At 45.8% G+C, this 512,999-nt stretch overlaps 13 protein-coding genes, 5 long non-coding RNA genes and 1 pseudogene across 172 annotated transcripts; 12 read left to right on the forward strand and 7 right to left on the reverse strand.

Annotated features, from left to right (window-relative positions):
* Window positions 1-14,839: 14,839 nt before the first annotated feature.
* LOC146397275 (uncharacterized) lies at window positions 14,840-23,424 on the reverse strand. Its single transcript, XR_014822819.1, has 2 exons — window positions 23,070-23,424; window positions 14,840-17,460 (listed from the first exon to the last, which is right to left on the reverse strand). It is a non-coding gene; the product is annotated as an uncharacterized LOC146397275 (long non-coding RNA).
* Window positions 23,425-35,121: 11,697 nt separating this feature from the next.
* VIPR1 (vasoactive intestinal peptide receptor 1) lies at window positions 35,122-71,653 on the forward strand. Of its 11 annotated transcripts, none has more exons than XR_014822280.1 (14): window positions 35,180-35,355; window positions 36,511-36,625; window positions 47,699-47,807; window positions 53,627-53,734; window positions 59,966-60,072; window positions 61,417-61,520; window positions 61,943-62,075; window positions 64,423-64,556; window positions 65,109-65,169; window positions 65,375-65,441; window positions 66,047-66,138; window positions 69,177-69,306; window positions 69,534-69,575; window positions 70,249-71,653. XR_014822280.1 is itself a non-coding variant. In XM_013981507.3 (14 exons), exons 3-14 carry the CDS (start codon window positions 47,747-47,749, stop codon window positions 70,438-70,440), a joined length of 1,254 nt encoding a protein of 417 aa, XP_013836961.2. In that variant the 5' UTR covers window positions 35,180-35,355; window positions 36,511-36,625; window positions 47,699-47,746; the 3' UTR covers window positions 70,441-71,653.
* A 7,326-nt stretch (window positions 71,654-78,979) lies between these two features.
* On the reverse strand, window positions 78,980-124,421 carry SEC22C (SEC22 homolog C, vesicle trafficking protein). 50 transcript variants are annotated; one of them, XR_014822264.1, is made up of 11 exons: window positions 123,851-124,421; window positions 108,104-108,372; window positions 105,758-106,055; window positions 97,887-98,095; window positions 95,032-95,195; window positions 93,098-93,277; window positions 90,262-90,380; window positions 89,128-89,193; window positions 85,896-86,248; window positions 85,225-85,338; window positions 81,074-84,367 (listed from the first exon to the last, which is right to left on the reverse strand). XR_014822264.1 is itself a non-coding variant. In XM_084986567.1 (10 exons), exons 5-10 carry the CDS (start codon window positions 98,066-98,068, stop codon window positions 86,048-86,050), a joined length of 912 nt encoding a protein of 303 aa, XP_084842693.1. In that variant the 5' UTR covers window positions 98,069-98,095; window positions 105,115-105,263; window positions 105,758-106,055; window positions 108,104-108,372; window positions 123,678-123,771; the 3' UTR covers window positions 81,074-86,047. The 50 variants fall into 50 exon arrangements, 13 of the variants coding, with proteins under 13 accessions (XP_084842693.1, XP_020923893.1, XP_005669444.1 ...); XR_014822269.1 differs by lacking the exon at window positions 123,851-124,421 and adding an exon at window positions 123,678-123,771 and having other exon boundaries at window positions 81,074-81,794; XR_014822263.1 differs by lacking the exon at window positions 123,851-124,421 and adding an exon at window positions 123,678-123,771.
* Window positions 89,529-97,458, forward strand: LOC146397276 (uncharacterized). The gene is made up of 3 exons (XR_014822933.1): window positions 89,529-89,613; window positions 96,728-96,849; window positions 97,322-97,458. It is a non-coding gene; the product is annotated as an uncharacterized LOC146397276 (long non-coding RNA).
* SS18L2 (SS18 like 2) lies at window positions 107,269-110,997 on the forward strand. Its single transcript, XM_003132133.4, has 3 exons — window positions 107,269-107,433; window positions 107,697-107,773; window positions 110,453-110,997. Exons 1-3 carry the CDS (start codon window positions 107,365-107,367, stop codon window positions 110,538-110,540), a joined length of 234 nt encoding a protein of 77 aa, XP_003132181.1. The 5' UTR covers window positions 107,269-107,364; the 3' UTR covers window positions 110,541-110,997.
* On the forward strand, window positions 123,981-175,240 carry NKTR (natural killer cell triggering receptor). Of its 25 annotated transcripts, none has more exons than XR_014822835.1 (18): window positions 123,981-124,104; window positions 124,290-124,370; window positions 139,359-139,433; window positions 140,749-140,856; window positions 141,939-141,983; window positions 142,292-142,319; window positions 143,751-143,838; window positions 153,625-153,654; window positions 154,152-154,297; window positions 155,239-155,458; window positions 155,900-156,055; window positions 159,534-159,621; window positions 160,106-160,251; window positions 162,334-165,225; window positions 167,826-167,921; window positions 169,030-169,146; window positions 169,780-169,884; window positions 172,121-175,240. XR_014822835.1 is itself a non-coding variant. In XM_005669406.4 (17 exons), exons 2-17 carry the CDS (start codon window positions 124,313-124,315, stop codon window positions 172,206-172,208), a joined length of 4,398 nt encoding a protein of 1,465 aa, XP_005669463.2. In that variant the 5' UTR covers window positions 123,981-124,104; window positions 124,290-124,312; the 3' UTR covers window positions 172,209-175,240. The 25 variants fall into 25 exon arrangements, 11 of the variants coding, with proteins under 11 accessions (XP_005669463.2, XP_003132182.4, XP_084844040.1 ...); XR_014822830.1 differs by lacking the exon at window positions 142,292-142,319 and adding an exon at window positions 149,775-149,802 and having other exon boundaries at window positions 169,090-169,146; window positions 169,783-169,884; XR_014822831.1 differs by lacking the exon at window positions 142,292-142,319 and adding an exon at window positions 149,775-149,802 and having other exon boundaries at window positions 123,981-124,088; window positions 169,090-169,146; window positions 169,783-169,884.
* Window positions 175,241-180,102: 4,862 nt separating this feature from the next.
* On the forward strand, window positions 180,103-194,132 carry ZBTB47 (zinc finger and BTB domain containing 47). 7 transcript variants are annotated; one of them, XM_021071707.2, is made up of 6 exons: window positions 180,103-180,304; window positions 184,678-186,225; window positions 188,131-188,278; window positions 189,564-189,679; window positions 190,290-190,434; window positions 190,682-194,132. In XM_021071707.2, the coding sequence occupies exons 2-6, from the start codon at window positions 184,759-184,761 to the stop codon at window positions 191,035-191,037; spliced, it is 2,232 nt and encodes a 743-aa protein (XP_020927366.1). In that variant the 5' UTR covers window positions 180,103-180,304; window positions 184,678-184,758; the 3' UTR covers window positions 191,038-194,132. The 7 variants fall into 7 exon arrangements, 4 of the variants coding, with proteins under 4 accessions (XP_020927366.1, XP_084844063.1, XP_084844064.1 ...); XM_084987938.1 differs by lacking the exon at window positions 180,103-180,304 and adding an exon at window positions 180,515-180,634; XR_014822845.1 differs by lacking the exon at window positions 180,103-180,304 and adding an exon at window positions 180,900-181,111 and having other exon boundaries at window positions 188,668-189,679; window positions 190,682-192,613.
* A 1,107-nt stretch (window positions 194,133-195,239) lies between these two features.
* On the forward strand, window positions 195,240-200,020 carry LOC146397277 (uncharacterized). The gene is made up of 3 exons (XR_014822926.1): window positions 195,240-195,377; window positions 198,845-198,923; window positions 199,881-200,020. It is a non-coding gene; the product is annotated as an uncharacterized LOC146397277 (long non-coding RNA).
* A 1,466-nt stretch (window positions 200,021-201,486) lies between these two features.
* Window positions 201,487-210,757, forward strand: KLHL40 (kelch like family member 40). Its single transcript, XM_013981524.3, has 6 exons — window positions 201,487-202,702; window positions 203,808-203,968; window positions 204,248-204,355; window positions 204,538-204,723; window positions 206,538-206,684; window positions 207,546-210,757. Exons 1-6 carry the CDS (start codon window positions 201,542-201,544, stop codon window positions 207,655-207,657), a joined length of 1,875 nt encoding a protein of 624 aa, XP_013836978.3. The 5' UTR covers window positions 201,487-201,541; the 3' UTR covers window positions 207,658-210,757.
* HHATL (hedgehog acyltransferase like) lies at window positions 208,269-217,910 on the reverse strand. Of its 5 annotated transcripts, none has more exons than XM_005669421.4 (12): window positions 217,856-217,910; window positions 215,964-216,082; window positions 215,525-215,592; window positions 214,900-215,013; window positions 214,581-214,775; window positions 213,887-214,096; window positions 213,527-213,698; window positions 212,904-213,048; window positions 212,750-212,785; window positions 209,209-209,410; window positions 208,683-208,824; window positions 208,269-208,497 (listed from the first exon to the last, which is right to left on the reverse strand). In XM_005669421.4, exons 2-12 carry the CDS (start codon window positions 216,067-216,069, stop codon window positions 208,373-208,375), a joined length of 1,515 nt encoding a protein of 504 aa, XP_005669478.2. In that variant the 5' UTR covers window positions 216,070-216,082; window positions 217,856-217,910; the 3' UTR covers window positions 208,269-208,372. The 5 variants fall into 5 exon arrangements, 4 of the variants coding, with proteins under 4 accessions (XP_005669478.2, XP_020927370.1, XP_005669477.2 ...); XM_021071711.2 differs by having other exon boundaries at window positions 217,818-217,910; XR_014822861.1 differs by lacking the exon at window positions 209,209-209,410.
* On the forward strand, window positions 213,263-256,776 carry LOC106505578 (uncharacterized). Of its 3 annotated transcripts, XR_014822921.1 has the most exons (17): window positions 213,263-213,723; window positions 215,785-216,100; window positions 216,375-217,705; window positions 218,198-218,278; window positions 219,105-219,275; window positions 227,737-227,903; window positions 228,036-228,215; window positions 228,684-228,890; window positions 234,398-234,583; window positions 235,981-236,078; window positions 243,379-243,516; window positions 245,108-245,263; window positions 247,040-247,269; window positions 248,708-248,901; window positions 249,025-249,263; window positions 249,831-253,697; window positions 256,047-256,776. It is a non-coding gene; the product is annotated as an uncharacterized LOC106505578 (long non-coding RNA). The 3 variants fall into 3 exon arrangements; XR_014822922.1 differs by lacking the exons at window positions 213,263-213,723; window positions 215,785-216,100; window positions 218,198-218,278; window positions 219,105-219,275 and having other exon boundaries at window positions 217,577-217,705; XR_014822923.1 differs by lacking the exons at window positions 213,263-213,723; window positions 215,785-216,100; window positions 216,375-217,705; ... (2 more) ...; window positions 249,831-253,697; window positions 256,047-256,776 and having other exon boundaries at window positions 219,108-220,020; window positions 234,392-234,583; window positions 249,025-249,279.
* CCDC13 (coiled-coil domain containing 13) lies at window positions 219,479-265,327 on the reverse strand. 23 transcript variants are annotated; one of them, XR_014822849.1, is made up of 17 exons: window positions 265,033-265,327; window positions 259,158-259,478; window positions 256,487-256,635; window positions 253,357-253,499; window positions 251,724-251,813; window positions 247,204-247,320; window positions 245,873-245,977; window positions 243,349-243,510; window positions 242,305-242,481; window positions 240,608-240,814; window positions 238,864-239,006; window positions 238,299-238,382; window positions 235,970-236,092; window positions 227,689-227,843; window positions 224,926-225,040; window positions 223,581-224,370; window positions 219,479-221,819 (listed from the first exon to the last, which is right to left on the reverse strand). XR_014822849.1 is itself a non-coding variant. In XM_084987943.1 (16 exons), exons 2-16 carry the CDS (start codon window positions 259,376-259,378, stop codon window positions 224,211-224,213), a joined length of 2,151 nt encoding a protein of 716 aa, XP_084844069.1. In that variant the 5' UTR covers window positions 259,379-259,478; window positions 265,260-265,327; the 3' UTR covers window positions 219,479-224,210. The 23 variants fall into 23 exon arrangements, 14 of the variants coding, with proteins under 14 accessions (XP_084844069.1, XP_084844068.1, XP_084844077.1 ...); XR_014822848.1 differs by having other exon boundaries at window positions 223,518-224,370; XR_014822847.1 differs by having other exon boundaries at window positions 223,486-224,370.
* On the forward strand, window positions 265,024-341,083 carry ACKR2 (atypical chemokine receptor 2). Of its 18 annotated transcripts, XR_014822416.1 has the most exons (5): window positions 306,213-306,412; window positions 307,141-307,238; window positions 312,631-312,739; window positions 315,067-315,157; window positions 340,680-341,083. XR_014822416.1 is itself a non-coding variant. In XM_084986946.1 (4 exons), exon 4 carries the CDS (start codon window positions 323,261-323,263, stop codon window positions 324,416-324,418), a length of 1,158 nt encoding a protein of 385 aa, XP_084843072.1. In that variant the 5' UTR covers window positions 265,396-265,612; window positions 291,670-291,891; window positions 307,141-307,238; window positions 323,232-323,260; the 3' UTR covers window positions 324,419-329,754.
* Window positions 278,192-286,342, reverse strand: HIGD1A (HIG1 hypoxia inducible domain family member 1A). Of its 6 annotated transcripts, XM_084988030.1 has the most exons (7): window positions 286,181-286,342; window positions 285,694-285,751; window positions 285,545-285,582; window positions 283,374-283,436; window positions 280,877-280,991; window positions 279,915-280,049; window positions 278,192-279,204 (listed from the first exon to the last, which is right to left on the reverse strand). In XM_084988030.1, exons 5-7 carry the CDS (start codon window positions 280,971-280,973, stop codon window positions 279,155-279,157), a joined length of 282 nt encoding a protein of 93 aa, XP_084844156.1. In that variant the 5' UTR covers window positions 280,974-280,991; window positions 283,374-283,436; window positions 285,545-285,582; window positions 285,694-285,751; window positions 286,181-286,342; the 3' UTR covers window positions 278,192-279,154. The 6 variants fall into 6 exon arrangements, with proteins under 6 accessions (XP_084844156.1, XP_084844155.1, XP_084844158.1 ...); XM_084988029.1 differs by lacking the exon at window positions 285,694-285,751; XM_084988032.1 differs by lacking the exon at window positions 285,545-285,582.
* ZNF662 (zinc finger protein 662) lies at window positions 310,081-352,813 on the forward strand. Of its 8 annotated transcripts, none has more exons than XR_014822877.1 (5): window positions 342,245-342,525; window positions 344,071-344,197; window positions 345,125-345,241; window positions 349,759-351,124; window positions 351,390-352,813. XR_014822877.1 is itself a non-coding variant. In XM_013981527.3 (4 exons), exons 2-4 carry the CDS (start codon window positions 344,164-344,166, stop codon window positions 350,778-350,780), a joined length of 1,173 nt encoding a protein of 390 aa, XP_013836981.1. In that variant the 5' UTR covers window positions 310,081-310,176; window positions 344,071-344,163; the 3' UTR covers window positions 350,781-352,813. The 8 variants fall into 8 exon arrangements, 6 of the variants coding, with proteins under 6 accessions (XP_013836981.1, XP_084844115.1, XP_005669480.2 ...); XR_014822878.1 differs by having other exon boundaries at window positions 345,128-345,241; XM_013981527.3 differs by lacking the exon at window positions 342,245-342,525 and adding an exon at window positions 310,081-310,176 and having other exon boundaries at window positions 349,759-352,813.
* Window positions 329,683-331,953, reverse strand: CYP8B1 (cytochrome P450 family 8 subfamily B member 1). Of its 2 annotated transcripts, XM_084987145.1 has the most exons (2): window positions 330,417-331,953; window positions 329,683-330,004 (listed from the first exon to the last, which is right to left on the reverse strand). In XM_084987145.1, exons 1-2 carry the CDS (start codon window positions 331,916-331,918, stop codon window positions 329,914-329,916), a joined length of 1,593 nt encoding a protein of 530 aa, XP_084843271.1. In that variant the 5' UTR covers window positions 331,919-331,953; the 3' UTR covers window positions 329,683-329,913.
* GASK1A (golgi associated kinase 1A) lies at window positions 350,402-483,851 on the forward strand. 7 transcript variants are annotated; one of them, XR_014822870.1, is made up of 8 exons: window positions 350,402-350,865; window positions 364,968-365,093; window positions 365,681-365,795; window positions 466,414-467,703; window positions 480,149-480,271; window positions 481,859-481,962; window positions 482,570-482,850; window positions 483,449-483,744. XR_014822870.1 is itself a non-coding variant. In XM_084987977.1 (7 exons), the coding sequence occupies exons 4-7, from the start codon at window positions 466,459-466,461 to the stop codon at window positions 482,778-482,780; spliced, it is 1,683 nt and encodes a 560-aa protein (XP_084844103.1). In that variant the 5' UTR covers window positions 350,402-350,865; window positions 364,968-365,093; window positions 365,681-365,795; window positions 466,414-466,458; the 3' UTR covers window positions 482,781-483,136. The 7 variants fall into 7 exon arrangements, 5 of the variants coding, with proteins under 5 accessions (XP_084844103.1, XP_084844102.1, XP_084844104.1 ...); XM_084987977.1 differs by lacking the exon at window positions 483,449-483,744 and having other exon boundaries at window positions 482,570-483,136; XM_084987976.1 differs by lacking the exons at window positions 350,402-350,865; window positions 483,449-483,744 and adding an exon at window positions 358,996-359,116 and having other exon boundaries at window positions 482,570-483,136.
* Window positions 483,852-503,471: 19,620 nt separating this feature from the next.
* On the forward strand, window positions 503,472-508,633 carry LOC146397278 (uncharacterized). Its single transcript, XR_014822932.1, has 2 exons — window positions 503,472-507,600; window positions 507,880-508,633. It is a non-coding gene; the product is annotated as an uncharacterized LOC146397278 (long non-coding RNA).
* Window positions 508,634-509,597: 964 nt separating this feature from the next.
* LOC106505583 (MICOS complex subunit MIC27 pseudogene) lies at window positions 509,598-510,403 on the reverse strand (annotated as a pseudogene). The gene has a single exon (XR_014822913.1). The product of XR_014822913.1 is annotated as an MICOS complex subunit MIC27 pseudogene (transcript).
* Between the last annotated feature and the right edge of the window lie 2,596 nt (window positions 510,404-512,999).

Raw genomic sequence — 512,999 nt, forward strand, 5'->3', positions numbered from 1 at the left:
AAGAAAGAAAAAAAAAAGAAAAGAAATAAAAAGCTCTGGCAATCTCCTTTAAAAAGGGACAGAAACACAGACTACCAACACAAAGCACCTACAACTTCAGGAACTCCGCAAACCCTCTGAATCCCTTCCTTGAATCCATCTTAGATTGTTCTGGAGCAGATGAAAATGTAATTCTGCTGGTTTGCTTCCCACTACTCATTGGCGCGTCTAATAATGCCGCATTATTAGATCTACCCACTTCCAGTGCCAGTACATAAGATTGGAGCATGTGACCTGGGGCTGAGCCACACGGGGCATCCTGTTCCCTCGGCAAGAGTGACTGGTTCAGGGATGGACACATGTACTCATTCAGGACAAATAGGCTCAGTGAAAGTAGGCCCTTTACTCTTTCCTGTTGAAGGGAAACAGGAAGGCTGTAGCCACAGCAGCAAGAAGCTGGCAGTTGCCATCTTGGGATCACAAAGGAGGGTCTTTGTGCTAATGGGTTCAACACATAGGAAACAGAGCCCAGAGAAGAAGAGAGAACACAGATCTATAGCACAGCATTTGAGCCTTGAAGTCCCGTTGGATCTATCTTTGGACGGTTTAGTAAATAAAAGCATAAGCCCATGCTTATACCAGTATGAGTTACATGCAACAAAAAGCACTCAGACAGATAATCTTCATTAATTCATCATATAGACTGATGGCCCTTGTGCAGCTACCAATTAAACATAGTCACTCTACAAGAGTTTTTTATGACCTATGTTAGCCTTTCAGTTTCAGTAAATCTCTTTATCCCTATGGTTAATCCTTTGCTTATCCCAAACTCCTTTATAAATAAACACCTCCTGATATAAGATTCCTTCAATTACACATACCAATGATGTTTATCACGTCAAATTGTGATATCATACCATATTGCAATAGGTAAATTTTATAAATCTGATTAAAGCAGCCTAGCCTGAGGTCCATCTTTTGAGAAACAACTTAACAAAATCAGTATTCTGAAATCAAACAGTTCAAAGCTGTAATCGTCATTAAATGCAACTTTAAGTAAGGTTTAGTCTTAGGCCTCAATGATACACATCATTTTTTCAAACTATAAAATGTTGATTTCTAGCAAGCCAGACTGGGAAGAGGCTTCAGGCAGCCAGATCCCAGATTTAGGTGAACTCTTTACAGCTGTATGAATAAGGTTGTGCCATGCAGTAAAACCAGGCAGATCCGAGAAAAAATTTGGCTCTTCCAATTATAAACTCATGCCATGTCTGAGTCTCTAGTCCCCATCTATAAGAATGGATGTATTTACTACTGTATATAAAATAAACAAACAACAAGGACCCACTGAATAGCACAGGGAACTATATTCAATACCTTCTAATAAACTATAATGAAAAAGAATATCTGAATCACTTTGCCGTACACCAGAAACTAACGCAACCCTATAAATCAACTCTACTTCAATTTAAAAAATAATTCAAGATTGTGATTTTAAAATTTCACTCTTGTGTAATTTATACCTCAATTTTTAAAAACACAGACTAATACACACACACACACACACGCCATATGCACACTACACACACATATAATGCATTATATATAATATATACGTATGCATTGTATTTTATAAATATATATCATATATTACATACATATTGCCATTTCCAAATCTAACCAAGAATTTATTCTTTTTTTTTTTTTTTTCTGCCTTTTCTAGGGCCGCTCCCGCGGCATATGGAAATTCCCAGGCTAGGGGTCTAATTGGAGTTGTAGCAGCCGGCCTACACCAGAGCCACAGCAACGCGGGATCCGAGCTGCGTCTGCGACCTGAGCCACAGCTCACGGCAATGCCGGATCCTTCACCCAATGAGCAAGGCCAGGGATTGAACTCGCAACCTCATGGTTCCTAGTCGGATTCGTTAACCATTGAGCCACAACGGGAACTCCAAGAATTTACTCTTTTGGCTACTTTTCTTTTACTCTGGCACAGTTGTGATTTTTGCTTTCCTCAAAATCAATCTCCTTTCCAACTCTTTAAATTTTGACTTTATTAATACGATTCTACTGTTGGCAAAAATGTATTTCAAGCTTTTAATATTTTCTAAATAGCTGACTCATCAGGAGTCATATAGTGCTACTCCTAAAATGCCAGGGGTCCAGCCCATTCTTCCCAAACACACTGCACAAACTTCCTCCTTATGAGATCTTGCCCTCTCCCCCAGGATCCACCAGAAGTGGAAAAGGTCCTCTGTCTCAGACATCTATCTCTTCACACATGCTGTTCCCTCTGCCTGGAAAACCCTTTCTTCTTTCTTTGTCTGACTTCCACACAGCCTTCAAAACCCAACCGTTCTTCTTGGCATCTACCTCTTATTCTTATCTGTTTTCCAAGACCCCTGTATCTGATTTCTTCCCTCTGAACTCCAATTGTCTGTTTTCACCTCTGAATTTCTCCAGCTCATGGAGAAATTGCCTCCATGGGCTTTGCATCCCCTTCCAACAGCTCCCAGCAAATTGCTGGGGCCACAGTTTGTCAGGCCATGACCCCCAAATGAATGGATGAATCTTATGTTCAATGGCAGCATAGCAGTTTTACAATGTTTTCCTAAATAAAAAATCTCCAATATTTCAAAAATTCATCTAGAGACTGAGGAAATGAAGTGTTCATAAAAACAAAAGTGCTGTGAATGCAACTGTGTAAATGAGAAGCCTCTCTTTTCTATGAAAACTAATTGCCCCCACAGGCTGACAGCAAAAAGGGAGTAATGAAGGATGCCAGAATTATATATAAAATCTGGCTCCTGTAGCTTTGATAAATTTATCATGAAATGCCCTACAGAACCTCAACCCCAGTGGGAGCCTGTTGCTTCTGTGATCACAACTTGAGATGTGTTTAAGGTTCTGCCTCGGGCTGGGTTTCAGAAACATCAAATGCCTGAATTATGTGTGTGTCTGTGTGCGTGTGTGCACGCACGTAGGAAAAGTCATAAAAGCTTTGAAAACCTAAAGAACTGATTATTTGGAAATGCATCTCATCAGAGACTGCAAGTCTCTGAAATATCTATTCCAAATCCCCACGCATTTTCTTCTCTGAAATTCCTGGGTAGAAAGATACAGAAGACCTAATTTTGTGATTAAATCCAGCCTTCCAACATAGAAATCAGGTGGACATTAGTGATTCTTGGGGATACAAAGAAAAATCTCTGAGTAAAAACCTCAGTTCCACACAAGATTTGTGATCCCAGAGATCTCGCCAGTCCCTCTCCCCAAAGCCATCTTGCCACCACCTCCCCCTCTGGGGCTTTCCTTCAATGTATGAAGTATTTTTAGTGAATAAGTTGCAGGAAGAGGAAGAAGGAAGTCAGGTGGGGGTAATCATCATCTGAGCATCTCTGGACCCTCTCCTGGTAGCTCTGGGAAGACATAAATGTTAACAAGACCTGAAAGTAACATCTCTCCATAAATTCATGGAAAACAGCATCTTGCTCCTTGTGATTCTATTCTACTCTTTGGCTGTGAGGTAATCTCTCAAAGTTTCCATTTCCTTATCTGTAAAGTAGGGACATAGACACCTACTATACAGGCTTATTGTGAGAACTGAGTAAGATAATAAGATCAGGTGTATGAACTGCTTAGTATGCTATTAGAACACAGGATACAGCACATCATAAGCAGATGCTAATATTAATATCAGTAATAGTATTAAAGGATGTGATATGCATGGCCTCAGAGGTATTTTCATTCATTCATTCACTGACTCACTCATTCATTCATTGAGTGAACACATACTGAGGGCTACTTTGTGTATGACAGTGTCCATCGCACAGGGGATACAGCAGAGAACAAGTCAGGGGAGAAATCCTACAACATACTTCTACTCAGCCATAAAAACAAATGAAATTTTAAAATTTACTGCAACATGGATGGACTTTTATGGCATTATGCTAAGTGAAATAAGACAGAGAAAGACAAACACTGTATGATATCACTTAAATGTGGAATCTAAAAAGTACAATAAACTAATGTATATAACAAAAAAGAGGCAGACTCAATGAAAGAGAATAAACTAGTGGTTATCACTGGGGAAAGAGAGGGGAAGGACAATTATGGGGGTAGTGGGAGGTACAAACAATTGGGTGTAAGATAGGCTATAAGAATGTACTATTCAACATGAGGAATACAGCCAATATTCTGTAGTAACTATAAATGGAGTATAGGGGGAGAAATATTCTAGTAGGGAGAGCAATACTACACAGACATACAGATGTGGTAAATATCAGACAGAGATAGATGGAGGCCTCCAGGCCTTCCCTCAGAGCAGCTCACATTCAGGTTTTTCATTTTGGCCTTTAAATGAGATTTCCCTTGAACCCATAGACCTCAAGTATGAAAAACTGTATTCCCACTGTATTCCTAAGACATTCCAAGATGCTTCTTAGGCAAACACAGCATCTCGGGCATAAATGTTCTTTCCACATTCGATCTTAATGACATGACCTAAAAGAGGCCTTCTTCCCATCTTACAAAACTGAATTTCCCATCATTTTCAGAGAAAGCTATTCCTCCCAGAAAGCACAATTCCAAGTAGTCATCGAGATTCATGGTGATAATAGGGCCTTGTGTCTCTCTGATTCAGTTTGGATCTTTCAAAAATGCCTTGATTAAATTTGGCTCTTCTGAAATGTCAGTGGCTTTGACTCAGGAAGTGTGAATTCTCAGCAAGTTTGCCAAGTGTAGGACGCTTCCCTTCGTCACACATTCACTGTCTTCGGTGACTAAGGCCTGTGTCTTACACAAATGGGTGCATTTTTAGCCTGATGGCTGAGGAAAAACTCTTTTCAGAATTAAATTCCCATTTCCTTTTGCCTTTCAGGCTCACTGTGCCGTGTGGGGACATCACACCCAGGTTCCCTCAGTCTCCTGAGCTGGGCTGGGCAGGTTCCCAGCCCATTCAGTAGTGACACTCAAATGACAAGGGGACATTGAGGCAACATCTCCTGGAAGGTGTATTTGGCTGCGATAAACCACTTCAAAGTTTTCAGAAGTCTCTGCAACCTCCTCTATCTTCTCTCCCTCCTGAGCTCATGGCAGGGAGATGGGCTGAGATTCTCTGATGCGGTGCTTTTGGCTGACAGAACAGACACAATGACAGTCCCCTCTGGGAAGCAGCTCCAAAAGCTGACTGCCGTATTTCCTGACAGATGACAAGGGAGGAGGATGTGAACAGACGAGGTACACCTGTCCTTTAATAGCCTGACACCTGTAACAACCACCACCCCAGTAGCCATGGAAACAAAGAACAGGGTTAGGACAGAAATAACGCTGAGACCATGAGAAGATTTCAGTGAGACCCTCTGTGCACTGCTGGGGAATATGTGGAAATATTATTTACATTTTCTCATGTGTCCTGATTCTTCCTCCCTCGGCCCAACAGTTAAGATATCCCATAGGGACAGGATAAGAGAACAAGAGAGGTAAAACCTTGCTTGGGTTTCAAAGTCAAAACTCAACTGAGTCATAAGAAACTGAAGGACTTGGCATGAAATTTCAGACAATCTAGAAACCTGGAAGACTTGTGATAGGTCAGAGCCAGTTTTCCATACTTCAGAGGAGAGCAGGGTCCCAAGACTAAGGAAGCGAGCACCTCTGGGAAGTCACATGGGCAGCAGGGGAGGTAGACACTGGGGGTATCCCTGGTCCTCCACCACCAGCCAGATGGAACCTGCAGGGGAATAAAGAATAGGACAGAGACCTCAGACAGACATGGGGGTCCCAGTGAAGAGGGCCCATGCCTAAATTGCAGATAAAATATCAGATGCATACTAAAAAATCACTCGTTGTTTATCTGAAATTCAAATTTAACTGAATGACCTATATTTTTAGTTGCCAAATCTGGCATCCCTACTACCCTACTTCACTTCCTTGGAGGATCTCAAAGGCCCCCTCACCTTGAACTTGAAGAGAAAGACAGAGGCAAGGGAGGGCTGCAGGACACAGCCACCTGGGGCGGCCTGGGAGCATCACCACCCCACAGCAGCAGCAGAGGAAGGAAAATGCTTGCTTTGCGTCTGGAGAGCCCCAGAGCCAGCCTCTGGGTAAGGATTCAGAAGTCAGATAGGAGGACACAGCTGCCACCTGCCGGGAGCACTCTCCTCAGACAGCACCACTGTGGACTGACACCATCACTCACTTGGACCAGATTTTCACACAACACACACACACACACACACACACACACACACACACATGCCTCTGTGCAAAAACAATAAAGGCCCATATGTATCAAGTATTTGCTATATGCCATTGGCTGTTCACATCATTTTATGCCTAATACTTTCTAAATATATTTCCTGTCAGCGCCTCTACCCTTGCAATAACCCCATAAGGTGTGTATGTCTTATTTCCATTTTCCAGGTAAGGGAACAAAGACAAAGAAATTAGGTGAGTATCCCAGAGTCACCCGGCTGGCTGGTGGCAAAACTGAAGGGTAAGGCTGGCTATTTGGTTCTAGAACCCTCACTCTTAACCTCCATAGGTCTGGCCTGAGGAATTCCATAGTGGGAAGCCACCCCAGCAGACCCTGTACCTAAGCACAGCACTAGCAACAATATTCGCAGGACTGTGAAGAGGGTGATCCCAGCTCAGAAGATGCTTGGAATCTCCAGACAGCCCCCCTGTCAGCACTGGCCTGCTGGGAACACAGGATATACTGGGAGACAGGAAGGGGGGTGTTGAGATGAGATTTAGACACTGAGGATGGACAGCAAAAGGAGTAATGGCACCAAAGAGAACTGGCAATGTCTCCCTTGCAAATCCCCACATACTCTTAGCCTGGACAGAGACTCCATTGATATGAAGTAGAAAGAATTTTCACAGGTAGTAGAAGCTGTTTCTTCCAGATGCAAAAGAAGTTAGCATCTTACAGCAGACTCTCCTAACAGTGTTAGGTCCCCAGGTCATGGACTCTGGAAAACTGGTGAGGATTTGGGGAGGCCTGTTCCAGAAGCATCTCTCTTTGTATTTCTTCTGATTTTACTATCTTCCCAATACTTAGTCTCTGCCACAGACTATGGCCAGTGACAATAAAGTGCGAGCAGAATGTAACATATGTTGGTGTTAGACGTAGAATGACATAATGGTTAGGCAAGAGGGGCTCTGAAGCCAGCCTGCTTGGGTTCAAATGTCAGCTCTGCTGTGTGACACTGGACAAGTTGCTGAACCTCTCTGTGCCCCAGTTTGCTCATCTGGAAAATGAGGATGATAATAGAATGTGCTTCACAGGCTTTTCTGAGGAGGAAATGAGATAATATATGTAAAGACCTTAGAGCAGGCCTGAAACATAACAAGCCCTCAGTAAAGTATGATTCTGGGAGAGTGAGGCTTAGTTTAAAAGCTTTTGCAGTGACACTGTTAGCTCTGACTTTGAGAGAGGAAAGTAGGGCACAAATCCAGCCACTCGCCCGAGGCCTGGAGCCACTAAGTGGCAGAGCAGTAATTCTCATTTTATCTAGATGGCTCTAGAGCCCAGCTGTATTCTTTACACCCTTCTCTTTTTACTTATTTACAGCATGTAAACTGACTGTGCCAAATGGTGTCCCAAGGCCTTAGGAACTTGGTGACACTGCCACCTGGTGGTGATGCAGCCACATGACCCATGGCTGGGGCTCCCACTGAAAACAGTGGAGTTGAAAATAAGTCATCAGAATGGAGGACCTCTATGGAGTAGAAATACCAGTGAAATGAGACAGGTTCCCAAAGCTTCTCTGGAAACCTTGTCCACAGAGGGTTCAAGATTCTGGAGAGTAGAGTCTCTCCTCTTCGAAAAGATTCTTTGATATGAATGTTTGCCAAGGTTTGTGTGTGTGATTAACACATTAATATGTTAGTTATTTTACCAGATTAGCCAGCTGTTGTGTTGGAGAAAGGTCAAAGGGGATGGGACATGGGACAGGTAAATTTTGATGGACAAGATGCAATTCAAAAAGGCTTAAATCCTAGGCTTCACCTAAGGAGGTCAGATTTAGGTTTCTGTATATTCATATTGGAGGCACTTAACATGATCTGAGGGTGGAGTTCTCTAGCTCCCTGTCTGTCATGGGACATCTGTGCAGGACAAGTTTTAGGGTCTGTGGTCCCAACCAGCCTCCAAGTGGCTTGCACTGGTAGGGAACTGATTCCAAGTTCCCATAAAACAACTTCGCCCAGTTCCATGAAGCTGGGAAGGTATGCAATTAAAAAGAAGAAAAAAGAAAGAAGGAAGGAAAGAAAGAAAAAGAAAGAAAGAGAAAAAGAAAGCAAGCAAGCAAACTTAATGAAGGCAGTTTACAAGCAAAGAGGTTTTAACAAATTGTTCCCTTATTTGTTGTTCTGGAAGCCAAGTTCAAGAATTTCTAAAAAAAAAATAAAAAGGAGTTCCCATCGTGGCTCAGCCGTTAACAAACCCAACTAGTATCCGTGAGGATGCAGGTTCCATCCCTGGCCTCACTCAGTGGGTTAAGGATCTGGTATTGCTGTGAGCCGAGGTGTAGGTCACAGACATGGCTCAGATCTGGTGTTGCTGTGGCTGTGGTGTAAGCCAGCAGCTGCAGCTCTCATTGGACCCCTAACCTGGGAACCTCTATATGCCATGGGTGCAGCCCTATAAAGACAAAAAAAAAAATTCTAAATCAACTATAATTCAATTAAAAATTAATTAAAAATAAAAATTTCTATTAGTTATCAGCTTGTTAACTCTATAGGATCTTGTTCTACTTGCTTAAGCAAATTCATGTAGGTTTCCATTACTTGTAACTGATGTAACTAATTCAGCCTTTACTGATATGTTCCCCCCTCCTGATGCACCCCCTCCTCTCTGCTTTTTGCCTGTTTTTTCATCCACTGGTCTTTCATCACAGCTCCTCCTTGAAGCCTGACAACCCACCCTGCAGCCCCTAGCGGGTTCCTCCATCATACCTAGAACCCCTTGGACACAGCTGTACACTCTTTGGTTTTACAGAAATCCTTTGAGATTATGTGGGAAACCCACTTGGCCAATAGTACTGAAAATTTTGTGCTTCAATGGGAAACTATGCCTTGTGAGAACATACTGGTTCTGGTTTTCTGACTTTGTTTTTGATAGGAGCTAATGTGCAACTCTGTAAATTGTAGATATGTGATAGCAATGCAAAATCATTCTAGCCTAGAAACATGTAAATAAGTTCCGTGTGCACAGGAGGGATGACCTCTCCTCTATGGAAAAGCCAGTTTTGCATTCATTTGTACTCTTATTTCAATATTCCTAATCTGTATGACACAGAGTAGGGCCCTATTCTCCTTCCCCACTCATGTCCTCCGCTTGTCTTTTGTCTGTAGAAAAACTTAAGGCAAATAAATTTAATCAAAGAGGTGAGAAAATGCAGAAAAAAAGGAAATTAATCGAACAGGACAAAATAGTAATAGCATGGTCATTAAGGGAAGTCAAGGACCTCTCAGGGACTATTCTGAGCCATATCCTTTGAGTTGTTTTGTAGATGTTGAAATCCCCAGGAGGCAGAAAAAGTTAACTACATGAGGACCAGACTGTAATCATGACAAGAGCTGCCACAGTTCCAACATCTGGCTTCAAGGAAATGGAACTGAAGACTAACTGCACTTAAAATAATCAAGATGATGCCGATCAGACCAGTGCAAGACCAATTTCAAGATGACTGTCAGAGCTGACTGCTATTTCTGCCTATAACCCCCTCTGCTCACCTATAAAAGCTCTTGCCCACTGGTTGTCAGTCATGGGGAGTCACCCTTCAGACAGGAACCCACCCACTCTCCCAGCTGCTGGCCTGCAAAATAAAGTAAGCTTTCCATTCCCACCAGACTTGTCTCTTTACTGGCTTTTGAGCACTGAGCAGGTGGACCCACGTTTGCTAAATTCTTTGTGCCCAATGTGGGGCTGCACTCTTGTGATATCTAGCTCCCCAAGTTTTCCCAAGTAGAGCCACCACCATGATAGCACTGGGATGGCCACAATGAGCCTGCCTGCTGCTTGTGGCTACTGGCCTCAGAAGGGGATTTAAGGGATGCTCCTCTCAGCTGCCGAAACTGTTTGTTTCAAGGATCCTCCCTGTTTCTTCCCTGCTCAGCACCGGCTGCCAACTTAGGCTTTCCCTTGGTGGGAGAGAAAAATGCATCTGGATGAGCTGATGAACCCCAAGACTGAGTAAATCCACTGGTGTGCACCCTGCAAACCTCTCTTTTGAGCGTGAAGTGCTATTTGGGCATTTTACCAATTGACGCTGATGTATGTCTGCCAATAAGGATCATGTGTGTTGGGAGTGTGTATTTGGGACTCAGTATTGGTCATCCTCTCAGGGGATTTGTGACAGTTCTGTCTTCTGGTGTGTGAGTATGTATTCCATTTGTGTGACTGGTATTCTTGTTGCCTTTTTGTACAGTGAGAAATTCAGGTGAAATTCATTAGAAAGATTTTAGCTATGAAACTATGAATAAAGAAAAAGGAAGATGATTTTTTCAAAATAGTCTGTGGTCACCAACGGTATTCTTCAAACTCTCGGAAAAAATGGTTAAGATTAAACCTTTTGTAAATTCCAAAACTGGTTATTTTTTCATATGCAGTTAGGGAAAGCTAGCTTGATAAAAATACTTTTTTTCAGAATTCTGACCTAGGAGAAAGTGTGAAATTAACTCTTGTCATGTCCTTGAAATACAAAAGTAGCCCACTTTGCCTGAGACTTCACTTTGGGTTAATTAATAGAACTTTAAGCCAAAAAAAAGAAGAAGGTTTAGGTTTATTAAATACACATCTTGTATCACATTCAAGAGAAGTTGTGCTATGATAAAACTGTATGTTTTTAGAGGTTATAGATTTTGTTCTTAAGTTTGCCAATCAGAAAATGCTGGTATAACAGTTCACTTGTTTGTTGGTTTTGTTGAGGTTTTAAGGCTTAAAAATTGTGATATATAAAAATTATAAGGGAAGCATTTCAGTATGTAAAGCAAGTAGGATACATGTTGGTGAGAGAAAGTATAAAGAATGGAGGTATTTTTGTTGAGAAAAATGCTGATAAATTTATCTTACAGTTGGTTGTTTCTAGATAAAAAATATTGGACAAATTAATATGTATACAGAAAGTAATAGATGGTTTCTTAAAAAAGGAATGTTGAAAAAATAATTCTGTATGTTGTCAGAGTTGATTATGATTGTATTAGATGTAATTAGACAAATTAACTTTGTTCTTAATGGTAAGTTGGTACAAGACAGGAATTTGGATTTCTTTCTCCCTGTTAAAAGAACAAGTTTTCCTAGAATATTGAGCTGCTGTGATAAAAGACTATACGATTCTTTATCTAGCTCACTTTAAGTTTTCCAGAGGTTACATGAGGTATCTCAGAGAAAACTATTCATATTTAAATCTCAGAGAAAACTACTCATATTTAGAGAATTCTAGTGGAAATTTATTGTTTTACTTGTAACCATACTTTATATGTCAAGATGGAAAAAAAAATCCTCTACTGAAATTGTCACGAGTATGGCTACTCATGATGTTTAGCACTGATAGGTTTAACTTTACTGCTAGAATGAAATATTTGGGTCCCTGAGGAGGCTCTGTGTCTCCCCCTCACTGTGGCTTCTCAAGGTCAGGCTGTTGCTTTCAGTGTGGAGCTCCCTGATGAAGAGCTCTAAAGCCCTATCTCCCTCTCAGGGTGTGGCTCCTCTGAAGCAGAGCTGTGTTGTCTCATAATAAGTCTCCATGAGGTGAGCAGTATCTACCCTCACATTTGGCTCCTTATGTACAGGGCTGTGTTTTCCTTGGATTCGGGCTCTTGAGAATAAGCGCTTTCTCAACTGAGAATGTGGATCCCTGAAGTAAGGATGTTTTCCCCTCAGATTTGCACTCCCTGAGACAGGGCTATGTTTCAGATTCTGGCTTCCTGAGGGCAGGTCAAGTCTCCCCTCAGATTATGGGTCCCTGAGGAAGATCTGTATCTCCTCTTTGCTGTGACTGCTCAAGGACAGTGTTGTCTCCCCTCAGATTGGAGCTCCCTGAGGAAGGGCTATATTCCCCCCTCAGATGTGGATCTTTAAATGCACTTCCATGTTTGTTCATAGTAAGGCTTCCTGAGGTAGGACAATGTCTCCCCTCAGATTGAGGTCCCTCTGGGAAGGGCTATGTTCCCTCAGGTTCTGATGTTTCCCCTTAGAGTGTGGCTTTTTGAGGAAAAGGGCTGGGTTTTCCTCAGATTGTGCTCTCTGGGAAGGGGTTAATCTCCCCTGAGAATGGGGCTCCCTGAAGGAAATAATTTTTTCCCTTCAGATTCATAGTCCTAAGGAAAGACTGTGTTTCAGACTCAGGCCTCTCTGTCAGAATAGAGCTCTATGAGGAGTTCCCGTCGTGGCGCAGTGGTTAACGAATCCGACTAGGAACCATGAGGTTGCGGGTTCGGTCCCTGCCCTTGCTCAGTGGGTTAACGATCCGGCGTTGCCGTGAGCTGTGGTGTAGGTTGCAGACACGGCTAGGATCCCGCGTTGCTGTGGCTCTGGCGTAGGCTGGTGGCTACAGCTCCGATTCAACCCCTAGCCTGGGAACCTCCATATGCCGCGGGAGCGGCCCAAGAAATAGCAACAATAACAACAACAACAACAAAAAGACAAAAGACAAAAAGACAAAAAAAAAAAAAAAAAAGAATAGAGCTCTATGAGGTAGGTCTGTGTCTCCACTCAGACTCATGCAGTGAGGACTATTTTTCTTCTCAGAGTAGCCCACGCTGAGGCAGGGTTATGTCTTCTATCAGTCTAAAGCTCTCTGAGGTAGGTCACTATCCTCTCTCAAACATGGGCTCTCTAAAGCAGAGCTGTGTCTCCCCTTAGATTGAGGCTCCTAAGGTATGTCTGTTTTAACCTATTAGGGCTCTGTGAAGCCACAGCTGTTTCCCCTCAGAGTAGGACTCTCTGTGGATAAGGCTTTATTTTGCTCAGATTCAGTGTTTGCTACACTCCCCTCAGAAGGGGCTCCCATGGACAGGTCTGTGTCTCCACTCCAACCCAGGCTCTTAATGTCAGGAAGTTGTTTCCCCTCAGAGTGGTGCACCCTGAAGCAGGGCTATCTATGTCTTTTATCAGACTGAGGCTCCCTGAGGTAGATCTCTAACTGGCCCACACTTGGGCTCCCTGAATTCAGGGTTGTTTCTCCTCTGAGTGGCACCCCCAGAGGTACGACTGTATCTTTCCTTAGACTCAGGCTCTCTGAAGCAGGGCTGTGTCTCCCCTCAGATTGAGGCTCCTAAGGTAGGTTTGGTTTTTCCCTCAGTCTTGGGCTCTGTAAAGTCAAGACTGTTTCCCCAAAAAGTGGGGTTTTCTGCGGAGAGCATTTTATTTCCCTCCTATTCAGTCTCTCTGAGGAAGGGCTATATCTAACCTCAGAAAGGGGGTCCGTGAAAACAAGGCTCTTATTCTCCTCAGGTTCCGGATCCCTGGAGGAAGGACTGTTCCATCTCCTCAGGTTATATGTACCTAAGGAAGCACTGTATCTCCCACTCACTGTGCCTCCTCAAGGAAAGGGTGTCTCCTCTCTATCTCTACCTCAGGTTGTGGCTATTCAAAAGCAGAGCTCTATTTCCTCATAGTAAGGCACCCTGAGGTAGGGCAGAATCTCTCCTTAGTTTAAGGCTCCCTCTAGGCAAGACTGTTTCCTTCAGAGTCCAGCTCTCTGGGGGAAAAACTTTATCTCCTGTGGAATGGAGCTCTGTTGAAGTGGGAGATTTAACTAAGAGACATAACCCCCCTTGTCTGAAAAAGCAGCTGGGTGCCTTTTCAGTTCTGCTGGCCTCATCCCATCCTTCTTGTAATTATGTAGCAACTATATGTGCCCTATGTCCAAGCCAGCAGCTCTGCTAATGGTGCTAGAAGCATTGCTTATCAGTTTCTTTTCTGTAACCTTGCTTGCTCAGTTTCTTAGGCAGAAACACTGTCTGCTCTGGGAAGGGGAGGTCTGGGCTGCTTACATGGGAAAGACAAGACCCTGTATGGTGTAAAAGTTGCAGAGAACAAAGATGCCATGCTCAGATTCTGGAGGTGACTCCTCTGAGCTCGCACCCTGAATAAACCTTGCTTTTCTGCATCTCTGAGTGCCTTTTGTCTCCTACCACTGCCACAGTTTCTGCAGTTTCTGTAACACTATGAGGCAGGTCTGTGTCTCTTCACAGACTCATGAAGTCAGGACTAGGTTTCTCGTCACTGTGACGCACGCTGAATCAGGACTATGTCTTTTATCAGACGGAGGCTCCCTGAGGTAGATCTCAAACCTCTGTCAACCCTGGGTTCCCTGAAGTCAGGGCTGTTTTCTCCTCAGAGTGGCACTCCCTGAGGCATGGCTGTATCTTTCCTCAGACTTGGGCTTTCTAAAGCAGGGCTGTTTCCCCCCTTAGATTATGGGTCCCTGAGGAAGCTGTTTCTTCCCCTTACTGTGGTTCCTCAAGGACAGGGCTGTCTCCCCTAAGATGAGATCCCTGAGGCAGGGCCCTATTTCCCCCTCAGACTGTGGCTGTTCAAAGCAGGGCTGTGTTTCCTCATAGAAAGTCTCTCAGAGATAGGGCAGTGTCTCCCCTGAGCTTGAGGCTCCCTCCTGGCAGGGCCATGTTTCCCTGAGATTCTGTCTTCCTGGGGAGGACTGTATCTCTTTTCAGAAATAAGCTCCCTGAAGTAAAGGAGTGTGTTTTCCTCAGATTTGGGCTCTCTGTGGAAGGGCTGAATCTCCTCTAAGAAGGGGGATTCTCAAAAGAAAGTGTTTTATTTCTCCCCTTCAGATTCATACTGTTGCGGAAACTGCAAAAACCGTGGAAGGAGACAAACAGCACTCGGAGATATGGAAAAGTAAGGTTTATTCAGCACTGGTGCGGGCTCAGAGGAGTCACCTCCAGAGTCTGAGCACCAGGTCTTTGGTCTCAGTAACTTTTATACACTACAAGGTCTTGATTTTCCCATGTAAGCATCCCAGACCTCCTTCATCCCCAAGCAGACAGTGTTCCTCCCTAAGAAACTGAGCAAGCAAGGTTACAGAAGCGGAACTGATAAGCAAAGCTGGGTACCTGATTAGCAGGGCTGCTGGCTTGGACAGAGGGCACACAGTTGTTACATTATTACAAGAAGGGTGGTATAGTGATGAGCATAGCTGGAAAGGCTTGCAGCTGCCTTCTTAGCCAAGGGGGGTTGTTCTTTAGTTAAAACTCTATTTCATTCCCCCCTCTTGATGTTCAGGGTGCATCTGCACCCTTTAGAGATCATCATCAATCATAACCCTTAGGTAGCCTCTGATAAGTAGCAGGTGGGAGGCCGTTTTTCTTTCAACCGTGGTTTTTATAAAACCTTTTATAATATTTATCAGGAGAGGTACAAGGCAGGGAACAAGTAGGCACCCTGTGAGTATAACCATGATTATCCCTACCATTGTCTTAATCCCTCCCAACCAAGAGAACCATTTACCAAAGAGACTGTCTGCATCCCATCCTTTTCAAGTTTGTACAGGCACATGGGCAAGTTTAGTCATGCGGTCAGCAATTTCTTTTACCACCTTTTCAGTGTCATCTATTTGTAGACAGCAATTACTTAAGTTAAATTTTCCACAAACCCCTCTTTCAGAAGCAAGTAAATAATCCAAGGTCAAGCGATTTTGGTAGATTGCACTGCACATTTTAGTTTGTTGTTGGGCCAATATAGTCAAGACCCTTGCAGTGTCATTTGTTATAAGTTCCAAAACCGCCTGTAGTCTGATGATGTGGTTCAGCATATAGACAGGGGTGCGATATCCCCAAGAGCCATCCTCTGCCCAGGTGGCAGGCCCATAATATTGAATTATTCTTTCTGGGGGCCATTCATCATCTTTCCAGTCTCCAATTTGGAGAGCCCTCCGGTCTCTCTGGCACCCTGTGCCCTATATATACGAACTCCCAGTTGTTCCCCTAGTGACAGTGGGAGCAGGAAGAAGGAAGGTCTGATTGTTCCCAGTACACATGCCCCAGCCCAATTCGGGGGAAGTATGGAATAGGCCATTTTTTCACAAATCCAATATAATCCCTTTGGTGCCCGCCATTGGATATTAGCACTGATATCTTTCCATGCTTGTCGGAGGTGGGAAAAATTGGACAAGGGATTAGGCTTGGGCTCTGAGAGATTGGAGGATGACCACCACTGAGTCTTTTGGGAAGTCAGATTATAATACCTTAGGCCTAAACATGTTAGGCTTCCAAATGAAGCATTAAACCGTCCTCCCCACCTCACAAGACAATTTCTCCCTATGATAGCAGTTCTGAGGATCCATACCCCATTGGTGAGTTGGGGGTATGCAGTCTCATTATGAGGCTCTAATGGGTCCAGTTCTCTGGCTTGCCAAGGCCAGTGGTCTCCTGTGTTCGTTCCCCTGCATATATAACAAGAGGAGACCTTGAGAGTTTGTGCAACAGTTTCTGCCAGGGCTAAGAATAAGTTCTCAGTTGTGGCCAGAATGGGAGGTGGGGTGTTTTTTATCTCTTCATAAAAGGAATGAAAGACCCTGTGAGAGGCAGTTTGGAGTGCAAACGTGATTCTCTGGAAATGTAGCACAGCTCCAGGGTCTAGGCCTCTTCCATCAATGGGTTACAAGCTTTTGTCTGACAGTCTGGAGGGGCTGTACCCTTTTGAAGGACAGCTGTTTTGTCTCCCTTATTCCAGGTTGCCCAGGTCACACAGCTCCAGTAAGTGCATTCCTGGCAACCGCTCCAGGTGGTCCCCCAGCACATATATTTATGCTGGAGCCTATATTCTCTTTCCCATGACGGGCTTCCACATGGTCTAGTAGAAGTCCAGGACCCATTCATAGCTTCACGGGCATCAAAAAGTATTGATACTGGCAAATTGGGGTTGGTAATTTGGGTCCGATTAATTAGCTGCCCTGATTTATGAGAGCACCCGACTTCTAACCATTCCTCAGTTGGTGAGTATCGTGGATCAAGGCAAGTATATTGGTCCCCCTGTTGGCAGATAGAATAAGTGGTCCTGTTGTGAGTACAACTTCCATGAATTTCTCCAGAACAGGAGAAATGAGTGGAGTAAAGCAAAGTCCATGTAACCCCTTAATCTGATCGGTTCACTAGAATGCATTGGTCACATGAGGAAGTGAATCCTGGCAGAACCAAAGGGGACCAGATTAACAGCAACAGGCAGCAAACATACATTGGTCATAAGATAACAGTATATAACACTAAGAAAGTCTCTTGTGGAAGGTAGGTAAGGCAGTTTATTTTACCAGGCAGCCAATTCCTCAAGCTTCAGCCATGCATTGACTGACCAGCTTCCGGTGTGGTCAGAGCAGGGCTTTGAGATCATCGTCTCCTCCTCTATATTGTCAGGCGAAGAGGTCTCTCCAGATTGAGGGCAGTCTCCCACTCTTCACGGTCATCAGCAGGGCCAGCCGGTTTAACTCTGGAATGATGGATCCACTATTCCTGTTACTTTAAGAGCAGTGGGGGTGGTTAGAATTACAGTATAGGGGCCCTTCCATACCGGCCTCAAAGGCTCCTTATTCCAGTCCTTTATCCACACCTGGTCCCCCGGCTTGTGGGGGTGTACTGTTATACCTAAGGACACAGGTATTCTGTCTGTGACCCATTTATGTATCTGAGAAATAGTGAGCCCCGGTCCTTGTAATTGTTTGCATAATTCCAAGTCTCCCAACTCCCTGGTGTTTCCTTTTAAACTGATTAGTGGAGGTGGCCTCCCATATAATATTTTAAATGGCAAGAATACTATTTCTGTTCGGGGTGAACATCTCACTTTTAGGAGGGCCACCAGCAGCATGTCTACCCAGGGCAAGCCAGTTTCCTGACATAACTTTGCCAGTGTCTGTTTAAGGGTCTGGTTCATGTGTTCTACTTTCCCTGAACTTTGAGGGCAATAAGCAGAATGTAGTTTCCGTCGGATCTGTAAAGCTTTTGCCACCTGTTGTACTGTTTTGGCCACAAATGCCAGTCCATTATCTGACCTGATGGTCAGAGGCATTCCATATCTGGGAATAATGTCTCTCAGGAGTGCCTTAGTTACTTCCCTTGTCTTTTCAGTTTGGGTAGGGAAGGCTTTTACCCGTCCTGAAAAAGTACAGATAAAAATTAGTAAATATTTGTACCCCTTACTAGGGGTGACCTCAGTGAAGTTCACTTCCATATCCTTAAATGGGGACAGTCCACAGTGTTGTGCCCCAGCTGGTCTGTTGGGCCCCTGGCAGGCATTATTCTGCAAACAGGTTATGCATCTTTGGGAGACAGAGGAGCAGAGTGCAGGAAGACGAGCAATGAGATAGTACCGGCCCAGTAGGGTCTCTAAGGCAGTTTTGCCCATGTGGGTTAGCTCGTGTTGTTGGTGGACCGGTTTGTAGGCCAGCTGTTCTGGAACATAAACTCGGTCGTCCCGTGTGACCCACCATCCTGTTCTAGTTTTAGTTCCTCCTTCCTCCCTTATCCATTTTTCTTCCTCTGGAGAATATCTGGGGACAGCTGGCACTTCTGGGGCCAGCAAGACCTTAGGTTTGTCTGGCTGTTGTCCCCGGGCTGCCTGTCTGGCAGCTGCATCAGCACTACGGTTTCCTTTTGTCACTGGGTCGTCTCCCTTTTGGTGGCCTTTATAGTGGATAACTGCAACTTCTTTAGGTTCCCATACTGCCTCTAGAAGCTTTAAGATTTCAGCCTTGTTTTTAATCCCTTTTCCTTCAGCAGTGAGGAGTCCTCTTTCTTTATATAAGGCTCTGTGAACATGCAAAGTTGCAAAGGCATACCGTGAGTCAGTATAGATATTAACTCACTGGTCTTGGCTGAGCTCCAGTGCTCTGTTTAAGGCCCATAATTCTGCTCTCTGTGCTGACCAGCCTTGTTGAAGCACCTCTGCTTCTATCACTTTTAAGTCAGATACCACAGCATATCCTGCCATCTTTTTCCATCCTCCATAAAGCTGCTGCCATCAGTATATAAAACCAGGTCAGGATTTTGGAGTGGTTTATCAGTCAAGTCAGGCCTGCTGGAAAATACCTCATCTAGTACCTCCAAGCAGTTATGGTCTGGGGGCCCTGCTTCATCTGGCAGAAAAGTGGCTGGGTTCAGAGTTCGTACAACCTCCAGTTTTACCCGTGGATTTTCACATAGTAACCCTTGATATTGAGTCATTCGTGCATGTGTGAGCCAATGGTGGCCTCTGGTATCCATCAGGGTTACAACTGAGTGTGGGACTTTAATATTGAGGTTTTGTCCCAGAGTCAACTTGTCAGCCTCTCTCACCAAAAAGGTGGTAGCTGCCAGTGCTCAGAGGCAGGGAGGCCATCCGGCTGCAACTGAGTCAATTTGTTTAGACAGATATGCCACTGCCCTCTGCCAAGGCCCAAATTTTTGAGTTAAGACTCCTAAAGCCATCCCATTTTTTTTTCATGAACAAAAAGGTTAAATTCTCTGGTTACATCAGGAAGTCCCAAGGCTGGAGCCTCAGTGAGTTTGGTTTTGATTGTCTGAAATGCTGCCTCCTGGCTTGGTCCCCATTCAAGGGGAGCCTTTTCTTCCCCTTTTAGAGCTGCATACAGAGGCCTGGCCAAGTCTGAAAACCTGGGGATCCATATCTGGCAGAATCCTGCTGCCCCTAGGAACTCACGAACTTTCTGGCGGGTGGTAGGGACAGGAATGGCACAAACTGCCTGCTTTCTTTCAGTCCCCAGCATTCATCAGCCCTGCATGATGTTAAATCCCAGATACTTGACTTGTTTTTTTAAAGATTTGTGCTTTTTTTTTTTTTTTTTGATACCTGATACCCTGCCTCCATCAGTAGGGAAAGGAGAGCTCTTGTTCCCTCTAGGCACTGAGCCTCCGTAGTGCCAGCTAGTAAGAGGTCATCAACATATTGTAGTAAAACACAGCCCAATTTTTGTCCAGGAAATTCAGCCAGATCAGCGGCTAGGGCGCCGCTAAAAAGAGTGGGAGAGTTTTTGAATCCTTATGGGAGTCTAGTTCAGGTGAGCTGTTCCTTTGTCCCTGTATGTGGATTTTCCCATTCAAAAGCAAACAAGGGCTGACTGGCAGGTGCCACCTGGAGGCAGAAAAAGGCATCTTTTAAGTCCAGGCAAGTAAACCACTCAGCAGTGGAGGGGATCAGCCCTAGCAGGGTATATGGGTTAGGGACGGACGGGTGTAATGTGACTGTTGCTTCATTTATGGCTCTCAAGTCCTGAACTGGGCGGTAGTATTGTGTTCCCAGGTTTTTTTATGGGCAGTAAAGGGGTGTTCCAAGGGGACTGACATTTTATTAACAGTCCGTGCTGAAGCTGCCTATCCAGGTGAACCTGGATTCCCAGTCGAGCTTCTCTGGGAATTGAGTATTGTAGCTTTACCGGTTTAGCTCCGGGGTTTAGATCAATCAAGACAGGAGCATGGCATTTTGCCAGTCCTGGTGGGTTTCCTTCAGCCCAAACCAATGGGTATTTAGTCTCTAGTTCTGGGGAATGGTCCCCATTTCTGAAGGGGGAGAGTACAAGCACCATTTTTCTTCCCTTTTTACAGCAAGAGCCATGATTAAAGGAGAGGGGGGTTCTGTCAATTTGAGTTGGGCCGATCCGTCAGTAGAAAAGGAAATTTGTGCCCTTATTTTAGTCAGCAGGTCTCTTCCCATCAGGGGGACTGGGCAGTCAGGCAGGTAAAGAAATTTATGTATTACTTCATGGCCTCCTAATCGACATCATCGAGGACCACAGAAGGGTTTGTGGGTTTGGTTACCTGTGGCCCCAACAATGGTGGTTTCTTTCCCCGAGAGGGGAGCCACAGGTTGTGTAACCACAGAAAGTTTGGCACCTGTGTCAACCATAAAGTCTATGGGGTGGCTCCCTACTTGAATTCTGACCATAGGCTTTCGGGGGCCCAGTTGGAGAGAGCCTGGTCCCCCCAATCAGACTCAGCTAGGCCGATCAGGTTGGTGCTGAATGGCTTAGATCAGTACTGGCTAGGTGGGCCTTGGTCTTTTTCTCAGGACAGTTGGGGCATTCATTTTTCCAATGTCCCTTTTCTTTGTAGTAAGCACATTGGTCATGTTCCAGGGGACTCCTTTCCCCTGGCCTTGGGCCTTGTCCCCTATGGGGTGGTCCCACTGGGGGCACCGGTTTTGACAGGGCAGCCACCAGAAGAGTCACTTTTTGTTTCATTCTCTTTTCTGCATCACGGCGGGCCACCTGGTCTCGGTTAATAAAAACCTTGTTGGCTATTTCCAACAGTTTAGTGTCATTCTCTCCTGCAAATCCTTCTAATTTCTGTAGCTTTTTACAGATATCTGATTGGGCTTGTCCCACAAAGGCAGCATTTATCATCCGTTGGTTCTCAGGAGCCTCGGGATCAAAAGGGGTGTAGATTCGGAAAGCCTCACATAGTCTCTCATAGAATTTGGCTGGGCTTTCATTCAGCTCTTGTAGTATCTCACTGGTCTTAGCTACATTAGTAGGCCTTTTAGCCCCAGTTTTTGCCCCCTGTAGGAAGGCCTGCTGGTACCTCTCTAGGTTACGTTTCCCTTCTTCAGTGTCATAGTCCCAGTGGGGGTTTTCTTCTGGGAAGGCTTCCCTTACCCAGTTTGCCAAGTCTGCTCGACCCCCCACATTGGCCTGAAGCCATTTTTGGGCTTCTGTTACAATTTGCCAGCGCTCTTCAGTGTCAAACAGAGTAAAAAGGAGTTGCCAGCAGTCTATCCAGGTGGGACAGTGTGTCTGGAAAATGAATTCTAAGAGATCAATCAGTGCCTGAGGCTTTTCAGAATATGAGGGAGTATGGTGCTTCCAGTTGAGGAAATCAGCAGTGGAAAAGGGCTGGTAATAAAAAACTCGTCCTCCCTCTTGTATGGTCCCATTGGGGGCAACTTGCAGTGGTCCCCGTGTCTCCCGTAAGGGCATTTGCAATGCTGGAGTGGCTGCTCCCTGAGCTGACCGGAGGCGCCTGCTCATTGGTTCTGGAGAATCTGGCTGTGGGGGTGACATTGCCTTGGGAACTTCAGAAGCAGAAGGAGGAGAAGAAACAGAAGGCGGTGGGCCATCTGGCATCTGGGGACCTTCGGCTCCCAGAGGTGGGGCTGGCAGCACATAAGGTGGTGGCATAGGGGGCGAGTCCTCAGGTTCCCCTTGAAAAATAGGTGGCACCTTTTTTTGAGACAAGGTTTTCTTCTTGGACTGGGCTACTAGCACCCTACACTGTCCCTGGTCTGTGGTGCAGAACCGAACCCATGGGGGCCTCAAATAGGCAATTTCCAACCATTGATCAATATATGGAAATGGTCTGGGTGTCCAGGGTCTCCTGTTATAACATTATATACTGCTGCAACTGTGAACTCATCTAAGGTCCCTTCCAGAGGCCAGCCAACACCAAAGGAGGGCCACTCTAGGGTACAGAGGGTACACAGTTTTCCAGGACTCAGTTTAACACCATAATCTCTAGAAAATCCTTTCTTAAAATTCTTAACCATACACTCTAAGACAGTGGGCTTGGAAGCCGATTTACCCATTGTGTAAAGTCCCACCCTGTGACAGTGATGCAAGACAAACAGTGAGGACAAGGCCTCAGGTAACAATCACTTTGTCCGCCTGACCACTCCCCCGGAGGAGATATTTCAGGCGCCTCTTAGTATAGGTGGGACTGTATAAACCCCAATGTCAAGATCCCTCCAAAGAGGGCCACCATAAGCTGTATGAGGGTCGCTGCGGAACTGCAGGTTAGGACTCACTCTGACTCCGTAGTCCAAGGACGGTGGAGCACAAGCTCTCGTTCTCTCCAGTCTCTCTCTCTCTCTCTCTCTCCCTCTCTCTCTCTCTCTCTCTCTCTCTCTCTCTCTCTCTCTCTCTCTCTCTCTCTCTCTGTCTCTCTCTCTCTCTCTGTCTCTCTCTCTCTCTCACACACACACACACACACACACACACACACACACCAGAATTGACAAGCCTCCTGATCCCAAGGGAGCAAACCCTGACCTGAGTGACCCCTTTGGTCACTGAGAGGTCATCAGTCTCTCCTTCCACCATATGACGGGTCCTGACTCGGACAGATGTCCCCAGGGCACTCACCAGTTCAATGTGCTGTCCTGGAACCTGTTTCCCCTCTCCTTCTGAGTCTGTTTGGGAAGCGGTGTGAGCCAAGGCCAGCACAGCCCAAGTGAGGGTTTGGATCTGGCAAAATGGCCAGTGCGCGCTATCCACCTGCCACCGGGCTGGCAACTGTGGCCTCTCCCGGTTCCCCAACAACGGTGGCACAAGAGGCCAGCTCGGTTGTCGGATTCCCGGCCAACGCACCAAAATGTTGCAGAAACCGCAAAAACTGTGGCAATGGAAGGAGACAAATAGCACTCGGAGATATGGAAAAGCAAGGTTTATTCAGCACCGGTGTGGGCTCAGAGGAGTCACCTCCAGAGTCTGAGCACCAGGTCTTTGGTCTCAGTAACTTTTATACACCACAAGGTCTTGATTTTCCCATGTAAGCATCCCAGACCTCCCCCATCCCCAAGCAGACAGTGTTCCTCCCTAAGAAACTGAGCAAGCAAGGTTACAGAAGCGGAACTGATAAGCAAAGCTGGGTACCTGATTAGCAGGGCTGCTGGCTTGGACAGAGGGCACACAGTTGTTACATTATTACAAGAAGGGTGGTATAGTGACGAGCATAGCTGGAAAGGCTTGCAGCTGCCTTCTTAGCCAAGGGGAGTTGTTCTTTAGTTAAAACTCCATTTCAATACTCCTGAGGAAAGTCTGTGTTTCTCTCAGATTCTGGCTTTCTGAGGAAGGGCTCTATCTCCTGTTATAATGGGGCTCCCTGAGGTAGGTCTGTGTTTCCCCTCAAATTCGTGAAGTCAGGTCTATGTTTTCCCTCAGAGTGGTGCACCCTGAGGCAGGGTTATGTCTTTTATCAGACTGAGGCTTCCTGAGGTAGATCTCTATCCTCCTCAAACTTGGGCTCCCTGAATTCAGGGCTGTATTTCTCCTCAGAGTGGCACTAACTAGGGCATAGCTGTATCTGGCCTCAGACTTTGGCTTTCTGAAGCAGAACTGTGTTTCCCCTCAGATTGAGGCTCCTAAGGTAACCCTCAGACTTGAGCTCTGTGAACTAAGGGCTGTTTCCCCTCAGATTTGGTCTCTCTGAGGAAAGGCTGTATCTCCCCTGAGAATGGAAATCCTTGAGAACAAGGCTGTTATTCCCCTCAGGTTCTGGCTCCCTGAGGGCAGAACTGTTTCTCCCCTCAGATTGTGGGTCCCTGAGGAAGTTCTGTATCTCCCCCTTACTGTGGTTCCTCAAAGACAGGGCTAGCTCCCCTAAGACTGGAGATCCCTGAGGCAGGGCTCTATATCCCCTCCCCCAAGACTGTGGCTGTTCAAAGCAGGGCTGTGCTCCTTCATTGTAAGGCTCCCCTTGGTAGGGGAGTATCTCCCCTCAGATCCAGTCCTACTGGGAAGGACTGAGTTTCCCTCAGATTCAGGCTTCCTGAGGAGGGCTGTTATCTCCCCCTGAAAAAGGCTCCAAGAGGTCAGTTTCAGGTCAGTTTCTCCCCCTCAGCCTTGGGTTTCCTGAAGTAGGGCTCTGTTCTTCAGCGCAGAGTGGAACTCCCTAAGGCAGAGTTATATCTCCTCAGAGTCTCCCCTGGTCAGGGTGGTGTTTCCCTCAGATTCTGCTGGCTCCCTGAGGCAGGATGGTATCTCGCCTTCGAATGTGGCTCCCTGAAGTAAGGGGCTGTGTTTTCCTCAGATTTGGGCTCTCTGAGGAAGGGCTGGAACTCCCCTAAAAATAAGGATACCTGAAGGAAAGGTGTTTTTTCCACTCAGATTCATGCTCCTGAGGAATGGCTGTTTCTCTCAAATTTAGGCTCTCTGAGAAAGGGCTCCATCTCCCCTCAGACTAGGGCTCCAGGAGGACAGAGCTATATTTCCCCTCAGAGTGGGCCTCTCTGCAGACAGTGTTTATTTCCCTCCAGTTCAGCCTCTCTGAGGAAGGGCTGTGTTTCAGACACAGGCCGTCTGAGGATCGGCTGTGTCTCCCCTCAGAATGTGGTTTCCCTGAAGTAAGGGGCTGTGTTTTCCTCAGATTTGGGGTCTCTGCGGAAGGCTGGATCTTTCCTAAGAGCAGGGATCCCTAAAGTAACAGTGTTTTTCAGATTCATGCTCCTGAGTAAGGGCTGTGTTTCTCTCAGATTTGTGGCTCTTAAGGAAACACTGTATCGCCCCCACAGACTTGGGCTTCCTGAAGACAGATTTATATGTTTCCCCTCAAAATGGGGCTCTCTGCCAACAGGGCTTTATTTCCCTCTGATTCAGTCTCTCTGAGGAAGAGCTGTACTTCCCCTCGAAAAGCGGCTCCCTGAGGTAGGTCTGTGTCTCCACTTGGACCCAGACTCCTATAACATCAGAAATTTGTTTCCCTGCAGAGTAACACACCCTCAGTCTTTTATCAGACTGAGGCTCCCTGAAGTAGATCGCTAACTGCCCTTAAACTTGGGATCCCTGAAGTCAGCACTGTTTCTTCTCAGAGTGGCACTCCTTGAGGCAGGGCTGTATCTTCCCTCACACTGAGTTTCCCAAGGCAGAGTTGTTTGTCCTCTCAGGCTGAGGGTCCCTGAAGTTAGAGCTTTATTTCCTTTGATTCAGGGAGGATGATTCATGAGGATGCCTGGATACAAAGCTGTAATTCCTCTCACATTCAAGCTTTCTAAGGCTGGGCTTTCTTTCCCCATATTTTTGCTCCCTGAAGTCAGGGATGTATCTCCCCTCAGACTGAGGCTTTCTGAAGCAGGGCTATATCGCTCCCTCAAACTGTGGCTTTTTTAGAGCAGGGCTGTCCCCCCTCAGATTGGGCTACATTTCCTCTCAGATTTAATCTCTCTAAGGAAAGGCTACATCTCCTCTCAAATGAGGGCCCCTGAATGCAAGGCTGTTTTCCCCCTCAGTTTGGCCTCTCTGAAGTAGAGTGTTGTTTCCCTCAGAGGAGGGCTCCCTAAGGTAGGTCTTTTTCTCCTCTCAGTATAGGAATCCTTGAGGCAGGGTTTGTCTACCCTCAGGTTAGAGCTCTTTAAGGGCAGGGCTATGTTTTTTATTTATTTTATTTTTTAAAAAAATTTTTGTCTTATTAGGGCTGTATTTGCAGCATATGGAGGTTCCTGGGCTAGAGGTCAAATCAGAGCTGTAGCTGCCGCCCTACGCCACAGCAACAGCAACGCCAGATCTGAGAGGCATTTGCAACCTACACCACAGCTCACAGTAATGCCTAATCCTTAACCCACTGATTGAGGCCAGGGATCTAACCTGCATCCTCACGGATACTAATCAGGTTTGTTATCTCTGAGCCTCAACAGGAACTCCAGGGCTGTGTTTTTACAGTGGAGCTCCCGGAGACAGGGCTCTGTTTCTCCTCAGAGTGAGGCTGCGTGAAGGCAGGGTTATCTCCCCTCGGACTTTGTCTCCCTGAAATCAGGGCTGTGTCCTCAGAGTGGGGCTGCCTGAGGCAAGGCCGTGTCTCATCCTAAATTTGGACTCCTTAAGGCAGGGCTGTCTCCCCTCACACTGGGACTTCCTGAGGGAAGGGCTATTTCTCCCCTCAGATTTCAGGTCCCTGAGTGAGCCCTGTATATCCTCCTCACTGTGGGTCTTCAAGACCAAGGCTGTATTTTCTCAGAGGAAGTTATCTGAGGTAGGTCTATGTCTCCCCTCAAGCTTGGGCTCCCTGAAGTCAGGGCTGTGTTTCCCCTCAGTCTGGGGATTTCTGAGGCAGGGTTGTCTCCCTCCTTATATCATAGCTCCTCAAGGGCAGGGCTGTGTTTTTTAAGAGTGGGCTCCCTAAGGCAGAGCTGTTTCTCTCCTGAAACTGGGGCTCCCTGAAGTCAGGGCTGTGTTTCCCCTCAGACTGGGGCTCCCTGAAGTCAGAGCTGTGAATCTCCTCAGACTCAGACAGAACCCATTGGGTTGGGAACCAGAGGAAGGGATTTATAGATGAAAGGTAGTTGTGATAACTACCCCCAAATGCCCTGGAGATTCCCAACCTTGAGGCCCTGGCCCCTCTCTGGGGGCCATTGACACCAAGAGTCAGGGGCTGCCTGCCAAAAGTCAGCCACACATTCTTATTCTCCATGGCAGATGATATGGATTGTGGTCAGAAGTCTGGCTAGGCCAAGGCCAGTGATCAGAAGTTAGGTATCATCCTGGGGTCATGGGTTACTCTGGGGCTAGCGCCCATGATCAGGATCAAAGGTGAGTCTGGATCAAGACCCATGATAAAGGTTAGGGGTCAGGCTGGAGTCAAGAACCAGTCTAGGGTCATGGATAACTCTGGGTAGAGGCCTGGGATCATAGGGATCAACCTGTGATCAAGGGTCAGATTTAGCCTAGAGTTAAAGATAGGTCTAAGCAGGAAAGTATCACTGGAGGAGCTCCATCTCTCTTGCTTATCCGGTCATCACCACTCTGGGCCTATCATCCCAGGAGAGGTTCCAGAAGTCTTCCCAGAGCAGGTGGCTGACATGAACCCAAGCCCTGAGACATGAGCAAGTCTCCCCTGAGTGACATGCGGAGGAAAGCATTTCTGGCAGAAGGAACAGCCCAGCAATGGCAGGGAGGCATGAAAGAGCTTGGTGTCCTACAAGACACCAGGCTTGGATGGAGGCAGGGAAGAGCCGCCAAGGCTAGTCTAGGAGGGGCCAGGAGGTGTTTCCCTGGAAGCCTGTGAGAGGGCAGCTTTAGAATCCTGGGACAGCAGGAAGGCAGCATCAGCTACGGCTTTTAGGAAGAATGATTCACTTATTTGTTCAGTCAATAAATATGACTGTGTGCCAGGCACCATTCCAGGGACTTGAGATATATCTGGGAACAAAACACCTGAAAATCCCTGCCCTCGTGGAATTCTGTTCTAGCAGGGAGAAACAGACAATAAGGGTAATAAAAATAAATTCACAAATAACTAAAGGACATGGTAACTTAGGAGGTGATAAGCACAATGGGGAAAAATGTAGACAGGGTGAGGGGGCCCAGGAGTTGGAAGGGAGGAAGTGGTTTACAGTATGAAGTAAGGGAGTTAGCCTTGAAGAGAAAAGTTGGGAGCCATGGTAATACCTGGGGAAGAGCATTCTAAGCAGAGGGACCTAAAACCAAGCGTGGGCTAGGATCAGAAAATAAACTCATGGTTATCAAAGGGGACGGGAGCAGGAGGATGAATTAGGAGTTTGGAATTAATATATACACACTACTATATATAAAATAGACAAACAACAGGTCCTAGCAACAGGAATTATATTCAATATCTTATAATAACCTATAATGGAAATGAATACATGAAAAATATACATATGTATAACTGAATCACTTTGCTATATATCAGAAATGAACACAACATTGTAAATCAATTACACTTCAGTTAAAAAAAAGTGGCTGGGGTGTGTGTGTGGGGGGAATTCCCTTTGTAGCTCAGCAGTAATAAACCTGACTAATATCCATGAGGATGCAGGTTTGATCCCTGGCCTCGCTCACTGGGTTAGGGATCTGGCATTGCTATAAGTTGTGATGTAGGTAGCAGACACGGCTCAGATCCCACGTTGCTGTGGTTGAGGCATAGGCAGGTAGCTGCAGCTCTGATTCACAGTGGGTTAAGGATTCAGCTGCAGCAGCTCAGGTCCCTGCAGAGGTAAGGGTTCAATCCAGGCCAGGCACGGTGGGTTAAACGATCCAACAGTTATATGCCACAGACACAGCATAAAAATAAAAAAAATAAAAAGAGTAGGCCAGGGATGAGTCCTTAGAATAGCAGAGAGGCCAGTGTGGCTGGAAACAAGAGTGGAAGAAGCAGAGAAGAGGTAAAGGAGAGGTGATTAGAGGACTCACTCAGGATCTGTGGGTACTTTGAACTAAGGATCAAAAGCATTTCACTTTTGAAAACACTCTAAGATGTGTTTTCAAATAATCAGTCTTAGAGGAGTAAAATAGTTAAATAACACCTCAGAAATCATCACCAAAACTCTGATTGTTGGAAGACAGTGGACAAGACCAACCCAGTTTCTTCCAAGGAGAACTTTTAAGGAAAAGAGAGGCAGATGGATGGAGCAAGCCTCTGTACTGAATTAATTGAATTAATGTGTGAGCCTCATTTAAGCAAAAAACTAGTAGGGAGAAAAAAGAATGAAAAATAAAAGAGAGGTTGGGGCGTGGGCTGGGGATATGGGAGGGAAATATTATAAAATTGGATCGTGATGATCATTGTACAACTATAAATGTAATAAATTCATTGAGTGATAAAAATAAAGAAAAATAATGACTTTAATGATGTTAAGGAATTTGGGAGATGGCTAATATAAAAATGTATTGTGGGGTTTTTTCGTTTTGGGTTTTTTTTAGTCTTTGTCCTTTTATGTTACAGATAAAAATGATAGATTGGTGATATGATTTAAAATGATCATGACTGGAGTGGGGGCACAGAGGAAACAAAATGATTGGGGGGATACATGGGAGTTCATTATGTTTTTTATCCACTTTTTTATATTTTGAAGCTTTTATTAATAAATTAAAAACAAGGAGTTCCCATTGTGGCTCAGTGGTAATGAACCTGACTAGTATCCATGAGGATTAGGGTTTGATATCTGGCCTCTCTCAGTGGGTTAAGGATCCAGAGTTGCTGTGAGTTGTGGTATAGGTGGCAGAAGCAGCTCGGCGCTGGCATGGCTGTAGCTGTGGTGTAGGCTGGCAGCTGTAGCTCCAATACAACCCCTAGCCCAGGAACTTCCATATGCCACACATGTGGTGCTGACAAAAATTTTTTTAATTAAAAAAATTAAAAACAATAATAATAATTAGCTTGGCTGCTGAGATTGGAGAGTGGAGAATCAACATTTTGATCTCCACAGAGGACCTATCTAGACCATCTCCAGATTTCTGACCTACACAAAATGTGAGATAATAAATGGGTGTTGCTTAAGCTGCAAAGTTTGTGGCAATTTGTAACACAGCAAGAGAAAACTAGTATAGTTTCCTTTCCCCTTTCCCCTCCCTCGCCTTACAAAGAGAAAACATTTATCATTTGGACATTTATCTTTCCTGGTCATTTTTAATTTATACATATTATTGTATCTATAAAAGTTATATAGTATTGTTTGCAGGTTTTAAGTTCTTATTTTGTATGGTACATCTTATTCTGCAACCTGCTTTGCCTGCTCAATACCATATTTTGAGATATCTATCCCTTCTAGGAAATGCAGCTCTAGTTGATTTCTTTTGACAGCTGAATGGAATTCCTGAAGGAAGGGTGTTCAAGTCTTCCATTCGGACTATAGATTTGACAGTTCATCCTTTTTTATATATCTTAAGGCTCTATCATTAGATGCATAAATGTTTATGATGTTTCATATTCTTGATAGATTGAATGTTCAAATGATATGACCTATTCCTCTTAAATTTCCCATCTTAAATTCTCCTCTCTTTACATTTACTGTGATGATTAATGTTTGTCATTATTTCTAATATCTGATTTTATGTTTCTATGTATCATGTATTCTTGTCTCCAGTCCCCTCCAGAAATACAATTATTTATTGGCGTGATGGAGTTTTCTCTGTTTTATTTTTCCTTCTTTTAGTTGCTTGGGAGTTCCACAGAGACTTCCATTTTTTTTCAGTTGATAGCCTTAAATTTTTAACACACACACTAATCTCTGATGGCATCAATTACGTTACTTAAGCCCCAGGTTTGTTTTGTCCCACTGACATTATCTTACTTTTCCAGAATCTCTATCCAAGGTCAGCTACACATTGATTCACAGGAACTCAGGACTAGGAGTGGGGATGTGAATGTGGGAACTTCAATCTTCTGTGGACTTAGTCTGAGCACCCTGCTGACGTGAAAGTGCCCCAATCCCCATGCAGTCCCCTGCTCCAGGAAGGAGCTCCGGAGCGAGGGTCTTAGGCACTCACTCTGAGACTCATTCTCTGCTGCAACCACCCAGAGCCTTGCCCCCAACTCGACCTCCTTCTAGTACACACTGGCCAAGCCCTGCTCTCAGACCCCAGCTGGAAGCAGATGTCTGTCCTGACTCTTGCCCATAGATAAGGACACACACTCACGTGCTCCCATTACACAGACGGACACACACACACACATACACACGCACACGCGCGCGCGGCAGTAAGCATTTGGCCAAGAGACTGTGAGTGCTATTAGGGAGTAAACTGGCAGGGACGTGCAGGGAGGCCTCCCCTCCAGTCTCCCAGACTGTGCACCATGAGCCCCATGCCAAGCTGCCTGATGACACACTGCTGACCTCCTGGACCAAACTGAGCCCTGAGATTCTGGGGAAAGGTATTCTTTCTCAAGTCGTCCTTGTCTATGCCCAGGAGAGGCATTTCCCCAAGGCTAGGACCTAAGTCTTCTCTTCCTCTATATCCTGGAGCAGGAACTCTCCTACTGCCTTCATTTTCCATGCCTCAGTTTCCCCTCTGCGGTAGTCACAGACATGCATCACGTGGATCTCCCGTCAAGAAAGAATCTGCCATTCCACTGTGGGGAATGCGGTGAGCTGACAGCCTCTAGCAGTATAGCCCTCAGGATCCATCACAGCGTTTGAGGACGTTCTTCCCATGAGGCCCCCGGCCACTGACTGAGCATGGCAGGGTTACTAAGGTGTCTGTGTGCCATCTTTGCTCTGCCCTCACAGTCAGAGCTGCATCACAGTCTTGAGGTTTTTCCCTGCAGGGTCCTGATTTCTCCTCCTTTGTCTTTCACCAGGTCCCCCTGCCATCCAATAAATTTCCAGTGATGCTAACTCCACAGCTACCCTTCCCACCCCACTGCAGACCTCACCATCTGAAGTTCCTGAGCTGGGAGCCTTGAAGCTGTGAGTGCACGACTCAGGGAGGTGGGTGAAGGACTGGGGGAGGCAAGGGTGGCACCCACTGCAGGGATGAGGCAGGAAGCCAGGAAGTCAGGCAGGCTCCAAATGAGTAACTGAAGATTCTTTCCTGCTGTGCCTGTCATCGCGGGGGAAGGTAAGTGTTTGCCTCTCCCCCCACCACCACCTTCTGCACCCCTGTGGTTCCCGCATCCAGCGGGAGGTGGGGCTTCGGACTGGTTCCAGAGATCCAAGAGAAAAGACCTCAGGGCAGAATACCCTGGATGACTCCAAGCAAGAGGACACAGGGGAACAAGAGGGGGTGGATGTGGCCTCCTCCCCAAACCTGGACTGATGAGGCAAAGGCCAACTCCACAGGGACTTGGGCTATGGACAGGGTGGGGGGGATGGGGAACAGAGATCCGAGTTACTGCTTCCCGCCCTATCAGGTAGCCTATCTCAGCGCCCCCTGTCCCTCCCAGAAAACCTCCTGCTTCTGGTATTCCCCCCCTCCCCCCGCAACTCCAGAAGCCTTCACAGATCATCAGACAAGTGAAAGGATGGCTTTCTCATTGGATCCTACAAAACTCATGTGTGACCCCACACACAAGGGCCTCAGGACATAGAAGTGGATATGTGGGAACAATTGGCCAACATAAAGTCAAACTTACTCTTGGCTGAATTTTTTAGTTTTTTGTTTGTTTTTACTACTTTCTTTTTCCTGCTCCTTATTTTACTTCTGAAGTTGTTCTGTACCTTTTGATAGGAAAGGGAGGGTGAGTCTCCTAGGAGAACAATTCTGAAAGAACAAAGAAGTCATTTTCTTTGCAAAGAATCTGCATGGAAACTGTTTCCTCAGTCACCTGCTTCCTTCCTGGAAGCCTGGGAGCTGCAAGGGCATCCAGGAGCCCTACCAGCCACTTTCACTGTCACCAGTCTACCCATATAGCCCTCAAACCAAGGAGGGGGTTTCTCATGGACACCCTCTAGAATAAGAGGAGAGGCAGCCCCCCCCCCCCAGCTAGGAGCCTTAAGATTCCCACCCCTCCCCCATCTGCCACCTGCTGGGCCTGGCTGAGGGTCACTTAGTAAAGTGAGGTCTGGCTCCCCACTAGTCCCCAGTCCTCACCCCCCTCAATACATTCTCAAGTACCTGTCCTCAGAGAGAGGAGAACTTCAAAGGGCCAAAGGACATGCTTTAACGGTGGGATTTCAGCATTCTGCAGCTGGTTAGGGGTGTGTGTGTGTGTGTGTGTGTGTGTGTGTGTGTGTGTGTGTGTGTGTGTAGAGTGGACAAGAGTTTATGAGAGCCAAAGCCCATGGATCTGCCATTCATATATAGGATTCCTAGGGCACTGTGCCAGCAGAGGTGACTCTCCAGAATGAGGACAAAATGCCACGGCCCTGCTAGAGAACTGAGGCTTGAGAAGGGGTACTGGCAGGGTCACGGGGAGAGGCAAGGAGCTCTGAGCCTAACCTGGTCTCCAGAAGTGGAACTGCTGAGGAGATGGCTGGTGATTCTTCAAACAATTCCTCCCCTCAGGAGTTGACTCCAAACTCCAGAATGGCCAGGGCAAAGGTATCTCCACAGTTCGCCTGTCTGGGGAAGGGCTTATGACCAGACTCACTGATTGTAACTGGAAGGAACTGGAAATTTAGGGGAATACAGTAGCTTCCCAGGTCCTCCTCAAGCAAGAGATGTTAATGTCTTATCCATCCCCATGCCCCAGGGCACAGCAGAGAGCCAGGCATACGGCAAACTATTAATGAATGTTCAAGGAAAGGAGGGATGGAGGGTGGGAGGAAGGAAGGAGGAAAGGAAAGAAAGGGAGGGAGCGAGGAAGGATGGAAGGAAAAAAGAAAAGGGAGATGGGAGGACGGGAAAGTAGAGAGCAAATACTAGCACCCCAAATAAGCCAAAATCAAAGAGGAGCTGGGCGTTCCTGCCTTCCTGACTTTTCCGCGTCTCTCCATAACTCCAAGCAATCCCAGATCAGCCGCCCGAATGCCCCGCGCTGGAGTGCGGGAAACCTGGGTGGGTCCGCAAGGAACTCTGACGCACCTGCCGGTCAGCAATAGAACCTCCTTCAAGCAGCCACACACATCCAAAGACGCCCAGGGACGCTCAGCCCTCTCTGCCTCTTCACTGAACACCGCCCTCCCCACTCCCCCGTAACAGTCACCAACCAGCCACCCTATCCCCACAGCCACCTCCAGCCTCGACTGCACCCTTTTGAACCCTCGGAAAGACGGTCAAGCAGCCACCTGCATTTGGTTCACAAGAATACGCCCTCATTCTAAAGACAATAAACCAATTCCTGAGAATGCGAGGTAGAGGCAGGCTGGCCCGAGGTCCCTGCTGAGCCCTGGAAGCGAGACATTAGAGGCAGGCGGCCCTGATCCGGGCCTTTCTCTGTACCTCAGTTTCCCAGACTGTAAAATCGGTAAAGCAGGAGGAGGTTGTTTTAGGTCGGAGTCTGGGCCCGAGCGCAGGAACAAACCTTCCCTCCCCGCGTGGGGGCGCTGGAACTTCGGCCCTGCCTCCCTCCAGAGGTGCTAAGGCTGAGACAAGGGAGGGCGCGGACGCACCACCCTCCCTGAAGCACGACCCCCATTCCTCGCCGTGAAAGGTCCAGGAGCTCAGCCCGTGCCGAGCACGCCCTGCCACGTTGCCAGGGCTCAGGGGAGGCACCATGGAACCAAGAATCGGGTCTCACTCGCGCCCTGGCTTCCCCTCGCCTGGCCTCTCTGGCGCGGGGAGGTTGGGTCGATTGAAAATGGATCAAACAGTGAGCCCCACTACCTGGGGCACTTGTAGCCTAGGACCCTACGCGGGCTGCAGCCCTCAGACTAGTGGATAAGAAGTAACAAGTTTCGTGGTCCGGCCCTCCTGCACTAGCCCTATGAGGCAGGAAGTGGAAAATGGGGAGAGTGGCGGGGAGGCCTTCTGGAGATGGTTCCGAAGGCGTGAGGTGTACGAGCCGAGCGCCCTTAGGTGGGGCTGAGGGGGTGTTTCCAGTCAGCCAGGCTCTCGGAAACGTCGTGAGCCCAGCAGGGAAGGCTGGGGTGTGCTGGGGTCTCGGGACTCCTGGAGATGCAGTCCGAGGGGACAAAGGCCTGTCCACGCCTCGCGACTGAGGACTGACGTGTGGGACTAGCGGCGGGAGCGCAGGGACTCCCTGCTCGCTGGAGTGCCCCCGGTCCCGCCCCACACCTGCGCGGCCGCCCCACTTCTGCCAAGCCATTGGCTGGACCCGCCGCCCGTCAGACGAGCCCCCGGAGCCCGCCCCCGCCCCAGCGGCGCCTCTTAGCGTTGGGGCTACCGCGGCAGCGCAGCTCAGTCAGGCTCCCCACCGTCCGCCGCGTGGTGCGCCGCCCGCCCCCGTCGCTCGCCCATTACTGGCGCGGCGCCGCCCGCCGCAGGCTCGCAGCAGACCATGCGCCCCCTGAGCCCGCCGCCGGCCGGCTGGTTCTGCGTGCTGGCCGGCGTCCTCGCCTGTGTCCTCGGCCCCGTGGTGAGTGTCCGCCGGGCCACCCGGAGTCCCAGCAGCTGGGGGTGGAACGAGGGTGACGGGAGCCCGGCCGTGTGCTCACGTCTGTGTGGACGGGATAAGGGGCGCGGAGCACGCTGTCTCCCCTCCTGCGCGCCCCAGACCCGACCTAGACCCGAGGGAAGGGTGGGGTCTCAGTCACACCGATTCCCTTCCAGCGCAGCCAGGAGCGGGCCTCTAGGACGCCGGTGGAGGGACGGCGGGCAAGTGCAGCTCCTAACTCGCCTTTCGTGCAGAGGCTGTGGGGTGGGAAGGTCACTGGATTCAGGGTTGGGGACTGTGGTCCATTGAAACGGAAGGCTTGGTAGACGGTGAGAGGGAGGCTCTAAGTGTCATGGTTGTGTGCTGTGCCCGTCTGGACGCGTCTGTGGGGCATTAAGCTACTTGTAGGAGTGACGTCTCAGCAGCAGACCCAGAGCTGAAGGCTCTGGGTCCTGGGAAGGGGTTTTGGGGATCAGATGGCTGGCAGGGAGACCCTTCCTTTACCCTCCCTCTGAGCGAAGCTGAAAGGTATGAAGCCCAAGGTCGAAGGTGGTGGGCAGTGAGGGTTTGAGGTGTGTTTACCAGGGAGGGCCAGACATGTGCCTGGGGAAAGCGGAGCAGGGAGCAGTCAACAAGCAGTGGCCACCCTCTTCTCCCACTTGTGCTTCATCCCCATATGGGTGTGTGTGTGTGCCCCTAGTGCATGTGTTCCCAGCATGCCCTGTGTATGCTGTGCCCATGTGTGTGTCTGAGGATGGCTCACCTGGGCTGCAGGGCAGATTCTGATTGAGGCGGTAGATGCATGGGTTACCTTCTTGCAAGATCAGGGAAGACATGAAGGCTACCAAAGCCCATTTTACAGATGGGTAAAGTGAAGCCCAAAGATACCAGAGCCACACCTGTCCCTGACCCATCAGACGAGGACTGAGGTTGATTTCTCTCTAACCCTACCCCAAGACTTGAGGAAATCTGGGGCTGGTGCTTGGGCAGGACCTAAAACTTGTTTCCAGGTCTGACACTAAACTCCAGGCTGGCTGGTAGGTGGGTGAAATATATTGGTCATTTAGTCTATTCTGTCCCATGATTACCTCTGTTCCCATCAACTCCACCAAGACAGGAATCTCTGTTTCCATCTAGCTAATGTCTTGCACAGCCTGGGGATAGGCAGCTGTCCTGGAGATGGGATGCCAGTCCTGGGAGCAGACCTTATGGCAATTGGCAGGATCCCTCCCTCCTCCCACTGACAGCAGAGGTGAGACCCACCTCCTGGGCATTCAAACCTCCACCAAATTCTGGCCCTGAGGCCACAGCTCTGGTACCACTTACAGCCTCTCAGGGTCACAGAGCCTCCAGGCCTCACCAGCAACCCTCTGGCTCTCCCACCCCGGGTTCCAACCCTTCAAATTCTCTTTGGATGAATCAAGTCTCTTGGGATCACTACTGGTACCCTGTTCCCCCTCCATGGAAGCTTCTCAGCCCAGGGACAGAGTGGTTTCAGTGGGACTCCCTCTCATGCTAGGCAGCATCTGCCCCCTACCTCCTGAGACAGTTTAAGCCTGGCTCCTCCAATGCTCCCCTGTCTTTCCGCATCTCATTCATTAGTTCTCAACTCCAGCACCTCCTCCAGACTGCCTTCCCTGATTGCTCCACCCCACTCAGCCCTCCCCACTTTGACCCCACCCCTTCAACCCTACTCATCTCCCAGGCTGGGATCTTCTGACCATCCCATGGGATCAAGGGCTAAGGTCTCTCACCCTCCCACATCCCCTACAGTTCAGTGCTGGGCTGGGCCCACAGAGGGAGGAGAAGGGACTCGCCCAGGAATGGGTGAGGGCAGGCTAGAATGAGGAGGCCCCATTTCCCTCTCTACTTCTCCTTCCTCCCCACCAGCCACCACTTGCTCTTGGGCTAAATGGACACCAGGCAGTCCTCTTCCAGCCCGACCAGGGTTGCAGGGTGGGGGGGCGGTGGGCGGGGGGGTGGGGGTGGTGTGACATTATCAGAGTCATAAAATGGCAGCTGCAAAGTTCAGTCTGAAAGCCCAAGGCCTTATCACTCTTGTTTATGGTGCCCTGACCTCAGTCTGGGAAAGGGAAATCTCTGAACAGGGAAGGAAAAAAAAAAAGGAAAGAAAACCTCCAGTGTCTCAGAAGAGGAAGTCCTCCCCAAGGCCACCCTTTAGGCCTTCCACTGTCCCTACCCCCTTGACAGCAGGCACAGGGACTCTTCACTGGTAGCAGAACTGCTCAAGCCAGTGCCCAGGCCAGAGGCAGGGTGGGAGGTGTCATAGAGAAGGAGCCGACCCACACTCTGCCCTGGGAAGTTTCTCTAGCTGGTGGGGGAGAGCAGAGCCAGTGACCTAGGAGGACGGGCCCAGGTGGGTGTGGGTGCCGCCTTTAGAACTGGGGCAAGAGTTGCTGAGAAGAGCAGTCAGAGAAGACTCCCTGGAGGAGGCAGGCCAGCCCCTGAAGAATTCGGCCAAATGGTCCAACCTTCCACCTGAGACCATAAAACAGCCTCTGTTGGCAGGACCAATGGGCCTGACCTCAGAAAGAGGAGGAAGTCCCTAGCTCTCCCACTGAGGCTGGAATGACCAAGGGGTTCAGGGAGGCTTGGCTCCTCTGACTCCCCTCTGAGGCGGATTCCTGACCACCTGTTCCTGAAGGCCTCACCTTGCCTTGGGGATCCTGCCCTGGCCATCTGCTTCCAGCTATTCCAGAAGCCGCCCATGGCTGCCCAACCCTCGTGGCCCCCAGCAGGCTACCCTGTGGACTTTAGGAAACAAGGTTACAGCAGGGCCAGGCCTCCTCCTTAAGTCAAGTGACAATGTCAGTCAGGCCTACCGGGGCCTCTTTGAGGGCTATGCTGGAAAAGCAAGCTCCCATTGGAGGTCTCCACCCTCCATGCTGCCCTGAGTCTCAGTCTCCCCTGATGTTTCTAGAGCTTCCATTATGAGGAGCCTTAGCTGGGGCCAGGAGACCAGTCCTTACCCTACTCCCTGGCATTGGCTAGTTAACCTGGAGAACATGTTTCATCTCTGCGGAAGGGCCTCAGTTTCCTCATCACAAAAGGGAGGGTGAGAACCCTTGGCCCAACATGCAGAAGAAATGAGAAGACACCCCTGACAGACAGAGTCTCCGCCTACACCACCCCACCCCCAATCTCACCACTGACTCTGAACCTCTCTTGGCCTCCCTTTCAGGACTTCTGTGAGACTTCAAGGAGGTGAAAGTACTCTGTGAACTGTGTGACAGGTTGTTCCTTCCTCTTGATCCCCAGCTTGGGAGCTTGTGGACCCCTCTTTAGCCCTCTCTTGTCTCCACCTGCCCAGGGTTTCCAGGGCAGGAAGGACTCCTGGGGACAGAGGGTGTCACATGCTCACGAGGTGGCAAGACAATTTGAAGGGTGAGGCTCCAGGCCCAGGCAGGTGACAGATCCTCTCAGGGAGGGCTGGGTGATAGGTGACAGGCCTCCCCACACAGCTGGAAGCCTCATGGCAACTCAGCCCTGGATGCAGGAATTCGGCCAGAGGACTAGACCTATCCCCTTCTCCCTGCTTCTTCTTCTTAACCTCCCAGACTTCACTCTTCCCTGTCTGGCTTCCCAGCACAAAGCTATTCTCAGTGCATCCAGGAAAATGTACAATAAAAGAAACAGTATCAGAGTTCCTGTCGTGGCTCAGTGGTTAACAGTGGTTAACAAATCCGACTAGGAACCATGAGGTTGTGGGTTCGGTCCCTGGCCTTGCTCAGTGGGTTAAGGATCCGGCGTTGACATGAGCTGTGGTGTAGGTTGCAGATGCTGCTGAGATCCCGAGTTGCTGTGGCTCTGGCGTAGGCCGGTGGCTACAGCTCCGATTCGACCCCTAGCCTGGGAACCTCCATATGCCGTGGGAGCAGCCCAAGAAATGGCAAAAAAAAAAAAAAAAAAAAGAAAAGAAAACGTTTGATCTCGCTACCACATTGTATGGTTTTTTGAACTTTTATTGTGAACATTTTCAATTTTTTTTAAAAAAAGTAGAGCAAATAGTATAATGAACCTGGAAATATCCAGTTCTTGGGGTGATGTTAACAAAATGGCAGTCTGGGAACTTCCAGTGCTCATTCCCCCCCCATTTTCTAGGCTTGGCAGTTATGAACTTTTAACCATTAATATTTGCATCAGATGCAAATTATTGCATTTGGAGTGCATAAGCAATGAGATCCTGCTCTATAGCACAGGGAACCATGTCTAATCACTTGTGATAAAAAGAATGTATAACTGGGTCACTTTGCTGTACAGCAGAAGTTGACAGAACATTGAATCAACTATAGTAAAAAAAAATTTTTTTTTTTTTAAATCACTGCTTGTTGGAGTTCCCTTTGTGGTGCAGCAGAAACGAATCCGACTAGGAACCATGAGGTTGTGGGTTCGATCCCTGGCCTTGCTCAGTGGGTTAAGGATCCGGCGTTGCCATGAGCTGTGGTGTAGGCTGGCAGGTATACCTCTGATTAGACCCCTAGCCTGGGAACCTCCATGTGCCAAAGGTGCGGCCCTAAAAAGACAAAAGAAAAAAAATCACTACTTGTTAAAAAATTTTTGCATTATTTTCCAGTTTTGGCTGAAGTACCTTAAAAATACCTTATAGGAGTTCCTGTCATGGCTCAGTGGTTAACAAATCCGACTAGGAACCATGAGGTTGTAGGTTCCATCCCTGGCCTCGCTCAGTGGGTTAAGGATGTGGCGTTGCCATGAGCTGTGGTGTAGGTCGAAGACGTGGCTTGGATGCTAGGTTGCTGTGGCTGTGGCGTAGGTCAGTGGCTACAGCTCCAATTAGACCCCTAGCCTGAGAACCTCCAAATGCTGTGGGTGCGGCCCTAGAAAAGACAAAAAAAATTAAAATAAATAAATAAATAAAAATACCTTATAGACATCATAGACCAAATTATTTTAAGATGCATCTCTAAAACCAAAGGACATTTTCCTGTATAACTATGATACCAAAATCACACCTAACGAATTTAACAGGGATTCCTTAATATGCAATATTCAGGTATCTCCCAGCAGTATTTCATCATAAAATGAAGAGTGTTATTATTGGGGGAGGGCATGGTGTTTGTAGATTTATTGCAAGGAGCTCTCCTGCCTATGTCAAGGTGGGACACTACAGCAAGCTGGCAGCTGGGTCAGGAGAAAAGCAGGGGGTCTTGAGCAGGAGAGGGTGAGCAGCAGGCTGGACTTCACTGGCCAGGGCCCGGTCTTATATTCACCCACTCTCACATGGCCCATTTTGTAAAGGTCCAAATCTCTCAGGAAGTGCCTTCCACTCTCTTAAAAACAAGTTCTTCCAGCCCAGGGGGTCATCAGGGAAGGGAAGCCACCAGCCAAAGTCTCAAGGATTCATGGCTCCCTGTTATGGTGCCCTGCTCTCTGTGGGCGACCCAACACTAACATCACCCACCGTGTTTGTAAATTTAGTGTTCTTTCCCCAGCAGTGCCCAGGATGACTTTTAAGAGCAGAGGATTTAAACCTGAGTCCCTGCTGCCCCTCTTTCACTGGTCATCCTTGCAATGATCCTCTGCAAAGAAAGCCTGAAAGATTTCATACCCAAAAGTAAATCTTGCAACAGGGCCTTTTTATGGGACCTGCCTGAACCCCAAGCTGAACGCCTTTGCTTGCATTCTCCTAATCATGAGAGCCCTTGTCCTGATACCACCCTGAGCTGCAGAGAGTTTTTTTCTTGCCCCAAGCCCAAGCCTGCATCCCTATGTCTCCCACTTTTTCTTACCCCCAAAACCCTCCCAACACCAGTTCTCACTCCACCCTCCTACCCCCCTGCTTAGAGCTCAGCCTTTCCCAGGAGGAGGTGTGGCTGGCAAAATTTGAATTTGCAGAGATGGGAGGCTTCGGACTATTGGCAAAAGGTTATGAAAACACAGAGAGGAAAAGAGAAATGAGGCTGTAGTAGGGGGCAAGGGGAAAACCAGGCTTGAGACCTCTCCCCTGGTGGGCATGGCTGCCACATATCCACTTGTAGGCCATTCAGACTGTCTGGGGTGATGCAGGGCAGTCAGGCTGGGGGTAGGCTGGGATCTGGATGGAGACAGCAAGGCAGCTGAGCATGAGGGGCCTGGCTGGGGCTTTGGCAACAACTGCTAACACTTCTTGGCATTCCCCTCGTGTCCTTTACATGTGACCCTCAGCACAGCCCTGGATGTGGGCTGTGCTGTCATTATCCCCATTTTACAGGTGAAGTGGAGTGACTTGCCTGCTGTCACCCAGCAAGGAGGTAGCAGACAGTCTGATTCTAGAACTTGTGGACTTAACTAGGCCCTGCTGTCTTAGAAGAGAAGCTACTTCTTTGAAAGTGGCTGGCATGCCACATGATGCTCTGGGACTTTAGAGATAGTTTTTAATTAGCGAAATTACGAATCAGAAGTGACAGCTCAGGGAGTTGCCCCACACGTGTGCACCTGTGTAGCCACCACACAATTCAAGCTGTTATACGTTCCCATCAGCCCAGCAGACTCCCTTGTGTCTCTTCCCAATAAGATGAGGTTTAATTTCAACTTCTTTTAGTGCCCTCTGCAAAACTGGGAGCATGTTTCTCCTCTTTTCTGTGACTACTGGATCCCTTCTGTGATTTACCTTATCTTCCTATGACCATCCCCATTCTTTTCTCCTCTTACTCCTCTCCTCTTTCCCTTGGCCTCCTACTCAACTCCAAGGTCTCCATCTCCTTACCAATTCAAACACAAAAGGCAAAATGAAGGGGGAAGCTGGGGAAGCTGGATTGCGGTCCTGTGTGCACCTCTTTCTCTCTGGGTCCTCAGTTTCCCCTCATGACTCTTTGTTACCCTGTTATTTCAATGGGGAGGGGGCTTAAATAAATCATGAGATATGAAATGGTAATGGGAGAATGGTAAATAGGACCCTCCTGAGCCCTGGCCTTCTATTCCCCATTCTCCACCTTGCTCCAGCCATCCTTAGTGGGAAAAAAAGAAGAGAAGAAAAAGAAAGAACCTTCCTTTGACAAACCTCAGAAGCACAAATGATCCATGTTGGACCCTGTACTTGGTAATTTACAGGCAGGAAGTTCTTTCTCCTGTCTCACCTATTGCAGCCTGCTGCATTCTAGACCCCTCTCACAGACTGTTCTCACAGGCTGTTCCTCAGAGGGACTCATGTACACTCACAGCCCCGCTTCTGTCCCCCTCAGCTTCTCCTGCCTTCTTCAGCCTCCAGCTGGGGGTTCTGATTCAAGGTCAGTAGCTGTGGTCTCAAGCCTCCCTTGAGGGGGTTGACTATGGCCCACGACACCTGAGCTGGGCTCACCCTGTCTTTCTGAGCCCCTGCTTCTAACAGCCACAACTCCCAGAATCTTCACCCTTTCCCCCAAACCTCAGCCTTTGTCCTAAATCTCAGCAAGCCCCACATTAGGAGGAGAAAGTAGTACTCTCTCCCAAGCCCCTCACAGTGGGGATAGAGAGGAGGGGATCTACTGAGCAGGCGGAATTAGCGAGACTTGGCTAATCCAGGCCCCAGCCAGATACTCAGGACTCTTTTGCCAACCCCGAGTCAGTCACCTCCCACATCTAGCCAACAAAATGGCAGGAGACACAGGATCAGGATTGAAAGGGTGCAGTGGACCTCTTCATTCTTGTCTGAGTCTCTTCTTCTCGGCTTAGGAACTCCTGTCCCAGAGAAGGCGTTGGGGGCCCAGTCTGGCATGAAACTTTCATCTTAACCCAACTGCAAAGTGAGACTGACTTTGAGCTTACTTGGACTTCAGCCCAGCACAGGAATGAGTGCAGGCTTGGGAGAAAGCCCTGCTTTCTCCTCTCATGAGGTGGCAGGAGACAAGTTGGGAGATGTAGGCAGTAGTGGGTTTAGAAAGGGGCTTGAATGCCAGTTTCGGTGTGTGCACTTTGACTCCTAGGACCATCAGAGATTTGATGCAGGAAAATGAGGATAGGGATATATATTTTACAAAGATCCCTCAGGTTGCAGGTGGTGGGACTAAATGCTATTGCACTAGTCCAGGCAGGAGCTGATAAGGCCTGGCCCCTGCCTGCCTTTCCCACCTTGTCTCCTGATGCCTTCAATGCCCCTTGCTGCAGCCACATCAGGCTTCTTGCAACCTCGAATGTATTGGGCATTTTCATGCTTCTGTGCTTCTGCACACACTGCTCCTATTTTCTGGAATGCTCTTACTCCACTTCTAATGGTGAAATTCTCATACAACCTCAAAGGCCCACCTCTACTTCCCTTTCTCTGCAAATCCCACACTCCAGTTATATCTTCCCCTGGAACACTTCCCTGGGACTAGTAGTCTTGGCTGTATCTGGCTGGGAACTTTCCAATTTTGTGTGTCTGATGTCCAGAGGGAAAATGAGGATGTTTAGAACAGGGAAATAAGTGGAAGAGGAAGTCTGAAGTCCGCTTGAATTCCTCAGTGATAAGGGCTAGAGGGAGCTGCCCTGGCCCTGTCCTTCAAAGGGCAGTGGTTGACCAGATGGCCCAAGGCAAGGTCATGGATAGGGATTGATGCTCTCCAGATCGGTGGTCAGAGACTTAAGTCCCTCTGGGAATGTACATTTGCTGAGTGACCTCAGGTCCCTCCTTGGTCTCTATTTCCTCTACCCTTCTCCAGATGGTGTCCAGCACTCAACTAAATTGTGATGAAGACAGAACTCATTTTCAAGACCATTTCCACTTTATTCAGAGATACCCCAGGCTCCCAGGTTACCACAGGGGCTCCTGCCCTTCCTCTGAACATTGAATGCCTCTCAAGAGAGACTCGGTAGCTGTCCTGCTGAGGTAGCAGAGGTGATTAGAGAAGCTAAGCCCATACCCCTCTACCCTCAAAGAGTAACAGGCAAAAGCCACCAGGAGTCCTATAATTCCCTCGGTGATTGGAAAAAAAACATGTCTTGACAAACAGCATGGCCATAGCCCTGGCTTAAGAGGGTTCAGCAAATGAGAGCATCCGTTGTCCTGTCCTCAGAGTACAAGTCTGGACTCTAGATTACAGGGACAGAAAACTCAACTGGCTCAAGCTATTAGGAAAAGTATTGAGTCGGAGTTCCCATTGTGGCACAGCAGAAACAAATCTGACTAAGGACCATGAGGTTGCAGGTTTGATCCTGGCCTCGCTCAGTGGGTTAAGGATCTGATGTTGCCATGAGCTGTGGTGTAAGTTGCAGATGCGGCTCAGATCTGGTGTGGCTATGGCTGTGGCTGGCAGCTGTAGCTCCAATTAGACCCCTAGCCTGGGAACCTCCATATGCCATGGGTGCGGCCCTAAAAAGAAAAAAAAAAAAAAAAAAAGGTATTGAGTCAAAACAAGGCAAGCCTCAGACCAGCAATAAATTACTCAATTTGGAGTTTAAAAAAAAGGTACTAACTGATGTTGCCAAAAGCAGCACTGATTTCAGGTATGGCTGCCTTCAGGGGCGCAGAATGTCAGGAGGATCCAGTTTTTCTCCATCTCTTTATTCTGCTTTAGCTGTGTGGCTTTCATCATTGTGTTTTACTTGGCAACAAGATGGTGGCAGTAGTTCTAGCCCCTGCGTACTTTGAGGTTTCCAGTCCAGTGGGAATGAACAAATCCACTTGCCTGATCGCTTAATCCAAAGTCCCAGGAATGAGCTTCCTGGCTCTGAAGAGCTTGACTTGGGCCATGTGCCGGGCACTATGGCCAGGAATGCTCTGACTGGCTTGCATCTGGTCACATGTTGATCCTCTGGAAGAGAGTTCATCAGAACCCCATGGACTCAGAGTCGGGAAGAAAGTGGTTTCCCGAACAGAGATGAGAACATGGCACCAGAGGAGGGTAAAGGATGGTAAAAGCCAGCAACACAGATGTCTACTGCCATCCATCCTGCTTTCATGTTGTGGGGTGATGACAGATGAAAAATGGGCAGGAGAAGCAGGCAAAGCAGGGAAGGCAGCAGAAGCCATAATAAACCCTGTTGTTGGGAGACAACAGGCTGGGAAGGTACTTCAGGGAGAAATGTGCTCCAAGCAGGCAAGAGAGACCAATGGTGGGACACAAGCTCAGGTGGCCAGTCCCTGGGTTCCTCTTCCAGAGGCCACCTCTGGGATCCCTCTGGTCACCCCTTTTTCCATGCCCCAGCAGGATGAGGCTGACACAGATCCCTTAAAACAAAGCATCATGAGTTTTTCCATCTCAGTGACCCTTTTTGGCAAGAGGGGAAGCATGTGACCCCAAAGAGGGACTACAGCGCAATATTTCCTTAAATCTATCTTTTAAGCATTATACAAACAACTGTATCCTGCTACATAATAGATCTGTGTTACTGTCCATATGCCAGGTGTTTTTTGTTTTTTGTCTTTTTAGGACCACACCCACAGCATATGGAATTTACCAGGCTAGGGGTCCAAACGGAGCTACATACAGCTGCCAGCCTACACCACAGTCTCAGCAATGTGGGATCTGAGCTGTGTCTGCGAACTACTCCGCAACTGACAGCAACACTAGATCCTTAACCCACTGAGCATGGCCAGGGATGGAACCCACATCCTCATGGATACTAGTTGGGTTCATTACCGCTGAACCACGACAGAAACTCTGTCCATGTGCCAGGTTTTAAATGACTTACCAGCTAATACCTTTACCCTAATTGACTGATAGAGTTAATGGTTCAAGATCAAATCTAGGCTCACTGTATGGCTTCCAGGCTCATGGCACATGGGCGAGCAAGGTCAGGGTGCTAGGGAGTCTGAGATGCACTGTAGACAAGGAGGCCTTCCCTGGGACCTGGGCTACCTCAGCCCTGATGCTTGCCTGCATATGGGAAAGTTAGACAATGAGGAGGTTCCACCAAAGCCTTCAACAAAGAATGAGAGATGAAAGAGTGATGAAGTGGAAGGGACTTAGCCGTGTGGCCTCTTGAGCACTGAGTTGTCCATCTTTAGTTTGGACCACGCCCCCACCCCGCCCCATGCCCCGCCCCATGCCCTGCTCTCGACAGCAATAGAGAGTTCACTGGTACCTGGGACGCTTAATGTAGTTGACTTACTTAGAACAGTGGTCAAAGTTGCACCCTTGGTGCCTACAGGCCAGACAGGGACCCCCTTAAAGGCAGGAAATAAGAGGAAGCTCCCACCTAAGCTCCCACTAAAGCCCTCCTACAAGAAGCCTTTGAGTCAGCAGGGGAGGTGGTTGAGGCCCATTTGGCCCACAGGGAAACTGAGGTCCAGGGAGGTAAGGGGAACAAGCTGGAGGAGACACTGAGAAGCTCCGATTCTGGAGCAGTCTTGTTGGATTCTCCCCACAGCCCTGTTGGGAGCTATGACATTCTTCTCCCTGGCAGAGATGAGGAAGCTGATGTGGGGTGGCAGCCACTTCCCTAAAGCTTGAGACAGGTAGAAGCTGGCACCACCCAGTGATTCCAAGGACGTGGAGACCTTTACCCACCTTCCCCACCCAGTGGCTCCCAAGACTTTTTTTTCTGGATGTTCCCAGGCAGCTATCACCCCTACTCACACATGAGCCCCAGTGCCACTGTCTTCTTGGCACACAGGTCTGTCCCCAGCCCTGACCTCCAGCCAGCATGCAGGGGAGCGGAGGGGAGAAGCTTAAGCTCTCCCATCCCTTCTCCCCACCTCCCAGAGAGAGGAGGCCTGGTAGGATCGAAAACCTTCCGAAAGGAGTCCTCTCTTACTTCCTGAGCCCTTCCCCTGCCCTCACTAGATCTGATACAGCTTGAAATAGTTAGATGCTAAGGAGGCAGAGAAGCTTTGGTCAAGGAGGCCCAGCATCACCTTCCCAGCCTGGTGACCCAGGGGGCTGAGCACAGGCTCCTTGAATGGGGATAGAGGCTGGGAGATGCAGCCAGACTCCTGGATTCCTCCCAGGAGTTGGACCAGAAGGCAGGGTCCAACTCCTGATAATAAGGTAGCACCAGCCAGGCCCCACTCATTCACAGAGACTGAGATAGGGAGCAAGAACTCCCAACCCAAGCTGGAAAGTCTAGTGGGCCAGCTCTGGGCTCTAAGGAAAGGTCCCCTAACCTCTGTCCAAAATCATGCCACCAACAAAGAAACAATGTTGTTACAGCCACAGTACTATCAGAGCCACCAGGAAGCCATGACAGGGCTCTCAAGGCAGATCCTCTTTGGGGACAATGGACAAGAGTTTAGGGTCAGAGCCAGGTCAAGATCAGGCTTCAGTCTAAGGTCAAATTCAATCTGAGTTGGAATTGGGGTTCAGGCAGAAATCTGCATCAGTCCATCATTTTCCTGGGGTCTGTGGATGACAGGTAGGCTATGGATGAGGCTGATGCCCACCCCCCCACACACCCTGTCTCTGTCCCCCAGGGCAGCTGGGCAGTCGGGTTGCAGCAGGAGGAGTGTGACTATCTGCAGATGATCAAGGTACAGCACAAGCAGTGCCTGGAGGAAGCCCAGCTGGAGAATGAAACATCAGGTGAGGCCCCCACAGCTCCCCAAGGAGCCTGCTTTCCCTTGCACATGAGTCCAGGTCCAGGTCATATTCATTCCACATATGTGGGATGGGGATAGCACCAAGGAACTGCTGGGTGATGAGGAAAAGGTGCTGGGAGGAGCTGGGAGAGCCATATGGAACAAGGAAGAGGCTAGCAGGCCTCTATGCTCCCATCACCCCACCCCAGGTCTGGGGAGCTCCCTGCTATAGGCTGGGGAGAATTATTAAACTGGGGTTCTGAAAAGTGATGGAAGCCAACTCTGCTCTTGGAGATGAGGGTGTCCTACTCTTCTTCTCCAGGAAGAGAGAAGATGATATCCATGGCTTCCAGCCCATCTGGAATGGGAGGCCCTGATGCACAAGGTGGGGGCCTGTGCCACTAAGGACCCCTGGCCCAGCCCAAAGAAGGGCTGGGATAGCTCACTGGTGGGAGCCCCCCAGGTCAGATTTCTTAGCCTCTGACTTAGTTTGGAGCTGAGATACAGAGAACTGGCCCCAGAAAACCACACTCTGGGATTAAGTCATCATGAGGTGTTAGCATCTCAGAGGAAGAGCAGAAGACATTTGGTGACAGCATGTGACCACCGTAGGGCACATGGAAGCTCAAAGCCATCTTGGCAGCCTAGAGCAAGAAGGAGCCTGCTAGCCTGCACAGGTCTGGAAGACTCACCACAGAATGGGGAAGCTGAAGCCCAGCTCCTTTCAATACTAAGCTCTGCCAGCCAGCACAATGCCCAAAGGTGACACCACATGCATAGGTACCTAGGCACAAACACTGGCCTTGCTATCCTAATCCACCCTTAGCAGGCCACATGAACCATTAATTCATCCTGCTGATTAGACAAGGTCAGACTCAGAGGCTGAGCACATGTGGACCCAAATTCCCAGGAAGTCTGGGACAACTCAGGCCTGGCAGTGTGAAGGGAGGTGCCAGGGACGCCCTCAGGCCAGCTGCAGGGCTATCAGATGAAATGACAGCACTGTGTAATCTTTTTTTTTTTTTAACTTTTTAAAAGCTCTAGGGTTTTATTGTTCACACTTAGAATTGATTTTTTTGCTCACTGTGAGATATGGATCCCCATATGTATATCCCATGTTACCAGCATATTTTTTATTGAAGTATAGTTGATTTATAATATTGTGCCAATTTCTGCCATACAGCAAAGTGACTCAGTCATACATATATATATACATTCTTTTTTATATTATTTTCCATCATGATCTATCCCAGGAGATTGGATATAGTTCCCTGTGCAGGACTTTATGGTTCCCTGTGCAGAACCTATAGTTCCCTGTGTAGGACCTTGTTTATCCATTCTAAATGTAATAGTTTTCATCTACTAATCCCAGACTCCCAGTCCATCCCACTCCTTACCTCCTCCCCCTTGGCAACCACAAGTCTGTTCTCCATGTCTGTGAGCCTGTTTCTATCCTGTAGATGGCTTTGTTTTGCCATATTTTAGAGTCCACGTATGAGTGATATCATATGGTATTTGTCTTTCTCTTTCTTTTCTTTTTTTTTTTTTTTTTTTTTGTCTTTTTAGCTATTTCTTGGGCCGCTCCCACGGCATATGGAGGTTCCCAGGTTAGGGGTCGAATCGGAGCTGTAGCCACTGGCCTACGCCAGAGCCACAGCAACGCGGGATCCGAGCCGCGTCTGCAACCTACACCACAGCTCACAGCAACACCGGATCGTTAACCCACTGAGCAAGGGCAGGAACCGAACCCGCAACCCCATGGTTCCTAGTCGGATTCGTTAACCACTGCACCATGACGGGAACTCCTGTCTTTCTCTTTCTGACTGACTTCACTTAGTATGATAATCTCTAGTTGCATACACGTTGCTGTGAATGGCATTATTTCATTATTTTTTATGGCTGAGTAGTATTCCATTGTGTATACATATCACATTTAATCCATTCATCTGTCAATGGACATTTAGGTTGTTTCCATGACCTGGCTATGGTGAATAGCAGCACCCTCTAATCTTCACTCCCCTACCCTGTGTGCCCCACACTTGGCTCAGCAGTCCTGCGGTAGGAACGGGTAAAAGTAGAAGACTTCCTTTAAAAGGTGCCATTTGACTCAGAAGGGCAGATAGAATTTGGAGAAGCAGAGAGGCTGAGAAGTTGGAGGTGCCAAGATAGACTTCCCATGGTGAGCAAGGAGTGGGTATAGGGTTCAAGGCTCATTGAGAGGGAGAAGGATGGGAGAGAGCAGTGGGGTGCCTGTGCCAGCTCTGTGCCTCCCTCCCAAGTCACCTCCTAGAGGCCGAGCTTACAGTTTATGTAGCAGCCTCACTCAGGAGCAGGGAGCATCTTTTCTTCCTGCTCCCCGGTCCAATCCCTGTCTCTGGGGCTGACAGTTGTACACCTCCTCCTGGGTCCCTCCTTTTGGGCCCTGATGCCCAGGCTCTGTGCCTCCCGCACCGTAAGTATGTGTAGCTTCACAGATGGCCTTTGCCTCTCCCAGCTCTAAAGGAGGAACCAACCCCTGTCTCCTGGGGCTCTGAGACTGTGACCTGGGTGGAGGGGTGGCCGGCCCTGCCTGGTGCCTATGTACCCCCGATCCTCCAGGGAAGATGGGCAGCACCAAGCTGCAGACAGGGACTTGGAAGGCCCCAACAGTGGGATCCGGGATCGTGGCAGCCCAGAGAGGCCCTGACTTCAGACTCTAGGCCCCACTGTAGCACCTCCCAGGCCCTGAGGGCAGGCCACCCTCGTGATCCCAGTGAGGTCATTGCTGGCACAGGGTGCCTGTCGGGTGCCAACAACCTAAAGCCAGGCAGTTGGCCTGGGATCCTGAGGAGAGCATGTTTGGGTCTGTGGGTGGTGAGTCTGCCCATGGCCTTGTGAGGGGCTCTGTGCATGTTCATGCATATCCAGCTGTGTGTTCCTGGCTCATGTCTGTCTGGGGCTGCATCTGTGCCTCTGGTGTCTGTAGCTCCAGGTCTGACTCTGAGTTTGTGTGTCAGGAAAATGTGTCTGGGTAAGCTTGGACCTGCGTGGATATGTCTGCCTGGTATGTTGTACCTCTGTGTGTTGGAGTGTGTGTGTGTGTGTTGGGGGGGGTGTGAATGTCTATGATACTCTCAGTTGTGTCTATAAATGTTGTGTCTGTGAGTTGTGTGTGTCTCTCTGTGCCTGAATTTGCTTGTGTCTGGCCTTTTCATGTCCAAGTACATGTATGTGTGTATATGTTTGCATGTGTGCCTGTGATTCTATATGCCTGGGAGTGCTTGTCAGTATGTTGTCATTCTATGCGCATATGTCTATAAAAAATGACACAGCAGAGGTCCCAACCATGCCTTGCCATCCCTCACCCCAAGCTGGGCTTTCTTTCCTGTTGAGATGGTAGCCCCAGTGGACACACATAGCCATCCTGGGCCCTTTGTCTCTGTGGGCCTGGTGACATGTGTGGTGGGACCTTTGTGGCCTCTCTGGGGGCAGATACACAGAGAATACTCCCAGGCCCAGCTCACAACAATAGGCCCTCCAGGCACCCAGCATTTTCTTGGGTGTCATCCTCTCTCAGCTTCCTGACCCTGCTCTCTCCTGAAGGAACCCTCCCCGACCATGTTCTCCCTACTGGCCCCTCTTTTCTGGCTGTCCCCCCTTGCTCAGCACAGTCTATAGCCCAGCCCTGGTGGTACTGAGATTCCTTGAGCCTAGCATGCCCCCACACACACTGAGGGCAGAGCCCAGCCTCCCCTCTGTGCCACTTTTGGTGAAGCTGAACTCAGGGCCAGAGACTCAGCTCTGAATCCACTCCTGACCTGGGCTGCTGGAGATCCAGAGAGCCCAAAGCCTGGCAAAGACTCAGACATAATAGCTGGCCTGCAAGACAGGGTGTGTCCAGTATTGTCAAGGCTATACACAATCCAGCCGAGCAAAATTCCCACAGAAAGAGGATAGAGCCCTTCAGACCAAGCAGAGTGCAAGAGGTTTGCTGGAGACAGAGCATGTGAACAGGCTGTCCCCCTCACCAGCAGTGTGATCTGGGGCTAGTTACCTAATTGCTCTGTGCCTCAGTTGCTCATCTGAAAAATGGCAGGTTTAAATGAGTTATTCACGTAAAGAGGGCAGAACAGTCTCCTGCATGTAAAGACTACATACATGTTTTCTGCTGATATTAACAGGGTCTTAAATCACTAGCAGGATTTGACTGGTCTGGAGGACAACTACATCGCCTCCAGAGAGGCTGGCACAGGAATGGAGGAGAGACTGGGAGCCAGAGTGAGGCCACAGAAGACTCAAGATAGGATGGGCAGTAGCAGATGGGGTCCCTGAGGCACAGAGGCTGTGCTCTCTGACCAAGCCCCGGAGATCCAGGTGTTCTCAGCCTTCTGCTGCAGGTGCCACCTGGCTACCAGAGCCTGGAAAGGTCCCGCACCTTGCTGCCAGCCCACTTCAGCACTCAGGCCCGAGGTTCTTCCCCAAGTGGGGATGTCCTTCCACCTCCTCCTCCCAGGCCCCCTGCTTGGGAACTCGTGAACCTTCGGACCTGGGCTGGGCTGGGTTTGGCCCAGCTGGCATTGACTTTGGCTCAGGGGTTGGGTTTCCTGAGTAAATCTATGGGACTGGCAGGGTTGCAAAGAGACAATTAAACCTCCCTTAGGGGAGGGCATCCAGAGGAGGCCTTGTTTCTCAAGGGCACCCATACCCTGAACAGGCAAAACCTTTGCATCTGCCTATTAAAGCAGACCCCTGGGGACCTCACTGTGCATCCTTCACCAGCCAACCCGCCAAGGCTAATAGGTACACAGTGGACAGAACACAGCCCGCCATGCAGGGTTTTCTCCGAATTCACTGCCTGGTCACCACCCCCTGTCACAATTCATAGTTCGACTTGGTTGGGGGCATCTATGTTGTTCTGTGAGTTTTATGAAGACGGCTCATCTTATCATTCCCAACAGCTCCTTTTTATAACAAATATTTTCTAATGTCTCCTTTACTATTATAAAATGAAATTTAGGACACACGTTTTTTAACGATGTTCTAGTTGTAGCGTAAAACAAAAATGAAGAGTAAAGAAATGTACAATAAAACACTGTGTACACATTCCAGCATGATCACACCAAAAGATAAGAAAACATAGTCTAAAGGTTGTACCTATAAATATAACTTCTGGGAATGTGAGAGCTTTAAATGTAGATTGATATATATGGGAGTTGATTCACCAACCCAGGTTCACTGGCAGCACTGCTATAGGTAATGTGATTTTCCAAAACATTGAACAGCTCTTAGTATCATTCAGAGCACAGCAAAGCCCAATCTTCTCTCCCTTTACTCCGTGGTTGCATTTATGGAAAACCTGTGTTGTTGAATGCATACAATGAGTACCTTGTGTTTATGAGTAAAATGAAGTAAGAGTCTAGGCTTTGGTCATTACAAAAACTTTTCACCTATGCAAACACTTAGCAGCTCAGTGGAAAGTCCCAAATGCTACCCAATTCATCGTTGTGCAGGACCGTGCAGGACCATGCAGGGCGGCTGCCTGGCATCCCTATTGCCTGCCCAAATCTCTGCAACAAACAAAACCCTCACCACTGTTCATAGCACCCCCAGGGGGCGTTCTGCCACTCACCGAGGACCATGCGACAGCAGTTATGCCGCCTTCTCCCCACTCCCTATCCAGCCCTGTACAGCCTGGGTGGGACTGTGCCTCCCCTCTCAGACTGGAGGCTTCTCAAGATGAAAGCCTGGAGGAGGAGGAGAGTGGGTGCCTGTGGGTTCAGGCCTCAAGGCTGGAGGCATCTGGTGGCCATGCTGACCCATGTGTCCTATGCCTTCACCCCACAGGCTGCAGCAAGATGTGGGACAACCTCACCTGCTGGCCAGCCACCCCTCGGGGACAGGTGGTTGTCTTAGCTTGCCCTCTCATCTTTAAGCTCTTCTCTCCCACTCAAGGTAAGAGCCCTGAGTTGAAGGGTGGGAGCTGGGTGGCAGGAGTCGGGTCTGCTGGAGTGGGGACTCACCTCTTTTTTTTTTTTTTTTTTTTTTTTTTTTGTCTTTTTGCTATTTCTTTGGGCCGCTCCCGCGGCACATGGAGGTTCCCAGGCTAGGGGTCAAATCGGAGCTGTAGCGACTGGCCTATGCCAGAGCCACAGCAATGCGGGATCCGAGCTGCGTCCGCAACCTACACCACAGCTCACGGCAACACCGGATCATTAACCCACTAAGCAAGGACAGGGACCGAACCCGCAACCTCATGGTTCCTAGTCGGATTCGTTAACCACTGTGCCACGACGGGAACTCCGGGACTCACCTCTTAAGGAAATGGGAAGGCAAAGTAGGTCTGCAGAGGGGCTGGAGCAATCAGGGGGGGCTTCCTGAAAGAGGCTGCACTGGCACTAGTTCTCTGAAGAACTCATGGGATTTGATTAGCTCTTCACAGAAAGATAAGCATGTGAGAACAGCTTACTAAATATTTGCTCAGCAATTGATAACTGATTGACTGACAGATACTTGATTAAATTACGGCTCCCATGTTCCCATTGTTTGAGGCTGGTTATGATTCCATCTTTCACTGCCTGGAAGCAGTGATCTTTCAGACTCTGCAAAACCAGCCTTGCTTACACACCTTCTCATGTTCTGCTTAAGTGAATGTTCACATATAAGACAGAAAAGAAAAGGAAGTGGGCTGCCTTGCTGCTGCATAATTAAAGAGGCTTAGGGTACATAGTCAGCCATCCTTTCATTCAGTGAATGTTCATTCAGCACCTACTAGTTTGACCAGTACGGGGCTAGACAAAACACAGAGGAGTAAAATGCTGTCTGTCCATAGGGAACTAACATTCTAGTTGGAGAGACATTTAGCAAGAAAACAAACACACGTATTAGAAATGGTAAGTGGTACTCAGAGGGAGAAGAGGTTAAAGCAAAGGCCAGAATCATGGCGGCCTCCCTGAGGAGGTGATACTTCAGCTGAGGTCTGAGGACCTGGGCTGGGAAAGAGCCTCAAAGATGCTGGAGGTGGAACCACTGAGAGGATCAAAAGCCCATGGGATGAGCCCTGAGGAAACTCAGAGGCCAGTGTGGCTGGAGTGGAGAGTCAGGGGAGGGAGAAGAGGAAAGAGGCCAGCGGGCAGAGGCCAGACCACGCAGCTCCTACAGATGGGACTTGGGCTTTTCCCAAGTTCACGGAGAAGCCACTGTGGGGGTTTAGCAGGTGACAGACACAGTCCAGTTCAGGCTTTTAACTTTATCATTGATGGTTTCTGGGAGAAGAAATGATTCTCAGAGTACAAAGGGGAAGACACTGCCCCAAGGCAGATGAGAGATGATGATGGTTTGGACTCGGGTGGAGAGCAGGGCAGGGGAGGGTGGGAGGAGGGGTATGTGAAGGGGAGGGAGGAGTCAAGTGTGCCCCCACTCAGGTCTAGGTTTGATGAGCTGGGGAGGACAGAGGGAGGAGCAGGGCTGGGATGGAAAAGGTTGATGATGGACAGGACCTAGGTAAGGATTCAGAGGATGAGCAGAAAGTCTCTCGCTCCAGGTTGCCTTTCCCTCTCTGGACCTGTTTCTCTCTTTGTAAAGCGGGGATGGGAAGTAGACCAAATGGCCCCATTGGGACAGGCCAGTTTTGCTCCCCAGTGCTCAGTGCTGCAGCCTCAGCAGTGAAGGGGAGATCTGGACACCTTCCCTGAGGATGCCCTTCCTAAGGGAGCAGCCACGGGTGTGGAGTATTACAGGCCAGCGCCCACCTAGCCCAGCCCTCTTCCAGGGGGACCCCATGCCTGGGTAGCTCCTCCAGCAGCCCTCACTCCCATCAGCAGAGCTTGGCAACCATTCTTTCCTCAGATCCCTGGAAGCGCCTGCTAATTGCATTCCACTCTGACACTATGCTAATTGCATTCCTCCGGAGGCTCTTCCTTCTGTCCCTGATGGAATTGTAAAGGCAGCTCCTTCACTTGAGAACCTGGACTGCAGCCCACCATCTGGCTAACTCTGAGGCTGCCAGCCTCAGTGGAGCCCACACTGAGCCTTTGGGCACATGAAAGAATGGCGGCCCTTCCTCAGGTGGAGTCACCCTCTCACCAGAACCCATCTGGTGACCAGCTGAATATGAAGTAAACTTTGGCCCCTGGACCACGAGCCAGATGCCCCTGTGCAGCAAACAACCTGCACCGCTGTATTTGGCAGCCTTAGCCTCTGAAAATGACGGCAGGAAATAGGAGACTGGGTTGGAGGCTGAATGTGTAAAGGAAAGGGGGTGTGTTTTCCTGGGCAACTAAATGAAAAAGGTGTGAGCAACTGACCCTAAATTCCAAAGAGAAAAGTTCACAAGTAAGGGAAGTGTGGGGTAGGGATGACAGCAACCCTAACGCCTGCCCCTTTGGGTAATAAGAATGGGGAAGGAGTGTCTTCCCTGGAAGGGTTTGAAGGGACCTGGTTCTACAGGGAAAGTTGAAGAAACCTTGTAGATGATAAAGATAGTAGGGAGTTAAAAATAAGTCATTTGCCCAGGCCGGGTAAAGAACCTGGGAAGAAGGGTTGGCCAGGCAAAGATTGCTCACCAAGGCACCAAAATGTTTATGGAGGCTTAGGCCTTTTATTTGCAGTCTGCATGCCTTTCATCTGTGTTGTTTTTGCCTTTAAATATTTGAGGAGACTTTTTTTTTTTTTTTTTAAGAGTAAGAGATAGGGTAGCTATTTTGATGAGGAAACACCACAGTGTATATCGCCTGTGTCTATGGGGTCTGTAGGAGACTCCCTGCCTTGTGAGGCCATAGATAAGGCAGTCTTGTCAACCTAAGATGACTGTCCTGGCTGGCTGGGACAGGGTGCCATTGACAGCATTTTAGCAAGAGCCGCCATGGTCAGGCCTAGATTTTAGAACAATCCCTCTGGCTCTCTCGTGATAGCAGGGTGAAGGGGGTAAGAAAGCAGGGCAACCCATCGGAAGGCTCCTACCTAATTCAGGGAGATGAGGTGGTGCTGGTGCTGAGGAAAGAGAGGCTGGGACAGGCCTGGTGACAGATGGGAAGAAAGTGGGGGGAGTGGGGAGGAGATGATTCCTGATTTCTACTTCTAATCACTGAGTGGGGTTTTCACCTGGAGAACCAAGGGAGGTGAGGGGGCAGGAAGGCCGTGACTTCTTTTAGAGACATGGTGAGAGGAAGGAGACTGGGAGAATGGGGGGTGTCCTTCCCGGGACAGGGTTAGAGTCCCTTGCCCCTCTGTGTCTCTTTTACATACACAAGGTCTGTCAGTTCACAGGCCCAGAAGAGGGGGGAAAGAGACTCTTGGCTGCTTCTTGGGGTCCCTTGGTGTCTTCCACTGAGATCTCCTCCAGAGCAGATTCCTTTGAGGCCTGGGCCACAGTCCCAGGCCCTTCAAAGAGGCTGTCCAGCCCTGAAGATGACCTATTCCCCACTGCTGTCCCCTGCCATCCAGGTAGTGCCAGCTCTGGGGAACAGGGCGCCCCTTCAGACACTGTTGGGGACCTGGAAAGATGTGGAGTTGAGCTGACCTAGGTCTGCATCCAAGGCCTGCTTCTTCCTTGCTATGTGACCATAAGCAAGTCACCCAACCTCTCTCAGCCTTGATACTCTCATCCTCTTTTTTTTTTTTTTTTTTTTTTTTTTTTGCCTTTTTAGGGCCGAACCTGCAGCATATGGAAGTTCCCAGGCTAAGGGTCTAATTGGAGCTGCAGCTGCAGAGCTACACCACAGCCACCACAACTCGGGATCAGGGCCCCATCTGTAACCTGCATCACAGCTTGAGGCAACACTGGGTCCTTAACCCACTGAGCGAGACCAGGGGTTGAACCCACATCCTCATGTATACTAGTCAGGTTCTTAACCCACTGAGTCACAACAGGAACTCCAACTCTCCCATCTTTTAATGGGACTAATGATGACTCCTGATCACTAACCTTAACACATTAATGTTTGCTTTCTGCTGCCCCCACAGAAGGCATGTGAAGCAGTGTGTAGACACTGATGAGTCACCCAAGCTCACTAGCCTAATGAAAGATGACACCAGGTGCCTGCTAGGTCATGGGCGTGGCCTCATTAAGCCCTGGGCCCTCTGGTGAGTGGAGAGCCCAAAGCCTGAGGCCTTAGTGTCCTTGCTTCAAGCCTGGCTGATTTGGCCTTGTTCCTGTTTCCTACTTACCTTTGCCTCAACAATTAGCTCCTAGCAGGGGGCATGGCCTCAGAGCCCCCAGTGAGCTCCTAAGACCTGGGGCCAAAGTGGACCAGCAGTTTGCTGAGGGGCTAGTTGAAGCCTCTAGCTTGGCTTACCCAGAGCTGCAGTGGGGGAAAGATGAGGGGCTGAGAAGTGGCAGCAACAGGACTTTTCTTGCGCCCTGGGAGCTTCCTGCAGCAGTATGATTGGGAGGCCTGTACAGAAAAAGGGACACCAAGGTAGAAAGGCCCCGCCCAGTGTCCCTTCCCCAGCAGAGTCGTTCCTGCCACTCCTGAGACCTCATAGTGGAAAGAGATCCAGCTAGATGCTCCTTCCTGGTGATCCCCCCACTCCCACCTGTCCCTCAGTTCCTCATCCATAAAGTAGGGTGACAAGAACCTCTTTCAAATGGTGCAGGAGGATTTACAGAAGTAGTGACTGGGGAATTTGCCTGGGATGTTCCAAGCACCTGGCAAAGCTGGAAATATTAAACATGCATGCACAGTGACCCTCCCTGAGCTCAGGACAGCTTGATGCTTCCTACAGCCCTGCACCTGCACACCTGAAATGAGTTCTCCATCACCTCAGTGCAGGTGAGGGCCAAGGTTATCTGGAAAGACTCTAGAGACCACACTTGCTCTGCCTGTCCTCTCTATGTATCCTTGGGCAAGTGACCAGCCTCTTGGAGCCTTACTTCTCATCTGTAACATGGTATTACCTTCCTCACTGGCTGCTCCAGGGGCTTCAACAAAATAATGTGCCTGAAGTGTTCTGTACAGCTGTACATGTAGAAAGTTCTCAAAGTGAGCATTGTGACCATGGTGGTGATGCTGGTGGTGCTGATGGTGTTGGTGCAGGGGGGGGAAAGGAGCTAGAGGGCAAGGATGTCAGGACCCATCTCTCTCAGCTCTTCCTCATCACTTCGCCTTATCTTTCCTACTTTTCTCTCCCTCCTCCTTACCTCCTCCTCCTAGCTCTTCTCTCTCCCTCTCCTTTCCTCCCCCTCCTTCCTCTTCTCCTTCCTCCTTCTCCCTCCCTCCCCCACAACAAGCCTGGCCAGCCAGCTCTCTCCTGGACTCAATGTCTCTGTAATGAGTCCTGGGATGGGGGGGGGGCTCTTTCTATTTTCTATTCAACCCCTCCTCTCCCTGGAGTGTGGGGAGCCTTAGGGGTACCCCTCATCTCACATGCTCGCTTAGTGGTTCTGTGTTTTAGCTTCAGAACTGGGCCTCCAGGGACAGTGGAGAGTGCCGCTGGCCTGGAGCCCCAGCCTCAATGGTTCAGCCCAGAGATCCTGTACCCCTTTGCTGCTTGATTCTTCTCATGCTTGACTTTGCCTTAGCAGGTGCTCCTGCCAGGAACTCCTGCTTCCCCATCTGTAAGGACTTCACATCTGTGACCTTATCTAACCCCCACCCATCTCCTGCCTCACCTTTGGTCCCTCTCCAGCAGCACATCTGAACCCCCGCCCCCAACCCCCAGTGTGGGGGGAAACCCAGGCCCGTAGGTCCAGGCAGACCAACCCAGGAGGACTGGGCAGGCCTGGGCCCCTCACCCCAGCCAGAGGCTGCTGTCTGTGCCCACAGGAATAAGAAGCCATCTGCCCCGCCAGGTCCATGGCCCTGCAATGTGGGTTAGCATTCAACTCATGCCAGGGGTCAGGAACCATTCTGTGCCAAGGATCCAGGCTACCTGTGACAAGGATCAGAGTTTAAATTGCACCTGGGGTCAGGTTTAGACATGACAAGGGGCAGCACTGAGCCCAGTCTGCTGGGACTGCTATCTGTGGTGGAGGATCCCCTGATAGCCCTGGAGAGGCTTCTCCCTGCCCCGGGCTACCCCATGGTGCCCTGGGCATCTAGGTCAGAACGGCAGGAGCCTAATGCCATGGGGGCGGGGTGGGAAGGAATAGCGCTGAGCACAGACAGCCAGGCCCCATGCCTGCTACACCATCCTGTCCACTCTGAGCCTCATCCTCTCTCCTCTCCACCCCTGCCCTCCACCCAGGCCTCAACGTGAGCCGCAACTGCACAGACGAGGGCTGGACGCCCCTGGAGCCTGGCCCCTACCCCATTGCCTGTGGCATGGATGACAAGGCATCGGGTTTGGACGAGGTGGGCTTTGGTGCACCCCACAAACACCCCAGAGTGCCCTGGCTTGCTAGCTCCTCCCACTCTCTCCCACCAAGGGGCATAGTTGCCTTCTGTGTGGGAGTCAGGATGCCAGGGGTCTGCCTTCCCCAAATCTCCTTCCTCTCCAGGCCCCCATTCCCAAAGGCTCACCCCCTGGCTCCCCTGACAGGGCGCAGGAGGGGGCTTCCAGAATGACTCACAGCAGCAAACACGAAGCAGCACCCTCAGGTCAGCCCACCCCACTCCTTCATGGGAGCCTTGCTCCAGCCCTGGAGATGGGAGGGCAGAGAGAGCCCATGGAGAGGGGAAACTGAGGTGCGGATCCTGGAAGGAACCAGCCTCAGACACCCATCAGCCAGTCAGGGATAGGACCATTGTCCTCAGCCCCAGGTCAGGGATCCGCCCTGGAGCAGGTGAAGCAGGGGTGGTCTCTGTAAGGATGTGGGGCCAGAAGCCAGGGAGGGATATTAATGGGGAGGCTAGAGTGTAATTGGAGTCCTGAGCTAGGGTCCGTCTCTGCTTTGGTGGGTGCAGGCAGTCTGTCTGTCTGAGATGACATCTGTCCCATCCCTGACACCCTTTGCAGACAGGGCTTTCACTCCTGCCAAGAGGCCAGCAATTTCCTCAGAGGCCTTCCACGCCCACCCTCAGGCAGGATCTAAATCCCTTAAATCCCTTTTCACCCCCAGCCTCTATTCTGGAAGAGTGCAAGGGATAGGAAGGACGGGGGTGGGGAGGGGGGGGGCTGCCCAGTGACTGTGGCTCTGCGTGTATCCATGGGAGGGGCCAGCAGGGAGCCCTTGGCATCTAGGTCCTGCCTCCCCAGAAAGGCCAGATCGTCCTCCTCCCGCTAACCCCAGCCCCTGAGTGTCGCAATTAGGGAATTACCCTTCCCCCTCGGTGTCTTTACTGCTCTCCATTCCTCACCACCCGGCAAGGGGGTCTTGTGTAGGGACAAGAGGGACAAGCATTCTTGTCCCCAAGGATGGCCCAGAAGGGCTGTTGGACGTGTGACTGAAGAATGAATGGGTGGACCAAATGGAACATGTGACATTTCCCTCCTGAAGGAGCAGACAGAAGGGTTGAGTTCAACCTCCACCCCACCCTGGGAAGCTGTACTGTCTCAACTGTGGATACCAGGGGTCAGGAGTCTGGGGATGAGAGGGGGCCACTCAGCTTCTCTTGGGAGCCCTGGGCCTCAGGCTTCTCATCTGCCAAGGCAGGGAAGGGAGGCAGGATATATAGGGCACCCCGCTCCTGCCAATACCCCCTAGGTGAGCCCCCCCAATGCTCCACCCAAGATAATCACCCACCTCCCTCTAGCAGCAGCAGACAGTGTTCTACAATTCTGTGAAGACCGGCTACACCATCGGCTACAGCTTGTCCCTCGCCGCCCTCCTGGTCGCCACCGCCATCTTGAGCCTGTTCAGGTGAGGTCCAGCCCCAGCAACAGGCCTCAAAGCAGACCAGCCAGGTCACTCCTCACCCAGGTGTGCTCTGCCCTCCTCCACTGACAGCCTGCAGCACATGGCCCTGCCCCAGCCCCCCCTGCAAGGCCAGCCTCCCCTAGAGACAGCAGGCTGCTCAGCATTCACCTATCTCAGCCTTGTCCCTCACAGGATGGCCCTGCACCTGGGAACAGGGCACCAGAGGCTGGGGCCTGTGCCCTGGGAGGAAGCATCTGTGGGCCAGGCTGCACACATGGGTGGGGTACCTGGGGACAGGGTTCCCCTTCAGGACAGGGCCTGAACTCAGAGGCTACAAGCTCCGCCGCCCCACTGATGAGCACTGGACCATGTTGGTTGGGTGGGGGTCTGATCTTCGGCCTCCCAGATCTGGCCGCCTCCCACAGGAAGCTCCACTGCACTCGGAACTACATCCACATGCACCTCTTCATATCCTTCATCCTGAGGGCCACCGCCGTCTTCATCAAAGACTTGGCCCTCTTCGACAGCGAGGAATCAGACCACTGCTCCAAGGGCTCGGTGAGGACCCGCCCAGGCCCACCTCCCTCTTCTGTCCCTCCTCTGAATCCCCTCTTCTCCCTTTCTTCCCCCTCGTCCTTCCTCCTGTCTCCCCCTTCCTCTCTCTCCCTCTCTCTCCAAAGATAGCCAACCCCTCTCCAACCTTGCCTTCTAGCTCCTTGCATCCTCCTTCCCTCCCAGCACCAGGAGATGGTGTTCGGCCATCTGGGGAGTTCACAGACCTGCTCCACAAGACCTCTTCTCAGTGGGAAATGGGTCTTCATGCCAAAGCCCACAGCCCTCATCCCTGCCTCTGTTGCTAACTTCCCATGTGACCTTGGGGAACTCCCTGGCTCAGTTTCCCCATTTGTGCAAGGACATCCAAGCCTTCTTCCAACTCTCCCCTCTGCCATTTGCATACCCAGGGCTCTGCTCACCCTGCCACCCTTCTTACTCTCGCCCCACGCCCGTTGCCATCTGGAGCTACTCCAAACCCACACAGCCCTCCTCTCCTATTCTTCCTCTGCCATCAGTCACCTCTGAACCTTCCTAGGGAAGGGAGTTTAAGTAAGCACTTAAGGAATTCAGTGCCCATCACTAACAGGGCCATTTCCAGGTGAATCTGAGCTCAAGCACACCCCCCCCCACACCCCCTGGAGCTGAGACCAGTCCTGCTCCCACCCACCCCTTGTAGTCAGTGACGCATTGTCTCATAAGTGGCCTCAGAGGCAGTGTATTATTTCAGGGGTCAGCAGTGCCTTCTCCCTGAAGAGTGAAATTGAAAGTGAATCTCTGCAGAGATTGATGATGGAATCTTAGGCATCTCAACAAGGAGGAGGGAACATTCAGTGGAACCACCCTGGCCATTCCCAGAGCTCCTCAGAGGATCCTGCTCAGGAGCTGGGCTCAGACCTGTGCAGTGTGAGCCTTGGAGCCTGGGGAACAGCCTCCAGCCTCCAGCATGCTTGTTGAGGATAATTGTGGAGGCGGGCTTCCCAATTCACTAGCAGCTCTGCAGAGCTTTTCTAAGGCAAGGAGAAGCACAGATAATTGTCCAGTTAAAGAGCAGAGTTATTCTTGCTGTAAAGCAGATGGGGGAGAGTTGGGGAAATAGCATGTAATGGGAGGGACTGAAGTAAGACCTGAGCAAGGACTTTGCAACCTTTGAGAGAGGAGGACATCTGAGGATGTCTCAAAGCGAAGGGCACAGGAAGGGAGGGTGGGAACCTGTATTCTGGGTAGAGGGAGGAGTAAAAGCAGAGGGCTTCCTGGAGGAGGGTGGCCTTAACCTCTGGCTCACAGGTTCTGGTCTTGATCTGAAATGGGAGACTAATTCTGGGAGAGGACAGAGGGCCCAGAAGATCTTCTAATCATGCCATGTGGGCCACCCAGAGCCCCTGATTGCCCTACTCAGGTATTCCCCTGAATCGGTATTGTCCTCACCTGCCTGGGGCACTTATTCTTCCATCACTTCCTCTGGCCCCCAGGAAGAATAATCATCCCTCCCCTTGCCTCTTTTTTCTCGCTTCTACTTTCCTCTCCTCTTCCCTCTTTTCCTTCTCTATCTCTCCCCAAAAATTCCACCTAAGCCCTGCTCCACAATCCACAGCCCTTCTTCCTACTCATTTCAGGGACTCTTGCAAATACAAGCAAGACTTCTTCCTCATGCCTCTCCCAGCAACCTTCCATCATAATTGGAATCAGATAAATGAATAATGAGGGTGATAAATGAATGGGTTGGGAGATGGGTGGATGAGTAAATAGTGTGTATATGACTAAGAGTATAGATGGATAAAGAAAAATTAGATAGATGATGGGTAGAGGGTGTGGGTGGGTAGACTGATGAGTAGATGGATACACAGATTGATGGACAAGTGGATACATGGATGGCTGGATAGATGGCTAAGTGTCTGAGTTGACAGTGGATGTCTGGTAGGTGGACAGTAGATGAATGGAGAGAAAAATAGGTGAGTATGTGGATGGATTGATAGATGAAAGCTGATGGGTGCAGAGAGATAATAATGGAGAGACGCATGGCTGGTAGATGGGTAAATAGGTGAGTTGGCAGTGGTTGTCTAATGGGTGGATAGGTGGATGTCTGGATTGGTAGGTGGGTGGATAGACATATAGACTGGAAGATGAATAGATGATAATTGATGGATGGATAATTTGAATTGCAAGCTTATTCTAAAGCCTCAGATGATCTAAAATTAGAGATAATGAGAAAGCCACTGAGTACATTTTAAGGTGATAATACAAAAATAACGAGATTAAACAGTCTGTATTGCAAATCTGTCACCCCAGAGATGTGATCAGGCAGGGACCCCTACAGCTCCAGTGAGCCCCCTGTCTCCTGCTCCCTTTGCAGGTGGGCTGTAAGGCAGCCGTGGTTTTATTCCAGTACTGTGTCATGGCCAACTTCTTCTGGCTGCTGGTGGAGGGCCTCTACCTGCACACCCTACTTGCCGTGTCCTTCTTCTCTGAGCGGAAGTACTTCTGGGGGTACATATTCGTCGGCTGGGGTATGGTACCAGGGAGGGCTACCAGGCTGGGGACAAGGGGGCAAAGCTGGGGAGCTCATTAGGGGAGGGGTTGCCACCTCAGCCTGCAGCCTTAGGTCTTGCTGGGATGTAGGTCTTGCCTTCAAGTTTCTCAGCCAGTGGTTGATAAAAGTCCCCCAATTGTCTGTTCCCAGAGCAGGTGCCCTCTGGCTACAGCTGCACCTCAGGCTGACCTGGGGGCCCAACAGGTCCTCTGAATGTCCTTCCATTTCCCCTTTAGCCCTTCAGATACCCAGGGCTACTGCTAGTCTATACAATGCCTCTGCCCAGATTAGAAAAAGACCTTTAGGTGAACACAGTCCCTCTGGCATATAGCTGTATCCCCTCAGTGGAGCCTCTTTGCCCAGTGAACAACCTGAGTACGTATATGCCACTAGAGGTGGCCATGGTGGAAGCCCACCTTTTCTCCTTGCCTTTCCCTGGTTCTTCCTTCCCAATATCTCCCTCTGCCTCCCATGCCCTCTCCTCTTTCTCTCCCCTTTGGCCCCGACAGGGGTGCCCAGCACCTTCATCATGGTGTGGACCGTCGTCAGAATCCATTTTGAGGATTATGGGTAAGCTGTCACCCTGCCCCCTCCTCCTGGCTGACATCACTTGGGGGAGGACTCCTGGTGGGGTGAGGGGGACCTGGGAGTAATAGACTCTGGGCCAGCGGTCTCTGAAGGGTTTGGGGGCAGAGCCGGGGACAGCAGGAGGACTGCTGACTCTCTCTGGCTGAGGACAACCTCTCTCATTTCCCCCCCACCGCACCCTATCCAGATGCTGGGACACCATCCACTCCTCACTGTGGTGGATCATAAAGGCCCCCATCCTCGCCTCCATCCTGGTAAGGTGTCCTCCCACCATGTAGGGATGGGGAAACTGAGGCCCAGAGTGGGTAGACAACAGGTCTTCCAAGGTCCCACAGAAAACTTGTGTCTAGGTCGAAACTGAACCCTAGGCTTCCCAATCCCTAACGCAGGATTGTCCCCATCCCTTTCTCCACTAGATCTTCCTCTAGAGTAGAGAAAGCGGATTGGGAGGCCCAGTCCTTGGGGATGTGAAGAACAGTTCCTGGATAACTTTCCCAAAGGGGGAAGAGCTAGGGGGTGGTAAGATGGAAGGGTAGGAATTCCCATTGTGGCTCAGTGGAAACAAATCTGACTAGCATCCATGAGGACATGGGTTCAATCCCTGGCCTTGCTCAGTGGGTTAAGGATCCGGGGTTGCCATGAGCTGTGGTATATAGGTCGCAGACAAGGCTCGGATCCTCCATTGCTGTGGCTTTAGTGTGGGCCGGCAGCTACAGCTCCAATTCAACCCCTAGCCTGGGAATCTCTGTATGCTGCAAGTGCGACCCTAAAAAGACACAAATAAATTTTAAAAAGATGGAAGGGTAGCCAGGCCCTGCATTCCCTCTCTGACCAACCGACCTTGGCCCCCACCCACCAGGTGAACTTCATCCTATTCATTCGCATCATCGGAATCTTGGTTCAGAAACTGCGACCCCCAGATGTCGGGAAGAGTGACAACAGCCCATACTCGTGAGTATGAGTCCAGGGTCCTGGCCTCCCTAGTGTCCCCAGTCCCACTCCTCAGAATTATCCCACATCCCCTGAAGGCTCCCTCCAGAATCACCAAAAAGCTGCCTTGCTCTTGCCCACCTCTGCCCGCATGACCTGGCTTAGTCCGTGCATATCCCCTGCCCAGCCTCACCCTCACCAGGCCCGTGAGCCCCAGGTCTGCTTCTCCTGCATGATTTCCCTACCAGGTGATCTGGCCCACTGTGTATCTACTGCCAATCAGGGAGCTTAAGAAAACAGTAGATAACCCATGTCCTGTTCACACCATGTTCGAAGTCCCTGGCATGTGCCTGGCACAGAAAGGGGGCACAGGGAGTTCCCTTCGTGGCTCAGTGGTTAACGAACCTGATTAGTATCCATGCGGAAGTGGGTTCCATCCCTGGCCTCGCTCAGTGGGTTAAGGATCCGGCGTTCCTGTGAGCTGAGGTGTAGGCTGCAGACATGGCTGGGATCTGGCGTTGCTGTGGCTATGGTGTAGGCCAGCAGCTACATCTCCACTCAACCCCTAGCCTGGGAACCTCCAAATGCCATGAGTGCAGCCCTAAAAAGACAAAAAAAAAAGAAAGGGGGCATAATATATGCACAGCAGATGAATGCCCCCGGGGGGCTCCCAGTCAACCAAGGAGACAGCCATATTCAGGACTCAGCACTCCCCAGCAGTAATAATGGCATCCACAGTTTCTATGCCAGGCGTGTGCTGTGGGGTTTCCAGGCATCCTCCCATTTCATATGTACAGTCTCCTCTAAATTGTCCCCATTTCACAGATAAGGAAACTAACAAGAATTCCCTCCTCCTCTAGGGTTTGGGAACACATTGCTTCAGCAGGGGGAGGGCACAGTGTCTGTGGGACTGTGGTCATACCCTTGCTTAGAAAGTGTGAGGGCTGTTTCTGAGCTTGGGAGGACTGGAGAACAGGCAGACTTTCCTGAGAACAAGGCTTAAAGACAGCACCACAGAAACATGAAGGGGGTGGCTGCAGGAAGGTGAGTAGGTCTGCGTAGACACAGATGGGAATGGGAGATTGATTATCAGGGCTGCATAAACAAGACAAACCTGGGGCATCCCATAAGGGCCTTCCAGTCCTGGGATTCTAGAATGTTCTCCTTGGCCTGGCTTCTCTTGCAGGAATATGTGCTGTGGTTCTAAGATTCCTGGCTAGAATGTCACGAGCTGCTGGATTTAGGATTCTATTCTGGAATCCTGTGATTCTCTCTGATGAGACTAAGACTCACGTTCCTGGTGTGACAGCACTCCCTCCTGTGGAGTGTGGAGGTGGAGCTTCTCTTCCAGTTTGAGAAGGGAAGGCCCCTCAGGGGTCTGTGGTCTGCCAAGGGGTAGCACAGCAGGCCTGTGCCCTCTCTTCCTCCACTTTGCCTGTGGGGCTTGTTTTCCCCAACACACAACTGCTCCCAGGGGCTTAAATCTGAGGCAAAGAAAACTGGTCATTGCCAGGTTCACGTGGGTGAGGTGGAAACTGAACAGCTGTCGGCAGGCAGAAGGGGTGGGGGGAGTAGGAGATGGAGCTCCCCTCAGAGGGGCTGTCAGCTCCCACTCTCCACCTCCCCAAAGCCTTCAATTTAAAGAAAGCCTCCATCTGTCAGCCTCAGGCGCGTGGGCTAAGTTTGCGGCCAAGGAGAGCTGGGCAGTGCTTGGATATTGGCGTGGCTGGGAACGAGGTCCAGGAAGGAGTGGGAGGATCAAGGCCAGCTTCTCTGCCCCCAGTTTGCTGTGGGTCCTCAGGCCCAGGCTTAGGCTTCCCGGGACTGACTGCCAAGGCAGGAAAGAGAGAGGCAGAGACACACCCCACCCCTCAGATCTCCCAGCCAGGGAATCGTGGGGTCACACTGCCTGAGTCAGCTGTCAGCTCAAGTGGCTGGGAGGCCTAAACCAGAATGAGCCCTGCTCCATGGGAGAGGGGCAAGTCATTGAGAGTGACTCTGGACCCTGTCAAGCACACAAGGCTAGTGAAGGAGGAGCTGGTCCTTCAGAGAATGCTGGAGGTGTGTGTATTGGTGTGGAGAGTGAAGGGAAGGAGTGCCATCCCAGAAGAGGTGGCGATTTCTGAGGAAGTGGACACAGCAGAGAAGGCAAAGACAGGGCAGTACTGGTTGACCTTGAGTCATTCTTGGTTACTAGGCACAAACTTGAGCACCCACCATCCTCCCAAGTGGCCTTGGGCATGTGTAGTTAGCAACCTAATTACAAAGACTTCTTTCCCAAATGCCCTCATTCCCGGTAGCCAATTGGTCTCGCATGATGCCCTGCACTTTATAGCACCCAAAGCACTTCCAAGTTTACAGCAGGCCCCACTCTGTTACGTGCTGAGCATACACTTGCTCCATGGTACAAACTGGGGAAACTGAGACTAGGGGAGGGGAAACCAGGATCACTTGTTGCTCAAGAACACATCCCCATTGGCAGTCACAGAGCTTGAAATACCACTCCTGTGCATTGTCCTTGGGGTTTAGCACTGGCCCTCCTTTATACACTCTCCGCTAGAATGCGAAAATAGGGGGGTGTCTCTCTCACATGCTTCTGTCCAGGCAAGGAAGACTGTGGGGCAAGAGACAATGCAGGTACTGCAGATATGGAACAGAAAGAGATATGGACATAGTATTACAAGAACCAACAGTCCGGAGTTCTCATCATGGCTAACAAATCCGACCAGGAACCATGAGGTTGCGGGTTTGATCCCTGGCCTTGCTCAGTGGGTTAAGGATCTGGCATTGCCGTGAACTATGGTGTAGGTTGCAGGCGCAGCTTAGGTCGTGAGATGCTGTGCCTGTGGTGTAGGCTGGTGGCTACAGCTCCGATTAGACCCCTAGCCTGGGAACCTCCATATGTTGTGGGTGCGGCCCTAGAAAAGGCAAAAAGAGACACACACACACACACAAAACAGTCCATCCTCATATCCTTGTCCTTGTTTCCATCTTCTGTGTCCTGTGTGTCCTCACGTGTAGACGCCTATACCCAGTGCCTGCCCCTCCCCTGTCCCCAGGAGACTAGCCAAGTCCACTCTTCTGCTGATCCCCCTATTTGGAGTGCACTACATCATGTTTGCCTTCTTCCCTGACAATTTTAAGGCCGAAGTGAAAATGGTCTTTGAGCTCATCGTGGGATCTTTCCAGGTATGAACTATCGACTTGAGGCTGCATTCTTCTCTGGGCTTTAAGGAAATTCGCCTGGCGCCTTGGCCTCTTACCACTAGATTCTAGTCTTTTCTTTGTAATAAGCATTTATTAAGCACCTACTGTGTGTTTAGCCTTTTGCTTCACCAGAGGAACATGGGGGTGGGGCAGGGCTGGGGGCTCCCAAGTTCTGCCTGCCTTACCTCTCCTGCTCCCTTCCTCTCCAGGGTTTTGTGGTGGCCATCCTCTACTGCTTCCTCAATGGTGAGGTAAGCCCCTCCCAGACTTTAGGAGCAGAGAAACAGAACTCTGATAGCCCACGGGTCCAGAAATACTGATGGGATATGTACAGAGCAAGGAAAGGTCAAACCTTGCTACTTCGAGGTTGTGGTCTTTGTGTAAAATGCTGATTTCAGAGCCCACCCCAGGCCTGCTGACTTTGAATCTGCTTTTTAAGAAGACCTCAGGGGATTCATGCACACATCAGAGTTTGAGATGTACTGTGTTAGGTGGCTGTGTGCAGAGGGAGTGAGAATGGGTGGAGGCAGTGAAGAAAGTTGAGTCACTCTGGGGCTCTGGTTACAAAACACAGCAATCTACTTGGATGAGCTTAAGAGAGCTGGAGGGCAGGGATCAGAAGATGGGGATACACCCACCCCCCACCCCACCCCCCACCCCCAGGAAGTATCCCTCTCCCTCTCTGGACTGAATTCTCTGATCCTCTCTGGCTCTCACCTCTCCTCACTCCAGTTCCTTGACTGGACCTGGCTCCTAAGAGGTCCCAACTCTGCACCACCCAAGGTAGCCTCTGATCTCTCAAGTTAGATCTGATCTCCCCACAAGGATGTGACTAGCTAGTTCCACACCCTAAATGGAGTACAGCCCAATCAGCAGGGCTGAAGGCTTCCTAGTGGCGGGCTTGACCACCCTCCCTTCTCCCAGGTGCAGGCAGAGCTGCGGCGGAAGTGGCGGCGCTGGCACCAGCAGGGCGTCTTGGGCTGGGACTCCAAATACCAGCACCCGTCAGGAGGCAGCAACGGGGCCACGTGCAGCACGCAGGTCTCCATGCTGACCCGTGTCAGCCCCAGTGCGCGCCGCTCCTCCAGCTTCCAGGCCGAAGTCTCCCTGGTCTGACCGCTGGGTGCTTAGAGGCCCAGGGCGGCCCCTCCTGCCTGCGCCCACCTACCCTCCATGGCACCAGGGGCAGAGGCTTGCTGGGTGAGGTCAGACCCAGTCCTGGGCTCAGAGGCTACCTGGGCCCCCAGGTCACTGTCCAGAATTTTCTGGAGAACGCTGCCCTTGCACCTGCCTCGGGAGACAAGAGTGCTTAGACTGGGGAGTGCTGAGAGCTCTCACCTGGAAGTTGTGGGGCGGAGCTATCATCAGACTCCGCCCCCAAGCGTTCTACCAATCAAGGGCAAGATATTTGCATACGCCCAAGACTCCAGTTCCTGGTAACTCTCAAGAGGACGGCAACTGCCTATACCGAGACAATGCATATGGGAACATGCATCATCTGAAGGAACAAAGGTCTTACACCGAAAGGTCACCTGCCACCACCACCTCAATAGTGCCTGAAGTTCTCCCATTGAAGTGGAGTGGTCCCAGGATAGCTGGGACAATTTGAAGAGACTGCCACCAGCCCTACCCATCCCTATGGGCTGTGGGGACTGCCCTTGGCTACCTACCTGTGTGCCAGCTGTTAGACTCAGGCTCAGAGATGTGCACTTAGTGGGTCCCTTAATCCTCATATCAACCCAGCAAGGCAAGAACTTCTGTCCCTGTTTCACAGTGAGCCTTATAGAGAACAGATTCTTCACCTTATCACACAGACAGGATTTGAACTCAGATCTTGCTGATGGTAAAGTGAAAACACATTTTTTTTTAAATTTTATGGCCACACCTGCAGCACATGGAAGTTCCTGGGCCAGGGATTGAATCCAAGCCACAGCTGTGGCAATGCCAGATACTTTAACCCACATTTCCCCAGTTACCCGAGCTGCTGCAGTTTCTTAACCCACTGTGCCACAGCGGGAACTCTGAAAACACATACCCTTAACTGCTGCCATCTATGTATTGTAACAAGCTGGATCTCTTGGTTATTTGTATTGCCACTGATATTGTTATTACCACCATCTCTGCAACCCCATCCTCACCCCACCCTTCTGGAGTGTGGCTAAGGTGTCCTCAGGGCCATGTACCATCTGGACAAGAGCCTGGTGGTTGTCACATCCTGGGTCTGCTGTGCACTCCTGAGGCCACACAGCTTCCTACCCATGCCATAGCCAGAAGATCCCTTGGGGTTGCAAACAGGCTGGTGCAATAATAAATGCTGGGTTGGATTGGCTTGGTTTTCCTGGTGGTTGATGTTCCCTTGTGGGCAAGGTGGGTACCAGCTTCCAACTTGTGGCCATCTCCCCCCATTCCAAGGAGAGCTGGTCCAAAACATCACTGAAGCCAGGCATCACCACCCCTCTGGCTTCCATGTGAGGAACACATGGTTCTAATGGCCTTCAACTCACACCTTGTTGAGCAGTACTCTCTGTCCTCTGAGTGTGGTGAAGTTATACCCTGGCTTCATAGTGTTCTCCCAACCCCTATATCCAACCAAAAGGAGAAAATTCTATTCTTGGCTCAATACAAAACAGCTGACAGAGCTGCCCTTGGTCCCAGAAATGGTTCTGTGTGGCTACCTGCATCCAAGAAGCACGCGGAGTATGAGATGACCATGTTCCTACTGCCCAGGGTTCAGCCAAGAAGAGGAAGATTGAGGCCAGAACAAATGTCACCAAAGCCGAGACAAAACAGCTAATACAAAGGTTTAAACACAAAGGCTGCAGGGCAAAGAAGATGATGCCAGTCAGCAAGGGATGGATTCAAAGGCATTGCTCCAGCTGACTTCCCTGGGTTCTCCTTCTTTCAAACTTCCTGCCTGGACCTGGCCCATCCACCACCATGCCTGAAATCCTACCATTAGTGAGTCAAGTCTGGGGAGACAAGCAGAGTTATCAGCTAGGAGGGTGAAAGTGAATAAAACATAGACCCAAAACAAGGACAATAGAAAGGAAGGACATAGGTGAGGTCCTGCCTGGTAGGTGGCAGGAGATGAAAAGCCCCCCTGGGGTAGGGGAATAATCAGGAATGGGGAGAGGCTGAGACACTGTCCTAAGCTGGTAAAGGTCATGGGCACACATCCCAGGCTTCCCATCATGTGGGAGTGGGATGGGAGTAACCAGGAGCAGAATTTCTCTTGTACCCCCTTTTCCCTCTAATTCTGGGGTCCTTCTCCTGCCTTGCAAGGCACTGTCAGACCAGACCAGACCAGCTCATCTCTGTCGCCACCTGGTGGGTGCTTCAAGGACTTCACCAAGGTTGGCCTTAGGGATCCAAATACCGAGGTCTCCCCAAGAAGCCAGGTGACAAAGAGGGTAGACCTCCCTCCTTGGCTGCATCTCAGAGTTAAATACAAGAGAAAAGAGGTGGTGAGGACCCAGGGTTGATGACCCCATTGACAGCCCATGATTAAGGAGACCCAGGTCTTGGCCCTCAGACCAAGGCCCCTGACCTTGTGACAGTGATCCCAGCCCTAGACCCAGCTGTGACCCCAGGTAAAACCAGACCTCTGGTTGTTCACAGGCTGGACCCAGGCCCCTGACCGAGCCTGACTCCAGATTCTGAGGGCAAAGCCGAGATAACTCTGGTTGGCCCCCTCTGGGAAGACGAAGACAAGGAGGCCCCCACCATCCTGGCAAAGAGGGCCACCATGTGGATGATTCTGGCCACCCCAGGGCACAGGCTGCCCAAGGAGGGTGGCCAGTCTGCCAGCAGGATGGATAGGGAGCATCTTCCCAGATGAGGAGGAATCCCTGAGGACAAGGTAGTGAAGTCTTTAGACCCCAAAGGATCCTGAGAGGTGCCGGCAACAACTGAATCCAGGTGAGCGGGTTCCAGAGGCACTTTACAGCAGGAACCCAATGGGCGCTTCTTACAGGAGTCCAAGGAGGGTTTGGGACAGGCCACTCTGGCTGCTGAGAAGGGCCCCAGGGGCAAGCCAAAGAAAAGCTGCCAGTCCACCCAGGTAAAGGAGGATTTGGTTTGGGACATGCTGTGGGACATCTCGAGAGAAGTCCCAAGGCTTTTGGGAACCAGAAGCTAAAGCAACAGGGCCTAGGCAGGAGGTAGGGAGACCAGGGCAGTGGCCCAGCGGTAGGGTACAGGGAGTCTGTATCCCCAGGCACTCCCATCTGGCGGGTGGGGCCGGGTAGGGTAAGGAAATGGTGTCAGCACCTTCATTCCCACCGCTTGCCCAGGGCCTGGTTTAATGAGCAATGTCCCCCCTTCCCTCCATGTGGGAACTGAAACTGCTCTTATCTCTCCTGGGGGAGGGGGCCAGAGCCACAGCTGGCAGTCATTAAACACCCTGATCAGGCCAGGGATGGCTGAGATATTAATAGCCAGGAGTCGATGGCCCTGGAGACACAGTCTCCCAGAAAGAGGGACAGTAACCTCTGCAGGCTATGGAGATGAGGAGGATGGGTCAGGAGGCCATCCTGGTGATGTCCCAGCCCCCACGCAGGACAGAGGAAGTCCAGAGAGAAGGGAAGGTCTTTCTTGGGAGGACCAGCAAGTCATTAGTACAGCCCAGACTCCTTGAACCCAGTTCTAACAATCCCCATCTCAGTTGTCGAAAGTGAGATTCATTGGGATTGCCCTGTGTGGAAATGTAAAAGCAGACCTCGTTGATGACCCTGAGTCTTCATTGTCTTTAAAGTCTTGGTATTTTTTGTTCAGTTTGTATATTTACATTAGTTTTGATTAGTTTGATTTTTTTTGAAATATTAACCTTAAAATATTATTTGTCCTGATTACCTACTGAGGGTTTTTTTTTTTTTGCAACATCTTTCAATTTTGCATCCAAGGACACCCTGTTCCCAGCCCAGCTCCCAGAGGTCCCAGCATCTTTGAGCCTAGCACGTCGGCATGGAAAAAACTTTGAAGATTGGAGTTTCCGTTGTGGCGCAGTGGAAATGAATCCGACTAGTATCCATGAGGATGCAGGTTCCATCCCTGGCCTTGCTCAGCGGGTCAGGGATCTAGCGTTGTCGTGAACTGTGGTGTAGGTCACAGATGCTGCTCCAATCCCAAGTTGCTATGGCTGTGGTATAGGCTGGCAGCTGCAGCTTCAATTAGACCTGTAGCCTGGGAACTTCCATATGCCGCAGGCACAACCCCAAAACACAAAAACAAAACAAAACAAAATTTTGCAGAGCTCTGAACCAATCTCTATGTGGCCCAGAGGGAAGGGGTCCTGCCAGGGTGATGCCCACTAGAGGTAGGGAGCTCCAAGGTTAATTCAGCAGCTGAACAGTGTCAACACAGGCCTAGGTATTTTCTACCTGTCCACCCTGCCATCTTCAATATGTTGATTTTCATCCACAGATTTATGCCCTCTTGACTGCTAGATGGCTGCTACTGCTCTAAGCATCGTGTTCTCAGAACACCAACCACTGGCAGGAAGGGAATGCATTCTGTGTGTCTCCTCAGCCAGAAAGATAAGCTATCCCAGAACTCAACTTCTGCACATTCTCTTCAGGTTCCTCAGCCAGGACTAGGTCACATACCCAAGCCCTGGCTGTAAGAGAGACCAGGCTTCCAAAGGGAAGTTGATTTGATGAGGAAGAAAGATTGAGGTGATAAGGGAAGATGGCAGTCAAGTTGGCAACCAACAGAGTCAAACTCTCAATCTGCTCTTGGACGTCTCTTTGGGTAAGTGCGTGGCCTTTCAGATTCCCTCCAGCTGAGACTAGTGGTGTGGTAGATGGTGAAGGAGAGGAAGCCGAAAAAATTATGATTCAGTGTAGGAAACGGAAAACACTCTTGGTCTTTTGTGCAGAAAGAGGTTTAACTTAGGGACTTAAACATATAAAGGTTTGAAGGAATGAAAACTAGGGCACACCTAACTTCATGGTCACACCACCCCAGCTGCCACCTTGTAGGAAATTATTGCCAACGTCCTCGTTGCCCATCCATTAAACTGGTGACAAGGAAGTGAAAGGAACTCAGTGTCCTACTGCTACAAAGAGTCACATCTGCCAGATCCCACCCAGCAGGCGCCACACCACAGGAAGAGTGGCCTCCACCTCCCTTCTGCCTTCCAACTCTCTCCCGCAGCGCTTCCCTCTAAGTTGCATCCAGTTCCCCAGCAGCAAGGGAGTCTGGGAAAGGCAGTCTTTAGCCTTCTAGCCCCGAAGCACAGAAGAATATGGAAGGAGCCAGAGAGGGACTCTAAGTGCCAAGAGACAGTTTCTAGCCTAGAGGCTCAAATGGCCTTGTAGCCTCACTCCCCAGAAAGAAGAGCCCATGACCAGGAAACAGGAGCAGGGAACAGAGAAGTGTGACATGGAGAAATAGAGAAAGCCAAAATCAAGATGGGTTATTGAGCTTGTCACTGCTGTGCCAATGGGAATCGGGACCCTCTGAGGAGCGGGCAGAACACGCCTCAGAATCAATTTCCCAGGGAACAGGAGAGCAGTAGTTGCTGACCTCCACCACCCAGCGCTCATGTTCTGCCCATGACAGCACCCTCAGGCTGCTAATCTGGGCAGGTCTGAGTGTAAGCAGGCAGGTCCCTGCAGGCATCCCACACCATGATTCCAGAGGGACAAAGGCAGAATGTAGGAGCTGTGAGGGAAAGCTGAGGAGGGGGGATGGTCGCCTTATTCCCACAGGATCTGGCAAAGGTAGATGAATAAGATACAAGGCAGAGAGTCCAAACAGGTGGCCTCCTGGTGGCAGAGAAAAGGAGCCTGGCACAAAGCTAGACTAGGGTTTTCTACTAGGGTCTTCTTGGTGGAAACTCATGGTGTCTGGGTGCTTGTAGCTCATGAGTTCACTGCTGAGTCTCTTGCTTGGGGCCACCTCGGCTCACTCTAGCTCCTCAGACCCCTCCAGCCTCAGCCGTGCCCCCATCCAGCCTTGGGGGAGGGAGCCACTCTCACCTCAGCACGGGCCGTGGCAGTGCCCAGACAGGCCCACCAGTCCCAACTCAGCCACATTCCCTGTGCCCTCTGGAGCACACAGGAACCTCTGGACCCTTCCAGGCCTCTGGGAGCAGAAGGAGGCTTGAGAGGAAGGCACTCACTCTGACCTTCTTGCCATCAAATCTGTTGCTCCACTGTTTTTATCCAGCAGGGCCACCTGAGGGCCTCAGGCTGCCTAGGAGGCTGTCTTCTAAGGCTGAGTGGGACACATGCCCTCTCTACCTTCAGCTTTCAGTTTCTTTCCCTTTAGGATTTCATCCCAGAGGATAAGACCAGGACACATGTCTGAGAGATGCACCCCCTTCCCTTCCCACCACTCACCAGCTGAGGGTGGGCTTTCCTCCTCCCCCTCCATCCTCCCTTCCCCCTGAGACTGCTTTACTGACCCCTACCCTTCCCTGGTCATTGTGGTGGAAGGGCTTCAAAGGAATACGATTTCAGGGATTCGGAAATGAGAATTATATCGGTTTAATATTTTCAAAGTATTAACGTCATCATATTCACTCAGCAAATAGTTACTGAGCACTTTACTGGGTGCACAGTTCCAACCAGTGACCAATGCAGAGGTCCTGCATGCACCGAGCTGAGCCTCTAACGGAGGAAGCCTCTAACGGAGGAAGCCTCTAACGGAGGAGTCGATAATAAATGAGGAAATTTACAGAAGAAAGAAGGCAGGAAGCGGGGCTAGGGTAAGGGCTGCTCTACTGGTTGGGGTGGTTGGAGGTCTCCCCAGAGGCTGAGAGTGGAGTAGTAACAGGTCATTCTCCCTCCCAGGTAATCAGGATTTTAAACCATATACGTCAGAACTGGGGTCCAGAGACCTTAAGGTCTAGGTCAAAATGTCCAGGGTCCTGCCTCTGCAGCTGTGGCCTGGACAGTATGTGAAAGACACGTGATGGGGCTTGGGGCCTCAGTGCTGCCTGAACCCCACCAGGTGGGGGCTCTAGTGCCCACCGCTTGCCCAGTCACGGAGAGGGGATTCCTGCCCGGAACACGGTAAGAGTTGTTTCTTGGGGCTGCATTGTGGCAGTGACCTGGGTCCAAAAATTTCATCTGGGCATAGGGGCCAAGAGGTTCCCCCCCACTGCCCCGGGTTCAGTGTCCTCCGTGCCAAGTGACAGAGAACAGGCAGCTCTTGAAAAGACTAATATTTACTCTTCGAATGGGAGCTGGCACAGGCTATTTCCTGCAACTGGCGTCTGGCTCACCCCGTGGGATGGACACAACAGGAGCCACTTCGGGAGATAGGCAGATGTCCCCGCAGACACCAGCATCCTGGACGAGACAATGTCTCTGAGATGGGGACAGCATGTTCCAAGGTCCCATCTGATACATCTCATCTCGGCTTGCACACCGCCTTCCTGGTGGAGCACTCACCACCGCCCTCAGCCCTGTTGGACAGCTCTGTGAGAAAGTTCATCCTCATTCTGGCCCCGCGTTCCTTGCTTCTGGCCCTGGCTCTTATCCCTGGGGCCTCAGAAAATGTGCCTGGAACAACCCCACAGGGCAGTCACGGTCCTGGTCACCTACATGCCTCCCAGCCCCGCCCCCCTGCGGCTTCACTTCCCCAAGCTCATACAGCTCGCTCCGTGGCCAGAACAGACTATTTCTGGGGTGGGAGGAAGATCTTGCCTTGGGTGCACCTCTGTCCCCCTGCAGCTGTGTTCATTGTCCCTGTGAGAGCCCTTTAGCTGAGTGCCTCAAGGGGGAAAGAGCCTCCACCAGGAAACTACAAGTCAGAGGGCCTGAATCTGGGAAGGAGAGAGTCCCCGGTGGCCAGAGCCAGCTCCCGCCCGCCTGCATTCCCTCTGCAGCCCCTCTCCTCTCTGCTTTATCCTCTCTCCCCTCCCTCATGGGTCCCAGAAGCCCTCCCTGCCCATTACAGCCCCTGGCCTTGGCTTTAGTTCCCACCACCACCACCAATCCCCATCGGCCAGTGGAGAAGCCCTGGAAGCGAAAACACTGGCAGCACTTGGGGCTTTGAAGGCCCCCAGAGACAGGCCCTCAGCATCATCAAGTCCAGTCAGGGCTGGGCACCCTGGAAAAGATCAGGGGCAACAGAGGCACCTTGGTTCTCCCAGGGATCTCAGACCTGACTGCTGATTCTAGCCAGCTCCCCCCACCCACCACTTTTTTTTTAATTCCTTATTATCTCTACACCTAACTCCCAAGCTCCTGACCCTTTGTAGGCAACCATTCAAATGAACCTAACCTATAAATGAACCTAATATATATCTTTCAGAATATATTCTTAGGAAATATTTTATCATTTTCTGCACATATATTTCTAATCATAAAAATGTTATTTTCCCCTCAGTTCTATGATCTGAAGATGTATCCAGGCTGCTATGTCACATCTAACTCTGGTACTTCTGCCTGTTGCCTGCTGTTCCATGGTGAGCCTGCATGCTTTATCTGTCCATGGTAGACACACAGATTGCTTTCTGCCAACACAAATAATGCTTCAGTAAACATTTATCTTCAAACATGTCCCCTTAAGGATCTGTGTAAGAATCTCCCAGGGACATAACTAGGAGTGAAGTTTCCATATCATGAGATGTGTACATACTAAAGTCGGGTAGGCAGCTGTGTTAGTTTGTTAGGGCCACCATGACAAAGTTCCACAGGCTGGGTGAATTGAAGAACAGAAATTTATTTTCTCACTTTTCTGGAGGCTAGAAGTTGAAGATCAGGGTGCCAGTAGGGCTGGTTTCTTCTGAGACCTTTCTTCTTGGCTTGTAGAGGGCCACCTTCTCCCTGTGCTTTCCCACAGTCCTCTTCTGTATGTGTCTGTATCCTAATCTCTCTCTCTTTTTTTTTTCCTGTCTTTTTAGGGCCACACCCATGGCATATGGAAATTACCAGGCTAGGGTTTGAATCAGAGCTGCAGCTGCCAGCCCACGGCACAGCCACAGCATGGCGGGATCTGAGCCACATCTGCAACCTACACCATAGCCCATGGTAACACCAGATCCTTAACCCACTGAGCAAGGCCAGGGATCGAACCCATGTCCTCATGGATACCAGTCGGGTTCATTAACTACTGAGCCACAATGGGAACTCCCTGGCATTTTTTTTTTTAAACGTTATTTACCTCTTTAAAGACCCTATCTCCAAATACAGTCACACTTTGATGTACTGGGGGTTAGGATTTCAACATATGAATTTAGGGAGGACACAAGTCAACCCATAACAGTAGCTCTGCTCTTGAGGTTGGTTATAGTAGCTGTACATGAAGTCCTCTATCCCCACTCTCATTCCAGTACTTTGTACCACACAGCTAAGTTTTGCTAAACTCATGGACATGGTTGTGAATAGTTTACTATTATTTTAATATGTATTTCTCTGTAATGATTTTAAGCATCTTCATATGCTTAGTAGCTTTCTGGGCTTTCTCTTCTTTTCTGCTCATTTTTCTATTGAAATTGCTGTCCTTCTTTCTGACTTAAGAAATTGCTTGTATATTAATCCTAGCTTCAGACCTTGTAAATATCTTCTCCTACACTTTTAATTTGGCCCATGAAGTCCATATTTGTATGTCATCACATTGATCATTTTGCCTTAAGGGCTGTGCCTGTGACATTTTGAAGAAGCACTTCTGCATCCTAGGTCACAGATTCTCTCCTTCGTGTTCTTCAATGAATTTTTTTCCCTGCACATTTGATCCAGGGACATCTTAGAGCTGACTCAGCAGAGTCAGGCACACTCAGGTAGGCCCCTTGCTGTCTGAACCTCACTCCTCTGCTGGCACTGCCCAAGGGTGCCAGGCAGCTGTGAGGCAGCACTTCTGGTACCTGGACCCAGAGCAGGTAGAGTCCAAGAAAAAGAAAGGCAATTCACCAGCCTGAACTGGCACCCAGCCATCCTGGCACACAAAGGGCACCCTTCATGAGCCAAGATCCCTTTTTATTCTTTGTGGGTGCTGCCAAGTGGTAGATGGCACCTTGTTCTCAGCCCATGGGACAGAGCTCTGGGCTACACTGTCACTGGCTACCTGGGACAGACCTCAGTTTCCCCACTTGAGCAATAAAGGGGTTGAACCAGATAGCATATAAGGCTCAGCCAATTCCCCAATCCCAGAACTCAATAATTCAGATGCTTATTTCGGAAGTCTTTGCCCTCCTCCAAAAGATCTTCACTCTGAACAGGTAGTGAAGAGAAGCTTGGAGCTGTGCGGTCCCCAGTGTGGTTAGAGCATGGTCAGGAGAGGTTGGTGCATTTGCTTCCTTTCTGGAAAATTTTATCAACTGCTGAAGGAACGACCTTGAAACAGTACAATCCCCTGGGTTGGGAACCTGATGTTGTGCCCCCTGGTGGCCTCTTCCTGACAGGGCTGATCCTGAAAAAGGAAAACTACATCACCCTCAGAGCTTGGAGAGCTGAGACCAGAGCAGGGCATAGTGCCTGCCCAGGGCACTATGCCCAGGGCACAGAGCCCGGCAGGAGCTAAGCTTCCATCGAAGGCATTCCTCTCAACCCCCAAGGCAGCACCGAGATTGCTATTTTGGTTTTTCTCAGGGCTTTTCTAGACCCATGATTGCATTCCGAAGTCTGGGGATTAGTGCCGAAGACTATTTGAGCCCTTGCACCTGTCTAGACCTCACTAGACAAGAGAACCTGAATTTGCTTTCTCTCACATTATGCCTCCCCTGTCCAGTGCCAGGCCCACATCACTCCACCCGGGAAAATGGACCCCCAACTCAGAATTTTCCACACAAACACACAAGTCAATAAGCACCTTAGATTTATTCTCCTCCCACTCCTGAAGCCACCTCATTGAATTTATATATACATAGTATATAAATGGCTATACAACATTCTTTACCTACATTAACACAATTTGGCTTTACTACTGTGTAAAATTTTGTTAAAATGTACTCATCATTTACTCAAAATAGATCTTTGTTATTACACGAAAACAGTAAGAAGCTTATATAATATGGACAGCAAGCATTCAAAATGAATACATGAAAGTAAATGGTTTTGCCCTGGCTAAATCAGCCTCAATCTTTTATGCCCTTAGTAGAAAAGTCCATTAAACAAAATGGAATCCTGGGAGTCACATCACTTCTGAAACCACCCCCAGAATCATATAAGGGTTAAAGAAGGTCATGTGTACCAAGCACAGGGTAGAGGAACAGAATGGATTTGATAATTTTACCCTAAATAAAAAGCGCTTGTGGGCAACAGCTCTGCCATCGGTACACAAGGGCAGATGTTTCCATATCCGGTCATTCCCAGATTTTACTGACAAGCCTCTTTTCACAGGTTCTCTGCCAATGATGTTTCCCGAGCAACAGAATTTTGACATCACTGCTCCACAGATGGGAGAATCAGAGCTCTTCTCATTTGGGTCTTCTGACGGGCCATGAAGTTTGGTCCAACCAGCAGAACTGGCCTCCCTGGATCCTGGAGGACCCAACACCACAGGTACCGAGGGCTCTGTGCCTACAAGGCAGGAGGCAGGTCCAGGGGGAGGAAGAGAGGCCACTATGTTTTTGGAGTGAAAGCATGAGGCCATTTACATTGCAGCATTATTAACACCCTTTTTGTAAAGGCCAGAAGACACACTGAGCTGCCTGAAGCATGCACATCCTCAATGTGTTGGGTGATGGAACTCAAAGGCTCCCTTCTCCTACACACAAACGGGGGATTCACCCAGCATCCCCTCCCACTACCACTTTTACCCTCCTGACAGTATGCCAGGGGAGCAGGAGGACGTCACCACTATTTCCCAGGAGAGATCATTGGGGCCGAAGGCAGCAACTTACTCATGGTGGCACTGGATCAAGGCGAAGAGCCTCCAGGCCTCAGACTGACTGGGCACTGGGCCCTCCTTCCCCTCTCATCTCTCAAAGGCACATCTACTCTCTCTCCCACCATTGTTAACACTCACGGTGCACACAGGGCTTCCCTCTGCCTGGGCAGGAAGGATTCTGTATAGAATCACCTGGAATGTGAGTAATGTTGGGGCAGGGGTCTGCCTGCATATCTGGTTGCTGTAAACATTCCCTCCCCACAGGTCCTCACCTGTGCTGCACTGTTCTCTGAGGGCCACCTGTCCTGCATGTTACAGCAGCCCACTCCTTCAAGGAACAGCAAACAGCAGCCCTGAATGAAGGTGCGATACACAGCCCACATGCCAAGAAGCAGCTGCTGTCTTGCAGCAGCAGATAGCCAGACCCCAGCTCCCCTCCCCACCTAACCCCTGCTTCCCGTGCCCCAAACATCTAGCTGTGCTGTGCACCAGGGCTCCTGGAGGTGCCCAGGGTTAGGGCCAGGCCTTGTGCAATCTGCTCTCTCTCTCTGAAGTTCCTGGGCCAACCCTGGACATTACAATAAAAGGTGGCTTCCTCATCCCTGCAGAGACTCCAGCTTCAGCCTCTGTCCCTAGGACTGAAGTATAGAGTGAAAAGAGTCAAGGGAGACCTGAACAGGGGCACCTAGGAAAAGAACAGGAAACTCAAGGTAGGGTTGGTAGAAATGATGTTAAATGTTCTAATTTCAGCTCTCCTCCCCAAACCCTCTTCCCCACCCCTTGAAGAACTTTCAAAGTGTTGAGCCTTGACTCCCAGATGAATACAAGCTGAAAGAAATCCCACCCCAATATGCCCCCACCCAGGAAAAGAAAGCCAGGCATGGTACTCATCACAGTCAGGCGCACCTGGGGAAGGGAAAGCAGAGTCTACATGGTTCCCTCATTACCGCACTTTCAGAAAGGGAACCCTTGTGCTTCGACCCCTTGGCTGGGCAACTGCCAGAAAGCACTGAGCTACATCCCCGCCCAGATACAGCACATGGGGCGTCACACATGCTGATGCTTGAGATCTTGCCACATCTGACAGCAAAAGGCACTTAATAAGGTTTTTCCAGCATTACCCCATATCTCCCTGGATCTAACCCTGTGAAGTCAGCTGGGCAACCACTAAGAAGACAAAGGTGCTCGAACAAATAGAAAAGGTCTCTGGCAGAGCGAGGGTAATTCCTATAACATGGACTCAACTTTCTAGCATTAAGGATGGCACAGGGTGCTACAAAACTCCAGGCCCGAACCAAAGCTTGTGCCTAGGACTTCCCTTGGATAAAATCTCCAGAATGCCTTTCCTATATCATTGGGTGAGCTGAGACTTCTCTTAGCTGGATTTCAGTTAAATAATGTTTATGTGGTCATTATTTTGTACCGTTTGTCAAGTGCGTCTTTTCCCTTTTGTTGTCAAAAGTAAATCTCAAACCTGTGTAGATGTTAACTGATGCCTCACTCATCTAAGTGTGGATAACTTCTCCGCAAGGACAGAAGGCATTCACTAGGATGGGCTCCTCTACAAGAAATGGGCTTCACTACTTGCTGACTATGGATCACAGGATCAGGGGTCCAGGGCTACATGGCAGCACCAATAGTACACAGGCTTGTAAGCAGTTCTAACCAACTTTTAAAGGCTTTTGTGTGCGATTCTAATACAAAAGGATTTGTATCCCCTCCTTAGCTTCTATTTCAATATATTTTCAAAATTATGTCTCAGAAAACCTGCTGGGTATACAGGCAATTATGCAGATGCAAAATCAGTGAAAAGATGACTCTGAAGTTTACATCTGAGGATGCTGCCAATGTAACTTTCACATCCAGATACTTCGATTAAAAATAGGAAATTCTATTGTAAGAAAATAAAATTACCATGGCAACATTTTCCCAACACAGTTCACAGTCACAGGATCTTGTTTTCCTTTAAAGTGACACCAAAGTAGCTCAATTACCATGCACCACCAGTAATGACCAAGTACAAGTGAATCCCCAAAAACGACATCCTGGCTTTTAACATCTACTCAGTAACTCTTACAGTGGCTTTTGACATTTAAAAACTACCAAAGAGCATTTTTTAATGTATCAAGACCACATGATTCAACCCAGAGTATTCTATGCAATTGTGGTGGAGCTATTTCAGACTTCTACCAAGAACAATCCAAAGACCCCCAAAACGGCCTCCTGAATGTACTGCACAACCCAGGCTGAAATTTCCAGACACCTAAGAGATCATATTCAGAGAGAAATTTTGGAAAACTATGATCAGTCGATATTTTGACAATGAGAGAAAGAAAAGTAACTTTTCAGAGCACAGGGTTAATTATATCTTTATAAAGCTTTAAAAAAGGTAACACACTGGAGTTCCCACTGTGGTGAAATGGGTTATGAATCCAACTGCAGCAGCTCCAGTGGCTGCAGAGGTGCAGGATTGATCCCTCACCCTGACACAGTGGGTTAAAGGATCCAGCATTTCCACAGCTGCAGCTGTGCTTGTTTTCAATCCCTGGCTTGGGAACTTCCACATGCTGTGGGTACAGCAAGAAAATTAAAAAAAAAAAAAAAAAAAACACACACTTAACTCTTGTTTGTTAAAAAAAAAAAAAAGAAAGAAAGAAAGAAAGAAGGCCCTTAATCTTTTTTTTTGTGGGGGAGGGCACACCCACGGCATATGGAGGTTCCCAGGCTAGGGGTCAAATTGGAGCTTCAGCTGCTGACCTCACAGTCGAAGCAACGCCAGATCCAAGCCACATCTGTGACCTACACCATAGTTCAGGGCAATGCCAGATCCATAACCCCCTGAGTGAGTCCAGGGATTGAACCTGCATCCTCTAGGATACTAGTCAGATTTGTTTCTGCTGTGCCATGATGGGTGCACTCCCCCAAGGCCCTTAATCTAATTAAGATGATTGGGAAATGTGTGCAGGAGTATTTGGGAGTTCTGAGAACAAGTACACAGGGGCAAGTGTTAAATGACATCATTGAAATGACAGGCACTTGGCCACCACATACAAGGCTGATGGCAGCAGCCTCTGCCACCTGTGACTTCAAAGTGCCACTGTGTGAATCTGTGAGACTCACCTGCTCCAGTTTGTGGCCAACTGCAAGAAATCCTGAAATTCTCATTTCTGCTCATGCTTAAAAGCTTATGATCCAGTAGTACTGGTGACCCAATTTTTAAAATATTCAGAAACCCTGCAAATAAATACAAAACATTTCTGTACCCCTACAGTCCCACCACCACAAAAAGTTATAAATAAATTAAATTCAGCTTTCTTAACTATTTTCTCAGCTCAAATTTGTCCTTACCCCAAATGAAGATAAGTTCAATTTATATCCAAAATATAAATATTTTAAAGGTATCATATCAGATCTAAGTTATCAAAAATGTAAACAGAATTTATCTAGCTTATCATTATAAACCACTTTTTAAAGTTTTTAATTCACCCTGTACTGATCCTCTAAAAAACTGACCAAGTCACACTTAGATTGAAAAGCTGATACAGATTTTTAAGTGGTTCCTTGGAGACAACTGCTAATTACTAAAACTAGTGTTATTGAATCTAGTGGTTTATTGCATCATTCGATTTAAAAGACCAAAATAATTCCATTTTGGTCTTCCACTAATGCTCCTTCTGAATGAGCCCCCGATTCTGCTGTCCAAAGTAAACGAGCTGAACTGGAGATTCCGCAGTAACACTCAGGACAAAACCAGGACTGGGTGTCAAACAACCTCATGCTTTCAACTGCACCTGTGAAAAATCCCCAATTCTCGGTGGCAGTCTGCTTTAGTCGAAAGGAACTTCAAGGATGGAAACTTGAGGTGAAGTCAAGAAGCAGAAAGGGAAACACTGATGACCCTCATAAGGAAATCAACGGATCTGTTCATCCCACAATGTCATCCTCACACTCCACAGTCAGACTGCTTCTCCTGAAGCTGCCTCGTCAGTATCTGATGTGAAGACAGGAAAGCCACTCCTATGTGGAAAAGGATTTGCCAGAGGTTCCTCAGCCCATGCAGGTACATGTTGCCCAGGCAAATGAAAAGCAGCATCAGCACCACCTTCATAGTTCTGGCTGGACTATAGAACAGGTACAAGTAACACTGAAATGACACCAGAGGAGGGAGTCTCCCATCAGAGATAATAAAGTGGCCAAGGTCAAACGCAGGATTTACTTATCATACCTGCCATGCACAATACACATTAGCTTATTCATACACATTAGCTTATTAAACTGAAGTCATTACAATGAAACCTGGACTCACTGGATCAGCTGCTGTTAATCACTGGATGTAAGTGGGGATTTGGAAGAGATAAGCAAAGTGAAATAGACATCACAGGGGGAACTAGAATGCAGTACTCTTGGAAGAATTTAAGAAATAAAGACAGAGGAGTTCCCATTGTGGCTCAGCAGTAACGAACCTGACTAGTATCCATGAGGATGTGGGTTCCAGCCCTGGCCTCGCTCAGTGGGTTAAAGGATCCAGCATTACCATGAGCTGTGGTGTAGGTTACATACTCAGCTCAGATCTGGCGTTGCCATGGCTGTGGTGCAGCTCCGATTCAACCCCTAGCCTGAGAACTTCCATATGCTGCAGGTGTGCACCCCTAAAAAAAAGTTATAAAGAAGAAATATAGACAGAAATGCCCAGGCTGTGCTACAGAAAAAGAAGAGGGGAGTTCCCGTCGTGGCGCAGTGGTTAACGAATCCGACTAGGAACCATGAGGTTGCAGGTTCGGTCCCTGCCCTTGCTCAGTGGGTTAACGATCCGGCGTTGCCGTGAGCTGTGGTGTAGGTTGCAGATGTGGCTCGGATCCCGAGTTGCTGTGGCTCTGGCGTAGGCCGGTGGCTACAGCTCCGATTCGACCCCTAGCCTGGGAACCTCCATATGCCGAGGGAGCAGCCCAAGAAATAGCAACAACAACAAGACAAAAGACAAAAAAAAAAAAAGAAGAGGTGCAGATCAGGGGCAGACAGCCAGAAAAGTATACTCTAACAAGACTGGCCTCCAAACAAGTCTTTCCTTCAGGGGAGTCATAACAGGTAAAAAAAGAAAAGAAAAAAAAAGCCAATGAGAGAAACTGTGCTTTCACTATTTTAGTTTTTCCTGAGTTACAACTACATAGGGGACCACTGTTCCCTAAACAGCCCTCTTATTATGTTTTCAAAAGCATCTCTGACTCAGGGAAAGGTCTCACAGCAGGGAGTGTGACTGATATTTTGTGTAGGGCTATCACACAAGAAGAAGCCATTCTTGTTCTGCAAAAGGTGGAAATAGTTTTTTTGGTTCAATGTTTAAAAAAAAAAAAGCACAGGAGTTCCCATTGTGGCTTAGCGGGTTAAGAACCCAACTAGTATCCCTGAGGATGTGGGTCCAAGGTTGCTGTGTCTGTGGCCAGCTCTGATTTGACCCAGGAACTTCCATATGCTGCAGGTGTGGCCCTAAAAGAAAAAAAAAAAGAAGCACATTGTCAAAACCCCGAGCAATCTGACAAAAGCTCAAGTTACAGTGAGAAAGAGTTCCCTGTTGAAAGAGCTATCTGAGGAAGACTGCGATTGAGGGGATGAAGATGGAATTGTAAGATCCTTGCAGCCCTGAAACACAGGCTTCAGGAAACTTTTCCTGGCAATACCCAAGGTTTTGGAGACTTGTTTTCTAAAATCTGAGTGCATTTTAAATCTTGGGTTGAAAATTTCTTTCTGCACAATCAGATAATTCTTAATAGACCGTCTAGGATATATGTGGAAAACAGGAAGTACCCTGAGAACAGAAATTTTAATTTAAAAAAAAAAGAAGAAGAAGCAGCTTAAACATGCAGAGAAGGTACTAAAATCCTAGCCCATGTGAAGGATGAGGAAAGAGAGTAAGGTTTTTACTAGAACTAACTCTTCCCATAGGGGATTCAAAAGCTCCCTTTAACCCCACTCCTTAGGTATACAACTTATTTGAAAATAACTAGTCAGGGAGTTCCCATCGTGGCTAAGTGGTTAGTGAATCTGACCAGGAACCATGAGGTTGTGGGTTCGATCCCTGGTCTTGCTCAGTGGGTTAAGGATCCGGCATTGCCATGAGCTGTGGTGTGGGTCACAGACTCAGCTTGGATTGCTGTGGCTCTGGTGTAGGCCAGTGGCTACAGCTCTGATTGGACCCCTAGCCTGGGAACCTCCATATGCCACGGGAGTGGCTCAAGAAAAGACAAAAAAAAAAAAAAAAAAAAAAAGAAAGAAAGAAAGAAAGAAAATAACTAATCCAGCAACTAATCCTAGCCCAGGAACTTCCATATGCTGTCATGGCTCACTGGAAACGAATCTGACTAGTATCCATGAGGATGCAGGTTTGATCCCTGACCTCGATCAGCAAGTTAAGGATCCTGTGTTGCCACAAGCTGTGGTGTAGGTTGCAGACGGGGTTAAGGATCCTGCGTTGCTGTGGCTGTGGTGTAGTTTGGAAGCTACAGCTCCGATTCAACCCCTAGCCTGGGAACCTCCATATGCCACAGGTGCAGCCCTAAAAAGACAACAAAAAAATATTTTTTTGCCCAGTCTTGTGTTTGAAAAAAAATACATATATGTAGGTGCCACCTCTGCAGAAGGACATTTCTGTACTTGGACTCCTCGACAATAAGCACAAGGCAGGACCCTGCCTCATACTAGTCAGGCCCAGCCCAATCCCCACAGCAATCTCACCCCTCATTTCCTGGAAGCCAGGTCCAAATTCCTGGTTTCTATTCTCTACTGTCAAAGGCCCTATGGCCTAGGCCAAGTGGCTTTCCCCTTCTGAGCCCAAAGATCTTTTCTCTATAAAATGAGAAGACTGGGCAAGATGGGCCAAGGGTTCTTTCTAAGGGCTGGTATTGTCTATGATTTGAACCAAGGCTTTAGTAGAACAAAAGAAGAATTTAGAAACTTGTTTATGGTTCCAGCAGAACAAAATAAGGCCAGGGTCTAGCCCACTTACTAAAACATCAATGTTTCACTCACCTGGAAAATGCAGGCTACAAAAGGAATAAGAAAAGCCAGGATATTTCCAATTTCTTCATGTGCAACCTAAGACAAATGTGAGGAACACACAAAAAAGAAGTATTTAGAGGAAAGGAAACACTATGACATGAAATGCTTTACTCCTCATTGGGTCTAGTATGGTTGACAGTTCAAAATCTCTAGCTGGGTGAGAAACAAGGCCACATTCAGCCATCAGACCAGGGTATGATACCAGGTATGAAATCCTTCTGAATGGTCTGGTCACACTAAGCATCCTCTCATCTCCATGCATCTATACCGAGCCCTCAACCTGAAATGACGCCACCCTCAAAATCCTACTTACCTGTCAGTACTAAGCTTTCCCCAATTCCTCCCACCCTCAGGTACTGCCACCTCCTTAGTGATTTTGCCACACTCAACCTTGTGCCCCAAGGCAGGGACTACATCCTGACAACAAGTGCCTGTTCTCGTGCCTACAGACACTTGGTAAGTATCTGCATGATATAAATCAGTCCATGAGACAACTCTTCCCAGTGGGAAGAGCCTGAACCTTAAAGTCTAAGAGTCAAGCATTTGCCTTGGATGAATAATACAGCCCCTGCAGTGACTCCTGGGGTCCCTAGGACCACAGGGTGGCCTGATCTCCTAGGAGCAAGTTGTCCATTCCTCACCATTATCCCAGCAGGCCCCTTTGGCTTCTTAGGAAAACAGATGCAAAAGAGCAAGTTTCATATTCAACCTACTATAGAGAATTAAATGAGAAGTAGTTTTTACTTGAATTTTGTTTTGTTTTTGTTTTGCTATTTTAGGGCCATACTGGTGGCATATGGAGGTTCCCAGGCTAGGAGTCCAATCAGAGCTACAGTTGCTGGCCTATGCCACAGCCACAGCAATGCCAGATCCAACCCATGTCTGTGACCTACACCCAGCTCACGGCAACGCCAGATCCTTAACCCACTGAGCGAGTCCAGGGATCGAACCCGCATCTTCATGGATCCTAGTCGGGGTTTGCCACGAAGGGAACTCCTCTTGAATTTTTTTAATGTAGTGCATAATAACCTTATAAATGATACATATCCCCATCCATTTCTTCCATCAAGTGTCTTTCAATTTAAACTGTATAGAAAAGGTTACCTGTAAAGAATGTTCTGCAAGGTGAATTCCACGAATGAGGTTCAGGGCAGCACACATGATGTTGAGAATAAGGGAAAGAACACCTAGGGCCGTCACTGGCTCCATTCGGAAATTAGGAGCTTCACAGTGAAAAAGAAAGAAGAGTCTAGTGAAAATAATTTCTATGTGAAAGAAAAATAAAGACATTAACTAGACCTCCAATAATGAAAAGGTCTGTTACACTAAACACACAATTGCAAACATATTAATTTAAAAAGTTAGCTGTAATTAAAGGAAGGAAAGGCAAGAAATGAAGGACAGAATGGATCTCGGACTCTGAGGTGAATTTCTTCTACAAAGAGGCCCTTCTCTGAGCAAGCACAAATTTTTCAAGTGCTTCATTTCCTTTCCATTTAAAACTGGTTCTTGGCCAGAGACAGTATGGCCCCTCAATGATCAGTGGCAATGTTTAAAGACATTTTGGGTTATCCCTACTGGGGACAGGTTGCTATAGGCATTCACAGTGGGTAGAGGCCATGAATGCTTCTAAACATCCTACAATGCACAAGACAGCCCCCACAACAAAGCATTATCCAGAACAAAAATTCAACAGGGCTTAGGTTGAGAAATCCTGATTTAAAGCAATTTATGGCTTTAATTGTAAATTGACTGTCAAATTTGAAAGCATTTATTTCTATTACACACCTCAACCCTCAGCTTGTAAAATGTTTCACTCTTTTTCTGAAAAGGACACTATCCAGTGTCATGCATGGGAAGAGGAGGGAACATTGATTATTTCAGCTTACAAGTTGTTTCTAACACTCTAATTAGGACAAATGATCATCTTCTCTTTAAAGACAACTGCTAAAATGGATTCTGGTTCACACAGTTAAATGGTGTCCCAATCATTTTCTTGCTACGCTCTTATTAAATCATCCTTTCTTGTCCTTACATTTCCCACATACAAATACTCGCACAAAATATCTAGCCACAACCCAACCAATGCCTACGGTTAGTGTGTTAGAGTTTCCATCTAGCAATTCAAAGTTCCTGTTAGAACAGAGCATGCTACCTGTAAAGATTCTAGCCTTAGGGCAATAGGAGGAGTCAAACCACAGTAAAATGTCCTAGAAAGATAAGCAAGTTGACACTTTCCGGATTTGCTCCTTTTGTCTAAATGGTTAAAAAACAAGATATATCACAAAGTTACCCTGTTTTCAGATATGACAAAGCAGAAGCTTGGGGTTCAATTATCTAGTCTTCCTTCCACAAAAGTTCAATTCAACCCCAGTATAAATTACAACTTATTGAATGGCATAAGAGCCAATCCAGGAATTTACTGGTTGAAACCAATCCAGGAATTTACTGGTTGAAACCAAATTGAAACAAAGTGAAGCCAAAAATGTGAACATTTTTAATATACCACTTTCAAAATTCAAGCAATGAGTTTAGTATAAAACTGTTAACATAGGGAGTTCCCATCATGACTCAGCAGAAACAAATCTGACTAGTAGCCATGCTGACACAGGTTTGATACCTGGCCTCACTCAGTGGGTTAAGGATGCAGCTTTGCCATGAGCTGTGGTATAGATCGCAGATGCAGCTCAGATCCTGCGTTGCTGTGGCTATGGTGTAGGCCGGCAGCTGTAGCTCCGGTTAGATCCCTAGCCTGGGAACCTCCGAATGCTTTGGGTGTGGCCCTCAAAAGGCAACAAAACAAAATAGGGAATTCCCATTGTGGTCCAGCGGAAACGAATCCAACCAGTATCCATTAAAATGTGGGTTGGATCCTCGCCTTGCTCAGTGGGTTGGGGAGCTGGCGTTGCTGTGAGCTATGGTGTATGTAGGTCACAGATGCAGCTCAGATCCCACATGACTGTGGATGTGGCTGGCAGCTACAGCTCCAATTCACCCTCTAGCCTGGGAACTCCCATATGCCACAAGTATAGCCCTAAAAAGCAAAAAAAAAAACAAAAAACAAAAACAAACAAACAAAAAAAAACCCCACCAAAAACCAAAACAAAACTAGACTTTTCAAGTATAGACAGCTCTGTCTTCCAGAGAAAGATTCAGCTCTTACACCATTACAGAATTCTTAGAATGTAAATATCCTCTTTACCTAAAAATTGGTTTAACTGTGTAATTGTAACAAGGAATGCCAAAAAAGCACCTTTGTTATGTGCTAGGCATTGAGTTGAACTGGTGTTAAGGCCAGATTAAGTCACGGACACCAGGGCACTGTGAGCACGTTCATTAACATTTCTTTCCTCAGAGAAGGACTCAGAAATCCAAAGGGAAAGAAGGATGTCCCACAGAGAACCAGACAGAGAGAGGTCTAGAAGCCCTGGCTCCGGCCCCCGCTCACTTGCATCCCCATAGCCCTCCCCTTCCTCCATCAAGGAGAGGGGCTTTCTCAGTGCAGATCTGCAGTGTTTCACTAAGGGATGATAGAAGGACTCACTGTCAAAGGGAAAAAGAGAGAGAGAGAGAATGTGCAAAACTGTACAGTTCAATAAATGACTTCCAGCAAAAGAAAATGAAAATCTCCTTGATAACATTTAAACATGTAGACTTTACCCTGGTTAGGAAAACAACCTGCCAAGTCACTCTTCTGAATTTCCTCAGAAGAGCTGACTCTTTTCAGATCAACTCATTGTCACAACAATCAAGTTGTTGTTTGTTTGTTTTTTTTTAATAACAGCCACTGGAAATAAGATCAGCCCACATTTTTCCCCACATATTTTATACACCGCCCCTGACCCAAACACCTTCCCAGTAAAACAATCGATGTCTATTAGAAGGAAACACACAATCTCACTGCATCTGCATCAACATCAGAGAGCAGCAGGCCAATTACCAGGTTCCAAGTGCATCCGTGTGTGACCATTCATCACCCCATTGGCCACATCTGTGTCCTCCAGAGTGAGAACCACTGGGGGCTGGAACTTGAGGTCCTCCTGAATTTTTTCTAAGCTGTTCTCCATCTGGGTAGAACTTACATAGTTAAAATGCCACTTCACTTTCTGAATGACACTGTCTGTGAAAAAAAGAGCAACCTAAGCTGAGTGTTTTCGTCACAATGGATGTTATAAGACAATATGTTTATACAATGATGTTACAGCGAATCAGTCAGCCAGACTCTGAAGAGTGTCAACTACATATGAAGGGTCAAATGATTAGTACATATCAGGACTGGCCTCATCAATCTCTTCAAAGCAGAATAATCCAAAAGTAACAGTCTGTCTATCAGAACCTCAGTGGCGAGAGAGTCAGGGGACAGGGGCTTGAGTCTTAGCTCAAGTACAATCCTGGGCCATTCACAGAGTATTTCTAAGCTTGAAAAATGAGGACAGTTATCCTTGAGTTTTAATAAGTAGTTGAAGTTTCATACATACTAGCACAGCAAAATCATGTATAATTCTAAAATCCATGTACTTTTACTCATAGTCTACCCTCACTCAGTAATGAGTAAGTGTGATCCTGGGAAAGGTCTCCTGTCAGACTAAGCCCAATGCTTTGGAAGAAGGCACATGCAGAAATTAAAGGAGAGAAGAACACAGGTCCACCAGCTGCCAACCAAATAACAGGCAAGGGATGCTGCAGCTGTGCTTGGCTTGGGGACAGCGTACTCTCTTGCTAAGAAGAAGTTAAGTGGGGCTGAGAGCAGCAGTTGGATCAGAGTCTCATAGACAGACTCTGGGTCTGTGTCACAGGCCTACCACCGGAGGCCCACAGACAAGGGAGGTCCCTGGCATCTATCTTCAAGTGACACCAAAAGAGGCTGCTGGCCCCATCGCTGATAGCCTGGCCCCAGACCACACGAGGGGATGTGAGGGCTACCGCAGGAGTTGCCAGAAAGCATAAATGGCAGCCCTTCAGGTGCCGCCCTGCAGCTAACCCTGAGTACCAAATGCTGCCAGCCCCTCCTTCAAGAGCTTCACAGCGATCCTGGTGATTGACACCGAGACCAGAGAATGTTCCCCAACTCCCACCTCTACTTCTGTTCTCCAAGAGCTCAAACTGACTTGAATCACACCTGAGAGAAACAGTGCACACACTATAGTCATCCTGCTGTGTTCCAAAGCCCTGAGCCTCCACCCAGCCTCTCTGGCAGGGCCTAGAAAAGGAGTTTCCTCTTCCAGAGCAGTGCTTCTCAAACCTCTGCATGAAGGAGCAGTTTTTCTTATTTCCAAGCAGTTGTAGATGGATACTTTGATAAAATACAATAAAAAAAATATCGCGGGAGTGTCAAATTACCTCTAAACTCTTATTCTCACTTTCTGTCCCTCACGCTCAAAGAACGGGTCTGTGTACCACCATAAGCAGTGCTGCTCTAGAGTAAGGTTGGCAAGGTGTTCTCAGAGTGCCACAGAGTCAATGCTTTGGGCTTAGAGGCCCTAGGTGGTCTAGTCACCATAGCCCACCTCTGCCAGGGAAGGGCAAAAGCAGCCACAAACAACCCATAATAGAATGAGGGCTGTGTTCTACTTTGTTTACAAAAACAGGCCCTGAGGCCACAGTTTGCTGACCCCTGCTCCAGAATTAGACATGCGGGTTTCACCATTCCTTCACCTTGCCCCTAGGCTCTGGAGAGATGAAAAGCCAGAATGTTAAACCTCCAAGCTTGAAGGCCACCTCCACAGCTGTGAAATCTCATGGTACAAGGCCATTCTCCAGTGACATGTTGCTGCACGTCCAGTGGTTTTCCCTGATGGTCAAAGCCAAATCCAGACTGGGAAATTCTATACATATAATGTCATAAAAGAGATAATACAAAAGAGGGTTACAAACCAAATTCGAGAAAGGCGTATGGCCTGGAGGCTAGGCCAATGCAGGTGGTATCATAGGAAGCTGTGAATTCCCACCACAGGGTCTCCAGGAAGTAGAAGGCCATGGCAGATGGACACTGGTGGGAGCAGATAGCCATGCAGGCCACATCCCTCGAAGAAGAGAAACTGGAACAAAAAGGTGTCATCCATGTTACCAGGGAACAGATTCATGTATTCATAGCCCGTGCCTGGATACCACCATTCCTCAACTACGGACTTCCTGGGCTTTGAACAGTCCCACAGCTGTTTGTTGCATATATACCATTTCTTCAGCTAGACCTGCCTGGGGCTGAGCCTTTCTTATACTTCCTCTCCTATGTGCGTAGCGCTATGTGTCGCCGACAATGTGTGATCATTCTGACTTTTTTTTTTTAATTTTTTTTGCTGCACCCACAGCATGTGGGAGTTCCTAGGCTAAGGATCAAACCCATGCCACAGCAGTGACCGCAGCCACTTCAGTTACAACGCTGGATCCTTAATCTGCTGTGCCACAAGGGAACTCCCTGACTTATTATTTATTTATTTATTTAGTCTTTCTGTCTTTTCTAGGGCCACACCCATGGCATATGGAGGTTCCCAGGTTAGGGGTCTAATCGGAGCTATAGCTGCCGGCCTATGCCAGAGCCACAGCAACTCGGGATCCGAGTCAAGTCTGCAACCTACACCACAGCTCATGGCAACGCCGGATCCTTAACCCACTGAGCAAGGCCAGGGATCAAACCCGCAACCTCATGGTTCCCAGTTGGATTCGTTAACCGCTGAGCCACAACGGGAACTCCAATAATGGTGAGTTTTTAAGTCAAAATAGAAATGAGCAGAACATTTTTTTTTTTTTTTTTTTTGGTCTTTTTAGAGCTGCGTGTGTGGCATAGGGAAGTTCCTAGCTAATGGTCAAACTGGAGCTGCAAGCTGCCGGCCACAGCCACAGCCACAGCAGATCCGAGCCACATCTGTGACCTACACCACAGCTCATGGCAGTGCTGGATCCTTAACCCACTGAGTAGGGCCAGTGATCAAACCTGCATCCTTGAGGATACTAGTCAGGTTTGTTTCCACTGAGCCACAACAGAATATAGGAACTCCTATATTCTACTTTTCAAAAAAATGACTGTAGTACCTAGAATTTCATTTGAAGTCACAGGTTGTTTTTTTTTTTTTTTTTTTCCTTAACAAAGAAAAACCTTCCTATTTGAGGTACAGCACAAAGTTCACATAGTTTGTTAGGTAATCACAGCATAATGAGGAAGGGACCACCGAGGAAAGTGTTTTGAGGCTCCCAGAGAAAGGAGCTGCAGATGCAGCTCAGGGTTTGCTTCCAAGCACCCGAGCCCACAGCACAGATGACAGCTGCATATATATCCCTGCCACCGGGTTCCCTCTTCATGCCATGACTCTTCTCATCCAACACCACCATCAAGCCTGCAGTCAGGCCTGGACTTTTCCCTTTGTTTTTCTGATTCTGAGGCAGAATTCCCCTAAAAGGATCCCACCTTATCGGGTCAACTAAAAATTTACTGTTCAAAGGGAGCAAAAGGGACTTGGTAAGTGAAGGTCTAGAAAATTTCACTTGGTAAGTGAAATTCTAGAAAATGATCATGAAAATCTCCAACAAGCCATTTTGGTATCTGAAAGCCTGCCTTGCCCTTATCCCTCCATAGACTGGCTTCCTGCTCTAAGCCCTAGAATAAGAAATGATGGAATACATGAGAAACAGACCTTGGTGCCTGGTTGCCTGCATTCAAATCCTGGCTCTACTAGTTAACCACCAGTGTAATCTTAGGTAAATCACTTAACCTCAGTTTCCTCCTATGTAAAACAGGTATGATGTTATCATCTACCTAATAAGCCAACACAGCACTTAGAATAGTGACTGACCCAGGAAAACACTCAATAGTGTTAGCTCTGATTACCACGATTACTGTAACCACTTGGTTCCTACTTCCACTGATAGCATTTGCCACACTGTATTGTATTCAGTTCGGTATTTCTCTTGTCCCCTCATTCGACTTAAGAGTTCCTTGAGAAGAGGGGCCCTACTTGTGTCCATTTTTCACTCCCCTACTCCTGTCAAATAAAAATTTAATTAAAAAAATTTTAAGTGAAAAAATTAAGAAGCCAAAACTGAAAGCAAAAACTCTTAAGTTTTTTTCCTTTTTTGGCTTCCTCACTCTTGTCCTTTTCCTTTTCTGACATTTTAATCACGTATCTTCTCCTTCCTCCCGTTTTTTTTCCTACCTTTGCACCAAATACAGAAAAAACTACCAAACTAAAGGCATGAAGACTGGATGCTCATGGGAGCTCTGCTCATACAAAGGTGGGAGTTGGGGCAGCAGTGCTTGAGCCCCCTTGATTCTGCTGTAAATATAACACAACCTTGGGCCACTGTCTGACGTGAGACCGCTTTTATTTATTTTTTATTTATTTATTTATTTATTTATTTATTTATTTATTTATTTTGTCTTTTTTGCTATTTCTTGGGCCGCTCCCGCGGCATATGGAGGTTCCCAGGCTAGGGGTCGAATCGGAGCTGTAGCCTCCGGCCTACGCCAGAGCCACAGCAATGCGGGATCCGAGCCGCGTCTGCAACCTACACCACAGCTCACGGCAACGCCAGATCGTTAACCCACTGAGCAAGGGCAGGGACCGAACCTGCAACCTCATGGTTCCTAGTCAGATTCATTAACCACTGGGCCACAACGGGAACTCCTGAGACCGCTTTTAAATACGCAGTGGGATCAGCATAATGTCACCTCCATATGTGGTTAAGAGTAACCCAAATTGGGCTGACATTCCAGAACAGTGAACATGCTTGCTTACTGGATACTGAAGTCACGTCCTTTTGCAGAACCTCGACCTGGATACTGGGCCAATCGCAAGGCTAAAGTCTTGAGCCGTCTCCTGCATTCCAGAAAATCTTGGGTGTGGTAAAAGTCAGTGGAGGCCGAGAGAGGCAGTCCATCCCTCACCCTTACCACACAGGCAAAAAGGATCATGGACATGGTCCGCAAAAGAAGTCATGAGGACACCTGAGGAAAGCAAGGTCACCTTATTACTGTGGGCTGGATGATGGTGCCAGGGACACCCCCCAAAAAATGTCTACTCTGGGTTGTTTCACCCTCACCCCCACCACAAAGGCAAATGTGGCTTTTATTATTATTTCCCGGACCTCTACTGCTATGTCACTACCAGCTTTCCTCCCACCATTAGCCTCCCTGTCTCTTCTTCACTTACAGTCCTCCTTTTCCTTCTCTCTAATGGACCTCTCCACTTCCAGAATTAAACCAACTGCAATGAGGGAGCAGAGATGTGAAGAAGCAGGACCAGAAGGGCTTGGGAGAGACAGCAATGACAGCAGGAAGCAAGACACAGGTGGCAAGATGGCCCCAAAGGGACAGGAAGAACCTGACACTGAAGCACCAGGGGCAGAATCCAGTGACCTGTGCATTTCAGGTCATCCAGCAAGGTAGGAGCTGAGCCATATCCTCTCCTGCAGTGGAGTGATTCTGAGCATTTACCCCAAAGCTGGTGGCAAGGAAAGCAGAAGGCAAAAATAAAACAGGACAGTATGTCCTCTTGAATCTTTGCACATGTTTGCCACAGAGCCAGTCTTCAAAATGATGTGAGTACCTACAGATGGTTAGTGGAAGTCATTTAGAAAATTATATTACAGTAAAACACTAAATATTTAGCCATGGTATTTCGGCCCCATAAGAAACAAAAGGAAACACAGATTCTGAGGCCTCATGGTGCCTGTGGCAAATTAGAACAAAGTGCTTCTCAGGGTAGAAACAGCCCTGGACCAGTTCTGCTGGAGAGTCTGGCTGGGTTTCAGCTCTCACCTGTTAACTCTGCAGGTGCTCATGCAAGGCATAACCTGCACATCTGCATGTAGGATGCCCTGCAACCAGGGATTAGTTGAGGTGGCTATTACAGCTTTAATACATCTTTCCATGCAGCTACACATCCTGTTTCACAGATCCTGTTGTCAGCTCCTCTACCTGATAAGATATTAACAGGTATGTGCACTGATGGACCTTTCTTTCAAAGAACACGAGGGGTGTGATCTGGCATCTCAATTCCCATGGGCAGCAGCAAACAGGAGCCCCAGGATGCATGCTACTCTTTTCACCTCTGTGCCTCTGTGCATTCTTCCCCTATGCCTACATTCCTCTGATTTCCCCATATGCAAATCCACACCAGGGTCTATCTCCAATACACCCTCCTACAAGTACTTTTACCTCCTGTAAATTCCCAGAGGAACTACCTCTTTGTTCTCTATTTTACTGACTTAGTTCCACTACCTAAGTGTAAGTTCTAAGAATAAAGACCATATCTGTAATGGACGAATGAATAATTATTCCCAGTTTATACATGAAGAAACTGCAGTGGTATAAAAATAAGAGAAGTCAAAACAAAAAACTGGTCTACCAGGCAAGAGACCGTACACAGCACATTTTGTCCCATCTCTCCACACTTTCCATTGAGGAATAAAAATGTGAAAAGTCTCAGGAAATAGGAAAGGAAGAAATAAAACTATGCCTACCTGCAGATGATATAACTGTCTACATGGAAAATCCTCAAAAGCCTACCAAAAAACCTCCTAAAATGACTGAGTTCAAGAGATCAACATACAAAAATCAATTCTTTTTCTACATACCAGCAATGAACACATAGGAACCAAATTTAAAAATAAAATACCGGAGTTCCCGTCGTGGCGCAGTGGTTAACGAATCCGACTAGGAACCATGAGGTTGCGGGTTCGGTCCCTGCCCTTGCTCAGTGGGTTGACGATCCGGCGTTGCCGTGAGCTGTGGTGTAGGTTGCAGACGCGGCTCGGATCCTGCGTTGCTGTGGTTCTGGCGTAGGCCGGTGGCTACAGCTCCGATTCGACCCCTAGCCTGGGAATCTCCATATGCCGCGGGAGCGGCCCAAGAAATAGCAACAACAACAACAACAAAAAGACAAAAAGACAAAAGACAAAAAAAAAAAAAAAAAAAAAAAAAAAATAAAAATAAAAATAAAATACCAACACCAATATCAAATGCTATCACTGACATGTGGAATCTGAAGAAAGGACACAATGAACTTCTTTGTAGAACACATACTGATTCACAGACTTTGAAAACCTCATGGTTTCAAAAAGGAGACAGTTTGGGGGGGTAGGGGGATGTGCTGGAAGTGTGGGATGGAAATGCTATAAAATTGGATTGTGATGATCATTGTACAACTATAAATGTAATAAATTCATTGAGTAATAAAAAATAAATAAAAAGTAAAAATAAAATACCATTTATAATCATCTAAAAATGATTTCAATAAAGCTGTAATTTTTTTGTAATGCAATACTTATGTGTAAATCTAACAAAAGATGTACAGGTCTTATATGTCGGAAACTACAAAATACTGCTGAAAGAAATTTTTAAAAGTGGTGATATACCATGTTGTGAATTGGAAGATTCAACATAGTAAAGATATCAATTCTCTCCCAAAGTGATATACAGATTTAATATAATTCCTGTAAAAATATCAGCAAGATAGTTTGTAGATATAGATAAGATTATTCTAAAATGTATATGGAAAGGCAAAGAAACTAGCTGAAACAATTCTGAAAAAGAATAAATGAACAGAAACACACTATCCTACCTCAAGACTTACTGTATAGCTACAGTAACTAAGATTGTGTGGTACTGGCACAGGGAGAAACACACAGATCAATGAAACAATATGGAACCCAGAAAGAGATGTAAACAAGAAGAGCCAAATGATTTTTGACAATGGTGCAAAAGCAGTTAAACACAGGAAGGATAGTCTCTTCAGCAAATGGTACTGGAGCAATGAATATCTACAGGAAAAAAAGAAAGAAAAGAATCTTGACCTGATCTCACACCTCACATGAAAAGGAGATGAAAATATATCATAAATTGAGATGTAAAAAATAAAGCTACAGGAGTTCCTGCTGTGGCCCAACGGGATCAGCAGTGTCTTGGTAGCCCTGGGTTGCAGGATGGATCCCTGGCAGGGCATGGTGGATTAAGGATCTGGTGTTGCTACAGCGGTGGCTGTGGCTCAGATCGGATCCCTGGACCAGGAACTCCATATGCCACGGGGCAGCCAAAGAAAAAAAATATTTTTAATTAAAAAATCAAAAAATAAAGCTATAAAAGTTGAATAATATAGAAAATCTTCAGGCCTTGGGAAAGAGGTTTTTTTTTTTTTTTTTTTTTTTTTTGTCTTTTCTAGGCCCGCTCCTGTGGCATATGGAGGTTCCCAGGCTAGGGGTTGAATCGGAGCTGTAGCCACTGGCCTACGCCACAGCCACGGCAACGCAGGATTCAAGCCATGTCTGCAACCCACACCACAGCTCACGAGAATGCCACATCCTTAATCCACTGAGCAAGGCCACGGATCGAACCCACAGCCCCATGGTTCCTAGTCGGATTTGTTAACCACTGTGCCAGGATGGGAACTCCCAGGAAAGAGTTCTTATGTATGACACTAAAAGTATAATCTATAAAAGAAAAAACAGTAAATTGGGTTTGACCAAAATTTAAATCTTTTGCGGTGCAAAAGCCCACATGAAAAGGATGAAAAGAAAAGCTAGAGCCTGGGAAGAAATATTTTTAAACCACATACCTAATATGGGACTCTACATATATAGAACTTATTAACAAACTCTCAAAACTCAACAGTTATAAAACAAACAATTCAGTTAAAAATGGACAAAGTACATGAACAGACATTTCACCAAAGAGAATATAAAGATGGCAAAAAAGAACATGAAAAGATATTTAGCATCACTAGGTATTAAGGGAAATACAACTAAGATCACAATGAGATAATAATACATAATTACCAGAAGAGCTAAAATTATTAAAGTCAATATCAAATGCTGGTAAGCATACGCAGGAAATGGATCTCTCACACGTTACCGGTAGGACTGTAAAATGGCACAGTCACTCTGGAAAACACTTTGGCAGTTTCTTTTAAAACTAAACATGCAATTGTCATACAATCTATCAGTTATACTCAGTACTACCTCTGCAACTTCCTGTGACTTTAATTACTTTAAAAGTTGAAAAAAAAGTACTAACTTAAGGTTTTTATATTCACCTACTTAATTTATTCTCATTCTTGCTTTTTATGTTTAAATGTCATTTTAAAATATCTCTACCAGGGAGTTCCCTTCATGGATCAGAGGTTAACAAACCAGACTAGGTTCCATGAGGATGCGAGTTTAGTCCCTGGCCTCCCTCGGTAAATTAAGGATCAGGTGTTACCATGAGCTGTGGTGTAGGTTGCAGATGTGGCTTGGATCTGGTGTTGCTATGGCTGTGGTGTGGGCTAGTGGCTACAGCTCCAATTCAACCCCTAGCCTGGGAACCTCCATATCCCGTGGGTTAGGCCCTAAAAAGACAAACAAACTCTACCAGAACAATAATCTTTTCTGCTAATTAACTATAATTTTTACAATTTATGCATGAATGTTGAAGGGCATGTTTTATGGTGGGCAGCTCTATAACTACATGACATTTTCAAACTGGAACGTACTATAATCTCTGGATTCATTAAGATAAAAGCCACTTGCAGATAACTAGTATTCAGTTTAAGATAGGAAAGCAGCAGCATGAATCCGGAAAAATCATGCTACAGTTACAGAAAAAATGTCAGTTACACCAGAACTCTGAGGCAGCCTCAGAGTGTTCAGAAAAACATACTAATCTGTCTTCCAGGTCTTACCAGCTCCTTCTATAGGCCAATGGACCCTGTAACCTGGCACATATTAGGAAGCCCCCAATCAAAACTTTTAAACTAATAAAACATAAATTTCTAAAACTAATAAAAACTTTTCCACAATAAATCTCCATTTGAGAGAGAAAGATATTTACATAAAGGAAACGTTTTTTCAAACTTTTTTTTTTTTTGGTCTTTTTTCCATTTCTTGGGCCGCTCCCGCAGCATATGGAGGTTCCCAGGCTAGGGGTTGAATCGGAGCTGTAGCCACCGGCCTACACCAGAGTCACAGAGACGTGGGATCCCAGCTGGGTCTGCAACGTATACCACAGCTCACAGCAACACCGGATTCTTAACCCACTGAGCAAGGCCAGGGATCAAACCTGCAACCTCACGGTTCCTGGTCGGATTCGTTAACCATTGAGCCACGGAGGGAACTCCATTTTTTAAACTTTTAATTCTCTTGTTTATTCTCCTTTTATTGGACTATCAGAAGCATTCCAATGGGTTGTTTCACAATATTTGCAGTGTGAAACATACCAGAAATGATATGAGAAAAAAGAATACATATGTATGACTGGGTCACCTTGTGCACAGCAGAAACTAACAGAACACTGTAAATCAACTACAACAAAAAAATTAAAAAAAAAGAAACATACCAGAAAATTTGGTGATATCCCAGCTGTGTACATCTTAAAATTTTTTACAAACAGAAATTGAAGTAGTAATCAAATACAGCACCCTAGTTACTATTAGATTTTATAAAAATTATATTTTAAGCTAAATTCCCCCCCCCCGTTTCCTAAATCCTCTTCTCAGCATCTATTTATAAACTATTCACGTCATAGATTATCCCTACTCTACTGCAAAGATTGTATTTAGCTGGAGGATGCTCTTGTTCTCATTGTTCCTTTTCATCCCTGCACCCTTAGCCTTCTCCCAAATCCCTACCCCACACACTTCTCCTCCTTCAAAAATTGAGAAAGAAAGAAAGGGGGAGACAACATTAAACAACCAAGCCTTGCCAAATAGTAATTCAGACAAAAAAAATCAAGTTTCACTTGACAAATATTCAAACACAAGCATTCACCCTAAGACATATTATCCACTCTTCAAATCCACAATACAGAAGACAGAATTATGTCACTCTTACTGAATTCACCTTACAGCCACCAGACTTGAGAACTAGTTACCTAATTTGTAGTTCACAAAAGCACCTTGGCCCCATGAGTTGCTTGTGGATGGCGTGGGGAGGAGTGTGGAGGACAACTCTGTCATTTGTTAGGAGCTAAGAAGAGGAAGGGACTCAAGTTGATAGCAACTAATATTACATGCCAGATACTGTGCTAGGAACTTTTATACTGACAGTGATATTTAATGCTCATAACTATCTCTGAGGTAGGCATAATCTCTTTGGACAGATGAGAAAACTGTAGCTCCAAGGCTCAAGTGACAGAACCAGTTTTCCACCTAAAACTTCCTTATTCAAAATACTAGAAAGCCTATGATCTTTCCATTACACACTGCTTCTTTAAATCCAGTCTTTGGGATTATAGCTACTCTGTTTGTCTAAAACAATTCCTTCCCCTGGAGCACTAATACTTAGAACTAATCAGAGACCTGTTAATAAAAGAAGTTCAGGCCTAGGGTTGTACTAGTTACCACTGCTCCTTACTCACTGTATTACTTTGGGTAATCAGTTTTCCTCTCTGACCATCAGTCACCTTTCCAAATCCTTAGAAGGATCTCTACGGCTCCTTCTAAGAATAAAAAGCTTTAGGACCCCAAATGTCCTCTATGTCCTAAATACAAACATTGAGAGCTATTACAACCCCATCTGTGTGTATTTTCCACATAAACTATTATGTGTCGACTTTATTCTATTTAGCAATATAAAAGCACTTCCAATTATTTACATTTCCATTTTACTAAAATTACCTGTATCAGGATTAATTCCTTTCTTTGCACAGTTTAATGAAGATTTACTGTCTATTGTCTGAGCTTTATTTCTTTTCTGATCATGTCACAAATTTCACCACTTTTCACCTCTGAGAATATTCTTTTGTGTCTTTGATTTCTACAAACCTAATTTTTCCTGGAATGCTTAGTACTTCTGGCTCTGGAGGCCTAGATGTAACCCTATAACAGGACACAAATGTACATCACCTCATACACCTGATGTTCAGAAAAGCTGGTCTGCTGCACCCAACATCTGGTAAATCCAATCCAATAATCGGCAAGCTAACGGGAGTTTGCCATTAAAGTTAAACAACACTCTGACGTGAGGTTCGTGGATAATTAAGAAAATAATCACCCCTTCTTTCGTTTGGACACACCCCGTCTCCTCCTACTGGAGGCAGCGCTCGACGCGCATCGGGCAGCTGTGGGTTCCTGCAAGCGCGCACCTCGGGTTGTCCCGGAGTCAGGAGAGCAGCCGGCAGCACAAAGCAGGACTGAAGTCTCCTGGAAGCCCCACGAAGCTCTGAAAAACTAAGCTGGGCCTGATGGCGGGGCGGGCCCGGGGGAGGGGCCCCCTCCACCTCCAGGCCCGCCCTGCGCCACACCCGACCCCGCCTGCTCCTGGTTAACGGACCGCATTGCCCACCTCTGCCCTCCAGCCCTCACCTCGCCCCGACGGCGGCCTCAGGGTGTCGGCGCCCTCCCGCGCGCCGCCGCACCACCCACCGCCTCCTCCGCAACCTTAGCCCATCCGGCTGCCCCAGCCCGGGTCCCCGGCGGCCCAGGCGCAGGTAGGCGGAGGTGCGCATGCGCCAATCTTGAGCCCCCATTTGCTGCTGCTGAGCAACACCTACACCCGAACCGACCAATCCTGGAGCGCATCCATTACCGGGTCCCGACAGAGTCGTGAATGAAGTGGTTCTTAAAGGGCTGCGACCCAAACATAGAGGGGGCGTGCCTGAGGCGCACCAACTTCACCCCCATCTCTCAGCTCTCACCCGAGTGGGTCTGAGGTCCAAGATTGTGATCCCCACGTCCGGAGGTGCGACGAAATTTCGTAGTTTAAGCTCGATTCCTGTCGGGGTAGCGGACGGGACTGATGGGTAGAAGCAGGGAGGTTCTGCGTGACGACGCGACACGCCCTGGCGGCGAGTTCAGCTGTCTGGGCGGCTAGGCTGGAGGCCCGAGATAGGCAAACCAAAGAGCACAGCGTCCTGCCAGCTTGGATGAGGTGTTAAAGTCCGACCCGGAGGGACACACCCCAGTCTGGGGCTGGACGTAGTCACCGATGGCCGGCTGAAAGGAAATAAGGAAGACCTCTATTTATTCATTCAACAAATTTTGAGCACCTCCTGCGTGCCAGACACTATGCCAGGCACTGGGGACACAGCAAGAAACGCCAAACACTAAAAACTATGTTAAAAGAGGAGAGCTGAGTGAGAGCACCTATCCCACAATCGCAACACGTGTTTAAATACAAACTGAGGAGTTCCCGCCGTGGCGCAGTGGTTAACGAATCCGACTAGGATCCATGAGGTTGCGGGTTTGATCCCTGGCCTTGCTCAGTGGGTTAACGATCTGGCGTTGCCTTGAGCTGTGGTGTAGGTCGCAGACGCGGCTCGGATCCCGCGTTGCTGTGGCTCTGGTGTAGGCCGGTGGCTACAGCTCCGATTTGACCCCAAGCCTGGGGATCTCCATATGCCGCGGAAGCGGCCCAAGAAAAAAAAGACAATAAATAAATAAATAAATAAATACAAACTGAGCTATGTTGCTCTTCTGAGAGGAGCACATTTTTTGTGAAAATTTACAGCTTTTGACCTAAACTTGGAGGTTAAGGAAGATTCCTTGAGAACGTGACTCTGGCCAAGTAGTAGCTAACTAGGCAAGAGATCCAAAGCCAGAACCGCTTCTGTTCAGATACTGGCTTTGCCCTTATGAGATTTTGGGCCAGTTACTTAACCTCTCTCTCCTTATAAAATGGAGAAGATGATAGTGCTTTTTTAGGGTTGTAAATCTTCTAAGCATTATTAATGCCTAAAGGCGAAAAAAAAGGCCTTCATGGGAGTTCCTCTCTCAGCAAAGAGTAAACCTGACACCAGTGTTTTCCTTGGCCTTGCGGGGTTTGGCTTGGCAGGAGGCAATGCTCAGGGTTCACGCTCCAGATGCAAACCTGCAGGCACCACAGAGACGTCGAAAGAGGAGTGGATTTGAAGTCAGATAGCGGATTCCAGCCTTGATTCCTGTGCGAACCGGGGCTACGTGACCCGCAACACAGGTAGTACGTAAAAGGCGTGGAGCTGACGCCGGGCCCCGCCCCTGAGGCTAGTCCTGCAAACTGCGCAAACGCGAGTGATTCGCAAACAGCTTTCCGCGCCCCAGGGGCGGGGCCGGAGGAAGAGGACGCAGAGCTTCGCTTTTGAGCACCCAATCACCAATGACTTTCTGCCTGTTCCCCCCACCCCCGCCAGGTTGGGAGGACCCAATCAACGTCGAGAGTGTAGGCCCAACTATCTCGGGTATTGCAACTTGAGCTGCTCGCTGGCTCTGGTCTAAATGCGCCGGCGTCTTTAGGGCCTAAGGCTGGGTTCCAACCTGGCTTCCTGAGATGTCGGTGGCCTTCGTACCCGACTCGTTGAGAGGCAAGGCGGAAGTCAATCAGGAGACTATCCAGCGGGTGAGCGCTAACGCGGGCAGAGATTTTTTTAGTAGGGACCCTGAAGGGCCGCGGGTGCAGGAAGCTTCCTGGAGTGAACGGCATTCCAGCTGAGACTTGTGATATGCATAGGGTGACTTGCTGGCGTATGGAGTGAGATGGAAAATAAGGTCAGCAGAGGCGCTGGGGCTGGAAAGCCTGGCACTGTGCACTGTGTCGGGGAGGGGGAGCAGTGGTCCTCGCCGTCCTGATGCGCTGCACTGACCTTTTGTCTCAATTTTCAGCTCTTAGAGGAGAATGACCAGCTGATCCGCTGTATCGTGGAATATCAGAACAAAGGCCGGGCTAATGAGTGCGTCCAGTAAGTCTCTTCCCTACTTTCCTGACGTTTGAGTTGGAGGGGAAGCCAGTGTAGAGATACAACAGCTGATCTGAACAATCAGTCTTAGGTGATTGATTGCAGATGAGGCTCAGAGAGGCTTTTCTTTTTCCTTTTTTGAGGGGCTCCTGGGGCGTATGGGAGTTCCCAGGCCAGGGATCGAATCCCAGGCCAGGGCTGCAGCAATGCCGGGTCCTTAACCCAAGGCTCCGGGCTGATAATCAAACTGAAGCCTCCCCAGCACCCTAGCCCCTGCAGCCAGGTCCTTAACCCACTACGTCATAGCAGGAACTGCTCACAGAGGTTTCTTACCTGCCTAAGACCATACGGACAGTACATTGTGAATCCTGGAGTCAGTTTTGGCTTCCTCTTCAAAACTTGAATTGTGCTCCTTGCAAAGACTTCTTCATGTCAGCCAGTAACAACAGGGATGTGGAGGAGAGCACACAGCAAACTAGTTTCCGGAGATGAGAGCTTTGGCTGCTTTCTCATCATGGATCCCTGGCTCATCCTTTTTCTGTTAAATGAAGGTCAGACCATTTGACTGCTAAGTTCCGTCCCATTTCTAACTTAAAATCAGTCTGTAACACACACAAAGACGAATAATAAAAGAATTACACATTAAGCCAAAGGTAAATTTTGCACAGTAATTTAATGTGCTCTCTACCCATATGCCAGAATGACCAAAAGTCTCTTTTCTAAATGTAGTCCAAGAAATATGCCCCATTTGTTACAGAAAAAAAAAAAATTACATCATTGTTACTGAAGTCATGCTTTTACTACCCCCTAAAAATAACCTGCAGGAGCTCCCATTATGGCTCACCAGGTTAAGAACCCTATTAGTAGCCATGAGGATGTGGGTTCAATCCGTGGCCTCACTCAGTGGGTTGAGGATCCAGCCTTGCTGAAAGCTGTAGGTGTTGGTGTGGCTGCGACGTAGTCTGGCGGCTACAGCTCCAATTGGACCCCTAGCCTGGGAACTTCATATGCCAAAGGTGCGGCCCTAGGGAAAATAAAAAGTAACCTGCAATCCCTCACTGAACAACTCAGTAGACTAGTAGTGATATCCATCTTTGGGTAAGTCTTTCCATTAAAAACTGGCGTTTGGTAATTTGCTTTTTTACCATTTATAGTAAACCCTTTCTCATTTTTCTACATGGAAAAGAGTTGTAAAACATTCCACTTGGCACAGTGATTCTCAACCTACGGGGAAGAAAGTCATCAAAATCTCCTAGTGGTTTCTCATTGCACAGTTCATGCTTCCTGCCCCTTCATCTGATTTAACTTTCTGGGTGGGGCGCTCTACCCCAAATTGAGAATCACTATTATAGTTAAGTGTGCACTGATCATGGAACTGTTTTGGCTCTTTTAAAATTTTGGTTCAAAATATTTTATAAATAATACAGAGTACCAGCCACTGTTTCAGCTACTGGGGAATCAGTACCAAAACTGATACCAGCTCTGCTTTCATGGAGCTTACATTTGTAGGCTCCAGAATCATATAATTAGGCACATACTAGAAATCCTTTTTTTTTTTTTTTGTCTTTTTAGGGCCACACCCGTGCATATGAAGGTTCCCAGGCTGGGGGTCAAACCGGAGCTGTAGCTGCTGGCCTACTCCACAGCACAGCAGCTCAGGATCTGAGCCACGTCTGCAACCTACACCTCAGCTCATGGCAATGCTGGATCCTTAATCCACTGAGCGAGGCCAGGGATCCAACCTAGGTCTTCATGGTTACTAGTCAGATTAATTTCCGCTGAGCTATGATGGCTTCTGATGTGACCTTTGAGTAGACCCCTTAAGTGAGGGAGGCAGCTGTGGAGATATGTATACCAGAGAGAGCAACAGGTGAAAATGTCCACAGGCTAGAGTATGCTGGATAACTTTAAGTCAGAGCAAGGGGGCCATGCTGGCCAGAACTCAGTGAGTAAAGGGAAAGTGGTGGAAGATGAGAGCAAAAAGGGTAACTAGAGGCCGTGATCATGTAGGCCCTTATAGGCCAGCAGAAGGGCTTAGCTTTATTCTTAATGAAATGGGAGCCTTCTACGGGTTTTGAACAGAGGTATGACATGATCTTGACTTAAATTGTGCATTGATTAGAGTTCCGGTTGTGGCGCAGCAAAAAAGAATCCAGCTAGTCACCATGAAGATGCAGTTCAATCCCTGGCCTCTCTCAGTGGGTTAAGTATCCGGCGTTGCTGTGATCTGTGGTGTAGGTTTCAGATGCAGCTTGGATTGCTGTGTTTGTGGTGTAGGCCAGCAGCCGTAGCTCTGATTTGACCCCTAGCCTGGGAACTTCCATATGCCACAGGTGCGGCCCTAAAAAGAAAAAAAAAAAAATTGTGCATTGATCACTCAGGCTCTATGTGAGGTAGGGTTGCAAAGATAAAGCAGGGAGACCAGTTAGGAGACTGGTCCAATAAAGTATTCTAAACAAGAAGTGATAGTGGCTTGGGCTCAGAGAGGTGTCTGTGGAAGTAAGAAGTCAGAACAGATAGATGTGGAATATTACTTTCTTCCAATATGTTAAATAGGGTTGATAACACTGAGTAATCCAATCAGTGGATGAGCCATTCATTACGCTGGGTAAATTCTTTTCCAGTTCTTTGTGTGTTCACTAAAAACAAGCCTCTACTTTTTTTCCTGTTTTTCACCCATAGGTACCAGCATGTGTTACACAGAAATCTCATTTATTTGGCTACCATCGCAGATGCCAACCCAACCAGTGTTTCAAAAGCAATGGAATAATCTTCCAGTTGATTGCTCTGAGGAGTAATTGAATGTAACCTATTTCCTGTGACATAGAAACAGGATGTTTACCAACTCAACTGCTTAGAACATGAATGGAACTTCAGTGGCTCTTTTAAAAATGTGAAAATGTGAAGAAAGCTACTAAGTTAACCATGTTCTCAATGTAAATATTTATTTTAATAATTGGATTCCCTCAATTAAGTTGACTCCAGGTGTCCTCCTTCCTGAAATAGGCATGTTTGGATAACAAAGACATTACAGGCATCTTCAAGTCTGCCTTTTTAGTTTCAGCCTGAAGAGGAGACTGAACAGGTGTTGGGCAATTAGCAGACTCCCCCAACTGAGACCCTGTCACATGGCCAAGTAACTATGTGCTCCCTCCTTCCAGTGTGTGGTTGTAGACCCCCTGGCTGCTCTTTACAGGTCGTTTTGAAATAAAAACCCTTGGAGTTCCCATCGTGGCTCAGTGGTTAACGAATCCGACTAGGAACCATGAGGTTGCGGGTTGGATTCCTGGCCTTGCTCAATGGGTTGAGGATCCGGTGTTGCCATGACCTGTGGTGTAGGTTGCAGACGCGGCTCGGATCCCACGTTGCTGTTGCTCTGGCGTAGGCCAGCAGCTACAGCTCCGATTCAACCCCTAGCCTGGGAACCTCCATATGCCGAGAAATGGCAAAAAGACCAAAAAAAAAAAAAAAAAAAGAAATAAAAAATAAAAACCCTTGGAGAAGCTAGATACAGAAAAACAAGCTAGCTGTTTATGTTAGGTCCACTTTTAAAACAAAAAGCTCCCAAACTTTCCTAAGGTATACTTTTCTAGCTACCCTTTGGCCTATGTCTAGCCCCTGGATCCTTGATGATTGTTCTTTTTGATCCATTCAGGATTTTTAAATGAATAAATAGGAAAAGAAAAAAGAAAAAAAAAAGTGTTTCTAAAGATAGCAGTCTCAGACCTATTACATTAAATCTTTTCTGTATAATTTCCCACTTAAGATCTAGGATATCCTTTTATTTTAAAAATGGAATGAGCAAATAAGGTAGAATTATATATCCTCTCATTGGATTCCTTTTATATCCTTTTGTTCAGCTCTTTTCTTCTTTCCCTAAATTGTAAAAATCTAAGTTACTTTGTGGGGAAGGTTGGAGCAGGGGTCTCTGCTTGAGGCTGAATTGCGTATTATAGAGATTTACTGTAGGAGCTCGGAGGCAATACATTGATAACCAGTACACCATACACAGGGATAATTGTGTGCCTTTTCTATCATATATAAGTAGAGAACATAACTCAAAAATCCCCATGTACCCATCACCTAGATATAATATCAAAATTTTGCCACATTTGTTTCACTTGTTATCCATTACACATTTTTTTCTTTCTTTTTTCTTTGATGATATATTTTAAAGCCAATCTCAGACAGACATCATGTTTTTATCCCTAAATACTTCAGTATGCATGTCTAAAAAACCAAGGACATTTTCTTACATAACCTAAATTTCATGATCACAAACAGCAAAATTAGATTTTTTGGTTTCATATAATAATCTAGACCATAATCAAATTTTCTATTTGGTTGTGTCAAAATGTCTTTCACAATTGTTTGGAGGGAGATTAGGGATTATTAATTCAGTGTCTTCAGTGGTTACTGGTTTATTGAGGGTTTCTCTTTTGAGTCAATTTTGGTAATTTCTATTTTCTAGAAAGTTATCTATTTCATCCAAATTTCCCCAGAAGCACTCCTGATTAGTTCTGCCAGAGTCCTATCCATTGAAGTGATGTGATCCCACTCTAAAAGGCTAACCACCCCAGATCATTACCTGAAAACTGCTAGTACCAAAGGTTCTTTGTGATAATCATAGCCAAAGTAAGCCTGAGTTTATAAATTCATTGGACACCAATTTCCTTTTACTTTTAAGAACAAGAAAGGAAGTATAAGTCCCTTTGATAGATGCTAGCCCTAGGCCTGCCTTGTCCCACAGTTTCTTCACCTTAACCACAGGCCAAATAGCATACTCTATCTTCTATTATCTGAAATATAATTTCAACTCACAGGGCAGAAAAGAAGAATTTTGAATAAGGAGGGAACTTAGAAGGAAAGTATTTCATCCTGCCTACTTTACAGATGAAGAAACTTAACTCCAGAGACATCGAAATGATTTGCCCCAGGTCACATGATCAATGGCAGGAAGAAAACTATTGGAATGTCAAGACTGAATTCCAGGAGCTTTAAAATACTTTTAAGTACACACCCAAATTAAGTAATTCATTCCTGTGCTCTAAAAACACTGGAGCTGGCTCTCCAAAGCACAATGCTCCCCAACCTTTCCTTTCATGAATCTAAGAAAGCTTTACCAACCCATTTCATCTCCAAATAGGCATGTAAATTTTAAGTTTTTCAAAGGTATATATGATTAGCTGTAACACCGTAAGCAAAAGCAAACCCAGGACCACTGAGCTCCTCAGTTCGGTGTAGGTTACAAATGTGAAACCCAGGAGACTTGCAAACTCCAACAGGGATAGCACTTCTTTGATGGTGTGAAAGAGTCAAAAATCTGCTTTACCCAAGTAGCACAGGTGAAGAAACTACCTTAGTGACTGATTTTGATTACAATGAAGCTACAGTAGTCAAAACACTGTCACTTCTCACCCAGTAGGTTGGCAATTAATGAAAAAAAAAAAAAGCAAACTGTTGGAGAGGATGTAAAGAAAATGAAACTCCTGTGCAATGACAGCGGGAATGTAAAATAGTTAAGTCACTATGGAAAACATAAGATGACAGTTCCTCAAAAAATTAAAAATTAGCTTATGACCTAGAGATTCCACTTCTGGGTACATATCCCAAAGAACTGAAAGGATCTCAAAGATACACCTATCTTCACAGCAGTGTGATTCACAATAGCCAAAAGGTGGAAGAAACCCAAATGTCCATCACCCGACGAAGTGATAAAGAAGATATGGTATATACACAGAGGAATATTTTTTAGCCTTAAAAAGGAAAGAAATCTTGCAATATGTAACAAAATAAATCTTGAGGACCTTATGCTAAGTGAAATAAGCCAGTCAGGGAAGGATTCATTACTGCATGATTCCACTTATATGAGACACCTAAAATAGTCAAACTCAGCAGCAAACAATAAATAGTGGTTGCCAGCGGATGGGTGGAAAGGGAAAGCTGGTGTTAATAAGCTCAAAATTTTAGTTACAGGAGATGAATAAATACTTGGGAGATCCTGTAGTGGCTCAGATGGCTCAGCAGTAATGAATCTGACTAGTATCCATGAGGATGCGGTTCAATCCCTGACCTTGCTCAGTGGGTTAAGGATCTGGTGTTGCCACAAGCTGTGGTGTAGGTCGAAGACACCCCTCCAGTCTGGCGTGGCTGTGGCTGGCAGCTGCAGCTCCAATTTGACCCCTAGTCTGGGAACTTCCAAATGCCAAAGATGTGGACCTAAAAAGCAAAATAATAATAATAATAATAAATTCTATAAATCCGCTATACAACATTATGCCTATAGATAACAATACCACTTGATCTCAGAGAGACAACAGTGAGTTATGACTTGGAGTGAGATCTTAATTTTCTGCTCAGAAATTGAACCTGGGCAGCCTGGTTGAAAACCAGGAATCCTAGCCACTAGACTAACTAGAGGCTAGAAGCAGAATTGCCCTGATTCTTGTCCCCTGTTGAAAGCAAGACTGTTTCAAGGAGGCAAAGACTGTAAAAACAGGTATAAAGCTTATTGTTAGAGTCACTGTACATGTGGGAGAGCACACAGAGAAGTAGTTTATTTAAGTTAGAAGCAAAGAAGTAATACCCTAAATAAGAGTGTGGATGTGGCCGTCCTCCTCAATGAGGTGGGAGCCAGAGAAGTGAGTTAAATCACTTATATAGGACAGTTCCTCCTGGCCTTTGCTTATCTTTAGCTAATTATCTTGTTTTAATTCTCACACCTGACAGGACATAGGACCCTCCCCAATATGCATGAGCATCTTTTGACAAAGATGGACTCCAGAGCAAAGGATGCTGGGATGGTATCAGGACTTATTATGGCCTGGCACCCCCTCCCTTTCTGACCCCTAGGAATCTTACTGAGCATGTGTAATTGGGGAGATATCCTTGACCCCAGAGGGACTGAAATGTTCATCTTTCTCAGGTGGAAAATGAAACAAGGCCTAAAACGACACAGACTCCTTATCCAACAGGCCCATGTAACAGTAACGGATGAGTTCCCAAAGACAAAGATAGCCCCAAGGCCACAGACTACATGGCTCAACAAAATGACCCATGTCTATAAAAAACCAAGCACTCCCCTGCAGTGGGGGAACCCGGGTCTCGCCTGCTCAGAGCTCCCTACCACTCTGTTGGTCAACAAACTCGACTTGGAATCTCTTTGCTCCAGCCTCTGCCTTCTTCTTTCCCACTGTTCTAACCATTCTCTCTCTACTCCAGCTGAGCTCAGCTCCTTCAAATTTTTCCTTGATGTGTCAAAGAGAAATAAGGACCAATTTACTCAGCCTAACAAGTCCTAGGAGTTCTCAGTCCAGCGGCCCATCTACCTCCTATCTCACAGTGAACACTTTAGAAAATCTTTTAAAAGGGTGGAAAAAAAAAAGTAGAGAGTGGTTGTCAGAGTCTGGGTAGAGGGGAGAATGAGGAGTTTTAGGGGTGCACTAGCGGCATAGGGAGGTTCCCAGGCTAGGGGTTGAATGGAGCTGCAGCTGCCGGCCTATGCCACAGCCACAGCAACGCAGAATCGGAGCCAAGTCTGCGACCTACACCACAGCTCAAGGCAATTAGATCCTTAACCCACTGAGCAAGGCTAGGGATCAAACTCTCATCCTCATAGATACTAGTTGGGTTCATTACCAATGAGCCACAAGGGGAACTACGTGGCCCTTCTTAATCAACAGAAATTGATAAGGCCAAACAAGAAATTCAGGCAAGGCTTTATTGGGACCCCCTATAACAGAAGGGATTAGAAATAAATTACATGTTTCCTTGGTTGTTCCCAAGGCTGGGGTGGGAGGCATGGGGAGCTGGTTACTGATACAGGGTGAGGGTTGGAGTCAGGCCAGAGAGCTGGCTTATGTATTCGCTCACCCCTTGGTGGTACTGCATGCAGGTTACATGCCTTCTACCCTGCTTTTGCTCTCAACATTTCAGAAGTGGCACTTGGGTTTTTGGACTTTTTGTATCTTATTGTCCATAATTCGCTCTGCTTTTGCACAGTTACTTTTAGTCCCTTACAGTGTTTCCCTATGTTGTTGCTCAAGGAGACTTTGTCTAGGTGCAAGCACTGCAGCAAAGGGTCCCAGGTCCCACCCTATCCCACCTATAGAAGAAAAAAAAAAAGAACGACTTTTTTTTTTCTTTTTTTTTTCTTTTTTTTGGCCTTTTCTAGGGCCACCTGCACAGCATATGGAGGTTCCCAGGCTAGGGATCTAATTGGAGTTGTATTTGCTGGCCTACATCAGAGTCACAGCAAATTGGGATCTGAGCTACATCTGTGACCTACACTACAGCTCACAGAAACGCCAGATCCTTTACTGACTGAGCCAGGCCAGGGATCGAACCTGCAACCTCATGCTTCCTAGTTAGATTCATTAACCACTGAGCCACGATGGGAACTCCAGAACCTCAACTTCTGATGTGATATCAAAAAATTCTAATAAAGCATAGACTTACACCTAAAACACTATGAAATTTTTGTTGGTTTTTGTTTTGGGTTTTTTTTTTTTTTCCTTTGGACTGCACCTGAGGCATGTTGTAATTTCTAAAGACTACAAAACTTCTAAAAGAAGACAGAAGAGGAGTTCCCGTCGTGGCGCAGTGGTTAACGAATCCGACTAGGAACCATGAGGTTGCGGGTTCGGTCCCTGCCCTTGCTCAGTGGGTTAACGATCCGGCGTTGCCGTGAGCTGTGGTGTAGGTTGCAGACGCGGCTCGGATCCCGCGTTGCTGTGGCTCTGGCGTAGGCCAGTGGCTACAGCTCCGACTAGACCCCTAGCCTGGGAACTTCCATATGCCACGGGAGCGGCCCAAGAAATAGCAACAACAACAACAACAAAAAGACAAAAGACAAAAGACAAAAGACAAAAAAAAAAAAAAAAAAGAAGACAGAAGAGAGGAGATGGGATTAAGATGGTAAAGAGAAGGACTGGAGCTCAACTTATCTCCTAAAAACAACAAAATTCACAACTAAAGGCTGAGCAATCTTCAAGAAAATGAACCAGAAACCTTCAAAAAGATATCCTATTCCAGAAGACAAAGAGGAGGCTACATCAAGAGCTAGGAGGGGCAATTACGTGATATAAACAACCTCCTGGGTGGGAAGCCCCATAGACTGGAAAGTAACTGGTTCACAGAGACTCACCTACAGGAGTAAGAGTTCTGAGCAACACATCAAACTCTCACTTGTGGGGATCTGGCATGGGGAGAAAGAGCCCCTGGAGCATCTGGAATTGAAGGCCAGTGGGGCTTGTACACAGGAGCTCCATGGGGCTGGGGGAAACAGAGACCCCATTCTTAAAAGGTGCACACACATTTTCATGTGCACTGGGTCACAGGGCAAAGCAAAGGCTCCACAGGAATCTGGGTCAAACCCGACTGCAGTTCTTGGAGGACATCCTGGGAAAACAGGGGTGAATGTGGCTTGTTGTGAGGAAGGACATTGGAAGCAAAGCTCTCAGGAATATTCAGCAGTGTGCCTTTCTCTGGAGGTGGCCATTTTGGGAAAATCTTGCCCCACCCATCAGCGCTGGAGAAGCCCTAGGGCAAACAACAATCCTGGTGGGATCACAACCCTGACCCTCAGGAAACAGGCTGCCTAAAGACCCCTCAGGCACATAGCCACCTCTAATCCCATCCAGAGACTAAGCCCCACCCACCAGAGGGATTAGAATCAGCTCCACCTATCAATAGGCAGGCATCAGTCCCTCCCATCAGAAAGCCTACAGCAAGCCCCTGTACCAACTTCAGCCACAAGGGGGGCAGCCACCAGAAGTAAGAGAGGCTACAAGTCTATTATGTGTAAAAAGGTCACCACATCAAAAACCTATAAAAATGAAAAGACAGAGAACTATAACTCAGATGAGGGAGAAAGAAAAAAACCCAGAAAATCAGCTAAGTGATGAGGAGATGCTCATCCTCCAGGAAAAAGACTTTAGACTGTTGATACTGAAGATGTTGCAAAACATTGGAAATAAACTGGAGGCAAATATGGGTAAGTTATAGGAAACACTGAGCAAAGAGATACAAGATATAAAACTTAAACAAGAAGAGATGCAAAATACAATAACAGAAACACAACATTCACTAGAAGCAAGCAGCTAACAGCAGAATCCAGGAGGCAGAAGAACAAACAAGCGAGGTGGACAACAGATTAGTAGAAATTATGAATGCGGAACAGGAGAGAGAAAAAAGATGGAAAACAATGAAGAGAGCCTCAGAGAACTCTGGGACACCAACATCTGTATTATAGGGGTGCCAGAAGGAGAAGAGAGAGAGAGAGAAGGGGACAGAGAAAATATTCCAAGAGATAATAGCCGAAAACTTCCCTAACATGGGAAAGGAACCACTCACTCAAATCTAGAAAGCACAAACAGTACCATATAAAATAAACCCAAGGAGGAACACCCCGAGACACATATTAATCAAACTGACCAAAATTAAAGACAAAGAGAACATCTAGAAAGCAGCTAGGGAAAAGAAACAAATATCATACAAGGGAACCCCGATAAGGTTATCGGCAGATTTTTCAGCAGCAACACTGCAGGCCATAAGGGAGTGGCACCATATACTTAACATGATGAAAGGAAAAAACCTCCAACCAAGATTACTCTACCCAGCAAGGCTCTCATTCAGATTGGAAGGAGAAATCAAAACCTTCACAGATAAGCAAAAGCTAAGAGAATTCAGCAACACTAAACCAGCCTTACAACAAATACTAAAGGAACTTCTCTAGGCAGACAAGAAAAGACAGCAGCAGGAAACATAAATTCCACAAATGACAAGGCTCACCAGGAAAGGTATATATACAGTAAAGATTCGAAATCATCCATGCACAATTATGCCACCAAAATCAGAAATCATGAGACGAGGTGTGTACAAATGCAGGACACTGGAGATGCACCTGCAATTAAGAGAACAACAAATTAAAACAATCTCATATACATATAGCCTCTTACATCAAAACTTCAGAATAACTGCTAACCAAAAATCTACAATGGATACACACACAAATAAGAAAAATCAACTCAAATACAACGCTAAAGACAGTCATCAAACCAGAAGAGGAGAGAACAAGAGAAGAAGGAAAGAAAAAAGAGCAACAAAAACAAATCCAAAGCAATTAATAAAATACCAAGAAGAACATACATATCGATAATTATCTTAAATGTTAGTGGACTAAACGCCCCAACCAAAAGACACAGACTGGATGAATGGATACAAAAACAAGATCCATATATATTCTGTCTTCTAGAGACCCACTTCACTTCTAGGGATGCATACAAATTGAAAGTGAGATGATGGAAGAAAATATTTCATGCAAATGAGGATCAAAAGAAAGCTGGAGTAGCAATACTCATAACAGACAAAATAGACTTTAAAATGAAGAATGTTATAAGGAACATAGAAGGTCATTACACAATGATCAAAGGATCAATCCAAAAAGAAGATGTAACAATTTTAAATATCTACACGCCCAACACAGGTTCACCACAACATAGAAGGCAACTGCTAACGACCTTAAAAGGAGAAATCGACAATAACACAATCATAGTGGGAGACTTTAACACCTCACTTACAGCAATGGACAGATCAACCAGACAGAAAATCAGTAAGGAAACACAGGCTCTGAATGAAGCATTAAACCACATGGACTTCATAGATATTTATAGGACATTCCATCCAAAAGCAACAGAATACACATTCTTCTCAAGGGCACATGGAACATTTTCTAAGACTGAGCACATCCTGGGCTACAAATTCAACCTCGGTAACTTTACGAAAATTAAAATCATATCAAGCATCTTTTCCGACAACAACACTGTATGACTAGAAATCAACAAGAAAAACTGCAAAAAACACAAACACGTGGAGACTTAACAACATGCTACTAAACTACCAAAGGATCACTGAAGAAATCAAAGAGGAAACTAAAAAATACCTAGAAGCAAATGACAACAAAGATATGACACTCCAAAACCTATGGGATGCAGCAAAAGCCGTCCTAAGAGAAAAGTTTATCGTAATACAAGCCCATCTCACAAAACAAGAAAAAGCCCAAATAAACAACCTAACTTTACATCTGAAGCAGGTCAAGAGAGAAGAACAGACAAGACCTAAAGTTAGTAGAAGGAAAGAAATCATAAACATCAGAGCAGAAATCAATGAAATAGAAACAAAGAAAACCATAGAAAAGATCAATGAAACGAAAACCTGGTTCTTTGAAAAGATCAACAAAATTGACAAACCCCTAGCCAGACTTATCAAGCAAAAGAGAGGACTCAAATCAATAAAATTAGAAATGAAAAAGGAGAAGTAACAGCAGACATCACAGAAATACAAAGGATCAAAAGAGACTACTATATGCAACTATAAGCCAATAAAATGGAAAACCTAGAAGAAATGGAAAAGTACAATCTTCTAAGACTAAACCAAGATGAAATAGAAAACATGAATGGACCCATCACAAGAACTGAAATTGAAACTGTGAGTAAAACACTTCCAACAAACAAAAGTCCAGGACCAGATGGCTTCACAGGTGAATTCTATCAAACATTTAGAGAAGAGCTAACACCTCTCCTTCTGAAACCATTTCAAAAAATTGCAGAGGGAGGAATACTCCCAAACTCCTTCTATGAGGCCACCATCACCCTGATACCAAAACCAGACAAAGATACCACAAAAAAAAGGAAAACTACAGGCCAATTTCACTGATGAACATCGATGCAAAAATCCTCAACAAAATACTAACAAACTGCATCCAACAATACATCAAAAGAATTGGACATCATGATCGAGCAGGATTTATCCCAGGGATGCAAGGGTTCTTCAAGGTCCACAAATCCACCAGTGTGATACACCACATTAACAAACTGAAGAATAAAAACCATATGATCCTCTCAATAGACATAGAAAGAGCCTTTGACAAAATCCAACACCCATTTCTGATAAAAACCCTTCAGAAAGTGGGCATAGTGTGAACCTACCTCAACATAATAAAGGCCATGTATGCAAACCCACAGTAAACATCATTCTCAATGGTGAAAAGATGAAAGAATTCCCACTGAAGATTAGGAACAAGACAAGGATGTCTGCTCTCGCCACTACTCTTCAACATGGTTTTGGAAGTCCTAGCCATGGCAATCAGAGAAGTGAAAGAAATAAAAGGAATCCAAATTGGAAAGGAAGAAGTAAAACTATCACTATTTGCAGATGATATGATACTATACCTAGAGAATCCTAAAGACTCTACCAGAAAACTGCTAGAGCTCATCCACGAATTTGGCAAAGTTGCAGAAATCGATGGCATTTCTATACACTAACAATGAAAGAGCACAAAGAGAAATTAGGGAAGCAATCCCATTTACTATCACATCCAAAAGAATAAAATACCTAGGAGTAAACCTACCTAAAGAGACAAAAGACCTGTACTCTGAAAACTATAAGACACTGATGAAAGAAATCAAAGAGGACACAAATAGATGGAAAGATATACCATGCTCGTGGATTGGAAGAATCAATATTATCAAAATGACTATACTACTCAAGGTAATCTACAGATTCAATGCAATCCCTATCAAATTACCAAGGACATTTTTCACAGAACTTCAACAAAATAGTTTAAAGTTTGCTTGGAAGCACAAAAGACCCAGAATAGCCAAAGATATCCTGCAAAAGGAAGATGGATCTGGAGGAATCAGGATCCCAGACTTCAGACTATACTACAAAGCAACAATCACCAAAACTGCATGGTACTAGCACAAAGAAATATAGATCAGTGGAACAGGATAGAAAGCCCAGAACGAAACCCACACACCTACAGCCAACTCATCTATGACAAAGGAGGCAGGAATATACAATGGACAAAGGACAGCTTGTTCAATAAGTCATGCTGGGAAAACTGGATAGCTACATGGAAAAGAATGGCATTAGAACACTCCCTGACACCATACACAAAAATAAACTCCAAATGGATTAAAGACCTAGATATAAGACCAGACACTATAAAACTCCTAGATGAAAACATAGGCCAAACATTCTCTGACATAAATAACAGCAACATCTTCTCGATCCACCTCTTAGAGTAATGACAGTAAAAACAAAAATAAACAACTGGGACCTAATTAAACTTAAGTTTCTGCACATCAAAGGAAACCCTAAACAAAATGAAAAGACAACCCACAGAATGGGAGAGAATCTTTGCAAATCAATTGACTGACAAGGGATTAATCTCCAAAATTTATAACACCTTCTGCAGCTCAATACCAAAAAAACAAACACCCCATCAAAATATGGGCAGAAGATTTAAACAGACAGTTCTCCAAAGAAGACATACAGATGGCCAAAAAACACAGGAAAAGATGTTCAAATCAGTCTTTCTCAGAGAAATGCAAATCAAAACCACTCTGAGGTACCACCTTACACCAGCCAGAATGGCCGTCATCCAAAAGTCTACAAACAATAAGTGCTGGAGAGGGTGTGGAGGAAAAGGAACCCTAGTACACTGTTGGTGGGATTGTAAATTGGTGCAACCACTGTGGAAAACAGTATGGAGATGCCTCAGAAAACTAAACATAGAACTACCATTTGATCCAGCAATCCCACTCCTGGGCATCTATCCAGAGAAAACCATGACTCACGAAGACACATGTACTCCGATGTTCACTGCAGCACTCTTCTCAATAGCCAAAACGTGGAAGCAACCTAAATGTCCATTGAGAGAGGAGTGGATCAAGAAGATGTGGTACATATACACAATGGAATATTACTCAGCCATTAAAATGAACGAAATACCAGCATTTTTAGCAACATGGACGGACCTAGAAATTATCATGCTATGTGAAGTCAGTCATACAATGAGACACCAACATCAAATGTTCCCTGACATGTGGAAACTGAAAAAAGGACAGACGGAACTTCTTTGCGGAACAGATGCTGACTCCAGACTTTGAAAAACTTATGGTCTCCAGAGGAGACAGTTTGCGGGGTGGGGGGAATGTGCTTGGGTTGTGGGACGGAAATCCTGTGAAATTGGATTGTGATAATTAGTATACAACTACAGATGTGATAAATTCAGTGAGTGATTAAAAAAAAAAAGTTCTCAAGTAAAAAAATCTAAATATAAAAAAAAAAACAGAAGAAAATCTTCACAAGCTTCAGGTAGGCAGACGTTTCTTACACAAGGAGCACAAACCATAAAAGAAAAAAAAATGATCATTAACTTCTTCAAAAATTAAAAACTGCTTTGCGCTGTCAAAACAATGAAAAGACAAGGCACGCGGATTGAGAAAATATTCCCAGCTATATAAACCTAACAAAAGATTCGCATTTAGAACATACATATACAGCATTTAAGAACACATTAGTATCCAGGAGTTCACCTCCTGGCGTAGTGGTTAACGAATCCAACTAGGAACCATGAGGTTGCGGGTTAGATCTCTGGCCTAGCTCACTGGGTTAAGGATCCCGTGATGTAGGTCGCAGACGAGGCTCAGATCTGGCGTTGCTGTGGCTCTGGTGTATGCCAGCAGCTACAGCTCTGATGGACCCCTAGGCTGGGAACTTCCATATGCCGCTGGTGCGGCCCTAAAAGGACAAAATCAAAACAAAAACAACAATAAAAAAACCAACCAACCAACCAAAACGCATTAGTATCCAGAACTCTTGCATTCTATAAGATGAAGAACGCGATTGAAGTAAAGGGAAAGGTCTTGAACTGACTTCACAAAGGAGGTAGAATGAACTTGGACCCAACTAACGCAGACGCCAAAACAGGAAGCACACGTCAACCTAAAGGGCCTTTGAAGTGAGACAAACGGTCTAACAGGATGGTATCGTAACTACTTCCTGAGAAAAACAAAAGCCAAAGCCCTGTCGGCTCATTAAACCTTAAGAACTTAATTCTCACAAGTCTCTCAGAGGTGTACACAACAGGATAACCTCCCGAAATTCGCAAATGCGTAGACATGGCCTTTCGGAAAGGATGACAGGAAGTAAAGAGCGCAGGCGTGTCCAGAGCTCCCAGATTGGGCGACTGCTTCCAACGTAAAGGGAGAAAGAGGCGGGGCAAAAAAGAAGAACCTTTCAGCTGGCGGCTCCTTGAGCTCCCAGACACGCCCACGTACGCGTACTCCCTTAGGTTAATCACTTCCTTCGAGACCGTGCTCTCGCGGTATTTGTCCCGACTCTCGCGGGGTTTAGCGTGGCACTGGGAGGCCGGACCAGGGGGCGGTGGGGGGATGTTGGTGGTCCGTTAAGTGGCGTTGAGGTCCAGCGCCGGTGGCAGCGCTTTCTTTTCTTCTCACGCGGAGCTGCTCAGGTTGGAAGCCTGCAAGGTGAAAAGCTCGTCTGCATGTGTGTGCGCGCTCCAAGGGAGCCGGGCGGCCTGGGGTGAGAGGGAGCACTGTCTCGGCCTCCGGCGCTGTCGCAACAGGCCGGCGGGAGGCAACTGTGGCGCGGGCTCCGCCCCAGCCCCCGCCCTAGCTCCCGCCCTGACCGCTTTCCTTCCCCTCTCTCCCAGCTCTTGCCGCTGCCTCGGTCGCGATGGGGGCGCAGGACCGGCCGCAGTGCCACTTCGACATCGAGATCAACCGAGAGCCGGGTGAGCCGGGAGACTGAGGAGCCCTGCCGGGCCTGGGCTTGCCTTGGGGAAGGGGAGGGGTCTACCCTCATCAACCCTCCCCCAAGCCTTTTTGGGAGCTGGTTGGCGCAGTCAGCTGTCCCTTTTCTCCTGAGCCAGAATCTGTGGAGAAGAGGGGGCCCTGGATACTCCAATCCTAATCAGAGTACAGGCCTCGTCCTCTCAAGCCCCATGCCCCCCTGTACCCCCGAACTGAGCGTTCATGCCAAGCCTAGCGCCAAGAAAAACGGTGCAGTCCTTTTTGGACTTTATCTGTCTCAGTTTTTCTAGGGGGCAAACACTCCCAAATCGGATTTCTGGTATCTCGCTCTGTACAGTGAGCTTTGGATTTGTATAGTCTATATTTCCCAATCCTAGTGTATCATTAATAGGTTAGCTCCACTTGTATATTTCGTTAAGTATGTTTAGCCAGGATTTCTTGGTTCGTGGCAAAAGGACCTAGCGCATGTCTTGGGTGATAAACCAAAGCATTCTGTACTAGCAGACTTGCAGCGTGTGGGCACTTAGCATAAATGTTTTGTCTTTAGAGAATCCAGCCATTCGTTAGTATATTTTGTTGGAAATAAAATATTTTCTTGTAAAGAGTAGTTGTTTCATTCTAAGTAGCAGAGCGTGCAGGGTTTCAAACTGTTGCCTATTTTTTTTGTTTGTTTGTTTGTTTGTTTTAGTATCTTTGTATGGAAAGTTTTAATTGGAGGCATATATACAGTCTTTGTGTCCAATCTCCTTCTGCAGATTCTACCTGCTACTGTTCTAGACTCTGTGGATATAGCAATGAATAAAACAAAGGCTTCTCTTCCTTGTAGTTTATATTCTATTGGGGGAGGCAGACAATAAATCAGGAAAAAAAAAAAGTGCCTTGTAGTAAGGGTACAGTTTTAATAGGTTGGTCAGAAAAGGCCATTTTGAGAAGATAACATTTAAGCAGATCCGAAGGAGATGAGGACATGTGCCCTGTGGATATTTTTGAGAACAGCATTCCTGGTAGAATAGTTAATACAAAGGCCCTGAAGAGTGTATCTGCTTGTCTCAGGAACAGCAGGAAGCCCAGGAGAGCTGGAGTACAGGCAGGAGACTAGCAGGAAATGGGTAAAGGCCATAGTAAGAACTTTGACTCCCCTGAGATAAGATATTGAAGGGTTTTGAGCAAAGGAATGAAGTGATTTTAGAAATTCTGCTGCACTCTTTCTTGTTCACATTTTGAGCCTTGATGGATGTTAATCCTTATCCATAGTGAACGTATGTTTCAAATAATAGGTTTTGTATTTTTTAAAGAATTAAAAATAGAAGGCTCCTGAAAAGTTTAGGTAAAGCAAAGATTCTGTAGCCCTGTAAAATATTCTTTTCCTTGTACCTGTTCATATCCTAGTTTTGCAAATAACTTTTGTTGTGAAATGTCTCTAGAATATGTTTGGTAAATGTTGAATGAACTTTAGTCCTCAACATCGAAGGTAATTTATTATAATACCATTCTGGTAGAAATGTCTGGCCTATTTGAGAACACTGAATCATGTAGAAAACAAGGAATGCTTATTTTGTCCTAGGATGAACCAGTTGATAATTGGCAACTTCGTATGGTTCATTCTCTTCTGTAATACTTCTGTAAGCATTTTCCAGTATATTATCTAAGTAGTAGGTACTGATTTTTACACAGCTTTTAAGGATCACTTCGTTTGTTTAAAGTGAGATGTACTTTTTTGTAGGATTTAAACATTAGTACATATGTCACTGAGTACTTACTCAAGTAATGCTTTTGAACTTTTTTTTTTTTTTTGGTCTTTTTGGTCTTTTTGCCATTTCTTGGGCCACTCCCATGGCATATGGAGGTTCCCAGGTTAGGGGTTGAATCCGAGCTGTAGCCGCCTGCCTACGCCAGAGCCAAGCAACGTGGGATCCGAGCTCGTCTGCAGCCTACACCACAGCTCATGGCAACACTGGATCCTTAACCCACTGAGCAAGGGCAGGGATCGAACCCGTAACCTCATGGTTCCTAGTCGGATTCGTTAACCACTGAGCCACGAGGGGAACTCCAAGTAATGCTTTTGACCTCTCTGTATAGTTAATGATTCACTTGATGTAAATACAAAGTAATATTGATATCTTTGATTTACTCTGATAAGGAAAGATCCTTTAAGAGTTGCCATACTGTCCACATTAATGAAAGATCAAGAAGTACTGATAAAAATTGTGTTGAATACAGCACAATACGTATTCTTCTCCATTTCTCTCAATGGAAATTGCTGTATTTTATAGCAAACAAGTTAACTAGACTTGGGAATTCTAAAGCTACCAGATAAATACAAGTGTATATTAAAAGAGGAAAAGTCTTTACTTGAGTATAGTTATGGAACTATTCATGTTGTTATTTCTCTTTGGCGGTTTGTGGCTTTTAAGCAATTGATCCCTCCCAACATAGTCTTTAATTTAGTATCTGTGGCTTCTGCAGTGATATCTCCTTCATTCCTCATATTCATAACTTGTGCCTATTATCTTTTTTCTTTGGCCAGTTTGGCTAGAGGTTTATCAATTTTACTGTAAATTCATTTCGTTGATTTTTTTGTATTCTGTTTTCAGTTTCATTGATTTCTGTTCTTTTTTTTTCTTTTTTTCCTTTTTTTTGTCTTTTTGTCTTTTTAGGGCTGCACTCAGGGCATATGAAAGTTCCCAGGCCAGGGGGTCTAATCGTCTAATTGGAGCTGCAGCTGCTGGCCTACACCAGTGCCACAGCAGCACCAGATCCAAGCTGCCTCTGTGATCTACACTACAGCTCACGGCTGTATGAATGTCTATTCTACTTTTTTTGGGCGGGGGGAGCTGCACCTGTGGCATATGGAAATTCCTAGGCTAGGGGTCCAGTTAGAGCTGCAGCTGCTGGCCTATGCCACAGCCACACCAAATCCTAGACGTGTCTGCAACCTACACCACAGCTCATGGCAATGCCGATCCTTAACCCATGATCAAGGCCAGGGATCAAACCTGCATCCTCATAGATACGAGTTGGGTTCATTACTACTGAGCCACAATGGGAACTCCTATTCTACTGTTTTTGTGGAGAATGTTCTAAAATATCAGTTAGACCCAGTTGGCTGATAGTGTTTTTCATTTCTTCTATAACCTGACTGATTTTCTGTTTACTTGTTTTATTGATTATGAAGAGAGGAATATTGAAATCTCTAGTTATAATTGTAGATTTGTTTATTTCTCCTTTTAGTTCTATCAGTTCTTGCTTCATTTACTTTGGGGCTCTTTTGTTAAGTAGATGCGTGCACATTTAGGATTGTTCTCTCTTAAAGAATTAACCCATTTATGATTATATAATGACCCTTTTTATTCCTGGTAATTTTCCTTGCTCCAAAGTCCACATTATCTGATACGAATATAGCTCCTTCACCTTTCTTTTTATTAGTGTTCAAATGGTATGTTATTTTCTACTTTTAACCTACTTATATTTAAAGTGGGTTTTTTGGAGATAGCAAATTGATTGGTCTTGGTTTTTTATCCATTCTCACAATCTCTGTCTTTTAATCAATATATTTCAACTATTCACATTTAATTTAATTGTTATGTTTGGATTGGTCTCTTTAATAATTGTTTTTGCTTCCTCTGTTTTTATTGTTTTTATTCTTTTTTCTTGCCTTCTGGATTATTTAAATGTTTTTGTGTATTTCAAAACTCTGTTGAATTTTTGGATATATATCTCTGTATAGGTTTTAGTTTTTTGGTTTTTTTTTAATGATTACTTTAGAGATTATAATATGTATATTTGGCTTTTCACAGTGTACTTAGAATTAATATTTTACCACTTAAAGTGAACTGTTAAAATCATCCCACACACTACATCCTTTACTTCTCACCTTATATAAAGGATGTAATGTGTGGGATGATTTTGTCATATGTATTACATTTTGTCATGTGTATTACATCTACAAACACTGAAAATTTGCTTTCAGATGTCACATGTATTTTAAAGAGCTTAAGAGGAGAAAAAAATATGCTTATCTTTACCTTTTCTGTTGCTGTTTGTTCATTTTTGTTATTTAGGTTTTTGTTTTGTTTTGGCCATGCCTGTCACGTGCAGAAGCTCCCAGGCCAAGGACTAAACCTGTGCCACAGCATGGCAATGCTAGATTTTTTTTTTTTGTCTTTTTTTTTTTTTTTTTGCCATTTCTTGGGCCACTGCCACGGCATATGGAGATTCCCAGGCTAGGGGTCTAATCGGAGCTGTAGCCGCCGGCCTATGCCACAGCCGCAGCCACGCAGGATCCAAGCCACGGCTGCAACTTACACCACAGCTCACGGCGACACCGAATCCTTAACCCACTGATCAAGGCCAGGGATCAAACCCGAAACGTCATGGTTCCTAGTTGGATTTGTTAACCACTGCACCACGATGGGAACTCCAACAATGCTAGATTCTTACTCCCCTATGCCACCAGGGAACTCCAGTTGTTCATTTTTGAAGTCTCAAGTTTCTTCTGGTAGCATTTCCCTTCTACTTGAAGAATTTGCTGTTAGCATTTCTTTAGAACAGATCTTCTGGCAGCAAATTCTCTTTGTTTTCTTTCAAGTGCAAGTTTATTTGTTTTTTATTAAAATTTTTTTTTTTTTCCTTTTTTTGGCTACCTCCACAGCATATGGAAGTTTCTGGGCCAGGGGTGGAATCCAAGCCAGAGCTGCAGCCTACCCCACAGCTGCAATGATGGGTCCTTAACCCACTGTGTTATGCTGGGGATCAAACTAGTACCTCCACAGAGACAAGCCAGATCACTAACCCACTGTGCCACAGCGGGAACTCTCTTCAAGTGCAAGTTTGTTCTTATTTATCTTTTTTTTTTTTTTTTTTCACTTTTTAGGGCTGCACCCCTGGCATATGGAGGTTCCTGGACTAGGGGTCGAATCGGAGCTACAGCTGCTGTCCTACACCACAGCCACAGCAATGGCAGATCCTTAACCCACTGAGAGAGGCCAGGGATCAAACCCGAATCCTCATGGATCCTAGTTGGATTAGTTTCTGCTGCACAGCAATGGAAACTCCTGTTTTGCCTTTGCTCTTAAAAGATACTTTTACTAGATACAAATTTGGGTTGATAGTTATTTTAACACTTGAAAAATGTTCCAGTACCTTCTGGTCTACATGGTTCCTGATAAGAAATCTGTAGTCATTTGAATTGCTCCCCCACATGTAAATGTATTGTTCTTGTCTGATTTCTTTTTAAGATTTTTGTCTTTAGATTTTAGCATTTTATCGTAGTATGAATTTCTTTGTGTTTATTCTCTTTGGGGTTTGCTCTTGACTCTGTGTGTATCTTTTGCCAAATTGAGAAAGTTTGCACCTATTATTTCTTCAAATATGTTTTCCAACACTCTCCTCTCTTTCTGGGATTTGATAACACAAATGTCAGACCTTTTGATATTATCACACAGGTCCCTGAGGCTCTGTTTTATTTTTTCCATCTTTTTTTCCTGTTTTTCAGATTGGATAATTTCTATTAACTAGTCTTTAAGTTTACTAACTTTTTCCATTGTGTCTCTATCCTGTTGAGCCTACCCAGTGAATCTTTAATTCTGGTTATTTTTTCATTTTAACATTTCCTTTTGGTTTAGCTTGAGGCTTTCTATTTTTCTATTTATTTTAAGAATATTTGTCCTTATTTTGTAGAGTGTGGTTATAATAGCTGCTTTAAGGACTTTGTCTAATAATTCCAACATGGAGTTACTGTCTTTGTCTTCTTTCCCATTATGAGATAGATTTTCTTGGTTCTTTAAATGTTGATAAATGTTGAATTGTATCCTGAACATTTTGTGTATTATATTATATAACCCTAGGTCTAGTTTAAATTCTGGGGAGAATATTGATTTTTGTTGTTGTTTATGATGATGTTGGTATAGCAGGCAGTTGTCCCATGTAAGTTCAACCTTCAAGTTCCTACCCACCTTCTGCTGTTTAGAGTCAGATCTACACATGCATGGTTCATGGATAAGCCCAGGAATTCATGTACAACTTAATGGGATTATTTTCTTGAGTTCCCTCTTCTTTGAGATCTGACCCTTAGAGACTTCCTTTTTTTCTTGGTCATCTGGCTAGAAAGCCAGGGTTTTCGTTTCCATGTTCTGCCATGTATTTCCCATGACTCTGTCTGTCTCTGAGGGTAAGTGGTAAAAAGATAGTAAAATGAAACAGGGATTCTTCCTGAACTTTGCAACCCAGTTCCTCTAGTCAGAGAGAACAGTTCACCTCCCTTGGAATTTTATGTGTTTGCCCAGTTACCACTGTTCTCACTGCTACCACCATTGAGAAATTGCCTAGCATCTGGGATACAAGAGAATGGAAAAGGTAGACCAAAAAATGAGATTTTTCCCCCCTTCATTCTGATCTGTAGGGGCCCCCTTTCTAGGTATAGAGGGCTTTTCTTAGAGCTCTTTCTCTGTGTACCCAGTATGCAGTTCAGTTTTCAAATTGCTTTTTATTCCAGGCCAAGAGATATGGGAAGAAAAATAAATTCATTACCAGTTCAGTGGGCTTTTATGTTCTGATGTCCTTCCCCAATCCACCTGCCACCATTTATTTTTCATTCCTTAGATAATTGCTCCATACTTTGTGTCCAAGTATTTTTTAGTTGCATTCAATAAGATAGGGTGGGATATATTTACTCCATCTTGACCAAATTTAGAATTCCTTATAAATTTTTAAAGATGTTAACTGATTAGCCAGTCCTTTTTAGTTTTTACAAATAAATTCATTTCCTGAAACATTAGCTTTTTGTGTGAAATATGACACCCAATTTAGAAGTATAGGTATGAAATCCTTATCGACAACTTTCTTTTTCTTTTTTTTCTTTTTTTGGCTGTGCTTGCAACATGTGGAAGTTTCCTGGGCCAGGGATCGAACCTGTGCCACAGCAGCAACCTGAGCTGCTGCAGTGACAATGCCAGATCCTTAACCTGCTGCACCACAAGGGAACTCTGACAACTTCATTTTCTGACAGGCAGGCTCACCTTTCTCTGGTTAAATAAATGTTAGTTCTCTCTAGGGTTGTTAGTGGTTGGTAAAACTGAAGACCTTCCAGGGCAGACATGAAATAGGAATTCCACCCCACCCCTATACCCGTGACATGTGAGAGTTTCAGGACCAGAGATCAAACCTGGCACCACGGTAGTGACCCAAGCTGCTACAGTGACAACACAGGATCTTTAATCTGCTGCACCACAAGGGAACTCCTGGAATCTTATTTTTCCTTCTTTGGTGCTTCAGAAGCTTGCCTTTTACTTGCTTTTTACTTGCCTTATTCAGATCTTATATCAAGAAATGGATATTTGGAGCCCAGGGAGCCAGGTTTTCTGTATTTATTGCATACTGATTCAGTGATTGCTATTAGATTCTTTTTAGACTTATCAGGGAATCACTGGTAAGTTAGGTGATAGCTAGCTATAGATTGCCTTTGTCACAGCCTTGCCACCAGGGCTCAGTGAGAGCAAGTCACATTTGCCACAGGTAGATGTTGGCAAGCAAGTATGCACACACATGTCATATAACCAGTTCTGTAAGTTTGATGAAGTTCCAGTTCTGTCCTTTTCAGTGCTCCAAGCACTCTTTATGTGAAACATCCTGGTCTTGAAAATTGTCATGTGAATTTTTTGGAACTGTGTATCAGAATCCTCCAAAATCTTGGCTGGACCCAGGACCTTTTTGGTGGACCTAGCCTCAGGTTCCACTCCAAAGGGTGACTCTACAGATTTATGTGTTTATTTATATGCAAGGGTATGGACTATCTCTAAATGTTTTTATTCAGTCTTTGTTTTCCAGACATCGCTAATTTACCAATAAAAACCCATTTCTAACATTCATCTTGCTAATTAGAAGGCTCTGGTTGATTAAAGATACAGATAGCAAAAGTACTGTTAGAAGCCACCTCTGGATTATGGCTTTTGATATGTCACTGCTGGAAGGTGTTTGTTTCTTCTTTTTTTTTTTTTGCCCGCCCTGTGGCATATAAAGTTCCCAGGCCAGGGATTGGATAAGAGCCGTAGTTTCCACCTAAGCCACAGCTGCAGCAATGCCTGATCCTTAACCTGTTGTGCTGCGATGGGCATCCAGTCTGTCACAGAACTCCGAAGATGCCACCGATCTTGTGTCACAGCGGGAGCTCCAAGGGCATTTGTTTCTTAAAGGCCTAAGGTATGATTTTAAAACTCACATGATTCCTTTATATGAGAATGTCTGTGTAAGGTATTTTATTTATTTTTATTTTTTAAATTTTTATTTATTAATTTTTAGATTTTTTATTACTCAAATGAATTTATCACATCTGTAGTTGTATAATGATCATAACTATCTGATTTCACAGGATTTCCATCCCACAGCCCAGGCACATCTCCCCCACCCCCCAAACTGTCTCCTCCGGAGACCATAAGTTTTTCAATGTCTGTGAGTCAGCATCTGTTCTGCATAGAAGTTCAGTCTGTCCTTTTTTCAGATTCTACATGTCAGTGAAAGCATTGGATGTTGGTGTCTCTTTTTTATTTTTTATTTTTTTGTCTTTTTGCCATTTCTTGGACCGCTCCCACGGCATATGGAGGTTCCCAGGCTAGGGGTCTAATTGGAGCTATAGCCACCAGCCTATGCCAGAGCCACAGCAACGTGGCAGCCGAGCTGCGTCTGCAACCTACACCACAGCTCAAGGCAATGCCGGATTGTTAACCCACTGAGCAAGGGCAGGGATCGAACCTGCAACCTCATGGTTCCTAGTCGGATTCGTTAACCACTGCCACGACGGGAACTCTGGATGTTGCTGTCTCATTGTATGGCTGACTTCACTTAGCATGATCGTTTCTAGGTCCATCCATGTTGCAAAAAATGCTGGTATTTTGTTCCTTTTAATGGCTGAGTAATATTCCACTGTGTATATGTACCACATCTTCTTGATCCACTCCTCTGTCAATGGACATTTAGGTTGTTTCCATGTCTTGGCTAGTGTAAATAGGGCTGCAATGAACATTGGAGTACATGTGTCTTTGCGAGTCGTGGTTTTCTCTGGATAGATGCCCAGGAGTGGGATTGCTGGATCAAATGGTAGTTCTCTTTTTAGTTTTCTGAGGAATCTCCATACTGCTTTCCACAGTGAAATAAATTATAGTTGTAGTATACTACATTATAGTAGTATAATGGTGTAGACCTTTTGTTTTCAAATTACAAAATGAGGCCAGGAGGAGTCAAACGCCCATTTTTTTTCACTCCCATTCTGTTATTGTACAGTAGAATTTTCCAAAGGCTTCATGATATGTGATGAGACAACAGATTGATTGCTGAAGCAGATAGGAAAATCTATCTTCTATTACACTAGACATTAATGAGATTTACAACAATGCAAAACAGTGACACTCATTTCATTAAATTTTTCATGTTTGAAAGTAAATTGTTTTTGAAAACCATTATAACAAGTTTTTAGGGTCTTTATTAATTGATTAGATTATAGAGGGATTCTGAGACCAAAAAGTTTGAGAGCTGCTGTTGTAGACACATGATTTCATAGAACTCAAACACTGGAATTTATATCTGGATGTTTTAGACTTTTTATTTGGATATAAATTCACATTTATAAGAAGTTTAAAAATAGTAAGAATGTCCATCTTTTCTTTACCTTGATTCACCTATTTACATTTTATAACATTTGCTTTGTTAATCTCTCCCTTTCTCTCTCTCTCCCACACACAATTCTTTCTGAACCATTTGAGGGTGACTTACCCACATCATGTCTCTTTACTCCTAAATATTTGTGTTTATTTATTTATTTTTATTTATTTTGTCTTTTTGCCTTTTCTAGAGCCGCTCCCGTGGCATTTGGAGGTTCCCAGGCTAGGGGTCTAAATAGAGCTGTAGCCACCGGCCTATGCCACAGCCACAGCAACGTGGCATCCAAGCCGCATCTGTGACCTACACCACAGCTCACGGCAACACCAGATCCTTAACCCACTTAGCAAGGCCAGGGATGAAACCCGCAACCTCATGGTCCCTAGTCGGATTCATTAACCACTGCACCACGACAGGAACTCCAATACTTGTGTTTATTTGTTAAAAATAAGGATATTCATCATGAGAAGGAGTCTTAAGAAATGTAAAAAAATAAGGAGTTCCTGTCGTGGCTCAGTGGTTAACGAATCCGACTAGGATCCATGAGGTTGCGGGTTCGGTCCCTGCCCTTGCTCAGTGGGTTAACGATCCGGCGTTGCCATGAGCTGTGGTGTAGGTTGCAGATGCAGCTCGGATCCCGCGTTGCTGTGGCTCTGGCGTAGGTTGGTGGCTACAGCTCTGATTCGACCCCTAGCCTGGGAACCTCCATACGCCGCAGGAGTGGCCCAAGAAATAGCAAAAAGACAAAAAAAAAAAAAAAAAAAGAAATGTAAAAAAATAAAAGAATAGGGATATTCTTCTACATGACCACAAAGTTATCAGCTTCATAAATGTATATTGATACAGTACTTAAATCTACTATCTATGTATCCCTTTCTTTTCCCCCCTTTTTTTGACTGCCCTTTGGCACATGGAATTCCTTGGTCAGGGATCTGATCTAAGCTGCAGTTGGAACCTACGCCACAGCTACAGCAATGTTAGATCCTTTAACTCACTGTGGTCAGCCAGGGTTTGAAACTGCGCTCTGGTGCTACAGAGAAGCCGCCCATCCTGTTGCACCACAGCAGGAATTCCTCTGTATTCCATTTTTGTCAGTTGGCCTAAAAATTAAGTTAACAGTTCCCCTCCCAATACAAAATCCAGTCTGCATCAGATAATACATTCAGCTGTCATATGTCTGTATCCTCCATTTTTATAGCCCCCTCCCTTTTTTTGTCTTTTATGACATTGGTATTTTAAAGGAATACAGCCCCCTTCCCTTCTTTTTTGCTTTTTAGGACCACATGTGCAGCATATGGAAGTTCCCAGGCTAGGGATCAAATTGAAGTTGCAGCTGCAAGCCTATCCCACAGCACTGCCATGTCTGCGACCTACACCACAGCTCGTGGCGATGCTGGATCCTTAACTTATTGAGCAAGGCCAGGGATTGAACCCACATCCTTATGGATAATAGGTTCATTACTGCTGAGCCACAATGGGAACTACTTTTTTTTTTCCCTTCTCTCCTTCGTAAATAAAATATTACTCATTTTGTATTTGTCAGAGGCTTAAAGTTGGTTTTCCAAAGTGATAATCAGGATGTTTCTTTAAAGGAATGCTTTACTTCAGAATTTTTCTTTATGTGGGCCTCAGAGCAATATCATAAAACCCTGGCAGTTTATCAATATAGATAAAATGGGGATATCATTGAAATGGGTATGTTAACTCAACTGTTCAAGGTTCACATGGATCAAAGAAATGGAATTGAAAGTGTACTCTTAGTAAACATTGTAAAGTATTTAGAACCAAAACCAAGAAATTAGTTTTAAGTAAAGAGGAAGGCAAATGTTTGAGTACTGCTTATGACTTTGGGCAAGCCACTTGACCTCTTTGTAAATGGAAGTACTATATAGTTTTATTACTGTAGTTCCAAAGATAGCAGTATGGCAAAACTTGATTGTAATCAAAGTTACCCTTTAACCTTTAGGCTCACATTCAAGGTAGTTTATACTTGGAGATAGAACAAGGCATATGACATCTGATTTGTACTTAGGAACAGGAAAAAATGCATTTCTCAAGCTCACCCTGGGTCATAAGCTCATGAATATAGTGACTGGCTGCTGTGGTCTGCACTATTTAAATTATCCCCCCCCCCCTTTTTGCCCAGTTTCATGGTTTTACTAACGCAAATACAATGTGCACCTGAGCTGTCTATTCATTTTCTTTGCTGCACAGCCTGGCATTGGGCTTGGTGACCTTGATGGCCAGGTGAGCTCTTACATGGCTTTTAGGTTCTTGAGGAGACATGTGAGCAGTCTTACCACAGTAAAACTTGTACCATGGTATTGAGCCCAAAACAGTTTGGTTTGTTCAGTTTTTTTCTTTTGCTCTTAACAACACAGTGTTTTGGAAAAGACAAAAACCTCTGCTCTGACCCCTGCCCCATGAGATTCAGAAGTCAATGGAAAAATTTTTTTTCTTCAGCAGGTTAGAGGGTGTGATATTAGAAGTGAGTGTTTTGTTTTGTTTTAAATCATTGTAGTTATCTTTCCCTCTATGAATAGTAGACCTGGAAATGTAATCGCATTTAACCATTTTCATATGTATTGTACTACTAGAGGGTTCATTAACTCCTAATCATCTGTAAACTGAAAATTTTTGAAACTTTCAACAGTTTTCATTTGGAAGCATTAAAGGTTTTTGGGGAAAAAAAAAACCTTGGATATTGGAGTTATGTATTCCTAAAAAGGCTAGGTTTCAGTTGTTTTAATTATATCTTTTATTCTGAAAATTAACTATCATAAAGGGATTCCGAAGATCTAAGTATGTTCTAGTTTGCAAAGCTAGCTGATTTTGAACTTTACACCCACCTAGCCAGCCAGTTCCTAGGAATTTATGAGGAGTGATAAAAATACTTTTATCACACTAGTAAAATATTTCCATGTAAATACAAAGAGTAATGTTTAATATTACTAATATTACATGCATTTTTAAAAATTCTGAAATGATTTTAGATTCATTGCTGCCTGCCTTTTTGCTTTCTTTTCCTATCTTTTCCTTCATTCCCTTAGATAGCAAAATCAGCTAGAAGGTTTTGAAATTGCTTTAAAATTTGTTTAGATTTTTTTTTTTGTCTTTTTAGGGCTACACCTGCAGCATATGGAGGTTCCAAGGTCAAGGGTCCAATTGGAGCTGTAGCTGCCTGCCTACACCAGAGCCACAGCAACATGGGATCTGAACCATGTCTGCAGCCTACACCATAGCTCACGGCAATGCCAGATCCTTAACCCACTGAGCGAGCCCGGGGACCAAACCTGCATCCTCATGGATGCCAGTCAAGTTTGCTAACTGCTGAGCCATTTGACAGGAACTCCCAAAATTGCTTTAAAATTTGATTCCAGCACTCCATTTGGCAGTGTTGACACAGGGAAGTCTTCTTATATGATTCCATCCTCCCACTTTTTATTTTTTAAGGTTGTCTATTGTGCAGTAGTTTTGTTTTGTCCTCAAAGGAACTGACCGATGTGGCCAGGAATAAGTTAAAATCTTAGTGATACAGTGGCCAGGAATAAGTTAAAAGTTAAATCAAGTCACTTTGTATCTGTACTAAAAATGACTTATGCTTGGTCCATAGTTAATTTGATTTATTCTAGTCTCTGAGTGTATACAAATATTCATTATGGAAAAGATTTTGTAGAATAAAGGGAAAGGGAAGTTAAGAAAGTGATTGTAAACCAAAATTCCATTTCTTATTTTTTTGAGACTGTTTCAGGAGGTCTGCAAAGTTAAAACTATTTTTAGAATAATGCGACTTGCATTTTGCACTCCGATTCACAGGTCAAGTTTTCCAGATTACACAGTATGTGATGATATCATTCTGACAGCTGATGGAACGCGTGCTTATGTATTGTTGTGTTTTAATTTATAACACAGTAAATAGCAACATATAATCCATTTTTTTTTTCCCTTTTAGGGCCGAACCTGCTGCATATGAAAATTTCCAGACTAGGGGTCACATTGGAGCTGTAGCTGCCGGCCATAGCCACAGCAACACCAGATCGGAGCTGTATCTGCGACTTAGGCAGTTTGTGGCAGTGCTGGATCCTTAACCCACTGAGCAAGGCCAGAGATTAAATCCCCATTCTCATGGATACTAGTTAGCTTCCTATCCCCCCCCCCCCCCCCCCCGATAAGACACAATGGGAACTCCATAATCCACATTTTAAAAATTTAATCATTTTTAAGCGTTCCGATACCAAAAAATTTGTGAAACACTTTTTGGCATAGTTAAATCGATTTTGCAGGCTTGCTTGTTCTTATTCCCTGTTTATTGTAGGGCTATTTGTTTGTTTTTAGGAACCATAATCTATTCTCTTTCTGCTCTCAGAATAGAATGTGCGTTTTAGTTGTGAGTGGCAGTTTAGGAAGTTGGCCCTAGACAGTTCTTGTAGAAAGGTAAAAAGCTGAATATAAAGGGCATAACTTTCTTCTAACAGTACTGGCTGGAATTTACTGTCTTCATCACTGGAGGGGTTTAAGCATAAATGTGACAACTATTATTGAGAGTATTTTTATTTATTTATTTTTGTCTTTTTTTTGTCTTTTTCTAGGGCCGCACCCCCAGCATTTGGAGGTTCCCAGGCTAGGGGTCTAATCAGAGCCTTTGCCACTGGCCTACACCAGAGCCACAGCAACACGGGATCCGAGCCATGTCTGCGACCTACACCACAGCTCACGGCAACACCAGATCCTTAACCCACTGAGCAAGGCCAGGAATCGAATCCACAACCTTATGGTTCCTAGTCGGATTCGTTAACCACTGTGCCACGAGGGGAACTCCTAGAGTATTTTTAAAGAAAATCAATAGTTCAGATAGGGACATGAGTGGAGTACTTGTTAGTTGGTATTGCCCAGTTAAATTCTTTACTGTTTAATCTTTTAAAAAATTGAGATGAATTATAAAAATTGACCTATTTGTTAATTCTGTTTTATTTCTCCCACATAAAATGTGACATAGGGGTTCCCATTGTGGCTCAGCAGGTTAAGAACCCAACATAGTTTCCACAAGGATGCAGGTTCAATGCCTGACCTTGCTCAGTGGGTTAAGGATCCAGTGTTGCCACCAGCTGCAATGTAGGTCACAGATGTGGCTGGAATCCAGTGTTGCTGTGGCTGTGGCGTAGACCTGCAACTGCAGCTTTGATTTAGTCCCTGGCCCAGGAACTTGCGTATGCTGCAGGTGCGGCTGTAAAAAGAAGAGAGGGGGAAAAAAAATAAAATTAAAAAAAAATGTGATCTATTTAATCAACTTGCTTACTTTTTTTTCATGTGTTTCATTTCAGTTGGTCGCATTATGTTTCAGCTCTTCTCAGATATATGCCCAAAAACATGCAAAAACTTCCTTTGCCTATGCTCAGGTAAATGAGTTATTAATTTATTTCCAATGAGAAGTCATGCTTACAGTTTTACTTTGCTTAGCAGAGTTGATATTTTCCTTAAAATGTGAAACGAGTTTAGCAAATATTATTTTCACTAGTAAGAAGTCAGGGAAGCATTTCTTAAAGGGAGAAGAGGGGAAAAAAATAGTCTTAAAAATGAAAAAGAGGAGTTACCGTTGTGGTTCAGTGGGTTAAGAACTCGACTAGTATCCATGAGAATGTGGCTTTAATCCCTGGCCTTGCTCAGTAGGTTAAGGATCCAATGTTGCCACAAGCTATGACGTAGGTCAAAGATGTGGCTTGGATCTGGCATGGCTGTGGCTGTGGTGTAGGCCAGCAGCTGCAGCTCATATTCGACCCCTAGGGTGTAGCCCTAAAAAAATGACCAAAAAAGAAGAAAAAAAGTACCACTGTATGTAATGAAACCTTTATCCACTGTAGTTTATAAAATAATAGTATATTCAAAACTGATTTATTTTGGTAGAATTTTACAAATTTTAGTACTTTGAACAAATTTAGCATTCCAGATATCACAAGGAATTTAGAATTAGAAGATAGAGAAGCAAAGCATAGTGAAGTTGTTCTTTGTTATATGTAATTGGATTTGTATTTTTTTAAAAGTAGGGAATGCGTTTATAAAGTTACTTTAAAATTAGAAGTAGCAAAGTTCCCATTGTGGCTCAGCAGGTTACGGGTTACCAACCTGACTAATATCCACAAGGATGCAGGCTTGATCCCTGGCCTTGTTCAGTGGGTTAAGGATCCAGCATTGCCTTCATCTGTGGTGTAGGTAGCAGATGCAGCTCAGATCTGGCCTTGCTGTGGTTGTGTTGTGGCTGTGGCCAAGGCTGGTAGCTGCAGTTCACAATTCAGCCTCTAGCCTGAGAACTTCCATATGCTGCAGGTGCAGCCCTAAAAAGCAAAAAAAAATTAAAATAGAAGTAGAAAATTACATTTTAAAATCTATGCATGGGTACACTTGTATACATATGTAATATTTGTACCAATTCCTTGATTACATTCTTTTATTGGAATGGTAACATTTTCTATTCTTGCTTGTCTCCTGTAGCATATAGAGGAAGTACCACAAAATTTAACTTTTATAGGCTGCTTTGTATTATGTATTTTAGTCTGTGTGTATGAGTTAGATTGTTACACTGTCTACTTTATGTGTCTCTTACATTGCCCATCATAGGGGAAGAGAGGAATTGACAAAGGAATAGTTAGATGGTTCTTTCCTTGAAAGGATATTTTATAACTAAACTCCACTTCTTTTTTTTTTTTTTTCCCCCAGGGGAAAAAGGCCTTGGGAAAACAACTGGGAAGAAGTTATGTTATAAAGGTTCTACATTCCATCGTGTGGTTAAAAACTTTATGATTCAGGGTGGGGACTTCAGTGAAGGTAGAGCTAAAAGTTATGCTCTTAATAACTTCATCTGTCATTTTCTAAAGCAGCTCATTACTTTAAAATGTAAATGTGTCACTTTCAGTACACTGTAAATATTAGTTGGTTAGAGAATAGTTGTTGGATGAATAAATGTTGTAGACTAAGAATATACAAAAAGCAAAGTACTCAGACTTTTTTTTGTTTTTATGCAGTTTTTTTGTTGGTTTGGCTGCGTTTGCAGCACATGGATGTTCCCAGGCTAGGGATCGAACCTGTGCCATAGCAGCAACCCAAGCCACTGCAGTGACAATGCCGAATCCAAAAACTTCTGTACCACGAGGGAGCTCCTGTTTTAGTACAATTACTTGTTGAATTCCCTACAGTGAATGCAGAAGTACTGTTCAGTTTTTATAATTTTAAAATTTTGTTGGTGTGATTACTGTTTGAAATAAACAGGTTAAGGAGAGAGTTTTTAAAATATTATTTATTGGAATTTCTGCTGTGGCACAGCAGGATTGGTGACATCTCTGCAGCACCAGGACACAGGTTCAGTCCCCCTACCACCTGCACGGTAGGTTAGAGGATCTGGCATTGCCGAAGCTGCAACATAGGTTGCAACTGCAGCTTGGATCTGTTCCTTGGGCCAGGGATTCTGTATGCCACAGGGTGGCCAAAAATTAAAAAAAAAAAAGATAAATAAAATAGTATTTATTATAATGTGATTGGAGATATATATATATATATAGTGTGTGTGTGTCTTTTTCTTCCTTTTTTTTTCTTTTTAAGGGCATCACCAGCGGCATATGGAAGTTCTCAGGCCGGGGGTTGAATTGGAGCCATGATGGGAACTCCTGGCTTTATATTTTAAAGTGAGATTATCTGAAGAGTCTTAGAATTTTGACCATTTGCAGCAATTACAAGGTGTTAACTCCTTCAGCAGACTGGAACCATAAAAAATATTCTATGTATTAATATATTTTTAGTTTTCATTGTTTATTTGATGTGTTTGTGGGAGAAAGTGGGTGTCATGTCTTACTCCTCTGCCATCTTGATTTCTCTCCCATTCATTATTGTTTAATATAGCTCATTATTTTCAGGTAATGGAAAAGGTGGAGAATCGATTTATGGTGGATATTTTAAAGGTAAGGCTTAATATTTTATGGTCTTTTGTTTCAGTTCTGTTATTAAAGCAGTTTGATATCATGTACTTTTAATGAGAAGAGGTTTACTTATAGTTCACTTTTTGCATGAAACTAATGCTGCATGAAAATACTTTATTTGCATGGACTTGGGGATAAATTATATTGTAATATATAACTTTTAATTGACAAGATTAATTAAGGCTAACTTTATGGTTAAACATGACTTTCAGCATGGAGGTTAGGCAACTATATACATGAAAACTCCTATCTTCCTGCCTAAAACTGTCAACATATTCTTTTGTTTATAGAGAATGTGGTCTTTTGCAAAATGAAAAGGTAAGAGAACGAAGCTCAGTAACACAAACTCCAATTCTGTTCCCTTCCACCCTTCCTGATAAATTTATGGACAGTCTGGGTCAGGTTGTGTCTGGATTTCTTATATTGCTTGAAGACTTGGGAAATTCTGTATACTATTTCACACATGCATCTGTATCCTTATTTTTCTTTTCCCAGTGGGTTATTAATTCCACATCAGGGAAAAGAATCCGGTTGTGTTTTGTTTGTTTTTTTCTCTAAACCAAGCAATTTCTTTGAATAAAAGTTGGTATTTCTTCCTTTGTCAAAGGTTTGTATGTCTTTTACATGCTAGAACTATATGATTGTTTTATTCCTACAGTAGTATTTACTTAAATCTAACTATTGCACTTGCCCCAAAAAGCCTTAGAAAAGTCAGTTGCAGAGATTTATAATGGGATCCAATATTACTAGGTTTTCATGCCATATAGCTTCAGTGTTATAATAGTCTTTTATATTTCTTTTGGGGGAAAATGGATTACTACTCTTTTTCAGAAGCCTGTTCCCAAGGTAATCTTCTTTTTAAAGTTTTCTGTGTTTTTGTTTGTTTTAAAGAAAGATTTGTTTGTATGAATGTTAAAAGGAAATTTAAATTAGTTTTGGGGATATTTCTGTTGGAATTAAAACCATCTCTTAAGTGATATTTATGATGGCATTTTTTCCATTGAACTAGTAGGAAACAGCTCTTTAGCTGATTCTATTAGCATGTAGCAAGTTGAAACTAATAACTGTAGTCTACTTTAATGTGGTTTTTCTCTGTGGCAGAAACTTGTATATAGTAAAACTGTTTTCTGCTACTTAAATTTTTGCTTTTATGGAACTTTTTCCTTAGATAATTTTTGATCCTATTGATTAGAAGGAATCCACATACTTAATTTAGTTTAGGCGTGTCCCTACAACTTAATTTATTGTAATGTTTTGGTTTTTGCTCTCGTAGTCTAGCATCAATTTAGTTGAGTTTATCCATGTAGAAATTAAACACCTAAGAGATTATTAAACTCCTACGTTTAGTAAACGCATTATGCAGGATAATTGGAAATTTGGAAGAAATGAGCTTTACTATAAACGTTTTTCTAAAATTTCCTTTCTAGTTTTCCCTGAAAGTTAATAGTTTAAATATCAATCAGTGAAAGTATGTTACTACTAAAAGTGACTATTCTAAGGCTGTTTGTAAAAAGTATTAAATGTATATTCTTTTCCTCAAGGCTAAGTAGTAATAAGTAGTATTTTTTGGTCTTTTTATGCTTTTGTTATTTATTTAGTTAAAAGAATTTTTTCAAAATACTCAATCAAGTATCTGTAACTGACCAGAAGAGGAATTTCATCCTTTGCTTTCTATTTATTACTGTGAACATAACACTTTAAAAGTGGCTTATAATTGGAGACTGACAAATTTGTGTTTTCTTCAAACAGATGAAAACTTTATTCTCAAACATGACAGAGCGTTCCTTTTGTCAATGGCAAATCGAGGGAAACATACCAATGGTTCCCAGTTTTTCATGTGAGTAGGCATAATTCAGAGATAAACTTTTCTTAAACAGAGAAGCGCTGTTCATGAGAAAGATGGAATAGTTAAGCCAAGTTAAATGCTGTTAATTCTGTCAACTTGGATTTTATTATGTGATAGTAATTGGTAAACTCTTAACAACCATCTCAGCAAATATTCTGCATTTTAAGAATGGTACTTAGAAAGGCACTTGAAGAGGTACATTATTTTTCAAAATATGTTATCATCTTAAAAGAAATTGACTTTGACTCTTAACAAGTTTGGGGGCTCAGTTTATCAAGGCTAGATTGGAGAATAAACTGTTGATTAACATTTAAAAATTGTTCATGCCTATGGCTAGATGTACCTTTGGCATGGAAGACAGTTGGTTTGAGTAAACCATAGTATGTTTGCTTTTTCCTTTTACTGTTGCTGTTTGAGTCAGTTTGAGAGAGGTGCCATTATTTCTTGACAATGTATAGAGATAAATGATTTGGTGTTAAGCCAGCATTGTCAAAAATATAAACTTTGTGAGATCTCTATTCATAATTGAATTAACCCAATGTTGCTGTCATTTCTGCCAAAATTTATGAGATTATCACTTAGAAAACTTCGGAATGCTAAGTTTGTATTTTGAAAAACAAATACCTTTACATGTACATGTATACACAACCAAAACCTTACTTATTTTTCATCTGAAAGACCTTTGGCATAATTTTAGTTATATTCTTATCTAAAGCTACTCTAAAACCTATTTTTATTATAATCACATGATATAGAAAGATAATTGCCTAGCATAGAGTTTAATGCTTTTGATTGGAAATAAATCTCTATAGTTGTGCTATGTATGTTGGAAAAATATTTTATCCATGGTTTACCAGAAAAAAGTTTTGTCATCTTTCTGAATGAACGAGTATGAATGGCGCTTCCCTGTCTTTAAAGGAGTGAATTATTCATATAAAAGAAACTTCTCATTTTAAGTTTATGTGAAAAGTAGATTCCAACATGATCTGATAAAGTTCAGATAAGGGGCATTCTGTTCCTAAGAATGTCCTAAAAATGGAAAGCTGGTAGAAGATAATAATGCTTGGATTTGTGCAGGAAAAGAAGGAACAACTTAAACTCCTGTATCTTATTTTGATCCCATGGAGTGTTAGTTATTATACTTCTTTACTAGAGTATTTTCTATTCTTAAAGTCCTTATGGTCCAAAAAAAGGTAGTGGGAAATATTTTGAAAAACTTTTATAGTAATTTAGTGTAAAAGCTGCTTACTCTTTGATTGAGGTTTCCCATTTCCATTTTTAAGCTTATCTGAACTGTGAACATGATAAACTAATGATTCATTGGTCAAGAAGCTACCATCTGAGGGCTCTAAAGTTTCTTTTAGATTTCCTTTTTTATATCAGTACATATAAATTTTAATTTTATCAGGTAGCAGCAGCTTCTTTCCATTGTTACATACCAATTAACTTATTTTTAAAATGTTAGTTAAAGCCCGTGCACCTACATACATATTAATCAAAATCCAGTATATGAGATTCTCTTTTCAAAAAATTTAGTGTCTTGTTTTTATGTTATTTACTATTTTTTTGCCAATGAGCATCAAATTAAAATTTTAACATCCGTAAATTAGGATTAAATTTTTTAATCTTGTTTTTAATAATTAACTAACAGTGGATGGTACTACAATCACTGTGAACTTGTGATTGAAAGAAAATTTTCTGCTTTTAGTTTCAAATTTACTTCCGGAAATGAGTTTTCAGTTAAAAGCAATCTTGGAAGTAATTAAACATTTTTTCAGTCAAAAAAAATCCTTGTCTCTTTCTTTTTATGTACATGCTTTTTAAAAATGTGGGCCGAAAGTAACAATTTCTTGTGGGTTGCAGGATAAGATAAAAGTAATGTTTATTTTTCTAAACAAAATGTTTTCTTTTATAGAAAGGGTAAATAAAATAGAGATGGTGGCCCATGACAGAGAAATCGTTGAAAATCTATGTCTGGCAAGCCCAAATCTTTTTGGAGTTGGAAGTAGTAAAAAATTATAATGTACTATCTTCAAATTGTGTAGTGATCACAGATATAATCACTCTAAAAGTTGAGGTTCTGAGGATTGATGGCCACTGTCTAATGACTTCCCAAGGGTGGCTCCTTTGTTGTATCCTTTCCCACAGCTCATCCTATGGCACCTTGAGCAACAGTCTTGGAGTCTGAAAAAGAAAGGATAGTGTAAGAGTGGAGTAAAATGCCGGGAACTGCCCTTATAGTTCCTGTTTTATATAAAGGCTTCAGAAGGACTTTTAACATATCCTTGCGAAATTGTATTTGTAGTTTATGTTATAAATCTGTTTACTTTATAATTCCTAAGGAGTGAGTTTGGTGCTCTTAGGGTGGGTACATGAGCAAAATGTTCCTTGAGGATTCTTATGCATTGTGCAGCTATTGTTTTCCTTACTTAAACATCTAAAACCTCCCCTTCCTAAGGCATACATCATTTTATTAAACATAATTTTGCATAGATTGCTTTCTTTGGAAGAATTATGCATATGATGAAAACCAGGTTTTCTTCTATAAAGCTGTTTTTAATTTTTGCAAATGTATTTACTACTGTTATTAGTCATAGTAACTTTGCTTTTGAGGACCTAAATAGAAGAAAACTAATTGGTTTTGAAATAGTAGGGCTCAAAAAATGTGAAAGAAGCGATCGATATATGGCACTATCCCCACAAGTCACTGAGGAAGTAATGGTTTGTTCACACTGAGGTATTTTTCAAGGAATTGAATGACTTGGGACCAAACTAATAACCAGGTTAACTTGGTATTTAGTATTTTGTCCATTTTATTATTATTTATTTTTTAAGCCAAAGACTAGGAAGAAACAGTAAAAGCTATAGGATTACAAAGTCTTAGACTCAAAAAGAATTTCGACATCATCTAGTCCAGTCTTTTTGTTCTGTATAAATAAATGCTAAATAAGGAAGAAAAGACATATGAAGTCCTGGTTATAGGAATTCTACTCATAATCTTGAATTGATTGAATTGATAGCTAAAAAGAATGCGGCACAGTGGTTCTAGTCTTAGCTGCATAGTTTTATTGGCTTGCTCTGCTCTGAATTTATTTTTATTTTATTAAGTTTTAGAAAGAGGAAAATAAAATGACATGCAGGAAAACATTGCTCTTTTCCTTTGGCTAAGATTAGTTTCCTTGTGATGCAGTAGGTTACATATCCGGTATCACTGCAGTGGCTCTGGTTGCTGCTGTGGCACAGGTTTGATTCTTGGCCCAGGAACTTTTGCATGCCGCAGGTGCGGCCAAAAGATTATTAAAGTTAAGAAAAGAAAAAGATTAGCTAGGTAATTTGTAGCTTTGTATTAAATAACTATTCTCCTGGGTTAGAGCATTAACCTAGCTATCAGGAAACCTTGGTTCCAATCTTATTTACTATGTATCTTGAGTTAGTTCTGTTTTTCATTTTCTATTTGTAAAGTATCTACCGCACTTTCAAAAAATAAACATTTTTTTTTTTTGTTCAAGAGCAGATATGAAAAGAAAGTATCTTGTAGATTGATCCTAAGTTTCTGAATATGTGGAATGATATATATGCAGATATTGTCTTGCCTAAAGGAAATAGTTGTAATTGCTTAATTTTCATCCGTCTGACAGGTGTTGCAAAGAAGCTTTGGCTCACGTTGCCTAAATCAGCCCCAGTCTCTTCATCAGCTGCTCTTAGAACATGGAAGTGGAGGTTGCATTCCTTCCCCTTGGCTTAGTCTCTGTGGGCCTTATATCACAATCAGGGAGTAGAAAGACCTGAAGAACAGGCTTTATCATAGTCTTCTGCCAGTGGTCATGATAATTATAAAAATATAAGAAAACAAAATGATGTAGAAAAGTCCATTTTAAACACACAAAAAAAGTGTTTAGTATATTTTAACAGTCATAAATAGGACTGTGAGAGGAAAACATAAATTCTGGAATTATGTCATTTAAGAATGGCTATTCACCAAAGTGGGAGAGAAGTGCTGATGATTTCAGAGCAACAAAGCAAGGAGAGTTGAGAGGTGGTTTGATTTTGAGGGATTTATAAAGCTTTATATTTTGGGTAGCAGAAGTAGGTTTGGATAGAAATGTTTGTTTTCTCAACATATTCATGAATTTATTTGAGAAGCAATGCTAATAAGTATGAATAACCTGTGCAGTTCTGGATTTTTTTTTTACTTTTTTGGAGGTAATACCTTCATATGGTAATTTCAAGGTTTTTCGTGAACAGATATCATGACACTTAACCATAAGCCAAATTCTCTGGATATTAAGTGTCATCCCTAACATCCAGTCTTAATATTATTTAGTGTTTATGTGACATTTGTATTAGCAACTTAGAAGGAATTTTGTATCTAGTAGTTTATGGGGTATGTTATGTTAATTAGTGCTGACTTTTTGAAAGCTTTTCTAATTTGGTGACTTCTGAAACGATAGGTAGAGCACTGTAAACATGGCTTTATTAGTTTCCATTGCCCTTACATGAGTTTGTCACTCTGTACAATTTGGTGCCTCTTACATGAATGATGTGATAATTTCAGGAGTTGAAGGGGAAAATTGCATGTTAAAGACTACTTTAGACAATACGGTATCTTTATTTCCTTCTCCCATACTACTTTACAACTAGAGCCACTTTTTAAAAAATAACATTCCTTGGAAATGGCACATTCTTTGAATCCATTCTTTGGATCCTATTCTTTTTTTTACAGTAACTCATGTATCAGTGCCTTTATAAGAAATTAAAACTATTTTCGGAGTTCCCATTGTGGCTCAGTGGTTAAAGAACCCGACTAGTAACCATGAGGTTGTGGGTTCAATCCCTGGCCTCGCTCAGTGGGTTAAGGATCCCGCGTTGCCCTGAGCTGAGGTGTAGGTAACAGACGCAGCTCAGATCTGGCATTGCTGTGGCTGTGGCCTGTGGCTACAGTCCAGTTGGACCCCTAGCCTGGGAACCTCCATGTGCTGCTGGTGCAGTCCTAAAAAGAAAAAAAAATTAAAACTGTATTTTAATATTTCAAAATGTACTATGTCCAAAATAAAGAATTTTGCCCACTGTATATAATGTGGCTTTTAGTCTGAATAGTAATAGATACGTTTACAATTTAATAGAGTTAAAATTGGTCAGACAGTTGTATATTCTTTGAACAAAAAATTTTCATAAAGGGGGAAATCAGAGGTTAGATGGGAAAAGAAATCTATGGCCAGGATTTGACAGCATACTTTTTCTTATACTTTCATCTCTCTTGCCTTTTTATCCTTTGAGAAGATCCTTAAAATTCTAAATATGCTACTTTATTATTTTTATTTCTATTGTTATTTTCAATGACTTAACGATAAGAGTATTTGTAATGGCAGTGGACAGAACCTATAGTCTAAACTTTTGCTCATTAACTCTTGATGGTGATCTGTTGTGATGTGTTTCACATTAAAAACATGAGAAGTTCTTTAACTATTTGAAGTGAATTAAAAAAAAGTTCCCTGAAATTTTGTTTTGAAGTCTCTTAACTCAGTTCTTACAATTGAAATTTTTGTTTTCCACTGCTAGTGGAAACTGCCCCTCGCCATTCAGACTTTTGTATTTATGTATGTGCTCAGGATACATTATTCTTTTTTTGAGATAGTTGACTAAGCCAGTTTCTAGGGTTTGTGAAGTGAAATGTAATGTTTTGTTTCTAACTGTTATTCACAATATTATGGACCTGAGCAGATCCCGCTTCAACCACAGCATAATTCATCTCTACATACTTATCCTATATCAAAGAAAATTTAGAGCCCTCCATTTTAAAAAGCTTTCTTGCTTTGCATAAATCTTGAAAGTATTTAATTTCAAAGTTATATTGATATTAAAACATAGATTCAGTCTTGTCTTAAAAGTGTATTACAATTCTTGCCATTTTTGTGTAAAATTTACAGAAAGAGTGTTACACCGTGCGCTCCAAAGGTAATGTCTCATTACTCTAAGGCTCTCTTTTTCTTTCTTTGCCTTTATCTCTTTAATCCTGTTGTTATGTGCATTGAACCATTTTAAGAAAAAAAACTTTCTGCTTGAGCTGTGGCAGCAATACATATAAAGCAAGTATGTTTTATTGTTCATGGTTAATCCTGGGAAGTATAATTTTAATTTCAGTGGCTTGTTACTACCAAGTTTCCACACATCTTGGAGACTGGGATAAATTGTATATGATGGTTTAGATCTCATTTTAGTACAGAACTGTTAATTTCTGTGTAAGGCCAAAAGCTGCTTTGTTAATGGTAAAAACAAAAAACAAAACAAAAACGTAGATTGTCTTTTGGAGTAACGTGGTGCTTTTCAGTTTCTAGGGTTTACAAGGTTTAAATGAACCCTTGTGCATATATTTTTAAAGCAGATTAATAAGAGGTGGGAAAAATGCGAAAATCAGCGTGTAAGTGACAGGAGAAAATGGAAATGTGAAAATACTGAACGCTTTTCTAATTTGAAATGTTTTTTGTGTTTGCTTCTCCTTTAGGTATGTTTTCATAAGCAGTGTATAAAACCTACATATTTGTTTAAGGTCTTTGGCCTTGATAACATCTTTATTTACTGAGCATATGCCACTACTGCATGGGTCTTTACAGCTGTTTAGTTTTGGAAAACCAATACAATTAAAAGTTGGTGGAATGAAATCTCTTTGTCCATTTTAGTAAAATTGATTGGCTTGGACTGAGTATACCATTTCCCCCTGCCCTTTTGTAAACCCCTTTGGCAATGCTCTCTGTTAATCCATGTTTAGTGTCAGCCCAGTATCATTAAGCCTGCTTTACATTGGGTTTTCTACCCTCAGAATGTAGTCAGAGAACCCCAGAGGGCTTCTTTTATTAAGATACTTTTGTTATACTTAATATGTATTCTAAGCCAATTAAAGTATAACTTTGTATTTCTGTATCCTGAATTGCAGGTGCTAGTAATGAAATTAATTACCACACCAATTTAGGCACAGCAGGCCTGTTGAAATGTTATGCCATTGAAAAAATTTTTTCTTGTCCTCATTTGTTTTCTTTACTACCACAATAAAGGACCAAGTTTGTCTTCAGTTTTCATTTGAATTAAAAACTTGAATCTGTCATAAGGGTAGTAAACCCATCCTCTGATTTTTAGAGTTTCAAGTAGTATGTTGCTGCAACACTGTGGTTAACTCCAGTGTTTTAATCTCTCCTTTTGCTTCAAAGCAGGTTTTGACAGAACTTCTATTAGCCAAGGTGGCAAATTTAATTGGGTTCTGTGTTTTAAGAAAATCTATAGGCTTTTCCCCAGTACCAGAAGATCTGAGGGTTATGAGAGAAAGGATTAAGGAATGGAGAGGAATGTGTCTAACCAATAAATAATCCATTCATTAGAAGGAATGAAGAGGAATGTGTCTAATCAAGAAATAATTCATTTTCATAAATGCTACACATTTGAGACTGATCTCTTACATTGTAGAACATTTTTACATTTAAAATTTCACCTCTTTACATCTTTCCTACAGTGGAATCACTGTCTAGCTTATGTACTAACTGATTTCATACTATCTTCAGTGTGCTTGGTAAAGTTTTAAAATTATGGGAAACACATTCTATCTTAAAGTTATTGTCCAGGGTAGTTTCTGGATGCTCATTTCACCAGTTTGCTAGATTTTCTTTTACTTCTTTCTTCTGCCTGTTTTTATTAATTTTTACTGTTACATTGGCTTGAAGATCACTTCTTGATCTTCTAAGGAAAGTTTGAGACCAGTAGGGTTTTTTTGGTCCTTTAGTATTTATTTGTTTATTTTAATTTTTATTTTTTTCCATTATAGCTTGTTTACAGTGTTCTGTCAATTTTCTTCTGTACAGTAAGGTGACCCAGTCACACATACGTATATACGTTCTTTTTTCTCACATGATCATGCTCCATCATAAGTGACTAGATATAGTTCCCAGTGCTATACAGCAGGGTCGCATTGCTAATCCATTCCATAGGCAATAGTTTGCATCTATTAACCCCAAATTCCCAGTCCATCCCACTCCTTCTCAGCCCCCACCCCTTTTTTTTTTTTCATTTTAGGGCCACACCTGCAGCATATGGAGGTTCCCAGGCTAGGGGTTGAATCGGAACTGCAGCTACCAGCCTGTGCCGCAGCCACAGCAACATAGGATCCAAGCTTTGTCTGCAGCCTACACTGCAGCTCATAGCAACACCAAATCCTTAATCCACTGAGCAATACCAGGGATCGAACCCTCATCCTCATGGATACTAGTCTGGTTCATTACTGCTGAGCCACAGTGGGACCTCTGAGAATAGTAGTTTTAAAACTTAAGGTTACCTTTAAAGTTCTGGCACTTCTCAAGTTGATATTTTAATTTTTTTTAACTAAATTCTGTAGTGCTCTAACAATTGAATATTCTTAGTGTAAGTATAAGTGTTACATTTCCTGGTAGAATAATAATTTTTAACATTGTTGTGAAGATTAAAATTGTGTTTTATTGACTTACCTGTCTTAGAATTGCCTTAAAATGAATGTAAGTGATATGGGAGCTTCTAGTACAATTGACTACTTTAACATGGCCAGTGACCTTTCTTTCAAATACTCTTTCTCATTCATTTTTTGTTTTTGTTTTTTTGTCTTTTTAGGGCTGCTCTCCTGGCATATGGAAGTTCCCAGGCTAGGAGTCAATTTGGAGCTATAGCCACCGGCCTGTGCTACAGCCCTAGCCATGCCAGATCTGAGCCTTGAATGTGACCTACACTACAGCTAGTAGCAACGCCGGGTCCTTAACCCACTGAGTGAGGCCAGGGATTGAACCCGAATTGTCATGGATACTAGTCTGGTTCTTAACCCTCTGAGTCACAACAGGAACTCCCCGCCCTTTTTTAAAGATGCTTGTGATATATACTTCTGAGTCTAGTTATCTGCTTTTGAATTTTTTTTTCCACTGCAGTTCACATAGCCTGAAGATATGTGAAAATGCTATGGGAAAACTAGCTTGGATTCATAATATATTAACCAGATGTACCCCATAGTTTCCCAAGAGTGACTATCTGCCAGTTTGTGACTGTAGAAGAAACCGGTTGGGTGTTTGCTGGGCCATGGAAATTTAAAGTATCTATAGTGTTATCCATGATTACTTATTTTGCTGTCGCAAGTGTTGGCAAATTGAAGGTTTGCTCCCTATTTCATTTTCAGAGTTGCTGTATGTGGCAGAGTTTCACCTTAGGTGAAGGAGAGGGGGCAGGAAGTTCTGAAAACAGGACTCGTGAGGCTTGCTTCTGTCTGCCTGCCTAAAAGATGGAGAGTGACTCAGTATGAAAAATAGCAATAGAAGTCATTTAAGTGTGTGGAGAAAGTGTCAAGTGTTGATCATACTTTTCTTTCCATAGGGCAAATCCTAGGTGTATTTTATTCTTGTTAAATTATCTTGATAAATTTTAAATTTGTTTTTGTTGTTGTTTTGGATTTGAGAGTAACTTTAATTTTAATATATATTGTTGCTGTATATTTCAAAACTATTTTATATATATTTATATATATATATAGTCTTCATATTGGAGAAAGATAGGATTTTATAATACGTTATAATCTGGAGGGTTTTTTCAATCAGTAAAATCATTGCTGTTGCTGTTTTTAAGCTTATTAAGTTTAAATGTATACCATGTTTAACTTTTCCCCCTATCTTTTTATCTTTACCTCTTTGTCTTCTACACGCTGTGCTTTAAACCCTTGTGCTCTGTTCACCTGAACATCTGGTTTTTGCCATCTTCTTTGTGTTGATGTTTGTTACACAGTACCACAAAACCTGCTCCGCACCTGGATGGGTAAGAGTTACATTCTTATTACCTTGGGGATGTGCTGGGTTGGCCAATCCAAGACAGATTAGACCATGGGTGAATCTTCAAGGAGGTGCTCTTGATCTCTGAATTAATTTCTCATAGCCATACTTTTACTAAGGATTATAGGGTGTAGTAGTCTTGAGACCTCATGTCACTGCAGGGGTCTTTATCTGGGCTCATGGATGGACTTCTTAGCTGTGCTCTCTTCAGTGATCCTATAAGGATGGTGTCTGGTTGTTATCAGAGTCTACCATAAAATAGTTAAGAACCATTGTTTTAAAGGCAGAAAACTTAAGTTTGAGCGATTTTTTCCTTTTATAAGCATATTTCAAGCTCTAATTCCCTTCTAGTTGCTTCATATTCCAGGCATTTTGCTTTTATTTTTAGGTCTGTAGACGTGTCATTTACAACAGTTGTCTTGATTATTGCTCATGATTTAATTATCGTCCAACCAGTTTTTTCTTGAATTTGTATTGTAACAGGGTGCATGTTGTCTTTGGACTAGTTATTTCTGGTTTTGAAGTAATCGAACAAATTGAAAATCTGAAAACTGATGCTGCAAGTAGACCTTATGCAGATGTGCGAGTTATTGACTGTGGGGTGCTTGCCACGAAATCAACAAAAGACGGTAAGAGTGTTTGGGAGGTAGAGGGAGCTAGGATACAGGTAATCATGTTGAAGACTATAACTTGAAGATACCACTGAGATTTGAGTGGTAGAACAAACTCCTATGAGTAGTATAGCAGTAACCCTGATGCCTATCTGTCATACCCTAGAACCAATCCATCAGCAAATCTCTTCAAATCTGATCTTTTCTTTTTACGTCCCATGCAATCAGCCTGGTCCAAACCCAGGTATCTTTTACATGGAATACAGTAGCCTCATTACTATTCATTCTGCCTCTGTCCTTTTTCCTGTATAATCTTTTCTCAGCAATGCTAGCCTCCTTACTGGTCTCATTGCTTATACTCTTGGCCTTCTTTAGTCTTCTGTAGCAACCAGAGCAATCTCCAAGGGCTTCCTCTCTATCAGTCAAAGCTAAAGTCTTGACAGTGGTCTGTAATGGATTCTGGCTTTCTGCTTTTTCTCTATAACTTTGTCCCCCTCATTCATTGTCTTCCCAGCCATATTGACCTTTACTCAGACAGGCCAAGCACTTGGGGACTTTATGCTGGCTATCTTCTGTCTGGGACACTCTAGTTCAGATATCTGCATGACCCCCTCCCTCACTTCTTCAAGTTCTCTGTTCTCAAATGTTAAATTACCTTGAGTCTCCCTATTCCCTTTACCCTGCTCTTTCTTTTCCTACTTGTTTTAGCACTTATTATTTGTCATATTATGTAGTTAGTTATTTTCTTATCTGATCTAACTGGAATATAGACCTCCTGAAGGCTTACAGTCTCACCAACCAATTGTATTATCAACTTGGAAAAAGAGTTTATTTAAATCTCATTTTTAGTTCTCTTTATATAAAGCATCTTTTACAGTACTTGATAATCATGTTTTTTTTACTCTGAAAGGTAGGCAATGAAGTTCAGTACTAATATTTTTGTTAATATTTCTTAAAAGTTTTTGAGAAAAAAAAGAAGAAACCAACTCATTCAGAAGTCTCGGATTCCTCTTCCAATTCCTCTTCCTCTTCAGAATCATCCTCAGAGAGTGAAATTGAACATGAGAGAAGCAGAAGAAGGAAACATAAGAGGAGGCCAAAAGTTAAACATTCTAAAAAGAGACGGAAGGAAGCAAGCAGTTCAGTAGAGCCAAGGAATAAACATATGAGCCCAAAAGGGTAAGACTACCAGGGTAGTCTTATCTAAAAAACAAACACCCTGGAACAGGGAAAGTATGGTGATTCTGTAAGCTTTGTTACCTGTTCTCGAAAAAGTTTTGTGGACTTTAAGTTGAAATCTTACAAATCTATGGGTAGCACAAATGTTTCATATCAAAGGTGTATGTGTTTGCAGGTGAAAATAATCCCTGAAACTCTTAAAAGAAAAAAGGATCATTTGGCAATTCTCATATCAGAATTTTAGTGCTTTGGCTTTTTTACTGATTTGATGCTTTATAAAATGACATCTTTATGAAAATTGTATAAACCTTTTGAGTGAGATTTGTAAGGTATCAGTAGTTTTGCTATTAATAGTAATTATATTATTGTTATATTATTATTTAATTATCTTATAAAATGCAGACATTACACATCTTAATTGGTGATTTGCTTTGTTCTAAGTCACTCTGAGAGGAGTGATACCAATGAAAAACGGTCAACTGATTTAAATGCTAAGAGGGAAAAGCCTGTGGTCCGCCCAGAAGAGATTCCTCCAGTGCCTGAGAACCGATTTTTACTGAGAAGAGATATGCCTCTTGTCACAGTGGAGCCTGAACCGTAAGGATGATTAACCGCTATGTTTTTGTTTCTCTGATTGATGATTCCCTAGCTCATTGCAGTTCCACGCTTATTTATTGAGTGTTAACCATAGTCAGAAAGATACTATGGGAGATTCTGGGTTCATGAATGACATATACCCTACCTTTTAAAATTAATATTCTAAGGAGTTTCCTTCATGGCTTAGCAGTTAATGAACCTGACTAGGATCCATGAGGATGCGAGTTCAATCTCTGGCCTCGCTCAGTGAGTTAAGGATCTGGCGTTGCCTGTGAGCTGTGGTGTTGGTCGCAAATGTGGCTCAGATCCTGAGTTGCTGTGGCTGTGGTGTAGGCCAGCAGCTGTAGCTCCTATTCGACCCCTAGCCTGGGAACTTCCATATGCTGCAGGTGCAGCCCTAAAAAGCAAAAAATAATAATATTAATAAAATTAAATTAATATTCTACTAGTAGAGAAAGAGGGTTTGGCAAGTTGACTGGGGATAAATTCTTATTGGAGGTTTGGAAAGATTTCATCACTAATCTCATTTCCTTGGCCTTCCAATGAGGTGAAATTTTGATTGTTAGAGGGTTAGTTGACCTCTTTGGATCCAATCCAGTGATAGAATGTGTTCCAATTTATAGTGCAAAATTGCTTGGTGACTAGAGATAAAAATTAGTGTCATATGTTAACTGCTATTAGCTTGCTCAGTGATAATGTCTCTATATTGGAAAAGCTAACGTTTAGCTTTAGATTTGGCCTCAAAAGATAGTAATTAGTGTATTTTGTGTGTTACACTCAAATTTAGAATTGTTAAGAGAAATGTTGTATGAACAGAAGTACCATAATGTAGTTGGTGTAATTGATAAATTTCCTCGAAGAGTTATATAGAAGCCTGAGAAGTTATGCAAGTGTCTTTATTCACAATCAAGTCTCTACATAAGATTATTGTTTACGTAAGAAAGTTCCCAGGCTAGGGGTCAAATCAGAGCTGCAGCTGCCAGCTTACACCAGAGCCACAACAATGCAGGATCCAAGTTGCAAGTGTGACCGCTGTAGGTCTGCTCTCACCAACACTGATCCCATTGAGCAAGGCCAGGATGCCTTGAACCTGCATCCTCATGGATACTAGTTGAGTCATTACTGCTGAGTCACAAGGGGAACTCCCCATTAAATTTTTTTTTCTTGCTTTTTAGGGCTGCTCTCGAGGCATATGGCAAATCCCATGCCAGGGGTCCAATCAGAGCTACAACTGCTGGCCTACACCACAGTCACAGCAACTCAGGATCTGAGCTTCATCCTCAACTTACACCACAGCTCACGGCAACGCCAGATCCTTAACCCACTGAGCGAGGCCAGGGATCAAACCCGAAACCTCGTGGATCTTAGAAAGGTTTGTTTGCTTTTTATTTTATTTTATTTTTTTTTAACTTTTAATTTTTTTCTTTTTTTTTTTTTTTGTCTTTTGTCTTTTGTCTTTTTTAGGGCCACACCCATGGCATACGGAGGTTCCCAGGCTAGGGGTCGAATCAGAGCCGTAGCTGCCGGCCTACACCAGCGCCACAGCAACTCGAGATCCGAGCCACGTCTGTGACCTACACCACAGCTCATAGCAGTGCCAGATCCTTAACCCACTGACTGAGGCCAGGGATCAAACCTGCAACCTCATGGTTCCTAGTCGGATTCGTTTCTGCTGTGCCACGAGGAGAACTCCCCTAGTCAGGTTTGTTAATAACTCCTAAGCCACGTAGGGAACTCCCTCCATTAAATATTTTTAAATCCTATATTGTTTCATTTTAAAAAGCTATTATGAAATGGAATATATCTTTGAACTAATAGCTTAACATACTGATGTTTCCATTTTTAAAAATTCTGGCTTGTGAACAGATTTTTGTGGGATCCTTCTTAAAATACAACACACCATTCATTGATCAAATCCACTTGGTTTTCAGAAGGTAGAGACTTGAAATTTTAGTGTCATCAATTTCAGTGTATTCTGGCTGGGGGGGTCAGCAAACTTTTGTTGTCTGTGGGCTAAATTTGGAGTATTGCCTGGTTTTGTACAGCACATGAATTAAATGTGGTTTTCATGTTTTTAAATGTTTGTGGAGGAGTTCCTGTAGTGGCTCAGAGTCTGTCTAGCATCCATGAGGATGCAGGTTCAATCCCTGGCCTTGCTCAGTGGGTTAAGGATCTGGCGTTGCCATGAGCTGTGATGTAGGTCACAAATATGGCTTGGATCCCAAGTTGCTATGGCTGTGGCTGTGGTGTAGGCTGGCAGCTGCAGCTCTGATTCAACCCCTAGCCTGGAAACCTCCAAATGCCACTGAAGCAGCCCTAAAAAAAGAAAGAAAGAAAGAAAAATGTTTGTGGAAAAAGTCAAAAGAATAATATTTTGTAACATGTAAAAAGTTATGAAATTCAAATTTCATTGTCTATAAATAAAGATTTATTGGAATACAGTCAACATCCATTTGTTCACTATTTTCTTGGACTGTTTTTGTGCTATAGCTACATAATCAAATAGTTGCAAAGAGTTTATATATGGTGCTCTCATTGCTTTATACTTGCTACTCACATCATAGTGATGCAGTTACAGGTCTTCAGTATTTCAGGTGCTATGTACATAATCCATCTATGTGAAAAGGTATTTTAAGAGATGAAGTATGGGAATTCCCGTTGTGGCTTAGTGGTAATGAATCTGACTGGTATCCATGAGGATGCAGGTTTGAGCCCTGACCTCACTCGGTGGGCTCAGGATCTGGTATTGCTGTGAGCTATGGTGTAGGTCACAGATACTGGTCGGAACCTGTGTTGCTGTGGCTATGGCTTAGGCCAGCAGCTACAACTCTGATTCATCCCCTAGCCTGGGAACTTTCATATGCCACGGGTGAGGCCCTAAAAAGACCCCCCCCAAAAAAAGAGAGAGATGACATAGGTAAAATGTCATTACAGATCAGTATTATCAGATTAACATTATCTATTTTGATAGGGAACACTGAACTCTAATTAAAGTGTAGTTATTCTCCCTAAAAAGGAATTCTGCTCCTTGTTACTAGATCTATATTACAAAAAAATGATCAGTTAATATATTTCAAATTTCACTGTTAAAATATTTGTGAAAACTTGCTTTCTTTCTTGTTATATATGTACCTACATAATAGTCTTAATTTTCTTCTTGGCCTAAAAAAATCCTAAAATATTTACTCTTGGACTCTTTTTTTTTTTTTTTTTTTTTTCCGGCCATGACTGGAAGTTCTTGGGCTAGGGGTTGAACCTGTGCCACAGCAGTGACAACGCTGAGGCCACCAGAGAACTCCCAAATTTTGGCATTTAAAGGATTTGGTTAGGAAATTAGGTTATGTGGAGTGCCTCATTCTACCAAAGTGTTGGCTCTGAATCAAGTGTTTTTATATTGCAGGAGCATAAATTCTGCATTTGAACACTGAGAAAACTATCTGGCATTTGCTTAGTTTTAATTTTCAGTCTTCTTTTCCAGGAAGATTCCTGATGTTACACCCATTGTAAGTGATCAGAAACCATCTGTATCAAAGTCTGGACGGAGGATTAAAGGAAGGGGCACAATTGTATGTGTGTTGAAACTTTTCTTTTTTCAAATTAATTATCTAAGCAGTAAAATGTTTTAACGTATAGGCAGAATTCTAACTTTAATCTTAGGTGTAGTTCAAAGACTGTTTGAGGAACTAGTTGTAGTCTCTATAGTTATGGGAAGGCACTGCTGTTACATCAGTGTTTATTGCTGTGTTTGAATGGATTTAAGTATGAAATGAATGTGTGAAACAATCAGTATGTTGGGAAATCTTAATATGTTGAATAATCTAGGCTAATTAGGACTTCAGAGATGAAATTTTTACGTGTGATTATAGGTGAATCTCTGCCTTTCCCATTTCTTTTTAGTTTGACATAACTTTATATCATCCTTTTGGTACTTCAGTCATATTGCCTTTGAATGGCATCTGAAATTGGGTCTTACACATACCTCTGTCCTGTAGCAGACTATTTGAGAGATATTTCTAAAATTATTGTTCCTAACTTTTTTTTTTTTTAAAGCGCTATCACACACCTCCAAGATCAAGATCCTGTTCTGAATCAGATGATGATGATAGCAGTGAAACTCCTCCTCACTGGAAAGAAGAAATGCAGAGATTAAGAGCATATAGACCACCTAGTGGAGAAAAATGGAGTAAAGGAGATAAGTAAGTATAAGCACAATCCTGTGTCTGTTGTATTTTAAGTGTTATGAAGATGGAGACATACTTCTGGATTTGTCATTAAAGATTTACATTTCAAATTAGACTGTAACCAAAGAGAATGCATTTGGGAATGCTTGGTGAAGTGGGAGGAGGGATGATTGACTTGAGGTGCTTTTAAATCAAAATTCCATTTTTCCTCACAAGACTATAACCCTGCTAAATTTCTGAAAGGTTTCTTGTTCAACTTTAGAAATAATCAGGACTTAAAAAAATTATATACCAGGAGTTCCCATGTGACTCAGCAGGTTAAGGATCTGGCTTTGTCAGTACAGTGGCTCGAGTAGCTGCTGTGGCATGGGTTTGATCCCTAGCGCAGGAACTTCCATATGCTTCAGGTGTGCCCCACCCCAACAAAAATTGTATACCAGACTCTTTCCAGTTCTCTTAGTCACTATGAATAAATAGGAAGGTAATATTAACTTCTGACCCCAGGGTCTTGCTTCTTCAGAAATGTGCTCACCTCTTGCTCTCAGTGATACCCATAGTGGAATATCTTTTTTTTTTTTTTTTGGCTTTTTAGGGCCACACCTGTGGCATATGGAAGTTCCAGGCTAGAGGTCGAATTGGAGCTACAGCTGTTGGTCTATGCCAAAGCCATAGCAGTGCCAGATCAGTAACCCAGTGAGTGGGGCCAGGGATTGTACCTGCATCTTCATGGATACTGATCAGGTGCATTGCCTCTGAGCTACAGTGGGAACTCCTAGAGTATCTCTTTTTTAAATTTTGCTTTTTAGGGCCACACCTGCAACATATGGAGGTTCCCAGGCTAGGAGTTGAATCAGGGCTACAGCTACCGGCCTACACCACAGCCACAGCAAGGCAGGATCCAAGCCATGTCTGTGACCTACACCACAGCTCAAGCCAATGCCAGATCCTTAACCCACTGAGCGAGGCCAGGGATCGAACCCAAAACCTCACGGTGCCTAGTCAAGATTCACCTCCTCTGCACCACAATGGGAACTCCTTAATTTTTATTTTTGGCCACTCTTGCAGCATATGGAAGTTCCCAGGCCTGGAATTAAACCTACACCATAACTGTGGCAACGCTGGATCCTTTAACCCACTGTGCTGGGCCAGGGATCAGAACCCACATCTCCACAGCAACCCAAGCCACTGCAGCCAAATTAACCCACTGCACCACAGCGAGAACTCCCTAGAACTCTCAATTTTGAGCCTTGACATTACTACTGAGATTGTAAAGCATGCATCTATTTTCATGTACCTTTCCCCCAATTTTTGTACTAAGTAGTTTAATACCTTAGGGGAAAGTCCTTGACTACCTGTGTAGGCTGAGATAAAATAGTTGTGCCAGCTTCTCTCTCTCTTTTTTTTTTTTTTTTTTTTTTGTCTTTTTGTCCTTTTGGGGCCGCACCTGCGGCATATGGAAGTTCCCAGGCTAGACATCTAATCGAAGCTGTTGCTGCTGGCCTATACCACAGCCACAGCAACTCTGGATCCTTAATCCACTGAGCGAGACCAGGGATCCAGCCCGCAACCTCACGGTGCCTAGTCGGATTTGTTTCCACTGCGCCACAACAGGAACTCCCAAGAGAGGCTTTTCTTAAAGTTTAGGCAGCTATCCTGTGTCTGCGGAGAATCACCAGAATTTTTTGGAAACTTGATTTGACTGTCCCTCAGAAATTATTCTTGGAGGCAGAGCATCATGAATGGATCATAGCCAGGAATTTGGTAGGTCAGCAGTGCTCTTCTGATTGGTTGGTTTGGTTTTCAAAACTCTTTTCTATCAGATTTGAAATTTTTGGCTTGGCTCTGGGAAAAAAAAAAATCCTTTTATAAGTGAATCTGTTAGTAGTTGTCTCTTTGAAATTGAAAGGTCAAGATTAGACCTATCACTCTTTGGTTCATCCTTCCTACATGGGCTTAAAGTGTTGATAGAGTCAGTACTTTGTTGTTAACTAGGCTTTTTATTGATGCATTTGCTTTGACAACACATGCGTTTTAATTTTAAAGTATAGAACGCAATGCTTGTAAATAATGGCATGCATATTCTTTCCTTTCCTATAGGTTAAGTGACCCCTGTTCAAGCCGATGGGATGAAAGAAGCTTGTCCCAGAGATCCCGATCCTGGTCCTATAATGGATATTATTCAGATCTTAGTATAGCAAGACACTCTGATGGCCACCATAAAAAACGCAGAAAAGAGAAAAAGCTTAAGCATAAAAAGAAAGCTAAAAAGCAGAAACATTGCAGAAGACGCAAACAGACCAAGAAGAAAAGGATTATTGTACCATCTGACATAGAATCTTCAAAATCATCTACACGACGACTGAAATCCTCCTGTGATAGAGAAAGGCGATCTCGTTCTTCCTCATTGTCATCTCAACATTCATCCAAAAGGGACTGGTCTAAATCTGATAAGGATGACCAGAGCTCTTCAACCCATTCCAGCAGAGACTCATACAGATCAAAGTCACACTCACAGTCTTATTCTAGAGGAAGCTCAAGATCAAGAACTCCATCAAAATCCTTATCACATTCTCGAAGTAGATCAAAGTCCAGATCTAGTTCAAAGTCAGGGCACCAAAGAATAGCATCAAAATCACCAAGGAGAACAGCCTCTCAGTTAAGTGAAAATAAACTTGTTAAAACAGAACCTTTAAGAGCAGCAGCAGCACAAAATGAAAATGTTGTAGTACAACCAGTGGTGGCGGAAAGTATTCCTGTGATACCACTGAGTGATAGTCCCCCTCCTTCAAGATGGAAGCCTGGGCAGAAGCCCTGGAAGCCGTCTTATGAACGAATCCAGGAGATGAAAGCGAAAACAACCCATTTGCTGCCTATTCAAAGCACTTATAGTTTAGCAGATATTAAAGAGACTGGCAGTTCATCATCTTACCGTAAAAGAGAGAAAAATTCAGAAAGTGATCGAAGTGCTTATTCAAAATACAGTGATAGAAGTTCAGAAAGTTCACTAAGGTCAAGGAGCAGATCTTCTAGGAGTAGATCTTATTCCAGATCATATACAAGGTCACGAAGTCTAGCTAGTTCACATTCAAGGTCTAGGTCTCCCTCATCTAGATCTCATTCACGAAACAAATACAGTGATCACTCACGTTGTAGTAGATCATCTTCTTACTCTTCTGTTAGCAGTGATGATGGGAGACGAGCCAAGAGAAAATTTAGATCCAGTGGGAAAAAAAATTACACTTCAAATAAAAGGCACAGCAGCAGCTCTGAAAAGACACTTCGTAATAAATATGTCAAAGGCAGAGAAAAGTCTTCATGTCAGAGAAAGCATAGCGAAAGCAGGTCATCTTTAGATTATTCTTCAGACAGTGAACAGTCAAGTGTTCAGGTTACACAGTCAGCCCTGGACAAAGAGAAGCAGGCCCAGGTGGAAATGAGTACTAAACAAGAGAAAAACAGAGTTGAAGAGAAATCTAAGCCTGCACAGGAATGCCCACGTACAAAAAAAAGAACTTTGAAAGAAAATCTTTCCGATCACTTTAGAAATGGCAGTAAGCCCAAAAGGAAGAATTATGCTGGGAGTAAATGGGACTCTGAGTCAAATTCTGAACGAGATATAACTAGAAACAGTAAAAATAATTCCCGGCTATCTTCTGATAAAGAAGAAGGTGAGGCCACTTCAGATTCTGAGTCAGAGTTGGGTGAAATTCATATCAAAGTCAAACCCACAACAAAGTCTTCAGCAGATACTTCACTAACTGATGATAACAGTGGTTGGAAATCAAGCAAACAGCCGTCATCAACCTCTGATTCTGAGGAGTTCTATTCCAATTCAGAAAACACTAGAGGAAAGCCACATAAGCACAAACACAGCATAAAGGAGAATCTGAAAAGGGAACACACCAAAAAATCGAAAGAGAAATCGAAAGGGAAAAAAGACAAAAAGTACAAGGCTCCAAAACGCAAACAAGCATTTCACTGGCAGCCTCCATTAGAATTTGGTGAAGAAGAAGAGGAGGAGATTAATGAAAAACAAGTTACTCAGGAATCAAAAGAGAGAAAACAAATTTCTGAAAACAGTGAAACCACAAAAGAAAATATTCCCCCAACTAAGAAACCCTGTGAGAACAGCAGCCTTTCAGGTAAACATAATACAGTAGCAGTTTCATCAGATATTGATCAGTCTACCAGAGATGAGAGTAAACTCAGCATTTCTCCCATAGCTTTAAATGCTGAAGAAAATGTACTCAGTTCTCCCTTGAACATTCAGCATTTTGAAGAGATTGTCCCAAGTGGAGCAGAGGATGTGTTTCAGACAGATGACAACATGGAAATATGCACTCCTGACAGGAGTTCCCCAACAAAGGTTGAGGGAGCTTCCCCTCTGGGAAGTTCAAGGCTTGACACTTCAGACATAAATATTGTTCTAAAACAGGATATACCAACAGAGCATCCTGAGGCAGAGGTAGGAAAACAGGAAAGCAGCATGTCAGAAAGCAAAACAGAGAGTGAAGTGGGAAAACAAGACAGCAGCTCTGCCACCTTGGCCAGTGCTGTAGAAAGCACTATGAAGAAGGAGGTGGCCGAGAAAAGCCAGACCAGCCTCATGGATAATAAATGGAAGCCCCTGCAAGGTGTAGGGAACCTGGTAGCATCAGCTGCTACCACATCCAGTGCTGTAGATGTAAAGACATTGACTACTGTGCCTGAAATGAAACCACAAGGCTTAAGAATAGAAATTAAAAGCAAAAATAAAGTTCGGCCTGGGTCTCTCTTTGATGAAGTAAGAAAGACCGCACGCTTAAACCGGAGGCCCAGAAATCAGGAGAGTTCAAGTGATGAGCAGACGCCTAGTCGGGATGGTGATAGCCACTCCAGGAGTCCAAGTAGATCTCGAAGTAAATCTGAAACCAAATCAAGGCACAGAACAAGGTCTGTCTCCTACAGTCACTCAAGAAGTCGCTCGAGAAGTTCCACATCATCCTCTCGGTAAGCATCATTCTCTTTCCTTTTTTTCTCCCAAAGAGAGTCTGTTACTGTTTAGCACAAAAGAATATCAGAGTTAGGGACGGGATCACTATTTCCAAATATTTGGGAGAAGGCTTGTGCTGTGTGACTCACAGAGCAGACTGAAGACACATGGAGATTTCAAGGGAAGAAATTTGGCCTCAGGATAGAAAGCTATTGCTACCCGCTAAAGCTCCTTGGCAGTGGCAGTGAGTTACCTTGATAGGTGGCAAGTTCTCAGTCTTTAAGGGAGTGAGGCTGCTCTTTCACCTGTCAGTGATTGATGTCTTAGAAGGGAGTCTTGAATATACAGAATATAGAATTTAGAGATCAGTAATAATCCTCCATTTAGAGGCAGAGTTACCTGCCCAAGACATGCATCTAGTTGATCTTTATTCACGGGGCACAAGGGGTAGGAAATGGTAAATATCATTTTTAGGTTTATTTATTTGTTTTATTTATTTTGGTTCAAGTTTCATCTGACTTTTGTCATCAGCATAGACTGATCAGAGAATGAGCATTTTTTAAAACTAAAAAAAATTGGTAATGGTGATAAGTTAATAAATAGTTTTCTTTTCCTTGTAAATGTTTTGTGGTTTTGTCTCACTGCCTCTTACTCATATCCTTTATTATATTGTGCTTGATTTTCATCACTTCATTTTCTTTCTTTTTTTTTTTTTTTTTTTTGTCTCTTTGCTATTTCTTTGGGCTGCTTCCTCGGCATGTGGAGGTTCCCAGGCTAGGGGTCGAATTGGAGCTGTAGCCCCCGGCCTACGCCAGAGCCACAGCAATGCAGGATCCAAGCTGCGTCTGCAACCTACACCACAGCTCACGGCAACGCCGGATTGTTAACCTACTGAGCAAGGCCAGGGATCGAACCCGCAACCTCATGGTTCCTAGTCGGATTTGTTAACCACTGCGCCACGACGGGAACTCCGATTTTCATCACTTGAACCTAAAATACAGTAAAAATATTTAACTGTTTTTTTCTTCCTAGTTATTTATCAGTTGTTTTCTTCCCTTACCCAGACTTCTTTAAAAATAGGAACAACATTTACCATCTGTAATAACCTTCTCCAATTTACTCGGTTCCTGGCAGTCTGCATCCTGTGCCTTCCCTCTCCCATCTCACTTAACTGACTAAGGTTTTCAGGTACTTTGGCATGGCCAGTGCCAGGGCATATTTTTAGTCCTGGAAGCCCTTTATTAGCTCTCCTCATCCCTCTCAGACTAGTTTATGCCTGAGTTGTGAGCTCCTCTTCCTTCTCCTGCTCTTGACTCCTAACAAGGCCCAGAGAGCTAGTAGACTGCTAGACTTTTCTCTTAAGATTTGTGTTCAAGATGCAGCTGTTGAGCTACTCCAGCCTCCTGTCGGCCAAGTGTCTGCTTACCGTAGGCACTTAACCATAGACAGCTCTGAGCTGTCGGTGATACTGGCCACTCTGATTTAGTTTCCTACCCCTGCCTTTGGAGTGGGTAGTATTTCATTTTATAAATAAAGACAGTGAGGCATGGAAAGGCTAAGGAATTTGCTCTATGTTGGGTGGTTAACAGGTAGTAGGCTGAGATAGCTAAACTTTGCCTCCCCATTTTGTCTACCCTGTGCCTGACCCCCCTGCGGGCCTGCCAACTTGAAGTCAGGGATTGTTTGCTTCTCATCTTTCAGTCACCTCACAGACTTTGCTCTATAATTGTTGAGTAAATGACTAGAATATCATTACAGAATGTGTTCTTGCAAATAAACTGCAACTGTTTTCTAAAACATAAGTACGTACTGAATGAAACTTATAAAGATATTACATAAGTAACTTATGCAAAGCATTATTGTTCTGTTCCCGAATGATAGGTACAAACTAGGGGAAGAAGGGTGAGAAGCCAAGGTTGGGGCAGAATTGCATTTAAGTTTCTTGTTTGTTTTATTAAGTATTAGGTATAAATTTATTTAATGGTTAAGGTATAAAAAATCATTTTAAATGTCATCTAGCTTAAACAGTAGAGCTCTGACATATCTGGTGTGGCCTTACCTTTCTCTCCTTTCCTAGAGTTAATCATTATTCTAAATATCTATTACAATTTTGTTGTTTTTCTTTATAGTTTTACTATAAATGTTTCTATCTGTATACAATGGTGTTTTTGTGTGTTTTCAAACAAAATCTTTTTTATATATACAGATATTCTACATTTACCTTTTTTCACTCAACATTATGTTCCCAAAAGTTACTTCTGTTGATACATGTAGCTGTAGTTTATTTATTCAGAATATTTCAGAATGTATCTGTGTTAATTTTTTTTAAACCCATCCTACCATTTATGCAGATTTGGATTATTTTCCTCTTCTGGTTTCACAGATAGGGCTCCTGTGAACATACCTGTACTAGCCTTTTCTGTTTTTTCTTTATTTCATTCTGTTCAGTTTAAACCCTCATTAGCTGTTGCTGTCACACCCCGCTGTGAGGAATTCATAAGAGACCTTTCCAAAGACCTTTCCTCTTATTGGGTTTTTCCCTTCCTCCCCTACCAGTGATTAATTTTAACAGCATAATAAATTAGGATAATCTTATTTTTTACACTGTTAATTGTAGATCAAGAAGCTACTCTAGAAGTCGGAGCAGAGGGTGGTACAGCAGAGGTCGCACAAGAAGCCGGAGCAGTTCCTACCGCAGTTACAAAAGTCATAGGTGAGCTGGTGAATCCTGCCCTACTGTGTGGTCTCATCTGTCTGCTTTTCAAGGCCTGCCCTGCACAGGCAGGGTGGGATAACTTGAAAAGAATCTTGTCATTACTGAATAACAGTTAGGCCTACTTTCTCATCTAGTTCTTTCTTTCAAAGAGCTATTGGATTCTTACTGGCTATTCTAAGGATGGGATCTTACCAGTGTGAGGAAAGAAAAACAGTAGAGATATTTAAGAGGCCCTCACTACTACCTCAACCCGCAATGCATCTTCTTTAACCTAAGTTCCCATCTGGAGTCATCTCTTGGCTTGAGTTAGAGATTGGGAATGGAGGATTGTTAAAAGGGGACAAAGGGGAGTTCCCACTGTGGTGTCTCTGCAGTGCCGGGATGTAAGTTGATCCCTGGCCCAGCATAGTGGATTAAGAATCCACTGTTGCTGCAATTGCAGTGTAGGTTACAACTGCAGCTCAGATCTGATCCCTGGCCCAGAAATTCTATATGCCATGGTGCAGCCAAAAAAGAGAAAAGAAAAAAAAGACAAAAGGAAGAAGCGCCGGGGGAGGGCAGTGACCCAAAGTTTCTGGTTCTTCCAGCTTCTTCCACCCCTCTTTTGCCTCTCAGGTATTTTTCACTGCTGCAGCTTCATTTTACTTATAGGTATCCCACCTGTGTCTTTCCTCTCCCCACCCAGTTCCTCTCCAATGACTTTATGTGCACCTCATAGAAGAAATGTGTAAAGCTTAGAATCTTATGATATACAACATGCTTTAAAAAAAAAAATTTGAGGAGTTCCTGTCATGGCTCAGCAGAAACTAACCCAACTGGTATCCATGAGGACACAGGTTTGATCTCTGGCCTCACTCAGTGGGTTAAACATCCAGCGTTGCCGTGAGCTGTGGTGTAGGTCACAGATGCGGCTCGGATCCCACCTACAGCTCCGATTTGACCCCTAGCCTGGGAACTTCCATATGCCGTGAATGTGGCCCTAAAAAGATCTAAAAAAAAAAAAGAAAAGAAAAAAAATTCCAGTATACTTTTGATAAGAAAATGAAATAAATATAGCTTCTGGATTTCATTGTGTTTTCTCCTTGATGGGCAAATAAATGTCTAGATTTTTGATATAGCCTGTCCTGATCCACAAGATGATGGTCCCTCATGTGATTAACATTAGGACATCCAGCAGGAGCAGATCCAGGAGCAGCTCATATGATCCCCACAGTCGGTCCAGGTATGGACAGGGATTGGGTATAACCACCTGCAGGGGCAGAATTAAAAGGCCTAGTTTTATAAAACCCTTAATTCCCTTTTTTAAAATGTTGTGTTTTATGGGAGTTCCCTGGTGGCTCAGTGGGTTAAGGATCCGGCTCTGTCACTGCTGTGATTCAGGTCACCGCCTGTGGCGCGGATTCAATCCCTGGCCCTGGAAATTCCACATGCTGCAGACACAGCCAAAAAAAAAAAAGTGTATTTTATTGAAAAACATGTTTTTGTCCTTATAAACTCTTTTTATCTGTCAGCCCATTGTACTCTAGTGTCAAAAGTGACAGTTGATGTAAAATTGTAATGACAGGTATTTATTGACTATAATTGCCTAGTAATATCCACCAGATTCAATTAAACTAAATCAGTGTTAATTTTGTGATATTTTTTAATGCAGAAAAGAAATTAACATTTTTCTGTTTAATATGGTAAGTCTAATTTGGGGCAGTTGTTAAATGTTTCCAGTACTTGTTATGCAGACATGTCTTCATTACTGTCATATAGCATCCATGTTCTAAGAGGACATTTGAGATCCTAAAAAGAAATGGGAATATATGAGTATTCGAATGGGAAAATTTAGTGTTTGTTATTACTGTTAAAGCAGGTCCTACACTTATGATAGCTACTATAGCAGGAGTCGGAGCCGAAGTAGAAGCCAGAGGAGTGACAGTTATCACCGAGGCAGAAGCTACAATAGGCGGTCCAGGTGGGTCTCTCTCCTCTTGAGCACTGTAAGTTACTGTAGGCCCTTGATATGTGAGGTAATAGACTGTTAGTAGAAGAGAAAGCATTGTCTTTTGAGGACAGAAATACTACTTTCTCTTCTTGAATTTTATTTTATTTTTTTTCTTCTTGAATTTTATCAACAGAAAGACAGTTATTGAAAGTGGTCTTTGTATTAAGAGTTACTGGGCAATGTTGGATTTCCTTTTGTGGCGCAGTGGAAATGAATCCACTAGGAACTGTGAGGTTGCGGGTTCAATCCCTGGCCTCGCTCAGTGGGTTAAGGATCCAGCACTGCCGTGAGCTGTGGTATAGTTTGCAGTAGCCAGTGGCTACAGCTTCGATTAGACCTCTAGCCTGGGAACCTCCATATGCCATGGGTGTGGCCCTAGAAATACCAAAAAAAAAAAAAAAAAGTTACTGGGCAATGTTTATTGGTTGTTGGTTTTTGTTTTTTTCTTTTCTAGGGCCGCACCTGTGGCATATGGATGTTTCCAGGCTAGGGGTCTAATTGGAGCTGGAGCCTCCAGCCTACGCCAGAGCCATGGCAACTCAGGATCCAAGCCGCATCTGCGACCTACACCACAGTTCATGGCAATGCCAGATCCTTAACCCACTGAGGGAGGCCAGGGATCGAACCCACAACCTCATGGTTCCTAGTTGGATTCATTAACCACTGAGCCATGACGGGAATTCTGGTTGTTTATGTTTGGATCTAAAATGGATTTTTAAATATTCACATACCTTTGGATAAACATTTCTTTTGGAAGGAATAGAGAGAAGGCCACTCAAACCATGGCCTACATCTTTAAATAGGGCTAGTTGCCAGTAACAGCAAAGCCAATCTGTCAGTGTTTTAAATTGTAAAAATGTAATGTTAAAAAAAAAAAATGCAACATATAATAAAATGTCATAATCATTTGCATCAGTAGCAGGATTGAGGTTTATATGATCAAAAATGTTTTTCATATCTTTATAGATATGTTTTATATAGCATATTTTAGCTAGTAATGCAGAAGTCTGTGGTTACTAAAATATCCCTTTCCCAGTGCCTTCTGATCTTACCCTTCCCCCCATGCCTTGCAGCTGCAATCTTGCTTGTAGAATATCAGTGTGATCCGGACTCTCCCTTGTTTGAAACACTTCAAGGACATGCCACTGCTCTCAAGGGCAGCTCCGATGCTCCTCAGCATTGCATGGAGCCCTCTTCACCAACCAACTCCAGCTTGGACTTTTCTGTCTTCCCTGCACTAATGTTCTGAACCTTCTTTTTCTGCCTACAGATTCACATGCCCACTTCTCCATCCCCCCTCTGGCCTCTTGAAATGGCCAATTCCCACCTATTTTCCAGGGCTCTGCTTCAGTCCACTCACTGCCCCTGGGAAGCCCTTCCTGATTGCTAACCCTGAAATGTCACCCTCACTCATGTCTTGGCCCCTATTCTGTACTATCCTTGAGACTCTACTTGGTCTGGTGTGTGTCTCCTTAGCATCCAGCAGAGTGACTGGCTCTCTGTGATTTTTTTTTGCTTTTTAGGGCTGCAGCCATGGCATATGGAAGGTCCCAGGCTAGGGGATGAATCGGAGCTGTAGCTGCTGGTCTACACCACAGCCACAGCAACAGTGAATCTGAATCATGTCTGTGATCTATACCACAGCTCACGGCAGTGCCGGATCCTTAACCCACTGAACAAGGCCAGGGATCGAACCCACATCCTCATGGACACTGGTTGGATTTGTTACCACTGAGCCACAATGGGAACTCCTTTGTGAATATTTTTCAAAATAACTGAATGATGATTATAACCGGGTCTTCTTGAATCACTATCCCAGTGGTCCTGTCCATTCCCCACCTCACCTTCATTGCTCATTTTGATTTGATTTTGATTTCCTTGTCTTTCATGAAATCCTAATTAAATATTGATGTTCATTTTGGGTAGTATGGAAAATTATTTTCATTAGCATGAGTGGGTTTCAAGTAATTCCCCAAGAAGTGATGTCTCTTTATTTTATCTTAACCTTGATATTACCACCATCTGTTTTTGACATCTTTGAGAGGTCCACAGTGTTGCCACAGTCAGTACCCTACTTGTCCACCCACTATGCTGTGCCTCATCAGTATTGCTTTCAGGCCACTCATATCAGAAAAGCAGCTACAAGAGGAGTTCAAAGGGTTGACAATTAAAAGGTGTTTGTTATTTGTTTTGTTTTGTTATACAGGAGTTGTAGATCCTATGGCTCTGACAGTGAAAGTGACCGAAGTTACTCTCATCACCGGAGTCCCAGTGAAAGCAGCAGATATAGTTAAAAGTGTCCCCTTTCTTTTTTTTTTTTTTTTTGATACAAATTATATCTTAATTTGTAAATATCTGGTAACTTAAAAGTTTAAGAAACTTAATGGCAGTCTGTTGTTCTGTTTCAATATTAGAGACAAATTTGAAAAATAGACACTTCTTAATTATTACTCATTCATTTATATATGCACAGGATTTAAAATACAGATATGTCTCCTAAAAATATTTGTATGCCACACTTTACAGCCAACTATGGAAATGAATTTCATTTTCTTGAATCAAGAAATCATGAAATTTAATTATAATTCGCAATATTATTTTAGATAGACTATTTTCTCCATCTCATGTATTTCCTAGAAAACAGATTCTTTTTGCCCATTTTCCAGGTTTTGGCATGTATGCTGCTAAGCAAAGAACTGTGAAGGAGAACTGATAAAGGTGGCCAGATATTTGTATACCAATTTCACAGAGTCTTATACATATGTGCTCTTAAAAACAAACCACCCAGCACTGACACTAATGGTAGCCAGGAGTATAAGGCAGTGGCTCTGGGGTTCTTAATTCATTGCTTTTTTGACTCAGAGGATCAGGAAAGTGGTCACCATACAGCCTGCTGTCTGTATTATTTCAGGCTGGCGGGTGAGGGTAAGAAGAATAAATCAGCCTTAACTATAAATACCTGCACTGTCTCTAAGGCCCTGATGTTTTATGTGCTTTTTAATAAATACTATGAGAAGTTCAGTTTGTTAAAAAAATAATTCTATTCCAGTTTCTGCTTTGGTGCTTGGTACCTTTTGGTGCCTCTTTAAGCATTATTCTTATATACTATACATTAAAATTCCGTAAGAGAGAGAAATGATTTTTTTTTAATTCACTGGCACCAACATGGTTCCTTCTGAGCTATATTCACTTCTAATATTTGGAGGGCTGGAGTTCCTGTCTTGGCGCAGCAGAAACAACTCTGACTAGGAACCATGAGGTTGCAAGTTCAATTCCTGGCCCTGCTCAGTGGGTTAAGGATCTGGTGTTGCCGTGAGCTGTCGTGTAGGTCACAGACGTGACTCGGATCCTGTGTGGCTGTGGCTGTGGCATAGGCCAGCAGCTGCAGCTCTGATTAGACCCCTAGTCTGGGAATCTCCACATGCCTCGGGTACGGCCCTAAAAAGCAAAAAAAAAAAAAAAAAAAAAAAGTATTTGGAGGGCTTCTCTCAAGCACAGGTGTGGGCTGGAGGGTCCTGGAGCAGGCAGGATTGGCATGGGGCTGTGTGGCGACTCCTGTGTGTGTGGTCCTAGAAGAGTCTATTGGAGAATGGACCTCAAAAGTAACACCGAGATCTACCTGCCACCACCCTGGACACATTTTTGCAGGGCTTTATTTTTTTAAGTCTTTCATTTTAGAGATAGACAACAAGGGCAGTCAAACTGTTCTAAGCACCTGCCAGCATGTTTCCCTGTCTGCCATGGCCCAGTGAAGCCTTATGTGACATGGTAAACCTGGAACAACAGACAAGGCAAGTAGGGTGTGCGGTACTGCATAAATTACACATTTTCACAGTCTTGGGTGGTTCCTGCAAAGATGATTTGACCTATAAAAACTGGTGAGATTTTTTTTTCATCTTTAGTTTGAATTTTTTCCCCAAGTGTACTTAATCACCTTAGTGCCAGTTTAATCCAGTTATGCAGAAATCATAATGGATGTTTAATGCAGAACTCTGTGCCATCCTACTCCAGGCCCTTCCTGGTGTACTTGGGAAGTGGGAAAGAGCCCTCAGTTGGAGGGATCTGATCACTCCTGATGGATGGAGGGGTGACCTTGGATGTATTAAAACCCTCACCCTTAAAAGGTTAATAAACAGGGTTAAGTGACCAGTTGTTTGCCAAGTTGATAGCTGAGAATACCTTAGATAATAGGACTTAAGTCAAACAAATGTACTTTGTAGTGAATGCAAAATAGTGTGATTCATATGAAGAGTTTTCAGAGGTTGCCTGCAGAGGGGAATATTGCTTTAGTAATACTCAGTGAAAAAAACTGCATTTCAAACCCAAATAATAACTGCCAAATCTAATTACAATAAGAAGAGTTATCTTTGGGCATTGTGTTAGTTTTCTATTGCTGTGTAACAAATTACCCCAAATAATAACAGCTTAAACCAGCACTCACTTCTTAGCTTACAGTTCTGTAGCTCATGAGTCCAGCACTATGGCTGGATTCTCTGCTCAGGGTCTCACAAGGCTGAAATCAAGGGTCAGCAGGGCAGGATTCCTTTATGGAGGCTCTGGGGAAGAATCTGCTTCTAAGTTGATTCAGGTTGTCGGCAGTATTTCAGTTCCTCGCTGGCTGTCAGCCGGGGGCCTCTCTCTCAGCTCCGTAAGGCTTCTCGAATTCCTTCTTGTGTGTTCCCCTCCATCCTCAAACCAGCAGTCAAGACCTTCTTATGCTTCAGACCTCTCTGCCTTCCTCTTCTTTTAAAGTTTGTGTGATTAGATCAAACCTGCTGAGATAGTCTCCCTATATTAAGGTCAGCTGTGCCATAGAACATACCATTATCACAGCAGTGATGTATTCACTGGGATTGGGGCATGAAATAGGAGGGGTATTTTACAATTCTGCCTCCCACAGGCAGTAACTCTGCCCATCACACTATGGGTGGAATTTTCTCCTGAAAAGGTGGGCCCTAGAAGCCTCATTTGTTTTCTCCATGGAAAAGAACAGCCCTCAGCTGCAGCATTCAACTTGTGTGTTTACTGAATGGACTACAGAAATAGCTTTTCTTCCTAAAGGGGATTATTCTGTATTTTAAGTTATTTTTTAATAAAATTTAATTATGTTGTGTATTGTGCTTCTTAACAGAAAATGCATTATTGGACTCTTTTTGTAATGTCCTGTTTACTGCACATGAAACGTGATATAGCTGGTATTGTTCAAAAACTGTAGAAAATACTTTTGTACATGTTGGTAATGTCTAATTTGTATACACTTCATTTAAATTTCCCTAAAACTTGAAAGGGGGACCTTGTAGAAATTAAAATATATACTTAGTCTTAAGTTTGAGTCTGTGCATGTTTCATCCTTCTTTATTCATCCAGACTCCAAATAGTCTTTCTGAAATGGAAACCCAGCCAGTGAAGAGACTTCTCATCTCTCTGCAGCTCATTTTCATCTTCTGACGGAGTATTAGTGGCAGAGCACATGGTGGAACTAGAGAGAACTTCAGGCAGAAATGTTGGCCTACGCAGAGAACCATTGGTGGAGATTGGTCTACCTTCCCCTGCCAACTCTAAGTCTCTCTTTCCAAGTCCCTCCAGCCTCTGTTGTCATCCCGCTGAGATGACCAGCATACAGCTGTCTCTGCTCCTAAAGAGGAAGTATGTCCTACACTGTGAGTTGCTGCTTGGGGACAGCACAGTTACCTGCCGTGTCCTTACACAGTCCACCTACAGCCTCCACATTTCCTCCCAAACAGTGGTTCACCAGGCAGGCACGTAGCTCTCCTAGAGGAAATATTCATTGTGGTATTTTTAGCATCCATATGAGAATTTGCAGGGCAAGTACAATTAACTTTGTTCTCCTCAGCACTCAAAGGGATTTGTATTTTCTTAGTGAATAAAACATAAGGTCTCTCACAGTAAGACTTGCAGAGGTTCAATTTTCAAAGTTAACAGTAAACCCCCAGGTCAGGCAATCTCTGAAAATAGTAAAAGATGGATATGTTGCCTTAAAATTTTTCCTTTTATGGCCACACCTGTGGCATATGGAAGTTCCCAGGACAGGGTCAAATTGGAGCAGCAGCTGCCAGCCTATGCTACAGCCACAGCAACGCTAGATCCGAGTTGCATCTGCAACCTACACCGCAGCTTGTGGCAACGCTGGATCCTTAACCCACTGAGCCACATGGAGAACTCCATGCAGTTAGGTTCTTAACCTGTTGTGCCACAGGGGGGAGTCCACCTTAAATTTTAAAGTCAATTGCAGTCAGTTTGCTGTAGGGAAATCCCGAAGTGAAGTTCCTTTAAGGTCTTATTTTTTAGAGGACTCCATGGTCTTTACTCATGTTCTGATAATGATCATCTTGGTCCGCTGGAGAGTACTGGGACAAAAATGTGTCAAGGGCTTTGGTTTTGACTATTCTGAATTAGCTGGCAAGAGAATTCAAGGGAAATGCCCCTGTCATGAGTGATCATGAATTCTGATCACTGGAAGAAAGTGGAGGCTTCACCTGGTGCAGAGTGAGTGACACAAACTGTGTGGCTAGTTGAGGGGCTTGGAAGACATGGCCTATGTGAGAGGAGCCTATGCTCAGATGGCTGGTCTTTAGAAGAGGAAATCCACTCTGCTGCTGCCCAGAGTGAGAGGTAAGAGCCTGCATCCCATGAGGGACTTGTGATAGAATGGGCTGGGCAGAGTGCCAGGAGGGCTTCTCAGCAGGGGGAAGTTCTTAGATGCTGTAATGGTGGCATCTAGAGGTCAGGGAGAGGAGCTGATAGCCTGAAAGTAGTTGGCACCTGCTTGGAGACAGACCCTGGGCAGCTCCAGTCAGTGCTTGATGAACGTGAGGCAGGAGAGCCTACCTTGGCAACACAGGAGCAGAGATCAAACCCACATCATAGCAGTGACAATGCTGGATCCTTAACCACTAGGCCTCCAAGGAACTCCCTGGATTTTCTTTAAAGGTTTTGGTAGAAGGTAGAGGCAGTATTCCTTGCCCCTGCCTTCTTTCCTCTCTGAATCAAAAGGCCTCCAATGGGGCTGTGCCAAGCCTGGGGCCAAGCATTTCTGCCTCTTGGAGACCCCGACTCACCATTCACTATCTGTAGCCATTAAACTCCAGCTACACTGAGTTGAGTTTTACTGTCTTCAGGATGCAGACTAGCCTGGGGAAGTTTGCATCTCTTCAGCCATACTAGAGTCCTGATGAGGACTCTGGGGTTAAAAAAAAGAGTGACGTGAGGTCTCAGGACAGACCTGTGCTTCTGGAGGTCTCTCATCTGTAATGTGAGACAAATAATCCTGTTTCTCAGCTATAAGTCCCCAAAGAGGGAGCACTGAGACCACGTGAGAACCAGGGGTGTGATCCCCTTCTTTGGCCTAGAGATGAGTCAGCCTCCCAGAGGACCCATAGAGGATAGGGCTCTGGGATGGCACTGGGATTGCCAGTCTTGGGTTACCCAGGGCCTCCTGCAACTAAAATCTCTATCACCAGGCCAGATTCCCAGAGAAAGACCAAGAAGGATCCCACTGGCCTCAATTCCTCTGGCCCAATCATATTTTATTTTGAAGAAATAAAGGACCTCTATGAGCAATTATTCTATGGCACAGTCCTTAAGGTTTTAGGGCCTGAGCCACATTGCCTGGATTCAAGTTCTGCTCTGACACTTATACTTGGGTAACTAAATTAATTGACCTTTATAATTCAGCTCTTCATCTGAAAAACTGGTATACTGAGGACTCCTCTTAGGAGTGGTGAGGATTAAATTCTTAGAAGTAAGTATACATCAAAGTGTTTCAGGGACACTAGCCCCTGGGCTGCCTCCAGGAGGAGAATAATTGTCCCATATGTTTCATGGGGAAGGCTAGGCTTAATCACTAATGAGAGGCCCAGGGCTGCTTGAACCAACAGGGTGGGAGAGGATCTTAGAAGCCAAGGCCATGACGTTTGTGCTGTGGGAGGGAACTGGGAAACCTGCTGGTTTGAATTAGGTCCCCACCCACCCCCTGCAGCTGGAGCCTATTAGTGCTGAGCTCAGAACAGAAGCAAGCCCCACTCCAACCCCACAGCCAGAGACCTATGCTCCCCAATCCTGCAGGGCCCTGTGTTAGCATGTAGTAGAGATGTTGAACTTCCCTGCAACCCAACCAACCCCAGGCCACAATGTCCCTTTCTGTTTCCTGGCAGTGTCAACTCTGTTCTCCCCCATCACAGCTACACAACTCCATGCCCCCCTTGAGAAGGTTGGGCCTTGCACTACATGTGCATGCATGTGCTGCCCCAGTGCAGTTTGAGACTGTTCTTCCTCTCTGACATAGGATAGAAGTTTGGGGCTAGACGCTTAGGACAGTTGTGAGAAAACTCATGAGCTGGACTCTGGAGGCAGGAGCATGGCTTCACTGACCTTGCCAACACCCACCCCCAAGTGTCTGAGGATCATCCAGCCCTGCCCTTCATAAACTGGCTTGGCCCTGGGGCATGCGAGTATGGCCTGGGATCCCCTTCCCCAATAATGGCCCCACCCTAACCCCTCCAGAAAGCCTGCCTTGACTAACTCTGAAGGGAAGCTCCAGTGGCATGGTCTTCTCCAAGGCTAAGAGAATGATTCTGCCTGTCTCCATGTGGCCATGCCTACCTGACAAGAATCTGGATTCTGCTGCACCAAATCACCCCCTTGTTCCCTGCAGAAATTTCACTCTTTTCTCTCCTGGCTTTTGCAGGTACTATTCTCTCTGCCTGGTGTACCCTTCCATGCCCTCTCCAACGCCCCCTGCCCCGTCCTCTTTTGCTTTCAGTAAACGTGACTCAACTTTCAGTCTTCAGCTCTAGGCAGCCCCATTTGAGCCTATCGGACTGAGCTCTTCAGTGTTTTCCTGACAGGTTTCATTGATTCAAGTGCCAGTAGCCTCTCTCAGAGCTGGCTCTGCCCTAGGTCTCCTCTAGTAGATGGGCCATGGGCAGAGAAGCAAGAAGGGAACAGCTGGGGTCTTCAGGAAGACTAAGCCCCCCAATTCCCTCCCTTCTCACCCAGACTCCAGCCCCTCCTTTGGCTTGACCACTGCAACCAAGGCCAATCTCCCCCTACCTTGGTCACACTGGCCACACCCCCTGCCAAGCTTTGGCTAGGAAGTGGCCCCAGGAGTATCTGGTGCAGCCCTCTCTGCCAGGCTCTTTCCAGCCTGCCCTTTCCTTGGCTCATAATGCTGCTGTCTGGCTGTGTAATCTGTCCTGCTTTGCCTTCACTGTCCTTATCCAGCCAAGGGGTATGCAATTCCTTACCACCTTCCAGGCCTGTGCAAGGATCCACTGAGACAAATGAAGTGAATTCGGATGGAGGAAGAAGCAGAAGGCAGCCCTGAGGTGATGGGCTGGTCAGGCAAGCAGGTCACTCCAGCCTGGCCTCAGCCTGAGGCCTCCAGGAATTGAGCCAGCTGTCTCTGCAACAACCATGGCCCCAGAAGTATAGGCTATCTGCAGTGGCCATCTCTGGGGTCATGTCCCCATCTGTGCCCATTCCTCTCTTCCCCTCTCTTTTCACCAAATACTCTCCTCACCCTCTATCTGGCTATGTGTTTTCCTCCCCTTTCTCTTTGCACTCTTTGGCCACCACAATCTTTGTCTGTGAGATGTTTGCTCCCTGGCCCTGGGATGGCCCTGTCTTAAGGGCCTCCCATCTTGGACCCAGGACTGACATCAGACTACAGGATGGCTCCTGCCTGGGCTCTTGGCCTCTTCTCCATTTCCTCTCCTATCACCCAAACTAAATCACTCTGAACAGGCCCCAGAGTCCCTTCCCACTCTTGAGTAAGGTGGTATACCCAGGGGACACTGCTATAGCTGGGCATGGGTGGGTGTGTACGCACGAATGCACGTGAGGAAGGAGGAGTGAGGGATACTGTGTGGTAGTACCAGGATAGGGGCAATGTGAGAGAGACCAAAGATGAGGCAGCAGTCAGCTTGGAGTAGGGGCACAGAAAGGCATCTGAATGATGACATAGGCCACATGAGAGGCCCACAGAGGCCCCCTCTCCACAGTGGTGGCCCAGCCACCACCTGGATCCTGCCAGGCCCAGGGCCCTGTGGTCCCCACCCTGCTGCCTGCTTAGCCTGGCAGTGTTCCTTTGCAGCCTCCTGCCAGCACAGCCAGCCCCCTGCCCCCACTGGTGTCCATGCCAGAGCAGCATTCCGCAGGCCTGGCTGCATCTCCCCAGCAGAGACAGAGCAGGGAGGCCTCTCGGCAGCCATCAAGGCACAGGGCTTGGGGTACACGGTGGGTCTCTGGCCTTCACTCTGGTCTTGCCTTCTCAGGCACTAGCCCTGTCACCTTAAAGGATCTGCAGCTGTGGTCTAGTTCTTGCATCTCCTGCCCTGGGCGGCCCTGTGCAGCCAGAGGTGGTCACCGGGTAGGTATGGGTCGACCAGAACCAAATCCTGGAGGCACAGGACAAAATGAACTTTGAGCTGCCCTGGGGTGGGGGTGGGGTAAGGTGCCAGGCTATTTGGAGATCCTAGACTCAACCTCAGGTCAGAGCAGCCCAGGCCAAAGGGTGGGGGTGGTGACGTGGCTAGGATACTGGGTTCCGTTCCTCGTTCCTCAGTGTGAGGTTGCGCAGGGGAGCAGGTGTAAAAGCTTTTTCTGCAGCTGGTTGAGGGGCGGGAGTGCCCAGTTTCCCGATTTCAGGGCCGCCTCCTACTCCGACCCCGCCTCTGTGGCGCAGCTGGAGGGCACCGAGGTTAGACTCAGGGACGAACTTCCCAGCGGAAAGGGGTCTCAGCGCGGGAAAGTGAGGCCGGGTCTATCGGCTAGGATGGGAGAAACGGGGCCTGGCCAGGGCCCCTGGCAGCCCGAGGCGGGGCGGGCCGCAGCGGGACAGAGCGCACCACGCGTGTCCGCGGCCCCCGCCGGCACGCAGGGCGGCCTGGCCCTTTAAGCGTCCAGACGGCGGCCCCAGCTGACGCACGGGCTCCAATCCGCGCCCCGCGCCCCCCGCCCGCCGCGCCCGAGGCTCTGGGGCCGCAGCTGCTCGGCGGCTGGACTCGCCGCGGCCCTGCGCCTCAGCCCGCCCGGCCGCGCCCCCGGGGGCCATGGTCGCGGGGCCCTGCGCGGGGGCGGCCCCCAGCGCGGCGCTTCATGGAGCGGCCCCGGCCCGGCCGCCGGGGGCAGCGCGATCCCGCGGGGCCCTGTGAGCCCCCAGCGCCGCGGCACCATGGTACGCAAGGCCTTGCCTGTCCCCCCGCTTATCCGCCCACCTGCCCGCTCTGCCCTCCAGAGCGCACGGCTTTCCGGCTTGGGGTGGAGGGGCTGGAGAGATCTTCCCCCTCGCTGGGTCTCCCTGACCCCTTCTCTGGGTCCCTGTGGGCCGGGAATGCGGCGCTCTGGCGCGGCCTTCGGCGGGGAGGGGGTTAAATTCCTGGGGTGGGGGCCCTGGCGCGAGAGGCTGAGGTCCTGCTAGGCACGGGCGGAGGGGGGCGCTTCCCTGAGCCCGGGACGGCGCCGCCCTCGGACTGGGTGGGGGGGCGGGGGGAGGTCGGATTCCCGCCTGGGCCTTGGGCCACGTGGGCGCTGGAGCCGACCTGACTGGGGATTCGGGGCTCCTGGGCCAAGGTGGGGGTGGGGGGGCGGGGGGCTGCGCCTGCAGCTCTGTCCAAATTCCTGTGTGACCTTGGGCCAGTCCTCCACCCTCTCTGGGCCTGTTTCTCCAGAAAGGACTGGTGTACTTGAATGCAGTGGAGGCTGGCATAGACTCCCTAAAAGGAGGAGCCTGGAAATCATGAGCCTGTGCCCCCTTGCTCACTCTGGGCCCGCCCACTGCTGCCGGGAGATGGAAGGATTGACATGAGAGTAGGGGTTGCAGATGGACGCCCAGGTTTCATCCTGAGGCCTCCAGGGAGACACTGGAACAGGGTAGGGAGCTGGTGGTATCATGACAATGAGGCAGGGGCCCTTTAGGAGTAGAAGGCTGTGACTCTGGTGAGCAGCCTCAGCAGGTGTCCCTGGCACCTGGCTTCCCCCAGCCTGGCTTGGGGGTAGGGTTTGAAGGCATGAAGTGCCCTGGCAGTAGAAGTGCTTGACCACTCCCCTGGACTTGTATCTTAGCTGGGCTGGCCTGGGTTTAAGGGTGGGGTGTGTGGCTGCAGCTGGTATAGTCAGATGGGGAGGGGCATCTGCAGCTTCAGGGAATGGGCATTTCTGTCTGGAGAGTCAGACACAGCTGGTGGGCCCTGTGTGGGAGGTACTAGGTTAGAGGGTAACCAATCAGTGCCCTGCTGAAGGGCTGGCAGTTGTGGATTCAGGCAGCATCTATATGCCCGGCCAAGGAAGTCCAGTCAGGGTGCCTGGTTGTGAGGTTCTCAGGCCCCTCAAGGGCCAAGGATGGTGCTAGTTTGGCAGAAGGGATTGCCTTAGAAATAGAAACTTTGGGACAGCAATACCCCCCAGGCTAGCCCCTCTTCCTCTGCTGAGGCCAGAGGGGTCCTCACTGGATCCTGGGACCACAACTGCACACAGGAAATGTCAAGCACTACCCTTACCCCATGGCAGACAGGCACTGGAGGGCTCTCCGTAAAAGGGGAGCAGTGGAACAAAAGCCCTGTGGCCTGTGGTGGGCACCCTACAACAGGCCTGACATTGACCAGCCCTTATTCCAAGCCACTTGCCTGCCACTGTCTGGCCCCTGGAGGCCCTGAGGGGCCCCTGTTGCAAATCCCAAGTTGCACCCTGACCCCTCACTGAGGTGTAGGTGGCAGCAGCTCTGGGAAGGAGGGTGCAGGTCTCTGGAAGTGGTTATGGGGTCTGGGGAAGCACATCTGGTCCCTTGGTTGGGAGGGTCCCCAGATGCCTTGTCCTGCTTTTTAAGTCATTAAAGGCCAAGAAATACTTCCACGTGGAATGATGTCTTATCCAGCATGGATGGTATTAGTCCAGTGGAGCTAAAAGGACAGGGGCTCTGCTACTGCTCACTATGGGACTCTCCCATTTTGAGCCTCAGTTTCCCTGTCTGTGTAATAGGATTTGGTCCCAGAAGATGAATCAGAATGAGTCAGAGGATGGAGATGGGAAGGGCTTGGCACCTTATCTGCATTAGATTGGCCAGGCCTGGATGGGCTAGCAGCCCTGAAGCAGAAGAGCAGATGGGTAGCTTCTTGGCTAGGGGGGAGGATGTGTGCAGAGAGAACTTAAGAGAGATAGTGGTAAGAGAGAGGGCATGAGGTTGGTGCTGCCCTAGGCTGCTGGGTGTGGAGGGTAGAGCCCAGGGCAGGTCTAGCAGCAGGTTGCCCCTGGTGGCTCCCTGGAGCTCATCCAGAGGCCCAGGGCAGATCCTCCTTCAGGTGACTGAGAAGTTGAACACCCCTCAACCGCTACCCAGTCTGGAAAGACTAGCATGAAGGGAAGGTGTGGGCTGTGGATAGATAGGCCTGGCGTTTCAAACCAGGGTTTCTAGGAAGGTGCCTGGGGTAAGGGAACTGATGGCTTTGCAGTGAGGCAAGGTACCCTCAAGTGTAGGAAGCTCTGACTCTGCTGGACAGGGCCTGAGGAGGGCCAGAACCTGGAACCTGTGGGTTATCATTAATTGAACATCTACTGTGGGCTGGACCCATGCAGAGGGCCGGGCAGCCTGTCTGTCTATGCTGCCTGCCTTTTAGGGAAGCTGCTGTGGTGGGACCAGGAATAATTAAGCCAGCCCTTATTCTAGGCAATTCACAGGTTCTAGATGTGGCCCAAGGGTCTAATGGTCTGATCCATCAGATTCCAGGGCCTCCCTGAGGCTCTAGAAGCCCCTAGTGGTGTGACCTCCAAGATGAGGCCACCTCAGAGCCTCTGGGCATGGACTACACCTGATCTGGGGTCCGGGGCCCTAGAGGGCAAAGGGTTTGGGGCAGGCTTGGGTAATTTCTGTCTCCAGGCATGGTAGACAGGTACCACAGCTGTGTCCTTTGCTCCCACAAAACCTTTATGTGAGGGGGAGCCACCGGCTACCAGGCCTGAGGCCACAGGCAACAGCCTGGCCCAAGCTCTGGCCAAAGATGAAGGAGCTGGCTAGACCTCACTAACCTCCTTCAATAGGGCAACAGGACCAGGGTGGGGAGAATCTAGGCCTTGGCCCAGGATTTCTTCCCAAAAGTTTTTATCTCTGCATGGCCTCAGGCCCTGGCCTTGAGGCCTGCTGTGGGTGAGGTGAGGGGTTCCCTCAGGTGCTAACCCAGGGGTGTAGTGCCCAGAGGCAGATCAGTGAGCCAGTGAGCCTGACTTCTGCTCTTAAGGTGTCTGGGGTTGGGCAGGCTTGGTTTTATTTGTATGTGAGTGAGTATGGGGGACAAAATTCATGGAGCCTAGGACATGCTGAAAGGATACCTCTGGGGGATGCTTCTTGGGGGACAACCCGGTCCTGGTTTGCTGGGGTCAGCCCTGGTTTTAGCAACTCAGGAAAGTTCAGCATCTTGGGAAACCCCCAGGTTCCTGGTCCACCTGGACAATTGGTCACCCTTGTCCCTTTCTCTTCCCCTTTCCCCTTCCCTTCCCGGGATGACTTCTTCCATTTCCCAGTGGAAGAGCTGGAGGCTAAGAAAAGTTAACCACTGACCCAGGAATTGATCTGTGGCCTCAGAAAGTCACCACCAGAATTTGAGCTCTGAGGGACATTGAACTCGGGCTTGAATCCCAGTTTCCTCTTGTCCTTGCTTCGGCTTTGGCTCCTCTGTTATGGGGAGCCAGAAGTGATGGGGTGGACCGCCTCCTGGATGGCTTTGACCTGACCCTGTGCCCTCTGCCCCTCAGTTGCTGGTTGAGAAGACGACGGACTCACCAGCGGCCGAGTTCTCGCTGGTGGAGGACGTGGCGCTGCACTTTGCCTGCTTGATGGGCCGCCTGAACGAGCAGCGCCTCTTCCAGCCCGACCTGTGTGACGTGGATCTGGTGCTGGTGCCCCAGCGTAGTGTCTTCCCAGCACACAAGGGCGTGCTGGCCGCCTACAGCCAGTTCTTCCACTCGCTCTTCACCCAGAACAAGCAGCTGCAGCGTGTGGAGCTGTCCCTGGAGGCTCTGGCCCCCGGCGGTCTGCAGCAGATCCTCAACTTCATCTACACATCCAAGCTGCTGGTCAACGCAGCCAACGTCCACGAGGTGCTCAGTGCTGCCTCGCTGCTGCAGATGGCTGACATCGCTGCATCCTGCCAGGAGCTGCTGGACGCCCGCTCCCTTGGGCCCCCAGGCCCTGGTGCCGTGGCCCTCGCCCAGCCAGCCACCAGCTGCACCCCGGCCGCGCCGCCCTACTACTGCGACATCAAGCAGGAGGCGGATGCCCCAGGCCTGCCCAAGATCTATGCCCGTGAGGGCCCTGACCCCTACTCAGTGCGTGTTGAGGACGGAGCTGGGGCCACAGGTGGTACGGTGCCTGCCACCATTGGGCCAGCTCAGCCCTTCTTCAAGGAGGAGAAGGAGGGTGGCGTTGAGGAGGCTGGTGGGCCCCCAGCCAGCTTGTGCAAGCTGGAGGGTGGGGAGGAGCTAGAGGAAGAGCTTGGGGATTCTGGCACCTACAGTCGCCGGGAGCAGTCTCAGATCATCGTGGAGGTGAACCTCAACAACCAGACACTGCATGTGTCCACAGGGCCTGAGGGGAAGCCAGGCACTGCCACGGGCCCGGCCACCATGGTGCTGGGCCGGGAGGATGGGCTGCAGAGACACTCAGAGGATGAGGAGGATGACGAGGAAGAGGAGGAGGAAGAGGAGGAAGAGGAGGGTGGTGGCAGTGGAGGGGAGGAGGAAGAAGAGGAGGAGGGTGGCAGTCAAGGAGAGGAGGACGACGATGAAGAGGAGGAAGGGCACAGCGAGCAGGAGGAGGAAGAGGAGGAGGAGGAGGAAGGGCACAGTGAGCAGGACCAGGAGAGCTCAGAGGAGGAAGAGGAGGAGGATGAGGAGGACGGGGAGGCGGGGGGCAGGCAGGGGCCTGGCCGCCGAAGCAGCCGGGTGGACCCACCTCCTCACAGTCGCATGGCAACTCGGTCTGCCCGGCGCCGGGGCCCCCCTGAGCCTGAGGAGGCCGAGCGGCGGGGTGGGAAGCGGCCAAAACCTCCTACAGGAGTGGTTCCTACGCCAGCCCGAGGGCCACAGGCCACTGATGGGCTGGGGGCCAAGGTGAAACTGGAGGAGAAGCAGCACCACCCATGCCAGAAGTGCCCACGAGTTTTCAACAACCGCTGGTACCTGGAGAAGCACATGAACGTGACCCACAGCCGCATGCAGATCTGTGACCAGTGCGGCAAGCGCTTCCTGCTGGAGAGTGAGCTGCTTTTGCACCGGCAGACAGACTGCGAGCGCAACATCCAGGTGGGCCTCTGGGAGAGCTCACAGGGCTGACAGGGCAGGACTGGGTGGAGGCCACACAGCCATCTGGGCTGGGCAGGCTGGAACTGGGCTCTGGGCACCCAGTGTGCTGCTGCCTGCCTTGCCCACACAATGCAGAAACCAGGCTTAGTCCTTCAGATAAGAGGGACCAGCCTAGGCCCAAGAGTGAGCCAAGACAGCCAGACCCAGGTTCTCAGGGTGGTAAGAGCTCAGGGGATAACATCAGAGAGAGCTTCCTGGAGGAGGATAGGCTGGGCTTTGGCTCTTGGAGAGATGTTCAGATAGGATTAGAACAAACAGTACCCTTGTCCAGAGAGGCAGAGGGAGGTGTGGGCTTGGGAGAATGAGAGAGGAGAGCTCATCTGAGCACATGAGGCTGGGGGACAGCCAGCTCTGAGGAGTTTTAGTATGTCCTTGGGCTGCGCAAGGCCAGCAGGACCACTGTGTGTAGATTTCACAGATTATGCACCACCCAAAAGCACAGATGAGGGGAGGAGGGGTTTGCCCAAAGGGGGGTGCCATTTCCCACTTGCTGCAAAGGCTGAATGGAGCAGGGGGCAGCCAGGCAGAAGGAAACCCCTGCATGCAGCTCTTTGGAGGTGGTAGCTGGCCTGGGCCTGGAGAAGAGGGCCTGGATGAGCAGTTTGGGAAGTGCAGGGGCTGCTGGGGCCTAGCTGGAAAGAGAGGCTGACCGCCAAGCCTTGGGCCAGCCTGAGTTTCAGCCAGCCTGGCCTTTCAGGATACAGGCAGCACAGGCCAGTCTGGTTTTTGCCTTTTCTGGCTGGGAGTGAGGCTGGGGGGCAGTAGGTAGGCGGGTGCTAATTGCCTGAACTAATTGTTAATTGCAGTGCCCTGTGGAGAAAGCATTACCTGGGGGTTACCTGGACTCCTGCCCCGCCCAGTACACACGCTCCCACGTGCCTGCCTGCTGGGTTGCCTTTTTTTGTTTTTTGTCTTTTTAGGGTCATACCCATGGCTTATGGAGGTTCCCAGGCTAGGGGTCCAATCAGAGCTGTAGCTGCCAGTGTACACTACAGCCACAGCATTTTTTTCAGATCCTAGCTGCATCTGTGACCTGCACTACAGCTCACAGCAGTGCTAGATCTTTAACCCTTGTCCTCATGGATGCTAGTTGGGTTCATTAACTGCTGAGCCATGACGGGAACTCCCCCGGGTTGCCCTTTGACTCTCCACCTGCACACACCTGAGCTTCCCTCCTGAAGGGGAAAGATGCTTGTACCTCTTCCACCCTGGGCACCTTTGACCTAGTTTTTACCCAAGCCCTGGCCTGCTATGGGGATGGACAGGACAAGGGCCCAGAAGAGGAGGGGAATGTGGCCAAGGTTCCCACCACCCTCTATTGCCTGAGAGGCCCTAGTACCTCCTGCAGTCCCCCATAGCCAGCCCTTTGTAACCCACCTCCTTGGGGATCTCCATGGTGTCAGGGCATGGGTCCCAGCAGAGGGAGGCAGCAGAGATAAAGCCCCAGCTCTGCCAGGAAGTGTTATGTGAGGGGCTCCTCCATGCACCATGTAGCCTCCTCACCCTCTGTGACCTTTCAGCTACTTATTTGTCTCCCCTCTATAGAAAGATACCTTGTTGAAATGAGCACAAAGAAGGGACTTCCTAGGAGAGGTAGCCCCTCACCCTGGTGAGTGGAGCATAAGGGAAAGCCCCAGACTGCAGCCCTAGGTCCATGGGTAGGTTAGGTTTGTAGGTGTTTAGGGAGTTACCCAACTCTCAGAAAAGCACATCTGGCTGGCCCTTGGATTGTCAAGGCCTCTCCCTAGCACAGTCCAGGTGGGGAACTGAGGTCCAGCGAGGGGCAGCAACTTATCCTAGGTCACATGGTCATGACACAGGTTCTAAAGTCCTTTCACCCCACAGTGTGTGACATGCGGCAAAGCTTTTAAGAAGCTCTGGTCCCTCCATGAGCACAACAAGATTGTGCATGGCTACGCAGAAAAGAAGTTCTCCTGTGAGATTTGTGAGAAGAAGTTCTACACCATGGCTCACGTGCGCAAGCACATGGTCGGTAAGTCTAGGCTAGTGAGGGATGGAGCCTGAGGTCTGAGCTGGGCCAGCTGCTAGGTGTGCTGGGACTCATTTCACATCTAAGGGCAATGCGAAGGAGTCAGAAGACCCCTCGTAGCTGAGAGGCCTGGGGAGGCTGGTCGCAGTGGCAAGATGTGTCCTGAACAGGCTCTTGGAACCAGGGCTACCACATACAGTTGGGCAGGTTGCACATGGCACAAGGGCTTCTGGACAAGGTGGCAAGTGGGGACCAGACTCCAGCTGGCACACTGCTAACCAGGCTGTGCCTCTTGGCATGGGGCTGTGTCCACCAGGGAAAGGAGCACCTTTTCCTAAATTACACAGAATGCCATATGGGCTAACACAGGCCCTGTCTTGGTTTGAGGACAGTTGTGCCTCGGACAGAGCTTCAGACTTCTCTGAATGTAACCCTCCCCGACCTGGACACAGTAAGGAGTCCCCCAATTGTGCGTCGGGCCATTGGGCATGGCTGTCCTTCTCCTGCAGGGGGACCTGGCTGGGAATCTATTGTCCAGGTGGCCCTCCCTTTGCTTGGGGCCTGGAGCTGAAGGGAAGGGTAGCCAAGGCGGGAAGTGGGCCCTGGCCAGGCTTTACCCTTTTTTTTACCAGACAGTGCAAGAGGCCTCCAGCATGAACTGACTGAGAGCTGGGACCCTAGGGTCTAGTTCTCTGCCAGAGCATGCTGAGTAACCAGGATGGTCCTTCCTGGGTTTGGATTCCCCAGCTCTGAACTCTGAGGGGGGCAGTCCCTGTCTTCGATTGCTTCCTCCCAGATTTTCCTTGGAGTTTGTTCTGAGGGAGCACAGGTAACTCCCTCTAGATGGCATGGGACCCTCGGCTGAGGCCTTTATAGGCACCATCCTCTGTAGAGCCCAGCCATCCTGGAGTCTCAAGATGCTCTAGCCTCTTTTTATAGAAGAGGATGCTGAGGCATATAGTGGCTTAGTCAGGATTTGAGCCAAGGCCAGTCTGACTCGGAATCCTCCAATCATTCCCCAAAACTTTGGGAGTGAGTTGGCCTTGGCTGTTCCCTTGGCCAGAGGCTAAAGAACCATGAGGACCTTCATGCTTGTGTGCGCAGGCAGAGACACCTAGCCTGGAGGGAAAGGGCTTTGCCTGGGGGGTCAGAGGCTATGGGGCAGGCTCCAGGGTACCTCAGGAGGTGGGATCTAGGCTCAATGTGGGGGGGTGTTCAGGCATGGGTCCCCTGGGAGGAGCCAGACGGGTACCCCCGAGATGTCATGGCCATGGTGCCTGCCCTGTAGCCCACACCAAGGATATGCCCTTCACCTGCGAGACCTGCGGGAAGTCCTTCAAACGCAGCATGTCTCTCAAGGTGCACTCACTGCAGCACTCCGGGGAGAAGCCGTTCAGATGTGAGGTGAGCTCCCTTCTCCTGCCCCAGGTGCCACCCTGGACAGGGCAGGGATCAGGGGCAGCAGCTGCTTAAAACCCAGGTGGGTAGGGAGACCGGAGTACAAGATGCAGGAAGAGAGGGGCCCCTCCTGATGTCTCTGGTCCCTGCCTCCCACTCCACCCTTACCTGTTGCCCACCTGCACCCCCGCAACCCCTAACCCAACCCCCGAACATTCAGGGTGGGAAGTCTGCATGGGCTGGAACTAGGGGGCAGGCCTTCTGGGGAGGTGGAGAGGGGAGCATCTTAGGCAGAGAGATCAGAGATGGAGTGCAGGTGGGGACAAGGAGGAAAGATGGAAGACCTTAAGCATGAGGGCTCCCTCCACTCTGGCCCTTTCCACTTCTTGACCCCCATTCCTGCCTGGGCCCGGTGTGCCCACGGCCTCTCCTCCTGTGCCCGTGCACTGCCCCACCCCAGGAGCACCTCGGCTGGCCTTTGCATCCAGACCTCCTTGCCCAGGAGCCCCTCCCCATGTGCGTCCTTTCTGGGGTCCTGCCATCTCCGCCAGCATTTCCCTTTCTGAAGGGTATTCCCCCGCTCTGCCCCGAGCCTCACCCCACACCCCACCCTCAGAACTGCAATGAGCGCTTCCAGTACAAGTACCAGCTGCGGTCACACATGAGCATCCACATCGGCCACAAGCAGTTCATGTGCCAGTGGTGCGGCAAGGACTTCAACATGAAGCAGTACTTTGATGAGCACATGAAGACCCACACAGGTAGGGCTGCCCCATGGGGAGGAGCTCCATGCCAGGCCGGCCCCCTTCTCCTCTAGGAGGCTCAGTGCTGGCCTCCCTGCCTCCCAGAGTCGGGTGAGGCTGGTACAGAATGGCCCACGGTGGGGAGGATCCGAGAGTATCAGGGCCAGCCCCGCTGTGGTTCCGTGGGCACAGGGAGGCTGGCCCAGGGCCGGGGCGTGGCGGCCCCCTAACAACTCCCTGCCGCACATGACCGACCACCCCGCAGGGGAGAAGCCGTACATCTGCGAGATCTGCGGCAAGAGCTTCACCAGCCGACCCAACATGAAGCGGCACCGACGCACGCACACCGGGGAGAAGCCCTACCCCTGCGACGTGTGTGGCCAGCGCTTCCGCTTCTCCAACATGCTCAAGGCGCACAAGGAGAAGTGCTTCCGCGTCAGCCACCCCCTGGCCAGCGATGGTACCCCTGCGGCCCCAGGGCTGCCTCCCACTCAGCCCCAGGCTCTGCCCCTGCTGCCAGGGCTGCCCCAGACCCTCCCGCCCCCACCCCACCTGCCGCCCCCGCCCCCGCTCTTCCCTACCGCTGCCAGCCCCGGCGGGAGGCTGAATGCCAGCAATTAACTGCCTGCCTGCTGCATGGGCAGGGCCGGAGCCCTGTGCCCACCCCTCCGTGTCGTGGGGGCAACAACACCTCCAGAGGTGGTTGGACACGCTCTGCGGGAGCCCCCTGACCCTGGGGGCCGTGCAGGCTGGCAGCCCCCAGAACTGGCAGAGGACACCTCACTCCCAAGTGCCCCCTTTCAGTGACTCTTTGAAGCCTTTACTTTTTTTTTTTTTTGAAATGAAGGAAAAAGAAAAGAGGAAACTATTGGCATCACCCCCCTCCAGGTGATGGGGGTGCTGGAGGCTGCAGGTACAATGAGGAGAGGCCTGGGGAGCAGGTGTGACTGGTCACTCTGCTAAGGCCTGAGCCAGAGTGGGATGACCAGGCCCAGCCCAAGTCAACTTCAGCTGCTCATCCCCACCTCTCCCATGCCCCCTAACTTGCCCCTCATCCCAGAGGGTTTGGGGAGAAGTTGGGGTGCCAGCGGCCCCTTTTGAAGGAGTTGTGGACCCAGTATGAGTGCTGCCAGATATTGATCAAGGACTTGAGCCTGAATGCCAGGAATGCATTGGGCAGGCACAGCAAGGTGTGAAGACCACAGATGCAGCTGTGCACTGTGGGGAGTGAGGCGGGCAGGGGCTGGACCCCAGGCGTTTGCTTTTCCCACTCACGACCCCGCTGGCAGGCGCAGGGATCCTCGACCTGCACCAGGCTGCACTGAAGGCTGGGTCCTGAAGAAAATGTCCCCAGAAACTGCTGGGCCTCAGGGTGTGTGAGTCAGGCCCCGGGTGGGCAGACGGGCTAGCTCCCACAGCACAGCTCCCAGGGCTGTAGCTCAGGAGCCCCAGCAAATAGGTGGACCCCAGGGGCAGGACCCTAAAGAGGAGGCTTGGGCAAATGTTTTAAGGTTTCAAGGTGCTATCAGTGGGGCAGGAGGCGGGGTAGCTGTTCACAGACCGCCCAATCCCTCCACAGCTGTCCTTGCCATATCTCCCACACCAGAGATGTCTGTGTCCGTCTCTGCTCCCTGAAGGCAGCACAGGCCTCATCTGCTCCCTGGGCCTGGCCACAACCCACCCCTGGCTGGTGTCCACTTTCCTTGTCTCTCCTGGGCCTCTGTGCTCATGGTTAGGGCAAGGAGCCCACATGATCAGGCCCTGGGGGGCAGAGTCAGAGGTACTGGGGGAACGCCAGCCTGTGCCCAACGCTTGCCCCCACAAGGCCAGCACTAACAGGACGGCCCTTTTTGTTGTCATTTAACATCTTTATTCCTGCCTTTAAAATGGGGAGGAAGGTTCCATAAGCTACATGTTCCCTAGTTAAGCTCTTTCCTATTGTGTTTATACAGTTTTGTTTGTTATACTCTTTGCACCTTAAACCCCCACAACTACCCCCACAACCACCACCTTCCCAACATGGCTGGAGTGGGAAGAGGCCTGAGCCCAGTGGGGGCCTGGGGCGGGGGGAACTGGCCTCATCAGCCCAAGGGCTGAGGGGGTTGGAATGCCTCTGACCTCCTTGTGAGGCCCAGGGTGCTGGGGCAGGGGACAGGGGACATTTTAATCATCAATAAACGAAGCACTTTATTCTGTACAGATGTGGGCAGGCCCAAGGAGCCCGAGTGATTTGAGAATTTAGAATCCAAGCCACACAACCCAGATTGTTCTCTGGGCCCTGAGGGGGCAATGCCCTGGCCTGGTTGAGTTTGGGGCTACAGCAGGAACAGTGCAAGCCAGAGCCTATGGACGCACCCTCCTGCGTCCTCTGGGGAGAAAAAGTGGGCTCTTCCCCAAGAGAGGAAAGCTCCCTGTCTGGCTCCCAGCTCTGCGGCTCCCTTACCCCAAGGCTGGGGGTTCCGGCCTCTTCTGGGTTCAGGGCTGTACCTCTCAGGCTCCTGCTTTGCGGTAGCTCTTTCCCTTTCCTGCACCCCTTGATTGCTGGGCTTCCATGACGTCCTCAGGGTCTCCCCTCCCTATTTCCCCCTCCCCCTTGCTATTTCTAACCTCTGGTCCCAGTGCCTGGCAGCTCTTCAGAGCTGGCCCCTGTTTTCCTAAGAAAGGTTTGATCTTCCCAAACTGTAGGCTGTAGGCTGGGACTCCCATGGGTTTCCCACCCCCTGTCACTGACACCAGGGTCTCCTTTAGGGGCTGGTGGCCCTGTCAACCTGCTAGTCTGACCACAACCATAGTGAGCCTGGGAGGGCCTGGCCAGGCTGGGCTGCTGGTCCCTGAGGCTGGACTTTTGATAAGCAGAGGCTAGAAATGGGCGTGGGGGAGTTGGTGGGAGACCCGGTCCCAGGGCTTGGGTCTCCTGTTTTTGTGCACTTCCCCTCTGAAGGCATAAGAGGAGTCCAGACAGCAGGCTGGTCACTGGTCAAATGGTCGTTGTAGGTGGGCACAGCTAACCCCTCTCCTGGGAGGCCCCTGTCCCAGTGGGTACAAGTGTCCTGTGTCCCTGGTGCTAAATGCTCTCTTCCCCTTGGGCTAGTGTTGGTGAGAGCTCTTTTCTAGCCAGACCACAAGAGTCTGAAGCAATAATGGAACCTCAGCAGTGCCAGTATGGATAGGGGTTCTTGTTTTACCAGCTTTTGCATTACCTTTTTAATTTTTAAAACAAATTAACAAGCACCTGGATAATGGAGTGAGGGGACTGGGGCATCATACCCAATTCCCGGGGGTAGTGGTGGGGAGGGGGCTTGGGGTCATCACCTCCCACTGGAGATCTGCCCAGGGGTCCCTCTGTCCAGCTGGACTTCTCAGCCATTTGGCCAAGACCTCAAGTTTGGAACCTGGGCCTGCCCCCTCCCAACTCCCCTTGCACTCCCTGGTCTTGGGCCAGCTGAGGGTGAATGGCTAGAAAGATGAGGTGGGCCTTAAGCCCCTTGGCCACAGTTCTGGGAACCGGGGCTGGGGGGCAGGGCCTGAGCCGCTGACCCTGATGCATGCCACCATAGCCGCCACAGCATGGGCTCAGCAGTGGCAGAACGGCTGTGCCCAGGCATGTGGACCCTTAATGTCTGGTCCTATGTGGCCACCCCACAGCCCCAGAGTGCGTGGGGGACAGCAGGAGGGCGAGGAGAAGAGCGAAGGGGAATAAAGACAGTACAACTGTCCCTTGGCCCAGCCTCTTCTTTACATGTTGCCATCCTGACGATTGGCTGAAAAGACTTGGACCAGAGCAAGGGCAGCGTGGAACCCAACCCTTCGGCGGCAGACCGCATGGACATCTGGGCCCTGAGCATCTGCAGACCCCATCTTCCTCCCTTGAGGGCAGCCTGGGCTCCTGGGGGACAGCCAGTCAGGAGCTGAGTTCTAAAGGAGCCAGATGTCAGTGCCCAGGAGGACATCTCAGATGGAAAACAGGTAGCAGCCTCCAAGGGAGGAGCGGCTCTCCCCAGGGACCCCTGAGAGTTATTTCACTGGAGCACTGACTCTGCTGGATAGAACTCTAGGCTGTGGGGACGGGGTGAATGAGGTTCCATGTATGTGGCATGTGGTCCTGGATACCTGGAGAGGGGACTGGTGGGTGGATTCACTGGCCAGAGAGGAGATGGGGGGCCCCAGAATATGGACATCGCCTTCCACACAGCCCCACTCCTCTGAAGGGAAGAGGGGCTCACCTCAAAAGGAAGCTCACTGACAGGCCTGTGGGCATGGCTGCTCCCCCAGTGCCATGTAGGGATTCCTCTTCTCTCTCTTCCCACTCTTCTACCCCTCTGCCTGTTTGCTGCCTCTCCTCGCATCTTCTTCCCTTTAGCCCCTCCTGCCTCCCTCATTCTCACAGTATTTCTATCTTCACTCTCCAGAGAGTCTTGGGCACGTGTCACATCAGGGAGTGACAGAGGGACTGGGAGGCAGAGGCCACTGGGTGGCTGGTGGGCACCACTGCTAGACCACCTACTCTTCCCCCAGTTTTGCTTTCTGGGACCAAACAGCTCACTAACACCTGATGTCTCGGAGCCCAGGTCAGAGCAGCACCAGCCTGCTGGAGAAAGCTGGGCTTTTGTTTCTTTTAAAGCACAATGGATGTCAGTGAGATGGAGGAAGGGAGACAGCCCTGGCTTAGCAGTACCCTTGCGGCTGCCCCCCGATGATGTGACTTTCTAGAGCTGTGACTGGTGAACAAGTCAGAAGCTGTGTTCTGCTTCAGTAACATACTACCTCCAAACCTCAGAGGCTTCGGCCACTCTCCATGTGGTGACTCAGAATTCCAGGCTGCTTTGATCTCCTGGCACCTCTCTATTGACAGAAATTCTCTCAGTGACTGCAGCTCTCATGTATTGGGAACACTATAGTCCCTCCTCATCCCGCAGCCTTCTGCAGTGGCTGAGGACACAAGGAAACAGAGACTCAGCGAGGTAAGATAATACTTGCATAGCCTGAAAGTGTTGGAGTTAGGATTCGAACCCAGGTCTGTCTGTCTGATTCCAAAGCCCCCGAACGATGCCATGTCCCTATGTTCAACTCCTCTATGTCCCCTCCACTCAGCAGAGCTGGGCACACATGGCAGTGGGTGGTTAACCAGGGCTATTGACTGCAAAGAACAGACCCTGCCCCCCAGCTAATTTAAGCAGAAGACAATTTAATGAAAAAGACATTAATTAAATCTCCAGGAGAATCAGAGACAAGCTTTGGGGCGACTCAGCTGGAAACAAATCCAAAGTTCCCCGCAGGACTTGCCCCAGGGGGATTTTGGCTGCCACCCCAGCTGGGAACTAAAGATACTGAGGACTAAATTTTCAAAGCTCTGTCCCTACTGCCCCCCAAAGCTAAATACCCCTTCTTGAGAACTCTGGAGTCCGTGTGGTGCCTGCTTCCTTGCTCTCCTCTTCTCTGAATCAGTCTGGCATGGATGTGTGTCTCATTGGTAGACCCATGTCACATTCTTAAACCCTATCTTTAAGGGCAGCTGGGAAAATGAGTTATGTTTTCTAACCTCAGCTGGTAGTACTCACAATCAGAAAAAGGCTATCCAAAAGTGGCCTTTTGGGTGGCCACAAAGTGTTAAAAAAAAATTACACAACACTCCCTAGCCCCTCTCTGCCCCAACAGCAGCATGTGCCCTCTTCTGGACAACAAGAACAAAATGCTCTTTACAACCTCTCTCATACAAATAGAAAAATATTTTCATTTTCTATCCTCTTCCCAAAGGGGAAAACGTTACTTCTCATCCCTGACCTCATCTAGCCGCACATCCAGGAGCTGCAGTAATAGCCACTTTCTGGTTCTGACACACATGAGCTACACTGCACATGTAACCCTCACCAACCAGACCCTTTACAAAACAGAAGAGGAATGGGGGCTGGGGTCAGGGGAACTAGTTAAAATATACACATATATCTTACCCAGCAAGGAAGAGGCTCCCACTGCATTCAGCCACTGGTGATGAGGTCAGGATGGTGCTGGTGACTGCTACTCTCCCCTTTGACGCTCCCTTGCCCTCAGCCAGCACCCTGGAGGGCCACAGGAACTCACCCTGAGAGTCTGAAATCCTGAAGGATAGGCACCCTTCGGGGTTCTGTGTGGAGTTGCTTTTGTCACTTTTTTTTCCTTCAATTTTTTTTTCATTGAGGTGAAACTCACATGACATAAAATTAACCATTTAAAAATGAACATTAAATATGATATTAAACATTAAATGAAATTAAGTGACATTTGGTGCAATGTTGTGGAACCGTCACCTCTATGTGGCTCCCAAACATTATTATCACCCTGAAAGGAAACCTCATAACCATTAACCAGGTGCTTCTCATTCCCCCACAGCCCCTCAACCCTGGCCCTTGGAAACAACCAATCTGTGTTCTATCTCCACGGATTTACCCATTCTGGATATTTCATATAAGTTGAATCACACAATGTGTGACCCTTTTGTATCTGACTTCTCTCACTTAGCATGTTTGAGGTTCATCCACCTTGTGGTATGTATGTATCATTAGTTCATTCCTTTCTATGGCTGAATAATATAGTCCATTGTCTTTTTTTTCTTTTCTTTTACTTTTTTCTTAATGAATTTTATTACATTTAGAGGTGTACAACACTCATCACAACCAAATTTTATAGCATTCCATCCCAAACCCCTAGTGCATCCCCCATTCCCCCAACCTGTCTCATTGGAAACCATGTTTTTCAAAGTCTGTGAGTCAGTATCTGTTCTACAGAGAAGTTCATTGTGTCAATTCCATTGTCTTTCCTCTCTCAATATGGGACAATGGGAATCACCCAACAGGATCCTAGATTCCAGATATGTTTTCCTCCCCCAACATGTGGGGTCCCAGGGCCACATTTCTCCTTGAAGGCCAAGGCCAATCACCTTAGTTTGCCCATTCTTCCAGGAGCACAGAGCCCTAGATAAAATGGCCAAGTGTCGGTCTTAGCTTCCATGTGAGTGAAAATATGACTGAGTCCCCATGAAAACAGCGCCCCTGTCCTATGACCTCTCGATCAGCAGAGCCCAAGATGTAAGAACAAGAAGCAAAGTTCTGTGAGTGGGTCATACTTATAGGAGAGAGAAGGGTCCCTCTCCCACCCCACATCCTGATTCTGGGTCCGAGGCATCCTTAGAATGTAGACTGTATCCTATAGGCAACATCCCAACCTTGCAAGGCAGAGTCTGGGCTGGTGCCATAATTGATTCTTCCACAGACAGTGCCACCCTCCCACAGCATCAGCTGCTTCTGGGCGATGAGTAAGAAGAGTACATGCCCTACACCACACGGCATTGTTTTCTGTAGAATCCCTGGAAAAATACCCATTTTTTAAAAATAAAGTTTTACTTGGACATAGTTGAAGAAGCCAAATATTTCTAGAGCTTTTTTCCTTAGGAAAAACTGAAATTCCCTGCATCTCCTCTTTTCCAACTCCCAATAGGCAAGCGTTTTCAGTTCAGATGGTATTTTTGATGTTTTCATACCTGGTGTTTTCATGCACATGCCAATTCTAGTTTCCTGATTGCTTTTAGCTTTAGACATCAGCTATTGATGAATTTCTTCAACACTCCCATCACATATACAAACACTATACAATTTCCCTTTTTCCTTCCTCCCTGCATGGTTATTTCATTGTTTGGCGTTAGATTAATATTTAGTGTACAAATTATTATTACTACGTAAACACTGATCTCAACCAAGCCATAGAATAGAATAGGATTCCATTTCCTTTCTTGCACAGCTTCTTGTCTCTTTTGGAGTTCCTATTGTGGCTCAGTGGGTAAAGAACCTGACTTAGTGTCCATTAGGATTTGGGTTCGATCCCTGGCCTGGCTCAGTGGGTTAAGGATCTGGTGCTGCTGCAAGCTGTGGCGTAGTTTGCAGATGCAGCTCAGATACAGTGTTGCGGTGGCTGTGGTATAGGCCAGCAGCTACAGCTCCGATTCACCTCCTAGCCTGGGAACTTCCTTATGCCACAGGTGCAACCCTAAAAAGAAAAAAAATAATAAACCACGATTTACTTCAGTTTCTATGTGCTTATCACTGCTGCATTCTCAAACCCTTTGCCGTAAATGTGATTCTCCTTCCAGTAAGTGCAAACACAGCAGGTATTCCATCAGTTTTATCTCTCTCTTAACTAGTGAGCAGTGCAGCAAGATGACCCTGGGATGCACCATCTCCCACAACTGCCCAACAAAGTCCTCCAGCCAGACATTCCCTGTCACACTTTGCTGAGACTGTATGCCTTGGAGTTCAATGCAGAGATCCTGAACTTCTAGAAGGTTTATGTCTTAGTGGACTACTTTTTCCTAACCCTAAATTTTACCTTTCCCTCTCCTCCCAACCACTCAGGGAATTAAATTCTGAAGATCTTTACTGTTTATTTCATCCTTATGCAGGAATGAGTTTGCCCGGGTCTAGAATTCAGGCTAGAAATAATTTCCCTCAGAATTTTAGATGCTGGCATTTCGGCTGAAGGTAAACACTAATGCCTTAAAGTTTAAAAATATAAAGTGAGATGATGGTTTCCTCTGATCCAACTACAAGCTGTGGAGTCTTGCTTCCTGCCTCCCATTTCTAATCCCTGGGCATGTCCTTGCGTGAGAACAGAGAGGATGGTCAGTATTGTTCATAACTTAATGACTTAGTTCTTGAAGTGGGGTGCCAGGTACATGGGAGATCAGTATATTATTTTGTCTCTAGAAATATTTGCATTTCCCATAGTTATAAAATATATCATTAAAGAAAATAAAGAGTGGTTCCCCATTTCACTGAGGGAAAAAAACCAATCTGTACACTGGCCAAACCTGATACTCCCCCATTACCTCTCTGCCCTTATCTCCTCCTACTCACCTCCTTGTCCATTGCTCACTGGCCTCCTTGCTGTTCCTGGAACATGCCAGGGGCTCTCCTGCCTTAGTGCCTTTGCTCAAGCTGTTCTCCTGCTTGGAATCCTCCTCTGCCATGGCTTGAATCTGCTCAGATGTAGTCCTCTCAGTGAATCCATCCTGACTATTCCATTAAAATTGTTTACACCTTCACCTGTTACTTCGCATGCCCCCTTCCCAACTACTTGTCACCTACAGTTATCATCTGACACCCTGTATAACTATTTATTTGTTGCTGTTCCCCCCTTCCCCAGCAGACGGTAAATGCTATAAAGACAGAAATTCTTGCCTGAAGTGTTCGCTGCTGAATCCTCAGCATTTAGAACAGTGCACAGTAGGTTCTTGATGAATGGATAAGCCACATATAAACATTCTAGTGGAATGCCTGGTAGAAAGTGAGCACCATGGGGTTTATCATATTCTAAAAATATGCCATTGAGTCATCTGATAAATATAAGTTGATTGTTCAGTCAGTACCTTCCATCCTGGGCCTTGGAAAATGAGACTACAACTAATGGACATTTTTTTTTTTTTTGGTTATTTGCAGAAATCAGCAAGGTAGGGAGGGATTCCTACAGTCTTTGGAGGTAGGCAGATCTGCTCTGAATCCTGACTCAGCCACTTGCCAGCTGTGTGACTCAGCCAAGGTGCTGAGCCTCCTGGAGCCTGGTCTCTTCATTGATGGTGCTTATTGGAAGTGCCTTGCAGTCCTGGGCCAGGCTAAGAGCCCTTGGGTGAGACTTTGTCCTTTCCAAAAGAAGGACAGGACCACCTCCAGGAACTGCCCCTCTGGACCTGCTGGTGAGGTGAGCAAGTGATGCTTGAAAGCACTGCTCAGGAGGGACAGGCAGTGACATCACTGAGATTACAAAATGGAGAGGTGACTCAATCCTGGTCCAGGCTGAGGTCCCCTCTCTAATCCCTCTGCCTCTCATGCCTGAGGGTATAAACAAGTGACTCAGAAGAATGATGGGAGAATGCCCCATAGCAGTTCACCCCAGCGTCTCAGGGGCTAAATTTAACCCACAGCTGCAGCCTCTGGCACTTTGGGAACAAGTTAATCTTGGTAACTGAGACTGGGATGTGTGTGTGTGTGTGAGTGTGTGTGTGCATGTGTGTATATGGAATGGGAGGCGAGTGGTCAGGAGTCTAGAGCAGGGTGGGCATTGGGTCTGGCTGTCCCTGGCCTCTATGCCAATCCCTTAGATGATAGGGGTGCAGGGGCCCTAGGCCAGACAGGCTCAGACCAAGCTTATTATGGACCAAGAACTATGAGCACAGACAGCTATCCTGGAATATTAAACTCTGAATGTTACTTTTTGAACACTAGAATCCAGAATGTCACTCCCCAGAATGTTAAAACCCTAGGGGTTTAAACACCTATAATAGTTAAATCCTAAGACATGGATTTTTCTAGCCTGACAGCTTACAATGGTAAAAACCTGTGCCAGTGTACACCCAAGAACACAGCACCTTGGTGCTTTCAAACTTCAGCAGAACTGAACTGAGAACCTTAAAATCGAACCCACCCATCAGTTAGGCTCATCAGAGTGATCAGCTTGCCCTGGCGTCACAGGAAAGCAGTGAACTTGTTTACCTAAGGCACCTTCTTGCCTTCTCACACAGTCCAAGGAAGGTCTCAGAAAAAAGGGGGAAAGATCTTTCCAATCTAAAATTGTGGCAATAGAGTCCCCACTGCCGATGTTCATTGAGTAGGAAACCCAAGCACACTGTGTCCAGGGGTGGCTACAGTGAGATATACTCCAAGGAGGAGGATATAGGGGCCCAGGCAGAAAGGCCCAGAAGACATGAAGGAAAAGAGACCTTGGAAGAGGGACTCTAAGGCATCCCCCTCCTTGGACTGAGGGGCCCCTTGGGTCATCCCTTTCCCTGAGGGGCACTGACCCAACAAGGAACGCAGACAAGGCCTCACTGTGTGCCATTTAGAAATGAGGCAACAAGGACCTCATCTTTCCGGGAGGAGCAGGACACCCACCCCCGTCCCGTCAGCCTCCAGGGCTGAGTCAAGGCTGCTCTGGGAGGGGGCGGGGGGCTCAGTCCAGCTGTCCCCTCCGCGTCATGTGCAGGAGGCCAGGCAGCTCGCCTTACAGCTTGGTCCATCTCTATATATATCCCCATTTGGACAGCTGCATAGACTGAGCGCAACCCAGCGGGAAGGCAGGGAGTGCGGAGAGGAGGCCACCCACCATGGCCCTAGGCTTGGAGCAGGCAGAGGAGCAGCGGCTGTACCAGCAGACCCTCCTGCAGGATGGGCTCAAGGACATGCTGGACCATGGCAAGTTCCTTGACTGCGTGGTACGGGTGGGTGAACGTGAATTTCCATGCCACCGCCTGGTATTGGCCGCCTGCAGCCCCTACTTCCGGGCGCGCTTCCTGGCTGAGCCAGAGAGTGCCGGCGAGCTGCGCCTGGAAGAAGTGTCCCCAGATGTAGTGGCCCAGGTGCTGCACTACCTGTATACATCGGAGATCGCGCTGGATGAGGCGAGTGTGCAGGATCTGTTCGCCGCCGCGCACCGCTTCCAGATCCCGTCCATCTTCACCATCTGTGTGTCCTTCCTGCAGAAGCGCCTGTGCCTTGCCAACTGCCTGGCGGTCTTCCGCCTTGGCCTACTGCTTGACTGCGCGCGCCTCGCCGTGGCCGCCCGCGACTTCATCTGCGCGCGCTTCTCGCTGGTGTCGCGTGACGCCGACTTCCTCGGACTCTCAGCTGACGAGCTCATTGCCATCATCTCCAGCGATGGCCTTAACGTGGAGAAAGAGGAGGCGGTGTTCGAGGCGGTGATGCGATGGGCGAGCAGTGGCGATGCTGAGGCTCAGGCAGAGCGCCAGCGCACCCTGCCCACAGTCTTCGAGAGCGTGCGCTGCCGCCTACTGCCGCGTGCCTTCCTGGAGAGCCGCGTGGAGCGCCACCCTCTTGTGCGTGCCCAACCCGAGCTGCTGCGCAAGGTGCAGATGGTGAAGGATGCACACGAGGGCCGCCTCACCGTGCTGCGCAAGAAGAAGAAGGAGAAGGGAAAGGAGGCAGCGGGAGCCAAGGCCACTGACAAGGGCACAGCAGAAGCCAAGGCAGAAGAGAATGAGGAGGAAGATGAGCGTGTCCTACCTGGGATTCTCAATGACACCCTGCGCTTTGGCATGTTCCTGCAGGACCTCATCTTCATGATCAGTGAAGAGGGCGCTGTGGCTTATGATCCAGCAGCCAACGAGTGCTACTGTGCATCCCTCTCCACCCAGATCCCCAAGAACCATGTCAGCCTGGTGACCAAAGAGAACCAGGTCTTCGTGGCTGGGGGTCTTTTCTACAATGAGGACAACAAAGAGGACCCCATGAGCGCTTACTTCTTGCAGGTGCCTGGCCAGCCTTGGGAGGGGCGGCTGATACTGGTTTCTGGGCACTGGGAGCAGTCTTCCAGCTCAGGAGAGGCTTGTGTCTACTTGTTGGGGAATGTTATTGGTTTAGGCTGAGACGTAGACCAAGGAGGATGACGGACAGCCATTTGCCTGAAGGCCGAAGATAGGTATAGGGAGTTAACAATAAGATGCATAACTTTGGTGTCTCAGTTTCAGAGAGATGTCAGCCCTAGGATGGTGTGATAGGCTTTAGCTCTGCACAGGGGTTGGTGGTTAGGGTTATGAGAAGGAGAAGCAAGATCAGCCTGGGGATCTGTCCTGGGTGTCCCTTGTCTTCCCATTGGCACAGAAGGACCAGGAAGGTGCCCAGTCCAAGCTGTGATGTGACAGTGGGAACTCAGAGGGCAGAAATGACTTCCTAGTAACTGGCCAAGTAGGTTTGAGCCTTGCTAGTCTGTGGAATTTGGAGATAAGGAGGGGAGGGTGCAGTGCTTCTGACTGGGGAATGGTAAGTGGAAGAGAGGGGAAGGAGCCTAGTGAGTGGTGTGCTCAGTGAGGCTTGACCAGATTTGAGAGGGGTAAGGGGCACAGTGCTCAGCCTTCAGAAAACTCTCCTAAAAGATGAGCCACTGGTATGGTTATTGCGAGATTGTGGGAATGCCCAGGACGGCACACTTACACTGTAGAATTTAAAGAGTGAGTGGCTATATTTGGAAATTTCCTTTGCAGTGGGATGGAGTGGAAAACAAGAGGTGGGCAGGCCTTAATTCAGGAGTTGTCCTGGGGAAGGGCCAGGGCCCCAGCTGGGCCTCTCAGAGGCCTTTCTCAGCTTTGTGGGAAGCCCATCACAATGCTATAATGGCGGTCTCCTGCCACCTGGGAGGTGGAACTCTCAGGTGTTCTTAGTTTGAAAGGAGCTGGGGCATCATATCCAGGCACCTCCTCCAGGCTGTGCTGGCCCTACCTGGAGTCCCTGGCTCCTCTGTGACCTGGAGGTGGCCAGACAAGGTTGGGCTATGGGACTGGGACTGGGACTGGGGCGGGGGTGGGGACGGGGATGGGGGTGGGGGGGCTGGTTGCTGACTGGGTGCCCGGCCCGCAGTTTGACCACCTGGACTCAGAGTGGCTGGGTATGCCGCCTCTGCCATCGCCGCGTTGCCTCTTCGGCCTGGGAGAGGCTCTCAACTCCATTTACGTGGTCGGCGGCCGAGAGCTCAAGGACGGCGAGCGCAGCCTGGACTCGGTCATGTGCTACGACAGGCTGTGAGCACGGACGCGGGGGGGGGGGGGGGGGGGGGGGGGGGGGGCGGGGGCGGGGCTGAGGACCTGGGCGGGAGCCTGGGGGCTGGTCCCGAGAGGGGTGTGGTGGGGGAGTGAGAGCCCAGGGCTTGGATAGGGGCGGGGCGGTTGGCAGGTGGGATGAGAGCGAGCAGCTGAGAGGTCTGGGATTCCGGTAAGGAAGCAGGTGCACCCCAGTATGTGTTGGGTGGTGAGTGAATGCAGAGGCAAGGAATGAGAACACCCAACTCTCCTCCCCTCTAGGTCATTCAAATGGGGCGAATCAGACCCGCTGCCTTATGCCGTGTATGGCCACGCGGTGCTCTCCTACATGGACCTTGTCTATGTCATTGGTGGCAAAGGCAGCGACAGGTGAGGCTTGGGCCTGGAGGGAATGCAGCAGCCGCGTCTTTGGGTAGAACGGAAGCAGTCTAACAGAGGTTGTCAGGGGTCTGTCCTGGTTGCTTTGGGAGGCAGCGGGAGGGACTGGGCCAAGGGGCTTGGGTAGCTCTGCTCCTGACTCCTCGTCTCACTCACCACCCCCCACCCCACAGGAAGTGCCTGAACAAGATGTGCGTCTATGACCCTAAGAAATTCGAGTGGAGGGAGCTGGCCCCTATGCAGATGGCCCGCTCACTCTTCGGGGCCACCGTCCATGATGGCCGCATTTTCGTGGCTGCTGGGGTCACAGACACAGGGCTGACCAGTTCGGCGGAGGTGTACAGCATCACAGACAACAAGTATGGTTGCTTCCCCCTTCATCTCCCACCCCACTCTTCCACAGGACAGCCAGGATCGAAGGGTCCTGCCGTAGCTGCCTGGCTCCGTGGCTCTGGGCCCTCTGTATCTGCCCTGGCAGGAATCATAGCCCCTGTCTTGGGTCTCAACTACTGAGCTTGGACATTGGCATAGAAATAGCCCCTCTATCCTGATCAGTGGTAAGGTGGGCTTCCCTCACAAAGTGGGGCAAGGGTTATGGCCAGCCTGGTCTGCTAGGGAGAGCTCCCTAGGGATGCCAGTTTCCTTAATCAGAGGCTCACACCAGGCACTTGGCTTGGTGCTAAGGAATCAGCAGTGACCAAGACAGAAGCTGCCCTGCCCTGGGAGGTCTGGAAGGAAATGAGGCTGGAAGACCTGTTGGACTTAGCCAGCTAAAGGAGTGGTGGGAGAAGAATGCCCAGGGCAAAGGAAGGCTGGTGCCAAAGCAGTTAGGAGAAAAAAAAAGGCAGGTCCATTGGAAGAAAGGGCATTGGTCAGATTGGATGAAGTGTGGTAGGTGAGGAGAGGTGAAGATGGTGGGTACAGGGGCTGGAGAGGCAGCGAGCACGCTGAAGAGCTTTATCCTGAGAGTAATGATATGCCTCTGATGGGTTTTAAGCTGCCATCTGTGTTTTGCTAAAATGCCTCATGGCGGTTGTTGTAGAGAATAGGGATTTCCCAAGAGGCAAGAGTGCAGCTGTATAGCAAGAGGGGACAGTGGCCTGGAGCTGGGGGTACAGCAGGAGTGGGGCAGAGAGGATGCATTGGAGAAAGACTCAGGCCAGTGCTTCTCCCAGATCATGCTAGAATGAAGATTCTGATTCTCAGCTCTGGTGCAGGACTTAAAGAGTGTTTTTCTAACAAACCCTCAAGTGATGCTGATGCTGCTGGTCCCTGGACCACATTTGAGAGCAAGCTTATGAAATAGAAGAGGATTTAGCAATTGATTGGATGGTGGGGCTGCAAGGAGAGATGGATGCTTCTGAGTGAGGATGGGAGGTCATTTATTGAAGAACCATTAGACTTAGGTAGGAAAAAATGAGGGTCCAGTTAGGACATATGGATTTGAGGTGCCTGAGGGTGTGCAGGAGGAGCCTATTGGGGCAGAAAGAGGGCTGAGCTGGAGGGTGTGATCTGGGGGTTATCAGAACTCAGAGGAGACCAGCTCCCTCAGGAGAGAAGGTATAAGTGGGAGAAGTTGAGGCCTAAGCCCTGAGGGGTAGGCGGGGCACATGCATTATTCTGGAAGGAGTTTGAGGATGTGAGGCTAGGGAGGGAGGAGGCAATGACAGTCACACCTGCAGAGGTGTGTGCTTTAGGCCCTGGATTCCAAAGCCCTGTGGTGGTTGGGAATCTGAGAGCAGTTGTGGAGGGTGGGAGGAAGGCCCAACTTTGGGAGCCAAGGGAGGGGACTGAAGACGGCTTAAGAGCAATTGGGCTGTGAAGAGGAGAAGAGGGTTGGGGCCAAATGGTCACCAAGGTAGCAAGTGGGAGCTGGTTCAGGAGTGAAGGTAGGACATTGGGGAGATCCCTTTTGGGTTTCATGGGGCAGGTTGGATGGAATGACAAAGGGACAGTAAGGGAAATGGTGGGGACAAGAGGATGGGGAAGAAGTAGAGACCAGAGGGTATTCCCGAGAGGCCAGGAAACAGGAGATTGCACTGGGAGCATGGGTGCCCTGGAGTCTGATTTCGAAGGGTGCAGTTGAAGCTGTGGGTGCTGGCAGGGGACAGTCACAGGGCTCGCTGAGGCCCCCTGGGTGATACACCCCCTTGTGCTCCCTCCTCCCCCACAGGTGGGCGCCCTTTGAGGCCTTCCCACAGGAGCGCAGCTCACTGAGCCTGGTCAGCCTGGCGGGTACCCTCTATGCTGTCGGTGGCTTTGCCACGCTGGAGACTGAGTCCGGAGAGCTGGTTCCCACAGAACTCAATGACATATGGAGGTGAGCCTGGCTCCAGTAAGGTGAGGGGAGTCAGGAGCAAGGCAGATGCCCCTCAGCTCTGTGGCTGGGTACCGAGGCGGTGGGTGGCAGCCTCATCGGCCAGTAGAGCTGATCCCTCTTCCAGGAAGTCCTGTGGAGAAGGGGCAGCAGACATGCCCTGCTCAGCCCACAGTCTCTCTGGTTTGTTGCAAAAGTCCGAGTTCGCACACATGGCACCACGCCCCACTGTGGAGCATCGACTGTCACAGTTGGGAGCCAAGGCCAAGCTTAGAGCACCAACCCACAGAAACAGAGTGGGCCCTGAGAGGCAGCCAGTCCTTTCCTCTGCCCTCCCTGCTTCTGGTGCTTGCTCTGGGTGAGGAGTGCTGGGTCAAGATTAAGAAGTAGCTGGATCCCATCTTATTAGAACCACTGCCTTCTATGGCCAGTCCTTTCTAGGGGTGGAGGGGAGAGGTTCTGGCCACCTGGGGCACCTTCTGAACCCTCAGTGGTCCCCAGGGCTGCAGGCAGCCTCTAGGGAGCAGTGCTCCTGGGGAAATGGGACCTGGAGGGCCTTCTTGGAGTGTTGAGTGAGCAAATTCTCCAGAGAGGTTTGGGAAGGTGTAGACCTTCCTGGAGGGAGGTAGATTTCAAAGTGTGGGATTCCTTGAGAATATTGGGTGGGTGTTCTTTGGGGGTGGGCCCCCTTTCCCAGAGCATGGGTGCTCTCCAGGAGCAGACCTTCCTGGAGATGAGCTTGGGGCTAGGCAGTGGCACTCCCCAGGGGTGGCCTACGGCACCCAGCCACCCTTCCCTGCTGGGTTCCACTTTGGACTTGGCTGACCAAGCTCCTTGTCCCTTTCCTTCCTCCTCCCACCCCAGATATAATGAGGACGAGAAGAAGTGGGAGGGCGTCCTGCGGGAGATTGCCTATGCCGCTGGGGCCACCTTCCTACCTGTGCGGCTCAACGTGCTGCGCCTGACCAAGCTGTGACCCACCCTGAGGCCTGACTGTGCCCCGCCCCTCCATGCTGTGGCCTGTGCAGGCCTGGAGTGTGGGAGAGGCAGAACCTACCTGGATCCCATCCTGTCATAGTGCCTGAGGGGCTGCTTCAGCCAGGAAAGGAAAATTGCTGCCCAGTCCTAGTTTTAGGGCAGGAAGGGGACACTTTCAGCCTCTCCAGTGTCTCCATACCCCTCAGTGTTTTTGGCCCATGAGGCAGAGTCTTGGGGGATGTCCCTGGCCTGGCTGTGTGTGCTGGTAAATTCCCACAGGATTCAGTCTTCTTGCCTGTCAGATAGGGAGTGTCCCCATTGAGTGCATATCTTGCAGCCTAGATGAGTCTCCTTCTCCTCCTCGGAAGAATAAAAGGCCTTCCGAGCAAGCAGCTTGGGGTTTGGGATCAGGTGTTCCAAGCAAAAATCCCAGGCTTCTGTATTCAGATGTTGGGTTGCCAAGGTCGGTGGTCTCTGCCCTCCACGTGTGTCTCCTCCATAGTCTGTATGCACCAAGAGCTTGAACCCCAACCAGGAACCTCGAGCTCATCATTCAGTATGGATAGGGAGCCAGAAGACTGCTGGGGGATGGAGCAGGGAACAGCCAACCATGGTAGAAAAATCTTTTATTCTATCGGTCAGGCCCCATCTGGCCTGGGCTGGGCCTGGGCCCAGGAACAGCTAAGCAGAGCCTGTTCCTCTTCCTGTCCCCTCTACTCTGGCTTCTCTTTGTCCTGCTTCTGCTCCTCCTCCAGCGCCAGGGTTCGCTCTCGCTCCTTCACCAGTTGGACACCACAGTAGGTGACAAACAGGACAGCCAGCGTGGTCTGGGGGAACCCTGTATGGGGCGGAAGTCATGGTGTCTGGGAGCAGCGCCATCCCCCAACCCAGTGACTGTTCTCTCCCCACTTGACTGGTTCTCCCTGATGAGTCCTTGGGGAACTGTGGTGCAGTAGGGACATTTCAGGAGGTCAGAGTCCTCCACACTGACGCCTGGTACATACTGTATCCCCTGTCCCTCACCTCTGAGTAGCAGGCGCTGTGCGACCAGTTCTGTGAACTCACGGCTGTTCAGGCTTACAAGGTTGTACATGATGATGGCCCAGAAGTTCATGGCCCCAAAGATGGCTCGGACCCTGCGGGACATCTGCTCCGACAGAGAGGCCTGCTTAGTCCAGGAAAACATTGTCAGTGAGGCAAGAGGCACAGGGGAAAGAGGACACAGTGGTCAGAGGCCTTGCCCACATGGCCACCCAGGTCCCGGGGATATGCCTGTGTCTCTTAGAGTCCCAGGTCAGGACTCCCTCATTGTTAAAGATGGGAAACCGAAGTCTGGAGAGAGGAAGGGCCTGGAGCACATGCCCTGCACCCTGCAGAAGGTAGGGAGGGCTAGATACCCACAGGGGGAGCCATTGCCCTGACAACCAGGAGGGTAGTGGTGAAAAAGTTCTAGACTGGGAACCAGGTGTGGCTGGAAAACTCTAGAGAGCAGTGGTGCCACCCCCTCCAGTGCCCCAGCAATTCCCAGCCCCAGGCCTTCCCTGCTCACCTCAATGTGTGCTAGGGGTCCCCACTCTGCCAGCTTCTGTACCCAGAGCTCAAAGTTGAGGCCAAAGCAGTTAAGGCATGACCACAGGTAGACAATATCACAAGGCCCAAGCCACAGAGTGGTGATAGCAAATGTGGCCACAGTGGCCCCCAGCTCTGGGATCACCGAAGAGTGCTCCCCACCAATGTGGTCATACACGTACCTGCAGGAAAGGTGGGGAAAGGGGCCAGTGGGAGTGTGGGAAGAGGCAGGTGGGAGATAGGCAAAGGATACACTACAGGGGCAGCCTTTTCAACACTGTCATCCTGGATATATTCAACATTCCAGGCCTCAGGTGGCTGTTCCTCCTCTACCCAAATTCAAAATGTGGAGGGATCAGCCTCAAACTTCCTGTCTTCTTTAGCTGCATTTATTCTCCAAGTGATCTCATCCAGACTCAAGACACCTAATACAGTCTCTATGCTGATGAGCCCCAAATCTGTCTTTTAGTCCAGTCTCTCTCCTGGACTTCTCACATGAATGACTGAATCCCTCGCACCTGCTCAAACCCACTTTCTAGCTCCCATCTTAGAGCTAATGACACCACCATCCATTCAGTTGCTGGCTAGAAGCCTTGGTGCCATCTTGGATTTTCAATTCCCCTCTCCACTCACATCCAAGCCAGCAAATTCTACAGGCTCTCCTCAGTCCTGAGCACTGCTCACCACCTCCACTAACATCACCCTAGCCCAGGCAGTCATCTCCTCTCACCTGGATTATTGCAAGAGTCTCTTTAAGTCGTCTCCCTGCTTCTGCCTCTGCCCCCTACCATCCATTCTCCATACAGCAGCTAGAAGCATCTTTTAAGAGTGTAACCTGGATCACCTCACTTCCATAATCAAACCCTCCCCTAAAAGCTCCTCATTACATTCAGAATAATCTCAACCACCTTCTTATGGCTAGATGATCCTACATTGTCTGGTTTCTGTCTCCCTCCCTGACTTCATCACTCACCACTCTCCCCCTCGTTCACTATGTTCTCTCCTTACTAGTCTTTCTGACCCTCAGACACATACAGCTGGTTCCTGTCATAAGGCCTTTCTACCTGTTCTTCCCTTAGTCTGGGAATTCTCCAGATTTCCTTATCACTCAATTCTCAGTTCATCTCACAGAGGCCCGCCCAGACCCCAAATAAAGAAGTTTTTATCCCATTACACTCTTCTATTATTTTTTTCATAATGCTTACCACGTCTGCTACCTACACCACAGCTCACGGGTAGGCCAGATCCTTAACCCACTGAGTGAGGTCAGGGATCGAACCCGCAACCTCATGTTTCCTAGTTGGATTTGTTTCTGCTGTGCCAAGAGGGGAACTCCTAAAATTATCTTATTTATGTGTTTTTTTAACCTGTTTATGGTGTTCCTCCTCAGTAGGCTGTATGTTCCATGAGTTCAAGGTCTTTGCCAGTTCACTGTTGTATCCCCAGTGCCTAGAACAGTGCCTGGCACATAGTAGGTGGTCAATAAATATCTGTTAAATAAATTCAGTAGAAAATCCATTGCACAACCAGCCTCTCTCTTCCTGACCTCTTCATTTCCAATGCTTTCCACTTGTACCTCAGCCACCCACTCCTATGGCCATACCCCAACTTTCTCACCACTTGCTTTACTCCTTCCTAACTCCCATCCTTCACCCAGCCCCACCTAACCTGGCCCCCTAGCTCTACTTCTTCGCTCTCATTGACACCTCCCCTTTCCACTGTCACCTTCCTCATCTCATGACCCCCTCCTGTTTTTAACCCTTCTTAACAGCCTTATAGTCAATGAATCATCATCACAATTAACCTAAAAACTCTCCTTCACTTTTTCCTTCTCACCCACCTGGGAAAGTCCAATCACCCACTTTCTCCTCACTTGCACCCAAGAAGCCAAGCCCTGATGGGGAAAATCCCACACCTTCACATAATTAGAATCCATAAATCCACTACCTCCAATCCTGTCTAGGCTATCATTGCCAAGATTTCTCTAGTCAGCTTCTTCTCCCAGGCTCTGCTGTGGCCACTCTACCCTCATCTCTCCTGCAAGAATGAGTGGGTGTGGTGGGAGATGTAGGCAGGGGGAAGAAGGCACACAGATGCTCCTCCTCCTCCATCCTCAATCCTGCATCTCTCGGCTGATAACCTTGCCTCCTGCTTCATGGAGAAAACCGAAGACTTCAGGAAGAATCTGTCACCTTCCCACACTTACCTGCATCCACTCTTTTTCATCCACACTGGCTTTTCTTCCTCCTCCCTGTCCCAAAGCCCAGGGCCCTGCCTGGCACTTGTTCTATCACCTTCTCCCTTCTCAGGGACCTCACTCTATCAATCACCCCTCTCTCCTGCATCAACAATTTTTTTCCTCTTTATTGAATGATGCCCCTCAATACCCAAGCATGTTTCATTATTTCTTGTCTTTAAAACGCTCACTTCGGAGTTCCCATCATGGCTCAGTGGTTAACGAATCTGACTAGGAACCATGAGGTTGCAGGTTCGATCCCTGGCCTTGCTCAGTGGGTTAGGATCTGGCGTTGCCATAAGCTGTGGTGTAGGTCGCAGATGTGGCTCGGATCCCGAGTTGCTGTGGCTCTGGTGTAGGCTGGCGGCTACAGCTCCGATTAGACCCCTAGCCTGGGGACCTCCACATGCCATGGTTGTGGCCCTAGAAAAGACAATAAATAAATAAAGACAATAAATAAATAAATAAAACCACTCAGTGCAGTCCCTCAGTTCCCTCCACTTCTTGCCTGCCCCTGCCTCTCCAGGGGAAGGCTGAAAATCTCCATGCCACCAACACTCTTGCTTCCTTGACCCCAGCAGCATCTGAACTGCTTGCCCCCACAATGCTGGGATGGGCTTTCCCTTAGTTTCCAAGGTGTTCTATAGTCCTGACTTTTCTCCTGCTCCTCTGATCACTCCTTTCAGGTCCTTCTTTTTTTTTTTTTTTTTTGGTCTTTTTGCCATTTCTTAGGCGGCTCCCGTGGCATATGTAGGTTCCCAGGCTAGGGGTCTAATCAGAACTGTAGCCACTGGCCTACACCAGAGCCACAGCAACGCGGGATCCGAGCCGCGTGTTCAACCTACACCACAGCTCACCGCAACGCCGCATCGTTAACCCACTGAGCAAGGCCAGGAGTCGAACCCGGAACCTCATAGTTCCTAGTCGGATTCGTTAACCACTGCGCCACGACGGAAACTCCTCCTTTCAGGTCCTTCTGTCTTCAGCCAGAGTCCTAGGCACATGACTTCTTGCAAGTCATCACGCTCTCCTTCCTGACACCCCCAATTCACAGTCAAGTCCTGTCCAGGCTGCCTGCTGGGTCTCCATTCCAAGACCTCCAGGGCCCCCACCCAAATCCAAATCTCTGTCTTTCGCCTAGACTTCCATGATGACCTCCTCACTCCCTCCTTGCTTCATCTGGCCCAGGGGTCATCTTTGAAAACGTGGACCGAATGGGACACTGCCCTGCTCAGACACCTGAGGGATGGGTGTGACACCCCCCCCCCACCCAATCCCAACTCACTTGCAAAGCCAGTCGTTGATGCCACGGTCAAAGTGCCTGTGAAAGGAGAGCAGGGGGGGGTGTGAATCTGCCAGGAGCTGAGCTCTGGGGCATGGCAGAAGAGGCTAACGTTAAGTGGGGACCCCGAGGGCATGAGCTGGGACCTCGCACTCACGTCTCGGCGAACACGTAGAGCGCTGTGATGCACTTGGGAGGCTGGGGTGGGTCCAAGTGGTCGAGGCGCGCCACGGTGTTGACGACGCCGAAGAGGACGGCCGCCTTCACCCAGTCGTACACCAGGTTTGAATAAGCTAGACCAGCTGGGAATGGGGAGCGGGGGTGGGGGGGTGGGTCGTCACTGCCTGGGGTGGCGTCACGCTGGCCTCCCCTCCTCGTACCCCAGCCTCCGTAAATCTACAGGTAGTGCGGAGCCAAGCTCCCGCCTACAGAAAGTTCCCAGTTCTGGGGGGAGGTCCTTGCGCCAGCACCGCCCCACGGAGATCCCACCTCCTACTTCCGGTGGGAGGGGCTGGCACGCGGAGAACCTCGCCGGGTGTGGAAATCAGCTCCGGGTCCCAGTGAGGTGGGGCAGCCTTTGTCGGATATCCTTCTGGGCCTCACAGGGCAAACCTACCTCCAAGCCCTACGCATTTCAAAGAGTAAATGCCCACTTCCCCACCCTTGGATAGGTGCTGTGGCCCCTGGGGCGTCAGCTTCCTCAGTCGTGCCGCCTCTGTGGAGTCTCTCTGAGGTGACGGCTCAGCCCCCGTCCCTGTCCCTGGCCCAGCGCACACACACCGAGGGCGCTGTCTGGGAGGCGGTTGGCGAACTTGAGGTCACTGGGGATGGTGAGGATGTAGAAGAAGTGGAAGAAGATGTCCACGGCCACGATAGCCACCACGCTGAGGCCTGCCTGGGCCCGGATGCGCCACAACTCGCCCTCGCGCCGCACCGGCTCCACCTGGCTCACCTGGGGGATGCCAAGTATCTGAGTGGTGAGTTGCCAACTAACTGCCTGGGCGTCAGAGGGTGAGGGGAGAAACGGCTTAAGGCAGCCCTGAGGGTGGAGACACAGGCCACGCTGGTGGCTGAGGAGGGATCACTGCCTCCCAGGGGGGACCCAGTCCTGTCTTGGGAGCCCACAGGGTTTCCCCTCACCTGGGCGTGGAAGCGGTCAAAGGTCATGATGGGCCCAAAGAAGAAGAAAGGCAGGTAGAAATTGTACTTGAGCAGGTCAGCTAGGGAGTAACGGCGGTCAGGGTGGGCACAGCTTTCCAGTGCAAAGCTGGTACATCGCAGCACCGTGAAACCACTGCCCCCGTGAAACAGCACCTCTTGAAGATCAAAAGTCCCTGTTACAAACCCGCTCTGGATGGGAGAGAACAGGCCGCAAGCTCACCAGAGTGCCCCTTGTCTCTGGAAAGCCCACCCAGCTTCCCACAGGGGCCCAGCCTGGTCCTGCTGTCTTCCTCTCTGCCAGTGCCAGTCAACACTGGCCACCAGGGGCCAATTTCTTTTCTTTCTTTTTTTTTTTTTTTTTTTTTTGAATGTTCTAAGGTTATTTTATTTTATTTTATTTTATTTATTTATTTATTTTTATTTTCCCACTGTAAGGGGCCAATTTCATGTGAAGTGCCAGGGCAGAGCAGGGACAAGCTGGATGTATCCCTGCTGTACAGAGGTGACCGCCTTGTGAGCAAGGCATGCTCCATGGTCAAAGGCTTGAGGATGGGATGGGTGGGAAAGTGAAAGAAGTGCTTGGGGAGACTTGGGAGGCAAAGGTTTTGGATAAGGTGAGAGGTTTGGGGTCCTATCCCTGCATCCTCTGCTCCTGCCCCACCCCAGTGCTCACCTGCCAGGAGATTAGAGGGTCCAGTTTGAATGAGGCAAGGCTGGCCAGGCCGAGGCCAAGACAGAGCCAGGGCTGGCCCAAGAGTGAGACCATATAGAGGCCCACACAGTGGCCCAGCAACAGCAGCAGGTACCACGGGCCCATTGTGCCCACCACGGCCAGGGCCCCATACACAGCATACATCCAGGAGCGGAGCTGCAGGCAGGGAGAAGGCTTTGTTTATCTCTCCATATAAGCCATCCCAGGATGGCTTCCCCATAACCCTTGTGGCTGTGGGGCAGAGGGAGGTGGGGGCTGGGGTAGCTCAGGTCCAGCTCACCTGGGGGGCAACCATCGTGCAGAGTTTAGCGAACAGCACGTGTCCGGAGAGGGCAAAGACGATGACATTGCGGAAGGAGGTGAACCACATCACCCACTCGAAGTCAGCCACATCCTGGGGTAGGCCCGGGCAGGTTAAGGTGGGGCTGGGGCAGGATGGGCTGGCACTTGGGCTGGTTGGAGTCCCACCACCTTCCCTGCCCCATATTCTTCTTATGCATTAGAGAAGAGCAAGACTGGGGTCCCTGCCTTCCCCTCAGAGGAAAGTACCAGGAAGACAGGTAGAGGAATGAGGGGCACCTAATGGGCTGCTGAGCTCCTCAAAGCTCCCTCTCTGCCCAGCATGCCTGACATTCCACCAGTATTGTGTTGATCTTGGGGAGGGTGGTGCTGGAGGCCCTGCTGAAGCGCGTCTTGGTTTGTTTCCTAAATGAACAGTGTCTGGGGCAGGCTCGATGTGGCCCGAGCAGGACAGAGGAGGGGCCACTGGAGTAACTGAAGATGCTGAAATTCAAGCCAGAGACCCACCCCTTTGCAAGCCTTCTGGGAACAGGGAAGAGTCGGGAAGGGTTTGGGATGGGCGAGATGTGCCAGGGCTCAGCGACCCTGGGATGTGAGGGACCTACCATCTTCCGGCCAATGTACTCCCAGCCAGGTCGCACAGACTCCCGGAAGGCCTTCCTGTGGGCCCCATCTGAGAACAGAGTGGTCTCAGGAGGAGAGGCCCCTTCAACCTACACCTGCCTGTACAGCAAGGCTAACCCCTGGGGAGAGGGAAAGGGGCCTGGGTCTCTCTCTGCCTGTGCTTCTCTCTGGGTCTTCCTGTGTGTCAGGGACCAGATCTCTGTATCCCTCAGTCTCTTTCTGTCTCTTTGGCTCTGTCCAGGTCTCTGTTGGTGCCTCTGCATTTGAATCTTCCTGTGACTGCATCTGGCTCAGCCCACCCCCTAGGGCCTAGGGATGAACCTGGGTCTGGAGCCTCTAAGTTTCTGATGTTGCCAGCTGGAGCCCTGAGACCCCTAGGGGAAGAAGAGTCCTATCCCTGCACCAGGGCCCAGCTGTTACCTTGTGAAGCCTCAAGGAGGCCCCGGCCAGCATAAGCTAGGGCCCCGCTCAGCACCAGGGAGTACAGGCCCACCTCCGCTGCAGGCAGTGCTGTCTTGATGCCCATAGCCTGGATGGAGCTGAGAGAGACAGATTGGGTGAGAGCACTGCTGCCCCCCTGCCCTGCCTGGTCCAGTTCATGGTCCCCCACTGAGGTGGTGGAGACCCCAGACACTGCCACTCCAGCCCCTTGGGAACCTCATGCCCTCATTTTCCCCTCCCATCTCCCATTCCTCCCAGGCCCCCAAGCATCTGATGCCCCATCCTAGCTGCTGCTCCAGCTCCTGCCCTTCCCACTGAAAGCTCTGGAAAGCATTATCTTCACTCTCAGCTTGCCTTTCTCACCTTCATTCACTCTTCCATACCTTTCAGGTGGACTGGTCCCCACCCTCTGCTCAAACTGCTCCTCCAAGGTCTCAGATGACGTTCATGAAGAGAAACTCCCTCTGCATCACCTCAATCACTGAGGAGGGCCCTGGGATCCCCACTCCCCTCAATAAGTTTCCCTCAACTCTTGAGAAAGCCTCACCCTCTCCAGGCCCCCTTCTCTGATTCCTACACCCCTTCTGAGCAGCCTTTACTTCCTGTGACCTCCCTAGGTCCTGACCCATCACCAAGCCTCTATCCTTCGCATTCAGCCTCTTGCTTCTCACTGATCCCCATTACCCCAACCAGCCCCTGAGCTCCGGCCTGCCACATCTCTGGTTCCTGCCTGTGTCCGCGGCCACACCGACCCACTCTCTCAGTGCTCTGTGTATTCAGGCTCTGGATGCTGGCTGGAGGCTGTGCTATTTGAAGAGGTGCCCTGGGGTAATGGGTGTGGGGCCAGGCTGGGCCAGGTAGACACCAGGGAGTGTGCTGGCCGCTGCCCAAGGTGCTGACCGGTATTGAGCTCAGGTGAGCCTGGCCACTCCCTCTTGTCAGGGCTTAGCTCATCCCCAAGAGTTCTTCTGGATCATCTTTGGGACCTCAGCTAGTACCTATGCCCTCTACATATTACTCCAGCCTGACCTGGGGCCTTCCCAAGGGCCCCATGGGTGACAGACTCAGGGCCCAAATTAAAGGGAGGAATATGTCCAGGTATCGTCTTGGGCTAGATAAGCCAAGAGGTGGCTGGCATGGCCCTGTCTCCTGCCCCAGATTCCCCTCACCCCCCAAATCTCTCTCACAAATTCTAAAACCAGCTCTCTTAGGCCTCCACAGCTGGCATTCTCCCCATTACACAGATGAAGGGGCCATGGACCAGAGAGGGGCAGGGACCTGTCAAGGGCATACACTGGACCTGGGACAGAATTGAGTGTTCTCAGTGAGCCCCCATGGGGTCTTAGGTTGGAGAAGACTGTTGGCTGCCCCTGCTCCTACCAAGGGGCTGCCAGGCCTGACTTCTGCACTGCTGCTCTGAGGGCCGAGGCACCTCCTCATGGGCCGGGTGGGGGTAGGGAGGCCCTGAGGATCGGGTTAATGGAGCAGAAGCCTGAAACCGGAGCACGGTGAAGAGCCCGCGAAATAGCTTTGTCAGCTGCCTCCCACTCGCCACTTTCCAATTTTAGCTCCCCATGGCCGGTGCCCGGTGTCCCCAGTGAGGCCTCTGTGAGCAGGGCCAGGGCTGGCCCCCAGCCTAGGACCTCTACTGATAGACCCCCGGACCTGAGCCAACCTGTGGACACAGGAGTGCCCCCTGCCCGCTCTCCTGCCCACCTCAGGTACACCTGGGGTAAAGCCCGCCTTGGGCCCTGAGGTCTGGGATGAGGGGCCTGGGTGGGCTCTACAAATCTCAAGGACCCCAGAGAAGCTGCCTCTCTGGCTGACACTGACCTTGAGGAGGCTGTGAGGGACCCTGGCACACTGCCCACCTTAGGGCTCCGGGGTCCTGCGTCCGACCGTGCGACCGTCCGACCAGCTGGGCTCTGGGGCCACGGTGGGGTGTGTCCAGCCCTGGGGTCTCCACCCCCTCGAGGCTATGAACGGTGAGTGGCGACAGCAGGAAGAGGGGGAAGGAGGAGGACAGGGAGGAGGTGGCCTTCCTGAAGCAGAGCTGAGCGAAGTGGAGCAGAGCCGAGTGCTGCAGAGCTGCTGGCCACAGGGAGCCGCAGGGAGGATCGTTGTGGAGGCGGGGGAGGAAAGGGGTGGCCAGTGGCATAGGCTCAGATAGGGACACCTGGACCTCACTTCAGACTGCTGCTCCTATTCCATAGATCCTGTGTCTCCCTCTCACTGCTGGCCAGGGCTCCCCTCTTCCAGGAAGGTTTCCAGGTGGTTCCTGCTGGCCTCTCCAGGTTTGTGAACCTTACCCCCACCACACACACACACACACACACACACGCACATACTTTTGTGCTCAGCTCCATGAATTCTAGCACATACTTTTACATGTTAATTCCCAATGGCTATCCCAGGGCACACCCACCTAGCCCCCTGCCCTAGTCTGTTTTATCATGCTGAGAGTCCTGGCTGGCCAGCATCAGTGACTGGTGGGGGGGCTGACTTGCCTAGTGGTATTGGAACTGGCAAGAGATATGTGGGCCCCATATTCCAGCCCTGTCTCTTAAGGAGCTTCCCAGATGGAGTGGTGCTAGCAAGTTCACTTGAGAGGGTCCTTGGGGTGGCTGGCATTTTCTCAGTGCCAGGGTGGAAGCAGACAGCAATGTTCCTAACCAACTGGGACTTCTCTGGGAGAGAGGAGTAGGAGGACAGGGCCCTCACTCTGGGAAAGAGCAGCCTAGGCCTCAGCCCAGCCTACCTGATGCAGAGGGGTATCCTGAAGGTCACTCCGCCATGGCCCCAGAGCCCAGCTGGTTGGACAGTCACATGGTTGGAGTCCCGTGGTGGGTAGTGTGCCAGGGTGCCTTACAGCCTCCTCAAGGCCAGTGCCAGCCAGGGATGCAGCCACTCTGGGGTCCTTTGGGCTGAGGATCTGAGAGTCTGTGAGGGACTGCCTGTTCATGCATGTATATGGGGGGGGGGGGCGCAGGATCTGGGAGGTAGAAGGAGCTGTGTGACTGTAATTGGATAGTCCTGGAGCCCCTGCTGATCCCCTGATCCCAGTCATAGGCTCAGCTGAGGCTACAGGAGGACGGAGTGCTTCTCTCTCCTGCCCCCCAGCAGAGGCACTTCCAGGACCTGAACAAGACCTGAAGGGAGAGTCCATTACCTTCCCATAATGCCTTCAGGCAATGAGCTTCCTCCCAAGCATGCGGACATGCTGGCCCACAGGAAGAAGCAAGAAGACTCCAGCACTCAGTGGCTGTCCCCTGACTCTGAGAAGTATGAAGGGTGATTATTGCACTGTAGGGGCTGCGTGGGGGCTGCTGTCACGGACTGTGGGTGCTAGAGGAGGCCAGTGTTAGGGAGGGGTGCCTGAGCCAGACTGTGGGGTTAGGGTCGGGCTTCCTGGAAGAGCGGGGTCATCAGAGCAGAGTCCTGAGGTAGAGTCAATGATGTTAGAGGAGACATGAGTTAATCACAGTAGCCAGGCATGTTTCTAAGGCTGTACATCTTTAATGTACCACAATCGCCAGGGAAGGGGTTACCTGTACCATTTTCCTCAGTTGATAGAAAAGGAACCTGACATACAAGGAGATTAGGTTAGGTAGTTGGGTCAGCCCCATAAGCTTCTGGAGCTGACTGCCCTGCAAGGGCAAGAACTTAGCTCACCTATCTATACCCAATGCTGGCTGAGACCAGCCTGGGCTGGCCATCAGGTTGCTGCCCTTGTGAGGCTCAAAGAGAATGGTTCCGGGAAGCAGATGGGTTGGTATAGCTCCACTTTTAAGATCACAGGTTCAGCCAACTGACTTGAGCCTGAGCTTCACCTTGCTGGCAATCCACTTCTCTGAGCCTCATACTCGTCTGTAAATGGGCACACTGCCGGCCCTGACCTCACTGGGTTCTTGGGGGGATTCAGTGACTCATTGCTTGGCCGAGGCCTGGCTCACTGAGCTGCTTATAAAGAGAGGCTCTTAGACCGAGACGCCCTTGCTCCAGAGGTCCAGACAAAGCAGGAAGAGTGGTCCACTGGGTGAGTCCTGTGCAGTGGGGTTTGTAGGGAGCTTGGCATATGGGGATGGCATGAGGGTGGAGGGCTAGGGAGGCCTCTTGGACCTGAGCTGAACAGCTTGAGGTCAGCTCCCTTCTGTGTGAGGGGTGGTGAGAGAGGAAGACGCCTTGCATCCACAAAATGAGGAGCAGGAAGTGACTGCAGGAAGACCAGCAAGGGCTACTGGGAAAGGTGGGCAGGGGAGCCAATTCACTCAAGTCTCAGGCCGTTTTCATGTTTCTTGTTGATCAAAGTAAAAATGCAGGGAAAATGTGTGTGTGTGTGTGCGTGCGTATGTGTGTGTGTGTGTGTATAATTGTCTTGGTTGTGTGGGGGGTCTGTGTGGGGTTTTTTGGTATGTTTATGGCATGTGTGTGTACTCCTGCGATGTACTCTGTGTGTGTGTGTGTGTGTGTGTGTAAGGCTCAGGGACTGTAGGAGATACGGTATGTGTGGCAGCCTGTGGAGAGGGGGTGGGTGGGCAGAGACTTCCTTGTAGGGTGGTCGTGGGCTCCCTGGGGGAGGAGATCGGGAGGCTAGTTCTGGCCACTGGAAGTGGGAGCAGGGCCCCAAATGAGTCCATTTGCTGCAGGCCACCTGACTTGGACTCCTGAGAGCAGGGAATGGCCCAGGGACAATGGGATGTGTTTGGGGCTGGGTCAGCCTGAGCCAGACTGCAGCCTTGTCCAGTTCAGCTGTGGTGCCCTAGAGGCCCCCACGGGACAGTGGCCAAGCCATGCCCATGGCTCAACCAGGTCTCACCTGTCAGTGAGACTGTCACCTGAGCTCCAGGTCCACAGCACCTGCCTGGGGTACAGCCAGGGAGAGGCCTCACATGAGGTTTCTCCATCCTCAGCCTCTGCTTGTTGTTCCTCCACTCTCCATGCACCTGTCACCTGCGCCCACCACCTTGTGGCTCTGGGTAGGTCCTCAGTGTTCTCATCTGTGAAAGGCACTTATAGCCCACCTGCTGCCCACTGGCGTGAGGGCTGGGGAGGTCATGCTCATGGCTACGGGGACAGTAGTAAGTGGTGCTACTCAGGAGGGGCCATGGACACTAACCTGGATGGACCAGGTTGCCCCACTCCCCACCTGACCCACTTGAGTTATATTCTTCAGGGCCCTAGTTCTTGGCTCCTTTGACAAAAACCCTTTCCTCCCTTAAAGGCTCTCCTGGGCCTTCCCCGTTTACCCTCCTCCACCCACACCTCTAGGAGATTGGAAGGACAGCCCCCACCCCACCCAGACCTGGGCAAAGAGCCTGGAAGCCACAGCAGGAAATACAGGGGGCTCTGAGGTGCTGCTTCTGCATACCCCTTCTGGTCCATGGTGGCCCTCTGTTTCCCAAGCCTCTCTGTCTGGACCAGCAGGTCCTTGAATGCAGCAGCAAGTCAAATTCACCTCCAGGCCCCTCACAGTCCTGGAGAGGTTGGCATGCAGTTGGCACTCAATGACTGCTTGATGGCCAGCTGGCTGATTGGATAGTGGCTTGGGAATCTGTCTCCCCAGCTGACCTGAGGCTTCCTAGAGCTCAGGGACTGTGTCTCCCTTGCTTGGAACCCTCACGTTTGGGGCAGAGGAGTTGCTTGACAGGTATTTGTTGAACTAATAGAGGTCATATTGAGGGCTAACATTTATTGAGCACTTACTGTGTGCCAGCCGCTGTGCTAGCACTTGGCACCTTTTAACTCAGTGAGTCCTGAAGAGAGATTCTGACAGGGGAGTGGAGTAGACCTGCTCTGACTAAGCTGAGGGTGCTGGTGGCAGGTGTGTGACAGGGACTGTTGGCACACAGCTCCACAGCAAAGCTCTCAGGGCTGCCTGCAGAACCTGTAAATTAAAACTGTCCTGTTTACACCCATAGTTGGCTAAAGATTGCAGACTAACTTCTGCAAGATGCCCACTAATCAGTTTGCCCGAAAATGTGCTAACAGGATTTCCTGTGCCCAACTGCAGTTTCCTCCCCATCCAATGTGGAATCCATCTATTGACACATGTCCCTACAGAAGTACACAGCAAGCTAAAATCAGTTAAGTGTCTTGGAGGCATTCTGACACCGATAACAGTCTTTGAGGAAGGTTTCTATTAGTGTCCCCATTTTACAGATGAGGCTCAGAAGGTTAAGTAACTTGCCCAAGGATACACAGGTGGTGAGTGGAGAGAAATCTGCCTCAGGCACTCCTACCTGTTCAGACTCCAGGGCCAGAAACCCTTTCCTCCTCATACCCAGCCCTGGGCCAGGAAGGACAGCAAAACTACCTTGAGTAGTCAAGGGTATGGATCATGCCACCCTGCACTCCCTTGAGGTGACCCCTGGCCCTCCATCCATCCCCAAGAAGGATGGCCAGTCCTATGCTTGCCTTCCCCTCCCAGGGGCTCTGCTTAGGGCCAGAGCTTGCACCCCTCTGCACTCAGATCACCCTCTGGGCTCCCTGGCGCCTGCAGGAGAAGGTGCTAACTGCTTGGCCTCATTCTAACTGCATCTGGCTCATTCCTCACTGTCACACAGCCACCTCCCAGCACAGGTCCTCTTCCTCTCTCTAGCTCTGCCTGGCTATTTCACTTCATGTGGGATCAGAGGAAAACTTCCTTTTCAGGGACCCTTAGGATCCCTTCTTCCTGATGGCTTTCACTACACTTGCTGGGGGTCTCTAGACCTGTACCCCATACAGGATTGGGAGCTCTGAGTGGAAGGCTGGCACAAAGTCCCTCCTCAGCCTCACCTCTGAGGAAAAGCTCAAGCAGACAGGGTCCTAGAAGGCCCAGGTGGTTTCCCCTGGGGAGGGGATTTTCACATAAGTACTGTGTTTGTGAGTCACCACACAGGTGACACACATGACTGGTCTTCACAAGCGGGAATGTGCATCCACATCCACACAGGCATGCACGCAACCACACTCACCTGTGTGGAGGGGAGGGGCCTATGAGTGTTGTGCTGGCACTGTCTGTGGTAACATGTGTATACATATAGTTGCATGCTCCTGAGTCTAGGTATCTGTGTACATCTGTGTTTTGGTGTGGCCTGTGCGTGCACAGTTGTGGCCACAATATCTAGAGTTGGGGTGTGTGGCCACAGACCATGGAGCCACCCCTCCTCATGGCAGTAACTGCAGTAGAGGGGGTGACACTCTGCGGCAGTCACAGAGGGGCATGGGGCAGCAGCACCCCTCCCAGTTCACCCCAGTGCTGCAGTGAGGGAGGCACACCATGCCTTTTTCTGGACCCACTGCCTCAAAATTCTTCTGCCCAAAGCTCCAAGCTGGCCCCACCTCTGCCCTCTGCCACCAGCACTCACAAGCTTCAGCCTTTTGAAAGTAAAAGGAGGTGCCTCTTGGAGCAGCTGTGAGGGGCAGAGCTGCCCAGCAGTGGGTAGGCACACCTACGTCTACTGCTGTGGAGCTGCGTGCCAACAGTCCCTGTCACACACCTATACCTAATCCGCTCAACTGGAGGACCCTGGTTTTTGCAAGCAGGCAGGCTAGTGTTAAATATTAGCTCATTGTCTTTCTGTGAGCCTCACTTTCTCTGTAAAATGGGGTGACAACACCCTGGGATCCTGGAGGTCTAAATGGGGTCAGGTTGCCAAGTAGATGCTCACTGGGAGCTTCAGTGATCATGAAAACACCATTATTATTACAAGCCTGAGGGTCTGCATCAATGGAAGAGCCCTAAAGGGTGGGCTGACAAGAGAGAATGATGCTCCCAAGTCTGTGGAGGGTGGGGATGGAGCGGGGAGTGGTGTGTGAGGATGCTCTGGTGAGGGATAGGGGGGTGGGGCTGGGGATGCTCCCAGCCTGGAGTACTCTGGGCTCTCCTGCACATATGGAGACCTGTGGGCATTAAGGGTCCCCCACTAGGCTCTAGGACAAGGCTGATGAGCACCTGCCCAAGGGACTGCATCTGTACATTCAAAACCAGCTTGTCATCCCAGAGCTCTTGCTGATGTCAACAGACCACTGGGCTTCTTTCCATGCTGTAGCCAAGCCTGCCCAGGGCTTCTCCTTTGCAATCCTACCATGGTTTGTTGGCTCTGGTCACTCTTGGAAAGTCTCTTCTGGGAGAAGGGGCCCAGCTGGCTGCCCCAGATTGGCTTTCAGGGGCAGATGGATTCCTCAGACAGATCCTGGTCCTCTCAAGGCCGGAGGCTGCCCTGTCCAGCCTGAGCTGCCATCCTAGTGCTTGTCCACCTTCTGCTGCCGCAGGGCCTGCAGAAAGACTCCTTTTACCTGGCCCAGGGTCTCGTGGTACATACGGAAGTCCTCCTCCTTTCCCCGCAGGGTACTGTCCAGGGCAGCCTTCAGCATTTCATTCTCCTCCACCTGGATGGCTATCCTGGACCACATGGAGAAAGGGCTCAGCATGGCTGAGCTGGCACATGTGTGATGCGTGCATGTGTACAACAGCCCTGGGAATGAAGCTGCCAGCATGGCTGCTCTTCAGGCTCAGGGTTCTCGCTTCCCTGTCCCCCCCTCTCATGGACCCTTGGGGGAATACTGTGGGATTTCTCTCTGGGCCTACCCAAAGCTACTGGGCTTGGCACGCAATAGCCCCCCAAAATGTTGTCTGCCTCAGGAATGAATACTCATTTGTAAAGATTCCCTCTCCTTCCTTTCCCATCACTGCATATGACCTTAATAGATTTAACCCAGTGAGAGCAGGGGGTTCAGCAACCCAAAAACTTCCCTTGGGACGCTGGGGTCTTTAGGCTCATAGCTGGGTTTCTCTGCCCTCTGATGGCCAGCCACTGAATTGCAGGCCTAGAACCCAAGCCCCAGCAGGACCAGCCTTCTGGGCAAAGAGAAGTCAAAGAGGAAGGGACATGATCCCTCTGCCTATCTACACCTCCACCTAGACACTACCCTTTCAGGAAGATGGGGTAGGGGGCACCTGGTGGTCAGCTCCTCCATCTGGGATTCCACAGGCACATTGGAGAGCTGGGTAGAGGACAGGTCCTTCCTCTCACTCCCGTTCAGGTTATGCTTGGTGTTAGAGGCGGGAAGACCTGTGGGGCGGCAGCAGCCACTTTCTGTGATAGGCCATGGCCCTGTGTTAACACTTCTTTCTCCAACCCCCAACTGCTCGCTTCCTGCTTTTCCACTTCTTTCAAGGTGCAGGACAAGGGTTGCCTCTCTCCAGGCCATGACTCTGCCTGCTTTGTAGTAAGGTGATTCTCTGATTACTGTCTCCCTCTTTGCACTTTACAAGTTTCTGGAAGGCAGCTGGGCCTGAGGTCTGGCCTGCAGATTACATCTGAGTGTAGGCAGTCATTGCATCTGATGCCCTCTTGCCACTGCGTCCCCCACCTCCAGTCCCCATCCACACATTCAGCAGATCTAGGATGGCTGGGGCCGGAGGAAAAAGAATGCTCAGAAAAAGAAATCAAAGCCCAGCTGTTGGGGAACGTGCACATGATCACAGCATCAGAAAACCTCTGTGCTGATCAGGCCCTCGGGGCAACACGGTGCATCAGAAATCACCTGGCATCGGCACACTTGGCTTTCACCTCCTGCTGTCTGGCCTCAGGTGAGCCATCAACCTTTCTGAGCTGGTTTCCTCACCTGTAGTATGAGGATAATAGTTCTTGTCTCTAGAGCTCTGTGAGGTTACAGTGAATTCACATTTGGCCCTCAAGCCCCTGTGTGACCTCAAGGGACCACTGCCTTAGCACCTTGTGACTTCCCCACCTCACCTCATAATCCACCCGCACTCCCCACACTCCAGTTTCACTACCTCCAAGTGTCCAGCCACAGGCCCACCACAATGTTTTTGTTTTGTTTTGTTTTGTTTTGTTTTTATCTTTTTGCCTTTTCTACGGCTGCTCCCGTGGCATATGGAGGTTCCCAGGCTAGGGGTCTAATCGGAGCTGTAGCTGCTGGCCTATCCCAGAGCCACAGCAATGCCAGATCCGAGCCGCATCTGCAACCTACACCACAGCTCACGGCAATGCTGGATCCTTAACCCACTGAGCAAGGCCAGGGATCAAACCCGCAACCTCATGGTTCCTAGTCAGATTCGTTAACCACTGAGCCACGATGGGAACTCCCGCACTACCACAGTGCTTTTGCACGTACTCTTCGCTTGGGTGTCTATGCCACATCCCTGCGCTCTTCCACTGTCTCTGCTCAGTTGTCAACTCATCAATGAAGCTTCCGATGGCTGCCCCATAGAAAACAGCTGCTCTCAGCCCCTCATATCCCTTCCTCCGCTGCAAGCCACAGTACTTGCCTCCATCTGACATATCATGTCTTTTACTGGTTTGTTTAATGTTCTCTTTCTCGCTGTCATGGAACTGCCATGAGGGACCACATTCCACAATCAGGCTCCCAATTTTAGATAGAGAAATGTGCTCTGCCCCTCGGAGGGGTGGTGCCCTTCCCAGGTCACAGGCTAGCCTGGACAGAGGCCACTTGGCCACTTTCTCTTGGGCAGTTTCCCCTCACTGTCCAGGCTGGATCAAAGTGGCTTTTCCTACTCTGGCTTAGCCCTCTTTGGTTGGAGGCTTGGCTGCCTGGCAGGAGGTGAGTCCAAGGCCTAGAGACACCACTTTCCTAAGGGCCCTGTTCCAGGAGGGTCAGCAGGACTAAGCCTCCATGGCCTTTCCCAGCCTGGACTCTCAGCAGCTACAGGAAGGTTCCTGGTTTCCTGGCCCTTCTGGTGGGAGAAGGGCACCACTCCCCATTTATGCCTCACTTTTGGCACATCCTTCTGAAATGTTCTGATCTTATCTCTGCTGGGAAAAAAGATGTGAGTGTCCTTGGCTGGAGGAAGGGATACAGGAGTACTGGGGATACAGGAGGAAAGGCAAGGAATTAGGGACAGCACCTCTACTCCAGAGCCTGGAGGGATTGGATGGGGACATCAGAGAGAGGCAGGCCTATCCTCTCCACACTGAAGATTCTTCCTCCCCAGAAATGGCTTCTAGCTCTAGTCTCCTGTACCCCTGCTGTCTCAGCCCTATGAGATGCTGCCACTTCTGATCTGGAGACTGTAACTGAAGAACCAGTGTTAGAGCAATAGACCCTTTAGTTTAGGACAACTAAATAGCACTTTGCAGCTGGTGTGGTCATGTGGCTAGGATCTGACTAATAAGATGAAAGCAGAAGTGACACAGGTGCCCATAGGGTCCTGCCCTTGAAAGGTAAGGAGGAGTTTTCCCCTTCCCTTCTCTTCCTGCTGCTGGTGGGGAAGCTGACGGAGCCATCTTAGACCATAAGCTGTGTGTCGAAGATGGTGGCACATGGGCAGAGGAGCCTGGGCCGCCAAGCCTGTGGAGAGGCCACTGTATCCCTGCTTCCGCTCAGCTGCTGCAGGAGGAGACAGGTTTCCTTTGCTGGTCAGCCCCTGCTGCTCTGGTCTCATGGACGACTTTAAACAAATCCTAGGATGGAGGGCTGAGGACTGCGGGCTGGGGTGGTGGTGGCAGTAGAGGTGGTGTCTGAGGGCATTCAGCAGAGGCACTTCCATCTTATTCTAAGGGCTTTCAAGGGGGCCAGGCCAGGGCCACATGGGCTGACAGTGCTCTGGGACTCCTGATTCTGACTGGGGGTCCAGGGGTGGGGAAGACAGTAGCAGCAGGGGCAGGTAGCGCTCCACCTTGATGGAGGGGCTGACCTGTGCTGCTGACTGGCTCTGCCCCCACTCCAGCCCTACCTGTTTTGCTCCTGGGGGCTGCTCTCTGAGAGGTTGACGTCCTTGCAGGCTCCAGGCGCATTTTTTCCAGGTGCTGCTCCAGCACCACGGTGCGGTGCCGCTCCTCCTGCAGCTTCCTCTCCGACTCCAGAAGCTTGATGTTGCTCTCCTCCACCCTGGTGACGAGAGGGGCTGCCATACTCCCTGGCACCTTACCTGCTCAGGCTCTTAGAGAGGTAGGCTCATGCCACATTGGTGGTGGTGGGATTTGTTCTTCCCTTTTTTTTTTTTTTTTTTTTTTTTTTTTTTTTTTTTTTTTTTGGTCTTTTTGTCTTGTCTAGAGCTGCTTGCCTATACCTATACCACAGCCAGAGCAACACCAGATCCAAGCTGCATCTGCGACCTGCATTACAGTTCACGGAAACACTGGATCCCCAACCCACTGAGCGAGGCCAGGGATCAAACCTCATGGTTCCTAGTCGGATTCATTAACCACTGAGCCATGACGGGAACTCCTGTTCTTCCTGATTTTTATTGCAGTAACATAGGTAAGTGCATTTAAAAACCATATAGTCCACTCCAAGGTTTAAAATGAAAAAATCACAGCCCCTCCCCACTCCTCCTTAGTCCCATTCCATCTCTCCAGAAGCAACCACTTTACCACCTTTAGCTGTTTCTTTCACTGTTTACTGCTGTATTTCTACAGATGCTTATGCTATTTTTCAAGGCTTAAATATAATCTTTTGACTTCCTCTCATGCAACATGAGAACTAAGTTTTATTTTAATACTTTCCCCTTGACAAACAGAATCACCTCTCCACCTCCCAATATACTTATATTAGAGATGCTATATTATATTACCATGCTTTGGCTGAATTAATAATGAGTGGCGTATTTGTTTTCTATTGCGGCTATAACAAATTACCACAAACTTAGCAGCTTAAAACAACACAAATTCATCGTCCCAAGGTTCTATAAGTCAAGTTCAGCAGGTTCTTTTGGTTTTTCTGCTCCAGGTTTCACAAGCCAAAATCAAGGTATTGACTGACCTGAGCTCTTACCTGGAGTTTGTGGGGGAGAATCTAATTCCAGGCTCACCCAGGTTGTTGGAAGGATTCAGTTCCAATTAAAGGACTGAGATCCCTGTTTCTTGATGATTGTTGGCTGCACGACTGTCATCTTTTAGAGGCTACTTGGCCCCCTCCATCTTCAAAGCCAGCCAGGTACACTTTTCATGCTTCAGCTCTCTCTGACTTTTTCCATAGCATCTCTCTGACTGACCCCAGCTGGAGAAATTTCTCTGTTTTTAAGGGCTCAAGTGATTAGATTGGGCCCACCTAGTAATCCAGGATAATCTTCCTATTTTAGGGCCCATAACCATTATTACATCTGCAAAGTCCCCTTTTGCCATATAACATAAAGTACTCACAAGCACAAGAGCAGGGAGTGAAGGACATGAGGGACAAAATCCTGTTTACCACAGGGCGTTACATTAGGACAATTATTCAGACAGGCAGTAGACTAATGATTTTATTTTCTTTCTTAGTTGTTTGCTTTTGGACTTGGTGATTGCTTTCTCTTTATTATTGTTGTTGTTTTCTATATGCCTGTTAGTAATTCATGGGCCTTGAGGACCTTGTTATTTGATTATTTCACTGAAGGATCTGATTAATCTCACTGAGCCTGGGGCTAAGGTCGTTCTTATGGTTAGGTATAGCATTTCACACTTTTATACTAAACGCTCAGCTGGAAGGCCAGGACTCCCTGAGATTTAACCCAGGGAAAGGGTTTGCACACACGCATGCGCGTGCACGCGCGCGCACACACACACACGCAAATAAGAGTGTAAGCTGGAGTTCCCATTGTGGCTCAGAAGTTTAAGAACCCAACGTTGTCTCTATGAGGATGTGGGTTTGATCCCTGGCCTTGCCCAGTGGGTTAAGGATCCAGCATTGCCACAAGTTGCTGCATAGGTTGCAGATGCAGCTCAGATATGGTGTTGCCGTGCCTGTGGCACAGGCTGCAGCTGCAGCTCCGGATTGGACCCCTGGCCGAGGAACTTCCATATACCACAGGCATGACTGTAAAAAGAAAAAAGAAATCAGAGTGGAAGCCTGGAAATTTAGGTATAGTGTTGGAGGAAGTGTTCTCCCACCTTGGTGAAGAGTCAAAAGGGAAGAGAATGGTCAAAATTTTGAACAGAGTACAACTACCAACACAAAACTGTTTGTCAACACAGTATACAGCTACTAATGCAACCTGTTCCAGCATGATCCTTGAAACTTTATTTGTAAAAGCAAAAGCCTAAAACAACCTAAAGGCCCATCAACAGGGGAAAGACCAAATAAATGATAACATATTCATATTATGGAATATGGTATAATATGATGGAATTGTGCTGTTTAACACAGTGGCAGCAGCCTCTTGTCTACATGTAGTAATCAAATAAAAAATGAATGAAAATTAAATTTAAAATTTAAAATTCAGGGGGAGTTCCCGTTGTGGCGCAGTGGTTAACGAATCCGACTAGGAACCATGAGGTTGAGGGTTCGATCCCTGGCCTTGCTCAGTGGGTTAAGGATCCGGCGTTGTCATGAGCTGTGGTGTAGGTCACAGATACGGCTCGGATCCCACGTTGCTGTGGCTCTGGCGTAGGCTGGTGGCTGCAGCTCCGATTAGACCCTTAGCCTGGGAACCTCCGTATGCCACAGAAGCGGCCCAAGAAATGACAAAAAGACAAAATAAATAAATAAATAAAATTTAAAAAAATTAAAAAAATAAAATTTAAAATTCAGTTCCTCAGCCACAGTGGCCGCATTTTAAGTGCTCAAAAGCCACCACGTGGCTAATGGCTCCTGCACTGGCCACCGTGAGTGTAGAACATCACCATCATCACAGAAAGTCCCACCGGGCAGCACTGCTCCAGCAATGAAAGAGAATGAGGTAGAGCTGTATGTATGCACATGGTTAGATCTCCAAGTTATAGGACTGTTCAAAAAAGCAAGTGCCACAAGAATACATCTAAGAGAATGGCATTTATGCAAATAAATGATAAACCAATTTTGGTGGGTTAACAAAATAAAGCACTCTGTAACCATAAAAAGAATATGTACTGACATGAGAATGTCTGTAATATATTACTAAGTGAAATAAGTAGCAGAAGCTGATGCATAATATATGATATAACTTAAAAATTTATAACAAATCAAACATTCAAAAACAAATACTAATGCTAATGTAAGTCAGCCAGTGCATTCAAAATAAAGGAATATGCTGCAGTTACTGACTAGTTACCTGTGGGAGAGGGGCTTTCATTTTTCTGTGACGTATTTCAGTTAGGTTTGCATTTTGTTTAAGTTTGTATTCCATTTGTGATTGGGGAAATAATAAAAGAAACTATAAGCAAGCCCCATGTAAAATGCTAACTGATTTTATGAATTCTGTCAAAGTTTAGGGACAACTGAACTCTTGACTTCTCCCCCCAGATATGCCCTCCCCATCTTGATGTTAACCATCACTCATGCAGTTGCTTGGCTAAAAAACCTGGAAGGCACTGTTGCCTTCTCTTTTTTCCTCACTGCTTTCAGCTTTGAATTCATCAGGAGGCCCTACAGCTTCTCCAAAGGCACACAAAAAGCCACATCAAAGCCAGCTCCTACTCACTCCTTCACCTGTGGACTCTCTTGAGGTTGCTTCTCTGCCTGCCTGTACATATTTCTCTTTCTACCTGAGACCTCCAGATGCACTGGTATTCTCATTATTCTCTTTTTTGGCCAGTCTTCATTCTTACCGGCTACTTATCTCCTTCAGTCACTGGCTGGGCTAATTTCAGCTTGCAAGATCCTTGTTTGTCAGTGGCCCTGGGTGTGATTCTGACAGCCTTCCAACACCATATGCATCAACCTCATGAAATTCCAAATACTTTAATTTAATTTATTTATTTGCTTTTTAGGTCCACACCTGAGGTATATGGAAGTTCCCAGGCTAGGGGTTGAATCGGAGCTGTAGCTGCCAGCCTACACCACAGCCACAGCAATGTGAGATCCGAGCCATGTCTGTGACCTACACCACAGCTTACAGCAACTCTGGATCCCTGACCCACTGAGGGAGGTGAGGGATCTAACCTGCACCCTCTCATTTCCGCTGAGCCACAATGAGAACTCCCCCAAATACTTTTAAAGATTTACCTTTTTACTTTGTAATTGATTTTCAATGTATTTCAAGAGTCTGGCCAAACTGACCCAATGGCAGTGTGAAGTGAAGAATTTTAGTTAAGTTACTGGTGAATATCTTGGTGTTAAAAATGTTTGCTTCCATGAAGACTGTAACTGTCAGGATGCTAATGAAGAATACTCATATAAGGTGGTCCTGTTACCCAGGAAGTAATTGATACAAATGACACAAGATCTTCATGAAGACAAACATACATAATATTATACATTTATACATAATATTAAATGCATAATTTGTAAAGAACTCTTAACAGATATAAAGAAGAAAAACAATTCTCTAAAAATATGCAATGGTATAAGTAGTTAATAGAAAAGTACATTTAAAGGGCTATAAACATGTGAAAAATATGCTCATCCCCACTTTTGGTTATAGCAAAGTATATAAAAACAACAATGAGATATTAATGTTCCTTTATTAGTTTGGAAAAAGTGTTAAAGATTGATAAAACTTAGGTGAGGGCATGGTGAAATGATTGATAGTTCACATTACTTGTGGCAATGTAAATGGATTTTTTTTCTTTTTCTTTTTCAGCTGCACACGTAGCATATGGAAGTTCCCAGGCCAAATTCGAATCTGAGCTGCAGCTGTGACCTACTACACATGTAGTAATGCTGGATGTTTAACCCACTGTGCCATAGTGGGAACTCAATAAATGAATTTATTTTAAAGGGGCAATTGGCCATTGTTAGTGGACATTTTTTTTTTTTTTTTGTCTTTTGTCTTTTTGTCTGTTGTTGTTGTTGATGTTGTTGCTGTTGTTGCTATTTCTTGGGCCACTCCCGCGGCATATGGAGGTTCCCAGGCTAGGGGTCGAATCGGAGCTGTAGCCACCGGCCTACGCCAGAGCCACAGCAACGTGGGATCCGAGCCGCGTCTGCAACCTACACCACAGCTCACGGCAATGCCGGATCGTTAACCCACTGAGCAAGGGCAGGGACCGAACCCGCAACCTCATGGTTCCTAGTCGGATTCGTTAACCACTGCGCCACGACGGGAACTCCCTGTTAGTGGACATTTTAAATGTGTGTATTTGATTCAGCAGTTTTACATTTAGAAATTTATGATATTGATACAATCCCACAAAAAGGTAAAGATGTGTGCAATGTGGGTCCATCTCTTAGTAATATATGTGTATGCATAATGTATATGCAAATATATTTTTAGATGTGCAAAGAAAATATTTTGGAGTTCTAACAGTTCTTTTCTATGAGGAACAGGGAATTGAAGATTGGGAAAGGAGGCTTTTTGCAGTAAATATGAATACATTTGTATTAGAAAAATTAATCAAACCTCCAGTAGAATAAGGCAGGGGTTTTAAGGCCCATGTGAAAGCAGAAGACCCAGACTTGGGCCCTGATAAGGCAGTAAGTAAGTTCTCTGCATAATTCTGGGAGCCTCAGAAGAGTGTCTTATTTATGATTAGAGGACTGACAACATCCATCCATGGTGAGGGAAGGGTGAGGAAGACTGTTGACCAGGGCTTTCAGTAGGGGAAGAGGCACTGATCATGAGAAAATTGAAACATAAGGCCAGCTCTCATGTGCTCAGGAAATCCTGAACAAATAAATTAGTATTAAGTACCAACCTGAGACCACTGAAACCCCAAAAGCTCCACAAAAACAAGAGCAGAGCCATCTGTAAGAATACTTTCATAGCCTAAGAGTGCCCTAAGGAAAAAACCCACTGAAGATAAGCTCCCCAAAACACAAAAAGATAAGCTCCCGGAAACACACAGGGAAAGAATTCACCATGACAGGGAGTTGACAGGCATCACTTAGGATCCTAAGTAATGATGACAGAGCAACTTTAAAGGAACTAAATAAGTTTAAAATTATCAAAAAGAGGAGCTCCCGTTGTGGCTCAGCAGAAACAAATCTGACTAGCATACACAAGTACCCAGGTTCGATTCGTGGCCTTGCTCAGTGGGTTAAGGATCTGGTGTTGCCATGAGCTGTGGTGTCACAGATGTGGCTCAATTTGGCATTGCTGTGGCTGTGGTGTAGGCCAGCAGCTGTAGCTCTGATTCGACCCCTAGTCTGGGAATCTCCATATGCTGTGGGTGCGGCCTTAAAAAGACAAAATAAAATAAAATAAAATAAAATAAAATAATCAAAAAGAGAAAGGCAAGAAACCTTAATGAAAGAACAAATGTTATAAGCCTGGACACACCTTTCAGATAAAGAAAGGACTAAATATCAAAGGTCTCTGAGAAAAGAAGATGCTGTACCTTGGGGTGACAAATCCAAATAGAGTTGGGGGGATCTAAGTGCAGAGAGAGCCTGGGCCCCCTTTTTAGAACCCAGGGAGAGAGCAATGCCCTGGAGTAGAAAAGGCCATGTGTCTTGGCTAATGGGCTTGGGACAGCCTCATAGAACTCCCCCACACCCCTAAATGTCACAGAGCAGAATGAGCCCCCAAAGGTCTAGGGTAACAGCTTAGAGAGAATCACAAATGCATGACTCTAAAAGTGAGTGTCTCTTTACATTTTGAGCCCTAGGTGTCCTGCATGCCACACCCTCATCCCAGCTCTTCATGGAGAGGTCCAGAAGTTGAAGCACCACGTGGAGAAAGGCCACAAACAGGAGAACTGAGGCACCCCTGCCAAACTTCCAGCTGAATGGGGCATATGAGTGATCTAGCTGGCATGATGTGACACAGAATTACCTAGGCCACCCACAGAATGGTGAGATACTATATCGTGTTTGAGGCCACCAGGTTTGGGATGGTTCCTTAGGCAGCAGTAGATAACTGATCACCTTGGTTCACAACTCCCCACCCCACCTGAGGTACAACTGAAAGGAAATGGGAGAAAAAGCCATAACTGAGTATGCTTCTTCCACTGGAGAGATTAGAGGCTTGTACTATCCATTATATTTCAATTTCAGAAAAAAAATTAATGTTACTTTTCTCATATACCTGAACATGTATAAAATTCATATCCTCTCAATGTACTTACAACATGAAAAGAAAACAAAGCTGATCAGTGCTTAGGGAGTTGCCATCCGCTGACCAGTTCCCACCACTCCAGCTCCTTTGGTGACGGTACTCTATCTTTCTCTTTGGCAAGCTGCCCCTCCTCCACTCTTTGAGGACCTGGAGGTCCTTCCATTCAGGGTGCCTGGCCTGTGTCCAGGAATGGACTTGTGAGTGCTAGCACAAGAACTGAAAGCCACTGGGCCTGTGTCATTCCGGTGGTCCAGGAGACACCACCCAAAGGTTCCTGCTACCAAGATTCCTGGACCTTCTTGGGCTCCTTGTCTGCCCTGCACCTCGGAGTTGGCTGGCACCTTCCAAAACTCTCCTTTCCCTTAATTTAGCCAGAATTGGTCTCTATTGTCTGTCACCAAAGAGCTCTGATTAACATGTAACACAGCCTGTTCTGGCAGACATTCATTGGTGTCCTTTATATTTTTCAGTGTGGAGGTCACATGGTTGGGTCATGTGTTGGCCTGGGCACCTACAGTTCTTGCCAAAAGGGTCACTTGAGCGAGAAACACTGATTTATTTGAATAGAAATCTGTCAACAACACCATTGGAGGAAACCCAACCTCCTGTTTCACTGCCTTGGGCCACACACTTCCCCCCCCCCCAACCAGGGATGTCTCAGCTCTCCATCTGTCAACAGCTCTCTTCCTCTTTGTAACTCTACACATCAATCTAGCCTGGGGCTTCTTCCCACCAAAGCCTCCAGTGACACCGAGTACAGTGCCATGCTCCTCACAGACCTTCATTATGGGATGATTTACCTGATTTTCCCATTCCAGAGAGTCCTTCCCCTGAGAAGCCCACCTCATGGTCATATGCATGCAACAGTCCTGCTGGGGGCATGTAGGACAGGGCAAACCACAAGTGTGATGATGGGGCCCCGAGGCCAGGGGACACTTGGGGAACATGTGAGATGTGCCTGGGAAGGCTCAGGACCAACACTGTGGGAGCCACACTCACCAGTGAGGTGGACCTAGTCATGGACATGGACTGGCCCCTGTCCAAGAGAGATGCCCTGTGGCCAGGCTGCCCACCCCCACCTCACCTCGGCCCATGAGAGTGCATCCTTGATGCTAAGTGTTACCGTTTCTGCAGGACAGTGACAAATTCTGTGAGCCGGTCACGTTCCACCTCAGTGGCCTGCCAGAGGGCCTTGAACTCTGTCACCTGTGTCTGCCAGCCTTTTTGTTCTGGTGAGTCCAAGAACCTGGGGACCAGAGCGAGGGCAGAGGTCATTAGGGTTATCTGAAGAGATGCTTATCCCTGTGATGGTGGAAGGGACTGCAAGGACATTCAGGGGTCCTCAGAGAGAGCGAGAGAGAAGGAAGCTTAACCCAGTCCCTCCTGGTCCTCCTCTGTTGGCTTCTCAGCCCACCATTCCTGGCCCTGCTGAAGGCTCTAGACCTCAATTAGCTGGCTCCAAAATCAGACCCAACCAGGGCTGAGTTTCATTAGTACCTCTGTCCCTCCAATCCCTGTAGGTACCTAGAATTAGTCTGGTTGCTATGGAAAATGGCTCTTGGGGACTTGGGGTGCACTAGGGACTTGTGTAGCCTGGAACTTGCCACCCTTCTCAGTGCCAGGTAGGCCCAACTTCTGTCTCCCTGCCAGCCTGTCTTGGCACTCATGTATCTCCTGGTGTGGTCCCTAGCCCAGTCCGCTTTCCTGGGCCCTGGACACTTGCTTTGTGCTTTGACCAGTTTTCTCCAGCCTTGATCCAATCTTGATCCAGCCCATCACTGGGCCTTACTTGCTGGCTGGGTTTAGGACCCAAGGTGAGTTCTGCCCCCCACCCCAACCCCCAAGAGCCCATGTGCAAGTGCCAAGCTGCTCTCTGCTTTGCCCTCACCCTTAAGGGAAACCCTGGTGATGCCGGCTGGCTTTTCCAAAATCAAAGGACATGGGGAGGACTGGGCTGGTGCCTGGAGGCTGACTGGTTCCCCTCCCGTGGGCCCTCTGAGCAGGGGTTGGTTGAGATGGGCTCTGAGGACTTCCGGCTCCTCCATATTCTGGCTCCTCAACGTACACTAAGGCCTTTCTGCTCACACTGTGCTCTCTCAGTCAGTGCCTGTGGCATCACCTGGGAGCTTGTTAAAAATGCAGAATCCCATTTCCTGCAGGATCTGACCTGCTGAATCAGAATTGCATCTAACCTGGGAGATCCTGAGCTGATGTGTGAGCACAGCGCAGTCGGGAAAACCCTACTCCTGTCACCTCCATCATCTCACATGTTGGGGGAGGAGCTGATCCCTTCGTCACACCCACCTCCCAGGCACCCTGTCTGAGCCACCAGCCCTGATAGACACACTTTCTAGGGTCACTCCATGAACTTCTGCCCTGTCATGGACAGCTCCATGAGGGCAGGGCCCAAATATGGTTGGGTTCAGTAAATATTTGTGGAAGAAACAAGATTGAGAACCAGCAGTCTAGGCAGCCCAGGGCATGGTGGCTCCTGCATCCCTGTGGAGTGCAAAGGTCATGACCACATAGGCCTGGAAGGGACCTTGGGGGCATCTTGTCCAACCTCCTGCTCCTACTACTGTGACTATAACCTCAGAGCAGCGGAGCCTGTTTTCTCCCTGTGGTGTGAGGAGAGTGTGGCATAGGCCCCTGAGGCCTGGAGTTGGTCCCCTCCCCTCTGAGTGCCCCTGTGACCCCAGGCGGGGGGCAGGGGTGCAGCTGCAAGAGTAGCCTAGGTCCATGGTCCCTGTGCTGTCAAATGTCAGGCCAGAAGTATCCCAAGTTCTTCTTGGGGAATAGCAGCCAAAGGACAGATTTGCTGAGAGCTATATAGCAAGTCAGATGTAAGACCAGGCCCCTCAGAGGTCTCCACTGGAACCTGAGCTGACCTGCCTGAGGGGTCGGGGGTGGGGGTTGACATCAGGAGCATGGCTCCAGTGGACAGTGGGTAGATCTCGGGACAGGGCTCTGAGGAAGGACAAAGCCAGCCTTTGTCTGTGAGCTGGCAGAAGAACAAAGGGCCATTTAAGCCCTGAGGCTTGATTTTTATCAACAAAGAGGGGCACAGAGAGCTAAGAGGATATCAGTGGCTTAAAGTGGGAACCCATAAGATGCGAAATTCTCCCCCTAGAGACTGACTCTCAATGGACAGGAGGAGGCAAGGGAAGGTGCTGGGCTCCAGGCCCTGCAAGCTCCCTCGTGTTAACTCTGCTGTAGCAGGAAGGAACTCTGGACTAAGAATCCGAGGCTGAGACTCTACTTCTGAAGCTGTTTGCTCTTCACCTTAGATAAGGCTTTTGACCTCCCTGATCCTCCACGTCATTATGGAACCTGGGAAGAGTCCCTGAACTTGGCCTGGCCTCGATTTCCCATCCTTGTAATGGGAGGGCAATATGGGCTGAGCAATCAAGGATGGGAAGGCCTGTGAGGGCCTGGGGGGCCTGGGTTCCTACCTGGGTGATGGCCCGTGAGGACTGGGCAGGGAAGGCCACGTGAGAGCAGATTCCACCAGCGTGTGGCCCAGGCTGGTCACGGAGCTGTGCGAAGGCAGAAGGGGCTCATCACCATGGACAGGAAGGCTGGGCATCAGGCACCAGCAGGGAACCAGAGAGCCTGAGGAGGGGCCCGTGCTGGCCCTCACAGCAGCCTTGCGATATGCTTCCCTCCTTTCTAGAACTCTTGCTTGCACAAAATGAGACAGAACCAGGGGACATCAGAGCCCCGAACAATCCAACACAGGTCTGTTTGAGAATCCTAAAAGCAGGTGAGATTTGAGGCCAGCTGGGAGAGGATTTTACAGGGAGCTGCATCCTAGTGCTCTTGAAGTAATAGTATCTGGCCTAACCAGCTCCTTCATGCAGATGCAGGGCTGACAGAGGGAAGGCCAGCATATCAAGACAATGCCACAGTCATCATAAAATTGCACCTGTGGCTTCCCATCGGGGGCAGCAGGAAACAACCTTTCTTCTGAATCATTAATATTTACTTTCCAACCTCTCCATCCCATTTTTTTCTTACCGTGAAGATCCAAGCCTGCCAGCGTGATCACCTGCTGCTGAGGCTGGGGACCTGGCCAGGCCCAGATCATTGGGGAACTTGGTGGTGGCAGGGTTGACCTCAGGCCCACTGGACCCCTCACCTACTCCTTTATTCCGAAGATACTGCAGAGAACAGAATGGGTTCCGTTCTCAGGGCTCTGGCTCAGAGGCCTGGAGAAGGCAGGAGGGGTCTTGGCTTGATTTCAGGGCTTTCAGGGGATATGAAAGAGGCTTCTTTTCAGGAGTGCAAAGAGAAGCCTGTTTGGTGAAGGCGCTCCTTGCATGATAATGACAGTTAATAATGCCTCTCTTCAGAAAAGGAGCTGCATGACGAGAGGAGGGTGACTGGGGCCAGGAAGCTGTTCCACATTCGAGTCCCAAGGGGAATTTCAGGGTTAGGTCCACCTCTCTGGGTAGCCCCACCCTCATGGGGATGATTGCCAAGTGTGACTTGAGGCCACCAGCCTTTGTCAGCTGGAGATACTTGGACCTTCCAGACACCTGAAGCCAAGAGTGAGGGCTGGCAGCCTGGCTTGGAGGCTGGGCTTCCCAGGCCCCTGCTCACCCCGACGCCTCCTTCTTCCTGATGGCTGAAGGACCAACAGGTCAGGCCACCATCAACGAAGGAGACAGTAGTATGAGCCCCAAACAACCTGGCATGTTCCCCTAAGCCCCACCCATCCTGAGAAAGCCCACACCCATGCAGCATGTGCCAGCTTGTCTGGTGGGTAGTGCTTTGCCGCCAACTGGCTGGTGGCCTCTGAGGGAAGGATCAGTCCTCCTGTGTGTGCCAGGATCCAGGAAATGGTAAGGTGAGATGCTTTTCCCTCCAGACTTCTGCCAAGGCAAAATATCTTTAGGAACTCAGTATTAGATAAGCATTTACTGAGCAACTACTGTGTGCTCTGTCCTAGGCCAGGCACTGAGGCACCATGGTCTATGCCGTTTAAGGGGAGTTTGGGGGCAAAAAAAGGAAAATGATCACACAGCATGACAGAATTTGGCTTGGAGATGCACGGGGAGATAGGACAGTGCCCAGGAAGGGCAAGTAACACTGAAATGGAGCCCTGGAGCTTCCTGGAGGAGCTCTTGACTAATAAGATCTAAAGGCTGAGAAGTGGCTGGCCAGGAAGAGGCAGAGGAGAAGGAAAGGGAAGGTATATGCCTCAGGCATGTGCACAAGCCCAGAATGGGGAGAAAGCAGGGCCACCAAGGAGCTAAATGGCACCCACATGGCCAGAGTGGTAGAAATGGAGGCGTGAAGACAGATGCAGGACGGGTGGCAGCAGGAGCTAGTCACATGGTGCCTTGCAAACTGGATGAAGGATTGTGGCTTCCCCTCTGCCATCCCTCTGCCTAGAAGGTGGATATAAAGGCTGGCACTGTGGCCACTATCTTGGGTCATAAGGATGAAGGCCACAGCTGGGGAGAGAGAGGGTAAGCTGAAAGGAGCGTGGACCTTTGAGGATTGGGTGAGGCCAGGGGTGATGGGGAGCTGAGGACAAATTGAGCAGGGAGACAGTCAGGTCTGTGCCTCAGGAAAGGTGTGTGCGCAGTGGGCTGGGGAGCCACATGGAAGCAGGGAGCCAAGGCCAGGTGGGCCGTGGTGCAGCCCCACTGAAGGCAGGTAGAGAGAAGTGGAAGTGGCTGAGGTTTCTCTGGATGCCAGCTGGACTTGCCAGGACTTCGGAATGGATTCTGGGCCAACCCAGGGCCCTACTCACCTGCACGCTAAGTTGCCCGATCTCCAGTTCCAGCTGCCGCACCTTGGCCTCCCGCTCAGCCACCATGGCCCGCAGCTGGGCCACAAGGCTGCTGCTCCGCTGAGCCTCGTTGTTGAGCTGCTGGTCCAGGTGGTGCTGGGACACTCGTGTCTTTTCCTCCTGTAGACTCAGGCTGCCCAGTATCTCCTGTAGCTGCCTCAGCTGGTCCTGTGGAGCCCCAGGTGAGGGTTGGCAAGGGTCAGCCATGGCTCTTGGTAAGGAAGGCCTCTCCTCACCCCCAGCAACCCACCCCTTCCCTGCTCCCGCTGGAACTAACGGTGGGACGCTAGTGTTTCCTGGAGAAGCAGAAGGAATACCTTGCCTGCCCTTGGGAGGATTCCATCAGGTTTTCCTGTCCTCAACTTCCTTCTTCCTGAGACTGGGGCCAAGAAGAACATCTGAGAGGTTCTCAGGACAATAGAGAGCAACTTGGATGATGGCCCCTCATCCAGTAGAGGAGATACTTGGGTAAAAAGAAACCCTTTGCAACTCTGTTGGGAGCCCGCCCTTGAAGGCGGTACTTGGACCCCATCACTGATCCTTCAGCACCTACCTGAGGCCCCATCCCTGGAGAGAAGACTCCTAGCGTGGAGGCTTCCTGCCTGGGGGCCAGGAAGGAGCATGCTGGTGACCTGGACCAGATGAGGGCTGTTGTCCTCATGTCATTATGGAGGAAACTGAGGCTCAGAGAGCCCAGGGCACACTGCTGGTGAATGGCAGGGTTGGGGCTGGTTTTGCAGCTCTCACCATGCCATCTTCAGTGACAAAGAATGGTGGTCCCTCGGGACCTCAGAGGACATCCAGCCTGCACCTTATTTTAAAACTGGGACCTGAAGCCCAGAGAGGGGATGCAACTGGTCTGAAGTTACACAGTGAGGTATGAACAGAGGCAGGCCCAGATTTCAGGTCTGCTGTGCCCTGCCTACCACCCTGCCTGGTGAAATTATTATGGATTGAGGCATGCCTAAGCCAGCATCAGTTTCCCCTTGCACCCCTGTCAAGGCAGGCACGACCACCCCAGGGACCTGTGGGCACAAATTGGAATTCAGAGACCAAAGTTGAAACTAAAAAGACTAAAGTTAGACCCTAGACCCCAGAGAGAAAAGGCCAGGCTAGGGTCAGGAAGGCAGTGTGGCTTTGCTAATCAAAGGTTTTAGGGTCAGAAAAACTGGTTTGAATTCAGTTGTGTGGTCTTAGATGACTTACTGAACCAATTAGAGCAATGGTTTCTCCATCTGTGAAATGGGATAGTAATACATGTCCCTAGAGTTTATCTTGGTGACTAACCATTATAAACTGCCCAGAAGGTACAGACAAGTATATGTACCAGCCCCCCTCAGGTGTCTCTTCCATTCCTCCCCAAAAAATAACCCAGGGTGTAATCCCATCTGCTGCCCCCTCATCCTCTTCTTTCTCCTTTGGGGTCCACAGGCCCAGTGGCTTGTGTCACTGTCAACCTCCCAACGTGACCTTTACTGGCTCTTGGCCACCTCTGAGCTGCTCCTGTCCCTGGAGCCAGACTTTGGGGCTGGGACCAGCAGAAGCAACGGGCTCCCATGTTATTCAGGAGGCATTTTGGGGTGGGTGAGTGCTCCTGGTGGCTGGGGCTGGGTCACAGGGCTCTGGGTTGGCCTGGGGTCCCAGGGGCAGGAGCGCACCATGAGGGCATCAATAAGTTCGTCATCATGCCGGCCCTTCTCCACGAGGGTCCCCATCTGACTCCTGAGGGTCTTCACTTCACTCGACAGCACCTTGTTGCGGGACCTCACACCCTCAAACTTCTTTTTCAGCTCTTCGAGCTCTCTCTGGAGGGCATCTCGCTCCGCCGCAAGTTTCTGTAACCAGAAAGCGCGATTACAGGAGTTCCCATCATGGCTCAGTGGAAACAAATCTGACTAGCATTCATGAGGACAAAGGTTCAATCCCTGGCCTTGCTCAGTGGGTTAAGGATCAGGCACCGCCGTGAGCTGTGGTGTAGGTTGCAGACGAGGCTTGGATCTGGTGTTGCTGTGGCTGTGACGTAGGTCTGCAGCTACAGCTCTGATTCAACCCCTAGCCTGGGAACCTCCATATGCCATGGGCACAGCCCTAAAAAGACAAAAAAGAAAAAAGAAAAAGAAAGTGCATTTACGGCCCATGGGCTGAGGGGGACCTCGGCCTTGGCTGGGCCCTCACACCCCCCTCACAGGTGAGGCCAGAGCTAGGAGGGGACTCACTGAGGCCACAGAGCAGGTCAGTGGAGACAGGGCCCTGAGTGCTAGCCCTGGCCTCTCAGGGATGACGGATGTGACCTAGATGGGGTACAGGAGCCAGAGTCAGGAAACCTGCTGGTCAACTCTGGGTATGTCTCCCGAGAACCCTCAATCCCTGCCTGAGGGGAGAACAGCCACGCTTCAATGGACAGTGCCAAGCCTAGGGTTCAAACTGAAGTGCCTCAACCACCAAGGGCTAGTTTCAGGTCCAACATCTCTAAAACACCCAGATCGAGGCCACTGAATGTTCATGAAATGGGCTCTGGGTGAGGAACCAGTGAGGAACCAGTCAGGCAGCTCAGGATAGATCGACAGGATGTGAGGAACATGCACGGAGATGACCCAAACCTCCTGTGTCTGCTGACAACAAGGGGAGCCTCCAAGTCCTCGCAGGAGTGGGCATGGTCTCCTGGCCCTGCACACCCCTACCTCCTTCAGGGCATGCGTTACCTCCCAGCCTTCCTGTTTTTCTCTCTCCAGGTTGCGGATCCTCAACAGGTTTTTCTCCTGTGCTGACAGCTTCCTTGGGTCTGGATGGGCAGGCAGCTCATCACTGGCTGTTTCTATAGACTGGCTCCGGGTCTGTCCCAGCTGTCTCTCAAGCTCTCGAACCTGAAGGTGGTAAAGCTCACTGTTCCACAAGGGGTCTGCAGTCAGACTTGGCCCCTCAGAGGGGCTGCCCTGTGGGGGGATGGGAGACCCCACTAGAGGGATGACACCACAGTGCCTGATGGACATGGAGGCCCCTAGGAGAGGGACTGGGATGGGGGAGGGATCTGAGGTGGCATCCTGAGCAAAACAAGGAAGGACATTAGAGAGGTTTAGCTTGGAAAAGAGAAACTTCAAAGTAAATGAGAAAAATCACCCCACCTCTGAGGGACGTTTGAGGCCCAGAAGCAGATGTATAGCTCCCAGAACTTGGGAGGGACAGTATAGCATGTCTCAGTACCAGAAAGGGTTCTCTAACAGACAGCCCACTCAGACATGGGTAGGTTCCTCAGGAGGCCAAGGATTCCTGGCCACTTGCAGGAGATACTGCAGAGGGAGGGCAGGTTTTGGAAGCTGGGAGACCAGCTCAAAGTCTCATTGGCTATGTGACTGCACAGATTACTGAACTCTGAATCTCAGGTCCCTCATCTGTGAAAGGGCCTATGGGTACACCCTGCATAATGTTATTACACGTTCAGTAACCTGAACTTGTCTGAGCCTGGGAATCCCCAAGATGCTTCTTGGAATGACAAACCTTAGAGTCCATTCCAGGTCAGAGCTCCAGGGGATGTGCATCTTAAACAAGTGCTACAAGTGATTTTTAAGATTAGGCAACTTTGGAGTTCCTGTCATGGCTCAGTGGTAATGAACCCGACTAGTATCCATGAGGATGCGGGTTTGATTCCTGGCCTCATTCAGTGGGTTGAGGATCTGGCATTGCCGTGCCCTGTAGGTTGCAGATGAGGCTTGGATCCCGCATTGCTGTGACTGTGGTGTAAGCTAGCAGCTGCAGCTCTGATTCTGTTCCTAGATTGGGAACTTCCATATGCTTCGGGTGTGGCCCTAAAAAGAAGAAAAAAAAAAAAAAAAAGGATTAGGCAACTTTGAGAAATCCCAAAATGGCCTGAGGGACTCCCTCAGCACAGGGAAGATAGATGTCATCCCACAGAGTGATGGCTTTATGACACTGAGGTTAAAGTGGATAACTCCTAGGACCCTTCTAATCCTGTTTCCGTGTTGTCACAACATAAATGACATAACAAAATTGAGTAAACCTGAGCCAGGGGCAAAATTCACTAGCCTCTTTGGTAAAGGGTAGCAGTATGGCTTTGAAAGCACTTGTCAGCACCCTCGTGTGGCACTGTATGGTAATTCCACTTAAGCAGTAAAGAACACAGTACTATTACTTTACACAGCTTAACAACCCTAACAATAATAACTAATATGTTGAATGCTTATTATGGCCAGGCGCTGTGCTGGCTGCTTTCCAAACATTATTTCACTTAACCCACAACAACCCTACAAGGAAGGTATTATTACCTTCAGTTTACACATGAGGAGACTGAGGCACAGAGAGACAAAGTGACCTGCCCAAGGACACTGAACTTACAGACTAGAGACTGAGGCCAGACTCAAACTCAGGTCTCTGGAATCCCTAAGGCCACACAGTGGTCATTAATTACAGTTTTTCAGAGACCTCCCCCTTTGCATTGGCTTCAAGGATCCTGCAGGAGACCATGGATAAAAGCCCCCTGAGAACGTGAGATGAAGATGATGTGCGTGGCAAATAACGGAAGTGACACACCTACTCATGTATCCCTTGGTTTCTTGGTCCAGCTAACCTTCAGACACCATTTCCTCCATGCCAGGCACTATGGTAAGCATTTTACACAACTGGACCCATTCTAGTCCTTCCTCCTAGCATCTCCGTGGGGTAGACATTGTCATTATCCACAGTACACAGAGGAGGAAGCTGAGGCAAAGAGAGGTGAGGCAACTTGCCCAAGGCCACACGGCTGGTGGGTGGAGAGCTGGGATGTGAATCCAAACAGTCTGGCTCTGGAGTCCTAACCTCTAGAGATGCTCCAAAATATTTAGAACACAAAGAGGGAGACAGGCTAACGGTTTTTTTTGGGGGGTGGGGTAATTAAAACTTTCAAAAGCCTACAAGCATCTGGACAAAACTGGAAAAAGCCTATAAGTGCAACAGTCACGCAAACTTTCATGAACTAAGGAAAAAAATGTGCCTGGAGTAAAATAAATCAAAGCCTCTGGCATTTGTTCAGAGCCAGTGCCTGGCATGTGGTGTTATATAAATGCTTGTTCGTTAAATAACAAATGAAAATCAGGCTGCTTGAGGAGAATGTAAAACAGCCCTGCAAGGCCTTTTTTGGGTTCTGTGTATCCAATATGGGTCAGTGTGGGTCTTTCTGGGGCATTTCAAGCCCTATGTTCAGGGCCAGAAAAAGTCTGATGACTCACTCACCTTGCTCTGCAAGACGAGGATTTGCTGAGCCCGACCCCTCCAGGAGCCAGGAGAGGACAGGAGCTGCTGGATGTTCACATCTTCCCCAACCTCACTGGTCAAAACCTGAAAAAGGTGGGGCCTTCAGTGTGGTTGGGAGAGAGGGCCCCACCAGAGCCCTAAAACTGCTGTATGTGCAGAGGCAGTGTAGGGTGTGTGGGCCTCTCAGAGGGCCCAGCCTCCACTTTGCATAACCTTCCCCCCAGTCTCAAAGGCTAGTTGACCGCGCTCCAAGAGCCGCTCTCCCTGGAAAAGCAGTAAACCCATCATCCCCAGCACTTCTTAGCGATGTTTGAGAGCAGACGAGGAACTGCTGACAATGCCCAGGTGGGGCCCCTTGGTCTTGACACATTCTGAGATGAGTGAACCACAAAGTTGACCAAAACCTGCTTCCTTAATTTGCTCACCTGTCACCCAGAACCGAGATCATTCTGGATGGCTACAGAGAGGGCATCATCACAAGGTCTTGCCCTCTGTACAGAGCAACAGACAAGGGGCCATGTCTGAGTGCAGCAAGGAGCGTGGTACCGAATGCCACTTGGGGATGTCTGATTCGAGAGCGCCCCAGATTTTAGCTGTTGGAAGGAGGTGTTCAGGCCCCACCTTGAGACTTTGAGGTGGGAACAACATGCCCCAGCTTGTGCCCTGGGCCCCTCTGCAGCCTGTCACGGAAACCCAATCTAGCGAACCAAGTCTCTGGTGCTTGTTTCCACAATAGAACTCTGTTTTGGAAATCTTGGCCAGTCTGAGTGGTTCCAGCAGGGAAGACAAATGCCAGAGAATTCACTATGTAAATAAAAATAAATAATGAACCAGCTGGGCCTGTGTCCCAAGTCTGAGTATTTTCCTTTGTAAAGGGGCCTTTAACACACAAACAACCTTTCCATTTTCTAATATTACAGCAGAGGGCAGGAGGAGGTCTTGGTAGGCTTCTAAGTCCAAGGTGGCTTATTAAGGAGATACCCAGCATTTTGTGGAGTGCACATAGCACAGGGAAGGCTTAAAGGGCTCTCCAGGGTGAACAGCACTGTCCTCCTTGGTCCAGGGTTGGGCAGGTACCACAAGGGCCATTATGCAGGGCCCTGCAGGCAGCCAGCAACCCCACTCACCAAGTAGGTCTGTTTCAAGGACTGGTGGAAGGAAGTTACTGGATCTGGAGCCTGACCCAGAACAAGCAGCACAATGTTCACGGGGCCAAGCTCTTGAATGGAAGCCATTGTCCCAGCCATACCCTTCCTAGCCCCAGCCCCAGACACACAAGAAGACCTGCACCCTGGGCCATATGGAAATACCTTCTGGGCTATCCGGAGCTCCTGCTTCACAGCCTGGATCTGGTTGCGGAGGTCACTCATCTTCAGGTTTGTAGCCGCCAGCCTGTCCTGCAAGACCTTCACCTCTGGGCTCTCCGGCTGGTTGGGAAAGACAGGAGAGAGAGGGGTCACTTGAAGTCTAAATAGTTGTAATAAGCATGGCCTCTGTTTATCCAAGTATGAGCAGATACCACGCTAAGTGCTCAGTAAGGAGCAACTCATTTCATCCTCACAACCCCTGTGAGGCAGGTTCTGTTGTCAGCCCATTTCAGATACAAAGCAGAGACTGGTGAGGGTGAGCCCCTTGGGTCAGGAAAGAGGAAGCATGGATGTGGATTCCAGCAGCCCAACTCTGGGGGCTGAGCCCTGTGCTCTAAGAGTTGTACACACGTGGATGCATGTGGTGGCCACAGACAGGGAGCATCTGGAGGAGGCTGTGGCTCCACACCTCCCAGATGCTTCCAGGGTGTGGACTCTCTCCTGTGCCCAGAGACAGGCATCACAGCAAATTCATCTTCACTCAGAATAAGGAGAGAGGAGTTCCCTTCGTGGCGCAGTGGTTAACGAATCCGACTAGGAACCATGAGGTTGCGGGTTCGGTCCCTGCCCTTGCTCAGTGGGTTAACGATCCGGCGTTGCCGTGAGCTGTGGTGTAGGTCGCAGACGCGGCTCGGATCCCACGTTGCTGTGGCTCTGGCGTAGGCCTGTGGCTACAGCTCCGATTCAACCCCTAGCCTGGGAACCTCCATATGCCGCGGGAGCGGCCCAAGAAATAGCAGCAACAACAACAAAAAGACAAAAAAAAAAAAAAAAAGAATAAGGAGAGAGCCAATTTGTTTACAGAGGGCAACCCTAGCTTGACAGGAAGACCACGACCATCCTCTCCTAGGATCATCAGACTGGGATTTGGGGTCCCTTTCCTAGCAATGAGCTCACTGCACAGAATAAGGAGCCAGTTTAATTCCCAAATACTCCATTTTTGTGGCTTGAAGAACTGCAGCAACCATGAAAACTTTACCTGCTGGAATTCTTATCAATGTCTTTTTTTAAAAAAAATGTTTCACTTAAACTATTTTGATGAGATGTTTCTCAAAGGCGCTCCCCATTTCCGTCTTCAGCAGAAGTTCCTGAGACTCATAGAACTTTAACATTAAAGGGACTTCAAGGTCAGTCTACTCAAACCCTTTCTATAAGTGATGAAAATAAGGTCCAGAGAAAGGAAATAACATGCCCTCAGGCATGCTGCTGGTTGGGGTGACAGAATTGGAATTAGAAGCTTGGTCCCTCCCTTCCACTGGCCAATTCTCCCAGTTTAAGCTGTTGTGGATACCTGGGCATCATGGCAACAGGAATATTGGTTTGTGGGATGAGTGTCCCATTAGGCATTGACATAAGACCATCTGCTTCTGTCCCAACGGACTAGGAGGATTGGACTTCTAGGAAGTAGGCTGGATACAGCAGTGACTTTCTGAACTTTCCTTGGTAGGCACAAGCAAGACCTGTGAATGCCAGTGTGAAAGACAGCTCCCAGGAGACCACAGAGACTCTGGCAGCCCTGCTGAAAACCCCTGGTCAAGGAAACTAAACTTGCACACTCATCTGATTTTCTCATCAGGAAATGGATACTTCCCTGTTCTGCTTCCTCACAGCACCACCAAGAGGCTAAATAGAGTAACCAATGTGAGCAGAATTTGCAAATGGAGAACTTATGTCAAACACAGATGCATTTTTTTTCATCTATTTCGTATGGCTGCCTGTATCCCTTCTTACTGCTCATGGGGGCCTGACCTTTCCCCTCCTAAGGTGCTGCTTTGAATCTTCCCCGGGCTGGGAAACGACAGCCCCTGACTGTCAGATCTTTGGTGCCATGGACCCGCTGGCCCGATGGGTGATTCCGTGGGACTGTGAGAGCTTATGAGCATCCCACATGTCTGCTGCGACCCTGCTCAGAGCAGGGAAAGGGCACACTTATTGGACCTGGACCTGAAACCCAGGCAGTGACACCCCTCTCCAAGCCTTGTTTTCTCATCTGTGAAATGCAGGTATGTTATACCAGCCTCTGGGGTACTTGTGAGTGTCGATGAGATAATGCATATGAAGGGTGCTCTCTGGGGCAGATCCTGATAGAAGGAAGTGCCAGGAGGCCTAGCCTAGCTTGGGAGGGCAGCTGGCAAAGGGCTGAGGGCCAATGGTGTTCTGATGAAGGCATCACACCCTCTGCTCTGCCAGACCCCAGTCCTCCACTTCCCAGGCAGCTGGACCAACCTTACCTCCAAAACATTTCAGAGTTGTTTCTTCCCAGGGTGAGATTCCACAGGCTTTGTGGGGGACTCGGGCATGGGGACAGCCCTCCCCAACCCTGAGCTGTTTTCTCTGAGGGAATAACTAAAAAACCATCATTGGGGAGCAGATAGTATCAAGGCCACTCACACCACTGCCTCCTGAAGCCCCACATGGAGGGAAGGTGAATTGGGCCCCACTCTGGCATCTGCTTGGAGCTCTGGGCTGGAATGTGGAGTGAGCCTGTGGGCTCTGGAGTGTGGCCAGGGGTTGGGTCACCCTTATCGGCCTAAAGAGGGGGACATTGCTATTGTTCTCCCTCTGATCAGAAGATGCCTGGGAAGACACATGATCCTGAGGAATGGAGACTACAGCGTACCACCTACTCCTCCGCCAGAAATCTCTCAGGCTCCTCGCAGCCACAGAATGAGGTTGAAACTCCTGCTTCATCTGCCATTAAACCTCCCTCCACAGGCGACCCTCACCCCAGCTCTGTTTGGCTTACGTTCCTCTTTTCCCCTTTATGGGCCCTGGGCTGCAGCCAAACATTATCCAACTGACGCCAAACTTGCAAATCGAAAAGGAATATTGATGCTTCCCTGCTCTGAGCTTGCTCTGCATCTGCTGGAAGGGCTACCCCTATCTTCTTCTGCCTTAGGACGCCTTTGTTTATCTTACCTCCTGGCTGCCTCAGGTGGACCGTGTGCTCCCTCTGGAAACTCAGAGCCTGGAGGCTCTCTCTGGACACCCTCTTCCCCTCCTTCCTTCAGTATGGCCACTCATGTCCCCTCTTGGACCCTGCTGTGGACAGCGGCCCTGCCCAATTCTCTGTGTCACAGGGCTCAGAAAATCCTGGCAGGCTCAAGAAGTCACTGAACAAGCAGTTTCCATCCAGGGCAGCCCCAGTCAGAGACACAGATAAACCAGAGGCAGCTCAGCAGTGTACCTTGGAGCTGGGAAAGGCCCTAAAGGAGACTCAATCTAGCCCCTGCCGAGGGCAGAGTCCTGCCATTGCCTCCCCAGCAATGAAACAGGCCTACACAAGCGTAGCCTTCAGGAGACACGTTCACCCCTGGAACTTGAGTGGCCCATCACTATACACCAAGGACTGAATTCTCCAGACAGGCAGGAGGCAGCTTGACCCTGAGTTGTGGGAAACAAGGAAGGTGGGGTGGGAAAAGAGCACTGAACTGGGAGTCCTGCGGTTTGGATCCTGTATCACCAACTGGTCTGCCTTCTTCTTCTTCTTTTTTTTTTTGGTCTTTTTAGGGCTGCACCCATGGCATATGAAATTTCCCAGGCTAGGGGTTGAATCAGAGCTGCAGCTGCCAGCCTACGCCACAGCCACAATAGCATGGGATCCCAGCTGTGTCTGCGACCTACACCACAGCTCATGGCAATGCCAGATCATTAACCCACTGAGCAAAGCTAGGGATTGAACCTGCCTCAGGATATTCTCATGGATACTAGTCAGGTTTGTTACCGCTAAGCCATGACAGGAACACCCTGGCTTGGCTTCTTGCGAAAACCCCTAGGGAGGCCTCCTGTGATGTTTTTGAGACTGAGTTATTCACTGTCTGGCTTGGGCTCTGTGTCCCTCCCTGGTAGTCCAGTGGGTCAGACTGCCTTCCTTTCATGGGGCTGCAATTCCCATGCTCTAGTTTCATGGACACTTGCTGGTTTAGTAAAATGGAATCTTGGCAACAGCTCCCATTCCCAATAGTCACTTTAAGTGTAGATTTGGAGTTCCACAAAGGGAAGACTTCTCACAGTATTGACTGCCCCCCCAACACCAGGGTTCCATTGAGCAGCAGAGAGCTCCCCGGGATAAGGCAGAGGCTAGATGTCTCCCCAAAGAGGATGCTATAATGGACATCCTTTACAGCTGTGCTGAGAGCAGGAGGCCAGTTGGACTAGGCCTTCCCTCCTGGTACTGAAATTCTAGGAGTCCAGGGTCCTCAGGCCCCTCCTGACTGCCCTCTCTGGGGGCTGAATCAGAGAGTCAGACCCTCACGCACCTCTATGAGGGCTTTCCTGGCCTCAGACCAGGGATTTGGTCAGTGTTCCATGATGGCTACTGTGAGGATACTGCAGTGGTGGCACTGGCTCAGCAATGGGGTAGAGGTGGACCCCAGACAGAGGCACCTACATTCCCAGGGAAGAAGGGAGGCCCAGGCTCATGGCTGCCTTACATACTCCCACTTACAGAAGAGAATTCATACCAAGATTCTGTCTCCCATCTGGGCCCTCAGAGGCTTGGTTCCTGCGTCGGTGGCCCCCTTGGCTGGCAATCTGGCAAGGGCCGTCTGCAGCTGAAAAAGCAAACCTGGTACTTAATGTTTAATTCTGCTCAGCAATTGTGGCACCTGAGTGAAGTGCTCTGATGCTGCCGTTGAGCGTGTGGTCACTAATCTCAGCGGTCTGTCCCTTCAGCTCACTTTAAGGACTATTAGTGGAAGAACTCTCCTTTGTAAGCCGCTCTGCGATGGGAAAGGGTTTACTTGTTGGCTCCAATCCCCAGTCACAGAGTAGATCAGCTCTAGGATTCATGAACAGCTTAATAAATAACAATCCTGCAGCCACGGTCTGCATCTAAAAATAGTCTGGGAGATGGAGAGGAAAGGAATTGTGGACTTGATGTTACAGGTGAGGAGATAGCGTCAGAGACCCTGAGAAACCTGCTATGGCCTGGGGCCAAGCCAACAGACTATTTAACGGCTCCCTAACTGTCCTTCACACAAAGACCACCCCGGTCTAACAAAGCTGGGCGTGACCAGCTCTCCTACCTCTCTGACCTCATCTTGCTCCACTCTTGGCCACACTGGTCCCCTTTCAGGCCTTTATCCGTATTCAGGGCCTTTGCACCTGCTGGGCCCTCTGCATGGAGGGCCCTCCCCAACCCCTCCAAGTCTGGCCCCTTCTCATCTTCCAGGGACCCACGGTGCATGCCACCCCACCAAGGGCCCTCCATGTTGGTCTATCTCCAGAAAGGCAAGGACTAGACCTATTTTGCTCCCCACAGTGTCCCCAGGGCTTGGCACAGAGCCTGAGATGGTTTTCAAAAAATATGTTATAGAATAAAGAAGTTTTAATTCAATGCCAAGTTTAATGACTGAGGAAGATTTTGGAAAGCAGCAGAACTGGATTTGAAATCCAGCATGACCGCATGCTGTGTGACTTAAGAAAGCCTCTTAACCTCTGCCAGCCTCAGCTCCTCCAGCCACATAAGGAGAAGCTGTGTAGGTTCATTCTAGCTCCTGAGGGATGGTGAACTGCCAGGGCCATGCCCTTGCTTGACTGGAGGGATTTGTGATTAGCTGTAGAAGGGGAGGGGCAGCAGAAAGAGGAAGGTGTACAAAGTCAGATGAACTGGTAGAATGCTTCTGGCTCTAGCTTCAAATTAGCACGGATCCCTGTTAATTTATTCAACAATGTCTTTCTCGTGCTAACCACCTGCTGGGTACTGTTCTAAGCATTTTACAGTGTTAGATCATTTAATCCTCAGAAAACATTGGGGTGAGTGCCATTATTACTGCCATGTGACAGGTGGAGAAAACTGAGGCACAGAGAGTTTATAACTGGTTCAAAGTCACAACGCAAGTCAGTGGTGGAGCTGAGATCCACACTCAGGTGGTCAGGCTCCAGGCCTGCCTCCTCCCCACTAGGGGGGGCTGCCTCTCCACTGCCTGCATCCTCCTTGCTTCCTGACACTTTCCTCTCTTAGGTTATGACAGAGACCCCGAGAGATTCACTGCAAACACAAGCCCTTGGGAAGGACCCAGCGCATCTAAGTGGGTTCCCTCTCTGGAGGAGTGGTGTGGGGTACGGGGAGTCCCAGGGGCCCTGGTCCCTCACCTCCTGCTCTAGCTCCTGGATGCGGTTGCTCAGCTGCCTCACTCTGGTCTTCGCGCCCTCTGACTCTGCCATCAGCACCCGGTTCTTTTTGGACAGCTCAACAATTTTGGTGGCGATCACATCTCCAGCTGCACCAGCTGTCCCTAAAATGAGGGAAAACAATGAGATCAACTAAAAACAGAGGCCACACATCAAACAGGCTTGCTGCTGCTGGCCAGAACCAGGCAGTGATTTGAGCAACTAGGAGTAGCTGTCCTCACCACCCTGTGTCTGCAAGAGGATGAGGACACATCAGGAGAAAGGGTTCTCGGGGAAGGAAACCAAACCTGGAAGTACACATGGTAAGTTCTCTGGTTATGTTTTCCTCCCAGGACTCAAAAGCATTACAAATCCCAGAATCAGGAGTTCCCGTCGTGGCGCAGTGGTTAATGAATCCGACTAGGAACCATGAGGTTGCAGGTTCGGTCCCTGCCCTTGCTCAGTGGGTTAACGATCCTGCGTTGCCGTGAGCTGTGGTGTAGGTTGCAGACGAGGCTCGGATCCCGAGTTGCTGTGGCTCTGGCGTAGGCCAGTGACTACAGCTCCGATTTGACCCCTAGCCTGGGAACCTCCATATGCCGCGGGAGCGGCCCAAAGAAATAGCAAAAAAAAAAAAAAAGACCAAAAAAAAAAAAAAATCCCAGAATCAGACATCAGAAAGAGGTCTAAGAGAAGCTCTCTCTAGTCCAAAGGGCAGGAAGTAGGGCTCAGAGGGAATGGGGAAAATCCTCTTTTTCCTTTTTCTTTTCCTTTTCTTTCTTTCTTTTCTTTTTTTTTTTTTTTTTTTTTTTTTTTGGTGGTCTTTTTAGAGCTGCACCCGTGGCATATGGAAGTTCCCAGGCTAGGGGCTGAAACGGAGCTATAGCTGCCGGCCTACACCACAGTCACAGCAACGTGGGATCTGAGCCACGTCTGTGACCTACACCACAGCTCATGGCAACACCGATCCTTAACCCACTGAGCAAGGCCAGGGGTCTAACCCACATCCTCACAGATACTAGTCGGTTTCATTAACCACTGAGCCATGACGGGAACTCCGAAAATCCTCTTTTTTTCTTATTCTCTCCCAACTCTGTCTCTAGACAAGCTCCAATCTTGAAGCTGCAACCACATAATAATAGAGGCAGCAGTGAATGGGCAAACAGAAATGCTAAAATATTTGTGTAAATAGACTCTTTTTGCCTTAAGTTCTTTAAAATATGTATAATGGTTGAAAGCAAATATAATAGCATTGTCTGATAGGATTTTCGATCTATACAGATATAATACATATAAAAGCTATAATATAAGGGGGGAGGGTAAAGGGACCTATACGGTGGTAAAGTTTATTCATTCCATTTGAAGTGGTAAAATGTGAATTCTTCTTCTTCTTCTTTTTTTTTTGGGGGGGGGGTCTTTTTAGGGCTGCACCCACGGCATATGGAGGTTCCCAGGCTAGGGGTCCAACTGGAGCTGTAGCCACCTCCTACACCACAGCTCACGGCAATGCTGGATCCTTAACCCACTGAGAGGCCAGGGATCAAACCTGTGTCCTTTTGGATGCTAGTCAGGTTGGTTAACCGCTGAGCCACAACGGGAACTCTGGTAAAATGTCCATTCTACTCAGGCCTTGAAAAGGTATGTATATTGTGACCACTAATGCAGTCACTAAAAATTATATGAAGAAATAGAAAAAACTCAATTAAACTAAAGCAAACACTAAAAATCCAGCCAAAGGAAAACCATTCTATCAGCTCTCAGCGGCCTGTCACTGTGGCCTGGTTTAAAAACATGAACTGGGCCAGTCAGACCTTTCTATTCAAAACATGAAGCTGGACATCAGAAATGGGGACTTCAGAGCAAGGAATGGATTTAAGAGGTCCTGGGGGAGACTCAGGGTTGGCACTCAGATGAGGCCATGAGCAAAGTGGCAGGGGCAGCAGGAGACAGAGGACCTGGGGCAAGCTGGGGAAGAAGGAGTAGCCCACAGGCCCAGTCCCCAGGACTCCATTGGGTGGGGAGGCATCTTCTGTGCTCCCTCTGGAGCCCATCAGGTTCTCAACAGCCTTGCAAAAACTGCCTCTTCACATCTGAATCCTGAGCCAGGTTGAGTGTTGCCTTCTCTTCTGTTTTAGACAGAAAAAGGCCAAAAAGTGGAGGGAAGCACAAGAGGCTACCAGGGGCCTTTAAGATACAGAATTCCCCTTCCTTTTTAATTCAGCATTAGTCCTCTGGGTGCACCCACCCTTAAAGGGATTTACTATCAAAGGCAGAGAGAACGCTGTGGCAGATGCCAAATGAGCCCTGTTGCCCTTTGTGATTGGTGACATTGACTTTGTGGTTTATTAGTCAGCTACCTGGGAATTACTCAATGGGCATATGTGGAACAGAGGCCAATCAGGGCCATGGTCCCCACCAGATCTTCAAGGCCACAGTTTAGGTCATAGCCACAGAGTCAGTGCAATGTCCAGCTCATACCCACAGGGCTGAGGTCATCCCCAGACCCACAAAGCCAAGGTTCCTAACAAACCCATGGGGTCAAGGTCTCTAGCAACAGAGCCAAGGTCCAACTTGGACCTGAAGGGCCAAGGTCCACTCTAGACACTGCTGGTCTCAGGACATTCCCCCCACCCCTTGAAGAGCTAACTTCCCCATCTTATCCACCCTTCCAGAACAGGAACAGCAAGTGGTATAGAGTAAACGCCTACTTCTACTGGGATTTTTTTCACATTCGTGATACAGCGTTTGAGCCAGAGCATCAAGATAGAATGGATGCCACTGGCCCACCAGGCCTGCAGCAAGCATCATGGAGAACTGTTGCCATGAGTCTCAGCTGGGTCACCCACACTGCCTGGAATACCTGCCTGCTGCCCCTGCTGTTCTTGTGCTCCCATTACCTGGCGTGCTGACCTACCTGGCTTGCTCCATTCCTCTACTCTCTCCCTCAATTCCAGGGCTCATATAGACAAGCCTGACCACAGCTGACCCTTGGCACTCTTTCTTGAGTACTGCCCTTTGGAACCTACTGTGTGTCCTGCCCCACAGGTTCTATAGCTGCTGGGTCAATTGACCAGGACTTCAGCACAGGGACTATCACAACAGGAGGCACTACCTGTGAAGGCGAATCTGTCCTCTTCTATCTTCTTTTTGAGGTGTTTGATTTCAAAATCCCTCTCCTTTAGCAGCTTATACAATCGCCCGTTCTCATCCACTGTTTCCCTGAGTTGATCCCGCAGCTGTTGGATCTCATCTTCAAGCACCCTGAAAGGCAAAGACAGAATCACAGGGAACCATGGGCAGTGGGCAGGCCTCCATGGCCCAGGTTTGTTGTGTGTGTTTGGGCACTAGGTAGATAAGAATTGGTCTGTACAAAATAGGAATGAGAAATTAAGGAAATCTCAATGACCAGATTTTTAATTTACTGTTCTCAAAACTGATGATAAGGACACACATGCAAGTGAAAGGAGAAAGAAGTTTTGAATAACATGGTTTACTACAGATTCAACAGAGCTATATGAAACACCCACTCAGAGAATTCATACTTCTTTCCAGCATCCATGGAACATACATAAAAATGTACTATAATATAGGCTTCAAAGGCAACCTTAGCAAATTCCAAATAATGGACATCATATAGACCATTTTCTTTAATGGCAATTGAATAAGATTAGAAATCAATACCAAGGAGTTCCCTGGTGGCACAGTGGGTTAAGGATCCACAGTTGTCACTGCTGTGGCTTGAGTTCAATTCCTGGCCCAGGAACTTGTGCATGCTGTGAGTGTGGTCAAAAGGAAAGAAAAGAAATCAATACTAAAAAAAGAGTTGAGGTAAAATAAAAAAACCCCCCAAATCCATCATATGCTTGGAACTTAAAAAAAAAAACAAAACCCACAAATTATTTATTGGTTAAAAAGAAATCATAGTGTGTGTTATGAAGCATTTAAACAGATTGACTATAGAAGCTATGAATAGCTTGTGAATAGCAGCTAAAGTAATAATTAGAAGGAAATTTATAGTTTTTGGGTTTTTTTTTTTTTTTTTTTGTCTTTTTGCCTTTTCTAGGCCGCGGCATATGGAGGTTCCCAGGCTAGGGGTCGAATCTAAGCTGTAGCTACCGGCCTACACCAGAGCCACAGCAACGCTGGATCCGAGCCGCGTCTGCAACCTACACCACAGCTCACAGCAACGCCGGATCCTTAACCCACTGAGCAAGGGCAGGGACCGAACCCGCAACCTCATGGTTCCTAGTCGGATTCGTTAACCACTGCGCCACAACGGGAACTCCAAAATTTACAGTTTTAATTGCATATACATACCAGAAGACCAAAATGAAATTTTCTAAGCCTTGAGACTGGGAATCTAGGTCTCAGGCAAATCCAATAGGAAATCAGAACAAGTGGTTAGTTTTGTATGTTACATGTTGTCTTGCAAGGCTTTTTTCAGAACTTCAAAACATGAGAAACATGTGACTGATGGGTTTGTGATCACTTCTACTGTTAGGCACAGAACCAGCTCTCTAGGGACAGTTTCTCAGGAAGTAAATAAGTTATAGGTAAGAGTAATTATTAGCTAACAGCTATTATTAATCTTGGAATTGTTACTCTACCAATGGCTCAAGTCTCCACAAATTCCACTTTCTCTAACTTGAGGAAAGGTCATTTGGAAACAGGTCTGGGGTTAACGCTGAGCTAATATTTAGGAGCTATATGAATTTTTTCAATTATTGAGAAATCTTCATTTTTTCCTAATTAGCATTTTTCAGTAGAACATTTTGCAAATCAAGAAGCAAAAAAAAAAAAAAAAATAGAATGTGCAGATGGAGAAAATATACTCTGGGTAAAACCAGAAGCAAAAAGATAGCTCAACAACTGCTATGATTTTTTTAGCAACATGACTAGCAAATAGTTCTGTATCAATGTAGACACCCGCTTCTAATAAGCAATAGAAATCAATATGCATCTATGTGACACTGTTACATTTAGAGCAAAATGAGAAGATTCTAGACTCTTTTCAACCTTTTCACCAACTGTATAAAAGCAAGGAATCCATCAAATTTTTCTTCTTTTATGTGTCTTTTTGTGTCAGGAAAAGGAAACTGGGTGCAAAAGAACAGCCCCAGATGAAATTGAAGCGGGAGTTCCCCTCGTGGCGCAGTGGTTAACGAATCCGACTAGGAACCATGAGGTTGCAGGTTCGGTCCCTGCCCTTGCTCAGTGGGTTAACGATCTGGCGTTGCCCTGAGCTGTGGTGTAGGTTGCAGACGCGGCTTGGATCCCATGTTGCTGTGGCTCTGGCGTAGGCCAGTGGCTACAGCTCCGATTCGACCCCTAGCCTGGGAACCTCCATATGCCGCGGGAGCGGCCCAAAGAAATAGCAAAAACACACACACAAAAAAAAGAAAAGAAAAGAAAAAGAAATTTGAAGTGGTGGTCATCTATGAATCATCAGAGCCAGCCAACGAACTCCTCAAACATAAATATGTAGTTTTCATAAAAGACTACATAAGAACATTCAAGTGAATAAAGTACACCTTGACGAGTCTCAAAATTTCCATTTGACTTTAAATGTTTTTTGAAAACATTTTACATCAAATTATGTCCACTGGCACACAAACCTTCTATCAGATGCAAGTCTTCAGTAATAATCTCTGTGTCAAAACCTCTGTGTCTCAGCTGATAAACACACATCTACTCAACCTGACTGTCCAAGTGTAAGCAGTCATTCTCTCCCACCTTCCCTACCTTCTTGCAGCACTCCTGGGGGAGTTCAAGCTGGCATTTACCTCTGCTCAAAGCTGGTTTTTGAGTTCTGCTCCCCGGCTTGGAGGACGCTGAGGCCATCAGAGATCTCCAGGGGCTCTTTCTGGTCATTAACTCTGCTTTGGAGGCTCAGTTCTTTTTCCTTCCGTTTCTCCATCTGCTTCTGTAACCTTCTGTGCTGCATCTCCTGCATGGCCCTGAACTGGAGCCGCAAGGTGTCCTGGGAACCTTCATTCTCTGCCATCTTGCCCTCGGAGCAGGAACGGAAGCCTGGGCTGAAGCAAAGCCTCCACCGCCCAGGTTTGTTGTATGTGTTTGGGCACCAGGTGGTAATAAGAATTGGTCTGCACAAAATAGGAATGAGAAATTAAGGAAATCTCAGTGACCAGATTTTTTTTTCTTTTTCTTTTTAGACTATTTAGGACCACACCCACAGCATATGGAAGTTCCCAGGCTAGGGGTCTAATCAGAGCTGTAGCTGCCAGCCTACACCACAGCCACAGCAATTCGGGATCCAAGCTGTGGCTGAGACCTACACCACAGCTCACAGCAATGCCGGATCCTTAACCCACTGAGCGAGGCCAGGGATCCAACCTGCATCCTCATGGATACTAATCGGGTTTGTTAACCACTGAGGCATGACAGGAACTCCAGTGACCAGATTTTTAACACACTGTTCTCAAGACTGAATGATTAAGGACACTCACACAAGTGAGAGTGTAGCCTGACTACAGCCCCCAAGCCAGCAGTTTCCTGCTTAGCTTTGCATGTGTCCACTTGGAAACTTGGAAGACCCTCATTTCAGATCTAAAAGCCAAAGCTGAGCTGAGCTGAGAATCCCCCCCGCCCATGGTGCCTGAATGTGCCACATGTCCTTGAATGGCATCAGATTATTCCCCATCACTCAGATTCAACGGTTGACTCTTTCCTGTCCCTAAAAGCAGTGGGTCTCAAATCTGGCTGCACATTACCATCTCCTAGGAGCTCCTAAAATATAACAATACGGAGGCACGTCCATGGACGAATTAAATCTCAGTTTCTAGGAATGGGAGCTCAGACATCATTATTGTTTTTAATCTAAGATATAATTTTAAATTGAATCATAATTTACATATAGTGAATAAGTCTGAGTGTAAAGCTTAATCAGTCTTTACATTGGTATGCACCCCTGTGGTGACCACTCAGGTCAGACCCACAGTATATGGAAGTTCCCAGGCTAGGGGTCAAATCAGAGCTACAGCTGCCAGCTTACGCCACAGCCACAGCAAGGGCGGAATCTGGGTTGCATCCAAGACCTACACCACAGCTCAGGGCAACACTGGATCCCCAACCCACTGAGGGAGGCCAGGGATCCAACCTACATCCTCATGGATTCTAGTTGGATTTGTTTCTGCTGAGCCATGAAAGGAATTCCTAGAACAGGCTATCTCGTTCCCCCTTCACTCAGTCATCCCCCATATACTGACCTCGGCCTCTTTTTTTTTTTTTTTTTTTGTCTTTTTGCCTTTTCTAGGGCCATTCCTGTGGCATATGGAGGTTCTCAGGCTAGAGGTCTAATCAGAGCCGCCAGCCTACACCAGAGCCACAGTAACGCGGGATCGAGCTGTGTCTGTGAACACCACAGCTCACAGCAACACCGGATCCTTAACCCACTGAGGGAGGCCCGGGTTGAACCTGTGTCCTCATGGTTCCTAGTCGGATTCGTTAACCACTGCGCCTCGACGGGAAGTCCTGACCTCTGCCTTTAGAGGTGAGTTTTATGTGTCTTCTTTGTAATCAGCTCTATTGAAGTATAATTTACATACAAGAAAATACACCAATTTTATGTGTGCAGATGAGTTTTGACAAATAACATACACCTATGTAAAACACCACTATCAGCGTGATAGAACATTTTTACCATATCAAAAATTTCTTTTGTGCCCCTTTGTGCTCATTCCCCCTACTAGTCCCCATCCTAGGCAAATTCTGATATGCTTTTTTTTTCATGACAGTTTTGCCTTTTCTAAAATTTTATAGTCAGCCCTTCATATGGAGTCCATGGGTTCCACATCCACAGATTCAATCAAACCGAGTAAAAAATATCCCCTGCAAAAACAAAAACAAAAAATTCCAGAAAGTTCCAAAATGCAAAACTTGAATTTACCACATGCTGGCAACTATTTATGTAGCATTTACATTGTATTTACAACTATTTACATAGCATTCACATTGCATTAGGTATAATAAGTTACATAAAGATATTTAAAGTATATGGGAGGATGTGTGTAGGTTATGTGCAAATATAGCACCATTTTATACAATGGACTTTAGCATTCATGGGTTTTGTTATCCACAGAGATCCTAGAAGCAATACCCCTCAGGTACAGAGGTATAGCTGTAACTAGAGTCATACAGTCATACAAGTTCAACAATAGGCAGACTTTTGTGTTGTTTTGTTTGCTTAGTACTGCCTTTCAGAGACTCATTCATGTTGTTGCATGTATCATTAGTTCATTCCTTTTTACTGCTGGGAACTATTCCATTGTATAGAAACAGCACAATTTGTTCACACATTCCCCTGTTACTAGACACCTAAAATGTTTCATTATGAATATTCATACACAAGAAAATATTTCTGTGAACGTATTTTTTATTTCAATTGAATAAATACCTAAAAGTGGACATGCCAAGTTTTATGGTAAATTTATGTTTAACTTTTTAAGAAACTGCTATATTTCCCCAGAGTGGCTATAGCTTTTTACATTCTGACCAGCAATGTATGAGAGTTTCAGTTGCTCCACATCCTTGCCAACATTTAGTATGATCTATCTAAATTTTAATCTTTCTACTGGGTATGTAATGCTATCTCAATGCGGTTTAATTTGCATTTCCCTGATGACAAATTATATTGAACAACTTTTCATATGTGTATTGGCCATTTGCATACCTTCTAACATGTCTATTCACATTTTTTACCCATTTTTAAAATGTTTTATTATTGAGTGGTCAGAGTTCCTTTCTGATCATCCATTCTGGATGTTTTGTATATTTTTGAATTTCACATGAATAGAATATTTAATAGAGCATGGACACAGGAATTTCTAAATGATCCCCACATGATTTTAAAGTTAGCTGGTGTTAAGCATCCTTCCCTTAAAACGAACTAAAGTCCCATTGTCTACCCACCATCCAGTTAGTCAAATATCTTGCTTCTCCATAAATGTCTTCAAATCTGTCTTCATATTTCTATTCCCACTGATACCACTCTCTTTATCATACTCATGGCCACCCCAGCTTCAAATCATTAAACTGAAGGTGATTTTGGGGACCCTCAAAGTGCAGGAACTCCTGGACCCCTCTGCTGAATGTGCCACAGCCACAGCCAGGTACCACAGGGTGTACCAAAAGACGGGAAACCCAGTAACTTAACTATCAGCCTCAATGTTGTAAATTCTGGCAAATCAGACTTTTTCTGTAAAGGGCAAGATAGTAAGTATTTTAGGCTTTGAGGGCCCTATGGTTTCTGTTGCAACTACTGTGCTTTGCCATTGTAGCAGAAGGCAGCCAAAGACTATGTAAATGAGTAGGTATGGCTGTGTCCCAATACAATTTTATTGTAGAAGCAGACAGTGAGCTGGATTTGGACTGTAGTTGAGATTGCTGACCCAATTTAGAGATCTTTCATATGAAAAGGTGTTTAGAGATTTAATAGAACTCTACTGAGCCTATTATTTGAAAATGTAACTAATACAGTTTAAAATTTACCCTGTGATTCCTTATTTTATTGTAAGAAGGCACAACCATATACTTTGTTTTCCAAACTAGGTGACTTTGGAGAGTGAAAGGAAGAGCTATTAACAATTGTTTTGGCTCAATAGCAAGTCAGGAGGGCAACTTGGGAGGCTGTCACCAGCAGGTAAGGCAGAGGTTCCCATGCCTATTGCACACTGGAACCACCCTGGGAGCTTTCCCTGCTTTCATCTTCTGAACTCCCTCTCCTCTGCCCTGGTTTATTTTTCTCCATCACACTTTTCACCATCTGACCTACAGCATATTTTACCTATTTATGATCGGTCTTCTCCCAATAGCATGAGAGCACACATCTGAATCTGTTTTGTCCATGGCTGTATCACAAACCTGTAACAGTACTTGGCACATGGTAGGTGCTCAGTAAATGCCTCTGGAACAAATGAATGAATTTGACTTTCCTTAGTCTAACCATCCTTGGTAATCAGTTGCTGTATCAGTGAACAGGCTATTCACAATTAATTGTAACAAATGCTTAACATAGTCTCCTAAAATGTCTCTCCATTACATTTGTGCCTTCTGTCTGTGATGCTCTGGAGCACCAGGGTCGTGTTACTTGCATTGGACTTAAGTAGTAGAAGCGAGATACAGAGAGTTTCAAGAGTTAAGGCTGAGTAGAACCTCTGACATGTAAAGGGTTAAGAAGTTGTCACTCTCATCCTCACAACAAGAAAAAAGCTGAACAAACTAAAAATTAACAACTGTAAATCAGTGGAACTTAGATCCATCAGAGAATTGAGGTCACAGGGCAAACTGCTTCCCTCAAAACTGGAGAGACAGATGAATACAGAGAATCACAGTTTACGGGGAACAGAAGCCTACAGCTAGAACCAGAATTAGTAGGAAGAGTTTAAAGTGTAATTGATGAAATGTTGGAGGCTCAGTATGGACAAGCTTAAGCGTTTAAAACTCCAAGGGATCCAACCCTAGGGGGGCCCATTGCTTTCATCAATTTTATCTCCAGAAGCCTTACCAGATTCTCACTGTGAAAATCAGAGGAATATCCTCTCCTGTTTCTGGGCAGTGGGAGAGGAAAAGTAACCCTTATAGATTGGAAAGGAAAGCTGTAAACTGTATGATTCCAACCATATGACATTCTAGAAAAGGCAAAACTGTAAAATGATCAATGGTTGCCAGAGGCTGGGAAGAGGGAAGGAGGAAGGGACAGTGGAACACAGGGAGTTTGGGACAGTGGAACACAGGGAGTTTAGGGCAGTGAAACCATTCTGTGTGATACTTTAGTGGTGGACACCTGACATTACGCATTTGGCAAAACCCATAGAACTGTACAATACAAAAAGTGAACCCTACTGTAAACTGTGGACTTTTAAAGTTAATATATAGTATTATCAATAACAAATGTATCACGACAATGCAAGCTGCTCATCATGGAGGAAAGAGAGAACTCTATTTTCTGTTCAGTGTTTCTGAAAATCTAAAACTGCTCTAAAAAATGAAGTCCTATCAATTAATTTTTTTTTTTTTAAGTTAAGGCTAAGACTGTAGGGAAGGAACTCACAGCTCAGGAAGGATTTAGAGCCATGGGATGAGGAGAGTACCACCTACCCACCTCTCTGGTACCTTCGGCGAAACAAATATCCCTCAGGCAGTTAAATGCTTAGGGAACCAGGACTGGTGAAGAAAGGCTGAGGGGACTTCCAGGCAAGAAACGTCCTTATCCTCATCAGTCTATTCTTTTCCCTTTCCCTCTTCCTTTCTCTGCCCGCTTCCTACCCTTCTTTCCTCCTCCCTCGCCGCTCTTTTCACTGTTTTTGTCGAGTATTTCCAGCAACAGCCTAGGGTACTGGGGGTGGAGAAGAGCCGCTGAGAGGCCTACTGGTGCGCCCTCTACAGTGCAGGACAAGCTGCTCGACTGCCTGCCAGGCCAGCATCAGTGCAGGGGGGACTCCGTTCTCCAAGTCCCTGTCCTGTGCGGTCTGGCCCTGGGGTTGGGAGATGGGGGTAGGGATGCCGCCTAGTGGAGTATTTCAGCGCCACCTTCAGTGTGGTGCAGGAGGGCTCCATAGCTGAGACCAGGAGGGGCGCTGGTCAGGCAGACCTCAGTTATTCTGACTATGCCACCTTTGTGACTCTGGGCAGGTGACTCACCCTCGGCTCCTCACAAACCCCTGTACCGCGCGGCACACGAATGTCTGCCTGGAGACGGAAGGAGGCTGTGCGTGAAGATTCACAGAACGAATGAAGGCGAGTCCTCTCCCTGCGTCCTCGCTCTGCGCCCAACAGGCAGTGAGTATCCGGCCCGCAGCAGCGCGCTCGGCCTCCAGCCAGCTTCTCTGGCTCCAGCCTGGCCCTTCTGCACTTTCCCTTGCACTTACAGCGGTCACTCCGCTGCTCCTTTCTGTGATTGCAGCAGCTTTGTCACCTCTTCTAGACGCCTTCTAGCGCTACCCTGGCAACCGTCACCAGGGAAACCAGCCACGCCGCTGCGTGACGTCATCACGAGTCTACGGCGGCCGAGAGGGCACACGGAATTCGGAAAGGTTTAGAGGTGCGGGTGGTCCCGGTTTGGCGGTAATTGAATGGGCGCGGTGGTACTTGCAAGAGGACGTCTTGTGTCTGAGACTTTAAAGTTGCCCAGTAGTTCGCTTCTGGAATGTGTTTTAAAAGTTTTGTGGGCCAAACGTTCTGCGCAGAGATGTTCATCCCGCAGTCCCGAGGGGGAATTAAAGTGAGTAATCCCACCATGAAATTTGACGTAGCCATTCGGACTGTCTTGGAAAATATAGAACAGTGTGGGGAAGAGGTTATTTTGCAACGGTGAGTGAAAAAGGCAGGACACAAAATAGTAACTGCTGAGTAAGTGAAGATGTGTTTTTTAAAACTAGGACCACAAACAAGACTGGGGAGTAATGCATAGAAATACTAAAAGTAAAAATGGTTATATTCGGGCGCTGGAATTGCAGTGCTGTGTTTTTATTTTTGCACTTAAGAGGTTTTAAAATATGGTGAACATGGTTTATTTTCATAGTGGAAAACACTTGTGTGTGCTTTAAAAAAGACACTTCCCAATTTAAGTCGCTACTATATTCAAGGCTATATGGAGTTGGGAGACAAATTTCTAGGAAAAGAGATCCAAGAAAGGTTTCCAAATATTTACCAAGGTCTTTATAATTTGAAAGTCTTTAGATATCTCATGGTTGTTTTTCTTTTTTACCTCATACGTTTATCCCATAGACATGTTTGAAGGTGAGGCACCAGACCACATTTTGCAGAACGCTAGTGCAATGTCACAACCAGAATATTGACGTTGATACAGTCCACCTATCTTACTATGATTTCCCTAATTTTACTTGTATTCATTTTGTGTATGTGTATGTGTTTGTGTGTGTTTAGTTCTGTACAGTTTTATCACATGTAAGTTTATGTATCCTCCAGCATCATCAAGATACTGCAACTTAAATCACAAGGATTCCTCTTTTTGGGCTTTTATGACCACACCCCCTTCTTACCTCCCCAGCCCCAAAGGCCCTAACCCCTGGTGACCCCCAATCTGTTCTCCATTTTTATTTTTCACACTTACACGGTACCATGTATCATGGTAGTGATTAGCCTTTTCCTAATAAATGATTTTGAGCATCTTGTGCTTGTTAGCTTTTTACATGTCTTCTGTGAAGTAATGTCGATTCTAATCCTTTGTCTGTTTTTAAAATTAAGTTAGGGAGTTCCTGTTGTGGCTCAGTGGGTTCAATCCCTGGCCTCGCTCAGTGGGCTAAGGATCCGGCATTGCCTTGAGCTGTGGTGTAGGTTGCCGACGTGGCTCAGATCCCACCTTTCTGTGGCTGTGGCATAGGCTGGCAGCTGTAGCTCTGATTCAACCCCAACCTGGGAACTTATGTATGCTGTGGGTACAGCTCCCCCCCCAAAAAAATTTTTTTTTGGCTTTTTTATGTTGCGTTGCAAGAGTTCCTTTTTTTTCTTTTTTCTTTTTAGGGCCTCACTTGTAGCATATGGAAGTTCTTGGGCTAGGGGTTGAATCAGAGCTGCAGCTGCAGGCCTGCACCACAGCCACAGCAATATACAAAGGATCCAAGTTGCGTCTGTGACCTACGCTGCAGCTTGTAGCAACACTGGATCCTTAACCCACTGAGTGAACCTGGGGATCAAACCGCATCCTCACGGAAACTATGTCAGGTCCTTAATCTAGAGCCACAATGGGAACTCCTGTTCTCCATTTTTAAATCTTGTCATTTCAGAAATGTTATATAAGTGAAATAATATAGTATTTAACCTTTGGGGACTGACTTTTTTTACTCAGAATAATTCTCTGGAGATTCAGCCAAGTTATTGTGTATATCAGTAAATTGTTCCTTTTTATTACTGAGTAGTTTTTATGGTGTGGATATACCACAGCTTATTTAACCATTCACCTGTTGAAGGACATCTGGGCTGTTTCCAGTTTAGGGATATTACAAATAAAGCTGATTCATGGATAGGTTTTTGTGGGAACCTAAGTTTTCATTTTTCTGGGATAGATGCCCAGGAGTGCAGTTGCATGGTAATCATAGTTTTGTAAGAAACTATCAACCTGTTTTGTAGAGCAGTGGTTGCCACTTTACATTACCTTCAGCAATGTATGAGTGATCCAGTTTCTCCACATCCTTGCCAGTGTTTGATGTTGTTACTCTTTTGTATTTTAGCTGTTCTAGTAGGTGTGTAGTGACATCTCATTGTGGTTCTGATAACTAGAGGGTTAAATAGAGTAACATTGGTTTAAGGCCTCCTAACAGAGAAGGGACAGTTAAGCCAGGTGTTTTACTCCTTCCCTTGGCACGCCTACATCCTATCTCAGCAGGAAGTAGTTACTGAAAGGTCAGGCCCAATACCCACCTTTAAGCATAAAGGGGAAAAACACCCAAAGGGGGAGATGATAGGGATAGAGTAAGATAGTTATACTGGTGGTTGTAGAAGTCCCAACAGGGGACCATAAATAGAGAGGAGAACCTAGGGAACTTTGGGAGACTGCTGTAAGTTAACAGTCGCTCAAGAAAGCCATCAGGGGAGTTCCCGTCGTGGCGCAGTGGTTAACGAATCCGACTAGGAACCATGAGGTTGTGGGTTCGGTCCCTGCCCTTGCTCAGTGGGTTAACGATCCGGTGTTGCCATGAGCTGTGGTGTAGGTTGCAGACGCAGCTCGGATCCCGCGTTGCTGTGGCTCTGGCGTAGGCGGTGGCTACAGCTCCGATTAGACCCATAGCCTGGGAACCTCCATATGCGCGGGAGCGGCCCAAGAAATATCAACAACAACAACAACAAAAAAGACAAAAAGACAAAAAAAAAAAAAAAAAAAAAAAGCCATCAGAACCTCGGGAATGAAGCAGGCTTGCTTAACTATAAAGCCATAAATAAAAGCATGAGATATGCCTCAGGTCATTAAATGAAAGATAAAATGGTGCCTGCATTCAAGTTTAGCAAGATAATGATCCTTAAGAACAAGGACAGTAATTTAAGGGAAGGATGACATTCCAAAGTAGGAGACCATTATATGGAAATCTGAGATGATTCAACCTATTTTAGCATATGTTACCACCCTTCTGCTAGTTTGAAAAAGCACCAAGACAGTCCTACTTTGACCTCATGTGGTCAAATACTGTCTTACCCAATACGGAGAAGTGCTTCGGATACTCAGCCGAATAGAAATGCAGAGACAAGAGTTTTGGGTGAAGGAGAAAACAACATTGCTTTACCAGGCAAAGGAAGCCACTGCAGGCTAATGCCCTAAAGACTATGCCCTTTTTTGGGAGAGATTAGGAAGTGATTTTATAGCTTGAGAGTAGAAAAGATCAGTGTAGGTATAAGCTTTCATTCTTCTTTTTTTTTTTTTTTTTTTTTTTGGCTTTTTGCTATTTCTTTGGGCCGCTCCCGGGGCATATGGAGGTTCCCAGGCTAGGGGTCGAATCGGAGTTGTAGCCGCCGGCCTACGCCAGAGCCACAGCAACGCGGGATCCGAACTGTGTCTGCAACCTACACCACAGCTCACGGCAACGCCGGATCGTTAACCCACTAAGCAAGGGCAGGGACCGAACCCGAAACCTCATGGTTCCTAGTCGGATTCGTTACCAACTGTGCCACGACGGGAACTCCCCTCTTACGTAACTTTTTAAAAATGATGAGATCACCATATAGATTTCCCTTCACTGAAATAATATTCTTTCTCCCACAAATAAGTAAATAGAGCATAAACAGTGATCATACTCTTACTATGAGAAGCAAAATTGAATTGAGTAAACTCTGTCAGAAGAATACCTAGGTTTTAGCTCTTTGACCTCAAGACCTCAAGTTACAGACCTCAACTTTCTTTCTTTTTTTTTTTTTTTTTTTTTGTCTTTTTAGGGCCACACCTGCAGCATATGGAGGTCCCCAGGCTAGGGGTCAAATCAGAGCTGTAGCTGCTGGCCTACACCACAGCAGTGTGGGATCCCAGCTGCATCTGTAACCTACATCACAGCTCATGGCGACTCCGGATCCTTAACCCACTGAGTGAGGCCGGGGATTGAACCTGCATCCTCATGGATGCTAGTCAGACTCATTTCCACTGAGCCATGATGGTAACTCCTCAACTTTCTTCTTAAAATAGCAGTAATAAACTTATCCCCATGATAAATAGGTTATGAACTTGCTTTGTAAACTGAATGCTCTTCACCTGTCATGCAATAGCTGTTTTGCCTCAAAATGAAAGTAAGTTTTGTTGCAGCTTAAAACCAAGACTCTCTTTGGCTCTCCCCATTTCAGAGGTCTCCTCTTAATGGACCTCAGCTTTGTAGATCTAAAATCTTTTTTTTATTAATGATGGCCATTCTGACTGGTGTGAGGTGGGATCTCATGGTAGTTTTGATTTGCATTTCTCTCATAATCAGCGATGTTGAGCATTTTTTCATGTGTTTGCTGGCCATCTGTATATCTTCTTTGGAGAAATGTCTATTCAGGTCTTTTGCCCATTTTTCCATTGATTGATTGGCTTTTTTGCTGTTGGATTGTATAAGTTGTTTATATATTCTAGAGATTAAGCCCTTGTCGGTTGCATCATTTGAAACTATTTTCTCCCATTCTGTAAGTTGTCTTTTTGTTTTCTTTTGGGTTTCCTTTGCTGTGCAAAAGCTTTTCAGTTTGATGAGGTCCCATGGGTTTATTTTTGCTCTAATTTCTATTGCTTTGGGAGACTGACCTGAGAAAATATTCATGATGTTGATGTCAGAGAGTGTTTTGCCTATGTTTTCTTCTAGGAGTTTGATGGTGTCCTGTCATATATTTAAGTCTTTCAGCCATTTGAAGTTTATTTTTGTGCATGGTGTGAGGGTGTGTTCTAGTTTCATTGCTTTGCATGCAGCCGTCCAGGTTTCCCAGCAATGCTTGTGAAATGGAGTTTTAACTAAAGAACAACACCCCCCCCCCCCCCCCCCCCCCCCCCCCCCCCCCCTAAGAAGGCAGCTGCAAGCCTTTCCAGCTGTGCTCTTCACTATGCCACCCTTCTTGTAATAATGTAACAACTGTGCGCTCTCTGTCCAACCCAGCAGCCCTGCTAATCAGGTACCCAGCTTTGCTTATCAGTTGTGCTTCTGTAACCTTGCTTGCTCAGTTTCTTAGGGAGGAACACTGTCTGCTTGGGGATGGGGGGAGGTCCGGGATGCTTACATGGCAAAATCAAGACCTTGTAGTGTATAAAAGTTACTGAGACCAAAGACCTGGTGCTCAGACTCTGGAGGTGACTTCTCTGAGCCTGCACTGGTGCTGAATAAACCTTGCTTTTCCATATCTCCGAGTGCTGTTTGTCTCTTTCCGTTGTCACGGTTTTTGCTGTTTCTGCAACACTTGCTGAATAGACTTTCTTTTTCCCATTTTATGTTTTGCCTCCCTTGAAAGACAAAGACAAATACCATATGATATCACTTATAACTGGAATCTAATATCCAGCACAAATGAACATCTCCTCAGAAAAGAAAATCATGGACTTGGAGAAGAGACTTGTGGTTGCCTGATGGGAGGGGGAGGGAGTGGGAGGGGTCGGAAGCTTGGGCTTATCAGACACAACTTAGAATAGATTTACAAGGAGATCCTGCTGAATAGCATTGAGAACTTTGTCTAGATACTCATGTAGCAACAGAACAAAGGGTGGGGAAAAAATGTAATTGTAATGTATACATGTAAGGATAACTTGATCCCCTTGCTGTACAGTGGGAAAATAAAAAAAAAATTAGTATACAATGTAGATAATTGTATGCAAAAATAAATAAATAAAAAATAAAATCTTTTTTTTTGCCTTTAAGTGTTTTATTTATTTATTTTTTCTGGGTTTTCTATTATTTTATTTTTATTTTTTTAATTCCTCAATGAATTTATTACATTTATTTGTAGGGAGTGATTTTATGACCTCTTCAATTTCGTTTCTAGTGATTGGTCTGTTTAGTTGGCCTGTTTCTACTTGATTCAGTTTTGGCAGGCTGTAAGATTCTAGAAAATTGTCCATTTCTTCCAGATTGTCAAACTTATTGCCGTATAGTTGTTCATAGTATTCTCTTATGGTTTTTTGTATTTCTGCTGTATCCGTTGTGATTTCTCCTTTTTCATTTATAATTTTGGTTATTTGGGTTCTTTCTCTCTTCTTTTTAGTGAGTCTGGCCAGGGGTTTGTCAATTTTGTTCACCTTTTCAAAGAACCAGCTCTTGGTTTTATTAATTTTCTCTATTGTTTTTTGAGTCTCTATTTTATTGATTTCTTCTTTGATCTTTATAATTTCCTTCCTTCTGCTGACTTTAGGACTTTTTTGTTCTTCTAATTTATTACATTTATAGTTGTACAATGATCATCACAATCCAATTTTATATCCACATCCCACAACCCCAGCGCATCCCCCCTCTCCTGGAATTGTCTCCTTTGGAAACCAGAAGTTTTTCAAAGTCCATGAGTCAGTATCTGTTCTGCAAAGAAGTTCATTGTGTCCTTTTTTCAGATTCCACATGTCAGCGATAGCATTTGATGTTGGTGCACTTAGCATGGTAATTTCTAGGTCCATCCATGTTGCTAAAAATACTGGTATTCCATTCCTTTTAATGGCTGAGTAATATTCCATTTTGTATATGTACCACATCTTCTTTACTTCCTCCCCAAAATCTAATTTGGTCATCAAACCAGGAGTCTCTCTTGGGACTGGACTTATCCCAGCTATGGTATTAAGTGACTGACATAAACAAGAACCCTAAGGCGCTAGTTTACTCTAGGGGATTGTGACCGTGTCCAGAGCTTCTCCCTTCCCAGAATCAGACACCCACAAAGCCAAGAGTCATCAGAGAGATACTGTGAGCGATTGAGAGCAGAGGCAAACTGTGTTGAGATTTTTTGACCCAGGATTAAGCCTTATTAAATATTCTACTTCACAATTGCAAGCTCTCCGTAGGAAAAATGGTCCGTCATCTCTAGTTCCTTCTCACTAAAAGGTGCTGGATTCACACTGCCAGTTCTGACTCTTGAACTCGCCATGGATTTGGGCTTTCTTTGTTGGCCTCAAGCCTCTCACAGATTCCCCCCCAGCACACTTTGTGTTTTAGCTTAACACCATTTTGACTATAGTCAAGTCTTGTTTTATCCATGGAGTTATTTTGTTTAAGATTTGTTTGTATATGTGGTGATCTCATTCATCATATTTTGATTTTATTAGAAAACTCAATGTTCTTCCAGGATTCATTAGTCTTTAGTTCCAAGGGAATTTTCTGACGGGTGAGATCTGACCTGGCTCTCCCCCAAGCATAATGGATTGGTAATATATTTTCTATTCCCACACCCATCCCCAAGTTTCACTCTTGGCTCATAATCATCATTTTTTTTAAATGCTTGGATGGGAGTTCCTGCTGTTGAAATAGAGTTTTAACTAAAGAACAACTCCCCTTGGCTAAGAAGGCAGCTGCAAGCCTTTCCAGCTATGCTCTTCACTATACCACCCTTCTTGTAATAATGTAACAACTCTGTGCCCTCTGTCCAAGCCAGCAGCCCTGCTAATCAGGTACCCAGCTTTGCTTATCAGTTCCGCTTCTGTAACCTTGCTCGCTCAGTTTCTTAGGGAGGAACACTGTCTGCTTGGAGATGGGGGAGGTCCGGGATGCTTACATGGGAAAATCAAGACCTTGTAGTGTACAAAAGTTACTGAGACCAAAGACCTGGTGCTCAGACTCTGGAGGTGACTCCTCTGAGCCTGCACTGGTGCTGAATAAACCTTGCTTTTCCATATCTCCGAGTGCTGTTTGTCTCCTTCCATTGCCACGGTTTTTGTGGTTTCCGCAACACTGTGACACAGTGGGTTAAGAATCCAACAGCAACAGCTTGGCCAGCTGCAGAGGTGTGTATTCTATCCCCGGCCTGGTGCAGTGGGTTAAAAGATCTGGTGTCACAGCAGCGGATCAGATTCAGTCTCTGGCCAGGGGACTTGCATATGCTGGAACTTCCGTATGCTGTTGGTGTGGCCATAAAAAATAAAATAGTAAATGTAAAACAAAGAAACACTTGGATTAAAGTCAGTTCGTCTCAGTGATAATTGAGTTCTCCTTGATTAGGTCCCCAATGATGCCTTGTACACTTACTAGTCTGTCTTTCAGCAGTCTTTTTTTTTTTTTTTGCTTTTCGGGGCCGAACCCCTGGCATATGCATGTTCCCAAGCTCGGGGTTCAGTCAGAGCTACAGCTGCCAGCCTATACCACAGCCACAACAACGCCAGATCTGAACTGTGTCTGGGACCTACACCATAGCTCACGGCAATGCTGGATCCTTAACCCACTGATCAAGGCCAGGGATCGAACCTGAAACCTCATCGTTCCTAGTTGGAATCGTTTCTGCTGTGCTACAACAGGAACTCTAAGCAGTCTTTTTTAAAAATTGAAATATAGTTGACTTGTACATACTAGGTTTTGATTTTTTTTTTTTTTGTATTTTTAGGGCCGCACCGGCTGCATATGGAAATTCCCAGGCTAGGGGTCTAATCAGAGCTGTAGCTACAGGGGTGGGGTGAGAGGGGCAATGGTGAGCACAGGGCTTTAGCCATCAGTGGCTCAGCGGGAGCCATGTGGCAGAACAGGAGGTGAAGAGTCTAGGGTTTTTTTTCTTTTTTCATTTATAATGATTTTTATTTTTTCCATCACAGCTGGTTTACAGTGTCCTGTCAATTTTCTACTGTACAGCAAGGTGACCCAGTTACACATACATGTGTACATTCTTTTTTCTCACATATCATGCTCCATCATAAGTGACTAGATACAGTTCCCAGTGCTTATACAGCAGGATCACATTGCTCATCCATTCTAGAGGCAATAGTTTGCATCTATTAACCCCAAATTCCCAATCCATCCCACTTCCTCCCCCTCCCCCTCGGCAACCACAAGTCTGTTCTCCATGTCCATGATTTTCTTTTCTGTGCAAAGGTTCATTTGTGCCATATATTAGATTCCAGATATAAGTGATATCATATGGTATTTGTCTTTTTCTGACTTCACTTAGTATGAGTCTCTAGTTCCATTGATGTTGCTGCAAATGGCATTATTTTGTTATTTTTTATGGCTGAGTAGTATTCCACTATGTATGTATTACCACTTCTTAATCCGGTCATCTGTCGATGGACATTTAGGTTGTTTCCATATCTTGGCTATTATGAAAAGAGCTGCAATGAACATGCGGATGCATGTGTCTTTTTCAAGGGAAGTTTTGTCTGGATATATGCCCAAGAGTGGGATTGCTGTGTCACATGGTAGTTCTATGTATAGTTTTCTTTTTTTTTTTTTTTGTCTTTTGTCTTTTTTGTTGTTGTGTTGTTGTTGTTGCTATTTCTTGGGCCGCTCCCGCGGCATATGGAGGTTCCCAGGCTAGGGGTTGAATCGGAGCTGTAGCCACCGGCCTACGCCAGAGCCACAGCAACGCGGGATCCGAGCCGCGTCTGCAACCTACACCACAGCTCACGGCAACGCCGGATCGTCAACCCACCAAGCAAGGGCAGGGACCGAACCCGCAACCTCATGGTTCCTAGTCGAATTCGTTAACCACTGCGCCACAACGGGAACTCCTATGTATAGTTTTCTAAAGTACCTCCATACTGTTTTCCACAGCGTTTGTACCAGTTTACATTCCCACCAACACTGCAGGAGGGTTTGAAGGGTCTAGGTTTAAAGTGGTGGTAACAGGGAAAGGAAAAGAACAAATCTGAGTGATAAAGGACTCTGCTTATGAAAACTGGCAGGACTTGGTGACTGGTTTAATAGTAATAAGTGAACAGGAGGAAGGAAAGACACTTCTAAGAGTTTGAGTTCAGAGATGGAGATCTCTGACAAATGGGTAAGTGAGGAGGGAACACCAGTGCAGAAGACAGTAAATATGGCTGATGGTTTTTTGTTTCTTTGTTTTTTGTCTTTTGGGGCCGCACCCATGGCATGTGGAGGTTTCCAGGCTAGGGGTCCAATCAGGACCGTAGCCTCCAGCCTATGCCAAGAGCCACAGTATGGGTCTGAGCCCCGCCTTTGACCTACACCATAGCTTATGGCAACACCGCATCCTTAACCCACTGAGCCATGACAGGAACTCCTGGCTGAGTTTTAATAACAGGGTGTTAGCTGAAAGGCATGATGGTATTTCTACCTCATTGTAAAATTTTATTCACTCTGTGACACTTTAGAGTTACCCTGGGGACAGAAAAAAAACTAAAACCAGTGTTATACGGAGGGCATCTGTTCTTGGCTTCCTCTGAGAGGACCAACAGAACACTGGTTGTTCTCCACTCTGGAACTATTTATCACTATAGAATTTAGGAGAAATTTTCAGAACTTTTGTCTTGCTAAAAACAAATATTTTTGCCTCATTTCAGTGACTTACCTAGGAATAAAGCCAGGATGCTGGAGTAGTATGGACTCTTCCATGAAATTATAGCAGGTTAAATCATTCACTAAGAAAGTAGCAATCCAGTTAAGGCTGGTGCATGGTTTCCTTTCTCAGATTTTCTGTTCGATGGAAGAGCTTTCATATAGAACTAAGTAGGTAAATAATAGTTGGCAAATATCTGACACCTGAGAACTTAAAAATACCTTAATGTTCATTCAGCTTTGTTCTGGCTTTTGTTTCAATGGGCTGTAGATTTATTGGGGGATAGAACCTAAATTTCAAGTTCTTGCAGCTCTGAGCAGCATTTCCTCATCTGTGAGGCAAGAGTCATGGCCTACATGACCACTCCTCTACTCCAGAATTCTGACTCAGTGATAGAGAAGCAGAGTGTATTTAGGGGATTTACCTAAGTGTGGAAGTCAAATTTCCAACTCCTACCACCAGATGTCACTGTTGCTCATTAACTAGAAACAAGTTGGTAACTTTTCTGGGGACAGCAGCATCCTAAATATCAAACACCAGAATTTACTCATTCTAATTAATTCTATAAACACTTATTGAACATTTGTTTGAGCTAGGAACTGATATTATGTGCTTGGGATTGAAAAAAAAAATCAATCATGCCCTCAGACTAGTAGAGAGGCATGGAAGCAACCATACACCAATGCTCCAATAACATGTAACAGTAAGCCAAGACATCTAAGTTACAACATCACTCAGGGATATCTTCAGCCCTTGGTTAGGTCTCCCAGCCTGCTCCTATACCTAATATTCATCATGATTTTTTTTAGATCACTGATTTAATGCCAGGCTTCCCTGCTAGGCTGCAGGTAGAGAGGAAGGCTGACACACCTCTTGTGCTGCCACATTCCCAAACAACCCAGTAATAAATGGTAACAGTAATCATTCAGAGTTTATTAGATAGGTGCTATGCTAAGTCCTGTGCATTCACCATTGCATTTAATCTTTCCAACAACCCTAGGCCACTGCTATTGTCTCCTCTTTTATAGATGAGGAAACCATGGCAACTCAGCTAGTGACAGAACCTTGAGTCCAAGTCTGATTCAATTAAAGAAATAGTAACTTCCAGAGTTCGGGTCGTGATGCAGCAGAAACAAATCCAAGTAGAAACCATGAGGTTGCGGGTTCGATCCCTGGCCTCACTCAGTGGTAAGGATCTGGCGTTGTGGTGAGCTGTGGTGCAGGTTGCAGATGTGGCTCAGATCTGGCGTTGTAGTGGTTGTGATGTAGGCTGGCGGCTACAGCTCTGATCAGACGCCTACGCCTGGGAAACCTCCATTATACGGCAGGTGTGGCCCTAAAAAAGACCAAAAAAAAAAAAAAAAGTTAATTTCCATAATCTCATGCCAGCCCATACACCCACCCTAATTTACCATTTTTCAGGCAAGCAACCTTACTCATTTTCTCCCCATCACCTAATGCTCACTGTAATCTCAAAATTTCACTGTTCTTCCATCCCCTAGCTGTCTAGACCAATTTCTCTCAAATTAGTATTCATTTATGAGAAAAATTTTCTTAAAACTATTCCCCAGCTTTTTCTTCTACAGAAGGCTTATCCTTTGTGACAGAAGTTTAAGACTGCCTGTAAGCATCTCCTAGAGGCTAGGAAGAGTTCCTAGGAATAGCGTATATTTTTAAAGCACTTTTCCCACAGACCCAAAAAAGCTATATAGGACTGTAGGAACTACCTAGTTCCATCTTTTTTTTTTTTTTTTTTTTTGCTTTTCAGGGCCACACCTGTGGCATATGGAACTTCCTAGGCTAGGGGTCAAACTGGAGCTACTGCTGCCAGCCTAAACCACAGCTACATGGGATCTGAGCCATGTCTGTGACCTATACTACACTACACTCACATTTCTAACTAGGATAAGATTAAGAAAGCCCTGATTTGGTCCAGGTTATACAGTCAGCAGAGTGGTGAGTCAAGAGCATGATGTACTCTCTTGCCTAAGTATATAATTTATAACTGTTGCCACTGTACCACTGATTTCAAATGCCAACATTTCAAGTCTCTTAACACCTCTTGTCATCTGCCCCTTGACTACCCAGGTTCTAGTCCCAAACCTATAACCTTCTCTAGCTATGTGACTTTGGGTTAACTATTTAAACCATTCATACCTCAGTTTCCTCCTCTGAAATGAGGATCTTAGTTCCTACTTTTTAGGGCTGTCAGGAAACTTAAATGACATTATACATGAAAAGTGCTAAGAGCAGAGTGTGGCACAGAGTAAATGCTCAATAAATATTACCTATTATTCCAATTTGGTAAAAACCCTTTAACCATGGCTACTACGAAAGGCACAAAATATTCTCTTTTCTTGGAAGCACTTGTGCTACTATGAAGAGTGATTTTTCACCCCAAAATTGAAATAAATACAAGACATTTGGTGTGTTCGCTTATTTTATTAACACTACATTTACCATGTTATCACCATGGAATGTAAATTCAGGTTAGACAAGAGAATTTCACAGGTGCAACAAAGCATTCTGTGGTCTACCAAAGTTTGGGTATAATGTCTGACCAAACAAGCCTGCTCATAAACCAATCACTTCCATTATAGGCAATTTATTTAGTTTAACATTTATGATTCTTACAGAGAAAATAAACTTACTGCACACGTTTAAAAAGAATTTTTCATTTACTTTTGCATTAGCACTTAAAATTATTTCTATTTCGAGATGACATTTAAATATTCTAACAGCAGCAAAACATAACTCTGCAATTATGAAAGAGCTAAATGGGGATCCATAATTAAATTATTCTCATGTTTACAAGTATGATTCTGAAATAGGTACTACTTCTACGTTGCTGTTACCAACTTTTTATATTTGGTTTAAAAACACACCAAACATACTATCAGTTGTAGAAGGCTTATAATATTATACTGCATGCACTATTCTGAAAGGGCTCCTCAAGAGCCAATCAGCCCTTTAAAACTGAATACTCAGTCCACAGGGCAAAGAGTTAAATTAACTGGAGTAAATAGGATTTCTACATTACATCAAAAGCATGTGAGCAGCAGCTAGGAGTATTTCAGGATTGGCAAGTTGTCTTCTTTAGAACTAATTGCAACAGAAAAGTTTAGGAAGGTCAACATTTTACCACTACCAAATGCATTTAAAGGTGACCTGCTTCTTTTGTGCTAATGTGACTCCCCTGAATAACCTAGCTACTTAACTGGTCACCAGTAACTTGGTTACCAGGCAAATCAAGCCAAGAAAGAAAACCAGTATTCAAATTACTGCGTTAATGTCTGACCCATTTAATTTATTCTCAGTATAAACATATAACCTCAATATGAGATGTCTAACTAAGACAAGCACCACCAAGACAGCATCTCTTCTTCTAAGGTTTAGGTTTTGCCCAGAATTCTCGATACATGGAGTAACCCATACCTAAAGAAAAAGAGTGGTAGTTAAGCATTTAAATATTTTCTTCAATATTAAGAAAATTAAAAACAGCTCATAAAGTATCTAAAAGTAGTACTCTTGCTAGCAGATAATATTTACAAGAAGAACAAGACCCTAGGCTGCTTACACTCTTGTCTTCTTAAACAATTCAAATTTCTAAAATTCTTTTAACATAGTTTTCCAAGTAGCTCAAGACTAGTATGACTAGCTGAGGCTGTTAAAATAAAATCGATATTAATCTGGCAACTTTAAAGAGTCACTCCTGCCATACAATACCAAATAAAGTCAAAGAATCATAAAACCAACAGAAGCATGTAATATCTTTTCCACTTCAAAAACTCAGTAGAATCGTAGTCTTGGTCTTTCCCAGATAATGAATATTACTACCAAGGTAACAGACACTTCAAAGGTTAGCTATTATAATTTCAAAGGAATTATGAACTCAGTGATGGCCAGGAGTGTCTTCTCTTTCTTTAAAATCTTAGTAAGATTACCATAGACAGTACAACTGTGTCACTATTTCAATTACTTTTATCTTTTTTAAAATTATCTTTTATTATTTATTGCATGAAAATGAATATAACTGACATTTGCAAACAGCTTTAAGGTGAGCTAAAACAATCTACATTGTTTTATTTACAAAGAAATCCATTAATAAGGAACCACAAATTTGAAAATGTCCTATAGGAACCTACCAAGAGTCATTGCTCCCACAACAAAGCCTTGGGCTGCCACACGCATGTGGATCAGATGAACAGACATTTTAGTATTTCCTCTGCTCTTCAATTTATATAATCCATATGCAACGATTGCAGCAAAACCTGCCATTCCTATAAAACAAATAGCCACAAGTCATGTCAAGTGCATGAGGGCCGAGAAGCAAGATGATTTTACCACTAATCAATGATTTTTATAAAGATGCTTTGAGTATCACTTAGCTAACATACAAATTGAGTTTTCTACTTTCCTGTCTCAGACCCAAAAATCCCTAATTGGTAGCAAACAGTAACAGATCCAGAAAGTTAAGATCCAGATCTTTAAAATGTTAGCTTGTGGAGCCAGGAGATAAATTTCTTGACAGGAGTGCCAGGAGAACTCTTCTTCTCTGTCCTACCTCCACCCCTGAAGGGATCAGTTACCTCAGCAGAGACTGTAATAAACCGTAACTGTAAGCCTAACAATTTTTTTGGGGTCCTGTGAGTCCTTCCAGAAAATCATTTTGAGTCTGAGGGTGGCCTTGGGGTCCCAACACACAGGATAATTTTTTTTCTTTTTTAGGGCCACACATACGGCATAGGGAAGTTCCCAGGCTAGTGGTCAAATTGGAGCTGCAGCTGCCGGCCTATGCCACAGGCACAGCAATGCCAGATCTGAGCTGTGTCTGCAACACCAGATGGATCCTTAACCCACTCTGTGAGGCCAGGGGTCAGACCCACACTCTCATGGATACTAGTTGGGTTTTTAACCCACTGAGCCACAATGGGAACTCCCAGAAGAATTTTTATAATGAAAGTTTTATCATGCCAAGCCCAGCATATTTCAACATATGAAAAAATACTTGAAAATAAATGCTTTCAGGAAATGCTTGAAGAACGAGTTGACTATAATTCTATTGTCAACAAGAGACTGATTATTAGACTGTCCAAGTCAAACTTACCAATGGGGACAAATGGTGCCTCTTTTGCTTTTCGGATAAGTTTAGATCCCTGATCCTCATCATATGAAGAAAGAGACACATCTGTGTCAGTTGACATAGTGATTGAAGAATCTTCCTAAAAGAGAATGTTCATGAGGTTCTGCAATTAAAAACATTTCTTCTTTTATTTAAAAAAATTTTTTATTTCCATTATCACAGGGACCAAAGGCACCATTCTCCCAATTTAGTCATTTTCCTTTACACAGGAAGCTCATTAAGCATTTCATCACAAGGAAGTAATAACATTCAATTTCACCTTGGTCACAGTAACTATGTACACACTTCCTTCCCATTGAGCTGATCTGAACAGCCTGTCAACTTCACCCTTAGATAAAATAAGGCAATCACACATAGTATAGAATTGACACTCGTGTCAATTATAATAAACTCATAAGTCCGCTACCCATCCAACTATTCAAAATCTTACCTTAGCCTTTGTTTTTGTTGTTGTTGTTGTTGTTGTTTTGCCTTTTCTAGGGCCACTCCCATGGCATATGGAGGTTCCCAGGCTAGGGGTCGAATCTAAGCTGTAGCTACCGGCCTACACCAGAGCCACAGCAACACGGGATCCAAGCCGTATCTGCAACCTACACCACAGCTCACGGCAACGCTGGATCCTTAACCCACTGAGCAAGGCCAGGGATCGAACCCGCAACCTCATGGTTCCTAGTCAGATTCGTTAACCACTGTGCCATGATGGGAACTCCAGCCTTTGGGTTTTTCATGGGCATCATACTCCCTTTGATAATAAAAGCCCTCATTCAACACTTTGGTATTCAAGGGGTGTTGGTAGTAAAGGTCCTCAAAGAAAATCCAACTCCAGAGCCGGGGGGCTTAGAGCTTAGTTTGTAAAGTGAAATCATCTCTGCAAGCTCCCAACCCTACCAGAAGAGTCCAATTTGTCATCTGACAAAGAAAACCTTAATCCAGAAGAGCTGTCCAGTACCACACAGCGGAATAGGAGAAAACTCAGATGAGAACTAGACTTTCTCTTCTTCTGTCTCTCTCCCATTGATACTAGAGTTGGATTCATTTCTGCTGAGCCACGTCGGGAACCCCCAGACTTTCTCTTCTTTTTTTGTGCTCCATTACTGCTAATTGAATAAAGCTCTATGTTCTGAGCTTTTATTATATACAAGGTTCAACAAGTTCAAGATTTAGGAAGCTCACTATGTATTTGAAGAGATAAAATATAAACACTGAAATAACAATTCATAAACTAGATTAAAAGGAGCGACACACAGCAGAGTGAGGTCACTTGGCAATAACATAACAGACAATGACAACTGAGTTTAGAGTGTGATATCTTTTAGCTAAAGTAGGTTTGGGAAGTTTCATAGAGACATGAGATTGGCCCCCAAGAAACTGCATAAATGAAGAAGATGTAGAGATTAAAATTTGTATTTATTTTAAGCCAAGATATTTGTTAATTTCTTTCATAACTATTCATAAATTTCTTAAAGGCAAAGCTCTCAAAAACTCTTGGTTACATAGTCCCATGGGAGTCCATACTTTCTCTATAAAACATTTTTATGAATACGTTTAACTGTTTCTCTTGCTAGAATCCCTGATCTAGCTCCATTGCTTAGCACAGTGCTTTGCTTGCACTAAGTATACCAGAAAATGTTTGTTGAATAATTTTAAAAGTAGTACTTTTCAACAGTTAAAATTATTCTCAGGTAATTTATTTTGGAATATTTGGTGAAAACAGTAACAATTATACAGATTTGTAGTTTAATTAGTAAGAAAAATGCCAAGCTGGAGTTCCCATTGTGGCTCAGCAGTAATGATCCCAACTAGTATCCATGAGGATGTGGGTTCGATCCTGGCCTCACTCAGTGGGTTAAAAATCTGGCATTGGAGTTCCCGTCGTGGCTCAGTGGTTAAGGAATCTGACTAGGAACCATGAGGTTTAGGGTTTGATCCCTGGCCTTGCTCAGTGGGTTAAGGATCCGGTGTTGCCGTGAGCTGTGGTGTAGGTTGCAGACGTGGCTCGGATCCCGCATTGCTGTGGCTCTGGCGTAGGCTGGTGGCTACTGCTCTGATTAGACCCCCAGCCTGGGAACCTCCAAGTGCCACGGGAGCGGCCCTAGAAAAGGCAAAAAGACCAAAAAAAAAAACAAAAAAACAATAACCTGAGTAGATATTGGACCCTTGCAGCCAGAAACCAAAGCATTATATATCACAATCCAATTTTAAAAACTAACACCTCTTTTGCAGATATAAAGGCATATTTTCTTCCTTTGCTTTAATTATTCCTAAACTACAATGTCATTTAGGAACTGTCTTTAAAGTTGGTAGCTTTTCTTTAATTTCTCACATCTGGATCACTATAATTGTCCGACAGGTTAATGAAGAAAAGTCTCTTCCCCATCCCCCTTTCAGAAGGGAGGAGGATAGCCATCTACTGTATGTATATAAAAGAACAAAAGAAAATCTGTGGATCTCCATTCCTCACCTATGATAGACTCTGAAGTTCCGTTTGAGTAGGACTTTTGATGTGGCTTTTGGAAAGTGGTCCCTGGAGTAAGAATCAGGGTGAAACCATGTGGTCATTTACGCTTTAAATAATTAATGATAATCTATGATTCAGAACACCTTGTATATACATTTCAGGATGAAATTACTAAAAAGGAATATTAAAAATTCAACACATGGAGTTCCCGTTGTGGCACAGCAGAAACAAATCCGACTAGGAACTGTGAGGTTGCAGGTTTGATCCCTGGCCTTGCTCAATGGGCTAAGGATCTGGTGTTGCCGTGAGCTATGGTGTAGGTCAAAGATGCTGCCTGGATGTGCTGTTGATGCTGCTGTGGCTGTGGTGTAGGTCAGTAGCTGTAGCTCCGATACAACCCCTAGCCTGGGAACCTCCATATGCCACAAGTGTGGCCCTAAAAAAAAGGCAAAAAAACAAAAAAAAAAAAAACAAAAAAAAAAAAACACCCAACCAACACACCATACATTTGTTATTCTATACTTCAAATTATATTTAATATGATCTTAAAAATTCTAACAGTATTTATCTATAATACTTCCCAAATATAGGATTTTGACAATTCTCTTCCTAACTACCACCTACTAGTTTCTCAAGTTTCATGATTTACATTCACCTAAATCGAGAATGGTTAACTTTTTTTTTTTTTTGCTTTTTAAGGCCACACCTGCAGAATATGGAGGTTCCCCACTGGGGGTTGAATTGCAGCTATGGCTGCTGGCCTATACCATAGCCACAGCAACGCCAGATCCTTAACCCACTGAGTGAGGACAGGGATTGAACCTGCAACCTCATGGTTTCTGCTGCGCCATGATGGGAACTCCAGAATGGTTAACTTTTAACGTATCAGGGTCAATAACTACAAATCATAGAACTTTAGAGTAATAATCCAGGTGATTAATCCATGCCAACGGCCTTATTTTACAGGTGAAGAAAGGGTTATGTGAACTGCTCAACAGTAATACATCTCTCGAAAAGTAGGATTAGAACCCAGCTCTCCTGATATGCAGTCCAGGGTTCTTTTATTGACAACGTATCAACAAATCCTCAGCCTTAAAATACTGGCATATATATATTTATTTATTTATTTACTTATTTATTTATTTTTTGTCTTTTTGCCATTTCTTGGGCCGCTCCCACGGCATATGGAGGTTCCCAGGCTAGGGGTCCATTCGGAGCTGTAGCCGTTGGCCTATGCCACAGCAACGCGGGATCAGAGCCACATCTGCAACCTACACCACAGCTCACGGCAGTGCCGGATCCTTAACCCACTGAGCAAGGCCAGGGATCGAACCCGCAACCTCATGGTTCTTAGTCGGATTCGTTAACCACTGAGCCATGACAGGAACTCCAGCTGGTATATATTTAATCTTAAAAGCATTAAAATCCATTCCTTTATAGAAGCCCCCACTTTTCTTTGACTTGTAAATATGTCAGTCATGCCTAAAATTGGATGGAACTTTCTTCCCTGTGACTTAACTCAGGTAACAATTTCAATTGTGATTTCAAGATTTTTTTCACTAGCACCACTTCTAGATTTCCCTTTATTATTGTTTTCTCATTCACCCACAGCAGCTGACCCAGATCTCTTGTCAGAAAGCTAGCTGAACAGGTACAAAAAGAGGCACCAATAACTAGATACTCAAAGCCAGCATGGAAAACACGAATTAGTCTGTAAACTTATTACTTATTAAGTATTACTTATAACTAAATGCATTACTTATTTCTAAATGCATGGGAACCTAAAACAGACACCTTTAGGAAGGTGAGCTGCCCGGCATCAGGAGATCTGATTTAACAGCTTAAAAGATCTTCACAACCTGCCATTTTGGTCACAAGAATTAGTACAACGGTGGTTTCAAATTCTGATTTTGCATTAGTCACCTGTCAGCTTATTTAAAATGGCTGCAAAGGCCCCACCCTGGAGATTCTGATTCAGATGGTCTGGGGGCAGAGTACAAGTAATCTATTTTAAGAGGGCCCCTTCAAGTTATTCTCATGCACAGGGAAATAAGAGAACCCCTGGTACACAGAACTCAAACACAATTGTCATGCTGGGGCCTAGTACCACTTCAGTCCGTCAAAACTTTTCATCCAAAGCTGCTGAGAGTGCCTGAGCACTTCCGGAAGCATACCTTCCGCAGAAATTCAACCGAAGAGGAAACAGCTGCTTCTAGCATCGGTAACATAAAAAAAGACAGGTGAATAAACCGCCGAATAATTTTGGCTGTTCCCAGTTGTAATCCTGTGCTAAATTTTGTAATCTCTAATTTGGCAGGCTTACTTTCAGGAAGAAATGTAAATCCCGCCACAGATGCTCTCAATATAAGCCCTGGGCCTTACTTTCTTGCAGCAGGAGAGGGTCGCCAGGGTAGGAGGGAACACGAGAGATGAGGGAGAAGAGAAAGTCGAAAACGGGAAGGTCTTGTGCTTTTCGCCCTCCCCTCAACCCTTCAAACCTCCTTCCCATCCCTTCCTGTGACCTTGTCAGGACTCCATGACGGGAGCGCTCTTCCTCTCAATCCCTCCTCACCCCCGCTCTCAGGGCTACCCGCTCCCCACAGTCGGCCCCAGCCCACTTCCTCCCCAGCCCCATCCGTGAGCTTCTCAGACTTTGCTCCATCCTCCGTGTGCCCTCATCCGACAGAGCGTCAGGCCTTGTCTTTGGACCCCAAGCCCTCACTGAACCGCGAGGTCGGGCCTGAGCCCAGCCAACTAGACATTGCACCCTTCATCCCGGGAATCACCCCCTATTCCCAGTCCCACGATACCCAAGGTGCTCTTAGCTCAGCCCAGTGCGGCCTCACTTCTTCCCGTCCTACGGCCTGACGTTTCCCGCTTCCAATAACCCCGCAAACTTCACTTACCGACTACAACAAGACCTCACAAACGCCAAACTGCTTTTGGTCCTACGCCTGTCTGGCCGGCTTCTCACCATCCCGCCCACGGCCGGCCTCAGCCAATCAGAAATCGGCACCCGGCACGCAGAGGCGGGGCGAGTGGGTGCGTGCTTGTGCGTGGTGGGTGCGGCCGCCCGGAGCCGGGCTTGGATTGGCTGAGACGAAGCGTATGGGCCGTGGTTTCGCGGCCAGAGCTCTCACTTGGGGAGCGCGTCAGAGGTTAGAGTTCGGTGGCCGGGGGTTAGGCCGAGGAAGGTCAAGGGCTCATGGCTTCCGGCGGGGCAGTACTTGAGATTACCCTTGCCCTTTTCCCCTCGGGCCGCGGTGGGGGCTAGCACCTCGAACGCTGTATCCCGAGCGCCTGCTGGGTGGGGCTGGTTATGAGGGGGTTCAACCCGGGTCCACCCGACGCTGCGAGTGAGATGGGAGCCCATATCTGCCCTTGGTGCTGGGGTAGCTAGGTCTACTCCCAAGCCTGGCAGTCATTCTCCGGGAACGTGCGTTGTGGAGCTCGGGTCATGGCGCTTACACTCTAGTGGGAGGTGGCCATTAATTGCATGCACAGGATCGCTGGAGCTGTGACCTCACCCAGACCGGGGTGGCTTAACCTAAGGAAGGAAGTGTCAGAGGCCCTTTGTAAGAATAAACTTCTGGGGCAGTGCCCCTAATTTGATCGTAGAGTAATTAGTAACTGACGATTTGGTGCAAAGTTTCAAGCACTGTATGTACCATGGGGACTATATCTGTGACCAAATTAGAATCTCTGAACCAAACCAGGTGGACTGCCAAGTGCTCTGTCCTACAGGTAGGAGCTCGGTGTCATGTGTGCAGAATTTTGAAAATCTTTTGTCTCATAATTGAGTTAAGGCACATGTAGGAAGCTTTCATACCGTGTATGATAATTTAGAAATTCCATACCTTGGTTGTGTGGTGTGCTTTTGGCTCCTTGAGGGCACTTATTTTGTCTAGTTCATGCTGTTATCTACTTGAACACAGATCACTTAGGGCCTTAGTATTGTTTTTGTTTTTTTGGCTTTTTAGCATCACACTTGTGGTATATGGAGGTTCCCGGGCTAGGGGTCCAGTCAGAGCTACAGCTGCTGACCTGAGACACAGCCACGGCAACATCAGATCCAGGCAGCGTCTTCGATCTACACCACAGTTCACAATGAGGCCAGATCCTTAACCACTGAGTGAGGCCAGAGATGGAACCTGCAACCTCATGGTTCCTAGTCAGATTCCTTTCCACTGTGCCACGAGGGGAACTCCAGGACCTTAGTGTTGTTAAATGAAGAAAGGACTTAACCCAGTAGTGTAGGAGAAAATGTCCTGATAAAAATGCAGAAAGGAGAGACTCCGGCCATGATGACTAAGCAAAGTCTAGCCGTCTGCCCCTAACCACCCTTCCCCACACATCTGCTTCTGTAAACTTGTTTCTGCATCTACTACCTTGCCTGACGTCACTCCGGTCCCACTAGATAAGCATGGACCCGGAAGAGGTAGCCCATAAAAGCCTTATGAAACTCAGACTCCGGAGAGCGATCTCCTCTGAGTCCGCCAGCGTAATAAACCTGAGTTCTCCAGCTCTCCAAGTGCTTGCTTGGTTTCTCGCCGGGTAAAAGAGCTGATACACTGCAGCCACAGAGCTGCTGGAGCTGGTACACTAAAGCCACAGGGCTGTTGCCAGAGCCGATACGCTGCGATGCAGGGCCGCTGGGCAGCTGCAGTAGCAGTAGCTGGAGAGCTTAAAAGATAAATGGGATGATTGGGGACACTCAGGGTAATTAAAAGAGCCTGATAGAGCATAACAGACAATACAGAGCAAATGTAAGAATCCAGTCATCTTTTCAGCATTAAGGAGATTCGCAAAAATGTTAAAACCATATCACTTTTCAATTTTTTTTCTTTTGGTAAGTACTTTTAATAAAAAGCGTATTTATTCTTAAAAGAGCATAACAAATTTGACTATGAAAGTAAAGCAGAAGTCACCAAGTCCTTTGATTCTGGAAATACAAAGACTAACAGCAGAGAGGTGACCACAGCATATCCATTCCTGAAGGAGATTTATACGAATCAAAATAATATTAGCTCACTTGCTAATTTTCAGAGAATGGGATTTGAAGTCAGGCAGACCAGTGCTAGTTCCATTTTGGCCACACATAAGCCATGACCTTAGGTTTAACTTCCTAACTTTGTAAAATGGGGATAACAGCTGTGGTAAATGAGGAGATAGATATAGTGTGTTACTGTTACTTTAAAAATTCCATCAGCAATTACTGGGCATGTATATTGTGCCAGGTGTTGTACTGGACTCAGAAGTTGAATGCTCAGCCCTTTCCCTGAAATAATTTATAATTTGATTAGGTCAAAGGAATAAGCATGGAAGAACATCAAAAAGAGTCTGTGGTAAGTGCTGTGAACAGAAATCCAGGTAGATATAGTGAGTCAGTGGTTTCAAAGAAGGCTTTTTGGGACTGGGGCTTGAGTGAGTGGGCTTTGAAGGGTGACTAGCATGTAAATATATTGGGAGAATATTCCAGAAAAAGGGAACGGTGGGCAGAAGGTGGACCATGAGATTGTAACTGGCATGGAGGACAATGAGTGGGGAAAAGGCAGAAATTTATGACTAAAGCAGAGTCAGAGAAGAATGAAAAGAAGGCCTAGGCTACTCTGGGGAAGACCTTAAGTCTAAAGAACTTAGACAGTATTGTATTAGGTGACCCTTGAAGGTTTTTGGAGCAGGGTGTTGACAAGAGCTGACTGCATTTGAGGTACTTGGTAGTTAAACAGAATGACTTAAAAAAGGACTATCTGGAGTTCCCGTCACAGCTCAGTGGTTAACGAATCCTACTGGGAACCATGAATTTTCGGGTTCGATGACCGGCCTTGCTCAGTGGGTTAAGGATCCAGCGTTGCCGTGAGCTGTGGTGTAGGTTGCAGACGCAGCTTGGATCCCCTCTTGCTGTGGCTCTGGTGTAGGCCGGTAGCTAAAGCTCCAATTCAACCCCCAGCCTGGGAACCTCCATATGCCGCGGGAGGGGCCCTAGAAAAGGCAAAAAGACCAAAAAAAAAAAAAAAATTTTTTTTAAATTAAAATAAAAAGGACTATCTGTTCTAAACGCTAAAGAGAAAACTTTGGCTTAGACCAGTGTTTTGTCTAGTGCCAAACTTAAAATGGAATTCAAATCCACTTAGTAAGAAATTTATTCATAGTGGCTATCCTAATAGAGTAATCCTTCGTTTTGCTCTATTTAACTCTCTTACAATTTCCGGTTTCAAACAGCTATGTGACTTGATTAAAACAATGTTAAAAATAAAAAAAAAAAAGGACTATCTGCAGTACTCAGCTAGAACTAAAGACTATTCAGGATATGGCTCGTTACATTCTTTGTATTGAGGCCATATCCTTGGTCTTAGTATATGGAAGGCTGCTACATGCCATAGTGTAAGCAGATATGGTAGGGGGGTCCCCGGAGAAAGAGAACTAGATATAGCTTTTTGACATAAGAGAAGCCATTTTAGGATTTAGCCATTTTGTAATCTAGATCTAGCCACAATGCTTGCCCTTGAACAGGTCTCAGTAAAAATGATCTCAAGGGAACAAAACAAAAGTTGCCAGTCAAGAGACATAGCAGTAACAAAGATAATAAATCAGTTGTGAAGAGTCCCAGTTTTGTTTCAATGGTAAAAATTAGCCTGAAGCACGTTCTTGAGCAGTTTTACAGAATTTAACCCCCCCTCAAGCACTCAGCCACCAGATCAGTTGGAATCTAAGGATTGTGGGATGTTGACCTTTTGTGAACCTTGTAATGTCAATCAGCTAAATCTTGGACTCTGTCGACTTCTGCCCCAATACCATGCTGAAGTCTCCTCTGCATGAATATGCATATCATGTCCAATCCCCTTCATAAATATGCAGGTTCCTTAGCTTACCCCAGTGTTGCTGTTCAGGGGAGACATTGCTTTAGGAAAGATCCCCAGTGTTCTTCTTACTTGCTGCAAGTAATAAATTCTTCCTTTTCCTGATACCTGGCTTGGTTGTATCTTTTGGCTCTACACTTACTAAGTTCCTAACCCAGTTTTCAGGTAATAGTAGTGTCATCCCTGTACCACCTTGACAAGGATAATCCATCCAGACCAGTCCACAGGGAGAACTGATAAGGGTCCAGGCCATTATAAGATCCCAGACTCTGTAAAATGTCCAAGACTGAACTGAATTATCTCTCTTCTTCCCCCTGATCTGGACACCCCTTCCTCATAAGCATGCATTTTCTCCTAAATTCCCTGACTTGATTGGTGGAACTGTTCTCTGTCTCATCAATGAAACATGAAACTCTTGTGCACATGTAGCCAGTGACATAACTGAATGACAAGGTGCCAGCCCTGTGAAGATCTTTGGCATAGATGAGACTGTGCCTTAGCTGTCACAGTACTGTGCTCTGACCATCCTGGCCCAGATTTGCCTGATTCCTATATGCAGTTATGTTGAGAGTCTTCTTTATGTAGGAGAGCATCGCACAGGAAATACATTTGCACCATATTAAGCTTGACTAAAATGGTTTTCACTGACAGTGTTTCCCAACAAATAGCTGTGACGTTTTTACCAAAAAATGGATCTTGGGATGTACTACAGCTCCTCAAAATTCTTTTTCTTCTTCTTAGTTATTTGGAGGGTGGAGTGGGTAGAGAGATGGGTAGGGGGATGGTAGACCCAGAAGGAACTTCTCTAACTTAGCTGAAGCCCTCCTGCCTCTCCCTTATTTTGGAAACAATGGGATTGGGGATTAACAATAACAACACAGCCATCTCATCTTAAAATTTTATATAATTTTATAGCCCATATAATTTATTAAATATGTCTTTTAGTAGAGAATGAGTAGGCGATTTGGTCTTTTTAATATTCTGTTTTATGTGGTTTATATCCCTGACTTTAAAAATAAGAAAATTTCAGAGTTCCTGTTGTGGCTCAGTGGTTAACAAATCTGACTAAGAACCAGGAGGTTGCAGGTTTGATCCCTGGCCTTGCTCAGTGGGTTAAGGATCTGGCGTTGCCATGAGCTATGGTGTAGGTTACAGACTTGGCTCGGATCCCGCGTTGCTATGGATCTGGTGTAGACCGGTGGCTGCAGCTCTGATTAGACCTCTAGCCTGGGAACCTCCATATGCCTCGGGTGCAGTCTTAAAAAAGACAAAAAGACAGAAAAATAAAAAATAAAAATAAGAAAACTTGTAATCTTCTATAATCTATATAACTGAAAAGATTGACTTATTTTTACAACCTGTATCCATACAGGTAATTTGACTAGATTATGCCAAAACAGAATTGATCACTGGAAACAAAAGCTTTCTCTTTATCACAGGTGAACAACTCTTTCCACCAGAACGGACAGATGTGATTTTCTACCTGGGCTCCCCAGTGGGTTCCTGGTACTTAGTATGATGGAAAGTACCCCGTGGTTATGCATGAACAGAGGATTACAAGTACCTCCCAGTGGAAGCTCTGTTACGTTTTCACCCACAGCACCTGGTCACGTCCTGCACATTGTCAATACTGGTTGAATAACTCAAGACTCTTGGCAGAGGTGAGTAAATGAGTTCACTGACACTGACTGTGTTTCAGCTGCTGGGGATGCAGTAGCTGGGCAGGGGCTGTAGGCTCCTGTGGCTTCTTAATTCTCTAGATCACCCACCATTCACAGTCTCCCTTTCAGAACCCTCCTCCGATCCCCCCCACTGCCTTGGATACTGATTGCCTCTCTGCTTTCCCCACTCTCTCTCACCCACCTACGATTTAGGGCTATTTTCACAGCCTGCTAATTCTCTGAGGAAAGAGGTGCCTCTTCTGGGAGGCACTGCCACACTCAGCGGCACTGCAAATAGGTTTTTATTGCCTGATCTCCAGGCTCTCCAAGTCATTTTGTCTGCACACTGATTGCGAGGCACCATCTGTTTGTCTTGATGGTTTTAATGACTTGAGTGCTCATAAATGTAGCTGACATCTAAATTAGATCCCCAATCTCAGTAACGCAGGATAATGGTCTCCTTTGCAAGAGATGGACAATTGCCTTTATAATTCAGAGAGGAAAATGGATTATGCAAACAGACACTTCACCCAAATTGCAGGCCCTGAATTACTCTCCCTATGCTGATGCTTTTGCTCAGGGGCAGAAAACTGCCTGCCCTGTTTCAGGAAAAACTGGAAAGGAAAGATGATCTGCCTGACCCAAGTTCACTCGGTGAATCAGCAGACAGGTGCTAGCCTTCAAAGCCTTTCTGCTTTCTGAGAGTCAGAAGAGTTTTTGAGAATGAAGAATATTAAAATACCTGTAGGAAAAGTGAGCTTGTAACCTTGGTCTGCTGCCTCATGCTATGTGGCTGATTGGGGGTAATTAGGCGGTGAGACAGCTGAGTGTGAAGTATACTGCATAGACTGTGATTTCTCTAGAAACTGGGCTGGTGCTTAAGGGCAGTTCACCAACAGTTTTAAAAGACATAGGACCACTTCTGGCTAATTTGTTCTTTCAGTTAGCTGGGGTCTGGAATCCTTGTGATCCATGGGCTATAGTGGGTAAGTGTCCCTGGCCTCCCTCTTAGCCATAGGTATCTTATATCAGAAGCAAGCAGAACCAATGCACCACCTAGGTAGCCTGCTGACAGCCCCAGTACACACTCAGCACCTCCCATTCCCTTGGCACGTTGCTGTGTACCTGACATATTCAAGTGTCTGATCATTAAAGCAGCTCAGTCATAATATTAGCCCCATTTTACATGAGGAAACTGAGGTTCATCATGGTTAAGTAACTTGCTTACATTTCCACAAAAGCAGAGGCAGGATTTTTTTTTTTTTTTTTTTTTTTTTTTTTTTTTTTTTTTTTGTCTTTTGTCCTTTTAGGGCCACACCCGAGCCATGTGGAAGTTCCCAGGCCAGGGATCGAACCCGCAAGTTCATGGTTCCTAGTTGGATTCGTTTCCGCTGCACCACAACGGAAACCCCTGAATCCAGTCATATTTAGCTCACGTTCTTTCCAGAAGGTTGCATTGCCTCTGTGTGCTCTCTTTTTCCTGCCTGTGCCTGGTCTCTTTCGTACCTTCTATTTCCCCCTGTTAGAATTCTTACCAATCACAGCTTTTGTTTTGAGATACATATGAGTATACATAGATATGTATATGTATGTATATATTCACAAACATGTTATTTATAGATAGACATAGACTTAAATAAAATGAGGAAAAATAATCTCCTCAAATGTTAATGGTGGTTCTGTCTGAATAGCAGAATAATAATTTGTGATTGTCATTTTTTCTTTGCTTTTCTGTATCAACTAAATTTATATTATTATAAGAAAACAATTAAAAAATTTTTCATATCCTCTTAAATTCATATGCTACTACCTTTGTGAATAAAGTCTTTCCTGCTCTTCAAGCTTTTTCCTGTAAAACATACTCCTTTTCCCTAGCACGTTGTATTTTCTTGGGTCATTTCTAGCATTTTGCTTTGTATTCTGTGTAGCCTCGGATTCCTAAGGCCCACACTCAAAATCACAGTGAGATACCACTTTACACCCATTGGGATAGCTATAGAGAAAAAGATGGACAGAGTTCCCATCGCGGCTCAGTGGTTAACAAATCTGACTAGGAACCATGAGGTTGCAGGTTCGATCCCTGGCCTTGCTCAGTGGGTTAAGGATCCGGCGTTGCCATGAGCTGTGGTGTGGGTTGCAGACGCGGCTCGGATCCTGAGTTGCTGTGGCTGTGGCATAGGCCAGCGGCTACAGCTCCGATTAGACCCCTAGCCTGGGAACCTCCATGTGCCACGGGAGCGGCCCTAGAAAACCAAAAGAAAAAAGAAAAAGAAAAAGATGGACAATAACATGTGTTGGAAAGGATGTGGAGAATGTGAAACCCTCATACAGTGCAGATGGGAATGTAAAATGATACCATTCCTTTGACAAAAATCTTAATAATTCATTAAAAAGTTAAACATTAAAGTTACCATATGGGAGTTCCCCCATGGCTCAGTGGAAATGAATCTGACTAGTATCCATGAGGATGCAGGTTCAATCACTGGCCTCACTCTGTGCATTAAGGATCCAGTGTTGCTGTGAGCTGTGGTGTAGGTCACAGACATGGCTTGGATCTGGTGTTGCTGTGGCTGTGGTGTAGGCCAGCAGCTACAGTTCTGATTCCACCTCTAGCCTGGGAACCTCCATATGCTGCAGGAGTTACCCTATGATCCACCTAGGTATATACCCAAGAACATTGAATCATGTGTCCACAAAATTTTCCATGAAGTAGAATATTATTTAGCCATCAAAAGGGAATGGAACACCTATACCTGCTGCAACATGGATGAACCTTCAAAGCACTGTGCTACGTGAAGGAAGTCAGGTACAAAAGTCCACATGTGATATTATTCTCTGATGCTAATAATGTTGAGTATCTTCTTAGTTGCTTAGTGGCCATTTAATATTTCTTTGGAAAAATGTCTATTCCAGTTTATTGCATGCTTTTATCATGATAGAGTATTGAAGATTGTCAAATGCATCCACTGAGATGATCATGTGGTTTTTGTCCTTTATTCTAGTAATATGGTGTATTGCAGTGGTTGATTTTTTTTAATGTGTTGGCCCAACCTTGTGTGCCTGGAAAAAAATTCTGATTTGATCATGGTGTATAGTCTTTTTATTTATTTATTTATTGTATTTTTGATTTGTATAGCTTTTTTTTAATATATGTTGCATTTGGTTTGCTAATATTTTGTTGAATTTTGTGTGTATGTGTGCGCCTCCGTGTCTGTGTCTGTGTAACTTTGCCCATAAGGGATATTGGTCTGCAGTTTTCTTTTCTTGCAATGTCTCTGTTGGATTTGGGTTTCAGAGTAATAAGTAATAATGACCTCATAGAAAGTGTTAGAAAGTGTTCCTTCCTTTTTTTTTTTTTTTTGGAAGATTTTGAGAAGATTGGTGGTAGTTCTTTATTTTTTTTATTTATTTATTTTTGCACTTTTCAGGGCCACACTCGTGGCATATGGAGTCCAGACCAGGGGTCCAGTCGGAGCTACTGCTGCTGGGCTACACCATAGCCACAGCAACATCAGATCTGAGCCGTGTCTGTGACCTACACCACAGCTCATGGCCACGCCAGATCCTTAATTCACTGAGTGAGGCCAGGGATCAGACCCACAACCTCATGGTTCCTAGTCATAATCATTTCCACTGCACCGCACCATGACAGGAACTCTGGTGGTAGTTCTTTCAATGTTTGGTAGAGGTCACCAGTGAAGCCATCTGGTCCTGGGCTTCTCTTTGTGGGAAGTTTTCTGATTACTAACTCAATCCTTTTATTGCAGGTCTATCCAGATTTTTTATTTTTTCCTAAGTCTGTTTTGATGGTTTGTCTATTTCTAGAAATTTTTCCATTTCTCCTAAATTATCTAATTTGTTGGCAAACAGTTGTTCACAGTATTTCCTTATAATCCTTTTTATTTTTAAAAATTTATTCCTGATTTTAGTAATTTGAGTCTTCTCCCTTTTTTCCTAGTCAGTACAGCTAAAAGTTTATCAGTTTTGTTTTGCCTTTTAAAACAATATAACCTCATGAGAAACCTTTAACACAGGATTTAACCCAGTGCCAAGACAAGGGCTCCAGGAGTTGGGCTTGTCCACTTTGTCTCTCTCCATGCACAGGAAGGAGACTTGTAGAATTGCTGGAACAACCATCAGGACTCCTGATTCCTGCCATCTATGTGTAGGGTCCTCTGGTAGCTGATCACCCAGCCTCTGAATGGACATGCTTACCCACAGGGAGAAGCCCAAACACTCCCCAACTCAGGACCCGATAATGGTTGTTCGCCAACCTCAGGCGAGGGGAACAGAATTGCTCTTTAGCTACCATACACCCTTCAATCCTCCCCATAAAAGAAACCATAAGCCTGGAAGAATGTGTAAAGTCAACAAGGAAGGGAAAGAGCTCGAGTCATAGGCTTTAATCACAGTGGGATAAGTCCCTGGATACTTCTATTACTTTTTTTTTTTTTTTTGGTCTTTTTTAGGGCCGCACCCACGGCATATGGAGGTTCCCAGGCTAGGGGTCTAATTGGAGCTGTAGCCACCAGCCTATACCACAGCCATAGCAACACCAGATCCGAGCCACCTCTGCAACCTTTACCTCAGCTCACGGCAACACCAGATCCTTAACCCACTGAGCGAGGCCAGGGATTGAACCCGCAAACTTATGGTTTCTAGTTGGATTCGTTTCCGCTGTGCCACCATAGGAACTCCCAACATTTTGACGTCAGGTAGGGAAAGTCAGACCAAGTTCATCCTGAGAAGGTGCACTTCTGAGGGAACCAAAATGAGTTATTTTCTGAGGCCTATTATACTCCTAGAGCCTACCTATATGTGAATGTTCTGGGAAGGTCTGAGGGTATGAGATTTTTTTTCTTCATTTTTTAAAGTTTTATTGCCACCTGGTTGATATACAGTGTTGTAATAATTTCTGTTATCCAGCAAAGTGATTCACCTACTTGTACACTCATCTGTTAGGTTTGCCTAGGGAGGAACATGCAAGGCCAAGTTAGTATAAAGCAAAAGGGATTTATTAAGGCATCACAGGGGTGCGGGCTGATCTCAAGATCGTGCCAGCCCTGACTGTGAGGAGGTGCTAAGCTTATAAAGGAACTGTGGTGGGAATCTGTGGCTGGAGTTCATGGCAGAAACCTGTGGCAGGAATGATGAAGGAGGAGGGGAAGGTCAAGGGAGGGGTAGGTGGTCGAGTCTCGGGACAGAGGGCATTTAATCCTTGTATGGATAATCTATGCTCCACATTCCAGGGAAGGGTATAGCTCTTGTGCTGGGCTGTACCCATGTCCACAGCAGGTCTCCAAGGTGAACAGCCACTTTGGGGAGAGGTGGGATCTGTCTCCATCCTCCAGGGAACCTATCAACATCCATTCTCTTTCAGATTCTTTTCTGACATAAATTGTCACAGAACCTTGGGCAGAGTTCTCTGTGCTATGCAGCAGACTGAGGGGATGAGATTTGAAGAGGTGAATTCATCCCACCTGCAAGTTAGATATTTTATTCGTCTAATTCAGGATAAAGATTGCTGATTTCTGGGGCTAATCAGGGTATTTCTGGGGGTTTCTTTTTAGGAATACTATGTGATGAAGAAGCTTTTCAAAGCCAAAAATAAACTTTTTTTTCTAGAAACCTCTGAAAATAGAATTTTATTAGAAAGTGAAATTATTGGAGTTTCCTTTGTGGTGCAGTGGAAATGAATCTGACTAGGAACTATGAGGTTGTGGGTTTGATCCCTGGCCTTGCTCAGTGGGTTAAGGATCCAGTGTTGCCATGAGCTGTGGTGTAGGTTGCAGACATGTCTTGGATTCCATGTTGCTGTGGCTCTGGCGTAGGCCAGCAGCTGTAGCTCCAATTCTACCCCTAGCCTGGGAACCTCCATATGCCGTGGGTGCGAAAAATAAATAAATAAAGAAAGAAAGAAAAGAAAATGAAATTATTTTTTAAAGTACTTATAATTCTGGTGGTGCACTTTAAATAAAGCAGGAGGATAATACAAGGGCTTCCCCATAGTTGTATATAACAGTTGACTAAATAAGTAATGTCTTTATTACAGTCTGCCTGGTCACATTTATTGAAAGCCAAGCAGAACCCTCCTGGGAGAGGGGAACATCAAGCCACCTGATACTGGAGAATTAGAGAAGGGAACGAGCAGGTCTGGTGGATAACAGACTCTAGCAGAATGGAAGAATGGGTGAGCTGTGGATGGAGGAAAGAGATGAGGGTTGGTGAGAGGACCACAGAGCTTGGATGTGTAAGACACACAATTTGATTAATGCAAAGTACCTAGATGGCTGTAAACCTTGGCTTTGGTAGAGACAAGCCACAGGAAAATTGCCGTTGCTGTGTCTATAGCTGTGTCAGGACTCTTACAGCTTTTGAACAAGATTCGCTCACTAGATGCAAATAAATCATCCACGAGACTCTGTGCTCTAGGCCACAGCTCCTATTGAGTTAATGACTAAGGCAGTTTATGCATGGTTTATCAGAAATTCTCTCTTTCCAGGAAGTCAGGGGAGAAGATGGGAGTGGTGGGCCAGGAATAATGGGCCAGTCTGGGTGGACCAGGGTGAGTCATCTGCGCCAATTCCAATACCGGGAGATTAGCCAAGGTCTTTTCCCTCTGCCTTTGTCCTCTTCACCTTTTCCCCTAATCCTGGCTCTGTCAGCTCTTACTTATATCCTTTGACTTTGCTGAAAGGGCCCAGGAGGTGGAGCAGCTCCAGCTTTACAGAGAGGGACTCTGTGGCCCAAAGAGGCTTTTTTTCCTACAATATAGCAGTTTCAGAGTTGGGACCAGAAAGGCCTCTTGACCAGCCCCTTGCACACTCTCCTTTGTCACGTGGCTTTCCTCTTTGCATTGTCTCCTCATTGTGCCAACTGAGAGGCAGAAGGAACACGGAACATGGCAGAAACTTGGAGTGGTTACCCCTCAACTCTAAAGGGCCCTAGGGAACATACAGAGAGGCAAGCGGAGTTTGGGGGCTGAGGTCCATCTTCCATGACCCTTCTGCAATGTAGTCCCTACAAGTGACAACAACTTGGTTTAAAATTTTGTGTGTAATTCCTCTATGTTTAACAATGTAATGTAGTCAACAAGATATGGAGCACCAAAACTCTAAGAACAGCAGAAGGTAGAATGAAAAAATGCGAGCCTTGGAGGTCCCACTGTGGTGCAACGGGATGGGCGGCTTCTCTGAAGCGCTGGGACACTGGTTTGATTCCAGCCCGGCACAGCGGGTTAAGGATCCAGCAACATGGCAGGTGTGCGTCAGCCACAGCTGTGGGTTGGATTTGATCTGTGGCCCAGGAATTCCATATGCTGTGATGTGGCCAAAAAAGGAAAAAAAAAAATAATACGCTTGACCTGGGTTTTCAAATTTAATTCTTTTTTTTTCTTTTTAGGGCCGTACCTGTGGCATATGGAGGTTTCCAGGCTAGGGAGTCCAATCAGAACTACAGCTGCTGACCTACTCCACAGCCACAGCAATGGAGGATCCCAGCCGAGTCTGCGACCTGCACCACAGCTCATGGCAAGGCCGGATCCTTAATCCACTGAGCGAGGCCAGGGATCGAAACTGAAACCTCATTGTTCCTAGTTGGATTCGTTTACACTGTGCCCTGATAGGAACTCCTTTTTTTTTTCTCTTGTGTACACTGCCTTTATTCTCTTACTGGTAATGTGGGGAAGCACAAAAAAAAGATGATCCAAGTATTAGGAGTTGTCTACTGGATGTGAGGTGTTATGCTTATTCTCTGGGTAGCCTGAGGCGACCCCTGCTGGAGGCAAATGCTACCACAGTCAGAAGAACTGCTCCAAAATGCATTCCTCTCTGGGAAAAGATAGTCATATAAACTCAGACTAATGTTCTCCTTTTATGGGACAACTTTTCAAATATGTGTATAAAATACAAAATACATATCCCTTCCAAATTCCAAAGCTCTCATGAGCTAGAAGTAAAACCATGATACTAAGCAAAACTAAATAAAACTGCAACATTCAGGCATTATTTACACAGCCTGAAACCCTTCCAAGGATCAAGATAAACTCTTAACTCTGCATGTCTTCAATCTACCAGATTTTGAGACTGAAGCCATATCAACATCATTATCTAGCTAGTTTTCCAATCTCCAATCCTGATTGCTTTCGTACTTGTCCATTGCTTTCTTATTTTCAAGTATTGTTATGTCCTGGGTTCCTTTGCAGTCCAGGCCACCCTCAGACATCATATAGCACATATGTACCAGAATCTGTGAAGGATCTGGTGTTGCCATGAGCTGTGGTGTAGGTTGCAGATGCGGCTCGGATCCCACGTTGCTGTGGCTCTGGCGTAGGCTGGTGGCTGCAGCTCCGATTAGACCCCTAGCCTGGGAACCTCCATATGCCATGGGAGCAGCCCAAGAAATGGCAAAAAGACAAAAAGACAAAAAAAAAAAAATCTGTGATCCTAGAACAAGGCCTAAGGCAAGTGGTTTAAGGATCCGGCCTCGCTGTGAGGTGTGGTAGAGGCTGGTGGCTACAGCTCTGATTCGGGGTGTGGCCCTAAAAAAAGCAAAACAAAAGTTATTAATTACAGGGAATTCCCACTGTGGCTCAGTGGAAAGGAACCCGACCAGTATCCATAAGGACGCAGGTTCAGTGCCAGGCTTTGCTCAGTGGATTGAGGATCTGGTGTAGTGATGAGCTGTGGTGTAGGTTGCAGATGCAGCTCAGACTTGGCATTGCTGTGGCTGTGGTGTAGGCCGGCAACTGCAGCTCTGATTCACCCCTAGTCTGGAACTTCCGTATGCTGCAAGTGAGGCCCTTAAAAAAAAAAAAAAGTTTATTACAAATTATCCTGATTGCAAGATGAAATTTCTTTGTACTCGTTATGCTACTTAGGGTTTGCTTGTCATGTTACATTAAACAAACCTCCCTCCCAACTCTTTAACTTTTTTTTTTTTTTTTGGTCTTTTTGCCTTTTCTAGGGCTGCTCCCGTGGCATATGGAGGCTCCCAGGCTAGGGGTTGAATTGGAGCTGTAGCTGCCAGCCTATGCCAGAGCCACAGCAACACCAGATCTGAGCCGCATCTGCGACCTACACCACAGCTCATGACAATGCTGGATCCTTAACCCACTGAGCAAGGGCAGGGATTGAACCCGAAACCTCATGGTTCCTAGTCAGATTCGTTAACCACTGTGCCACGATGGGAACTCCCCTGTTTTTTTTTTTTTTTAATGGGCAAAAGATTTGAAAAGACATTGCACTGAAGAACATATATGGATGGCAAGTAAGCATTTGAAAATATGCTCAATAACTTTAGTTCTTAAGGAAATGCAAATTAGTACCTCAATGAAATACTGCTTTACACTTAGTAGAATGCCTGAAAGTAAAGACCAATCCAAGAACTTAGGAGGGTGTGGAGCAATTAGAATTGGTATATTTTGCTGGTGGAGATGCAAAATAGGACAGCCATTTTGGAAAACAGGTTGCCTGGTTTCTTACACAGCTCAGCATACACTTACCATGCAACCTAGCTGTTCCATGCCTCGTTTTTACCCAAGAGAAAAGAAAAGCTTTTATTCATTCAAAAATCTGCATATGAATGTTTATAGCAGTTTTATTTGTAATCATAAAAAACTGAGAACAAACCAAATGTCCAACTGCAGAGTGGATAAACAAACTGGTGCAACTCTAAATGTTGTTGAAGGGAATGTGATTTGGCACAATCACTTTGAAAAACTGGCAGTATTTACTCAAGACAAACATATTCCCCAGCAATTGCACTCCTAGAGATGCACCTTAGAAGTATGTGATATGTTTGCCAAAAGGCTTATAAAGGAATATTCATAGCAGTAATACTTGTAATAACCCTATAATAAAGAGTTAGATCCTGTTTTTGAAGTTTGCCCACGATGGCCTTCAAGCCCCATCACAGCCCTTTTCCTTTTTGCCCCCCTCCTGGACATGCCAGTAAGAAAATCCAGGAACTCCCTTCCTTGGCATGAGTGGGAAGTTAAGACCACTCAAACACCAGCCAGTGGGAGAGGGAGATTTCATCCTGGACCCCTCTCCTCCAACCACTGTAAGTAAAAACTAGAGCCACTTGCCCCTTCTGCTTAAGCCAAACAGATTGGCTTGAGTTTGGGCCCTGCTCTCCCCAGAAAGCTTTACTATGTGACTAATCTTTCAAATCCATTTGGTGGGTGTATGTTATCATTAGTCTCCAGCTCCAAACCAATTTTGGATGGGTGGAGGCATGGATACCAGCCTCTACCCGGCAGCCACAAACAAACCCCAAACTGGACACTATTCAAATGCCAAGTCAACGGATAAATGGACAAATAAACTATTGAATGGAACCTATAGGGCAATGGGCATGAACTAGCACTGTCTGTAATCTCACAAACATAGTCAAACAAAAACAAACAGAAGAATATATTCTGTATGACTACATTTAAATAAAGTTTAAACACAGGCAAAGCTACTCTATCATCTTAGAATTATAGACATCACCATTCTTAGAGTAGTAGGTTACTGGAAAGGAGCACAGAGGGGGCACTTTTCTGAACGTCAGGCACAATTTGGGCTGGGAGGAGAGGGTAGGAAGCAGGGACTGGGTTGGAGGATGATCCCTACTCAGTGAAGTGTTCTGGCTCTGCTCCTGGTCACGTTGCCCTGGTTAAGCGTGTGCACCAGCCCCGCCCCGTGGGCAAATGTGGAAATGCATATTAGTGCTTAGAGGAGGGAGGTGACTGGTCTCTCCTCAGAGCCTAATAATGTCAGCCAGTCTGGGGAGTGCGGTGTGATTCTGGACTCAGAAATGGGATAGAGTATCTAAGAAGGGTCTGAAGTTAGGCTTTCTGTCCTGTAACAGGGAGGAGGTCTCAGCCAGACTGAGAAGGACAAATGACTTACCTGGTAGGAGAGGTAGGAAACTGAGGGCTCCACTATCCCCAGCTTTATGTGCCTCACCAGGCAGGTTAGGCTGGGTTTGGTATCACCTTTATTCAGATGCTAGATGCTAATCCAGGAAGGTAGGTAGTAATCCCTGTTCTACAGATGAGGGAACTGATGCTCAGGTAACTTGCTTTGTAAATGGCAGAATTAAGGTTTAAACTAAGGTCTCTGTAGTCCCAAACCCAGTTCTTAACATTTTTTTGCCATGGCTCCCACTGTCACTCTGGTGAAGCCTATAGGCACGTCTGAATAATGACTTAAAAGCATAAGGTGAAACACATAAGACTACTGATACTATTGAAATTGCCAGGAAATGCCAATCCTATTAAAATACAAATACCAAGATATTTTTTTCCCAATTGTGGCATGATATATGCTATATATGTGTTTATTTATGAATGTCTTAAATACAAGATACAGCAGTGGGTCTGAAAACAACCAGATTTTCCAGAAAGTGACGACTGTAAATGTTTTGAAATGCTGCCACAACGATGATGTGAAAGGAAACTCAGTAATTTTACTGATGACAGAGTCATGGGGTGAATTCCATTTGAAGGAAATGTTGAATTTCCATCAGAGGCCAGTGAAAATAAAGACGTAATCTCACCCCCATTTAAGTTCACAGACTTCCTGCATACCACAAGTGGATCCACTGGGGATCTGTGGACTCCAGGTTAAGACCCCTTGATTTTGTTTTCTCTGACTCATCTATGCTTACCCCCCTTGTTCCCAGGGCTTCACTGAATACCAGCCTGTGAGCTGGCAGCTTGCAAAGAGTGCTGGGTGTTTGTTAAACACAAGGAGAGGTCATAGGGCCCAAGAGAGAGGCCCGCAATGCCTCAGACAAGCTGTTGGACCCAGAGAGAGACAGAGGAGTAAGATGTTGCCATCCTTCCATGAGGTTCTCAGCCTGGTAGGGGCAGTGTCTCCAAGTAGTTTTTTTTTTTTTTTGTTGTTGTTGTTGTTGCTATTTCTTGGGCCGCTCCTGCGGCATATGGAGGTTCCCAGGCTAGGGGTTGAATCGGAGCTGTAGCCACCGGCCTACGCCAGAGCCACAGCAACACGGGATCCGAGCCGCGTCTGCAACCTACACCACAGCTCACAGCAACGCCGGATCGTTAACCCACTGAGCAAGGGCAGGGACCGAACCCGCAACCTCATGGTTCCTAGTCGGATTCGTTAACCACTGCGCCACGACGGGAACTCCTCCAAGTAGTTTATGATTAGCGTTCAAGTGAATTAAACAGCCAAGAAGTGAGGGCTTTGAAATAGAGAAGAACAATCTTATGATGGTAGTCCTGGAAGGTGTCCTGTAAGAGGCAACACTAGGGCTGAGACTGGGGACGGGCAACTTCAGAGAGGGACAGTATAACATAGTAGCTGGACACACAGGCTCTGCTGTCAGATGATCTGGGTTCAAAGCCTGGCTCCAGGAGTTCCCATTGTGGCTCAGTGGAAATGAATATGACTAGCATCCGTGAGGATGCAGGTTCTATCCCTGGCCTTGCTCAGTGGGTTAAGGATCCAGCATTGCCATGAGTGTGGTGCAGGTTGCAGACGCAGCTCGGATCCCGAGTTGCTGTGGCTGTGGGGTAGGCCAGTGGCTACAGCTCCTATTAGACTCCTAGCCTGGGAACCTCCATATGCTGTGGGTGCGGCCCTAAAAAGAAGACCAAAACAAAAACAAAAACAAACAAAAAACAAAACCTGACTCCATCTCTTCCTAGCTATGGGCAAGTCTGCCTGATCTCTCCATACCTGCTTTCTCATCTGTAAAACGGAGTGACCTGAACATTCATAGGACTGGTGTGAAGATTAAGCAAGTTGAAATGCTGTTAGCCACGAAAATGATGCTGCTTATCAGGAGAGATGGACAGACAGAGGGATAATAGAAGCCTTTCTAGGGGTTAAGGATAGCTTGAGCTATACAGAGGCTGGATCATCTTCCTGTGAAAGGAGCGGTGCAGGGAGGGCCACTAGCTCTAAGATTTAAGGTGGAACACAGAAGGTATGTTTTATACTCATAATTGTGTTTTTGTTTTATTTTGCATTGGGAATAACTTCAAACCTTTGATTTTTGTCAATAGACAGGGCTTGTGTGAGTATTTAAGTTTTAAAAAGTGATGAGTTGATTTAGAATATTCATACATAGTACAAGTGGTATAGGGTGTGGCAAAGAAAGTAAAAGTAGTAGCAGTCACTGAGTGAGGACACAGGAACCACTTTCGCTTTACAGAATTTTAGAAGGTTTCCCGGCACAGCCCAGCACACCTTGCAACTCTGAATAGGACACAGAGGCTGATGGTAAATACTTTTCCTGGTATTTGGGAAAAGCCTGGAACTATGTCCCCATTGTTTCATTTCTGGATACCTTCGACGGTAGTCCTGCAAACTGTGGGTCACCACCTAGAAGCGAGTTGTGAAATCAGTTAATGTGGCATGTTCAGCATTTAAGAAATATGACACAATAGAATTGAAAATATCAAAACACACTGAGGGCAGTAAGGGTAATTATTATTTTGTGAAACTTGTGCAAGAGACTGCCAGGTGAAATGCATTTCCTACCGTGGGTTATGGGCAAAAGCATCTGCTCAGGTGGAAACAGGTCTGCCATTCAGTCTAAGTTCTGCTCCTGCCCTGCTGTCTAGCAGGGTGGTCTCCACTTCCTCTGAGCCATGGAGGCATATTAATTTTGCTGGGTGGCTAATGTGCTATGTTTATTTTTTAAAATTATTTATTTATCTTTTTGTCTTTTCTAGGGCCACACCCACGGCATATGGAGATTCCCAGGCTAGGGGTTGAAACGGAGCTATATAGCTGCTGGCCTACACCAGAGCCACAGCAACGTGGGATCCAAGCCATGTCTGCGACCTATACCACAGCTCATGGCAATGCTGGATCCTTAACCCACTGAGCAAGGCCAGGGATTGAACCCACAATCTCATGGTTCCTAGTCAGATTCATTAACCACTGAGCCATGACGGGAACTCCTAATGTGCTATGTTTATATGAATGGTTCTCAAGCCCATTTGTGCGCCTAAAGCCCTCCACCTCCAGGAGGATGACTTCTCTAGAAGGGAGGCCTGGAATTAGGCCAAATAAGGGCCCTGGAAGTTTTCTCAGTCACCTTCCTAAAATCACGCAAATGTTCCTTTTTGCAGATTTCAGCCCACGCCCAGGACTGCTTCCAAACATTTCATCATATTTCCAATTAATGTTTTTTTTTTTAATTTAAAATTTTTTTTGCGTATTAGGCCTGCACCATGGCATATGGAGGTTCTCAGGCTAGGGGTCTAATTGGAGCTACCACCACACCACAACAGGAACTTCTTACCAGATTTACATATCTCATGGTTTCCTCATTTTGTGGCCACATTTCCCACTGCGATATGTAATATCTGGGTGGAGCAGATCCTCATCCTAAAGTAGCCTCTGTGTTGTTCCACTTCATTTCTCCTGGGACCCACTGTCCTGTGGAATCTGAGGAGGCAGCGTGGTCCTCTCTGATAGAAGGAATTTGTACCCTTGGATTTGGGTCAGCATTGTGGCAACACAAAGGGACAATCCTTGGATAGAGCATATAGGTAAGTGTCCCACAGACCCAGAGACAGAGATTTGAGTGCATATTTTATTTCGACCTATAAGGAGTTGCCTTTTTTTTTTTTTTTTTTCCTTTTGGGTCCTTTTTAGGGCCGCACCTGCAGCACATGGAGGTTCCCAGGCTGGGGGTCCAATCGGAGCTGTAGCCACCGGCCTACACCACAGCCACAGCAACGCAGGATCTGAGCCACATCTGTGACCTACACCACAGCTCACGGCAACGCCGGATCCTTAACCCACTGAGCAAGACCAGGGATCGAACCTGCAACCTCATGGTTCCTAGTCAGATTCATTTCCACTACGCTACAACAGGAACTCCAGTGGAAGGTATTTTGATAAATGAATAAATATGTTGATTTCAAACAAATGTGTTTGTATCAAGGGAAGGGACTGGAAAGTGGTGAATAGTTTATATACACCCTCCCACCTTAGCTGAAAGCAGCCCCTGCCCCCAAGGCCCTGAACATGAGACTCTGGGCAGATGTACAAGAGGGGAGACAACATGTGTCTGGGGTGGCTGGAGGGGGCTTGCTGGCAGGGTCGGTGCAGAAAGAGGAAATGGAAGAGGTGAGACGAACATTTCCTCCTGTTGAGCCGTCAGTGGAACATGATAGGACGAAGCTGGTCTGAGATTTTGGCACAACATCTAATCGAGGTGGCTAAACAGAGACACTAAGAGAACTTCTAAATTCAGGGGCATGTTTCTGTTTAGGAATTCCAACTGTAAGACCCTGGAGCCCAGAATGGGGTGAACTCGGCCCAAAGAATACAGAAGAATGGAGAGAAAGAGACAGCAAGTGAGAGGCTGAGGTAGGGCTAAATCGGGTCTCTTTCATCTAAAAGTCAGTTTGTCAAGAGCTGACTGGGCTCCACCTGCAAATCACTGGCTCTCTGGTTCCTGTTCTGTGTGGGTAGTGCTGGGTACTCTGCATGCAGATGTACAAGGCCCCTGATCTTTGGGACTGTGCAGTCATTGCAGGACAGATTTGCCCTTTAGAGACTTGAGGAGCTCAGAGCAGGGCACCAGGGAGGCCTGGAGATGCTTGGGGAGGCTTCTGGGGGAAGCAGACCTAGAATTGGCTGGTGGAGGACAGGAGGGAAGAGGCAATTACAAAAGGTTGACAGGTTCATAGTCAGTGCTTGGCTGAAGAGAGGAGCAGGTGTTTTGAAAATGTGATACCACTTTTCACTGTAATCCGTGGACCGTGCAGTGAGTTAGGAGTATGTCAGCCTAGTAAAGATGACATGGAAAGTCCCACTTTTTGGCTGACTTCCTTGCTGCAGTGCACTGCAGTCTGTGCCTTGGCTGCCCTTGGGGCCAGCGGAGGACAGCTGGTAACTATCCCCTGGGTGGAGAGCAGTTCCTCGGTAGGAAGGAATTTAGGTAAGGGTTGCCCGGCTGTCTGCCACTTGAGCTTCTCTGCACTTCTCTTCATGCAGCAGAGCAGAGAAGGAGGAGTCAAGGAGGAAAAGCTCAGGGCATGAGGTTGGCTGGTGCTGCTATGGGCAGGGTCAGGATTGGGACAGAGGGCAGAATGCTGGACCGGAAAACAGCAGAAGGACCTGGGCCTACCTGGCCAGCTCTGCCTGGAACTACCTGGCTCTGGAGCCATGACTAATTTCCCCTGACTGGAACCTGCCCATCCTTGGAAAAGGTCCAGCTATTGCTGGGAAGTGACTTCCAGGGAAACCTAGCCCCTCATGCAAAGACTCAGCTCCCCCCATGACCTGCCCTGCCTTCCTGGGAGTAGGTGTTTGATGGGCTGTGGCTGGAAAATCAAGTCAACAGGAAGCAGGTGGATCAAGATATTTCAAAGGAGGATGATTTGAACAACCAAAGAAATGATGATAATAATGGAATAAAATGAATACTCATGAGTCTACATGGATATAAACAAATAAATAGGGAGAGTTCCCTCCGTGGCTCAGCATTTAACGAACCCGACTAGGATCCATGAGGATGCGGGTTCCATCCCTGACCTCGCACAGTGGGTTAAGGATCCAGTGTTGCTGTAAGCTGAGGTGTAGGTCGCAGACTCAGCTCAGATCCCAGGTTGCTGTGGCTGTGGCATGGGCCAGCAGCTGCAGCTCCGATTCGACCCCTAGCCTGGGAACTTCCATATGCCGAGAGTGCTGCCCTAAAAAGCAAATAAATAAATAAATAAAGTAAATAAATAGGAAGAAGGCCTATTTGTATGAAAACGTTATCAAATACAAGCTAAAATCAGTTGTAAAAGCATAACAGGTTTTTGCATAATTTCAAAGTACCTTCCCACAAGATGTTTAAGTACAAAGGAATAAGTGGTGATTTCATAGTGGAAAAACCTGGCAGACACCACCTGACCAAGCGATCAAAATTACCTCCCAGTAACGAACCATATTGAAGTCAGGTCCCTCTGGTTTCATGCACTGAGAAGGACGCTCTGTGGCCTTATTCTCCCTATTGGTAATTAGCATTTGGCCTGGAGAGACTTGGAGACCCACCCACTAGGAAGGTCCCCTGCTCCCCTCTGTTGACATGAGAAGCCATCACAGGCTTGGTCTCCACTCTGGGTGCCCTGTTGACCCCAGAGAAAGGCAAATGTCTAAGTCTTTGTCTATGTTTCTGGGGACATTCAGTTCTTATCATGCCTGTCTGAGAGAGGCACCATCCCTGCCCCCATTAAAGAGCTGCAAACCAAGGATCAGAGAGGTAAAGCCACCATCTCTAGGTCACACAGCAGGTACACACAGAGCCAGATTCAAGCTCTCTGTGACTCTGATGCCAGAGCCTGTAAGCCTCTGCTCTTCAATTACTGCTCAATTCAGATAGGGACAATGAGCATGCAGCAAGTACCTGCTGTGTGTCAGTCTGCCAGTGGGGCTGGAAGTGAAGGTGGCTGAGACACTGACCCTGGTGCACAAGTGCTGTCCTAGCAGAGAGGTATCCTCATACTACCAAGCAAATGGCAGGCAGTGTGTTGCACACACACATTTGTTCATTCAGTCTGCCCTTGCCTGGCTCTGGGCTCAGGCTGGTGGGGTCAGATATAGTCATTGGCCTGGGAGCATGTGACCCAGTCTGGGAGCAGAGAGGTGGACAGACAGCTAGCTGTACAGAGATATGGGCCATGATGGGAGTGGTGGGGGAGCGGGGAAGGGGAAAGAGGGAAGGTGGGTTGGTTACATCTAGGAGATGAGAATATCACTGACACTGTGGCTGAAGCAGACACAGCACAGCTCAGAAGGAGTCAAGAAGAAAGAAGCTGAGTTGGGGGCCGATGGGGGCAGGATCTTGCTGTGGCTTGGTGCCCTCCAGGACCACTGAAGCTGCAGGTTGGGAAGGCCACCTCAATAGGGGACAGGGTGAGCAAAGGTCTGGAGGTCTGGCCTGAGGCTGTTAGCATCCTTGGCCCAGCTGTGGGAAATCATGCCAAGAAGTGTGTTTGGGCACACAGTGTTTTCCAGAGTAATTAGATTATTTTGGGGGGCAATGCTCTTTCACGGGGGCAGTCATTTCAGCTTGACTCATTTTTCAATTAGGGAAACAGCTTGTGGCTGTGTAGCAGAGGTGGGGCAGGCATAAAGGGTTCCAGCTGGAAAGCAGGATGTGTGCTGGAAGCTGCCCAGGGTGGGGAAGAGCTTATGAAGAGACTCACTCCCACTGCACCTCCCTGAGGAAGAAGGGAAGCTGCTGTGCTCCTCCTGGGCGCTGCTGTGCTCCTCCTGGGTGCAGGTGGACATCCCCGGGCAAGCGGGTCTGACTCTGGTAGGTTACAGCCTCTCTTGGAATGGGGTGGACCCTACGCAGGGGCCACAGGGATGGCGAGACTGGATCCAGTGGCCTGGAGAGTGGGGACAGGTGTGTGGTGAGGCAGGTGCTAACTGGGCTGCGTGTGGTGCTTCTCTCCAAGGCAGCTCTTGAAGTACTTGCCCCAGCAGCTGGGGAGCAAGGTGGTACCCCTTGTCCCCTTGACTCTGGCTCTGAGAATCTGCTTTGCGGACTCTGAAATCCCCTGAGATTTGGTACCAGACATGGCTAGGTGACCTCAGGCACCCCCTTTCCCCTCTGGGCTGAGCTCTGATGGAGACAGATGTGAAGGCCTTTATAGGCACCCCACCCAGGGCTGAACGCACAGCCACACTCTCTCCTTGTGCTGCTCCCCCATCCTCTCTTGCTGCCCCCACCAAGTTCTCAGTCCTCTCCATCTGCCCCGAATAGTCCCAGGATCCCCTCTTATCCATCCCAGCTTGAGCTAAGTGTCATCTTAGGGCCTGGAAAGGAGCAAATAGTTAGGTGCCAGGCACTTATTTAATTATAAAAATGCCACCAGGGAGGCATTTTATAGGTACGACAACTAAGACTCAGAGAGGTTAAGTAATTTTGCCCAGGGTTACTCAGCCATCAAGACACGAACTAATCTGGGAGTTCCCACTGTGGCACAGTGGGTTAAGAATCTGACTGTGTTGGCTTTGGTTGCTGCAGAGGGAGTTCTCATTGTGGGTAGTAGTGGGTTAAAGGATCTGGCATTGCTGCAGCTGCAGCTCCGATACAGCCCTGGCCCCAGAACGTCTATATGCTGCAAGTGCAGCCATTAAAAAAAAAAAAAAATGGGGGGGGGGACTAATCTGTAGAATGTCTATTTTTCCAGACTGCATCATGCTGAATGTACCAGTCTTCCTTGGGACAGTGGCAGTGGGAGGGTGTTTCATTTCGACCCCAGCATAATGCTGAAATGCAAATGTGAGGAGCGAGTGGTGAAATTTCAGGCAGCAAGAGAAGGAAAAAAAAAAAAAAAGCCAAAACGATTCGGGAAATATGTGAAAATCTTCAGCAGTAGCTCCTTGAAGAGTCGTGCTGTAAAACTGCTTAGTTTTTAATAATTGGTATAAGATTTGGGAGGAGGGGTTGCTTTTGTGATTTTATCAGTGTTACAAACATCCCAGATAAGAGCCAGGAAACAGTGAGTAATGTTGGGGTCCCAGGGAGCATGGGGAGTGGGCGGGCCTCACAGATCCCAGGGAGCAGGAAGCTTCAAGGGGCCTCCTCCCCTGTGCAGACAAGACTGATCTCTTCCAGCCAAGCTCTGAGTCCACAAACCCAGGGAAGTGCAGTGCAGCAGATGGGGCTCTGGGCATGAAAACAGACAAGATATACCAGTACGTTCCCAAGGGTTATTTTCGAGGGGGATAGGGTTATGGGGAGGTTTTTTTTTTTTTTTTTTTTGTCTTTTAGCCTTTTCTAGAGCCACTTCTGCAGCATATGGAGGTTCCCAGGCTAAGGGTCTACTTGGAGCTGTAGCTGCCAGCCTGTGCCACAGCCACAGCAATGCGGGATCCAAGCCGCCCCTGTGACCTACTCGACAGCTCATGGCAAGGCCGGATCCTGAGCAAGGCCAGGGATGGAACCCGCAACCTCATCGTTCCTAGTAGGATTCGTTAACCGCTGAGCCACGACGGGAACTCCCTATGGGGAGTTTTTAAGCCTCTTCTTTCTTTTTTGTCTTGTATTTCCACATTTTACATTGAGCATATGTTAGTTTTGTAATCAGGAAAAAGACATGTTAAAAATGTAAAGACACAGAGTGTGTGCAGTGGTCCAGGGCTCAGTGATCAGGGCTCTAGGGCCAGCTCTGCCTGTCTTGTGATGTGGCCCTGAGCTTCCTGTGAAACTAGGGAGGACACCTGCCCACTTCTTCACAAAGGAGCCAGGAATAAAAGGACCTGGGTATAAAAGAGACGCATGTAAATGTCAGGACTGGTTAGTATTGTTCTCATTGTGTTTTATTCACTTGCAATGAATCTAAGTGCCATGCTTCCCATGGGGAACTGTGAAGAGGCATCTGCCACTCCTGTGAGTCTGAGAGGGCTTCCAGCAGCTCCCAGTGTGTGATTAAGGGCTCCAGGTCTAGAGCCAACTGCTGAGACTTGATTTCTAATCCTGCCGTACACTTGCTGTGTGTCCTTGGGCATGTTACTCTCCCTCTCTGAGCCTCAGTTCCTGATTTGTGAAATGGGAATAACAATAGAGCTTGTCTAATAAAGTCATTGTGAGAGCATTTTGTTTGAAGCAAGGTAACTTAAGAACATAGACTCTGAGTTTTAGTTCTTGGTCTATTACTTGCTCTGCGACCTTGGGCCGGTTTCCTAACCTCTCTGTGCTTCAGTGTACTCAGTTATAAGATGGGACTAATGATAGTTAATCCTCACATTTTTCTTATAGAGATTAAACACTAGGTTAAATATAAGAAGCTCCTGGTCCCTGCGCCCAGCACACTGGTGTTAGCTGTTAAAATGATGGCACTACACTTAATTCCATGAAATCCTTTGCTGTAAGTATTATATATTTTATCATGAGAAAACCATGCAGTGGGAGCCCTGCCTTTTTTTTTTTTTTAGTTTTTAATTTTTAATTTTTTATTACTCAATGCATTTATTACATTTATAGTTATACAATGATCATCACAATGCAATTTTATAGTATTTCCATCTCACACCCCCAGCGCATCCCCACACCCCCCAACCTCTCTCCTTTGGAAACCATAAGTTTTTCACAGTCTGTGTGTCAGTATCTGGTCTGCAAAGAAGTTCATTGTGTCCCTTTTTTCAGATTCCACAAGTCATAGCATTTGATGTTGGTGTCTCTTTGTCTGACTGACTTCACTTGGCATGATAATTTCTAGGTCCATCCATGTTGCTAAAAATGCTGGTATTTCGTTCTTTTTAATGGCTGAGTAATATTCCATTGTGTATATGTACCACATCTTCTTGATCCTCTCCTCTGTTGACGGACATTTCGGTTGTTTCCATGTCTTGGCTATTGCAAACAGTGCAGCAATGAACATCGGAGTACATGTGTCTTTGCGAGTCATGGTTTTCTCTGGATAGATGCCCAGGAGTGGGATTGCTGGATCAAATGGTAGTTCTCTTTTTAGTTTTCTGAGGGATCTCCATACTGCTTTCCATAGTGGTTGCACCAGTTTACAATCCCACCAACAGTGTACGAGGGTTCCTTTTTCTCCACACCCTCTCCAGCACTTACTGTTTGTAGACTTTTGGATGATGGCCATTCTGGCTGGTGAAAGGTGGTACCTCAGAGTGGTTTTGATTTGCATCTCTCTAATAATGAGTGATGTTGAACATCTTTTCATGTGTTTTTTGGCCATCGGTATGTCTTCTTTGGAGAACTGCCTGTTTAGATCTTCTGCCTATTTTTTGATGGGGTTGTTTGTTTTTTTGGTATGGAGCTGCAGAAGGTGTTGATAAATTTTGGAGATTAATCCCTTGTCAGTGGATTCACTTGCAAAGATTTTCTCCCATTCTGTGGGTTGTCTTTTTGTGTTGTTTAGGGTTTCCTTTGCTGTGAAGAAACTTTTAAGTTTAATTAGGTCCCAGTTGTTTATTTTTTTTTTTTAACTGTCATTACTCTAAGAGGTGGATCTGAGAAGATGTTGTCGTGGTTTATGTCAGAGAGTGTTTGGCTTATGTCTTCCTCTAAGAGTTTCATAGTGTCTGGTCTTATATCTAGGTCTTTAATCCATTTTGAGTTTATTTTTGTGTATGGTGTTAGGGAGTGTTCTAATTTTATTCTTTTGCATGTGGCTGTCTAGTTTTCCCAGCATCACTTATTGAACAGGCTGTCTTTTCCCCATTGTATATTCTTGCCTCCTTTGTCATAGATGAGTTGGCTGTAGGTGTGTGGGTTTAATTCTGGGCTTTCTAGGAGTTCCCGTCATGGTGCAGTGGTTAACAAATCCGTCTAGGAACCATGAGGTTGTGGATTTGATCCCTGGCCTTGCTCAATGGATTAAGGATCTGGTGTTACTGTGAGCTGTGGTGTAGGTCACAGACATGGCTCGGATCCCATGTTGCTGTGGCTCTGACGTAGGCCGTTGGCTACAGCTCCGATTCGACCCCTTGCCTGGGAACCTCCATATGCCACGGGAGCGGCCTGAGAAAGGGCAAAAAAAAAAAAAAAAAAAAAAAAAAAAAAAAAAAGATTTCTGGGCTTTCTATTCTGTTCCACTGATCTATATTTCTGTCATTGTGCCAGTATGGAAGCCCTGTCTTTGAACTGTCTTTGTCTTGGGGCTGCAGGGCCTGAAGGTTTAAGCCCAAGGTCAAACCAAACTGAGCAGTAGAGCGGAGACCTTCCTTTGCCCCCCTGAGCTGCTCATTCCTGAATTCTTTCCCTGCCTGCAATTCCTGTGGTTCTGGGCCTCTTTTCCTTGTGTCCTTGTGTGGCTCCCAGTTCCTTTTCCTGTTTTCTACTCATGTACCATCAGCCCCACAACCAGCCCTCCATTCAAGCATCCTGGTTTCCTGTCACTTCCAGTCCCCAGCCTTCTCCCCTTTTAATGAGCTAGGCCAGACTCTGGGCATGGGTTCAAATCCTGACTCTGCTATTTACTAGCTGTGTGGCCTTGGGCAAGTTCCCTAGCCTCTCTGTAATTCAGTTTCCTCACAGGTAAAATAGAGATAACAATAGTACCTGCCTCCGAGTGTTATTAAAGGACAAAATGAATGAATGCATGTTAAGTTCTGAGAAGAGAGCCTGGCCCATAGTAAGTGCTATGTAAGTGGTGGGTATTATTATTGTTGTTGCTGTTATTGTTATATACACATTGGTGTTTAGAATTTGGTGTTTCTCCAAACCCAGAAGGAAGAAAATAGAGAGATGCTGTTACCAGTGCCCCCACCTGTGCCCCAACACTGGAGTGCTTTCTGCAGCCAGACCCTGCAGTCAGAGTGTGAGTCACTTCACAGCTCCTGCCTCAACTTTTCCAACTATAGCTGGACCAGGAATGCAGAATAGGAATGCCAGAGTTATAAACAGAGGGGACCACTGCAGGCTGAGCCAGGGAAGAGTCCAGGCCTTGGGACTCCCTCTCCACACCCGGCCTCCAGAAGCAGTCAGGGAGGCTTCTGAAGTAGGGAGCTGGGGGTGACTGCAGGGCACAGCCCAGGGACACTGGTCCAGGGAGGCTGTGCCAGCTGGAAGTGGCACTTCCACTTGGCTCAAGTGGAAGCAGTTGGGGCTCTGGGCCAGGCGCTGGCTCCCAAGGCTGCTGGGGCAAACCTGCCCAAGCTGAGGAAACAACTCCCGGAAGGAAGGAGGGCCTTGGCTCAGCTATGTGCCAGGCGCTAGTGGGGGAGGGAGAAAACCAGGCCAGGGGAAAAGGAGGCGAGAGAAGGGAGGGAACTGGGTGACCGTGCTGATTAATTCCATGGTTGTTTTTTGTTTATTTGTTTTGGTCTTTTTAGGTCTGCATCGGCAGCATCTGGAAGTTCCCAGGCTAGGGGTGAATTGGAGCTGGAGCTGCTGGTCTACACCACAGCCACAGCAATGCCAGATCCAAGCCGAGTCTGTGACCTACACCATGGCTCACAGCAATGCCGGATCCTTAAACCACTGAACAAGGCCAGGGATCGAACATGAATCCTCATGGTTACTAGTCAGGTTTGTTACTGCTGAGCCATGACGGGAACTCCCTATGGTTATTTGTTGAATGCATCTCAGATGCCAGCCCTCTGTTGGGGAGTCCCAGCCCCTGGTAATCCCCAGTCTAGCAAAGGAGGTGAGTGGTTCTCAAAAGGTGACTTTGCTTCTGGGAGGTGGATTTAAGGCGAACGAGCAAACTGCTGTGAGTGCTGGGGGTGGGTTGGGGGGGGGGTTTCACCAGGCCAGTGGCCAGGAAGGCTGCTAGGAGGGGAGGATTGAGGTTGCATTTTAAAGGATAAGATTTGCAAATCCTTTTCCAAGGAAGTCAGCAAAATTACTGTCCATGAGACGTGATCTCAAATGTTATTCTTTGTTTTATATTATGAAAGCTTGGTGTACCCTCTTGGGGTCACTTTTGATCTTGTTTATTTGTTCCCTGGTCTCAGCCTCACTGTGGGCAGCACACTCAGCTTGCGTGTGCTGTGAGCACCTAGGGCGGGGGCGGGTGGGGGGCACCTACACGTGACCCTGTCCTCTAGGGCTCTTGCCTGGGGCAGAGGCAGCTGTGGGGTTGATGTGGGAGGTGGAAAAGGGAAGGTGATGGGTGTCAGACAGGGAGACAGCAAGACAGGCAGGTCTGGTCAAGCTCCATGAGGTCCTGATCAGGGCTATGCTGGTAAAGGTTTAACAACCCACTCTTCAGCAATGGTGGGCGAGGGAAGGGAAGCTCCAGTTTGTAGCATTTGCCCTGGTGTCAGTACTCCCACCACAATCAAATTCAGGCTACTGACTTGTCACTGAATGTGGAACTGGTTGATTCTCTGATCATTTGTTGAATGCCTCCCAGACGTTGCATTTCTAGTTCTCACCAGCCCCAGCACATGGCTGACTTTGAATCTTCTCTGCTACTGGTTGCTAGGGCCAGAAATCCCACTCTCAGAGGCTCATCCTTCAAATTCAAGTTTGGTTCATGTTGAAAAGGGAAGCTGAGGGCAAAGGATCATCGGGTCTATTACTGAGTCCAAGCTCTTACTTCTTCTCCACATGACAGGATACCAGGTGTTGGGACAAAGAATAGTGACTTTATTTGGAAAGCCAGTGGACTAAGAAGATGGCAGGCTAGTGTCTCAAAGAATCACCTTACTCGAGTTAGAATTCAGGCTGCTTTTATATTAAAAGGGGAGTGGGTGTGGCTGCTCATTGCACTCCTCTTGGTATCAGCCAGACCCTGGTGGGGTGGCAGTAATCCTTGTTCTTACAGCTGTCCACTGTCAGACTGGTCACCACGTTCCTATAAAGCTTCAACAAGACCAATGATATTTTTTGTTCTTCACCTTTATATCTCTATATGAATGAAAAGTGTTATGCTTTTTTTTTTTTTTTGTCTTTTTGTCTTTTTGTCTTTTCTAGGGCCGCTCCCACAGCATATGGAGATTCCCAGGTTAGGGGTCTAATTGGAGATGTAGCTGCAGCTGCCAGCCTATGCTGGAGCCACAGCAACGCAGGATCCAAGCTATGTCTGCGACCTACAACACAGCTCAGGCAACGCTGGATCCTTAACCCACCAAGCAAAGGCAGGGATTGAACCCGCAACCTTATGGTTCCTAGTCCTTAACCACTGCGCCACGACGACGACGACGGGAACTCTCCCAAAGTGTTATGCCTTTAAAGGTCACGCCTGGGAGGCAGAGCCTCGAGAAAGGGTTATTATGTAGATTTCCAGCTATAGGCATCATTCTTTTACTGTTGGAGGAGACACAGGTGCAGAGCCAGCATGACTGGGCCCAGGCAACAGAGCTAATATGGAGTTAGGTTCATTCTTCTTGGTTTCAGTTCTACCCTGTATTGGTAGGGCCATCCAGTCCCAGGCCCATCATTTGCTGATATAAAGCTGTGGGCAACTGGGCTTCACCTCCAAGCCTCAGTTTCCTCCTCTGGAAAATGGGGATCATAATAGTACTGCTTCCCAGAACTACAGTGAAGATTAAATGAGAAAATTATACATGAGTGTTCAGCTCATAGAAGGCTGCCTTTCTGTCAACTTACCGGGCTGCTTTCCTGCCTTCCTGTCTGGATGGATGCAGTATTTTTTCTCTTATTGTCTCGGCTTTGATTTCTCTGAGAGGCCTGGGGAGGGGAGCCCTGGATTCTCAGGAAAAGAAACTGCTCTCCAGCCAGGTTCTTGCTAAGTTAAAGCTGGAGCCAGCCCAGGCCAGCAGTCTCAGGATGTCATTGGAAGGATGCTGTTACTGCCCCGGAGACATGCTGTGGTTTGCTTCTATGCCCTTGGATTCATTGTAGGGAAAGCTCAGCTGACCTTGCCCTTGCTGTCCTTCCTCCCTAAAGCCTCCTTCTGTCTAGTTCCCTGGATTTTCCAAAGCTTCTATGGCTGCTTCATCTGGGATTGCCTTATTATCTGCTAATTCATACTAGGATGTGAGTAACTGACACCCCCATTCATTCCTCTCGCAGTGCTGCTGGATAAGCCAAATGATTTCAGGCAATAAGGAAAAATGAAAACCAAGAAAGGGAAAACGGAACCGGCTTAGAGGGACAGTTAGGGGTGGGGTAACAGAGACCTGAAGGGGAATCAGGATTGTGGGGTTTGTGGCTCAGTGCCGTCACTGATGGCTCACTGTCTGCTTTGCATGTAGTTCCCTTTTGAGTGTCAGCTTTCCCACGCATAAGTTGAAGGAGGTGGACACGATGTACTCTGACTATCTCAGTCTTAGATTTGGAGGCACGAAGGGTCACAGGAAGTACATTACCTTATTGCCACTGTGACAGAGCACCACCAATTCAGTGCCTTAAACAAACAAATTTATTATCTTAAAATTCTAGAGGTCAGGAGTCTGAGTCAGAAGGCTGCATTCCTTCAGAGGCTCAGGGGAGGATTTGTTCCCCGACTTATCTGGCCTGTAGAGGCTGCCTGCATCCTTTGGTAACTGCATCACTCAGGCCTCTGTTTCCATCCTCACATTTCCCTCTCTGATTTGGACACTCCTGCCTCCCTTAGAAAGGACCTTTGTGGGAGTTCCCGTCGTGGCGCAGTGGTTAATGAATCCGACTAGGAACCATGAGGTTGAGGGTTCGGTCCCTGCCCTTGCTCAGTGGGTTAACGATCCGGGGTTGCCTTGAGCTGTGGTGGAGATTGCAGACGCAGCTCGGATGCCGCGTTGCTGTGGCTCTGGCGTAGGCTCCGATTAGACCCCTAGCCTGGGAAACTCTATATGCCGCAGAAGCGGCCCAAAGAAATAGCAAAAAGACCAAAAAAAGAAAGGACCTTTGTGGTTACAGTGGCCCCATCTGGATGATCCAAGGTGCTCTCCCCAGATCAAGATCTGTAATCACACCTGCAAAGTCCCCTTTGCTATAGAAGGTAACATATTCACAGATTTTAGGGATTAGAGTGTGGATGTCTTTGGGAGGCTATCATGTTGCTTATAAGGAGGCTGCGTTTCCCAAGGAGGCCCCATAAAGCCTTGGGGGCATTAATGGTGGAATCTACACAGGCCAGATCAGCCAATGGGGGCCAAACCTGGGCAACCAAGACCTCTTGAACCCAAATGACACCTTTCTCAGGTGGCCCCTGTTTGGTAACTCCTGGACAGGACAGAACAGAGCCGAGGATGAAATGGGTCCGGGACAAGGCACCATTCCTGAGTCTGAAGACCTGGGATTCAGATGCAGCTCAGCCAGTGGCTTCCTGTGGAGAAGTTACTTTGCTCCTGGGTTGGGTGGGGCTGACAGTTCCTTCCTGGTTTGCCTTACAGGCCTATCAGAGCTGACATGAAGGTGCCTGGCCAATGGTTATGTGCGTATATGGGTGCTGGTTGCTGTTGTCATCATTTCTGGTATTACTGATGAAAGTGATGGGACGGGCTGGTGGCCCCAGAGGCCAAGAGGATGTGGAAAGACTCCCAGGGTGAAAGATCAGGAGGCCAGAGGTCTGGAGAGGAAAAGGAACAGAGTGTTCCAGGTAAAGGGAGCCTTGGAAAGAAGACCTGGTGCATGCTGGGGCCTGCTGATCCCGACCCCTGGCTTTGATCAAAGCAATCATCAACCTTGGTTGTTTGTTAAAGCAAAAGTCAGGGACTTTGAGAAGCCAGGTCAGGATCAATGTCAGTGCTGACAGTCTAGAAGAGCTGGTGTTTAATTAGTGGTAACTCTTGACTAATAAGCTCTAATCAGGCCGAGGTGCAGAAGGGCACTCTCTCCTCCCAACCCCAGCAGCTCACCGACTCCCAAACCAGCCAAGTGCTGGGGGTGACCTTACTGCTGCCCAGGAAAGACAGGGGCTCAGGGACAGGAGACCCCAAGATGTTCAGGGCCAAGTTCTTGAGGCCACTCAGGGTCAGAGCCCGGTGCTAGATAAAGCTTCCCAGGCTGAGGTCTTGGGGTGGAGATAGGCTGTGTGTCTCTCCACCATCTGGCCTGGATGACATTTGACAGGAGTCCAAGGGTGGGGCAGAGTCTCCAGAAATAGGAAGATTCTAGCAGAACTGCATGTTTCCATCAGCTATAACGTCACAGTGTCACAGATACTAGAAGGTCCACTGAGGGTCTGAGTCTACATTTCTTTCAAAATTCTACCTAGAAGAAAAATAAACAAAACTTCTGCCAGGAAGGACTGGGGAAAATCATTGCAATACTTATGTAAAAAGCTAAAATCCTTACTATATGAAACCTCTTATGAGAATCTCACCTACCAAAAAAATCAACCATGCACAGAAGAAATCCATAATGGCATTGAACCTATTAAAAAGTGCAACCTCGGAGTTCCCATCATGGCGCAGTGGTTAACGAATCCGACAAGGAACCATGAGGTTGCGGGTTCGATCCCTGCCCTTGCTCAGTGGGTTAGGGATCCGGCGTTGCCGTGAGCTGTGGTGTGGGTTGCAGACGCCGCTTGGATCCCACGTTGCTATGGCTCTGGTGTAGGCCGATGGCTACAGCTCTGATTAGACCCCTGGCCTGGGAACCTCCATATGCTGAGGGAAGTGGCCCTAGAAAAGGCAAAAAGACAAAAAAAGACAAAAAAAAAAAAAAAAAAAAAGTGCAACCTCATTTGAATCAAGGAAGAAAAAAGAAAATGCAGAGGTATAAGGTGGCGTTGATTTGTATTTCTTGGTTTGTGGCCCGTTATCCTCACCAGCCTGCAGGCCTACTCTGGTGGCTGTGCGGGATTGTCTGCTTGGTATGGATTCTTTATTATCTCCTTCCTCTCTCCTCCCCAAGCCCTCTCCCCTCTTCTTGCTGAACAATCTAAGGTGCTGAACCTGAAGTTTCACTCCTTTTAGAACATAGAACAGGACTGAGCATAAGTCTTGGTTCATATCAGGCTCTTTTCACTGTTTCATGGGAGGCTTTCTTTTAAAAATTACATTTAATAATATAATTAAAACCTGGGAAGCCATTGCCCAGAGGGAACTTGACCATGGGCAATGACCTGTCCCCATCTCATGTCTGGCGTCTCCTGCCCAGGAAGCTGCCATCTCGAGTCCTGTGCCTGTTTTTCCCTTGTCTTTCACCTCCTTTTTGTTTTTGTCTTTTTATGGCCACACCCATGGCATATGGAAATTCCCAGGCTAGGGGTCGAATCAGAGCTGTAGCCGCTGGCCTACACCACAGCTGCAGCAACTCGGGATCTGAGCCGAGTCTTCTACCTACACCACAGCTCTCGGCAACGCTGGATCCTTAAACCATTGAGCAAGGCCAGGGGTCAAACCTGCATCCTCGTGGATCCTAGTCGGGTTCGTTAACTGCTGAGCCACGAAGGGAACTCCGTCTTTCATTTCTTTGAACTCCTTCACAGCAGGAAGTTCTGCGAAGTGAGTTTGTTGTTATATCTGTAAGGTTGTTGTTACATGCACATGCATTGCATTTGTCTTAATTTTATTAAAAGAGTATCACGTATATATTTGTATGGGTAGTGAACATATGCAGACAGCAGTGAGGAGGTAGAGACTCACAGGGCATGATGAGGGGGGTGAGGGAGGAATCTGAGGCATCTCCCATGTTCTGGTCTCGGGTGACTGAGTGACTGGTGGTGCCCTTCAGTGAGGTAGACATGGGAGAGGAGAAGTGGCTGGTTTGGAAGGTGATGAACTCAGCTCTGGGCAAAGAAATCATTTAAGCCAAAGTTTATTGAAATGCCTCCTATGTTCTGGACATTCTTTGTAGAGCTTAAAATGCTCTGCATTGGAATTCCCTGGTGGCCTAAGTGGTTAAGGATCTGGCTTTGTCACGGCTGTGGCTCGGGTTTGGTCCCTGAGCGGGGAGCTTCTGTATCATGGGCACGGCCAAAGAAGGAAAAAAAAAAAAAAAAAAAAAGTCTGCATGAATTATCACATTTAAACCTCACAAGAACCCCATGAAGTAGGCACTGTTATTAATACCAATTTAAAAGTGGGAAATCTGGAGTTCCCGTCGTGGCGCAGTGGTTAACGAATCCGACTAGGAACCATGAGGTTGCGGGTTCGACCCCTGCCCTTGCTCAGTGGGTTAACGATCCAGCGTTGCCGTGAGCTGTGGTGTAGGTTGCAGACACGGCTCGGATCCCGCGTTGCTGTGGCCCTGGCGTAGGGCAGTGGCTACAGATCCGATTCAACCCCTAGCCTGGGAACCTCCATATGCCGCAGGAGCGGCCCAAGAAATAGCAAAAAGACAAAAAAAAAAAATAAATAAATACATAAAAAAATAAAAGTGGGAAATCTGAGTGAGACAAAGGTTTAAAAGCTTCTCTCATCATAGCTAACAACTCTGTGCTACAAACCTACATATACTGGATAAAATATCTTAAAAATACTAAGTATTTATAAATGAAAATATTGATATTAAACTATTTATAAATAAATATTTTTAAAATAACCCAAGCAAGAGAAATCCTCAAGTGAGAGAAAAAAGCTCAAAGCTAGAGTGGACACACGCTAGACATTTATAGAAAAAAACAAGCCCCACTGAAGAGATGCTCTTATTTAAAAAAAAAAAAAAAAAAGGAAAGCCACACAAAGAATAATTGTAAGCCGTGCATGATGAGGAAGAGTATGCAGACACAATAGACAAGTGAATCGGTATCCCTAAATAATAAAAGCATCAAAGATATTATCTTTATAAATGACGAGGGAGAAAAATAAAGAAGAGAAACCATCACGAAAGAAGTGACTACTGTGAGAATACCTGAGGTTAAGTCACCTACCCACGGTGACACAGCTATTAAGTGACCACCTTGGGCTCTGCATGCCTGTGCTCTTGCTTGCTAGACCACAGGTGCTGGAGTAACTGTGAAGAGTGCACTAGATGCAGTGGCTGAAGTGGGTTTGGAGAGAGGGCGGGAGGCCTGGATTCGTCTCCTTTTGCTCATGCTGCTCTCTGGCTTGCAGAGCTCCAGGACTGGGTGTGTCCTCCAGACATGGCCACCTCCGACTCCCCTCTGCCACTCACCACCATGGTGACCAGTTCTGAGAACAGCAGCTCCTTCTATGACTATGAGTATTACCTGGACGAGGCGGCCTTCATGCTCTGCAGGAAGGATGAGGTGCTGTCCTTTGGCAGAGTCTTTCTGCCTATCTTCTACAGCCTGATCTTCGTGCTGGGCCTGGGCGGGAACCTCCTTCTTCTCGTGGTCTTGCTCTGGTACGTGCCTCGAAAGCGGATGACTGAGACCTATCTGCTGAACCTGGCCATCTCCAACCTCCTGTTTGTGGTGACGCTGCCCTTCTGGGGCATCTCTGTGGCCTGGCATTGGGTCTTTGGGAGTTTCTTGTGCAAGATGGTGAGCACCCTCTATACCATTAACTTCTACAGTGGCATCTTCTTCATTGGCTGCATGAGCCTGGACAAGTACCTGGAGATTGTGTGGGCTTGGCCCCACCACCAGCTGAGGACCCGGGCCAAGAGCCTGCTCCTTGTGACTGTCGTGTGGGTTGTGGCCCTGGCTGTCTCCATCCCTGACATGGTCTTTGTGAGGACACATGAAAACCACCCGAATGTGTGGGACTGCTATGCGGATTTCGGGGGGCATGGGACCATCTGGAAGCTCTTCCTCCGCTTCCAGCAGAACCTCCTGGGGTTTCTCCTCCCGCTCTTGGCCATGACCTTCTTCTATGCCCGCATCGGCTGTGTCTTGGTCAGGCTGAGGCCCCCGGGTCAGGGCCGGGCTCTAAGGATGGCTGTAGCCTTGGTGGTGGCCTTCTTTGTGCTGTGGTTCCCATATAACCTCACCTTGTTTCTGCACTCGCTGCTGGACCTGCAAGTCTTTGGGGACTGCAAGGTCAGCCAGCACCTGGACTACGGGCTGCAGGTGACAGAGAGCATCGCCTTCCTCCACTGCTGCATCACCCCTGTCCTCTACGCTTTCTCCAGTCGCCGCTTCCGCCGGCACCTTAAGGATCTCCTGGCCGCTGTGCTCAGGCGGCACCAGGCTCCTTACCTTGCCCAGGCCCCGCCGTCCAGCTCTTCTGAGAGCAGCAGGCTCACTGCCCAGGAAGATGTAACCAGAATGAATGATCTCGAAGGGAGGCAGGCTGAGGACGCCCCCAACAAGGAGAACGTGGGGAGTTCAGCCTGATCGGCCACACCACAGTCTCTGAGAGCAGATGGAACCCAGCTCAGTGGCACATCCACCAAAGCCCTCCCTTCAAAGGCTTCGGTGACCCAGTTGCTAAGCGCGGTGGTCCCTTCTCAGTCCTCTGACACCTGCAGCGTTTGCTCACTCCTGCCTTCTCCCTTCCCGCTCCTCACCGCCCTCTAGGGGACACTGAGGATGGCTGAGTGGCTGCAGTCGTTCACCAACTGCCCTCTGTGTTTCCAGTCCTCATGCTCTCCTGTCATCTCGTCTACAGCCTGCAGCCAGGGCGATCACGACCTCCTCAGCTGTCACTCGCATCTCCCTCACAGTAGTCCGAGGCCTGCCACCCTCCAGGCTGCCCCCTTCCCTGTGGCTCAGCTGAGGAAATATTATTGTGCTGTTGTGTAATATCACAGCCTTGATGATAGATCCAGGGGCTGGCGGTCAAGAGGGGCTGGAGGTGCTCCACCTATAGGAGAGTGTGGGTGGGTGGGAGGCAGAGTGAACACGTGTTCCTGGTGGTCCCAGAGCATGGGCTTCCCTCCGCCTCCCACACCCCCTCTCAGGAGCCCTCAGTGCTCCCTGGAACCTGCACCGTCTGGTCCAGAATCATTGTCCACTTTTTAGGCTGGAGCTTTTCACAGTTAGAATCCTATACAGTTTTATTCTTCTATTCCTTTACCTCTGCTTTTATGTCCTGGCTGCCAGGCACCCCTTGCAGTTTCCTGCCCATTCCCATCTCTGCTTCGGGCTTGCCAGCTTCCTCAAGGACAGGGATCATTTTCCAGTCAGGTATTCACCTCACCCTTGTTGTGTAACTGAATCTTCCTCCTTCTGGGAACCCGCTCCTTGGTTACTCTGCCTTGTGCTTGGTGGGTGTTGCGTAGAGCATGGGTCATCAGCCAGTTGCGGCCTCACGTTTCCCTGACATAGTGAGTCCTCTTGGGATGGGCACATGAGCCAGGCAGAGTGGAAACTGAAGCTGAGGGAGTATGAGGTCTGGAGCTGCTCCTTCCTCAGCTGGAACTTTAGAAGGTGAGCTGACAAAAGTGAGTGAGCAGACCCCGGGGCCTGTGCTCGAGCCCAGGAGCAAGGCATGGCCGAAGCCTGTCCCAAGCTTGGACTTGATGCCTACATGAACCAATAAATTCCCTCCTGGTTTGGGGTAGTGGTGTTTTGTTACCTGCAACCTAAGAACTCCTGCCAGATACACCCTGCCTGGGTGCTTCATGTCTCAAGGTCAGCATCCTTCCTGCCCACTAACACATCCCCTGAGAAACCTTGCCCCAGGGAGCCCCTGGCCCACAGCGGCATCTCCTTCCTGCGCTTCTAGAGTGCTCACTGCTTTCCCACACCTCTTAGTACTGCTGGGCACAACCTGCCATGTCTGTCATGGAAAAGGCAGCACAGAGCCTGGCAGACAGAAGTGCTCAGAAGGAAGCTTTTAGGTGGATGGAACGGAGGCCAGAAGGACACACAGCTGGGTGAATGGAAGTTCCAGTCTGCAGGTGCAAAATTTGCATTCCCTGTGCTTCAGCCATGCTTGGAATGTAGTAGGTGCTCACTAAGTTGGTGTGGGTTTTTTGTTTTGTTTTGTTTTTTTGTTTTTGGAATGAGTAGCTGGTTGGATAGAGAATTGAGCAGGTGGTCAGTATTCCTCCCACTCTTTTTTTGCCCTGGAATGGTATGGTCATTGCACATGTGTTATTAGCAGGACTGTCCCTGGACTTTGCCTGAGTTGACCTGGCTGGTCTTCCCCTCGGTGTGCCCCCCACCTCCAGTCTCTCTCAGCTCTGGTGCCTTTAGTTCTTTCTCCCCAAGGCCCCAGATTCCCCACTAGGAGGAAAGACTCTGAGCCCACGCAGTCCCCTGGGAAGCGGAGATCCTCTGAATCTAAAGGTAGCGATTTGTTTGAGGACGATTTGTTTGAGGATGAGGTTCAGTTTTAGAGCTCTTGAAATCTTGCCCCACAGGGGACCTCTGTCCTGCCCACGTGGCAGCCGGAGTTGTGCCAACACATCTGGGCACCCAGCGTCCCCAACTTTGTGCTCAGGACATACAGAGGGGATGGGCAAGGTATGCCAGGCAAGGGAGGACACAGTGTGTGTGTGGTGGGGTCGATGTGCATGTGTCTGTGTTGCTGTGTGGGTTGGACAAGTACCTACGGCTGACCTACGACTGTGTATGTGGGTCTGACATGAGGGCTCACTGAGTCCACGTGGGTCTGGTGTGTGCCCGCAGATTTCTGTGTGTTCCTGTGTGCCTCTCTCCAGCCGTGTGAGTGTGTGAGTGTGCTCTCTGCAAATACCAGGTGTGTGAGAAGTAGTGCCCTTAGTGCCCTGATGCCTGTGCCCACAGAAGAGGAGAAGGCCTGGCTGCAGTTGACCCCTTGGTCCCTCTGACTGTCCCAGATGCCCTACACCGCAGCTGACCACAGTGAGGACTCTGATTGCAGCACAGTTTGTGAGAAGGTTTTCTGGTTGCACCTTCTCACAAACTGGTCAAGGAGAGAGTTGGAGGCAGGCCAGGGCAGTGTCCTCTCCATCCCAACCTGACTTCCCAGCCTGGACCTTGGTCCCTCCTGCCGTTCTCTGCCTGCCCCAAGGCTTGGCTTCCCAACATACCTGTACTTTCTACCTGGGGTTTCCGGAAAGCCTCCAGGATTCTCCTGGCTCTAGGACTCTGAGGCAGGGGAGACCCTTCTACCCAGGTGACCAAGGGAGGAGGGCAGGCATGGCTCTGCTTGGGAACAGGGCTGCCCACCCCCACCTTGTGAAGTGTGCTGTGAGCGTCCACAGAGGTTATTGCTTATGGAAAAGTATCTCTTTATTTTCCCAGGTGCCTGCAGGTCCACCATTGGCATGCCATCTCTGATCTTCCTTTGCTATAAGCTCCCCCCAGAGAGGATACACATAGGGAGAAAAATTTGGTGCAGAAATGAAGGATTGGCCATAGAACTGGTGGGTGAGGACAGGCAATGACTAGATGCATCCTTGAGGCCCTCAGTCTTTCTGCTGCCCCAAGCCCTGTGCCAGGGTGGGAAGGGTGCCCTTGTGGAGGTTGTGTACAGCAGTTCCCATGCTGGGGGCGTAGAACTGTGGGTGTCATGGGTCCCTCCCCTAGCAGGTGGGCGTGGGCCTCTACTGCGCATACTAATCCTAGCTGCTCACCACTGCCTGGGGCGCATGTTGGATGGCATGCTTATCTTCATCTCATGCTTGACCCACTGAGGTGTCCCTCGGTCCCTGGCAGACTCTCAAACAGACCACAGGATCCATGACATTCCTGGGACATCTGCACATGGTCAACTCTAGGTTGAGGTCTCTTGGTCCTGACTTAGTGGACTTGGGCTCTCAGCCCTGCCCCAGCCTGTCCACCAGCCAGGCTCCTGGTCCCTAGTCCTCTGAGTTAGGGGAATGAAGGGATGCAGCAGCTAGGTCCAGGCCAAGGCGGTATGGGAGAGCCCTGTGTCTTTACCCTTGTTCCCACACTTGCTCTGGCACAGGGCCTGGCTCTGCGAGAGAGATTGTTGGCAAGCATTCCAGTGATGTCTCCCAGCCCCCTATGCTCCCCCTTCCTCCCCTGTGCTCCCTCTATGACTCTTCTCCTTGTGGCCCTGGCCCTGGCTTCTCCTGGCCAATCAGAGCTCTATCAGGCTTCAGGCAGATGTCACCATTTGGGAGCATCTAGACCTGGAGAAAGGCAGGCCCCAGTCCAGAGTCACATAGTTGTGAGAACAGACTACTGCCCCCAGCCTGGCCCCTGCCCACTCTAAGAGCCTTGTTATCCTAGAAAACTGGGGGCAAAACAGGCAACCTCAAGACAAAGGAAGAGGCCAGTCGGAGATGTAGGGTTGGGGTGGCAGAGAGAAGCCCTCCTGGGTGGTCCCTGCAGGAGGTTCACACTGCCTGGGCCTCCCTCTCCGACCCTATACCAACTCCCTCGGTCACTTCCCCTCCTGTTCCAGCGCCAGCCAGGCCTTGCTGTCAGCCAGCTACAGTCCTGGCAGCAGCACCCTTCACCCTCTCCCAGCCCTGGAAAGCATGCCTGGCACCAGGGACTTTCCCATTTCACAGGCTGGAAAGCTGAGTGAGGATGGGAGGGCAAGGAAATTATTTGAATGAAGTAAATTAGCCAAGACTGGAAGAAGTCAGGTTTCTGTAATTTACTCTGCATTTAGGGAATTGGGGTCGGAGATAGAGGAATAAGATACCACTCCCTGTGGGCCCCAGTCTAGAGCAGAGGGCAGGAAGTAGAAACCAGAACACAGAAAGCGATGACATAACAGATGTGCTGTGATGCCCACAGTGGTAGGGGAACTCCAGGGGATGGAGGCCATTTCTGGCCAGAGGATGGGATGGGCAAGGGTCAAGAAGGCTTCCGGGAGTAGCCGGCACAAGGGTTCATGGTGAAGGCAAGCACTGTACTTCACGGATGCTTCCATTGGAGAAAGTCGCCAAAGTTGAATTGCCCTGGATTGAAAATTCGGGGACCAGCTGTGGCAAAATTAAACGTCAGGTGTGTGGAGGTGATGGGGAGCCAAAAAATGAAAAGGGGGACACTCAGAGGTGCTTTTGGAAAAAAGTGTCTGGCAGCAGACCCCAGGTGGAGAGAAATGTTGAGTCCTGAGCTGTAAAAAAAGCAGTCAGGGTGGGGAAGAGGTGACAAAGTTCCAGGTCCCCACAGGGGGTCGGGCTGACTCAACTGGGGCCTGAGTGTATGTGGGGGACAGGGAGGAGCTGAGGGTCCCCCCTCCCTGTCTGCCCTGGAGGATGGGGTGGGTGGTGGTGCAGTGAGGGGCAGGGAAATCGGGGGAAGGGGCTGGTTCTGGGCAGAGGTGGGGGCACAGATGCTGAGTTCTGCATGGGCCGAACTGAGTCAGTGGTGCTGTGAGACCCCTGTGGGGAGACTGGGAGTGTGGGTAGCTGAGAGCTCTGAGCTCAGCAATGGTTGTGGAAAGCAAGTGAAGATCAGCCCAAGATTGGGGTGCAAAGGGGAGGGGGGCATGGAGGAGGGACCTTGAATAAAGGCAGCCTTTCTCTAGAGCTGCTCTATCCCATACAGAAGCCACTAGCCCCATGTGGCTGTTGAACACTCAGGATAGGGCTAGTCTGAATTAAGATATGCTCAGTATCAAGGGTAAAAAGTACATACCAGCTTTGGAGGGGAAAAAGAATTGTAAAAGTATTTCATTCATGTTTGTACATTGACTCATGTTGAAATGCTAATATTTTAGATAACTCAAGTAAACTACAGCATAAAAATGAATTTCACCTGTTTCTTTTGACTTTTTAAAAAAAATGTGTCAAGTAGGAAATTAAAAATTACACATATGGCTTGCCTGGTACTGCTCTCTGATGACACTGTTCTGGACTGACTTTTGCAGGATGAGGAATAAGTATTGAGGAAAAGAAACAAAGTGCTGCGGGGGTGGAGACCAACCTTTGCAAGATGCCGCCTGACTCACTTACCCAGTGTCTTTGCTGCAGGACTTGTCAAGGCATGTCTTGCCTCCCAAACTGAGTTGCCCACAGATAATTTCCCCTTCCCTGGTCTTGCTGTGAGAAATGAGTTCTGTGGAATCCGCTGTGAGAGACAGTGTTTTAGAAAGAAGGGAGGGGAGTTCCTGTTGTGGCACAGCGGAAACGAATCTGACTAGGAAACTTGAGGCTGTGGGTTCAATCCCTGGCCTCACTCAGTGGGTTAAGGATCCTGCGTTGCCAGCAGCTTTAGCTCTGATTTGACCCCTAGCCTGGGAACCTCCGCATGCCCTGGGTGCAGCCCTAAAAAGCCAAAAAAATAAAAAAATAAAAATAAAAATTAAAAAAAAAAAGAGAGGATAAGCCTGGGAGGTGATTGGAAGGAGGCCAAAGAGCAGGGAGGGCACGCAGGACAGAGGAAGGGGCGGTCAGTGGGGCCTGAGGTTTCAGAGGGGCAGCAGAGGTGGAGACCCCAAGGGAGCACGGGGCCAGCCTGCGGCCGCCTGGACAGAACTCACTCTGTGGGCCGCAGGCGGTAGCGGAAGCACACCTCGTAGCTGGGCTGCATGGTGCCAAAGCCCCAGCGCTGGGGGTCCACGGGTGGCACAGGCATGTCCGGGTCCACCAGCTCCAGGTCAAAGTGTGTGACCATGAGCAGCACAAAGAGCTTCATCTCGGTGAGGGCAAAGAACCTCCCAGGGCAGATGGAGATGCCCGAGCCCCATGGCATAGTGTAGTGGTGGATCTTCTTGCCTGCCTTGTAGAAGTTTACTTTCCGGCTGCCGCTGGGCGTGAGGAAGCGATCGTACTTGAAGGTGGTGGGCTCGGGGTGGATGTCAGGGTCCATGTGCACCGAGAGATAAGGGAAGAGGGCCAGGATGTCTCCATGACGGAGCCGGTATTCCTGCCCACTGGCCATCTTTAGGATCTGATCACTGTTCACCACCCTGAGGAGGGCGGGCGCGGCCCCCAGCCGCAGTGTCTCCTCCATCACGCTGTCCAGCACTGGCATGTGACTCAGTGCACTGACCTCTACATCGAAGGACTGCTTGTCCTCCAGCCTGGCTTCCCCCAGGACCCGGGTGGCCTCCTCCCTCACGGCCCGCATGGCCTCTGGGTGCTTCAGGAGGAACAAGAGGGCCCAGAAAGTGGTAGGCCCTGTGTTACCCTGGGAGGCCCAGAGCATCATGAAGTTGAACTTGTCCTGCATGGCTGGGGCTACTCCCTGCTCCCTCAGAACCTGAAGCATATCGGTGATCCAGCTGCTTATGCCGTGCCTCTCCAAGCTGTGTTCCACAGAGAGCATCTTGTGGAAGAGACACTGGAGCCGGCCCACTTCCAGCCACTCTCGTGGGCCCAGCAGGGAGTAGACAAACCTGGGGAACATGCGGTCGAACTTGCGGAACTGCATGAATAACTCCTCCGCCTGCAGCAGGTCCTGCTCCTTGTCCTCTGTGCGGCCAAACAAGCTCAGGTAGCCGGCCTTGAACAGGATGTCATAGCAGAAGTGAAAGAGGCCGTCCTCACGCCAGCAACTGGCATCCGGACTAGGGCCCTTGGGGCCCAGCATAACCAAGGACAGGTTGTCCAGCATGGCTTTGTTGAGCTCCTCCAAGCCGTCACCCATGAGGTGCTTGGTGCTGGCTGAGTGTATCATCCGGTGGTCTCCCTGCATGGAGCGGTAGCCAAATACCTTCAGCACCAGTTTTTCTGCATACTCCACAAAGTCTAGTTTTCTCTTCGCATCCTTGAGGATGGGGCCAAAGGAAAGAGGGTCCATGACAAAGGTGAAGTACTGGCCGCCTAGCTGCACGGTGAATATGTCCCCGTGTCTGGCCCACATGTGCTTCAGGAATTCCAACATATTCTTCCGGAAAGTCATGGCATGACCCAGCCAGGGCACGGAACCCTTATCCAGAGGGGGCTCCTCAGGTCTTCGTTGCCGGAGCAGCCCCTGCAGGCACAGGTATCCCACAATGGCCACCAGCAGGACTCCCAGCACTGGACCCCAGAGCACCATAGCTGTCCTCTTCCAGGGTGAGCTCTGCACACACTGTTCTCTGGGTGCCAGAGAGCTTTTGGGAGGCCTTGGAGACAGAAAGGTCTGTCCACCTGGACCTTGCCCTGTGACTGCAAGTTACAGTAAATAACCCTAGCGAGACAGTACCTGGGAGCAGAATGTGCCCTTGAATTTTTTTAGGACCTGATCATGTGGGAGGAGGAGGTGGGACCAGGAAGGTGCCCAGAAAGAAGCCTCTAGCTATGGTCACAGCCTCCTCACCAGCTTCAGGCTTTGTTCTGACCTCTTCAGACCCATCTCCAGCATCTTCTCTACCAAGCTTTCCTTGATATCACCTTTATCCTCATGAGTTATTGACTATCAACTCCTTTACTGACTCAGGAATTCCCATATTCATTAGCTTGCTCATTCAGCAAAAATGCACTAAGCACTTATTGAAGTTTCACCACCCCCTCATTTTTAAAAGACCCCCAGAACCTTCCAGGCAAGGGACTCTTCAAGCACAGGCTCAGATTTCAGTCTCAGAGCCTCTTACCCATTGGCTTGCACAATTCTCTATCAAGAAATACAGACTGGGAACCTAGGAATTATGAAATGTCAGAGATGATAGGGATTTCAAACCAAGGGCTTTATTTCACAATGAGGATCTAGGTTCACAGTATAGTAAGGGCTTTTTCTTTTCTTTTCTTTTTTCTTTTCTCTTCTCTTTTCTTTCCTTTTCCTTTCCTTTCCTTTTCTTTCTGCTGTCTGTCTGTCTGTCTGTCTGTCTTTTTAGGGCTGTACTCACGGCACATGGAGGGTCCCAGGCTAGGGATCAAGTCAGATCTGTAGCTGCCGGCCCACGCCACAGCCATAGCAATGCTGGATCTGAGCCTCGTCTGCAACCTATACCACAGCTAATGGCAACGCTGGATCCTTAACCCACTGAGCAAGGCCGGGGATTGAACCCTTATCCTCATGGATACTAGTCAGGTTTGTTAACCACTGAGCCATGGCAGGAACTCCAAATGGGGACTGTTTCTGACAGCTGTCCCAGCTTGGTGAGGTGAGTTGACTGATTGCTGGGGGCCCTCTGTGAGGTGTCAGGCCAGGTCCCTGCCAGCAGGCCCAAGAAGGAGAAAGCTGTGCCCTTGACTCTAAGGCTTTAGTCAAGCAGCCTGGCCCATTGTTGCAATAGGTAAGGTTCAGACTCAATGCAACTAGTTCTGATAGCCCACAAGTTACTCTTTAACTTCTTAAATAGCCCACAAACAGGGACTTTGTCTTCTCAGGCAACCGTAAGATTTCTGCATGCCACCTTGAGTGAGCCCCCTTTGCCTTGCACAGTTCCTCCCAGCAGGAAACCAAAACATCCACACTCTGTCTCCACAACATTCCCTCTGATTGCTCAGAGCAACCACAGCAAGTACTCAGCTCTCCCCAGCCCTAGTGAAACCTCAGAACATGTTTTGGGGCCTGGTAGAGCATAGATTCTTCTGTCTCAGAGCAGAAAGAATTCAGGGAGAGGCAGTGACAGGAAAGAGTTTATTAGTGTAGGACCCTTGTGAGAGATACAAGTGGGCAGGCAAGCAAGTGCCTGAGAATTTAGTGCGATGCAGTTTTATAATCAAAGGAAAAGTGGGGGGTGGGGAGAAGACCACCTTCTTCCTCGTTCTTTTTATTTTTTTAACCTTTCATTTTTTTTCTACTGTACAGCATGGTGTCCCAGTTACACATACATGTATACATTCTTTTTTCTCACATTATCATGCTCCATTATAAGTGACTGGACATAGCTCCCAGTGCTACCCAGCAGGATCTCATTTCTAATCCATTCTGAAGGCAAGAGTCTGTATCTATTAACCCCAAACTCCCAGTTCTTCCTTATTCTTGAGCAGATACCGAATTTCTGTCATCAGCTCCTCCTCTGCGAGGATGCTTTTAGGCAGGAGCCACTGGCGGCCGCCAGGGCTGAGGCGCCCTCTGTCTGTCGATCCGTGGTGCTTCACCCTGAGGGCTGTGTGTCTGTGAATTCATTTTCGGAGCCAACAGTAAGGGGGTGGGCAGGGGGAAGCCTTTCGGAGGGGGCTCTCTCCTTCCCTCCCACTGCTGCTGCTTCCCACGCGTGGGCTGAACAGAAGCCGCCACTTCCGAGCACACTCCTGAGAAATGTCGTTTCATAAGCCTGGCTGGAGTGTCGTTTCTGTTATCTTTCAACATTTTTTTTGTGCTCCTTTATTGCTTGCCTCACATTCCACGATGGGCAGGAGTGTGCACATTCCACGATGGGCAGGAGCGTGGGTTGAGTTCTTTAGACAGGACTCAAGTGGGTTTCTGGTTCCGTCAGAGGTCTTTTCATTCCATACATGGCCTAGCATTTTAAGCAACTGCACACCAACCCAAGGGCTCTGTTTACCTGCTGTGGTTCCTCTGGGCATTCTCTAGTCCGGATGCACTGGCTATCCCTTGAATATTGTTTGCCTTCTGTTCCAATTCTGGATGATATCGATTCCAGTGCTAGCCACTTCCTGCCCACTGCCTTACCCCCAGAAATCAGTAGCAATACCTGTGAAATGAAGATGCAGGGGAGAAATTATTTCACTCTGCCTTTAGATCAGAGAGTAGTCTTGGAGTTCCTGGCTGTGGCTCAGTGGTAACAAACCTGACTGGGATCCATGAGGATGAGGGTTCCATCCCTTGCCTCACTCAGTGGGTTAAGGATCTGGAGTTACTGGTGAGCTGCGGTGTAGGTGGCAGATGGGGCTCGGATCTGGGGTTGCTGTGGCTGTGGTGTAGGCTGGCAGCTGCAGCTCTGACTTGAGACCTAGCCTGGGAACTTCCATATGCCATAAGTGTGGCCCTGAAAAGAAAAAAAAGTAGTCTAATTTAATTTAGAGCTGGGCTTATTTATGGCTCCTTTCCTTCCTAGCTTTCAAAGTTTCTTTTTTCCAGGAAGAGAAGGAAACTTTTCCATAGCACTTGGAAGTTCCAGCCAGAGTTATTAGATAAGGAAAAGAATTAAAATGCATCTAGATTGTAAAGGAAGGGATAAAACTATCTCTACTCACAGATGACATGATCCTGTATATAGAAAATCCCAAAGAATCCATCTGAGGACTGCTAGAATTAATAAAGGAAGCAATGTTGCAGAGTAGAAGATCAACGTAAAAATCAGTTGTGTTTTTGTACACCAGCAGTGAGCAATACAAAAAGGAAATTCTTGCAATTTTGTTTGAATAGCATCTAAAATTATTAAAAACTTAGGAATAAATCTAACCAAGTTGGTGATAGACTTGTATGCTGAAAATACAAAACATTGCCAAAAGGAATTAGACTTACATAAGTGCAAGGACATTCCATGTTCATGGATAGGAAGATGTACCAATGTTAAGATGTCAATACCACCCACAGTGATCTATAGATTCAACACAGCTCCTATCAAAATTCCAACAGCTTTTTTCAAAGAAATGGACATGCTGATCCTTAGATTCATATGGAATTTCAAGGGACCCTGAATAGCCAAAATAATCTTGAAAAAGAATGAAGTTGGAATACTCACTCCTCCTGACTTTGAACTTTATGACAAAGCTATAGTAAATAAAACATCATGGCACTGGCAAAAGGACAGACCTATAGACGGAAGGAATATAATAGAGAATGCGGAAGTAAACCCTCACATGTATGGTCAACTGATTTTCAGTAAGGATGCTAAGACCATTCAGGGGGAAAGGACCCCATTTCGACAAACTAGGAAAACTGGATAGCACATGCAAAAGAATGAAATTACCTTACACGACATACAAAAATTAACTAAAAATGTATCAAAGACCTAAACTTAGGGGTTAGAGCTATAGAACCCCTAGAAGAAAACATTGAGGGGAATCTTTATGATATTGCTGGCAACAATTTCATCAAAATTAGCTGTACAAATCCCTAACAGGATAAACCCAAAGAAATTCAAGTCCAGAGATATCATAATCAAACTTCAAAAATGTGGAAGTTCCCGTTGTGGCACAGCAGAAATGAATCCGACTAGTATTCATGAGGATTCAGGTTCTATTCCTGGCCTTGCTCAGTGGGTTGAGGATCTGGTGTTGCCATGAACTGTGCTGTAGTTCGCAGACATGGCTAGGATCCCGAGTTTCTGTGGCTGTGGTGTAGGCCAGCAGCTGTAACTCTGATTTGACCCCTAGCCTGGGACGTTCCATAGGCCATGGGTGTGGCCCTAAAAAAAAGAAAAAAAAAAAGGTGAAGATAAGGAAAATGTTTTGAAAGCAGCTAGAGAGAAACAAAACAACATACTACCTATAGAGAAAGACTTTGAATGACAGTGGATTGTTTTTAGCAGAAACCATATGAAAGTGGCACAAAATTCTGCAAATGATGAAAGAAAAGAACTCTCAAGCCCGAATTCTCTCTCAGTGAAAATATTCTTCAGAAATGAAGGTGAAATCAAGATGTTCTCAGATGAAGGAAAATTAAGAGAAAATTAAGGAAAATTAAGAGAATTGTCACTAGCACACCTACCTTAAAATGATGGCTAAAGGAAGTTCCATGAACAGAAAGGAAACAATAAAAGAAGGAATCTTGGAACATCATGATGGAAGGAAGAATGCAGCAGCCTGACAAATGTGACTGGACTGCCAGCCACACAGTTGAGTGGCAAAGGGAATTCTGGGCCACTTAACTAGGGGTACTGGCAAGTAGAGTATATAGACTTCCTGCTTTCCTGTTGAGGGTACTCCTGGGCATGGAATGCAATAGACACATTTTTAGGGTATGGCACTGCCGTCCTCATCCACACAGCAGATGTAGGTAAGTACTCAAGGACTCTAAGGTGGCCTGTGTTACATACTTGGACTCACCAAATACACTCAAGCAGACAGCAGTGCCACTTTTATAGCTAAAAATACCAACAATGGACAGTTACCTGGGACACTGGACCTTTCATGTCCTGTATCACCTGGGACATTGGACCTTTCATGCCCGAAGAAGCAAGTGCTGTTGAAAGAGAAGATAAACTCCTAAAGAAAAACTGAAAAAGTATTGGACAACCAAACAGCTCTCAGTGGTGTACAATTTAAGGCAGTCTGGGCTCTAAATTTGACAGTTACCTAAAAGAGTACCTCCCATTTAAATAAAAATCTAAACATGAGGTTCAGGAGTGGGAGAATGCCCCAAGTGGCTGCAGGAAACCCAAAGCACGTAATTTATCCTTCTGCCTCTATTTTTTTTCCCTCTCATGCCTTTCTGGAAAATTGAACTACTAGAATTTGCAAGTAGGAAAGAAGAGCCAGGGGCTAGAAGGCTGAAATCCAGTTTGTGTTGTTATCATTTTGGCCATTCAGCTGTGCTTGCTGGATTTGGGTAATTATAGATGATGCTTATAATGATCATGAATTTTGAGGCAATAACTGCTAAGGTGGTCTTGGCATGGCTCACATGTCAGAGGGTGGGAGATCTAGGGCTAGGGTGTTGTACGTTATGTAAGAAAGGAACTTCTGAGTTCCTGCTGTGGTGCAGTGGGATCGGCGGCATCTCTGCGATGCCAGGATGCAGATTCCATTCCTAGCCTGGCACGGTGGCTTAAAGAATCCAGTGTTTGCTGCAGCTGCACTGTAGGTTTTGGATCTGATCTCCGGCCCTGATTCCTGGCCTCGGAACTTCATATGCCAGTGGGGCAGCCAAAAAAGAATAAGAAAAAAGAAAGGAACTCCTGAGCTAACTAGGGACGAGTGAGGATATAGTGTGGGAAGACACAGGAGGAGTGGGGAGAAGGTGAAGTGGTTACTGCAGAGGCTGGTCATAGTGATCCTGTGGCTATGGAAGGAGAAGAACAACCCTGCTTAGGAACAGAACGCCTTATAGACTCTGGGAAATCAGGGGGCAGAGGGACGGATCATTAACCTATCACAGCTTCTGTGAGATATCTGGCCAATTTAACCCATGCTTTTGCCACCACCCTCAGTTTGGCTACTGGCCAGCAGATGATCCTATTTTAAAGTCTCTCAGCCTCTTCCCAACAGCCACTGACTTCAGAAAGGAACAGCCTCACCAAGCGACAACAGGACAAGACTAACTTTCTCAACATTAACATTATTCCCTTTAGCCTCATCCTATTATTCTTGGGCCCTTTTGTACATTTTCCACAGATCACTGATTGTTCTAGATCTTCTGGCATGAATGATGATGTGCAATTTTATTGCTCTGTTTTTCTTGCTGGCTTGTTTATGTGGGGTATGGGCCATTGCCCATGCCTCTGGCCTCACCTATCTTAAAAACATGTTTAGCTGGCTTGGCTCTGGCTGTGGAGCCTGACTGGCCTGTCCTCCAATGAGCCTGGCTACACTGCTGTGAATCATAATCTTGGTCACTCTTATCCAGTGTCGCCTAAGCCAAATAGATGGAATTGATTTGGCCCAAGCCTCTGTCTGTACAGTTAATGAGAGTATCTGATAACCTACATGGGGATCTATGCCACCTGAGAATCCTTTACGTGTGAGAAGGTGGGAGGTAAAGTTGTAGGGGAATAGCTCTACCATGGTGCCCTGCCAATTCCACACACATTTATATAGGCCATGCAGGGAAAGGCTTGAACTACATACAGCTCATCTGAGTCTTGGCAGATCACCTTGTGATCCTTCCAGAACATGAGAGAATGAGCAGAGCTTTACAAGCTATTGAGGCCATCTCCCACTTCTGTTCCTATCCTTGTGAGAGGCTGTCATGAGAGTTTCTTAGTGCCTCCCAGGTTCTGTTGCAATATGAGGCTTTCTGCCCCCACTCTCCTCAGGTTGTAACTGCAGACTATAACACTGTTTAACTGCAGTCTAAAATTGGCTCCTTAGGAGTTCCCATCGTGGCGCAGTGGTTAACAAATCCGACGAGGAACCATGAGGTTGTGGATTCAGTCTCTGGCCTTGCTCAGTGGGTTAAGGATCTGGCGTTGCCATGAGCTGAGGTGTAGGTTGCAGATGCGGCTCGGATCCTGTGTTGCTGTGGCTCTGGCCTAGGCCAGTGGCTACAGCTCTGATTAGACCCCTAGCCTGGGAACCTCCATATGCCATGGAAACTGCCCTAGAAAAGGCAAAAAGACAAAATAAATAAATAAATAATTAAAATAAAATAAAATAAAATAGGCTCCTCAGAGTTCTCTTGAAGCCTAGTAGTGAAGGATCCAGCATTGTCACTGCTGTGGCTGGGGCTCGATCTCTGGCCTGGGAACTTTCACATGCTCTGGGCATGGTTGAAGAATAAAGTAAAATAAAACAAAATAAAACTGGCTTCTTAGCAAGGTGAATCCCACAACTCATGTTGTAGTCATTCAGCCCCCTTTTGTTACCATGTCATTGCTTTTGGTGTGTGGGACAAGTTCCTGGGAAACTGAGATGTTTGGCTACTCTTTCTTTTACCGTTTATGTAAGTAGTACATTGTGTGAATCTTTTTCTTTCTTTCTTTCTTTTTTTTTTTTTCAGGACTACACCTGCGGCATATGGAAGTTACCAGGCTAGGGGCTGTATTGGAGCTGCAGCTGCCAGCCTATGACACAGTCATGGCAACATCAGATCCAAGCTGCCTCTGCAACCTACACTGCATTTGCGACCGGAGCCAAAGCTTGTGTCAAAGCCGGATCCTTAACCCACTGATCAAGACCAGAGATCAGGAGTTCCCGTCGTGGCGCAGTGGTTAACGAATCCGACTAGGAACCATGAGGTTGCCGGTTCGGTCCCTGCACTTGCTCAGTGGGTTAACGATCTGGCGTTGCCGTGAGCTGTGGTGTAGGTTGCAGACGCGGCTTGGATCCTGCGTTGCTGTGGCTCTGGCGTAAGCCAGTGGCTGCAGCTCTGATTCGACCCCTAGCCTGGAAACCTCCATATGCCGCAGGAGCGGCCCAAGAAATAGCAAAAAGACAAAAAAAAAAAAAAAAAAAAAAAAAAAAAAGACCAGAGATCAAACATCCACTCAAACTATGTTGAGTCTTTAACCTTTGGAGCTCCAACAGGTTAAGAGTTGGAGTCTCAAAATGGCTCCTTTACTGGCCAAATCAGTTACAATTTGGCCTTGACCTCACCTGCTGCTGCTCTGTGTTTGACAGAACAATGGAGAGAGTAAAAAGATATTGTTAAATGTGATTGACTATTCCTCTCCTCTTTAGTTTTCTATGCATTTTGGACCAAGACACTGGTTATAGCCATAAGACACCTTTATTTTTTCCTGGTGGACCCTATCTTAGGTGTCTGAGAGCTCCTTGTTCTGGGCTAAAACAGTTGTTTTGTCACCAGTTCAGTTTTCTCCATCTGGTCCCAAAGAAAATCTTGGGAGGAGTTCCCGTTGTGGCGCAGCGGAAACAAATCCGACTAGGAACAATGAGATTGCGAGTTCGATCCCTGGCCTTGCTCAGTGGGTTAAGGATCTGGTATTGCTGTGAGCTGTGGTGTAGATCACAGACATGGCTTGGAGCTGGCATTGCTGTGGCTCTGGAATAGGCCGGTGGCTACAACTCTGATTGGACCCCTAGCCTGGGACCCCTCATGTGCCATGGGTGTGGCCCTAAAAAGACCGAAAAAAAAAAAAAAAAGAAAGAAAGAAAATAATGGGAGAATTTGTTGCATGCCTAACCTTCCCGGTGATCTTCCCCAAGTTAAGAGTCTGCTTCCTTCTCAGCTGTCACAAACTACCAACTAGTGATCATTTATGAGCTACTCCAGTATGCTCTTAGAAACAAACCAACAAACCTGGGAGTTCATCTGAGGTCTCCTTTGCTCTGTGATTTTTTCACAGGTACAGTATCTGTCAGCCCTCAGTACCTGGGGAAACCATAAGGCATCTGAGCCTGTAGACCTGAATTCCTATGAAGAAACATCTTCCTACAATGGCCAGATCATATGGAAAGATAAGAACTCTGACCCACCATCTGCAGCAGCCATTTCAGTGTTGTCTGCAGTGACCAGCCCAAGGGGTCAAACGATTAATGCTCTCCAACCAATTACATAAGATGCTTTGCTTCTAGTAAGCCCCCATACCAACAGTCTTTAACCATAGCATTCCTGAAACCTTTGCTTTTTTTTTCTACTGTAAAGTTTTCCCACTTCTCTGCCTAACTTAGAGTCTCGGCCAAATGTAAGTGATGGTGGCTGACTCCTTTGCTATATAGCAAGCTCTGAATAAATAGCCATTTCTTGTTCTCATTTGGGAGGTCTCCTTTTATATTCACAACTTTTTTTTTCTTTTTTTTTTTTGTCTTTTTAGGGCTGCTCTCCTGGCATTTGGAGGTTACCAGTCTAGGGGTCGAATCGGAGTTATAGCCACGGGTCTACACCACGGCCACAGCAACACCAGATCTGAGCCGTGGCTGTGATGTACACCATAGCTCACTGCAAGGCGGGATCCTTAACCCAGGGAGCAAGGCCAAAGATAGAACCTGGGTCCTCATGGATTCTAGTCGGGTTCCTTAACCCCTGAGCCATGTCAGGAACCCCTCACAACTTTCTTTAAAAGCTTTACTTCCGGAGTTCCCGTCGTGGAGCAGTGGTTAACGAATCCGACCAGGAACCTTGAGGTTGCGGGTTCGCTCCCTGCCCTTGCTCAGTGGGTTAACGATCCGGCGTTGCCGTGAGCTGTGGTGTAGGTTGCAGACGCGGCTCGGATCCCGCGTTGCTGTGGCTCTGGCGTAGGCCAGTGGCTGCGGCTCCGATTCGACCCCTAGCCTGGGAACCTCCATATGCCGCGGGAGCGGCCCAAAGAAATAGCAAAAAGACAAAAAAACAAAAACAAACAAACAAACAAACTTTACTTCCTGACATTCTATGTGATGTTAGTAAGTCATTTTTCAGTTTGGGCCTTACTTTCTTCAACTGAACAACTTTCAACACTTAAGCATCATTTTATTCAACAAACATTCAATAGCACTTAAAAGAAATTGGGCCCTAAGAGGTGCTAGACGCTGGGCAGATGTTAGAGGCACAAAGATGAACAGATCAATGATGTAATCTCTCCAGGAATATAGAACCTCGTAGAGGGAGGCAGGCATAGTTAAGTGAAGTATTGCTATCTTATATCAGCATCCATTCTACAAAGGTGCAAAGAGGTGGAGAAGGGTGGCTCGTGGGAAGAAAAGGGCCAGGAAGGACTTCCAGCAGAAGTCTCCCCCAAAGCCACTCCCTGTCCACCGGCCATCTTTTAACGCGGCCGCGCCGGCAGCAGTCGATATCTCTGGCAGAGCTGGACCACTCTCCTCGCCCTCCTTTGCTAGGCGAGAAGGGAGGACCATAGAGATGCAGAAGCCCTCCACCGCCCTAGAGTAGCCAGAATTGTAAGAGGGCTACAGCCTCCACCTCTTCCGCGCAGAGATCTGGTCTACGCTGGGCGCGCGGAGCTGGGCATGGGGCTGGCGGCTCCGGCGGAGGAGTGGACCCTGGGTCTTGCTTTTGCGGCTCCCTGGCGTGGGGCCGCTAAGTCAGGCCCGTTCGGGCCCGGAGTGTCCCTCCTCGACCCCAGGCAGCCCAGGGTCGGGCCCGGCGCGCGCTCGCTTCCCCGGAGGGTGGCCGTGGCCCTGGCGTGCGGGACCTGTTTCGGCCCTGCGCTCCAGCTGCTGCCGGGACAATCCACGCCAGCTCAGGCGCGCCTGGTGAGTGCAGGGCCGGCGCCTCGAAGCTGGCTCGTCTCTGCCCTGGGCTCTAGGGGCTGAGAGGGGACAGTGCGGCGACCAGGTAATCTGGGTACTGCTCAGAGTTGAGGGCCTGGAAGAACTGGCCAGGGACGGAGTGGATTCGACATCCCCCAGATTTGCGGCGGCAGGGGAAGCACACGTGCAGATGGACAGGCATGAGCCAGAGCTGGGGCAGAGGTGTTCACAGAGCGCTGTGCGTGACAACTAACGGCCAGAATTTCCATGACTGGTTTTGCAGAGCTGATTTTGTTTGAGGTGCATCTTGAGATGAACGTGAACTTGCAGGCGTGGGAGGAAGGAGCTGGATCGTCAGGCAAGGGGCGCTGCAGGTGCAAGGGCACGGATATGGACAAGGAAGGGGTTTGGTTTCCTAAGGGATGTAGATAGGGTAGAGAATGAGGGTGGTCTTGCAGGAGATGATCCTTGGGGAGTAAACTGGGTCCCTGAATGGTGACTGGAATTATCGGCAGTGCAGAAGATTTGGGCTTTTTAGGTGTGCAAAGGTGAGCCGGCCAAAGACTTTGAACCTTGGAGTTCTGGGTAAGTTGGGGTGGAGGGCAGAGAAAGGGGCTAACTTTGTAGGGCAAGGACTGATGTGAAATGGATCAGAAGTGGCTCCTCCATAGTATGGAGATTGAGATCCTGAATGAAGCAGTGGCTGGAATTAGAAGTCTTGATGGCTCTATAACCACAGTTTGTGTTTCCTAAGAGAGTAAGAAGAGGAAAGAAAAGGTGCAGAAGCTAGGGTTCCCAGAGATACAGAAAAAGGGACCTGGGATATGGGGAAGAGAGAGTAGGGTGGATGGGTCAGTGTGCTGAGGTCGGGGAGGGCAGAGAATAGTCACAGTTGGGCTCTGCCCTGTTAAGTACAGCCTCTGCAGCAGCCTGAGTGTACTGAGGTGGCAGTGACGGGGAGGGAGGGAACAGCAAGAGTCCTACCCCGGGGGTGGCATTGGTGGCGGGAATGAGGGTAGAAGGCAGTGTGCCATAGTAGGTAAGAACCATTGAGTCAAACAGGCCTGAGTTCTGTCTCAGCTCTGTAACTCGGGGGAGGTAAATCTCTGAGCCTCCGTTTCTATTAAATGGATTAGTATCCTCCTATAGGCTGTGCGGCATATACCAAGTAGTGTATACAGAGGACTTGGCACAGGCTCCATAAATGGTAGTTGCTCCTGTTATCAAGGGTTGGTAACCTTTGAAGGAGGACACATGGTGGAGAAAGGGGCACCTAGAGCACCTATGGGAGTGAAAAGGGAAGACTTGCAGAGCCTCGTAAAAAAATAAGAGGTTGTTTGCTGAAGTAAAGGTGAAGGGACCTGAGATTGTTGGCTGATCCATTATATCTTTGTAAGTAGGTGAAAGTCTGCTGAGAGTTCCCTTAGCCATTTAGAATGCAGAAATGCATAGGGCATCCTCTCCAATACCTCTTAGTGCCTGGTCTACTGTGACTCCAGGCCTGGGTCCTGTGGTTGTCCTAGGGCATTTAAACAGATGCTGTTTCAGGAATCAGTGACCTTCGAGGATGTGGCCATCTTCTTCTCTGAGAATGAATGGACCAGCCTGGCCCCTGCTCAGAGGGCCCTGTACAGGGAGGTGATGCTGGAGAACTATGCAGCTGTGGCTTCCCTCGGTAAGGGGCTTTCCGTTTGGACTCTGCCTCTGCCCTTCAGATGTCTTGTCTTCTCCTTCAAAGGCTCAGGAGTCTTTGATAACCCTCAGCTGAGTGGCAACTTCAGGCTCTTGAATTCTTGTTTTTTTTGTTTTTTGTTTTGTCTTTCTGCTTTTTCTAGGGACGCACCCTCAGCATATGGAGGTTTCCAGGCTAGGGGTCCAATTGGAGCTGTAGCCACCAGCCTACGCCAGAGTCACAGCAATGGGGGATCCGAGCTGTATCTGCGACCAGAGCTCACAGCCACGCTGGATCCTTAACCCAGTGAGCGAGGCCAGGAATCAAACCTGCAACCTCATGGTTCCTAGTCAGATTCATTAACCACTGAGCCATGACGGGAACTCCAGGCTCTTGGATTCTTAAAGACCCAGCCTTAGTGGTTGCTGGGAAGTGGGAAGTCCTGGTATCAATTTGGGCCTCACGTAGGGCTTCCTTGCTCCTGGCTGACAACTTCTGGCCTCCTAACCCATGTGCTGTGGTTACAGGGGAAAGTGAGAAGATTTCTGGTGGCTCACTGAGCCCTCTGTTCCCCATAGCCTCAGTTTGGGAGACCTGGCCCAATACCAAGCATCTTCATGCACATGTCTGAACCTGAGATTCTCAAGAGAGGCAGAGCACCAGAAAGCTCAGCTCCTCAACCAGTGAAGTCATCTCTCTTCTCACTCACAGTTACTGAGTACCTCTCTCCCTCTCTGCTTCCTGACCTTTGAAAGCCTTGGGGCCCCTCTCCCGAGGTCTTCTGCCCCTTTGCCCGGACTTCCTTTTCTTGTTCTCTCTAGTAATTTCCCTTCTTCCGTTCCAGCCCCTGAAGATATAGGCCTGGGAGGAGCTCTGGGATTGCTCAGTGTCACCCTACTCACCTGCCTGTCTCATTTCTTTCCTGTCAAGCAGCATTTCCATTTCCCAAACCAGCTCTGATTTTCCTGCTGGAGCGAGGGGAAGCACCCTGGAGCTCAGCCCCAGAGGGACCTCTGGATGGAGAGGGCCCCAGGGGCATCTCCTCAGGTGAGTGAGGACGCACGTACCATTTGACCAGTTCCCTTGTCATGATCTTTATTTTACTTTTATTATTTATTTTTTTTTTGTCTTTTTGGGGTTGCACCTGTGGCACATGGAAGTTCCCAGCCACAGCCATGCCAGATCCGAGCCACATCTGCGACCTACACCACAGCTTGCAGCAGGCAATGCCAGATCCTTAACCCACTAAGCGAGGCCAGGGATCGAACCTGCGTCCTCACTGGTGCTAGTCAGGTTTGTTAACCGCTGAGCCACAATGGGAACTCCTGCTTGTCTTGATCTTTAAACTGTGGTAGTTATGGATTCTCTTCACCTAGTGCTATAGACACCAGTGCGATTCCTTGTTTTCCTCTGTGTCCTCATGGTTCTTGAGTCCTTGCTTTACTCATCCTGGCTCCTCTGAGTGCCATTGTCATATGCCTGTTTTGCCTCCTCCCCATCTCCACGTTCTTTTCACGGCCACCATTTACCTTTACTCCATGATTTTTCTGTTTTCTTTCTGATCTGGGGTGGTCTTTCTACCTTCCTGGCCTGCTTATAATCTTCCAACAGAAGTTTCTTTTTTTTTTTTTTTGTCTTTTGTCTTTTTAGGGCTGCCCCCTCAGTGTATGGAGGTTCCTCGGCTAGTGGTCCAGTTGCAGCTGTGGCCGCCAGCCTACACCACAGCCACAGCAACACGGGATCCGAGCCACGTCTGTGACCTACATCACATGAGCGAGATCCTTAACCCATGAGTGAGGCCAGGGATCAAATCCACGTCCTCGTGGATGCTAGTCACATTTGTTTCCACTGAGCCATGACGGGAACTCCCAACAGAATTTTCTGACTGCCCTTTGGCCTTTTTTTTTTTTTTTTAATGGCTGCACCTGTGGCATATGGAAGTTCCCAGGGTAGGGGTTTAATCAGAGCTGCAGCTGCTGGCCCACACCACAGGCATGGCAACATGAGATCCAAGCCGCGTCTGCAATCTACACCTCAGCTTGCGGCAATGCTGGATCCATTACCCATTGACCAGGACCATGGATTGAACCTGCATCTTCATGGAGACTGTATTGGGTCCTTAATGTGCTGAGCCACAACGGGAACTCCTCATGACCATTTTTATCATTAGAAATCAGGAAGTGTTGGGGTTCCCGTTGTGGCGCAGTGGAAACAAATCTGACTAGGAGCCATGAGGTTGTGGGTTCAGTCTCTGGCCTTGCTCAGTGGGTTAAGGATCTGGTATTGCCATGTGCTGTGGGGTAGATCGCAGACATAGTTCAGATCTAGAGTTGCTGTGGCTGTGGTGTAGGCCGGCAGCTGAAGCTGATTCGACCCCTAGCCTGGGAACCTCCATATGCAGTGGGAGCAGCCCTAAAAAGACCAAAAAAACAAAAAACAAAAAACAAGAGATCAAGAAGTCTAAATAACCCTGAGCCAAATAGTTCCTATTCCTCAGGGATTTCTGGTGGGAAAGCCCTGGCATTTATTTAGGCCCAACACAGGGCTTCCCTGTTCCTAACTTCCTCCTGAGGACTGTGTTCTCTTACTGTATTCCCTGCCCCATTTCATCTTCTTCCCACAGAGGCTCTTCTTTGGGCATAGTGCAGCTTGAACTGTGCCCTCAACTTCTCCCTTCTCACAGTTTCTTGCTGTGTCTGGAAGTCTTTCCATGTTAGGATACCCTTGATTGCAAGTAGCAACCCATCTCAAACTGACTTAAATAATAAAAAGGAATTTTTTTTATTGTTGTTGTTTTGTCTTTTCTAGGGCTGCTCCCATGGCATATGCAGGTTCTCAGGCTAGGGGTCTAATCAGAGCTGTAGCCGCCGGCCTACGCCAGAGCCACAGCAATGTGGGTGACCTACACCACAGCTCATGGCAATGCTGGATCCTTAACCCACTGAGCAAGGCCAGGGATCGAACCTGCAACCTCATGGTTCCTAGTCAGATTCGTTAACCACTGAGCCACGACAGGAACTCCAAGAGGAATTTATTATTTTGTGGAATTGGGAAATTCATAGGTAATGGGCTACAGGTACGTTTTGATCACAATTGCAGTCTCTGCTCTTCTCTGTCTCCTCCTATTTGGCTTTTTGTTTTGTTTGTTTGTTTTACGTTGGTTTTTGTTTACAATCTGCTTCTCTCGTGGTTGTAAGGTGATTGCTAGTTGTAACCAGGACTGTGCTTCTTCATACCTGGGAAGAGAAACAGAGCAGGCTTTAACCATCGTGAATCACGGTCCCAGTTATGGCTCTAATGCACTGTCTTTCGGCAGCTCTAAATCAGTCACCGTAGCCAGGGAAGAACTGCGTGCTGATTGACTTGGCCTGGATTGCTGGCCTCTGAACTGGTCTATCATGTAGTGAGTAGGATGGGACGACCTACTGGGTTTAGCTCAGCGAGTGCCTATACTGGGAGTTGGAGTTGGGATCATTCCCACCCAAGGGGTGGCTACCCCCTAATGGGAGAGGAATAGAATGGATTTAGGGAGGCAACTACAGGGCACTCTTCATTCTCTCAAGATCTCAGTACCTGCTCTTCCCACAGCTCAAGGGAATGTCCCATTTCTGCTTTGGGCAGAAAGCTAATAGCTAAGTTATTCCTTGAGCAAAACCCCACCTCCCTGAGCTGCAGCAGACCTTCTTGGAACTCACGTCCCTACTCAAAGTCCACTTTTGTCTTAGAGAATACTAATGAGACATACCGTCCTTTGGCTCAGCAACATAAAAGGTCATTGTTTCTAATTGCAGAATTGATCTGTTTCTTAGGAAGCTTTGGATGAGAGTTACAAAGAGACAGATCCTAGCTAAGTTGGAAGAGTTTTTAAGTGGACCTTAGTAAATAGAGTTGTTTATTGTTAGAGTAGGAGGTGACTTGTGGAATTTGCTGAATGAAGCTGTGAGGCCATTTCTTATGGATGCCCTGGAGAGACCCATTGTCGATCTTTTGTGGAAAGAGGAGGCAGTAGACAGATGAATAGGAAAGAAGGAAAGTGAGAGATTGTGGTTTCCCAACAGAGCCTCAGGAAGAACTCTTTGCAGTTCTCTCCTGTCCTGATACTTTTTATTTCTTTTTTTTTTTGGTTGCACCCATGGCATTCAGTAGTTCCTGGGCCACAGCAGTGACAGTGCCAGGTTCTTGACCTGCTGAGCCACCGGAGAACTCCTGATCATTTTTTATGTGAATAGGCTCAGCTCCTAGGTGCAGAAGAGACCTTAGTCTTTCCTATTTCTTCTTGACATTTTCAAATGAGTGGTAAGTGTTTGTACTCTGGTGACCTGATGGAATTGCAGCTTTCCTGTACCTCTGTATCCTATCCTTTATATTCTTATTACCCTCAAGTTTCAGGTCATCCGTGTTACCACCAACCTTCACTCTCCCCCACCACTTCCATCTCTGCTCCTTTCCCAATGGGCCCCTCTTCTCCAACTGAGCCAGCCTTATTTGTATCTTGACCCTGGCAGGATAGCCATTTCTAAAGTGGGCTGGGATCTCCCATCTTGAACAGGTGGAAGAGCCACTGAAACAGAAACTGCAAGAAGAGGGTCCAAGCCTCCTTGGTACTGGTAAAGGAGAAGGAAATGAACACTTTTCTCCCAGCCACACATTTTCCTCTGCCTTTACTTTCCATTTACCATTTATGTTCCAAATAAAAGGCCCTCTAAAAATCCCCACCTCAACCAACTGATCAAGAGGAAACTTAAACTCTAAACTTCCAGCTTTTATTTGGATAGGCTCAGTTAAATACAGTTGGGCAGGTCTTGTGTCTTATGCTCAAACTGAACAGAGGGCCTATGTATCTGGCTGCTATAACAGTATTTTTATTTATCTATCTATATCTATCTATCTATCTATCTATCTATCTATCTATCTATCTATCTATCTATCTATCTATCTTCTTAGGGCCGCACCCACGGCATATGCAGGTTCCCATGCTAGGGGTCTAATCAAAGGTACAGCTGCTGGCCTACTCCACAGCCATGGCAATAGCAATGTGGGATCTGAGCCATGTCTGTGACCTACACCGTATCTCACAGCAATGCCTAATCCTTAACCCACTGGGTGAGGCCAGAGATCCAACCTGCATTCTCGTGGATACTAGTCAGGTTTGTTAACCTCTGAGCTATGACGATAATTCCCATATTCTTTATTTCTGAATAGGTCCTCTGCTCTGAATGGTGGCCAGTTCTCAATGAACTACCTAGAAGGAATTCCAACTTGTCTCCCTTGGATTCAATTCAACCATTTCCCAAGGGCACTCCCTCACCTCCCTACCTACTGACCCTATACTTGGTCTGGTGCTAGAAATCAGAGCCCTCAGCCCTCAGGGACTCTCTGTCTAGTTTCTGCCTTGTGATTTTGGTTGCTTTCTGTGTATTAGCCCCGTTTTGCCATTTTTCAGCTAGCTCAGGGCCACTTAGACACAGGCGTGGCACTTGGAGGAAAATGGACATGTTAATACCACTTGGTGACCTGTCATGGGTAATGATGACATTTGCATCAGCTCTTGTTTCTTCTTTCAGAGGGTGTATTGAAGAATGGGAAAGGAGGAATACTGAAGGAGGACATTTTTGAGAAGGTACAGGACCACCTGGTGCTATCAAGTGGACCCCAGCGGTGTGGCTCCCAGGAATTCTGGTTTGGAAAGACCTGTGAAGAGGAGAAAAGCAGGTTAGGGAGGTGGCCTGACTACCCCACTAGGGGAAGTGTGGGGAACACCACCCATGGCATTCTGGAAGAGGTTGTCAAAGATGAGATGATGGTAGTAGAAGAGTGTTCAGAGGATGCTGATATTCATACCCACCTTGCACATCCGAAGAGCCTAAGTGAGCAGGTATTCTGTCTCTGTAAAGAATGTGGTCAGTGTTTTGATCAGAATGAAGACTTTGATCAACATCAGAGAATTCATAATGGAGAGAAAGTCTATGAATGCAAGGAATGTGGGAAGACTTTCAGTTTTAGGTCACGTTGCATTGTACATCAGAGGATTCATACAGGAGTGAAACCGTATGTATGTCAAGAATGTGCTAAAGCCTTCGTTTGGAAGTCAAACTTGATTCGGCACCAGAGAATTCATACGGGAGAGAAACGCTTTGAATGTAAGGAATGTGGGAAGCGCTTTAGTCAGAACGTAAGCCTTACACAACATCAGCGAATCCACACTGGGGAGAAACCATATACATGTAAGAAATGTGGGAAGGGTTTTACTCGGAAACCAGTCCTTCTTCGACATCAAGGAATCCACACTGGGGAGAAGCCTTATGAATGTAAGGACTGTGGGAAAGGCTTCATGCGGAATTCTGATCTTGCTCAGCACCAATGGGTCCACACTGGAGAGAGGCCTCATGGATGTATTGACTGTGGGAAAAGCTTCATTTGCAAGGCACACCTTACTCGTCACCAGAGAGTCCACACTGGGGAAAGACCCTATAAATGTAATGACTGTGGGAAGGCCTTCAGTCAGAATTCTGTTTTGATTACTCACCAGAGGCGCCATGCTAGAGAAAAACCCTACAACTGTCAGACCTCTCACCATGACCATTAGAGAAAGCATAATGATGATACTTGCTTATAATTCTTATGCTACAGGAGCCCCAGCCACAAAATGAGATGACTGTCACCACTTTGCTGTAAGTGTAATAGCCAGTATTGCCCCTTTTCCTGAATGGATACTGTGCACTCCAGCAAGACTAGTCTCCCTGTTCAACCATCTTCATACTAGGCAACATTTACTTTGTGTCAGGCACTGTGCTAACTGTTTTACATACATTCAATAACTTTTCTTAACCCTATAAGAAGGGTACTCTTTTTGCTTTTTTTTTTTTTTTTTTTTTTTTTTTTTTTTTTTTTTTTTTTTTAGGGCTGCACTCAACCTGTGGAGGTTTCCAGGCTAGGGGTCGAATCAGAGCTGCAGCTGCCGACTTACACCACAGCCACAGCAATACCAGATCCTGGCCACATCTGCGACTTAGACCGCAGCTCACAGCAATGCTGGATCCTTAACCCATTGAGTGAGGCCAGGGGTCAAACCCATGTCCTCATGGATCCTAGTCCGGTTGGTTAACTGCTGAGCCACGAAGGGAACTCCTGCTTTTTTTTTTTTTTTTTTTTTTCCCTCTTTAGGGCTGCACCTGTGGCATATGGAAGTTCCCAGGCTAGGGGTCCAATCAGAGCTACAGCTGCTGACCTACACCACAGCCACAGCAACTCGGGATCCAAGCAGCATCTTTGACCTACACCACAGCTCACGGCAGTGCCAGATCCTTAACCCACTGAGTGACGCTAGGGATTGAACCCACAACCTCATGGTTCCTAGTTGGATTTGTTTCCACTGAGCCATGATGGGAACTCCTAAGGAGGGTACTCTTATCTTCATCTTACAAATGAGAAATCTGAGGTTGAAAGAAGTTATAATACTCCTTCAGCTAGTAAAGCTTAGAATTGAGATTGGAACCAGGCCTCCAGAATCCACTGTTCTGTATCTGTGTACATTTCTGCTTCTGCCTATTTTTATTTGCTCAAGTTGCCCTGGGCTAAAAGTTTTCTTTCCTTTTCTTCTTTTCATTCAGTTGAACATGTCCCTCGTCGTGCTTTACTTGTTATCAGTACCACCCAAGTGGGTATTTAGTTATGTGCTCTTACATTTTTGTAATAGTCTCATGCCTGTTAGTCCAGCTACATGGCTCTTCAAGGAACAACACTGCATTTCTTTTATGTTTTTTAACTTTTGAAATGTATTTGTTTTTGACTAGCTGTAACATGTCCATGATAAAAAAAAAGGGTTGAAATAGTTCAAAACAGTGAAAAGTAAATTTCCTTGTTATTCCTGCTTCCCAGGCCTCGTTAGAGACAATACATTGTTACTGTGTCTTCCTGGATATTCTCTCCCTCTACTTCTCCCTTTTAGATATATATATGCACACACGTCCACACACAAGTATTAATACTGCTTTTCATAAGTCTACCTCACTTAAAATCATTGGATATAATGGTATTGCTGTTAAATTGTCAGCTCCAGGACCTTCTCTTCCTCAGAAGTTGTGGTCCTCCTTGAGGTCACCAAGAAACTTAAGGACCCCAGTTGTGGTTGTCTGGGTTGTGCAGTCTTGGAAGACCTGGTAGCACTTGTGTTATAGGAGATTACTCTGGGACTGGGAAAATGTAAACCAAGTAGGAGGTTTTTTATTTGTTTGTTTGTTTGTTTTTAATAAAATATTGTATAGCTGCAAGCCCTATCATTACACCAGTATCCTAAATTCTCTCCCAGTCTTTCCCCTTCTCATCACTGGAATACCCACATCCCAAAGCAAGCTGTGGGGCCATCACACAGGAGGGAGAGGTGGTCACTGTCTGATGATGGTTGATGCTCTGTTGGTTATCTTCAACCAGTTAGCAGTGGAGATATAATGCAGTCTCTTGGTATCAGAGTCATAAATGCCCTCCCCAGGTCCAGGATCAAAGATAAAACAAATGTGAGATTCTATTCAGCAAGGAAGGGAAAAGTGAAGAATTCCAAAATTAACTAGCTGTACTTGAAATCAGGCGTCTATAAAATAAAATTATTTTTATGGTTTAAAATTTTTTTTAAAATTTTTATTTTGTCCATTTATTTGTTTCCTGTGGGTACATAACATTTAATTACTATATATGGCATATGAATTTACATAGGGTTTCCATTTGTTTAATTAATTAGTGTATAAGCATTAATTAAGATAAAATTAAAATTTTTCTTTTTTTTTTTTTTGCTGCACTCACGGCATGCTCAAGTTCCTGGGCCAGGGATTGAACCCAAGTCCCAGTAGTGACAATGCCGAATCTTTAATCACTAGGCCACCAGGGAACTCTAATAAAAGTATTTTTAAAGGGGATGCAAGGAGTTCCTGTTGTGGCCCCAGTGGGTTAAGAACCCGACTAGTATCTATGAGGATGTGGGTTCAATCCCTGGCCTTGCTCTGTGGGTTAAGGATCTGGCATTGCCGTGAGCTGTGGTGTAAGTCCCAGATGCAGCTCAGATCCCATGTTGCTGTTGCTGTGCTGTAGGCCAGCAGTTGCAGCTCTGATTCAGCCCCTAGCCTGGGAACTTTCATATGCTTCAGGTGAGGCCCTGAAAAGCAAAAAAAAAAAAAAAAAGCGGGGGGTGGGGAGAGGGAGGGAATTCAAGCTAATGCTAACTGAAGAAATGCAGGATATTTATGAATGGTGTGAACTATCTTAAAATGAAGGCCCTATGCAGAGAACACTGGCCAAAACATGAAACATCCGTTCCAGACCCTCCACATTTAGGGCCATTCTCCAGACTGTATTTTGCTCCATTGCTAGTTAGACATCCCACTTTATAAGTTCCCAGCCAGTGAATATAATTGGTGAAGTAGTGAGGAAGAGAAGCCAGAGGACTGCTTGGACCAAACTTATACTTCTTGACAATTACAAACATACTGATAACCAGAGTCCTTAACCGCTGAAGCCTAAGGCCATGTAGAAACAACTCGGCCTTGCATTGTCCAACTAGAGTACTTCTAATAAACAGTAAACTTTTTTTTTATCACATAGAACCAGGAGATGGAAATGAATGGTATAAACGTGTTTGGAAAATTTTTTCCCCCATCTTTTTTTTTTTGGTCTTTTCTAGAGCTGCAACAGTGGCATATGGAGGTTCCCAGGCTAGGGGTCCAATCAGAGCTGTAGCCGCTGGCCCACGCCACAGCCACAGCAACCTCGGGATCCAAGCTGCGTCTTCGACCTACACCACAGCTCACGGCCAACGCTGGATCCTTAACCCACTGAGCAAGGCCAGGGATCGAACTCGCAACCTCATGGTTTCTTTTCATATTTGTTTCTGCTGTGCCACAATAGGACCTCCTGAGAAGTTGTATTTTTAAGCAAATACTGTTGAGCACCTGCCTTTAGGCAAAGCTCTATGCCCAGTGCTGCATGTTCCCTGCCTTCCTGGAACATTAATCTAGTGAAGATTAAAGGGATCAACCAAAGAAATTCGAAATGATTAAAGATTGCTAAGTGCTGTTTAGGGAATGAACAAGGTAGAAGTGTGGGGCCCTCTATACAGGTGCTCAAGGAAGGCCCATCCTAGGAGGTGACATTAAAGGGAAGAATCAGGATGAGAAAAGGCCTCTTGTATCAAGAATAGGAAGAAAAGCAGGCAGAGGGAAGAGCTATGCACACTCCCTGAGGCATAAAGAGTATGGCATGTTCAAGAAACAGGAGAGTTTTAGCAAAATGATCAGGACGTGTGGCACCAGTTGGGGTTATAGAGATAAATGGGCCAGATTATTCAGTTCCATCCAACATGAAGTCATTGAAGGGTATTCAATGGAGGAATGGCATGTTTGATTCCTATTATAAGATGATGATTATAGAAAATGGGTTGTAAGGGGACAAAAGTGAAAGTAGAGATGACGTCGGAGACTGCTGGCAGTCCAGATTGGAGATGATGGTGGCCTGGAGAGGGTGGTGGTGATGGAATGAAGAGAAGGTGGACCTAGGATATATTTTGGAAATATAATCAGTGAGCTGCTAATGGATTGGATGCAAGGATAATGGACAGGGAGGAATCGGGGACAGCTTTTTAGTTTCTGGCTTGAGCAGCTGGATTAGACAGTGGTGCCATGTGGTGGAATGAATAAGACTGGAATGGGAATCAGTTCGGGAATGGGAAAATCTGCCATTAGGGCTGGAGGTTCTTGCCCTGAGGAGTGCGGGAGTTGTTCTGAAAGACCAGTTTTGGTGCATGACAGCTGCTCTGTGTTTCTCCTCTGTCTGCTAGCTCCTCAACTGTAGCAATTGGCTTCTGCTCCCAACAATCTCTTTGAACTGAGGTTACCACCAGGAACCAACTGGCTTCCTTGGCTTCATCCTCTACAGTATGTATCCCTGTTGATAATTTAAAGCCCTTGAAAATGTCCTCTTGGTTTGTGGGCCACCACTTAATCCTCATGTTCCTGACTTATTAGTTCCTGCTTCCTTTGAGTTTCTTCCATTTCTATCCACCCTCTAAAGATACATAGTCCCCTAGGGATCCAATCTTGTCCCTCTTCTTCTTTTTTTTTTTTTTTTTTTTGTCTTTTTGCTATTTCTTGGGCCGCTCCCGTGGCATATGGAGGTTCCCAGGCTAGGGGTTCAATCGGAGCTGTAGCCACCGGCCTACGCCAGAGCCACAGCAACACGGGATCCGAGCCACATCTGCAACCTACACCACAGCTCACGGCAACGCCAGATCCTTAACCCACTGAGCAAGGGCAGGGACCGAACCCGCAACCTCATGGTTCCTAGTCGGATTCATTAACCACTGCGCCACGACGGGAACTCCTTGTCCCTCTTCTAACTCTACACAGTGTCACCAGGTGGCAGGATTATTTACCCATTTGGATTAAACTACATCTAGGAGCCACATGTACAAGAATGAATTTCTTGGAGTTCCCTTCATGGCTTAGTGGTTAATGAACCCGACTAGGATCCATGAGGATGCGGATTCAATCCCTGGCCTCGCTCAGCGGGTTAAGGATCCGGAGTTGCTGTGAGCTGTGGTGTAGGTCCTTCCTTGTGACAGGAACTCTTGCAGGCATTGTCTTTAATGAATGTACTTCAGCATCAAATAACTACAGGACAGGATCCCTGTTTTCCAATGATGAACTAAATAGCTGACACAGAGTGGGATTTGGAAGTAGTTTACTATAATAATACTGTAATATCTGGGGAATTCCCATTGTGGCTCAGTGGTAATGATCCTGACTAGTATCCATGAGGATGTGAGTTGATCCCAGGCCTCACTCAGTGGGTTAAGGATCTGGTGTTGCTGTGAGCTGTGGTGTAGGTCACAGATGCAGCTCAGATCTGGTGTTGCTGTGGCTGTGGTGTAGACCTGTGGCTACAGTTCCCATTTGACCCCTAGCCTGGGAACTTCCATGTGCCACAAGTGCAGCCCTAAAAAGCCAAAAAAATAAAAAAATTAAAAAAAATCACATTTTAGGAATGCAGTGATTATAGCAGTTGCCATGGTCTCAGTGTTTTGTGTCCCCCTCGAAATTCGTATGTTGAAGTCCTAATCCTGAAGTGACAGTATTAAGAGGCAAGGCCTTTTGGAGGTGCCCGCATGAATGGGATTAGTCACAGAGCACCTTAGGACCCTTCCATCATGTGAGGACAAGCAAGAAGGCCTTGCTTATAAACTAGGTAGAGGGCCCTCACCAGAATTCGACCATGTTGATGCCTTGACCTCAAACTTCCCAGGATCCAGAACTTTAAGAAATAAATTTCTGTTTTTTATAAGCTACCCAGTCATGGTGTTTTGTTTTAGCAGCCTGAGTAGACTAAGACAGCAGTTCAAGAGCAGTCATGGTTGTAAAATATGTGATTCAGTGATAATGCTATAACATTCCAAATACCAAATTTAACGTGACTAGAACACCTATTACGATTCATGTCCTGCTGCATATTCTGTGTAGGACTTGTATTTGCAGTCATTGTAATAACGTCTGTGGATGTCATTGAAGGCCAGTATTCATGGGTGGCATGATGATGCAATGTCACGAGTAGTGATCTAACCTGCATCCAATAAATGGTATTAAGGAACTGAAGAGACAGAATATCTATATGGTGAGTTAGAAGATTTGAAGGATGATGAAGATAAAAGACTTGAAATGGGATACATCAGCTCTACCTTAATTTAAAAAACCCAAAAAAACTAAAAGGCAGGACCACAAGATGGCGCTATTGTAAAAAAAAATTAGCTTCATTGGGCAGCCTCTAACTGATGGCTAGAGAGAAGTCCTTTACAGAAGGCAACAAATCAGCAGAGGAAGGAGGGGAGAGAGTTCCCTGGGAGAAGGGTTGGGGTGGGGGGTGAGAATTAGAAAGGAGGCTTACATGTCTAGCTTTGAAGGGCAGCAGTGGTTTGGGGTCTTTTATGGCCAGAGTTTTTCTTAGCCATGACTAGTAGACATTAGGTACGATTTCAAGAATTATGCAAAGCAGGCAGGTTTTAAATGGCTAAAAATATTCTAATTTGGGTATGCTTAAAGCAATTGGATGCATAAGAATTTGTAAAACGTGTAAAAAGTGATTTAAATGTAGTACCCTTGGGAATTCCCTGGTGGTTTAGTGGTTAGGACTCAGCACTTTCATCCCTGAGGCTCAGGGTGAATACCTGGTCTGGGAACTGAGATCCACATCAAGCTGTGGCTTCACGCCCTGGCCAAAATAAGGAAAAAAAAAAAAAAAAGGAAAAGAAAAAGAAAAAAAAATTATATATAGTACCTTTAAAGCTTGATGTAAATTTCTTTTGTTTATAGCTTATTACACAATTACAACTGAACATTCAAATTCAGTAATATTCAAATTGCATTAATTTAATGTTAGGAACAGTGTTGTTTTGCTGAAACTAGATTTCTGTTCTAAAATGAATATCATACTAACCACTATGGTATAGGTTCTTGTTTTTCTTATTTTTCTTTTTAGGGCTGCACCTGCAGCCTATGGAAGTTCCCAGGCTAGGAGTCAAATTTGAGTTATAGCTGCTAGCCAACACCACACCTGAACCACATTGGCAACCTACATCACAGCTTACATCCTCATGGATTCTAGTCAGGTTCTTAACCCACTGAGCCACAACGGGAACTCCTGCTATAGGTTCTTTTATTTTTGCCTTGGTATACCTACCCAACCATGTATCTTGTGATCATTCAGTTTCTTTTAACCAGTGAGATCCTAACCTCTGCTCTTCCATATTTAAAGTTCTTTCCAAGGTAATCAGAGGAGTTCCTATAAAGCTCCCAGGTTATGCAGACCATTGAGGACTTGAGGTTACCTTGAAAAGATGTGACCTGGTTTCCACACAAGGGCCTCATGGGTCCTGGGGAGCTGTTAGCCTCAGTAGGACATGGCTGAAGCCTGGACCTTCCTTTGGACCCAGCCTTCCTGTCAGTGTGGCTGTTTTGTGGGAAACAGTGATTGAGCATGGGTGTGAGATAAAGAGTTGTCGACTGTGAGCCCCACGTGGGGCATCACAGTGGCTGGGGTAGGAACTAGATAAATGAGGGCATCTGGCAGTAGTGGGCAAGTGAAGCTCTCTGAACCAGCAAGCAGGGCAGTGTACATAGGCTTCTAGCTGGGCCCGGGATTCACTTCCTGCTTCTAACCCTCAGTTATTCATGGTGACTCTCCCTAAGCAGCACAGAAAAGCTCAGCTTTTTCGACTTTACAAGGGTCTTCTTGATATACATCAACATCGCTACTCTATCTTCGACTTTCCTTCATGCAGCAAAAGTTTTGGTGGCTCCTTTGCCTTCAGGTCCCCACCCTGTCCAGGTCAGGCCCTTAGCCCCGTTCAGATCTCCAGCCAGGTCTCTGATTGCTTCCCTAGGCCTAAAGCGGGGACCCACTAGAGGGTGGGGAGTCGGCCAGGGCAGAGCCAAGCCCGTCGACGCTGGGAATGGGAGGGCTCCCGAGCCCAAGGATAAGTAAGACTTTGCGGGTTCCTCTACTCCTCGCCCGGCTGGGCCCCGCCCCTTCATCCTATATCCAATGACATAAAAGCCAGATTCTTGCTGGATAATCCAGGTCCTGATGCTTCGACGCAGAACGCACTGCTTGGAAGAAAGGCAGAAACCTACTCTGCCGCCCTCCCTTTTCCTCAGGCTTGTATCGCGAGAACTTAGGAGGAGGAACCACCGATATCTGGGGTCCTCCAAGATTACTAGAGAGAATATCAGGGAAAGTTATAAATTGACAGGACAGGGTGATGACATACTTCCGGCGCAGCCTTTTTTTCTTTTTTTAAAGCACGTGAAGGTTTGGTTTGTGAGAACCGGCGTGTGGTACCCCAAACCTCTTCTCTCTGGGAAGGGCCCAGGCTACTCAGAGCCCACGGTGAGCGGGTCTAGCTTGTTCTAGAAGGACTGGCCGGACCCTGGGGGAGACGGGCGCGGCTACTCGGTTACTGGGGTGCTCATGCCTATGCCCAGGCTCGACTCGTTCGCATCGCGAGGGGGCGCTGGCGGGCCCGGGACGTTGGCCACAGGTTCCTGCGCCCTAGTTTCTTGTCCCCAAGACAGCCTGCGCCCTGTTCAGATTCGGGTACCGACACAAATTCGAGTTTTGACTTTCAAAAGTGTCAACAAGCCTCCAGGACACGCCGGCTACAGAGAACACGCCCCTCGGTCGCTTCCGCCCTCTTTTGCCCTGAGGAAACCCCAGCCCTACCCCTAGTCCTGTGCAAGACCTAATGCCATTTACCTTTTGAAGTGGTCCCAGGAAATCGGTCTCTGATCACTTTATTAACTTTACTTCCCTGGCCTGGTATAAAGCCAGTCTGGAAGCTTGTTGCTGTCTGTACAGCAAGATTTTGAGATGGTCGTTTTTATCCCCTCCCAGGATGGAGGTTACTGAACCCACAAAATTGGGGAGCGTGGAGTCTTGGATTTAGATTGGCTCATCCGAATGTTTAAGAATCTCAAGACGAATTATCATCTGTTAAGCACTTACTATGTGTCTGATTTTTCGCATATAATAGCCTTTATACACAGGTGGAGATGTGGGAAGATTTATTCATCTAGTTGTCTTCACATGTCTTTCACTCTTCTCATTACATTCTTTTAACTTTTATTCATTGTCGTAACCTAATTGTTAAGGTTTATAACAATCAGATAAAACATTTGGTTCCTGACATTAGTGATGTGTGTTGTGTTGGGATTTGTTCCCCGCCTGGGCTTGTTACTTGTACTTCGACTCCATAGCTGTAGTTTTCCCCATAGGAAAGTAGTGTTTTGTGTTTTGTAGCATGGCCTCTGCTGTTCCACTTCCAGATAATTTGCCCTTCACAGATAGTCAACGGTACCAATCACATCTTTTTGCTTAATATGTCAGTAATATCAAGTATCCACTGTAAGGGCTGTTTATTACAGTATCATGATTTAAGAAAAGTACAATTACAGGAGGTACCTTTTTTTTTTTAGGGCCGCACCTACTACATATAATATGGATGTTCCCAGGCTAGGGATTTAATCGGAGCTACAGCTGCTGACCTGCGCCACAGCCACAGCAACGCAGGACCCTTAACCCACTGAGTGAGGCCAGGGATCGAACCTGCAACCTCATTTTGAACAAAAACCATCAATTTAGCAGCATTACATATATAGGTTTGCATTGTGTTTTCTTTTAAAGTCCTTTTTTTATACTTATAACTACCCTCTTGTCCCCCTGGAATCCCTGCAACTATCAAGATGTGGTGTTTAGTCTCTCCTGACAGCTTTTTCCCTGCCAGCCTCACCTTCCTTAACTTACCTGGATAGCTTCCAGGATTCACTAAGACGGGTCAGTGGAGGAGAAGTGCAGTGTGCTGACTATATGAGGTCTTTTGTTTGGTGGACCCTGAGACTTAATAGCAAACTGCAGATGAGAAGTTGAAATGAAAGTTGTTTTGAAGATCTGTGTATTCCAGTCTAACTGATGGCAGCTATTTGTATTTCCGGTGTTGTAAACCTTGCTCATTCACTCTGTTGAATGGCAGAAGGCTTACTCCTTAGTGATGAACTAATTAATCTACCAAGAAAGGGAGTTGGAACTAGTTTAGAAATGAAATTAGTTGGCTTCCCTGATATGATAATGTTTAGAGCTTGGAGTGTTTGAGATTTGTCATGAAGTTAATGGATTGTTTAATATGTTATCCTTCTTTTTCTCACCACCACCTATCCCCAACACTTATAAAATTGAACTTTTTTTTTTTTAGGGCCGCACTTGCGGCATATGGAAGTTCCCAGGCTAGCGGTCGAATATTAGCTGTAGCTGTCGGTCTACACCACAGCCACAACAACGAGGGATCTGAGCCAGGTCTGCTACCTGTGCCGCAGCTCGTGGCAACACCAGATCTTTAACCCACTGAGTGAGGCCAGGGATTGAACCTGCATCCTCATGGATACTAGTCAGGTTTGTTACTGCTGAGCCACAACGGGAACTCCTGGATGAACTTCTTAATCTGTGTTTAGAGGAAAATAATAGTAGTGTGGAGACATGAAGATATTTTTAATAAACTAAAGTTTTGACTTTTATTACTTATGTAATAAAACTCTCATGTCTTAGCATTTTAAGTATGTAAGAGAAAAAACAGATCCTGAGGACTTACAGCCTTTGATGGGTTCCTTGTATACAACTCATTCATGTCTGTACCAAGTGGATTCTAGGGATCTTAACTGGAGCTTAAGTTTTCTTTAAGCCCATAATATTCTCTCTATTATACACCCTAGTTTCCTTTTCTGTCCTTTTTCCTATGATGTTTTCTTGGGAGTACCAAAAATTATAGTTTTGCCAGTCCACCATTTTATCTGTTTGCTGAACCAGCCAGCTGAATATGTACATAGGAAATTGCTAATTATGTTCTCAAGATGATTTCTGTTTCTTTGCCCCCACCCTTATGCCTGCTGTCTCACCTCTGTGAGGTGAGAATTGCCACTGATATAAGGCAATAAGTGATGAATAGTCGTTTCTGTAACCCTGAAAGGATGAGTCAGATGCTGTATGCAGGAGTTACAGTCAGTCAGTAATGCTTCTTTCTTTATCTTCAGTTCCTGAGAGTTTTACCTTTCCCGCAGACAGGAATCAAAGAGGTTAGTTGGAGTTCCCACTGTGGCACAGTGGGTTTAAGAACCTGACTGCAGTGGCTTGGGTCACATTGGAGGAAAGTGTTTGATCCTGACCCAGCACAGTGGGTTAAAAGATCTGGTGTTGCTGCTGCTGTAGGTTGCAGCTGTGGCTTGGATTTAGTCCCTGGCCTGGGAACTTACGTCTGCTGTGGGCACGACCCTAAAATGAAAAAAAAAAAAAAAAAAAGTCAGATGATAACAGCAGTGTCCTTAACAGCTAGGCCCCAGGTGAGCCAGATCCCCTGTGCCCCTTTACATGTGTATGTGTGTATGTACAGATTTATTTATATATGCATATATTACATTGTACAAATGTCTGTAAATGCATGTTTATATATATTATATATGCATATGTAAGTATAATGTATATATAAAAATAAATGTAACATGCTTTTAATGTGCATATATAAAAATATATACTTACTTCCTCATGAAGGTATAACTTACAGCACATATAATTCAATGTATAGCTTACTTTTTAGAAATATATACATCTGTAAGACTGTCACTCGTATTAGGACATAGAATTTCCTCATGCACCATCCCAAGCAGTCCACTCCAAAGTTGACCTTTATTCTGACCACTATCACCATAGATTAGTTTTATTTGGTCTTAAACATCCTATAAATGGAATCATTCAAAGTTTACTATTTTGTGTCTTCCTTCTTTTGCTCAGCTTGATGTCTATGAACTTCATCTGTGTTGTGCATAGCAGTAGTTCATTTTCATTGCTGAATATTTTTCCAGCATATATTACATTTTGTTCATTCTTCTATGGATGGATATTTGTGGGCTTTTTTTTTTTATGTTTTGTCTTTTGTCTTTTTAGGGCCAGCCATACCTGCGGCATATGGAGGTTCGAAGGTTAGGGGTCCAATTGGAGCTACAGCTGCCAGCCTACACCACAGCCACAGCAATGCCAGATTCAAGCCTTGTCTGTGATCTACACCACAGCTCACGGCAATGCCGGATCCTTAACCCACTGAGCAAGGCCAGGGATCAAACCCGCAACCTCATGGTTCCTAGTCAGATTCGTTTCCGCTGCACCACGATGGGAACTCCCTTTTTTTGGGGGGGGGTATGGATGGATATTTGTTTGTTTCCAGTTTTTGACTACTATGAGTAGGAAGGCAATGAAGGCCTTTTGGTAAACACATGCACTCAATTCTCTTGGTTATATTTTTAGGAGTCAGACTGCTAGATCATAAGGTATACATTTGGTTAGTTTCAGTAGATGCTTCCAACAATTTTCTGAAATGGTTGTTCCAATTTATACTTTCACCAGCAGTGCATGAGAGTTCCAGTTGCTCCACATCCTTGCAAATACTTGTCATACATTCTTGGTGTCTTATTGGGGTTTTAAAATTTCCTTTTTTTCCAGTGTAAGCAGTGATACAGAGCACAATTTCAGATGTTTATTGGATACGTAGATATCCATTTATGTGAAGTCCCTATTCAGACATGTTCCCCATTTTTTATTACATTGTGTGTCATTTTTTCCCTCCAAGTCATAGTTACTATGGGTATGAATCCTATGTCAGATATATATGTTACTACATACCTTTCCCAGTCTGTGGCTTACTTTTTCAGTCCCTTAATGTTGTCCTTTGATGAACAGACTTTTTCTAGCCTGTCTCAAGTAAGCAGTACTTTCCGGTGTCCCTCTAACTTCACTACCCTGCATGTGGGTGGGGGATCATGGGCAAATATGAGAGCACTGTGCCTGGGGTAGTGAGCAAGCAGACAAGAATGAGAAAGAACTGGGATGAAGTCAGAATTGGGAAATGATACAGTAATATGAGCAGCCCAAATAGTCATCCAAATATATTAGAAGTAGGGAGCGGCTCAGCACTAAGGTGGCAGCCGTTACATGTTAGTTTTTTCTTTTGTGTATGTACTTACTTTTATTTATTCTTTTGTTTTTTTCTTTTTTTATTATTATAGCATTTTTTATTACTCAGTTAACATTTGTAGTTGTACAGTGATCATTACCACCAAATTTTATAGCATTTCCAACCCAAACCCCCAGTACCTCCCCCTCATCCCCCAACCTGTCTCATTCGGAAACCTAAATTTTTCAAAGTCTGTGAGTCACTATCTGTTCTACAAAGTCCATTGTGTGTGTGTGTTTTTTTTAATTCCACATGTAAGTGATAGCATTTGATGTTGGTGTCTCACTGTCTGGCTGACTTCACTTAGTATGATGGTTTGTAGGTCCATCCATTTTGCTGCAAATGCCGTTATTTCTTTCCTTATGATGGCTGAGTAATATTCCATTGTGTAAATGTACCGCATTTTCTTGATCCACTCCCCTGTTGGTGGGCATTTCGGTTGTTTCCATGTCTTGGCTATTGTATATAGTGCTGCAGCGGACATTGGAGTACATGTACCTTTTCGAATAGTGGTTTTCTCTGGATAGATGTCCAGGAGTGGGATTGCTGGATCAAATGGTAATTTTATTTTCAGTGTTCTGAGGAATCTCCATACTGTTTTCCATAGTGGTTGCACCAATTTACATTCCAACCAACAGTGTAATAGGGCTCCCTTTTCTCCACACCCTCTCTAGTATTTATTGTTTGTAGACTTTTTATGATGTCCATTCTGGCCGGTGTAAAGTGGTGCTATTCATTTATTCTTTTGGCTGTGCCTATGGCGTGTGGAAGTTCCTGGGCTAGGGATCAAACCCGTGCTGCAGGAACAACTTGAGCTGCTGTGATGACAACACTGGGCCCTCAACCTACTGAGCCACAGAGGAACTCCTTAAATATGTACTTTCATGCACGGGCCCAAGCCCAGCTCCTATATTGTAGTCTTTTTGGAGGTCATGTGTGTTTAGAAGCTCATATTGGAGATATATGTGGTTCTAACTGGCAAAGTATGCTGAACTCTGGCTGGCTCTCTGCCTTTAATTTTCATCCACGTCCTCTGCATTTTCCAGATCTCAAACAAAAACCCCTCAGGCACACAAGGAACCCAATACTAAATGTATGCCATTGTAGATACCCTTCACAAGCCTCTCATTGAGAGTTTTGACTATGACCAAAGCCCTGAGTCCCAGAATAAGCAGGAGCTTGTCGTTTTAGGAACCAGTGGCCTTTGAGGATGTAGCTGTGCACTTCACTGAGAAGGAATGGCAAGTTTGGTGCCTGCTCAGAGGGCCTCATACAGGGATGTAATGCTGGAGAACTATGGAACAATGGTCTTTCTAGGTAAGGCCCCTCTGGCACTGGTCTCTATAGGCCCTTAGAAGTTAAAGGGTTCACTTATAAACATTAGCTAACCCCAAAAGGTAGTGTTAAGAGTTTCCAGGTACAGAGAACCCTGGGGTCTTTTTGACTTCCAAGAAGGCTTTCCTTCTTTTTCCATCATAAAATCTATCCTCCCTCTGCTTTAGAGGTGATTCTCTGGGTAGAGCACGGCTTGCACTGTATCTTGGTAGCTTCACCCTAGTACTGAATCTACAGATTATCTTGAGAGAGCTCAGCACTTTAGTCTCCCTGTGGGAGTTGCTCCTAGGAGCCATTTATCTCTTTTCCACAGTCAGAAAATTTTCCATCCTTTAAAAATGAAGGTAAATTTCCCTTTAATAGACATTTGCCTCCCAGAGTGCTTCAGGCTTCTTTGGGAGCACTATCCTGAGGCTTCTGCCCAGCCCTGCTCCCTGTACCTCTTTAGGTACCTCTTGCTTAGTGCACCCAGGGATTACTGTTCTCAGTTGGGTTATTCTGGCAGCCGCAGGCTGAGATGGACCCTTGCGACCCTGCTTATCACTGTGTTGTGTCTTTTTCCCTTCAAGAGCACCCCTGCTTCCAAACCAGCTCTGATCTCTCATCTGGAATGAGGGAAAGAGCCATGTTTCACCCACCCACAGGAAGCCCTCTGCAGAAGGAGCAGGAGAGCAGGCTTTACAGGTGAGTTAAATAAGGAATGCCCTTTCCAGCTGTGTCTCTTTCTTTGCTTTTATTGCGTTAAAATGAAAAATGTGTGTTCTCTCTGCCCACCATCATGGAGTACTTTGAGAACTTTACTCACACTCTTCCTGACCAGTCTGTTTTTCATCACTTTTAATCCCTTTAAGCTGGGGTATACAACACCCTGCTTCATGTTTCACACACTGGGATGTGTTTATCCCCAGGGGTATGTGGAAAATTTTTTCTAAGTACTTTACTGGTTATGTGTGATAACCGTTGTCCAGTTTCCCCCAGTTTTACTATTATTTTTGTCTTTTGTCATTTTTTAGGGCCACACCTGTGGCACATGGAAGTTCCCAGGCTGGGGTCTAATCAGAGCTGTAGCTGTCAGCCTACACCACACCCATAGCAACGCCAGATCCGAGCTGTGTCTGTGACCCACACCACAGCTCATGGCAATACCGGATCCTTAACTCACTGAACGAGGCCAGGGATTGAACCCACGGACTCATGGTTCCTAGTCGGATTCATTTCCGCTGGGCCACGGCGGGAACTCCTCCCCCAGTTTTATAAATTTGATAAACTCAGTGCAGTATTATCTTGTCTACTAACCAGCAGAACAAATAGAAACAATTATTCTTGCTTTTCAAGGTATTAACATATTAAACATTTAAAGTTTTTTTATATTAAAATCCTTTGAAAGGTAGCTTACTGATATGACTTTCTTCACCTTTAGGATACATCTTAAAACTAAGATTTACATAACTAGCTAAAAAAAAATCACATGCTATTAAATTAATAATTCCTCAAAATTGGAGTTCCTGTTGTGGCTCAGCAGATTAAGGACCTCACGTTGTTTCTGTGAGGATGCAGGTTTGATCCCTGGCCTCGCTTTGGTTTAAGGATCCGGAGCTGCCATAAGCTGCAACATAGGTTGCAGATGTGGCTCAGATCCCATGTTGCTGTGGATGTGGCATCAGTCACAGCTGCAGCTCTGATTCAATCCCTGGACCGGCAACTTCCATATGCCACAGGTGTGGCTGTAAAAAGAAGAAAAATCCCTCAAAATCATTAGTTCAGGGAAGACAAGACAAAGGCTTAATTCTTTACGTTTAAATACCAGTTTTCAAAGTAAGGAATTGATTTAAGAGCCATCTAAATGATGTCGAATACATATTTTTCATTTTCCTTAGACTAATGGATTTCCATAGATTTATTGTTTTTCAATTCATTAAAATTATTTGACGTACAAAGCTGCCTCTTATGTCCTTTTTAAAAACTATTAGGGTATAATATACCTCAATATCACAAATATATACAGTTTACCCATTTAAAGTGTACAGTTAAAGTGTACAGTATTTAATATATATTCACAGAGTTGTGTAAGTGTTACCACAGTTTACTTTTAGAGCATTTTTTTCGCCCTAAAAAGAAAGCCCATATTCATTAGGAGTCACTCTCTATCCTGCCTTCCTGGAGACTATCAGTTTTAGGCAATCACTTTCTGTTTCTATGGCCTCTTGGGGATATTTGATATTAATGAAATCATGCAATATATGGTATTTTGCAACTGACTTTCAGTTAACATAGTATTTTCAAGGTTATTCCATTTTGTGACATTTGTCAGTACTCCATTCCTTTTGCATGGATAATATCACATTTTGCTTATCCATTCATCAGTTGTTGGACATTTGGGTTGTTTCCACTGCTTGGGTGTTATTAATAATGCTGCAGTGAACATTAGTGTACCAATTTTAATGCAGATATATTTCTCATGATTACATACCCTAGATATTTACTTACTTGGTGATTCTTTTTTTTTAAATGATTTTTATATTTTCCGTTATAGTTGGTTTACAAATGGTGATTCTTTGCTTAACATTTTGAGTAATGTTAAAATTTTTTCCAGAGTGACTATATTAATATTCCACACAGCAATGTATGACGTTTCCAAATTCTCCACATCCTCACCAACACTTATTACTGTTTATCTTTTTGATTATAACCATCCTAGTTAGTATGCGGTGGTATCTCATTGTGGTTTTGATTAGCATTTCCCTAAGGAAGAATGATGTGGAGCATGTTTTTATCCTCTTATTGGCCGTTTGTATATCTTCTTTGGAATGTCTATTCAGATCCTTTGCACATTTTTGAATTGGGATCTTTATCTTTTTATTTTTGAGTTGTAGGAGTTCTTACATATTCTGGATACTGAATTTTTATTAGATTTGTGACTTACAAATATTTCATCTCATTCTGTGGATTTGTCTTTTCATTTTCCTAGTAGTGTGCTTCAAAGCACAAAAATTTTTAATTTCAGTGAAGTCCCTTATGATTTTCTATATTCAAAGTCATGTCATCTGCAAATAGAGATATACTTCTTCCTTTTTTTTTTTTTTTTTGTCTTTTTGCCTTTTCTAGGGCCACTCCTGTGGCACATGGAGATTCCCAGGCTAGGGGTCGAATCAGAGCTGTAGCCACCAGCCTGTGCCAGAGCTACAACAATGTGGGATCCGAGCCGAGTCTGCGACCTACACCACAGCTCACGGCAACGCTGGATCTTCAACCCACTGAGTGAGGCCAGGGATCGAACCTGCAACCTCATGATTCCTAGTCAGATTCCGTTAACTATTGTGCCATGACAGGAACTCCTCTTCTTCCTTTTCAATTTGAGTGCCTTTTATTTCTTTTCCTTGCCTAATTACCTGACTAGAATTTTCAGGACCGTGTTGAATAAAAGTTGCAAGAGTGAGGGAGTTCCCTCGTGGTGCAGCAGGTTAAGGATCCAGCATTGCCACTGCATCATCCTGGGTTGCTGCTGTGGCATGGATCCCTGGCCGGAGAACTTCTACATGCTGCAGGCATGGCCCCCCCCCCCAAAAAAAAATTGTAAGAGTGAACATTCTTGTCTTATTCCTGATCATAGGGGGAAAATATTCACTCTTTCACCATTTTTTAAAAAAATCCATTTTATTTTTATTTATTTTTCTTTCACCACTAAGTAAGATGTTGGCTTTTTTCATAAATGCTTTTTATCTGGTTTTGGAAATTTCCTTTGTTTCTAATTTGTTGAGTGTTTTTATTATTAAAGGGTATTAGAGTTTGTGAAATGATTTTCTGTGACTGTTAAGATGATCATGTGTTTTTTTCTCTTATTCTTTTAATATATTACATTGATTGAGTCTTGAATGATGAACCACCCTTGCATTCCTTGGATAAATCACAATTGATGATAATGTACAAACCATTTATATGTTGCTAGATTTGGTCTGCTAGTTTTTTTTTTTAAAGGGTTTTTGTGTTTTTATATGTAAGAAACATTGGTCTGTACTTTCTTGTGTCTTTGTTATTGGTGTCAGGGTAATAGTTGGCCTCATAGAATGAGTTGAGAAATAGTCTTTTATATTTTTTAAAAGGTTTGCGAGTAATTAGTATCAGATCTTTATTTTGCTTTATTTTCCTGTTTTGTTAGGCTGTACCTGTGGCATGTTTAAGTTCCTGGGCTAGGGGTTGAATCAGAGCTACAGCTGCTGGCCTACCACAGCCACAGCAATGCCAGATCTGAGATGTGTCTGCAACCTATACCACATCTCGCCACAATGCCGAATCCTTTAACCCACTGAGTGGGGCCAGGGTTTGAACCTGTATCCTCATGGATACTAGTTGGGTTCTTAAACTGCTGAGCAACGATGGGAACTCCAGTATTAAATCTTCAGTTGTTTGCTAGAATTCACAGTGAAGCTGCCTGGGCCTGGGCTTTTGTCTGTGGAAAGTTTTACAACGATTACTTCAATCTCTTGTGTTAAGGTCTGTTCTGATTTTCAGGTGTGATGGTTGGTATCTTTTTTAGGAATCAGTTCATTTCATCTGTTATCAAATTTGTTGGCATACAGTTATTCACATTATTTTCTTACCTTTTTTTTTCTATTCTAGTAAAGCTTTCTCAATATTGTTGATTATTTCAAAGAACCTCCTTTTAGAAATTCCCATTGTAGCTCAATAGGTAAAGAATCCAACTTGTATCCATGGGGATGCAGGTTTGATCCCTGGTCTTGCTCAGGGTTAAGGATCTGGCCTTGCTGCAAGCTGTGGTATAGGTCACATATGTGGCTCAGATCCTATATTGCTGTGGTTGTGGTGTAGGCTGGCAGCTGCAGCTCTGATTCGACTCCTAGCCTGGGACTTCCATATGCTGCAGGTGTGGCCCTCAAAAGAAAAGAAGAATCAACTTTTGGTTTCAATTGTTTTCTCTATTTCATTTCTTTCCTCTATGATCTTTATTATTTCCTTCTTTCCTCCTGCTTTATGTTTAGCCTGATCTTATTAAGAACAAGTAGTTTTCTACTTTAAGTTGGAAGGTTAGGTTACTGATTTCATCTTTTATTTCTTTAATTTTTTAAATTAATTAATTAATGTATTTATTTATTGTCTTTTTGCTTTTTCTAGGGCTGCTCCCGCGGCACATGGAGGTTCCCAGGCTAGGGGTCTAATTGGAGATGTAGCCGACGGCCTACGCCAGAGCCACAGCAACGCCAGATCCGAGCCACATTTTCGACCTACACCACAGCTCACAGCAACGCCGGATCCCCAACCCACTGAGCAAGGCTGGGGATCGAACCCTCAACCTCATGGTTCCTAGTCAGATTCTTTAACCACTGTGCCACGACGGGAACTCCTTTTCTTTTTTATAATATAAGAACTTACAGTTATAAATTTTTCTTTTAGCACTGTCTTAGCTGCCTTCCATAAGTTTTGCTATGTTGTGTTTTCATTTTCATTCACCTCACATTTCTAATACCATTTATGATTTCTTCTTCGATTCATTGGTTATTTATTGAGTCTTATTTTATAGCCTAGTGTTATGGTCTGTCCTGGAGAATGTTCCACATGTGTTTGAGAAGAACGTGTATTCTGGAGTTCCCGTCACGGCCCAGTGGTTAATGAATCTGACTAGAAACCATGAGGTTGCGGGTTCGATCCCTGGCCTTGCTCAGTGGGTTAAGGATCTGGTGTTGCTGTGAGCTGTGGTGTAGGCTGGCAGCTACAGCTCTGATTAGACCCCTAGCCTGGGAACCTCCATATGCTGCATGTGCGGCCCCTAAAAAGACAAAAAAAACAAAACAAAACAAAAAAAAAAACATGTATTCTGTTGTTGAGTGTTCGGTAGATATGTTAGGTTTATAATGTTATTTAAGTCTGTTTCCATTTTGATCTTCTGCCTAGTTCTGTCATTGAAAGTAGGGTATTGAAATTTCTGTTACTGTTGTCTCCCTTCATGTCAGGTGGTATTTGCTTCATGTATTTTGAGGCTCTTTTTAAAGCGCATGTATATGTTTAGACTTTTTATCTTTTCCTGATGGGTTAACTATTCTATCATATAGAGTATCTCATTACCTTTAGTAAATATTATGTTTTATTTATTCATTTATTCATTCGTTCATTCATTCTTTTTAGGGCTGCACCTGTGGCATATGGAAATTCCCAGGCTAGGGGTCAAATTGGAGCAGCAGCTGCTGGCCTATGCCACAGTCACAGCAATGCCAGATCCAAGCTGCATCTGTGACCTATACCATAGCCCACAGCAACATGGGATCCTTAACCCACTGAGTGAGGCCAGGGATTGAACCTGCATCCTCGTGGATACTAGTCTGGTTCTTAACCCACTGAGTCATGATGGGAAATCCAAGTATTTTGTTTTAAAGGCTGTTTTGGGAGTTCCCACTGTGGCACAATGGGATCAGTAGCATCTCTGGAGTACTGGAATGCAAGTTGGATACCTGGCCTGGCACAGTGGGTTAATAAGGATCTGGTGTTGCTGCACCTGCGGCATAGGTCCACAACTGTGGCTCCAATCTGGTCCCTGGCCCAAGAACTCCATATTCTGTATGGTGCCCAAAAAAGAAAAAGAAAAAAAAAGTCTGTTTTGTCTGATATTAGTATAACTGCTACAGCTCTCTTACAGTTGATGCTTTCATGGTATATCTTTTTCTTTCCTTTTACTTTCAACCTATTTGTGTCTTTAAAGTTCCTGTCTCCTATACCTTTTTTTTTTTTTATTTCTTTTGTCTGATTGCTGTGGCTGGGACTTCCCATACATCTTAGATAAAAGTGGTGAGAGTGGGCATCCTTGTATTGTTTCAGAATTTTTTTATGTGGGGAGGCTTTCGGCTTTTCTCTGTTGAGTATATATATATATATTTATTTTTTGTCTTTTTGTCTTTTTGTTGTTGTTGTTGTTGTTGTTGTTGCTATTTCTTGGGCCGCTCCCGCGGCATATGGAGGTTCCCAGGCTAGGGGTTGAATCGGAGCTGTAGCCACCGGCCTATGCCAGAGCCACAGCAACGCGGGATCCGAGCCGTGTCTGCAACCTACACCACAGCTCACGGCAACGCCGGATCCTTAACCCACTGAGCAAGGGGCAGGGACCGAACCCGCAACCTCATGGTTCCTAGTCGGATTCGTTAACCACTGCGCCACGACGGGAACTCCCTGTCTCCTATAAATAGCATTTAGTTGGATCTTATTTTTACTTTTTGCTTTTTAATTTTTTTTTTTTTTTTTTGCTTTTTAGGGGTGTACCTGTGTTATATGGAAGTTCCCAGTCTAGGGTCAAATTGGAGCTTCAGTTGCAGGCCTGTGCCACAGCCACAGCGATTCGGATTCGGGATCCGAGCTGCGTCTGCAACCTGCACTGCAGCTTATGGCAACATCAAATTCCTAACCCACTGAGCGAGGCCAGGGATCAAACCTGCATCCTCAAGGATACTAGTTGGATTCGTTTCTGCTGCCCCACGTGGAAACTCCCTGAATCTTATTTTTATTTAAAAATTTGTTTTATTATAGTTGATTTACAGTGTTTTGTCAATTTCTGCTGTACAGCAGTGACCCAGTTATACAAATATGTACATTCTTTTTTTCACATTATCCTCCATCATGTTCCATCACAAGTGATTAGATATAGTCCCCTGTGCTACACAGCAGAATCTCATTGCTTATCGACTCCAAATGCAATAGTTTGCATCTGCTAACCCCAAACTCCCAGTCCATCCCCTCCCCTCCCTCTCCCCCTTGGTAACCCCAAGTCTGCTCTCCATGTCCATGAGTTTTTTTTCTGTAGATAGGTTCATTTGTTCCTTATATTAGATTCCAGATATAAGTGATACTATATGGTATTTATCTTTCTCTTTCTGACCTACTTCATGTACTGTGAGAGTCTCTAGTTCCATCCATGTTGCTGCAAATGACATTATTTTGTTCTTTTTATGGCTGAATAGTATTTCATTGTATATGTGTACCACGTCTTCTTAATCCATTCATCTGTTGATAGATATTTAGGTTGTTTCCATGTCTTGACTATTGTGAATAGTGTTGCAAAGAACATAGGGGTGCATGTATCTTTTTCAATGAAAGTTTTGTCTGGCTATATCCCCAGGAGTGGGATTGCTGGGTCATGGGGTAGTTCTATATTTAGTTTTATGAGAAACCTCCATACTGTTTTCCCTAGCGGTTTTATCAGTTTACATTCACACCAACAGTGTAGGAGGGTTCCCTTTTCTCCACACCCTCTTGAACATTTGTTATTTGTAGACTTATTAATAATGGCCACTCTGACTGGTGTGAAGTGGTACCTCATTGTAGTTTTGATTTGCATTTCTCTAATGATTGGTGATGTTGAGCATTTTTTTCATGTGCCTATTGGTCATCTGTATGTCTTTTTTGGAGAAATGTTTATTCAGGTCTTCTGTCCATTTATTCAATTGGGTTATTTGCTTTTTTTTGCTGTCGAGTTGTATGAGTTGTTTGTATATTTTGGAGATTAAGCCCTCGTCAGTTGCATGGTATGAAACTATTTTCTCCCATTCTGTAGGTTGTCTTTTTTTTTTAAATGGTTTCCTTTGCTGTGCAAAAGCTTTTAAGTTTGATTAGTGCCATTGTTTTATTTTTGTTTTTATTTGTATTGCTTTGGGAGACTGACTTAAGAAAACATTTGTATGGTTGATGTCAGAGAATGGTCGCTTATGTTCTCTTCTAGGAGTTTGATGGTGTCTTGTCTTATGTTTAATTCTTTAAGCCATTTTTAGTTTGCTTTTGCTCTTGGTGTTGAGGGTGTGTTCTAGTTTCATAGATTTACAGGCAGCCATCCAGTTTTCCCAGAACTACTTGCTGTAGAGACTGTCTTTTTCCCACTTTATAGTCTTCCCTCATTTGTTAACTATTAATTGACCATAGATGTCTGGGTTTATTCCTGGGTTCTCTATTCTGTTCCATTAGTCCATATGTCTGTTTTGGTACCAGTAGCACACTGTCTTGATTAATGTAGCTTGGTAATATTGTCTGAAATCTGGCAGAGTTATGCCTTCTGCTTGGTTTTTGTTCCTCAGGATTGCTTTGGCAATTCTGGGTCTTTTCTAGTTCCATACAAATTTTTGGATTGTTTTAATTCTGTAAAAAATGTCCTGGGTAATTTGATAGGGATTGCATTAAATCTGTAGATTGCTTTGTGTAGTATGGCCATTTTAACTATATTAATTCTTCTAATCCAGGAGCATGGGATATCTTTCCATTTCTTTGAATCCTCTTTAATTTACTTGATTAATGTTTTATAGTTCTCAGCATATAATTCTTTTACTTCCTTGGTCAGATTTATTCCTAGGTATGTAATTTTTGGGGTGCAATTTTAAAAAGTATTGTATACTTATATTCCTTTTCTAATACTGCATTCTTAGTATACAGAAATGCATCTGATTTCTGAATTTGATCTTGTATCCTGATACTTTGCTGATTCATTGATCAGTTTGATTAGTTTTTGTGTTTGGTCCTTAGGGTTTTCTATATATAGTATCATGTCATCTACACAGAGTGATAATTTTACCTCTTCTCTTCCAATTTGGGTATCTTTTATTTCTTTTGTTTGTCTGAAAACTTACAATACTATATCAAATAAAAGTGGCGAGGGTGGGCATCCTTGTCTTGTTCCAGATTTTAGTGGGAAGGCTTTCAGCTTTTCCCCATTGTGTATTATATTTGCTGTGGGTTTGTCATGAATGGCTTTGATTATATTAAGGTATGTTCCCTCTATACCCACTTTGGTAAGAGTTTTTACCATGAATGGATGTTGGATTTTGTCCATTGCTTTTTCTGTATCTATTGAGAAGATTTTGTGTTTTGACTTTTCTTTTGTTAGTGTGGTATATGATGTTGATTGATTTGCATATGTTGAACTATCCTTTCGAACTTGGGATGAATCCCACTTGGTCATGATGTATGATATTTTTTATATGTTGTATTTGGTATGTTAAAATTTTGTTGAGAATTTTTGAATCTATATTCATCAGAGATATTGGCCTATAATTTTCTTTTTTGGTAGTATCTTTGGTTTTGATATTAGGGTGATGGTGGCTTCATAGAATGTCTTTGGTTGGGATTATTCCTCCTTCTTCAACGTTTTAGAAAAGTTTAAGAAAGATGGGTGTAAATTCTTTATATGTTTGGTAGAATTCACCTGTGAAGTCATCTGGTCTTGGACTTTTGTTTGTAGGGAGTGTTTTTATTACATATTCAATTTTATTTCTAGTGATGGGTGTGTTCAGTTGATCTATTTCTTCTTGATTCAGTTTTGGAAGGCTGTATGTCTCTAGAAAGTTGTCCATTCTTCTAGGTTATTAAATTTGTTGGCCTATAATTGTTTGTAGTATCTCTCTCTTTTTTTCTCTTGTCTTTTTGCCTTTTTTAGGGCTGCACCTGTGGCATATGGATGTTCCCAGGCTAGGGGTCCAATCAGAGCTGTAGCTGCCAAGCCTATGCCAGAGCCACAACAACGCAGGATCCGAGCTGCGTCTGCAACCCACACCACAGCTAACGGCAACGCTGGATCCTTAATGCACTGAGCAAGGCAAGGGACCGAACCCATAACCTCATGGTTCTCAGTCAGATTCGTTAACCACTGAGCCACGATGGGAACTTCTGTTTGTAGTATCTCTTAAGTTTTTTTGTGTTTGTGTACTTGCGTTTTTGTTTTTTTGTATGTGTGCAGTATCGCTGAGATTTCTTTTTCTTTCTTTTTTTTTTTGACCGTTGAATATTTTTTAAATATATAATAATTTTTATTTTTTTCTGTTATAGCTGGTTTACAGTGCTCTGTCGATTTTCTACTATACTGCATGGTGACCCAGTTATACATACATGTATACATTCTTTTTTCTCACATTATCATACTCCATCTTAAGTGACTAGACATAGTTCCCAGTGCTACACAGTAGGATCTCATCATTTCTCACTTTGAGTTCTTTCTCTCCTCTTCTTGGTGAGTCTGGCCAGAGGTTTATCAATTTTGTTTACTCTTTGGAAGAACCAACTCTTGGTTTTATTGATTTTTTTCTATTGTTTTTTGAATCTCTATTTTATTGACTTCCTCTCTGATCTTTATTATTTCCTTCCTTCTGCTGGCTTTAGGTTTGGTTTGTTCTTCTTTTTCTAATTCATTTAGGTGGTGGGTTAAGTTGTTGATTTGAGATTTTTCTTCTTTTTTAGGAAAGCCTGTATTGCTATGAACTTCCCTCTAAGCACTGCTTTTGCAGCATCTGATAGATTTTGAATGGTTGTGTTTTCATTATCATTTGTCTTGAGGTATTTTTTAATTTCCCATTGATTTCCTTGTTGACCTATTGGTTTTTTAGTAGCATGTTGTTTAGTCTCCATGTAGTCAGTTTCTTCTCATTTCTTTTCTGTGGTTGATTTCTTGTTTCATGCCATTATGGTAGAGAAGATACTTGAAATAATTTCTATACTCTTAAATTTGTTGAAATTAATTTCGTGTCCCATCATGTGGTCAGTCCTTGAGAATGTTCCATGTGCACTTGAAAAGAATGTATATTCTGATTTTTTTTGGATGTATTGTCTTGAAAATATCAATTAAGTCTAACTTTTCTATTGTGTCGTTTAGGATCTCTATTGCCTTATTGTTTTTCTGCATAGAGGATCTGTCCATTGATCTGAGTGGGGTGTTAAAATCTCCTACTGTTTTTGTATTCCCATCAATTTCTCTTTTTATGTCTGTTAGTATTTGTTGTGTGTATTTGGGTGCTCCTTTCTTAGGGGCATATATACTGACAAGTGTAATATCCTCTTGAATTGAGCCTTTTATAATTAGTGTCCTTTGTGGCCTTCGTTTTAAAGCCTTTTTTGTCTGATATGAGTATTGAAACTCTTGTTTTCCTATCTTTTCCATTCGCATGAAGTATCTTTTCCCGTCCTTTGCCCTAAGGCAAATCTCTTACAAACAGCATTTTGTAGGGTCTTGTTTTTTTAATCTAGTGTGCCGCTCTGTGTCTTTTGATTGACGCATTCAGTCCATTGACATTTAAGGTAATTGTTGGTAAATATATATTTGTTGCCATTTGTTGCTAGTTGATTCTCTGTTTCTCCTTTGTTCCATTATTTTTTTGATTGGATGATTTCCTTTTATTTTATGCTTGTGTTGTTTTCTTTTTACTTTTTGTGAATGTATTGTTTGGCTTGGATTTGTGATTGCCCTGTTTTTCAAGTATGTTTAATCCTTTCCTATATCTGCTTTTTTTACCCTGATAGTAATATAGGCTCAAACACATTCTGAAATAAAAAGGAGTCTATATTTTCTTTTTCTTTCTTTCTTTTTTTTTTTTTTTGTCTTTTTTTTTTTTGCTTCTAGGGCTGCACCCACGGCATATGGATGTTCCCAGGCTAGGAGTCTAATTGGAGCTGTAGCTGCTGGCCTATGCCAGAGCCACAGCAACACCAGATCTGAGCCACGTCTGTGACCTGCACCACAGCTCATGGCAACGCCAAATGCTTAACCCTCTGAGCCAGGCCAGGGATTGAATCCTCAACCTCATGGTTCCTAGTTGGATTCATTTCCACTGTGCAATAATGGGTACTGACTATGTTTTCTTACTTTCCTTTCCCACATTTTGTGATTTTGATCTTCTTTTAACATCTTCATTTTTAGCCTTGTGCTCTTCCCTTTATTTATCATCACTTTTACAAATAGTTTTTTTTTCTTCCTTTGAGATCTGTACACTGGCTTATTTAAGTGATTTTCCTCCAATTGTGATTTCCTTCATCCTATACCTTCTTACTTCTTTTTTAATTTAGAATAGGCCTTTCAGTATTTCTTTTAGAATGGCTTAGTATTGCTATACTCTTTTAGTTTTTATTTGTTGGAGAAATTCTTTATTTTCTTTCTATTTTACTTTTAAAAATTTTAACTTTTTTCTATTACTCGTGAATTTATTACATTTATAGTTGTACAATGATCATCACAATCTAATTTTATAGGATTTCCATCCCACAACCCCAGTGCATCCCCACACCCCCCAAACTGTCTCTTTTGGAAACCATAAGTTTTTCAAAGTCTGTGAGTCAGCATCTGTTCTGTAAGGTCATTTTGTCCTTTTTTCAGATTCTACATGTCAGTGAAAGCATTTGATGTTGGTGTCTCATTGTATGGCTGACTTCGCTTAGCATGATCGTTTCTAGGTCCATCCATGTTGCAAACAATGCTGGTATTTTGTTCCTTTTAATGGCTGAGTAATATTCCACTGTGTATATGTACCACATCTTCTTGATCCACTCCTCTGTTGATGGACATTTAGGTTGTTTCCATGTCTTGGTTATTGAAAAGAGTGCTGCAATGAACATCGGAGTGCATGTGTCTTTGCGAGTCATGGTTTTCTCTGGATAGACGTCCAGGAGTGGGATTGCTGGATCAAATGGTAGTTCTCTTTTTAGTTTTCTGAGGAATCTCCATACTGCTTTCCATAGTGGTTGCACCAGTTTACAATCCCACCAACAGTGTACGAGGGTTCCTTTTTCTCCACACCCTCTCCAGCACTTACTGTTTGTAGACTTTTGGATGATGGCCATTCTGGCTGGTGAAAGGTGGTACCTCAGAGTGGTTTTGATTTGCATCTCTCTAATAATGAGTGATGCTGAACATCTTTTCATGTGTTTTTTGGCCATCGGTATATCTTCTTTGGAGAACTGCCTGTTTAGATCGTCTGCCCATTTTTTGATGGGGTTGTTTGTTTTTTTGGTATGGAGCTGCAGAAGGTGTTGATAAATTTTGGAGATTAATCCCTTGTCAGTGGATTCACTTGCAAAGATTTTCTCCCATTCTGTGGGTTGTCTTTTTGTGTTGTTTAGGGTTTCCTTTGCTGTGCAGAAACTTTGAAGGTTTGAGTAGGTCCCATTTGTTTATTTTTGTTTCTGTTGTCAATGCTCTGAGAGGTGGATCTGAGAAGATGTTGCTGTGGTTTATGTCAGAGAGTGTTTGGCCTATGTCTTCCTCTGGGAGTTTGATAGTGTCTGGTCTTATATGCAGGTCTTTAATCCATTTGGAGTTTATTTTTGTGTATGGTGTCAGGGAGTGTTCTAATTTCATTCTTGTCCATGTGGCTGTGCAGTTTTCCCAGCACCACTTATTGAACAGGCTGTCCTTTCTCCATTGCATATCCTTGCCTCCTTTGTCATAGATGAGTTGGCTGTAGGTGGGTGGGTTTAGTTCTGGGCTTTCTATCCTGTTCCACTGATCTACATGTCTGTCTTTGTGCCAGTGCCATGCGGTTTTGATGACGGTTGCTTTGTAGTAGGGTGTGAAGTCCGGGAGCCTGATTCCTCCAGCTCCATTTTTCTTTCTCAGGATGTCTTTGGCTATTCTGGGTCTTTTGTGCTTCCAAACAAACTTTACAATATTTTGTTTGAGTTGTGTGAAAGATGTCCTTGGTAATTTGATAGGGATTGCATTGAATCTGTAGATTGCCTTAGGTAGTATAGTCATTTTGATAAAATTAACTCTTCCAGTCCATGAGCATGGTATATCTTTCCATCTCTTTGTGTCATGTTTGATTTCTTTCATCAGTGTCTTCTAGTTTTCAGAGTACAGGTCTTTTGTCTCTTTAGGTAGGTTTACTCCTAGGTATTTTATTCTTTTGGTTTGTGATGGTCAACGGGATTGCTTCCCTGATTTCTCTTACTGCTCTCTCATTGTTAGTGTGTAGAAATGCCGTCGACTTCTGTGTGTTGATTTTGTGTCCTGCGACGTTGCCAAATTCGTGGATGAGCTCTAACAGTTTTCTGGTAGAGTCTTTAGGATTCTCTAGGTATAGTATCATGTCATCTGCACATAGGGATAGTTTTACTTATTCCTTTCCAGTGTGGATTCCTTTTATCTCTTTTACTTCTCTGATTGCTGTGGCTAGGACTTCCAAAACCATGTTGAAGAGTAGTGGTGAGAGCAGACATGCTTGTCTTGTTCCTGATCTCAGCGGGAGTTTGTTCAGCTTTTCACCATTGAGAATGATGTTCGCTGTGGGTTTGTCATATATGGCCTTTATCATGTTGAGGTAGGTTCCTGTTATGCCCACTTTCTGAAGGGTTTTTTTTTTATCAGAAGTGGGTGTTGGGGAGTTCCTGTCGTGGCTCAGTGGCTAACGACAGGAAGAACCACGAGGTTGCGGGATGGATCCCTGGCCTTGCTCAGTGGGTTAAGGATCCGGCATTGCCGTGAGCTGTGGTGTAGGTCGCAGACGCGGCTCAGATCCCACGTTGCTGTGGCTCTGGTGTAGGCCAGTGGCTACAGCTCCGATTGGACCCCTAGCCTGGGACCCTCCATATGCCACGGGAGTAGCCCAAGAAAATGGCAAAAAGACAAAAAAAAAAAAAAAAAAAAGAAGTGTGCGTTGGATTTTGTCAAAGGCTTTTTCCGCATCTATTGAGAGGATCATGTGGTTTGTATTCTCAGTTTGTTAATGTGGTGTATCACACTGGTGGATTTGTGGACCTTGAAGAACCCTTGCATCCCTGGGATAAATCCTGCTCGATCATGATGTACAATTCTTTTGATGTATTGTTGGATGCAGTTTGTTAGTATTTTGTTGAGGATTTTTGCATTGATGTTCATCAGTGAAATTGGCCTGTAGTTTTCCTTTTTTTTGTGGTATCTTTGGTTTTGGTATCAGGGTGATGGTGGCCTCATAGAAGGAGTTTGGAGTATCCCTTCCTCTGCAATATTTTGAAATGGTTTCAGAAGGAGAGGTGTTAGCTCTTCTCTAAATGTTTGATAAGAATTCACCTGTGAAGCCATCTGGTCCTGGACTTTTGTTTGTTAGAAGTGTTTTACTCACAGTTTCAATTTCAGTTCTTGTGTTGGGTCCATTCGTGTTTTCTGTTTCATCTTGGTTTAGTTTTGGAAGATTGTACTTTTCCATTTCTTCTAGGTTTTCTGTTTTATTGGTGTATAGTTGCATATAGTAGTCTCTTATGGTCCTTTGTATTTCTGTGATGTCTGTTGTTACTTCTCCTTTTTCATTTCTAATTTTACTGATTTGAGTCTTCTCTCTTTTTTTCTTGGTAAGTCTGGCTAAGGGTTAAACAATTTTGTTGATCTTTTCAAAGAAGCAGCTTTTTGTGTCATAGATCTTTTCTGTGGTTTTCTTTGTTTCTATTTCATTGATTTCTGCTCTGATCTTTATGATTTCTTTCCTTCTACTAACCCTTGTCTGCTCTTCTCTCTCGAGCTCCTTTTGATGTGATGTTAGCTTGTTTATCTGAGCTTTTTCTTGTTTCCTGAGGTGGGCTTGTGTTGCTCTAAACTTTCCTCTTAGAACACCTTTTGCTGCATCCCATAGGTTTTGGAGTGTCATATCTTTGTTGTCATTTGCTTCTAGGTATTTTTTAGTTTCCTCTTTGATTTCTTCAGTGATCCATTGGTTGTTTAGTAGCATGTTGTTAAGTTGTGGTTTTTGCAGATTTTTTTCTTGTTGTCGATTTCCAGTGTTATAGTGTTGTGGTTGGAAAAGATGTTTGATATGATTTCAGTTTTCTTAAAGTTACTGAGGTTGGATTTGTAGCCCAGGATGTGCTCAGTCTTAGAGAATGTTCCATGTGCCCTTGAGAAGAATGTGTATTCTGTTGCTTTTGGACGGAATGTGCTATAAATATCTATGAAGTCCATCTGGTTTAATGCTTCATTCAGGGCCTGTGTTTCCTTATTGATTTTCTGTCTGGATGATCTGTCCCTTGCTGTAAGTGATTGTGTTATTGTTGATGTGTCCTTTTAAGGTTGTTAGCAGTTGCCTTCTATATTGTGGTGAACCTATGTTGGGTGTGTAGGTATTTAAAATTGTTACATCATCTTCTTGGATTGATCCTTTGATCATTGCGTAATGACCTTCTTTGTCCCTTAAAATAGTCTTCCTTTTAAAGTCTATTTTGTCTGTTATGAGTATTGCTACTCCAGCTTTCTTTTGACTCCCATTAGCATGGGATATTTGTTCCATCCTCTCACTTTCAATCTGTATGTGTCCCTAGAAGTGAAGTGGGTCTGTTGTAGACAGCATATATATGGGTCTTGTTTTCATGTCCATTCATCCAGTCTGTGTTTTTTGGTTGGGGCGTTTAGTCCATTAACATTTAAGGTAATTATTGATATGTATGTTCTTCTTGGTATTTTATTAATTGCTTTGGATTTATTTCTGTTGCTCTTTTTTCTTTCCTTCTTCTCTTGTTCTCTCCTCTTCTGGTTTGATGACTGTCTTTAGTGTTGTATTTGAGTTGATTTTTCTATTTGTGCGTGTATCCATTGTAGATTTTTGGTTAGCAGTTATTCTGAAGTTTTGATACAAGAGTCTCTATATGTATATGAGATTGTTTTAATTTGTTGTTCTCTTAATTGCAGGTGCATCTCCAGTGTCCTGCATTTGTACCCATCTCTTCTCATGAGTTCTGATTTTGGTGGCACTATTGTACGTGGATGATTTTGTATCTTTACTGTATATATACCTTTCCTGGTGAGCCTTGTCATTTGCGGAATTTTGGTTTCCTGTTGCTGCCTTTTCTTTTCTGCCTAGAGAAGTTCCTTTAGTATTTGTTGTAAGGCTGGTTTAGTGTTGCTGAATTCTCTTAGCTTTTGCTCATCTGTGGAGGTTTTGATTTCTCCTTCCAATCTGAATGAGAGCCTTGCTGGGTAGAGTAATCTTGGTTGGAGGTTTTTTCCTTTCCTCACGTTAAGTATATCATGCCACTCCCTTGTGGCCTGCAGTGTTTCTGCCGAAGAGTCTGCCGATAGGCTCATTGGGGTTCCCTTGTATGTTACCTGTTTCCTTTGCCTAGCTGCTTTCAAGATGTTCTCTTTGTCTTTAATTTTGGTCAGTTTGATTAATATGTGTCTCGGTGTATTCCTCCTTGAGTTGATTTTGTATGGTACTCGCTGTGCTTCCTGGGTTTGAGTGAGCGGTTCCTTTCCCATGTTAGGGAGGTTTTTGGCTATTATCTCTTGGAATATTTTTTCTGTCCCCTTCTCTCTCTCTTCTCCTTCTGGCACCCCTATAATATGGATGTTGTTGCGTTTCACGTTGTCCCAGCGTTCTCTGAGACTCTCTTCATTTGTTTTCCATCTTTTTTTCTCTTTTCGGTTCCACATTTCATAATTTCGGCTAATCTGTCCTCCACCTCGCTTATTCGTGCCTCCTGTTTTCTGCTGTTAGCTGCTTCTAGTGAATTTTTTATTTCCGTTGTTGTATTTTGCATGTCTTCTTGTTTAAGTTTTATATCTTGTGTCTGTTTGGTCAGTGTTTCCTGTAAGTTATCCATCTTTGCCTCCAGTTTATTTCCCATGTCTTGCATCATCTTCAGCATCAGCAATCTAAAGTCTTTTTCCTGGTTGCTGAGAATCTCCTCATTGCTTAGCTGATTTTCTGGGGTTTTTCCTTTCTCCCTCATCTGAGTTATAGTTCTCTGTCTTTTCATTTTTAGAGGTTTTTGGTGTGGTGACCTTTTTATAGATAATAGAGTTATAGCCTGTCTTACTTCCTGTGTCTGCCCCAGGTTGTGGCTGAAGTTGGTATGGGGGCTTGCTGTAGGCTTCCTGATGGGAGGGAGTGATGCCTGCCCACTGTTAGGTGGAGCTGATTCCTGTCCCTCTGGTGGGTGGGGCTTAGTCTCTGGATGGGATTAGAGGCAGCTGTGTGCCTGAGGGGTCTCTAGGTAGCCTGGTTCCTGAGGGGTGGGGCTGTGATCCCACCTGGATTGTTGTTTGCCCTGGGGCTTCTCAGTGTTGACTGATGGGTGGGGTCAGAGTTTCCCAGTATGGCCACCTCCAGAGAAAGGCACACTCCTGAATATTCCCGAGAGCTTTGCATCCAGTGTCCTTCCCTCACAACCAAGCCACATTCACCCCTGTGTTTCCAGAATGTCCTCAAAGAACTGGAGTCAGGTGTGATCCGGATTCCTCTGGAGGCTTTGCTTTGTCCTGGGACCCAGTGCACGTGAAAGTCTGTGTGGGCCTTTTAAGAATGAGGTCTCCGTTTTCCCCAGTCCTGTGGAGCTCCTGTGCACAAGCCCCACTGGCCTTCAGTGCCAGATGCTCCAGGGGCTCTTTCTCCCAGTGGGAGTTTGATGTGGGGCTCAGAACTCTCACTGCTGTGGGTGAGTCTCTGTGAACCAGTTAGTTTCCAGTCTGTGGGGCTTCCCACCTGGGAGGTATGGGGTTGTTTATATCATGAAGTCACCCCTCCTACCTCTTGATGTGGCCTCCTCTTTGTCTTCTGGAGTAGGATGTCTATCTGAATGTTTCTGGCCCATTTGAGTGAAGATTGCTCAGCCTTTAGTTGTGAATTTTGTTGTTTTTAGGAGAGAAGTTGAGCTCCAGTCCTTCTATTCTGCGATCTTAGTCCCATCTCTCCCTCTGACGACAGCAGCTGGCTGGTTTCTAGCGGCCGGGACTCCCCTTGGCCAAAGGGGCTGAGTTTCAGACAGCTGAGGCCTCCAGAAGGCACGTCTCAGGCCAGGGTCGTGCGGAGTGCTGTCTTCTTTCTATTTTATTTATTTCTTTATTTTTGTCTTTTTGCCCTTTCTAGGGCTGCTTTCTGTGGCATATGGAGGTTCCCAGGCTAGGGATCTAATTGGTGCTGTAGCCACCGGCCTACACCGGAGCCACAACCACACAGGATCCAAGGCACATCTGCAACCTACACCACAGCTCACAGCAAAGCTGGATTCTTAACCCACTGAGCAAGGCCAGGAATCGAACCCACAACCTCATGTTTCCTAGTTGGATTCATTCACCACTGTGCCATGACGGGAACTCCTTTTCTTTCTATTTTTAATGATGTCCTTGCCGGTAAAATATTCTAGGCTGCAAATTTTTCCCTTTTAAAATTTTGAATATGTCTTTTCACTCTCTTCTCACCTATAGTGTTTCTGTAGAGAAATCAGATGGTAGCCTTCTGGGGGTTTCCTTATAAGTAATTCTTTGTTTTTCTCTTGCTGCCTTTAGAATTGTCTTCTTTAACTTTTGCCAGTTTTATCATAATCTGTTATGGTGTGGCCCTGTTTTGGGGCCCTCTCTGCTTCCTATATCTTGACATCTGTTTCATTTAGATTTGGAAGTTTTTCAGCCATAGTTTCTTCAAGTATATTTTCAATCCCCTTTTCTTTTCCTTCTCCTTCTGGAATCCCTATTATATGTAGATTGGCTGACTTTATATTATCCCATAGATCTTCTGTATTGCTTTCGTGTTTTTTCATTTCTGCTGCCCTGATTGAATGATTTTCATTATTCTGTATTACAAGTCACTAATTCATTCCTCTGCATTATTCATTCTGCTCTTCAGTGCCTTTAACCCAGCTGCATCTCTGCAAATGAATTTTCTAATTTTTCTTGGCTCCTCCTTATATTTTCAAGTTCCTTTCTAAAGTAACCTGTATTAATGTTTATATCTGCTCTTAATTCCTTCATATTCACTGTTAATTCCTTCAGTATTTTCACTGTCTCCTTTTTGATCTCAGTGTCTGTTAGACTGCAGAGGTCTGTTTCATTGTTTTCTCCTTCAGGGCAATTCTCCTGTTCTTTTAAGGGATTGTTTCCTGAGCTTATTCATTTTGCTTATATTTTTCTTAGTCCGTGAGTTTGGGGAAAACAACTCTATGCTTTAGTCTTGCAGAGCTGTCTCTGTTCAAGAGCACTCCTGAGTAGTTTGTGAGGGCTTCTTATTTTCTCTCTTTTTTTGGATGCTTGCTGTCTCTTTCCTCAGTGTGTACAGGCTCTTATTCCCTTGATTGGGTTTGTGCCAGTGTATGGCCTGCAGGTGCTTCCAAGGAGTTGGAGGCCATGGGCAGTGCCTCTAGCCAGTGCCTGGTTGCTGGACCCTTGACAGTGCCAAGGACCCACAAGGAGGTGATCCAGGTTGCTTCTTTTTTTTTTTTTTTTGTCTTTTGTCTTTTTGTTGTTGTTGTTGTTGTTGCTATTTCTTGGGCCGCTCCCGCGGCATATGGAGGTTCCCAGGCTAGGGGTCCAATCGGAGCTGTAGCCACCGGCCTACGCCAGAGCCACAGCAACGCGGGATCCGAGCCGCGTCTGCAACCTACACCACAGCTCACGGCAACGCCGGATCGTTAACCCACTGAGCAAGGGCAGGGACCGAACCCGCAACCTCATGGTTCCTAGTCGGATTCGTTAACCACTGCGCCACGACGGGAACTCCCAGGTTGCTTCTGATTGCTGGGCCCTGGGATGTGGCAGTGACCCTCAGGGAGGTGTAGGAAATGGCCAGAATCTTTGGCAGCTACAACAGCAGGGCATGTACATTCCCTGGAGAGTGAGGGCAACAGGTGATGCTCAATTGCAGTGCCCTCCTCTGCAGCAACCCCCAAAGTGATTGGGGCCACAGGTGGTGCCTGTTCATGGATCCCTAGCAGTGGCAGGCTGCACCCACCTCTGCAGTCTGAGATGGCTGTGGTGGTTCTCACCTGTCACCTGTACAAGAGGCACCCCACCTCCCAAGGACCTTCATGTGTGCAGAGAAAGATATTCCTATGGTAGCCCTGCCCCTCCTTCTCTAGCTCTCCCCAACAGTGGCACTTTGCTTCTCCTGTGGGCCTAGGCATCCTCCCGTGCTCCCTTGGCTGTGGTGCTCTGGTCCAGAGCCCATGAGGCACCACTCTCTAGACCCTCAGGCTGTCTCTACACAGCCAATCCTAGTCCTTTCCCAGGAATGACCTCCAAAGCCTGAGTCTCCGTGTTTAGCCCCCATGATATGTCTCTGACTGTGGTGACCCTGGCGATGGTACAAATTGTCTGTGTGGCTCTCTGTCTGCTTCACCCTCCTCAGTCCGGTTACTGCGCTTTTCTCTGAGGCTTTGAGGTTCCTGCTCTATCCTGGCGATCTCTGCACCAGTTAGGTGGCTTCCCAGGGTCAAAATTCCTTTCCTCTTTCACAGCCCCGTCTCAGGAGTGCTGCTTCCTTCCTGATTCCTTTTTTCCCCCTCTGTTTTCTCTTTGTCTCTTTTTTTCCTTTTGTTCTATCCAGTTATGTCGTGGGGGTGTTCTTGCCCTTTTTTGGAGGTTTAAGGTCTTCTGCCAGTGTTGAGTAGATATTCTGTACCAGTCATTCTACATGTAGATTTTTTTTAACACGTTTGTGGGAGAAGGTGAGTGCCAGGACTTATTCCTTCACCATCTTGCTCCTGTTCCCCACCCCTGCCCCAAGTACCTTTTTAAAGTAATGTGTTACTCTTGATAGCCATTCTTAATTCCATCAATATTTTTTCATTATCTTTTTGAACTCAGTGCCTGTTAGACTGCAGAGGTCTGTTTCATTATTTGTTCCTTCAGGGGAATTCGCCTGTTTTTTAAATTGGGAATGGTTCCTATTCTTAATCATTTTTGCTTGTATTTTTGATACTCTGTGAGTTTAGGAAAAAGTTATCTACTGTAGTCTCTCAGGGCTGTTTATATGCAGGAGTTTCCATGGGTAGCTCCTGTGGATTTACCATTTTGGGGGCATAAAGGCTGCTTTTAGTTTGCATACTTGCTTTCTCTTTCCTCAGTGTGTACAGGCCATTACCCTTTGATAGGGGTTGTGCAGGTGCACAGCCTGTATGTGCTTCCACAGAGGTGGAGGCAGTGGATGGCACCTGAATGTGGTGCCTGGTACCCGGGCATTTGGCAGTGGCAGTGACTCTCAGGGAGATGGGGGGGTGCCCAGAGCCCTTGGCAGAAGCAGTGGCGAGGTGTGTGTGTTTCTAGGGAGGTGGGAGCAACAGGTGGTGCTTGGTTACAGGGCCCTCCGTGGTGGTGACCTGTGAGGTGACTGGGGCCGCAGGTGGTACCTGGTCACACAGGACCCTTAGTGGTGGTGTGCCATACCCACCTCTGGAGTCCAAGGTGGTTGCGACAGTTTGCACCTGCCCCCTACATCATTCGGTAGATGTTCTTTGAGAATTGTTCTTCCGGTAGGTAGGGTTTTCTTTTCTTTCTTTCTTTCTTTATTTTTTAATATGTTTGTGGGAGAATGTGAGCTCAATGTCCTCCTCCGCTCTCTTGATCCTGCCTTGAGAAACCCTTTAAATGCAAGGACTGTGGTAAGGCCTTCAGTGACAAAAATACTTTTATTTGGCATCAGAGAATTCATACTGTTGAGAAACCGTATTTATGTAAGGAGTGTGGCGCACCTTTTCATGTGAACTCACAGCTTGTTCACCACCAATTGCTACACACTGGAGAGAGGCCCTACTGACATAAAGTATGGGAAAAGGCTTCACTCAAACTCAAACCTTGTCCAGCATCAGAAAATTTACACTGGGCAGAAAGCCTGTCAATGTAAGGAATGTGGGAAGGCCTTTGGGCAGACAGGCAATTTAAATGGACATCAGCAAATCTGCCCATGCAAGACAGATATCAAAGAAAGTTCAGGATTAGAGCAGCACCAGATAAAGGCTCATGATAAAGAAGGACACTGAATATAATGGTTGCAGGAAAATCTTTATTCAAAATTTCGATTTTATTCACCCTCAGAGTATTCACCCAGGAAACAAACGTAAATGAAATGGTTGGCTCAGCATCCCCCAGGTCACACCCATCCCACTCTATGTCTCTCCTCCCCCACCAAGGGCTCCTTCTACTCTAGTCAGTTCTTTCTCCTCACTCACTATACTTCACATTCTCTCATTGCCTACCTTGCAATTCTTTCTGCTTCCTCAGGTGCCCTCCCCTCTTCTCTCTCCTTTTCTTTGATCTTTCCTGGGCTGCAATAGGCCCTTTAAAGTTTTCGGCTTTTATACTGCCTTTTACACTATCTTTCGTGCACCCTGTTCCATCTTGAATTGTCACCTTTTCTGTAGATGGCTGCATTACACTTGATATAACCTGGAGTTTTTTCCCCCTCTGGACTTGGATTTTTATTTTCACTGTTATAGCCAAGTTGACACTTCTCAAAGGCTAGATGAAAAATGGTCGAGAAGTTTGGATATGTTTCTGCCATAAACAAATGTATAGGATGAGCATTTGAATGTTGATTATAGAAATGGTGAAAACAAGCAATTTCCTTTAGCCTCCAAAGGGAGAGATTTGAATAGAACCTGAAGGAGTTCCCATCGTGGCTCAGTGGTTAACAAACCTGACTAGTATCCATGAGGATGAAAGTTTGACCCCTGGCCTTGCTCAGTGGATTAAGGATCCGGTGTTGCTGTGAGCTGTGATATAGGTTACAGACACAGCTCAGATCTGGCATTGCTGTGGCTGTGGTGTAGGCCGGCCTCTATAGCTCTGATTCGACCCCTAGCCTGGGAACCTTCATGTGACACAGGTGAGGCCCTAAAAAAGACAAAAGAAACCTTGAAGATACTGCTGTAAGAAATAGACCTTGTAGAGAGCTGTTTATGCCTGGGCCTTCTAGGAGGCTGTAATTGCATAGTAAGTGGGAACTGGTCCTCAGTTGTACTTCAAGGGATGGTTTCATCAGTGATGCCGGAAAGATAATACTGGAATCTGGGTTCTTGTTCATGGCGGTCGAAGAATGAACTCCGCGAACACACAGGCAGCAAGCAAGCAAAGTTTTTACTAAAGGAAAGCAGATAGCTCCCAGGGTTACTGGGAGTGGGGAGAAGAGCCCCCTTTCTCTATTGTCCTATAGGGGTTTTTATTCCTTAAAGTTGTGGGGGGGGGAACCAACGTGGGGTCCAGAAAGATGTGGTCTTCTCCTATTGGCCTTGCTCAGTTATCTATACCAGTCCTTGTCCAGTAGGGTCCTAGGGGTGGAAATGTCCCGAAAGTTCTGTGGTTTTTATTTTGTCCTTTCTGCAAACCGAGTCACAGAGGATTAGGGATTAATGTCGATCTGGGTGTAGGTACACTCTCTATAGTAAACAAGGCCTGTGGGGATGTTACTCCCTGGAGCCCTTAAGCCACAAATGTTAATCAGTGGCCATATCAAAGAATGTATCAAAGCCCATGCTCCTACACTGACTACCTGAGTTAATATTCTGCCTCATCAGGACTTACCAGTGCAACTGAATCCCAGCCACTGGATTCATTTGACATTTTGCAAGAGACTGATCTGTTAAGCAAAAAGGCAGTTATTTTTCCATACGGTACATCTTTTCTGGGTCCAAAGGGTTATTTGCTATCTAGTTTCTACCTGTCTCTCCTTCCATAACAGGGGAGAGTAGCTTCATTATGCAAAGGTGTCAGCCTTCATAGGTTGGCTGCTTATGACACTTTTAAGAAGTAGAGTGATAGATGACCTCCTTTTCTTGTGTTCCCCCTTGTTGGTATCTTGCAAATGTTAACCTTCTTTTATTGTAATCAAAGGTTATGCTGGGTTGGAAGCTATACTTTAGAAAAATACAAGTGAGCCAGGTGTTGATGACCTTGAGCCAGGATAGTCACAGCTAATTAGAGACCATTTTATCCAAAGGTAGAGGGTGTGAACTGAGAATAAGATTCTGGAGCTAAAAGCACTGTTGTTGCTTAGAGAAGGGCCTGGGAGAAAAACTGTGAGTTAAGAAAGAGCCTCAGTTAATAGAGTCCCCAGGTTTATTTAAATAGTGAAGAGGTTTGGGGACCACAGGACAGGGATAAATCCAGGGACCCATCCTTGGAGGGCCATCCTTGGAGGGCTGCCTGGAATGTGGTGCTTATGGCCTGAAAGTAATATCTGGCAACTACAATTCAAATGCTAGTTGATTAGTAACTTAATCCCTGCATTGTTCTGGCTATCTGGTGAGGAGAGAGCTTATCCCTGAGATCTGGGTATAGAGGGGGAAATATAACCAGGTGAAGAGGGAGATAAAGAAAGCTGACTCTCATCTTAAGCAGTGCTATATATTAAGCTGGGACCACCTGGATTCTGTTAATCTTTATGCATTTGTAATTACCCAGCCTGGATGAAACTCCTTGTGTCTGAGGCCATTTGAAAATGCTAGGGAACTGAAAATGTTTAGCCTGATACTGGGGGTTATCTTGAGAGTTAATCTTGGAGAGGTGAACAGTATCCTAGGTCACTGAGGAACTGGTAGCCCATGCTGAGGAGTTTGAACTTCATCCTTGACAGGAGAAGCAAAGTCATTTGTGGAAAAGGAAGAATTAAGGGTGGGTAAAATAGGAGCCGGGGAAACTAGTTAGACCAACCGTTCCTAAATGGGTCTGTGGCCTGGTGCAAGTCCATGACAACATTTCCACTTATCTGTGAAGTGAGTGAAAATGTAGTGGAAATCTAGCTGCATATGTTCACTTATCATGGCCCACAGTGCTTGGAAACTTACACTGAAATTGTCCTTTTTCCTTTTTGGCATTAAAACGGTCTTTTAAGAAATAATCATGAGGATTGTAAACTTTTGTCGTAGTTCTGCTCTGTTTTAAAGTATTCTTTATTGAAAAATAAAAGATTGGCTGTGCTTTATTTCTCTCCCCTCCCCCAGCCATTCGTGTTTTAAAAACTGGTTTGTGAAATCACAAAAGACAACTAACTAGTATGATAAACTTTTCTGGATCAGCTCTGGGAAACTGAGTTAAGAGTTTAAACCAGTACTTCTCAGACTATCTGTGGTAAAGTATTAGTCTCCTAATCTTCCCATAAATCTTTCATTGACAAATACATGCTTCTATGGCACATGACTAATACACAGCTCATGCTATATGTAATTTATCACATGGGTTCAAAAATGGTATAAACCCTGTATGATATGAGTTAACTCATCACCTTCTTGGATATCTTAGCAGTGTCAAATTGCTGTAGATGTTTTAAAAATTTTATTCTTAATATCTACACTACTAGGTTTGTAAGAAACAGTTCACAGATGGATTCTAGACCACAAACTACCCTTTGAATTGCAGGGCCTTAGACTCTCTTTATGCATCAGATTTGAGCCTGCCAGGTTTCTGGGTTGAGCGGTTGAGGTGAATTGGTCAGCCCTGTGGTCAGGGTACCTTATTATGGTGAAGGACACTGCTTTTCCTGGGATCTTGGGGGCTAACACAGACTCCATTAGTCCTGGAGAGAGAAGTATTGTGGTCAGACAAGTGTGTCAAGAGTCAGGAGGTTGGCTGTGGTGTAAATTTTTCAGAGGGATGACCGGAACCATCAGGACCTCTTCTTGCATAAGCCCTGTGCTGATTAAGTTTGGGTAATTGTGTTTTATTTCCACCGCGTGATTTGTATCTCCGAGATTGCTACACCACAATAAAGATATGCTCTTAAGTGAACTCTGAATGTGCAGTGCGGGGGGGTGCTGTGAAGAAGGGCAGCATTAGAGAGTGAGTCAAGGCAGAGATGGCTGGAATCAGGCTTAGAAACCTACAGTTAGAGAGCTCCTCTGGAGTGTCCTTGTTTGGTTACATGGTTGAGGTCTCAGATATATGTTTGTGATGGCATCAACCACACTGCCTGCCTTCAGCAGCCTTGAGTATCCTTGTGAGGCATAGTGCATAACAGGCAAAGGGGAAGGTGGGAGGGCAGGTTTCGTGAATGCTTAGGACAAACTGTGGCCCCTCCTCCCCTACTGAGACCCAAATGATATTTTGATGCCTCCTTTATATGAGCAGTGGGCCTTTTTATGGAGAACAGGCCTGTCCAGGAAGCCCTCAACAGTAATAGAAATGACAATAGTTACACTGCTATTTATTGAGCACTTACCATGAACCAGGTACTATACTGTGGACTTCATATAGTTTATCTCAATCCTATAATAGCTCTGTGCAGTAAGTGGTTATTATTGTCATGATTTTATGGCTGAATACATCAGAGTTTTTTGAGAGGTCAGAATTCAAACCTGGGGAATGTTCATAGTTGCACTACTTTATTTATTCATCTCTCTCTATTGGTGCTTTGTGCTCCAAGCTAGGATCTTTGAGGTCAGGGTTCCAGGCTTCTTTCTCTTTCCTACTCCTGGCCCTGCCACTGAAAGACCTCCCATGGTCCAGGTCCCACATATGGAGCTTGTGGAAGGGCCAGTCACAGCCTCTGTTTACCTTCTCACACTCAGGACTGAAGATCTTGCTCAAAGGCCTTCCTGGGGATAAGTCAGACATTTATAGAAAATAATACGAGTAAGAGAGAGAAGAGTTGGGTAAAGTGACTGTAGACTTGATCACAGCCTGGGGATGGGAAAGAAGGTTAGAGAACCATGTTGGCCAGAAACTGATGATACATAAATAAACATGTATATGAATATCTGATTGTGTGTGTAGCAGAGCCAACTGTTGAGATGGGCAAATGTGCCAAGGAGATGATAGCCACTTGGACTTGCTAAAAATTGAACTAATTTTAAGCAATACACTGTTTAGTGAGGACAAGTGGCTATGCCTCAGTATCATTCCTAATGCCAGGAAGCTACTCAGACCTAATTAGGCAGCTGAGTCTAATGTGCCATCCCTTGATACAAGTCCTCACTGGAGGCCATCCATGCCAAGAGAACCAGCTGCTGAAGTGCAGGAGAAGCCTCGAAATGGACACTGTAAGGTGGAGGGTTACTGAGATAATACCTGAAACAGTGTCCTAACAGGACTGTGTTACTGGATTTGACTCAAAGTTTTTTTTCCAGGCAGATTGAGATCTGAGAAAAGCCTGTGTAATTATAACAAAAATGCAAGTTTATTTTTTACTGAGTTTTATAGCATGATTGGAACCTACACAGCATATCTTGTTAACATTGTTAGAAAGTGGGTTAGGTCCTTCTAAATTTCGCTATATTTACTAACTTGTAGCCAATAGAGATATGGTAGGACTGGCTTAAACTTTGTATTTTAAAATAACATTCAAAAATGTTTAAGATGTTGATTTGAGCATAGACATCTAACTTTAATTCTCCATCCTTGTGACCAAATCTTGACCTGAGAAAAATACTGGAGAGAACATATCTCAACATGCTACCTTTTGCCTCAGTTCTTGAGGACTTTTCTTTAGGTTGGTATAGATGGACCTGAATTGATCCTGAGGGATGACTCAGAGCCTTTTCTGAGAAAGTTTGTGTCATAGGCAGCAAGCAGAAGAGATGTGAGCAAGGTTTTAATAATGTCTCTGAGTTGGGAGGAGCCAGGAGGGCACACTGAGTGACTGTTGAGGGACCAGATGAAAATGTCAATATTTTTTGCAAATGCTCAATAGCAATAGAAGCTCTACTAAACAGAGCCAAAGATGGACAGGTCTTTTCTCTGACTTAGAGGGATAGGACAAAGAAGGAAAATACATACAACATGGCCAGGTTGCAGGGCTTGTAGATCAAAGAGAAAATAATAAAGCCAGTACCTGGCAGATTGGTATCGTCAAACATGAGAAAAACATTGTAGATTGCCCTTCAATTCCTGAATTCTGGTGTATCTTTGAATGGAAATGTTGACTTGTATCAAACAGTTCTGGAGCTTACTGAGGGAAGGATGCTGATATTGACTAATATTTGTCTGTTTATTTTGCCAGTTATTGAGCGGTATATCCTAAAATCTCATGCTGTGCTTTGTCCATTTTTTGTTGTTTGCTTTGTAAACTTTGAGGTTGCATTTCCAGATGTGTATAGGGCCCCATGGGTCTGGGCAGTCATGGCTAATGAGTAGTGGGTGAGCAGACCCCATGCCACTGTCTGTGGTCTTGAAATATTGTGCTCCAGGTCCTTTTTTTTTTTAAATTACTGAATGAATTTTATTACATTTATAGTTGTATCTAGGTCCTTTTAAAAATCTTAACCTGGAGCAGTGATGTATCCTATTCACTCTCGCACATATTCTGAGACTGGGGAGCAGGCAGCTACAAGTTGAGGAAACGTAGAGAGAGGGGAAAGAGAAACAGAGGAGGAGTCAGGAAGGCACAGCTGCCAGAGTATCGCCAGGAAGGAAGAAAAGAGGCAATTGTTCTGACAGTGTTTTTAAATATTCCCAGTTGCCAAGAAAGAAATTATTACTTTCGCTGGGAAATTTTCAAAGGCTTTTTCCTATCAGTTCCTGCCATGGCCTCCAAATGCTATCCATTTGCAGATGGGCCTTTTGTGTCCTTAATGCTCAACAGAAGTCTATGCTTCCTGCTCTGCAAGGTCCAGAGATGACCCTGACCCCACCTCACACACAGCATCCTGTTCCCTTTGACTAGAATGCCTCCCCTTCCCCCATCACCCACTTGGAGAACTCCTACTCATCCTAAACACTCAGCCGTCTTGGAAGCCTTAGACCACCTATTCAGGCAAGTGTCAAGAGCAGCCTGTTCATTCCTTTATGGTAGCTCTGGTCATGTTATTCACTTCCACACCTTTTCTTTCCCACCTGGAGATCTTTGTGGGTAGAGGGTAATGTTCTAGTTTTCTTTGTCACCCTACTCCTTACATAGTTCTTGGCACATGGAAGATACTTAATAAATTTTGGATTAAGAAGTAAATGAGTGAGATGATTTCTGCAATCAGTAGATACAGGATATATTGGACAGTTCCATCACTTTAACATTAGTTTATTCAGCAAACATTTATTAGGCTCATTTTTTTTTTGTGCCAGGCATCGTGATAGATTACATCTGTGAATAAGTTAGTCATGGCATCTGCCTTCATATTGCTCAGGAAACCTACAAAAAGATAGACAGCCATACATAGTGGAAGGCAAAGAGTCTGGCAAGAAATACAGTTTCATGAATCCCACCCACACTGAAAGGTCATAGCTAGTCTAGAGGAGTTGGGATGGACAGGTTGCTCAGGTTAACCTCTGTAAAATGCCTATGGCAAGGGGGTGTTGAATTAGTGCCTGTTAGGAAGCTAAGAGGCCCTCCAGGCACAGTGGGCTCACAGCCACAGATCTTTGTGAAGAACAGATTGTGAGACCAACTGTAGTCATTTCTCTGAATGTGTTTTAATTCTGTCTCCACCCTGGTGAAGCCAGAACATTGTACAGTAGCTAGGAAAAACCCAGGGCTGAATCAAAGCACACAACAGCTGTGCTTTGGAATATGGAATGTTGGCCACACAGTGGTGCTATTTACTTCATCAAATCCTCCTTAGTTAAAACATTTCTCATACTCTCCATTCTGGGACTAGCTTAGATGTGTCAGAACCCACCCGCCAGCCTTGATGTTCAGTGCATTTCCTCACTTTATTCCTTCTGAGGTAATCACTGTCCATGACCAAGGAGAGCAATTCAGGATGCCCATTACCATGAGTTCTCAGAATTCATCTTCACATCTTAAATGATGTTATAAGCTAAACAGTGTCTCCTGACCTTGAGGAGAAGTAATTGGCATTAGGAAGCATGTCGAGCTGATGCTGCCCTTCATTTATTCTCTAGACTGCTGCTTGGGTCCAGGAACAAGGTCTGAGAAGCATAGCTTTTCTGAGGGCTTTATGAGCAAGGCCTTGGTAAGGCTAGAAGAGAGCTGTCATTCAGTGAGCACCCATTAGGTGTTAAGTTCCTTAAGTTTATTGTCTATATAAAACTTTCTAGCAAACTTCATGAGGTAGGCATTTTACAGATAAGGAAACTGAGGCTGAATGTGTATGTTATTTGTCCAAGGTTATGTAGCCCAAAGTGGTAAAATTCAGTTTTAAACTCAGGTCTATCTCCATAGCTTCAGATTCTCTTTCTTCATGTGATTTTCAAGATAGAGCCCCTGTAACTTGCTCAAGAAGATAAGATTCCTGAAAGTATGTTTAATAAACAAGAATAACAACAACAAAAATGGTGACAGCAACTTAAAACTGATGAAAGAGAGCTACTTTTGTTGACATGGAAATGGTCACAATATGTTACTAAGTAAGAAAAAGCAAGCTTGAGAATAGTAAGGTGGGTTTCAGTGGCAGTGAACAGTGAGATGTATCATGCCCACCACCCAGATCAGGATAGCACAGAAGGCTTCCTTATGTCCCTCACCGGTCAGCCTCCTCCCAAGGGTTAACCATTGTAATGATTTCTCCTACTGTAGATTAGTATAGGTTACAAACAAAATAATTTAGTATTTCCTCTTTTATGTTTAGATGCTTTCGCCACATTTAGTCTGTGAGATTTATCCATGTTGTTACATGTAGCAGAGGCTTTTAAAAATTGCTAAGTACTATTCCGTTGGCTGAATATACCACTGGTTGATGGATTTTGGGTAGTTTCAGCCCTGGGCCTTGTGTGAGTAAAGCTATACAAATCTTTTGATCTATTCGTGCAACTCTCTTGAATATAGGTAGATAGATTCATGTTAATTAATTGCTATATGAGTGGAATTGTTGCATCTTAGGTTAGGTATATGTTTGGCTTTAGCAGATACTGCCAAACATTTTACAGAATCATTATGATGATGTATGCTCTTCCAGCAGTATGTGAGTCTGAGATACTCTACAGTCTCCTCCTCCTCACTCTTTTTAATATTAATCATTCTGGTGGTAGTCTAGATGTAGTTTATTGTGGTTTTGATTTATATTTTCCTAATGACTAATAATGTTGAATACCATTTTCACATCCTTATTGGCCATTTGGATATTCTTTTTGTGTAGGGCTTAGGGTTAGGGTGAGGGTTCTTTGCACCTGCAGAGGCTGGGCATAATTTGAGCTTCCCTCTGGGAGCAGGGGAGGGAGCCTGCGGGGTTTCTTATAGGCCTTTTCAGGTGTGGGGGAATAGGAGAAGAGAGAGGGGAAGGGCTTGAAAGCTCTTAGCAATTGAACATCAGTAATGGAGTTATACTCTTTTTATTACAATGTTTCTAACATCTGTAGTGATGAGGTAAATCTGAAATAACCAATACTTACACTTGGAACAAAAGGTAAAGTAAGTGAATATGAGATGCTGATTATCTAAACTGTTCAGGCTGGGCCAGGGAATTAGCCTTTAAATATGATGTATCCTGCTTGGCTGAGCTATGACTGCTTTATGAGTAAGAACTACAATAAAATTAAAAAAAATGCAGTATTGACACAATACTTTTATCTTTGGCAGTAGACTAAGCATGGATCCTTGACTACCCAAATAGTAATAAGCTTAAAGACTATGCCTTATGTAAATTATTTCTTCTCAAATCTCACAGAGACTATGGAATAGAGAGGGAAGGCATCATTTTATATTTGCTTTTTAATTTTTATTTATTTATTTATTTATTATTACTCAAATGAATTTATCACATCTGTGGTTGTATAATGATCATCACAATCTAATTTCACAGGATTTCCATCCCACAGCCCAAGCACATCCCCCCACCCCCCAAACTGTCTCCTCCGGAGACCATAAATTTTTTAATGTCTGTGAGTCAGCATCTGTTCTGCAAAGAAGTTCAGTCTGTCCTTTTCTCAGATTCCACATGTCACTGAAAGCATTTGATGTTGGTGTCTCATTGTATGGCTGACTTCACTTAGCATGATCGTTTCTAGGTCCATCCATGTTGCAAACAATGCTGGTATTTTGTTCCTTTTAATGGCTGAGTAATATTCCACTGTGTATATGTACCACATCTTCTTGATCCACTCCTCTGTCGATGGACATTTAGGTTGTTTCCATGTCTTGGTTATTGAAAAGAGTGCTGCAATGAACATCGGAGTGCATGTGTCTTTGCGAGTCCTGGTTTTCTCTGGATAGATGTCCAGGAGTGGGATTGCTGGATCAAATGGTAGTTCTCTTTTTAGTTTTCTGAGGGATCTCCATACTGCTTTCCATAGTGGTTGCACCAGTTTACAATCCCACCAACAGTGTACGAGGGTTCCTTTTTCTCCACACCCTCTCCAGCACTTACTGTTTGTAGACTTTTGGATGATGGCCATTCTGGCTGGTGAAAGGTGGTACCTCAGAGTGGTTTTGATTTGCATCTCTCTAATAATGAGTGATGTTGAACATCTTTTCATGTGTTTTTTGGCCATCGGTATGTCTTCTTTGGAGAACTGCCTGTTTAGATCTTCTGCCTATTTTTTGATGGGGTTGTTTGTTTTTTTGGTATGGAGCTGCAGAAGGTGTTGATAAATTTTGGAGATTAATCCCTTGTCAGTGGATTCACTTGCAAAGATTTTCTCCCATTCTGTGGGTTGTCTTTTTGTGTTGTTTAGGGTTTCCTTTGCTGTGCAGAAACTTTGAAGGTTTGAGTAGGTCCCATTTGTTTATTTTTGTTTCTGTTGTCAATGCTCTGAGAGGTGGATCTGAGAAGATGTTGCTGTGGTTTATGTCAGAGAGTGTTTGGCCTATGTCTTCCTCTAGGAGTTTGATAGTGTCTGGTCTTATATGCAGGTCTTTAATCCATTTGGAGTTTATTTTTGTGTATGGTGTCAGGGAGTGTTCTAATTTCATTCTTGTCCATGTGGCTGTGCAGTTTTCCCAGCACCACTTATTGAACAGGCTGTCCTTTCTCCATTGTATATCCTTGCCTCCTTTGTCATAGATGAGTTGGCTGTAGGTGGGTGGGTTTAGTTCTGGGCTTTCTATCCTGTTCCACTGATCTACATGTCTGTCTTTGTGCCAGTACCATGCGGTTTTGATGACGGTTGCTTTGTAGTAGGGTGTGAAGTCCGGGAGCCTGATTCCTCCAGCTCCATTTTTCTTTCTCAGGATGTCTTTGGCTATTCTGGGTCTTTTGTGCTTCCAAACAAACTTTACAATATTTTGTTTGAGTTGTGTGAAAGATGTCCTTGGTAATTTGATAGGGATTGCATTGAATCTGTAGATTGCCTTAGGTAGTATAGTCATTTTGATAAAATTAACTCTTCCAGTCCATGAGCATGGTATATCTTTCCATCTCTTTGTGTCCTGTTTGATTTCTTTCATCAGTGTCTTCTAGTTTTCAGAGTACAGGTCTTTTGTCTCTTTAGGTAGGTTTACTCCTAGGTATTTTATTCTTTTGGTTTGTGATGGTCAACGGGATTGCTTCCCTGATTTCTCTTACTGCTCTCTCATTGTTAGTGTGTAGAAATGCCGTCAACTTCTGTGTGTTGATTTTGTGTCCTGCGACTTTGCCAAATTCGTGGATGAGCTCTAACAGTTTTCTGGTAGAGTCTTTTATTTATTTATTTATTTATTTTTATTTTCCCACTGTACAGCAAGGGGGTCAGGTTATCCTTACATGTATACATTACAATTACTTTTTTTCCCCCACCCTTTGTTCTGTTGCAACATGAGTATCTAGAGAAAGTTCTCAATGCTCTTCAGCAGGATCTTCTTGTAAATCTATTCTAAGTTGTGTCTGATAAGCCCAAGTTCCCGATCCCTCCCACTCCCTCTCCCTCCCATCAGGCAGCCACAAGACTCTTCTCCAAGTCCATGATTTTCTTTTCTGAGGAGATGTTCATTTGTGCTGGATATTAGATTCCAGTTATAAGTGATATCATATGGTATTTGTCTTTGTCTTTCTGGCTCATTTCACTCAGTATGAGATTCTCTAGTTCCATCCATGTTGCTGCTAATGGCATTATGTCATTCTTTTTTATGGCTGAGTAGTATTCCACTGTGTGTATATATACCACCTCTTCCAAATCCAATCCTCTGTCGATGGACATTTGGGTTGTTTCCATGTCCTGGCTATTGTGAATAGTGCTGCAATGAACATGCGGGTGCACGTGTCTCTTTTAAGTAGAGTTTTGTCCGGATAGATGCCCAAGAGTGGGATTGCGGGGTCATGTGGAAGTTCTATGTATAGATTTCTAAGGTATCTCCAAACTGTTCTCCATAGTGGCTGTACCAGTTTACATTCCCACCAGCAGTGCAGGAGGGTTCCCTTTTCTCCACAGCCCCTCCAGCACTTGTTATTTGTCGATTTCTTTTTTTTGTCTTTTGTCTTTTGTTGTTGTTGTTGTTATTGTTGCTATTTCTTGGGCCGCTCCCGCGGCATATGGAGGTTCCCAGGCTAGGGGTTGAATCGGAGCTGTAGCCACCGGCCTACGCAAGAGCCACAGCAACGCGGGATCCGAGCCGCATCTGCAACCTACACCACAGCTCACGGCAACGCCAGATCCTTAACCCACTGAGGAAGGGCAGGGACCGAACCCGCAACCTCATGGTTCCTAGTCGGATTTGTTAACCACTGCGCCACGACGGGAACTCCTGTCGATTTCTTAATGATGGCCATTCTGACTGGTGTGAGGTGGTATCTCATGGTAGTTTTGATTTGCATTTCTCTTATAATCAGCGATGTTGAGCATTTTTTCATGTGTTTGCTGGCCATCTGTATATCTTCTTTGGAGGACAGTCTATTCAGGTCTTTTGCCCATTTTTCCATTGATTGATTGGTTTTTTTGCTGTTGAGTTGTATAAGTTGCTTATATATTCTAGAGATTAAGCCCTTGTCCGTTGCATCATTTGAAACTGTTTTCTCCCATTCTGTAAGTTGTCTTTTTGTTTTCTTTTGGGTTTCCTTTGCTGTGCAAAAGCTTTTCAGTTTGATGAGGTCCCATGGGTTTATTTTTGCTCTAATTTCTATTGCTTTGGGAGACTGACCTGAGAAAATATTCATGATGTTGATGTCAGAGAGTGTTTTGCATATGTTTTCTTCTAGGAGTTTGATGGTGTCCTGTCATATATTTAAGTCTTTCAGCCATTTGGAGTTTATTTTTGTGCATGGTGTGAGGGTGTGTTCTAGTTTCATTGCTTTACATGTTGCTGTCCAGGTTTCCCAGCAATGCTTGCTGAATAGACTTTCCTTTTCCCATTTTATGTTCTTGCCTCCCTTGTCAAAGATTAATTGACCATAGGTGTCAGGGTTTATTTCCGGATTCTCTATTCTGTTCCATTGGTCTCTCTGTCTGTTTTGGTACCAGTACCACACTGTTTTGATGACTGTGGCTTTGTAGTATTTCTTGAAGTCTGGGAGAGTGATGCCTCCTGCTTGGTTTTTGTTTCTCAGGATTGCTTTGGTGATTCTGGGTCTTTTGTGGTTCCATATAAATGTTTGGTTTGTTTGTTCTAGTTCTATGAAAAATGTCATGGGTAATTTGATAGGGATTGCATTGAATCTGTAGATTGCTTTGGGGAGTATGGCCATTTTTACAATATTGATTTTCCCAATCCAGGAACATGGAATATCTTTCCATTTCTTTACATCTTCTTTGATTTCTTTGATTAAAGTTTTATAGTTCTCGGCATATAGGTCCTTTACCTCTTTGGTCAGGTGTATTCCGAGGTATTTGATTTTGTGAGGTGCAATTTTAAAAGGTATCGTATTTTTGTATTCCTTTTCTAATATTTCATTGCTGGTATACAGAAATGCAACTGACTTCTGAATGTTAATCTTATATCCTGCTACTTTGCTGAATTTATTAATCAGTTCAAGTAGTTTTTGGGTTGAGTCCTTAGGGTTTTCTATGTATAGTATCATGTCATCTGCATATAGTGACAGTTTTATCTCTTCTCTTCCTATATGGATGCCTTTTATTTCTTTTGTTTGTCTAATTGCTGTGGCCAGGACTTCCAAAACTATGTTGAATAGCAGTGGTGTGAGTGGGCATCCCTGTCTTGTTCCAGATTTGAGTGAGAAGGCTTTCAGTTTTTCCCCATTGAGTATTATATTTGCTGTGGGTTTATCATAAATGGCTTTGATTATATTCAGGAATGTTCCCTCTATACCCACTTTGGCGGGGGTCTTGATCATGAATGGATGTTGAACTTTGTCAAATGCTTTTTCTGCATCTATGGAGATGATCATATGATTTTTGACTTTTTTTGTGTTAATGTGGTGTATGATGCTGATTGATTTGCGTATGTTGAACCATCCTGTGAACCTGGGATGAACCCAACCTGGTCATGGTGTATAATTTTTTTGATATGTTGTTGGATTTGGTTGGCTAAGATTTTGTTGAGAATTTTTGCATCTATATTCATCAATGATATTGGCTGATAGTTTTCTTTTTTGGTGGTATCTCTGCCTGGTTTTGGAATGAGGGTGATGGTGGCATCATAGAATGTCTTTGGGAGTATTCCTTCTTCTTCAACCTTTTGAAAGAGTTTAAGGAGGATGAGCACCAATTCCTCTTTATATGTTTGATAGAATTCACCTGTGAAGCCATCTGGTCCTGGACTTTTATTTGTAGGGAGTGATTTTATGACCTCTTCAATTTCATTTCTAGTGATCAGTCTGTTCAGGATGTTGTTGCATTTCACGTTGTCCCAGCGTTCTCTGAGACTCTCTTCATTTGTTTTCCATCTTTTTTTCTCTTTTCGGTTCCACATTTCATAATTTCTGCTAATCTGTCCTCCACCTCACTTATTCGTTCTTCTGCCTCCTGTTTTCTGCTGTTAGCTGCTTCTAGTGAATTTTTTATTTCCGTTGTTGTATTTTGCATGTCTTCTTGTTTAAGTTTTATATCTTGTATCTGTTTGGTCAGTGTTTCCTGTAAGTTATCCATCTTTGCCTCCAGTTTATTTCCCATGTCTTGCATCATCTTCAGCATCAGCAATCTAAAGTCTGTTTCCTGGTTGCTGAGAATCTCCTCATTGCTTAGCTGATTTTCTGGGGTTTTTCCTTTCTCCCTCATCTGAGTTATAGTTCTCTGTCTTTTCATTTTTAGAGGTTTTTGGTGTGGTGACCTTTTTATAGATAATAGAGTTATAGCCTGTCTTACTTCCTGTGTCTGCCCCAGGTTGTGGCTGAAGTTGGTATGGGGGCTTGCTGTAGGCTTCCTGATGGGAGGGAGTGATGCCTGCCCACTGTTAGGTGGAGCTGATTCCTGTCCCTCTGGTGGGTGGGGCTTAGTCTCTGGATGGGATTAGAGGCAGCTGTGTGCCTGAGGGGTCTCTAGGTAGCCTGGTTCCTGAGGGGTGGGGCTGTGATCCCACCTGGATTGTTGTTTGCCCTGGGGCTTCTCAGTGTTGACTGATGGGTGGGGTCAGAGTTTCCCAGTATGGCCACCTCCAGAGAAAGGCACACTCCTGAATATTCCCGAGAGCTTTGCATCCAGTGTCCTTCCCTCACAACCAAGCCACATTCACCCCTGTGTTTCCAGAATGTCCTCAAAGAACTGGAGTCAGGTGTGATCCGGATTCCTCTGGAGGCTTTGCTTTGTCCTGGGACCCAGTGCACGTGAAAGTCTGTGTGGGCCTTTTAAGAATGAGGTCTCCGTTTTCCCCAGTCCTGTGGAGCTCCTGTGCACAAGCCCCACTGGCCTTCAGTGCCAGATGCTCCAGGGGCTCTTTCTCCCAGTGGGAGTTTGATGTGGGGCTCAGAACTCTCACTGCTGTGGGTGAGTCTCTGTGAACCAGTTAGTTTCCAGTCTGTGGGGCTTCCCACCTGGGAGGTATGGGGTTGTTTATATCATGAAGTCACCCCTCCTACCTCTTGATGTGGCCTCCTCTTTGTCTTCTGGAGTAGGATGTCTATCTGAATGTTTCTGGCCCATTTGAGTGAAGATTGCTCAGCCTTTAGTTGTGAATTTTGTTGTTTTTAGGAGAGAAGTTGAGCTCCAGTCCTTCTGTTCAGCCCTGCAACACCAGATCCTATATTTGTTTTTGTCAGAAATATAAATGTTAAATAGCTTGTCCATAGTTACAGCTTTCTGGAACAATAATTCAGACAAAGATTTTTTTTTTTAAATTTTGGTACAATTTTTTTTTTTCCTGTACTGTGGCTTACGGAGGTTCCCAGCCTAGGGGTAAAATTGAGCTACAGTTGCTGGCCTTCACCATAGCTACAGCAACACGGGATCCAAGCCGTGTCTGCGACCTACACCACTGCTCATGGCAAGAGATCCCTAACCCACTGAGGGAGGCCAGGGATCAAACCTGCAACCTCCTGGCTCCTAGTCAGATTTGTTTCCACTGTGCCACGATGGGAACTCTTTGAATTGTAGTACAAGTTTAGAGGTTACTTTTTTATTTATGTTATTACAAAATAGTGGCTATATTCCCTGAGTTGTACAATACATGCTTTTTTTCCCCTTTGGTCATACCCACTGCATGTGGAAGTTCCTAGGCCAGAGATTAAACTTGTGCCACCCAAGCTGCTGCAGTGATAATGCTGGATCCTTAATCCACTATGCACAAGGGAACTCCCTATACAACACATACAATATTAAGCCTATATCTTATACCCAATAGTTTGTACTTTCACCTGCCTCACCACTGGTAACAGTTTGTTCTCTGTCTCTGAGTCAGACAGAGATTTTGATATACAAGGTCAGAAATGTATTTAAAGCATTTAAACAATGATTTAATTATTTTAACATTAAAATAAACATACTTGTATACAAACGATTGGCATGAAAAATTACATGCCGGCCATGAGGTGGTTGAAGGCCTCATCCCTAGTTTTGTGCCTGGGGTCTGAATTTTTTCTGATCTGCCTTTAGAGATGAAGTTTAAGAACTACCACATAAAGGATACAACACTTAATAAAATAAGGTTGTAATGTTCCAGGAGCAAAAGGAGCCACCTGGAGGGAGCAAAGGACAGTGGGCTTGGCAGGCCCTAACTCAACCCTCTCTAATTTGTTGTCTTTCCTTTAGAGTTACCTAATTCTCTCCTCTTTGCCAGTGTGTCTGACCCTTAGTTTACTCAGATATGGTTCCTTTCTAGCCAAGGCAAGGACAAAAATTCATTTTCCATTTTCCTCCAAGTCCTTAAGTGGCAGAGCCCGGATTTTTAGCCTCAGTTTCTCCATCTATAAAATTGAGACTATAATAGCTTCTCATAGGGCTTTTGTAAAATTTTTAAATTAAATGTACATGAAAAGACCTTGCACTATACTTGGTCATTGTAGATGCTTAGTAAATATAGCTAATTACTAGTTGAATCCATCCATTCTGGAAGTTGATATAACTGCATAGACCCCAAGATTCCTTTAGATAAGTATGAATAACTCCCTGGTTTGCTCAGTACCATCCCAGTTTTAGTACTGAAAGTTCAGTGTCCCAGGAAACCCCTCCCCAGGACACAAAAAGTCTCAGTTTTTGGTGCTAAATGTAGAAGCATGAGGGCGAATATAGAGCCCTACAAGGCTACCTGAAACATAGGGGGTGAAAGCAACACCGTTTCTAGTGTCAAAATGGTATGATATGGATTATCTGCCTTTTGTAGTTGTTGTTGCTTAATTTTTTCCCCTTACCATTGATGTTGGCAACCTTGGTTTATGGTTCACAAAATGGAGCATTCATTGTAGCATCACTCCAAATTATGTAAATTAAGCATCCTCCTTAAGTGTGCGGTAACCATGAGCACTAATGGTCTGTTTTTTTGTGTTTTTTTTTTCTTTTTTCGTCTCTTTAGGGCCACACCTGCAGCATATGGACCTTCCCAGGCTAGGGGTCAAATCGGAGCTACAGCTGCCGGCCTACACCACAGCCACAGCAACGCCAGTTCTGAGCTGTGTCTGTGACCTACACCGTAGGTCACGGCAACTCCAGATCCTTAACCCACTGAGCAAGGCCAGGGATTGAACCCACAACCTCATGGATATTAGTTGGATTCATTAACTAACTAGTGGAGCCACGACGGAGCCCTAACAGTGGAGCCCTAACAGTCTATTTTTTATTTTGCTTATGGATTATCTATTGGATTTTGCATTGAAACAATGCTAGTTTAACTTTTAACATTGTGAACCATGTTTTCCAAGAATTCAGATAATGAAAAGAAAAATGAGGAGTTCCCTGGTGGCTAGCAGTTAAATGATCCAGCATTGTCATTGCTGTGGCTTGGGTTACTGCTGTGTTGCGGGTTTCCACCCCTGCCTGGGGAACTTCTGCCTGCTGCAAGTGCAGCCAAAAAAAAAAAAAGAAAACAAGAATGATTATCCTACCAATGCCAGCATGACCCAAACATCTCTGAAAAAGAAGGCTAAGAGACTTTAATGAGAAATTGATGGAGGTGTACAACTGGATTAGGGCAGGGAATAATTAAAGGAGGACATACTTCACACTATGGAGAAAAAAGTTTGGGACTGCGTATGGTGGAGCAGGAGATGTGAATCTCACTAGGATGAGACAGGCACATACCTCTAAATTGGTCAGAGGGCCCCACCCTCTTTTTTTCTTTATCTTATTCTTGTCTTCTCCGGAAGACACTAATGCTTAGTGGAAAATAGAGGCCACTAAATTAGCTTTGGTACACCACATGAATGAACATGCATTATTATATCATTTCCTTGATATCTATATAAAACTGAGTACCTGACTCGGAGGTTGCAACTAAACTATCCTGTGGGCATACACAAGGGGAGATTTTGATAGTAGATATGTTGGTCTTCCACAGTGTAAAACTGTTCTATCAGATCTTACTAACAATTATACTTTCTTAGCATGTCAAGTTGCCATTAAATCATGGCAACAAAAAATGTTGCCCCTAGCAGGTAGGCACTTTGACTTGAAAAACGGAGTTTCAAATAATCCTCTTTATTTCTATTAAGATCTTAATAAAACCACAGAATACATAAAGCAAAAGATTATTAAGATATTATTCAAATACAAACTAGACTTTGCTTATCAATTAGTATGGTCATTAGACAGGTGAATGTAAATTTCTACAGATTCTATCCAATCTATAAACTTCTTACCAAAGGAAAAGAAAAGATCTTACCTTCTAAATGATCTGGATGCTTTGTACACAACGTGGCTAGAAATGGGTGTGATCTGCTTACCAGTGATACAGAGACTTTTATAATGAAAATTTTTGGCCACTTTTCAATTTTCTCAAAACCTGCAGAAGCACTTAATGAGATTTTTGACTTTATAGAAGTAGCAGGCACCTCCTTAGGCATGTGCTTTTAAGATGGCTATCATTCTAGTCATAGAAAAGATATTAAAATGTTGGCCTGCCATTAAATCATATTTTCAAAGTAGGGCACAAGAAGGATGTCTGTCTCAGTCTGCTAGGCTGCCATAACAAAATAATACAGAGCTGCTGAAAAAGCAGAAATTTATTTGTCCACAGTTCTGGAGACTGGGAGTCCAGGATCAAGGTGACAGCAGGGTTGGCGACTGGTGAGGGCTCTCTCTCTGGGTTGCAGATGGCTGCCTTCTCACTGTGAGCTCACATGACCTCTTCTTTGTGTGCCTATAGGGAGAGAGAGAAAGCAAGCTCTCTGATTTCTCTTCTTATGAAGACACTAATCCTAGTGGGTTGAGCCCCACCTATGACCTCATTTAACCTTAATTACTTCCTTTGAGGCTCCATCTCCAAATACAGCCACACTGAGAGGTTAGGGCTTCAACATATGAATTTAGGGATAGAGGGCACAAATACTCAGTTCATAACAATGTCTTTCTTTAATTTGGAAATACATTGATGAGAATGGAGGAAAGTACTATAGCAAAACAGTTTATATGCTCTGTCTCCAAAACTGATGGTCTTTGAAGAGGCCACAGAGCCTGAAAAAGAATGAACTGACTACAACCTGACTGATTTAATGTTATGGGTAGATTGCAACAAAACTCATACAAGCAAAACATGACTTGATTTTTGGAAGTGAGACTGCTTTAGAACTACAAAAATTGTCATCTGAAAAGATCAGGCAGTTTAAGTAAGACTTTCTCAATTTCTTTATTAAAAACTGTAATTGATATTACTTATATGTGGAATCTAAAATATGGCACAAATGAACCTATCTACAAAACAGAAACAAACTCACAGACATGGAGAACAAGCATGTGGTTGCCAAGGGACCGGGAGGAGGGAGTGGGATGGACTTGGAGTAGTAGATGCAAACTATTACATTTACAATGAATAAGCAATAAGATCCTACTGTACAGCGCAGGGAACTCTATTCAGTCTCTTGGGATAGAACATGATGAAAGATAATATATAAGAAAAAGAATGTGTGTATGACTTATTTGCTTTGCAGTACAGCAGAAATTGGCAAAACTTTATAAATCAACTGTACTTTAATAAAAAAAAACAACTGACTTAGAATTTAATCTCACAACTTCAGATTATCTTTGTGTTTCAAACTATTTTCCCTCAGAAAGAGAGGTTTAATTTATGATGACATCTAACATGCTTCAGAGTGTTTAAAAATGATGGAAGTTACCATCTGATAAATGTATAGATACAAAGTACCTGATTGGCAAACAGCTGGTCTAGCAAAACAAACCTGTAGATACAAAAAGAATGGACGTTTTTGGAGAGCTGGAAGCCAATTCCTGTAAATCTATATGCCTGCTGTTGTAGGTTCGTAAGATAAACCTGGTAAATAAAATCCTAAGTTCTCAATGCTCAAATGCCTTCATTGAGAGGATGTTTAGCTTGATGTCATCACATTGAACTGACGCAAGGAATCAGTGAAACATATACTTGGTAAGAGCTGAGCTATAGGTCAAAGTAAGGTTTATATTTGACAGGAGAGTAACTGTATTATGAGAAAGAAGGGAACATTGTGGGTTTTTTAAATTATAGTTGATTTAGAATGTTTTGCCAATTTCTGCTGATCAGGAAAGTGACATATATATATATATATATATATGTCTGTATCTGTGTGTGTGTGTATATATATATATATATATATATATATATATATTCCTTTTTATATTCTTTTCTATCATGATCTATTCCAGGAGGCTGGATTTTTTTAAAGTTGTATTGAAGTATAGTTGATTTAAAAGGTTGTGGTAATTTCTGCTGTACAACAAAGTGATGCAGTCTTACATATACACAGTCCATTCTCTCTCAGATTATTTTCCCACATATATTATCACAGAATATTGGGTAGAGTTCTCTGTGCTGTACAGCATGTCCCTGTTGTCCTATCATTCTGTATATCTCAGTGGGCATATGCCAGTCTTAGACCCCCAGTCCACGACAGGAACTCCCAATTTTTTTTTGTTGTTGTTTGTTTGTTTTGGTTTGTTTTTTTGTGGCCAAAGTTCCTAGGCCAGGGGTCAAATCAGAGCTGCTTCTGGAGCCTACACGACAGCCACGGCAACATTGGATTTGAGCTGCAACTATGACCTGTGCTGCAGCTTACAGCAATGCCTAATTTTTGAGGCCAGTGATCAAACCTACAATCTCACAGAGACAACGTCATGTCCTTAACCTGCTGAGCCACAATAGAAATTCCCTGGGTTGTTTTTTGGTTTTTTGTTTTTGTTAAGTTGTATATTTTGGAGATTAAGCCCTTGTCAATTGCATCATTTGCAACTATTTTCTCCTATTCTGTAGGTTGTGTTTTTGGTTTTCTCCTATTCTATAGGTTGTGTTTTTGGTTTTTGGTTTTGGCCTATGCAAAAGCTTGTGGGTTTTACTAGGTCCCGTTTATTTATTTTTGTTTTAATTTCTATTGCCTTGGGAGACTGACCTAATAAAATGCTTATATAATTTATATTGGAGAATATTTTACCTGTGTTGCCTTCTAGGAGTTTTATGGTGTCATGTCTTATGGTTAAGTCTTTAAACCATTTTGAGTTTATTTTTGTGCATGGTGTGTGAGGGTGTGTTCTAATTTCATTGATTTACATGCAGCTGTCCAACTTTGAGAGCACCATTTGCTGAAGAGATTGACTTTTTCCCATTTTATATTCTTGCCTCCTTTGTCAGAGATTGACTGCAGTTGTGTGGCATATTGTTATTTTAAAATTATATCTATATAACATCTGTTTAAGAAGTCCTATTATATTTCTGTTCTCTTTTTAAAAAATCTTACATCTATATAGCCCCCTATATAGATTGGATTTCTAGCCTGGGAGCTTCCATATGCCATAGGTATGGCTCTAAAATGAAAAAAAAAAAAATAGAATTTGTTAAACAAAAAAAAACAAACAATATAGAATGTTAGATAATTTTATTTTATTATTTTTTTCTTAATTCTCATTTATTTTGATCTCTGAATAGCATGTGAGCACATCCTCTGTCTTTTTTTTTGGTGATTTTTTAAAATTATTATTCAAATGAATTTATCACATCTGTAGTTATATAATGATCTAACAATCCAGTTTCACAGGATTTCCATCCCATAACCCAAGCACATCCCCCCACCCCCCAAACTGTCTCCTCCGGAGACCATAAGTTTTTCAATGCCTGTGAGTCAGCATCTGTTCTGCAAAGAAGTTCAGTCTGTCCTTTTTCAAATTCCACATGTCAGTGGAAGCATTTGATGTTGGTGTCTCATTTGTTAGATAATTTTAAATGAACACCTATCTCCATATTTTTATGTTAAAGTAATAACACATGTATGTATAATAATTTATTATATGTTATATTATTATAGAATTTTTGGATATGATATGGCTCCTTTATTGGCCTGGGAACCCTTTTGTCCTGGATCGCCTGTCTAAGAGCTTGGCCCTCCTCTCTGTATCACTCAACATTTGCTACAATAATGCTGTGGAACAAACTTCTCCAAGACTCCTAAGACTTAGTGGCTTCCAACCGCACCATTTATTCTCATGCCTCCGGGATGGTTGGACGTGGCTCCAGATAGTGAGTTGGGTTCAGGTCTGTCCCACATGTCTCATTCTAAAGTTAAGCCTAGAGGGTAGTGGCTATCCAGGTCTTGTTTTTTATGTGGTGAACCACCCGAAAGAAGGTCAAACCATACTGTATAATGCCTCTGTTGCTCACATTGTAGTGGTTTTAGGGATCCCTGGCCAAGCCCAATGACAGTGGCACAGACACGTGCTCTGCTCACTGCAGGGCAAAAGGGAGTGAATATTTGCTGAGCAATAAGCTGAGCAGCACCAGCCATTGAAGAGCCTTTGTGGGCCCCATCCAATGACTTCCATTTATTTCCCATTGGCTGTCCCTTTTTGCAAGTGAGGTTGTGAAATATGTAATTTTTTTTGGCTGGACATGCTACTGCCCTTAAAATATAGGGGTTTAATGAGTGAGAGGAAAAAAAGAAAATGTATGCTGGATGTTAGCATTCTCTACTACAAAGGAAGTTTCCTTCTCATTTGTTCATTCATGGATTCAATAAATGTTTCTGAAAGTTTGCTGTGAAACAGGCCCCTTACTGGATGATGTAACTTATATGAACCTCGGAACCCAGGGAGGTGGGCTGAGAAGGGATTATGGTTCTTATTTGTCAGGCAAGGCATGTGAAGCCATTGGAGGAGAGTTGCTTTACTGAGTACCCATGCTTTATGAGCTGCAGACCTAGCCTTGAACCCAGGTCTTTTGTCTTATTCCTTTATTCAGAAGCATTTACTGAGTAGCTGCCTGGTGCTAGGCAAATGGATACAGAAGGCCCAGAATGGTCTCTTCCTCTGAGTAGTTTGGGATCCATGAGAGAAACTAATAAGGCCATATTATTCCAGAGTAACTTCAGGGAACAGGGAGAATAGCTTCATTATGAAAAGGTGTCAGCCTTTATAGGTTGGCTGCTTATGACACTTTCAAGAAATAGGATGATAGATGACCTTCCTTTTTTGTGTTCCCCCTTGTTTGTATCTTGCAAATGTTACCTTCTTTTTGTTGGAAATTATAGTTGAGAAAAATGCAAGTGAGCCAGGTATTGATGACCTGGGTGTTCAGGATAGAGAGGATTTAGGCGTGGGGTGGTGAAGGTACATCAGGTTAAAAATGTCAAGAAAAGGCTTTGGATGAAGGGAACTGCCCTTAAAAAGGTTCAGAAATGTATAAGAGGCCTAAAGAAGTTATCAGAAATCAAGCCTGGAAGGACCTTGAAACCCATGCTGAATTTGCTTTTAATCCTGAGTTAGGGGGACAGGCCAATGGCAGGTCCACATTTATGTTTTTGTAGTTATGTGCAGGATGGATTGGAGAGAGTGAAAGCAGAGCCTGGATGTCCTTCCAAGGGTACTGCGAGACAAAAGTTTGAGCCAAAGAAATGGCAATGAGAATGGATAGGAGAGAGGTTCCAGAATCATTTAAAATGGCCATTTGGACATGGGAGCCAAACACGAGGAGTTGCTTGTTTAGCTCAGCAGTTCTCAGTCTGGAATTAACTGTGCTTTATAATTAACTGTGCTTAAAAAATGGACAAGTTCTTGGAGCGTTCTTGTGGCATAGTGGGTTAAGGATCTGGAGCTGTCACTGCAGCGGCTCAGATTGCTGCTGTGGTGCAGTTTTGTTTTTCTTCTTTTTAGGGCCGCACCCAGGGCATATGGAGGTTCCCAGGCTAGGGGTTGAATTGGAGCTACAGCTGCTGGCCTACCCCACAGCTGCAGCAACACAGGATCCGAGCCGTGTGAGCGACCTACATCACAGCTCAGGCAACGCTGGATCCTTAATCCATTGAGCGAGGCCAGGGATCGAACCTGAAACCTCATGGTTATTAGTTGGATTCGTTTCTACTGCACCACAACGGGAACTCCTGTGGTGCAGTTTTGATCCCTGTCCTGAGAATTTCCATATATTGTGGTTGCAGCCAAAAAAGAAAAAAGAAAGATTCTCAAGCATTGGAAATTTGATTCATTAAGTCTGGGATGGAACCAGACATGGAACCATATTAAACAGTGGGCCAGTTGGGGAGCTGCCTGGGGTACTCATTTATAAGGAGCCCTAAAATGTCTTTAGAGCAAATTGGAAATTTAACTCCTTAGAAATGGTGAAGATAGAGAGATTCACTCCGTGATGAAGTGGGAAGCACTCTCTGGTGGAAATAGTAAAATATTCCTCACCAACATCAGCCAATCTCAGTTGATATTTCCCACATGCAACATCCACTGTGTAACCTGTGTAACCAGAAGCCCTACCAGTGTCCTCGGCCCAACCTCCAAGTAGCCAAATTCTCTAAGTAAATACTGCATGAAATGCTGTTTCCTAGAAAGGAGGGCATTTATTGGTTATCTAAATTTAATATATTCAGAGCTGGAAGGAATCAGTGTCAACTAGGAGTTAGTAAAGAAAGGGAAGGCAAGAGTCTAGGCAGAATCTTGTGAAAGGCAGGTGGAGTGATCCCAGATCCTAGAGTGTCCTCAGCTAAGCAGTTTATCTGCTTCCGCACTTGTGGTCATTCCTGGACACTGACGACTCACATTCCTTCTGGGTTTTAAAAGTGGCAGTTGTTCATTTATGAATGGAGTCCCTACACTAACCATCTGGGTACTTGATCCTTTGCAGAGCAGAATATCAGTTGGACAGAATGGCTGAGCTTGGGATTGGGCTTCAGAATGTAGAGTTTTGACTCCTTGTTCATGTATGACATTTCACTTGTTTGGGCCAGGTCCTGGAGCAGCTTTTCTCAAGTGTGTCCCCTGAGTCCTGAGAGCTGACTTCTCTGAGAGTTTTCTATCTAGTAAACCTGGGAAAAACTGGGCACTCTCCTCCTATCTCAGGAAACCTCAACATCTATTACCTTCAAAGGCTCTGGCAGGTCTGACTGCCAAAAAAAAAAAAAAAAAAAAAAAAAAAATCTGTGTTCAGTGTTCTCAAAGTTGACCAACAGAATCCTGCATATAAAATTCCTTTTCTAGGAGTTCCCATTATGGCCCAATGGGTTAAGAACCTGTCTTTGTGAGGATGTGGGTTTGATCCCTGGCCTCACTCAGTGGATTAGGGATTTGGGGTTGCTGCAGGCTGTGGTGTAGGTTGGCATAGGTTACAGATGTGGCTTGGATCTGCCATTGCTGTGACTGTGGCTGTGACTGGCAGCTGCAGCTCTGATTCGACCCTAGCCCAGAGAATCTTCATAAGCCATAGGTGTGGCCCAAAAATGAAAAAACAAAACAAAACAAAAAAACTTTTCTATATAGCAGACACATTCTGCTAAAGACCACAAAACTCTTTGAAAACATTAAAGAACTGTCTCTATTCTACTCTCCATAGTTTTTCAAACTGTACTCATTAGTGGATTTTAGAGAAACATAATGATTAGAGAACACCATTAAAAATAATTAAGATGGGGTAGAATAGAAAATATTGGAGTGCATCACATGTGATAACAATTGCTAAAACTTTGTTACATTTATGTGTATGTGTGTAAGTTTACGACATAGGATGTACATCTTACATAGGTTGCAGTTAGAAAAGGAGGCTCTCCCCAAATGGCTGGACCAAACACAAAAAAGTCTGTACTGTCTGTCCCACTCCCTTTTGCTTTATGTTCCTCAGTCAGTGCTCAAATTCCCAGTCCTCCTCATCCTCCCTAAGCACAAACTAGAGTTTTCAGCACTGCATCCTATGTCCTGTTCCTGACTTATAGATTTCTTCCTCTCTCTTACCTGCTCTAGCAAATAGACTTTGGTTTGTGAAACTACTTACTATCTGGCCTCAGGCAAATAGACTTTGGTTTGTGAAACTACTTACTATCTGGCCTCAGGGAAGTCACTTCAGCTACCTAATCTTCAGTTTCCTTATTTGAAAAATGGTGGTAATAAATTTTCTGTCTTAGGATTGCTTGTAATGATGAAATGCAATGACCTATGGAAAGCATCTGGAACATAATAAGGACCGAAAAAATCCTTTGAATCTGTTGTATCCCCACTACACACACACACACACACACACACACACACACACACACACACACACACTTTAAGGAGATCCTCTTAAGAAGCAGTGTTAGTAGTGACATCCTCAAAGCATTCGGCAGCAGGGGACTGCTGGGAAGATACCAGCTTCTGTCCATCTAACAATGGTTCTTACTAGTTTCAGTCTTGGAGGGTAATATTTCAGCTTGGCTCCCAGATTCCCTCAGAGCCCTACTGCTGACTCTGTCCCCACCTCCACCTTCTTTCCTACAGGCTGTTAAGAATCCTGAGATTCAAACATTGGGCTACTTGGGGACACTGATCTAAAAGAGGTCCAGGCCCTGGTGGAAGGTGGCTCAGCTGTTAACAGAGAGGCCAGCCCCCAATTCCAGGGCTTTGGATTCCAAGCCGGGTCCTGTCTCCAACACGGAGCATGCAGATCTTTAGGTCCTGCCTGGCCTGTGCCACAGCGCTGGGAGATTACCCAGGGAGTGTAAGGTGCTGTCTGTGCATCCATATCAGGTGCTTACTCCGGCGACCTAAACACTGATTAGTTCTCAAGGAGAGAAACTGTTCAGTGTTAATGACCTTAAGTGGTCAACAGACTTTCCTTCCAAATCGCGCTTGATGACTGGGCTCAAACAAGGCTGTGAGGCTCCAGTAAAATTGTCTTTCAGAGGCTTTGCAGGGGAAAGTGATAGTTTTGCGACCCTCCGCAGGAACCCCGGGGTTTCCGCCGTTCCAGAGCCCCGGACTCCTTGGAGGCGAGATCGTGGCGATGCACAGTCTCGCTGCCCAGCTTTGGTTTTTCACCCAGCGGCAGGCGGGGCCGTTCCTTTCTAGCACCTGGGTTCCTGCTCGAGGCGGCTGAGGCTGCCTGAACCCCGGGTAGGGCTTTTATTGTGAAAGGAGCTCCCCCCTCCCGTGCTTTCGGGAAAGTGGGGAGGCTGGGCCGGGATGCTCGGCAGGGACTTTGCAAACTCTGCAAACGTCCTCAGCCGATTACAGAGGCTCGAGGCTGTGGGAGGGGTCCCGCAGAACGGCAGATTCTCGCAGCCCCAGAGACCCCCCCATTTGCATTCGCCTATAGACCTCTACCAACTCCACCGCAGAGCATCCCACCGCTCATCTCTCTCATCTGGGAGTTGGCCGTTAGGAAGCTGTGGCCCCTCGGTCCGGGAAACCCAGGTCCAGGGAAGCCAGGAGAATCGTGACGCTAGGAGCAGCCTGGGGCGGCAGGATGAGCTGGCGAGTAGGCTGAGCGCCCCGAGGAGCCAATCCAGCCACCGCGGGGGACATGGTAGGAATCGCAGGAGGGGAAGCTCAGGCAGGCGGGTGGGCACCCAGACAGGTGGCGGCAAGCAGCGCACCCGCCCTGCACGACCTCCCTGAGCCAGAATTGTTCCCAGAAAGTAGCAGGGGGGCGGGGACTTAGGAAGGGGGCAGTTGGCTTTTCTGCTTCCCTTGGCTGGGGGAGGACTGTAATAAGGCAGCTTTCCTTTTGGACCCGCACTCCCTGGCTGCACTGTAACCCTCTGGCAGTGCTGCAACGACTCCATCTAATCCACAGTGTTGGGGAGGAGAGGATTCCACGGGGCACTCAGGGCAGCCAGTGATGGGTGAGACGATTTTGAAGTTTCTATCTTTGAAAAAATGCACGTGAATTTTATATTCTATCATAGCCATATTTTAATATTAAGAAGTAATGCCTTGCATTTATTACCATAGAATTATGTTGGCCCTGGTAAGGTTCCAATGCCTGGCTCCCAGTGTCCCATCTCCCTCCGCCTCCTGGGACCCTAGGGCTGGTATGGGGGTGGAAGACTGCCTGGGGCATGATTCATGGAGCCAGGGACCCTGTGAAGGGTTGGCTCTTCCATTGATAAAGCTCACAGACACCAACAAGCAGGAAAGATAGACTTTTTGGGGGTATGATCCAGGCAGTGTAGCTAAAACACACGTGTAGCCTCCGGAAAGGGACTTCCCTCAGCACTGGCTGCTGATCAGCTCTGCTTCCAGGTAGAAGCTACCTACAGCCCCTACCCCCACCCCCTCCTGCAGTTCACTGTCCTTCCCTGGGGGGTATCACCCACCAGGATAAGTTTGAACTCTGAAGGGACTCAGAGGGGTTCTCCTATTTGCTTCTTTGGACAGCCCCCCACCCCACTTCAAGATCACACAGTGCAGATTGGAGCTCACTGTACTTTCTTTTTTTTTTTTTTTTTAAAGTTATAAGTACTTTTTATTTTCATTCTTTTTAAAATTTTTTTAATAGCTGCACCTGCAGCATATGGAAGTTCCTGGGCCAGGAACTGAATCTGAGCTGCAGCTCCAGCAAAGCCGGATCCTTTAACCCACTGTTAAGCCACTGTGATGGGTTAGGAATCTATCCTGGGCCTTTGCAGTAACCTGGGCTGCTGCGCCAGAGCAGGGGCTCCATATTAGGTTTTTTTTTTTTTTTTTTTTTTTTTTTAAATTTTATTTAAATTTTATTTTCCCACTGTACAGCAAGGGGGTCAGGTTATCCTTACATGTATACATTACAATTACCGTTTTTCCCCCACCATTTCTTCTGTTGCAACATGAGTATCTAGACATAGTTCTCAATGCTATTCAGCGGGATCTCCTTGTAAATCTATTCTACATTGTGACTGATAAGCCCAAGATCCCGATCCCTCCCACTCCCTCCCCCTCCCATCAGGCAACCACAAGTCTCTTCTCCAAGTCCATGATTGATTTTCTTTTCTGAGGAGATGTTCATTTGTGCTGGATATTAGATTCCAGTTATAAGTGATGTCATATGGTATTTGTCTTTGTCTTTCTGGCTCATTTCACTCAGTATGAGATTCTCTAGTTCCATCCATGTTGCTGCAAATGGCATGATGTCATCCTTTTTTATGGCTGAGTAGTATTCCATCGTGTATATATACCACATCTTCCGAATCCAATCCTCTGTCGATGGACATTTGGATTGTTTCCATGTCCTGGCTATTGTGAATAGTGCTGCAATGAACATGCGGCTGCATGTGTCTCTTTTAAGTAGAGTTTTGTCCGGATAGATGCCCAAGAGTGGGATTGCAGGGTCATATGGAAGTTCTATGTATAGATTTCTAAGGTATCTCCAAACTGTTCTCCATAGTGGCTGTACCAGTTTACATTCCCACCAACAGTGCAGGAGGGTTCCCTTTTCTCCACAGCCCCTCCAGCACTTGTTATTTGTGGATTTATTAATGATGGCCATTCTGACTGGTGTGAGGTGGTATCTCATGGTAGTTTTGATTTGCATTTCTCTTATAATCAGCGATGTTGAGCATTTTTTCATGTGTTTGTTGGCCATCTGTATATCTTCTTTGGAGAAATGTCTATTCAGGTCTTTTGCCCATTTTTCCATTGATTGATTGGTTTTTTTGCTGTTGAGTTGTATAAGTTGTTTATATATTCTAGAGATTAAGCCCTTGTCAGTTGCATCATTTGAAACCATTTTCTCCCATTCTGTAAGTTGTCTTTTTGTTTTCTTTTGGGTTTCCTTTGCTGTGCAAAAGCTTTTCAGTTTGATGAGGTCCCATGGGTTTATTTTTGCTCTAATTTCTATTGCTTTGGGAGACTGACCTGAGAAAATATTCATGATGTTGATGTCAGAGAGTGTTTTGCCTATGTTTTCTTCTAGGAGTTTGATGGTGTCCTGTCGTATATTTAAGTCTTTCAGCCATTTGGAGTTTATTTTTGTGCATGGTGTGAGGGTGTGTTCTAGTTTCATTGCTTTGCATGCAGCTGTCCAGGTTTCCCAGCAATGCTTGCTGAATAGACTTTCCTTTTCCCATTTTATGTTCTTGCCTCCCTTGTCAAAGATTAATTGACCATAGGTGTCAGGGTTAATTTCCAGATTCTCTATTCTGTTCCATTGGTCTGTCTGTCTGTTTTGATACCAGTACCACACTGTTTTGATGACTGTGGCTTTGTAGTATTTCTTGAAGTCTGGGAGAGTGATGCCTCCTGCTTGGTTTTTGTTTCTCAGGATTGCTTTGGCGATTCTGGGTCTTTTGTGGTTCCATATAAATGTTTGGATTGTTTGTTCTAGTTCTGTGAAAAATGTCCTGGGTAATTTGATAGGGATTGCATTGAATTTGTAGATTGCTTTGGGTAGGATGGCCATTTTCACAATATTGATTTTCCCAATCCAGGAACATGGAATATCTTTCCATTTTTTTACATCTTCTTTGATTTCTTTGATTAAGGTTTTATAGTTCTCGGCATATAGGTCCTTTACCTCTTTGGTTAGGTGTATTCCGAGGTATTTGATTTTGTGAGGTACAATTTTAAAAGGTATCGTATTTTTGTATTCCTTTTCTAATGTTTCATTGCTGGTATACAGAAATGCAACTGACTTCTGAATGTTAATCTTATATCCTGCCACTTTGCTGAATTTATTAATCAGTTCAAGGAGTTTTGGGGTTGAGTCCTTAGGGTTTTCTAGGTATAGAATCATGTCATCTGCATACAGTGACAGTTTGATCTCTTCTCTTCCTATATGGATGCCTTTGATTTCTTTTGTTTGTCTAATTGCTGTGGCTAAGACTTCCAAAACTATGTTGAAGAGCAGTGGTGAGAGTGGGCATCCCTGTCTTGTTCCAGATTTGAGTGAGAAGGCTTTCAGTTTTTCCCCATTGAGGATTATATTTGCTGTGGGTTTATCATAAATGGCTTTGATTATATTCAGGAATGTTCCCTCTATACCCACTTTGGCGAGGGTCTTGATCATGAATGGATGTTGAACTTTGTCAAATGCTTTTTCTGCATCTATTGAGATGATCATATGATTTTTGACCTTTTTTTTGTTAATGTGGTGTATGATGTTGATTGATTTGCGTATGTTGAACCATCCTTGTGAACCTGGGATGAACCCAACCTGGTCATGGTGTATAATTTTTTTGATATGTTGTTGGATTCGGTTGGCTAAGATTTTGTTGAGAATTTTTGCATCTATATTCATCAATGATATTGGGCGATAGTTTTCTTTTTTGGTGGTATCTCTGCCTGGTTTTGGAATGAGGGTGATGGTGGCCTCATAGAATGTCTTTGGGAGTATTCCTTCTTCTTCAACCTTTTGAAAGAGTTTAAGGAGGATGGGCACTAATTCCTCTTTATATGTTTGATAGAATTCACCTGTGAAGCCATCTGGTCCTGGGCTTTTATTTGTAGGGAGTGATTTTATGACCTCTTCAATTTCATTTCTAGTGATTGGTCTGTTCAGTTGGTCTGTTTCTGCCTGATTCAGTTTTGGCAGGCTGTAAGATTCTAGAAAATTGTCCATTTCTTCCAGATTGTCAAACTTGTTGCCGTATAGTTGTTCATAGTATTCTCTTATGGTTTTTTGTATTTCTGCTGTATCCGTTGTGATTTCTCCTTTTTCATTTATAATTTTGGTGATTTGGGTTCTTTCTCTCCTCTTTTTAGTGAGTCTGGCCAGGGGTTTATCAATTTTGTTCACCTTTTCAAAGAACCAGCTCTTGGTTTTATTAATTTTCTCTATTGTTTTTTGAGTCTCTATTTTATTGATTTCTTCTTTGATCTTTACAATTTCCTTCCTTCTGCTGACTTTAGGACTTCTTTGTTCTTCTTTTTCTAATTCATTTAGGTGGAGGGTTAAGTTGTCAATTTGGGATCTTTCTTCTTTTTTGAGAAAGGCCTGGATTGCTATAAATTTCCCTCTGAGCACTGCTTTCGCAGCATCCCATAGATTTTGAGAGGTTGTGTCTTCATTATCATTTGTTTCGAGGTAGTTTTTAATTTCCTTCTTGATTTCCTCATTGACCCATTGGTTTTTTAGTAGCATGTTGTTTAGTCTCCATGGAGTAGGTTTTTTCTCTTTCCTTTTCCCATGGTTGATTTCTAATTTCATGGCATTGTGGTCAGAGAAGATACTTGAGATAATTTCTATGCTCCTAAATTTATTGAGATTCGCTTTATGTCCCAATATGTGGTCGATTCTTGAGAATGTTCCATGAGCATTTGAGAAGAATGTGTATTCTGATTTTTTTGGATGTAGTGTCCTGAAGATATCAATTAAGTCTAACTTTTCTATTGTTTCCTTTAGGATCTCTGTTGCTTTATTGGTTTTCTGTCTAGAGGATCTGTCCATTGATGTGAGGGGGGTATTAAGGTCTCCTACTATGATTGTATTCTCATCAATATCTCCCTTTATGTCTGTTAATATTTGTTGTATGTATCTGGGTGCTCCTATGTTTGGGGCATATATGTTGATGATAGTAACATCCTCTCCTTGGATGGATCCCTTAATCATTAAATAGTGTCCTTCTTTGTCTTTCTTTATGTCTTTTGTTTTAAAGTCTATTTTGTCTGATATGAGCGTTGCGACTCCTGCTTTTCTGTCATGTCTATTGGCATGAAATACTTTTCCCCAGCCTTTCACTTTCAATCTATATGTATCTTTTGTCCTAAGGTGAGTTTCTTGTAGGCAGCATATTGAAGGTTTTTGCCGTTTTATCCACTCAGCCATTCTGTGTCTTTTGATTGGGGCATTCAGTCCATTGACATTTAAGGTGATAATTGATAGATGATTATTTATTGCCATTTGATCCTCGTGTTCCAGTTGATTCTATGGTTCTCCATTCTTCTTTTTTTTTTTTTCTTTTTTTTTTGGTTGGATGGTCTCCTGTTATTATCTGCTTGAGTGTATTTTTTTTTTTCATTTTTTGCAAATGCAATATTTGGTTTTGGCTTGTGGTTGCCCTGTTTTTTAAGTATGCTAACCCCTTCCCATAATTGTGTGTTTTAGCCTGATGTTCCTGTAAGTTCAAACACTTCATTACTATATTAAAATTAAGAAGAGAGACATACATACAAACAAAAAGGATTATTTACCTCCTAACATCCCTTGCCCACATTTTATGGTTTTGATGACTCTTTTATTTTTTTCTTTTTAATTTTATTTTGTTTGAAGCATGTTCATGATTAAATCTGTATGCTGGCTTATTTGAGTGACTGCTCTCTGATTGCATCTTCCTCAGTCCTAGTTCTTCCTCTTCTTCTTCTTCTTTTTTTTTTTTTTTTCTTTTCTTTTTTCTTCCCTTTCCTTCCTTTCTTTTTGGTTTAGAGAAGCCCTTTCAATATTTCCTTTAACCTGGGTTTTGTGTTGCTGTATTCTTTAAGTTTTTGTTTGTTGGGAAAAATTTTTATTTCCCCTTCTATTTTAAATGATATTCTTGCTGGATAAAGTATTCTAGGTTGCATATTTTTTCCTTTGAGCACTTTAAATATCTCTTGCCATTCCCTCCTGGCCTGTAGTGTTTCTGTAGAGAAATCAGCTGATATTCTTATGGGGGTTCCCTTGTAGGTAACATTCTGTTTTTCTCTTGCTGCCTTTAGGATCCTCTCTTTATCACTAACTTTTGCCATTTTTATTATGATGTGTCTTGGTGTGGGTCTGTTTGGGTTCAGTTTGTTTGGGGCCCTCTGTGCTTCTTGTATCTTGAATCCAGTATCCTTTAGATTTGGGAAGTTTCCAGCGATAATTTCTTCAAATATATTTTCCATTCCCTTATCTTTTTCTACTCCTTCTGGAATTCCTATTATGCGTAGATTGGCCCGTTTTATATTATCCCATAGGTCTCTTATATTGCTTTCCAGTTTTTTGATTCGGTTTTCTGTCTGTTGACCAGATTGAGTGATTTCCATTATTCTATCTTCCATATCACTGATTCGTTCTTCTGCATTATTCATTCTGGTTTTTACTGCCCCTAGTTCAGTTTGCATCTCTGCAAATGAATGTTCTAGTTTTTCTTGGCTCCTCCTTATATTTTCTAGCTCCTTTCTGAGGGTATCTGCATTGCTGTTCATATCTTCTCTTAATTCCTTCAGTATTTTCACTATTTCTCTTTTGAACTCCAGGTCTGTCAGACTGCAGAGATCAGTTTCATTGTTGACTGTTTTAGGTGAGTTCTCCTGTTGGTTTGACTGGGGGTGGTTTCTCAGCTTCTTCATCTTGCTTGTTGTCTTCTTTCTCCTGAGGGAGTTGTACTCTCCTTTATCGGGTAGTGTTTGCCTTGTCACTGCCCTGGAATATTTCCTGAGGGCTGTCGTTGTTGGTCAATCTTTTTTGAGGCAGTGTGGCTTTTCTGGAGTGTTGATGGGACTAACAGTGTTTCTTTGAAGCAAAGGAGGACTTCCTGAGGGCAGACAGGACTGGGAGGTCCACCCCACGATGGTAGCAGATTTCACTTGGTTCTCAGCACCTCCTGGGGTCTTGGGCGGGTAGCAGGGCCCTTGGAGACTCAAGACGTTCCTCCCCAGGGCAGCCCGACTCAGAAAGACCGTCTGAGATCTTTTCCCGATTCGGCCAGGCTTGTTGCAGCTTTTCTGGGCTGCAGGGGGTCCTGCCTGGAGCTGGCAGTCCTATGCAGCTGGTCCACTAGGTCTCAGCACCCCTTGGGGTCTTGGGCGGGTAGCAGGGCCTTTAGAGACTCAAGAGGCTCCTCCCCAGGACAGCCCGACTCAGAAAGACCGTCTGAGATCTTTTCCCAAGTCGGCCAGGCTTGTTGCAGCTTTTCTGGGCTGCAGGGGGTCCTGCCTGTAGCTGGCAGTCCTATGCAGCTGGTCCACTAGGTCTCAGCACCCCTTGGGGTCTTGGGCGGGTAGCAGGGCCCTTGGAGACTCAAGAGGCTCCTCCCCAGGGCAGCCCGATTCAGAAAGACCGTTTGAGATCTTTTCCCGATTCGGCCAGGCTTGTTGCAGCTTTTCTGGGCTGCAGGGGGTCCTGCCTGGAGCTGGCAGTCCTATGCAGCTGGTCCACTAGGTCTCAGCACCCCCTGGGGTCTTGGGCGGGTAGCAGGGCCCTTGGAGGCTCAAGAGGCTCCTCCCCAGGACAGCCCGACTCAGAAAGACCGTCTGAGATCTTTTCCCGATTCGGCCAGGCTTGTTGCAGTTTTTCTGGGCTGCAGGGGGTCCTGCCTGTAGCTGGCAGTCCTATGCAGCTGGTCCACTAGGTCTCAGCACCCCCTGGGGTCTTGGGCGGGTAGCAGGGCCCTTGGAGACTCAAGAGGCTCCTCCCCAGGACAGCCCTACTCAGAAAGACCGTCTGAGATCTTTTCCCGATTCGGCCAGGCTTGTTGCAGCTTTTCTGGGCTGCAGGGGGTCCTGCCTGGAGCTGGCAGTCCTATGCAGCTGGTCCACTAGGTCTCAGCACCCCTTGGGGTCTTGGGCGGGTAGCAGGGCCCTTGGAGGCTCAAGAGGCTCCTCCCCAGGACAGCCCGACTCAGAAAGACCGTCTGAGATCTTTTCCCAAGTCGGCCAGGCTTGTTGCAGCTTTTCTGGGCTGCAGGGGGTCCTGCCTGGAGCTGGCAGTCCTATGCAGCTGGTCCACTAGGTCTTAGCACCCCCTGGGGTCTTGGGCGTGTAGCAAGGCCCTTGGAGACTCAAGAGGCTCCTCCCCGGGGGAGCCCGTCTCAGAAAAACCGTCGGAGAATTAGTTCGATCTATTCACGGCCTGGCTAGGCTTGTTCTAGCTTTTCTGGGCTGCAGGCCTTTTCTAGGGGGCTGGTGGTGTTTGGTGCTGCTCTGTGGAAGTGTAGCCCCTCCAAAGGGCAAGCAGGCCTGTGCAGGGAGAGCCCCTGCGGTGGTAGGCTTCAGGCAATTGTTGAGGCCAGCCCTCCTGGATGGCAGGCAGCCCCAGGTTCGGTGAGAGCGTAGGGGGTGGCGGGGGTGGGGGGAGGGGATGCACTGGGAAGCACAGCTTTCTGCTAGCTAGCGGGCCTGTAAGCTTGCTGTGGCGTGGGGGGTATTCTATGGGGACCCACCCCTTCTTCTCTCCCCTCCCCAGCACGGGCGCAGACCAGGCTCTTCTCCCAGGTTCCCTCTGAGGCGGCTTTCCACTTCCCCGCCCCTAGAGTATTGCTCCCTTCCTCTGCGACAGCTTTGTTTTCTAGTCTCCCAGGCAGTCTCTGCCCCGTCAAATGGTTTAGAGACCTCCCAAGCAGTTTCCGCTCTTCCCTGCCCCCCTAGCCCGGGGACTAATCTCTGGAGCCGAGGTCTCGGTGCCCAGCCCCCACCCCCAGGCGTCCCCCGGCCCTTTCTTGGGGACTAACCTTCGGAGGCAAGGTCTCGGTGCCCAGCCCCAACCCAGGCGTCCCCCGGCCCCCTCTCGGGGACCAACCTTCAGAGCTGAGGTCTCGGTGCCCAGCCCCCACCCAGGCGTCCCCCGGCCCTTTCCCGGGGACTAACCTCTGGAGCCGAGGATTCGGTGCCCAGCCCCCACCCAGGCGTCTCAATTTTTGGTGACTGTGCCCGTAGTTCAGATGGTCCGTTGGGTTCTTGATCGTTTTTCCGTACTCCGACTTACTGCTACACTCTTCTCTGCATCTGGAGATTCCTCCGGTTCGTTTGATCTTTCCCCCGGTAGGAGACTTTCCAGGGTGCAGGATCTCTTTCTCCTCCGCAGTTCCCTTTCGGGAGCGTCCGTCCCGCTCGGATTCACCTTCTCTCACTCTCCTCTTTTCTCCCGTTCTGCCCAATAATGTCACGAACTTCTTGCCGTTATTGGAGTTTAGGTTCCTCTGCCAGCGATTGGTTGTTGTTCTGTGCGAGTCATTTCTTCTATAGATGTGCTTTTTTTGTTGTGTTTGTGGGAGAGGGCGAGCGTGTCCCCCTACTCCTCCGCCATCTTGTCCTCTCTCACTGTACTTTCCAAGGAATTTAGCTTTGGGCCTGGATTTGAGACAGGCACCCAGGATTCCCCTGATGGGCAGTCTCTGGGAGGTGAGCTCCCTGTTTGCCAGGTATCTGGGCAGTGTCTGTACCAGAGGTGGAAGGCCACTGACCAGAAGCTGGGGGCTCAGGGAAGGGGACCCATGAGGCTAGGGAGGATGCTGTTTCACTTTATCCCTGCATAGCACCCCTTCCCTCAACCCTCAGTTGTTGTTTTTTGTTTTTTGTTTTTTCCCCCTCAAAGCTGCTAAGGAGAAATTAATAATGGAATCTTAAGGTTGGAAAAGGGCAGTGATTAGAGGTACAGGGCATGAAAAATCAGCAGATATTTTACCCCAAAACTCCCTTTTCAGGGCCAGAATGTCTCCAGAAGAGAGTATAGGCCAAGGACACCCACTCAGGGCTGTTACTGTTGTGCAGGAGTCTCCTGTCCACGGCAGAACCTCTCAGGTCTCCTCTGGCTTCTGCTTGGGCAGCCTTTGGGCGCCACATTGATGTGATTGCTCCATGCCAGGGTGGGCTTCTTTTTTTTAATTATTTTTTTAACTCAATGAATTTTATAACATTTATAGTTGTACAGTGATCATGACAACCCAATTTTATAGCATTTCTGTCGCAAGACCCCAGCCCATCCCCCACCTCCAACCTGTCTCCTTTGGAAACCATAAGTCTTTGAAAGTCTGTTCTGCAAAGAATTGCATTGAGTCCTTTTTATAGATTCCACATATAAGTAATAGCATATAACATTGATGTCTCACTATCTAACTTCACTTAGGATGATAATTTCTGGGTCCATTCATGTTGATGCAAATGCCATTATTTCTTTCCTTTTTGTAGCTGAGTAATATTCCATTGTGTGTATGTACCACATCTTCTTGATCCACTCCTCCATCAATGGACACATCTTGGTTATTGTATATAGTGCTGCAGTGAACAATGGGGTACGTGGATCTTTTTGAGACATGGTTTCCTCTGGATAGATGCCCAGGAGTGGGAGGGTGGGCTTCTTTTTCCTGTGAGCCAGTAGGCTCCTGGCTTTTCATCCTCAGTTCTGGGGTATGTTAGGAAGAGGACTTGAGGTAGGATTTTGCTGTGTCCGGGTCCACATGCCAGAGAAAGGGGCATATTGGGCACCCCCTGGCAGCAAAATGGCCTTGGAGATCTGAAGGTTTCCTTTGCTTCTCCCTCTGAATGAAGGGTCTTGTGGTCCAGAGGCCTGGGGGCCCGAGAGCAGCCAGGCATTGGCAGAAACCAGCATAGGAGGAGGCAGGGGGCTAGGAGTCCTTTGGGGGCCTTTGTTTCCTACTCTGTAAAATAAGATTGAACTGCATGCCCTTTAGCTCCAAAAATGGATGATGCTTGAATAATTCTGAGGGTGGACCCCTGATATTGCCCTCTTCTCAGCATGAGCAGCTAAGCAGGGTGAAAGGAAGAAGTTGTTCTTAGCACTGACTCTCACTTATCCCCAGATCAAATCCAGGATGGGATCCAGACCAAGGGATTTTTTTTTTTAAGTCTCCCTAGGTGATCCCAATGTGCAGCCAGGATTGAGAACCACAGGGCTTGAGGACTGAGGGAACAAGAACTGCACTTAGAGAGAAACTTCTTTTAATTCATTAAAATTGAGATGTGAATATCCCCAACTTGTTCAAATATTTAGTAATTTCTTAATACCATCGTATTACTGATCCCATTACATAAGATAGAAAAGCCTGAGCTGGAAATATGAAGCTAACAGTCTGGAATCCTTAAATGTCTTTTTGCAAAAGTGGACCCTAAACTTCAGGATCTGTGAGGGCATTTTTGATTTTTGATCATCTTTTTTTTTTTTTTTTTTTTTTTTTTTTTTGTCTTTTTGCCATTTCTTGGGCCACTCCTGCGGCATATGGAGGTTCCCAGGCTAGGGGTCTAATCAGAGCCATAGCCACTGGCCTATACCAGAGCCACAGCAACGTGGGATCCAAGCTGGGTCTGCGACCTACAGCACAGCTCATGGCAATGCCGGATCCTCAACCCACTGAGCAAGGGCAGGAATCGAACCCGCAACCCCTTGTTGGATTCGTTAACCACTGCGCCATGATGGGAACTCCGATTTTTGATCATCTTAAAGGGGCTGTGGGTCTTATCCAGGGCTTGGATTGTGTATTTCTAAAGCTAAGAGTGGGACACTTGCCACTTCCCTTACAGTAATGGTGGGAAGCTTCTTGTATGTTGAAGACTTTGAACTTGGAAGAAAAATATTGATAGAAGACTGTTATTGCCAACTTAAAAGTGTTTTTTTCTGGTTCTTGGGGGATAAAAAGTATATGTATTTCTGAAATATATTTTATCTAACAGCCATACTGCAAAATTCTATAGGTAACCTTGATTATTGTTTTGGTGTATCTCTTATTTTCTTGGAGTATTGTTTTATTTTATTTTATTTATTTTTTTGTCTTTTTGTTGTTGTTGTTGCTATTTCTTGGGCCGCTCCCACGGCATATGGAGGTTCCCAGGCTAGGGGTTGAATCGGAGCTGTAGCCACCGGCCTACGCCAGAGCCACAGCAACGCGGGATCCGAGCCGAGTCTGCAACACCACAGCTCACAGCAACGCCGGATCGTTAACCCACTGAGCAAGGGCAGGGACCGAACCCGCCACCTCATGGTTCCTAGTCGGATTCGTTAACCACTGCGCCACGACGGGAACTCCTTGAGTATTATTTTAGAGAGTTGAATACCAAACTTGCAGTTTTGCAGTCTGATTTGTTTTACTTTACTTTTCATTAAAGCAAGTTTCCATGTCTACATCTTTAAAAAGATGTTTATCACCGTACTTTCAATGCTCAGTACCATGAGTTTGATAATCATCTCCCTGCTTGTAGACTTTAGGTCATTTCTCTTTGGGGCTATTTTCAATGGCATGGGCCAACTTCTGATCATCCATGGAAATGGGGATCTGAGTGCCTGGGGAACAGATTGCTTCAGCCTCTTCATCAAAGATTTTGCTGCAGCCACCTTCGAGGCCCCAGAATGGGAGTATGGGAGGCAATTCCTCTTGTCTGTCTTCTCTCTGCTATGATCTTGTCCTAACGAAGGCCATAGGCAGAAGGGGGTCCCAGAAGAGGCCACACATGGGTCAGTTCTCCTTGTGAGAACCAGAAACTCAAGTCCCTGGGGGTTGAGACTCAGAGGATGATCTCTAGGAGAATGAGCTAAGGCCACACAGAGAAGGGCACAGAGAGCTGGGCTAGAGGGAGTTCTTCATTCCCCAACCCCACACCATGCAGGTCCCATCACAGACACTGTGGCATCTTTGTATACTTGAGACCTTTGATGTAGCTTGGCGTGGTGGAGAAGAGGCACACAGTTTGAAATCAGAATGAGGTTTGTGGCAGACTAGCTACTGTGCAGCTCTGAGTAAGTACATCAGTGCTCTGAACTTCAGGCTGCTCATCTGTAAAATGGATTTACACTAACGTGTTGCTATTAGCAAAAGGACCTCGGAGGTGACACCACTTGATGCCCCCAAAGGTGCTATAAGAATGGGAATTTTACAAAGAACCCACAAAAGTAGATTTTCTTTTGTTAGGACCTAAAACAAACAGTAAGGAAGTAACTGATATATTTCATTCAGTACCTGACTAGGGGGTATTTCTGGGACTCTTCTCTAAGTGTGGATCAAGTATAGACAGATTCTATCCTAAAATAGGTTACTTGCTTTGTTAGATCTTTCTTACCAGGCAGGAAATTCCCAGCCTGTAGGAGATGTTTCCCTAGTCTGTGTGCCCCGGGCCTCCTTTGGATGCTGGTCAGGTGAGAAGGTAGCCCCATTCCGCCATAGCCCCTGAAGTCTGATGCTGGGGTGCCCTGGCAAATCACCCTGATGAGGCCTTCAGGTTCTTGGGCTTAGCTGGAGAAGGGAAGAGGTTAAACTAGTTTTGGAGTTAGAACTGGGAATCAGGACATTCAGTCCTTGGAGCCTGCAGGGAATTTGATACCCTCTCTTGCAGGCATCACCCCCTCCTCATGGAACAGCTCCTGCTGCATATGCAGGCCAGGCTTTGCAGGGATGGCTGGGGAGTAGAGGGGTTTAAACAATCCACTGGCCCCAACCAGACCAAGGAGGAGTTGGTTCAGAAACAGTGGATTGGGGAGTTCCCATTGTGGCACAGTGGAAACAAATCCGACTAGGAACCATGAGGTTTCAGTTTCGATCTCTGGCCTTGCTTAGTGGGTTAAGGATCCGGTGTTGCCCTGAGCTGTGGTATAGGTCACAGACGCAGCTTGGATCTGATGTTGCAGGCCAGCAACTGTAGCTCCGATTGGACCTCTAACCTGGGAACCTCCATATGCCATGGGTGTGGCCCTGGAAAGCAAAAACAAAACAAAACAAAACAAAAAACCCCCAGTGGATTGGAAGGGGTAGGGTGTGGGTAGCATAGGGATAGATCTTGTGAAAAAACGAGGTCTTTAGCAGTTTTGGGAGCCAGTGAGAGAAATGTACTTCAGATAGGCCTCAGAGATGCTTTCTGACAATCCCCTCAGAGGAGGTCTGGAAGACTAGCCCTCCCTCCCTCCCCGCCCAGGGTGCTAATGTAGAAGCAGAGTACTTCTGGTATCCTTGAAGCCTGGGTGCTAAGAGGCACTGGATTGTGTTTTTTTTGGGCAGGGGCAAGTAGGGGGCTTCATTGTTATCCATGCCACTACAGAAGCAAAGCGATTATCCTTGATAATAGATGCCATTTTCAGGTGTGACTGTGCTCTAGATGCTCTTTCTACCCATGATCTACTTTAAATACACCCGATTGCCTTTGCTTGGATCATTTTTTGATGTGACTGCTCCACTTTATTATTTCCATCTGGGATGTTTGGGGTGCAATCTCTATATTGTCTGAATGAGTCTACACAGGCTTGAGTCTGATGGGCACCTGGCCTGAGGATAGAGTAATAGTGGATGCCCTTATACACCATGTGCACATATTCTTGGAAGTGGCCTGGGGTCTGGCCATATTTCCCAGGGCCTGGCTTGGTGGCTCCAGAACTGCTCACTGAGAGGAAGTTGGAAGGTGCTTTAAGATAGCAGCTGGTGAATTCAGGGGTGAGGGGCGAAGGGTGGAAAAAGTGAAAGATAGGGAGAGAGGGATGTGGAGGATGAGGAAATAGTAGGGGCCTTTACTGGTCTCCAGGCCTTGACTGGTTCTGAATGAACACATGTCTCCTTTGGGTAGGGCCTGAGTCTCACTCCCCTTGACTTTGGAGTTCTTGGGTGACACATCTAGGAGGCCACAAAAGGGGAGTTTACAGTCTATGTATAAGTGTGTGTTAGTACTCCCTTTCTTTCCTTCCTCTCTTGGCATTCATTCATTCATTCATACCTGCTTTAAGCCAGACAATGTGCTAGAAAATAACAACAATAAAAAGCACAGATCCTGCCTCTAGGAGACACACAGTTCAGTGATGCTGCCTGTGTAGGTATGTATGTGGGGTGGAGCAGGTGCAGGGGAGAGGGAATGTGAAGGAATGCTTCTGACTTGCGAGCTAAATGCTAATGAGGATGCAGAGAAGGATGCCTCTGATGCCGAATGCCCTCCCATCCTCAGCTTGAGGAATGAGGCCCACAGGGAGGCTCCAGGACAAGGAGGGCCTAAGAATGGCCTGGATTTGTCAAGTGAAGAAAAGAGAAGCTACTGTATAGTTATTGGAGTAGCTAAAATACAAACACCCTGAGAATGTCGAGTGCTGGCCAGGATGCAGAGCTACTGGAACACTCATATGTTAAAGATGGAAATGACAGTCATAGAGCTACACTGGAAAACAGTTTGTCAGTTGCTTATAAAGTTAAACATTCATATACCATATAACTCAGCAATCCTGTTGCTATATATTTACCCCAAAGGAATGAAAACACATGTCTGTACAAAAACCCAGATCCAGGGAGTTCCCGTTGTGGTGCAGAGGAAATGAATCCGACTAGGAACCATGAAGTTGTGAGTTCGATCCCTGGCCTCACTCAGTGGGTTAAGGATCTGGCATTGCCATGAGCTGTGGTGCAGGTGGCAGACGCGGCTTGGATCTGGCATTGCTGTAGCTGTGGCGTAGGCCAGCAGCTGTAGCTCCGATTTGACCCCTAGCAGGTGCCGCCCTAAAAAGACAAAAAAGACAAAAACAAACAAACAAAAACAGACATGTTATAATACCTTTATTCAAAATTGCCCAAAATTGGGAACAAGCCAAAAGTCCCCCAAGGTAGATCAGATAAGCAGACTGTGATCTAGTCATACCATGGAGTAGTACTTAGCCTTACTGAGACCACACTGCTGACACAAACAATAGCATGGATGCATCTCTAAGGCTTTATGCTGAAGCCAGTTTCAGAAGATTACACGCTGTGTGCTTCCATTTATATGACATTCTGGAAAATGCGAAACTCTAAGGATAGAGAACAGATAATGGTGGGGAATGGAGAGGCTGTGACTATGAAGAGATGTTTTTGGGGTGATGGAACAGTTGTGTCCCATTTGTGATGGTGGTTCTTTATATGTGTTAAAACCATAGAACTGTATACAAAAATTTTAGTTTTACTGAAAAAACATTTAAAAAATAATGTAACAAGAAGAAAGAAAGGCAGTCTAGCATAAGGAATAGCATATGCAAAGCCCTAAAGGCAAAAGTGGGCTGTCAAAGTTGGCTGGGAGGGAGTTGGGGAGAATCTTCTGGAAATGGAGCATGAGTGGTCTCCCCAGCCAGCAAGAGATTTGTGTTATTATCCTGAGAGCAGAGTGGGCAATTTTGAGCTTAGAGAGGTGAGATTGTATTTTGCGTACTAGAGAGCAGTTTCCAAGGGAGGGGAGACTGCAGGAGTTGGAGTGGAGGGCATCTGGGGAAGGATCCTGGTCCTGGTGGACAGGAGGGAGGAATGGCCTTGTGACTGGCTAGAGGGAGCAGGTGTAGGGGAGAGATATTTGGGCAGGAGGACTTAGGATTCTTGGTAGCCTGAGGGCAAGTCAAGAACAACTTCCATTCTTGCTGAGGCATCTGGGTATACAGGTTTCTGGGCCTTCCTCTTCTTTCTTCATCATTATTTTATTTATCTTATGAGGGGTCTTTTAACTAGTCACCCTTAGAAGTAACCATGATGTAGAACTGACTTATTTAAAAACAATACTAATAATTTCATTTCTATAAAATAGATCATTGTATTATATTCTTTTTTAAATTGAAATATAGTTGATTTACAGTGTTAGTTTCTGAACAGCAAAGTGATTCAGTTAAACATATTATATACTCTTTTTAAAAAATATCCTTTTACATAGTGGTTTGTCATAGGACATTGAATATAGTTCTTAGTGCTGTACAGTAGGACATTGTTGATTATCCCCTCCTTGTATAATAGTTTACATCTACTAACCCCAAGCTCCCACTCCATCCTTCCCTCAGTCCCCTCTCCCTTGGCAACCACAAGTCTATTCTCCTTATCCATGAGTCTGTTTCTGTTTCATGATAGGTTCATTTGTGTCATGTTTTAGATTCCACATGTAAGTGATATCATATGGTATTTTGTCTTTCTCTTTCTGACTTGCTTCACTTAATGTGATAATCTCTAGTTGCATCCAGGTTGTTGTGAATGGCATTATTTCATTCTTTTTTATGGCTGAGTAGTATTCCATTGTGTATATGTACCACATCTTCTTAATCCATTCATTTGTTGATGGATGTTTAGATTGTTTCTATATCTTGGCTATTGTGAATAGTGCTGCTATGAACATAAGTGTTCATTTATCTTTTTGAATGATAGTTTTGTCTGGATATATGCCCAGGAGTGAGATTGTTGGATCATATAATTCTATATTTAGTTTTCTTAGGAACTATAGAAACTGTTTTCCAAAGTGGCTGCACTAACTTAACATTCCTACCAGTAGTGTAGGAGGGTTCCCTTTTCTCCACATCCTCTCCAGCATTTATTATTTGTAGACTCATTAATGATGGCCATTTTGATTGCTGTGAGGTGGTACCTTGTTGTAGTTTTGATTTTCATTTCTTTAGTAATTAGCGATGCTGAGCATTTTTTTCATGTGCCTGTTGACTATGTATATTCCTTCTTTGGAGAAATGTCCATTTTTTCAAGTGGGTTGTTTGTTTTTTGTTGTTGTTGAGTTGTATGAGCTGTTTGTATATTTCAGAAATTAAGATCTTGTCAGTTGCATCATTTGCAGATATCTTCTGCCATTCCATAGGTTGTATTTTCATTTTGTTTATGGTTTCTTTTGCTGTACAAAAGCTTGTAAGTTTGTAATCTTATAATCAGATCCCATTTATTTTGTTTGTTTTTATTTCCATTGCTTTAGGAGACTGACCTAAGAAAACATTGGTATAATTTATGTCAGAGAATATTTTGCCTATGATCTCTTCTAGGAGTTTTTTTTTTTTTTTTTTTTTTTTTTTTTCTTTTCTTGGGCCACACCCGTGGCATATGAAGGTTCCCAGGCTAGGGGTCCAATCGGAGCTGTAGCCTCTGGCCTACACCACAGCCACAGCAACGTGGGATCCAAGCCGCTTCTGTGACCTACACCACAGCTCAAGGCAATGCCGGACCCTTAACCTGCTGAGCGAGGCCATGGATTGAACCTGCAACCTCATGGTTCCTAGTCAGGTTTGTTAACCACTGAGCCACGATGGGAACTCCCATGTCTTATAAGTCTTTAAGCCATTTTGCATTTATCTTTGCGCGTGGCGAGAGGGTATGTTCTGACTTCACTGATTTACATGCAGTTGTCCAACTTTCCCAGCACCACTTGCTGAAGACACTGTCTTTTTTGCCACTGCATATTCTTATTTACTTTGTCAAAGATTGATTGACTATAGGTGTATAGGTGTGTGGATTTATTTCTGGGCTCTCTATTCTGTTCCATTGATCCATATGTCTGTTTTTGTGCCAATACCACATGCTGTTTGATAACTGTAGCTTTATAGTATTATCTGAAGTCTGGGAAGGTTATGCCTCCTACTTTGTTCTTTTTCTTCAGGGTTGCTTTGGTAATTCTGGGTCTTTTATGGTTCCATATATATATATATATATGTGTGTGTGTGTGTATATATATGTGTGTATATATATATATGTATGTGTGTATATATGTATGTATGTGTATATATATGTGTGTGTGTGTGTGTATATATATATAAGGATTATTCCGGTTCTGTGAAAAACATCATGAGTAATATGATAAGGATTGCATTAAATCTGTAAATTGCTTTGGGTAGTATGGCCATTTTAATGCTATATGCTTAGAGCCATAGTGAAGTGTTTGACATTCCTTAATCCTCTGAATTGGTTTTGCCAATATAATCATAAAAATAGGATAGAGATAATTGCAATAATAAATGAATACAGCATTATTTATGACACCCAAGCCACCTGGCTGGCAGTCCCCAGGGTCCTCTGCCTGCCAGAGCAGCCACACGGCTCCCCTTCCTCCTGGCCCCCAGGCCCTGCTGGAGAGTGGGCAGAACTGCGGCTGCTCTATTTCCTTGCCCACCTTCCTCACCTGCTACAGGCTTCGGCTTGGGTTTCTGCTAAGTGGCCACAGGAAGGGGCTATGTCACATGCTGTTTACTTGTGGGCATTTTTTTGTTTGGCTTTTGAGAATATTTGCTTGCAGTAAGCAAACAGCCTTTTCCAGAACCATCTGGAGAATTCAAATCCTTCCATCTTGGCTCAGGCAGCAGGTTCACGGTCCTGTGTTTAGAAGCCAAGTCATGTAGGGATTTTTCCAAGAAGGCCATCAGTCAGAGAACTGATCAAAGATAGCAGAGGGCTTAGGGTTAGAAGGGAGAGAGGGAGAGAAAAAAGAGAATAAGAGCTGGAGGTGTATGGACGCGAGATGAGGAGCTCAGGGACAAAAAGGAGGCCCTAGGGAGGCCCTTTCACCTCTCGGCACCTGTGTGAAGCCCACAGGTGCTCCTTGAAGTCTGATCATGCCAATCGGAAGACACAGGGTCTGGAGCTGCACTGGGCACAGTGCTCTGGGCTGCGTTTCAGCAGCATGCTGCCCTCTGGTAGAGCAGGGACGCTTTCTGCTGGCCTGGCTGGTGAGGGCTGACTGCTACTGCCTCTCTGTGTTTCCAGTGTTTGCCCTGTGAGCCTGCTGGGGGAGCTTTATTGGAACAAACTTGGTTTGTCCAGCAGCTGGCCCTGCCTCTGTCCAGAACTGGTTTTGCACCAGTGCTATGAGATGCCTTCCAGTGTGGGAGGCATTGGAGGATTCTCAGGACATTCTGTCCCTTATATCTCAGTCTCCATGTTTCCTGAAAGGAGAGTATCCATGTGAGTCCACGCCTCTAACCAAATTTCCTTCATATACATGCCCTCAAGCAACTTATACCCCTCTCAATAATTTCTACCACCCAGCTAAGTCCTTAGCAGGGCAGTGTTGTCTATGGTGTGTTCCCATCTGGACCATAGACTGAAGGCAGAGGCCATGCCTTTCTCTTTCATTCCGGCCATGATTTAAAACACTGCTTTAGTACTTTTAAATGCTTGGTGCTTTGTTAGAGGTGGGAGAGGAGGAGTCAAACCTGTAACACCTTAGAGGGTCATAATTTCAAAAAGTACAGGATCTGCAACCCCTTTCATCCTTTTTTCTAAAGGAAATGAATGAACTCCAGCTCCAAGGATAATATGATAACCCGTTTCCAGCCAGGTGGAGGAAAGTGGGGAGGGGTAACGGGCTCATGCTCTGCCCAGGCTAGGATGAAGGCTTTGGGTTGTGCTGCCTGGGATGCCTGGGCCCAGTGCGGGTGGAGGCTGGGAGGCCAGTGAATGGGTCATTTGGATGTCCATCCTTGTGCTGAGGGGAGGGTGGGTGGGACACACAGGCCCCTTTCTCCAGGACAGAGTGGCTCTGTTGTCTCTCTGCACAGAAGCTCAGTGTGTACCTGTCAGGGGACCTGGATCCTGGCTCAGGGACTGGCTGCCTGCAGAGGTGGCCTCCTGGATGGCATGAGCACTCCCTCCCCACCTCCACACACATCCGGCCACTGTCTGCAGGCCCCAGTCCCAGTCAACTCATACAGTTCTGTCTCACCCTCCTCCCCCCTACTCTCCCTACTTCTCCTGGTGCCCTAGAGATCCTGTTGCGACTACAAAGATGCTATTGTATTCCTTTCTTTCAGAACATTCTTTCTTGAAACTCTAGTTGAAATCTTCTCATTTCCCTTTGGGAAGGGCACATGGATGGCTGGGCAATGCCACCCTGTTCACTTGCTTCTCTGGGAATCAGGAAAGGTTCCTGGTCTTTGTTCACAATCACCAACGCCAGGGCAGTGGCCCATGGTGACTGACCTTACATACCTTACTTGGTATGATTTTAAAGCATGAAGGGTTCAGAGGTGAGTTGTAATCAGAACTGAATTCAAACCCTGCCTACCACCTGGGGCAACTCAGTGAACCTTTAGCCTCTCAGCCTCAGTTTCCCCTGAAGATAATTCTGTTCCATGCTATAATGAGCATAAAGCACCGTGTACAGTAGTCATCAGCACATAGTAAGTGCTCAGTTAATAGGTGCTATACCTTGTTTCTAAACAACAGACAGAGCTGGAGGTGCAGCAAGGCCTGGGCCACTAGGGCTGTTAGTAGGATCCTTCAGTGCATCAGGGGAGCAGGAGTTAGCGGGTATTCTTGGGCCCTAGCTCTTGTGTAGAAGGGGTGCTAAGGTGGGGGAATTGGGGGACTATGTGCTGTATGGGGCCTGCCTTTATATCAGCCATGTGGATCCATGCCTATAATGGTGAACTGGAGAAAGGCAGAACCAAATGGTACAGGTTCAGGGATTCTTGAATAGATCCCTAAACTTGGATGAAGAAAAGTTCCATTTTTATTTCACTTGTTTCTAACTGAAATTCAGCATTTCTTTAATAATGAATGTAGGCATTAACTACAGTAGTGTTAGCATGACCTGCGACTTTGTCACCAAGAGGAATCAGAGGAGTTTTATATCATGAGAGTGGAAGCACATACTTTGAAATATAGTCTTTATTCCTCACTCTTTTGAAATTGCATTTGTTATTAGATGTGCTGCTAGATCTCATTATTGTAATGTGTTAATCAAGAAGCACATTTATTATTATATCATAAATTTGTTTTTTGGAATATTTTGATGACTATATTTCAGTATAATTGATTACCTTTGTAACACTATGTCTTTTTTTTTTTTTTAAATACCTTAAAAAAGCATCCTGAGAAAGCCACGGCTTCACCAGGTGGTTGGAGTAGTCTGGTACTTTATAAAAGGATCAGAACCCCTGCTTCTGTGTAGATATTCATCAGTGTGATCTGATTTTGGAATATGTCGAGAATCCTCTTTATCTAAACATGTCTTTCCTCAGCTTCTACTCTGAGATCATTAAAAAAAATATAATAATAATAATCTTGAGGATTTCCCATTGTGGCTCAGTGGGTTATGAACCTGACTAGTATCCAGGAGGATGCTGGTTCATTTCTTTGCCTCAGTGGGTTAAGGATCTGGTGTTGCCATGAGCCGTGGTGCAGATTGTAGATGTGGCTTGGATCCTATATTGCTGTCTCTGTGGTGTAGGCTGGCAGCTGTAGCTCTGATTCGATCGCTAGCCTGGGAACTTCCATATGCTGCAGGTGTGGCTATAAAAAGCAAAAAAAAAAAAATCTTCAACAAATTCTAGTGAGTGCTGGCCTCTGTGCTGGCTGCGGGAAGATCATTCCCCGTTAGTACTAGTAACAACATACATTTGTGTTGGGCTTTGTAGCTTTCTTATCCATTATCTCATCAGATCTTTTAATTTTCAGATGTTAAGGCTGGTATTATTAGATTCATTTTAGAGAGCAATAAATAAAGTAGCTTAGAGGTCATCATTAATTGACCGTAATTGCCAAGTCATGCAGTTCATAACTATGACGGACTTCAACCACAAATGTGAGTCTCTTTCCACTCAAACAGCCTGAAAATTCTCACACTTAGATATAGCCCTTTTATTTTGGTAACATCTTTGGAGATCTTCTGTTCAAAGTAAATGTCCTTGGAAATTTGTTTCTTGTGTAGAGCATTGCCTGGAGGATCTGGGTCCCAGGAAAGTCTTGTTTAGGCGTGGTGGAGGGACGGGCAGGGCTGAAGTAGGAACCCTGGAAGTGGGCTAGATCTGGATTCAGGGAGAGGACAGCCTTGGGAGGCATGAGGGCAGGACACACGGGCCTTGGGGTGTGTTGGAGCTGAGTGTATAGAGGGGCATAGGGAAGCCCAACTCGGGGGAGAAGTCCTGACAGGAAAGGTGAGCTCTGAAGCCCAACTTGACTCTCTTTGTGTGCTTTGCTTGGGGAGCCTCCAAACTTGGTCAGACATCCAAGCAGCATCTCCATGAGGGGGCTGAGGAAGTCCCCATATCCGGAAACCACTGAGGAGACTGCCTGGGACTGGGCTCAGAGGGCATGTGATGGGCAAGCAGGCATGTTCTTTGTAGCATGAAAACAGAGACCTGCTCCTCTTCTCTGACTCTAAGAAGGTCCCTGGGACACTGCAGAGTACCTCCTGTCATCTCTTGTCTTTGGCTGTGGCTCTTTTCCTGGTTAGATAATGAGCCCCTGGAAGGCAGCAGCTCCCCTGCAGTGCCCAGTGCGGTGTAGATGTAGAACTCAACAAGTGTTTTCATTGGGTGGCAACCTCATATTTAAGCTCGTCTAGCATGACTTTCTGAGATGATGGAAATGTTCCATTCTGCAGTGTCCCCCATGTGGCCACTCCTTACAGGTGGCTGCTGAGTACTTCAAATGGAATTAGTGCAAACAGGAATGGAAGTTTTAAATTTTACTTAATTTAAATGTAAATAGTCACATGTGGTTTGTGGCTTTTGTATTGGACAGTGCAGCTCTGGACCAACAGGTATAAACTAAAGTACTGATGGAGTCCAGGCTGCTGCATAAGTGGCTGAAGTGGGCTGGATATAATGAAGAAAAAAAAAACAATCTATGTTTTGTTTTCCCACGTTGTATTGAACTGGGGTCAGGGACGTGTTTTATCTTCTTTGAAAAACAGTAAAGCAAGTAGATTCCAAAGGCAGCTGTCCTTCCTTCTTCTGGGAGACAATAGGGATCAGTGAGGTCTTTGGTGAACAGCAGAGAACATATCATTGAGAGAGGGAGCCATACTCTATTCCAGTCGTGTGAGATCATGGACCCAAGTTGTGGCTAGAACTTCCTGCTTTTCAAGGGAAGCTGGAAATCTGGATTTGGGGCAGAAATACCCCGGTTTTTTTTTGTCTTTTTGTTGTTGTTGTTGTTGTTGTTGCTATTTCTTGGGCTGCTCCCGCGGCATATGGAGGTTCCCAGGCTAGGGGTGGAATCGGAGCTGTAGCCACCGGCCTACGCCAGAGCCACAGCAACGCGGGATCCGAGCCGCGTCTGCAACCTACACCACAGCTCACGGCAATGCCGGATCCTTTACCCACTGAGCAAGGGCAGGGACCGAACCTGCAACCTCATGGTTCCTAATCGGATTCGTTAACCACTGCGCCACGACGGGAACTCCAGAAATACCCTGGTTTTTAAACACTGATGCACATTTATTTAAAACATTTCGGCCAAATAAAACACATCTGCAATCCAGTTTTGGCCCAAGGATCCCAGTTTACAAACTCTCCTCTAGACTTTATTCTGGAGAAATCCATATGACTTGCTATGACTGGATTGGATTGAAGGCAAAGAATGGGATGGATTCTCCCTTTGTCGTCCTTAATTGGCTCAGCCCTGTATTGTCACAGATTTGGTTGGACTGGGGGGAAGTGTGTATGTAGGCCACAGACCTGCCTCCCTTCCACTCTTCCTGAGGGTTGTGTCCTGGCCTCTGAGCAGCCAGAGAGTAGAACTCTCTGGAAGACTAGAATGGAATGGTCCAGAGAGAAACTTGCTTTAGTTTTCAGCCTAAACCCTCACTCCCAGGCCTGCAAGCAAAAGCATAATGTATGGCTGTTAATACCAAGGCAGCCAGAGAAAATTTCCAACAAATAACAGGGTCTCCAAAATTCCATCTGGCCTGCGGTGTTCCCACACTAGTGCTCTTATGAGCTGGAACAAAATGGTAATTCAGTTATGGGTATGGAGAGAGCTCCTGGGGCAGACGGCAGGGCTGGAAAAGCCCCATCATATAATCAACATAGAGACTAGAGCACAGTAACCAGCTGGCAGGGCAGGGGAGATAAAGGACACGTCGTTTAACCCCCTCCCATCTCAGGAGCAGGCTGAGGGTTCATATGCCCACCTGTAGGGCAGGTGTTCTCAACGCATGTTCCAGGTACCCTGCCACGGAGGTAACTCCTGGGTTGTGCTAGAAAATTATAATCAGCTATGATGAAACGTAACTATATTTCAGGTTCTGTTCTGAAAGCTTTACCTACAACAGCTCATATATCTCACAATTCCTAGTGGAGCGGTTTTATTTTTGAGTGACAAGTCACATTCTTTTTCCAGCAGAATGTCACCATCCTAAGGGGAGTGACTTTTTATCTGTTTTGTTCATGGTGTTTCATGTCATCCCTGTGAGGATGCTACCATTCTTATTGCCATTGTACAGATGAGGAAACGGAGGCCCAAGTTCACACAATCAGGATGCGGTAGGGCTGAATCAACATTCAGGCAGCCTGGCCCTGAGTCCATTGAAATTAACGGGCTGCTGGTGGTAGGTGAGCCTGGTGAGCTGCTGCATCCCTGTGGGCCCAGAGAGGAAGCTTAGAAAACAGGCTGGGGACTGGGAGAAGGTCATGAGGAGTGGGTTTGCCCTGGGAGTTGGTCCTGAGGTCAGGGACTGAGTTGGGCCCCTAGGACTGTTTCGATGTGGATGTTCAGTTCCTTGCTCAGCCTGTGCCTGTTGGCTATGGGCTCCCTGGAGGATGTGTCCAAACCCTGAGAAGCTGTTTGTCTTTCTGATGACAAATAGGTCACTCTGTCCTGGGGCAGAGACCTGGCAGCTGCAGGACTGTACACTCCATGCTCCTGCCCGTGCTGAGCAGTGAGTCAGCACTGAGGCTGGAACTCAGGCTGGGATACCGTCCCCTCTGTGGTGGGGGCCAGGGGCCCTTTGATGGGCACCCCCACAAGCCAGGGTTCCTTGCTTGGGGCAGGAGATGTAGACATTTTCCTTTCTGTTCATCCTCTACTCTCTGAGACTCACACCTTGGGTGATACCTGCAGCTCTCTTTAAAAAATGAGGAAGGCAGTTTTGTGTATGATTATGGCTGGGGATTGATAGGGGGGTCTGGGATCAAACTGTTGGTCCCAGGGAGGCCAGGCCCTTGGCGGGTTGCACCGCTAGCCTCTGCTCTTTGCTCAGCACCAGCTTCTTCTTGGTCTGACTGCTCGGCTTTTCACTTGGGAGATGTGAAGTGTGCCAGTTGCCATTTTTTGGAGAGAGAAAGATCTGGGATCCACAGAGATGGGGAGAATCTTCAGGTTGGAAAAAAGCATGTTCTTTTCCAAATATATACCCCTGAGGGCTTCTTATCCATGGGCTACTCTGATCCTCACCTTCAAATTCTCCCCTCCTCGGCTGTACCTCACCTGACACTGCACAGGGAGGCATTGTCTTCCTCCTTCTTCTCCTCCTTTTCTTCCTCCTTCTCTTAGCTGACATTTATTAAGCATCTCTAATGAGTCTGGAATATGAGTCTGATGGATAGTTCTTTCATTTAATTTTCATAACTACCCTATAAGGTTGTGTCTTAGGTTGCCTTCTCCCAGAAGCAGACCTTGAGCAAGGATTCTGGTGCAAGTAGTTTATTTGGACCATGTGACCAGAAGACAGCATGGGGGTGGCAAGGGGGAGGAAGTGGGACTGGGTAGGCGGCTGATGCAGGGTGCAAGCATGAGCAGGTTACCTCTGTGAGCAACCAGGGCTCATGTCTGCTAGGCACTTCGGGGACAGTGTAGAATATGCCTCAGAGTTGTCCTCCTGAGGGGTGGGGAGGATAGAGTCTTTACTCACCAGTTGCCATCTGTCATGGTTGAGGGCTGATCCTGGAGGTATTAACTTCCTAGCAGCATACTCCTGCATTCTAAGCAAGCACCAAGCCAAAGCTACTTGTGGAGAGGATATGGGCAGGGTGCAGACAGCACCTACTATAGGTAGGTGTGTCTTTTTCCAATTGAAATTGAGGCACATTCCAGATGCATGAGTCACTACCAGATTCTTTTTTTTAAGAGAAAGAAAGAGGAAGAGTGAAAGAAAATATGAATGGGAGTTCCCACTGTGGCGCAGTGGAAACAAACCCAACTAGTGTCTATGAGGACTACTGTTGATCCCTGGCCTTGTTCAGTGGGTTGGGGATCCGGCCTTGCCTTGAGCTGTGTTGTAGTTCGCAGACGAGGCTCAGATTCTGCATTGCTGTGGCCGTGGCATATGCCAGTGGCTACAGCTCTAGTTCAAACCCTAACCTGGGCATTTCCATATGTTGTGGGTCAGGCCCTAAAAAGCAAAAGGAAAAGAAAGGAAAGAAAGAAAAAGAAAAAAAAGAAAATAAGGGCAACTATCATTTCATGAATGTTTTACTTCAGTTACACACAGAGTATTGGGTCACAATGTCAAATGTATTCCTTTGCATATTGGTAAAAAGAAAGTTTGAAGGCCAGTGGGTAGATGACATTGCTGTGGACATCAGAACCTGGTAAGAAGCAAAGAGACTAAGTAACTTGCCCAGGGTCAGACAACAAGTAGGTGTGTTGGGATTTGAACCCAAAGGCTGACTCCAGAGCCTCAGTGTGGAACTGCTGTGCTGCCATTGACTATTTCCAAGGTCCTTTAAGTGGTCCTGGTCTTTACTTTGTTGTTCATCTGTGTGGGGATACTGGTTATGAGCACAGATGGTATAAAATATATAGCTGGAAGAACTCAGTATTTACGTGGTCTACACCCAAGTGTTGGTTGGTTGAAGACCAGCTGTTGTGGAATATCCTTGGGATATTCCAGGGTGAGGATAGGCTAAAGGAGAGGGGGTTGGAGTGGGAGTGGGGAGGGGGCAGGGCCAGCAAGATGGACATGCTCAGAACCAGGCCCTCACAAAAGGGTGATGACCTGTGCATGGCATCTAGGGATTGGCCCCACAGCCAACTCCTCAGCCCAGTCTGTCCTTTGTTACATTGTTGTAGTAATAGCAGCTACCATCTTTTGAATAACAGTTATGTCCCTGAAACTTCTTTATGCGATGCATGCACATTACCTCATAAACATTTGCATCAATCCTCAGAGGTAGATGCCATTGTTTCTACCATGGTATAGAAGCATATGCAGAAGTAGGACACTTGCCTGGACGTCCTCACCTGGGGGCTGGTCTCTGCTCTCCACCTCACAATGTGATGGGGGGCCCTCCTCCTGATGGCTCATCCTCCCCACTGACTCACTACCCCCTCCTCATGACCTGTGTGCTAATCTGAGGTTTGCTGGTACAAATTGACCTGCTATCACCTCTCTGGTCCTGCCTTGCACTGACTTGGTCTCTGTGGCTGTTGATGATGCTGATTTGAGTAGGGGCTCCCTAGTCAGTATCAGATTTCCTAGGATGCACAAGGTGGGAAAAACCTCTCTGCTTTCTAACCAGGTCCTGCTGGCCACAACTATGTCATTTAACCCACTGGCTTTCAAAATTTCTTTTACCTAAGGAATACATTTTGCATTGTGACCCAATTGTGTGCGTGCATGCATGCGTGCATGCTTGTGTGCCTAAATAAAAGCTTTATGAAATGCTTAGCCTTATGAGAACCAGTGCCTCATACTTTCTTTCATTCTTCTCTTTTATTCTATTCCCTTTCCTTAAAAAATTCTGCTAATGACCCTGGTAATCTATTTCGACCGACAAGGTAACAATCTGATTGAAATTCCCTTCTCTAACAGAGCTGTCCCCCTTCTTGATCTTGGTTCAGATTCCTTAAAATGAGGTAATTTGGCTGTTGAAAGCAAATGTGCCTGTTGTTGCTTTTTCGAATCACTGTGCCTCCTTGTAACATATACTGCACATTCTGGACTGACCTGGTACACACTGGTTCTCCATGAGCCAGCACCCTCCACCCCCAGCAAACCCCATGGTGGAGTGTTCAGGAGCCCCTTTCCTGGACTAGCTGGCAGCCCCAAGGCTGTCTCCTTACTGTTCTTCCTGGGGTGGAGGCAGGGAGGAAGTTTTCCATTGGGTCTTCTGTGGGTGCCTTTCCCCACTGCCCATCCTGACGTAGACAGTTTGATACCTAGGGTGGATGCTGGACACAGCCCCCTGGGAACCCTGTGGTGGGAAGACATCTTAAAGGAGGCCATTTGGCCCATCTCTGCAGCAGCCAGGGTAGAGGTAGTATTAGTTTCCCCCTGTTGCTGTCATAAATTACCACAGACTTTGTGGATTAAAATAGTACAAATTTGTTCTCTTCTGGTTCTGGTCAGAAGTCCAAAATCAGTTTCCTTGGGCTCAAGTCAAGGTGTCAACAGGGTTAGTTCCTTCTAGAGGCTCTGGGGAGAATCCTTTTTCTTGCCTTCCTCGGCCATCTGTCTTCCTCGGCTTGTGGCCCCATCCTCTATCTTCAAAAAGCACCACTCCAGTTTCTGTTTCCATCATCACATTGCCTTCTTCTCTTCTGTGGTCAAGTCTTCCTCTGCCTCCCTTTATAAAGATGCTTGTCACTACATTTAGGGCTCACCCAAGTAATTCAGGATAATCTCCTCATGTCAAGATCCTTAAAGTAATCATGTGTACATAGTCCCTTTTCGCACATAAATTGACTCGCAGGTCCCAGGAATTAGGTCCTGAATGTCTTTGGGAGCCATTTTTCAGTTTACTACGGGAGTCATCCAGCTTCTACTTTAAGGACTGTAAGTTGCTCCCCCCCGTATAAACTGGCCTAGTCCTGTGTTGTCAGGTTTAGAATGTGCACTCCTAGGGGTCCTTTGAGACCAGTATGACCTCCAAATACTTTCCCATTCCCATTTAGCAAATCAGTAGTAATTAGATTTTAATAAGTAATTGCTATTTTCTACCATTTCCAGAGTTAGGTTTAAAGCTCCTCAATAAAGTTCCTCTTTGGATCTGCGGAAACACAGGGAGCTGCAGAATCTCAGAAGTGGAAGGAACTTAGAGATCATATAAACCAGGGCTCTCAAACTGATGAACCCCTGGACCAAATCAATCAGATTTTCCAGGCTTGGTGCTTGATGCTGAGGAGAGAGATGAAGGAATCTGGGAAATTATCTTTTAAGACAGCACCACGCCTACAAGTCCATATATTTCCACATAATTCTAGATCACATGTCAGAAATTAGAAGTTCTGACACTCAGCATTGTTTTGTAATATTCCTCTGTATCATTCCCACATGGTCAGGTAAGATGCAGCTCAGGGTCTCAGGAATGCAAGCAGGAGTTAATACTTTGTAAACAGTGGGAGTTCCTTTCGTGGCACAGTGGAAATGAATTTGACTCGGAACCATGAGATTTTGGGTTTGATCCCTGGCCTCGCTCAGTGGGTTAAGGATCCATCATTGCCATGAGTTGTGGTGTAGGTCACAAACACGACTTGGATCCTGTGTTGCTGTGGCTGTGGAGGAGGCTGGCAGCTACCAGCTCCGATTGGACCCCTAACCTGGGAACCTTCATATGCCGCGGGCATGGCCCCAAAAAGACAAAAACAAAAAAACAAAAAAACGAAAAAAACCCACCACCACCAACAACAAAAAAACTTTGTAAACACTATCCTTACACCCTTGCTTTAGAGTGCTGCTCCCAGGAGGTGAATTGTATGATCATCCAGCAATTGGCTGAGGTTATGGACAGTTTTGTTTTAGATGTGTTTGGCGGTAGGATGGGGAATAAGGACACTGGAGATTATTTTCTCCTGCTTGCTAGTTTTGCTTTTTTAAAGTCTTGCCCTGGATGCACTTCCATAACTAAATTTTACATTTTCTTACAGACAGGGAAAATCTTGTTCATTTAGACCCCTGTGGCACCACCATGCACTGGTGAAGTACCTAGTGGATGCCTGTCCCGGGGGAGAGTCGAGCCATGATTTCTTGCCTAGGAGTGCTCTCCCCTTGGCACCTCTTTCCCTTTTCCACCTCTGCCCCTCCCCTGGTGTATCTACCAGAAATATGTTCCACATGCCCCAGTGTCTGAAATGCCCAGCACCAGGTCTTCACCTTGGCAGAACTCCTTCTAACCAGGGCCCTGGCATTGTGGGACTAGTCCAGAAAGCCTGCCAGGGGCACATTCTACTTCATGACACAAAGGAGAGGAGCGCAACCCTTCCAGTTCCTTTTCTCGGTGGAACTTGGTGATACATAGTCCAGAGTAAGTGATCTTTCCTTCTACCACTGGATGCAACTCAATCCAAACATGTGGTCACATCCGGCCTGGAACGGGCTTGGTCTGGTCAGAGCAGAGGAAAAGGAGCCAGCTGTTATGAAATATTAGCCTGTGCTCAGTAGGCTCCCGCAGCCATTAGCAAGTACGTGGACAGGGATGCAGTGTTGGATTATTTATTCATGGATACAAAGCTACTGTCGGGGAAATGGCAATTGCCTTTACCCCTTTAAAGAGGAGAGCTGGGGTTCAGGGAGGAGGACTACAGCTCCTGACTTCCAAGAACGTATGATTTTGTCAGGAGCTCCACAGAGAAATTAGGGAGGCAAGGGAAGTAAAGGTGAAGGTGCAGGCAAGGGGGCCCCTGGGGTGTAATTAGAGGCGGGCACTAGGGGCGTCTGCGGCAACATTACTTTTTAAAATTTCTGTGACCAGTGAGAGAGCAGTCAAGCTTGCTTTGGAGAAAGAATTTCTGCAGGCTTGGGAGGCTTCGTGCCAGATCATTTCTTCCTCTTATCCTGCAGGCTGCTGCCCCTCTCCTCAGACACCCTCTCTCCCACTTGAAACTGTCTCCTCAAAGCCTCCTGCTGCCTTTGAGGCAGCTCCCTGACCTTTTTCAAGGTCACACACACCTTCTTTTTCTTTCTAGATTCTTATTACTAGAAACTACACAACATGGTATTGATTGATTGGTAGAGTAGTGATTCTCTGCTAAACCTGCTGTCGTTAATTATCACTGTTTTTCCAAATGTGAATGGAATTTGGTGAGTCTGCCTTCAGACCTTCCTTTCCCAGAATCCCTTGTTTGATGGTCCAAGTATTTTTTTTTTTTTTTTGTCTTTTTGTCTTTTGTTGTTGTTGTTGTTGCTATTTCTTGGGCCGCTCCCGCGGCATATGGAGGTTCCCAGGCTAGGGGTCCAATCGGAGCTGTAGCCACCGGCCTACGCCAGAGCCACAGCAACGCGGGATCCGAGCCGCGTCTGCAACCTACACCACAGCTCACGGCAACGCCGGATCGTTAACCCACTGAGCAAGGGCAGGGACCGAACCCGCAACCTCATGGTTCCTAGTCGGATTCGTTAACCACTGCGCCACGATGGGAACTCCGGTCCAAGTATTTCTCAAGACTGATGGTCTCATAGGCTGATGTGCTACTGGAATTTCCCGACTCTGTGGTTTTATCTGGTTGAGACAAAAGGCTCAGCCTCTGTTCTAAGGCTGGATGAAAAATGGATGTGTATCAGTTTCTTTCTTAAGGGATTTTCAAGAGTAATTTTGATCTAGACTTCATTTTTGCCTAGTTTGCGCTATTAAAATCTCTCGTGTAAATCTGAACTCCACTGCACTACAGATTTTATGTCTGCCTTAGTGTTTGTGTTGACAGCTGCATTGATCCAAGTGATCTGGTGCTGAGGAATAAACCATTTTTGGAAAATTATATATCTGAAACTGCTCTTATTTTGCCCTCACATTGTATTGATAGTTGGGCTGAATATAAAATTCTAAGCCAGAAATCATTTTCTGTCAGATCGTGAAAGATTTGCTCAATTGTACTCTAGCCTTTATCACTGCAGTAATGAGGCCAAAGCCATTCTGCTTATTGATTACTTTGTATAAACCTGTTTTAGTTTTTTTCTTTCTCTCTGGAAACGTGTAGGGTGTTTTCCCTAGTCTTCTGAAATTTCATAAGGATGTGACTTGGTTTGTCTTCACCTAGCTTCCCAGTAGCTGAGCCTGAGGCAGAATGCTTGTGAACTATTATTTTGTTAATTTTTTTAATTTTTAATTTTTATTATTTTATTTATTATTTTAAAATTATTTTATTTGCTATTGTTTTGTTATTATTATAAGAGTGAACACAGCCTCAGGGAACACACAGAGAAGCAGGGAGAGATGTTATGAGGATCCATTAGTAAGCTGACTATTGCTAAGTAAAATTGATTGCAGAATCTTCTGGACCTACTAAGACACTCATACAAATGGAATTTAAGACCACTTGAATTTATCTACTAGGTTCAGTCTTCCAGTGATCAAAGTTTTGCTCCATTTGACCTGACTTTCCCTATATCTCTGGGTTGTGTATTCCTGGGTACTGCACATCTGCTAGTCGTGGGGGTTGGGGAAGGGGCAGGTGAGAGGCATAGCACCTATGATGAGGCTTTGCCTACAGATGGCTTAAAGAACTCCAGTCCATGACTGCAGGGATGAGCCTTGCCTTATTAGACTGATCCATCAAAATGCAAATGCATGAATGTGTCTGTGCCGGAGGCCAGTGCCAGAGGCCAGCTCTGGCGGCCAGGGAGTGTACACTTTTCCCAAAGGAGAGGGATGTGCATCGGCTTTTGTAATGGAGACAGCCTCTTTGTCCCTTCTTTCAGGGTTCTGGGACTGCTCAAATTTTATTGGCATAAGTGGTTGATTATATAGACAGTTTTTTACTACAGATTACATCACAGTGTTAAAAGTATATTGGTTAACTTTTACATGGTACAGCAGCTATACATCATGTTCTAAGATCTTTGTTTTAACTACATTTAGTGAGTACAACTTAAGGACAATTAGGTACAATACATCATGAGGAAAGGAGGAGATGCAGTACAAATCATACCATGGCCAGCAAGTCTCCACAAGTTGAAGAGGTCACGGACACAAGAATTTGGCATTCACAAATCTTGTTTTTAGACTGGTGCTTATCTTTAAAGTGTTATGGCAAGGAGACAGTGTAAGAAAATATAAACCAACTTAACTAGCTATCACTTAAAAGCTTCTATAACTCATAGCTAGGTGTCTTTTGGTCAAGAATAATATATGTCTAACTTCTATGAACCTCATTAAAATCCTAACTCTAAAGTTTACTGTATAACTAGTTATTAGATAAACATTATGTTTTAATTAAGTTGGATTTAAATAGGGGAAAGTCTTTCAGGATGAAATTCTTATTATATTATTGTTGTAACTTTGTTAAATCACAAATCACCACAGGAAAATAAGAATGGAAAATAAGAATAATAGGTAAATAATCAGGAAAGACTGAGGAAAACTGAATAAGAAATAAAACAACAGGAAAGACTAGGTCACCCGAGAAACAATCCATGTTCTCCGGCACAAACATGGAAATTGTTTTCCCAGGAAAGCCCCAATTCTTCCCCATCAACATCAAAGTGAGAGCTGTGTAACCTGAGGCCTGCCCTCAGCTTGTACCATACAGGCAGGCTTTTATCCTGACCAGAAGCCCACATTCGGCTTGTACTGTTCAGGTGAGCTTTTATCCTGACCAGAAGCCCACCTTCAGCTTGTACTGTTCAGGTGAACTCCCTTCCTTGGTTAGGAACCTGCCTTCAGGTTTTTCTGCTGTTAGGCAAGGTCCTTTTTTTGAGTCCCTGCATCTTCTAGGCTCCCCGCATGTCTGTATGTGGGTAAGGAAGGGGTTGCAAATAATTGAGTTTACTTCGATTTGAACCTTGTTTTTAGCCATTTTCTTGGCTACTTGGGAGACCCCAATAATATTTCAATATTCAGTGTGTAAGTGCTATCTTAAAACTCAGGCTTTCAGACTAATTCCCTGCCCTCAACTGCCAGATATCCCCCAATATATAGATTCCTTGGTTTTCTCTCTCCAGGTCTTTGGCTGGGTGCAGGGATGTATTACCTGGTCAAGCAATGTGGAACAAGAGATCTGGGGAGCCAGCTGCTTCTTAAGACTACTTTCAACCAGCCTTGAAAGTTGACTTGTTTTTGATTCACCTTCACTCCTACCCCTGGAGTGAAGAGGTACTTGGTGATACCATTTCTAGATATACTGGGGGTGCTTCTGCAGGGTAAATCATGTTGAGTCTTGCTCCTTCACCTTCCTGTTTAGAATTCAGCCTTCATGATCTGCTAAGATCATTGCCACTCACTTAACTCCTTTCCAGCTTCCTGAATTTTGCTTATGGTTGCCTCCTACCCAGTTTTCTCTGTCCTTTAGATTTGACTCTTAAAAATAAGAGCCTTTTGGGAGTTCCTGTTGTGGTTCAGTGGGTTATAAACCCAACTATTATCCGTGAGGTTGCGGGTTCAATCCCTGGCCTCGCTCGATGTGTTAAGGATCTGGCAGTGCTGTGAGCTGTGGTGTAGGCTGGCAGCTGTAGCTCCAATTCTGCCCCTAGCCTGAGAACTTCGATATGTTGCAGGCGTGGCCCTAAAAAGAAACAAAACAAAACAGCTTTTTCCTAGCATTTTTGTGAGGTTTTAGGAGGGCAGAGAGGAATGCCATGTATTTCATCTACAATATTTAGATGAACAATAGCATTGCTTTTTAAAATTGAATTGTCTGCCTGTAAGCCAGGCCTCACCTAGGTAACCCAACATCAGATAGACAGCCTAGCTTAAGTCACCTCTAGAAGCCTTGGCTTTTGAAAAGCAAAGGCTTTTTATTCTCTCTTGGGGCAGGAAGAGGCCAGCTCTCTAGGCTTTGCTTGGTTGCTTAGAGAAGGGTGCCAGGAGGGGGAATAACTCTTGTCCTTTGAGTCCTTTAGCAGGGACAGAATTCTAGTTAATACACTGATGGAATCAGCCAGACCCAGGTTTGAATCCCACCCCTGCCACTCAGCTCTGAAGCTGTGAGGACATTACATGAGCTCCCTGTGCCTCAGTTTCCTCAACACTGGATATGAACGATGATCCCTGCCTTATGGGGAGGTTGTGGGGAGTAGATGAGTTGTTGAAAGTCAAGTACCTGGCATGGAAGCTGGCATAGGAGCTGCTCCACAGTGCTGGCTACAGCCAGTGTCGTGGGGTTTCCTGAAGGCCTCCCTCTGTACTTCTAAGATGGTTCCATCTGTGCCTGTGGGCATGGCTGCCCAGTTCCTCCCTAGTCCTTCCGAACCTCAGGTTTTCTTCTGGAAGGAGCTCTGTGCCCCGTGGTTGTTGGGAACTGCTCCCTCCGCAGCAGGGTCCCTTTATTTCCTATTCAGCCCACAAACTGCGCATCTGATAAATTTGCTAAGGGAAAAATTAAAGATTTAATTTTTGCATCTCGTGTTCCAAGGGTAGCTTTGTTTTAACACTCCCAAGGTCCTATCTTCAAGGCATTTCTTCTCCTGCTGCCAATTTCTCCAGGAGTATTTAACCCGCTCTGGCGTCCCACAGCTGATGTGTGAAAGTCTGGTGCACTGGGTTTGCAGAGCCTGGAGTCAGAGGCTGCTCTTTTGGTCACATGAGCTAATCATGGCTCTGAGCGGGGTGTGGTTGGTTCCCAAGACTTGCCCGTGCCCCTTCCTCTCAACTGTGGCTTACCAGTCCTCAAAGTGCTGGCCGGCACTTTAACCAGCCTATTCACAGATGGAGAGTGAGGCACAGGATAGTAACCTGAAGAAGGTGCTGGAGTCACAAAGTACTACAGAGACTTATTAATCCTGGGATTAAATAAACTACTAAGTAATCACTATAAAAATAAATGCAATGCCCTGTTCTTAGCACTTTACTGTATTAAAACTCATTGAATCCTCACTACAACTCTTTGAGATTAGAACCATTATCATACCCATTTTTCAGATGAAGAAACTGATGCTACACAACACACTCATTAGTGGCAGAGCTGGGGTTTGAACCTAGAAAGTCAGCTTCTATGTGTCCTCCAGTGTGTTCTTCAGGATCCTGCCTTTCTAAAGTAGAAGCTTGGTAAATATTTGTCAAATGATAATGAAACCCATCATTTCCTATGTCTTGGCTGATATCAGGTTCCCAGCTTGTGTAATGAAAAGACAGACCCAGGAATTCCTCAGGTCTCCTAAAGCCTTTTGCTGGCACTGGCTCCCCCACATCAGCTGGGAGCATCAGAAATGCTTCTGGATGAGCACCAAGGGCCTGAGCTAATCCTTCCCTCAAGGCTTGGCTCCTGTGTGCTGGGAAGGACTTGGTCTCTGGAGGCTGAGGATCTGAGTTGGAATTCTAGCTCTTCTGTTTAGTTGATATGGCCTTATTCAGTTGACTAGGTATCTCTGAGCCTCAGTTTCTTCATCTGTAAAATGGGCATGGTGAGAATTCCTTCCTGCCTTCCAGGGTTGTTGTGAGAATGTCTGGAATAATATCCTTCTAGCCATATACAGAAAAACACTTAAAAAAGTGTGAGATGTTACCTGACTTTGGTGGAGTCCTTACAGGGTGGCCCCCAGCTCTGCTCCTTGGCTTTCTATACTCTGCCACCTGCACCCCTTTAGCTTAGAAATGTAGATTCCCTGGCCAGGCCAGTTTTGTGGGAAACTTCGGGCTAGCCCCAAATTGGTTGTCATTCACGTTTTTGCAATGAGACAGTGAGTTGCTTGAGGGTAGAGGTAAGCCTTCCTCTAACTGGTGTCACTGTTCCCTGGCCCAGTGCCTGGCCTGAAAGGATACTCAAAATAAAAGGGTAAGATTGTGGGCAAAAATTTTTCTGAAAAAATTTTTCTGAAACACTTTTGTGGTGGTGTGGGGTGGTGGTTCCCAAGGCACGTGGAAGCTCCTGGGCCACAGATCAAACCTGCACCACAGCAGCAACCCAAGCTGCTGCAGTGACAGTGCTGGATCCTTAACCCACTGTGCCACAGGGGAACTTCCAGGAACAACACCTTTCCTTGCCTCAGCCCTACACGGTCCCTTTGGAACTGTACACCTCTTGGCCTCACTTCTGATGAGCCTGACAATCATGGCTTTCCTGGTGTCCTCCACTCCATGGTTTTCTAGTCATGTCTTGGTTTCCAGGCACTTATAATTAATAGCTCAGTTGCCAATGACAAAAACCACTGTAGAGAACAAGGGAGACTGAAAAGGCGAACCCACGCTCAGATGTTCCCTAACTAGAGCCTCCTTCCTGCCAGGCAGTGTCCTCCAGTAGAACTCTATCTAATGCTTGTGAGGGCTAGTTCTTAGGCTTTCTCATATCCACAAATTTGACAAAAACCTTACAGCCTTTTATGTTCTAAACGAAATGCAGCAAAGTGGGTGGAGAGTGTCAAAATTGCAATTTCTGTTATTGTTCTTTTTTTTTTTGGCCACATGCACAGCATGTGGAAAGTTCCCAGGCCAGCAATGGAACCCGCTCCGCACCTACAGCAACGCCGGATCCTTAACCCGCTGCACTACAGGGGAGCTTCCCCTGTTACTGATCTTAAAAAATAATTTTTTACTTTGGCTGAAACAAAACAAAACAATTTTATTTTTATTTTGCTGAAACAATTTCTCAAATTTCTTTTCTTATTTTCATGAATATGGATTGTAAATTTCTGCCATCTTGGAATGTAATATTCTAATCTTTACTGTTTTTTAAGTTTGTATTTTCTGGGATTCTCTCCCCTCTGTTTCTCAAGGTCCATCAGTTTCTGAGACTCCATTTGGTCTTCATTTCTACCTCTAGCACTAGCTATTGGCATTGTTTAACCAGGAAGTTTCTGTCACATCACAAGGTTACTGTGTCCCTGACGTTATGCTATGAAAGCTGAACTGCAGAACCTGGGGCAGAGAGCCATGGACTTATATGCTTGGGGTAAATGAAATTCACATTGACCCTCAGGAGAACTTCAGTTTACCCACTATCATGAACCTTTAGCCACCCCACCCCCACTCCCCCGCCGTAAATCCTCCAAGGCCAAATATCTTTAGTGCCTTTATGTGTACAAAATGCTTTACTTCAGGTGTGCCAAGGAGAGCATTTACTTGGGCAGATTAAGGAAGTGTGAGGACACAATGAAAAGAGATTTTCATTAAAAAAATTGAAATATGATTAATTTTTTTTTTTTGTCTTTTTGCCATTTCTTGGGCCACTCCCGCGGCATATGGAGGTTCCCAGGCTAGGGGCTGAATCGGAGCTGTAGCTGCCAGCCTACGCCAGAGCCACAGCAACGCAGGATCCGAGCTGCGTCTGCGACCTACACCACGGCTCTCAGCAACGCCGGATCCTTAACCCACTGAGCAAGGGCAGGGATCGAACCCGCCACCTCATGGTTCCTAGTTGAATTTGTTAACCACTGCGCCATGACAGGAACTCTGAAATGTGATTAATTTATGGTGTTGTATTAGTTTTAGGTATACAGCTAAACGATTCAGAATATATATATTCTTCTTCAGAAGTTCCCATGTGGCTTAGCAGGTTAAGGATCTAGTGGTGTCACTGCTGTGGCTCAGGTGGCTGCTGTGGTGCAGATTCAATCCCTGGCTCAGGAAATTCTGCATACTGTGGGTGTGGCCAATATGTATATTCCTTTTCAGATTCTTTTCCATTATAGGTTACAAAATATTGAATAAGTTCCCTGTGCTATACAGTAGGTCCCTATAGTTTATCTATTTTATATGTAATGGTGTTATCAGTTAATCCAAAACTCCTCTAATTTATCCCTTCCCCCCCTGCCCTTTGGTAACCACAAGTTTTTTTTCCTACGTCTGTGAGGTTATTTCTATTTCGTAAGTTCATTTTTATCATTTTTTAAAGATTCCACATATAAGCGGTATCACATGCTATTTGTCTTTGTCTGACTTACCTCACTCAGAGTGATAGAGATTTTCATTTTCAAGAAGGACTTTTCTCTGTCCTTAAAAACACACTGTGGACCATCATTTGCAAAACTGAGCTAGCTTCTTGGGCTTAGTGCCCACTGAATTGCTACAAGTCAGGACTGTGTGAAGCCGCAGGAAGTTGCTGAAAGAGGCAGCAAAGGCAGCAAAGGGGTGGCAGGATCCCAGGTTCCTTTTCCATTAGTCCCTTCCTAAACTCACCTCTGTCTCTTAAGACTCCGGAGTCTTCATCACTCTGTGGTGGAATGAAAAGTACATGAGCTTTGGGAAAAATTCACATCCTACCTGCCACTGACCTGCTGTGTGACCTTGAGCAAGGAGCTTCTCTAAATTTTAATTTCTGTAATTCTAAAATCATCATATTATTTCATGTGTTATGGGGTTTTGAGTGTACTGGTGCATAGTGTGTGTTCAGTAAGTGGCTGTTGTTAATAGGATCTGCCGTATTCATTCCTCAAGTCAGATTATGTTCAGTTTCTTGGCTACAGTTGTAAAAATGCTTGAGCCGAAAGGAACTTGGGCACCATCTTCTTCTGGAAGGAGCAGGGAGCATAGAACCTGCGTGGTTTTGAGATCAAGCCCTAGACCTACTTTGAGACCTACTTTGAGAACAGCAGATTATTAGATTATTATGCCTTTTGATGTTATCTCTCAAGTACACCCAGATTTGATTGGGTCAAATGGTGGTATTTTCTCATTGATATTCTATTTAATAAAGTAGGACATGATAAAAAAAGATGTGGTACATATATATAATGGAATATTAGCCATAAAAAGAATGAAATAATGCTATTTGCAGCAACATGGTTTGACCTAGAGATTATCATACTGAGTAAAGTAAATCAGACAGAGAAAGACATCATATGATATGATATCACTTATCTGTAGAATCTGATAAAAATGATACAGAAGAACTTATTTATAAAATAGAGACAAACTCACAGATTTCAAAGTCAATCTTATGGTTACCATAGGTGAGACTGTTGGGGGAGGGAAGAATTGGGAGAGTGGGAATAATATATACACACTACTATATAAAATAAATGATTAATGAGAACATACCATACAGCACAGGAAAATCTACTCAATAGTTTGTAGTAACCTATATGGGAAAAAAGAATGAATATATTTATATGTATGACTGATTCACTTTGCTGTACATCTAAAACTAACACAACATTGGAAGTCAACTATACTCCAATAAAATTAAATTTTTTAAAAAGTAGGTCATGAGATACAATAAAATTATTTTCATTTTGGAGGAAAAATAAATGTAGTCTTTAAAACATTTTTATTTTCCCTCAGTTTGCCCCAGTGCACAAAGGCTGCCACTTACCCTTAATCTTGCTCAAGCCTGACATTTTACAGATGAACTGACCATTCCCAAAGAGCTAAACCTGTGAGAGCAGGCCCACCCCTGAGACCCAGGGCAGTCCTTTGGAATCAGGGCTGGAGCAGGGGCTTTGGCTGACTGCCCTTTCCCAGGGTGACCCAGCTATTAGGTCACTGGTTCTGGAGCCGGGATGCCTAGGTTCATGTCTTGGTTCTGCCCTTGCTAGCTCTGTGAGCTTTGGGTCACCCTGATTTATTTCTGTGCCTTGTTTTCCTCACCTGTAAAATGGGATAATAATCTCCATACCTACCCTGTAAGACACATACAGATTGATGGACTTAATAGAAGTAAAGTTCTTCAAATAGTCCCAGGCACACAGTGAACATGGAATAAATGTTAGTTATCATTCCTTTGGTCCCCCCTCCCCAGGCCCCCTGGAGATTGGCCAGGCCAGAAATTATAGGGGCAGAGGTCCTGTCTTGTTTTGAAGTTGCTGATGTGGAAGGAAAATCACATCTTTCCAGTAGAGCTGAGCAAAGGGCCTGGCCGGATGGTGGCTTAGGAGACAGCCAGCCTGGGCTTCTGCCCACAGTGGAACAAACAATTCTAACCTCCTAGGACCCAGAGATCTGACTCAGATAGGGACACTGTGTGCCTGGAGGGTCTAACCGGCCGTGCCTGTCGCTTTTGCTGTCAAAGGCTTGTGCCAGCTCTGCTCCCCATGCCTGGAGCCTGATTCTGGGTTCAGCCAAGGAAGCAGAGTTTGAGCAGGTCCAGCCTGCAGCGTTACTCACAGAATGAACATGTGGTTTTAATCCAGCCCTTAAAAATATTCTTATGTATTCCTTCTTACCCCAGCCCTGGTTTTGTTATGAAAATTATTTAACTGATCTTTAAAAACTGGAACACAAACTCCGCATTACAAAATCTCTTCAGTCTCACTAAAGTCTGAGTAGTGATGAATCAGTGATCAACCAGTGGGGGCTGCTTAGAAGAGGACAGAGAGGTCAGGGGACGGAACAAAAGGGGCTCTTGCACCTTTAGTGATGACTCCAGAACCAGAGCCAAACTCGTTTTTTATTATACAGGCAGGCACACACACACATATACCCCATGTGGCTTCCCTCTGTCCCTTCTCCCACCCAGGAAACTCCCACCAAGAAACTGTTTACAAGTGCTTTGTCTTTGTATCTGTTGTGATGGGAAGAGGACCACACGATCTTTGTCTTCTCTCCACCTTCCCTGCGCTGCATGTTATCCCATCCATCACAGCAGTTCAGTGGAGGACCAGGTTTTTATCATATTATTATTATTATTATTATTTTGTCTTTTTTGCCATTTTCTTGGGCCGCTCTCGCGGCATATGGAGGTTCCCAGGCTAGGGGTTGAATCGGAGCTGTAGCCACCGGCCTACACCAGAGCCACAGCAACACGGGATCCGAGCCGCGTCTGAGACCTACACCACAGCTCACGGCAATGCCGGATCCTTAACCCACTGAGCAAGGGCAGGGACCAAACCCCCAACCTCATGGTTCCTAGTCAGATTCGTTAACCACTGAGCCACGATGGGAACTCCCTTGTCATCTTATTTTGACATCTGGGAGTTAAGAAAAGATGGCTCTGTCTCTGTTCCTGCCAGCTGGTCTGCCGAGACCAGCTCAGCAGGATGGGGCTGAAGAACGGGTGCTGTGAAATTTAAGGAAAAACGTTAACATAAAACAAGACACAGAGATATTTATCTTAAGGTGGGAACAGGGGGACTCAAGGTCTCAGGGACCAAGAGCACCGCCTTAAGAAACCACACTGCTTTTATTGTGTTTTTTAGGATTACATCAAGTGAGGAGGGGGCTATGGGTGGAGGATATAGGGTTTGTTTATTGTTTTATAAGTTCTTTTATTATTTTAAAAGTAACTTAGCTGGTAGAAGTTTAAGCTTTTACTCTGACCTTTAGGCACATAACAATCATTAGCATTTGAGTTAGCTATATATGTATAGCATTGCAGAGAGTCCTCACTGTGTTTCTGCAAACCCACATGCCTAGGTTTGCACTTTGGTTCTCTTTGCTAATACATATTCTGCTAATGACCGCTCATAAACCACTTGGCCATGAGGTTCCTCTTTCTCTTATTCCTTAGAGGACATATCATGCTTGTGCAAATGGCGTGCCTAGACCAATGCATTAAGTCCTCATTCAGCTGACCCAATGAATAACTTATGCCTTTAGGTCTTTGTTCTTAAGCTTAAGTCATTTACCAGTACTGTGACTGTTTTCCAGGCAGGAAGATGGGGTAAAGTAAAGCAGGACAATATGGAGTTCTCAGGAAAGAGGCTAAGAAAATATTGTAGAAACATGTCTCGCGACACTGGTCCCTGTGCAGCAGCCAGTGGGAGTCACAGTTGATGAGCCTGGAATGTCAGGGTTTAGAGTAGGGCATCCTGGAAGGTGGTCTGGGTGGGGAAGGAAGAGCCAGTGCCCAAAAGTGAGGCAAAGTCCTAATTTTCCCCAAGTAGGAGAGCATTCTTTTCCCTGTAACACTTTAGAAATGAGAAGGTTTCCTGCTGGTGGTTGTAGTACAAACTGTAATAGAGTCCTTTTCTACAAATGTTCTCATTTCTCAAACTCAGTGCAAAGATCATCAGAATATGTTGGAATTTTTCCAAAAAGATCTTCTTGAAAGACCTTTCTGGTTTCCATTTGACAGAAGGCATCCTCCATGCCACCTGCCCATCTCATGGGCAAGACTGGTTCATGGGATGTATCTGACCAAGTTGCACCATCATTATCATCACAGCCTGAGTCCCATCTGTAATGACACCACTGTGTCATTTTTAGTCAAGGGAAGAACACTCTATTTCAATACTAAACTGCCTTACTATTTTCTGACCAAGGGTACATAGTGAACCCGAAAGAACTCACTGAAGGATCTATATTAGTTAGGGTTTGCTGTGATAATGCTGCAAAGCAAACAACCTCACAATCACAGTAGTTTGTAACAATATATACTCTTACCTTGGTTACAGGGCTGTGGACCCAGCAAATGTGGCTGGGTTGGGCCCAGGTTTGGGACAATTCTGCTCTAGGTGCCTCACCTGGGACGTGCTCCTCTCATGATGGAGGACAAGTTTGCAAGGAGGCAAGTCACACCACACAGACACATTTAAAGCCTCCAATAGAATTTGGCCTACTATGTCCACTTACATTCCATTGGCAAAAGCGGGTCACATGGCCAAGGTCAAAGACAGTGGGCAAGGAAGTGTACTCCATCTTCAGCCAAGCCATGGCAAAGTGAGGAGACAGGGAGAACAGTGAACTAATGATTCCATCAATGACACTGTCTTTTACTTCATGTTTAAGAGCTACCTTCACCTTGTATGGAGGCAATGCCAGAGAATTGGTGGTGCTCTTGTTCCCAGCCCAGCCCAGCCCCCATCTTCACTGTGGGCTGGCCTCTTTACTACTCTCCTGGAGCCCCTTCCTGTAGTCATTAGGGGACCCCAAATCTCAGTCTCTTTCTTTTAGCCTGTCTGCATAAAATTGAGGAGAGAAAGGGAGGGAGCACCTTTTAGCCACTCTTCGTGGCTCCCACCCTTTCTCTCCTCAACTTCGTATATACTTTTTTTTTTTCCCCCCAAGACCAAATGATTCCTTCCTGTTCCATCCTGGATATCTTTGGATGGAGCTTCTGTAGGGAGAGACCTTTCTCACTGCTCAAGTGGCCTCCTTCTGACTTACACTTGTGGTTTTATTTTATTTATTTATTTATTTTAATAGTTATTTCCACACTTGTGGTTTTATAATGAAAGAGTTTCTCTCTATGTTCCTACCTTGAGCTATGCTCCCAGATATCCTTATTACAATATGCCAAAACCCAGGAAGGGTTGGTGGGGGATCTTTTTTAGATCCCAGAAAAATAGAGGGGTCCTGAAAGTGAGGGCAGAAACCCTGATCCTACTGTGCAAATGTACCAAACCATATACTGGGTCCTTTCTCTATTTCGACTCATTTTTTTCTCATGTTAATCCTTGAGGGAGGAATTATCTCATTCTCCCCCATTTTATGACTGAGGAAATGAGACTGGTTGTATATCTTGCTCAGAAGAGCACAAGCTAACCTAGAATTCAAATGTATCTTCCCTAAAGGTTTTTGAGCTACCCTGTTTTCACCCCTCTTCCTTTGTAGCTGTAAGTGGATGCGACTGCTGAACCAGACAGTGAAGGTCACACAATTCTTCTTTCCCTCCTGCTACCAGCCTTGCAAAAGACAGTGCCTGTGTTTTGGATGGAGACAATTGGGGCCGGGTTCCACCGGCAGGTGTGCAGCAATGGTGTCAGTTGGGTTCCACCAGCAAACTTTGTAGTACATCATGTATCATTCCATTTCCTCCTTTCTCTAATATCCTCTTTATTATTCAGCTGAATATTTCTCTTCAGAGGATGTTTTTACAGTTTGATCAAAGCTGCTTTTCTTTTCCCAAAAGCTTTGCTTGGGTGGCCCTGCAGGAACCTCAGCTCATGGCAGTTTTGAACCTTTCTCCCTGCACAGCTGCACAATTGCCAACTTTCCCCAGGTTGTCTGAAGCCAAGTTAGGCCACGAGAAGGATCAAAACAGTCTGTCTTCTTGAAACATTTTTAAAAGATGATTTATCTTTCTCTAGTGGTGTCCGAAACTTTGAGAATCCAGATTGTGAATCCAACTTGAAAACGTATTTTTCTTTTTAGAAGAAAAAAAACCCCCAAACTTCTTTGTCCATGGCCATTTCTAGTTTTAGTTTAAATTTGAAATATTGGTATTCTTGCCAGCAGTTGTGTGACTCTGTAAATTAGTTCTCTAGACCTTTCAGTTTTCTCATCTGTAAAATAGGAATTGAATAATTCCCATTTCCCTACATTGTTGTGAAGATTAGGAAGATAATAACTCATATACAATTGAAAAGTTAACATCAATAATGGTGTCTGCAATTGATTGAATTTGAGAATCCTGAATCTGTGATTATGGAGGGCTAACTGTATTGTTTGGGTTTTTCACAGCGCTTATCTATGCATGTGTTACACAAATGTGTGTGTATGTTTAAATAGTAATAAACACCATATTAAAAACATATCTAATCAGGACAAAAATTTAGAATCTTACTCAGAAAGTATCATCAGCTAAAGGCATCTTAGGGGGAGACAATGATCATCTGCTTTGTAGAAAAAAAGGCTTATTCTCCGTGGGTATTTTCTGTGGCATTATTTATTTATTTATTTAGGCCACACTTGTGACCTGTGGAAGTTCTTGGGCCAGGGATTGAACCCACATTGCAGTTGCACCCTATGCCACAGCTATAGCAATGCCAGATCCTTAACCTGCTGCCTGTAGGCATCACTTAGAATGCCTCTCAGAATTGCCCCTTCAGGGAGTTCCCATTGTGGTTCAGTGGGTTACAAACCTGACTAGTATCCGTGAAAATGCGGGTTTGATCCCTGGCTTCACCCAGTGGGTTAAGGATCCAGTGTTGCCATGAGCTGCGGTGTAAGTCACAGATGTGGCTCAGGTCCCACATTGCTGTGGCTGTGGTGTAGACCAGCAGCTGTAGTCCAGTTCAACTGCTAGCCATGGGAACTTCCATATGCTGCAGGTATGGCCTTAAAAAATCATCATAATAATAATTGCCCCTTTGAAGGGTGGGGCTAGGCATTTACCCACCGACTTTTTGTCCCCTGTTGGTTGAGGGTTTTCCTCAAAGGTGTTAATTTCCTCTGTGCCTCCCTGAGAGTGGGCAAGAAGGCAGGGAATGATTCAGGGGCTTGAGGTGGGAAGCTGACAGTATGCAAGGGGATCGTCCACTATGGGGGCAGCTGGAGTCAGTTTGGGGCTAAGGGGAACATAACACTGGGCATAAAAAGCATCTTCTATAGAGAGGGGGCCCCTGGAGTCCCAAACAAGAAGGAACCCCAGAGATTGAAGGAACCCCTCTGGGATATATCTGAAGGAAAAAAATCATATCTTGAAACAGTTGTCTGCATGCTTATGTTCATTACAACATTATTCATAACAGCCAAGATGGATGGATGGATACAGAACATGCATACATGTATACAGTGCAATATCTGCCATAAAACAGAAGGAAATCCTACCATTTGCAACAACATGGATAAACTTGGAGGACATCATGCTAACTGAAATAATCTGGGCAGAGAAAGACAAATACTGTATGGTATCACTTATATTTAGAATCTTAAAAAAAAAGGCTGATGCATAGAAATAGAGTACAATGAAGGAGTTCCTGTCATGGCTCAGCAGTTAAAGAATCTGACTAGCATCCATGAGAATGCAGATTCAATCCCTGGCCTTGCTCAGTGGGTTAAGGATCCAGTGGTGCTGTGAGCCATGGTGTTGGATGCAGATGTGCTCAGATCATGGTGCTGTGGCATAGGCCAGCAGCTATAGCTCTGATTCAACCCTGGCCTGGGAACCTCCATATGCCAAGGGTGTGGCCCTAAAGAGCAAAAAAAAAAAAAAGAAGAAGAAGAAATTTTCAACAAACAAACAAAAAAGGAGTTCCTGTCATGGCTCAGTGGTTAACAAAACCGACTAGGAACCATGAGGTTGTGGGTTCAATCCCTGGCCTTGCTCAGTGCGTTAAGGATCCAGAGTTGCCGTGAGCTGTGGTGTAGGTTGCAGACGCGGCTTGGATCCCACGCTGCTGTGGCTGTGGCCTAGGCCAGCAGCTACAGCTCTGATTCGACCCCTAGCCTGGGAACCTCCATATGCCGCGGGAGCGGCCCTAGAAATGGCAAAAAGACGAAGAAAAAAAAAAAGAAAGAAAGAGATAGAGTACAATGGTGGTTGCCAGGAGTTTGGGGGTGGAGGAAATGGGAATATGTTGGTCAAAGGGTTCAAACTTTCATCTATAAAATGAATTGATTCTGAGGATCTAATATACAGTGTGGTGACTATAGTTAGAAATACTGTATACTTGAAATATACTTGAAATACTTGAAATTTGCAAAGAGAGTAGCTCACTACACACAAAAAAAGGTCCATGTGTGGTGCTGGATGTCTTACTAACTTGACTGTGGTAATCATTTCATAGTCTCTACATATATCAAATCATCACATTTAATGCTTTATATACAATTTTATTTGTCAATTATCCCTCTATAAAGCTGAAGGAAAAATGAAAAAGAAAAAAGGAAGAATCCTTAGGGTTCCTAGGCAGGGTAAAAGGTCAGCCTAATCTTAGATTTCTCTGCAGCAGTGTTTGATGTTAGAAAACTGTGGAGCAGGATCCACCAGCTATTCCAAGAAAGAAACTGAGCAGTATTTTATAGCTCGCCAAGCTTTCTCTCAGGTATGAATGCTATAGAAAAATAGTTTTGAACATGCAAGAACTCAGAGACTACTGTTCCCATGAGTACTTCCTGAAAAAATTATGGAGTTTTAACTTCAGTCAACCAAGAAATAATGGAAAACTAGGGCAAAAGGGACAGGAATGTGCAAAGAATATATTTAACTGAAGAACTAAGACTGAACGAATGTGAGTATTGGAGTGGAAGAGACATGTTTTATAGCCTAATAATATAGAAATGACACAAATCTAAAACTTTGGAAGGTGAATGGGGGAAAAGGTGGGAGAAAGAATAAACATGCTGCTCATTAATGATAGCTGGGAGCAAAAAATAACATATAAAGGTGACAGAGTTTTGAAATGTCAGCATTTTTAGTTGTTCAAAGGCAAACTTTAAAAAAAGATAATGCTAGTAATTAAAATTGAATAGCAAAGGGATGGTAGGGGATGGGGGAAGAGGATATATATATATAAATTTTATGATTGTCCTTCCTAGGACTTAAGGGCTATAGTTCAAAGAACTAGATCTAAGGGCATACAATCATAAAGGCAATCCAAATCAAAATTTCCTAAATGTTATAAGACAACCGAGTAAAGGTAAAATATAGCAAAAGGCCTAAAAAATTACAAATACAAAAGATATATCATAAAATATGACAGAACAAAGACTAAACATGTATGGCATCTCAAGTAACAAAAATGGGCGAAATCCACCCAGTGAAGGAATATGGAACGTCACCAGGCTCAGAACTGGAACCAGAAGCTTCAGGAAGCTGGGCAGGTGCTCCCTCTTGTTTGGGTTTCTGGTTTGCTGCTGTTTGTTCTCTCTCCTTGCAGACTGGCTCTCTATAGAACATGGCCACTGCCGGAATCATTGGTTGAGAAGCCATGTGCCCCTGCTCTCAAGTTCATGAGCAGAACAACCCACCAGCTTTGGTCAGGAGTCAGGGTGCCTGAACTGATGCGGCAGCTGGGGTGTGGTGGGGGATGGAGATGGTGCTTCAGGCTCACAGTTACAGGGACTCCAAAATACAGTGGCTTAAACAGCCCTTCCCAGTTCTGCTCCTGCACAATCATGCATGTTCCCAAGCTCCTTCCTTCTGGAGGCTCCACGGTGCCCAAGCATCAGAATCACATGGAGAATTTGTTAAACACGGGTTGTCGCACCTCTGTTTCTGATCTAGTGGTTCTGGGGTAGGACCTGAGAATTTACACTTCTGACACGTTTCCACATGATACTGATGTTGCAGGTCCAGAGACCATGTGTTGAAAAATCACTGCCCCAGTGTGTGTCCTTGCCAAGATGTGTGGACCTGGCACTGCCACACTTGTGTGCCCAGACAGGAAAGCTGGGGCAGAAAAAAATGGTTGCATTGGGCCATGGACAGGGACTGGGTCCCAGGGCCACATTTGGCTGTGAAGGAGGCTGGGCAAGGTCATCTGGAACTTGGAGGCCATGTGCCTAGAAAAGGGAAGAGCATGTTTGCGGGAGACAACTACAGGTCTGCAGAGTGGGATCATCTGGAGATGAAAAGACTGGCCAGTGCTTAGTGGTGGGGGACAGATGAGCAATGACTCTTATGGTGTTGGGTGACCAGAGTCATAATGGTAATTTATTCAGAGGGGAGAAGACAAGTCAGCCTGCAGGCATTGGCCAAGGCTGTGCTGGAGACAGAGCAAGGCTAAGCTTTGAAGCAGGAGCACAGTTGCTTTTGGCTGCCCATTCTTTCTTAAAGATGGCTAGGTGTTTCTCCCCTGGCTCCTCTCTTTTCTGTTTTCATGTACCTGAGATGTTCTTTGATTTTTTTTGTGGGTTGGGGCTGATGTTTTCACAGGTCTCAAGCTTTCTTTTTCTACCCCATCCCCCAGGCATCTTGGCTTTGGAGAAAGCTGCGGGGCAAGAAGCGATTGGTGATGACATTCTGCCTCTTGATGACTCTGTCTATGGTGGCTGTCACCCACTTACCCCCGCAGCATCCAGCTATTGACTCTGGTCCCATGGAGCCCCAGGGGGTAACTGGCACCCCTGCCCCCAACAGATGGCAGGCTCTGAGCTCCAGCTGGAGGCAGCGGGCAAGAAACCTGAGGTTCCGGAGAGGCTGGGCCTTGCCCAAGAATTCCGTCCCCGTGTGTGCTGAGGAGCCAGACCACAGAGGGACCATGGATAGCAGCAGGCAGTCCCAGGACAGGGACAGCAAACATCCAGGGAGGGTCAGGAGGGACATGACTTTGGCACCTCCAGGACATTTGAGACTCAGTACACAGCATCTTGTGCTCTTGAGGGAGGATGAGGTCAGGGGTCCAGGAGCCAAAGACCTGGACTCCCCCTGGCATGACAGTCCCCTCCAGAAGGCACAGAGTGAGATGGGCACCCCAGATGCCCCCTTGGCAAGGTGTGACACGGCAGAGTTAAGGGCTTGGAGATCTACCGCTAGACCGACCCTCCAGCCCCATCCAGCAGAAGGTGGGAATCTGCCAGGAGATGGGAACAGAGCCTTGACTGCTGGACCACAAGCAGGGCGTCCTGCCCCAGCTGCAGGTGCTCATTGGTGGCCTGGCTCTGTTGGGGAGCTGCAAAGATCTGTCTGGTGTGACGCTGAGACCCCTGGGTTGTTGAGTGGCTCAAGGACTAGGGGGCAGGTCCCCCCATGGCTCACAGAGCACGATGTACGGACCCTTCAGCTGTTGGCTCAGGGGGAGGTGGTGGGCAAAGCCAGGGTCCCTGGCCATGGGCAGGTGCTGCAGGTTGGCTTCTCTGCCGAGGGTGTCCTTCAGAACATATCTCCTGGGCTCAGCCAGCTCTGCTCCCAGGGACTCTGTGGCCTGATCAAGAGGCCTGGGGACCTGTCTGAGGTCCTGTCCTTCCACGTGGATCGCGTACTGGGACTGTGCCGGAGCCTACCCGCCGTGGCCAGGCGCTTCTACAACCCTCTGCTGCCCTACCGCTACACAGATGGTGGTGCAAGGCCTGTTATCTGGTGGGCACCTGATGTGCAGCACCTGGGTGACCCAGACAACGACCAGAACTCTCTGGCCTTGGGCTGGCTGCAGTACCAGGCCTTGCTGGCACGTGGCTGCAGCCGGCCAGGCCAGGACCCGTGCCTGGACATCCACCACGCTGAGTGGGCACGCCTGGCACTCTTCGACTTCCTGCTGCAGGTAGGTGGGGCCTGGTGGGAGAGGGATGGGGAGCAGCAGAGGTAAGGGATTCGGGTGAATTGAGACGCCGGAATTGCTCATCTGGGAATGGAGGTGACTCTGCCTCTAGTCCTGGTTTTTGGATCACCAAGCACCCAGCTTTGTTATTTTTCTGCCTCTGTGTTTATTCATCCAGTGGTGTGCTGGAACCAGCGTGTATCAGCTCACAAGAGCTGATGACTGAAGTTGTCAGGAATTTTGTGACCTGATTGTGAAACACAGGCATTACTAGAATTTAAATTATATAAACTAGTTTTATAAAAACTAGTATTTATGCTTAGTTTATTATATATATTTATAATATAGTTATATATTATATAAACTAAGCACGTAATAAATTGTGTTTGAGACAAAGGTAATAAATACTCTGAACTCATTACTTCATAATTATTTTATGTCTTACTGCAACCTGTGCTCTTGAGGTTATTTGCATCCATCTAGTAAATACTCCATGATGCTGAGCACCTGCATATCCCTTGCCAGCTCCACATTCAGCCACTCTGGTAGCTTGAGACTGGCCAGGGTAGGGGTATTTACACCATGAGAATCAGCAAATGAGACCAATCAGGACTTCCCCTTTTCCTGTAGAGTGGTTGTTAAACATTTATCAGCACACTAGTTTGTAATGTTTTGTCCTTGAATCAAGAATGATTAAAGATGGTTACATAATTTGAAAAATCCAGTTGGGGTGGGAGAGAGATAAAATGGGAGAGGGAGAGATAAAGGGATGTTACTGGTCCAGCTTGGGCCCTGAAGAATGAGGAAGCCATGGGCCCAGTTGAGGACCTTGCTGTGCCAGAAATTAAGTCTGGAGTTTTCTGGGACCCTAAGAAAGTGGTTGGGCCGTTGGGGCATGAGGGCTAACAGAGGGACTGCGGGCATCAGCTATTTACTAACCAGTGCACCTGTTCTGGGGCCTATGAGCTGGATGCCAGCTGTGAAGACACACATGGGGAAATATAACCAGAAAGAAATAAAGACAAAAAATGAATAAAGCACAAAGTGGGTGGATATGCACACTAAATGCACACCAAGCCAGCCCCCATTTCTCTAGGGTCCCTTGCTGAGGAAAGAGATCAACCCTAGCCTTAAATTTACCTACTGGAATGAGTAGATGAGCCACAGGACAAGTTTAAGGCCACAAGCAGGTGACCAGGGGTTGATATGCTCGTTATGGTCTCTACAAGTCTGCTTGAAATATGTTTTAGAAAATTCTAAGACCCCATTTAATATTTTGGAGATTTCCCATAAAAATCCTGCTTCCTTTGAAACCTTGGATGGTTTAGTAACACTGGGCCTTCATTCCCATACAGCAGATATCAGCCTGAGCTGCTGCCCCCCTAAAGGCTGCCATATTCTCCTTTTGACTGAAAACTGCCTCCTCATTGTCTGACACTCCACCCCCAAACACTTGGATGATACCTGTGGGTGTTTGTCTCCCAGTTACTGGACCAGCTGGGAGCCATGATACTTCTGGCTGCTCTAGTCTGTGTCTAATGCTGTTTTGTGGAGGGAGGAGCATGGGGCCTGGTGTTTGGCATAGGCTTTGGCATCAGACAGACTTGGTTTTGAGCCCCCTGCCCATAAGCCGCTTCGTACTGTGTAACACTGAGCCTCTCTGAGCTTCATGTCTGTTACCTCTGAATGGGACTGGGTGTCCTGAACTTATACTTTTGGGCACATGGTAGCTCCTGATTGCCAGCATCTGCACCGTGGGTTTGCTCTGGCCCCTGAACCTGTTCCATCCAGTGTGTGATGGGCTGAGGCCTGAGAAACAGTGCCCCCCAGGTAGACTGACTAGCCATTCAACCTGGGATGGAGGAGACCACAGACTTACAGTCTGGCCAAACTGGAAGAGCTGATCATGTTCCCTCCAGGAGCAGCCTTCCTGTGACTGATGGAAGCTGGTATGTAAAAGCCCCAGCTCCATGGCTGGGATAGCTCTGTGCTGCGTATTCTATGTGTCTCTCCAAGTTCCCTATCAGAACTGAGCCCCAGTTACCAACAGCAGTCATTGCTGGCCCTCCCCGCCTCCCTTTCTCTCTCCTTGCTTGTGTTTTTGAATTAGTTTTGCTTGAATTCTTGTCTTGAGGTCTGTCTCTGGGGAACACTGACCTTGTGTAATTTCTGCGTGCAAGATCATTCGCGTAATGTACTTAATGCAGTGCCTGGAGGGTGGCCCAAGCTCAGTGATAAACAGGCACTGTTCTCAACACTTTATAGGAATTAGCTCACCCAATCTTCATGGCAACCTTATTAGAGATACATTTCTCCTTATTTTAAAGTTGAAAAATTGAGGCCTACAGTGGTTACGTCACTTGCCCAAGGTCATGGTAGGAGGAGCCGACACAGCCTGGATGGTCTGATGCGAGAGCTCACCCTTGTACTTGCTCACAGCATCCCTTTCAGCTGGCCATGCGTGAGGGCAGGGAAAGGGGATGCTTGCAGAGATGCCCTGGGGCTTTGAGCTTGGAGGCTCCTCCTTGCAAAGCCCAAGTCCTGCTGATGCTCACACAGCAGCTTTCTGCCCACACAGAGTTCCTCTGTCCGTGTTTGGAAGTTGTGGTGTGGGGCCCTTCCTCAGCTGCCAAGCCCTACCATGGGGATGGAAGTTTCAGCAGCCAAAGCACACGCAGGTCGGGTGTGTGGTCAGAGATGACTTGACTGGCCTCGTGCCACCTCTTCTTGGTTTGCCAAACACGATGCAAGTCAAACACCCCTGTCCGGTGGATGCTGCCTTCCTAGAAACCACTGGCAAGTCGGAGAGAGGTGGGGCTGTGGGTTTCTTAGCCTAGGAACCCGAGGTCCCTTCTGATCATAAGTCAGGAACAAACTCCACACACAGCCCACTCTGTGGTATGCTTACTCATTTGTTTTGTTTCATCCAGTGTAAACCCTTGTTTTCCTGTGTTTGTGTATTACAACATAGTGTTTGCCCAGACACAAAATACACAAGCACTATACCCAGACACTTTGCTTATGCCCCCACAAATCATACTCTGTTCTTGGAAAATCCCTGTAGCACTCCATATTAGTGATTGCTGAAATAATGCTGCATGACAAAGCTCTCCAAAACTCGATGGCTTGAGACACCAGCTTTTGATCTCTTGCTCCAGGGTCTGTGAGTCAGCTGGACTCAGCTGATCTTGGCCCCAAGCTGTGGGTTGCGGTCTGCTCTGCTCGTCATTTCTTGTTCTGGAGCCCAGGGTGAAGAGGCAGCATTACCCCAGGGCAGAGGTGTCTTATGGGGAGTAGAAGAAGCCCAAGGGCTCAACCAAACTGCAGAGGCACAATTAAGGCCTCTGCTGATGTCACTTCTGCTACTACTCCATTGGCCAAAGCAAGTCAATGGCCAAGCCCAGTGTTGGGGAAAGGAAGTCCAATGTCTAGAGTGGAAGGGGGAGAGGAGCAAATATCTGTTGGACAATAAGCAAATTAGTCACACACCTCCCAAACACACATTGTACACTTACCCATGAACCTTACACACCCCCATGTGCCGTAGCCCCACATATGCACACCATTCACGTCAACCCACATATTCTCCATGTGGTGCCCAGACACTGCTGTGGACAACTGGGGCTCAGTCCTGCTTGAGACCTTTGGGGGAATGTGTAGAACACACCTCAAGTTATCCACCCAAGGGCCATGGAAGCTGAGCTCTTCATGCATTATCTCCCAACTGTCACCAGTTGAGACTGCTTTTGAGGGCATTGACTTCCTGGCACTTCTAGCTTGGCCCATATGATGGCCAGCTAAACATGCTCCTGAAGCAAGAAAGGGGTGAAGGCCCAGAGCCCTCGGTGTGCACTGCATTAATGAACGCCAAGAGGAAATTAGGGGGTCAGTTACCAATAGCATCTGCTACAGTGGTGAATAAGTCAAAAGCAAGTTTCACTAGGTCAGTATGACCAGGACAGTGTTCTCAATTAATAAACAGATTTGTCTAAGAAAGTTGGTGTACAATAGTGAGTGGTGCCCTTTCACCCCAGCCTGGGCTGTGTCACAGGGAGAAGTAGACTGAGAGAGGGTCACTGAGAAGCTGGTTCTCCTTGATGGACACAGTGGGTGGGAGAGTGTGTATATGTGTTGGGAGGAGAACCCAAAGAGCTCTACTCGGCTTCACATTGGGGCCACTTGCAGCCGGAGTTGCATTCACTCCTGCTCCTGGGACAGTGAAGGTGCACAGCCAGCTGTGTTCAGGAGGAGCTGTGACCTTCACATCTCTGTAAGCCAAATCTAACCCGAGGGGTGTTGTTGCTGGACCCAAGGGGGCCTTCTGCCCAGAGGCCAGAGAGAGGGAAGGAAGTGCTGGGGGGTTGGGCACATTCCTATTTTTCCCTTTTAGAGGGGCTTCCTTTCTCATGTCCTGCTTCTTCTTGGAGGCTATGTGCTTGGCTGGATTGGGTGAGGAGTTGTGCACAGTGAGAGGGTAATGTTTGCTCATGGAAGTCATTCTGCAGGTTCTGCTCCTAAAAGGCCTTCACATTCTGGAAAGTCCAGTGCCCAGAAAGCCTCAGCTGCTACCTGGTCCAGGCCACTGTCTTTTCCTATCTGGACTTGTCGCCCTGCCTCCACTTTTGTCTGCTCCAATCCAGGCTTACAGAAGCCAGAGTGATGTCTTGGCTTCAGTTTCCCCAGGCAGACCCTGAGACCAGGATGCCAGTGTGGTGGTTCATCTGAGAGGGACCCCAGGAAACACCTGTAAGGAAGAGGAAAGGGAGGGAAGGCAGCCAACACAAGGCATGTCATCAAGCAGGTTACCTGCTGTGGGTGACTGGGGCTTGGTTCCATGGAAAAATTCTGAGAAACGGTATAAAATACACGTTCAAAGTTAGCCCACCAAGAGGTGGGGGGCATGAGGTATTTCTTTATAGCCTGATCTTCCCTTGGTCTCTGGTTGAGGGCCACTTCTGGAGGCATTAATTCCCTGGCATTTGGGAAAGCCCCTGGCAAAGCCCACAGCTCTGGAAGTTGGAGAGAGGGCTCTAAAGTTCATACATAACTGGTCCGGCAGGGAGCCCCCAGATGGTGTCGCTTTCTCATTAAAAATAAAGCGCAATCTTCTCAATGCCCTCAATATCAGGTTCTTGAAGGGCCCATGGGATCAATTCCTGTCGGCTGCCTCCAGACCCATCTCTTGGCATATGGCCTTCATCAGTTTCTCGAGATGCAGGGCTTCTTCCTGGACATGCCTCTGACTCCTCCTCCCGGCCTCAGCTCTCCTGACCTTCGCCTCCCCCACTGTTTTCCTCTTTCTCTTTCATGGTATCCAGTTGATTCCCTTTGTGACTCCCAGCACAGTATTATTTTATTCATTCACTTCTATCTCTCTTTTGTTCACAATATGCCCAGCACCTGCATAGAGTTTGGTCCTAGATAAGCACCTATCGAATGTGTGAATGAATGGATGAACATCCAAGGTCCCTGTATGATTTCCTGTCTAGGTGCTGCTGTGGTCAGCTTCCTCAAATGACACTCCTTCCTCTAGACTGAAAAGAATCCCCAACCCTTTAGGGTTTCTTTCTTTTTTTTTTTTTTTTGTCTTTTGTCTTTTGTCTTTTGTTGTTGTTGTTGTTGCTATTTCTTGGGCGGTTCCCGCGGCATATGGAGGTTCCCAGGCTAGGGGTCGAATCGGAGCTGTAGCCACCAGCCTACACCAGAGCCACAGCAACGCAGGATCCGAGCCGCGTCTGCAACCTACACCACAGCTCACGGCAACGCCGGATCGTTAACCCACTGAGCAAGGGCAGGGACCGAACCCGCAACCTCATGGTTCCTAGTCGGATTCGTTAACCACTGCGCCACGACGGTGGTTAACCCTTTAGGGTTTCTTTTAGGGTCCAGAAAGAATCTCAGAGGCAGAAAACAACATGATGGTCATTTGTCGAGCTCTCACCTTTGGCACGTAAGTAATTTATGCATCCAAAACAGATGACAACATGCTGCCTGACGTCCTCCACATCGGGCACTGTGCCAGCACTTTGCATGTGCTGAGGCAAAACAGCCCTAGGGGACAGACAGTTTTCTTAGCTTCATCCTACAGATGAGGAAACTGAGGTTTAGAAGGGCCTAGGAACTTGCCCACAGTCACAAGGCCTTTAGTACTAGAGCTGGGATCAAATCCAATGCAGTTTGGCTACAGAGGGCATGCCTTTGCCTCTTTGCTTACTTAACAGACTCTGAAAAATCATTTTTCCTGGGTCTCTTCTGGGTAAGCTGGCCCATTTCCTTCCCAGGGAGCCCTGTTCACTCATTTGTGATTCTGCAAGTGTGTTCCTTATTTTGAGTTCAAATCTCTGGTTCATGGTATCTCCTCTGGCTTGGCCTTCCTGGAACATCAAGTGTGTGTCAATTAGAGAGGAGCCCAGATCCATGACCACTGCTGACCCCTCAGGCTTCCAGCTGGAGACATGAAATAAAATAGTCACCACCACTTAGGGAGTGCCTCCACATGAGTTCCTTCAAGTCCCACTACAGACCCAAGAGATAGGTGCTGTCCTTCTCTCTCCTTCACAGGTGGTGCAGCCAGCCATGGAGGAGTGAAACAGCCCACCCAGACAAGGGTGTTTAAAAGGAACATTAAGCACCTTATATTTAAGCAAGACCCTGGAGTTTCCATTTTGGCTCAGCAGTAACAAACCCAGCTAGTGTCCATGAGGATGTGGGTTCGATCCCTGGCCTTTCTCAGTGGGTTAAGGGTCCGACTTTGCCTTGAGCTGTGGTGTAGGTCGCAGATGAGGCTCAGATCCCATGTGGCTGTGGCTGTGGCAGGTAGCTGCAGCTCTGATCCAACCTGTAGCCTGGGAATTTCTATATGCTGCAGGTACAGCCCTAAAAAGTGTAAATAAATAAATAAATATTGATTGATTGATTAGGGTGAGGTCTCTAAGATACCCACCCCCTTAGTATTAATTCCTGCCCTTGAATATTACAGAATATCACTACAGTGATTAGGTTACCAGTCAGTTAACTTTGGATGTTTTTATTTTGTTTGTGTTTTTGCTTGCCACACCCACAGCAGGTGGAAGATCCTGGGCCAGGGATCAAAACCACACCATAGCAGTGACCAGAGCCATAGCAGTCACAATGCCAGATCCTTAACCCACTGCGCCACAAGAGAACTTCCTGGGTGTTTTTTAAAATTGCAGTATAATTGACCTATAACTCTATGTCATTTCCAGGTATACAACATAGTGATTCAATATTTCTGTACATTACAAAATGATCACTAATTCGTGTCTAACTTTCATCTGTCACCATACAGAGTTATTACAGTATGATAAGAATTTATTTTTGAGGTTACTAATCACTTAACTTTGAGTTACTCAAAAGGGAGATTCTTCTGGGTGGGCTTGAGCTAATCCGGAGATTCTTTTAAAGACGTTCCCTGGCCTCAAGGAAGAAGGTAAACAGCCATGCTCTGAACTGCCTGTGGAGAGGGAAATTCTCTAGCAGGACCCTGAGATCCAGGGGAACCTAGTCCTATAACCACAAGGAATGCTTTCTGCCAATGACCTGACTGAGCCCAAGGGAGGAGCCCGAGTTACAAATGAGATGTGATCCTACCCGACACCTTAAGTTCAGCCTGAGACTCTGAGCAGAGAAGTCAGGAGAAATGGGATGGACTCCTGACGTGCAGAGACTGTGAGTTAATACGCCATTAAGCTCATGGTCGTTTGTTTTGCAGCAAATTCATGAGGCAAGGGAGGGGCCCGTCTCAGGTGCTGACCTGCTTTGTACAGCCCCGACATGGAGCACCACCTTCTTCTGCCTCACCTTTGTCCTGCCTCTGTTCAGATTCTTAAAAAATCTTTTCCTAAATGTACATATTCTTTGCCCCATTTTCTGTTGGATTGTTGGTCTTATTCTTAATAATGAACTTAAGAGCTTTTTATAGATTAAGGAAATTAGTCTTTTGTTTTCATTGTATTGTAATATTTCTCTCAGCTTCAATTGTCTTTAAATTTTGTTTCCAGGTCTTCTGCTGTGCAGAAATTTTTAAAAAATTTATGATGTTAAAATTATCAAGCTTTTCCTTTATGACTTCTAGGTTAGTATATTGTGTTTTAAAAGGCCATCCTTATTTCAGGGTTATTTTAAAAATTCTCCCATGTGCTTTCATATATTTTTGATCCATCTGAAAGTTATTTTGGAGTAAGAAATCAGGTGCAAAACAGTAATTATTTTTTCAGATGGCAACTCAAAAGTCCTGGCACCATTTACTGGATAATCATTCTTTCCCGCAATTTGAAATGCTCCCTTTACCATATAGCCAATTTCCATATGTACGAAGGTCTATTTCTGGACTCTTCTGTTCCTATAAAGGGTCTGTCTATTTATGTGCCAGAATCACACTGTTTTAATTATCACGCTTTATGTTTTATGTTAATATCTGGGGAGGGCTTGGTCTTTCGACTGCTCTTTTTTAGAATATTCCTGATATTCTTGCATACCATTCTCACGTGAAATTTAGAGTCAGCTTGTGACTTCTTTCACCTTCCCAAGTCCTTTTGAGAAGGAATCAAATTAAATTTGTGTGGACTAATATAGAGAGAATTTACATTCTGAAAATAGGGTCATTCTAGCCAAGAACAGGATATATCTTTCCATTTATTCCTGTTTCTCAGAAACATCTTATTGTTTTCTTGAGCTGGACTTTCATTTCCGTGTTGGGATGCTACTGGTATTTCATCTGCTTTTGACCATTGCAAGTGACCTCTTTCCTTCCATTATATTGTTACTGACCCAAGTCCTTGGACTCTTTAATCAACAGAAGTTGATAAGAGGCCAGATAAGAAATTCAGGCAAGGCTTTACTGGGGCTTATGCTATGGCTTATGGGAGTGAAAACTAGAAACAGGTGCCCTTGCTCACTCCCTGATGGAGGGTGAACTCTTTCCTTTTTTTTTTTTGCCTTTTTAGGGCCGCACCCACGGCATATGGAGGTTCCCAGGCTAGGGTTCTAATTGGAGCTGTAGCTGCCGGCCTACTGCAGAGCCACAGCAATGCCAGATCCGAGCCATGTCTTCGACCTATACCACAGCTCATAGCAACACCACTGAGCGAGGCCAGGGATTGAACCCTCAACCTCATGGTTCCCAGTCAGATTTGTTTCTGCTGTGCCATGACGGGAACTCCTATAGATATCTTTTTAAATGAGATCTAGTTCTTCTCAGACCATCTCCTCAAAGCCCACCAGCTGGCCTATTCAGCCACATCCAGATCTGGTACTGTAAGTTCTGGCCTCAGGCTTGAGGCAGGTAAGTGTCTAGATGTTCCTCCATAGGGCAGCAAAAGGAAGGTTGCCCTTTGTCAGGGCACGAGGGGAGCCCCACAGAGGAAGGTGTCAGAGGAAAGTAAGAGGCAATGCAGAGTATCCTACTCCTCCCCCACACCCTGACATTCCTAAAGCCTCGTGAATTCTTTAACAGCCAGCCAGTCATGAGGGACCAGCCTGATGCCTTCCTTGGACAGAGATGCTGCCACCTTGGGACATTCTGGCAGTGACTGAACCCAGCCAAAAGCCACACTTTCCACCTGGAAGAACCTGGGCCTGTGACTGCCCCCCGTTGTGGAGAGGGTCCTGCATGAGGGGAGGGCAGGGACAGCAGGAGGTTCTTCAGGAACCCACCAGATTCAGATCGAGCTCTGGCTGAGGACCCCATCTTGGCTCAGAGTGTGGTGGGTAGGTTAGGAGACTCAGGCCACACCTCATGTCCTGTGCAAGTCTCCTCCCAGGCCTTCCCTCCCTCACAGCTGGGCCTGGAGTCTCTCTTGGCAGACTGCAGTGTCTTGTCCCACCAAGACACTGGGGGTTGGGGGTTCCAGAGCCAGGCCTACCCATGGAGTCTTCTGTTGGTATCCTGGGCAGGGATCTAGGGCACACGTGATGGCAGGCTTTCGGTGATCAGTCCCCATGTGGCCTCCGCCCCCAGCCCTCCAGATCCTCCCTGCTGTCATCCAGCCATGCACTTCATTAATTCATTCTTTCACTCAAAAAACCTCAGCTGAGTCTCTGTTATGCTGAACAAGTCTTCTTTGCATCAGAAGCTCATACTCTCTGGTGCCAGAAAACACATGCTTGCCACCCAGTCCAACTCAGTGGTCAGAGCCAGACTTCCTGGGTCTGAGACTAGGCACCAACCCTTTAGCTCTGTGGGACCACTTTAGCTCTTTTGCCCAGCCTCTGTGACTCAGTTTCCTTATCTTTGAAATGAGGATAATGACTGTATCTGCCTCTTGGCTGCTGGGATGGGTTAAGTGAGCTGTGATAGGTATAGCTCTCAGAGCGGTACCCAGCACAGGAGTAAGGGCTTCACAGCTGTTTATGTAAAATGAAACAAAAACATCAATTCACAGCATGATCATGCAACACTGCTAGTTTGGTCAGAAAACCAAAACTGCAAAGAATTATAGTTTTTTCTTGGTTAACTGCTCCTTCTTTCTTTTTCTTTTCTTTCTTTCTTTCTTTCTTTCTTTCTTTCTTTCTTTTTTTTTTTTTTTCCAAAAAGGGGGCAAAGAATCAAATCCTGAAGTGATGTGAGATGAAACTTAAGCTTGGTCTTGCTTGGCTGCCTCTGTTTAAACGGAATTTCTCTTCAGTGGAAAAAAGTTCCCAGACACTGGCAACTGTGCTGGGCCAGCTCCTTCCTGTTACGCATTCAGAGGGCTGTAGATTTGGGGAAGCTAGCACTGCACATGTTATATGGGCCAGTATTCCTTGTAGCTTCTTCTGGAAATAATGCTGCTGAAAGTTGGAATCAAATGACCTGGAGACAGGGTCAGGGAGTGTTTGGCTGGCTGTGCATTGAGCATAATGTGAAAATCCAGAGCACTTATTGTATTTCAGTCTTGCTAGAACTGCCCTGGCATTTACTCTCCCAACCAGAGAGAGCGTGTTAAGTGGTGTCTGTCTCAAACTTGTCCGTGCTGCAAAGCAGGCCTGCACACAGAAGAGAGTGGCTAGATCATCATGACGCTGCTTTATCTCAGACTCTGATTCTCAGGCCTGTAGCCAGCGTGAGGCCAGGGCCTCTGGAGGGAGGAGCCTCTGAAAGCACAGAGAAGGATCCCCCTTGCTCAGTTCTAGGAAAATATGGAGAAATATAGGGATGTGATACTAGCTTCAGGTGGACTTAAAACCCGTTGGAGGGCTGAGAGGTCTTTGGGGGCATATGCTACAGGGCTCTGTCCTCAGCCTTTTCCCTGTCAAACTTGTACTAGGAGCCTGGGTGATGACATCAGGGCTGTGGTGGACTCCCAGCTGGTTGCCCCGTGTTCCTTCTGCAGAGAGCCCTGGTGTAACTCACCTTCCCCCTATTCCTGACCTTCTGGCTGTAACTCCCTCCTTCTGAAGAAAGCTACTGCAAGCAAGTGTGTGGACAGAGTTACTAGGAGAGTCCCCTGACCCACTCTAGACTGTCATGTGTGTCAAAAAAATTTTTTTCTGGAGTTCCCGTTGTGGCGCAGTGGTTAACGAATCCGACTAGGGACCATGAGGTTGCGGGTTCGATCCCTGCCCTTGCTCAGTGGGTTAACGATCCGGCGTTGCCGTGAGCTGTGGTGTAGGTTGCAGACGCGGCTCGGATCCCGCATTGCTGTGGCTCTGGCATAGGCTGGCAGCTACAGCTCCGATTAGACCCCTAGCCTGGGAAACTCCATATGCCGCGGGAGCGGCCCAAGAAATGGCAAAAAGACAAAAAAAAAAAAAAATTTTTTTTCTGTTTCTTTAATTATGTATCTATAAGAGATGATGGCTGTTTACTAAACTTATCTATGACATATGTAGGTCAAATTGCTATACTGCACACCTTAAATTTTTTTAAAAAGGTCATGTGTGTCACCTATATGTGTGTATACTGGGGATGGGAAGCTCCTCAGAGCTGCTGCCACCCCACACATGAGAACTTAGGCATCCAGTGTAAGATGAGTCAGGAGCAGGAATGCTGTCCTTCCAGACTTTGATTCAGGCCTCCTGCAGCAGGGCAGAGCTGTCCTAGAGTCCAGAGCTGCCTAGACCATCATTAAAAGATTTTACCTCTGAGGAGGGAGGAATCCTTTTTATAGTGTTTGCTGCTTAAAGAAAAAGTGGTCACGTCTGGGTTTCCCCAGGTAGACAGTCAGCAGTGGAGGCTCCAGGCTGGAGCTCTGGGCCAGTGGTATAGAGTAATCAGCAGGTGTGAAGTGGAAATCCACGTAGTGTAAGTAAGCAAGCCTGGCGTGCCGGGCGAGCGGGCCCAAGGAGCAGGCAGAAGCTCCCATTGTGGCCGGAGGCCCGCAGCAGCGCGGAGTAGAGAGCCCTGAGGGTGGTCCTCAGCGTATGGCTTCAGGGTTCAGGTGGCCTGAGTGTTGCACCTGGTAGAAACAGGCACCGTCCACCCCCTCAGAGGACAGTGTCCCCACAGGTCCACGACCGCCTGGATCGCTACTGCTGCGGCTTTGAGCCCGAGCCCTCGGACCCCTGTGTGGAAGAGAGGCTTCGAGAGAAGTGCCGGAACCCGAGGGAACTACGGCTGGTCCACATCCTGGTACGTCCCCAGGTTGCCCCAGACTGAGGTCTTCCTGTCTCCATCAGCAGATGCTGTTGGCGAGTGTCAGAGATCACTTGACCTTGGGATGTCCCAGTCTTCTCCTTTTCAGCAGCAGGATCTTTTGAATGTTTCCAGGAATCCTTAATATATGGAACCAATGAAAGTGGAAATTTGAGGGTGTAGTTGAAGTGGGTCTGGGGTAGGGGCTGGAGCTGTTGTCACTGGCTCCTCTGGTCCCAAGAGACCACGGGATGCCCTAGGCCTCCTGGAAGCAAAGTATGAAAACTTTGTGTCTGGTCAGATGTCCTCATTGTGCCAGTAAACATGGAAGTTGTAGCATAGAGTGAGGAAGGGAGTTTGCAAAGCTGCATGTCTGGTTGGTGGCAGTGAAGGACTCTCTCCTGGACCCTGATGGCCCACAGGCTGGTGCTGTCGAGGCCGTTGGAAAGTGGTTAGTGGGACAGAACTGCACTTTCTCCTGCACGGAGAAGTGAAGGGCCACCCTACCGAAGGGCTGCGCTGTCTTTGCCCAGTAAGTCTAGTGTCCTGCTGCCTCCCCTTGGCCACTGCTCTGGAGGGTAGCTGTTAGCCTGGGGCCCTGGGCTGAGTGTCAGAAAGCCCCACCAGCCCTCAGGCCAGGGCTGCCTTGTGGAGCTATTCGGTGGTGGTGGGAGTTCTCCCTCCCTTGCCCCAGAGCCATTTTTCCTCTTCCCTGGTAAAAGACAAATATCTTTGGGAGAGGGAGAGTCTTTATATCTATCTTTTACCCCCAGTGCAGGCCATCTCACAGATCCTTCCAGACAGCAGATTCTGGAGGGAGGAGTCATTGGGCTTTGAGAAATACCTGATGTGTGCAGATGGATGAGAGGGCAGAGTCAGAGAGAGGGGAAGCTGCCGTCCTAGAGACAAAAGTTCAAAATTTAAGCCCAGGTTACTGGAGAGAACTATGGGAAATGACCAGGGAATCTTGGGACTGTGTGCAGGGTATAGGAATGGGGAGCTGAAAGAGATGACCTCTCATTCCTAGAATACCAGAGTTTTAAGATGCTAAAGAATTTCCTGTCGCTGATTTTAGTATTGAAGAGTTTTAGGAGATGCTAAACTCCTCTTTGGGGACAGAGCGTGGTCAGTCCTACCTGAGGATGAAGGATGTCCTGTGTTCTTGGCAGTGCAGCCACAGCCCCTCTACCCCTACCCATTCCCACCCATGCTCCTCACCCCTTCAGCCCCCAGTCCCTCTTCCTGTGGCTTGGGGCTAGGGTCCAGGTTTGAACCAGCCAGCCTATTATTAGCTGTGTGACCTTGTGCAAATTACTTAACTTCTTTGTACCTCTGCTTCTATAAAATGGGGATAATACTAGTGCCCAATTCCCAAGGTTGCTGGTCAGGTTCATTGAGATGGTGCCTGGACAGGTACAGCATTGGCATGGAGTAAGCTCACTACTCAGCACTGGGAAGTAGCAGGGGGGATTCTGGGGCTGACAGCTCAGGGTCCCCCAAGTCCCCCTGAGCCCCTACAGAGTTCATGGGCACCAGCTAGGCTGCACCCTGACCCACCTCTGTCTATCCCTCTTCTTCCCTGAGGTCCGGAGCAGTGATCCATCTCATCTGGTCTTCATCGATAACGCTGGCAACCTTCAGCACCCTGAGCACAAGCTGAACTTCCGGCTGCTGGAGGGCATCAGTGGGTGAGGGTCAAAGGGGCTGGGTGGAAGTCCAGGGACTGAAGCTTGATGGCCCTACTGTAGACCGTGGTACCTTGAGCCATGGCTTCTGAGAAGTCCACAGTCCATCAGATAAGCGTTGTTGGACTGAGCCTCAGGAAGGGGCAGAGTCTCCTGGGAAAGCTGAGGGGATAGAGCTAGCAGGCCCTTCAACTCCTGGATGGGCTGCCCTGCCTCAGTATTCAGAGGGCACAACACAGGCTGCCCTGCTGTGGGCAGGCTGGCCCTGCATTGGCCCCTTGCCTGGCAGGGAGCTAGCCTGGGAGGCCGCTTCTCCACTCACTTCTGCCAGCAGCTCAGCCTTCCGAGGTCTTCTTACCTTACCTAGGCCAGCAGAGCCGATTTGCCCAGCTTCTCTGTGGTATGGGACTCAACCAAAAGCTCTTTCCCCTGCCTGCTGTCACAGCAGAACAGGTGGAAGTGTCCCCAGATGACTAGTCAGCAGGTGGCCTTAGGGACTTTGCAGGCTGACTTGGCAGGTCCTGGCCATCTGGCCTAACTTGTCATGGAAACTCTCTGACATGGCTTTTGCTCTTCCTTTCTGTTATGGGGCTGGGGGACCTTCCTCCAGGTTTCCTGAGTCTGTTGTGAAGGTTCTTGCATCAGGGTGTCTACAGAATATGCTGCTCAAGTCGCTGCAGATGGACCCTGTGTTCTGGGAAAGCCAAGGAGGACAACAGGGCCTGCAGCAGGTTCTCCAGACACTGGAGCGGCGAGGACAGATCCTGCTGGGCCATATCCGGACACACAACCTGACACTCTTTGCGGATGAGGGCCCATGAGCACCCCACAGGCTGGGTGGGACTCTCACCTCGCTGTGGGTAGGCACGCCTGACAACACGACCTGAATGGGTGAGTGTCCATCCTCACGGCCACATTTTCTGGGGTTCACCCATCTCGAAGACAAAAGGGAAAAGCCAGAAACCAGGGGGGCACCATGGATGCCACAGAATGTGTTACCCATTTGAGACAGAAGAGGTGGTGGTGACTGTTGGGTTTTTGATCTCATCACATTCCTTTCTGCCTGCTCAGCTCTGGCTCTTTACTCCCTTGCACCAATAAATACATTAAAAAATGTTCTGTGAACTGCTCCAGATTCTATAAAGTCGTGCATCCCACATGCACATGCAGAGCTGGACAACTGTGTGTGTGTGTGTTTGTGTGTAGGTAGCTATGTGTGGTGTGTGTACATGCCCACAAGCATACGTGGCATGAGCCTCATGAAGGATCCTCTTAAGGCTGTACTTGTGGCCGGAACTGCTCTGGCCAAACGTGACCTTACATCTAAGAAATGAAACACTAAACATTTTGTCTTTATAGGCTTTAGATGTTCAATTCTTATTCACTTACTTTTTTTTTTTTTTTGTCTTTTGTCTTTTGTCTTTTGTCTTTTTTGTTGTTGTTGTTGTTGTTGTTGCTATTTCTTGGGCCGCTCCCGCGGCGTATGGAGGTTCCAGGCCAGGGGTCGAATTGGAGCTGTAGCCACCGGCCTACGCCAGAGCCACAGCAACACGGGATCCGAGCCGCGTCTGCAACCTACACCACAGCTCACGGCAATGCCGGATCGTGAACCCACTGAGCAAGGACAGGGACCGAACCCGCAACTTCATGGTTCCTAGTCGGATTCATTAACCACTGCGCCACGACGGGAACTCCTCACTTACGTTTTTGATTTAAGAATTATAAACATAATACATGCTCACTAAAAAGAAATTCATAACTAATACAAGCATATATAATTAAAAAGTGGAAGTCCTAGAAACTTCTTAAAGCTGTATATGTGTGTGTGTTATTCACACTCACACTACATGCAGATGAAAATATAATAAAAGTAGGATATCTTTGTCAACTCACTATTTTCTCTTTCATATATTTACTATGTTCTGTATCAGCCATTTGGGTTAAAGCAATCTTTATTTATCACTGCACAGAACTCCAAGGTAGGGATGTGTCATGTTACGTTTAGCAGTTCTCATAAACATGAACGTTTAGGTGGCTCTGACTTTTCACCAATTCTGGACAGTGCTGCCACGAACATCTTTCCATGGTGTCAAGTATATCTGCTAGCTGGATTCCCATGAGTGGGTTTCTGCATCAGACGGTATGGGCATTCTTTATTTTCAAAGAAACCACCAGATTCCCTCCAAAATCCAGGTGTCAATTTACACTCCTACCCAAAGAGTGGAGGACTAATTGTTTTCCCTACACCTCACCAACACTTGCTATTCTCAGACTTTTTGTTTTTATTCATCAGATAGGGAGACCTGGTTTTTATTTTTATTTTTTTACTGAAGTATAGTTGATTTACAGTATTATGTTAGTTATCGGTATACAACAAAGTGATACACTTACGTATACATTTTTTTCAGATTATTTTCCATTATAGGTTATTATAAGATATTGAATATTGTTCCATGTGTTATACAGTAAATCCTTACTCCTTATCTGTTTTATGTATAGTAGTAGTTGGTATCTGTTAACCCATATTCTTAATTTTCCTTCCCTATCCTTCTTCCCCTTTGGTAACCATAACTTTACTATGTCTGTGATTCTATTTTAGTTTTGTATATGGATTCATTTTACTATTTTTTAGGTTCCACATGTAAGTGTTATCATATAATATTTGTCTTACTCTCTCTGGCTTACTTCACTAAGTACAATATTCTTTCAGTCCATCCGTGTTGCTGCAAATGGCTATTTCATTCTTTTTTATGGCTGAGTAATATTCCATTACATATGTATACCACATCTTCTTTTTTTTTTTTTTTTTTTTTTTGTCTTTTTGACTTTTTCTAGGGCCACTCCCGCAGCATATGGAGGTTTCCAGGCTAGGGGTCTAATCGGAGCTATAGATGCTGGCCTATACCAGAGCCACAGCAACGCAGGATCTGAGCCGCATCTGCAACCTACAGCACAGCTCATGGCAACTCCAGATCCTTAACGCACTGAGCAAGGCCAGGGATCGAACCGGCACCCTCATGGTTCCTAGTCGGATTCATTAACCACTGAGCCATGACAGGAACTCCAATACCACATCTTCTTAAACCACTCTTCACTTGATGGGTACTTGTGTTGTTTCCATGTCTTGACTATTGTAAATAGTGCTCTTATGAACATAGGGGTGCATGTATCTTTTTCAGTGAAAGTTTTGTCCGGATATATGCCCAGGAGAGGGATTGCAGGATCACATGGTAGTTCTGTATTTAGTTTTCTGAGGTACCTCCATATTGTTTTCCATAGTGGTTGTACCAATTTACATTCTGCCAACAGTGAAGAAGGGTTCCCTCTTCTCCACATTCTTTCCAGCATTTGTTATTTGTTGACTTGTTAATGAGGGCCACTCTAACTGGTGTGAGGCATCACCTCATTGTAGTTTTGATTTGTATTTCTCTAATGATTAGTGATGTTCAGTATTTTTTCATGTGCCTGCTAGCCATCTGTATGTCTTCTTTGGAGAAATTTCTGTTTAGGTCTTCTGCCCATTTTTCAATTGGGTGGTTTGTTTTTATTGTTGTTGAATTGTATGAGTTTGTGTATTTTGGAGGTTAAACCTAAATCATTTGCAAAGATTTTCTCCTACTCTGTGGGTTGCCTTTTCATTTTTTTTAATGGTTTCCTTTGCTGTGCAGGAGGTTTTGAATTTAATTAGGTCCCCTTCATTCATTTTTGTCATTATTGTCATTATTCTAGGAAGTGAATCAAACAAGATGTTGCTGTGATTTATGTGAAAGACCTTATATTTTCTGCCTATGTTTTCCTCTAGGAGTGTATCTGGCCTTACATTTAGGTCTTTAATCCATTTTGAGTTTATTTTTGTGAATGGTGTTAGAGAGTATTCTGATTTCATTCTTTTATGTGTAGCTGTCCAGTTTTCCTAGCACTACTTATTGAAGAGACTGTCTTTCCTCCACTATATGTTCTTGCCTTCTTTGTCATAGATTAATTGACCATAGGGGTTTGGGTTTATTTCTGGGCTATCCATTGATCTATATTTCTGTTTTTGTGCCAGTACCATACTGTTTTGATGACCGTAGCTTTGTAGTAGAATCTAAAGTTGGGGAGCCTGATTCCTCCAGTTCTGTTTTTTTTTTTTTCTTTTCAACATTGCTTTGGCTATTTGAGGACTTTTGTGTTTCCATACAAATTTTAAAATATTTTGTTCTACTTCTGTAAAGAATGTCATTGATAATTTGATAGGGATTGCATTGAATCTATAGATTGCCTTAGGTAGTATTGTCATTTTGACTATATTGATTCTTCCAATCCAAGAGCATGGCATATCTTTCCATCTATTTGTATCATCTTTGATTTCTTTCATCAGTGTCTTATAGTTTTCAGAGAACAGGTCTTTGGTGTCTCTCTCTCTCTCTCTCTCTCTCTCTCTCTCCCTCTCTCCTTTTTTCCTTTTTAGGGCCACACCCATAGCATATGGAGGTTCCCAGGCTAGGGGTCAAATTGGAGCTACAGCTGCCAGCCTATGCCACAACTACATCAATGCAGGGTCCGAGCAACGTCTTCACCCTACACCATAGCTCACGGCAATGCCAAATCCTTAACCCACTGAGCAAGGCCAGGGATCAAACCTGAAACCTCATGGTCCCTGATTGGATCCGTTTCTGCTGTACCATGATGGGAACTCCCGTCTTTTGTCTCTTTAGGTAGCTTTATTCCTAGGTATTTTATTCTTTTCGATGCCATTGTAAATGGGATGGTTTCCTTAATTTCTCTTTCTGATCTTTCAGAAAGTAAAAGTTTATAGAAGCACATTTGATTTCTGTGTATTAATTTTGTATCCTGCAAATTTACCAAATTCATTGATGAGCTCTAACAGTTTTCTGGTAGCGTCTTTAGGATTTTCTAGTTATAGTATCATGTCACCTGCAAACAGTAATAGTTTTACTTCTTTTCCAATTTGGATTCCTTTTATTTCTTTTTCTCTTCTCTGATTGCCACAGCTAGGAATTCCAAAATTGTTTTGAATAGCATTGGTGAAAGTGGGCATTCTTGTCTTGTTCCTGATCTTAGTGGAAATGCTTTCAGTTTTTCACTGTTGAGAATAATGTTAGCTTCAGGTTTGTCATAAATGGCTTTTATTATATGGAGGTAGTTTCCCTCTATGCCCATTCTCTAGAGAGTTTTTTTTTTTTTTTAAACAGGAATGGGTGTTGAATTTTGTCAAAAGATTTTTCTTCATCTATTATGATTATCATGTAGGTTTTTTTCTTCAGTTTTTTTTTACAAAGTAAAATACATATATTTAAACACAATTACATTCACACAGATTATGATATCATGGATCTTAAGAAACAGATTAAGTGGCTCCCTCTGGAAAAGTGGAATGGAAAATATGCTGAGACAAGTAGGAAATTTATTCTATACTTTATCCCATTTTGTATGGCTTTCATCTTTACTGTTTAGTATTATCTATTACATTTCAATTTTTCTTTAAAAATTAGCATTATATTAAAATTGTATATATTATGCAACTAAAATTTATAAGGAAGAAAGCCTTATATACCATTAAATATTTTATATAGCATAATAAAAAGAATAACTTAACCAGTAAAAATAACAAAAATAATATACACTCTGAAAATAAGTAAAATATAAAATGCATAAATTGGTTAAAAAACAGTGTAACTATATAAATATATCCTCACAATTTGTTACATCTTATTGATTCTTCAATAAAGGCATTACACCATTCTAGGTGATGTGATAAGACATTATAGACTTTACATTGTACCCATGGAGAGAAATTGTTATTAGTAATACAATTGTAGAACTATATTATTTAATTGTACAGTTGCATTATTTAATTATAATTATCATAAATTCTTTGATGGAGAGGAAAGCAGAATCAGAGGTAAGAAGACTTCAGCATTCCAAGAATGATGTCAAATGACCCCCTTCATGGTGGATTATGCACTTGTTTACTATGAGATATATTTCTTCTCCAGAGATTCCTTGTTTGTGTATCAATTGTAGATTTTTGGTTTGCAGTTATTCTGAAGTTTTGATATAAGAGTCTATATGTATATGAGATTGTTTTAAGTTGTTGTTCTCTTAATTGCAAGTTCATTTCCAGTGTCCTGCGTTTGTACCCACCTCTTCTCATGATTTCTGATTTTGGTGGCATAATTGTGCATGGATGCTTTCGTATCTTTACTGTATATATACCTTTCCTGGTGAGCCTTGTCATTTGTGGAATTTTTGGTTTCCTATTGCTGCCTTTTCTTTTCTGCCTAGAGAAGTTCCTTTAGTATTTGTTGTAAGGCTGGTTTAGTGTTGCTGAATTCTCTCAACTTTTGCTTGTCTGTGAAGGTTTTGATTTCTCCTTCCAATCTGAATGAGAGCCTTGCTAAGTAAAGTAATCTTGGTTGGAGGTTTTTTCCCTTTCATCTTGTTAAGTATATCATGCCACTCCCTTGTGGCCTGCAGCCTTTCTGCTGATAGGCTCATTGGGGTTCCCTTGTATGTTACTTGTTTGCTTTGCCTAGCTGCTTTCAAGATGTTCTCTTTGTCTTTAATTTTGGTCAGTTTGATTAATATGTGTTTCGGGGTATTCCTCTTTGGGTACTGTTTGTGCTTCCTGGATTTGAGTGAGTGGTTCCTTTCCCATGTTAGGGAGGTTTTTGGCTATTATCTCTTGGAATATTTTTTCTGTCCCCTTCTCTCTCTTCTCCTTCTGGCACCCCTATAATACGGATGTTGTTGCGTTTCACGTTGTCCCAGCGTTCTCTGAGACTGTCTTCATTTGTTTTCCATCTTTTTTCTCTTTTCTGTTCTGCATCCATAATTTCCACTAATCTGTCCTCCACCTCACTTATTTGTTCTTCTGCCTCCTGTTTTCTGCTGTTAGCTGCTTCTAGTGAATTTTTTATTTCCGTTATTGTGTTTTGCATCTCTTCTTGTTTAAGCTTTATATCTTGTATCTGTTTGGTCAGTGTTTCCTGTAAGTTATCCATCTTTGCCTCCAGTTTATTCCCCATGTCTTGCATCATCTTCAGCATCAGCAGTCTAAAGTCTTTTTCCTGGATGCTGAGAATCTCCTCATTGCTTAGCTGATTTTCTGGGGTTTTTCCTTTCTCCCTCATCTGAGTTGTAGTTCTCTGTCTTTTCATTTTTATAGGTTTTTGGTGTGGTGACCTTTTTACAGATAATAGGGGTGTAGCCTCTCTTACTTCTGTTGTCTGCCCCACTTCTTCAGTTTTTTGATGTGGCGTATCACACTGATATGCAGATACTAAAGAATCCTTGCATCCCTGGGGTAAATCCTACTTGATCATGGTCTGTGATCTTTTTAATATATATTTGTATGCAGTTTGTTAATATTTTGTTGAGGGTTTTTGCATTCATGTTCATCAGTGATATTTGCCTGCAATTTTCTTTTTTTGTGGTATCTGGTTTTGGCATCAGGGTGATGGTCGCTTCATAGAATGAGCTTGGGAGTGTTCCTTCCTCTGCAAAATTTTGGAAGAGTTTCAGAAGAAGAGGTGTTAACTCTTCTCTGAATGTTTAATAGAATTCAGCTGTGAAGGCTTTAGGTCCTGGACTTTTGTTTTTTGGAAGTTTTTAAATCACATTTTCATCAAATTAAAGGTTTTGTCTTTTCTGGATATATGCCCAGAGTGGGATTTCTGGATCATATGGTAGCTCTACTTTTACTTTTTAAAGTAATCTCCATACTGTTTTTTCATAGTAACTGTACCAACTTACATTTTTACCAGTAGTGTAGGAGGGTTTAGGGAAACCTATTTTTTAATTTAAATTTATTTAAAAATTTATTTTATTAAAGTATAGTTGATTTACAATGTTGTGTTAATTTCCACTGCACAGCCAAGTGATTCAGGTATACACACACACACACACACGCACACACATTCTTATATACATATATACACATTCTTTTTCGTATTCTTTTCTATTACGGTTTATCACAGGATGTTGAATGTAGTTCCCTGTGCTATGCAATAGGATCTTGTTTATCTAGTCTATTTATAAGAGTTTATGTCTGCTAATCCCAAACTCCCAATACATCCCTCCCCTGCACCCACCTCAGCAACCACAAGTCTGTTCTCTTTGTCTGTGAATCTGTTTCATAGATAGGTTCATTTGTGTCGTATTTTAAATTTCACATATAAGTGATGTCATATGGTATTTGTCTTTCTCTTTTTGACTTCACTTAGAATAATAATCTCTAGGTCAATCCCTGTTGCTGCAAATGGCCTTATTTAATTCTTTTTTATGGCTGAGTAGTATTCCATTGTATATATGTACCACATGTTCTTTTTTCTTTTTTGGCTGCCCTGTGGCATATGGAGTTCCCCAGCCAGGGGTCAGATCTGGCTACAGTTCTGACCTATACACAGCTGCAGCAATGTTGGATCCTTAAACCTGCTGTGCCAGGCCAGGGATTGAATGTCTTGGTGCTGCAGAGACACCACCAATCCCATTGTGCCACAGTGGGAACTCCTTTATCACATATTCATTCATTCATTCATCTGTCAGTGGACATTTAGGCTGTTTCCATGTCTTGGCTATTGTGAATAGTGCTGCTATGAACATAGAGGTGCATGTATCTTTTTAAATTATAGTTTTGTCTGGATATATGCCAGGAGTGGAATTGCTGGATCATATGGCACCTCTATTTTTAGTTTTTTTTAAGGAAACTCCATACTGTTTTCCATAATGGTTGCCCCAATTTACATTCCCAGGAATAGTATAGGAGGGTTCTGTTTTCTCTACACCCTCTCTAGAATTTGTTATTTGTAGACTTTTTAATGATGACCATTCTGACCAGTGTGAAGTGGTACCTCATTATAATTTTGATTTGCATTTCTCTAGTAATTATTGATGTTCAGCATCTTTTCATGTACCTGCTGACCATCTATATATTTTCTTTGGAGAAATGTCTATTTAGGTCTTCTGCCTGTTTTGATTGGATTGTTTAGGGGTTTTTTGGTTTGTTTTTGAGTTGTATGAGCTGTTTGTATATTTTGGAAATTACGCCCTTGTCAATCACATCATTTGCAAATATTTTCTCCCAGTCCGTAGGTTGTCTTTTCGTTTTGTTTATGGTTTTCTTTGCTGTAAATAAGCTTGCAAGTTTGATTAAATCCCATTTTTTTTTATTTCTGTTGCCTTAGGAGACTGATCTAAGAAAACATTGGTATAATTTATATCAGAGAATGGTTTGCCTATGATCTCTTCTAGGAGTTTTATGGTGTCATGTCTTATGTTTAAGTCTTAAAGCGATTTTGAGTTTATTTTTGTGCATGGTGTGAAGGAGTGTTCTAACCTGATTGATTTACATGCAGCTGTTCAGCTTTCCCAACACTTGATGAAGAGACTATCTTTTTTTCCATTGTATATTATTGTCTACCTCTGGATCTGTTTATATTGTCTGATTTTTTTCCTTCCACTGTCCCTTATATCCTGGGAATTTGGGCTGAATGTCAGACATTGTGTACAAAATATTGCAGAAGCTGTAAATGGACCTTTAGCTATGGTAGGCAGGTAGAATTAGGATAGTTTGTATTAGTCCAATCACAGAATGGATTGGGTATCATTCTTTATAAGATCTGGTTTACTTTTAGTTCCTTTTATTCCTAGCTGTGTAGGCCTTTAGAAGTTCCATGCGAAAGCATGAGGTGCTTACCAGAGTCCCTCTTTCTTGGCAGGACCTCAAAACCAATTTTTATCTCCTACTCTTGTAAGGCATCAAAACTTCCATTAAGCTTTTCAACCTGTTGGCTGCCACTTTCTGCTTTGTTTCTCTCAGCCTATACTGTTTGTGAATTGGTGAATAACTTGAGAATAAACACTTCATTTCTCTGTACTGCTCAGAGAATCTTAGCCTCTCAAACCATGGATGTCTTAATAGCTTGGAACTCTAATTTTTGTCTCCTCAGCCCCTTCTCAGACTGCTGACATCTTTGCTACAATTCTCTGTCCCTTTAAAGCCTTTCTTTGTTGTTTATTTTCTTTGGCTGTACCACCCAAGAACCCACTTGTGCTTTGAGGGGAGAACAGCATAGAATGTCAGATTCACCTTAATTACTTTCTCATTTATCTGGAATCTCGGATAGTCAAGTTGTGATTATTTTAGTAACTCTCCAATCCCCAAACAGATTGTTTTAGTCCAGCCTTTTTAGCTGTTTTCAGTGAGAGGTTTTTTCCCTGTAACAAATTAATTTGTCATCATCTTCCCTTTTTTGTTACTCTAAACAGCACTTCAGTGAACATCTTTACACAAAGATATTTTTCCACATATCTCCTATTTTCCTAGAGTAGATTTATCATAATGGAAGTTTCTACCTCAAAGGGTACACATTTCTAAGGCTTTTGATACGTATTTTCAAGTTGCTTTCTGGAAGATTGTGTCTTTTTACATCGCCACTGGCTGCAAGTGTGAGGGTGCCCAATCCAAACTGTTAATTAATTACTGCCTTGTACAATATGCCAAGCTCCATAATAAGCAAGGATAGCGTCAAATGCCCGGAAGCAATTTATTTTTACTCTTAAAATCAGAGTCAATAACCCAACATTTGTTGAAGATGGGGGCAGATGTAGTTATTGAAAACATGTAATGTGATAGGCATTGTTATATATATTACAAGAATATATTTTGTTTCGTAGAGGCAGCAGGTTAGATTACTGCCCCAATTCTTGAACTATCTCTAGCCATGTTCTTTGCTATGTGCCTTTTACTTTAAAGCAGTGAGGTGTGCTTTTCTGTCCTTTAATTCTGACTTCAGCAATATGATTTTCTTTGGCCAGTAGAATTGCTAGCAGACATGCTACAAGCAGAAGTGTGGAAAAGCACTTATGCATGTTGGCCTGTGCTCTTGTTGTTTTGCCACAATCATGGGAAGGGACATGCCTGTCCAAGTCCATTGGATCCAGGAAGAAGGTGAGAAACATACAGAGCAGAACTGTGTCAGCTAAGCTGTCGCAGTCAGTTTACAGACACATGAGCAAACACACCCAAAATCAACCCAGGACAGCCCCCTGCCTGACATACAGACATGTGAGTTGTAATAAAAAATGACTGTTATTGTAATCCCATGAGTTTTGTGGTGGTTTATGGTGCAGCAGTAGCTAACTAATAAGAAAGGAAAAAACTGAGGCTTAGATAGGTTCAGCAGGTTTCTAGCTAATCTCTGGTTTATGCTTGCTTACTTTTTATACCCACCAGGTACCTTTCTAAGAAGAAAACTTATGTTATCATATTAAGACATCTCAGTAATCTATAAAATAGGTCCTATCAATATTGTTGACAGATGAGGCAATATATTACCATTATAGATATAATATTAATATCTGAATATAATATTACATCTGTAATAGTAATATTTTATCTGTAATATTTACAGATGTTAATATAAAATATTAATATTGTTCAAAGATTATTTACAAATGAGGAAACAAGCAATTTGCCCAGGGTCACATAGTTAGTAAGTGGTGAATCAGGGGTTGAAGCCAGGCCTCTCTTATTCCAAATTCCATGCATCATCCACTCATCATGATGCTTCTACTAAAGCGGGTAAAAAAGGATGGGGTGACATAGGTAGAAGTATAAGTTAAAAATCTTGTACCTATAGAGCTTACTACCTAAATGAGAAGACAGAGTGTATGAACCCCAAACATTAAACAAAAGTATATGGTAATTTTATCTCAGTGCCAAGGACTTTCAAGGCCATGCCTCGAGACCACTTCCTCTCAGCTTCCACCATAGTGATCTACAACTGCCTGTTTGACAACTCTTAGCTGTCTCAGTGCCTCTCCAGACTCAGTGTGCCCAGAACCGATCTCATCGTCTTTCCCTACATCGTCCTCTGCCAGTCGTCCCCATCTCCGTGACTGTCCGCACATCCAAGTAATTGCTTCAGCCATTAACACAGATCACAACCTTGGTACCTCCCTCTCCTTTCCTCCCTGTGTGCAGTCACTAAATATTGCCAATTACCTGCTAAATAGCTGTTATATCTGTTGACCTTTCTTCACCTCCACCGTCTCTGAAAACTCATTCTAAGCCATTACCAACTTTTTTTTTTTTAAGTAGGCTTATTGAGACATAATTGAAGTAGAATAAACTGTACTTATGGAAAGTGTATCACTTGATGAGTTATGGCATATGTATACACTCCTGAAACTATCACCACAGTGAAAACAGTCAACACATTCACTGCCCCCAAATGTTTCCTCATGTCCCTTTGTGATCATTTCTTCCTGCCCTTCTGGCCCTTCTTGCTTAGGGAACCACTGTTAATGCTTTCTGTCGCTGTAGACTTGCATTTTCTAGAATTTTATCTAAATGGAATCATACAGCATGTTATGACTTCTTTCACTCAGCATATTTATGTTTGTTATAGGGATCACTAGTTCATTCGTTTTTGTTACTTACTGGTATTTCATTGCATAGATAGACCACAGTTTATTTATTTCTCGATGAATATTTGGGTTATTCCACTTTAGCTGTTATAAATAGAGCTGCTGCGAATATTTGTGTACATTTTTTGCTTTGGACATATGCTTTCTTTTATCTTAATTAAATACCTAGGAGTGGCAGGCTGCATCATGTGGTAGGGGTATGTGCAACCTTTTAAGAATTTACCAAACTGTTCTCCAAAGTGGTTTATTCCCCATAAGTAGTGTATGAGAGTTCCAGTAGCTCCACATTCTCTCTGACTTTTGGTATAAAGAGTCTTTTAAATTTTAGCTGTTCTAATATGGAAGTAGTGTGATATCATTATGTTCCTAATTTGCATTTCCCTAATAGCTAATGATGCTGAGCACCTTTTCACATGTTTGTTTGCCAGTGACATAGATTTTTTGGTTAAGAGGCCATTCAAATCTTTTCCCATATTGAATTATAAGAGTTCTTTACATATTCTGAATACAAGTCCTTTGTCAAATATATGCTTACAAATATTTTCTCCCAGTCTATGGCTTGCTTTTTCCTTTTCTTAACAGTGTCTTTTGAAGAGCAAGTTTTTCGTTTTGATTAGGTCTAATTTATTTTTTTTTTTATTTTTTATTTTTTGTCTTTTGTCTTTTTGTTGTTGTTGTTGCTATTTCTTTTGGGCCGCTCCCGCGGCATATGGAGGTTCCCAGGCCAGGGGTTGAATCGGAGCTGTAGCCACCGGCCTACGCCAGAGCCACAGCAACGCGGGATCCGAGCCGCGTCTGCAACCTACACCACAGCTCACGGCAATGCCGGATCGTTAACCCACTGAGCAAGGGCAGGGACCGAACCTGCAACCTCATGGTTCCTAGTCGGATTCGTTAACCACTGCACCACGACGGGAACTCCAGGTCTAATTTATTAATACTCTTTCCTTTTTACAGCCATACCTGCAGCATATGGAAGTTCCCAGGCTAGGGGTTGAATCAGAGCTGCCTATGAGGCCTGTGCCACAGCCATAGCAATGCCAGATCCTTAACCCACTGCGCAAGGCCAGGGATCAAACCCACCTCACAGAGACAACATTGGGTCCTTAAGACAATTAAGCACAATGGGAACTCCAAAATTTTTCTTATAAGGGATATTTTAGAGGGATATTCAAGTTACATATTTTTTTTAGAATTTTGGTAGTTTGTATCTTTCAAGTTTCTATACTTTAAAATTTATTGGCATTAAGTTGTTCATAATTTTCCCTTATCAACCTTTTAATATCTGTGAAATCTGTATGATATCACCTCTCTCATTCATAGTATTGGTAATTTTGTGTTTTTTTATTGTCTTTTTGCCATTTCTTGGGCCGCTCCCGCAGCATATGGAGGTTCCCAGGCTAGGGGACGAATCGGAGCTGGAGCCACCGGCCTACACCACAGCTCACAGCAACACCAGATCCTTAACCCACTGAGCAAGGGCAGGGATCTAACCCACAACCTCATGGTTCCTAGTCGGATTTGTTAACCACTGCGCCACAATGGGAACTCCTGGTAATCTTTTAATTTTTCTTTTTATCCTGCTCATTTTTGCTACAGGCTTACAAATTTTATTTATATGCTCAAAGAAAAAACTTTTGGTTTCATTGATTTTTCTCTATTGTTTTTCTCTTTTCCATTTCTACTGCTGTTTTGATCATTATTATTTCCTTTTTATCTGCTTACTTTTGTTTTAATTTGCTCTTCTTTTTTTAGTTTCTCAGGTTAGAAGCTAAAGTTGGGAGTTCCCGTCATGATTCAGTGGTAATAAACCTAACTAGTATCCATGAGGATGTGGGTTCGATCCCTGGTCTCGCTCAGTGGGTTAAGGGTCCAGCATTGCTGTGAGCTGTGGTGTAGGTCATAGACATGGCTTGGATCCAGCATTGCTGTGGCTTTGGTGTAGGCCAGCAGCTACAGCTCCAATTTGACCCCTAGCCTGGGAACTTCCATATGCAGCAAGTGCAGCCAAAAAAAAAAAAAAAAAAAAAAAAGGCAAAGAAGCTAAAATCATAAATTTGAAATCTTCTTTAAAAAAGAATGTAAACCTTTAGTGTTATAAATTTCTCTTCAAATACTGTATTAGTGGCATTCCACAAATTTAGTATGCTGGGTTTTTGTTTTCATTCATTTACATTTTCTATTTTTTTTTTGATCCATGAGTTAATTAGAAATATGTTATTTAGTTTCCAAAAATTGGAGGATTTTCCAGGTGTGTTTACATTATTGATTTCTGATTTAATTGCACTTTGGTCAGAGAGCCTACTTTTAATTTGAGTACTTTTTTGGTTGTTGCTGTTTTTTTATGGCTGCATCTGTGGTATATGGAAGTTCCCGGGCTATGGATCAAATCAGAGCTGAAGCTGCTGACCTGCCACAGCCATGGCAATATGGGATCTGAGCTGCATTGGCATTCTGTGCTGCAGCTTGGAGCAGTGCAGATCCCTTACTCACTGAATGAGGTCAGGAATTGAACCTGCATCCTACGGACACTTTGTTGGGTTCTTAACCCATTGAGCCACAATAGGAACTCCCTATATCTTTACTGATTAATCTTCTGTATCTCTACTTACATATTCAGGTCTTCTACATCCTCAGTGATTTTCCCCTCATCTTGCTTTATTAATTATTCAGGGGGAAGTTTGAAATCACCCAGCCTATGTGAGCTCTGGATACTCTTCCCTCTAATCCTTGCAGGTAGTTCTTTCTTTGGCCTCTGGCAGTTTCCTCATTTATACACACTGATCAATATTCAACCAAAAATTCAAGGAGCACCCTATATAGAGCTCTATAACTCTTTTTTCCCTTTTATTTTATTATTTTTAATTGGAGTATAGTTTATTTATAACGATTCAGGCGTACAGCAAAGTGATTCATTTATACACATACATATTATATACTTTTCACATTTTTCCATTATAGGTTATTACAAGATACTGAATATAGTTCGCTGTGCTATACAGTATGTCCTTGTTGTTTATTTTATATATAGTAGTATTGTCTGTTAAGCCCAAACTACTAATTAATTTATCTTTTCCCATTCCCTACCCCCATCCCCTTTGGGAATAGTTTGGAGATAAGTTTGTTTTCTATGTCTTTGAGACTCTTTATGCTTTGCAAATAAATTAATTTGTATCATATTTTTAGATTGGTATATATAAATGATAGCATGTTATATTTGTCTTTGTCTGACTTACTTCAATTAGTATGATAATCTCTAGGTCCATCTATGTTGCTGCAAATGGCATCATTTCATTCTTTTTTATGACTAGAACCCTCTCTGTTTGAGATCTCCTTTCCAGTACTCTGCCCTTTGAACTCTGGCTACTCTGGCTTCCCAAGTCTTCCAGTCCTTTTTTTTTCAACTCAAGACTTTGCCTGAGGGAGTTCCCATTGTGGCTCGGGGTTGTGAACCCAGCTAGTATCCATGAGGAGGTGGGTTCGATCCCTGGTCTTGCTTAGTGGGTTAAGGATTGGGCATTGCCATGAGCTGTGATGTAGGCTGCAGTTGTGGCTTGGATCTGGCATTGCTATGGCTGTGGCATAAAAACCATTGTTTCATATTCTTTGTCCAATTTTGTAACTATTCTAGGCTAGAGGGTAAATCCATTCAGTTCCTGTTACTCTTATTTGGGCTGGAGCAGAAATCCTACCATCAACTCTTGCCTTCATGACATCTTCTACTCTTTCCCACTCTGAACCATTCTCTGCCCAACAGCTATCTTTTCTTTTGAAAAAATCTGTCTCTTAAAATTTTAAATCTAATTATATCACTTCCTAGCTGAACAATCTTCAGTTAATTCCATTGCTGTAGAATGGAGACCAAAACCTTGCGCATAGCGCTATTGCATTGTGCATTTCACGCTTTATCGCTTTAGTCTTATTTAGCCCCAAGTCGTCTTCTTACTCTCTGACCTTTAGCTCCACTCTGTGGTCCTTGGTGCCTCAGGGCCTTTGCACATGTTTTCCCTCTGCCTGAAATACTCTACCTAGATCTCTCCCACCTCTAGTTAGGTAGCTCCCACATCTTTCTCAAAGAAGCTATCCATGATTTCTCAAACTAGAGTATGTTTTCCTGCTAACCTTTCCTGGGGCTCTCAGTTCTTTTATTCCACTTCACTTTCTCACTGTCTTTATTGTATCTTTGCTCATGTATTTAATCAACATTGGACTTCTCTGTTAGATTTTAACCACCAGGAGATCACAGGTAATATCTGCAATGTTCTTCATTACAGCTACAGTAGCTGGCACAGGGCTTCATACAGAGTGGATGAATTAATGAGCAAAGGAGGGAGAGGACAGCAGATGCTGTCAGTAATTACCCGCATCCCCTCAGCCTTCTCCACTCCTTTGTACAGTGAAGACTTCTTAAAGAAAGCACTTGGGGAATTCCTGTTGTGGCACAGGGGAAACGAATCCAAGTAGGAACTATGAGCTTGCGGGTTCCATCCCTGGCCTTGCTCAGTGGGTTAAGGATCCAGTGTTGCCATGAGCTGTGGTGTAGGTCACAGATTCAGCTCAGATCTGGTGTGGCTGTGGCTGTGGCTTAGGCTGGCAGCTACAGCTCCAATTGGACTGCTGACCTGGGAACCTCCATATGCTGCAGGTGTGGCCCTAAAAAAAAAAAAAAGAAAAAAAGAAAGCACTTGGGTTTCTCCATCTGAGGGCTCTCTCCATAGATGTGGGACAGAAGGATGTTCTTAGCCTTCTAGAAATAGACCCTGCAAAATGGATAGGAGGTAAAGGATAAAAGTCTTCTTTCCTACCCCACTGAGGCAAGATGACTAGAGGGCAATGTCTATGCAATGTCCAAAGTTTGCCAGTGGGACTGAGCCACTGATTGTCACAGTGGTGGTATTAGCTTCCTTCCCTCCTTGTATCACTTCTCCAGTCCTTTGCTGGAGCTTCCTGGTACTACATCTCAAATAAACTACTTTCCCTCAATTTTTTTTCGGCGGGGGGGAACCCAACTTAATAATACAATGAATGAAAGTCATAGAGGGGTAAGAAATTCCTGTAGGTAGAGATGATCTTAATAGTTTGTGCAGCATCTAATAGGTTCACTGGAATTCAGAAGTCTGTCACTGGAGGAGGAACAAAGAGGGAGCTCTGTGTGCAAACCCCACTGGACAGTGTGGGAAACGAGCAGCCTATATTGGATTTCTTTCCCCGCCCCAGGAATGGGATGACTTTTCTGCTCTACCAAGCTATCTTTGGTTTATTTTAAGAAGTCTCCTCTCTCATCTTCAGGAATAATTTTCCTCTTCTGAACTGATGAATCTCAATGCGCCAGTGAGATCATTTGCTCTTCAGGTCACATTGCTGAAGTCAGCCTCATTACTATTTCTGTTTTTACAAAATGTCTCTTTCACAAGCCAGGATCAGGTTCTTGAGAGAACAAAATATGGGACAGAGCGAGTTCAAGAACCTGGTCTCCAGCCCCCACTAAAGTCAGGCCAAGGGCTGGCAATTTCTCCTGTGAACTAGGGAGGGGGTGATGGCAGTCTGATGAGAGGAGGACAAACAGAGGGTTCTTTTTCCTCCAGAATTTTTTAGAATGACTTTCAGATGATTGCCCCCATCCAGCCTGGCTATGAAGCAGGTAGATTCACTCAGACTAGAAGAGTTTTTCCCAAATTGAAGAAAGCAAAGCCAGCAAGCCCTCAACCTTTGATTGGTGTGACTTGGCCCAAATGGCTTCTCTGAGGTTTTGTAGTCTGAAAATACTGAGGCTCCCCCAAAACACTGATAAATACCCCCAATGATATAGTGCACAGAGTGTTTGCTAAATGAAGGGAATTGTTGAAGGATGGTGTTCCCCATATAGAAATTGAAACCCAGAGCTCCTCTTGGCTTCCATAGGAGCTGCCTGGCAGTGAGCAAGACTGTTCCACATAGTGTCTGGGTGAAAATCAGCTTGCTCATAGCTGGGCCTCCACAAACTATCACCCTTATCAGCAGATGTCCTCTTGCTAGAAATTCTCTGTGGAGTACAGGGGATTGTGTAGGTTGTTTGAAAAGAAAATAGAGTTTCATTGGGCAACTAAGCCACTGAGCTCTTCCAGGGCATCATCTGAGTTCATTCAAGACAGAGACATTGTCCACCTTGCTGACTCTCTGAGGTTTTACCTGGATATAATGCATTCTTTTTTTTTTTTTTTTTTTTTTTTTTTTGTCTTTTGTCTTTTTGTTGTTGTTGTTGTTGCCATCTCTTGGGCCGCTCCCGTGGCATATGGAGGTTCCCAGGCTAGGGGTCGAATCGGAGCTGTAGCCACCGGCCTACGCCAGAGCCACAGCAACGCGGGATCCGAGCCGCGTCTGCAACCTACACCACAGCTCACGGCAACGCCAGATCCTTAACCCACTGAGCAAGGGCAGGGACCGAACCCGCAAGCTCATGGTTCCTAGTCGGATTCGTTAACCACTGCGCCACGACGGGAACTCCGGATATAATGCATTCTCCAGTCACAGTGCCTCTAGACAATGGACCAAAATTGGTGAAGGCTGATGAAGATACATGGAAACTAAGTCAGGGACTACAGACAACGCTAGAGTCTTGTGAAGGGCTGGTTTATTCAGAGGTTTCAATAGGTAAAGTCAGTGGTAAGTGAAGCTGGTAATTCTAACAGAATGAAAAGACACTCGAGAAGTGAGATGGACCACTCACTCGGAGAAAAAAATTAAAGGATGAACACTTTCATTATCGGATCATCCTTCCTCCCTTTACCTGTTTTTCTTAAACATCTTGGGTTGGAACCTCTACCCCCCGCCCCCAACTTTGAAGGGACAGCTAGAAAGGTATCTCCTTACTGATGAGTAGTGAACATGTATTGAACACTTATTCTATGACAGACATTGGCCAATAACTTCATAGCCTCATTCTATCTAATTTTCACAGTGCCAGATAAAAAGAAAGAAAAATGTCTTAAAACTTGGCAGTAGACTTCCACTTATGAGAGGGACTGTGTTTTAAAAAGCACCTACATGAGATGCTTGGTGGAGGTAGCAGATACAGAGGTCTGCGCTCACCATGATCTCACTCAGCACTTACTCCAACTCCATTCCACCATGCTGTCCACACTGGAGATGGAGTACTATAAATTCCATCTCTCAGACTCTTTGCACCTAGGGATCCCCCAGGACCCAGGTGCCACCAACAGATGCACCCTATAAAACTTGTAAGAAAGAAGGGAACTCCATGAGGTGGTACCCCTGCAGGGGAAATGGTGGCAGAGGACTGTGGTTTTGCTACAGCCAGCAGGGGCCATGGTAGCTTCTATCCCATGGCAGGGCAGCACGATCCTGGAGATATGGAAGTAGCAGCTCCCTTGTACTTTGGTTCTCAGACATTGTGAGAATTGTCCCTGGAAAACCAGTCTAGAGTCTGTTCCTTCATCCATCCCAATGAATCTTTGAGTCACCCGATATTCCTTAATAAATCCCATTCTAGGCCCCCTAAACATTTATGCTCTTCTCCCCACTTTACTGCTTTGGCTTAGAGACAGATCCCCCACCCACATTCCTGCTCCCTGTCTCTACCTACCTCCTCCTTAGGAAGAGAAGTTGCTAATCCAATGGGTCAGAGCTTGACATTCACTAAGACACTGCATTTAGTTGAAATGCATGTCCATGAATCCCTCCCTGCTGTAAGAAACATGTGTATATGGTGTGTGTAAGGACATGCGTATATGTGAGAACATGTCTCATAAATTCCTAGCAGGGAGATTTCTGACTCAAGAGGCAAGTGCATTTAAATTTAAAGATTTTGATAGCTGTTTCTGAATTGTCTTTCAAAAAATTCTGTACCTCATGGCAGAGAGTGCTAGTAATTGTATCTACTCTCCTTTATTCCCTTAATAATCAAAAAGCTATCTTTCTGGGCCTCCCTTGCAGATGGGGTGGCCAATGAGATGTAAGAAGAACTTTTGAGTGAGACTTCCATAAAAGTCCTTTTTGCTTCTAGTCCTTTTTCCTCTTCCTATGTGGGTTTCTGTTGTGATGGCAAGAGCTGTAATAGCCTTTTTGTGACCTCGAGGATGGATGCCATTAACTGAGTTTGGTGGAACAGGAAGGCCAAATAAGTCTGGGTCCTTAAAAGCCCTGTTAGAGCGCTATTTCTTAGAGCTGAGCCACCAAAGTCTTAAATATTGTAAGCTACCCCAGGCAGCCCTCTGCTTCTGATAACCCAGTGCAGTTCCTGACTGATTCACACTAATTTATATTCTCATCTTTAGTGGATGACGGCATCTTTTCTCTCATAACCTCACTATCTACCATGCCTTACAATGTACTCTGTTTTTTAGCATTTAATTTTTTATTTTTATTGAGGCATAATTGGCATATATTAGATTAGTTTCATGTGTACCACGTAATGATTCACTATTTGTATATATTGTGAAATCATCACCCCAGTAGGTCTAGTTAATGTGCATCAATATAGGGAGTTCTCTTCGTGGCTCAGCAGTTAACAAACCCGACTAGGGTCCATGAGGATGCGGGTTCAATCCCTGGCCTTGCTCACTGGGTTAAGGATCTGGCATTGCCATGAGTGTGGTGTAGGTCGCAGACATGGCTTGGATCCCGGGTTGCTGTGGCTCTGGCGTAAGCTGGCAGCTGTAGCTCCAATTTGACCCCTAGCCTGGGAACTTCCATATGCCACAGGTGCAGCCCTAAAAAGCAAATATATATATGCATCACTATACATAGTTACAGATTTTTTTTGTTATGATGAGAACTTTTAAGGTCTATCTAAGCAACTTTCAAATATACAATTCAGTATTATTAGCTATATTCACCATGCTGTATGTTAAAGCCGCATGACTTATTTGCTTATAATTAGAAGTTTGTACATTTTGACTCTATTCACCCATTTTGCCCACCTCCCACCCCCCAGCCTCTAGAAACCACCAATCTGTTCTCTGTTTTTGTAAACTTGGGGGGTCTTTATGGGTGGGGAGAGATTCCTAGATTCCATGAATAAGTTAAACCCTACAGTATTTGTCTTTCTCTTACTTACTTCACTTAGCCAGTGTTCCCTGTTTTTTTTTTTTTTTTGAGGAGTCATTTCTTTTTTTTCTTTTAATGTTTTATTGAAGTATAGTTGATTTACAATGTTGTGATAATTTCCTCTCTAAAACATAGTGATTCAGTTATATACATACACATATCCATTCTTTTTCATATTCTTTTCTTATATAGGTTATTGCAGAATATTGGGTAGAGTTCCCTGTGCTATACAGCAGGTCCCTGTTGACCATCCAAGCCACATACAAGAGTGTACATATGCCAATCCCAAACCCCCAATCCATCCTTACCCCCCAACACCTGTCCCCTTTGGTAACCATAAAGCTGTTTTCAGAGTCTGTGAGTCTGTTTCTGTTTTGTGAATAAGTCCATTTGCATTATTGAAAAATTAATTTTTTTTTAGAGCTGCATGTGTGGCATACAGAAGTTCTCGGGCTAGAGGTCAGATTGGAGTGATGGCTGCCGGATCCAAGCCACGTCTTACACTTCAGCTTGTGGCAATGCTGGATCCTTAACCCTATGAGCAAGGCTAGGGATCAAGCCCACATCCTCATGGATACTAGTTGGGTTCTTAACCCACTGAACCAGAATGGGAACTCCAGTATTATTATTATTTTTTAGATTCTACATAGAAGTGATCTCATGTGATGTTTGTCTTTCTCTGACCTATTTCACTTAGTATGATCATCTCTAGTTGCAGCCATATTGCTGCAGATGGCATTATTTCATTCTTTTTATGTCTAAGAAGTATTCCATTGTGTATATGTACTGCTTGCTCTTAATCCATTCATGTGTCAATAGACATTTAAATTTTTTCCATGTCTTGGCTATTGTGAATAGTACTGCTGTGAACATATGAGTACATGTATCTTTTTGAATTATAGTTTTGTCTGGATATATGCCCAGGAGTGGGATTGCTGGATCATATGGTAGTTCATTTTAGTTTTCTGAGGAAACTCCATACTGTTTTCCATAGTGGTTGCACCAATTTACATTTTCACAAGCAATGTAGGAGGGTTCCCTTTCTCTACTTCCTCTCCAGCATTTATTGCTTGTGGACTTTTGATGAATGGCCCCATTTTTTGATTGGATTGTTTTTTGTTTGTTTGTTTTTATATTGAGCTGCATGTGTTCCTTGTATATTTTGGAGATTAATCCCTTGTTGGTTGCTTCATGTACAAATATTTTCTCCTATTTGTGGGCTGTCTTTTCAGTTTGCTTATGGTTTCCTTTTCTGTGCTAAAGCTTTTAAGTTTAACTAGGTCTTATTTGTTTATTTTTGCTTTTATTTTCATTACTCTAGGAGGTGAATCCAAAAATATATTGCTGTGGTTTATGTCAGAGTACTCTGCCTATGTTTTCCTCTAAGAGTTTTATAGTATCTGATCTTACATTTAGGTCTTTAATCCATTTTGAGTTTTTTGTTTTTGTTTTGTTTTGTTTTGTTTTGGCCACCTTGAGGCATATGGAGCTCCTAGGCCAGGGATCACATCCGAGCTGCAGCCACAAACTAAGCTGCAACAACACTGGATCCACTGTGCCAGGCTGGGGATCAAACCAACATCCTAGCACTCCCAAGCAGCTGCCAATCCCATTGCGCCACAGTGGCAACAACTAGAGAGTGTTCTAATTTCAAATTCTTTTACATGTTGCTCCCCAGTTTTCCCAGCACCACTTATTGAAGAGACTGTCTTTTCTCCATTGAGTATTCTGACCTCCTTTGTTGTAGATCAGTTGGCCATAGGTGTATGGGTTTATTTCTTGGCTTTCTATCTTATTCCATTGATTTATATTTCTGTTTTTGTGCCAGTACTGTACTGTTTTGATGATTGTAGCTTTGTGGTATAGTCTTAATGCAGGGAGCCTGATTTCTCCAGCTCGATTTTCCTTTCTCAGGATACTTTTGGCTATTCAGGGTCAGTGCTTTTTTTTTTTTTTTTTTTTTTTTGCTTCTTAGGGCTGCACCTGCAGGCGTATGGAGGCTCCCAGGCTAGGGGCTGAATTGGAGCTACAGCTGCCGGCCAATACCACAGCCACAGCACTGCCAGATCTGAGCCTCGTCTGTAACCTACACCACAAGGCAGTGCTGGATCCTTAATCCACTGAGTGAGGCCAGGGATTGAACCTGAAACCTCATGGTTCCTAGTTGGATTTGTTTCCACTGTGCCATGATGGGAACTCCAGTGTACCCTATTTTTAACCCTTGAGTCTCCAGCAAAGTTGTTTTCCAAGATAATTCAAGACATAGGGCTGGAGGAAGTCAAGTAAATCACTGAATTAGAGATATCAGAAACAGCTATACTACAATTTGAGTAAATGAGCTGTCAGAGAAAGACAAGTAAGTCAGTGACCCAGGACAGTCCTGTAGGGTGTGGCGAGACCAGTTTGCCAGATTCTCAGTTATGTATTTCCCAGGTGTATGTACCAAAGGCACTGTTTTTTTCTATGTAACTGAGCATTTGCTACCAAAGGATGTATCTTATTTCTCTCTCATATTCAGAGTAAATTTTCTTCCGGAAACTTCCATGGGCAGGACAATTCAAATAACAGTCACTGACAGGAGCAAAAGGAAAATAGGCAGTGTTGGGGGAGAGGAGATGAAAGAATGGGATGATTTTGAGTTATACAAATTTTACCCTTCCTCTAAAACTTAAAGTTTATTAAAGGCAGTCGTTTGAGCTTCAGTTTCAGGAGATGATGATGTCTTTTATAATTATCCCCCCTCCCTCAGTAACATTCAGTTATTTACACAAATCAGTGTATCGTGTTGGGGGAGGGTCCCTCACCAAATGCCTGATTATGCCTCCCATTCATCTGCAGTGAGTGCTCCCAGGGGGAGGGAAAGTGGCATATCCCCTTGGTAAACAGGGTTGGTGGCCCCAATACTAGCAAGATGCCTTCACATACCATCAGTGAGCTGAGCAAATATAACCTTGACTTAAAAACATACACTAGGAAAGGCTTACAAAAATTGTATTTTCTCAGAAGTCGTTATTAAATTTTAAAAAGGGTATTTTTAAAGGCCTTCAAAACTTCATTCTCTTGCCAGAGCCAGAGAAACCAGGCTGGGATTAATGGCTGGGGAGAAGGGCCTTGTTCTCTGCCTCTTCTTATAATCCTGCTTTCCCATGTCTTGTCCTGGTCTTGTTTTCTGATCTGGGCACAGATTCCACTGAGATTATTTGGCTTCCTGCTTCACCATTTTCTCTGAGTCTGCACATTTCTCTTGAAGATCGTCATACAGTAGATGGTGTGGGTTTCAAAGTAAGTAGTAAGTAGGGCTATAACAGATTGCTAGAGTTTCCTCCTTAATTTAACAACAACATATTTTTTCATTTTATACTTTTGGGGACCATCCTGAATCAGGACAGTAGAAGCAAGGTTGGAAGAGGATGAAGGGGAGGATAAACACTGCTGGAATTTATAAACTTGGTGGCGGTAACAGGGAGAGGGAACAGAGGGGTGAAACTGGCTTGGAGGTTTCAAGGCCAGGAGAGCATGGACAGGCTAGGAGGAGGTCACACCAAGCTGGGTTCCAGCTCTCTTCTCCATTTGCTCGCTGCATGTCCCTAGGCAAAACATTTAATGACTCTTAGCCTTTCTCATCTATAAACTGGGGACAAATATAATCTACTGCATAAAATTATAGTGAGGATTAAATGAGATTATTTCCATCTAAAGCCAAGCACATGATAGGTATCGAACTGATGGTATCTCTTATTATCATTATGGTAGCCAGCCTCCAAGAAGGTCTTTAAAGATCCTTGTCATTTGGTATTCACACCCTTGCATGGTCCCTTCCCAGACTGAATCAGTGTCAACCTATGTGATCTACAGAATGCAGCAGACAGGACAGTGGGTGAGGGGTCTGAGGCCAGGTCACAAAAGGTGTTCTTCGGCCTTGGTCTCTTCTCAGCCTCTGCCTTGGTCTCCTAAATCACTTGCTCTCTGGAAACAAACTGCTGTGCCACAGAGACACTCAAGAGACTACATAGAGAGGTGCACATGGAGAGGAGCAAACTTCCCAGCCATGTAGCCAGCCCCCTTGGAAGCAGGGTTCTCCTGCCTCTGTCAGCTTTCAGTGGACTGCAGTCTCAACCAATACCTGAGTGCAACTCTGTGAGAGACTCGGAGGCAGAACCAGTCAGCCAAGTCTCTTCCAGATTCTGGACTCAAAGAAACTGTGAGATATAATACATGATTGTTGCTTTAAGCCACTATGTTTTGGCGAGATTTGTTGTACAGTATTAGACAACTCCAATAGGAAGATACTGTTTATCTAAAATTTTTTTTTAAAGTCATATCTGTGGCATATGGAAGTTCCCAGGCTAGGGGTCAAATTGGTGCTGCAGCTGCTGGCCTACACCACAGCCACAGCAATGTAAGATCCAAGCCACATCTGTGACCTATACCACATCTCAGTGCAACACCAGATCCTTAACCCACTGAGTGAGGCCAGGGATTGAACCCGCTTCCTCATGGATACTAGTCAGGTTTGTTACCACTGAGCCACAGTGGGAACTCTGAGTAGTGTTCTTATAAGAGGAAGAGACACCGAGGATGCTTGTGCACAGAGTAAAGCCCATGGGAGAACACAGAGAGAAGGTGGCTGTCTGCAAGCCAAGGCGAGAGGCCTCAAAAGAGAAACTAAACTTGCCATCACCTTGGTCTTGGACTTCCACCCTCCAGGACTGTGAGAAAGTAAATTTCTGTTGTTTAAGCCACCCAGTCTGCGGTATTTTGTTATGGTAGCTTTAGCAAACTAATATGCCCTCTCACATCCTTTCCATGTGGCCTGAGCTTCCTCACAACATGGCAACTATGTTGCAAAGGCCACCAGACAGAGACAAAGGTGTAGATGCTGTATCTTTTTTAAGATCTCGTTTCAGAAATCATGCAGCATCTCTTCTGACATATTTTTTAGTAATAAGTCATTAAGTTACGCCCTTGAGTCACTGAGAGTCAAGGGAAAAGGAATTCAACTTTACCTTTTGAAGGAAGGGGAGTAAAGTAATTAGCAGATCTATTTAAAACCATTACCATCATCATCATATTCATCATATAGATACCTCCGGCAAGGTAGAGGTATGCCTCAAGCAATTTGATTGGAAGTGTAAATCTGGAAGTCGGGGCCGGAGATGTGGATTTGGGAGTCATCCACAAAGAGAAATAAAAAGAGAATGTGACCCTGGAGAAAAGGAGAGGGCTCAGCCTTGAGGACTGCCAAACCCACTTGGTGCTGCATAAAGTCTTGATTTGCTGGAAGCATTGGGCAAGACTTCAAAAAGCCAGCTAACTCAGCCCACCTTGGGTATTTACTACAAAGGAAAGTTTTTTTTCCAGTCTATTAAAGCTTCCTACCAGCAAATAGAGCACTACCTAATGCTCCACAACCAGAATAGTTTTAAAACCTGATAATCTCATGAAGCGAAACATCATCTTTGACTGCAAGGTGAGTCCTAGGGGACCCACAGGCCATGTCCTTTGCAATCTTAACCAGAAGACTGCTTTGACCAGAACCCAATTCCTTCCCACCTTCAGTAGTTGGCCACCCTCTTGGGCTGCTTGGTGCCTCTCTTCATCGTCTGACCATCATGGCTTTCTTGTAGACAGCCATAACCTCAACCTAGGAGCTTTTTATAACTAAAAGCGTCTTAAATTTATTTATTTTTTTCCATAAAATATGGATATTTTATTCCAGCTCCAGGAAATGAAAAATGAAAGCAGAGAAGAGAACACATTCTTCCAGGCACCATTCCTATTTAGCTGACATTAATTCAGAAAAGCAAAAGAGCATATATATGTGTATATGTATAAATATTTATATATACACATATTTTCTCAGATTTTAATCTCATCAGTGTTTATATATTTACTCTTTATTTTTTATAAACACCCATAAAAGTCATCAAATACATCCTAATATTGTACATCTACCTTTTCATTGATCATTTGCTATTGTTTGGATTGTAATCATGGTTTGTATTTTAATCACTTGTGTGATTCTTCAAACTATACATTAGAAAATGTAAGGGGAAAACTTTTTTTTAATACTCTATGCATCACGATTACTCATTACATGATTTTTTCCATCGTTATTTGCAACTTCATACATCTTGTAGTTCTCTATGCAGACTATTTCAACTTCTCATGCTGTACGTATCTGCATCTTCTGGATGGGACTGCCCATGATCCATGAGCCTGGGGTCATGCAAAAACTGTGTAGCACCTGAGGTGGATTCTGATTTGTCTTTGTTTCAGAGCTGAGTTCTGTTGGCAAAGGCACTGACTGTTTCAAGTTCTGAGTTGTTTTTACAGGTATTGCTATTTCAGCAGAGCTTCCTAGCTTAGTGTTTTCTTTAGGTTCAGGAAGCGACTCTTTTTTGTTTTTTGGTTTTTTTGTCCACAGTGACTTAACTGCTTCATAAATTTGCTGGCTTGTAGTATATGCCTTTTCCCAGTTATCTTTGCAGTTATTACTGACTGAACAGTTATTACTATAGCAAACAGTTGTTCCTATAGTGGTTGGTCCCAGTGGATAAGCAATTTTCTTAAACCTAGAACCTTTTTGTAATTATGCCAATTTTTGGAAGAAAGTCTCAAAGTGGATTCTTCAAATAGACATATGCATCTTTTCCAAATTGTACTGTATCCATTATCCCATTTTTCACAAAGACATCATAAGCACCCCTGCACCAGCCAATATAACGACCAGTTGTAGTGCGAATGGATGCAAAGCCCATTTGTAAATGACCTGGCTGTTCTTCAACATATTTAGACTGAAGAGGTGATGCACTGTACATGGGGAGCTGCTCTGGTTTCACTAGCTGCTTTCTGGATTCCTCTTCTTTGGCCACATGCACACTTATAGATGCGCATATTAGACCTACTGGCATGGTTGTCAGCTTTCCCATCCTAAAGGCCGCCATATCTGTGACCCTCTCCCTAAAAGCAACTTAAATTTAAACTTGAAATTTAAAATACATATGTATTGCAGAAAAAGATGCGTATGGGTAATGCACAAGATGAAAATAGAAATCACCTGTAATCTCACCACACAGGGTACGTGGTGATTTCCTTCTGGACTCTTTTGAACAATATACTCTTTTTTAAAAAAAAGATCACTTTGAATGTTTTGGGGCTTTTAAAATTAAATATGTCATATGAAGTATCTTCCACAGTATTAAGTGAATATTATTTTGCAGTATTCTTTTAATGATTTCTTAGATGGTCTATGATGTTATTTAATCAATTCTGTATGGCTGTGGACCTAAGTAATATCCTTGTTTTTGTTGTTGTTGTTGTTCTTGTTTGCTACTTTCTTCTAAAAAACTTTTTATTTTGAAATAATTACAGATTCATAAGTTGCAAAGCTAATACAGAGGAGTTCTGTTGTGGCACGGAGGGAGGGTTAAGAATCTAGTGTTGTCACTGCAGTTGCTTGGGTTACTGCTATGGCGAGTGTCAGTCTCAGGCCTGGGAACTTCCACATGCCACAGGCATGCTCCTCATCCTCCACCACCAACAAAAGATAGTATAGAGAGGTTCTATGGAATCTTTTTATCCAGTTTCCCCCAATTGTTACATTTTACATAGTTACAGTACAATATCAAAACCAAGTGTTTGACACTGGTATAAAGTTGTGTATGGTTCTATGCCATTTTATCATATGTGTAGATTTGTGTAACCACTACCACAATTAAGAACTATTCCAGCACCTCAAAGATCTCCATCCTGCTACCCTTACATAGTCACACTCACCACTTGCCCCGTTATCCCATCCCTAACTCCTGACAACAACTAATCTCCATCTCTATAGTTTTATTATTTCCTTTTTTTTTTTTTTTTGGCTTTTTAGGGCCACACTCCGTGGCATATGGAGATTCCCAGGCTAGGGGTCTAATGGGAGCTGTTGCTGCAGCCGACACCACAGCCACAGCAATGCCGGATCCTTAACCCACTGAGCAAGGCCAGGGATCAAACCCACAACTTCATGGTTCTCAGTTGGATTAGTTTCTCCTGTACCACAATGGGAACTCCTATTATTTCAATAATGTTATATAAATGGAATCATAAGTATATCATCTTTTGTGGTGGACATTTTTTCACTGAACATAATGCCCCTGATATCCATCCAAGCTGTCCCCTCATCAGTTGTCTATTCTTTTGTGGGACTGAATAGTATTCTGTATATGAATCCATTACAGTTTGCTTAACCATCTATTAAGGGACATGTTGTTTGTTTCTAGTTTGGGGGTATTATAGATAAAGCAGCTGTGAACAATCAGTATAAGTTTTTGTGTGGATACAAGTTTTCATTTCTGTGGGATAAATATCCAGGTGTATGATTGATGGGTCATACGGTAAGTGCATGTTTAGTTTTTTTAAGTAACTACCAAACTATTTCCACCAACAATGTATGAGAGATCCAGTTCTCTGCACACTCACCAGCAGATGGTATTGACATTATTTTTAAATTTACCTGTTCTCATAAGTGTGTAGTGATATCTCTATATGGCATTAATTTTGCATTTCCCTAATGGCTGTGATATTGAACATCTTTTCATGTGTTTATTTGCTATATTTACATGCTCTTCAGTAAAATGTCTACTCATATCTTTTGCTGATTTTTTAAATTATGGCCTAGGATACAGTTTAACATTTATTCTTTGATTGTTTGAAAAAATGTATATTTTATTGTTTAATGGAGTATTATGTAAATGTCCATTAGATCCTGTTGTTTTTTTGGTATATTGAGTCTTTCTTTATCTAGTTGTTCTATCAGTTGTTGAGAGAGAAATGTTGAAGGCTCCAAGAGCAGGTTTGTCTGTTTCTACTTTTAGTTCTATCAGTGTTTGATTTATTTATTGGGAGGTTCTAATATTAGGGACATTCAAAGTTAGGGTTATTATGTCTTGCTGGTGAATTGACCCTTTTATCATGACATAGTATCCCTTCTTATCCTTGGTGATTTTTCCTTGCTCTTGATTCTACTTTGTCTGAAACTAATACGGCTACTCCAGCCTTTTAACTTATTATCATTAAAAACAATACTGTTCAGCCTTCGCACTCATCCACAAATACTAGAATTTCTTGGTTAGAGGTCTGCATGTTTTTAAAGGCTTTTGACTGTATTGTCAAATTGTCCTGCATAAATTTACTTTTACTGCCACAGCACTTGGGCCTTATCATTTAAAATAATTATAAATGAAATATAGGGTTTTCCAAACTCAGTAGAAGTATTTTCTCATAGATCAATGAGGGTGCTTGTAGTCACAGTTGGTGCACATCTAAGTGAGTAAAATTTTCATCTATCCTAACAAAAGTCAAGAGGTCTAAAATTCGTAAGTCAAGAAGTAAGGATATCTGGAGATAGATCTCAAGAGTTGGCAGTAAATGTCAGATGCAGCAGCCATAAGAGTTGGGAATATTGCCCTTAAAGAGCCGGTCAGTCGCATGGGAGAGGGTGGTGGTGGGTGATTGGAGTGGCACAGTAGAGGAATGGTGCTTTTGTATTTAAGTCCCCTGTAGTATTTAATGTT

Source organism: Sus scrofa, chromosome 13, assembly GCF_054392235.1.
Source record: "Sus scrofa isolate SSC_HxYL_T2T_F1_AM1 chromosome 13, Sscrofa_HxYL_maternal_Yorkshire_Landrace_v2.0, whole genome shotgun sequence".
Lineage (NCBI taxonomy): Eukaryota > Metazoa > Chordata > Mammalia > Artiodactyla > Suidae > Sus > Sus scrofa.

Bases quoted from the DNA above. Each gene is read 5' to 3' on its own strand.
- HHATL (XM_005669420.4), bottom strand. From the start codon at position 216,069: ATGGGCATCAAGACAGCACTGCCTGCAGCGGAGGTGGGCCTGTACTCC. The intron at 214,097-214,580 runs GTGAGCACTGGG...TCTCCCATCCAG, and splicing joins ACCCTCTAATCTCCTGGCAG to AGCGGGTTTGTAACAGGGAC. The intron at 213,049-213,526 runs GTGTGTGTGCGC...CCCCATTCCCAG, and splicing joins CCTCCCAGACAGCGCCCTCG to CTGGTCTAGCTTATTCAAAC.
- CYP8B1 (XM_084987145.1), bottom strand. From the start codon at position 331,918: ATGGTGCTCTGGGGTCCAGTGCTGGGAGTCCTGCTGGTGGCCATTGTG. The intron at 330,005-330,416 runs GTGAGTTCTGTC...TGTCTCTCACAG, and splicing joins TACCGCCTGCGGCCCACAGA to CGGATTCCACAGAACTCATT.
- GASK1A (XM_013981528.3), top strand. The intron at 480,272-481,858 runs GTACGTCCCCAG...TTCTTCCCTGAG, and splicing joins TACGGCTGGTCCACATCCTG to GTCCGGAGCAGTGATCCATC. The intron at 481,963-482,569 runs GTGAGGGTCAAA...ACCTTCCTCCAG, and splicing joins CTGCTGGAGGGCATCAGTGG to GTTTCCTGAGTCTGTTGTGA.
- ZNF662 (XM_005669423.4), top strand. From the start codon at position 342,280: ATGGGGCTGGCGGCTCCGGCGGAGGAGTGGACCCTGGGTCTTGCTTTT. The intron at 342,526-344,070 runs GTGAGTGCAGGG...ATGCTGTTTCAG, and splicing joins CGCCAGCTCAGGCGCGCCTG to GAATCAGTGACCTTCGAGGA. The intron at 345,242-349,758 runs GTGAGTGAGGAC...TTCTTCTTTCAG, and splicing joins CCCCAGGGGCATCTCCTCAG to AGGGTGTATTGAAGAATGGG.
- HIGD1A (XM_003132140.7), bottom strand. From the start codon at position 280,973: ATGTCAACTGACACAGATGTGTCTCTTTCTTCATATGATGAGGATCAG. The intron at 280,050-280,876 runs GTAAGTTTGACT...TTTGTTTTATAG, and splicing joins GGCACCATTTGTCCCCATTG to GAATGGCAGGTTTTGCTGCA. The intron at 279,205-279,914 runs GTAGGTTCCTAT...CTTTTTCTTTAG, and splicing joins TGTGGGAGCAATGACTCTTG to GTATGGGTTACTCCATGTAT.
- SS18L2 (XM_003132133.4), top strand. From the start codon at position 107,365: ATGTCGGTGGCCTTCGTACCCGACTCGTTGAGAGGCAAGGCGGAAGTC. The intron at 107,434-107,696 runs GTGAGCGCTAAC...CTCAATTTTCAG, and splicing joins ATCAGGAGACTATCCAGCGG to CTCTTAGAGGAGAATGACCA. The intron at 107,774-110,452 runs GTAAGTCTCTTC...TTTCACCCATAG, and splicing joins CGGGCTAATGAGTGCGTCCA to GTACCAGCATGTGTTACACA.
- KLHL40 (XM_013981524.3), top strand. From the start codon at position 201,542: ATGGCCCTAGGCTTGGAGCAGGCAGAGGAGCAGCGGCTGTACCAGCAG. The intron at 204,356-204,537 runs GTGAGGCTTGGG...CCCACCCCACAG, and splicing joins GGTGGCAAAGGCAGCGACAG to GAAGTGCCTGAACAAGATGT. The intron at 206,685-207,545 runs GTGAGCCTGGCT...CTCCCACCCCAG, and splicing joins GAACTCAATGACATATGGAG to ATATAATGAGGACGAGAAGA.
- SEC22C (XM_021068234.2), bottom strand. From the start codon at position 98,068: ATGTCCATGATCCTTTTTGCCTGTGTGGTAAGGGTGAGGGATGGACTG. The intron at 95,196-97,886 runs GTAAGCAAGCAT...TTTTTGTTCCAG, and splicing joins GGACGTGACTTCAGTATCCA to TTTCTCTTCTTCGAGGGATG. The intron at 89,194-90,261 runs GTAACCTTTTCT...CATTTGTCTTAG, and splicing joins TTGCAGAACATTCTTTACAG to GTTGCACATGAAGAAATTGG.
- ZBTB47 (XM_003132135.5), top strand. The intron at 188,279-189,563 runs GTAAGTCTAGGC...CCTGCCCTGTAG, and splicing joins CGTGCGCAAGCACATGGTCG to CCCACACCAAGGATATGCCC. The intron at 190,435-190,681 runs GTAGGGCTGCCC...ACCACCCCGCAG, and splicing joins GCACATGAAGACCCACACAG to GGGAGAAGCCGTACATCTGC.
- NKTR (XM_084987910.1), top strand. From the start codon at position 124,313: ATGGGGGCGCAGGACCGGCCGCAGTGCCACTTCGACATCGAGATCAAC. The intron at 140,857-141,938 runs GTAGAGCTAAAA...CATTATTTTCAG, and splicing joins GGGTGGGGACTTCAGTGAAG to GTAATGGAAAAGGTGGAGAA. The intron at 155,459-155,899 runs GTAAGACTACCA...CTTTGTTCTAAG, and splicing joins AAACATATGAGCCCAAAAGG to TCACTCTGAGAGGAGTGATA.
- ACKR2 (XM_005669399.4), top strand. From the start codon at position 315,886: ATGACGGGAACTCCCTATGGTTATTTGTTGAATGCATCTCAGATGCCA. The intron at 315,986-323,231 runs GTGAGTGGTTCT...TCTGGCTTGCAG, and splicing joins TCCCCAGTCTAGCAAAGGAG to AGCTCCAGGACTGGGTGTGT.
- VIPR1 (XM_005669395.4), top strand. From the start codon at position 35,278: ATGCGCCCCCTGAGCCCGCCGCCGGCCGGCTGGTTCTGCGTGCTGGCC. The intron at 61,521-61,942 runs GTGAGGTCCAGC...CGCCTCCCACAG, and splicing joins GCCATCTTGAGCCTGTTCAG to GAAGCTCCACTGCACTCGGA. The intron at 65,170-65,374 runs GTAAGCTGTCAC...CACCCTATCCAG, and splicing joins ATCCATTTTGAGGATTATGG to ATGCTGGGACACCATCCACT.
- CCDC13 (XM_084987941.1), bottom strand. From the start codon at position 259,378: ATGGCAGAGAATGAAGGTTCCCAGGACACCTTGCGGCTCCAGTTCAGG. The intron at 251,814-253,356 runs GTGAGGGACCAG...TTGCTTTTTCAG, and splicing joins TCCAGGAGCTAGAGCAGGAG to CTGCAGACGGCCCTTGCCAG. The intron at 227,844-235,969 runs GTAACACTTAGC...TCTCGTCACCAG, and splicing joins GTCACTGTCCTGCAGAAACG to GGTGGAGGAGAGCAACATCA.